Source organism: Macaca fascicularis, chromosome 8 (assembly GCF_037993035.2).
Source record: "Macaca fascicularis isolate 582-1 chromosome 8, T2T-MFA8v1.1".
Lineage (NCBI taxonomy): Eukaryota > Metazoa > Chordata > Mammalia > Primates > Cercopithecidae > Macaca > Macaca fascicularis.
In genome coordinates this window covers 142,391,483-142,946,697 of record NC_088382.1, presented here as the reverse complement: position 1 = coordinate 142,946,697, position 555,215 = coordinate 142,391,483, and the positions used below count along the sequence as shown (strand labels likewise).

Here is a 555,215-nt window from a genome sequence, read left to right as displayed (position 1 = left end):
GATCTGCAGTCACAAGACCTGGGACCTAGAGCCAGAAACACTCTCTCTGGGTGTCAGGTTCCTCAAACTACACAGGGAGAATGTTGACTTCAAGCATTTCCCCACCAACCTTTGCATTTAGAAGGCACTTCGTTGCTTAGGAAAAAGAAACCATGGAGGTTTGGGGTCATCCAGACATGGTGGTTAGGGACAAACCTGGCCGACTGCCTGTATTCTAATCCCAGCTCTACTTACTAGCTGGGACATCTTTGGCAAATTACTTTTTTTTTCTGCCTTGGTATTTCCATTTATACAGTGGGGATGATAAAAACAGTACCCTACCTTTTGGAGATGTGTAGAATATGATGATTACATGCAAGTGGTTTATAGCCATCCCTGGTGCTTATATGCTAAATAAGTATTAGTTCTTCTCATTAGCCATGAACTCTCGGTTCAGAACTTTACCTGCCGGAAGCTCAGCTTCCCCATTGGCAAAATGGGGATATAATAATTCCTACAGTTGGGGTGCTAATTGCATGAAATGATGTAGGTGAAGTCCCTGCGTAGGGTTGACATTTAGTCATGGCAAGCCCTCTCTTCTTGTTCTTTTCTTCTGAAAGTCCTTCAGGTTCACTCTGAGTTTTCATCATGGAGGGCTTCCTGGACAGGTGAGTCTCAGAGAAGCCAAGAGAAGGTGGGGAAGGTGGTGGTAACAGGAGGTCGAGACAAAGAACGGAGCCAAAGGAGGGATGAGCCTCCTATCATTCTTGCAGAGCTTAACTAAAGTGGGCTCTGAGTCCTGGGGAGGTCTTCCAGCAAGCAACAGTCCCCCCCCACATTCTGGAGGGGTGCATGGGACAAACAGCAATGGGACCACCATAGCGGGAAAAAAGGGATTATCCAAGAACATTTCTGATAAGACATGCTCTAGACACCATTTAATGATAGTCATTCCGTATGCCTGTCCAGAGATGTTGATGGTGCTGGGTCCTCCCAGAAAGAGCAGATTCTTGGGAATCAGCCAGGCCTGTTAGTCTTCCCAGCGGTGGGACCATGGGCAAGTCACTTCACCTCTCTGAGCCTCAGTTTCCTCACGTGTAAAATAGAGATTATAATACTTGCTTCACAGTGTTGTTGCAAAACTCAGAAATGAAGCATGCAAAGTGTCAGGCCTCTGAGCCCAAGCTAAGCCATCGTATCCCCTGTGACCTGCACGTATACATCCAGATGGGCTGAGGCAACTGAAGATCCACAAAAGAAGTGAAAATAGCCTTAACTGATGACATTCCACCATTGTGATTTGTGTTTCTGCCCCACCCTAACTGATCACTGTACTTTGTAATCTTCCCAACCTTTAAAAAGGTTCTTTATAATCTCCCCCACCCTTAAGAAGGTTCTTTGTAATTCTCCCCACCCTTGAGAATGTACTTTATGAGATCCACCCCCCGCTCGCAAAAACGTTGCTCTTAACGCCACTGCCTATCCCCAAACCTATAAGAACTAATGATAATTCCACCACCCTTTGTTGACTCTCTTTTCGGACTCAGCCCGCCTGCACCCAGGTGAAATAAACAGCCTTGTTGCTCACACAAAGCCTGTTTGGTGGTCTCTTCACATGGATGCGTGAGGCACGAAGTATCTAGCACAGTACCTAGCATATAATAGATGTTCAACATGTATTAGTTTATTAAAGTTAGAGTTCATAATTCTATTCCACTTCCATGTTTCTCTCATTTGCTAAGCCCTTGTCAGCTGAGGACCATGAGGCTCAGAGAGGGGAGTGACTTAGCCCAGTTTCCAGTAGCTGCTTATTAGCACAACCAAGGACTTTGCAACGAGGTCAGGTTTGGCTTCAAGTCTGGGAACTGATAAATGGTTCCAGATGTGGAGTGGGAAAGAGAAAGGGTGGGGTGGGATTTTTATCACTTATGGGTGGACATAGAGATAGGACACGCTCTTGAGATTATATGTTTTAATAATAGGATCTCTCACTGGTAATTCTTGGAGGACAAGTATAATTACATGACATAAATGATGTCATTTCATCAACAGAAAAGACACGCAAATGCATTGAGACAATGAGATACTTTCACCTACCAGATGAGTAAACATCCACTAGGCTGAAGGGCTGCTGAGACCCAACCCTCCTACTGCCTATAAAAAGGCAATTTGCAACAATGTATCAAAAGCCTTAAAAATATGCACACCCTTTGAACCAGATATTTCCCTTCTATGACTTTACCCAAAGAAATCACTGAGAGACACAAGTAAGTATGCAGAAGTACCTGCGAGATATTCACTCCAGCAGAAACCAGAAACACTCAAAATGCCCAACAATTTGACACATTACATTAAATGAACTGTGGTTCATCCACGTGAAGGAGCAAATATTATGTGTTCTTAGAAAAGATCATGTGGCCTTATGAGTGGTGGTGGTGGTAGTCCTGGAGGGAGTCCCTGTGGAGTGGCCATGTTCTCCATCTTATCCCAGGTAGCTGCTGTATCCTTGAGTGTTCATTTTATATTTATTCTGTTATAATGTATACTTCAGTTTTATGCATGTTGTATTTTAAAATAAGAAAGTTTTTAAAAAGTGTGGTCAGATTTTTTAAAATGCAAAGATGTTCATCATGTACGGTTATGGGAAAAAAGAAGCAGGTTATTAAAAAGTTGATATAGTATGAGAGCATTGGGAAAGTCATCCACAGCATGAAGTCATCAACTGCTTGTGTCTGGTTATGACATCAGGTTTGATGAGCTTCTTGTGCGGCTCATATACTAGGCATGAGACTTGTCCCTTGAAATTTATATTAAGTTAACTAGCTTTAGCATTTAGGACTTTAAGAATAGAGCAATTTTTGTTCTTAGTTGGAGAACTGTGGCCGAATATTGGAGGCAATCATGAAAATTCAGGATCTAAGTCCACTCTACAGGTAAATAACGAGAATGTGGAAACCACGTACAGGGCTGCAATCTACCAACAGATGTATCATAGTTTTTTCTCTTTTTTTTTGAAATGAAGTTTCACTCTTGTTGCCCAGGCTGGAGTGCAATGGCATGATCTCAGCTCACCGCAACCTCCACCTCCAGAGTTCGAGAGATTCTCCTGCCTCAGCCTCCTGAGTAGCTGGGACTACAGGCATACACCACTATGTCTGGCTAATTTTGTATTTTTAGTAGAGACAGGGTTCCTCCATGTTAGTCAGGCCAGTCTCAAATTTCTGACCTCAGGTGATCTGCCTGCCTCAGCCTCCCAAAGTGCTGGGCTTACAGGCATGAGCCACCACCCCCGGCTTAGTTTTTTCTTTGGAGTCAAACTTGTTTTCTCTATAGACATCCTGATTTTTATCAATCAGAGTAAGACATTTGTTTTTTAGATAAGCTTAGTTTTAGCAAATCTTGTCTGTGAGAATAGTGATTTGACCACATATTATTCTCAGATTACTGTTTGGGTGAGGGGGAAGGGACAAGATGGAGGAAGGTGAACAAGATGGAGAAGTCCCTGTTGTTTCCGGGTTCTTCATCACAGATTTTCCCGTGCCCGGGGAAAGAACTAAATCAACTGAGCATGCGCAGAGTGACATCAAGCCGGGGACACCGAAATTCAAGAAGTCACTCCTACACACACGCCTTAAACTCCTCCCCCTCCAGCTCCCAGGCATAAAACTCCGCTGCCGGTAAGCGCGGTGTGACTTTTTCGGCCCCTGCATTTGTGGACAGGAATATCACCTGAGAGTGTGTGCATATTTGCAATAAGAGACTACCACTTTCTTACGTACTTTGGCCTCATGTTTAATTACTTAGCTCTCCTAAATTAAGTTACATTAAATTAAATTAAAACAATTACAACCTTTTGAGGGCTGGGCGCCGTGGGTCACACCGGTAATCCCAGCAGTTTGGGAGCCTGAGGAGGTCGGATCACCCGAAGTCAGGAATTTGAGATCAGGCTGGCCAACATGATGAAACCCCTTCTCTACTAAAAAAATATAAAAATTAGCTGGGCGTGACGGCACACACCTGTAGTCCCAGTTACTCAGGAGGCTGAGGCAGGAGAATCACTTGAACCTGGGAGGCGGAGGTTGCAGTGAGCAGAGATCTTGCCACTGCACTCCAGCCTGGGCAGCAGAGCGAGACTCTGTCTCAAAAAACAAACAAACAAACAAACAAAACAACAAAAAAACCAAACAAACCCTTTTGTCCCTAGGAAGCCAAACCAAGGCAGATTTCGACCTGTAGTACCTCTAAACAATTTAAATATGATATTTTAGTCAAATATTGGTAATTTAACCAGTATTTTCAACTGTATCCTGTTATAAAAAGAGCTGAATCTTACTGAACTTAAGTAAACAGTTATATTTTCATAAAAAATGAGAAGACTTATGAATAGTTTTCAAATTTTGGAAGAATCAAGTGTGCAGAGAAAAAGTAAATGTTCTCACTTTTGTTTACAAAGGTATATTTTACTAAATTGCTGCATACTCTTTTATTTATTTGTTTGTTTGTTTGTTTTGCGACAGAGTCTCTCTCTGTTGCCCAGGCTCACTGAAGCCTCCAACCCCCAGGCTCAAGGGATCCTCCTGTCTCAGTTCCAGAGTAGCTAGTACTACAGGCAGTTGTCAGCATGCTCGACTAATTTTTGTATTTTCCGTAGAGTTGGGGCTTCCGCATGTTTCCAGGGCTGGTCTCCAACAAACTCCTGGTGTCAAGCAACTGGCCCACTTTGGCCTCCTAAAGTGCTGGGATTACAGGTGTGAGCCACTGTGCCCAGCCTGCTGTAAATTGTAAGCAGTTTAAGACAGAAAGTTTTCTTAAATTTGGAAGACAAAATATTTAAATAAAGAATCAGCATTGTGGTCGGGTGTGGTGGCTCACTCCTGTAATCCCAGCACTTTGGGAGGCCAAGGCGGCGGATCACTTGAGGCCAGGAGTTCCAGACCAGCCTGCCCAACATGGTGAAATCCCATCTCTACTAAAAATACAAAAATTAGCCAGGCGTGGTGGTGGGTGCCTTTAATCCCAGCTACTCGGGAGACTGAGGAAGGAGAGAATCTCTTGAACCTGGGAGGCAGAGGTTGCAGTGAGATCACACCACTGCAGTCCAGCCTGGTCAACAGAGTCTATAAAAACCATACTTTTTTCATTAGTTCAGTTATATTTATATAATTTATTTTATTGTACTTGATCTTGGTTAACAGTTTCATGAATTTATCAGGTTTTTTAAAAGTCAGAATTGAAAAAATTTTTTATTTGGTCCATTGATCTTGAAGTTTCTAGAAGCCTGTATTTAAATGTACTCGTTAGAGTTTTTTCATGAATCTGACTGCAGATGCCTTTAGAGAAGTATTTTATTTTATTTTTTTTTATTATTATTTTTTTTTTGAGACGGAGTCTCGCTCTGTCACCCAGGCTGGAGTGCAGTGGCCGGATCTCAGCTCACTGCAAGCTCCGCCTCCCGGGTTCACGCCATTCTCCCGCCTCAGCCTCCCGAGTAGCTGGGACTACAGGCGCCTGCCACCTCGCCCGGCTAAGTTTTTGTATTTTCAGTAGAGACGGGGTTTCACTGTGTTAGCCAGGATGGTCTCGATCTCCTGACCTCGTGATCCGCCCGTCTCGGCCTCCCAAAGTGCTGGGATTACAGGCTTGAGCCACCGCGCCCGGCCTGAAATAATCTTTAAACAACTTATGAATTAGAAAAAAAGGTTTTTTTCAATAAGGAACATGTTTTATGTCTTCCTTATTTTTCTCATTTAAAAGATATTTTACTTTTTTGGTATACTTTGTATATAGTAATATATATAAATTAGTAGAATTTTAACTCTTAGTAACCTTAAATTTTAGTGAAACATAGGAAGTAAGAAAGTTTGAACTTTTTGTCACATATCAATATTTTGTAGATGAGAATCATTTTATAATGTTAGGAACATATTTCTCCATAACATAATTTTCAAGGAGTATTAATAGACATAAATATAGTCTTTTTATAAAATTTGAAAAGCCAGGAACAAATAAATTTATGTTTAGCAATGTATGTTTTAGTGTTTGATCTTATTTGAAAATGACCCAGATGCTTAATGAGTACTTATTTCTTAATTTAATATAATTTTAAGATTTAAAGTTACCAAAAAGATTTTTTGAAACTATGAAGAGTTTATAAACATTTGTGCCATTTATGTTTACCTAATTTATTTATTTTTCGCAACTATACTTAGATTATTTATGAAAACTGAGATATTAGACAAGGCTAGTCATTATCATACACTATTATTTTGTTAACCATTTTTATAGCCTGTGACTATCAGGTGTTTATCACCCAAGTAAGGACCTTAAAGTTAAATATTTGAGTATTTTGTGGATAACTTCAAAACTACAGCTGTTTTCATTAAATCAATAATATTAAATTAGTTTTACTTACCAAAGAGTTACATAAACAAAGATCATTCTGTTTTTAGGCTGGGTTTATAGTTTTATGACCTTAGTGTCAAACCTTGCCTATCACGTTAAAACATCTAACAAAGACAAATATTAAATGATCTGATAACTAAACCCAGGGAAAAACATATGTTGACAATACTGAAGACATTTCTATTTTTATTTTACCAACAATTTTTAAATTATTTTATTTACCAAAAATTTATCTAAGTTTTATGAACTTAAAACCGAGTTAGTATTTTTATGAAATACTTAAGTACTCCAGGTTTCCTTTTAAGTCAATTAATTAATTAATTAATTAAGGCTTTTGAATATATTTTGGTAGAAAAATATACAAACAAAATGAAAACAGACAGACAACACAAATACATACACAAAAGCAGATTCTCAAGCAGTAAAACATAGCAGTATAAATTCACTGATTTATATAAGGACAGTTGGATCCAAATGATATTTCTGATCAAATGGAACCTGTTTTTCCGGCTACATTTTACTTTACCCAGTAGGTAATCTCATGAAGGCTGTGTATCAAAGCTTCAGGCAAAGAGGTTTTTATTGCAGTTTGATTTTTAAAAACCTCTTTTTATCATTTTTTTTAGCTTAAATGAGTTCAGGGGTTAAATATTTAAATGTTTGTATTTTAGTTATGACTGGTTAAATTGTACACGGGAACAATACCAGGTGGCCTTGAATTTTAGCAACAAATTTATCTTTTTGTTTACAGGTCTGGTTTGCTTGATTAGTTGATGTGGGCAGGGAACATTTTAGAAAAAGATGTTTATAGTTTCGGGGTTTTTTCCTTGGCTTTTACTGGTGTATGTGTGGCAGACTAAGCAACATTTTTTTGCTGCATAGAGAAACCTTATATTATTGCTCTGTCTCAAGACTTTGACCTGTTTGATCTGAGAACGTAACTTTTATAAACATGCTATCTTGTTCTTTCTCTTTTAGACTATCAATCTTTTAATTAACTGTTTCATCACACTAAGTGATCATAGCACAGTAAGCCTAAATTTACATTTCCAAAAGGGATGACTCTTAGGTGTGCGAGGTTTGGTTGTTGGTTATCATGAAGCTGTTGTAATTTGAAAGCACTCTCTCTTTTTTAAAAGTCTTGGCTGAAGTGCCCTAAGAAAAACCTTTTAGTGTTTTTGAAATTAACAACAGTAGATTATCTTAATAACAGTGAAAAAGAGAGCAGATTTAAAGCAATCAGAGAGGAGGTAAAAAAAGGAAAATAAAGCGAGGGAGATAAATTAGGAGCTTTTACATGCTGGCATTTTATTTTAACTTTGCAGTTGCAGTTTTAAAAATTGGTACCAAGGAAAACAAGCTTGGGGAGTTCTTGTGATTCCTGTGATGGCCACTGATTTAAAAATGTGCATGAGGATAAGCCATGTAGCTGGATGGAGTCCCAGAAAACCTGGCATGCCTTAATATTTGAGAATTCCGTTTCATTTCTTATTCTCCCGAGAGCAAAGTAAATCCTATAAATCCTGTCAGGGAATGTCAAGAGTTTAGACCAGTGTTTTAGATGATGGCAACCTCCCCAGTGGCTTTTAATTTGTCATCTCACATCAAGCATGGGGGAAAATAATCCAAATTATATATAGACATGCATAGCCAAACTAAAATAAACCAAAATAAAAATGTTTACAAAAATTTTAAGCCAGGCACACAGATCAAGGAAAATATTAAACCAGGTATGCAGAAGGAATCAATAGTGAATGCACCAGTAAAGGCACGCCTCACTAACAGAACATGAGTTCCATAGAAACCAGAAAAGTATACCCATCAGAAAGACAATATCACTTTGTACTAGAAGGGACTTGTCAGAAAAAAACAAAAAATCTCATTTTCCCAGGAGGAATGCAAAGTCCAGGTCTCAAATAAAGTCAAAGAGCTTTTACCAGAAAAATGGGGTCTTGGCCTAATACCATGGCTGAAAAGACGAGCTATGGAAGAAAAGAGTTCAAAGGACTCAGATATGCTGACTGCACACCAGTCTCAAGAATCACACACTTTCTCTAAAGATTATCGTGCTTCAAATCCAACTTCTGACACCAGTTATGTTATCCTGAATAATAGAGAGGGAGACTCTCTTAAAGAAAATAATATTTCTTTGAGAACGAACATTGCAATGGGAATACATGTGTAATACTAAACTATATGCATATTTAAGGAGGTTAAAAAAAAAAAAGCCAAAGACTTTTAAAGGAAAAATGAGGAGGACCACATAATTGTTTTTGATAATTATATCCTTGGCTACAAGGATTAATAACAAGGATGGCATCAGTCCAAGGTTGGGCAGGGACTTGCTGGGAGGATACCCTTGCAGAGGTATTTTTGTGTGTGTGTAAGGTTGCAATAGCTTTTGTGTAAGGTTGTGCTTTTTGTAGTCTTTTGTGATACTTCTTATTATCCGGCATTTTTGCATGAGCACCTTGTCCTTTTGGCCTTCCCTCACTCCATTTTTAATTTTTTTTTTTAAACACAATTGACTCCATTTTGATTCTGACAATTTTCATAAAAGTCTATTGGTTTCTCCTCTGCATAACCTCCCTTTTTGCTTAAGAACAGGGCAGCTGTGGTTTGGTGTCCGGAGCTGCACGCCCCGGCCATAGCGAATAATAATTAAAGATTAAACGCCTGAGCTGTGTTCATTTCCACCCCACACCTTCTCCCTATCTTTGCCTTTTTTCCCCTGTACTAATACCTCATTAAAGATGGCGCTCTTCCTGCTGCTTCTTCACTCACTTTTCCCGCGCGGGGAAAATTGTTACTTAATAGCGCAAGCGCAACATGACGTCCCACCGGAGAAACCGAAACTAACCTGGCCACGCCCTCGGCAATGAGATCATTTCCGCCTTAGCCCAACCCCTTCCCTTCCAAGTGTATATAAGGCAGTGCATTACCGCCATTAAACGAGACTTGATCAGAGCACTGTCTTGTCTCCATTTCTGGTGTCTCTTGTTCCCCAAATTCCCACCCCCTCCTCCAGGGCCTGCTCTGACTATCCCGCGGGCCGGGATAGTTTGGTCTGTCTTGTAACTTGAAGATAACATCAACTCTTCTGTGCTGCAGCCCATCATTCCCTGTGCATGTGTCTGATTTTTTTGCAGCATGCAGGGTGACTAGTCTTCCCTGTGTTGTCTAGAACTGGGGTGAATTTCTCCTCTCTTCTTGCATCTTGTCCTAGTGGGAGCCAAAATTACACATTGCTGGAATGCCTGGACGGGGTGAACGTTTCAGTCTCTTTCCAGAAAGAGGGAGCAATAGGCTCCTGCACAATTAGTGCTGTTGCTGAGTTGTGGGTTAGTAGGCTACTCATCAGGAATGAATCTATGAGCCATTTAGACTCAGCTTCAGAAAGCATTGCAAGTGAACAAATAAAAGGCTTACACTTGCATTTCTAATTCTAATCACATTGAGCAGGATAATTTATTGACCAAGATGGAATGTACCTCCAGGTCCAGCAAAGGAATGTCCTACTTGAAATTTAACTGTGTACAAAAAATGCAAAGTCAGGTGTTATTATCCTGCAATCAGGTTGGGGAATAAGTTGAATGATTGCTACAAAATCTTTTTGCAATTCTTAAACGAGATCCCAGGTGATGGTGGCAGGGAATCATCAGTCAAGAGCCAGGTGGGAGATCCAGTGAGGCTAAATCTAACTTTTCTCTCAGTAAAGACAATCATTCTCTCTCAGAAAGTCACTGAGTCCCTCTATTAATAAGGTAAGTGCAGCCTTGGAGGCAGGTTAAAGCTTAGAAAATGCCAAAGAACCATCCTATAGTCTAATACTCAATGAATGAGGGTAGTTTTAAGCCAATTGTCTGTATATTAGACTGAACTCTATCTTCCTTTCTTTCTTTCCTTCCTTCCTTCCTTCCTTCCTTCCCTCCCTCCCTCCTTCTCCCTTTCTCTTTCCTTCCCCTCCTCTCCCTTCCTCTCTTCATCCCTCTCTTTTCCTTCTTTCTTGCTCTGCTCCCTTCCTTCCTTCTTTCCATCTCTCTCTCTCTCTTCTTCCCTCCTCTCTCTCCTTTCCTTCCCTTTAGTTAACAAAGATCACTTCAGTCTTATCCATCCTATGTAAGGTATTGTGTTTCCAAGATAGAGGACTCATTGCCCCCCAACAACAAGTTCCACCCTGCAGAGGCAACAGCAAAGGCACAAAGACATGAAGCTGGCTGGCCTGATGGAATGAGGCAGGCAGGCAGGTTTGGCTGGAAGGTGCAGTTGGTGGTGATGGTGGTGGAGGCAGATGATCAGGTGAGGCAAAAAACATGGGTAGAGTGTGAAGGGTCAGCAATTTCAGAACAAGTGGCTGACAAGCATATAAGGTGTATCAAAGCTCCCCAAAACCTCTCCAAAAATGAGGAAAAAATTTCAGGGATCTGCTTTCCTCAGAGAGGAGGTCCCTAATTAATTGACCTAATATGACCTGACAGCCTTGTGATTTAATCTAGAAAGAACCTGTCAGAGAACAAAGCCAAAACCAAATAAGACTAACCTGGGTGATGCTGAGATCTAGAGACAGAGTCCTGGTGATATCAGCCCTGGATCCTCCATGCTGAACCTGCTTCTCCTCTGGACCTTACTGCTGCATGAGCCCATAACTACTCCCTGCCCCCCTTTATTGCTGAAGGCATTCCAAATTATATTGATGCCAGGTATACATTAATGAGTTCTTTTTTTCTTTTCTTTTTCTTTTGAGATGGAATCTCACTCTGTCACCCAGGCTGGAGTGCAGTGGTGCAATCTTGGCTAACTGCAACCTCCACCTCCTGGGTTCAAGCAATTCTCCTGCCTCAGCCTCCCGAGTAGCTGGGATTATAGGCATGCGTCACCAAGCCCAGCCAGTTTTGTACTTTCTGTAGAGATGGGGTTTTGCCATATTGGCCAGGCTGGTCTCAAACTCCTGACCTCAAGTGACCTGCCCTGCCTCGGCCTCCCAAAGTGCTGGAATTACAGATGTGAGCCACCACACCGGGCTACATTAAAGAATTCTAACTAATAAAAATAAAAATACAAAATACTCAGGAGGTCTGAAGGTGTTAAGGTCATGCTCATTCATGCAGGCTTTTCCTGACTTTCCAGAGTAGGGGAGATTCTTGGCTTACATAATCTTCACTTGCAACAATTGCAATTATATAATTATGCCATTTGTTTTGGTCTGATGTGGCTCTCATGAGGGTAGGGAATATGCTTTTTTTGTTGCTTATCTGTTTTTTCTTAGTATAGCACACAGTGCCTAGTGGGACATGAATTCTCAACAAATTTGTACTGAATTTTTAAAAAAAGAAGAATTTCGTTGCAGGAGAATGAGAGGTTTGCTAGGGGAGCTGGCAGTTTGCATGGGCCCTGGAGGATGGTGAATCAGTTAGGATGGGCTATGTTAGGCTGCAGTAACAACCTCCCTCAGAATCTTAGCAGCACATGGAAACAGGTTTTCTTTCTTTCCTGTCTACTATTACAAAATATTATTTTTTTTTTTTTTTTTTTTTTTTTTTTTTTTTGAGACGGAGTCTCGCTCTGTCGCCCAGGCTGGAGTGCAGTGGCCGGATCTCAGCTCACTGCAAGCTCTGCCTCCTGGGTTCACGCCATTCTCCGGCCTCAGCCTCCCGAGTAGCTGGGACTACAGGCACCCACCACCTCGCCCGGCTAGTTTTTTTTGTACTTTTTAGTAGAGACGGGGTTTCACCGTGTTAGCCAGGATGGGCTCGATCTCCTGACCTCGTGATCCGCCCGTCTCGGCCTCCCAAAGTGCTGGGATTACAGGCTTGAGCCACCGCGCCCAGCCTACAAAATATTATAAACAGAGTAGCTTATAAATAGCAGAAATTTATTTCTCATAGTTCTGAAGGTTGGGAAGTCCCAGATCAAGGCCCTGCTGCCTGGTGAGGGCCTGTTCCTCATAGACAGTCATGTTTTGACTATAATTCACAAGGCAGAAGGGTAAAAGCATCTCTCTGGGGTCTCTTTGATAAGAGCACTGGTTCCATCCAGGAGGGCTTCACCCTCATGACCTGATATCCTTCTAGAGGCCCCACCTCCTAACACCATCACATTGAGGGTTGGCTTTCAACATGTAAATCTATGGGGCGGTGGGGACACATACATTCCTGCCTTAGCAACTGCCATGTTACATGTCCATTTTAGGTCAGTTGCAGGCTCTGCGTCGTGTTTCCTTCCTCCCAGCCCCAGGGAATGGAGCCTCCACCATTTGGTGTTTGGCTAGTTACAGTGGCAGGAGTCAGAAGAGCAGCTGAGTCACACAGTGCTTGCAAAAGTTCCCACCCAGCAGTGACACAGGTCACTTCCACTCACCATCCATTGACAGTGCAAGTCACCCTGACATGCCTGACTTCAAGGAGGGAGCGGCAGGAAGAAGGGGAAAGGAAATGGGTGGTGATCAACCCTGCTGTGTTTCCAGGAAGAGTGAATGAGTGAAGTCACCACAGGTGAAGGGGGTGGGAAGGCTCTCTAGGAGGAGACAGCAGCTTAGTCAAAAGTTCAGAGATGTAGGTGAAGATGAATATTTTCAGGAAAAGCAGTGAGTGACTCTGGCTGGAGGAGAATGTGGAGAGGCAGACACAAGCCTGGGCTCGCCGAGGAATATCCCTATGGCCACACCAGGGCTGGCATGGTGAACTTGGCAGGCAACAGGAGCAGTGAAAGGCCTAATGAGGCAGGACCTATGATTTAGATTAATCAAGATGACAATGGAACCGGCCATGTGATCAAGGGCATGGGAGGGACAGAGAATAAAAGGGGGCTGTCGCGGGATCCTACGAGTGCACTGTTGTCAGGGCTGCTCTGAGCAGCCCCTTGAGTACATCTCTCAGCAAATATGCTACAAATACTTGCTAAATCCATGTTAGCCATGTATGGGGTTGAACAGTTTCTCTCTGAAAATTCACGTCCATGCAAAACTTCAAAAGAGCCTGGTGTGGTGGTGCATGTCTGTAGTATCAGCTACTTGGGAGGCTGAGATTGGAAGATCTCTTGAGCCCAGGAGTTGGAGGCCAGCCTGGGTTACATAGCAAGATTCCATCTCTAAAACAACAAACAAACAAAAATTACCGTATTTGGAAACAGGATGTTTGCAGATTATAATTAGGTAGGTTAAGATGAGAAGTCACAGAGAGACGAGAGAGGAAGGAATGTGCTGACGGAGACCATGATTGAAGTGAGGCATGTATAAGCCGAGGAGCAGCAGGGATTGCCAGGAACCACCAGGAGCCAGGAAGGGGCGAGGAAGGATTCTTCCCTGAGACTTCAGAGGGAGCAGGTCCCTGTCCACATCTGGAGTTTTTACTTCTAGCCTCCAGAATGGTGGGAGAATACATGGCTGCTGTTTTAAGCCACCCAGTTTATGGTGATTTGTTATGACAGTCCTAGGAAACTCATCCAAGCCAAGAGTGAGGAGAAACTGATTTTCTAAGGGCCAAACATTGCACAACTCTTCATTTATGTTCAAAGTAAAGGATTTATTACATATCCTGAACATAGCCTACCCTTCACCCTCATTTGGAATTGTATTCCTTTCACAATTTTTTAAAAAAAAATTTTCATTGCTCACAACTTGATATTACAGGCCAGGCATGCTTGCAGAGAACTGGGATAATTTACTTTTACTTAAGTAAAAATCCCAGATGGCAGTCCCTCCACTTGGGATCATGAAGCAGGTAGAATCCCCTTTTCCCTCCTAACAGAGTCCAAGCAGTAACACCGAATAAGATGGGGTGAGTTCAGAGAGAAACATCTGCATTTGCTCAGTTCTTCAACAAATATTTACTGAACTTCTCTACGATCAGGTGTGCAAGATGCCAGGAGGGATGGGATGAGATGATGATGATGATGATGATGATGGTGATGATGACAGTGAGGATGATGGTGAACACTTTAATGAGAGCTTTCTATGTGCCAGGGACTGTTATAGGCACTTTACATATATTAACACATCTATTTATCACAGTGACCCTATATTGTTATGTGTATCTTTATTTATTTATTTATTTATTTATTTATTTATTTATTTATTTTGAGACGGAGTCTCGCTGTGTCGCCCAGGCTGGAGTGCAGTGGCCGGATCTCAGCTCACTGCAAGCTCTGCCTCCTGGGTTTTTACGCCATTCTCCTGCCTCAGCCTCCCGAGTAGCCGGGACTACAGGCGCCTGCCACCTCGCCCGGCTAGTTTTTTGTATTTTTTAGTAGAGACGGGGTTTCACCGTGTTAGCCAGGATGGTCTCGAACTCCTGACCTCGTGATCCGCCCGTCTCGGCCTCCCAAAGTGCTGGGATTACAGGCTTGATGTTATGTGTATCTTATACACAAAGAGGCAGAGGCAGGAAATGAAATAACTTGCCCAAGAGCATAGAGTCTGCAAGTGGCAAAGATAAGATAGAAATAATTCTCCAAGAGCAGACAGTGGTGACTTCTGGGGATAGAGAAGTGGGAAAGTGGGGGGACAAAGGCTATTGTCTTTCCTAACAAGTTTTGAAGACTTATTTGACCATTCAAGAAAAACTTGACAAACACTACAAAGCAAAAGGAAGAGGAGATAAGGCGAGCCTTTAGTTACAAATGCCTGTTTTGGAAAGTTTAGAGAGGACGGGGTGAGAGGAATTGGGCTGCAGTACAGGAGATGGGGACTTGGGATTAAGAGGGGATTGGTTTAGGGTGGATCATTGATTGCAGTGAATCATTACTTGTTGATTAGTTTGATCCAAAAGAAAGGGAGAGATGGATGCTGGGGGAGAGAGGGGGTTCTGAGGGAGCCCAGGACTGGAGCTGGGAAGATACTCACTTTTTAGGGACACTTTTTCATTTTGACAGACAGAAAAGGTGATGGTCTGCAGCAGTAGGCCCATAAATTGTGATTGAAAGGCCTGACGGTTTCTCTCACTCGTTTCCTCCATGCACAGAGAGGTGGAGTAATTTGCCTCAGGTACTACAGCTCATAAGTGGTGAAGTTGGAGTTGGGGCCACAGACCACTGGGTTCTTCCCCATGAATCCCCGCTGCATCTTGGTCTCTCCCAACCCCGAGTACCCACGAGTTTTAAGGAAGACATTTGGGAATAGGTGATTCCTATGGTCATTTTTGGAACATTTAGTTAGAATATTCTAGTATAAAATCTAAGGTGTTGTTAAGTAGAAATTTCCAGTGGACATCAGTCCAGAAAATCCGACCTCATCCTGTGACGGATTTGCAGCGCATGTGCATTTACTAAGCAAATCTGATTCTACTGCTGACCAGCGAGAAAGAGGAATAATGTAAACAGTCAGTGCGTTTGCACGCACATTCAGCTCCGCGAGCTTCTGCCTCCTCAGCTGGCTGGGGTGGGGGCTGTGGAGGTGCATGCAGCTCCCAGGTCCCAGAAAGGAGCCCCTGCATAGGGTGGGCATCCTCTATGCTTTATGTGCATCCAGACCTGTGCTAAAGACAGTCTTTCTCCTGCGGAGTGACACTTAACTAAACTTGAGAAAACTACTTCATCTGGTGCTCAGTGGAAGAAAACATCCTTTTCAATGGGGAAGGAAAATTGGCTGTGTTGGGCTGAGGGAGGGGAGTGTGGAATCCAAATGGTGTCTTCCTCAGGCCTTCTCCAAGGTGATGTGGACTCTGATTTTAGAATGCCATCATTTGGAAAATTGTGTTCCACTGCTCAAATTCTTGCCTCCCCTCTCAGCTCTTTTCTCTTCACTCCACTCTCCCTCCTCTGTCCTCTGACTTGTTCAATGCTAATGGTCTTCCAGAAGGTTAGGCTTCCCACACAAGCCCAGCCTCCCACCAGGCATCCTCCTCGGGGTTTCAAGCTGCAAGTCTGGGCTGCTTTTAGCGTTCTGTCCTGAGGACCTCTTCTAACAGACAGGCAAGGGCCTCCCCTGGCAAAATGCCCTTGCATTTCCATGCACTAGGAGTTCCATTTGTTATTGAAGAAGTGGGCCGCCTTCCCTGCGCTTTTGAACTTGACATTCCTTATCTTGACACTCGGCACTTTTGAACTTGACACTCTTGTATCTTTAGCAGATAAAAAGTCAAAGGTGTTCACTCAATAAATCGCCACAATGAGGGAGCCTACGGGAGAATGGGTATGTGTAAGCTGGCTAAAAGAAAACAGGCACACAGACTGCTTGATCTGGGAGGGTCTTTAGACAACGTGATGGCTCCCAGAGATGCACATTTTTGTTGTTGCTGTTGTTGTTGTTGTTCATGATCATGTCCCCAGGGTCTAGAATGGTGCCTGGGCATAGTAGGTCCTTAATATAGTTAGGGAATGAATGAGCTCAGCTCAACCACGCTGTATGGATGGAGAAACTGCATCTTGGGGCTGTATATGCTATGCACCTGTAGAAAATGTCTTTGCCTTTTCAGTCCTTTCCCAGTGGCGGAGCACAGGACCCAGCTCATAAGAGCAGCTCAATTCTGTTCCTTGTGGAATGACATAATAAATCAGTTTAAGGGCCTAGGGAGGCATGTGGGATGCAGAGGAGAGCCATGGCCCCTGCCTTGGAGACAGCATGGGTTGGCATAGAAAAGAGGTTTACAATTCAGCAGGAAGTGTGTGTGCGCACGCGCGTATGTGTCTGTGGAGGGGCAGGGAGGGTCACCCGAGCTTGCCCTGGGTCTGGTCCTGGGCTCAGTGGCAAATTCAACGCTGGGCAGGTAGCCTGAGGACAATGACGGTGCCAGGTATGAGTCAGGCTTCCTTTATTCATAAAATCATGTTCCTCCATGCAGTGCTTCTCAACCTGGCTGCATGTCAGGAGCCACCTGGGTAGCTTTGTAAAAACCCCAAATGCCCAGTTGGTTTGCACCCCCTGAGATTCTGATTAAACCTTTCTGGAGTCCATCTCTCTTTTTATCATCTATTTATTTATTAATTTTGGCGGCTCCTCTGGGGCGTCTCATGTGCAGTAGGGGTTGAGAATTGCTGGTTTCTTTGGCCAGATGAGAACATGCAGGCAATAGTTACAAACAGAGCAGCAGAGCAGGACAGTGCTAAGGTTGGAAAGGGTGTGTCTTGAAAGTTCAGGAAATCAGAATAGGAAGGGGTGAGAACCCTCCCATCTGGGTTTGTGGGGCAGGAGAGAAGAGCCTAGTGGGCAAGGTACAGTGAGTGTGCTTAGAACTGGGAAGATGAGGGGAAGGGGAGGCGCTGGGTGCTGGGCGGCGGTGGGCAAGATGGACGGGATTAAACTGCAGCGAGGATTTCAGCGAGAGCTTTCGCGACAAGGAAGGGTGAGAATGGGAGGGAACCTATCTGGCGAAAGGGAAGGCAGCTGCTGGGCAGGCAGCTGAATCCGGCTGGGGAGCCGAGCGGGTGAGACCCGGAGGAAGTGAAGGGAGTCGCTCAGGGCGCGGCGCTACGAGACTCAGAAGAAACTCTGAGGCAGAGCTGGGGGGCCTCCGCCCACAGGGAGACACAAGGAAGTCCACATGCACACGCACGAGCGCGCACATGAACACGCACAAGCACACAAACAGCTCCTCCGGGCAGGGCATACGCACCCGCTGCACAGGCCGAGGACCCGGACTCGGAGGGGACTGCAGAGCCGACCCACAACCCGGGCCCTGAGGCCCCTCCCGGCCGCGCCCCTACGAAGGCTTGCGCAACAGGCGGCGGCTCCAGTGGGCGCCCGCCGCGCCGCTGCCCCAGCCCAGCCCTACGCGCCCGGGAGGAGGGAGCGGGGAAGGGGTGTGTCCCGGCTGCGTGCGGGGACCGCGAGGGTCTGGGAGGGGCGAGGCGCGGGGGCGGGGCCGCGGTGCCTATAAAGTCGCCCTCCGCCGGGACGTAAACAAACCTCGTCTGGCTCACCGCTCGCGCTCAAGCTCGCCAGCTCGCCTTCCGCCCTCGGCTTCCGCGGGGCGCTGCGCCGCCAGCTTCAGCACCGTCCTTTCTTTTCTCCCTCGCGTTAGGTAAGCCCGCGCCCTCTTCTCCCGGGAGCGACGCGGAGCAGAAAGAGGCCGCCCGTGCGGTGCCGCTGGAGCGCCGGGACTGCCCTTTGTAGCCCCTCGGACCCCAGGAGTAAGCGCCTCGGAGCTGCAAGTGTGCGGCCGCCCAGGGGCGCGGGCGCGAAGGGGCTGTGGGTGCAGACACCGCTGAAGTTGGGGGTGTTCAATTACGGAAAGGGAGGAAAAAAAGACAGATTCCCATTCATCTCCCCGCTAGCTGCGGATATGGGGTTTTGGAGGTCCGGAAGGGGTGATGAGACGGTCCGAAAACGCCAGGATAGCGTTTCCTGGCCTCCTCTCCGAATCCCAGCTGGCGCCGTTGGCAGGGGTGCGCGCTGGACGTGGGTGCAGAAGCGACTAGGGGAGTGTGTGTGTGGGTGTGGGTGTGTGTGTTTGGGAACGGAGAGATTGAGCGCGAGTGTGTAGATGGGGATGGTAGAGGTGAGCGGCGCTGGCGAGGAGGCTGGAGAAGGGGGCGTGGGTGTGTCTGGCTCACCGACTGGGTCGGGAACGGGCGTGGATCCGAGAGGCTGGTGGCGCTTCAGTCCCGTAGCACACACAGGGCGGTGTGCATGTGAATGTAAACGTGTGTTGGGGGGAGGGTCCAGGGTGTGTCACAGTGCAGCACGCGAGTGGGAGCAAGTGTCTGTGAGCGCCGCTGGGCAGGGTGCGCCCCCGGAGGAACCCGCGATTGGAGCAGCGGCGGCGTGGGAGAAGTGGCCTGGGCGAGAGGGGTCTCACGGACATTTGGCGGCCCCTGAGCTGGCTGGAGCTAGGAGTGGCGTCATTTTCGCCTCCGCCCACCCTCCCCGCTTTCCTCCCCTCCCCTGCCTCCGGTGCTGGCCGCTCCTGCTCTCCAGGGGAGGAGAACAGCTGGAATTACTCCGACGTTCCTGGGGGATCCGCCGCGGTCTCTGATTCAGCCTCGGGAGGAGATTCGGGCTGGGCGTGGGGAATGCGGCTGGTTCTGGGGGAAACACGCTGTCACGCCTCTGTCAAATTAGTAGCTGGAGCTGGAATTTAGTGGGTCGGTTCCTTACTCCCACCCCTCCCCCATACCTCCCCGCCTGTTGTCCCTGCTGTCCCTGGGGGTCCTGAACAGCACGCCTTTGTGGCTTGGAAGTGGGAGATGCCTGGCAGCGGGTGGGGGAGGCAGGGCCCTTGGTTATCTTATGCCCACCCAAGAACAACCCTTCCTCACGGACGCTGGGGACACTTCAGTTTGCTTGGTTTCTTTAAGCTACTGGGAAATATCTAAGATTCAGAGGTCAGCCAGTGGCCAGGCAGGAGGGCGGTAGACATCCTTATAATAGCCATCAGCTGCACGGGACCTTCTCCTAAGCTGCATCAAATGAACATATCTAAATACAAACCCCCTGTGCTTGCTGCAGAAATGCAGTTTCAAGGTGAATTTTTCAATCTAGACTCTTCCTGTTTAGAAATTCTGGCGTCCTTATTGAGTTTCACAAATGGGATTGAAATAAGCGAGGTGCAGTGGGGGCAAACCCCAGCGCCCTTCTTGGAAGGGCTGCTTTTTGGTGGGGGAGACACACAGCTGGAGACACAGACCGGTTCTGTGTGGTGTGTGTGGCGGCAGAGCCAGCCCCAGGCTGGGGTGGCACAAAGTGGGGGATGGAGGAAGGTGTAAGGGAGAGAGAGGGTTTCCGTGTGGATGGAAAACAGGGTGTTCTCCTGACCCGTGACTTCTTAGCTTTGCGGGACCGTGTCTCCCACGAGAATGTAAGCTGTATCTGGGCAAGGGGAAGGATTTGCCTGCCTCGCCCTGTAACCTGGCCCCTGGCCCAGTGCCTGGCAGGTGGGAGGAGTTGAAATATGCACATGAGATGAAGTGGATGGCTCTGGGTCTTCTGCCCCATTCTCTGTGAACCAGCAGGTTGAGTTTCAGGCAAGGTAATAGACTGTGCATGGGTGGAGGTGTTGGGTTTGGCTTTTGAGGGACCCTGGAGTGTCTGTTTGAGTCTCTTCTCCTGAAGAAGTTGTTTTGGAGCAACAAGGTTTGATCATTTGGAATGGAGTAAAAAAACTCACACAGGACCTAGTCCAACTTCTTCCCATTTTACAGATGGAAAATGAGGCACAGGGATGAGGAGGGATGTGCCCAGGCCGAGCTGAGCTGGAGCTCAGCTTTGTGGGAGGCTCCTGGGTGGGACTGAAGGCAGTGGAAAGGGTTCCTGACAGGATTTTGCCTGCCTGCTATGGAGGGGCAAAAGGAAATTGCATCTTCACTGAGTTTCTGGCGAGGAAATTTTTGAGGCCAAAGGGGCAGAGTGGGATGATTTTTTTAAAAGTGTAAATCAGGTATTTTTGAGAGATTAGCAAAGCCAGCCTGAAGGGCAGGGGCGTAGAGGCTGCAGCCCCCTGAGTTGGCCTTTGAATGGGGGCTGCCCCCCCATGACAGAAGACAGATTTCAGCTGAGCTGAGGGCCCTCCCCCCGGGGTACATTGAAACCCACTGGCCTGAACTTGCCTTCACATGGCCCTGAAAGAAAGATGGCATTGTGTTTTTCTGATGGCCCAAAGCTGCAGTTCTTCCTTGGGACCCAACCCCAGAGAATCCCATTCCAGACGTGACTCAAAGGCCCTGTCCTGGGAGAGAAAGCGTGATGACTCAGCATCTAAGACTCAAGCAGAGTTCAGGTTTGACTCAGCCTGGAAGGAAGGCCAGGGAGGGACACGGCGTCCCTCTCCCTCCAGAACAGCCACTGTCTCCCTTCATCGGCCTTCATCCTCACAAGAACGCTGCCTGGACCGTATTGCTCCACTGAGTGGATGAGGCAACTGAGGCCAGGAGAGTTTCAGGATTTGCCTGTAGCCGTATGGCTCAGGTGGGAGAGCCAGAGTTTGAACCCGGGCAGTTGGACTTCAGAGCCTTTGTTTTTTTCCATGGCAACATGTTGGGGCGCCTGAAGAAATCGGGATCGAATGAAAGGGCAATCAGGAGCTCCATGCCTCAGTTTGCTTTTCTGTAAAATGAGAGTAACAGACATGGTGTCATCAGGATGTGTAAGTATTAATCTGTGTAAACTGAGAACAGCACCCAGCATGTGGAAAACAGTGTGTAGGTGTTTGTTGTCAGCAGCACCCACAGAAGACATTCTCAAGGCATCTTCTTGGCAAGCAGAGTCTGGGGCCCTTTGTCCTAAACCTACCCAAGGCTGTGAAAGTGCCTGCAAATGCTTGACCTAGGTTTTGCTTTTTGCTAAGCTTATGTAGGTTGCATAATAGTGTCGTGAGAACCTCTTCTGAAATGCACATTTCCATGCCCAGTCTCCTGTGATTCTGTCTCCATCAGGGGATACCCTGTTGTTTCAAAGCTCCCTTGGCTGGGTTGGGAGTGGGGTATCCTGCAGTCAGCCAGAGTTGAGTACTTCTGCTCTGGAACGACAGGGGAGAGAAGAAAGGAAGGTGTGGCCATGCATGCCACTGTACCTTCAGGCCACCCTGTGTCTGCAGTGCCTGGGAATTAGTGCTCAGTAAATGGCTCTTCTTTGCTACAGTGCCTTGGAGGTTCAATGCATCACATCATCTAACTGAGGTAGAAGACATTCTTTCCACCTCTCAGGTCAGAACATTGAGGCTCAGGCTGGTGACTCTTGTGTCCAGAGTCCAGTGAGTGGGGTTCTGGCCAAGGTGAGCCTCCTGAGCCTTTTCCACACTCCAACATTGCCCTTGGAGGCTGCCCACACCCTCTGGGCCCACGTTTTGAGAATGAGTTTGATTTCCTGGATCCACCCCAGGCTGCTCTTCCTGCCTCTCTTGATGGCTGTGTGGTGGAAGGCCTGCGTGTCCGCTTGGCTTTTTATCTTTCAACTTGGAGACAGAGGCAGGCTAGATAGCGGTCTTGGCTGAGAACTTGGCCCAGGCAGGTGCGCAGAAGGGCTGGGGACACTGAGGCCCCACAGGAAGGCGGTTGCAGAAGTAGAGGGCCATGAGTAGGTGCCAACGTGGAGCCAAGTTCTTGGGGTGGGGGCCATGTGAAAAGAAACCTGGGCCCCCTCGGGTGGGGTATCAGCCCCAGCACTACAGAATGGGAATGGATTACACAATTGGGGCCATAACAGGTCTCTTTTTGACCCAGATCTTTGACTTTCCTACCTAACATTGTTTACAGACCTGCCTACCCCCTGCCTGCCTGGGCTTCATCTCTGACCTTTTGAGTTCAGCCGGTGTTCCTGAACTGAGATGGTAGAAAGTGAGGCTCCTTAACAGTCTGGGGGCCTTGAGTGCCCTCCCCAGCAGTTTAATCTTTCCTTTCTGTAAATCCGCGGGGGCCTTTCTGCAGCTATACATTTTAACTATGGATAGAGTTCTGTTTAAAGAGAGGTGGGTGGGGGCCCAGCTCTCCATCCTGTTCTCCTGTCTTCACCCTCAGCCCCACCCCCATGGAACCTAAGAAGGTTCTGAGTAGCCCTCTTCAAACGTGGATGTGAGAGGGCCATTTTAGAGTTGGGTCTGTGGCCTCTCTCAGCTGGGAATGCTTACCACCTCTCCCTCCTCCTTTTTAATTGTGGGACTCTCCTCCTTTCTCCAGAAAGGCCTCCTTGGCTGTCCCCTACTGGAGGGGAGGCTGGGTTGGGTCCCTCCTGGGACCTGCTCATGTTCCCCATGAAACCTGAGAGCCTGTCCTTAGTAGGTATTGTGTTAGTGGTGGTGAAAGGACACCTCCTTTGATTAAGGAAGTAACTTGGACCACCTTGCGCAGACGAGATCGGAGGACCATTCCGGAGGGTGGAAACTGCAAGACCATTCTGGAAAAGGATTCTGTTAGCGTGGCCAGCATCCCATCTCGGGACAAAGGGTTCTGTATGAGGGATCCATTTCCTCGTCCTCTGCTAACACTGGCTCCGTTTGTGTGATGTCCACAAATTATCTCAGACCATCCAGCGCAGCTCATGCCTGTCTCGCAGATTTCACAGAGTAATCCTCTAAGGAGACCAGTGTCCTCCTTTGGACTTCCAGTTATTCACCTCATCCCCTCAGACGGTCATCTTCTCTCTGCCAAACAAATTACTCGAACTGCCAAAACTCCACTGAGAATCTCCAGGAAGATCTCGGTTGTATTGCAGAAAAGAGGTGGGCCCTGACGAGATTCCTGACACCTCCCTCTTCCTGCTGTTGTGTTTGGGACACTCTGGCGGATCTCCCTGGTGCTGTGCTCAAGCTGAACACACACAAGTTCAGTGTCGCCTCCAGCCCCTCTGGACCCACACCCAGGGAGTGAATGCAGCTTTGGTTTGCTTGAGAGGGAGGCAGTGGGGTTCACCTTCTTAGTGATCCCTTATTCATTCCTTGAATATCAAACATCACTGATGCATCCTGGGTTTCAGGGTCCACTGCAAAGCACAGGGGCCCTCGAGGAGTTCCTAGTGTGGTTTTGTTCTCTGTGTGCCATTTGCACTGTTTCCTTGATTTTGATTGCTCTGATACATTTCCCTAACCTCTAAACTAGGGAACTTTCTTGAAGGTCCGGTGAATCCACCCATATTGTTTGCTGAGTTGATTAGATAAGAAAGACAGTGCTTGAAGACTGCCAACTTCCTCACCCTCCCCAGGGCCTTGAGTTTCAAAAGGTCCAGAAAACACCAAGAGAGCCCGTGAACTGCTTTGTAGCTTGACTTCAAAATCTGTTTTGGCAGAGAAATGACAAAGGAATGTATTCACAGTAAGGCAGGGCCATCCAGGGTCTGTCTAAGGTGGTTTTCCTTGAGGTTCAGGCAGAAATGGTGCCGTTCTGGGCAATTTTCTGGGGAAGCTGCTATAGCAAACAGTCGTAGCACACATTGATTTTTTCCCCTGCTTTTAAAATCTGTTCTGTAAAGAGCCCAACGTGCTGGAGAGAACACTGGCTTTCACGTGGCCTTGAAACCAGGCATGCTATGGAGGGTGGAATCTGGGCCAGTTGCTGTTGGTGACAATCGATGCTACACTTGTCAACAATTCCCGCCTGTCCTCCCTTTATCTGCTTCACTGAAGGCCTCCAGGGGACTGTTGTCTGCCCTCCCCCGAGGGGAGCGAGCGCCACACCTGCACCCACAGCAAACCAGTGAGTTTTTCACCTTTCCCTCCGCAGGGAGGAATCTAGACATGTGGCCTTTGGAAGTCAAGTGGGCCTTTGTGTTTGTTTTTGAGCCTCAGGTTACCCGTCTGGGAACTGGGTATAATACCCAAGCTCTCCTGGGGGAACCGTCTTGAGGAGCAAGTGAAACAGTGTGCTGAGTGAACGCTTTCCAAAGCATTGAGTTGGCCACTTAGGAAGGTGCTATGGGGGAGCAGAAAACAGAACCTTCTGGGTGTTGTGAAGGGAGAAAAGTTCAAGACGCTGGTTTTGCCAAAAGCTCAAACCTACTCATGGTGGCTCAGTGGCGGCTGCAGAGTGGAGGAGAGGCATGTGACTGTCCCAGCTGACCTCCACACGCTGAAAGCCTCACGGTCACAGGCAGCCCACCTTACAACGTTGCATCTGGGCCATGGGTGGTGGTAAGGACTATGGATATATTTAGGACAATGTTGAGGTCATTTCAGCGTTCCCTTTAAGGTTGCTTTAACCTGTGCCAGCTTGATGCTTACTGGCTTGGGGCACAGATCTTAACCTCTTGGTGCCTCAGTTTCCTCATCTGTTAAATGGTGACATGCTGGCACCTCCCTCCTAGGGTTTCTGTGAGGCTTAAAGGAAGTACAGGGTTTAGAACCCAGTTAGTGCTGCAGATACTGTTCCTGGTGCTGTTTTTGTGGTGTGTCTGTGTAGGGTTATGTTGTTGCCTTCCTGAGGCTGCTCTTCGTGGTGGGTGGAACCTGGAACTTCTAGAACAGATCATGGATGTTTCTCTGCTGGATACCCCTTCAGCCCCACCCTGTGGGAGTTCTGGGGGCCCAGGAGAGTTTGCTCAAGAGGGTGTGCAGATGGGTGGCAGAGCTGGGGCAAGGCTCTAGTCTTAACAGACAGGAGTCTGAGGCTGGCAGAAGTGGGGGCCTTGGTCCAAGGTGCAGGGCTAATCTGGCCAGAACCGAGCCCAGCAGGGCCTTGGTAAGACCCCGTGGCCCTTTTGTCTTTGTGAAGCACCTTCCTGCCTGGGTTTCCGTTTGCCTATAAGTTTGTTGTGGACAGCGTGATCTCCATAGACATACACTGTGCCTACTTTACAGATGGAGAAACCAAGGCCCAGAGAGGAAGTGACTTGCTCAGAGTCATGGAATAGGAAGGTGGCAGGGTCCCCATGCCCTGATTCCTAGGCCAACGTTCCTGTTGCCCCACTCAGGTTTTTGGGAATCACAGGCTCTGTGTGTCCCCTCAGTCCCCCAGGAGCTATTGAACAGTTCTTTTTTTTTTTTTTTTTTTTGAGACGGAGTCTTGCTCTGTCGCCCTGGCTGGAGTGCAGTGGCCGGATCTCTCAGCTCACTGCAAGCTCCGCCTCCTGGGTTTACGCCATTCTCCTGCCTCAGCCTCCCGAGTAGCTGGGACTACAGGCGCCCGCCACTTCGCCCGGCTAGTTTTTTGTATTTTTTAGTAGAGACGGGGTTTCACCGTGTTAGCCAGGATGGTCTCCATCTCCTGACCTCGTGATCCGCCCGTCTCGGCCTCCCAAAGTGCTGGGATTACAGGCTTGAGCCACCGTGCCCGGTCGATTGAACAGTTCTTAAGTGGCTTCAGATTACCCAAGAGGCCTGTGCCCACTGCCCCCCCAGGCCCCAGGGTCACGGGTCATGTTCTTTTGTTCCTCAGGCAGATCCTAGCCTTGACTTTGCCTGGAACCTGTGATCCAGCTCTCCACTGACTCTCCTGGGTCTGCTGGACCGGAAAGGTATTTGTGTGGCCCCTCTTGGGCCCTCGTTACTCATTGACAGACAGTGCTGGTGGAGAGGAGGGCCCTAGTGGTGGTGCACTGGGCCTGATAATCAGCAACCTTGGTGGCAATTTGCTGAACATTTTCCATGTGTCCCTCTCCTCACTGGGACTCTAGGACTGAAACCCAGGTCGCGTCCTCACAGATGTCCTGGCATCTCCAAGGCAACCCTGAGAGGAAAGTATGCTGATGAATTAAGCAGCTGTTTGCCAGGTTCTCCCCGCCACTCTTGAATTTAAGCCGCACTGCTGATCCTTGGGAGCAGGAGTTAGCATACCCACGGACAGACAAGCAAACTGAGGCAAAGAGGTTAGATAGCCAGGCATGGTGGCATATGCCTGTAATCTCAGCTACTCAGGAGGCCGAAGTAGGAGGATCACTTGAACCCAGGAGTTCGAGACCAGTCTGGGCAACATAGCAAGACCCTGTCTCTCTAAAAGACAAAAAGAAGAATACATTTTTAAAAAGAGATTCGATAAATTATGCAGGATCACAGAGCTAATAAATGGTAACACCAGCATCTGACCGGCAAGCCTTCCCCCAGCTCCTGGCTACCTTTCACTTCTCTGGTCTTCTCGGAATTCCTCCCAAGCAGGTGGATGGGAAAGGAAGAAGTGGAGATACAAGTCAGGCTGGCAGCTGGTGCTGTGACCTGGAGCCCTGTTTTTGGCGCTAAGCTGGGTTTTAGCTGAAGGAGACCTGCTGGAGGGGTGTCCTCTGTGCTTCTTAGGGAGCAAAGATGGCCTTGGAGATGGAGACACGGTTTGTCAGTCCTAAGCCACTCCAAAGGCAGGGCAGGTGGGCTAGGAGTCAGCCCTGGGTCCCCCGCTGTGCTGCATGTGGCCCTGCCCTGCCACCCCGCCTGTTAGAGGACCACTTGGATGCTTTCTAGTGGGCCCCAATGTTCTGTGATTAGGACTTTGCACGAGGCAGAGGGAAGGGGTAGGGACTGGAGTCCAACAAGGACCTCAAGCCCAGGGACAGGCTCCACCTGCCACACCTGCTAAGCCATGAGGGCCTCAGGTGCCCGGCGGGAGGGAGCAGGAGTGGAGGCACCAGCCCGAGCCCCCAAACCAGGTCACGTATCACCTGCCATTTCCTGCTGGTAGAAGGAGATCACAGACACCAGAAGTCAGCGTCTTCTGCCAGAACTGGGTCCTTCCGTGATTCTCAGGTGGTGACTTTGAATCCCAGAACAAGTGTTTTGGGGAGAGCGGAGTGAAGGAAGGCTGTGAACATCGGATCTGGCTCCCCTCCAGCCCCTGTGCTGCAGCCAGCGGGGTGAGCTCAGGACAGCGGCAGCCGCTTGGGCCCAGCCTCCTCCTCCGTGAATGAAGGTGGTGGGGGGTGCGCGTGTGCGTGTGTGTGCGCGTGAGTATAAATGACTGTGAATGTGAGAACCCATGAAAGTGAGAATGTGTGAGTGTGTGAGAATGAGTGTGTGAGAATGTGTGAGTGTGTGAGAATGAGTGTGTGAGAATGTATGTGTGAGTATAAGTGTGTGAGTGTGAGAATGAGTGTGAGAAGGAAAGTTTGCAAGTGTGTCGGGGTGAGAGGATGTGTGAGTGCGTTTGAGTGTGTGTGTGTGTGTGCGCGCGCACTAGATTAAATAAGAATGCATCCAACTGACATTTTCTGGATACTGTTACCTACTAGGAATTACTAAAATCAGCTGTTCCAAAGGAAGGTGGATGTCGCACCAGGGGACATTTAGCAACGTTTGCAGATTCTTTTGCTGGTCACAGCTTGGGGTGTATGCTGTGGGCATGTGGTGGGCAGAGGCCAGGGATGCTGCTGAGCCTCTTCCCATGCTCAGGGCAGCCCCTAAGGCAGAGGCTGCTTGCGGGGCCCAAATGTCAGCGGTACTGAGCTGAGGATCTCTGTCCAGGAGGCACAGATACTGTCCTGGATGCTGTCCAGACAGCATCCGCTCTGCCCTCCAGGGGGACAGACAGGACAGTGGACACAGCCCAGACGCAGCCTGATGAGTGAGCCCAAGGGAGCGCCTGTCCCCTCAGGACTGTGAGCTCCGTGGGGGCGGGAGCTGGGTCTGTTAGCTCATGATCCCCACCTGGGTCCCATAGCCGATCTCATCACCAGAGCTGGTGTTAGTTTTGTTCTGAGCTCCGTGTTGGGCACATAGAACCTAGTGTAGGAAGAAACCTCTGAATAAATCCTGAGTTTTCCAACCTGCTTCCCAGAACTCAGATGTTGTTTGAGGGCCAGCCTGGTGGCATGGGGGCTGGTGGGGGCAGATTGTAGAGAGCCAAGTCCCAGGTGGAGTGGGGTTCAGGCCCCTTTTCCTGGCTTCAGCCGAAGCACCTTGGCTTTTTAAGTATTTAAATATTTATTTTTTAACATTTTTAAATGTTGAACTTCCTTACATGATTTCCTTTGGACAAAAGCTCCTGCAAATAAAGTTTGAGAAGTTTTTTGGTTGAGGCTTCAGGGACAAGGGAAGGGCTGCTTGACGGGCCCAGTTTGGGAGAACTGAGGTGAGGGAGCCGCTCTCCTCCTGCCCTGATGGTGGACTGCCAGCAGCTGGCTGGGCCACCCCGCAGAAAGCACCTTCTGCAGTCCTTGGTTCATGCGGCCTTGGTATTGCAGGGCGCGGCCAACATGCAGGCTGCCTTCAGGTCTGCAGCTCCCACAGTCCCCCCAGACTACTGCAAAGCTTTATCCGGTCTCCTCGCAGACTTCAGAGTCTAGGACACTTCCTAAATGGTTCAAAATCAATGGAATCATTTGGGGGACAATAAATAATGTCACCAGACATTGCCAAATGTCCCCTGGGAGATAAAATCCCCCCTAGTTTAGATACGTCCTGTGATCATCCTCGGCAGTTTTATCTCTAGACTTCCCAAAGGCCTTTAGCACTGAGGGGGTTGGGTCAGAGAAGGCCCCACCAGCTCAAAAAAGCAGATGCTCAAGAACTTGATATTTCTAGGCGACACAGTGATTTTTCAACCCATTGCCTCTTGTGGTCTGGGAAGCTAAGCTGTAGGAAGGAAAAAGGTGCCGGGTAGCGTGAAGAGGTTTCACCAGATAGAGGAAACGGGGAAGGTGGACATTTCTCTCTTGTGTGTTCTGCAGAAGGAGAGAGCTGGTGGAGGCTGACACCATATCCTAGTGTGATCATGGTTTCTGGAAGCCAAAGAGAACTGACAAAACTGGGCTGAACCACAGCATTTGTTGAGTCCTTTTAAATGTAGAATTTGTTTTCCAGACATTGCACTCTTGGGGTTTAGCGACAATTTAAAAGTGAATTTTACTGAAAGCATGGCTGTTGAGCTGCATTGCTCATTTATTGAGAGAGGGAGTTGCAGCCTGACTGTGCCTAGGAGAGTCTCTCATGCTGGGAGCTAGAGGTAGAGAAAAGAACAGGCTACCTGCTTGATGAAGCTCACAGATAGGACTGCTTGAACCCACTTGGGGGGACAGTGAGAGCCCCCTGACTTCACCCTGGCGTGCTTTGCTGAGCAGGGTATGCTAAGAAGCTCCTGTGACATGAGAAGTCCTTTCAGTCTCAGAATGAGGGATGGCGTTGGCAGGGCCCTGGGCTTCTGGAAGGCTCCCTAGGCTGTGTAGGCGAGGTGTCCCACAGGCCAGGGTCTTGGGACCACGAACCTGCTGAATTAGCAAGGCTAACAGACCCGGGCCTTTCATGCCTCCTGCCTCCAAGCTGGCAGCTGCCCAGGAATGCTCACAAATATAAAACCGACTTTGTTTTCAGAATGTTCTGGAGCATAGACTCCAAAGTCTGTATAAAGGCATTCTTGTGGGGCTGGTTATCTACTGGGGAAAATCATGCTGGGGCCCCAGACCAGAGCACCCCAGTGGAGAGCGGGATCCGCCCATGGAATGCCATGTGTTGGCACAAGGGATGGATCCGGGGTGGATTCAGGGTGGCCCACACTTGCCGGCTGACCTCTAAGAGGTGTTTCACCAGGTGCTTGGGAATTCCTGGGTCTTCAGAGGAGCCCTCGGCAGGAATTTCAGAGACTTGCATTCTCTCTACCATTGCATCCAAGGGGCCTTGGGCAGTGTGGGGCCCAGGTTCCCACTCTGAAGCTGGCAGTGTGAGGGCTTTGGTCAGGCTGGTTCTCATGGCCTTTTCCATTCAGAAAGTCCGGATCTGTGAACCGGGTGGGTGGCCTGGGCTCTTCCCCCTTGTCACTTACTCCTTCACCCCCAGTCCTCTAATGCTGTCTGTAATACTTGACCTTATTCTGCATTTTTTATGCTTCACCCCAGGGATTGGTGGGCATTTAATTTTTCTAACTTGACTACTGATCTATAGGAATACATGCTTATGCTTCTGGTTTCTAGATTCAGCTCTTGGAAGTATGATTAATAGATATCACCACCTGCCCGAGCCATGCACCCCAGGGAGTCAATGGCAGCATTCTGAGTGTTCCTGGGCTCTGCTTCAGTCTGGTTTTGCAGCCCACAGTTCTGCACCTGCCCTGTGTTAGAGCACAGGTAACTGTGCTCATCTGGCCCATTCCTTGCTTTGGTCCAGGAAGTGCTTTTTGCCTTGGAGGTCCTTTTTCTTACAAAATTGTACTGTGTGTTCAAGTGCCTGCCAAACTCCTTGGATTAAGGTTTTCCTCTGCCCTCTTCCCTTTTAGCAGGTAGCTGAGAGTCCTGCACCGTGGGGGGTGTGTGTGTGTGCGCGCGCGCGCACGCGTGTGCCTGTGTGTCTCTGCGTCTGCGTCACCAGCCTTCTGTTAGGGCTAACTGTGAGGCTGAAGCTTGTACTATGCCTGTACATGGTAAGCGTGGTATGAGCTTGTGTTCCCGTTTCATTGTCACTTGGGCTGCCTGACTTTGGGATGAGCAATGCAGGTCCCCGTCTAGAATGCAGTGAGCTGTGTCCTGGGTATGGTGGGTGGGCCTGAACTCGGTATGGGGACCTGTTTGTGAGCCTGATCCATCCATTTCTTTGGGAGGGTAGTGTCTGTGAGCCTCAGTATCCTCTCCCAGGAAATCCACTGCCCTAGGCCCAGTTGGAAAGACTGAGTTGGGTCCATGGGCCGTGTGTACAAGGGGCCTCCTCATCCCCTGCAGTGCATCACAAGGGAGGTGGAGCTGCTGGGCCGAGCACAGGCCTGGCCTTCTCGCCATTGGTCTTGGATTTGCTTCCTTCAGGAAACCTCTCTGCAGGAAGTGTTGACCTTTTGGCCTTTGTCTCTTTGCAGGCAGGTGACAGCAGGGACATGTCTCGGGAGATGCAGGACGTAGACCTCGCTGAGGTGAAGCCTTTGGTGGAGAAAGGAGAGGTGAGTGGAGATCTTCCTGGCTGCCCCATCACAGGCACATGTGCACATAGACACACACAGGCACACCGGAGCTCAGACTCGCACTTATGGGCATGCAAACACTGCAGAAATACACATGTATGCAACATACAAACATGCTGCACACACATGTACACAGCATACACACACATGCATACACACATAACACATGTGTCCACTGCTTCCTTGAAATGCACAGTTGTGAGAGGCTCTGGTTCAAGTCCCATAGGATTGGGGGCTGGGCCCCTTGCCCACTTCTCTGGGCCTTTCTGCTGTCATTTGTAATGTGAGGACATCGAACCAGAGGTTCTCTCAGCTTTCCCGTCTCTAACATTCTGGGGTTATAGAACATGCAACATGGGGCCCAGTTGCCCATGAGGACTGCCTGCCTCAGCTCTGATTAAAGCTGCATACCCTGGGGCCACACCGTCTGGGCTTAAATCCCAGCTGTGACACTTTGCAGCTTGGTGTCTACTTGCAAACCTCTCAGTCTCTTCATGTTCTAGTTCTTCATCTGTAAAATGGTGACATTAGGACTTACCTCTTGGGGCCAAGTGAGGATGGAGTGACCTAATTCATAGGGGGCAGTTAGAACTTTGCAATAGAGGAGATGGGCAATGCGTAGTCGCTTTTTCACTTGCTATTATTATCTTTTTGGGCAAACCTCTTCTGTCAACAGAGCCCTTCCTGTTGGAAACAGAGGCCCCTGTCCTATAGGCTGGGCTGGCAGGGCCCATCCTGGGCTGATTGTTCTGATGATGAATGAACCTTTACATTTGCACAGTTGACATTATAGCTTCAAAACATGTTCACATCCCAATTCTCACTGAGCCTCATAACTACCTCTGATGATATGTCTTTTTAAAAATGTGGAAGCTTTGGTCCAAAAGTGAAGTTAGTCTAAAGCCAACTAAATGCTTTTAAAAATGATAATTACCATTCACTAACCACATCCTGCATGCCTGCTTCTCTGCCAACCGTATTTCAGCTTTGGTTCATGCAGGTCCCAGGTTCTGTGATTGTACTCATTTTGTAGAGGAGGAAGTTGAGTCTTAGGGAGGTTAATTTGTCTGCTTTGCATAGTTACAAAGTGTGGGACATGGTATCAAACCCAGGCCAGCTGACGTTAGTGAAAAGACTGTTCATTTAATTTCCTTATGACTCTACATGTGACTGATTTGTTTTAGGTTCATAATTTCATAGACTTTTCTTTAAAAATGTGTGAGGCAACTATCTCTTTTCACCTTTTGCTGATTAAAAAAAAAAACAACACAAAAAACTGATCCTAGACAGGAAGGGGATTGGCCAAGTTCATTCAGATAGCTGGTACAACTAGAATTCGGAACCAAGCCTGGGGAAGCGACAGAATACTTGCTTATCATTCCACCCTAGGGGTGTGCAAATCTTTTCTGCAAAGGGTCAGATAGTAAATATCTTAGACACTGAAGGCCACATGATCTCTGTTGCAACCAGTCAACTTTGCCATTATAGCAAGAAAGCAGCCATAGACAGTATGTTAGTGAATGTACTTGCTGTGTTCCAGTACAAATTGAAAACATTTGGTGAGGCAGATTGCAGTGTGCCAACCGCTACTGTATACTATGCAGGTTCTGAATCCATGTCCTCTTAACTCTGGGTCTGTGACATAGTCTTCTGAAACAATCAAACAAAAACTTCTAGGTAGAACAAATACGTATCACCGTATTCTTATTTCTACCTTTTAAAAAAGCCCTGTGAAAATAGTAGCCCACACTTTCCTTTATTCACTTAACATTTCTGGGAGCTCTTTTCAACATCAGTCCACAATCCACTTGCTTTTCTCTTTTTAGGTAAACGGTATTCTACCTCATGTATTTGCCCAGTGCCCAGTATGTGAACACCTATGTCTTTCCAGCCTTTTGCTATTACAAACAGCGCTGCAGGAAATTCGCACCCTTGTATCTTTCATGTGTGTCATTCCATACATGTGCAGATACAGCCCTAGAAAAAAGTTCTCAGAAGTGGCATCGTTGGGTCCAAGGGTGAATGCATTTAAAACAATATTTTTTATTTATTTCAGGCAGCCTACTGGAATCCTTACAACATTTTATGTATGAAACATGTCTCTAAGGGCTTAGCCACTCAGGGTTACATGCCAGTGCATCTCTCAGTGAATATTTACCCTTTCTTTCAAGGTTTAGATGGAAATAAATTCCTTTCGCTTCCTTAGATTGACTCAGCAAAGTGTTTAGAGTTAGACTGAAGTATTGGGAAGTTCTTCCTTGTGTCTGTCCACAATCTGGATTGCCACTGCACTCTGCTGACATTTTGAAGTTTGGTGCTTGTTGTACAGAATGGCTTTCTCCATTCTTTCCCACCAGTACACACACACGTGCACATATAACACACAGGGCAATGGTATAGGTGCCAGCCACGTTTGCTTCCACTTGAATTTACCCAGAGTCCCTGATGTTCTTGCCCACAGCCCAGGGAATGTGGAGCTATTTGAATCCCCAGCATAAGGGCCTGTGTTGTCATCTAGTCTTCCAATCCGTGCCGTCTAGTGGGGGCTCCATTCCATCATCCTGTTCCCCTCATCACTTTTGCATTTTCCTCTGCTGAGCTGTCTTCTTTTCTGGAGGGTTGTGGTCGGTGAGGCTGGGGCTCAGTTTTCACAGAGTGTTGGGACTCCGTCTCTGTGTCAGGAGGAGGAAAACATGCCAGCAACATCTGTTAGGAACGTTGGCCAACCAAGACTCCAGTTGGTCCTCCAAGTCACACTTTCACCAGGCCAGAGGGGACATGGGACTTTTCTCTGTCTTCCTGGGCCTGTCCTGCCATGGACAACTCTGGTAAAAGATAGAATTTGGGCTGAAACTCAGATTTTTTTTTTTTTTTTTGAGAGATGGAGTTTCGCTCTTGTTGCCCAGGCTAGAGTGCAATGGTGTGATCTAGGCTCACTGCAACCTCTGCCTCCTGGGTTCAAGGAATCCTGCCTCATTCTCCCAAGTAGCTGGGATTACAGACATGTGCCACCATGCCTGGCTAATTTTGTATTTTTAGTAGAGATAGGATTTCTCCATGTTGGTCAAGCTGGTCTCGAGCTCCCGACCTCAGGTGATCCGCCCGCCTCGGCCTCCCAAAGTGCTGAGATTACAGGTATGAGCCACCGCACCCAGCCTGAAACTCAGAATTTTTAGGTTGAGGGAAATGCTTAGAGGTCTCCACTGCCTGTTTCTACTCACAAGAGATTGAAATTTGATCCAGGTCCAGATGACAGCAGCCATAGAAAAAATGTAAGGAGGACCATGATGTGGTCAGGTTTGAGTTTTAAAAGTATAGCACACGGGTGGAGTCAGGGAGACCAATTAATAGTCAGATATCAAATTTCTGTATCTCTCAAGCTTGTCATCAGCTTAGACCTTCAGATTTTTATCTGTCAAGGCTGTTGTCAGAAAGGAATCCAGTTAATGTGTCTGCTTTTCTGCTGGACTTCTATTTTGCGATGAAAAGGAAAGTCTGGGCTGGGCGCAGTGGCTCATGCCTGTAATCCCAGCACTTTGGGAGGCGGAGGCAGGTGGATCATGAGGTCAGGAGGTCGAGACCATCCTGGCTAACATGGTGAAACCCCGTCTGTATTAAAAATACAAAAAAAAAAAAAAAAAAAGCTAGGTGTGGTGGCGGGCGCCTGTAGTTCCAGCTACTCGGGAGGCTGAGGCAGGAGAATGGCGTGAACACGGGAGGCAGAGCTTGCAGTGAGCCGAGATCGCACCACTGCACTCCAGCCTGGGCGACAGAGCGAGACTCAGTCTCAAAAAGCAAAAAAAAAAAAAAAAAAAAAAAGGGAAAGGAAAGCCTGCCTTTGTGAGGAATTAGGGAGACCCCACAAAGGAGGGAGCATAGTTAACAGATTCAGGGCGTAGAAAGGCCCATACGTCCCAACATTGTTTCTCTTACAGAGGACACAGATGAAATTGACAATCTTTTTTATCTTTCCACAGACCATCACCAGCCTCCTACAAGAGTTTGATGTCCAGGCAAGTAGAGGATGTGGCTTTCCTTCCCCTTCCTCATCCCATCTTCTCTTTTTCCTCTTTCTTTCCATTGGTTTAAGTAGATCATTCCGCAAACGTTGCGGGCAAGGGGAGAGAAGGCCGTGGTCTCAGCTAGGTCCTCACCCTCAGCTGCTGCTCCCAGACAGAAGCTGACTTGAGTGCTGGCCAGAGAAGCAGAAACCAGTCACTTCCCACGGAAGCAGAAGACCCCTCCTGTTTCAGCCCCAAAGAATTGGCCAGAACGGTGGGACGTGTGTGGGGAGAATGGTGTGACGCCGGGCTGGCTTGGGACCCTGTGAGGGGAGGGAACAGAAGCAAAAGCTCGATGTTCTTGGCTCTGCTTGGGAAACTGAAACCAGCCTTCTCTGTGGTTTACTGGCCCAGAACTGAAGCATCTCCATCCCCACTCAGGATTGCAGGGCGTGCCAGGGGGTGCAGCTCAGCTGTGTCCAAGAACAGGCTCTCAGGAGAACAGACTGGGCTCTCTCAGCTGAGGGCTGGGTCAGAACTTGAGGAACTCTAAGTCCTAGACTCGTCGGGTGGGTCCGGTGCTGTGCTGGGCTCTAGAGGGCGGGGCAGAAAGCCTGAGCATATGGCGAGCTTGTGGTCTCCCTGAAGAAGGACAGGCGCGCTCCTGGACCAGCCAAAGGCGGCTGAGATGTGCTCACCTGAACATCTACCTGTGTGTTGCACAGGTGTCCCCAGTTTGGGACCCATTCTGTGCTCTGCATCTCACTCCTCTGTTCTACCTCCGTACCTCAAAACAACTCCACTTTTCCTCTTGAATCTCTTATTTCATGAATGCGCCCCCATCCATCCCGAGGTGAGGAATCTTGCACTGTCTTTGGAAGGAAGGGAAAGGAGGGGAGGGGGCTGGAAGCGTTGGCTAGTAGATCATCCAGGCTTTCGATACTGCCCCCAAGGTGTGTATTTTCTCCTCATCCTGGTTGTGTCAGGCTGTTCCTGGAGATCCACCCTGACCTCAGTGTTGAAGAAGAAGAAAGGGCCAGGTACAGTGGCTCACACCTGTAATCCCAGCACTTTGGGAGGCCAAAGCAGGCAGATCACCTGAGGTCAGGAGCTCGAGGCCAGCCTGGCCAACATGGAGAAACCCTGTCTCTACTAAAAATACAAAAATTAGCCAGGCGTGGTGGTAAGTGCCTATAATCCCAGCTACTTGGGAGGCTGAGGCAGGAGAATCCCTTGAACCTGGGAGGCAGAGGTTGCAGTGAGCCGAGATTGCGCCACTGCACTCCAGCCTGGGGAACAAGAGTGAAACTCCATCTCAAAAAAAAAAAAAAAAAAAAATAGAAGAAGAAGAAGAAGAGAAACAGCATTGGGAGCTGACTTGCCTGAGGTCACTCAGCAGTGATTGGGGAAGTGGTGCCAGACTCTGGGCCTCGCCTCTTCCAGCCCTGAGAGCTTCCCTTGCTGCTTGTGTAGGTTTTAGTGATGTTGGTGAGGGCTTCCTACCCGCCAGGCACTGTGCTGAGAGCTTCCCAGCTAATATCTCATGTAATGCCTCAATATCTCATGGTAACATGAGAGGCACCATTAGCCTTATTTTTCAGATGGGTAGACTGAGACCAGAGTGGAGGGACCGGGAGCCACACTCAGGTCTGCCTGACCAGGAAGGAAGCCCATGTTCTTCCTGCGCCACTCGTGTGCTGAGGTCCAGGCTTCTCCCACGCCCTGGCCGGAGCTCCATCCCGTTCCTCTCTGTGTTGCAGGACGCTGGGCATGCGAAGGTGTTCCAGGAGGGTGGGAGGTGAATGCACTGTCTTGAGGTTTATCAAGTCCAAGCCTTCATTTTATAGCTAGGGAACCTGAGGGACAGAGAAAAGGAGAAGTCACTCCTTCAGGGTGGCATGGTGGGGCAGCTAAGAGTTATGGTAGCGGATCCTCTTTTTCACCCTCTTGAGAATGGGGAAAAATGCGCCCAGGGCAGTCAGAGCTGCAACAGATGCGGTGGCTGCAGCACCAGCACCATGGCCTTGGTTGTTTGGTTCTCTGAGCTGAGAACTGCTGGAAGTTAGTCCCAGGGGACATCTGCTCATTCAGGGATGGGCCGGGCCACATCAGCCTCCCTCAGCCTGATCGAAGCTGCCCTTGCCAACCTTCCCCGTGGCTGAAATGTCAGCTCCTTGTGTTCCCCAGGGCAGCGGCTTGCTGGCACTGAGGTTGTATCTTCCTGCAGTGGGGATGTGATTGTCCATCCTCCTCAGGTGAAAGCCCCATTCCAGAGCCAGGAAGAGTGAACCGCAAGCCCCATGGATGCCCTTTCCTGGTGATTGACCTAGCACAAGTTGCTTCACCTCCATTTCCCCATCTGTGAAATGGAGACAGCGCTTCAGCCTTGTTAAGTGGCATTGGAGAGAGGACACTAACAAGGGCCAGTGTTGTGGTGCTTCCCGCATCAGTGCTGGGCCAAGCATCACATACCCTATCCACTAACTATCATGGGGTGTTTTCCCTAATTATTTTTGTTGTTATGGAAAAATACACATAACGTCCAATTTACCGTCTTAACTACTTTTAAATGTACAGTTCAGTAATATTAAGTATGTTCATATTACTGTGCAACTGTCACTATCATCCATCTTCAGAACTTTATGTATTTTTCTTTTTGTTTACACAGAGTCTTGCTCTGTCATCCAGACTAGAGTGTAGTGGTGCGATCTTGGCTCACTGCAACCTTTGCCTCCTGGGTTCAAGCAATTCTCATGCCTCAGTCTTCTGAGTGGCTGGGATTACAGGTGGCCGCCACCACACTGGGCTAATTTTTGTATTTTTAGTAGAGATGGGTTTTTCCATGTTGGCCAGTCTGTTCTCGAACTCTGGACCTCATGTGATCTGCCTGCCTCAGCCTCCCAAAGTGCTGGAATTACAGGCTTGAGCCACCACACCCCCAGAACTTTAAAACTTGCAGAGCTGAAACTCTGTCCCATTAAACAACTCCTCATTCTAGCTTCAGGCAGTCACCCTTCAATCTTCTGTCTCTGTGATTTTGATTATTCTAAGTACCTCATATAAGTGCAATCATATACTATATTATTATTAGAAAACTGTATTCGTTTGCATTGATTTGTTCTTTGCCAGTGTCTAGCTGATATAGGTTAGCATCATGTCCTCACGGTTCATCCCTGTTGTAGCAGGTGTGAGCATTTCCTTCCTTTTTAAGGCTGAATCATATTCTATTGTATGTATGACCCACATTTTGCTTATCCATTTGTCCGTTGGTGGACACTTTGGGCACTTTGGGCTATTGTGAATAATAGCCTGCTGTGAACATGCACGTACAGATATCTCTTTGAGATCCTGCTTTCAGTTTTGGGGGGCATATACCCATAAGTGGAATTGCTGGAGGTTTTAGTCCGTTCTCAAGCTGATATAAGGACATATCAGAAACTGGGTAATTTATAGAGAAAAAGAGGTTTCACATGACTGGGGAGGCCTCGCATTCATGGTGGAAGGTGAAGGAGGAGCAAAGGCGTGTCTTACATGGTGGCAGGCAAGAGCATTTGTGCAGGGGAACTGCCCATTATAAAACCATGAGATCTCTTGAGACTCGTTCACTATCACGAGAACAGCACAGGCAAAACCTGCCCCCATGATTCAATTACCTCCCATTGGTTGCCTCCCATGACGTGGGGATTATGGGAGCTACGATTCAGGATAAGATTTGGGTGGGGACACAGCCAAACCCTATCACTGGATCATATGGTTATTTTGGATTTTAAAATCTTGGTTGTCAATTCTGAGAAACCTAGAAAGCATAGTTTATCTGTTCCCTGTGAAGATAATTCCTCACATTTGTGTTTCTCTGGAAAGTCTGCAAAAACACTTTTGCATTCTCCCATCTCAGGACACAGGCAACTGAGAGAACAGAGAATAGGAGCTCTCGCCCCTACTCTCAGGGAAGGTCAACCTATGTGGCTCAGGCTGGGGTCCGTTAAGGAGCTGCCCCTTAGGACATCATTAAAGTGGAGACCACACAGAGGAGCCTTTGGAAGGACAGAGCAGAGGTCAGGATGAGGTCTCCCAGCATCCTGCACCAGCCTGGGCTGAGCCCTCTGAGTTAATCCCCCGAGCTGTCCTATGAGGTTGGGGCGTTTTTCCCTGTTGTGCCTTCCTTTGTTTCTTTAACAAATGCCCACTTTGTGCCTGGCCTTAGTTTAGGTGCTGGGGATGCAGTGATGAGCATGACAGGCAGTGACCCGTGTTTTCAGGAACCTACATTCTGGAATAATAGCTCAGTACAGCTGAGCACAGAATGCGTGCCTGGCAGCATGCCAAATGTGCCCCATGGGTGCTTACAGCGATCCTGTTCCCATCCTATGGAGAGAGAGGACCTGAAGCACAGAGAGGTTAGGGAACTTGCCTGAGATCGCAGAGCTGGAAAGGGGACCTCAAGCTATGTGCTTCCAGGGCGCATATTTGAAACCAATCCAGATTCCTTAGAAGAAAGAGGCAAACAAACATACAAACAAGCATATGTGAGAATTCCAGCTTCTGTAGGTGCTTTGAAGAGAATAGTGAAGGGTGATACGGAGCCAGGTGATGGGAGAGGGCATGGCTGGGGTGCTGTCTTAGGTTGAGGCTTTTTTAAGTCATGACATTGCTCTGAACCTAAAAGATAGATGGAGCCAGTCACGTGACAAAGAGAAGACTGGGGATAGATCATTCCAGGCGGAGCAAAGGCCTTTCTGATCTGGATTCTGAAATTTCCAAGGGCAAAAATGTGTTATTCCTGTAAGCTGTTAACAGACTCAGTGTTCCCAGTAAGTCACAATATTTGAGCTGAAATCTGAGTGTTGAATGACACTTTTTCAAGGTTGTTACCAAAAGAAAATCTTTGTATAAAACCGTATTCATTTAGATTTGGCTTCTTAGATTTGAAGGTGTTAGGGACTCATGAGATTGATGAAAGCATCCCCCAGATTTTCAGCAGTCTCCAAAATCTTGGGTGTCGGGTTGCTGTAGAATTTCCTTCAGAAGATGCGGTGCAGTATGACGACGGAAGCTCTCTGGGGCACGATGGGTTACAGGGCTAGGAACTGAGAAGGACAGAGCTTTGGTCAAGGGGACCTACAGGGCTTATCAGCCCGGGGACTGGCCAGCATGCTCTGACCTCAGATTCACACAGGAGCTCCAGCAAAGTGACAGGACAGCACCTGCCCGCCATGCACTTCGGTGTCCTCTGATGAGCCAGGCCAGCACTGAAGGCCTCCCACGCTCTCTTGCTGAACCTTTGGGGACCTGTACCATCATCCTTTACAGATAAGGAAACTGAGACTTTCCCAGGGGCGGCAGCTGTGAAGTGGGCCACATTGAGCCCAGGGCTGTCTGATGCAGACAGTTCTCTCAACCGTGTTGCTTGAGTACAGCCCTGTTCCTGCAAAGGCTAATCAAGCCATTTTGGACTAGATTCTGGTTCACCTTTGCCACGGCTGCTTGTCAAAAGATCTAGCCAAGCAGATAATCTAAACAACACTTCATTGGGCTTATGTTTAGCCTACTGAGGAAGATTTGTTGTAGGACTCAAGAGTTGATGTGCCTTAATGGCAAATGGATTTTATCTATTCATTTAGTTGGTTTCTTACCTGCTTGTTAAAATAGGGCTCCCTCCTGGGCAGTTCTTCCCCCGGGCATAGCTTCCCCTTGGCTCAGTCTAAGGAGTCTTGAGTGGCTTTGTTTTGTGTATCTGAAAGCAGTCGATGTTATTCCTTGAAAAAGAATTACTGCTTCCGCACTTTGACTAAGGCAGATTCCTACTTCCTTTCCCAATGTAGTCAATAATTTAGGCTTTTTGTTTGTTTGTTTTTGAAATGAATCAAAACACACACACTGAGCCCAGAGCTTGGCACTGAGGAGCTGCTGGTGGAGTCTGTGTTGAGCTGCTGGGTGGCCTGTCTCAGGAGACAGCTCGCCTGCCAGAGCAGATGGCATCAGGCCTTATCTCTCCGTCACTGGCATCACCTTTAGGTGATCTCTGTGTTTTGTCCTGGGTGATGTTCGGGCAAAGTGATTGGTGATTTGCGTGTGAGGTTCTGCCAGCGCTGTCAGGCCCCCGCCTGGCTCCCGTTCCTGGGAAGATTCTGGAACCCTCAGAGCACGGGGTGGGCGGGCTGCTGGCCTAGGTGTCGGGGTTGCAGGAAGGACACGGTCTGATCTGGCTCTGCTGAGAGGCCTCCGGCATCAGGTTTTAGGCAATTGTGTTTGCAAATTTGAGGAGTAGGGAGGGTGGGAGTGTTTTGGGTTCCAGCTTCTTTTCTTTGGCTATAATTCTAGAGTCTAAGACTTTTGCTCCAGAATGGGAGCTTTGTGGAAGGCCACCTGAGGGAGAGAAGAGGAGGAAGAATGAATATTTGCATACTCATTGTCTCAGGGCTTCCCTGCCAAGGTGAGGGGTATTGGCCTCTTTTGCAGATGAGAGACCCATTTGAAGATGTTAGGGAACTTGCCAGAGGGTACTGTTGAGATACTCCTAGATTTAGATCCATCTGCTTCCGAAAAATGCTATAGTCATGGAAGTTGTACTGGCGGGCCTCTCTTGAGCTCTGCTGTATGTCAGAAACCATGCTGGGCTCTTTTCCTGCATCTGCTCATGTGATCCTCATGAAACCGTGTTGAGGGAGGTATCCTTGCCATCCTTGTTTTATATTGAAGATACAAGGCCCAGAAAATCTGAAGGGATTTGCTCAGTGTCACGCCACGATGAGATAGATGGCGAAAGCGGATTCAGTCCGCACGTCTGGAGCCAAAGTGAATTTAACGAGTTTTGAGGAAGGGACAGCAGCGTTGACTTCATCACCCATAAATTGTATCTCGTGGGCCAGGTGACTTTCTGTGGCTTCAAATTGCTTTTTCTGTTGGATTTGCTGCTTCTAATTCCCTCCACCTGGATCTGGAGTTATTCAGACGGTTAGATTTGATTTGGTTTCCATGGGAATCTGTGTTTGTGTGCTCACCAGGGCTCCCTGAGAAGTGAGCTGATGTTACCCGCGGGGCCTCGGTGTGGAGTGGTGGAGGGGCTGGGGCAGTACCAGGGCTGGGCGGGGGCTCCGGAGGTCTGGCTCCCGTTCTGCTGCAGGGCCTCCTGTTCGGCAGAGCTGAGCTGGTCTTGGGGATGTACGATCCCATTCACGGGGGCTGTTTTCCCTCCTCTTTTTGGAAGCAGACCAGCTCACAGGGAAAATGGAAATGGTGACCTTTTGCTAATTTCTCTCTTTCCACACAGTTGCTTCTTGTTTTCATGCCCCATGACTGAAGGTGGGCAGAACTCAGACAGAAGCCTGGAAATCCTCAACTCGCCATTTCCCAACCTCGCCCTCCCCCAGCCCTACTTCCTAGGAAAGCCCTTGGGACTTAGAGCAAACCCTTCGAGTGACAGATGGCAGGAACACTCATCTGGATCAGCGCAAAATGAGGCTTTGGAAAATAAACACAGTGTGCTGCTTCTGCAGTTCTGCTGTGGGTTTCCTAGGAGCACCCTCCAATAGAACAGGAGAGGTAGGGCTCATACCAGGGCCTCTGAGGTTTGTCCAGGCTAGGCTCTGCCAGGCTGACCTCACTCATCTCTTGGCGTCCCAGAAAGGGTGCAGTGAGCAGAAGCGAGTGCAGACCCAGCCCTGTCATTTGCTACTCACGTGTCCTTGGCCACTTGCTTGACCTCCCTGGGGCTTAGTTTCCTAATCTGTGAAACAGTGGGGAGCATTGCTGTCCCTGAGTGCACTGCAGATACTGAATGCACACAGCAGCCAGCTCAGCTCACAGGTCTTTGTCGCCCTCCCCTGCTCCGTGGATGACGGGGTCTGCTCCATCTCTTCACCCTAATCCAAACAAAGACGCTCTTCCTAATTCTTGTTTCCTTGGAGAACTGAGGTCTTCAGTGTGGGTTCCAGTTGCATGCGTTCCCAGGCTGACACCCTCTGCCCATAGCAGCCTGTTCCCTGACTCCGTGTAACTTTGTTTAATTCTCTTGACCTTATGTCAACATGAAAGAAGCCTGGGGAATGAAGTGAGAAGTGACAGGCCCAGCTTGACCTCTGGAAGGTCTTCCATTGTGTGTTACTTGCAGGGGAGTCATGGCTTTGGAAGCCCAAGGACCTATCTATCTTGAATCTTAACTCTGTTATCTTGTTGGGCACCTATACTTCGGCCCCGGAGACTATCTGTTCAATGACTGTCATGATATAGCACAGGAGACAAAGCTGGCTTTATTGAACTTGCTTAGTAAGTGGGTGGCTGTCTTTTTATTGTGTTCCTCCTGGCTACACACACTTCCCTCAGTTATCTCTGGTACTTTATGTGTTCTTTACTCTTTTTTTTTTTTTTTTTTTTTTTAAAGACAGGGTCTCCCTTTGTTGTCCAGGCTGGAGTGTAGTAGTGCAATCTCGGCTCACGGCAACTGTGACCTCCCGTGCTCAAGTGATCCTCCCACATCAGCCTCCCTAGTAGCTGGGAGTATAGGCATGAGCCACCATGCCTGGCTAATTTTATTTTTTGTAGAAAGGAGGTCTCACTGTGTTGCAGACGCTGGTCTCAAACTCAAAGTTACAGGCGTGAGCCATCACACCTGGCCTGTGTTTGTTACTTAATGGAATGGATCATTGAGATGAGATGAATGGCACTGCTGTGGCTGCCCCTCCTCCTCCATGGGCACAGGAGATGAACCAGGAAAATATAGAGGGAGGAGTGTATCATTTTATGAAAAGATGGTGGGGAGGGGGCAGGCCCCTGACATTTTCACTTGAGCCTCTGTTCCCATGATTTGCCTTTCTTGCTGCCGTGGGCCTTGACTTTATGCTGATGAGCCACAGTCAGCTTCCTGGCCTGCTCTTCCAGAGGGTACCCTGACTGGTCAGGCCATGCTTGGACCCCAAGGCTTGTCAGACTGAGGGAGGGGTCGCCCAGCCCACCAACTGACTTAGAGCCTGGGTACGCGGTCGTCCTCTTAGAGCCCAGGACGGTCGGCATCTGGCCAGGGCCTGCTGGGAAGGAGGGGATTACCGGGGGCAGTGGGGAGACAGTCACAGCTGGCCTCCAGAGCCCCTCCGGATCATCCAGAGAGTTGACTTAAGCCAGCGGGGCTGGCCCTGGCAGCTTCACACTAATCACTCTGGAGCGGTTGTCCGTAACAGCTGACGTGGAGGGAAACGCCGCAGTTTGCAAAACACGATCAGGTCCGTCCCATGGTTTTAGTCTTGGGAGTATCTCAATGGAACAGGAGGCCTTGTCATTGACCTCAGCTTACAACTGATGGCAGGGATTGTCAGAGAAGGCTGATAACTTGGCCAAGGGCATGTGGTGGTTATAACATTAGGATATATAACATTGCTCAAAAAACAGTGCTGTAACAAGGAAATGTTTGCTATTCTCACCAGCCTAAAAAACTAACACCCCGGGCTATGAATGTCACCCAGCCCTGCTGGAGTTAGTCCTTAACAGCTTCCTGCTGTCACCTGAGCATGCGGCTTTGGTCCTCAGATTGGTAGGATGGCCACCAAACCCCCGAGCATCTCATCCATGTCCCAAGTAGAATGCAGGCAGGAGGGTGAAAGGACAAGAATCAAAAGGTCAAGTTTGATCCTTTTTAAAAAACTCCTTGAAGCTGCAGGAATTTCTGCTGGCATCTCATTGGCCAGAACTGAACCTCCTGACCGTCCTTGGTTTCAAGGGAGTTGAGTAAGGAAGGGGACCACTTTATCAGGCACTTGGCTTCTTAGTACAGCAGTTGGAATTCTATCCTCAAAAAGAAGGGAACAACAGATGTTTGGGATGCCAACCAACAGAGTCTGCCATAGTTTTAAAGCTCCCAAGCCAGGACTGACAGCCAAAGAGATGAAATCTTCAAGGCTTAGTGTTAGGTCCTATTTCCCCACTTGACAGCTTACAGGCGGTTTAGACCATAGTGGTAGGTGCCATGTTTGCTACTTGCCAGCATACAGGCAGTGTAGACTGTAAATCTCTAAGTGCACCCTCCGGGCCAGACTCTGTCTGTTGGAGAGCCAGCCTTTCCCTCTGGGAATTGGCGGTCTGGCTGGGGAGGCAGCTGTTACATGTATATTTGTAATTGTGGTTGTGCTGCAAAGAAGAGAACAGGGTTTGCATGGCGTGTGTATGGTGGGTAGCAGGAAGGAGGTGATGTCTGATGTCTGTGCTGAGGTGTTTCCAATGCTGGCACACTTCCTCACAAAGACACACATGCCTGCGGTTTGGGGGCAGGTGCCTGTTTTAGGAGGATGGGAGCAGCAGATATTATTTCTTGATTCTGTTTGGTAGTGTAACAGCCTGTGCTGCAGGGATGGCCAGTCCTTGGAGACGCTGGGGAGGTACAAGTGTTCTGCAGTCAAATAAGTGTGGGGAATCTGACTCGCTGCATCACCCTTTAGGGAGTCACAGTGCACGTGGCAGAGAAAGGTGTCCTTCCCCTCTTCTGCCCGGCACAGAATGTGAAACAGGATGATAAAGAGTACAGGCTTTGGATGCAGACATCCTAATCCAAGCTTGGTTCAGATCCTGCCCCACTATTCCAGCTGTGTGGCCTTGGATGAAGTCCTTAATCTCTCTCAGCCTCAGCTTTCTCATCTCTGCAGTGGTTGTTGCATGTATTTAATGAGAAAACACGTGTGAGAAACTCAGAGCGGGCATGGGGTAAGATGCAGTGGCAGTTTATTACTGCCCCCATCCCTGCCATCACCTCTAGATTTGAGAGAGCAGCTTTCTAGACTCTTCCAGAGCAGGTGAGAGGCAAGTGTGTGCAGCCAGGTTTTTGCCTTTTCGTCGTCTTGTCTGAATCAGGCCCTGTGAGCAGGGTCTTCTGTGGCCTGGTCCTGAGCTGTGGAAGAGCTGGGTGTGGGGCTCTGGATGGTGGAGGAGTTGTGTTTGTGTTGCCAGCCTTGTCCCAGCCAGAAGTTGGGGGATCCCTGATGAGCCCCGAGACAGGCCCTTTGCTCTCTCAGGCAAGAGGATGAACAGTGCACCTTGCAGTTCTGATGTTCTGGGTTCCTTGTGCTTTCTCTTTGGGAAAACGTGGAAGACACGGGACGGGTTCCTCTCTCCAGAACACTGAGTGATTTATGCCGGCAGGGACAGAAGGACAGAACATTCCTTTGGGACTGAATAGGACAAAGGCCTGTGTTTGTGAGCGTTGTAATTCTCCCATTCAATCTCAGACAGTCTTTCTGACTGGCTTAGAACCGCGTGCGTGCACGTGCGTTTGTTGGTGGGTGTGTTTGTTGGGTGTGTGTGTGTGTGTGTGTGTGTGTGTGTGTATGTGTGTGACTTAGGGGATGGGACTTGGGTACAGGTACAACACTTGCTTTTTTTCTCCTCCTTCTGTGTGTGCCGGGGGTCCAGGAACTGAGTGGAGGACCGATGGGGGCCAGCAGACCCTGGCACAAAGGAGCAAGGGCCCAGTGGAGAGAGTTCAAATCCCGATTCTACCACCACAAGCCTATGACCTTGGGAGAGTCCCCTCAACTTCTTTACCTGTAAAATGGGATTGATAGGCCTCCCGGTGGCATGGAGGTCTGATACCCTGCCTTAGTCTTCGTAGGCGCTTAGCAAATGTTCTCCCTCACCTCTGCTCACCTATGCCTGGGAGGCAGCCCTGCCCCTGCGTGACTTCCACCACTTCACTTCCACTTTCTCAGACGGGGTCTTTGTCCTTCCCACCAAGGCAAGCAATGTCGAAAGCGTCTTTTTTGAGTCCTGCTCAGGCTGAGGTTTGGGGCAGTGTTGAGGCAGCAGCCAGGGTCCTGACACTCCTCATGAGCTGGAGTGAAGCATTGGTGCCCTGTTAGGCTCTCACCAACCCTGGGGGTCTTATCAGGAGGGAGCTGAGCATCTCATGGCCAATCCAGGAGCAGAGTGGGGAAGAGCCCAGCATGGATCAATGCCCTTAGGAGATAAAGTTCCTTCCTAGTGATTCACCATTATGTGCCAGGATCAGACCTCTTATCCATCAGATACTGGGTGCCCACTGAGAGCAGGCAGCTGTGCAGAGGTCTGTGGACAGAGCAGCAAATGAGACCCAGGTAGCCTTTCCTTCTTGGACTTGGAAGGATAGATCCTCCAATTTAGTTCTGGTTCCATGGCTGTATATTTTAAGACCTTCAAAGAGATGAGTCAGAAATCTGCTACGCACCTGCAACCCCGGGGCTGCCAGGGACATTTTTGATGCCAGCTGGGGTGGCGTGTCCCATACCTGCCACCACATTAGCACCCTCTGCTGCCCGTACCGGGAGTCCCCTTCCCGCCTAGTGCTGTGCTCTGGGCTCTGTGCAGGTGACTCCTCTCCCGCTATGGAGCCTGTGGTGCAGGCGGCTCTCCCAGCTCAGGGGTGAGGACCTGGAGGCTCAGAGGTTGGGGAGTGGTAGGACTTGGATTTGAACTCTGATGTCCGTGGTGGTGGGAACACCGCCTGCCCTGGCCTGTCTTTTAGAGGGAGCCATGTGGGCCAGCTGGGGAGACAATGAAGAATGTGCCCCCACAAACAAATAGACCTTTGTTCCCATAGTGGCTCCAGGGCCAGGCTGGGCCCAGCAGATGATCTCTGGCCCCCACTGGAAGCTGGGCCACTGCTCCCTCATCTATGGATTTTTCCAGTGCCTGTTATGTGCAGGAAAGAAGCGTTGGGCCCTGAGGGGCAGAGAGTGGGGAAGGGAGATGGGGCTGAGCTCTTTGTGCCAGGGGACTTACGGTGTTGGGGGCTAATGCAGGTGCCAGGATGACCCTGTGCTGGGCGGGCCCAGGTGCTCCCAGGGGGCTGGGCCTAGCTCCGTACAGTACATTCTTTATACGTCACCACCCTCCCCTGGTAACCACTGCCGCATCTCTGGCCATTCAGGAACAAGGAACTTCTAGGTAACCTTGAGGAGGGCGGAAACCCAGGGCAGGTGAGTGGAAGTGGCCATTGAGAAAGAGTCAGGACCACCCTCTGCAGGAGTTTAGATGAACAGGGCAGGTGAGAGATTGGTCCGTGAGTGAGCTGGAGTGCTTGTCTCCTTTCTGCAGAAGCACGATGGTGGCCTGGGGCTGGCTGGCTTCGGGGTTCTCCAAGTGAGTGTTGGGAACCCCTGCACTCCTCTACTGGGGAGGGGGAGGTGGTGATTTCTTGTTGGAAACTCAGTACGGAGCTTCCATACCCTCCGGGGGAGCCTGGGAATTGGATGCCGTTTTTCTTTATTTTTGAACCTGTTCCTCAGGTTGAGAATCGTTGATCTTACGGGATTCAGGAGGCTTTCCTGGTCCCATTCCCAGCAACACCCTAGTGGGTTAAATCCTCTTTCTCCGCTTTTCTCAGAGGACCCAGAGGACCTGCAGCCCCCTGGGACCGTCTCCACTGCCCCTACTAGCTTGTGAGTTGTCACCCACTCATCCCTGCAGGGACATAGGGGACCTGGCATACAATAGGTGCCTAATGAATGTTTCTCAGATGAAATCAAACTGCCTTAAGTATCAGGGGTGAAGAAGTAGCAGAGGTGGAATCTGATCACCCGCTGGTGTGGATGGCGTGTGGGTGGCTGCCATCCGCGAGTCACAGCGGGTCACTCGCGGATGGAGCAGCCGGCATTCTCTGGACTTTCAGCACCCCTAGGAGGGCGGAAGGGCCAGGCTGTTCCTGTTTTAAAGATTCAAGCTGGGGAGGAGGTGACTTGCCCCCACAGGGCACCTGAGTGGTGATCTGTCCCATCGCCTCTTCTCAAGCGTGAGTTTGTGAACATTGACTCTCCTCTGCCGCCACACGGCAGTGACCTGTATAGGTCACATTTCCGCCAGCTTCTGGAAGCAGGTTCAGCAGCATCTGGAGTGTTCTGTGTTCCACTTCACTGCCTCATTTACTCTTTGGAAAATCAATGCAGTGTGCTGGGCTGAGTGGCCTCGTGAGGCCTGAGTGTGCGCCACTCGCGGGCGGGCCAAGTGCCGAGAAGCCTGAGGCCCCGCGGAGGTTGATTGTCTGGGGGACCCGCCTCTGTGCTGCCTGCCCATGTGACTCTGGGACACTGACTTTACTTCCTCAGCCAGCTGGGTCACTTGGCCCTGGCAGGGCTCCTGTGAGGGTGAGGACGTGGAGGGACATGGCTCAGCACTGCCTTGGCACTTGGATGGTCTCAGCAGCCTGATGGCCTTGCCTCCCTGCTTCCCAACGGCCCTGTGGGAGCAGAGCCCTGAGCGGGGCACTTCAAAGGGGAGGTCACTGCTCGCAGACGTGGACATCACTCAAGGGAGACAAGTGACCGGGGTCCTCGGGACCTTTTGGGTGACCTTGAGGAGGGCGGAAGCCCAGGGTAGGCATGGGGTGAAGGGCGAGTGGAAGTGACAATTGAGAAAGACTCACGACCACCCTCTGCAGGAGTTCAGATGAACATGGCAGGTGAAAGGTTGGTCCGTGAGTGAACTGGGGTGCTTGGAACCAAGGCAAGGTGCCTTTTTATTTGGTTTTCCAGAGGAAGAAAGATGAGCAGGTCTTCAACTGTTAGGAAGGTTTGGTGCAGAGAGGCACGGGGATGCCTGGGAGTAAGCTGGCTGGGGGTCGCTGGCCAAGCTGGAGAGTTGGCCTTGACCAGAAGAACCACCTGGCCCAATGAGAAGGAAGGGCAGGAGGGAGAGTGGGCGTGCTATCATTCAGAATCTTTTGGTCAACTCAACATGGCTTACATGGGATTGGAAGTTGGTGGCCCATGTAACTGAAAATCCCAGGTGGTGGATGCCATCCCCAAACCTTCTTTCACTCTTTTCTGTCCCTGGGCTGGCCATACTTTCAGGCAGGCCCTTGCCTCATGGTGACAATGTAGCTGCTGCAGATCCAGCCCTCTCAGCCTTACTCCATCAAGTCCAGTCCAGTTCCCCAATTACTAGAAATAAGTGCAGTTGGCTTTAGTTGGCCTGAGCCAACCTATGTGTTCTTACCTGATCCAGTCCTTGCAACTGGGAGGTGGAGTGCATGAACTGGCCTTGACTTGTGAAACGTGGGGAGGGGGGTCAGTGTCAACAGAACTCTTAGGACTGAGGGTGAGGGTTAGGTGGGCTCCTGAAGGAAATTGGGGGCTGTTCTTGGAAGTGGGGAGTGAATTCTGGGTAACCCCAAGCCACCAGATGTTAGTTACAGGTACAGTAACCTGTGGGGTCAGTGGGGCCTGGGGGCAAGGAAGCAAGGAAGCCCAGGCTTGGTGGCCTGTTTTCCAGACGGAGCAAACAGTCTGGTGCAGAGATGGTCACAGGCAGGCCCTGTCCCCGGCATTTTGTGCATTTAACAGCACAGTCTGAGCCAGGCCTCTGTCCCCTGCTTCCTGGGAGTCCCCTCCTAGCCCTGGTCCTGGGAGTGGCTTCTCGCCAGAGAGAGCTGCTGCCCGAAGCCAGGGATCTTATGGCCAGATGAGAAGTGAGCTTCCTCAAAACACAGTTGGAAACAGGCTGGGTGTCTTCAGGCACACGGATGCCGCGAACCCCACATGACCAGCCCACTGTCTGCTGTGTCTCCTCAGGAGCAGGACATCGAGACTTTACATGGCTCCGTTCACGTCACGCTGTGTGGGACTCCCAAGGGAAACCGGCCTGTCATCCTCACCTACCATGACATCGGCATGAACCGTAAGTTCTGAGGAGCTCTGGTTCCCTGTCAGCCGGTTCCCAAGAGAGTGGCGGAAAAAGGCAGCCGAGAAGGGCTGGTGGCCGGGAGCCGGTGGTTTCTTTTTGCCTGGGACTTCCTGGAGCTGTTCTGGGAAGAACTCTTGCCACAGCCTGGAAAAGCCAGAAATGCGCTGCATGTGGGCATGGAGTTGTCTGTGTGCCCAGAGGCGCTGGGAACACGGGGAGTTCTTTGCTGTCTGTGACAGTGACTTCTATATTAATGCACACATATGGTTTTTAGTCTTTTCACAGAACTGGGCAACCATCAGCACAGTTTTGGAACATTTTCATCCTTCCAAAAAATCCTGTACTTTTATCTGTCACCCCACCCCCAGATGACTGACCCTTCATTGACTTTCCTTTTCTGTGAATTTGCCTGTTCTGAAATTTTGTATACATCGAATCAAATAACATGTAATTTTTTTGTAACTGGCTTCTTTCATAATGCTTTCAAGGTTTATCCAGGCCATGCATTAGTATTTGTACTGCCTTTATTCCTTTATTGAATAATAATATTCCATTGTATGAATTTACCACACTTTATTCTTTCTTTCTTTTTTTTTTTTTTTTTGAGACAGAGTCTCGCGCTGTTGCCCAGGCTGGAGTGCAGTGGTGCGATCTTGGCTCACTGTAATCCACCTCCTGGGTTCAAGCGATTCTTGTGCCTCAGCCTCTCGAGTAGCTGGGATTACAGGCACCCACCACCACGCCTGGCTAATTTTTGTTTTTTTAGTAGAGGCGGGATTTCACCATATTGGCCAGGCTGGCCTCGAACTCCTGACCTCAGGTGATCCACCCACCTCCGCCTCCCAAAGTGCTGGGATTATAGGCATGAGTCACTGGGCCCGGCCATCTGTTCTTTAGTTGATGGGTATTTGGGGCATTTTCACTTTTTGGCTGTGTGAGTAACACCGCCATGAATGTTTAGACTGTGAATTCCAAGATTACCAGGAGGGTTTTTAGAGGTGGGTTCCCCGTTTTTCATAGACGCAAATGGAATGGAATCTACTAAATGCTGAAATTTCATGGAGTAGAGGTGAATTCTTCCGTGAGGAATCAGAAGACACATAGGTTTCACTGGTCCTGTAATTTTTGTGAACTTGAGTATTGCAAGCTTGCTTGATTTTTGATGATGGACTGCCTGATTTTCATTTGTTTCTATAAAGCTTATCAATACCTTGAGGCTGGGGATGATTTTACGGAAATCCACTGAAAACCACTTTTTACTTCATTCTCACCTTCTTTTATCTCACTTCTTCCCCTGTCTGTTTCCCTTACATCCATTTTGTACCAGGTCCGTGCTAGGTATTTTGAGTTACACTATCTTATTTGATTGACTCTGACAAGGAACTGGAATTGCATATGGCAGCCTCTCCCAATGTAGAGAGGCTCATTGTTGGTCTATCATAGGCTTACCACTGTAACAAAAGATGCCAAGCCCTCTGTGGCTTAACACAATGTATGTTTTATTTCTCCCTCACGTAACAGTTTAGTGGGTGTTGAGTGGGACATGTTCTATTTGGCAATTCAAGGACCCAGGCTCCTTCTAGCTTGGGGGTTTGCCATCCCCTGGGGCTGCAGAGCCTTCTGCTGGAAACTGTGCTTCTGGCAGGTAGATGGGAGAAGAGAGAAGCTTAGAGGATCTTAGAGGATCTCGGTGGCAGGTATGGTGAGGAAATGGTGACAGTCACAGGCTATTGGCCAGAAACAGATCACATGGCTGCTTCTCATTGCAAGGGAGCCTGGGAAGTACTGTCTAGCTGAGTGCCCAGAAGGAAAAGGGACAGGAGGTAGGGTGAGCAGCCCGACTCTCTTCAGCAGTGAGGAGACTCATCCGGGCCACATGAAAGGAGGAGGCACATCTCACCTCCCATGCTCCTCCTTGTTTGAAAATTATGTGTGTCCTGGGCCAGTACCCCAGACAGGAGGGTATAGTGGGCCCAGATGGAAAGAGAGGATCAGGGGGGCAAACCCATCTCACGCCAGGGCCATCCTGACCCTGACGGACTGGAGGAGCTGCAGGAGCCATCCTGGGAGCCCCTTCCAGCACCAACTGCAAGATTCATCTGCCAGCTCCCACTCCTTTGCCCCATGACTTACTCTTGCTTTTTATCACCAGAAGAAAGTGGGCATGGGGACAAAACCAAAAAACAAAAAAGCGAACATCTGTGTTCTTCCAAGTTCACTTCCTTCTTCTGAATAGGAGTGAAACAAAATGAATGAGCTTTGCCACCGAGACACCTAATTTTTTTTCTCCTCTTAGTTCTTTCTCGTCTCTCCCTCTCTGCTATTCTTCAGACAAAACCTGCTACAATCCCCTCTTCAACTACGAGGACATGCAGGAGATCACCCAGCACTTCGCCGTCTGCCACGTGGACGCCCCTGGCCAGCAGGACGGCGCAGCCTCCTTCCCCGCAGGGTGAGAGCCTCTTGCCCTATGAGCTCTACAGCGTGGAAACTGGGTGTCGGGGAGGGGTTCAGCTGCTTTGCTCTTTTAAATACTTTTTAGTTGTGGTAAAATATAAAATGTATCGTCTTAACCACTTTTTAAATTGTGGGAAGATACATAACATAAAAGTTAGTACTTTAACCACTTTTAAGTATATAGTTCAGTGGCATTAAGGACATTCAGACATTGTTGTGCAGCCATCACCACCATCTGTCTCTAGGACTTTTTCATCTGACTTTTCCTAAACTGAAACAGGATACTCATCAGATGCTACCTCCCCATTGCCCCAGCCTTCCTGCAAGGCTGGCGTTACCATAGGTGTGCTCAGCCTGGACAGGACTGAAGTGGAGGAGGACTTGACATGACCAAATAGTGTGGTGAAAAACCTAGAAGGTTGTGGAGAAAAAGAGAGGGAGAGAAGTAACGTTGATGGATCACTTCCTGTGGGCTAGGCTTCATCGTTCGTGTTTAACATTGGGGTTAATCCTTACAGCTAGCTCTGTGTGGTTGGTATTGTTAGCTGCATTTTCCAGATGAACATATTGAGGCATGGAGGCATTAACTGCCTTGCTCAGGGTTGCACAGCTGAGGCAGGGCACGGTGGTTCACGCCTGTAATCCCAGCACTTTGGGAGGCCGAGTGGGCGAACCACCTGAGGTCAGGAGTTCGAGACCAGCCTGGCCAACATGGTGAAACCCTGTCTCCACTAAAAATACAAATATTAGCCAGGCGTGTTGGCACGTGGCTATAATCCCCACCACTCGGGAGGCTGACGCCAGAGAATCCCTTGAACCTGGGAGGCAGAGGTTGCAGTGAGCCAAGATCGTATCACTGCACTCCAGCCTGGGTGACAGAGTAAGACTCTGTCTCCAAAAAAGAGAAAAAGGTTGCACAGCTGAGAACCGGGGAGTTGGCTTTGGTCCTATCTACTGAGACGTGTATCCTCTTTGGAACATCAGGCTGCCTTAGTTGAGAGTGTTTACACTGCCTGGCCCTTGTCAGCCCGTGATCTGTATGGGCATGGCCTTTCAATTTCCCCTTGTGCAATTATGGTCAAGCTTGTTGGATCCCCCAATCAGCATCACGTTGGGAAGGCAGACCTCAGAGATAATCCCTCTTGTCCCCGCACCTGACGCTCTGATTAATCCAGGGCAGGAGCGGGTTCTTGGGTTTAAAGTCTTCCAGAAGGGGCCTTCTTGGCATTTATAAATAGAAATCCTTTTTTATTAGTGTTCAGAATTATCCTTAATAATTAACCTTTATTAGAGAGGAAGAGAAGGTACAGCCAACCATATGGGACCAGGACCAAAAATTAAAAGTGTATTAAAACAGTGGGACATGGTTAATTGTTAACCAGCAGATAAAGCCAGAGGTATGTCAGTAAATCTATCTTTAGTTGGACCAATTGTGTGAAAGACTTGGGGGGAAAGCAGAGACTCTTAGTTCCCCCTGGAGAAGTTTTACAAATATTCTGAGGCCTGAGCCCCACCCCCAGGAATTTTTATTCAGTTGGTCTAGATATTACAGGGTGTTTTCCCCCTAGTTTCCTAGGTGGTTTTTGTGTGCATCTCATGGGACCCACTGTCAGAGTGGGGCCTGACTTGTTTCTTCCTCCTGGAGTAGGGCAGAGGAGAGTGTGGGGCTTGGGAGGGGTGAGAGGGAGTCTCCCAGGCCCTTTAAGGGTGAGCCCCCTATATCCTGAAGCTGAGACAGCAGAGCAGGGTGGGGGATCCCTGGCTGGGCTCCTTCTGGCTCTGGCTTCCACCATCTATACAGGAGGGACCTTGGGAGTAGAATTCTGCTGCTTCCTTGCCTCACACCAGCCCTGGGCAACAGGGAAGAAACAGGGATCTGCAATTAAGTGGCTTCTCCAGTGTCACACCTTAGGAGCTGCTGGCTCCAAATTGAGGCGTGGCCATTTCAGAGGAGCTTCGTGTCTTTGCCCCTCTTCTGCCCTACGGCTTCTAACTCAGTGGTTCTGTTGATGTGGAGCCACACCATACGGGCTCTTCCTGGCTCTTCCCAGGGCATCTGAACACGCTGCTTCCCTGCCCACACGCCTTACTCATCAGGTTCCCATGACCCTTTCAGCGTCACTTCTTCTAAGAAGCCCTCCCTGATCACCTGATCACGGCAGTTCTCTTTCGATAGCCTTTGTTATGAGTCACACCCCCCTGTTTCTGTTGACTTGAGGGCTGGCTCCTGTCCTGGTTTGCCTCTGCTTTGCTCACAGGCCCCTGCCATTGCCTCACCAAGAGCCCGGCATGTGTGAGCATCAGTCACTCCTTTGCGGATGGAACTCATTCATGCCTGATCTAATTCCTTCTCCCTGAGGTTGGAATTTGTGAAATGCCTTCTAGTCAGTTTCTGCAACACTCTAGACCCAAAACCAGACAAACCCAGTGAGGACATGTTTCTGGCTAACCATCTACTGTTCTCGTGAGGCCAAGTGGCTCATCTCTCAGCCTCAGTGATATTTATAATCTTGCTGGGGGGAAAATCCTAGCAGCCTTCTAGAGTTATTGTGAGAACTGAATGAGCTAATAATGCCCCAAAATGCATCCATGGGACCTGGCGCATAGGAAGCAATTGATAGTTAGGGTGTGCTGCAAGGGTCTTGGAAGGAGGATGGGAAGGGACTAGACTGGGGGGTCTATGTGCATGGGGCAGTCTGTTGCATGGCCCCGCCCTTCAAGCGTGTCCCTGTTTCGATTACCCGTTTCTCTCTGGGCGCTCACTAATGGCCTCTCTGTGTCATCCCCAGGTACATGTACCCCTCCATGGATCAGCTGGCTGAAATGCTTCCTGGAGTCCTTCAACAGTTTGGGTAAGAGCGAGGGATCAGCTCCTCCTCCATTTGCAGAGAAGCCTGGCTTCTAGCGTCTTCCTGCCCCTTGGCTTTGATCAGGACTGACCACTAAAATTAAGGTTGCAGTTTAAAGATGAGGCAAGAAATTAGCTTGTCACTCTGTGAACACTGTTCTTCACACAGTCTCTGAGCTCTAGTCTGCCTCCTGTAACTTCAGTTTTCCTCTTGCATGAATGTTATGTTGTGTGATGGCAGCCGCCCCACCCATTTGCTCTTGCCTCCTGTTCTTCCATTCCCTTCTCTTTCCCATGGAATGTTCTGGAATGGAGTCGCCTGAGACCTTAGCTTTTCTCTCCACACCCTCATTTTTCCAGTGTTCATCTCTGTCTTGAGCCCTTCAAATAATGATAACTTCATGGTTCTTGCTCAATTTGTTTTCATTCCAAGTTTTAGAATCCAAAATAAAGCTTAAGAGTGGGAAGAAATGATGCCGTAACGGGCTTTCCCGAAATGTCAGACGGTCTCTCAGAGCCTGGGTGGCGGCCAGGAGGGAAGTGAGGATAAGGGGCGCGGCTCTCCAAGGGCGCGGTCTCTGTCCAGTCCTAAAGCACGGTAACCTCAGGGCTGTGCAGGCAGTCACGGCAGCATGCTCCCGCATTGCCTAGCCAGGCGGTCACCCTCAGGAAGTGCTAAGTGGGTCCTTGGGGGCTCCTGTCACTCTCGCCTTGTGTGACATGCATTTGTATTTCTGTTTCCAGGCTGAAAAGCATTATTGGCATGGGAACAGGAGCAGGCGCCTACATCCTAACTCGATTTGCTGTGAGTGCTTTGGCATTTTTTTGAAAATCGCATTTTAAATAACATTTTAAGATGAAGGAAGACATTTGGAAAAAGCATTGGAAACCCAAAAGGGAAAAAGAAATGACCCGTATGCTCCACAGTTTTTTTTTTGTGTGTGTGTGTGTGTGTGTGTGTGTGAGAGACACGTGAGTACTCATATATATACACATATATATGTGTGTGTGTGTGTATATATATGTATATACTCAGCCTTTTCTCTTCCTCCACTCTTGAGTGGTACTGGACACATTCTTTTGTCATTGACTTTGTCTGCTTAGCCATCTAGTGAGGACGCTCCGTGCTCACTGAGTACTCTGCTATGACACTGCTTTTTAACAGCTCTACAGGTTTTTGCAGTCAGGGTACTCCTGGTTCGTAACTGATTCCAAACTGGAATCAGACACAGGAAGTTTTCATGACAGTTGTCATTGTTATTTCTCTGGGCTCAGGTCAGAAGCCACTGTTCCTTTGTATCCTCACCAAGCAATTATGTAAGAATGCAACAATACTCATTTTGTTCATCCATAGGTATTTTGACTGCCTATGATTTGCTGGGCTTTGCTAGAGGTTAGGAATACTGACATGATTCTACAACATCCATTTTACAAAAAAAAAAAAAAAGAAAGAAATGCTGACATGAATACAAAATGGTCTGGCCATATAGACTCTCAGCAAATTAAAAAATGTCTCAACTGAACCCCAGGTGTACATATCTATATCTATATGTATCTGCGTCACATAATGACATTTCGGTCAATGACAGACTGCATATTTGACAGTGGGTCCATAGGATTATAATGATCCATTTTTACTGTACCATTTTTATGTTTAGATTTGCTTAGATACATCAATATTTAGCATCATGATGCAATTCCCTGCAGTATTCGGTAGCGTCACTTGCCATACAGGTTTGTACAGCAAACCTAGGAGCAATGGGCTGTACTGTACAGCCTTGGTGAGTTGTAGACTATACCATCTAGTGTGTGTAAGTACACTCTGAGATCTTCACATGATGACAAAATCTCCTAATGATGAATTTTCTCAAAAGTATCCCTGTTATTCAGCGATGCATAACTCTGTGTGTGTGTGTGTGTGTTTATATATTCTGGAAGTAATACAGTTGTTACTGCCACAGCTAGAGAGCATTTGTGTACCCTGTTTGATTGATGAGGTTGATGGTGTATTACACGCATTTGACAGGTGGGGAAGCTGAGCCTCCATGGGTTGAAGTGACTTGCCCAAGGCAGGTCTGCAACGCAGCGGGCTTCCTACTTCTTTTGCACTTCCTCTTTCTCCTTCCCACTCTCTCTAGGACCCGATCCCGTGTCTGCTGTGCTGGAACCTCAGTTTTGCATGGGGTGGGGCCAGGGAGCAGCAGCCTGCTCTGCTGCCCACACTGCCTTTTTCTGGGCACTTCTCTCAAGCTTCGGTTTGCCTTGGAAAGTTCCTAGTGTTTCAGATTGCTGGGATGTCTGTCTCACTTTGTGTCTTGAATCGCAGCTAAACAACCCTGAGATGGTGGAGGGCCTCGTCCTTATCAACGTGAACCCTTGTGCGGAAGGCTGGATGGACTGGGCCGCCTCCAAGGTGAGGTGGGGGCCTGTCAGGCAGGCGGAGTCCCTGCAGGCAGAGGGACAGGTGCACACAGCCTCTGGCTGGGGGAGCCCTGGAGCTACGAGCTCTCTCTTTACCCACTCCTCCGCTACCCTCTACTGCCCACTCCAGTTCCCTCTGCTTTGCTTAGAACAGTACACATGACCTCAGCCGTTTGCCATTCAGAAGACTTAAATACCACCAAGCTGTCTAAGCCAGGGAAAGCACTGGGATGCAGGTCCCTGAGCCAGCTTGGATAAGCATTGCTTGGGTTAATGAGTATTAGCTGGGTACCTAACTTGTGCCAGGCTTTGGTCAAGATGCTGAGCATCTTGAAGAACAAAACTTCTTGAGATGAACAAGACAAAAGCCTCTAATCTTAGGAATTCATTCACATATTATTAAAGAAAAATAAATGTATATTTAGTGTGCCACAAAATTTTACGATAATAATTAGCTAACGTAGATTGAGAGTTTACCATGTGCTAGTTTCATTCTACATTGCTATGTGTGCATTACCGCAGTTAATCTTCATAGTAACTCTAGGAGGTGAGAATTTTTATCACCGTTTCAGAAGTGAGGACTCGGTGTGGCTAAGGGGATTGTCCAGGGCCACATAAAGCTAGACAGTAGAATGGGGACTGGATGCAGCTTGCTTTGACTTCGTGGTTCGTGGATCTGACCATCCTTGCCCCTGGGGCTCCTGTCCGGGGTGGGAGACAGGCAGGCCTGGCCAGCAGGTTGGGCTGCCTGGAGGAAAAGGGGCCTGTGCTGTCTTGGGAAGCTCTGCCCTGGCTGGTGTCCTAAGGTTCCTTGTTTATCTTTTAAAAATTGTCATTGTGGTGTTTATTTTTGGTTTTTTGCCCTGTAAAGGCCTCAGTGTTTGCCGAGGAGATGGGCAGGTCATTCCAGTTGAAATAGGACAAAGCTGAGGTGATCTCAGCTTTTCATTTTGCAAGTGCAGTTTTGCCAAATTTTGGGAGGCTGCCAGGGACTGAGGGTTTGAAGGGGCCGTGCCTCTTGCTCCATCCCCCGCCCTGTCCTAGCCACTGTGATTTTGTGTTTGTTCTTTGAACATTCCTCCAGAATGCAGGAGCCCTTCCCTCCTGCCTATATGACATTCGGGAGTGGAACACGCTTCTGTTTTTCATTTGATTTTCCAGCAAAGGAAGTGACATTCCAGTCCACCCGCCGTGCTTCATGATCCCTGTTCTGAGCCAGACTCGAAGGTCTGGCAATGTCGACCACTGGCTAATGTGAAGCCTGGGGAAGGTCTGCAGGGCTTTAATAGCTGTAGTATTCCCTTCCTTTTCAACCCCAGCCTTCTGAGTACCAGGCATTGGTATTAGACACTGTGATATGTGCAGTTACTTCTTGCACTCCTCACCTTGACTTTGTAGCCTTTAAGTTCCTGGCACTCCCATTTCCAGATTAGAAGTCTGAGACCCAGAGGTGTGCACACTGCCCAGTGCCACACAGCTGGGCTGTGGCAGGCAAGGGCCAGCCAAAGACCCTTAGGTCTAGAGCTTCTCTGCTGCTTATTTTTGCTCAATGCTTTGGTCAGCACGCATTTATGGAGCTCCTGCTGTATCCTACCATTTATAGAGCTCCTGCTGCAAACCTAGTCACTGGGGAGAGGTAGGAAAAAGAAGATTGTCAGTGTCTTTGGTAATGTCAGTATACTTAGAAAGGGGAAACTGGCTTGGAGATGAGAGAGAGGGACAGTTGGGAGCCAAGCATATCCGGGGGCGTAGACGGGGGAGTTCAGTGTGTTTTTGGAAGAGGTGAATGGACGGCCCTCTTTGCTGAAGACTTGGTGAATGTTTTGAGCAGGGTAAGCTAGCAGTAGCTGGATCTTTATTCAGTGCTCATTTGCTCTGGATTTCTTGTGCATGGGCCTCTGAAAATAAGGAATTGGATGTAGTCCCAGGCCCTGCATGTGGGGGGTCAGGTCCAGGAGGGAACTGGAGACAGGAACTGAGTTTTTATCACGGGGATGTCCTTGAGGCCTGCATGCAGAGGGGAGTCTGGCAATGCCACTGTCCCCCCGGGGAAGTGGGGTTTTGCTGACTTTGTTCACTACTGTTAGCTCCTGGTTTCTAATCCACCCACTTTACTCCTCCCTAGATCTCCGGATGGACCCAAGCCCTGCCAGACATGGTGGTGTCCCACCTCTTTGGGAAGGTGAGTTGTGTGGTCTGGCATTCTGCTGTTCCTGCTGAGCAATGCGTTGTGTGGTGCTCAGCACCGGGCCCCATGTGGGGGTGGAGAGAACAAGACACAATCGACTGGGGGCCGCCGAGCTGGTGCTCGTGAGATAATGTGACATTATTCATTCATAAGCAACAAGTCATTCATTCTCTCTCTTTTTATATGTGTCTTTTAAAAACGGCTGATTGAAGTACATTAACTGCACATATTTAAAGGGCAGAATTTGCTAAATTTGACATGTATATACATTTGTAAAACCATCACTGTCATCAGAATAACGTCTCCATCACCCCAAGAGTTTCCTTGTGCCCCTTGATAATCCTCTTCTCCCTCCTCCTCAGGCAACTTGGTTCTGCATTGGCCCTTATAGATTGCTTTGCAATTCCTAGATTTTTATATAAATGGCATTATATAGTATGTACTCTTTTTTTTTGGTCTGGCTTCTTTCACTCAGCGTAACCATTTTGAGATTTGTCCATGTTAATGAGTGGATCAATAGTTTATTCCTAGTCTGGGTGCAGTGCTCATTCCTGTCATCCCAGCACTTTGGGAGGCCATGGCAGGAGGATTGCTTGAGCACAGGAGTTCAAGACCAGCCTGGGCAACATAGCGACACCTTGTCTCTACAAAAAAATTAAAAATTGGCCAGACATGGTGGTGCATGCCTATAGTCCTAGCTGCTTGGGAGGCTGAGGCAGGAGGAGCGCTTGAGCCCAGGAGTTTGAGGTTACAGTGAGCAGTGAGCTATGATTGCCCCCTGTATTCTGCCTAGGCGACAGAGAGACCCTGTCTCTTAAAAAACAGTGTATTCCTTTTTAGTGCTGAGAAGTATACTCCCTTTTATGTATGTGCAACAGTTTGTTTTTCCATTCACCTGCTGATAGACCTTTGGGTTGTTTCCAGTTCTGGGCTGTTCTAAATCTGGTCTATAGCAAACGTGTCCGTGGAGTTAGCTGTGTGCTGGACTCAGTCCTAAAAGCCTCACAAGTATTAGCTATAGGACTAGGATTCCACCCAGGTGCTCTGTGACCTGTGTGATGAATTCTGTTCTCATTCCCAGTTTATGGAAGAGGAAACAGACCAGAGAGGTTGAGTGACTTGTGTAGGGTCTCTGCCGGGGAGAGGTGGGGCCAGTGTTTGTGTCTATGAATCTGGCTTCATTCTGGCAACCACAGCAGGATGGTGGCTGCCTGCGCTGCTGCCTGGCTCTTAGATGAGCTGCTCTTCTGCAGAGTCATGCCACTGAGGGGGAGTGAGCCAAGCCCCTCGCAGCGTGCTAGAAGTGAGCGGTTGTCATCTTATCAGCCCAGCCTACCTGGCCCCAGACATTGGTTTTGTGTCTCTAGCTGGGGCCAGCTGTCTTCGGGAAGCGTATGCCATGGGCTTGGTTTCAAGCCCGGGTCTGGAAAACCCCTTGGTTGCCTGAAATTGCAGTGACCTGATTTGCTTATATACCATTTGCTTATATACCAGTGTCTGCTTCTGAGCTAACGTGTGACCATCTGACACTCTCATGAGTCCTGGGGAAACAGGTCCCCACTCTGGAGTTGGCGAGTGTTTGAGGGAAACAGAGGCCCCACTCTGGAGTTGGCGAGCGTACGAGGGAAACAGACGCCCCACTCTGGAGTTGGCGAGCATACTGAGGCCGCACTCTGGAGTTGGCGAGTGTTTGAGGGGAACAGAGGCCCCACTCTGGAGTTGGCGAGTGTTTGAGGGGAACAGAGGCCCCACTCTGGAGTTGGCGAGTGTTTGAGGGGAACAGAGGCCCCACTCTGGAGTTGGCGAGCGTACGAGGGAAACAGACGCCCCACTCTGGAGTTGGCGAGCATACTGAGGCCGCACTCTGGAGTTGGCGAGTGTTTGAGGGGAACAGAGGCCCCACTCTGGAGTTGGCGAGTGTTTGAGGGGAACAGAGGCCCCACTCTGGAGTTGGCGAGTGTTTGAGGGGAACAGAGGCCCCACTCTGGAGTTGGCGAGTGTTTGAGGGGAACAGAGGCCCCACTCTGGAGTTGGCGAGTGTTTGAGGGGAACAGAGGCCCCACTCTGGAGTTGGCGAGTGTTTGAGGGGAACAGAGGCCCCACTCTGGAGTTGGCGAGTGTTTGAGGGGAACAGAGGCCCCACTCTGGAGTTGGCGAGTGTTTGAGGGGAACAGAGGCCCCACTCTGGAGTTGGCGAGTGTTTGAGGGGAACAGAGGCCCCACTCTGGAGTTGGCGAGTGTTTGAGGGGAACAGAGGCCCCACTCTGGAGTTGGCGAGTGTTTGAGGGGAACAGAGGCCCCACTCTGGAGTTGGCGAGTGTTTGAGGGGAACAGAGGCCCCACTCTGGAGCTGGCGAGTGTACGAGGGGAACAGAGGCCCCACTCTGGAGTTGGCGAGTGTTTGAGGGGAACAGAGGCCCCACTCTGGAGTTGGCGAGTGTTTGAGGGGAACAGAGGCCCCACTCTGGAGTTGGCGAGTGTTTGAGGGGAACAGAGGCCCCACTCTGGAGTTGGCGAGTGTTTGAGGGGAACAGAGGCCCCACTCTGGAGTTGGCGAGTGTTTGAGGGGAACAGAGGCCCCACTCTGGAGTTGGCGAGTGTTTGAGGGGAACAGAGGCCCCACTCTGGAGTTGGCGAGTGTTTGAGGGGAACAGAGGCCCCACTCTGGAGTTGGCGAGTGTTTGAGGGGAACAGAGGCCCCACTCTGGAGCTGGCGAGTGTACGAGGGGAACAGAGGCCCCGCTCTGGAGTTGGCGAGTGTTTGAGGGGAACAGAGGCCCCACTCTGGAGTTGGCGAGTGTTTGAGGGGAACAGAGGCCCCACTCTGGAGTTGGCGAGCGTACTAGGGAACAGAGGCTGCACTCTGGAGTTGGCGGGTACAACTGCCGGGTTTGCCCGTTGTGTTGGTTTCCTGTGGCTTCTGTAACAAATTACCACAAACAGGATGGCTTAGAACAATGAAAGTGGGCTGAGTGCGGTGGCTCACATCTATAATCCCAGCATTTTGGGAGGCCGAGGCGAGTGGATCACCTGAGGTCAGGAGTTCGAGATGAGCCTGGCCAACATGGTGAAACCCTGTCTCTACTAAAAATACAAAATTAACAGGGTGTAGTGGGCACCTGTAATCTCAGCTACTCGGGAGGCTGAGATAGGAGAATCACTTGAACCTGGGAGGCAGAGGCTGCAGTGAGCTGAGATTGCACCATTGCACTCCAGCCTGGGTGAGACAGAGGGAGACTCTGTCTCAAAACACACACACACACACACACACACACACACACACACACACACACACACGAAAAACAAAAGTGTATTCTCTCACAGCTCTGAGTCTAGAACTCTGGCATCAAGTGCTGGCAGGGCCGCCCCTCTGCCCCAGGCTCTAGGGGAAATTCGTCCTGGCTTCTTACTGCTCCAGGTCGTTGTCAGCATTCCTTGGCTAGTGGCTGCTCAGGCCGCTCTGTGCCTCTGTCTTCACATGGTCTTCTCCTCTGTGTCTATTTCAATTCTCCCTCTCCTTTCTCTTTTAAGGATACTTTCCAATGGACTTCATCCCAGCTCATGTAATCCAGGATGATCTCATATCAAGATCCTTAATTAATTATACCTGCAAAAAATTTTCCCAGCAAGTTTGCATTCCCAAGTTCAAGAGATTTGACATGGACATATCTTCTGAGGGCCACGGCTTAGCTCACCAGAGTCCTCTTTCCCCTTTTACGATTCATTCCACAGTGCGTGTGATACATTTTCCCTGTCCTGAGTGTGTAATCTGAAACTGATAGGAATTGGGGAAAAATTCACAGCCACTGTTTCTGTTTCACTGGAGAAGGGATGTCACACATAGCGTTGAGCATCTGATCTGATTGTACCCCAAGTTATTTGGAGACTGGTTGGTCTGGCCATAATGTCTAAGGGTGCCCCTAGATCACTACAGTTGGTTTTGATCTGAAATCCCAGCATCATTCCTGACTATCTTTTCCAGAGTTTGCTCTTAGTGGCCAGTTGACCTCCTTGCTCTCTAAATGATCCTGGGCTGTTGGACGCAGCTCAAGCTTGACACTGGCTTTCTTTGACCCCCAACTCCAACTTCTCATCGGGTTGCCACTGGTCACATCAGACCCCTGTGTGAAACCTCCAGTGTCTGCCCTCGTACAAATGAGAAACAGAGCAAACAAGTTGTTGGTCACAAATGACATTCAAAAAGCACCCAGAGACGGGAGGCTGAGGCCGACTTCCCCAAGGCTCTGGTTGGCCATGGTGGGAGTTGCAGTTGCCCTTCTTTTCAGCAACTTCCTGTTGCATGAGTTGGTTTTGCTTTTGAAGCATGAAAAACTTCTTTTCAACTCTTTCTATTGGAAAATAATTACTAACATTTGCATCCAATTGTTACTGTTGGTAGAGGTGAGAACACAACCTCCATTAAGTCCTATAACCTAGGGAAGTGTAGGCAACACTCTCTCTTCCCTTTATTTTTATAGAGAGACGTGAGGCTCAGAAAGGTTAAAAGATTTGCCCACGAACAGGGCAGTGATGAAGCTAAGTTCTAGATCCAGGGTGTCTGACTTCAGATTGAAACTTCCTAATTAATGGGTTTGGAAGGGTGGGGTGTGGCCCTTCCAGGATGGGGTGTCTTTCCTGCTCCCAGCGGATAGTGAAAGCACTGTCTGCACCCTGGTGGGTGTGCTGCTTTCCCAAACGGTTTTTTTTTTTTTTTTTTTTTGGTCCGTCGCTGTCTTGTGGATTAGGCATTATTATCTTTATTTTGTATCCAAATAACCTGGAGAACGAGAGAGTAGTGACCAGCCCAGGGCCACAGTGCAATGAGGACCATCTTCTCACCTCTCTAAATGCAGGAAGAAATGCACAGTAACGTGGAGGTGGTCCACACCTACCGCCAGCACATCGTGAATGACATGAACCCTGGCAACCTGCACCTGTTCATCAACGCCTACAACAGGTATCGGGATGTTGTTATTTATGAGGTGCTATTTCTATTTATGAGGTGTCTTCTGTAGTTCCGAAATATGGGGCAGGTGAGAGGGAGGGTATAAAATGAGTGGAAGAGGTAGGCTCTAAGAGTTTGAGCAAATAGATTCATAGGACAGGTGTCCCCAGGAGGACACCTGGCCTGTAAGCTGGTTCCTGGAGTTCAGCTCATCTTGCAGGGATCTGAACAAACATGCCACACCACTGGGGGTGCAGACGTGAGAGGGACGCAGTCGCACACTCAGAGGGTTGAGCGTAAATGTGTGTGCCCACTGCTGACGTCCACAAAAGGCCAAATGTAAGAAGAGCTAAGTGAGAGAGCAGCAAAGCACTCTTGGAGGCTGGGAATAATCCAGGCAGGCTTCTGGGAGTTTGTCATTCCAAGGATAAGGAGGACCTGAACACGGCCTTTGCCTAAGGCGTGGTCCCCTCCACCAGCACTAGGTGCTTATCTGGAGCTCAGCTAGGGGAGGAGAGAGCTCAGGGCCAGTGGTGTCAGCCAGAGACTCTGTAATCTTCCAGAGAGCTCACTCAACCTGCTGAGCTGGCTCTGCCACGCTCCCAAAACAGGAGCTAGAAAGAAGCCTCATAGTGTTTATCTCTGCTCAAATGTTAGTAACGTGACTTCTTGACATGAACATTTGTAACAGAGCTTAGTATTTGCCTCCTTTTACAATCCTGCCCTCATCTCACTGTGTGACTGAAGAAACAGAAGCCAGGCTGTGCGTTCACTTAGCAAACACTTCCTGAGAACTGGAGTGAGGCAGGCATTCGTCTGGGTGCTGGAGACACAGGAGACCAGCACAACCTGCAGACTCCACACTTTTAACTTGCCTGCACAGATAGCACAGTAATGAACGGACCCCTCTCAAAATCCCACTCTGAGGGTCCTGGTAGTATTGTCATTTCCTGTTGAGGAAGCAAAGGCGCAGAGAGGTCCTGTGTTCTCCCCAAGGCCACACAGCTAGAAAGTGGCAGAGCATGATTTGGATCCTGCTTGTCTAACTCCAGGCTGTGAGCTGGGAAAGAGCTTCTCATGTTGGGAGCTGCAAGATAGCAGAAAGGGTGGGTGAGTGCGTGCAGGGAGGGTGGTCGGCACTGGGCCGGGCCTGCACTGGGCCTCACACTAGTGCAGTGGGAAACCACCACAGGGTTTGAGACAGGGAATGGAAAGATGAGGCCTGAGTTTTAAAGAGATCATTTGGGTGCTTTATAGAGGACTCAGAGTTGGTGAGGCTGGGACTTAAGAGGCTGCGAGAACATTTGGGAGGTGGCCCCTCTGTCAGGTGGGGGCTCTGACTAGGGGAGCAGGGAAGGCAGGGGCCCTCTGTGGTGGAAGACCTGACATCTACTCCTGGAAAAAAAAAGCCACACAAATATTTGTGACAAAATGAGGGGGACTCTGCTTGAATTGCATGGGTCCTGCTGTCCCTCTAACCAGGTCTGTGGACACCAAGAGGGTGTGGAGTGCTGAAAGCCACAGGGCCTCTCGCAAGTTGGGGATGTGGATGGTTTGCCTGAATGGCCGCTGGCAGGACCTCCTGGGCTTGGCTGGATGGGAGTGGGAGCTTTCTCCAGGGGAAGAGCGCTCATGCTAATGATGCATGTGTTTCCTGCAGCCGGCGTGACCTGGAGATTGAGCGACCAATGCCGGGAACCCACACAGTCACCCTGCAGTGAGTGGCTTTTCTCTCGCCCAGCACTTGCAGTCGGGGCTGCCGCCTGTAAAGGTGGCCTTGCTGGCAGGGCCTTCTTTCTGAGTGTGGCAGGACGTTGTGTCAGTGAGACCTGGGTATATTCCACCCAGAGACTGGGTGTTACACAGTCTGACCTGGACTTCTCCCTGTGCTGGTGGCATCAGTTTCTAGGGTGTCTCCACAACATAGGCCTTTGATCTTGGAGAAAGATTGTTGATTGTGCTTGGGACAGCATTTATTAAGCACCTACTACATCAATAACTGTGAGGCTTTGTTCCATGAAGCCTAGGGGTGGATAGCACAGGACCCAGTCTTACAGTGCTCTGTATGTCTAGGAGGAAAAGACAGTCGTGGGCAGAACTAACTGGGTTTCCACCAGTAATGATGGTGTCTTTTTGTGGCTGAGTGTGCCGCGTTCTGTGACACTTGGGAACCTGGCACGTCATTGCCTTTGTCCTTCATGCTGTTCTCGTTTTGGTCTTGATTACCAGCTAAGTCCTGCTCATCCATACTTGAGAAGATGCTTTAAAATAAAAGCACTGGGGCACAGAAGTTCCCTGGCTGAAATTCATACTAAGTTGTGAAGGACTGGTAACCAATTTTATCCTAAGATCAAAGGAGAATGAAGTAAAAGAGCAAAGGGTGTTGGGGAAACCGAAATGACATTGTTTTAGAATGTAGGCCCCGGCCTGACAGGCCTGGGAGTGGGACAGTCTTTAAAGGAACCTTGTGCTAATTCTCCGCTCTGTCCCTGACCCCAGGTGCCCTGCTCTGTTGGTGGTTGGGGACAGCTCGCCTGCGGTGGATGCCGTGGTATGTAGAAATCACAGCTGGTTTCTGTGTTTAATTCAACAGGCAAAGTCTGGTTGACTTTGTTGAAGTGGCCCTGCCTGCCCCTTCTCTCCTCTGCCCCATCAGGGCAGGTGATGTTTCTCTGAAATGCCATGTTGGCCTTTGGGCAGAGGGCCCAGCCACTAGTCTGTTTCCCTGGTGGCTGCCAGCCCTAGTTGCCTGGCAGTGTCTCCTCTCCCAGGTCCCCTCACCCTCTGATCTGTGTCCCATTGGCTTGTTTATATGGGCATGTTTGCCACTTGGCTTCCTGGCCAGGAGACTCGCCTCTTACTTGGGAAGCAGATGGATCTTTCCAAACTGATTGGTGCCTGATGAGCTGGCAGGTGAGAGGCACTGGGAGGCAGGGCTTAGCAAAGCTTCCTGACTCCTTTCACCCCTTAACTCCCACCTGAAACTTTGTGGCAGCAAAGAGAGGACTCTACCTTTCAGACAACCCCACAGCTGGGGAGATGGAAGACTTAGGGGCTATGGATCAGAGTCCTGCAGTACTGCCAGACCTTGTGCAGAGATCTTCAGAGTGACACTTGCAAATGTTCATGTAGTAAATACTTGGCATGCCTTAACGAACCATGAATTTCTTACGGGCTGACCAACTGGAGATAATCATGGGATACATCAATAGAGATACACTGTTCAGATCAAGGGAGGTGATAGTTTTACTTTAGGCATTTTGAACATCGTGGGTTACATGTGTATATTCTTCCCAATTCTGAATGCCCCTTTCGAGAGGGTCACTGACAAAATGAAGAGAGAAACCAGCTTGGTCAGCGTGGTTTTACATGAAGAATAGTTGTTAGATCTGGGAGTGTTAAAACTGTAGAATCTCTGGCAGCTGCTGGTTAAACAAGGATATTTATTTAGCAGATATTTCTGCAGTACTGTTTACATTTCAGCTAATCTTCATAACAACCCTTTGAAAAAAGATATTATCTCCATTTTATTGATGAGAAAACTGAGGCCCAAAGAAGTTAAATAACTTATCCAAGTTGTCTCAGCTGGTAATGGCAAGGCTTGGATTGAAAGCCACATCTGCTGAATCCCAAACCCCACATACTTTCTTCTTTGCCAGCAGAAATGCTGGAGTTTCTGGTGACGGCGGCAGAGTGGCAGGGAAGGGGGCGATGTTTTGACTTTGGCTTCACGTAAAGAATGAACAGATTTCCTCCCTCTTGTGCAGGTGGAGTGCAACTCGAAATTGGACCCCACAAAGACCACTCTCCTCAAGGTACAGGCAAAACAACGGGGGTTTGTGTTTGTTATTTCTTAGAAACTCACGTTTTCTGCAATATTGAGTTAGGCTTGAAAAAGGCAAGGCACACGATCAGAAACCATAGAGGGAATTATTTAATCCATCTGTTTATGAACATGTTGGGTGCCGACTGGCGATCTGAGGCTGCAAAGATGAGGGATCTTTCTGTGGGACTGCAGGAATCAACAGGCTGCTGGTCTGAGGGTTTTGGGGATAGAGAGACCAGGGATGACTTGGCAGGGGCCCTCCATAGGCTGGGGCCGGGACAGTCCTCCAAGAGGGGCTCTGCTTGTCACAATAGGAGGAGACGTCTCCCACGGCTGGGGAAGATCAGGACTTTCTCCAGCAAGTTCATCTGAGCACATGGTGTGCTAGCTCGCTCGCAGCTGGATTTGAGGGTCTGTAGCAACCTCCACCAGTCCCTTGCCAGTTATGACTGATTGCACAATGCAAACCACCGGCTGTTTGTGGCAGCCTCGCCCGGAGATGCAGCACAAGAGTGGGAACCTTTCAGAGGGGTCTCTCAGCCCAAGTGCACCCCTGCAGGGGCAGGTGTCTAGGAGGGACCTGGGTGGAGATGAAGCGGCTCCCTTGCACTGGGGGAAGGACAAGGAAGTGGCATCTGTAGGTCACCGTGCCCTCAACTTCCCCCATAGAAGTAGAATGCCTTTGAAAGGCATGTGGGGGGTGTCCGATACTTATTGAGTGGGAGGCTGTTTTCCTGTATTGGGCTCTTTACATAGATTTTCTTTCAAGATTCCCTCAGAAGGAAATTGCAAGATTAGAAGCTGCTGGGTGTCAAGCTTGCATAATGCCGTACTTTGAGGGCGGCTGTCACAAGTATCGCAAAATGGGTGGCTTAAAGCAACAGATACTTATTCCCTTTTAGTTTTGGAAGCTGAAAGTCTGAAATCAGGGTGTGGGCAAGGCCGTGCTCCCTCCGCACTGGGGGAGGATGCTGCCTGCCTCTTCCAGCTTCTGGTGGCAGCTGGCCACACGTGGTGCACCTTAGCTGGTAGATGCATTGCTCTAGTCTCTGCCTCCGTCCTCACTCAGCACTCCCTATTGTATCACTGCATCTGTGTCCAAACTTCCTTCTTCTTTTAATAACCTCAGCCATTAGATTTAGGGTCCACTCTAAACCAATGTGACCTCATCTTAACTTGATTGTACCTGCAAATACCCTATTTCCAAGTATGGCCACATGGATAGGTACTGGGGTTAGGACTTAGATATGTCTATCTGGGGGATACAATTCAACCACAACCTACAGCAAAGGGTGGGTGGCCTGACTGAGGTCCGGTGGCCGATTTGATGGTAGATCCAGAAACAGAACTCACTCAGGCCTGATTCTGGAGACTTCCACAGCACCAGCCTAATGCGCTGAGTGCCCCGCCTGGAGGGAACGTTTGGGCATCCTGTCCCTGCGTGCTGGGTGAGCTGAGGGCTGCCCCAGGGCAGTGTCGCTTTGTGGCTAGTGTTGGGTGTCCAGACTTGAGGCGCCCTGGGCTGTAGGATGCCCAAAGCCTCACCACTCCCACGAACTCCTCCAGCCCCATTTCACCCCAGGCCACCCTCCCCACAGCCTCCCCCTGCTCCCTTGCCGTCAGCTCTGCTCACGTCCAGTCTGGCTGCACGCTCTCACAGGCTGCAGTGGCCTCTTGAGGTTCAGTGATTTCACAGGGACTTTGAACATCCAGCATTTAGGAAGGGTACCAGTCAGGAGCTGAATCCGGCCCGAAGACCAAATTCAACCACTTCCTTTTGAGGGAACAAAGGGAATATATAAAAAGGGCCTTTTTTATCAAACCCTTTCGAGTCAGACAGATCCTGGCCTGGAACCTTGCGAGTTCCTTAAGCTCTTTCTGGCCCAGTTTCTGCCTGTAAAATGGGACAGCTGTACCTTCCATGGTTCTTGGGGAATGGAGTGAAATTATCTATAGGGCCTAGTGTAGTGCCTGGCATATAGTAAGCTGCAAGTGATAGTTGCCACGGGGACACCAGCAACCTTGCTTGGTGGGGCTGGAATGCTCCCTACCCACAGTCCACCCTGTTCCTACTTTGTAAGGCAGGACAAGGCAGGGCAGGGCAGCGGGCAGATGGGCATCCTTTCAGAACAAACTTAGTGCAGATGGCCTTGGCTGTGGTGTTTGGCACTAACCAGCTTCCCTGTCTCCTAGATGGCGGACTGTGGCGGTCTCCCACAGATCTCCCAGGTGAGTGCCACCTTGGCTTTTGCATTACCCAGCTGTTGCCTCCCCCTGGGTGGAGTGCATGTGCCTCTGTGACACCTGTTCCCTCATTGGCTTGCTGTGACATCGGATGACAGTTTGTGGACTGTTGGGAAAAGGTGCTATATAGGAGGACTCTGATCCCCTAGGAGCCAACCCCTGTGGAGTGGCTGATACTGCGGTTCACCGAGGTTGGGGGATTTGCCAAGTAGACACACCTTAGTCATCATGGATCAGAATCTAGGTGTGTCTGCCCCAAAGACCACGGGCTTCTGCTGGAGTGAAGGGCTCCGAGAAGCTCCAGCCCAGAGCAGAGGGACATGGAGGAGATGAAGCCAAATTGTGCGTGTGTGTGTGTGTGTGTGTGCGTGCATGTGTGTTTGTGGGTGTGCATGTGTACACGTCTGTGTGCATGTGTAAATGTGTGTGCACATGTACAGATAAACACAGTGATCAACGTAGTGTGTTTGCTGCGTAACCGATCCCTTCAGTTTCCTCTCCTATAAAGAATCTCATGAACCTGATAAGTAAACTTCTAATCTGTTGTCTTATAATTTTATATCCTGATAGTTTTGTGTTCTATCTTAAAATGAAGTAGAGTTTTCTGTCATCTTTTTGGTCCAAAACCTGCCCTGCCTCCTTTCTTCCTCCTTTTTCCCTTTCTCTACGTAAAATGAGAACAGATGTAACCCTGGTCATAATTAAAAGAATTTTCAGAGCTTCAGAGTTCAACTAGCACAGGCTTCGGGGACACCAGCGCAGGGAGGAGCAATTCCTGTCGTCCTTGTGCCCTTGCGGGTTGGGTGTATGTTTACACAGGGGTTTTCCCATCCTCGATTAAATTAGGTCCTTGCAATAGTCCTCAGAGGTGGGAAGAGCAAGCATTTTATTCCAGTGTCACAGAAGAGGAAACAGGCCAAAAGTTGAGAGAGATTGCCTGTGATTACTGGAGCTAAAACTGGGCCCAGGAATTCTCATTCCCAAGCCTGTGTTCTTGGTTCTCTTCATCATCTTGAACACAGGCGTCCCTGTTCCCCGCAGCCCTGACCTGCTTCTCTTGTCTCTTTCTTCCGCTGTCACACAAATTCCAGAGGGCAATTTGAGCGTAGCCGCTCTTTTAAATGTCACTTGGCTCTCTGTGGAGTCCTGGCAGGAGTTGGTGGAGAGCAGGGAGGGGGTCAGCCCAGCCTCTACCAGTGCCCTCTCACTGCCTCAGGAGAGTAGGACCCAGGGCTCTGGATAGAACAGTTGGAATTAACTGAAGAACAGATATGCCTTGCATGTATGCCCGTGACACTTGAGCATTCGCCTCCTAGTTTACATTAAATGAACTGAGAGAACTGGTAGAACTGGATGTGGTCTCAGTGTGCCATACACAGTTCACTTAAAGTAACCCAGTGAGTTGTTAATTAATTGGTTTGTCTACCCATCCGGTGAACCATCCAGCCATCATCCGTTCATTCTTCTCCATATCCTTTCTTCCTTTTATTTGTCCTTCTTTTGTTCATATTTATCTTTTTTTCCTTCCTTCTGCCCACCAATTCTTTTTTTAATCCATCTATCCTTCCTTCCTTCCTTCCTCCCTTCCCTTCCCTCCTCTCCTATCCCCTCCCCTCCCCTCCCCTTCGTTTCATCATCCCATCCATCCTTTCCTTTCCACCCATCCATCTATCCATCATCCCTTCTTTCAGCCAGCCTGCTATTGAGGTTGATAGTGACTTGCCTCAAGAACGAGTGTTTTGAGTTTGGAGAGCCCTGGGTTAATCTACGGGACCCACCACTTACTTCTTGTGGGACCCTGAGTGGATTTACCTCTCCAAACCTGTTCAGCTATGAAATGTATCTAAGGTAGCACTGACCTCATAAAGGGTTATCAGGAGTAAATGATCAAATGCAGCAAAGCCCCTTGCACGGGGAGTGGCTCACGATGGCGATGCTGTTGTGTTCCACATGCTGGGTTAGACATGTTCCTTTGTGGAATGTAATCTCCCTGGAGACACATGGGAATAGCTGCGATACTCTGCCCTGTATTAGAGGTGAAGAAACTGGCTCAGACAGATCATGTAACTTGTCCAAGTTCCACAGCTGTGGGGTGAATGTCCCATCATTATCCCATAGTTTTCCTTTTAGTTTTGTGTTTTGTCCTGTCAACATGTGATGGCTTTTGTCTGGAGCCAAGCTCTCAAATGAAGGCAACCACAGGCACACACCCCGTGGCCTTGGGTGATCGGGTCCCCAGCAACTGACTGCATTTTCTCTCCTTGTCTCTTGCAGCCAGCCAAGCTCGCTGAGGCCTTCAAGTACTTCGTGCAGGGCATGGGATACAGTGAGTATGGCATTCCTCGTGTGCAGTGGGTCAGGGCACGTGTCGGAATTGGAAGTGCTCTGTCCTGAGCCAGGCTTGGATGAGCAATTCTGTGTCCCCCTGGCCAGCTTCGGCTTTCTGGGGAGAAACATTTAGGTGTGTGGAGGGCACGTGGCAGCCTGGAAGGTCTAGCCTCTCATTTATACCAGCGAGGCTCATTTTTCCTCCTTTGTTGAACAGAAGTTGCTTCACACCAGGGGCTTTGGGAGGTTTAGGATGAGGTCTGTCCCTTTAAGCACCAAGACAGTGACAAACAGTGAAACAATAACAGTCTTTAAAATTTTGATCACAAGTTTTAAGAGACCATCACCTATAGTGATGATGAAGACGGTGTCAGTGATGAAAGATTACTAACACATGATTTTATCTCATTGAACTATCACAGTACTCCTTTGACATATTCTTAGCCCATCTTATCAATGATGAAGCTGAGGCTTTGGGGATCTAAGCAGGGGGTAGAAGGTGGATCTGTGGAAGTTCTTTGAAGACCGCAAAGCTCTGTAGAAGTGGCTAACAAAGTTGCTTATATTCAAGGTGGAGCATGCCACATTCAAGTCATGAGCTTTGGGAAGTGGAGGATACATTGGAAGCATCATTCAGGGACTCGCTAATTCTTACTTTGCAGTTATAGTTTGTTAGGCACATACAACCTGTTTTTCCAGAAGTGCTGTCCCAGGACTAGGACAGACCCTGGCGAGTTGTAACTCAGCTGAACGGCAGCCAGTCGGTGCTGTGGGCTTGTCAGCCATAGTCCGGCCCTGACATGACTAGTGGCTCTTCTGACCCTACTGTTTTGGAACTATAATTTGTGTGTCCTTCCTTACTAGGAAGGTATTGAACTTCTGATCCCTTTTATCCTTTCCTTAAACTGTTTGCCCATGTAGATAGTAAGAGTATGCTTGGTAAGCTGACTGCAGTCCTAGCATTGGCCTCAGCCATGATTAGCTCTAGCAAGGCAGGGCTGGCAGGTTTGATTTCCATGCCTCAGGCTCAGGCAGGATCCACATCCCCAGGTGCCCTCTTCCAACAGAAGCTATCTGCCAGTGGGGCTCCTGCCTTTCTAGCCTGCTTTCCCCGACGGAAGTTGCAGGCAAAGGCTGTCACTGGAGATAGCCATGGAGAGAGCCGTGGGGCAGCCCTGCTTTACCCTGCACAGTGTGAATTGTGACTCCTGTTTGTCTTGGCCCCGCCAGGGTTTGGATTTCTGCTTTGAGAGTGTGTTCTGGAGAGAAAGGAAGTGAACGCTAGACCTCATCTTTCTCCCCAAATCAGCATCTATTTCCAGAAACCCAAAGCCTCCTGCAGGTCTTGGGGGAAATAAAACAGGAAGAGCTATGGTCTCAAAGGCATCAGCCAAAGAGAAGGAAAGGAACTGGCCACTGGCCTCCTGCACACTGCAGGGGGCTGGCTTAATGAACCCTTTGCACACCTGACATCAGTGCTTACTGTATTCTTCTCATCCTCCTCAGTAGAAATCCCAGTTTTGTGGGTGAGAAGTAGGGGCTCAGAGAAGTATGTGAGCTGCGGATGTGGCATTGACCCCAATTCTTTCTGAATTCAAAACTAGCTCTTTAAGATAGTTCAGCAACAATTAATTCTCTTTGGGAGTGCCTGCCATCAAAAGCCCCTGCCTGTGCCTATCAGGGAGATAACATAAGCCCTGCATGCTTGGTGTGGATCAGCTGCCCCTGTTGCTGATGGCTGTGACTGCTTGTGGCCTCCTAGCAATGATGCTTCAGGTGGGCGGGATAGTAGTTTCGTAAAGCTGCCCTAACAAATCACAAACTGGGTGGCTGAAAACAGTAGAAATCATTCTATCCATTCTCTCAAAGTTCAGGAGACCTAAAGTCCGAAATCAAGCTGTGGGCAGGGCCTTGCTCCCTCCAACAACACTGTGAAAGAACCTTCCCTGGCTCTTCCTGGCTGCTGATGGCCCCAGCAATCCTCGGCTTTACATGGCTTGTGGCTGCATCGCTCCAATCTCGGCCTCTGTCTTTGCGTGGACTTCTCCCCTGCGTGTCCCTGTGTGCTGTTTCTATAAGGGCATTACGGTCATTGGGTTTAGGGTTCCCTGTCAACCCAGGGTGGTTTCATCTCGAGATCCTTAACTAATTACAGATGCAAAGACCCTATTTCCAAATAAGGTTCCTTTCTGAAGTTTCAGGTGGGTGTGAATCTTGCAGGACACTGTCCCATCCAGTACAGGTGGCCAGGATTGTTCTTCCTCATTTCACCCCATCAGCACGTGCCATGCGCAAGAATGGTCTTGGAGAAGATCCCAAAGAATAGACAGCGCCCTTGTTAGCACCTGGGCTGACAGGCTTCTTTGGGAAAGAGAGATGACAACGAATAGCCCTGCCAGGAACTTGCCGTGTGGCCCCTCTCCCTTTCCCCACCTGTGATGTGCAGGGCTGAGCCCGGCTGACCCCAGGTGTCCTCCCTGCTGCAGTGATCATGGACAGCATGGGGTCATGGGCGTACACACAGGTGCTGATCCCAGGGGTTGGTATTAACATCCCTTTACAGATGGGAACAGGGAGGCTCAGGGGGATACTCTCAAAATTACACAGCTTTTAAGAGGTGGCAGAATTGGGGTGCAGACCCAGATCTGGGTTCAAGTCACTCATGGTGTGAGTGCAGCAGTTCTTCCCCTCATCTGGGCCTCGCCGTCTGTCTCTGTGAGTGGACATGGAGAGGACGGGGGCCCAGCAGCTGGATGGCTGCAGGGATCAAGGCTTCTCTGGGGTTGGCATGTAGAAGGGCATGTGGCTGGTGGATGGGCATGCCTGGCTCCTCACCTGGCAGTCTCCTGCCCTCTAACTGGCTGTTTCTTGCTCCCCCTAGTGCCCTCGGCTAGCATGACCCGCCTGATGCGGTCCCGCACAGCCTCTGGTTCCAGCGTCACTTCTCTGGATGGCACCCGCAGCCGCTCCCATACCAGCGAGGGCACCCGCAGCCGCTCCCACACCAGCGAGGGCACCCGCAGCCGCTCCCACACCAGCGAGGGGGCCCACCTGGACATCACCCCCAACTCGGGTGCCGCCGGTAACAACGCTGGGCCCAAGTCCATGGAGGTCTCCTGCTAGGCGGCCTGCCCAGCCGCCACCCCCGGACTCTGATCTCTGTAGCGGCCCCCTCCTCCCCAGCCCCTTTACGCCCCCTGCCTGCCACACTGCGCCTAACTCGGTATTAATCCAAAGCTTATTTTGTAAGAGTGAGCTCTGGTGGAGACAAATGGGGTCTATTACGTGGGTGCCCTCTCCAAAGGCGGGGTGGCAGTGGACCAAAGGAAGGAAGCAAGCATCTCTGCATTCGCATCCTCTTCTATTAACCAGTGGTGAGTTGCCACTCTCCTCCCCTCCCTCAGAGACACCAAACTGCCAAAAACAAGACACGTAGCAGCGCACACTTCACAAAAGCCAAGCCTAGGCTGCCCTGAGCATCCTGGTTCAAACAGGTGCCTGGTCAGAAGGCCAGCCGCCCACTTCCCGTTTCCTCTTTAACTGAGGAGAAACTGATCCAGTTTCCGGAAACAAAATCCTTTTCTCATTTCGGGAGGGGGGTAACAGTGACGTGCAGGGACCTCTTTTAAACAGGCAAAACAGGAAGGGGGAAAAGGTGGGATTTATGTTGAGGCTAGAGGCATTTGGAACAACCAATCTATGTAGTTAACTTGAAGAAACAGATTTTTAAAGTTGGTGCATCTAGAAAGCTTTGAATGCAGAAGCAAACAAGCTTGATTTTTCTAACATCCTCTTAATGTGCAGCAAAAGCAGGCAACAAAATCTCCTGGCTTTACAGACAAAAATGTTTCAGCAAACGTTGCACATCATGGTTTTTGAAGGCTTTAGTTCTGCTTTCTGCCTCTTCTCCACAGCCCAACTTCCCACCCCTGATACGTGAGCGAGTGATGATTCTTGTTCAGGGAGAAGATCATTTAGATTTGTTTTGCATTCCTTGGAATGGAGGGAAACATTCCACAGCTGCCCTGGCTGTGATGAGTGTCCTTTCAGAGGCCGGGGTAGAAGCACTGGGGTGGGGGCGGAATTGGGGTTACTCAATGTAAGGGATTCCTTGTGGTTGTGTTGGGATCCAGTGCAGTTGTGATTTCTGTGGATCCCAGCTTGGTTCCAGGAATTTTGTGTGATTGGGTTACATCCAGTTTTCAATCTTCGACAGCTGGGCTAGAACGTGAACTCAGTAGCTGAACCTACCTGACCGAGTCACGTTCTTGGATCCTCAGAACTCTTTACTCTTGTGGGGGTGGGGGTGGGAACTCATGTGGGGAGCGGTGGCTGAGAAAATGTAAGGATTCTGGAATACGCATTCCATGGGACTTTCCTTCCCTCTTCTGCTTCCTCTTTTCCTGCTCCCTAACCTTTCGCCGAATGGGGCAGCACCACTGACGTTTCTGGGCAGCCAGCGCGGCTGCCAGGCTCCTGTACTACTGCCTTGTACTTTTCATTTTGGCTCACAGTGGATTTTCTCATAGGAAGTTTGGTCAGAGTGAATTGAACATTGTAAGTCAGCCGCTGGGGCCCGAGGATTTCTGGGACCCCGCGGTTGGGAGAAGGGAGTAGTCCGGCCTTCCAGGTGGCATGAGAGGCAATGACTCGTTACCTGCCGCCCATGACCTTGGAGGCCTTCCCTGGCCTTGCGCAGAAAAGTCGGGGATCGGGGCAAGAGAGGCTGAGTACAGATGGGAAACTACTGTGCACAAGTCTTTCCAGAGGAGTTTCTTAATGAGATATTTGTATTTATTTCCAGACCAATAAATTTGTAACTTTGCAGCGGCTTGTGTCTTTTTTCTGTCCCTGAGAGATTGTGTGTGTGAAACATTACAGTGCAGGGATGGCTGTTTCACTGGGGGGTTGTCCATCCTTGACACCTAGGGGGCCCCAGCCCCTCATCTCTGGAATTCTTTGCTTCAAAGCAGCACGTCCAGCAGAAATTTAAGTCAGCCGATATGTTACTTCTAATTTCCTGGTGGCCTCATTTTCAAAAGTGGAAAGAAGTGGATGAAATTAATTTTAATAATACATTTATCTCAAGATGTCTGAAATATTACCACTTCTATAAAAACTATTGAGCAGGTATTTTGCATTCCTTTTTCATTCTGGGAACTCTAGTGTGTCTTTCACACTCACGGCCCTTTCAGACCAGCCGCACCTCAAGTGACCAATAGCTTAGACAGCACAGTGCTAAGAGGATAAAACTTTTCAACCTATAATTTGAGGAAAACAGCTTTTCTATTTTTAACATTTATTTTTATTTTTTGAGACAATAGTCTCACTTTGTCACCCAGACTCAAGTGAAGTGGCGCGATCTTGGTTCACTGCAACCTCCGCCTCCCAGGTTCAAGCAGTTCTGCTGCCTCAGCCTCCTGAGTAGCTGGGATTACAGGCATGCGCCACCATGCCCAGATAATTTATTTTTATTTTTATTTTTTCTTTTTGGTAGAGATGAGATTTTGCCGTGGCCAGGCCGGTCTTGAACTCCTGACCTCAAGGAATCCGTCCACCTAGGCCTCCCAGAGTGCTGGGATTACAGGTGTGAGTCACCGTACCCAGGCTTCGTTTTGTTTGGATTACAAAAGGATGTGGAAAGACCATTCCTTTTCTCATGCCCAATGACAACCATTGTAATGCTTGCTTTCTATTCTACATTTTAAAAAAGGTAAAAGATTTTAGTATAACCTCTTATTTTAACTATTTAAGATTAGTTTAAAATGTACAGACAGTTGCAAAGAATACAGCGAGTTGCCATATAGCCTGTACTCGGTGACCCCTGTCATTAATATCTGATGTTACCGCATACTTGTCACAACCAGGAGATGAGTTGGACGTTGCTGTTAACTAAGCCCTGAACCATATTGAGAATTCACGGGGGTTCCCCTAATGTCCTCTCTCTGTCCAGGATCCCATCCAGGACACCCCATTACATTTTGTTGTCATGCTCAGCTTCCTCTGGCTTATAACAGTTTCTCAGATTTTCCTTTATTTTTTTTGCTTGAGACAGTTTCACTCTGTCGCCCAGACCAGAGTGCAGTGGCGCGATCTCAGCTCACTACAACTCCGCCTCCCAGGTTCAAGCAATTCTCCTACCTCAGCCTCCCAAGTAACTGGGATTACGGGCACAGGCTGCCATGCCCAGCTAATTTTTTTGTATTTTCGTAGAGATGGGTTTTCACCGTGTTGACCAGGCTGGTCTCACAACTTCTGAGCTCAGGCAATCCACCTGCCTCGGCCTCCCAAAGTGCTAGGGTTACAGGTGTGAGCCACCTCGACTGGCCAGATTTTCCTTTTTCCTTGACAGTGTTGAGAAGCACTAGTCAGGCATTCTATTGCAGGTCTCTCCACTGAGGTTTGTACGTAGTTCTTCTCATGGTACAACTGGGGGCTGTGGGTTTTTCGGGGAAGCCCATAGAGGTGGTTTGTCCTGCTTCTCACATCATATCCAGGCCACACACTATCACTGTCGTTTATTGCCGATGGGATTAATGGTGATGGCCTAGCTGGGGTAGTGTTTGCCAGATTTCTCCATCGTCAAGTTACCCTTTCTACTTCTCCATATTCATTCCTTGGAAGCGCGAACCCCCAGAATTTGAGACAGTTCTCCGTTAATTTAGAAAGTTTATTTTGCCAAAGCTGAGGATGTGCACCTGTGACCCAGCTTCAGGAGGTCCTGACGACCTGTGACCTAGGTGGTCGGGGCACGGTTTGGTTTTATACATTTTAGGGAGACACGAGACATCAATCCATACATGTAGGAACCATACAAAGGTTCCATCCAGAAGCAGGGACAACTAGAAGCAGGGAGAGGAATTCCAGGTCACAGGTAGGTGACAGACAGACGGTTGTATTCTTTTTATGTATGTATGTATGTGTGTATGTATGTATTATACTTTAAGTTCTAGGGTACATGTGCACACCGCATGTTCTCACTCATAGGTGGGAATTGAACAATGAGAACACCTGGACACAGGATAGTTGTATTCTTTTGAGCTTCTGATAAGCCTTTCTGAAGGAGGCAATCAGAACATGCATCTGTCTCAGGGAGCAGAGGGATGACTTTGAATAGAATGGGAGGCAGGTTTGCCCTGAGCAATTTCCAACTTGACTTTCCCCTTTAGCTGAGTGATTTTGGGGACCCCAGGATTTTCCTTTCACAGAAGCAAGTCACTAAGTGCAGCCCCCACTCAAGGACAGGCCCCCACTGAGAACAGCTCTCATGCTGTTCTCTATGTTGGTTTTTCTTCACTTCCCTTGAAGAATTTCTTAGGCTTTGTAAAATGTTTAGCTGTAAACACTTTCGAAGTCTACACCATCGTGCAACAGGTGGATGTGCCATAGTTCACAGCCCTGCTGTTTAGGATCTAGACTTGGAAGAAGGTGGGGACATCACCTCAGCACAGAAGAGCGAGAGGGCATTCCCAGCAGAGGGGCCAGTTTGGGCACCAGCACTGAGGGTGGATGGTATGTGTCCTTTTTTTTTTTTTTTTTTTTTAGATGGAGTTTTGCCTTTGTCATCCAGGCTGGAGTGCAATGGCATGATCTCAGCTCACTGCAACCTCCACCTCCTGGGTTCAAGCGATTCTCCTGCCTCAGCCTCTGGAGTAACTGGGGTTACAAGCATGTGCCACTACACCCAGCTAATTTTTTGTACTTTTAGTAGAGACGAGATTTCACCATGTTGGTCAGGCAGGTCTTGAACTCCTGATCTCAGGTGATCCACCTGCCTCAGCCTCCAAAGTGCTGGGATTACAGGAGTGAGCCACTGCATCCAGCCTGGTATGTGTCTTTGTGAGGAACATGCAGTGTAGACCTGGGCAGATGACCTTGTGAGCTGTATGTGGCAGGAGGTGAGCCTGGAGTGATAGTTTTTACAACTGCATCCTGTCCCAGCAGGGGCTGAGGGGAAGGCAGGGTCCTTGGGCTTCTTTGTGCCATGGATGGTCCCACTGATAAGTTAGAGAAGACTTCAGACTCCTCCTCTGAAGAGTTTTAAATGCGTAAAATAAAATACGTAAGACTAAAAAAGCCACTTGTAGAGAAGTATAATTACCCAAATGTGACTATTGTGTGACCTAATCACATGCACTTCTTCAGCAGTAATATGGAAGCAGACCTCAACATCGCTGCAATTTCAAAGTCCTGTACTTTGAGCTATCTGCTGCAATTGAAATAAGAGGATTATCTGGATTACAGCTGCTGATACTATTAGGGTTTGTCGCCTACATTTAGATAGAAGGAAATGCTAAGTTGCAATTAGTGGTTAGGAACAACAAAGATGCATTTTTTCCACCATCTGGGAACAGGACCCTCTGGATTCTATACATAGATTCTTGGAGGGCCCAGGGACCCCAGGTTAAGAAGCCCTGTTTAAAGTCAGGGGAGGAAGGAGCATGTTGGCTCATGATTATTCAACAAACATAAGAAGTGCCTTTCCTACTTTGTGTCCTGTGTGAGACGGGAACTAAGATAAAGTGGGTGGTGGAGGAAAGGGCGAGGATGGTGAGGAAGCATCCCAGCAGGGGGGTTGTGCCAGCTTTGAGGAGTCAGTGTGGTACAGAGACCTGCTGTGCTCTGGCTTCTGCGAGGAAGAAACTGTTGCAGGTGTTTACATGTATCCGTGCTATTTAGAGATACATACCCAAAGTCTGTTTGGCCAGCTGGGGATCTGATTCTGGTCTCCTAGCTGCTTATTTTGGTTTCAAATCTTCCGATTCTTGGGTTTCAGCAGCCCCTGGGAGGCCAAGTGTGTGCTGAGATTAGCATGTGCAGGGTCTGTCCTTGGCCCTTTTCAGTTTCCCTAAGAAAGTCATTGGGTTGACCCCTAGATCTGGCCTAAATCCATCGGCTTACGTATTTATATTGGGCCTCTTAGGCTACGTGGAAACCCTTCGCCAGTGTCCCATATGGAATCCAAGAGCAGAAGGTGAGGCTTGGCCTTGTGGGGTGGGAGACAGGATTGGGGAGGAGTTAGCCGTCTCCTTTCTAAGATCAGATTTTTCTGTAACTCTGAAGCATAAAATGGTGGCCCTAACCCAGGGGCTACCTGACCTTTTGGCTCTTGAATCCAAAACTAATCAGGTCTTTCTGTCTCTTAAGGGGAAGAATCTCATTGGTCCAGCTCTACTCAGGTGCCACTCCCTGTCTAATTAACTGTGACTGGGCTCACATTGCTCCTGCGCCCTTCCCCCCACATGCATGCAGCGGGCGTCTGAGTAACTGATGTCGTTGTGGCGATGAATTGGGCATATCTGTTGCATGATTAAGCCCATTGACAGCAAGGCTCACTGTGGCAGAACATGCCCTTTCTCATCCCTGCTTTGAGAAGTGTCTGCTGAATGCCCAGCCCTCGCCAGGAGGCAGGCACCACCATGCAGAGATGGGACATCTAGCATTTGTAACACATGCCACTGTGGGTGTCCTTCCTCCCGCAAACTAGGGATTGTTTTTTTTTCTTTTTCTTCTTGTTCTTCTTCTTCTTTTTTTTTTTTTTTTTTTTTTTTTTTTCAGATGGACTCCTGCTCTGTCACCCAGGCTAGAGTGTAGTGGTGTGATCTGGGCTCCCAGCAACCTCCACTTCCCGGGTTCAAGTGATTCTCCTACCTTAGCCTCCCAAGTAGCTGGGACTACAGGTGCACCACCATGCCTGGCTAATTTTTTGTATTTTCAGTAGAGACGGGGTTTCGCCATGTTGGCCAGGCTGGTGAGATTTCTTCTGTATCGACAGGACCGGCATAGAGCAAAGCACATAACAGGAGACTTTTGTTATATTAACAGATGCATACTTCCTTTAATAATATTTAGTGTGCTTTATAGATTATTTCACCTTTTTATTATTTATTTGTGAGGAGTTTTCCTTGCTTCATATAGATGAGAAAACCAAGGCTCAGAGAGATTAAATCGCTTGCCCAGCCATTTCTAAAATGGATTAAATCCCTTGTTGTCTTGTTGTCTTTTAAAACTGTTCACTGAGCACGTGACTCATGCCCCCACTTATTGATGTCTTGGGATTGTGGAACATCAGTAAATTCCTGGGACTAACTAAGACTGTGGATGCCCGTAAGGTTGTTACTGACTGTGGCGGCTGTTTGTCCTTCCATTATTAGATAGTCCCACTCGGACTTAGATGACCTGCTTTTATATCTTTCATCTGGCTTTTAATTTTTCCACCTCCTCCTCTGCTGCCGGGCTGGCCTCTGCTATCAATAAGCCTGCTTTGGGCAGCTTCCTCTCCCTTTTTATGGAATGGACTAAGAAATCTACATTGTTAGGGTTGTGTGAAAAACAAGAGCAGTGAGGTTTAGGCTGGAGATCTGGAGACATTCGTTACAGAATAAAATACATGAAACAGTGCACGGGCTTCGTGACAGCTTGTTTGTCTCCTCAGAAGTCATTTTTGCTCATTCCTACATTTAGAAAGAACCCAGATTCAACTAGAATTTGGTTCTCTGAATACAGAGGATGCCTTTGCATTCCGATTTTGTCAGTAGGGGTGATGGAGAACACTGGCATCTCTGCAATATGCTTTTGAAAAGAAAATGCTTCATAATAAAATGCTCTGGCCATTTCCCCTAAATCCCATTTTCCCCCCAATTCAGCCACCTGATATCCTAAAAAATTGCCCTAACATCTATACATTCATCTCAATCTGAGGCACCCACAGGACACCATGATCTAAGTTCCAATTTTGAAACTGATATGTTTCAGGATAGAAGTGTTCCTAGAAAGAATTCGTGTGATGATTATATTTTTATTGGAATGGAGCCTCCCCTTGACTTTTTATACTCTCTTCATGTGTTGTGGGGGCAAATGGATGAGAGGGATTTGGCCAAGAGGTATCAAAAGAGGCATTCACTTCATCTGCCCCAGCCATCTGCACATCGGTCCATACAGCTCAGATATGCTGTGTGCTGTGTCGGACTTGGGAGTCATAGAGAAGTGTAACACACCCTTCCTGCTTTAGAGAAGCTGGGTTTTAAATCAAGTGACAGCACAACATGAAAACATAAAAAGCAAAAAATTAAGGGGCTCAGCAGTCTATGGCTGAGGTAAAAGAGCATTCAACTGAGTATAGATAGTGACACTATAACGGAGTATAGATAGTTTTCTTTACATTTGCTATTTTAAATAAGGGCTAAATAAATTAAATATACACACACACACATTGACATTAATTCTTACTGCAGCCTTGCTGATTACCCCCAGTTTATGAAGAAACTCAGCTGATAATAGATGTGTTTAGTAAGTGCTTAATGTTCTAAGTTTATTAAGTGCTTAGTATTCTAAGCTCTATTTTACAATTTTGTATGAAATATGCATCCCACTGAGCGGTAGGTACAATCATTTTCTACATCTCACAGCTGGAGAAACTGAGGCTCAGATGGGCCTAGTAAGGAAAAAAGGATATCAAGATCCATTTGAGTCCCAAAGTCAGGACTGTTTCCATTGCATCTGCACCCTTCCTTATGCTTCTTTTTCCTCCTCTTGGTTCCTAAGGCAGCTGGCAATAGATATTCTATCCATCCATCCGATCCTTGCTTACTCAGTTCTTGACATGTGCCTGCTTCTGAGCTAGGCTCAGAGGAAGCAGCTACAGTCCCTGACCTCACAGTACTCAGTCTCGTTGGAGATGTAGAAAGACACTGAATATGTGAGTGAGTGAATGAATGAACGCCAAAAGTTTCACTTTATATTTACATGAGGTGTCTTCCAGCCCGGATACATTGGCAGCCCTTGTCTTCTCTGAGTTCTAAACTTTGTGTTTCTAAACCCATTTCCAAACTTTTTTAGCCATTTTAATGTCACTGTATAAAGTGTCTGGGACCTCGTTTCCACCATCTGCACATTTATTGAACGTGCTCAATGCTCCATCATTGTCTCATAACAACTGCAGGTACAAGAGAAGCCACCAAATCCAGTACGTGACTTTGCGGATGGTTTATTCCCTTAAGGAGAAAAGCCTTACACAGAGAAATTGAGCAATGAAAGCCTTCACACTGAGCAAACGCGTTCCCCACTACACAAATCACGAGAAAAATGAGGACTGTTGTGAAACATGACAGATTGCCCAAGTGTTATTTTTCTTCTATTGGAAAATTCTAAGATGTTTCCTCATGTGTAGTTTTTCAGTCACAAAAATGGCAGTAGGAATATTTAAATATTAAATCACAGTTTGAAAATAGATATATACATACACATATATACACACGCAGAGATACATAGCTGACTGTTATGATTCCCAGATATGCAGGGGTGGCTGCTTTGCATCAAGACAAGTTTGTAAGAAGCAGTGACATAGTTCAACGTAGTAGTCAGGAGCTAGATTACTTCCCTGTAATTGCTACAGACACACGGTACAAGGCTAGCGAGATTACAGACAATCATATCATTTGAGTCTACTATCTTTGATAACTCTGAATCATTTTCAAAGTTAAAATTGCAGCTATTGTCAGTAAAGTGCCTCTTATAAAGGTCATGCCTTCTGATTTGGGGACAGAATAACTAGGCATAGCACAAGAAGAGATGGCTCAGGTATCGGACTATCCTGGGTTTCCAGTCTTGGTCTGCTGTTCACTAGCTGGTAAGACCTTGAGTAAACTATTAAACTTCTGTGAGACTCAGATGATAGTGCCATATTCTGTAGGTCTGCTGTGAAGATTAAATGAGATATGGTAGGAAAGCACTTTCCACAAGGCTTGGTGTATGCTAAGCGCTCATCAAATGCTTATAATAAGGTTTAGCAAGATTTAATTTGGTGAATTCAAATCTCCCTCTCTTTTGCACACCTAAGCACACCTGAGTAATTCACTCTAAGTACTAATGTAAATTTCCTCAGCCAAGGTTAACTAACCCGTAGGTACCGTAAGGTACCTTTTCTTTGTCTCAGAACATATAGTTAACAAGGGACCAGAGAGGTGATGATCTATTTGGTCTATTTGAAGCCCCTTATAGATATGATTCTCCAATAGGAGTCATTCAGGTCTTTTCTAGAGGCCTCTGCAAGAGCAGGGACTGATAGAATAAGCTGGTGTTTGGGCTCTAACTTTTTGGGTCCCAGATGTTCCATTTATAAAATAGTGAAGAGATGCATACTCAAAATTGCTGTAACAATTAAATAAGATAATGAACAACTTAGCATAGTGCTTGGCACCGAGTAAACAATCAATGGAGATTTTTTCCATTATATTTATTATTCTTAATTTTTATTGAATCCGGCCACACCACTGCAGGGAAATTCTGACTTAGAAAGAGCTTCATTACGTTGGATCCAAATTTCCTTCTCCATGACTTCAACCCATGGGTCTAAGACTTGCCCTCTGCGCTCTGCATAAGATAGTTCCATTTCTCAAAATCAGTGGCGACTGGGTTTTTCTGACCACCTTCTTCCACCCATTGCCAGAATAATCCCTAGTTTCTCCAACCCGACTTCCTATGATCTTTGAAAGCTAAGTTCAGTTTCCCAAATTGAGATGCAAATTCAGTAAGAACCTAGCTCTTAGGTTTCCACTGAATTTCAAATGGAGTGAGCTGTTATCCAGCCTTGTAATTTGTAGATGGCAGGTGTTTTCACTCTAAGAAAATCTAATATGATTCACACTGACTTACAGAAGAGATCATTCATGGGGTGAATTCTCTTTATACAAGAATTCTTATATATGCATATACAAATATATGTATATATACATGCACATTTCTTTAAAATATTAAATGTCTCTTTTGCTAAGGCACTTAATATAAAATTTTGACTGTTAAAATTATATTTTCATGTCACTTTGGAAGAAGAGAGCTTCGAATAAAAGTAGGAACACATGCACAGCTTCCCGTATTCATCAAGTATATAATGAGCGCCACTGTATGACTTGCACCGGACTAGGTTTTGGGGAGGTCATAGTAAGGAGGATATATTCCCAGTCCTTTTCCTGTTTAGGAACCTCTCTGCACACTGCACAGAATTCCCTGTGAATAACTACACAACATTCAATATGCAGCACTGGGTAAACAGAATCATCGTTTAAATGTGTGATGAGAGCTGGTTCTGATGGGAAAGAGGGGAGAAGCTATAGGGGATTTGTGGATTTTTGTGTGTCCCATGTTTTTTTTGATACTTAAGCGCCTAAATTATCAGAAAATCAGATATTCTTGTCCTTTAAAAAGGAGCTAGAAAGACAATAAGAGGGGAAAATGACAGTGAAAAAAAGCCACTTATTCCCATATGTTTTCCTATTTTCCTATTCTGACACATTTGGAAGCTCTAAAAAAAAAAGGGAGAAAATATGGGTTATAAAGACAGTCCAATTTCTATCTGAATCCTACTTTCCCACTCACCAACTGGGTGACTCTGGTCGAGTTTTCTCACCTCTATGAGCTTCCATTTCACATTTGTAAGGACAGAAATAATAATGGGAACTTCTCAACATTGTTGAGAAGATTCAGTGAGCTAATATATGCAAAGCACTGAGAGCAATGTCTGGCACAGAAAAGGCCCTAAATAAAAGAATTCTAACAGTAAATATTATATTTTACTAATACAATAAATAATTGCCTGATATTCATTAACAATAACCTTTTCCTTTTAGCTTCAACCTCTTCAGGTTTAAACCCTTGTTAAGTCTATTTCTGTTTCTAAACAACTGTAAACCTCTATCTTCATACCAGGAAACTGGCCATTTGGTCAGCAGAACCAAAGGCTGTTAAATGAGTCTCTGCAATAGATGTGCCCTGAGCACGGGGGCCCTTGGAGTCCCACAGCTTCCAGCTCTAGAGGTCACCCCAGGCTGCTACCAAGTGGACCCACTTCTTGGTTTGACCCACACCCCTACCTGAACCTGTCTTGGTCATTTCAGTGGGTCTGGCATGGTCTGCAGCTGGGTCTCTTAAGGCTCTGTAAGAGTAGAGGAATGTTCCAGGGCACCACTCTCAGGGGCCAGACAGGCCGGTCCAGAGGCCTTACCAATTCCTATGAGCCCCAAGCCGGACAAGGGAGAAGATTCAAGGAAGAGGCTGGCCAAGTACCCAAAGCCCTGCCATTCAGCAGCTGATTCAGTGTGAGAGTCAGTTGGTCCTTCTGAAATGGGCTGACCTTGTCCTGTCTCTGGAGTATTAACTGGGGGCTTTTCCCATCAATAAGAATGTTTATCAAATTTTATTTCTGACTGGGATCAACCTAATCTGTACCCTTCACAGTGTAGGGTTGAAGAGAAACTTAACCTCAACAATGCCCAGGTTAATGGATACAACTTTCCATTAAAAATCAAAATCAAGCAACTATTCACCTCACTTGGCAAATGTTCGATGACCTTGAGGTGCACACATATTTGGAATCAGGATGGTTTTCGTGTGTTAACGTCAGAATTACCCATTATAGTACCTCTTGGCAGGCTACAAATAACAGATTATTCTATTGTTCCAAATTCCATCTATCCATCTGAATGGACCCAAAGAGTCTTGTGGTTTGGCATCTAAAGAAGAAATTAGTGATATTAGAAGTCTACCTGATTCAATTTCTTGGGATTTAGGCAAGATCCAGCAGGACTTCTAGTGACTTGGAAAGGCTGGATCAGGCTTGGGTATAGTCCAGAACAGCTAGAGACAGGCATTTTTCTTTAGAGTAGATGCTGAATGATGTCAAGGAGAAAACTCATAGTATGGGCCTGAGCAGCACCATCATGGGTCATTTGGGTGGTTAGAGACAGAAAAGGAGGCCAAGGGTCCAGATCGGGGTAACTAGGAATGAGTGGGAAATTGACCAAATAAGGCTCAATGGTGAAAAGTTATTGACCATAGGGCTGACTGCTTCACAGGCATTGGGTCAGTCTCCAAGACCTAAGATTTGTACCTGCCTAGTTCGCAATTTCTGAGAAGTCAGGGTAGGATTCCAAATCAGCAAAGATGTCATTGGGATTCCTACAGCTCAGGTTGCAGAAGCAGGCATTAATCCATAGGACCTGGCGGGAGAAGCCAAGCCCATCAGGACACTGGAAAGACACGTTGATGGTCTTGGACTTGTAGGGGATGCAGCACCTGCTGTCCCTGCAAACTCCACAGTATTTGGGTTGATAGGAGCGTGTGCTGATGCAGCCGGCGAGGGTGAAGTTCATGGATGCCTCTGGCTGGTACACAGCCAGACACTTCTTCCCTGCCTGAAGGAAAGGAAAGGCACTTTCAGTGGGGGCGCTCAGAGAATGGACAATCACCTTCTTCCCCTGAGCCCCGTTTTTCCCTCCTCACTATGTGGGAGCATTCCACCTTACTTTCAGCTTCACAGCATCCTCAAGCAAGGAGGGACAATAGCAAACACAGTGAGATCCAGTGTACTGCACAGGGGTAAATGGAAGACCACAGAGGAACATGTTTTGTTTGGGTTGTATCTCACAGCCTGCACTTTCTCTTTTGTCCTGCGTTTTTGTCTTGCCTATGGCCGTTCATCGTGGTTTCACCAACATGGGGAGCCTGTGTAGCTCCTTCATCCAAGCAAGTTCCCCTGTCTAGCTAGTGGCAGAACTGGCATCGGGACTCCATGCTCAGGGGACATGCTTTGCCCTAACTTCCCTGCCCGCCTTTGCCTCTCGTGGTCTTTCACACACACCTTTAATATGCAATGTATTCAAATGGATTTACATTATTAAAAGGTAACTCTACCTTCCACTGGGCTATGGGCCACTTGAGATTTGCTGTTCTTTCTGTGTCTCTGTGGTATAATTCCATGCCTAGTACAGAGTAGGCACAGAGTAAACCCATTGGATTGAGGGTTCTCAGGGTCTACTGTGTACAGCACCATGCTAGATCTAGGCTGTATGGCGGCATGAATCTTCCCAATTTGGGAAACCCTCTGAGGGTATATAATTCTGGAAAAACATTGGTTAGAAATCAAAGTTGGCTTGGACTTGAATTATCTGGTCTAGTAATGGTAGAGCCATCTCACTCAGCTTAGGGCCTTTTCTCTAATTCTTCTGCAGCTGGTACATTTTCCATGTATGTTTTCAGTTAAGAGATGTCTATGGAATGCTTACTGTATACCAAGTGCAGAAAATACAAAAGCTAGTATTACAGGGAAAAATAATCAGAGAGGAAGAAGAAGAAAGAAGAGGAGAAGAAGGAGAAGGAAGAAGAAAAATGGATCCAGTTGATCAATATGTAGATGACTGGAGAAGGTGTCTAGGGGATGAGCAGTGATGTTGGATGTCTGAAGAGGATCACAGGGAGCCGTGCTGCCTTTTTTACACTGGAGGCAACCCTGGCCTCAACATCCCTAAGAAACCATCAGCATTCCAAAAATGGAATAACTGTTGAATTTTTTGTTTTGTTTGCTTTGATTTTCATGTGACAAAAGACCGACCACTCCTAAGGCATGAGTGAGGGAGACTTGAATTAGATAAATCAGATCCACTTTTAACTCTGAACCTGGGGCTCAGGCTAATGTGGCCCAATTTTCTTTGATGCTTTATTTTAATTATCTTGGACTCTTAAAGCTGAAAGGGATTTCAGAGATCAACTCCAATATCTTAATGATGAGGGAATGGGGGCTCAGTGATGAGCAGAGATTGGCCACAGTCACATGCAATTAATGCAAGTAGACATTTGACTCTAGGGGTCCTGAGCCTCATTTAGTGCTCCCTATATCACCCAGTGTGGCTGCTCTGTGTGAGTGGGCTGGCATGGGAGTGAAGGGAGGATAGAAATTGGTAAGGATCCCTCAGAATCATTATAGAAGACCACTCCTGACGGTCCCTGAGGTTTTCCTGGAGTGATCCTGATTCTAATAACATGATGCCTACCAAAGCTTCCACTGAGTGAAATTCACAGTGCACCAATCTGGTGACCTGCATTATCCCAAATAGCTGTTACACCAGATCTACCAGGTGAGCTTAACTGTTCCCACTTTACAATATTCCCACTTTACAAATGCTTCCCACGAGGAAGTTCAGGAGCCAGGCTCAAATCCGGATTTGTCTGCTTGTGAAGTCCAGACGTCCACCCCTGCTCTGGACCCACCTTAATGAGTGTACGGATGTCCACATCGCATGGCCGCAGGTTGCAGAGGCGGCTTTCTTGCTCAGGCCAGCATTGGGCATTAACATTGGAGATCCGAGTGGAGACCCCCAGGCCGCAGCTGGTGGAACAAGGGCTCCAGGGGCTTGTGTAGGCTATGCAGTTCCTGTGCCACGGCTCTATCTCACCCACAGCATCTGTGTGTGGGGACCAGAATCTGCATGAGTCTACAGCTCCCACCAGCCCCCAACCCTCACCTTCACCACACTAAGGTCTGGGGTCCCCAGAACTCAGGGGAACAGAGAGACATTGGCTGTCCCTCCCCACAGGACAACAAGTTGGCTTCTAACCAGCAAAGGTACCCAGGGAGTGGAGGACATGTTCTGAGCTCCTTGTATTTTTCTGATCAAGAGAAGCAGAGCATGGGAGGAAACCCATCTTTAGAGACAGGTGGACCCAAGTTCAAATTCTGCTCTATCACCTACAAGCTGTGTGATCTTAGATAACCCACCCTGGGCCTTTCTCCCTATTAGAACAATAACAGCTGCCTATGGGGCTGGCAACACAATAATAGGGCTTAGATTTTTACTGAGTATGCATCAAACATCTTGCCAGGTGCTGGGAATAGGACTTATTTTATTATTGTTACTATTTTTTGAGATGGAGTTGCTCAGGCTGGAGTGCAATGGTGCGATCTTGGCCCACCGCAACCTCTGCGTCCTGGGCTTTAAGTTATTCTCCTGTTCATCCTCCTAAGTAGCTGGGATTACAGGCATGGGCCACCATGCCCAGCTAACTTTGTATTTTTGGTAGAGATGAGGTTTCACCATGTTGGTCGGGCTGGTCTCAAACTCCTGAGCTTAGGTGATCTGCCCACCTCGGCCTCCCAAAGTGTTGGGATTACAGGCATGGGCCACCGCGTCTGGCTGGAAATAAGACTTTTAAAAGACATTCTCCTGCCTCTGCAGAGATAAAGTTTACTTGGGGGAAGTTCAAAGGCAAGTAGCTACATCCTAGCACCTAACATTTTGTTTCAGTGATGCCGAGGGCATAGTGGTTAAGAGGGCATACGGGCTTCTTTGGGAGGCCAAGGCAGGTGGATCACTTGAGGTCGGGAGTTTTGAGACTAGCCTGGCCAACATGGTGAAACCCCATCTCTACTAAAAAATACACAAACTAGCTGGGTGTGGTGGCATGTGCCTGTAATCCCAGCTACTCGGGAGGTTCAGTCACAAGAACTGCTTGCATCTGGGAGGCAGATGTTTCAGTGAGCCGAGATCATGCCCCTGCACTCCAGCCTGGTCTAAAAAGCAAGACTCTGTTTAAAAAAAAAAAAAAAAAAAAAAAAAAAAAGGGAAAAAGAGGACATACACTCTTCAACTGGCAGCACTGCTACTTGCTGGCTATGTAATTTCCAATAAGCTAGCTCACACCTCCTTGCCTCAGGATCCCCACCTGCATATGGGGTTGGCTATAGCATCTCTTTCCCATACCGTGATAGAAAAGACAACTTCACGCCTATGAAAGCACCCAAGCTGTTCCTGGCCTTTAGTAAGCTAAAGCCCTTAGTTAATGTGAGTCTGTGTGGTCATTTGACTATCAGCCAACTCAACTACCCACTCTTGGATGGTCCTATTGAAGCACGTATCTCCCGCGTCTAGAAGATGGTAGGTGCTCTCTAACCATCTGAAAAATGGAAAACGGTAGTGAACTCAAGACCAAAGCAGGTTAAAAGCTGTTAAGACAGAGAACTGCCCACAGAAAGACGGAACAAGATGCAGAGGAGAGGAGGCCTGTCCCATCCAAACACACCTATGCATGAGGAGAGGAGGGAACAGGCAGAGAGGGAAGGGATGGAAAGACAGATGGAAGCTCAGAGAAAAGAGAGAGAAAGAAGGAGAGGAGGAGAGAGAAAAGAGTGTGTGTGAGAGAGAAAGAAACAGAGGGAAGGTAATAAAAATGATAAAAAGAATGAAGGGAGGGAAAGAGAGGGGAAAAGATAAACACAGAAAAGAAGAGAAATGTAACTAAAATTAGGAGAAAGAGGAAAGGTAAGTCAGTTCTTCCAAGCTTATAGGTGTGCAGAGAATATTGATGAACGAATGCAGGAATCACTGAGTGAGAGAGGGTGAGACTTGAATGAAATGGGAGGCATCCAAGGACAGGAGGGGCAGGGCTGGCAGGAACTGGAGCTGCAAGCATCTTGGGAGGCAGTGGGGAGGGATTTGCCCAGAAGGATAAAAGCTTTGGTTTTTGGGTCACCTCTGCTAGGCAGGGGCTCTGCTTGTGCTCAGTCAGCACGGGGTCACTGGGCCACACACAATGGACAGACAGCTTCTGCTTCCCTGCTTCCCCCGTGACCCTCATGCCTCCCCTGCTGGGGAGGTGGTGGTGGGACAGCTGCCTTGCTGCCCTGGGGCTGCTGGGGACAAAACTGTCCTCCACGTCTCCTCCTATCCACACATGACTGCTTCTCCACCTGGCAATTTTGTCTCTTAGGGTGCATTTGGCAATGTCTGGAGGTGGTTTTGGTTGTCACACCTCTGAAGGAGAGGGTGCTACTGGCATCTAGTGGGTAGAGCCCAGGGGTTTAGCAGCCATGCATTAGATTGCTACTAAACATCCTCCAATGCACATGACAACTCCACCACAAAGAATTCTCTCATCCAAGATGTTGACAGTACCGAGCTTGAGAAATCCTGCCCCACACCGTACCTGAGCAGTCTTCAGCATCTATAATTAGAAAGAAAACCCACCAATACCCTTAGAACTCTCACTCTATTGCCATTTTTCCACTGCTCTCTACTGCTTGTCTGGTAAGCACTTTCCTCTAGAAATGTCCTCATCTGCTGCCTGCCATGACATCAGATGCTCCTGGTTTTCTTCATACATCCCAACCCTCCTCTTGATTTCCCCATGCCTCCTCTTATCCTCTTCACCCTTCAAATGTCAGCATTCCCAGACCTCTGCCTCAGGCCCCCTCTCTCTCACTCTGCATGTTACCCTCAGGCCATCCCAGCCATCACCACCAGCAGCTCCAAGCAGATGACTTCAGAGCTCTCCTATTTCCTCTCCTTCCTCCTCATAAAGAGAAACTGGAAGCTCCTCTTAAGATCCCGTGGACAGGGCACTCTGCCTTAAATTCAGTCTGTTTCAAACTAAGTAGATCTCCCTTGGCCCAAATATGCTTCTTCTCTTGTATTTGATCCTAGGCAATGCCAAGCCCTGGGAGTCAGCCTCTGGCTCTCTTTCTTCTTCACCCCATGTGTTAAATTGACATTAAGACCTTCAGTCTCACTGAAGAAATGCCTCTTGTGCCTGTTCCTTCTTCGCTGCCTCTATTCCCACTACCCTAGTTCAGATCCTTATTAGCCCATCCATCTATCCACCCACCCACCCATCCATCCATCCATCTATTAACTGATCCATCCATCATTCATCTATTTGCCCATCATCTATCCATCCAATCATCCATTTATTTATACATCCATCTATCTATTCATTCATCCATCCATTTATCAGTTCATCCATTCATCTATCCATCCATCTATCTATCTGTCCACTCATCTACTTATTTATCCATCCATCCATCCATCCATCCATCCATCCATCCATCCATCCATCCATCTACTCATACATCTATCTATTCATCTATCCATCCATCTACCCACCCATCTATTTATACACCTATCCATCAATTCATCTATCTGTCAACTCATCAATCCACCCATTTATTCATACATCCACCTATCTATTTATCCATCCATCTATTAATCCACCCATTCATTCATCATCCATCCATCCATCACCTATCCATCCACTCATCCATCTATTTATACATTCATGTATCTATTTATCCATCCATCTCTTCACCAATCCATCCATCCACCCACCTATCTATTCATTCATCTATCTATTCATCCATCCATCTACCCACCCACCAGTATGACAAACATTAATTGGGTACATGCTAAATGTATGGCCCTGGGCTACATTCCAGTAAGCAGCAGTGAAACAATCGGGCCCCTCCCCACCCTCCTTTTCCAGGGCTTCCTCTTATCCGGTTTACCTGGCTGAAATCTCACCTGCCCACCCATCTTCATAGCAAGGGGGAAGCCTCAAGTCATCATGAAGCTTCTACTAGATCCATCTCGTCTTGCTCATGCCTCCTCTCCTCAGGTACCCACACACCTACCCTTCTTCCACCACCCATCCCTAATGCTTTAGTAGGATAATAATGGATTGCACTTTTAGGGCTTTGTTCTTTACAAAGCACTCCTCATTTTATGCTGGGAGGATCCCATAGGACAGACTAGACAGATGGGATTATTTCTGTTTTACAGATGGGGCAGTACGGTCTCAGGGGAGGTATGACTTTCTCAAGGTCACAAAGCTAGTAAGTAGTGGACTGGGGAATGAGTCATTCTATGGTGGTCAGAGCTCCAGGAGGGTCCACAACCCATTTGTAGGGTCCCGCCCCCAGCCCACTCGGGCCCACACCCACCGAAGGCTCCTGTGTCACGGGGTGCGGTCTTGCGTGGCCTCCTGGCGTCGTCCTCACACACCCACCGCTCACAGCAGTGGCCAGGTATGCTCACGCGCCGCGGGTTGAGGCACCAGAGACGCGGGGGGCGCACTCGGAGGCACAGTGGTGTGCAGCCCACTGCACCGTCGATGCATGTGCAGTTGTACTTGCAGTTAGGCTGGAAGGACTGGCCATTGTTGTAGCGCACCCCATCCAGGACGCAGCCCACACCGACCACCTCTGCAAACACAGGTGGCGGGTCAGGTCCAGTGGCCTTGATGCCCCTGGCCGGCCCAGCTGCCTTTATAGGGGCTCCATGTGGACCACGCCCCAATCCCTGGGATGGCTACCAGCATGGGGGAGGAACAGAGGCACTAAGGCAAAGGCAGGGAGGTGTGAGAGTGCACAGGGCAGGGCTGAGTGTTTGGTGGGACTTCAGCAGACGGAGTACGGGAGTTCCTTTATAGCTTCAGCCAGCACCTAGGGAGTGGAAGGATGCAGCATCCCGAGGGACTTGCTCCCTGCAGGGTCCCCAGCACCAGGCACAAAGCCTGGTACTGACAAATACTTGCCATTAGGGCTCGTGGTTCTGAAGGTGACCGACTTGTAAAGAAAAGCCAGAACACTTCGAAACACGTGTTCGATTCATTCCGTACACATTTACGGAGCCTTCCAGGTGCTGGGGTACTCAATAGCAGACGAAACAGACAAAAGTCAGCCCTCACAGAGCTTATGCTGTGGAAAGGTCATACGGAATGTTGGCGGTCACAAGCGTCTGGGAGAAAAGTGGAGCAAGGAGGGGGAGTTGGGAGTGGGGAGACAGTTGCAAATTTATTAATAACCCTTTCCCTGTTTAGAAAAAAAGTTCAGCTAGCTGCCAGAGCTCATTTAATTTTATATAAACACGCTTTTTGCGGTTGAAGCAAATCTGACTGATTTTCGATGTAAAAATAAAATATAAAAACTGTTTCTTGTAGTTCTTTCTAAACAGAACTAACATGGGAATTGTCTGAATCATCAGAATAATCTATTTCAGAAAAATCAGATGCATCAAGTGAATCCCGGCCAACTGTTGAAGAATTATGCATAGGAATGCTCGGTTTTCTAGGATTTGACATTTTCAGTGATCGAGAATTACGACATTTTGTAAACGGAAAGACCACCACTAAAAACACAATGCTGTAAATAGATTGATATCTTTTGTTTTTCAAAGTTGGTATTCCAGATGTGAATAGAATAATAAACGTGAGATATTTTGTGGCAAAGTTATTTTGGGGTAAATGCTGTAGCCTCTAGTGCTGCTGGTGAGTATTCTCAGTGCAAACAAGAATAGGGTTAAATTAGGTGGATGGGGAAGGCCTCACTGGGTGAGGATGCTCAGAAAAGCCTGAAGGGGGTGAGGAAGTAAGCCCACCCAGGGGTTGGAGGAGGAGCTTTCCAGGTAGGGAGGGGCCCACTTAAGTAAAAAGACCTGGGGTGGGAGCAAGCCTGGGCTGTGGGAGAGGTCTGAGGAGGGGAGACAAGAAGGAAAAGGGAAGGAGAGGAGGTCAGAGAAGGCTTCCTTGTAGGCTCAGAGGAAGGTGCAAAGCTGTTAGAGCCTAGCACATAGTAGGTGCTCAGTAAGAAACTGCTGAATGAATGACAAAAAGTATGCTTTGCAAGAACACTCATGGTGCTGAGTTGAGGACAGATCAGAGGGCAAAGGTAGCCTGGGGGACCACCCTGAGACCCAGGTGAGAGGGAGCAGTCTGAAGCCAGAAAGAGAAGAGCTCGGCTTCCAGACAGATTTGGAAGGACAGCTGCCAGGACTTGCTGACAGACGGGCTGTGCGGGGGAGAGGAGAGGAGTCAAGAAGGAAGAAGATGCTCTGTCCTCCTTGTACAAGCAGGGTTTGGGCTGGGTGGACTCAAGTGTTCTCTATTATGCGCGAGACGCCTGGTTGATAACCGAGTGGCTATGTGGTGTTAGTTATGCCAGTTTGGAGTTCCGGGGAGAGTTGGGGACTTCTGGGCCAGATGTCATCCTTGACACCATGCTCTCTCAGGAGGACAGCTTCTGGAAATACAGACAGAGAGCCCCGGACATCATGAGTGACCACCCAAGGAGGAGCAGTTTGGAATCTGCAGTGGGCCAACAGTTCTGTCCTTCAGGGATTGCCTAAAGGTGGCTATTAATGATAGTAATAATCCTAATATCTAGCAGGCATGAAGATTTTCGAAGTACTGTCTCTGTGATTGGATACTGGGAAACCCAAAGCCAGGTGGGTTTCCTTCACCACCTCCTATCTAATCTCAGATCTGCAGCGCAGGTGTGATCTAGTTAGCTCTCCTCTTACTGAGGCACTTTCAGGAATTCAAGTCAACTTGCTCTGTCATCGGGGCTTTGCCTCCCTTCCCACACCTCCCATGGACTGGGGTCTCTCAACAGGGACAGTGGGTCACACCTTGTTGTAGCTCTGTGTTTGCTGCCTCACCTATGTTTATTGTGTGAAGAATCAGTGGAGGGATGGGTGGGAGTTGGGGTGAGCTCTACTCTTTATTGTGCATTGCATTACTTATTTTATTCTATACAGAATCACTATCACATTATCATCTTTGTCTTTATATATAGCAAAATAAAGTCTCAGCAAAGTGAAGACGCGTCGCGTCCAAGGTGACCACAGCGGGAAGCAGAATCCCGGTTTGTGTGAACTTTGCTGCGGCTACTGTTTCTCTTGGGGTGCAGTTATCCGTGCAGGAGGTGTAGAAAGGAAAGATGCTAACCTCAACTGACCCTCTGATCTAGTGCCAGGCACCATCTGATACATTATCTCATTCAGTTCTCCCGATGACTTCATGAAGAGAGTTTTATTTTTCTCCTTTGATGGACAGGAAAGCTCTCAGAGAGGTTAAATGATTCATTTGTTCAAGGTCACAAAACTGGTGAATGATACAGCTGGGACTCAAACCCAGGGGACCTGACTCCACAGCCCATTTCCTGCCACCAGACACCAGTGAAGGAGGGGACAGAGGAAGGCAAAAAAATCAGAGGAAGTGCTGGGTGAATCACTGATCTTTGCATTCTGAGTCACCCTGCCTCTGCCTGCACGCTGTCTCTCCAGGAAGAGTGTGTGTGTGTGTGTGTGTGTGTGTGTGTGTGTGTGTGTGTGTGTAGAAGGGAGTGGGCTAAGCCCGGGACTCTGCCCCTGTATGTGGAGACTTTGGAGGGAGAGGTCAGTGCTGGATGCCTGGAGTCCCCAGTACGGTGGTTCTCCCCACCAACTGCACACGGGAACCCCAGGGGAACCTGGGGAGCTTTTAAAAATTGTGATGCTCATGCCAGGCCTCAGAATACGGGGGTGGACCTGGGTGTCAGTATATTTCCTTTGTTGATCTCCGTAGTTTTAATTTTTATTTTTACTTTTTAATCTCCGTGTTTTTAAAGTTCCCTAGGTGAATCCTGTTTGCAGCTAAGGTTGAAAACCACTGCATCTAGAAGGTGCTCAGTCTCTCTCCTTGGAGCTTTGGATGGGGAAGTGAGGTGCTGCTATTGGCTCTGACCAGCCTGCCCACCACAGGCTAGTGGGATGAATGATGGCTGCCGATAGTCCCGTCAGCCAACTCATTCACTTTCCAACTAATCAAAGGCGAGATGGTGAAGCCAGTTGGGTTTCCTTCACCACCTGTTATCTAATCTCAGATCTGCAGTGCAGGTGTGATCTAGTTAGCTCTCCTCTTACTGAAGCACTTTCAGGAATTCAAGTCAACTTGCTCTGCCATCGGGGCTTTGCCTCCCTTCCCACACCTCCCATGGACTGTCAGTCCCACTCTCAACAGGGACAGTGGGTCACACCTTGTTGTAGCTCTGTTTGTGTTTGCTGCCTCACCTATGTTTATTGTGTGAAGAATCAGTGGAGGGATGGATGGATGGGAGCTGGGGTGAGCTCTACCCTTTATTCAGCTCCTGCCATGTAGCAGGCACTTGACATTAAAACCACCCAGAGATATAACTTTGTCACATTTTCCTTGAAGAAGAAACTGAAACTTAAAAGGTTCAGTGGCTTGCCTAAAGTCATAGTACTAGTGAGTGATAATGATGCTAGGATTCCAGCTCAGTTGTCTAGGTCCGAAGAGCCTGCATGAGTTTACTACTCCCTCACTCTTCACTATGGGGAATCTAGGCCCATACTAGAAGGGGAGGGAGCTAGACCTGCTCCCTCCTCTAAAGGTGACTGTGAATAAGACTGAGGTAACTTTCCTCGCAAGCCAAGCCGAAGAGCAGTCAATCTTTTTTTTTTTTTTTTTTTGCATTTCCTTATTTATTCTGCAACAACCATGTGGGGTTGGTTTTATCAAGCTCCTTAAGTGATGTGCATGTGGTCACGTAGCTAGCAAGTGGCAGAGCCAGGATCTAAAACCCAAGCCTGTCAGCCTGTAAATATCATAATCCTTCCACCAAACCACACTGCCCTCAGGCCTGACCCAGCTTCATTTAAACATTGAGTAGTGTTTGTGCAACTGAAATAGCCAAACGATGTAACTCAGAGGTCACCCTCTGCCCACAGACGTATTTAGTTTGGCCCACAGAGTGGTTTTAAAAATATTTTTGAATTATTGCCAATGTTTACAAATCATACACAAATCCATATATCTGGCTTCTCTTGAAAACTAAGCATGCCGAACAAGATCTAGCTTTCTTCTGCTTGGCCACAGTGGCTGGGCCCAGTAGGGTGATCTCTGAGAGCCAGGGCTTGCACACACCACATTGCCATTGTACCCATCATACTCTGTTTGAGTTATATGAGCCAGGGTTGCGATTGCTCATTTTTATTACCTGCCTTGTTCTGGTCTAATTACATGCAAATCTTCAAGGACAGAATTAGCCTGTCCTGGGAACTGTCCATTGGCTTAGCTGACCATTTGCGGAAAGACTGTTTCTTAGAGGAACCCTTTGTTCTGTTTACCCTCTGGCCCAGAGGTGTATTCTTTTGCAGACCCCACACTCTCTTCTTTCCTGCATTAGGGTCTCATGAATTCAGACACTATGGTAGCACTTCTGGGAACATGTTCAATAGAGCACTAGTGAGTTGTGTGTGTGTGCACGTGTGGGCACATATATGTGTGTGATGTGTATATGTATAACTGTGTGTGTGTGTGTGTGTGTGTGTGTAGTGTAATGGGTGGGTGAGAAACTATCTGAATGAAAAAATTTAGTATTAAATACATTTTAAAAATTTATTATGAAGCTTATGGTAGCTCTCTTTTGGAATTTGGCAATGGACATGAACATTTGAAGCCTCTGAGAATTTCTATAGCTCCTGGTTAGTTTCATTTATCTCATTGCTTGCAAAACTTCATGAACAGGGAACCATTGGTAAGTGTAAAATCTATTAGAATCTCCTTTGCCCTACAGTTTTTGTTTTTTTAAAATAAAAGGAAAGGAAGTACACAGAAGCCCATGGTGTTGGGAAGTTTAGGGGCTGTACTGGGTCAAGGCAGGACCTAAGATGCAGAGATTGGGGGTGAGGACAGGGAAGGGGGTTTTCCAGGCCACCAGTGGGGAAGGCAGGCAGGACAGGCAGTTTCTGGGTTCACACAATCTTTGGATCCATGACAGAACATCTATAAATGAGTGGTGCTTGGCAGATGACAAGATCTCAATACAGCTTTAGAGATTAGTGCAATGGCAGTGAACAGAATTATCTTTTTAATGACCTTGAAGAACAGTTTTCACAGGGGGAATAAATTATGAGACAGGCTTATATAACTGGAGGTGGTTCTAGTGTAAGAAGTCCAGGCCAGGTTTCCCTACCTGGGTTATGGGGAGGGAACAGATGACTGACAGTATATTAGCAGCAGTTATTGAACTTTAGCATGCATGAGAATCATCTGGGAGTCTTGTTAAAGGAATGGATCCTCATTCCCACTTCCAGAGACTCTAATTCAACAAGTCTGGGGTGGGGCTCAGGAATAACATTTATAACCAACACATCAGATGATTCTGAGCAGGTGATGCTGCAAGTTCTGTTTGAACGTAACTTTTATGTGGCTGCTAACGAGTTTCAGTAAAAGAAGAAAAATTAGAAAGATAGGAGAAGTGGGATGGTTATTCACAGAAAGACAAAGACAAAAGGATTGGTGTGAAAGTTGAAGCATGAACCAATGATAAAAGAGAAGAAACTGTCATAAATTAACCATGAGGTTCAGATAAAATATAATTGTTTGACTTCAAACAACGTGCATAACCCTCATTGACAATCCACCTCAAAAAATATAATGGTTAGCTGAGGATGAGAGACTATATTGTGTGTGACTATGTGATGGGGTGTATACGGAGTCATAGTTAAGGGGAAGACTTGATTCAGCACTAAGGGAAGAAGGGAACTTTTGGGTTTGAGACTTTGTGGAAGTTTTCAGAAGTTAGGCTGCTGCATCATAATACCTAGTTACCTCTCTGAATCTGATGAGTCACGTATTTTGGGTAATGCTTACACAATTCAAGGGAGTACAAGCCCAGAGAGAAGCAGGAGGTCAGAAAGTTTCATAAAGGAGGTGTCTTGGAACAAAAAAGGACAGAATACCCATGATGGAGCACTTGAAGACCAAAGAAAACAATAACCAACAACAACAACAACCACCACCTCCAAACAGGAGGATATCATAATAGACCAAGAATAAAGAAAAAGCAAAGGCCATTAGAAAGTCCAGGAAAAACAAAAAGCATCATAAGGAAGGAAATTCAAACAAGTACATGATCTCATACTGCAGTGAACAATATTTACATAGTCATAATATTGTAAATACTGATGATTGTATAACCAAACATTATGGCAATGTTATTTGGAAGGTAGGGATATATCAGGTGATACTGAGGAGCTAAATCATCAACTATCTCAGAATATTAATAGATTATAAAAAATTGATATATCAAGGCAATTAAGATATAGCAGAAGGTGTATTTTATAGTAGTAGCTATCGGAAGAAATAACTAGAAAATTAAAATGACTGTAGTAACTGAGAAATGTAGGTAGCTGCTGGGAAGGGATGACTGCAGGCTACTGGTTTTCATTCTTTCAAGGCTACTGTATTTTTAAAACCATATTATTTTAATTTACAATATTACCAAAATATTTGGAGTTCTATAGTATGCTGGTGTGTCCTAGTAGGCCACGGGCATTCATTAAAAGGTCCTACTACTAAGAGAATAAAACCAGGCTTAGGTATTTCATGGCATCTCCCTCTTCCTTGGGGACAGACATGAATGTGCTTCCAGGACTGAGAATAAAGCAGAAAGCAAAGTTCTAGAGGCGAGATGAGTGCAGGCATCCTTCCCTCCCCTTCCCTTCCCCTTCCCTCCCCTTCCCAGGTAGGGCCCAGCCTCTGGCCTCTGACCATGGGGTGTATCTCCTGCTGAACAGAAGCCTGGCCAGGTGAAAGGCTGTAGGGGTGCCAAGGGAGGGGGGTTTGGGGCCAGAGCTGGGGGTGCTAAGGGGCTGGTCAGAAGGTATGGAGGGACTCACTTACGTGCACACACTCCTATTGCGTACCTCGGGCGGTCCCCGCTGTAGTCACAGTAGAGGCCCCGGTGGGGGTCACAGATGGCAGCCTCCGTGCAGTTATCCCCAAGCTGCTGAGCACACATCTTACAGCATTCACAGCCATCTGTGATGAGGCTGACCCCCAGCGGGCAGCGGGGTGGGGACGGCGGGCACTCACATGGCCACTTACAGAATTGGGGGCGTGAGGAGGTGTCCTCCAGTGGAGCTGGGGTAAAGTCCATGGTTGTAGGGGCTGGATAGAGGGCCTGCAGGGGAAGGGCAGAGGGGAAGGAGGGCTGCTGAGGCAGGGGTTTCAATGCCCGAAGGGACCTGCCATTGCATTCCTGTCTTCATACTGTTCAAAAAGTTTTCAGAAAATGATTTTTTCTATCATGCTTTTGATAGCCAAACATCTCCTTTATATTCAATAAAACAAATAGAACAGAGGAACCCAATATGCAGCGAAGTTAAACCAATTGCCTGAATCCCTCTGCTGGTCAGCGGCGGGGCCGCAATTCCACCTCAGCGCCTGCTCCTTTCCTTTCTTGAGTGATTGTCCCTGCGGCCCCAAGGTAAGTGAGGTGGCCTCAGTTTACAGGGAGGAAGCTGAGGCCCTGAGCAGGTGGAAGCTGGCTGTGAGTCATGTGGCTGTGCGGGGCTCGGATCCCATGTCTCTTCTCTGAGGACCTGCAGGGCCAGTTCCGTCACTCATCAAGAGTTCTTAAGGCCTCTCTGAGTCAGAGGACTCCTATTTAACACCAGTTTCGGCCCGCTGACCTTTTATTATGTTTTTCCCCGCTGAGTATCCGGAAAGGGCTGTCGTGGTGCAGCGGCAGGTGTTCAGTTTTAGAGCTCCTGGCAGCTGCATGGGCCCCAGCCCTTGGGGAGTGAGTTGCGCTTCCTTTGCCAGCACCAGCCCTGCATGGAGGCGCCCTTTTATTTTGTTCTCAGGGCAATGAGACCCCCCACCCAACACACACACACTCCATGCTACCAACTGGCACTCCTCCCCAGCATCCCCATTCCCATCCCCCAGCCAACAGCTTCATCTTTATTTTGGCAAATATGATGAACATAACAACAGGCCAGCTGGGAAGGGAAACCAAGGCCCAAAGAGCTGCCCAGGCCCGAGGAATGGCAGATGGAGATGCCCGGGTGTCTGAGTGCAGAAGCTTCAAGCTGCCACTATTTCCAGCTCCCATCACCTGCCGTCCCATCTGGTTGCCCCCCTGAATCCCATCTGTGCCCTCTGCTCGATCTCAAAGGAGACCTGGGTCTACGAGAGGAAGAGAATCGCCTGAAGACATAGGAGCGGGGGCTGGAGCCAGGCTTTGAGTCAGTTCTACTCCTGGGCAGGCCATGGAGCATCCTGCCCAGCATTTCCCATCGTTGACGCCTGAGTTCCGAAGTAAGCAGGGAGAAACCAGGGCTTCTGTGGGGCTGGGGCAGGGGGCTGGCTGGGCTCTGGGCTGCTTCCTCCATCTGGAAGCAGAGGAACCTGCTTTGTGGGGTTACAGATCTGCTTTCCACTCTGAACACCAGGTTCCAGTGCTGAGCTATTCAGACAAATTCTTTCCTCCTTTTCAGGGGAGGAAAGCAAGACCCAAAGAGACAGATGGACACTCCCAGGATGACACAGTTCACAGCAAGGCCAAGGTGCACATTAATCTCCTAACTCTCATTGCAACAGCTTTTACTTTTGCCTCCTCTGGGTTCTTTCATTCACTCAACAAACATTCGCAGAGGTAGGTCATAGTCTCTCTTAAGTTTTAGACATTTGGAGATAAGTTTTAAAAGTCCCTATGATTAGGGAATCCACAGCTTATGGGAGAGGCAAGTATTAGAGGTGATTTACTACAACTCGAGGGATTTACTGTGCAAAGTGCTGGGCATCCCAAGGAGGAATGGAAGCTCTCTGAACACCAGGGCAGTAATTGCTCTGCCCAGGAGAGTGGGGTCCACTCTCGCACCTTGAAGGACCAGGGACGAGGAAAGTGGTTCAGATGAATTTCTGAATTAGTCTGTCTAGGCTCTGAGCCTGGCGCATAATAAATGTAGTAAATATTGATGCGATAAATAAAGCCCTTGCAAGTCAACAGACAAAACCCGACTTTAAGCTTAATTTCAGGACTTGGTCAAATCCACCCTTTCCCTACTTCAAGGCCGCTGTGATGCAGTTCCCTGTGGCTTAGAGGCCCTCCTATCTTTTTAACCTGGGGCCCCTTTCTCTGGGCAGACTCTCCTGACTCGCTGACCTGCGTGTGCCTTGCTTTCCCTTAAGTCGCTAGGCAGCCTCAGAAATTAGATATCTGTGTGTGTTTGGAGGTTAATGCCTGTGAACTCCATGGGGTGAGGGCAGGGTGGGGCAGGCCCCCACAAAGTGCCTGCACAGTGCCAGTCTTCACTGGGAACATACGGGTAGCTTCTCTGTTATGGCCCAGACACCAGAATGGCAAAAAACATCTTGCCTGCGGCCCCCTGCAGGGAGGAAGGCTCTGTGGGCCACGTGGCCTGGGAAGGCCTTGCTGGTGGGGAACAGAGAGCTCTCGGGGTTGGCAGTGCTGGGTGGCATTCACCTAGGAGGCACTAGTTAGCCTGCTCTTGTTTGTGTTTCCTCAAAAACACAACAGGATGCAAGAAAACCCCTACATTTCCAAATCAGTAAACACACACCACACACACACACACACACACACACACACCTCTTTTTGACTTTGGGGAGAGACGTCTCCTTGTTAGGCCATGAGTCTAGAAGCCTCAGAGCCTCACGAGCACTAGCAGACCATCTCTGAGAGCCACACTCAGGACATGCTCTTGGCAGAGGAAATAAAGATGCCCTCGCCTCCAGGAAGCCTTCCCTGCCCTTGCCTCTCTCACTGGAATGTGAACTTGGAAAGGGCAGAGCCCGAGCCTTGCATCTCTTGTGCGCCTGAAACACACCACAGGGCACACAGTAGGGCTTCATGTGTGTTAAATGGTGAAATGGATGGATGGGGGATTGTCGGCTAAAAGGGCTTTGATATCTTTGATATTCAAGGCATCATGTACCGGAACCTCTCCTCTGGACACTAAGTTTGAGTGTCAAGAAAAGAACATGCAACCTGAAACAGTCCGACAGAAGTTCTTTCCATGTGGCCTTGGAACAGCATCTTCATCTTTCTGAGCCTCAGCATTCCCATCTGTGATATGGGCACAATCACGCTCATCTCCCTTTGGGGCCAGTTGGAAGGGTGAAGGGGCATTGTGGATGTGGCAACACTAGGTAGGGCCTGGCACATGTCACATGGCACACAGAAGTCTGTCTCCTCTTACACCCATTTGGTTGTGCGTCCTCCCTGACCCCACTGTGCCCAGAACAGAGCTGGGGATCTGGACACTTTGAGCTGAGCTGGAATGGGCTGGAACCGGGTGGGTATCCCACTCCTGGGATCACTATCCATCCTGTCTACATCCCAAGTCAAAGATGCCCAGAAGGAAGCTTCCTTTCTGAGTGCCTGGAGGTGCCAGGGCACACAGCTGGTTAGGGGAAGCTGCAGAGAAGTCCTCCCTTGGACAGGGGAGCCCCTTATGACATCCCTGGGCAGAGGAGGAAGGGCTGTGGGCAGTCAGCTGAGCCAGCCTTTGCAGTTGGCACCATCTAGTGGTAGAAAACCTCCCAGACTAAGGCCAGGGGAGAAGGCGCTGGACAAGATCTGTGCAGGGGAAAAACCTCTGGACCTCAGGGCCTGAGGACTGCTGGGTGGTGTGTGAGCCTCTGAGCACCAGCTGCCTTGTCCAGCATTGGCACATACCTGGGGTATGTCCAGCATGGATACATACTTAGGGTATGTGTCTGCAGGCCACTAGTGAGTCCAGACTCCTGATAATCGACCAAGCCTCGCCTCTCTGTGTGAGCACGAGGGAAAGCAGATGACCGGCGCGAGGGCGGTTTCCGCCCTCCAGCACTGACAGTTCAGCTGGGGATGTGCACACTGACTGAGTCATTCTAGGGACAGAGAATTCTTAAATCCTTACTATGCACAGGTTTTGTGCCAGGCTGGGAGGAGATGAAGGTGCATAAGACAGAGCCCCTGACTGGCTCTCCACCTAGCGAGGCCAATAGACACATAAATAATGATCACAATTCAGTGCAATCAATGCTCTAACGATGATGTCCACTCATTTATTCATTCTCCCTTTCATTTATTTATTCTCCCTTTCATTTATTTATTCAACACATCTGTAGTCAGCTTTTGTTTTGTGTCAGGTGCAGCACTAGGTGCTGGGGATGCAGTGTGAGAACCAAGCAGACCTGCCTGTGGGATGACAGGGGAGTGGCTGGGCTGTGTGTGTGTTGGGGCTAAAGAGGGCTTCCCAAGACAGGAGGCGCTGGGAGTGGGTTTTGAAGAGCAGGTGGGAATAGATCCGTGAGGAAGGAGGAGAGGGTACCCAATGCACAAGGACCCTCAGGTGCACAGGCACTGAGCTGGCAACGTGTGCCAGTGCCAGTGCCTGGAGCCTGGAGAGCCTAGTGTAGGGTGCAGGGTGCAGGCAGGAGGAGGTGAAGGCTAGGAAGGATGAGGATGGGTTCAAGGCACAGCATACATCAAGGAAGACCTCGAATGCCTTGCTTTGGGCTGAGGTCTAGAAGAATGGTTTGTTGAAGGATTTTAGCAGGAGGGTGGCAGGGTTAGACTTGTGTTTTAGAAACACCACACTGCATCCAGTCCAGCCTTTGTCACTGTTCATGTCACTCTGGGAGTTCACTTTCTGAGCCTGTCTTCTCCTCTGTAAAATGGCATTGCTACCATTGCTTAGCTCCCAAATGACTGGAAGTGAGCATCAAACGAGGTCACAGCTGGAATTCCTCCTGCTAGTCCATCTATCGCAAAACATCACTCGGATGACCACTGGGTGACAGTCTTGCCCGAGCCCTTAGTGACTGGCTGATCTCATTTGTCTTCTGCACAGTGACTGGTATTATTACTCTCATTTAACAGATCAGTAAAGTGGCTTGCCCAGGCCCAACATCTAGTAAGCGACAGAACTTGGATTTGAATCTAGATCTGTTTCAGCTCACGTTTTTCCCGCTACTGTACATGAGGGAGAATTTTCTGATGGAAAAAAAAAAAAAAAAAAGCTGAAAGGTAGTGACTGTACCATCAGTGGAGGTAATCAAGAAGCGGCTAGACAATTATTTGGGCTGGCAGTTGTAGAGGGACATCAAGCCTCACAAAGCCTGACACATAGTAGGTGTCAATAAGCATCTGTTGATAGGATGAATAAACGAGTGCATGTTCATTTCCCCAACGAATCTGTCATCCCTTGAAAGTAGAAACCACATGCTGCCCATCTGTTCCCCTGCACGCACAAACTCACAGGCCCTTACAATCAACATACCTAAGATCTGAGTGAGGGCTCATACTATATGGAGAACTTTGTATGCACTATCTCATAGAATCCCCTAGCAAATCACAAGGCAGGCCTGCTAATGCTCCCCTGAGTGGTGAGGACACGGAGGCACACAGAGGTTAAATGACTTGTACAAGGCCACACAGGTCAGGTAGTCAGGGACAGAACCGAGGTCTGCCTTGTCCAGAGCTTTTGAGCCATTAACTCTTCTGCCTCTGATCGCTGCCCAGGGAACACTGTGCACATACGAACTTTGGGGACATGCTCCCATCAGATCTTGAGCAAAACAAATATTTCATGGGGGCTGGGAGCTCAAGGAGAGGCTTCGGGATCCTGAGACATAGCTGGGTCCCTGTGTGGGGGTACCTGTCCCTTCAGGGTTCTTGTTGTTGCCAAAGCTGAGCTGATAACGGCCCACTGCCCGGCTTCTCCCTTGAAGTCCAGCCTAAGCTGCCATTCGGGTGGTCTAGTGCGTGAACACTCAGCTTCCGGAGACAACAAATGCTGCTCATTGCTGAAAAGTGCGGGCTGGGAGGGGTCTCATGGCCAGAACTTCTGGAGGGTCGGTGAGTTGTAACGCTGCGAGTCATCTTAGAACTCCTTTCCCCATCTGCCCCTGTATGAGCAGGTAAAGGCAGAAGGACTCCAGTCTGAAGTGCTGGACTCTAAGCCTGTGCTTACAGTCTCCACGTCTCCCTGAGAAATCATTACGAAAGTCACAGTTTCACTTCCACCTTCCTGCTCCACTCCAAAGCTGCTCTGGGGCCCTGATCAACTGGAGGTGCATGGTGCCACGGCGGCTTTCACTGGGACTCCTCCTGGGCAGGTGGCATTTATAGTGAATGACATCAGCTTCTAATGAAAAAGCTTGTCCGAGAACCCCTGGCAGTAGCTTGGGGTGTAGGGGTGGCGAGGTGACATCTTAGAACCTCCCAATTTGTTTTGGGACCTTAATTCCAGAGTGATCCCTGGGACCTTGTACCCATCCAATGGTGGCCTCCCTCGGCCCCAGGCAGGCTGAGGCAGGCATCCTCTGAGCATCCCTGGAAGCCTTCTCACTGGGGCTTCAGCTGTCTGGAAGGCCAGTGTAGGGTCTCTCTCTCTCTCTCTCTCTCTCTCTCTCTCTCCCCCCCCCCACACACACACACACACACACACACACAGACACACACACACACACACCATACACACACGCGTGCGCACCATCAGCTCCTTCAACATCTAGGATGGCATGGCATGTCTACCTGTCCTTAAGTTTGGTTTGCAGCTCTTTTCACCGAATGACTCTTTTTTTCCACCCCCAAAAAAAGGAGTGGGGGAAGTGCTCAGCCAGAGAAGGGAGATGAGAGTTTTCCACATCACCTCTGTCTGTGCATCCTATGTGGGCTCTTAACTCCCCATTCCTTGCACATCCACTTGCGGAGTCATCCAAGGGCCCAGGTACCACCAGCCCCACCCTTTCCTCAGTGCATCTCCTCAGTGCACCCAGGCCTATCATGATGGGGAGTCATTGGGGGAACGTCTGGGACATGTATGTGCGCTGACATTGAATGCTTGGTCTGGGGCCTTTCTGGGGGTGTCTCTGTTGGTCCAGAACACCAACACATCCTAAAGAAAACGTGTAGCGCCTCTGGGTCAGAGCTGTCACTCCATAAGTAACCCAGCTGTATCATCCCAGCCTCTAGTACCCTGATTTGGCTGCTGGCGGGACTCCCATGCCACAGCTGTGGTGCCCTGCAATGAAGAAGCCCTGGAGCTCGGGCCCCTAAGCCACACCTGGCCCTTATCTTTAGTGGACAATGAGAGTATGGTCTTTGTCAAAATAAAAACGGTAAACCCATTTCTGTGTAAGCAATAGGTATTTGTGCAAAACAAATACCTATTTGCTTGACTTGCCTGGGTTTGGGAGAGAGAGGTAATTAGGAGAAAATGAACGTTTAGAGTAATCTCTTCGCGGCTAAACAATAGAAAAAAAAGACCAGCACATTTTCCCAGAGGTTTCTGTTGGATCTCACAAACAGTACTTTCCTTCTGGGGGCTGGGGCTCATCCTCGAACCCCAGGATGCTTGCTTGGGCCCCTGGGACCCTCTGAGGTTTCTACCAGGGTCTCATTTTCCTTGGGGGTTGGAACCTATGCTTGTTTTCCCCAGCCATAGGCAGGAGCCTGTCCCATAACTTGTCCTGTAGAGTCCCCAGAGAGTCCTGGCTGCTATCTTCTTATCCACCATGAACCACCTGAACTGGGGTGACTGGGACCATTCTGCAGATAGAGAAAATGATCTTTGCAAACACACTGTCATATGGAGCCTGCATCATTCTGTCCAACAACAGAAGCCAAGAAGGCAAAAAGGAGAAAAGATCATAAGCCAAGGAGAATGTTGTCTAGGAAAGTCCAGAGGAGGGGGAAAAACAAAACAAAACAAAGCAAAACACAAACAAAACAAAACAAAACAAAAAACAACCTTGGTATTTCCAAATTGCAGATGTTCACATAAAAGTCTCTTTTATGATGTACTTCTGGAAACAGACTCTGCAGATGCCGTTGTGTTTATGGGGAAGACACAGGTGGTGGCCACTCCGCGATGCTTCTGCAGGCAAGATGCCCAGGGCTTGCTCAGGCACAGCCTGGTCCTGCTCAGTTCTGCCTGCTGCAGCCTCTGAGCCCACCTGGCCCCACCTACCCCACTGAGACTCCTCCTGCCATGCCTCTCCCTCCTCAGCAACCCCTCCTAACTACTCAGGTACTATGATGCTGATTTCCAAACTTCACTGCAAAGTACAACCACCCTGGGACTTTAACGGACACTCTACTCAGAGATCCCAACCTAAGGAGCCTGGGAGGAGCCTGGGCATTGGGATTGTTTCCAGATGGTTCTGAATGCCCCAAAGTTTCAGAATCACTGGCCTGTGAAACTTGTTAAAATACAGATTCCTGGGCCAGGCATGTGGTTCACACCTGTAATCCTAGTACTTTGGGAGGCTGAGGAGGGTGGATCACTTGAGGTCAAGGAGTTTGAGACCAGCCTGGTCAACATGGCAAAACCCTGTCTGTACTAAAAATACAAACATTAGCTGGATGTAGTGGCACATGCCTATAGTTCCAGCTGCTCAGGAGGCTGAGGCAGGAGAATTGCTTGAACCCGGGAGGCAGAGGCTGTAGTGAGCAGAGATTGCACCACTGCACGCTAGCCTGGGTGACAGAGTGAAAAAAACCCGATTCCTAGATCCCTCTTCGAATATTCGCCTTAAGTTTCTCTAGACTGAAGGCTGGAATCCGTAGTTTGACCAGCAACCCTTGGGGATTTTTACAGAAATAGGAACCACTGCCTTAGAACACTGGGCAGGGATAAGGGAAAAGTGTGGGGATTTTAGACCATCTTGCTTTTTTAACATCTGACTTGTACAACCCACACCCATGTGCATTACCCACCCACACCACTAAGCCGCTTTCAGACCGCAGCTCACGCAGACCTGCAGGACATACCGCATTCTGTGATTCATCAGGGTGACACAATTGCTGTGCAAGCAGATCTAGTGTAGTTAAATGAAAATGGTGTATTTTATCCTTGATATTTTGTTTAAATGACTGAAAAATGGGAGAAAACCAAAAGGAGTATCTCCCAATGATAAGACCCTTAAGTCCTTAACTCCGCTGGACAAACAGGGTTATCAGTAGGCAGGTGAACAGTGACGAAGGGATCCCTTCAATCATACTTATTGGACAAACTTAAGCTGATTAAAATTGGGAAGGAAAAAAAATAAAGCCCCTGTAGGAAATGTTTCATATGTATTTTTGAGATAACATTTCAAGGTGAGTGGTAACTTATTATGATGTATTTCAGCTCTTTGAAAGTTGACTTGGGAAGAGGCAAGTCTATAGTTTGACCTTTGCATATCAGTTTTACTTCATTTTTACAAAAATGCTTAGCAATAGGCATAGGAACAGAAAGCGGGAGGCTAGCAGCGGTGCGATGGACTGCCCAGGATACCTGAAACGTCCCGTTTGATGAAGGAGACAGATCCCATTCTCTTCTAAGAGTGTGTGCAGTTTACTGGTGAACAGGGCATGGGATGTGCAGAAAGGGCATGTCATCGGCAGTGAGGGGGCCCCATTTGACAATCCCCCAACCTCCTGCCACTCCCAGCTTTGGAACCTGGAGCCGTGCTCATCTGCTCTGAGTTTGTTTCGTCATTTGTAAAATGACAGTGATGTCAACATCCTTCAGCAGCCCTAGGGAGCAGTTATTAATGTCATCCCTAGTTCACAGATGAGGAAAGTGAAGCTCCAAGAGCTTAAGAATCTTGCTCAAGATCTCGCAGCTGGAAAGTGGTCTATTGCCCCAGAGTGTCCCTCCAGAGCCCTAACTTGTAACCACCTTGCTGCACGGCTCCCTTATTCATTTATTCATGCCTCCACCCGCCCATCACACACGTGTACCAAGCGTCTACGATGTGCCTGCTGTTCAGATGAACAAGGCAGGGTCCTCACTCCCTGGGAGGATAGCAGTGGAGTTGAGCCCAGGTTGCCAAGGCCCCCAGAAGAAGAGTGAGGAGCTCTTGTGGGGCTTCTCAGGGACGGGTTGCCCTTTCCTGCCTCCTGGGTGCCCGGCACTGAGCCTGGCACACCCTGGGCAAGTGCTCCGTGAGCAGTGTGGACGGTCGGAAGGCTGCACCTAGCTACTCCACTAGGGGGCAGGGTCGAGGCAGGAATGGCCGGAGCCATCCCCAGCTGGCCCCGGGGGGGCTTTCAGGACAGCATTGTCCTGCTGGAAGCAGTTTCTGTTCACTGCTTTGCTGAAGAGAGAAGCCCTTGGGGCTGTGAGAGAATGCAGGCCTGGCCGGTGCCCATGTCTTCCCCACGCTTATTTCAAAGCCCATCGGGTGCCTCTGAGTCAGCCACAGGTAACAAACACCTCTTTTCCCAACACCTCTGGCTCATGCACCCCTAGGCACCTGTACCCCGGGCCCTGGTGGGGGCTCCCCTTCAAGTGGGACCTGGGACAGTGGTCCTGGGTCGATCACCTTCTTTGAAAGCTCTTCGCTCCAAACCCGTGAAAGGTGCCTGAGCCAGGTACATTGCCCTCCTTCCCCCACCGCACTGCCCGGGTGGTTTCCAGAAAGTTGTTGGCCAGGCTGCATGTTATGGGATGTAGAAGGTTTTTGAGATTTTCTACTACTTGGTTTTATAAACATGCAGGCAGGGGAAGTCAACTTTACATGAAGAGGGTACAAGGGGCAAGAAGCCAGGTTTTTTTCCAAATAACGAGCCCTCGTTCATGTGTTCACTCATGCATTCACTCATTAGTCAATCTATATATAAAGCATCTACTAAGTCCCACATGCAGTGCCCAGTGTCAAGGACAAAGCCTCCGAGAACATCCAGCCTCCAAGGAGACAGGAACGTAAAACAGGCAACCGCATTATAAAGGTCAAAAGCTACAGCCTGAGGGCCATAGATGGTTCATGACATTTTTGTAAGAGCCTGTCCACCATATGATAACCCTGTTTGTCCAGGGAGGTGAAGAAATTAAGGGTCTTTTCATCAGGAACTACTCTGTTTGGTTTTCTCCCATTTTCAGTCGTTTTAACAAAACATCAAGGGTAAAATACATCATTTTCATTTAACTGCATGAGACCTGCTTACTGAGCAGGGGAAAGAATGTTGAATGTTCTCACAGTTTTAGAGAGTAGTGAGAAAACCACAACAAAAAATACTGAATACTCTACACAAATTTAAACCGTGTTCTTTGCTAGAGACATATTTAAATATTCACACAAGCTAAGAGAATAATATAACGAACCTACACATGCATCGGCAGCTTTGATAATTACCAACACTTAGTTGATCTTGTTTCTTCTATTGTCCCCACACATGTACGGTTTTTGTTTTGTTTTGTTTTTGAGACTGACTCTTGCTCTGTCTTCTAGGCTGGAGTGCAGTGGCATGATCTCGTCTCACTGCAACCTCTGCCTCCAGAGTTCAAGTTACTCTTGTTCTTCAGCCTCCGGAGTAGCTGGGAGTACAGGTGTACACCCGGCTAATTTTTGTATTTTTTAGTAGAGATGGGGTTTCACCATGTTAGCCAAGCTGGTCTCGAGCTCCCGACCTCAAGTGATCCACCCACCTCAGCCTCCCAAAGTGCTGGGATTACAGGCATGAGCCACCACGGCTGACTGTATGTTTTTTTATTCTTGAAAATCTAGCGGATCCTAGACATCCTGAGATTTTTACCTGAAATTCTCCAGTGTGTCTCTAAATTGTGAGGAATTTTTAAGAAAAATGTAACCCCATGCAATTATCACACCAATAAATTTGTTACAATTTTGTAACTTTCTCTAGTTAATACCCAGTCCACATTCAAATTGCACTGTCCCAAATAATTTTTTTAACAGATGGTTTCTTTGCATCAAGATCATCTGCATTTTAAGTAAGTAATTTAGTCCTCGTGATCATCCTAAGAAGCAGGCTGCTTTTATTATCAGTTTCCTCATTCTTTAGATGAGTAAACTGAGTCACAAAAAGGTAAAGGTCAGATAAATTTTCCAAAGCCACTAGCAAATGGCAACGTTGAGATTTGAACCTTAGCCCTGGGACTCAAAGCCTCCGTTTCTTAAGGCTTCACACCTAAGGGCCACCCTATAAGGTAACTCAGCATAGTCTAGGTAAGGACTATGAGGGTGAGATGAAGAGGGGAAAGGGCCTGAGGGTGGGAGTAGGAGCAGAGAGTGCTTCCTGGAGGAGCAGGCATTTGCACCGAATCCTAAAGGATGAGTGGAAATTGACGAGAGGGTGGGCAGAGAGGGCATTGAAGCTGGGGACGTACATGAGCAGGGGTGTGCAGGTAGAAGCAACATGGCATGACACGGGATGACCAGTGGGCCATATTGCTAGGGCTTAGTGTTCAAGGACATGGAGAAGGCAGTCGGGGCCCAGGACAGAGGATGCTTGCTCCCTCCCCTGGGGAAGACAGTGGTCTTTCCTGAAATCCATTTCCTGATCATCAAAACAACCCCATGAGGTCAGCACTGATGGCCCCAATTTGACAGATGGGGAAACTGAGACCCAAAAAGGTTGCAACAAAACAAGAAAATGACACAGTCAGCTGTTTCGACTCCAGGTCCCATCCTCCTCCAGCGACCTCTAAGGCACTCTGTTCTTGCCCACTGTTCAGTTCATTCGAATAACCAAACGTAACCGAGGGCCTTTCATGTCCCAGGCTTGGGCTTGGCGGTGGCTATGGGTTGACCACAGAGGGGCCCAGTCATGGAGCCACAGTGAACACAGACATGGGTGGAAGAATGAAGCTCTTTGCTATCATTGAGCTCAGGCTTGTTCCACCTACAAGGGTGGAGTGGGGTAGTGGGGATCATCTTCCAGTCTCCTGAGCTCCTTCCCTGGAGGGGAGAAGCCCTGGGCTCCATTCCTCATGCCGATGCTGGTGGCCTTGGACAAGTTGCTTTCTCTGTAACAAGAGCAGGCTGGGATGAAGGGATCGCTGTGGGCCTTCCACATCTGACAATGATTCGCAGATCAGGGAAATAAAGAGGGGATAAAGTCTATCTGTCCTCCCTCCACCGCCCAGAGTGTGACTCCATCTCCCTTTCCTCCTCCTGCATTGGATCCCTGGCTCAGATGGGGACAAACAGAACTGGCCTAAGGGACTGACACACAAATACACCCCTGGGAGCTGGTCTGGGCAGCCTGCTTGGGGTACATGGTGGTGTTCTGAACCTTGGATGCCGTGGAAGTGCGTAAAACTTTCTGTGCCTCAGTTTTCTCCTCTTTAAAATGAGGCTAATAGGAGCTCCTGCCACACAGGGCTCTCGTGAGCATCAGATGAGACCTGTGGGAAGGGGCTCGCCATGGGCCTTGGCTCACATTAAGGGCTGGCTCTTTGATCATCTAAGAGCCAAAGTTTGCAAGTATCAGGAGTTGGCCACTGGAGCACAGGGCCAGAAACAGTTGTCAAGGAAGTCAGCTGGCATGCGTGCCTGTGTGTGCGTGTGTGTGTGTGTATATAGGGGACAGATTTAAATACAAATAGCATGGCTGGGAAGACAGGTGGCTGCAGTCTCACTCCATGCAGCACCTACCAGCTCAGTTGTCCATGAGCTCCCAGAAGGACCACGAGGCAACACTGTCTAATCTCAAAGCACCTTGACATTTTCTGTCTAATTATGGCTCCTCCAAGCCCCTTCTCGACACATGCTCCACACCCAACCTCTTTCTTAGTCCTAAGGTCTCTGTGACATGGGCATTTACATCCATTTTACAGATGAGACACCGAGGCCCAGGAAATGTCAGGGCTTGGGGCTGGGATGTGGTGGAGCTGGCTCTTGACCCAGGCTGTGTGCTGCCTGCCTCCTCTTCACCACTGCACTACCCTGCCTGGAGCACAAGCATGGGCAGAGGGGCGTTCTTCTTGTTTCCCTTTTCAGATAAAGACACTGAGGCTCAGAGATGCTGCAGAGACCCCGGTCTCCTGACTCCTCATTCTGTGCTCCAGAACCAAGCCCTTAAGCTGCTGCTTGCCATTCAGTCCTCTTAGCAGTTGGATCCAGGCCCTCTTGCCAGATTCCCTCCTGTTCCTCCCCAGCATGAAGCTTCCACTTAAAAAAAATCAGGGGTGTTCCCTCCCTGACTCCCCCATCTCCTATACACATATTCTCTCCAGCCCACACCAGGTCTGGTTCTCGCTTTAATTCATTCTGTCAGGAAGTACACCGTGAAAACTTGCAATGTGCAGGCATAGACAGTGACAGAGCAATGGAGCAGGCAGGGTGTATGGGCAAGACTGGCAGAGGGCACAGCATGTGCAAAGGCCCCGGGGTCTGAGAGCACAGGTGGTCAGGGAACAACAAAGGGCTTGGCTTTGCAGGAGGGTGGGGGGAGGAGGGAGGGTGGCTCAAACACAGGGCAAGGCCAGCAGAGAGTCCCAGCTGGGTGACGTGTTTCCTTCCGCATGGGCAAGAACAGGAACCCATGGGTGTCCACAGGAGGACGTCTGCAGCTCCATTTGGGGGAGGCCGCCATTTCAGATGGCTTCAATTTCATGAATCAGAGAAGGATGGGGAAGGCATTTCAGAGCAAAGGAATAGCTTGGCCATGTGCACAGAGGTGGAATTCAGGAGTGTTTGACAGCGAGGCTCATGAAGTAGAAAAGAAGGTGAATGGGAGAAGAACGAAAGGAAGAGGCTGGGAAAACAGACTTGTGTAGGAGGAGCAGGCAGAGAGCCTAATTGGGAAACCACCGAGATGGTGGGACCCCTCGGATGTCAAGGTGCTGATGGGATTTTCAGTTTTATGAGGATGCTGTGGGCCAGGAACACAGCTACGCTTTGAGGGTTGACAAAAGAGACGTGGGCTGAAAGGAGGATTTTTCTGGACACTGTAAGAGGGACAAAGCACATCTAAACAGACACGTAGAGCAAGGGACACATTTTGGGTGCCGACAACCCCTTTCTAGAGAAGCAGCAGCATGAGCTCCCTGCTGCTTGTTCAATGATGGACCTGCCTGATGGATGAATGAGTGGACTCTCGGAATATACGGTGGCTCCAGCTGGAAGCCAGCTTGGGGATCAAGTCCAATCTCCTCACTTTCAAGATGAGAAAATGAGCACAGAGAAGGCAAGTAGCTTGCCTAAAGCCACACAGCAGGGTCTATTTCCCCCTGGTCTTCTAGCTCTCTAGGCGAGGAGTCTACTGTTCTGCTCTGAGGGCAGGGCTATGAGTCCCTGCTCTGTCAGGATGTTCCCCTACTCTTAGAATTATCCCCCTCCATCCCCTCCCAGCTATGGGCAGGCTCATAGCACACATGCCTTTCTCCACTCCCAGACTCAAAGCAGGATTCCTAGAGGTGCAGGCTGGACCCCTCCCTTCTTTTCCTTTGGGCCTGGGCTCTCGTTTTCTCTCACCCCACCCCCCACCCCTAATCAAGACTTAGCAGATCCACACTCAAAGCCCCAAGCCTGAACTTGCCTCCAGATTGGAGTCCGTGGGGTGGGCGGGCTCAGATTTTATCGCATCCCCTGGAATGCCCATCATTCACATTTGCGAGGCAGTCTCTTCTCCCTTGACTCTGTCTCTCTTCCTTCTTTCCCAGAGAGCAGGAGGAGGAGGAGGAGGGGAGCTGACTGGTTAATGGAATGTCAGAACTGGGGGAGAGACTAGAGTCTATCCCAGTCACTGCTCTTTGAAATCAAGCGTACACAAGAATCATCAGGGTGCTGGTTAGTGTGCAGATGTGTGAGGGTGAGGTCTTTCTAGGAATTCTGGTTCAGGGTTCCAGAACATGTTTTTCACCATCTCCCGTGTTCTCTGAGCTTCCCCCTCTGAGTCCTAAACATACTCCTCTCTGCTAATATAAACATCTGTTCCACACTGGAATCATCCTCCAGTTTAAACACAGAGAGGCCACTCACCACCACACCTCCGGAAACTGGAAGTGGCTGGGCATATAAGTGAGACTGTTGGGGTCCATGAAAAAGAAAACAGGCTCAGAAACTCACAGTTGGCATGGAGGGACCATGTCACCCTGACTCAAGTTAGTAAGACACGCCTCACCTACAGGCACCATCATCATCATCATCTTCATCATCATCATAATCATTTCTTTCTCCTACACAAGAACCCAAAAGTGTTCATTGACCCTCTAAATGTGCCAGGTAAGCTGGCCAGGGTATGGAATCTGTGGTATCTTTAGAACACATGCCCGGCATTGAGTCAGGACAGCCCGCCCATCAGCCTGCCCGTCAGCCTGCCCCTCCTCCCAGCCACCTGGCCTGAGGTCTTTATAGGCCCCTGCCCACTGAATTGGGCCTTGCCTGCGGCTGGTGCATCCACCCAAGTTGGAATCCCCCGTCCTGCTATTGGAACAATGGAATCCTCCCCTTGGGTGTTTTGGGGTCTTCTGTGCTTTGTTTCTGCTTCATTCAACATCCCTGAGAAGCCAATAGTACTAATATTAATATATTCCTTTATACAGAGATGATCCTGGCTCAGAAAAGCTGGGCTACTTGCCTGAGGGTGCACAGCCCGTTAGTGGAGACGCTGGGATTAGAACCCTCGGCATTTCTCCCTCCCCACCTGTTATCATAGCCTTAGGCACACTTGTGTCTTTCTAGGCCAACACTGTCTAGTAAAATACAATGAGAGCCATAGACGAAATTTTACATTTTCTAGTAGCAGTATTAAAAAGTAATAAGAAACAGATGAAATTTAGTGGAATAATAGATTTTGTTTAACCCAGTATATTCAAAACATTATCATTTCAATACGGAGTTAATATAAAAATTATTAATGGGAATATTGTGCTCCTGCATTCATACCATGTCTCTGGAATCAATGGTGTATCTCATGCTTCCGGAACATCTCAGCTGGGACCAGCCTCATTTCAAGTGCTGAGTGGCCTCCTGCCGCACGTGGCTACTGACTGGCCCATGCTGGTCTAGATTACAGCAACACCCCTGCCTCACAGGTGTGTGCAAGTGGGCACATGCTTGGTGTGAACCCTTGCCATCATCCATATCACAGGGATGCAGGGCCCACCACAGTGTCCTTGAATGGGGGGACAGCTGTGCTGAAGCCCTGCTTTGAAACCCCCACAGTGACCCTGCCTGGCTCGCTCTGCTTCCTGGCTGTGGTTGGCACCCTTCTCAGCCCCTCCCAGGAACCCACCTGCTTTGCCATCCTTGCTCCCATATCAGAGCCCACCTCCCTTGGAGTTTGCCTCCCTGCTGCCCAGAGGATGGCTGAGGTTCCTGGGAAGATCCCTGGGTTGCTGTTTATACAAAGCCAAGGGCAGCCTCCTGGCATGTAGGTGCTTTGCTGGCACAGGGTAGGAGCCTTTTCTAAAACCTTGGGGTGGCATTGGCGGGGGGCCTTGCTGTGGAGCCAAGAGTGCTACCCAGCCCACAAGGCCAGGAGTGCTGCCCAGCCCACAAGGTAGCATTTTGTCTCTCAAGGAGCTGGTTGGGCGGAGGCCTGTTCCTGTGCCCACTCCTTCTCCAAATGCCATGCCGAGGGGGAAATGCCTTTCAGTGCCATGCTCTTGCCAGCATCCAAGATAAAATGTGGGCTGGAGGGGCCCTGAGCTGGCAGCAGGGGGTTCAGGGAGCCCAAGGAAGCTCTGGGTGGGGAGTTGGGGGTGTGGGGCCTGGATGGGTTTGAAATCTTCACTCAGATTCCAACTCTAAACAGGAGGTGTGAAAAGCCATATTGTTCACATTCTCTGTTTTCTAAAGGGGATATTTTGCCATATACTTGACCCACATTATTCTGCAGTTGCTTCTGGAAGCAGAGAATGAGTTTGTGTCTCACACCCAAACACAGGGTTCACACACACACACACCACACCACACACGCACACCACACACACACAAGCACACCACATACACACTCAATACACACACACCACAAATGTGCACACACCACACACAAAAACCACACACACCACACACACACAAGCACACCACGTACACAATACACACCACACACATACACACACACACCACACCACACACACACAGACCACATACGCACTCAACACACACACCACACACATACACAGACATCACACACACACCACACGCACCACACACAGAAACACACCATATACACACTCAATACACACATACCACATACATACACACACACCACTCACACACAAACACACCACATATACACTCAACACACACATCACACACTCACACACACCACACACATACCACACACACACCACACACACATGTACCACACACACATCACATGCAACAAATACCATATACACATACCACACATCCCCCCCACACACCCCAGGCACACACCCCACAAACACACCACACACACAACACACACACAGCACACTGCCCCCCGCACACACCACACACGCCCTTCACACACACCACACACACCACACACACCCCCACACACACCACACACACCCCCACACACACCACACACACCCTTCACACACACCACACACACACCACACACACCACACCCCCCGCCACACATGTACACACACACCCCACGCACATACCACACACACACCACACACACCACACAAACCCACACACACCACACACTCACATACACCACACACACACCACACACACCACACACAACAAACACCACACACACACACCCCCCACCACACATGCACACACACACCCCACGCACATACCACACACACACCACACACACCACACAAACCCACATACACCACACACACACCACACACACCACACACAACAAACACCACACACACACACCACACACACACCACACACACCACACCCCCCACCACACATGCACACACACACCCCACGCACATACCACACACACACCACACACACCACACAAACCCACACACACCACACACTCACACACACCACACACACACCACACACTCCACACACAACAAACACCACACACACACACCCCCCACCACACATGCACACACACACCCCACGCACATACCACACACACACCACACACACCACACAAACCCACATACACCACACACACACCACACACACCACACACAACAAACACCACACACACACACCACACACACACCACACACACCACACCCCCCACCACACATGCACACACACACCCCACGCACATACCACACACACACCACACACACCACACAAACCCACACACACCACACACTCACACACACCACACACACACCACACACTCCACACACAACAAACACCACACACACACACCACACATCCCCCCCACACACCCCAGGCACATACCCCACACACACACCACACACACAACACACACACAGCACACCGCCCCCCACACACACCACACACACCCCCACACAGACCACACACACCCTTCACACACACCACACACAGCACACACACCCCCATACACACCACACACACCCTTCACACATACCACACACACCACACCCACACACCACACCCCCCACCACACATGCACACACACACCCCATGCACATACCACACACACACACCACACACACAACACACAAACCCACACACACACCCTCCACACACCACACACACACACCCCACACGCACTCCCCCCACACCATCCCCCCCACACACAACACAGGCACACACACATACACACCACACACGCACCCCCCCACACACCCCACACACACCCCACACACACCCCACATACACACCATACGCATACCCCCGCACACCCTCTCTCACACACACAGGGCAGCTGTGCACATCCCACATGTGTTGATAGGGGAGGGAGGATGTGGGTCTCACCTGTAGACCTATACATAGACCACCACAGGCCTCATGCTTGCCCAGGAATTTATCATGCAGCATTCGTTTGCTGAATTACACGCTTCTGAGAGGCTTTCCTCAGTCACATTTTCACGTTCAGCAGCAGGGAGCTTGGTGTGATGAGACTGTTAGTCCGATTAACAAATGAGGAAAGTGAGGTCTGAGGTGGCAACAGGACTTACTGAGGCTGACACGGCCAGTAGCAGAGCCTAATTCCAGCCGCTCTACTCTGGCTGACGTTGCCCCTGTCACCTGCCCCGCTAGCCAGTAAGCTCTGTGGGGGCAGGGACAACATGCTCCTGGTTTCTGCACAAGTGCTTGGACCAGGGAGGCAGGAGGCTCCATTACCAAGAGCTGGACCGAGGTTCAAATGTCAGCTCCCCTGACTACTGGCTGTGTGACCTTTGACAAATTAACCTCTCCGAGTCTCAGTTTTCGCATCTGTGAAGGGGGATAATTGCACTTGTAAATAATATTGTTATGGGAATTGTAGAATGTGCCTAATAAATGTTGGATGAACTGGGGTAGATTTTATACATGTGTTGGCCCAGTACTTGCTAATGCACATTAAATGGAGTCCCTTTCTCTTAGCACATGGTAGACACAATAAATGTAGAAGAAAGAATAAAGAGCTGAAAACATAAGTCATATCTGCCATACACCTTTAGCACAGATTAAATTCCTAAATACACTTGGCTGTTCCTGAGATCGCTTGGGTGCCATCCTCCTCCGCTGATCTCCTCCTGGACTGCCATCTTCCTCCTTCCACTGCAGAACCTTTCCAGAACGCTTTCATATCTCCCAGAGAAGTCCCCCTCGTAACTCTACTTCCTCAAAGTTTTCTTGGCAATTCTCATATACATTTTCTTCTATATGAACATTTACAACCATTTTTTCCATTAAGATCTGACTGGGACCCTGGTTGGACGTGTGCTCCCCTTGCATATTCATTCAGGAGGGTGGCCATGTATGGAATTTGGCTGTGAAACAAGGCTGGTGTCCGAGTGGAGTCCAGCTTGTTTCTATCAGTCTCACAGCCCACACAGCAGGCAGGGCTTTCGGGATGCCCTGAGAACTCCAGTGCTGTGCACACCTTTGTCCCAGAAGCGTCTAAATCATGAAACAAGCGTGGGTCGGGTGGTCTGGGTTCCCCAGGCAGGGGCTGCCTAGAAAAGAGGTACTCTGTGCTGGTCCCAGGAGCCTTCCCTCCATCCTGCTGCCTGGGTCCCTCCACATGCTCTGCTCCTTTGCTGGTCTCCTCTGGCTGAGTCCTTGGCTCTGTCCTTTACTCCTCCTCAGCACTGGCTGTTCCGGGAGCTGACCGGGGCTCCAGTATACTTGGACTCATGCTTAAACCTCTCGCCTCCTCTCCCCACTCAGACTTGGGCTTCTCTCAAACTCTTACCTTTTCTCCATCCACTCCCTGCCCTCCCAGACAGGGCAACCTGCAAAGCTGTACCCACATAAAGGCGCAGCCGTACCCAGAGCCGAAATAAAGACCGACTTAGCTCCTTCTGGGCACTCCTGTAGGACATGGGCAGCCTCCCCTAAGTAGGAATGGTTAGAATTTGGCATCAAAAGATCTAAGTTTGGGCCCTGGCTACTTCTTAATGAGGAGATCCTGGGCAAGTCCTTTACTTGCTCTCACTCCATTTCTTTCATTTGTGAAATGGAGCTGATAACTTTCTGGTGAGGTGGTTCTGAACCAACTACAGGCCGGCACCATGCCAGGCATGAGGATTTAACCATAGACGAGACAGACTCACCCCCAGCCGTCATTACACACACGAAGGCATTGCGAGGAATTCCCATTTCCCAGCTCTCAGTTTGCTGTCGGCTCTCGGCCTCAGTTCTGGCTGAAGCAGACACAGAGTCTGGTTCTGGCAAGTGGCTTAACCCCAACACTCGGTTTCCTCATCTGTGAAGGGGGCTGCTTAATCCCCAAGGAAGCCATCAGTGTCAGCTGGGGATAAACACCCTCTTGCCATCACCCCTCTGTCTCTAGGCTGTTCTGCCAGGAGCAGGTCCTGCCCTGGACTGTGGAATCTGGGGCTCAGAAGCTGCCAGGTGCCCACCTCCTGCCCTCCTTGCACTGCCTGCCTCTGCCTTTCCCTCACCATGTCTGGCCCTAGCAGGCTGGCTCTACGTGGTCACATGTGTGACTCCCCTGGCTTTTGGAGGTGCAGACCTTTGTCCCTTCCACTTGGTGTACCCTGGGGTGCAGGTAGAAGAGAGAGAGAGATCTTGGGGTGCCCCATCACCCCCACCCTGGAACAGCAGGCTTCATAGGCAGGAGCCAAGTATGGACACTCTACAGACTGCAGAGGGCTGTGCAGACTGGAGGTGACAGCAGTTGGGGTTCGGCATCACCCTGGGCACTGCTCGCTCAATAAGGAGCTTTTGTTGAAAGCTGGCATTTTTCTTTCCTTTTTTTTTTGCTTTTTCCATCTCCCATCCTCACAGTATCTCCAATGCTTGGAGTCTTGGAGTTTTCAAACTCAGAGACTCTAGAAGTCTCCTGACAACTTCCTCGCTTTACATTGCTCTGGGAGGGTAAGTGACCCACCCAAGGCCACACAGCCAGGTTAGGCAAAGACGGGTCTGGAGCCCGGGCCCCTGACTTCCAGTTCTACTGAGGGTCCCATTCTTTCTGCACTGTTTCAGGTGGGGAGAGAGGGCAGGCTGGACCTGTGTAGTTTGTTTCCCCAAGTGTCGCACCATCCTCCTCACCCTGCCAGCTTCAGCCAACCTGAGCAGTTGACTCCTCACCCGGAGCTTTGCCCTTGCCCTGTGGCCACCTTCCTTCCCCAAACCTTCCCAGCCCTTTTCATCCTTCCCGCCAACCCCCATACAGCAGGACCCAGTGGGGAAGGGAGCCAGGTGTCCCTCTGAGCCCCTCCAGGCAGGACTTACCGTGGCCAGGACGCCGCTGGTGGCTGCTGCTGTCACTGCTGCCAGCATCCAGGGCAGGAACCACCTCATGCCTGGACGTCAGTGGCACAGGCATCGACCGAGGAGCCCAGAGGATCCGACCACCTCTCGGGGGAGCTGGGCCCAGACTGTCCGGCCCATCAGGAGCAGCAGATATCCTCTTCCGCAGCCCTTGGGGGGTTTTATTAAAGCAAGATCTGACGTCAGGGTGAAGGACAAACCCTGCATTTTCCTCTGAAAAAACTTTTCCTGCCTCTCTTTTTTTTTTTTCTTTCTTCCCTCTGTCCCCACCTCCAGCCTGAACTTGGCCAGCCTCCCCAGCTCTGACAGTTCTTAAAGGGAAAGTTACAAGGCTATGACTTCACACTAGGGCGTGAAATTCTCACAGAGGAGCTGGGGTCATCCTGCCTAGGTCTTCCACGACCACAGGGAACGGGAGCGTGGGAGGGTGCGGGATGGCGGCAGAGACGCTGTTACTCCAGGCAGGCGGGTGTGTGGGCTTTGAGGGGCTCCCAGTGGAAAATCAACTCCCTGTCATTTCTTTAGGCTGCTCCTACTTCTGGTTTTCTTTTTTCTTTTTTTTTTTTTTTTTTTTGAGACAGTCTTGCTCTGTCGGCCAGGCTGGAGTGCAGTGGTGCGATCTCTGCTCACCGCAACCTCTGTCTCCCATGCTCAAGCAATTCTCCTGCCTCAGCTTCCTGAGTAGCTGAGATTACAGGCATGTGCCACCACGCTCAGCTAATTTTTGTACTTTTAGTAGAGGCGAGGTTTCACCATATTGGCCAGGTTGGTCTCAAACTCCTTATCTCAGGTAATCCGCCCGCCTTGGCCTCCCAAAGTGCTGGGATTACGGATGTGAGCCACTGATCCTGACCCTACTTCTGGTTTTCATTTGCCCTCTTGCATTCCCCTCTCCCTAGCTGCAAGTGAAAGAGGACGGCTTTCAGTCCACCCATCTAGAAATGATAGGAATTCACAAATAAAATGAGCTCTGAGGCTCAGGTTACAGCATCACCTTCATGACACATGAAAGCCACGGTAACGCATTTGCTGTTTTCCTTCTCTGCTCATTGGTCAGAGGCAGTTTGGTGCTGGAGCTGTCCCCATGTGTCTCTGGATGCTGGTTATCCCTGGGGGGTTGAGATTCCTGGCCTGCATCCTTGTTGCACTGCTGCCACTGAGTCTCTTCCTTGGGCAAGAAAGGAGATAAGATGTCTTCTGTGGGCTGTCCTCGTCCAGCCCTGTGCTCCCCATGGGGACCACTGCCACAGCCTCCTGACATACCCAGCCTCCCTGCCCACACTCTGTCATCCACACATCTCAGAGCAATCCTTGAACTAGCATCATGTACAGATCACCTTCTGGATACGATTGTCCAAAGCCTGCCCATCACACAGCACAGAATCCCCAGTTCTGGCGTGGCCCCTGGGCCAGCCAACTCCCTGCATGCTTCTTCCTCTCTGCCTCTCGTGCACCATGCCCAACCACAACGGCCTCCTTGCAGCTGCTCTCACACCTTGGCAAGTCCTCAGCATCTCCAGGTCAGTAGGAACTCTCGACACTGCGGTTTAAACGACAGTTACTCCTTCTCTTGTCTTTTCCTGTATCTTATTGACAAAGGATGCTGAAGCATGCGTGGCTGCTTGGAGGTAGCAGCAGGCTTGTGTTCATGAAAGGGGTTTATGATCCCTATAGACATGCCCCAGAAGAAATGGTGCTGATGATTTCTCCATTTATTGACCTCGGGATGGGCCTGTGATCCAATTCTGGCCAATGAGACATAAGGGAAACCTGCTAGGGTCTTCTAGAAAAGATTCCCTTCCTCGGGGAGAGAATGACCGTCTACTCATTCTTTTCTTTCCTTGTGTGCAAATGTGATGGTTGGAGCTGCAGCAGCCATTTTGGGTATATGAGGCACAAGCCTGAGAATGAAAAGTCAACAAACTGAGGATGGCAGAGCAGAAGCAAAAAAAAAAGGTCTGAGTTGTTGGGACTTCATGTTGTTACTGGAACCACTGTTCAGACTTCTCATTACATGAAATAATTTGGCCAGGCGCGGTGGCTCACACCTGTAATCCCAGCACTTTGGGAGGCCGAGATGGGCAGATCAAGAGGTCAGGAGATCGAGACCATCCTGGCTAACACAGTGAAACTCCGTCTCTACTAAAAATGCAAAAAATTAGCCGGGCGTGGTGGCGGGCGCCTATAGTCCCAGCTACTTGGGAGGCTGAGGCAGGAGAATGGTGTGAACCCAGGAGGCAGAGCTTGCAGTGAGCCAAGATTGCGCCACTGCACTCCAGCCTGGGTGACTGAGTGAAACTCCGTCTCAAAAAAATAAATAAATAAAAACAATAATAATAATAATTTAATATTTTGTTGCTTAAACTGTAGTTAGTCTGATTTTTCATTTCTTGGAGTAAAGTCGTATACCAATTGATACATGAAGATTACTAAAATCATATATGTAAAATTAAAGGGTAGGGTATGTGGGGGGCACGTAAGGACTGCCCAATAAATATCAGTCATTTTCTTCTCATTAACTTATTGACGCTCTTAAAAACAAATCCCAGGCCAGGCGCGGTGGCTCACACCTGTAATCCCAGCACTCTGGGAGGCCGAGGCGGATGGATCACAAGGTCAGGAGATCGAGACCATCCTGGCTAACATGGTGAAACCCCATCTCTACTAAAAACATAGCAAATTAGCCAGGCATGGTGGTGGACACCTGTAGTCCCAGCTACTTGGGAGGCTGAGGCAGGAGAACAGCATGAACCCCGGAGGCAGAGGTTGCAGGGAGCTGAGATCACGCCACTGCACTGCAGCCTAGGCGACAGAGTGAGATTCTTTCTCAAAAACAAACAAACAAACAAAAAACACAAATCCTAGGAGGCCAGCATTGTTGACAGGTGTCATTAATAAATAACCCAAGGTGTTAGGGGCCAATCTAGGTTCACTTACCTTTCGATGAACACTAAGTATGAACAGGCTCTGTGCTGTAAAGCATCTCATGACTGCAAGGCAGACAGTGTTATGAAACAGGTGGAACAAATCTCAGAGATGCTAGATGGTTTCAGAGCACACGTGTGAGTAGTAGATCTGAGGCTGAAACTAAAGTCTCTTAACCTCAGACAAGGCACAGAGTCAGGACCAGACATTTCCAAGCCAGATTGACCTGCCAAAACCTCTTGATGTTAAGTGTAACAAGAGCCTGCAGAGCTGGAACCCATTGAACTCCACCATCAGTTTTAGGAAATTCGATTGTCTCGAGCAATTGAAGCAGATATCCCAAAACATGATCACAGTGCTGACCATTCCACCTGCGGGTGAAACCTCACATGACCCGGTGGGCCTCACGGGCACCTGCCGTTCTTCAGTGTCAGTGAAACTGAAAAGAAATGGCCCAGTGAGCTGGACAGGATGGTGGATTTGGAGGCAAAATGCCTAGGGTGTCCTCCAGCTCTTCTATTTACTGGGGGGCCTTGGACAATCAATAACCTCCCTGTGCCTCAGTTTTGTTTGTTTAAAGAAATGATGTTAGTATCTACTAGATAGGGTCCTCAGGAGGCCAGAAGGGGATAATTGGTGTGTCCCTGCTTTCCTGATTAGAGGAGCCAGAATGGGCTGCAGCCTAGGCTCTATGATTGGGTTGTGGTGTGTTCATCCCTACAAGAGCTGGGCAAACCCTAAGCATCTGGCCAGTGGACCAGAACAATAGTTGCCATGTTCCAGGTGACACCGTCTCACCAAATCCTCATCTCAGTTCATTTTCACAACCAGTCTCCCATTAGACATTGTTATCCCCATTCGATAGATGAGGAAACTGAGGCATGGAGAGATGAGTAACATTTCCCTGCCATTCGGCTAGTACATGGCAAAATTGTGATCTGAACGCAGATCTGTGTAGCTTCAAACAATTTTTTCCCCAAGTAAACCCAGCTTCCTCATGTGTTGAACAAGTAAATGAATAAATAAGGAATGAACAAATTCAGTAGATGATGGATGGATGGACAGAAGGATGGATGCGCTCAAGTATGGGAAGATCACGTTCCATTTCCCAGGACCTCCCGGGACAGTCTTCTGCAAGGATGTCCCCCAGTCCTAATCATTTCATCTAAATCGGCCCTCCAGACTGGTCTCTAGCTCAGTCACCCACTTTCTTCCTTCATGGTTCTAGCCCTGTGGGTCATTGTTTGTTTACTGAGTATTGATCATTTCCCTCATAGATTTTGAGGTCCAAGGGTGAGACCAGGCCCACATCTCCCTATCTATCCTGTATCCCCAGCATCAGTACAAAGTCCAGCCTGCAGAAGGTACTTGAGATATGTTTTTTAGTGAATGACCAAATGAACCAATGAAGAAGCAGATGAATGAGGTGGTGAAGGGATGTATGGGTTGAAGAATGAAGAGAGGAAGGAGGGAATACTTGGAGGAGAAGACAAATGTGTCCGCACGTGCTCCTCGAGAGCCAAACTCTGCTCCTTCAAGGTGCTGAGAGGAACACAAAGCCCATTTCAGGTCTCCAGGACCCATTTATGGAGGAAGCATCAAGGGGTAAATGAAAGATGGAGGTGGCCGTCGTCCTGGCTGAGCCCAGGTAGGAGTGTGTGGGTTGCAGGGCCTGGAGGTAATCTTCTGCCTTTTCTCCAGGTGTCAGGCCCATGGGCATCACACAGGGTGACTTATTTTCATTGTCAGTGGTGATTTATTGGTACCAGTGCTGCAGAGGGTTCATGGCATGCTGCCAAGGCTACATAGGGTCCCTCTCTGAACACGGTCCCCTCTGAACTTAATTTATCCATGTACTCCCTTGATCCTAATTCCCCATGCCTCTCCTCAGCTCCCCACAGACAACAGGATCTGCATCCCTGAGCTTGGATTATTTGTCTGCATGTGTCCTTGTAAACACACAGTAAGGTTGTTCATTCAATAATCATGTATGGAGTGTGCTAAGCACATAATACAATGTGCTAAGTGCCTTTGAGGTAGGTGCTCAAACCATGTCCTCCTTATATTTGAGGAAATCAAGGCACGGAAGACTTAAGGAACTGGCTCCAGGTCACACAGCTAGCAGGCATCTGACTCCAGACTCAAGTCAGAGAGTGGGCTCCTCAGTCCTGCGCCTTTGTGAGTTTTTAATATAGGTAGGTGGTGGGTGCTACAGCCTCCTTCCATTTTTCCTCTTTTCCACTAAGTTCTATGCTTTTCAGATCTGGCAACCCCTTCCTAGTGAGTGGCTCCTGACTGCTGCCTTGGTTTCCCCAGTGTGACCTCATCCCATCCCCCATGAGGGGCACTCAAGTTCCCTCTGACTCCCACCAGCAGACCCAGCCACTGCTCCTGCTCCTCAGGCCTATTAAGGGATTCCTCTGGGATTCAGGGCTCATCTGTTAGTTGCCACCTTGGCTAATGTCATTCTCATGTGGCTGATGGTTCAACGCTGTCCACACAGGCCTGGGTTGAACTTCTACCTCCTGCTACTTACTGCTGTGTGCCCTGGGAGAAGTCACATAAACTCTCTGTGTTCTGGTTTCCTTGTCTATAAAGCGGAGAAGTGGAGATGAAAGAGGTACTGATCACTCTTAACTGCTCCTGGCACTGAGTAAGAGATGTAGAAGGATTTATTACACAGCTTAGCACATGGTACGTGCTCAATAAAACCCCTCATCTTGGATGCATATTCTTGTCACTTGCCCTTGCACCTTGAGGGCAGGATCTGGCCTGTGTCACTTCTGTGTCCCCCATTTGGGCCTGACACACTGTAGGTGCTTCTGATGTGTGTGGCAAGGACAGGGGAGCCCATGGTGGGGACATTGTTTGGTCTCCGGCCTGCATTCAACTTTGCACTGGAGGCGAGGCCTTGCACTTCCTCCTCTCTGGGACTGGGCTCCCTGCATCCAGCTCCGAACAGGGCTTCCAGGCATGTCCTGCAGCAGATCTCTCAGGGCAGCTGTAAATAAATTCCAAAGAGGGGCTGGTGGAGGGGTCTCAAGAACAGAGGCCAGGCAAGAGCATTCCTATACCAAACAGTAAGACCGCCTTGACCACAGCCAGAAGCACAGAAGATTCCAGAGGCTGTCTCCGGACCAGGCACCCCAGAGGCCCCTGCAGCTCCCATCTGCACCAGATATACTCATAGCCTATTTGTTTGTCGTTTGTTTGTCCCATGAACATGCACGGAGCCCACACTGTCCAGGAGGCAAGATGCCCATTCCTGGGTGACTCAGATGCACACAAAGCATTTCTGCTGAACCAGTGCGGCTGCTCTGGGAAAAGCAGAGGAGGGTGGGGTTCTTCTCAGAGGTTCTTCTCAGACCTTTGCCTCCCGGCAGTGCAGGCATGACGACCCAAGTGAGGATCTGCCTCTCTTCTTGGGGCTCAAGCAAGAATGGAGGAACCACTGAAGGGGGACCCTCGACACCAGGGCTGCCTAGAGGCCAGAGGGGCAAAGGTGTGTCCCTTATGCCCCATCTTAAACAGCTAGGCCTACTCTGGGAGGCTGGCGGCACCAGGAAACCCCTGACTGGCTCCGCTTCTTGCCACTCAGGTCCTGAGACCCAGCTTATTTGGGCGGAAACTCACCCATAGCTCCAGTCTTGGACACAGGTGAGGTCTCCCAAGCCTCAGAAGCTTTGGTGTCAGGCTGGCCTCTGCTAAATATACAAGGAAACACTTGCCACATTGCATGACAGCTGCGAGATCGTGGAAAGGCCACTCTCCTCTCTGAACCTCAGTCTTCCTCTCTGTATAATGGGGGTAATGATAATATTGACATCCTAGGGTTGTGATGGGGACTAGTTTAGAACTTAGCTTATGATAGAAGCTGAATACAGAGTTACTATTTATTTTATTTTTTGCTTTTTGTCACAGGGGCTCAGCCTGTGTTCCCAACCTGGGCCATGTTGATTGCAACCCCCATCCCTGGGTCGTCTGCCTGTAACATGGCTGTGAGCTGGGACAGTTGTCTCAGTTCACCCCCTTCCTTGTCTTCACCAGTAAAAGCCCACAGTTCTCTATGTTCTCAGGGTGCGTATTTCTGCTGGTATCTTGAGTAAGACTAATGTGTGGTGTGTGTGGACAAGGAAAGAGAGGTGGAAAGGATGCGACAAAGAAAGAAGTGCCACCCTGGTCTTAACTTGCTCCCAGATGGTCCCTGGCAGCCTGGGATCTTCCTGGGGGGCCAACTCAGCTCACTTAAGCTTCAAAACCCAATGCAAGTCTGGGCACAGTGGCTCATGACTGTAATCCCAGCACTTTGGGAGGCAGAGGCAGAAGAATCATTTGAGGCCAGGAGTTTGAGACCATGAGCCTGGTCAACATGGTGAAACCCCGTCTCTACTAAAAATACAAAAATTAGCCAGGTGTAGTGGTGCACACCTGTAATCCCAGCTACTGGGGAGGCTGAGGCAGGAGAATTGCTTGCACTCAGGAGGCAGAGGTTGCAGTGGGCTGAGATCGCACCACTGAACTCCAGCCTGAGCGACAGAGTAAGACCTTGTCTCAAAATAAAATAAATAAATAACAAAAACAAACAAAAAACCAAAAAAATCCAATGCAATGACTTCCTAATGCATGCAAGGCACAGGGCCAGACCACAGGGCACATAGAGATGAAAGGGCATTATTTGGCCCTGGTGGCTCACGGCAGGAGCCTCACATCCAGTGGGGAATCTGTGTGTCACCCAGAGACCCCTTCCCACGCCAGACTAGCAGAGTCTCTGGGGCCCCTTGACTTGGAGCATCCCTGGGGTCTCAGGCCTTCAGACCAGGACAGAGATCCTCACAGCCCTTCTGCCCCATGGGCAATCCCTGAGACAGACAGGTAGTTCAGCTTATTCTTCTTTTAAAAACTATTTATTAGTCCAAGACAGGAGAATTGCTTGAGACCAGGAGTTCAAGACGAGCCTGGGAAACGTGGCAAGACCACATCTCTACAAAAAAATTAAAAAGTTAGCCTGGCATGATGGTGTGCACTTGTAGTCTTAGCTACTCGGGAGGCTCAGGCAGGAGAATTGCTTGAGCCCCAGAGGTCGAGGCTGCATTGAGCTGCAATCATGCCACGGCACTCTAGTCCAGGTGACACAGTGACACACTGTGTCTAAAAAAAGAATACTATTTATTAAAGTATAACTTACATTAAAATGCACACATCTTAAGTGTACAGCTTGATAAATTTTATACATGATTTATGAGAACTTCTGTGTTCAGCACTTACCCAGTTCAAGATAGGGAGTTTCCCTCATGCCTCCCTCCCTGCAAATTGATACCCGTCCCCACAAATCACGATGATGACTTCTATCACCCTAGATTCACGTTGTCTGCTCTTGAACTTCACACAGACAGAAGCGTACAGTACATGCTCTTTCACATTTAGCTTCTATTCCTGAACATGGTGCCCGTGAGAGTCATTGGTGCGGCTGCTCCAGCCACAGTAGTTTGGGTTTTCAGGGCTGCAGTGGGAGAGTTCACCCCTGCTGCCCAGTTCTGGTATGCAGTGAGACCTCAGACTCTAGCCTTGGGATTTTGCCCTTTCCTCTGCTGTGGGGGACTCAGCTGGGGCTCTGTGTCCGGCTTTCATCCCTGTTACCCCAGGACCTGGGCTCCAGCCACATAGATCCCCAGCCGGATGTGAGGCTCCTGCTGTGGGCCACCACGGCCACATCATGCCCTTTCGTCTCTGTGTGCGCTGTGGTCTGGCCCCATGACTTGCATGCAGTAGGTGTTCCACAGATGTTCAATGTAAGAATAAATCCTGCTCACCCTCTTTTATAAAGAGGATGGTGCCATCTATCTCATGGGGTTCTTGAGAGTTTTAAGTCACAGACAGTGTGCACCTCTCTGGGTCTCACATCCCTGTGATGAGAGCACCACTGGCTGCTTCTAGAATACGTGCTGGGGGCTCCAGCAAACCCTCCTCCTTGGGTTTTGATTCTTTAATGCAGAGCCACAGATGAGGCAGGTGTTAACATCCTCCCCATTTTACAGAGGCAGAAACAGTGTTTCTGGGTTCACCTTTGGGCTCACGGAGGTAAGTAACTGTTCAGTCATGTTTCAGGCAGGGGCCGGGATCGGATCCCTGACTGTGGTGGTGCCTTTGCGCAGGTGTGGGCCTCTCTGAGTGAGAAGCACTCAGGGTTCCAGAGTCTGCCAAGTGTTCCGAGGAGGAGCAGAGTGTGGGTTGGAGTGTTTGGCAGGCTTGGTGGAAGATCTGGGTGCACGTGGGCTTGGAGGCTGCACTGGTTTGGGTTGGCAGCGAGCAGGAAGCAGGCATTCCGGGCTGGGAAGCAGTGAGCAGCTGCCATGTGACTCTGCCACGGGAAAGGGAGTGATATTGTGCTTGTCCTGGGTGTTGAGCGTTTCCAAAGCAGCCGTGGAGAAAATGGCAGAGAAGCAGTTTCAAAGCCAGCCTGTGCCAGGAGCCTAGAGTGACCCCAGCCCCTGAACCATGCCTAGGGAGCCATCTAGGGGCCTGGAGGGGAGGGGCAGTGATGAGAATGTCTTCATTCTTGAGCTCCTAGGGCTTAGCAGCTGGCCCACAACAAATGCAGCACATTGTGGAATGGACGTCCTCAAAGCCCCGGTGCATAGAATTCACCTGGAAGCTTTTAAAATATACAAATTCCCAGGACTGTGACCCAGAGGTTCTGAGTCAGTGTGTCTGGTAAGGGTTTGCAAATTTGCTTTTAAACAAACACCTCCGGGTGAGTCAGAGAAAGAGCATCCTTGGAGCCTGCTTTGAGAAATACGGCAGAATGGAAAAGCGTGTGCTGTGGATCCAGGCGGGTCGGGATCTGACTCTACTTCCTGCCAGTGTTTCATCACAGAGGAGCTATTTACCTTCCCTGAACCTCAGATTTCCCATCTGTAAAATGGGCTGATAACATGTTCCACTGCAGGCTGTGGGGATGAAATGAGGCAACTGGATGAATTTCCTGGGGCTACCATAATGATTTCCATACACTCAGAGTCTTAAAACAACAGAACCTTGCTTTCTCACAGATCTGGAGAGTAGAAATCAGAAATCGGGTGTTGTCTGGGCAGCACGCTGCCTGAGGGCTCTAGAGGAGACCCTTGCCTCGCCTCTTCCAACTCCTCGTAGTTCCAGGGGGTCTTGGCTTGTGGTTGCATCACTCTAATCTTTGCCTTGGTCCCGCCTTTTCTCTGTCCTCAATGTGTGTCTCTTATAAGGACGCTTGCCATTGGATTTAGAGTCCACCCAGATAATCCAGGATGATCTCACATCAAGATTTTAAACTTAATCCCATCTGCAAAGACTTCTTTCCCAAATAAAGTCACGTGCCCAGGTTCTGGAGGGTAGGATGTAGACATATCTTTTTGGGGCCATCATTCATCCTATTATGGCAACATATATGAAAACTCTGAGGACAATGTCAGGGACATAATAGATCCTCAGTACATATCAATCTCCTCCATCTGCCCTTTCTTATCTGTTGTTAAATCCTGTCATCCCCACCTTAAAATGCACAATTTGATCATTTATCACCTATACTGTCACCATGTAGGCATTGTGACCTACATCCAGCAGGGACAGTGTCACCCCAGGAGAGTGGCTACCCTGAGAGAGCTGAGTGGCTTCTCTCATGACTGAGGAACCTGCTGAGGCTGGATGCATAGGTTCAGGGCAGTGGTCATGGTGGAACTCAGAGCCTCACCTGATAAAGGGATGGGGCCTCGCTGGTCCTTGGGGAAATCAGGATTATAAGAGTCAGCACAACTGCCCAACAGTTCCTGAGGGACAAACAGTGGCAAATGTTTCCTGAAACTGGGCAAATCAGTGGCCCCTCTGGGCATCAGAACCCCATGTATGTGCTGAAGAAGAGGCCACCGCTCTCTGCACCTTCGCGCCCACATAGCTGTCTGTTTGAATGACTCATGTCTACTGTAGAGGCAGGAATGGTTCAGAGAAAAGGAGACTAGGGAAGACTCCAGCAGAAAGTGGGGTTTTCTAGATGTGAGAAACCAATTTCCTTAACCTTGTACCCCAGACCATCTTGAACTACCTCCTGCCTCTTTTCCCACCACACCTGCTTCTCCTTCCTCTCAGCTCAGATAAGCCTGGCCAACCCAGAATTCCCACAGGACCAGTCTCTGCCTATGTCCTGACTCTTCCCACAATGCCCTTCACCACGTGCTTTTGTGTAAACTCTTACTCATCTTTCAAGATTCTGCTCAGAGCTTTTGTCCTCCAGGAAGCTTCTGTATCACTCAGGATTCCATGAGACAGGAAGAGTCACCATAAGGGGATACTGGATTCCATTTATTCCACATGGCAATTTATTTATGAAACTTATTCCATATGGGAATTTTAGGTATTTGGGCTTACATAAATGGGAAACTGGGGCAGTGAAGATCTAGGAGGAGAGAGTAGGGGTGGAGTCAGAGAACAGTCATTAATCAGCCCACTGAATTTTTATTTTAATTTTGCTGCCCATTTCAGTACCCACACCCTCCTGATCTCTTGCAGATTCCAGTCTGGGACTTCATTGTCTTCAGTGAATTCAAGGAGCCCAGTGAATTTAGGAGCACATCCCACTGTAAGCACCAGTTTGCCGAGGATGACCCCAGCAGAGGCCTTCATAGTTGCTGGTGCTCCCTTCATCAGTGTGTTCCAAAGACTTGGGAAAAGGAGTGTCCTCTGAACCTTCCTGGGGGGTATAACTCAGCTGTGGGTGAACAGATGGTATGAAAACTCATGCTAGCAATCTGACCTCCCTAAGTTCATTATGGGACACCAAAGAAGTTCAGTATCTCAAACTTATTCCATAGTGGCCACTTTGAGGTCCAGGTTTCAGTGAAGCTACCATACAAACTGTTAGAACTATTCCAAGTTGTCTGAGCTGACTGATGCATTAAATCCAGGATCTCTAGCTAGTGAGCCCATGTCAATAGATATGGCCTGTGCCAACATTTTGTTCCTTTTACCCTGATCCAACATTCTTAGGATTTATTTAAATTCATATGCTCCAAGTGTCTGTTGATGCAAATTAGCAAAATTTTGTAGGTGGTATATTATATCCCCTGGTGCTGCTGAAGATTGCATCTGGTGATAAGTCTAGATGAAATCAGAGGCCATCGTGATTCAGAATCTGTAGTTGCTTGGCCCCTTCAGGGAGATCATAAAGCTGGTGTGCTGTACACACAACATGGAGGTCTGACCCCTGGACCCCCGCCATCCTCACACACCTGTGGGATTTGAACATGCTTGAACCACTGGAATGGCACCCTGGCTCTCTGCATATGTTCTCGCCAAATTCCCTTAAGTCAACCATAAGTGCAAATTCTCCAAGGACTGGCAAGTGGACGTGGGGTGAGGCGGGGTGGAGGTTAGACAGGCCTTGGCTCAACCCAGCAGAGTGTGGGCTGAGGTCTGGGGAAGCCTGGTGGCCACTGGGTTTGTGTTTCCTCCACAGAGCCATGGGGAGCATGTTCTGGGTTGACAAATGGCAGGTCTGCGGCAGGGCTGTGACAAACCACTCTCTTCCCTGAGCAATGATGCTCAGATTGTCTCAACATTAGGGGTCGGTCGCTGGAATCAGACATAAACTCTGAATTTGGCCAAGAGCTCTTGAGTTTTGAACACTTAGAAGGTCTAAGAGTCAGACAGCATCCGAGGCTTGGAGTCTTTTCCTGCCAAGACCATCTGGGATTTTTGGACATGGCTGTGATCTCTCCCCAGTTCCTCTGTGCAGCATTGTTTTCTGGGGTTAGGGTCATTGAGTGCTGGATGCCCTCAAAATTCTTCCTAGCTGTGTGTCCAGCTTCCATGTCACAGATAAGATGCTGATGTCACTGTGATGAAGGGACCTGATGGCCTCCTGTCCCTCAGCACAAGCCCAGACATTTGCCTCTCTAGTGTCTGCTCTCTCACTACTGTTAGCATAAGGTGAGTCAATTTAACTCAACAAGTGTTAGCAGACCCGACTGTCCATGCTGGTACAGACGGGATGCAAACATGAACAAAGTGACAAACTCAGGTCCCAGCCACTCCAGGGCCATGGGGGATCACAGCAGGTCCACACGTAACTTCTCCATATGGCAGATTGGGGTGGACCAAGGAGAGAAAACCTAGAAAGGTCATGGAAGGGCCATAAGAGGCACATAAAGGACGAATAGGACTCCGGTCTCTGGGAGAGGGGATATGAGGGCACTCAAATTTTAGGTGGAGGAAAAAATGTGCACATTCACAATATAGTGTAGCACTTATCAAGCTGTTTGTATGTACCAGGTGTCATTTAAAGCACCTTACACGTAGTCATTCACTAATCTTTGCCATGAAACAAAACACAGCTTTCCTTCTTTTAGCTCCATTTGATATGTGAGACAACAGAGGTGCAGAAAAATCAAATCACCTGGCCCAAGTTCCATGGCTGGAAAATGGCTCAGAGTTCACTCCTTAACTCTATTCCAGTCTAGCTTTCTATAATGCTGATGGTGAATCTCTCATTTATCATACACAGTTCACTGAGCACCTACTATGTGCCAGACACTGGAAGGAGCTAGGATTACAGTGGTCAAATAATTATAGTCTTGGCCCCCAAGGACGTTAATATACAAGCAAATAGTCAAGTTCAATCCTGTGCCATAGGATTGCAGTTGAGACAAGCCCAAGAATTATGAGAATACAGGGAAGACCCTTCACTCAGCCAGGGGTAGCCATGGGGTATGAAGCCAGAGGTGGGTGAGAGTTTGCAGATGAAGGAAGCTGAGACTTGAAGCATAGAATTAAGTTAGGTGGAGAAAACAATTGTGGCTTTCCAGGCAGAAGGAAGAGTAGGTGGTCCATGGCAAGAAAAAGTGCCACTTGATTGTGGGGCCAAAGGAGTTCAGCCTGGCTGGGCAGGACACTTTGGGAAGAGGGAAGATAAGAGAACCACAAAGCGATCAGATCCCAAAACCCCTGTGAAAAATTGTGGCATCCCTCTGGGGGTTATGGGAGTCACTGAAAGGTGTCAACAGGAGGCTAATGTCAGATCTTCTAGAATATTCCCTATGGCTACCTCACGGAAGGGGCACGGTGCAGAGAGGGTTGACGTCTGTGTGTCCAGGTAGGAGGCTGTTCCTGGTAGGGTTTGGAAATGGATTGGAAACGGCAAAGGTGGCTGGGGCTCAGGCCACATGAGAGAAGTAGTGAAATAGAGGCTCCACTTCGAAAGGAGATGGTGTCAGGACAGAAGTGGACTTCATCCTCTGGGTGGTGGGATCTCCAAGGGCCTCTGTGCAGGAACACAACGAGCGATGGACGAATGAAGTCATGATTACAGAACTGGATGAATGGATGGGTGGACTGGTCGTGTTGGAAAGAAAGAACAGAAGTGGGGAGACAGCCTAATGGCCTCTGTACTTCCATATTTCCCAGGATAACAGCCTGGAGAGGTGACAGCTGATGAAAGCACACCTGTAACCGTTGCTGAGTTGATTGACTTAAGAATCTGAACATTCTGCCCACATGGGCTCAAAGCTACATCTGTAAGAAAAGTAGGTGTGAGTGGAGAGTGAGAGGAAAGATGAATAGCTCAGTTAACTGTCCAACAGTGTGCTTGATGCTGGATACAGTTGGGGAATAAGTCAGCAATGGTGCATGTCCTCGTGGAATGCACAGCACGTGGAGGAATGATGGGAGCAGAGATTCGCTATTGAAACCCAAGGCAGAGTTGGAGACAGATGACTTCTCTTTATTGGGTTTCCATCATAATTCCAAACGTCATGATCCTGAAAGTTGAAATTCGAAAGGATCAAAATCCCTACAGATCAAAATCTCTAATGCGTAAATCCCTAATGTCTAAAATTCCTAATATCTAAAAGACCAAAAATCACAATCACAGGATAACTGCATGGTGTTATGTGGAACTATTGCCTTGTTATTGTCTTTGTTTGGAAATTAAGTGTGGTGTAAGGAGATGTGTATGGATGACAAGTTGACAAGGGGTGAACTTAATTTTAGGTGCTAACCTGACTGGATTAAGGAATACCTAGAAACCTGGTAAAGCCCTATTTGGGGGTGTGTCTGTGAGGATATTTCCAGAGATTGATGTGTGAGCCTGAGTGGACTAGGTAAGAAAGATCTGCCCTCAGCGTTGGTAGGAGCCTGGAGGGAAGAAATATAGAGGGTTATTGATCTCTTTCAGAGCTGAAACGAATTTTTCTTCTGCTGTCTTGGACATCAGAACTCCAGGCTCACTGGCCTTTGGACTCCATGACTTACATCAGGGGCCCCACTGGTCCTAAGGATTTTAGACTTAGAATGCAAGTTACACCATCGGCCTCCCCAGTTCTGAACATATAAACCTTGAAGCTTCCTCAATAAATGAAGAGATTTTCTTTTTGAACATGTGCATTTATGAAAGATAAAATTTCTCCAGATCTCAGCTCTGGGCAACCACCTATACAGCAGTGACCCACTGTGGTTTTTGATTTATCTCATCAAAAGCCTTAGGTTGTTCATTATGATATTTCAGTTGACCACAGTTATAAAGCTGGGTGCATACAATTACCAACCATAATGATAGGCATTTTTACATTTTGCTTTTTTACAGATTTCTTTACAAATATGGCTCATCTGCTCATAAACATTATACCATGAGAATGTCATTAATATACCTGTTTATGCTTGCAAAGATACGCATGTTTTGACGGCTCATTTTGTTGTGTAAAGTGGCCTATGAAGTGTTCTGTCATGTTTTTATGTTTCTCAAATAAATCTCCTTTTATTTATTTTTAAGTTTGTAGAGATAGAGTCTCTCTCTGTTAAGCCCAGGTTGGTTCTGAGCTTCTGGCCTCAAGTGATCCTCCCACTTCAGCTTTCCAAAGCGCTGGGATTATAGGCATGAGCTACTACACCCGGAAGAAATCTCCTAAAAATGTAAATAAGTGTCTTTAAAATACTTTTTTATTTTTTTTTTCAGAATTATATTTTTGGGATTTTGCTGTTTTGGGATCTCGATATTGAAGATGATGGCATTCAGGATTGTATCTTGGGGATTGCGATTGGCTCCTCTCTTTATACAAGTTTCCTGCAGCTTTGAATGCTTTTAGGTTTTCTCATGTCCAGTGTTTCTCCTCCATAGAGGTTTCCCCAAGCCTCTAGCCAGAGGTTTCTCTCCTTTTGATTCTTGTAGCATTTTGGTTTTCTCTGTACAGTTCAAACGACAGTTACAGATTTCATACACAAAATATACATGTGTCCCACATGTATTATAGTTATTTGGATATACTGTCAATTCTCTCAACAGATCATGACCGATTTGGGGACAGAAACAAGGTTTCATTCACCTGTGTATACCCTGTGCTGTATGTCTGACCCGTGTTCAGTTAAGTGTTTACAGGAAGGAAGAGGGGAATGGAAAGAGGAAGAGAGGGGACAGAGAGGAAAGGCGAAAAGGAACAGAAAGCATAAATTGCAGCAATAAGTTAAAAAAAAAAAATTGGGAAAATAAATATATGGATAAATGAATGAATGGATGATGGATGGATGGTGGATGGATGGGTGGATGGGTGGATGGATGGGTGGGTGTTTATATGGACAGATGAACAGTGAGTACATGGATGTGTAAATGAAGGAACACAGATATGAGAAACTGAAAAAGATCAAATTCTGAGGTTTGTAAACCAGGGGATGGCAGGGCCTGCCCTGTGATCTATGCTCTGGGGATCTCGGAGAATGAGAGGGTCACTTGGCTGCTAGTTTGAGGACCCAGGCTTAGAGACTGACTCCTGACTGAATTTATGAATATTTCTACTTATGAGTCTGTGAGTGCACAAAGACAGTAGGGAGGACCTCAGTATTGCTGCTTACGTGCTCCTGGAGCAAACTGCATGACCTGTCAGCACTCAGTTTCTCTTTCTGTTAAATGGGCACACGGTGCTCATCACCTGGGTGTGCAGCCTCTGTGTGAGCAATGACCTGTGCACCTCACCCGCTGCTGGTTCCCTGGTGCCCAGAATGGTGCCTGGTATAGAGTCCTTGTGCCTCCCTTTTGGGTCCAGCAGATGCGGTGTTTGGGTTCTGCAGCATACTTGGGTACTGCCTCACTGTGGATACCTGGGCTGGTCCCTTACCCTCTGGACCTGTTTCCTGTTCTGTAAACTGAGGGGTTGGGCAGACTCTCGAGACCTTCTGTGTCCGGCTTTCCCTGACTTCGCTGCAATCCTCAGGTGCCTTCCCTAAGTTGAGGGGAATCAGGGACAGCCTCTTATCTGACTGTGGCCTTTGGCTGGAAGGCACCAAAGGTACCTGATCCATTTGCCTTTGCAGATTCCTGGGGCATCTTTGGCTCTGCGTGGGCAGCCGTTCCAGGGGAGTGCCAGGTCTGCATTGTCCCCAGTCTGCACGCCTCTCCAGGGCACAATGCTGCCTGTCTTTCCTTTTCCAGATCTGGGTTAGATAAATTGTCTGCTTTCTTCTCCTTCCTTCTTTTCTATGAGTTTCAACAAATTCTGCCCCAGACAAAGCTGCCGGGTCAGTGGCATTTGTCAACAAGCTGAGCTCAGTGTGATCTTCCACAGGAACAACAGATGAGACTAGTTTCCAAAACAACTCACCCCACCCACGGGCTCACTCAGCAGATGTGGCAGGTTCCTGAGTATGAGGTGTGTGGTGTGGGGAGTGGGGACTCAGGCTCAGGGCTGGGCACCTGGGGCTTGAAGAGAAGTTAGGCTTAAACTGAACTGAACTGACTCAACTGCTCAGTGCCTGGGTGCCTTTAAACAAGCTCCTTAATCTCCAAGTTTCTTTATCTATAAGTGAAAATTACTAATAATTAGCCAAAAGGGACTTTTATGGAGATGAGAATAAAACATTTATAGAGTCTGGCCAAACATCTGGCACATGGAGACATGCTGGCTATTTTTAATACTGATTTATATTTGTGCGTGTGTGTGTGTGTGTGTGTGTGTGTGTTTAGGTACATCTGGAAGCATATGCATATGTATATATTTATATATATTAAAATAATATTTCTTTTATCAAAGAAACCTTCTTTATTTATTTATTTTTTTTTTGAGACAAGAGTTTTGCCCTTGTTGCCCAGGCTGGAGCGCAGTGGTGCAGTCTCGGCTCACTACAACCTCTGCCTCCCCGGTTCAAGCAATTCTCCTGTCTCAGCCTCCCGAATAGCTGAGATTACAGTGCATGCCAACATGCCCAGCTAATTTTTGTATTTTTAGTAGAGACAGTGTTTCATCATATTGGTCAGGCTGACCTTGAACTCCTGACCTCAGGAGATCTGCCCATCTCGGCCTCCCAAAGTGCTGGGATTACAGGCATGAACCATCACACCCAGCCCAAAGAAACTTTTTAAAGAAAGAAATCAAAAGGTACCCATACACTTATTCTCAGAGGTAAGTGCTGTTACATTCTAAGGGACTTTCAGTATTTTTTCTGTATATATGTATATGTTAGATGTATATTTAGAAAGTGGAGTCATGGTACTTGTATTTATTTGCTTTTTACTTAACATCATAAACTAAGTATTTTTTGTGCCTTGAATACCCTGTGGGCGCCTGGTTTGAAATGGCTACATGGTGTCCCATGTATGAACCTGCTGTGATTTATGAGAACGGTCCCCTATTGTTGGACGCTTAACTTGCTTCCAGCTTTCTGCCACTCTGGCAGGGAAGGCTCAGGATTTAAACCCAGTTCTGTCTGAGTCCAAAGCACATGACAATTCAGTTACCCAGGAGCCCTTCCTATGGGGCTAAGGTGTCAATATCCTGTCAATGTATCCGAAGTTTCTCAAACTCTATCTCTGCTTTCTGTTCATTCCCCCACTCCCCCTACAACTGTGGTGTCTTTCTGGGCCTTTTTCCAGAAACATAGTCACCAGGTCACCACCCACATCTCACTAAGGAGCTATACATGTGCACTTTTCAGAGCCTGCACCCGTTCCCTGCCCACATGGCCTGCCTGGATGGGAGAGGAGAGGGAATGCGGCTTAGGATACAGTGGGCAAAGGGAGACGCCACAAAAGATAGGGAAGAATCTTTTTGTATTTCTTGAGAATCTTTGCTTTTTGATCCCTTAGGGTTTGGCCCAGAGTGTCAAAGCACAAGTTCAGACGTTTCTCTTGTAAACCCTCAAGTCTGTTGTTGTTTTTCTAAGTGAAAGAAACCCAGCACCATGTGTTTCTCATTCTGTTTACTCCACAGTTAAGAAAACATTGCAAAGGATCGGGGAGGACTCAGGTCTAAACAGATCTGGGTGCTGGATGAAGCCCACTTCCTCCTCCTGTACACAGACAGCTCCCTTACATGAATCTTGGGAAGACTCAGCAGGGCTGTCATGTAGAGGTCAGAGCATCCAAATGTGCTTTGTTTTTTGTTTTTTTTTTTGAGATGGAGTCTCACTCTGTGGCTCAGGTTGGAGTGCAGTGGCGTGATCTTGGCTCACTGCAACTTCTGCTTCCCTGTTCAAGCAATTCTCCTGCCTCAGCCTCCCAAGTAGCTAGAATTATGGCACACACCACCACACCCGGCTAATTTTTGTATTTTTAGTAGAGATGGGGTTTCGCCATGTTGGTCAGGCTGGTCTTGAACTCCTGACCTCAAGCTATCCACCCACCTTGGCCTCCCAAAGTGCTTGGGATTGCAGGCATGAGTCACCGTGGCCAGCTCAAACATGCATCTTACAGCAAACTTCTCTTTGCTCCCTTTGCAGGAATTCTTCTCTAATTCATTCTCTCCCAGCTGCCACAGTGATTGGTCTAAAATAGACATCTGATCATTTTACTCTCTTTCTTAAAATCCGTAAAAGTTGTTTTATTTTCTTCCATTATAAGACAAAGTCCTTGAGCCTGGTTCCCAAACTCCTACACCCCTATGAGGTGCGTCCTTGGCTGAGCCTTCTGCTCTTGGGTCTTCTTACATTCTGTGCCCCACCTGAGCAACTGGGGTCCTGCAGTTCTCCATTTTGTCTTTTCATCTGGACTCATCCGTCCCCTCCTCTCAGCCCAGAAGATGAATCCCTGATCTTATATTCTGTAGTGGGTGAATAGTGTCCCCCAAAAATTCATGCCTACGTGGAACTTCAGAACATGACATTACTCGGAAATAGGGTCTTTGCAGATGGAATGAGTTAAGAATCTCTACGTAAAATTATTCTGAATTTAGCTTGGGCCCTAAATCCAGTGACTGACATCATTGTAAAAAAAGGAGAAGACACAGAGAGATGAAAAGGGAAGAAGGCCATGTGAAGACGGGCAGAGATTGGATCATGCAATACAATCAAGCCAAGGAATGGAATGAACAAGCCAAGAAATGCCGATGATTTCCAGCAACCACCAGACACTTAGAGAGAGGCAAGAAACAGGCTCATCCTCAGAGTCTCCAAAATAAACCAATAAACCAACACTGACAATACTTTGATTTGGACTTCTGGCCTCCTGAACTGTGAGATAATAAATTTCTGTTGTTTTGAGCTACCCTGTTTGTGGTATGTGCTATGGCAGCCCCAGATATTGCACCTACCTTCTTTTCCAAGCCTCTTCACGTGCCCCATCCTCAGAGTAGCACTACATAGTGCAGGCCCTCGATCAGGCAGCCTGGGTTCTACTCCTGACTTCGCCACCTTTTATTCCTATGGCATTCGGCAAGTTACTCAACCCCTCTGAGCCTCACTTTCAGCAACTTAAAATGGGGCTAGTAATTATACGTATATCATAGGTATGGCCTATCGTATTATCGGGCTCCAGGGGAACTTAAGGGAGTTACCACATATAAAGTGCTCAGAAGAATGTCTGCCACCTAGGAAGTGATTGGTGCATGTTAGCAAATCCTTGAGTTTGGACCTCACTCTGTGGTCAGATTAATGATAGCTGTAAATTCATTGATACTTCTCCAATGAGAGATGGGCTCTAATTCTACTTCCATTGACTCTGGACTGTTTCCATGACTATTTTGACCAATAGAGTAAGGCAGAAATAACTCAGTTCTGACTTGAACCTTTAGAAAGACAAGTAGCTTCCACCTTGGTCTCTTGGAATCTTACTGGAGAAGTACTAAGCCTATGTGGAGGACAGAGATGCATGCAGGCCAGGCTTTCCAGCCATCTCTCCAAGATGCCCAGATGAAGCAGCCATCTTGGAAATGGGTGCTCTGACCTCAGCTGTCCCAGCTGATGCTATGTGGATCACAGATGAACCACCTAACTGAGCCTTTTCCAGGTTCCTGAACCATAACCTTGTGAACAAAAGAAAATGATTGCTTTAACACAGTGACTTTTGGGTAGTTTGTTATTGCAGCAAGAAATAGCTGAAATGCTTCCTGTAAAGAAGCTGCCTGGATTTTCCAAGTCTCAGATTTGTGACTTTTCTGTGTGTTTAGTGCTGCTGGCTTACACAAGACTCAGTCTATATTTAACAACACCTATGATAGTAATAACTGATATTTAGCTGAGTGGATGGTTCAGTTCTTTCTGAATTGAAGGGAGGGGTGGTTTGAATTTTCCATGGGATTCACATGGAGGCCTTGCCCAAATAATAGTTGGGCTTAGAGAGCCAAGCAGGATGCTTACTCCCAGTGAAAATTCACTCTCCAGAGGAAGCGGGCAAGAGCTGCACTGAGCATACTTAGGCATTCCTCCCTGGGCAGGATGTGCGAGGGACCAGGGAGACCAGGTGTGATTTCCCATAGGAGGAACAACCAGGAGTTCAGAAGGACTCTTGTTCTACCTGCAGCTGTCACCTCCTCCTGCCACCACTGCACTTTTTTTCTGCATTCTATAAGTTGTCCTGGTATGGACTCAAATTTGGAACACAGCCCTTTTATTCACAAACATGCTCACATACACATGTATGCACACACACACACACAGCCTCTGTTTGTGGCAGAATTTAGGATAAAGCTTTAACTATATGGAAGAAAAGTTATTCACAGTAAGACAAACAATTTAGAATTGTAGTTGTCTGACTTGTCATGATTCTTGCTCTTCTTTCTCTTTTCTCCCCACCCCTCGACCATGAATCCATCTTTAGTTTTAATACCTTCTGATTTATTGTCTCTTACTTATGTTCTCGATATTCCAGTACCAATCTCATGTTGCTGATCAAAGTCATTTCCTAAAAAACATCTCTGCTACATGTTACCTCAGTAGGCTTCTTGGACCATCATATCAAAAATGGCCAAGTTCCTCCTCTCTACTTCTTTATTTTATTCCAAGCACCAATCCTTAACTGATATTATACATATTTTATGATTTATAATTGTCTTTCTCTGCATTAGAATGGAAACTTGAGTAGGACAGAAACTTTGTTATCTTTACTGTTAAATCTGCACAGCCCAAAAGAGCGCAAGCACATCCCAGGGGCTCAATAGATGTTTGTTGTAAAAATGAATAAATGAAGTGAAGTGACTCTGATGCCAACTATTAATATCTTTTAAAAATTTATATTTCTGTATAGTAAATTATCAGGAGACTGCTTATTACTAAAAATTGAGTGTCTACAGGCTGAGTGTGAAAGCTGAGTCAGAATTAGCAGGATCAGGTCTGTGTAAGGACCGTGGGTGAAGAGCAGGTGGGCTGTGGCACCCCTCCTGCATCAGCCCCTGCCCACCACTGCCCCAGTTCCACGATGAGAGGCCCTTTTCTCTCCCTCTCCTGCTGCCTCCCTTGTTGTCAGCCTAACCATGGCCAGGGCTGAGGTTTGGCTGATAATGCTTCAGGGTTTTTGCGTCTTTACAGCAAATCCACAGGCCAGGGCTATTCAGTGGATCCGTAAGAGGGAAATTCTGTCTCGTGGCTGGACAATGTGCTAGAGTAATCTGTGCTGGTCCTGTGGTACCCACAGCTCACCCACATGAGCTCACTCATAAGCCCTGCAAGACCCCATAAATGTTGAGTAAGACCAGCCTGCCTTGGGCTTGGGATAGATTTGTGGTTGGTTAGAGGCACCCAAAGCCAACATTGGAATTCAGATTTAAATCTCCTGAACCTCATGTTCTTCAGTTGTTTATTTTGTTTCCCTGCCATGAAGAACCCTGGAAGGATGACCAGATATTCCAGGAATGGAGTGAAAACCCACCTCAGCCTTGTTTGTCCTCACAGCCCATCCATAGGCCATAGACTTGGAGCTGGTAGGTTTCAGGCACTATCTAGACCACTCACATATTTCACAGATGGCAAAGCTGAGGCCAGGAGAGGCTAAAACCAAACTAGCAAGAAAGGCTGGCTTAGAGGTCTATTTCCACAGGCCGAATGTCAACTTGAGGCGAGGTGAAGGGGAGACCTCAGCAGTCCTGTTAGCATCAGACAGAGCAGGGGCAGATCCCGCTTTGCCACTTTCAGTATGTGTGACTTCCAGGAGTTCAGTCGGCTCTCTGAGCATCAGTATTCTTATCTGTAAAATGGGACGAAAACACTCATTTCAAAGGAGCTTGGGAAGTCTGAATGAGAGAACTGTCAGTATGAAAAATCCAGTTGACTTTCTCAACTCCAATGTCCTTTGCATTCTCACTTCCTTGAAGAAAGGGCTGATGTTATTCCCATTTCACTCAGAGAGGTTCAGTAGGCTAGGCAAAACACACAGCAAATATGGGTGAAACAGGAATCTGAAGTTCAAATTCCCCCCAAAGTACCATTTCTCCCAGTATACAATGGGTGGTTATTAAACATTAGTTCTCATCATTATAGTTAATAACTGCTCAACAATGATTTATTAAGTGCCTACTGCATGCCAGGCACTTCTCACACTGAGGATATGATAATGTCAAAGGCAAACTGAGCCTGCTCTTACAAATTAAAGTCAGACCATAAATATCTACCAAAATCAATAAAACAATGTGAGGTCTTGGTAAGTGCTGTGATGGCAAAAAAATAAAGGAATGTGGTAGAGCATGACTAGGAGGCAGCACATTCCTTAGCTAGGTTCAGGGAAGACCATGCAAAGCGGGTGCCCTTGAGTTGGTATCTGAGTAACGAGAAAGAGGCAGAATGAGATAGTCTGGGGGAACAGCACTTCATGCAGAGAGAACAGAGGACACTAAGTCCTGAGATGTGAGTGTAGGATGTTTGGAGACAAAAGAAAAGTAACTGCGGAGAAGGACAGTGAATGGAGGGGATGGGGAGTAAGGTGAGGAAGGGGAATTAGGCAGGATCCAGATGCTCAAGGGCCTTGGTGACCACAGAGAGAGCTTAGGTTTAGTTCTAGGTAGAATGGGGACCCACTCAAGAGTTCTACATATGAGAGTGACATAATCCACTCACTCTTTCACAAGAAGATGGCCTTGTGTGTTTAACCCTTCCTCTTGAGACATTGAACTGAAGGATTTTAGGGGCTGAGCCTGGTTCCCTATTTCCATATTAACCCCAAGAAGGCATAAAGATGGAATGGAAATCCGGAAGAGCTTTTCTCTGGCTGTCCCAGTCATCTCAGACTCCCAAATTCTCTGAGTTCTCTACTGGAGTCCTAACTTTTGGCGGTAACTCACTGTGTTTGTCTGTGTGTGCGCTCAGTGATGCTGCTCTTTGGGTTTGAGAGGCAGGATCCAGAACCCTGCACCCCATTTGGAGAGGGGCATATCCAGTGGAAACTGAATGTCACGTGAGTGTGGCCATTTTGGGACAGGGGTGATCAGTTCAGTCCTTGATGTCTCTTTTGGGGGAAGCCCATGGTAGGTAAAGAGATCACCATCCAGGAGTGAGTGGTCTTAGGAAATCAAGAGGACTCAATTCATTAGTTAACTAAGACTTACTCAATGGAAGACCTGGTGCTTAATTTGGGGGGGTCTAGAGTGTAGCAAAACCTGGTTTATTAAGGATCTCACAGCGCCCTGAGGAAGACAGGCAACGAAGCCAATAGGAGTGATCCCCATGTGCTGGGTGGTGACCATGGGTCCTATAGCTCCTGCCATGCAGAGTGGCCCACCCTCCACAGTCCAGCTCCTGCCCCATTCCAGTAAGACCGTGCCCTCTTCTAACCCCCTTCGCAGAGGTGGAGTGATGCTGTGTGCTATTGCTGGGTCCCCGGTGCTTCCACATCCCCTCTTTACAGCTCAGTCAACTGTCCCTCCATGGATGTCTCTTCAAGTCCCCTCTGGACATGCTTCCTATTTCCTTCAGGTATCTTGCCTGATGTGTTCAGGACGATGTTATCTCAATCATTCATTCTCTCCTTCCATAAGCATTCATCCGTGGCTTCTTGGGGGTGAGGCCCTGTGGGAAGCACAGGAAGCAAAGTCCAATCAGGTCCAGACCCTACCTACCTTCAAAAAACATGCAGACAGGTTGGTGGGGGGATGCCAGCTCATTTCATTACAGAACAGATCACAGGGTGAAAAGGGTCAGGATAGCACAATAATGGGATCACAGAGGAGGCAGCATAGCAATCAGAGATGGGGTGGTGAGAAGGAGACGGAAACAGGGAGGGATGAGAAGGTGTAGCTGGACAAAGAAGGCTTCTGGGCAATAGAAACAGCATATGGGCAGAGAATTAGAGGAGCTGCTTGAACTTTACTAAGATGAAAGAGAAAGTGTAGGAGGAAATTGGGGAAGATTAGACTGGGAAGTAGTACAGGTAGTAGCCATGCCACTGAGGCCCTTAGATAGCTAAGGAACTTGGAATTTCTTCTGAGGGAATGGGAGAAGGCTTTTTGGGTTTTATGGTAGAGACTGAGAATCAGATTTGTGATTTGGAAAGATCAGATATGGAAGGTAGATTGTGAGGGGGTAGGGGGAAATCAGATGGTGAGACTCCAGGCAAAGAGAGAGAAGCAAGGATTGGTGGAAGCTTGGGCTAAGGTAGTGACAGAAGATGAGGAGAGAACAGCCATGAACAGAGACAGTAGAACTTGGAGACTGATGGTCATGGGCCACAGAGATGGGGAAGAGATCTCTGTTGATTATCCATCTTTTCCTTCTGATTTAACAAATTTGATGAATGATGATTTTATTAACAGAAATTAGGAAAGTTGAATAAGAGCCAGCTTTGGAGAAAAAAAACACATCAAAAATCTTGTTTTGGACATAGTAAGTGAGAAGAAGCCCATGAGACAACCTGAGAAGGAGTATCAAGCAGACCCTTGGTGACATGGGGTGGTGTCTGTTCTGGAAAAGAACTGAAGGGGCATGAGGGGCAACACAGAGGGGAGCTAGTTTCTGCAGCTATGCTTTATCTGAGCAAGGGGCTCACACCAGCTTTCACGCTCTGTGACAGAAGACAGAATCTTGTAAAATTCATGGTCAGAGAATTCACACTCTGACAAACCTTATCTGTCCTCTCCAAAGCCCATATTCCTATTCTGTGTAGGCCCTCATCTTGCGAGATAACAGAAAACATAATTTCTATGCAGCCTCATAGTAGAGTTGGATTGAAAGGGAACAGAGAGGGAGGAGGTTGGTCACAGGGTCTGGCACGGGACCCTTGGAGGAGACGTGGTTTTCGAGCTGGCGTAGCATCTTCCTGTGAGAAGACCAAAGTCTGGGCCGGCAGCATCACTCCTGCAGCCAAAGACGATGAGGGGAACCAAGTGCCAGGGGAAAAATTCTTCCAAGTCATTTATTTTCCCAGATCCTCAAGGATCTGAGTATTTTGTTTGGAAATAACTGCGTTGAGTTTTGAACTTTGTAAGGGTCTCTTCTCTGCTCTGGTGACCTCATACATTCCAGTGGTTTTAAATGCCGTGGCATGCCAGCAACTCCCAAATGTGTACCTCCCACTCAGGCCTCTCCTCTGAACCCTAGACTCATATGCCCGACGGATGTGGCATAGACACCCCAGGGACAGCATGTGCAAGACTGAACTCTTGGTAGGATCTCCAAAATGTCCCTCAACAGTTTTTTTATGTTAGTCAATGGTAACACCATCCGCTTGGTTGCTAATGCCAGAACAATGGAGATGTTTCTTCATTTCCTTATCTAATGTAATCTCTTAATAAATCTTCTTGACTACAGGATAATCCTTGGATCTTGAATCTTGTAATTCCTCTCCTTCCCATTGCTGCCACCACTCTGGTCCAAGCTTTCTCTCTACTCCCTGCAAAATGCCAGCACCTGCTATCCCATCAGTCTGTTTCTACACTTCCCCACCTTCAACTGATATTGCACCCAGAAGCCTCTATAGTCTTCTCCTGCCCCACCATGGTAATCTTTCAAAAACATAACTGTGATCTTGCAACTCCCACATTTAAAACACATCAATAGCTTCACATTGCCCTGAGAATAAGGTCCCCACTGCTGATGATGGCCTGATTCCTGCCAGCCTTTCTTCCCTTCTGGCCAACCATCACCCCATTTCCTCACTTTGCTCCAGCTGCCCGAATCTCATGAGTCAAGTCTTCAGGCAGGTCAAGCTCCCTCCTGCTCCAGACCTGCATCCTGAGATTCCTTCCGCCCAGAGTGTCTTTCCTGGCCAACACTTTTCCGTTCTTCGTATCTCTGTGGAAATGCTGCCTCCTTCAAGATCCTCCTTGACCACCCGGTTTACTGAGGATCACCCCCAAGCCCCATTGTTGCCTATTACAGCTTACTTTTGACCACAATTTATAATTCACTTTCCTGTTTATTTCCAGTCTTCTACAGTGTATGGTGGGTTCCACAGGGCACAGACCATGCAGTCTTGTCATCACTGTCCTCTCAGTAGACTTCTTGCTAGCCATGGTGGGCCAGAGATCTCACTCTCCTTTGTCTCCAACCCCTACTATTTTATTGGTTATATTTAATTTAAAATACAATATTTATAATATCATAATGTTTACGATTAAATATTTATAACATTTAGAATTTAAAGTATTTTAATTTTTAATTCTGTTTATTATGATTAGAGCTTTATATATTATCCACTTCAAGGTACTAGTTTGAAGCCTTCGAATTTACATGGGACCTATTTATTTTCCACTGTGTAGAATAAGAAAATCAGTACCCAAAGCTTTCCCTTATTTTTCCTCCCTCCTTCTGCTTCTCTCTGTCCACTTCCTCACAACTTCTGTTGGCCATTCCATCACAGGGAAGGGTCTCCTCCGCCTCCTTCTTCTTCTTTCTTCTTCTTCTTCTACTTTCTTCTTCATTTGACTTTAAGTTCTGGGATACATGTGCATGTGGGAGTTTTTTGTGTTTTTAATTTCACCCTTGCAGTGGTCTGCCCGCCTCGAGTTCCTCTGAGTACTGGCTGCCCCAGGCCTGTGTCTTACCCATTTCTTTGTGGGGCTGTCTTTCCATAAGGCATTGGAAGTTTAAGTCCTACTCATTAGCATTTTCCCTGTCATTACTTTATTTTATTCAACAATGTATAATGTTCATTTATTGAGTCAGTAGGTTATACATCTAATGTTATCTTTTGTTTTCTCTGAACTTTTTATTTTTATTTTTATTTATTTATTTATTGTTTGTTTTGTTTTTGAGACGGAGTCTCGCTCTGTCGCCCAGGCTGGAGTGCAGTGGCGCGATCTTGGCTCACTGCAAGCTCCGCCTCCTGGGTTTACTCCATTCTCCTGCCTCAGCCTCCTGAGTAGCTGGGACTACAGGCGCCCGCCACCGCGCCCGGCTAATTTTTTTTGTATTTTTAGTAGAGACGGGGTTTCACCGTGGTCTCGATCTCCTGACCTTGTGATCCGCCCGCCTCAGCCTCCCAAAGTGCTGGGATTACAGGCGTGAGCCACCGCGCCTGGCTCTCTGAACTTTTTAATGCCTGTCGACACACATATATGGAATATATTGTGCATGCTTTTGGTCTCATGGTCCTACTTTTTGTCTTCCTTTCCTTTTTTACTCTCTTTACCTTCTTCCTGTCATATGATGAGACCCCTCCCCCACCCCAACCCTTGAACTCATTCTGAGTAATTTGTTACCAACCCGACAGTCACACCCTCTGACTTTTCACTCTGCTTTGCACAAATGTGTGCATCTGTTTTGTTATTGTTTGCTTTGCCAAAAATGACACCATATGATATAAAAACAATTCTTTGTATCTACTTTTAGTGCTTAATAATATGTAATGGAAATCTAACTAATATAATCCAAATACAGTCCCTTAAATAATCACATAATGCACCATGGCATAATGTAGCATTATTTATTCAAACCTTCACCTAACTGTGTGTGTGTGTATCTTGATGTGCTGATGCTTTAATTTCTATGGAATTGAGTCACAAAAGTAGAATTGCTGAATAAAAGAATATATGTGTGTTAGTTCATTCTCACACTGCTAGAAAGAACTACCTGAGACTGAGTAATTTATGACGAAAGCAGGTTTCATTGACTCACAGTTCTTCAGGCTTAATAGGAAGCATGACTGGGAGGCCTCAGGAAACTTACAATCTTGGTGAAAGTTGAAGGGGAAGCAAGGCACCTTCATCACATGGCAGAGCAGGAGGATGAGTGAGAGAGTGAAGAGGAAGGCCCACACACTTATAAATCAGCAGATCTTGTGAGAACTCACTATCATGAGAACAGCATGGGGGAAATCCGGCCCCATGATCCAATCACCACCCACCAGGTCCCTCCCCTGAAACATGGGGATTAAAATTTAAAATGAGATTTGGGTGGAAACACAGAGCCAAACCATATTAATACGTTTTACAATTTTAATAGATGTTGCCCTATTGATTTATACAAATGCTGTGACAATTTGCATTTCCATCAGCAATATATGCAAGCATTCTTTTCATGGAACACTTACCAGCAATAAGTGTTAATGCTCTTTTTAGATATGCCAGCTGGATGAATGTAAAATAATGTCTCATTAATTACATGAAATTTATATTAATTTTAATTTCCCTGACTTCTAGTGAATTTAAGTATCTTTTACTATGTTTATTGCTCATTTGGATTGCTTTATTTTATACTTTTTCCTATTTTTTATTGGATGGTTTGTGTTTTTCCTGTCAATTTGTAGTATGAATCTTTGAATATTACAGCTCTTCATTCTCTATCTGTGCTTATTGTCTGTGGCAGTAAAATTTGTATATTGGATTAAATTAATACTAGTAACCCTCTGCATTGGTTAACCAAAGAAAAATGCTCTGTGCTTCAAATCTATTTCCCTCCCATCTTTCTACCTATACTCATCTCTATTTTCCCTCACTGTCCTGGGAAGTATCAGGGTAGATAGAATGGAGGAAACAGATGTTTATAAGCACATTCTATATGCCAGTAAATTAATGGGTAATTTATATGTTACATTATTTGATTAAATAAAATTGAAACATTTTTAATCTCCATTTTACTGATGGGAATACATAGGCTCAGAGAGGTTAATTTACTTCTCAAGGTCGAGTTAAGGAAATGTCGGAGACAAGATGTGAACCTGTATCTGTCTGGTTCTAAAGTGTTCTTTCAGATGCCCTCCTCTGGCTGCTAGACTCACCGGAGACTCACAGCCACCCTAAGGGACCATGGGGCAGGGTTCCCCATCCTCTTTCCACAGGCAAGAGCCTTGCACTCAAAGCAGCTGAATGACATGGTCAGGGATGCAAACTGAGATTGCAAACCTACAGCTTCTGTCTTTAAATCTAGAACTGTTTTGAATCTGGTGTCTGCTCACCTCTTTTCTCTTGAGTTGGGAGCATTGTGGTAGGTTGGCATGGGGGAGTCACTGGGCATCTCATGTCCTTCAGTGAATTCTCTGCTCTCCAGAGACACAGAGGTAGCACCTGCTTTGCCAAAGGACTGCAAGGACCTCTCCCTGTCTTCAGCAGATCTTCCCCTCTGAGGGCTTGGGTGGGCAGGAGAGAGAGGAGAAAAACACATAACAGAGGGGCTCTGAAATCCCCGGGGCAAAAATAACCTCCTTTTCCCCCACCTCCACTCCCACCCTCCATCCAAGGGGAGAGGCGGCAAAGTTTCAGAAACTCTGAAATGACTCAAAGAAACAGAAAAATGTTCTAGTTGCCCAATATTTACATAAGGAGCTGGTTCAGTTTTCCTTCCCTGCTGTTAATCTGAGCTGGCACACAGATGTGGACACCTGCACACATCCACTCAAGGATGTGCACCTGGATGCACGTGTGTCATACGTGCAGACACAGTGTGTATGGCACCCATCCCCACACACCTCAGGCTGCAGCACAGCAGTGAGCGGCAGCCAGGGCTGCTGGGAGGTGTCCATCCCCAGGCTAAAGCTGTGTCTTTGTTCTTCACACAAGAGTCTACTTTTGGGTTTCTCCAGAAGCAGCCTCTGGAATAAGAATATAAGTGCAAGGGATTTGTAAGGGAGGTCATCTGAGCAATACCACTAAGGGAATGGGCAAGTGAGGCAGAGACTGACAGGAAACCAGTCAGGGAACATTGTCAACTCACAGCAGTGACCATGGGCAACTGGGTCACAATTCCACTGGGGAGTTCTGGGAGAAGGTGGACAGCACATCTCAGAATTGCCTCACTCAAGGTGGAGGAAGCTGAAATATGCACCAGTCAGCTCCCTTTCTGCTATGGTTGAGGGTTGCTGCCTGGAGATTATTGTGGCAAGAGAAACATGAGCTTCCATAATATTTTGTCCAATGCACAGGGCAAGGACCCAGCCAGGCCAAGAAACCTGCCCTTTACGTCCAGAAAAAGGCTTCGATCCTAGTTCTGTTTCTTGCTTATTTGATACCTCGAATAATTTCTTTCTTCTCTCTGAGCCTCTATTTCTCTTATCTATAAAACCGGTAGAATACTTCCCCCCACAATATTGGAATAGGGATTTGATGAAATAATGCATGTCAGTGAACTTGTCCCAGACTGGCTCTCAAAAGAGACCGATATTCTGTCTCACCACCTACGTTATTTTCATTGTTTGCTGGTTTCCCTTTATCTTCCAGCTTCTGTGTTAGGATGCCCAGGGCTCAGTCCTCAGGCCTCTACTCTTGTCTAGGATACATGCCCTTGGCAATCTCATCCAACCTTAAAGCCTTAAATGTCCATTGTCACCCTCAGCACTCCCATGCTCATGTGCCTCCTTTGCCACCTTCAAAATAGACCTGGAATGTGACCACAGCTCACTTTCCCTGTCATTGCCCTGGTCCAAACACTCGTCTTTTTTTTTTTGGATGCTTGCATTAGCTTCCTGACTCTCCATCCTTGCTCCCTGTACAGCTTTTTCTCTACACAAATACCAGAAGCATGCTGTTAAAATCCAAGCTGGATGATGCCACTCTATTCAGTCTGCTAATACCTTCCCATCACTCCTAAAGAAAAAGGTTAAGTCTTTACATAGATTTACAATTTGACTGGACCCAAATTTCAAATCTCTTCTCCTCCATGCTCTCTTCTGCTCGCTCTGTCTCAGCTACTCTCACCTCCTTCTGTTCCTCACACAGTCCAAGCACCCTCTTGCCTCACGGGCTTTGCACATGCTGTTCCCTCTGCCTGAGTGTTCTTCCCCCAGACATCAACCTGCCTTACTCCTTCATCTCCTTCAAGACTTAGCTCAAATATCACCTTCTCAGTGAGGTCTGCTTTATGCATTCTATTTCAAATTGCATGGCTGTCCCATCACACCTCCCTGTTTTGTTATTTTCCATAGCACTTACGGACATTTACTGTATTGTAACGTTTCTTCTTTTTCTTATTCATTGTCTATTTTCAGCCCACCTGACCCCCAGGAGAATATAACTCCATGAGCACATTGTTTTTTGCCTGTTCTGATCATGGATGTATTCTAGAATAATGCCTGATAGTAGCAAGTACTCAACCATTTGTATGAATAAACAGATTAACTAAATAATCAATTAAAGGTGTGATGATTAAAATCTTGATTTTGGGAATGTTATGTATCAATTCAATTCTTATTTCCACAACTTTCTGTCGTTACCTTGTACACATTACTCATCTAAATCTTACTTTCCTGTTCTATAAAATCGGGGAGAGGATAGTACCTAACCCTTAAGGCTCTTGTGAAGAGAGGTGAGATAAGATATATTAGACATTCAGACAATGACTGGCACATGATATGTGCTCAAAAAAAGACAGATTTTCTTTTTTCTTCTTTCTTTCTTTTCTTTTTTTTTTTTTTGAAATGGAGATTTGCTCTTGTTGCCCAGGCTGGAGTGCAATGGTGCCATCTTGGCTCACTGCAACCTCCACCTCCCAGGTTCAAAGGATTCTCCTCCCTCAGCCTCTCGAGTAGCTGGGAGGCTGAGGGATGTACCACCATGCCTGGCTAATTTTGTATTTTTAGTAGAGATGGGGTTTCACCATGTTGGTCAGGCTGGTCAGAAACTCCCTACCTCAGGTGATCCACCTGCCTCGGCCTCCCAAAGTGCTGGGATTACAGGCGTGAGCGATAGTGCCTGGCCAGGTTTTATTTTTTAAGTTTCTCTTTCACTTTCATCATCATGGCATCACAGACATTTTAGTGAAAAACTGAAACAGCTCATGATATACAGCAAATATAATAACCCTCCTCCCCAAAAAGGAATGAAAGTGCATATAAAAAATCAGTGTTGTCTCTACATTTACCCACATCCACACATAGAGACAAAAGTCCAGAAGGATATACATCAAAATATTTACAGTGGTTATTTTTGGAATTTCTATTGGATTTACTGGTGACTTTCAATTTTTTAGTTATAATTTTTAAAAATTTTAAATGTGTGACTTTTTAAAACAAAAAAGCAACAACTTTTTTATTTAAAAAAAAATAACTACCTTCAATAAAATGTGGCTCTAACACTGATTCACTTATCCCCATTAAGAATGTTAATTGATTACATTTTAACTTTCATGAGTGAGAGAATTCGCACTCTGACAAACCTGTTCTGTCCTCTCCAAAGCCCGTATTCCTATTCTGTATAGGTTAAGTAGCAGTTTCTGTAGGTCAAGCCAAAGCTTTCTTTCCCAGCAACTTCCTTTAAGTCACCCAAAATAACATTGGAAATTAAAATGTATAGCAACAAAAAATAGTACGCAGCATACAAATAAGTCACTCATTAATTATCTTGTAATAGCCAAAAAATGGTGGTTTGGGGTCAGGGAAGGGGCTATAGGTCTTTCTCTCACCACCTTGAGCAGCCTCTGCAAAGCTGTTATTTCCTGGCCATCCAACAGGCAAAGACCAAATCCTGGAAGAGAACATTAACATCAGGTCACGACATTGGCAAACAGATGGGACAGGGAGCAGACACCCATTCTTCATCAAAACCTGAGACCCCAGAATTCGGATGTCACTCAGTGAGAGAGAAGTCTATCCCAAAGAGACTGCACATGTACATGCAGTGACTCCACTTGTCAAGAAATGACTAAATTATGTTTTCTGTTATCTGGCAAGATGAGGGCGCAAAGTAGACTTTAAGTTGGACTTTGTTTATCTGTTTTCGTGACTGCGAAATTTACAATCCACTGCATTGATAATCAGAAGTTCCCTCTGGTAATGAGCTTCCCATTTGAAACCTAACCTTCCCTTCCCTTCCCTTCCCTTCCCTTCCCTTCCCTTCCCTTCCCTTCCCTTCCCTTCCCTTCCCTTCCCTTCCCTTCCCTTCCCTTCCCTTCCCTTCCCTCCCCTCCCCTCCCCTCCCCTCCCCTCCCCTTCCCTCCCCTCCCCTCCCCTCCCCTCCCTTCCCCTCCCCTCCCCTCCCCTTCCTCTTTCTTTTCTTTTTTTTGGACAGTGTCATGCTCTGTTGCGCAGGCTGGAGTGCCATGGTATGATCTCAGCTCATTGCAACATCTGCCTCCCAGGTTCAAGCAATTCTCCTGCCTCAGCCTCCCGAGTAGCAGGGATGACAGGCGCCCGCCACTATGCCCAGCTAATTTTTTGTAGTTTTAGTAGAGATGGGGTTTCACCATGTTGGCCAAGCTGGTCTTGAATTCCCAGCCTTGGATGATCTGCCTACCTCAGCCTCTTAAAGTGCTGGGATTACAGGCATGAGCCACAGTGCCTGGCCCCATTTGAGAGTTTTTCAACAAGGCTAACTCAACCAGTAAGCGGTAACATCTCTTTTCCATGGCCCAGCCTTTGCTTTCATGAGGCAGTGGCCTCATGGGCCATGTGGAGCTCTACTTTTGATTGCCCAAGTCTATAGGGCATCCCTAGGACCTGGCAGCAAATGGACTTTATACAGAAATCAAGGGCAGGTACAGAAGGGAGGGACAGAGTAGTGGAAGAACAGAGGCGCTAGGAGAGGGGATTTAGGGAGATAGGAGGCTATGTGAAGTTTTCCTCTGACTCTGCTCATGGTCTGCTGAGTGCTAAGAAGAGGTGGCTACAGGCAGAAATACAACATTCAGTCTGTCCAGAGGAATTGCTGGCCTGGCAAGGGGGCCTCCAGGGTGTCTTATGGCAGCAAGGTTCTAGATGCATGAGTGAGTGTGCCTGTGTGTAGGGGGTGTGTATGGAGGTGGGTGGGAGGGATTCTCTCCCAGGAGAGCATATAAACCATTGGCAGTGGAAGGGCACCGACCAGTCAGCAGATAGCCTATGGCCGTGCTTGCAGGCTATAAATAACCAGTACAGGTGTGTCGATGCATTCCAGCTGAATATCAGCACTGCTTCTCTTGTCATTAGCAGGAGGTACACACTGTGGTACTGCAGGGCAGCATAGCTCAGGACAATAACCTGCTCGTAGGCTACGGCTCCAAGCACAGAGGGTAGCACCGTCCTGGGAGTGAAGTGGGACTTTTCGAGGCAGCCATTTTCAAGTCACTTTATGATGCATCAAGATGGCTGAGTCTGAATATAAAATGACTGCCCGTATTGCTGACTAATGTACTCAACAAATATTCATGAGTCTCACCTGTGAGCCCGACCTAGCCATACTCTCACCTCAGGGTTAGGGGAAAGGATTAGGAACAGAGAAAGAATCCTGGACGGATGAAGTGTCTAGGGTGCATATTCTATGGAACTAAGAAGCAGAAGCTGTAATGGTTTCTCTTTTGGAGATGGTCTCAGTGGTCCCGTTTCCCAGAAATAATGTCGCTTCTACTGGACTCTGGGGTGATGGGTCTCCACAGCGGTTGCAAGTAGGAGAGACAGAAAGGGAAGACAGAGCAAACATGGCCACAAGGACACTAATGGAACCTTGAAGGCACTCTCTAGGACCTCTTGGGGAGAGTACAGAGGCTTTAATGAGGAGATCTTTGGATACAGAGTCTGAAGAAATGGCAGTGTGAGCTTTGCTCCAGGGAAGAGGGCCAGGCAGGAGGGAGAAAGCAGATGGATGTCAAAAAGGGTCTGCATTTCTCCCAAGCTTTTGGAAAGGAATATGGGGCCTCAGAGGCACAGCCTGAAGGCAGGCTGAGCAGATTCAATTGTGAGACGCATTGTAGTAAGTGGTGGGCCCACATGCTTTCGGAATGAGTCAGGGACTGTCTGCTTATAGTGGTTATTTTCCACCCCAGCCCATATGGGCTGATTCTGAGCTTCAGAGGAAACCACTTGGCAAGAGGCAGCCTGAGAAATCTCAAATCCTATACAAATTTCTTCCTCTTCTGCACGCTACCTGACCTCCAGCCCCAGCACATGTAAGCACACATGTGCACGGCACACACACATCCCTCCCGGAACAGCACGAGGGAGTACATCCACACGCAATCACACATACATGTGACCTTCAACTCCAACACATGTATACCCGCCCCCCTGACACCTACAGAAATAGAGCATCCACTCACTCAGCCCCTCATTCACACTGCGCTGGAGTGAAAAGAAGTCACAGAGCATGTGCCCCGAGGAAGCTCCACTGGACACGGGACCTTCTGTTGTCATCAGTAGAGTTGGGAGGGGCAGGGAGGGAATCTGCTGAAGTGCACACTAAGGAACTACTAGAATTTCAAAGCCTCGGAAATGTTGTTTTGGTGGGGCTAAAGGTGGAAAACAGGGGTGGGCTAAAGATGGAAAACAGGGGTAGGCTAAAGATGGAAAACAGGGGTGGGCTAAAGATGGAAAACAGGGGTGGATGGCTCTTTGATGTAGAAAAATGCCATGTGAGCCAACTGGATTAAGAAAAGCAAACTTTTCTCCCTACCCTCCTCAGAGTATGAACACAGGCTAGTTCCAGATGAAGACAACTTTCCTGATAACATAATCATAATTTCATATTTTTATTCTGATGGGAAGGAAAATGGGTGGATGGCTCTTTGGTGTAGAAAAATGCCCTGCAAGTCTTTTGGATTAAGAAAAGCAAACTTCTCTCCCTTCCCTCCTCAGGGCATGAACATAGGCTAGTCACAGATGAAGACAACTTTCTCGATAACATAATCATAATTTCAGATTTTTTTTCTGGTGCGAAGAGGGAGGGAGAGGCCACAATATGGAAAGAGAAGAGGAAGATAATATAGGAACAGCTCTTACTAGGAAAGTTCCATGGGCTAGTGGGAGGCTGGGCTTGGGGAGAAGGATGGACATTGTAGTTGTCCAGTGGTATGATGGCCAAGAGCTCAGAATGATCTTGTGTTACTTATCCAGCGGTTTCCCTGATCTTTTGTGGGTCATGTTTATGACTCGGCCTTTAGGAAGACTCCTACTATGCAAGCAATTGGGTTTGGGAAAAGGAGGGTGAAAATCGAAGCCATGAAATCGGGGAGGCATTTCAAGGAGAAGGCAGCAGGGGCAGGAGGCAGATGCTAAGTGAGGAGGACTGGAATTTAGAGGGCCACAAACTGGAGGTGGGCACAGGAGGATGGCTTGTCTGGACATCACCACTGGTCAGGTATCAGTGTTGGAAATGAATTCCAGTGTTGGCATGGTGTTGGTTTTCTTGCTAAAAGGAAACTTCCAAGGATGAGTTGGCAAGAGGAGAGGACACAGGAAACTCACCCTTCCATCACCTCTGAGAGGCAAAGAGTGACTTCCCAGGGGAGGGGCACAGCCTCTGCTATGAGAAAGCAGCCTTCTCAGTGTGGAGGTTAATTGCCAGGCTGCTCAGTGCATTTGGGTGTCAGTTGTTTATAGCTGTTGTGTGGGAAACAGGCTGCTCCATGCTTGGATATCTTGAGCACCATGAAAAGCTGCAGTCCCTGCCACTGGGGGTGGAAGATCCAGTCGAATGGGAAGCTCAGCTCAAGTGCAGCCCGTCTAGCTGGGAGGAGAGGGCTCCTGGTCCCTGAAAGTTTATTGTCCAGGCAGTACATAGTGAGTTCCCCAGGCCACTGCCAGAAAATCTCTCTCATTGCCCTTTCCAGAGTTCACAGGGAGGGCGATTGACTTTCTGAGGTATGAGAGATGGCAACTGGAGCAATTTATTCTTATTAAAGGAAAAGGTGACCATAAAAAGGACTGAAGAGAGTCTGGAAAAATGAGGTCATTTATACAAGCTCCAGAGTCACAGATATCTGTATGACACCTTTCAGCCCTTGAACAACTCACTGTCCAGAGAAGGAAACAGGCGTGTAACTGATTACAAGTTGGTGTTCTAAGTGGTAAATGGCACCAGTGATATTCTGTAGGAGAGTAGAGAATCAAGTTTCCAGCTTCCTAGAGAGGCCAAGGCAGGGTTCACAGAAAGGGAGACACAAAAAGGAAGAGGAGGTCACCAGGGAGAAGAGAGGAGAGCATGCTAGGCAGGGCAGGAACGCCACCTGAGCAGGGGCGGGAGATGTGAATAAGGCTGACCTTGCAGTTGGGGTTGACCTCTGCAAGAAGCTGTTCTGAAACAACATTCTTTCTCAAACGCTGCCAAGCTGAGTGTCTACAACCGGAAACACTAGGGTTTCTGCCAGGAGGCGCTGGCTTTGGGTGGTTAACAGCCCAGGTTTGCCTACTGCGTTCTCTCACTGCCCTTGCAGGGTAGAAGGTGTGGCTGGCTAGTTGGAGGAAATTCTGCATCTTTCAGACATGGACAATGAGTTGGGGATAGGTAATGGCTACCACAGCAATGTGAGTGGCCAGTGTGGTAGAGAAATGTTGTCATCAGAAGAGAACTCGGTTGAGTAAGTCCAGACGAGGCTGCTGTAACTGGCTGAGGAAGTTGTGTCCTGCACAATAGTATCGGCTTAGTTCCTGTTGGGGAAGAGTCATGGTGGAACTCCAGCCCTTGGTCTGCCCACCAAGCCACAAGCCTAGAGGGTGGGCCTCCAAAGAGTGGGGGACCTTTTTCTAAGTGAAACAAGGGCTGTGTATTGATGAGTAAATGTCCCAGGACCGCTGGCCTGGAGCTAGGAGTCCTATGTTCTAGTTCTGCCTTCACTCCCCAGGAGGCTCTGTCTCAACTGGAGAAATGGTTCTACTTCCCCACTGACTTATGAAACACAGTGTGACATAGTGAGTCAGAGGAGGAATACTATGAAGAAAAATACGCCGTGGACTTGATGTCAGATAAATGACTCACAGGAGACACCAGGGGCCAGCTTTGTGACCCTGGGCAAATTCCTCTCCCTTTCTGAGCCTGCGTGTTTCTATTTGTGAAATGGGGATGATAAACTGGACCCTGGACAACCTGCCATAGCTGTTGTAAGGATCAGACAAGTCATGAGCATTCATGGCCTGCGAGCACTCACAAGATGGTAGTGTGTGTGTACACGCGTCCAGGAGTGGAAGTCCGGTCTCTGATAAACTGTGTGTCAAGCCACTGCGCGGGAGGGGGGCGTATTATATCAAACCCAAGATTCTGCCAGCCCTGCCAGGAACTCCAATAGCAGGTGTCCATGTTATGTGGGCTGAGGTCGGCCAGGCTCAGCCACTGTCAACCTGATGGGGGTCTCTTCCTCCCTTTGAGCTTCAGTTTCCATCTCAAAAATGGGAGAGGAGGGGAAGTGAGATGATCTTAAATGTTCCTTCAAACTCTGACATTTTCCAAGAACTGAATTTCTATACAATTCAGCCTATGGTGTGACTATTTGGGACCTTCAGAACATCTGCTTAGTTCTCAATGAGGAGGTCAAAATAGGCTGAGAAATATTCAGCAAAAGGGAAGGCCCAGAGCATAAAACATGGTGATGCTGTAACATGAATATTTATCTCTATGTGCTAGGTAAACAGTCATGATGCTAATGGTAAAAATATATATATATTTTTTTGCATCAAATACCCACAAATGCAAGCCAACTACTTTTTTTTAATAACGAACCAAAGAAACAGGGATCTACTCCAACACTGGAGAAGAAAACGCATTGTGTTAGAGTTGAGAGGCTGTACTCTACACACAACTGTATGTCTCTGTATGTCTATTGGACATAATAGACATTCAACGTTAATTTTGACAATCTAGGATTTTCTCTTAAGATATCAGAACCTAACTTCCTCCCAACAATGCAGGATTCAGTACTAGCCTAGTAAAAAGTGATTAAAATGGTTTAGAATAATTAATGACATGGTAAGTGTCCATATTTTATTTAAAAGTTTTTTTTAAAACGCAGATTACAAAATAATAGCAGATGAATCACTTTTGTTTACACATGGAAGTAATTATATGCTATAGGGATATGTTTTTAAACATACCAAGTCTGTGAGGACTGTAGGTAACAAAAATTGTACTATAGTTGCCCCTTGGTATCCATGGGGGATTGGTTCCAGGATCTCTGCCTATGCGAAAATTTGTGATGCTTAAATTCTTTATATAAAATGGCGCATTATTTGCATATAAACTACATACAGTGTCACGTAATACTTTCTTTCTTTCCTTTTCTTTGCTTTCTTTTTAGAGATGGAGTGTCTCACTGTGTTGCCCAGGCTGGTCTTGAGCTCCTGGGCTTACATGATTATCCTGCCTCAGCCTCCCAAGTAGCTGGGATTATAGAGGTGCACCACTGTGCCTACTTATATCATCTCTATGTAAATAGCTGTTCCACTGTATTGTTTTTCATTTGTACTGTTTTTTATTGTTGTGTATTTATTTATTTATTTATTTATTTATTTATTGAGATGGAGTTTCACTGTTGTTTCCCAGGCTGGAGTGCAGTGGTGCGATCTCAGCTCACTGCAACCTCTGCCTCCTGGGTTCAAGTGATTCTCCTGCCTCAGCCTCTTGAGTAGCTAGGATTACAGATGCCTGCTGCCACGCCTGGCTAGTTTTCTATATTTTTAGTAGATACAGGGTTTCACCATGTTGGCCAGGCAGGTCTTGGACTCCTGACCTCAGGTGATCCACCTGCCTTGGCCTCCCAAAGTGCTGAGATTACAGGAGTGAGCCACTGTGCCTGGCCTATTATTTTTTTTAAATATTCTTCATCTGTGGTTGGTTGAATTGATGGATATAGAACCCATGAGTTTGAAGTGCTGACTGTACATGGGGTTCATGCTAGATGAATAGATTTATGCTGCTCTTGCCACAAGAACAAAAATCAGATGCTAGATATGTTCATTTGCTTCATGGTGGTGACGTTTTGTGTCTAAATGTGTACCATAACACTATGTTGTATACCTTAAATATACACAATGACGTTTCTTTAAAACATAAATAAATAGGCCAAGCTTGGAAGGCTGTATTTCAAAACATTATGAGAAGCTCTCTCTGGATGTTGGGGTTTGGATGATATTATTTCTCTCTTTTTGCTTGTCTGCCTTTTTAAATGATCTTTAATGCCTCTGTAATCAAAGTTATAAGTCAATCCAAGAAGCCATCTGGGGAAGAATTCCCAGAAGGATTCCACAGGGCATGCCAATGACTGGGAGGAGAGACCATGCGACCCTGCTCATTCTCCTAACTGCTAACACATGTCAGAGCTATTTGGGGTCCTGATGTCACCCGGCGAGCCAGCTCGGCTGCGGTTATGATGTCATTCACTGCCTGGCTGGCGGCTCTGTGGCCAGTGAAGTCACGAGGGAGGAGAGTTCCTGGCGGCCCCTTATTCCCTCCAGAGCTATCTCCCGGCTTCTGTCCACAGGAAAGCACAAAGAGATACCCAAGGGGTTCCACGGCTGCAACGGAGCAGCTGACAGGAGCCGTGCCTGGGTCTGGAGGCCTGGGGGACATTTTCCGGCCTTAGTCCTATGCCTTCTCAGTCCTGCCCAGCTTACTGACTTCCTGCCACTGCACAATTGAGAGACAGTTCTCAAATCACAGCTGAATCTCCTGGACTTTCCAGGAGATTTTCATGGTCACTTTTGACTATTCCCCAGTGCCCTGGAGGGCTGACCCCTGACATTGCCTCATCCTCCTGATGCCTCTGCCCGACAGCAGCCCCTTGGTGCCCTGCATGGTAACAACCCATCCCCAAAGGGCCTGGGCAGATGTCCTTCCTCCTCTGATTGCAGAGGTGGCCATGCTTGGGCCCTCATGCCAGACTGTTTAGGTCTAAGTCCCTCCAACAGCAGTGTGAACTCAGGCAGGACCTCACAGGAATTGGGTGAAATGGATTTTTCACTGTTCATTTCTTGTGGGAATGACATGAAGAATTTTATGTACAAGTAAGTGGAGCAATACCTGACAGTTTGGCTTCTGTTGGGTGATTATTTACTGTTTGTTAAGCAAATCATCCACTTCTCCTGCATCTCGGAGCCCCCACTCCTTCTGGACATTTGGGAGTGCTCTGGTGACTTAACTTTCCCACTTAAACTCCCCCAGCCTCAGCTTCTCACTGGGGAAAGCGGAATGAAGACAGTTATTAATAACAAACAAATATCTAATACTAACACTAGAAATGGACTCAGAAAGGAACATTCGGCTTGGTTTCCTTTCCCAGGTGCCATGGAGATGTTTACGGAGGAGGTCATTGAAAAGCCAGGCAGGTTTTCTGGGTTCTTTTTAGCCCAGCTGATGGAGCTGGACCATACCTCTATCTAAACCATCATGCACCCACATTTTTGATCCAGTTTCAATTCTTGCGAGCAAGAAAAGAGGTCGACAAGGAGAAGAATGGCGGGTTCTGCCTTTTTGGCATGTGGAACCACAACTAAAAGATTTTGACCCTGAAGTGTTTAAGCATGACCTTCTTGAGATGTCCAAGTTTAAGAGGGGACGAGGGACAAGCTCTCTCCAGCAGTCTCCTCCACCAACTCCCGATCACTACCAGCCACGTCATGACCCATGAAAGGGATGTGGTGTGTCACACAATTGTGTGGGGGCATCTGGGGGAATGAACTTAGGACATTCCTGTAACATAGAGCTAACAGAATCTTCAGGGAAAATCATGACTTTGTGTGGAACATGACTGGACTCTCATTGCCTGGGATATGCTTAGTTGCAATACATTCTCCACAGATTGTCCTGGCCAAAAGGCCTTGGTCCTAATTTGTCCTGTCTGGCACCCTGGAGGCCACAGCCTCATGGCCCAGGAGCCTTCTTAGCCTCAGAATAAGATAACTTGAAGGGTGGTCCATGGAGCCACCAGCGCAGTGCCTGACTCAGTGACACCTCTCCATGGTGGTGTGGGCTGCACTTCTGGTGTGCTTGGTAAATGGACGTATTTGCCAAAGAAGTGGGTGCTTCTGTCTTCCTCATAATCTGGAGGCTTGTGTATTACTTCTCTATTGCCAGTATGAAATATAACCACACATTTAGTGGTTTAAAGTAATCCATAGTTAGCGTCTCACATTTTGTGCAGGTCAGAAGACTAACATGGGCCATACCAGGTTTAACTCAAAGTGTCAGCAGGCCTGCCTTTGTTACAGGAGGCTCTGATGAAAAATTGACTTCCAAGCTCCAGGTTCCAGGTAGAACCAGCTCCTTGCTGTTGTAGGATAGAAGTTTTTCTTTCCCTGCTGGTTGTCAGCTGGGGGCCACCCTTAGCTCCCAGAGGCCTCTGTCCAGTCCTTATATGTGCGCTCCCATGTCTCAGACCCAGCAGTAGTGTGCGGAATCCTTCTCGGGCTTGAGATAGCTGCACCCTCCCCTTCTGCCTTCCTCTTCCTCTGACTGCTCTGACTGTGGCCAGAGAAAGTTCTCTGTTGTTAAGGGATCGTGTGATTAGACTGGGCCTCAACTAGATGATTCAGAAATCTCCTTATGTTAAGGGTCCTAACCTTCATCACATCTGTGAAGTGCCTTTTGTCATGTAACGAACAGAACCCATTCATGGGTCTCAGGCATTAGAGCATGAACGCCTTGCGGGGCCATTATTCAATCTTCACACACCACAGTGAATTCAGGCCCACGGTGAGAATGGACAGAGACTTTGAGCTGAGGATATCTGAGCTCTTCCTCACTCTCTCAGAAAGATCCATCGAGCACTCACTGTGTGCCAAGAACTTTTCTAAATGTTTAGGATACAAAATGGAAATGCTAAGACCACTAAGAAGGAGGAAGAGGAAGATGAGAAAGAGGAACTGACTCTTGAACATCTATTATTGCCAGGCACACTTTCTGCATTCTTTCTAATGTCCAAAGGGCATCTCATTATGCACATGAAAAAGCCAGGGCGTTGGGGTTCAGGGGGTTGAGAAATTGGCCAAGATCATCCAGTCTCTATGTTGTAGTCAGGACTCACCCTTCCTCTCCTCTCTGACTCTCCAGACTTTTGACCTTCAAGATACCTCCAGTTCAGTCTACAGAGGAAGCACCACACCTGCTGGGACCAAGCCTGGGCCCCTCCCCGCCGGGGTTCATTTTACCTCTGCCCCCAGGGCTGAGGCTGTCTAGAACTGGAGGCATGTGACTCACCTTGGTTTGAGTTTGTTACCTTCCAAGGGACTCAGAGGTTTCCGGAGACGTCTGGAGGGAACAGCCGGCTGGCCTGTGGTCCCTCACCTAGATGACCAAAGTTCTGCAGAAGCCAGGGGAGACTTTGGTGACAGGAACGCTCTGGGCCCCGAAGTCTCCTTTGGCCAAATTTACATGTACTTGGCTCTCCAGGTGCACTCCTTCCTCTTTTTAATGACCCAGTGTACTATTTATAGCTCTTCCTTTAAAGGGCAATGAGCTGTGGTCTTCAGTCCTCAGACTAAAGTCTTATAAAGAACTTGGAACAAATTAAATGCTTTATACACGCTATGGAACAAAGTCAGAAAGGCCATGGTGAAAAGCCAGCAACATCCAGATAAAAAGTGCAGAATCACGAGATTCACCTCCAATTTTGAATATTCTTCTTCATTATGGCAATCACCTCTAGAGCAGTTACAGGGTAACAGATACTTTTGTGTGCTTTTTATGTACATTAATTTATTTACTCCTTACAACGACCCCGAGAGATGGACATTTATATATTTTATCACTAACCTAGGATATGCTCAGAGATGTTAAGTAACTTGTTTTAGGACACAGAGCTAGAAAGGAGCAGAGGCTGGCTTCAAACACAGGTGTGCCCTCTGCCAGTGCTCATTCGTGTTCTTTTTACCAGGCCACACAGAGGGACCAGCGGTTCCTCCAAGTCCATGATTCTATTCTTTTTTGTTGTTGTTTGTTTGTTTTGAGACAGAGTCTCAAAAGTCCACCCAGGCTGGAGTAGAGTGGTACAATCTCGGCTCACTGCAATATCTACCTCCTGGGCTCAAGCAATCCTCCCACCTCAGCCTCCTGAGTAGCTGGGACCATAGACGTACACCCTCACACCTGGCTAATTTTTGTATTTTTTGGCAGAGATGGGGTCTCACCATATTTTCCAGGCTGGTCTCGAGCTCCTGAGCTGAAGTGATCCACCAGCCGTGGCCTCCCAACGTGCTGGGATTACAGCCATGAGCCACCATGCCCAGCCCATGATTCAATTTTATTCCCGCAACAGCTCTGTGCAGACAGCAATTTTCTTTCCCCATTTTATAGTTAAGCAAACCAAGCCTCAGGAAGGCTGGAGAGCCTGGCCAAGCGCCACCCTAAGGAACCACAGTAAGGAAGGACACCTGAAGGAGGAAGGAATGGAGGATTTGGAGCCTGAACCCAGAGCTTGGGCATTTTCATGCTATGTTTTCCTTCTCCAGGACCAGATAGGTCCAGACACCTGGACTGATTTCTGAGGTCACACTGACTTTTCCACACTAATAAAATAGGTGAGATCCATAGGTTTTCTTTCTGCCTAAAGGGGCTGACTTTTGCTTACTTTTCCTTGCTTCCTGTTTTTCTTCTTTTCAGATATCCTTTTCCCAGCTTTTCCATGGCTGGCTCCAGATCCTCAGTCAGACACACAGATATATCATGTCTTCAGTGAGGGAACCGGAGCCCCTCTGTCCCCATCATGCCCTCCTATGGCCTGGCACTCAACTGGACTCCATGAACGTTTGGCAACAGCTGGACTAGGACAAGGGAGGAAGGGTTGTGAATTCGTTCAGATGGTGGGGAGACACAATGAGCTTTGGCTTGAATGAGAAACAGACAAGGAGGATGGGAAAAATCCCAAAAGTTGGTTATCTTAGAAAAGGACCAGCAAAGGTCTGGGACAAACACAGGCCCCTGCATCATCTTTCACAGCAGAAGGAGCTCAGGTTGGGGGCAGAACATTGGCAGAGCCCAGACATTAGTCAGTTCCCCATAGATGTTGGTTAGCGGCTTCCCTGCCTGTGTCCTCATTGTGAGCATCACTCACAAAGGCCAGAATGCCACTTACATAGGCATGGTTAGGACAGAGAGTGCAGGGCGCTGCCTTAGACCCTGCAGTCCTGTTCTGGGCAGGAACCTGGGACCACTGCAGAGAGAAGGATGGACAGGGTCCCAGGAAGTACCCCTGGGAAGATGGGGAGCTGATGGGCAATTTCACATGGACTTCAGAAGGGACCTGGAGCTTTCCCAGCAAGTGAGAGAGGCAGCCACTAAGGCTGTGGAAACTCACCAGATGTTTTAAGGCCTTAAGTGCTTCTAGGCTCAGTACTGGTGCCTACAACACCACCCCACATCCCCGAATACTCTGTGCCAAGCTATTTATTTATTTATTTATTTGTTTATTTGAGATGGAGTCTCGCTATCGCCCAGGCTGGAGTGCAGTGGCATGATCTCGGCTCACTCAGCCTCCACCTCCTGGGTTCAAGCAATTGTCTGCCTCAGCCCCCTGAGTAGCTGGGATTACAGGTACCTGCCAGCACACCTGGCTTTTTTTTTTTTTTGGTGGTGGGAGGCGTGTTTAGTAGAGACGGGATTTCACCATCTTAGCCAGGCTGGTCTTGAACTCCTGACCTCGTGATCCACCTGCCTTGGCCTCTCAAAGTCCTGGGATTACAAGAGTGAGCCACCGCGCCTGGCCACCAAGCTTATTTTCGTTTGTCCTTTGGTTTTCAGCTTGGGGTCTCCTCTCTGGAGAACATCCACTAATATGACTTGGGTACCCTTCTGCTCCTGAAGATTCCACTTTATTTTATCCCTATTATCACACATATTCCACAGAACTGGCATTGGCTGTTTACTTGTCTGTATCTCCCTCTAGACGTGGGGCTCCTCAAGCATAGGGAACTTTAATCATTGTCGCCTTCAGCACCAAAAAAGGGGCCTGGTCCAAAGTGATGAATGAGCTCAACAGAAGTAGATTCTGGTCATGAAAATGTCTGCCAATTACTGTTCACCAATTTCTAATTATGCAGGGCATTTAATTCTCTTGCCTTTTAAGAACCTTACAATACTGTTAGGAGAGGAATTAGTTATCTACATTTTCCAGGTGAAGCTAATGCCCAGATTGCTGAAGAGGTTTGCTCTGAATCATCCAGTTGGTGAGTTGCTGAGTCAGGACTCAAAGGCCTGTCAGGCTCCAAATATCCATATTCTTTCATTTATATCAAAAGCCTTAAAGCAGTGATACCACAAACCCAGACAAGACCATCAGGACATTGTAAAAACATGCAAATTCCTTGAAGATATGATAAAGACACAGAATTCAAGGAATTGAGAGAGAAAAAAAGGAAGGAAGGAAAGGAGGGAGAGAGAGAAAGAGGAAACAAAAACAGTTATAAAGGCTAGATAGAACAATAAGATGCACCATAATATTACATATATTATATAATATTACAATTTGATCTTCAGGTAAGCAACGTTCTTCTTTTAATGCCCAGGGGTTATAACATGTACTAAGAGAATACAAACTATGATTTTAACCACATTGCTTGGCCTGTAAACTCTCTCTCTCTCTCTCTCTCCATATATATATATATATAAACTGACTAATACCTGGGCTCTGCCAGTGTAACATTGGCAGAGCCCAGGTATTAGTTCCTCATGGGTGCTGGTTAGAAGAACAATACATGTATATAACCTTAATACAGCAAATAAGGTTAACTGGACTTCGGCTGTTGGAACTGGCCTGTGGAATAAAGCTCAGAAGGGCTGATTTGAGACTGCAGGACAAAGTAAATCTAAGAGTGTGGACAGGAAAGAGAAGGGGTGTTAAGGGATGAGGCCAAAGAGGGAAGAAGGAGGGGTGGGGGTATAAGCAAGGTGCCATAGCTTGAATGTCCTCTCCAAAACTCATGTTGAAATTTTATTGCCAACGTAATAGTATTGAGAGGTGGAGCCTTTAACAAGCCTTCACAGTAGCCCTCATGAATGGATTACTGCTGTTGTCGTGGGAATGGGTTAATTATCCTGAGAGTGGGCTCCTGATAACACAGATAAGTTTGGCCCCATTTCTCTCTCTGTTTCTCAAACTTGCTTCTGCCTTCCACTAGATGCCAGTGCCATGCTGTTGAACTTTCCAGTCTCCAGAACCACAAGCCAAATAAACTCCTGTTCTTTACAAATGACCTAGTCTGTTGTATTCTGTTATGGCAGCAGAAAACGGACGAAGACAGAGGTAGATATGCTCATCATTTATGTAGCAAGGCAGGAAATAATTAGAAAATGTATGGAATACAAAAGAGATTTTTTTTTTTTTTTTAGAATTAAAAAGAAATCTCAAGAAGGAATAAAAATGTACTATTGGAAGTATAGGAGGTGGGTGGTATAAGTGAATTAACCCTTATTTTTCTCTGAAAGAAATCAATAGGTCTAGATAAAGCTGATAAATCACAGAGGTAAACTCACACTATCTAGACTTCTGGGGTGACTGAATTAAGATGGGAACTGTTAGAAGAAGTTGCTTCTGGAAAATAGATTTATGGCAGACAGGAGGACCACATAAGACAATTCCTATGTAGAAGTATTATTTATTTGAAACTTTAGGTTTATGAGTGCTATATTACATTTATTCTAAAATGTAATTTTATTTATTCTAAACAATTTGGGAACAGGAATCCGCATTTTTAATCAGCTACTTAGGTAATTTTTATGCTCTCAGCCCTGTTTTGGAACCATTGCCTATGGCTTTGGATGGCCTGAGAGGGGCTATTCTTGTCTTAACCAGCTTCAGTGAGGACCTAGGGAATCCCTGAGCTTTGGGCATTTCTGCTGCCTTTGTAAAGGGGCTTGGAAGCTGGGGAACCTTGCTGGGTTACTTCACAACTTCCCTTTGAAAAGATCACTTGCTTCATCTTCCTGTACTTCCTCGTTGCTTCCAACTCAGGAGGAAGTTGACTCAGTCTCATGAGTGAGCTCTCAGATAATTTCTTCATTTCATTTCTTAATTCATGCCTTATAGATTGTGAATATCACTCTGGTTCTCAATGCGAGGTGATGACTCGTTCACCTCCTGACTTTTGGTTGACCCTAAGCTTGATGTGGGTGTACTGTGACCTTCCTGTCCCTTAAAGATGGAGAAAAGAGATTATGACACCTTTACAGTTGCCCTGATGTACACTCATGTTTGCCCATCACAATTGGGAATAGGTTATGTAATCCCATGTGACTTCAAGAGGAATCTCTGCAACACATAAGAAAGAGTATGGAAGCTGCAGTGGGAGTCCAGAGCCCAGAGTTCTGAAGCCAGGTCTGAAAGGGCTGACCATGGGGCCCGGGGCATTATCTTCCCCTACTTGTCTTAATAGGAACTCTGGTCTCCTGCAGCTCACACACCCTAGCTATTGTAGATTGTCTCTTCCACCACAGGTTTCTGAAGGTTGTTCCAGGGCAAGACTGTGATCGCTTGGCCTCTGGGTCCCTCCTATTTCCCAACTTTACCTTTCTCATGCATTGGCACATAGCAAGTGCCTCAAATCCATGGTTAACTTCAAGACCTTTGTGAATAGCGCTTTGCTGTTTTCTTTTCACATACATTCACACCCTTAATCACCAGGGTGAATCTGCAAAGTAGGCATTATTATTATTATAACAGGATGTTAAAATGGGGTGTTTTCAAAGACTGAGAACAATATAGCAGGTGTCATCCGGTGGTGCTAGACCATACGTGCAGGGCTTGCAAAGGGGTGGTCAAAAACTAGTTCACCAACATTAGCTCATCACTAAACTCTAATGTGGAGGAATGTGAACAATTTGTTTTCAGGGCCAATGCTGGTGAATTTGGGGGGTGTTTGTATTATACTAGAGTAGACTTTTTATTATCAGAAAAATCATGAGCTAGGTATATGAGGTTTGGTCCAAGGGCAGGATAAAATATACGTTTGTGCAGGTATAATGATGCACTAGTTTTCTATGGCTGCTACAATAAATTTTCACAAATTTATGGGCTTAAAACAACACAAATATACTGTCTTACCTTTCTGTTGGTCACAAATTCAACATGAATCTCAAATGGGTGAAAATCAAGGCGTTCACAGGGTACAATCCTTTCTGGAGACTCTAAGGGTGAATCGTTTTCCTTTTCTTTTCCACCTTCTAGAGGACACCTATATTCCTAGCTTCATGGTCTCCTTTCTCTAGTCCAAAGCCCGCAACGTCAGGCCAAATTCTTCTCATGCTGCCGTCTCTCTGGTCCTCTTTTCTGCCTCCCTCTTCTACTTTTAAGGACCCTGTGATTACATCAGCCCCATCTGTGTAATTCCAGATATTTTAAAGTCAGTTGATTAGCAACCTTAACTCCATCTGCAACTTTAATTTCCTCTTGCCATCTCGTCTTAGTTATTATCCCGTCTACCACAAATGGAGAAGGATGGGAAAGAAATAACATTGCTTCCAGCTTGCACGTTGCTAAGCATTGCTTACTCAGTAAATGTAATTGAATCTGTTCTGCAGATGAGGAAACTGCAGATCAGGGAGATTAGGAGTGGTGTCCACTCTTGACTATGCATTGCAATCCCCTAATGCCTGGCCCCATCCTCCAGGGATTCTGATCTAATTGGTCTGGGATATGGTCTGGGCGTTGGGAGTTTGTGAAAGTTCCCAGGTGATTCTAATGAACGGTCGAGGATGGAAACCACTGGGCCAAGGAATTACTCAAATTCATCCAAACACCTGGACAAACATGGTACTACAGCCCAGCCTATCTCACTTCAAAGTCCCACTAAGGAGCTGGTGGAGGAGAAACCTCCTACCCTTTTGCTGGAGGGAATTTTCACTTTAACTAAAAACAGACTGTGGTTAAAACCAAAAGAACAGAGCTTCAGGGGTAGAACATCAAGCACTGAACTCCCGATGGCAACACAAGAACAAGCTTTCCTTTGGGAAAGAAAAATGAGACAGTGTTCAGAGGACAGAACCTCATATAGGGCATGAGACCTTGATCAATGACATTGCTGTTATTTTATTTCTGTCATTATTAGGGCCAGACTATAGAGAAGGTTATGCCAGAAGGACCTTCTAGATACCTGAAGCCTCATTCCAAAGCCCACAGAGGCCCCTTCCTCTTCCTGCTCTTAGAGAGTCTGATTTGAGGGCTTTCCCATAGCACTGCATCAGTCCAGCCCCCACCCCTCCTGCACATGCTGTCCAGTCCCCAAACCCTAGGTCTCATAGTGGGTTAAATTGTGACCCCTCCAAAAGACACATCCGTGTCCTGACCCTCAGTGCCTGTGGATGTGAACTTATTTAGAATTAGGGTCTTTGCACGTGTAATTAAATTAGGGATCTTGGGATAAGATCATTTTGGATTTAGGGTGGCCCAAATCCAATGACTGGTGTCCTTTTAGATAAAAGAGAGGGACGTTTGATGCACAGAGAAGGCCAGTGAGGACAGAGGAAGGGATCACAAGGCAGTCATGAGCCAAGAAACACCACTGGCCACCAGCAGCCACTGGAAGGTGGGAGAGAGGCCTGGGCTGGATCCTCCTTCAGAGTCTTGGAGGGGAAATGGCCCCAGTAACACCTCAATCCAGGGCCTCTGGTGTCCAGAACTATGAAAGAATACATTTCTGTCATTTCAAGCCACTCAGTTTGTGAAAATTTTGACAGTAGCCACAGACAACTAATAGAAGTCTTATCCATCCCCCAGTCTGGATACCGCAGGAGCCCCAAACACAGTGAGAACACGGAGCACTGCCTCCTGGAGCCATGTCTCCTGCCCCTGTCTGAGCCCCCAGATCCTGGAGCCTTACCCTGGATTAAGGGTACCAAGGAAGCACCAGGTCCTTGACCCCTGATTCTGGGAACTTGAGAACACCTCCAAATACAGCACATAATTTTCAACCCACATTGCACTAAAGGAGGAAAAAGGTGCTTGAGGCCAACTCCAACCCTGGGCCATGCCAGGAGAGCCCCAAGGATGGGGAAATGGTCCCAACTCTCACAGTCTTGGGGGCATGAATTGTCTACCCAATACCTGTCTCCTCATTCATTGCTGCTAACTGCACCCCACCTTTGTTGGGCAGCAATATGTCCTAATCTGGAGGATAAGTCATGCCTGGTATAACTGGATCACAGAAGGCCCTTTCATCCCTCATTGACAATGATGGTTTAAAAGGGAGCTCATGGCCGGGCATGGTGGCTCACACCTGTAATCTCAGCACTTTGAGGCAGGCAGATCACTTGAGGGCAGGACTTTGAGACCAGCCTGACCCACATGGTAAAACTCCATCTCTACTAAAAATACAAAAAAAAAAAAAAAAAAAAAAAAAAAGGCTTAACCAGGCATAGTCGTACATGCTTGTAATCCCAGCTCTTGGGATTCCTTGAAGCTGGAGAATCCTTGAACCCGGGAGGCAGAGGTTGTAGTGAGCCAAGATCGTGCCATTGCACTCTAGCCTGGGCGACAAGAATGAAACTCTGTCAAAAAAAAAAAAAAAAAGGAGCACATGACTTAGTTCTAGCCAAAAAGATGTAAGGGGAATTCTGCTGAGAACCTCTGGGAAAAAATGTTTCCTTTGAAAAAAGAAAGAAGCATTGGAGGGGAAAGCCCTTTACCTCCTTCCCCATTTGCCTCCAGCATGAGATGCTGTTTGGGGGTTGTGTGTGATGTCTGGAGCTGTGGCAACCATAATGTGTCAGCAAATTGAAACACCATTCATACACTGAATATGGCAAAGAGGATGGTTGGAAAGAGTCTGGGTCCTTAATGGCATCACTGAGACACTGACAAACCCTGGGACCATCTACCTATCAAGTTTTCTTTGGTTAAGGCCTTTTAGTTCAGTATTTAGGTGTTTTCACTGAACCATCCTAACAGTGCCTATAATGTAGGTTGGAGGCTACTCAGGGCTTTCAGTGCTATCAGTAGGTTTTGTAGGACACACAACGTGGCCCTAGGTCTATATTTTATAGTCCATACAGTGCATGAAAACAGAGAAATGGGAAAACCTAAGTTGGACTCTGACTATCCTCCTCTTCACTATGTGAATTTAGGTACAGTGTAAGTCTTTCTGAGCCTCACCTTCCACATTTGCAAGATAGGACAATAACCTCAGCCTAAAAATTATCATTCATGTACTCTGAACTCAAATAACATGATGGGTGCGAATGCATTTTATGGCATGCCATCTAAATGAACAAGACTGTTAACCAGGTTCACTTGCTTTTACTTTGGGTGAAGTGTGTGTCCACGTGTGTGTGAAAGGGGGTGGAGAGACAGGACATTTTAACCAGAATATTTGCCTTAAAAATGTGTCCTTTAGGAGGGTGAACATTGCTTATCCAGGAATCCAGATCATCCCCAAATTGGGGCAATTCTATCTCATTGCATCAACCCCCCCCCTCACATTTAATCAAGTTCCATCCATTCTACTTCCTCCAGGACCTGTGGCTCTGTTTCTTGCCCCATCTCCATCCTCACTGTCTTGCTTCAGAGTGCATTGCTTCTCGCTGGATCATTGCACCCATTCCAGTTGGTCTTCTACCTCCACTCTAGAACCCTTATGAGTGAGTCAGGTGGGACTATGCCACCTGGGGCCTGCTCTTGATGGATCCCCATTTTTTGTGTCACTGTTTGCCCAGCATTCTCTCCTTTTAGAGGAGCAAAGTCCTTGTTTCCCCAGCACCCAGCACAGGGCCTGGTGCATAACAGATGCTCATAAACATTTGTTGAATGGAAACAGCAGCCTGGGATTGAAACCTTAGAAAGATATAGTTGGTGTTACCCATGAATTGCCTTGGATTCACAAATTAGAGTCAACAATGCTTCATTGCATGTAGATACTTTATTGAAGGTAAGTGGCTATTTTAGAGAAAAAGATGACCATAGTGGGTAGCCTTGGGTGGAGTTTTTGGGGAGCTCAGGGGCTGGTCACTTGCTGTAGCTCTTAGAGCCTGGTTCCTGGAGGCTTAGGAGATCTTCTCTCAGCCCAGATCCAGCCGTCAACTCTTCTTCTTCACTTTCTGCCGACTGCCCACCCTTGGCTCCGTCTGAAACAGAGGGGCAAGGAAGGTTGGTCCAAGCCAGATTAGGACTTCTCTTCTCTGGTCCCTTCCTTTTGGTCCAAAGAGACCCCAGCCTCCAGTGGGCATTTCTTGCTAATGCCCTTTAGAGGGACCTTTCCACTGGCTGAGGTGCCAGATTCATCTCCTGGCTATACGGACATGCTAAGGGTATGATGGTACTTGGGTTCATTGTCAGCAGACAGACACTTGGCCTTGGAGCAGAGTTGAAAATCTAAACTATATGCTGGACAAGATCCCTTCCCTGTTTAACGGCCTACTCCCATTTCTCTGTACCTGAAAAACTCCTGTCATTCTAAAAACGACAGCCCAAGCATCACCTCTCCTGGGGACCCTTCCCAGAGCCTCCAGGGAGGAGTGAGTCCTCCCTCCTCTGGGCTCCCACTCACTCAGTCACAGGTTTCCATCATGGCCCCAGGAAAGCCGAGGGCCATCCCCTGGGTTGTGTCACTCATACCCGCTATTCCAAAGCTTCCCAAGGGCATTGTGTTTACTCTCTATTCCCAGTGTCTTCGTTATGATTTATTTTCTCTCCTTAACATCTCTGCAACAGGAAGAAGTAGAAATGTCCACTTTTCCCCTGGCTAGAGTTACCTCCCCAAGATTTTCTAACTAGGCCTTCAAGGGATGTGAGGATGAGGTTCAAGACACTCCCTTCTCTTCCCATACCAATGTTCTAGGCTGGAAGCCTTGATGTTGGTTCACCACTCTACCCTCAACAGACCTTCTCTCCTAGTCACCCCACTGCCCTCTTCTTGTGCCTCTCTTGCTTCTCCTTCCAGGGCTACATCAGAACAGGAGGCCCTTGGCAACGTGAAGCTCCCCAGACCATGAATAACTCATGGGAAGGGGCTGTGCCATTGGCACTGGTGACCCCTTGGCGCCAATGCACGCAGCACAGGTCTCATGCAGCAAGCACAGCAGATGCTGAGATCAACACCCAGCCCCCTCTATGTGTCCCAGGGCTTTGCTACCTGCAGATGCCTTCAGAGATGAGATGTACTTGGACCAGAAGGAGCAATCGGCTTTCTTCAGGCCCTGTCGATTGGGGAGCAGTGCACTGAACTCCTTGTAGTTCTCTCCGCCAGCATAAGGTACAAAGTCAGGCCAGGGGGTTGCAAATGTGGGTACTTTCCGTGAGAACTCATAAGGGTAGTTGGGATTTCTAGGAAAATGAAAAGAAAGAAATATCCATGAGGGAAACTCGTCTTTCCTTTCATCACCTGAATTACTTCCCACTTGCACTTGGTATCTGAAGGACAATTCATGTATCTGTAGGTGTCAAGGCTGCATGTGAAGCCCCCAGATCTGGCTTCTGGAGTTGTGATCTTGACTACGGCACTGCAAAGCTAGGCCATTTCTGGTAGAGGAAAGGTGTTGAGGTCATGACCTGGTAGCGTTATCCAGGACCTAGCGCTGCCCTTCTGTCTTTGTGAATGTTGAGGAGATCACTGTGCTCTTCTCTTTCTCAAAGTCCTCAGATCTAGACATCATAGCTAGCCTTTGGAATGTCCTTGTTTGTCCAAGGCATGGGCAGGAGGGTGAATCTGCAGGCCAGCTGCCCAAACTTGCTACCCAGGCCCATCTTCCGGCATGCACTGCCATGTAGCCTAAACACTAGCCCTGCAACCACCTGATGTTTCCCAGATAAGGTGTGTCCTCTCAGCCCTGCCGCATTTGCCCAGACCTCCTTTCCTGGAAGTATCTTCTTCTCCTTTGCTTAAATATTCTATTTATCCCCCAAGGCCAGCTTAAATGTGACTTCCTCAGTGAAATATTTTCTAAAACCCTAATTAGAAGAAATATGTTTCTCTGCTCAACTCCCACAACAAACTGCATAAAGCTTTATTTTCTCCTGCTTTAAATTATGGTTCATTTTTATGTTTTCAGACTATCAGTAGCTGGTAGCTGGGTCATGACTTTTGCACCTTTTTATCTTTCCGGGGAACCTAGCACAGTTCTAGGTAATCAATTCACATCAGTTAAAAAGATAAAAGGAAACAGGTAAACTACCATGAAGAGGAAAGAGCAGGAACCAATTCTGCAGGTGGGGACAGCGAGTATACTCCATCAGACTGGAGTAGAGGCAGACGAGGAAGAGGAAGAGCCTCAAGGTGAATAAAGGAGGGTCCTGAGCATTTCAACTTAAGCTGAAAACCCAAGGGACTGGTATTCCTCTCTGTGGAGAGACAGTGGCTCTCCTCCAAGTGGTTTGCCCTCCAGGGGACATTCGACATGCCTGGTTCTCAAAACTGGGCCTAGGTGGGCACCACTGGTATCTCGTGGGCATCTAGAGGCCAAGGATGCTGTTAAACATCCTACAATGCGGAGGACACAGCCAAGATTTATCCAGCCCCCAATGTCAATGGTGCTAAGGTTCAGAAACCCTGATCTGGAGTCATCAAATGTAGCTGGTATAATTAGAGCTTTTCTTCACGAAGATTAATGTATGCAAATGCAGGTTTGGCCAGGAGAGGGTGACTGAGACAGGGAGGCCGGTGGCTAGTGATTATAATGTCTAGGGAGGAAAGGATGAGTCCATCGATGCAAATTGGGCCTTTGCATTCTGCTTGAAGGGAGGGGGAGGAAAAACACAGTGACAGAATTCTGAACAAGTGGCCCCAAATTACCCTGATCTGATGAAGTGGGAAAAGTACTGCATGATTTTCAGCGACAGGCTCTTCTCCTCCAGAGAAAACTGCCCCTCGTAGGCTGGGTAGAAGGGAAGCCCAAAGGCAAACTGAACATCCGCCAGCAACTCCAGGCTGAGAAAACAGAGGAAAAGCAGCAGCAAAAGGTCAAGAAAAAGTAAGCTACTCAAAAACACAAACAAACAAAAAACCAATATTTCTTCCAAAACCAAGACTTTCCCTTCTTTACATCATATTTAAGGATCCTGTTTAGTGCTCAGTTGAGTGGAGACTTGGCTTGGCCTAAATTAAATCCAGTGACCCATTGGGGGCAGATCCACAGCAGGTCTATTGGTTAAAGTGAGACCAACACTGAACACTTAAGTCTCTGGAAATAATGCCTGTGAGAAACATCCCAACACAATGATTTTTGGATCATATTCTAATTATGATACTTACGGTATCACTGGATATTGATGTTCTTCTAGTCACTGAAAAAGCAATAATGAAAGTAGCTTGTATTTGAGCCCAATCCCTGCACTAGCCCTTGTTCATATACAACTCACACTCATGACTCTTCAAGGATGACATTTATCCATGAAGCCCACCCCAGCACAGTACCTGGCAAACAGCAGTTGTTCAATAAATACATGCTAGACTGGATTAAATATCTAGGAAGCAGCAGCCAGCTGGGAATAATGACCTGGAAGCCAGTCCAGTGGTGTGAATGACCCGGGCTGGAGCTGGTGCTGAGGAGCCTGGTACACGGGCCCTGGAGTGAGCATTGGGAACCAGGGAGAGTGATAGAGTGGAAAAGCCAGAAAGGATTTCACCACTGCATAGTAAAGAATCGGGCTTTGCCTATAGAGAGGTCTGGACTTTGCCCTCAACTTCTGGAAGGTGAGTCATACCTGTTAGGAGGAGGGAAGAGGCTGGCCACACTGGATCTTAGGGTGGATATGGCCCTTCCTGACAGTCTGAGGGTGGGGACTGGCCATGCCAGAAAGAACAACCACATGATTTAGCGTGGGAGCTTTGGGTCTCATGGTATCAGGCAATCTGTAAACTGAAAGGAATCACATGGCAATCGATCAATCAATCAATCATGCCTATGTAATGGAACTCCAATAAATCTCTGAACACCAACGCTGGGGTGAGCCTCAGTGCAGAGGGTGATACGTCCTGACTCCACAGGGAGGGGACAATGGAGCTTCAAACCTGGAACCCTCCTGGGCTCTGTGCCTCTCTTCCATGGGCCGATTTTAATCTGTGTCCTTTCCCTGTAATAAATCATTGTGGTGAGTGTCACAGCTTTTAGCGAATTCTGAGTTTTTCCAGTGAATTATCCAGCCTCAGGGTGGTTTGGGGAACCCCTGAATTTTCAGCTGGCATCAGAGGGAGGGTGGTCTTGTGTGTAGACCATGCCCTCTAACCTTGTCATCGGCCCCATCTTATAGAAAAAGCCAGCCTCTAATTTTACAGACCAGGAAAATAAGGTCTCGAGCAGTTTCCTGACTTGCCCAGAGACACACAGTAAGTGAATAGCAGAGTCAGATAAAAGCTGAGGTTTCCAGAATGCACGATGCTAACAAAAAGCACCAGGGCCCCAGGGCTCCTATGCCTGGGTCCCGGCTCTTCCACCTTCAAGCTGAGTGATGTCTGGCAAATTTCTTGGCCTCCTTCATTCCCTACTTCCTCATCTATGAAATGGGTGTATAACTCCTGTTATCAGTCTGTTTTCACACTACTATAAAGAAATATCTGAGACTGGGTAATTTATAATGGAAAGAGGTTTAATTGACTCAGAGTAACACACGGCTGAGGGGCCTCAGGAAACTTACCATCATGGCAGAAGGTGAGGGGGAAGAAACACCTTCTTCACAAAGCGGCAGGAGAGAGAAGAGAGCAGGAGAAACCACCATTTACAAAACCATCAGATCTCACGAGAACTCACTCACTATTACCAGAATATCATGGAGGAAACTGTTCTCATGATCCAATCACCTCCCTCTGGGTTCTTGTAATTATAACTGTGGGGATTACAGTTCGAGATGAGATTTGAGTGGGGACACAGAGCCAAACCATATCAACTCCCTACCTCATAGTGCTGCTGTGAAGATCAAAATAAAATGGTATATGGAGCATGTATTTAAAAGAGAAGTAAAACGTGGTCCAGTTCTTTCTTACCACATCAGTTCACCTCCTGACGCAATCAACTATATTTAAGTTCCTGGCACCAGCTCTGACCCAGCAGTTCTCATCCGTGCTGGTACAATGGGCAGAGGTAGCCAGCAGACAGATGTTCTGGGAAATGACTAGAATGCAGTGGTTCCCAGATAAAGGCAGTTTGTGCAGAGGTGAAATTCTATGAAGTGCAACGATTTGTGGATAGACAGTTTGACTCTGGCTAAGACTCAGAAAGATTTATTGTGATTATCCAAGAGGCTGGGGAAAGGGCCCCTCTAGCTCAAGGCTGTGAAGCAGAACACTTCAAGCAAAGACAGCACCTTCTTATTGCCCCTCTCCTTCTCAGGCTGGGGACTGTGGTGACAGCAGAGGTTCAGGGGTCCTTCCCTAACACTGAGGCCTGAGGGCCGGAGAGCCAGTATTCCTACTCTGGTCATAAGAATGATCACCAGGCATACATGGGACTGGCAGAAGGCCATAGAGAAACAGACATAAACTCATCACTCAGCTGAGACTCAGCTCTGAAACTTACAGCTTGTGTTACTTTGGAGGTGTCTTTTGACTTTTCTCTGTATCGGTTTCCTCTACATAAAATACCAGATAGAATAAGCTATTGCATGTGGAAGCTCTGTCTAAAAGAAGTGTTTTTACAAATGGCTGCTATTATTATGATGAGGTTATTGTGTGTCAGTATTGGGCCGTTGCACTGGAAGGTGTCATCGAAGGAGTATGAAACCACGAGGACATACAGTATGATTAGGAAGAGAATAAGTCACCGAGTGCAGCATCTCTTTGCAACTATTCTCACATATTAGGGCCTTCTTAGAGAAGGAAGAAGGTTTCCTGTTTTTGAGAGGGGAGCAGGAAGTGGCGAGTGTCATTGAAATTTGTAGGATCCTGGGACCCAAAGAGCTAAGTCCCTTGGGCAATGTCAACAATAACTGTGAGGAGCCCAGAAAAGAGTCACAGATTCTGCGGTGGCCAAGGTGGCCTGTTTTGCAGCCAGCTCTACCCAATGTCTGCTTATAGCCACCAATTCCAGAGCACCTGGGCTGTGCCAGGCACCATGGTAGACCTTTGGCAGCTGTGATCTTCAACATTCAAGGGCTACTGGAAAAGTGAATGTTACCATCCACATACTTTCCAGGTGATAGATGAAGGCTCAGAAAGAGAAAATGACATGCCTGAGACACGGGACAGCCAGGGTTCAAACCCGAGTCTCCCAGGTCCCCAATCCCCTGCTCTGTGTAGTCAACCTGTGCAGAGAGGACTGAGGCCATTTAAAAGTAATCGCGATGGAAGTTGTTAGGAAAAGGATCACAAAACAAAAAATGCCAGGCAGAGAGAAGTTGTCATTACAATGACAATAGAAATAATCTCTCACATAAACCCAAAATTGGTAATTTACAAATGGCATTCACCCTTATTATCTCACCCACCCTGTGAATAGGTTTTATTACTCCTTTCAACGGTGGAGGAAGCTTGGGCTCAAAGAGGCCATTTTCTTGCCAAGGCCCCGTAACTGTTCAGTGGTGACGCCAGGACTGAAGCCTCCATCTGCAGATTTCACGGTCTGCTGTCCCTTTGCGTCTTGTGTGGGTTTTCTCATGGCCTCATTGCTGGTCTTACTGAAGCTGTCTTGTTTCTCAATCACCACACTTCCTCTGCGGTGGCCACAGAGAAGCCAGGAGGCCCAGGGTTAACAGGGGCCCCCCTCCTCTTTCTTCCTCCAGTGATGTCTGGCCGATTTTCTCCCCATTGGGGCTTAGTCCTTCTCCTCACTGTGGAATGAAAGGTTCAACAGCCTGTTGCTCAGGAGGCCCTTCTGGAAAACTGGCTGTATTTAGTTCTCTATTGCTGCCTTAAGAAATTACCACAGACTCAGTGGCTTAAAACAACACAAATTACTATCTGACACCATCTGGAGTTCAGAAATCCAGGATGGGTCTTAGTGGACTGAATTCAAAGGGTGCATGGGCTGCGTTCCTTCTGAAAGTTCTGGGGAGAATACTTCTCTTGACCATTCAGGTTTGTGGCAGGATTCAGTTCCTTGAGGTAGAGGACCCAGGCCCCCGTTTTCCTGCTGGCTACAAACTGAGGGCCATCCCCAGTCACTGGAGGCTGTCCATCAGAACCGCCCTTCTCCATCCTCAGAGCGGCTGAGTCCTTCTTATGCTGCATTTCTTTGGAACACTCCCCTGCTTAGAGCACTCGTGTGATTAAATCGAGCTTACCAGGATAAGCTCCCATCTCAAAGTCTTGAACCTTAATCACACTTGCAAAGTTCCTTTGCCATGGAAGGTAACATATTCACAGGTTTCAGGGTTTAGGACTTGGACATTTTGACAGGGCATAACTGCTACCACAATAGCCTGATCTACTGTTTCCTCCAGAGGAAGCTGCATTCCAAGTGTTCTAGTGAACAGAAATAAACTTTCAAGGCCAGAGTGCTCTGTTGAAACCCCAGCTCAGTCCCTGACTAGTGTGCAATCTTGGACAAGCTGTCTAATGTCACTGGGTCTCAGTGTCCTCCTCTGTAAAATGGTGACACAATTATGCTTATCCTGAATGAGGTTTAGCAATAAAATATTTTTAATCTCTCTGACCCGGTTTCTGGCTCATATACTCATTTCCTTTTTGATTAACTGAGAGAGACATCTGAAAGCTTAAGAGTGGGAGTCTTTAACTTGTGGGAGCCTGGGGAGGTCCCATTGTAGGGTTTTGGAGATCCACAAGTTCCCTAAAATTACACATAAAATGCCGTGAAGTGTATGGGTACATCTTTCTTGAGAAATGTTTTATATCCTCCATCACATTCTCAAGAAAGTCATGTGCTGATAAATATTTAATAATCAGCTGGGCGTGATGGCTTTATGGCTATAATCCCAGGACTTTGGGAGGCCAAGGCAGGTGGATTGCTTGAGCTCAGGAGTTCAAGACCAGCCTGGGCAACATGACAACATCCCATCTTTACAAAAAATACAAAAATTAGCTGGACGTGGTGCCGTGTGCCTATAGTCCCAGCTGCTTGGGGGTCTGAGGCAGGAGGATCACTTGAGCCCAGGAGGTCGAGGCTGCAGTGAGCCACAATTGATTGATCGTACCACTGCACTCCAGCCTGGGTGACAAAGTGATACTCTGTTTCAAAAAAAGAAAAACGTTTAATAATCGACTCTCTGGGGGAAAGGAAATCTTATGTGTGATATTCGCCAATTTTTACAGTGTAAATACTCCCACCTTAGCCAATTTCAAAATGATGTCATTGAGCACGACGCTGGGAAGCAATGTGTACCACTGGCTCTCATGAGCTTGCATGAGCCGGCTCCAGGCCACCACTGTCTGCGACCTTAGAAAGGCCACAGAGCACTGCTCTGGGGGGAAGGTCTGGCATTCCAGCCCATCCCATCTGTTTAATTTGAGAGCCTGTTGTGTATGAGGATTTCTGCTTTGTTTTTCCTTAGCAGAGCTGATCTTTATCAGGATGCAGGAGTTATTTTGAGCAGTTTAAGGGACATCTGGAGGAGGCACAAACAGTGGAGCCTCTGAAGAGGGAATCTGGGATCCGAGGACCAAGTCCTTGGCGAATCTGGGCACTGGTTGGGGATTCTGGGACCCTCTGGAGGAAGAAAAGGGGATTTGGATTCAGCAGCAGCAGCAGCAGCAGAGGAAGACCCGGAAGAACATGCCAGGGTCTAACAAGGTAAAAGGAGAGACTCAACTGAGTGTCCCTCGTGCTCGCAGCTTAGGGGTAGGCAGTTCATGTGTGCTGATGTGGCTTCTTTGCTCTGTGCTGTGTCTGATCACTGATAAATCATAGGCCCAAACCCGTGGCAGCTGTGTCAGTATATGGTCAGCCTGGAAGCATTGAGCTGTCACTTGTCTTCTGCTGTTTTTGGTAATCACATTGCAGTGGAACTTGCCCCTCATCTGACAGCTGCTCATCCTATGCCCAGGCCAGATCTGAATCTTCTCCTTGTCACCTCCGAGAAGCAGATTTTGGGCCTGGGAAAGCTACCTGCCCAAGCTGGGCAAGCTCTGTTCAAGTCCCACTTCCACTGCTGAATCTCTGAGCCTTGGTTTTCCTATCAGTAAAATGGGTCAATCATCTCCATTCAGCCACCCACATGGTATTACTGGATGCTCATAGATCCAGTGGGTGTAATTTCCTTTAAAAACTGTAAGCTGCCATCCAAGGAAGAGTTAAGGTGGCTGAAGTTGATAAAGTTACATTTAACCAGACTGTGGAAAGAATTGACCAGTCACAGAGCTCGGCAGATGACTGTGTGTGTGTGTGTGTGTGTGTGTGTGTGTGTGTGTGTGTGTGCATGCTTTTGTGTTTCAGTTTCAGGATTTGAATGCCATCCAGTGAGGACGGTGGCAAATTAGAAAAGGGGTGTCAGGACTAAGACCCTACTTGGCCCGCAGTTGCCGAACGCCTACTGTGCAGTGTCCTCTGGATGGATGCTGAGGCTCAAAAGGTGGACATTCTGTTGAGGAGCTCACATTCTAACAGGGAAGTGCGATCAACCACTGCTTTTCAAAAATAAAATGTTGTATGTTGTACAATAGAAAGGTAGGTATCTGTCAAGTGATAGAATTACTTACCAAGTACCATAAGAAGAGAGAGAAATGAAATATCATTTATTCCAGGCAAGAAAATGCAGAAGAGTTTACGGAAAGTGAGAGAGAGGAAGCTGCGGTGGACTTGTGCTTGGACAGATGAGTAGGGTTAGTGAATGGACAAGGTGAGGAAGGGCATGTGGGTAGCAACTCAGCACTTGTGCTGTCATTGAGCAGGATCTGCACTCTGTATGGAGCAAGGAATGACAAGGGGTGTGGCTGAGCACAAGGTGAGCCAGGGCAGGTGGGGGCTGGTGCAGGTGGCAGAAAACAGTCCTCAAGGCGCTGGCCTCACAGGTCCTGCTGAGAAGTGCAATTGGAACTTTTTCTAGTCCAGAAAAATCCAAAGTCTGAAAAACACTAAACTGCATGCTTGCTAAGGTCCACTGGGCTCTCATTCTTTGAAAGCTGTGACAGCCTAGACCAGAAGAATTGATGGTCATGTTTTAAAGGGGCTGGGAACCCTGGAGGTTTCTTAGCAAATGAGTTGTAAGTTGCATTTCTTTTGGAAGGATTACTAGAGGTGTGTGGGAAGAAAAACTAGAACTGAGAAATCCCAGGGTCACTGCAACTGTCCAGAAAAGACAGAACCTTTTCACATAACGTCCCCAGGCTTACCTGTCTGCCATACTGCTCATCATTAATCCTGCTGGTGCTGCTGAGGACCTGCAGGGAGGCTAAGCCTGCATCCTAGCGAGCCAAAAGCCTCATTTCAGAGATGATCCATGGTGCAAGTTCCTGACTTGAGCTCAGCTTCCAGGATCAGGAGCCACAGTCCATGAAGGTTTGGGTTTATCAGGAAACAGAATGATGGAGGTACATCCATCCAAAGAGATGCACCTGGCAGTGGATTCAGCTGGGGAGGTGGGCTGAGCCTGGGTTCCCCTTATGATGAGGTGAGGGTGTGAGGAAGGATCTCCCTTGACAGAAATAAGACACTGTTTTGCATGGCAGAAGCCGTTCTGCTGATAATGGTGTGAAAAGGCTTGTGCTGGAGATGGCACAGCACGGATGGGCATTACTGCCCATCTGAATGGACTGATTTGAGAGCCTGTGCTTGCAGGGATTTCAGTCCCTCCTGTTCTGTCTGCCTGCAGGAAGTCTGTTGACCTCATCCCCATAAAATATACTCCCTTTCTTATCCCCAGCCAGCATCTCTCGATAGCTTCCTCCAAAGGAAATTAGGGAACAGGGAGGAATGAAAGTCCCTTTGCTTCCCAGGAATTTTTTTTTTTTTTTTTTTTTTGAGAAGCTGACGAAGTGTTAAGTAACTTATGACTAGACGCTTATAAGTGTGCCTCTCTTTGGGCAAATCTAATACGCAAAAGTTCAGATTCTGCATGTGAATTAATCAGGAAGTAATTCTTTGCTTTACAAATGGCTTGTGTTTTACAAGAGAATTTGCTATGCAATCCCTTAAAAATAAGCTCCCTAAGGCACACTAAATAGTGTAGTCCCACCCCAGGCCCCAAAGGAGATATTTGCAGTAGTCCCCTAACTTCCTAAAGCTCAGCAGAGCGGTATGATATATTGTTTCACAGTAGAGTCAAAGCTTTCAACTAACTTGCTAGATTAACCTGAACATTTTATTCCCTCCATAAAGTATGATAACTGTTGCCCAGAAAAAAATGAACTTTCCAGGCCCCAAACATGCATTCTCACTAACTGTGTTGTGTGCTTACCAAGACCCAACTGTTTAAGTCATTGTATTTGTCATTGTGATTTTATATTTAATTGAATTTATTGAATACCATGCAGATACTCCACTTTCATGGATCCCAGACTGGAAATAATAGATCATGCACTACGTTTATGGTTTTGCAAGAAGTCCAAAGGCAGAACTCCAAACAGCATTTTCCAGCTTAACCCTCTGATCCTGCACCAAAAGAATGGCCAGGGGATGCAGATTTATGTGTTTAAAGTTAAAATAAAATATTTAAGGCATCATACCTATCTTATGCATTTTTCACAAGTTCTCCTTTTAATCGACTTTTCTGACTAACTGACCATCACATTAGATAACAGGGTTGATACTGTACATTCTATTATTTTTAAAAAAGATAATTGATGTTTCAGTGAGCCATTCTGGATATGAATGAAAAGACCATTGTGCATTATATATGCTTTTTTAAAAATCTGCAATGCCTTCTCATCACACTCAGATAAAATACTATCTCTCTGCTAGCCACAGCTTACAAACTCCTATGTGAACTACAAGACCCATTTTTTTTCCCTCTGCACCTTCAACCACTCTTCTCTTCTTCAACAGGCTCCAATTCAAGTGCCACAATTTAAGTGTCCTAGCACACACTCAGCCTCATGATGAATTTCCATGGAAACTATGAACTCCACAGCTGGCCCGGCCCCCAGGCATCTTAAGATGAGAGGCTTCCACATCCTCTCTGAAGTGGCTACAGCTCCTCATGCAATGTCTGGTACCAGAAACCACTTCAGTTGTGGTTGCTTTCTTCCAAGGACCTGTTGATCTCCAATTTGGATTCTTCCAGCATAATACACGAAGTAGCATTAGTAATGCTCCAGTTCCCTGACCGCCTTCTTTATCCTCAAATATGCCAAGCCCTTTCCCACCTTAGGGCCTTGGCCTTTGATGATCTTTCTTTTGGAATTTCTCACTTCTACATGAGGATCACACACCTTCTTATTTGTCGGTTCTCAGCTCAAATGTCACCTTTACACAAGGTTCTTTTCTTATTACTGACCACGGCACCCTAGTGGATCTCCTTCCTAGTGTTGTTGTCTGAACATATGCTGCATATTGATGTGTGTATTGTCTATTCTTTACACACTATTCCTAGATACCCATCAGCACCTCCCGCAACTACAGTCTTTGTCCCAAGAGGCAGCTCTTCTCTGCCTTGCAGCTTTCTCATTTCTAGGACCTGGAAGGGGATCTGCAGCATAGACGGCGTTAGGTAAATCTCTGTCAAATCAATGTTGAAGAAGATATATAGTGCAAACCCTATTATGTCAAGGAGTTGGAGTGATCGGTTTCAGAAAATGATTTATTTTCATCTACACTGGGAAATAATCCCACAGGATGTAGCCAGGCTGATGGATTCAGTTCAGTAATCTATCCACTTCACATTTTCTTTGGTTTGTGAATTCCAACAAACTCACCAAGACAGTCAACTAAAAAGATAATATTTTGAATCTGGAATGTTAAAAGCCTCTGGAATGCACAGTAGTGTCTAGAATGCAAGTGTAGTGGTGTACAAAATGCCTTGAGTCTAGAATTTACAGCTTTGTTTTCCAGGGTTGGGACAACTTATCAAGGAGGAACATTATTGCCTCTTTAGTCATTTTGAATGTTTTGTTTTTCTCTCTCAGAGATTTAGTTTTCCTAAAAGGAAAATAACCCTAGCTCCCTAACATTGAACATCTGCAATGAGCCAGATGTTTAATGTACATGATCTTGAATATTCATACTATGAAGTACATATAGCTCTACCTATTTTATAGGTGAGGAAATTGAGGTAAAGGGATTTGTTTAAATGCAAACAGCTAATCCCAGCACTTTGGGAGGCCGAGACGGGTGGATCACGAGGTCAGGAGATCGAGACCATCCTGGCTAACACGGTGAAACCCTGTCTCTACTAAAAAATACAAAAAACTAGCCGGGCGAGGTGGCGGGCGCCTGTAGTCCCAGCTACTCGGGAGGCTGAGGCAGGAGAATGGCGGGAACCCGGGAGGCGGAGCTTGCAGTGAGCCGAGATCTGGTCACTGCGCTCCAGCCTGGGCGACAGAGCAAGACTCCGTCTCAAAAAAAAAAAAAAAAAAAAAAAATGCAAACAGCTAATAAATGGTAGATATGGGATTAGAACTCTAGTTGATTTACTCTCAAAGATGTGCTGTTTCACTAGATTGGGTTGCCTCTGCCAAAATGAAAGACCAGTCTAACATTCTCTATGAAGCATGAGTAGATGTTTAATCCCAAGAGCCATACTCTTCCGTTCAAAGAAAAGTCAAACGTGATCTTATTGAAACATCTTCCACACCACCGGGATGTAGGAATGACATCCCAGCACCCTGGAGGCCAAGGCCTTCAGAAGAAAGACCCAGCACACAATTCAAGTGCCATAGCACACACTCAGCCTTATGATGAATTTCCATGGAAACCATGAACTCCACAGTTGGCCCAGCCCCCAGGCATCTTAAGATGAGAGGCTTCCACATCCTCTCTGAAGTGGCTACAGTTCCTCATGCAATATCTGGTACCAGAAACCACTTCAGTTGTGGCTGCTTTCTTCCAAGGACCTGTTGATCTCCAATTTGGATTCTTCCAGCATAATACATGAAGCAGCATTAGTAATGCTTACCTAATCAGTGTTCACTCTCTGCCAGGCAGTTAGGCCCATAGGCGAGGCTGTTTGTGTGCCTTGTCTTCCTTAGTCCTGACACACTTCATAGTAAGCATAAGTACTATTACTAGCTCCACTGCATAGATGAGGAAACCAACACTTAAAGAGGCACACAGAAAGTGGCAGGGCCCTCGAAAGACAGGAAACAGCAGAGAACAAACCAGTGCTCTTTTCTACACTTGCTGGGGCCCAGAGCACAGACCAGGGCTGGGAGTGCAGTCCCCAAACCTGGCCACAGGGTCTGAGTTCGTTGCTCATGAGCAGCAGAGGACACAGATGGGGCTCTTTCTGGGAATGATACCTGGACCTTTAAAGGCCAGCGTGTCCTTTGAAAGGGGCTGTTTAGAGAGGAGGACATCACCGGTGAGTCAAAGAGATGGAAATACCAGAGATGGGCAGGGAGGGAAGGGTCCCAGCAGAATAAGCAGGTGGCACCTTGAGAGGTACCTGGGCAAGTGACAGGAGGCATTAGAGAGAATGCAGGAGGCATCAGAGAGAATGCCCAGGCCCTCAGACCTGGGAGAGACAGCAGGCCAGAGCCCCTCTGCATGTGAACCTGGAGGCCTGCCGGCCTCTAGGTCAGCTTTGTTACAAAGAATCACTGAAGCCACCCCTGTTTCTCTGGCACACTCCATCTGCTTGAGGGGGTTCCATGGGGCCAGGGACAGCATCTTGGCCAGGGCCATCCTGCATTGATTCGGGGGCAGTGTGTGGGAAAGGGGCTGCTGTTTCCTTTCAGGTACTGTTAGTAATAACTTCAGTTCTAATAGATTCCAGCAGTAGTTCTCGACCAGCAAGGATTGTGTCCCCAGGGAACATCTGACAATGTCTGGAGGCATTTGTGGTTGGCACAGCTTAGAGGGACTGGGGCTGCTGGTATCAGGTGGGTAGAAGCCAGGGGTGCTTCTAAACATCCTTCAATGCACAGCACAGCCTCCCACAACAAAGGGTTATCTGGCCTCAAATATCAACAGTGCCCAAGTTGAGAAGCCCTGGATTACAGGCCTCACTGGCAACCCCACTTCCTCAAACAGAGGGCTCCAGGGACAGACCATGGGAGAAACTGGCTCAAAGCTTCGCCAGTGAGCAGAGATGAACAGGAGAAAGCTGGTGAGTTTTTTCTCTCATCAGCAACCTTGGAAATCAAAGCTGCCAGGTATTGTACACACAGACACACATACATGCATACACTCACATGCAGACACATTCAGATACACAATCCAGATGCCAGCTCTGGGCTAAACACCATGCAGGCAGTGTCCCCAAATTCTCCCATAGCCCTGTGGAACAGGACCTGTTACTCTCTCCAGATATAGGTGAGGCTACATGGAAGCTCAGAGAGGTTAAGTGACTTGCCCAAGGCCACACAGCTGGTATGTGGACTTGGCCATTGTAGGCACTCAATAAGATTTAGGATAAAGTGGGAGCAATTGAAAGAATGCTGGAGAGAGGGCAGGGAACAGGACATGGGTCCAGACTGCCACTCACTGGCTCAGGGACGGGGAAATAATCTGCTCACATCCCTGGGCTTTTGCTTCTTTACAAGTAAAATAAAGGAGCTAGACGGTCTCATCTTCTATATTCTTTGATTCTTTGAATCTGAATCTGAATCTGAAACTGGAACCTTCTCCTCACACTAGAGATTTTGATTTCCCTGTCTCCTCTCCATCTGTTATACCTATTCTTTTCCCATAGAAGTTTGCCCTCAATTTCAGGAATGAAAATCTCATCTATAATCCAGGTGCACAGTAAGAAAATCACACTATTCTGTGATCAGTTTACAATAGTCTATAAGAAAGCAATAATTCATTGTATTTTTTTTCACTAGCTGTTGCCAGGAAAGCTAATATATGCTGACAGAAATGGAGGTATGAGACAGATGGCTGAAAATGTAACACACGTATATTTTAAGTATGTAGATTTGAGCCAGAAATAAAATGAGAGATGTGACAGCGCCAGGGCAGAGAGAGAGAGAGAGAGAGAGAAAGAAAGAGATATGTCTTTTTGGGACAATAAGATAAACTTGCCAAAAATCAAATCAGTTAGTTTCTGTGAGTCATTCATTGATGCAATTATCTACTACATAGATGGCACCATATGTGATGGTGATGGAGAGAGGAGACATCTACACAGGGGGTTGTCAAGAATGCATTCTGATGGCCAAGAAGAACAGAATATTCTTAGCACTATTTGCCTGTCTCTGTTTTATGTAAAATTAACGATTGTCACAACCTTTGAGATGGGTCCTATTATTATACCCATTTGCCACATGAAGAAATTGAGTCACCAAAGAGGTTACATGACTTGCCTTAGGTCACTGAGCTGATAAGACTCAAGGATATGTTTTTTACCAAAATAGTAGATGCCAGCATCTCTGCTTTTGACCAGGGCATTATTCTGCCTCCACAAGAATAGGAATACTGCTACTATAAAATGTTTCAGTGGATCTGCGTGTCTCTTTCCTCCAAAAGTGATAGAACTGAGAACTAAACGATGCCTTTGGGTGACTGGATCCAGTAGTTTTTCATACTTTCTAAATTGAATAACTTTGAAATGTTACTCAAAGCTCAGTCTGTGACATAAGGAGAAAGGGGCTGGGAGGCTCAGACCTGCCCCCTCCTCACAGAGGCTCAGGATCCAGGCTCCCTAGAACCCAGTGAAGAATCAGTGCTTTAGACCTCTCCGGCCTCCCTACTCCCACTTCACAGGTGGCAAAACTGAGCCCCATGGAGCCTAAAAACTAAAGTAGAAAGGACTCACTCCTGACCATCTATCCTTCAGTATGATTTCCTGAGAACCTGCTAAGTCCTCATCTGTGCCAGGAGGGTCACTGGGCTCTGAGGTGTGGAGAGCCATGGAGCCATGGGAGGCAGTTATGAGGGTCTCTGCATGAACATGGCTTGGTTTCATGGAAGGTTCCCGGGGTCAGCGCAGTGGAGCCCTGTCTCTAGGGACATGAGGACATAACTCAGTAACAGAGAAACCCACACTGGCCATGGGAGACTGAGGTTGTGATTCTACTCTGTTAGGATTGCTCCTCTGAGGACCACCCCAATCCCAGGTCCAAAATAGACCACTTTGGACCATTGCCGCTCAAAAGCCTGCTTGGCAGACTCAGTTATTTTAGGGAAAGGCAATGTTATGGATTGAACTATGTCTCCCTCAAAAAGATATGTTGGGGTCTTTATCCCTAATACCCAGAATGGGACCTTATTTAGAGATAGGATCTTTACAGAGGTCATCAAGTAAAACTGAGGTCATTAGTGTTGGCCCTAACCAACATGGATGGTGGGGACCTTGGGTCCAGAGGCTGACATGCACAAAGGAAGACGATGTGAAGAAATACCAGACGAAGAACACAGACATCTATGAGCCAAGAATCGCCTTAGGCCACCAGGGGCTAAAAGAGAGGCTGGAACGCATCCTTCCCTAGTGCCTACAGAGGTGCTCCTGTTGACACCTTGAATTCATCCTTGTGGCTTCCAGAACTTGAGACAATACATTTCTATTGCTCTAAGCTGCTTTGGTGGCACTTTGTTACAGCAGCCTATGAAAGTGAGCCGGGTAGGGTCCAAGCACTATTGATTCAGACAGCAATGATATGAATGCTTTCATTTTGTTTTGCTTTTATTGTTTTCACCCTCATGTAGAAGACTCATTTCTTATTTTTTGCCACTGTAAATTCTGGGGTCTAACAGTATGTGCATATTTGTAAGGCTTTTAATGAACTTGCTGTGGGAGAGTTACACCTTTCACTGTAATCTCTGCCTTGCATGTGAGGAAGGCAGAGAATCAGACAAAAGAGTCAGATGGAGGGTAGATTCTTGAGAGCCCTGGCGAGGAGGTCACTGCCAAGGCTGATTCTAGGAACCATTTCCCATGCTGGGCCTCCCTCGCCATGGGTGGCCATAGACCACTGGATTAGGAGGGCACCTTCATCTCCACCCAAACCACATGGCTCTCGTCATCATTCCTTCTCTCCCTCAATGCCTCCTTCCCAGAATCCTGGCCTGCCACTTATTTTTCTTCTTACAACCTGGAGGCAGTTGCTTGAATCTGTAGGTCAGGCTGAAATTATAGTTCTAAGCAAAGCGACTGCGTGTTGGAGTGGAAAGAGTTCTGAGGCTCAGAGAAGCTGCGGGTGGGTTGCTGCTCTCTAACTAACCAGCTGCTTGTCCTCGAGGGAATTGTGTTGAACTCCTTGAACCTCAGACTCGGCTATGCTCTGAATATTTATGTCCCTCCAGAATTCATAGGCTGAAATGGAATCCCCAGTGTGTTCGTATTAAGAGACAGGGCCTTTGGGGAGTAACTAGGTCATGGGGGTGGAGCCTTATGGATGGAGTTAGCGCTCTCATAAAAGAGACCTTAGGGAACATGTTTGTTCCTTTTGCCATGAGAGAATGCAGAAAGAAAGCACCACCTGTGAAGCAGACAGCGAGCCCCCGACTAGACACCAAATCTTCCCATGCCTTGATCTTGGACTTCCAGTCTCCAGAACTGTGAGCAGTAAGTGTATGCTGTTTATAAATTATCCAGGCTAAGATATATTTACTATGGCAGGCTGAACAGACTAAGACATACTTCATACCTGTAAAACAGAGGTAATCATTTCAACCCTGCAGAGCTCACAAGGATTCTGGACATTTTTTTTGTGGCGTGGTATAAAAACAGAAGAGTCTGTTTGGAGAAAGCAGGTAAATGATGGGTGCTCCGGGGAAATGAGAACGCCTTGGGGACTGCATGAGTTTCCTGCAGCTGCTGTAGCAAATCACCATAAACTTACTGGTTAAAAGCCATCAAAACTTTTTTTCTCTCATAGTTCTGAAGGCCAGAAGCCCAACACCAGTCTGACTGAGCCAAAACCAAGGTGACAGCAGGGCCACACTCCCTCCCCATGCTCTCCCAGTTTCTGGCTGCTACTGGCATTCCTTCCCTGTGGCCACATCACTCCAGTCTCTGACTCTGTGGTCACATTGCCTCTCTCTTCTGTAGACAGCACTTCTCCCTCTGGCTCTCACCTATAAGGATGCTTATGATTGCATTCAGGGCCCTTCCAGGGTAATCCAGGATTATCTCCCCTTGCCAACATCCTTAACTAAATCACATCTGCCCAGGTTCTGTTTCCTTATAAAGTAATATTCCAGGTTCCAGGGATTGGTTCCTGAGATCTTTTGGGGGCCACTATTCAGCTAAGGTATTTTACTATGGCAGCTCGAATAGACTGAGACACACTTCCTCTGTAAAATCGAGGTGACCATTTCAACTCTGCAGAATTGGGCTCTGAACTTTTTTTGTGGAGTGCTTTAAAAATGCAAGAGTCTGGGCCTGGTGCGGTGGCTCATGCCTATAATCCCAGCACTCTGAGAAGCCAAGATGGGTCAATTACTTGAGGTCAAGAATTCGAGACCAGCCTGGCCAACATGGTGAAACCCCATCTCTACTAAAAATACAAAAATTAGCCAGGAGTCATGGTGTGTGCCTGTAATCCCAGCTACTGGGAGGCCGAGGAGGGAGAATTACTTGAATCTGGGAGGTGGAGGTTGCAGTGAGCTGAGATTGTGCCACTGCATTCCAGCCTGGGCAACAGAGGGAGACCCCATCAAAAAAAAAAAAAAAAGAGAGACTGTTTGGGGAAAGCAGGTAACTAATGAGTGCTTAGGAGAAATGAGAACGTCCTTTCTTTCCTCTAGTGGCAGTGAGGCCACTTGGAGAGTAAATATTACTGGGGAATGGGAGGAAGGTGGTCAAATCACTGGCCATGTCAATTACAGGGCAGGTAATAAAGTAGTCCCTGGTGAAAGAAGGACATGGGGAGGAGTCAATCTTCAGGTGGCCATTATTCAGCCTACTCTAGGGGCGTTGCTAATTATAAAGATAAATGATGCGTGTTTATAAGAATTCCCTTGCCTTGCTAAGTAACACAGGGTAAAGCCCTGTTATGGGTTGGATAACTTATGTTCCAGACACTGTTAATGCCAACCCTAAGAGGAAAAATTATTAGCCTTATTTTGTAGGTAAGGATATTGAAGATCAGAGAGACAAAGAAAACTACCTATGATGGCACAGCAGGTAGGTGGTATGGCTGCACCCCCACCTCTAAAGCTGCAGTCCTTTCACCCAGCTCCCTGTTGCCCATAAAACAGACCAGGGGGCAGGGCACGGTGGCTCACATCTGTAATCCCAGCACTTTGGGAGGCCTACGCGGGTGGATCACGAGGTCAGGAGATAGAGACCATCCCAGCTAACACGGTGAAACCCCGTCTCTACTAAACACACACACACACAAAAATTAGCCAGGTGTGGTGGCGGGCACCTGTGGTCCCAGCTACTCAGGAGGCTGAGGCAAGAGAATGGCATGAACCTGGGAGGCGGAGCTTGCAGTGAGCCAAGACTGCACCACTGCACTCCAGACTGGGCGACAGAGCGAGACTTCATCTCAAAAAAAAAAAAAAAAAAAATAGACCATGGATGTGAGCGATGAATGTTCTTGACCCCAGATGGCAGGCTTTGCTCCCATTCGTATATAAAATAAAACAATAATCGTCTGGCATCTTTTGGAGACATGTGGTCCTGATGATCTGTTACCTGTGAATGCTTATGGGAGGCTGAGCACAAGGACATCACTACTTTCCTGCGCCTAGAGGAGTAGATCGTCTTGCCAAAGGCACCTCACTGTGATCTGATGTGGTTTAATGCACGAAGTCACTGCCTCAGTGGGAAGGGTTCTGGGGTTTCCCCACATGGATGAATGGCTCAGGACTGTAAGCTCATGGGGCAGTAGAACAGATAGCCCCACAGACCTCCCTTCAAACTGCCGGTCATCCAAGTCCCCAGCTACCCTCTTTGCATTGTTCTTTCACTCCGAAGCCGAGATCACGTGCGTCCCTGTCACTTAGTCTCTCTGCTTCCTTTGTTCAGCTACTGGAGTTACGAAACCCAAATCTTTCTTTACTTCTTCTTTTTAAAATCTTTTCCTTGGCTTCTGGGAAACTCAAGGCTAAATTCTAAGCTCATTGCTTGGCCCTTCCTTTATGGTTGGTTTTCTTTCGCTTGTACCTTATTTCTCTTTCTCATTTTGATGACTTCATTGCACCTGATATTTTATTCTAAGGGAGCTGGAACCTATTCTGGAAGTAAGAATGATATATAAATCAAGCACGAATACAACTTTCCTTTGGTTGAGGAAAAAAAGCCTTTTTATACTTTGGAAAGCCATTTGTCTTAAGCTAGTGCTCAGTTTCTAGAGGAATAAATACATAGAGTAAATGAAAAAGCCTTCCCTCCAGTCAAATTAATCAATTAACAACTAACATTGCAATTCCAAACTGTGTCGTCATCATTTGCAAAGCCTTTCGCATCACTTGTTTTAACTTTCCCCACCAACAAGACAGTGAGATGAAGTGGCTACTACAATTATTTCTATTTCTCAGATGAGGAAACTGAGGCTTAGAGAGGTTAGGTGGTGTGTCCCATGTCATTGAACTGGGACTTGTCTTTCAGTTTTACCTTCCTTTCTCTGCTTCCCTGCAGCATCTTACCTGCCACGGCCGTAGCTTTCGGGAGCATGGTACATGAAGACATTTCCTCGTGCCCTCTTTGCCCAGGCACTGGCCATGTCGATTATAGGGCAGATGATAAAGTAGTCCCTGGTGAAAGGAGAACATGGGGGGAGTCTGGTTAAACATGGCTCTGTGGGCAATGGTGCCTGGAAAGGGCTTCTCCCAGCAAGGTGTCCCCTTGGCCCCCAAAACCCCCCTGCGCAGGCCTACAAGAACACCTTCTCCCCATTCCCCAGCAGTGCTCTCCAAGTGGCTCCACTGCCACACTGATGGGAGAGCCAGGGTGTGGTAGGTACACAGTGTCCTCTGGTAGGTCATGGGCTCAAAAACTGGTGCCCATGCTGATGTATTTTAGGCGTCAAAAATCCCATGAAATAAACGTCTTCCTAGGACATCAATTTCACTTAAAGATGAGGAAGCAAAACATTTTATAGTAACATAAGTGCAATATACAGTGGAGTTAAATGCAATATACTGTGGAATGGAACATAAAATCATTGTGCATTTTAAAAGAAGTCAGAGCCCCCAAAGATAGCTCAGGCACGTGGTACCCTTAGCTCAGCCCAGTGGCTCTCAGCAGGTGGGATTTTGCCACCTCCATCTCTACCTCCCCTAGAGAACCCTTTGGCAATGCCTGGAGACATTCCTGGTTGTCACACTGGGAATGGAAAGGGTTGTACTGGCATCTAGTGTGTGGGGGTCAGGATGCTGCTGAACATCCCGCAGTGGAAAGGGGAACCCCACAAGAAAGAAAGATCCAGTCCAAAATGTCCAGATGAGGAGGCTCAGAAACCTCCCTAAGTTATGTTCTTGCTTCACCTTTGAAGGTAGCACAAATCAATTTCAGAAGCAGCAGCTTACAAGAGTGGGGCCCTGCGTGTGCTGACACACAGCCTGTGTGTTTAGAGAGGCGGCTCCCACCAGGCAAGAGTCAGACAGACCTCAGTGACCCTGGGCCACCAGGTTTTCAATTCCATCTCCTTTATGGAGTAAAGGTGAGATACTCAGTAGTTCTTTTATCTCCTTGAATCTCTGTCATCCCAGCTGAGAAGTGGGGCCAAGGGTCCCTACCTGGAAGAGGTTTTGTAATGACCAAGTTTAATAACACCCATGGGAGTCCCTCAGCAAAAGGGGTGCCCGTCTTCCTTTCCTGGTCATTGGGATAAAAACCTTTGGTGCGTCTGCTGGGTGCTAGAGTCTTCCCAGGTGAGGCTCTGTAGTTGGGTGGGGCACTGTGGGCATCTTGGGGGCAGATGAAGCCAACTGAGATTCCTCCCGTGCACCTTGAGGCATTGTAAGCAGGACAGGGACAGGATCAAACCTATGGGGAGCATCATGCGCTGGCAGGCCTGGGGCGGGACACTGCCCAGTAAACCACCAAGGAGACAGGGCCAGGGCCTGAGTCTGTGCCAGAGAGAAGGAGGACCCGAGCTAAGGTTGAGCTGGAGTTCGTCTTCCAAGTGGGGCTTCCCTTGGTGATGCTGCCTTCTCTCAGTCTCAGCTCTCACCCCAGCACGCAGGTTGTCCTTAAGGTCAGATAAGGCAAAATTAAGGCAAGAACCTAGCCCTGAGCTCTCTCTGCCATGCGATCTAGCCCAGTCCTGACTTGATTATAAGCCTCTCAGGGTCAGGGACTGGACATCTGTGAGTTCTTATGGTCCAGCCCAGGGCAAGGCCTCCCAGAATAGCTGCTAGCTATTTCATCTAAAGTGGAGATCTCCACTAGAGGGAAAATTAAAGCCTTTTAGTCCCCAAGATGCAAGTGGGTGGCACAGTTTTATTCTGAGCCAGTGACCCTCCAATTAGAAACCTCAGGCTCCTGACTGGAGAGACCAAGCAGGGCAGTGGGTCTCCAACACCTTCCAGCCCATCCCTTCCCAACAGGCTCCAGTTCAGCAAAGGATGCTGAGCCTTGACACTGGCTCTGTCCCCAGGCACAACAAGCAAATGGTCAGTGTGGGCCTCCCGGAAGGAGAGAGAAAAGGAGGCACAGAATGCTGAAAGCACTTGCATCCCACCCATTCTTCCCAATGGGAGCAGGGAGCCCTCGGGAAACCAAGACTCATCGCCTGTGAGGGGACTCAAAGGTGACCTGAGAGCTGGAGTCCCCACTGTGGTCTCATCCTAGGGGGCTCAGAAGGAAGAAAGGACTGGAGCCCTGGTTATTTCCTTATTTCTATTCAAACATCATTTCTTGTGCATCTGCCGTGCATTTCTGTAAAAGTTCTCAGCCTCAGTGAGCTAATGCAGTACTAGGAGAGGGAGGCGGTCTGTCCTGACAACCCCCGGGGCAGGGGGCATGCTGCAAGAGAGGGACCCTGAGGACAGGAGGGCCTGGGGGCCGCGGTCTTTAGCCATCTCGGGGTGGGGGTTTGGGCAGCCATCCCCAAGTAAGAGAAGCTTGAGCGTAAATGGGGAAAAGGCATGTAAGCAGTGGATACAAGAAACAGCGGGCCCCAGAGAGAGGGAGCAGGGCTGTCAGAGCTTGGGCTGTTCCTGTTCGGGGAGTGGCATCAGCCACAAAACCTCCCCGCCTCCAGGCCTCTGCTTCCCTTGTGCCAGGTGAGCCTGGGCTGCAGGGTGGAATCAGCTGAGGGAGCTTTGAAAAATGCTGCCCCACTATGGGCCCTGCATGTCACCTACCCTTTAAATGCCCTCATGTGCGCTTGATGGACAGCCAAGACTGGGGGCACTGGGCTCAGTGAATGCGAGGCCAGGAGTGTGGAAGGCTGTCCTGGGCACTCACTGAGCAGCTGCATCAGGTGGAGCGTGCACCAGGCACCTCTCGCAAGTGCTTCGTCTCTGCCCTCTGACAGCTCCCTCATGGTCTAGGAAGAGCCGGAGTCACCGCTCATTTCTCCCATTGACCTGGGGTTTCATGGCAGCAGGGTCCATCCCACATGTCCCCCAGGGCTGCCCCTCAGTAGGGAAGCTCCCCATGCTGTAGGCTGAATGAATGATGCAGAGGAAACCACAAGCACTAAGCCACATTCATGACCTGAACATCAACTAGGTCCGCTCCAAAACATAGCAGTAGGAATCTGCACCCTCCTGCAGCTTAGCTTACCGGGTGGCATTCTCCAGTGCCCGGGAGAAGGAGGCGTAGTCGTCCGTGGAGTGCTCCAGAGAGTAATACCACGTAGCAGCAGCCTCGACGCGGGCATCTGAGTCCTCACCGCCCAGGGAATTCTGCAGTGCCTGGTAAAAGGCTGTTTTGCTACTGGTCCGGCCTTGACTTTCCTCAAATTGCTAGAAAAAGGAAAAAAGATATGAAATTCCCCAGCTGGATTCTGAAAGGTCCAAGTCAGTGTCCCTCAAACTGTTGCTCTAGAACTTTCTCTCTGGGAAGCAGTAGAGCATGGCATTAAACACAAGTAGAAGCCAGACTGTCTGAGTGTGAATCTCAGCTCTGCCTCTTCTAGCTGTGTGTCCTTAAGCAAATGGCTATCTCCCTCTGTGCCTGCCTTCCCCATCTGAAAATGGGAGTGCCTACCACATAGGATTATGGCAAGTAGTTAAAATGGTACCTGGCACTTAATAAGTGCTCTGTTAATGTGAACCATTGTTGCAGTCTGAGAACAGGTCAAACACCCGAGTTTCACTTGCTTTACTGGGCTCCTTGCTCAGCCAACTCATGAGTAACTGTGGTCTGGTCATGTTAGGAGAGCTAAATTCAGTTTCATTCATGGACTCAGTCACTCGTCATATGAATGCTTCATGCACACTTTTATACAGATAGTCACACTCTTCACCAGAGCCAGCAGTGCCCCAGGCTTGGAGAAACAGCCACGGACATGCCGATCAAGCTCCCTGTCTCTTGGGGCTCACGTTCTAGTGGGCAGAGGTGGAAAATGAGCAAATAAATGTATGGTATATCAGGGAACAGGTGCTACCAAGAACTATAAGGCGGTATGAGAAGGATAGGGAATGCTGGGGCCAGGGCTATTTTATATAGGATGGCCAGGGAAGGCACACAGCTCCCTCAGGGATGTGTGTCCAGACGGGAGCGACTTTTTCTATTTTCCTTTCCCTGTCTTTCTCTTTCCTTCCTTCGTGCTTCCCCTTTTCTCTCCCTTCCTTCACCTCCTCTTCCCCTCCCCTTCTCTCCCCTTCTCTTTCCTTCTCTCTCTATTTCTCTCTGAAATTCCCCTCTCTCTCTGTTCATTCCTTGTTTTGGTATTGATGCTGTCGGCACTGTGGGAGTCTGGAGCCATTCACTGCCTTCCCCCAGGACCCAGTTTCCTCCTTTCTGAAGACAATGGGCAGAGGAAAGTCTGGGATGCAGCCCCAGGTGTGAGGCCCAGCCTCCTGGGCCCCAGCACAGTCTTGTGCTATGTGTTTACATATTTCGAGGACTTTATGTAAACGGTGAAATGTGCTTATCAGCACACTCTGGTGTGTTTAAATTGCTTCTCCAAACATTTACAAGCACACGGGACCTGTGATTAGAATTCCATCAGTGAGCAATCCCTCCTGGGTAAGCACAGCCCTTCCTGGGTAAGCACAGCCCCTCCTGGATGGGCACATCACCTCCTGGGTGAGCACAGCCCCTCCTGAGTGGGCACATTCCCTCTTGGGTGAGTACATCCTCTCCTGGGTGAGCACAGCCCCTCCTGGGTGAGCACAGCCCCTCCTGGGTGGGCACAGCCCCTCCTGGTGGGAACAGTCCCTCCTGGTGGGAACAGTCCCTCCTGGTGGGAACAGCCCCTCCTGGTGGGAACAGCTCCTCCTGGGTGGGCACAGCCCCTCCTGGGTGGGCACAGCCCCTCCTGGGTGGGCACAGCCTCTCCTGGGTGGGAACAGTCCCTCCTGGTGGGAACAGCCCCTCCTGGTGGGAACAGCCCCTCCTGGGTGGGCACAGCCCCTCCTGGGTGGGCACAGCCCCTCCTGGGTGGGCACAGCCCCTCCTGGTGGGAACAGTCCCTCCTGGTGGGCACAGCCCCTCCTGGGTGGGCACAGCCCCTCCTGGGTGGGAACAGTCCCTCCTGGTGGGAACAGTCCCTCCTGGGTGGGAACAGCCCCTCCTGGTGGGCACAGCCCCTCCTGGTGGGCACAGCCCCTCCTGGTGGGAACAGCCCCTCCTGGTGGGCACAGTCCCTCCTGGGTGGGCACAGTCCCTCCTGGGTGGGCACAGCCCCTCCTGGTGGGAACAGTCCCTCCTGGTGGGAACAGTCCCTCCTGGGTGGGAACAGTCCCTCCTGGTGGGAACAGTCCCTCCTGGGTGGGAACAGTCCCTCCTGGTGGGAACAGCCCCTCCTGGGTGGGCACAGCCCCTCCTGGTGGGAACAGCCCCTCCTGGGTGGGCACAGCCCCTCCTGGGTGGGAACAGTCCCTCCTGGTGGGAACAGCCCCTCCTGGTGGGAACAGCCCCTCCTGGTGGGAACAGTCCCTCCTGGGTGGGCACAGCCCCTCCTGGTGGACACAACCCCTCCTGGTGGGAACAGTCCCTCCTGGTGGGAACAGCCCCTCCTGGTGGGCACAGCCCCTCCTGGTGGGAACAGTCCCTCCTGGTGGGAACAGTCCCTCCTGGGTGGGAACAGTCCCTCCTGGTGGGCACAGTCCCTCCTGGGTGGGCACAGCCCCTCCTGGTGGGAACAGCCCCTCCTGGTGGGAACAGTCCCTCCTGGTGGGAACAGTCCCTCCTGGGTGGGAACAGCCCCTCCTGGGTGGGAACAGCCCCTCCTGGGTGGGCACAGCCCCTCCTGGTGGGAACAGTCCCTCCTGGGTGGGAACAGCCCCTCCTGGGTGGGAACAGTCCCTCCTGGTGGGCACAGCCCCTCCTGGTGGGCACAGCCCCTCCTGGTGGGAACAGTCCCTCCTGGGTGGGCACAGCCCCTCCTGGGTGGGCACAGCCCCTCCTGGTGGACACAGCCCCTCCTGGTGGGCACAGTCCCTCCTGGTGGGCACAGTCCCTCCTGGTGGGCACAGCCCCTCCTGGTGGGAACAGTCCCTCCTGGTGGGAACAGTCCCTCCTTGTGGGCACAGCCCCTCCTGGTGGGAACAGTCCCTCCTGGTGGGCACAGCCCCTCCTGGGTGGGAACAGCCCCTCCTGGTGGGAACAGTCCCTCCTGGGTGGGCACAGCCCCTCCTGGGTGGGAACAGTCCCTCCTGGTGGGCACAGCCCCTCCTGGAGGGAACAGCCCCTCCTGGTGGGAACAGCCCCTCCTGGTGGGAACAGTCCCTCCTGGTGGGAACAGTCCCTCCTGGTGGGATGGCTTACACTCGGACTGGCCAAATGAGACGCCAGGCTGAACCACCCTGTGGACTGACTGATCCTTCAGGATGACCCCCGAAATAGCATTCATGAATAATGTTCACACTCCATACTATTACCATCTACAATGCATCTGAGAGTCTCCATTCTATTCTATCCTAGCCTAGTCTAGTCTATTCAAAAAATACTCACCCACAACCCATTATGTGGACTCTACAACCTGCTAATAGTTTAGGGAAAAAACTGCATTATATTCTCTGTCCTTTTCTGCCTGGAGTATCTCATTACATAAATGATATTAGTAACCCACTGGCACCCCTCCTGCTATTTCTAAATTTTGTGCTAAACATTTCACATATATGTTGCAAGGAAGCATCAAAATAACAAGGTGAATTGGGCATGATGTTACCCCATTTTATGAACCATAATTCTGAGGCTGAGAGAACCTACCTAGCTTGTTTAAGGTCATACAGACAGGACACGTGAGGCAAGATTTAACCCCAGGTCTTACTGCTGGTAAGAGACAGGCTCGTTACCCCAGCTATAACTTAAGCAGGACCCCACATCAGAGCTGTGGACACTGGGACCTCAGCCCATGGAAGGATGGGTGGTTTGCCCATGAAGTGCCTGGCCCAGAGCAGTGAAAAGAGCATTGAGTTTGGAGTCAAAACTTAGGGTTCAAGTGCTAACTGCCAAATTTGGGGGGATCTTGGAAAATATATTTTTTCCTCTCTCTGAGCCAGACATCTTCCAAATGTGAATGCATTGTGTGCATTCATATGGGCCCTGTTTTTCTCTCCTGTGAAGATGAAGTGAAGAAAGCAGTCACCTGCTAAGGGTCCTACTCCTAGTCCTGTCTGGTTGTCCATGGGTGCGGGCTAAGAAGAGCCAGGAAGTCTCAGTGCAACGAGCAAGGGCCTGGAGCTGGCAACCCAAATTTGGGTTCCAGCTCTTACATTTCCCAGCTGTGTGACTTTGGGTAAGTCACTTAGCCTCTCTAATCCTCAGGATCCTCACAGGGAAAATGGAGTTAAGTAAAATTACTTCACAGCATTGTTTCGAGAATTAGAGATAACGTTTAGAAGCACCTAGCTCAAAGTCTGGCATATGCCCTTAATCAAGGAGACCTACTTGTATCCATCATGGGATTCATTGGTTTCAATTAGAAAACTGAAGGATGAACACAGGGCCCCAAACTGCTTTATTACATGAAGAAAACATTTTAAAAATGCTATGTGTATCTATCTTCAAGGAAGAAGGTTCTCTTGCTTTTATATCTATCCTCATTCCTTCATACAAATAATACGAATAGTTGAAAAACTGTGCAAGAAAATATACTAGCTCATTCCAGTGGCTGTCTCAATGCTACGGCCTGTTTTCTCAGCTCTGGGCTGTGAGCAAGGAGATTGGGTGATGAGCAAAGGTAGGTGGGGCCGGCGGAAGGTGCCAAATTCGAAGGCCAAGTACTGCTCACAGATGCTGTGTAAAGAAGGAGTCCATGACACCCCCACCACAGATATTGGGTAAGTCTAATGCCCAGGGCTGGAGCGGAAGTGGAGAGAACTCAGTTCTGGGAGCCCAGGAGGGTACAAGGACAAGGATGCAGTGGCACTTAAGTGAGTTGTCCCCAGGCTGCTTTGCTACATGGGAGGCATAATCTGCCTTCAAGTCTAAACATTAGGGAGCTATGCTGAGGTCTGGGCACCAGGACCTCCAAGTCCCAGCACCCGCTATGTGGCAATCACTGTACAAACTCGAGGGAGTGGCTTCCTCTCTCTGGGCACCATTTTCTCACACATAACACGAGGGGGTCATAGTGAGAGCCCTCGCCAAGATACCAATGCTTCCTGGGCTGCAGAGGAGTAAAACCAGTTCATAAACTGTCTCCTCCCTGGGTAATGTCATTTGCTGGAACTTAGAGGAGACCACCAAGGGGTGAGGATGATGCTGCCTGAGTCACGTCGGCAAAGGGAGTAGCCAAGATTAGTACAAGGGCCACGCACCAAGCACCCATTGTGTGTCAGATACTGTGCTGGGCCCGTGGTGCGCCCTCTCCTCATTCACCCCCATAACCATCCTGAGAGGGTGGACAAGGAAACTGGCTCAGAGAGGCTAAGTGCTGTCTTACACAGCTGAGTAAGCCATACAGGTGGGCAACAAACCCAGGAGTGCCTTGCCCTTGCCACCCTGACGAGGCGCCACTGGGCCTTCAATTTCTGTGACTCCTGAGAACTAGGCTGCTGAAATATTCCCAAAGTGCCCAGGCCATGTGAGGAGTGCTGTTTCCTCCACACCAAATGTTCTCTCTTACTTTTAAGCCTTTGTGCCTGCTGTTCCTCCTGCCTAAACACCTTTCCCTAGTTTGCCTGGATAACAGCTATTGAACTAGAAGCATGCTTTTTAATCCCATGAGCATTAAAGTAGACTGAAATCTTGATAAAATACAGATTCTGACTCAGCAGGTCCAGAGTGGAGCCCAGGAACGTGCATTTTAACAAGTTCCCAGGTGATGCCGATGCCGTTGGCCTGGGAACTTCACAGCCAGCAATAAGATTACAATAGAACATTCAGATTTTGCTCAGGGCTTACCTCCTCCAGGAAACAAGACAGATAATGGTTGAAAGGTCAGGCTCCAGAGATAATGGTTGAAAGCACAGAACTGCCTTGTAGTTCTGGGACCCCGAGTAAATTGCTGTCTCTCTCTGTAGCTCAGTTTCCTTCTTTATACAAGGTGGATAATGAAAAATGTCTATTGCATGAATTATTAACAGATTCCAATGAAACATGCATTAAAAGGGTTGAGTACAGTAGTTGGCACATGGTCAATAAATGTGAATGATGATTATTAACCTGTCCCAGGCTAAACCAGGGGCCCCCGTGGCCCTCAGGACCCAGGTGCTCTGATGTTAGTTTATTTGCCTATTGTTCCAGAGTACTACATGGCACAGGGGGCAGGGAGTGTGTCCATAGCCCCAGTGCTTAGTATGGTGGCAGGCATGTCATAGGTGAATATGCATTGAATGAATGACCTCTGTAGAGATAATACAGGTTAGAGGCTGAAAGTAGGATGCTAAAGTCAAACCTCTTGGGTTTCAAATCCCAGAGTTGGAAAGGTCTGGTCTTGGAGGCTAACTGTGCGACTTCATAGCTGTATGAACTTGGGAAAGTCATATAGTCGCTCTATGTCTATTTCTTCATCTGTAAAATGGGCACAACAAATTACCCTCATCATAAAACTGTCATGAAGTTAGATGAGATGAAACCTATAAAGGGCTTAGCACTGTGTCTATTGTCATTGTTGTTAGATATTTGTAGACTCAGCCTTGAGTCCAATTCAGACAGGTCAGGGAAAGCCCATGTCGTAGAGAGGCCTGAGCTGAGCTTTGTCCCCACTGGGCTTGAGTCCAAACACTTGGAATCTCTTTTCCAAACCCCTGCTAGAAAAAGGAGTGGCCCCCAGGCCGGGCACGGTGGCTCACACCTGTAATCCCAGCACTTTGGGAGGCCGAGGCAGGCAGATCATGAGGTCAGGAGATCAAGACCATCCTGGCTAATACGGCGAAACCCCATCTCTACTATAAAAATACACACACACACACAAAAAGAAAAAAAGCCAGATGTGGTGGCACACGCCTGTAGTCCCAGCTACTCGGGAGGCTGAGGCAGGAGAATGGCATGAACCCGGGAGGTGGAGCTTGCACTCTAGCCTGGGCAACAGAGCAAGACTCCCTCTCAAAAAAGAAAGAGAGAGAGAGAGAGAAAGACAGAAAGAAAGAGAAAGAGGAGAGAGAGAGAGAGAGAGAGAGAAAGAAAGAAAAGAAAAGAAAAAGGAGTGTCCCCAATCAAGGATGGAGTCTCCTTCATGGGTTCTGCAGAAACTCCTTCTAAGATGATCTTTTAGGAGTGCTAGGACACCAAGCCCCTGGGCATTGCAAAAAGAAGTCCCTCTTGCATAAAATGGTCTGGAACAGCTTCACAGCCAGGTAGCTGGAGGGATGGGGCCCAGTTTATGCTCCCACGAGACTGAGATTAGAGTTCCACATTTTATGGGGATCTCAGACACTAATTGGGTGCAGCCTTGCTGACTGGTCAATATTTTGGAGACGATCCAAAAGTTGTCTCCCAAATAGTGGGAGATAAATTCCCAAGCCCCACTGGGTTGCAAGGGAATGTGAAGGGGCACATTTTCAGCAAGACCTGGGACACACATTCCTTCATGCTTGGCAAGGCCCTGAGCACAGATGCCATTGCCAGTTTAATTAGAGAGTCAGCAGGCGGGAGCGGGGACCACCGTGTGACTGCACGGGCTGACTTCCACGAGCTGTAATTACAGGCGGGGTCTGCCTTAGACTGTAGATTTCTTACAGGCAGGAATTACACAAAGGGCTGTCATGAACTGGCCAGTCCTTGCTGTGTGCTTTTGAAGGACTGCCATGAACACATTCTAATGAAAAGGAAGAGCCCCTTGGAAATGCTGAGGGACTGAGCAGGGCCTCAGCATCAACCTGAATGTCTCGGGGCCCAGTGGATTGAATGTGAAATTTGGCATTTGAGAGACTCAGGTTCAAATCTAGCTCTGTTCTGTGCGTCAGATGACTCACCTCCAATGAACAAACGTATTCAGTGGATATGCCTGTCTGTGCCTTCATTTTGGGTCAATAAAATGGGGTTGATGTTAGAATGAGATGCATTAATGATTATAAAGAGGCTGACACATGGGAGACAATAAATATGACTTATCTCTCCCCTCTAGTTAGTAAATGATTAAAAAGAAAATCAGCAAGACAGGTGAGAAACGCCCTTATGTTCACGCCGAGTGGTGTCTGAGAGACATGATGAGAACACATGGCTGCAGGCCCTTGTTGTTCATCTTACTGTCCCTTGGACAACTCTCCTCGGTGTGCCTAAGTGTGGCAGGAGCAGCTCCCGGCGTTTGGGACACATCAGTGAACATCTGGGCTGTTCTCTGCCTGCATGGGGCTTCTACTTCTGTGAGACAGAACATCTATGTTATATGGACTGTCCTGGGGCCATAAGGAACAAGATTAGTGCATAGAGCAGGCAGTCGGAAAGGGGACGGGGCGGGGGGTGCTGGCTGGTGAGGGTCCCAGTTGTGCCCTGGGGAGCTGGGTTAGGCAGCGTGGAGGATGGTCGAGTCTAGACTGGAGAGGGTGGGGTTCAGACATGCGGACAGCTGGGTGAGGGGGTGCAGTGAGGTCCGAGGGGTCAATGGAGTGATGAGGGCAGAGGAGCAGGGGAGAAGCCAGAAAGAACAGAGGGCTGGGTGGCTGGGAGAGCCTCACCCTACCTTTTGCTTTTTTGCTTCAGGCAGGGCCTGGGAGAAGGGCTCCCCCATTCTGGTTTGCAAATGTGATCTGCCAGAGAGCACGGAGCACAGAGCAGGCCAGGCCAGGTGTCCCTGCCTTGGCCCCAGGCACTGCAGGGCCTCAGTAAGGAGCCGACTGGCCCCTCAGCACTGCTTCCCCCTGGCCCTGTCTCCTGCTGCAAACCCCAAGGCCAGCGCACTCTGCAGGCCACACTGCCCTCTCCTCAGGGAATGGCCCATCCTTCTCTTGGACTGAGGGCCCTCCTTCTCTCTGAGGCTCAGCCTTTGCTGCCCACAGCCCTGGAGCCCCTCGCTGGGCAAACCTTCCCCTGGCTCTTTCGGACCTTCAGTGTGCAGCTCATCATGAGTCCCACCCCCACCTAGAGCTAACGTGCCTGCCTGGAGGTCCCCAACAGGAGGTTCTCCTCCATCCGCTTCATCCAGGTGCTCTCAGTCAGATGTGCACTCCAAAACTATGTCTACATGGTGGGCTCCAACTGTCCTTCAGCCTCTTTACCATATGGCTGTCTGGCTGCCCCAACCTCCATCAAGGTCACTGTTGGCCTTGCAGAGGTCCACCAGCAGATGCCCCATTCCCCCACCTCTCCATCTCCTCCTCCTAGTTGGCTCTGCCTCAGGCTAATTTCTGGAACCCCCTTCTGCTGTATCTGTCTACTCTTGAAAGCCGAGGCTCCCAGCTGCCACTTCTGTCCCCTTTTCCTCCCCTTCTGTCCACGAATGCTTGTGGGGTGGGGCCATTTCCTCTCCTTGCTTCAAGAATGACCTATTAAGCTAATGATTCCCAAGTCTCTCTTCAGCTTGAACCTCACACCTTCATATCCAAATGCCTCACATCACCTGGAAATCTCTCAGACCCCTCAAACTCAACCTAGGCACAATTTAACTTTGTCATCCATATGTGTTCTTACTCACCTCTAGAACCTTCTTCTCCCGCTATTTCCCTATCCTTAGTGACTAAGACTAGCCTTCAATTACCTGAATGAAACGCAGGTATTTCCTGATTGCTCCTACAATCATTCCCCTCTTCCCCTACATTTTGCTGTAACCTGTTCCTGTAATCTTCCTCCTGAGTGCCACCTGCCCCCACCTCCAGTCCACCCCTGCTGCTGTCCTAGTTCACAACACATCTCCTCCACCACACTGGGGCAGAAGCAGAGATGCTGCTCTTGGCAGGGGCTTAGGGGAGGAAAGCTTTTTACACAAAGAGCCTGTAGTCAATTTTTGCTCATTGATTATGCTCCAACTTTTGAAAAATGGTTGTAATATCACAGATTTGGGAAGAAGGAGACACAGAGCAGAATCCCGATCGGAAAAGTAGGAAGCCTACCAGAGTTCACCTGCTTCTTGCAAGACTATGTGAATGGATGAGTGAATGAATAAACAAATGCCCCAGACTTCTCTAGAGCTCTGAGTCAGATGGAGACACAACACTCCTTTGTTCATTTGAGGGACGTGAATTGAAGACTAACCTAGTGCTGGACAGGAGCTAAGGATTCCAAATGGACATGACATAATTCCTGCCATGCAGCAGAGCTTGGTGAAGTCAGTGAGGACAGCTGCTGAATGAGCAAAGTGCTCTGCAAATCGTGGGTGACTGTTTGCATCCAGTGGAGAGCATCATTCAGTGGAGAGAGGGTGGGTTTGGGAAGCAATGTGAGCATGTCCTCACCTCCCCTCTTCCCCCAGCCTATTCCAATCAGCCTTTCCTTCCCATCACTCCACTGAAATGGCCCTCATCAAAGTCTCCCATGACCTACAAGAGTCGAATCTCTGCCCTCATCTCTCTTGACTCTGTGACATTTGACCTTTGCTTCCTTTTGGAAATGCTTTCTTTTCTTGGCTTTTGGGATAATCGCATTTTCTTGGTTTTCTTCCAAATCTGTATCTATAGCCCTGACCTCTCTACTGAACTCCCAACTCATATAGTCAGCTGCCAACTCAAGATACATCCCAAATCTGATCATTTCTAACTGTGACCATCCATGTCTGCAACCCTAATTTAAGTTACTAGCTCAACCCCTGGATTTCCACAACAGAGCCCAATCTGATCTCTACTTCCTGTGTCACATCTCCATAGTCAATTTTCCATATAACTGCCAGAAATGTCCCTTTTTAAACAAGTGAATCAATATAATCACCTTCTATTATTAGCTTGAAACATTCCAGTAACTGCCCACTGCAAAGAGAATAAAGTCACTTTTCTGATGGCCTGCAAGATCTCACAACTGGTCATCTTCATCCCTCTGACTTCCTCTCTTCCCAGTCCCTCCACTGGCCACTGGGTCTCCTAGCACTGACCTCCCTGTGACCCCCAAACATCCAGGACCACTCCTGCCCCAGGGCCTTTGCACTTGCTCTGTACCTCGATCCCCATCGCTGGCTCCCCATTGCTCAGGCCTCAGTCCAGAAGTCCCCTCCTCTGAAAAGCCTTCCCTGACTGCCCCTAAAGTATTTTCCCCATTCCATCACCTCCTCTACAATGGCCCCACTTCAGTGTTCTTCAGGACACTTCTAAGATCGGAAATGCTTTATTTACTTACATCGTCTGTGTCCTTTCATGACAACATGAACTCTCCGAGTCAGAGGCTTTATCTGTTTGGATTACAACTGTTCCCTCTAAAGCCTAGAGAGAGTCCAGCACATAGGAGCCTCTGAATAAATCTGTGTTGGGGAGATGTTGCATGGATTAATGCTTGAATGACTCCTGACTTCACTGCTTATTATGGTGTTAAGGGACAAGGGCTTACTTCTCCATCAAGGACAGCTGGCTCAGGGCCAAGGGCTCACTGCACTTTTAGGGACTCACAGAAGTATTTTCTTTCTAATTTCTTTTAAAATCAGAAGAAAAAACATAATAATAATGAAAGTATAATAATGAATCCAGCCTGTTTTACATTCTTCTTTATACCAATGCAGTCATGAAATACAATATTTTATTATTTTGGGGGGTACAAGTCAAAACTTCTGATCCTCAGCTTTCTCTGAACCGTAATCCCAGCTCACAGGGTCCCTGGGGAGAATCAGACAAGGTGGCATGTAAGCGTTAGCTGTGAGGGGTAATGTGGGGTTACGGCTCCAGGGTGGAGGGTTTACAGTGTGCGAGGGCAGCCTAGAGCCATGAGACCTACAGGGCTCTCTGGGTGTTGGGAGATACCTCTTTCACTTCTTATAACACTGCAAGAGACAGACAGGCTGGGTCTCACTGTGTCCATTCTAAGGCTAAAAAACTGCAGCTCAGACCAGTTCAGCAACTCTCCTACATCATGTGGCTAAAGCTAAGAATTGTGACCCATTTTTCTGAATCCAGGTCCCCGCGATGCCCTGGGTTCAGACCCTAACACCCTCCCATCCCTGAGTGCTGGGGATTTAAGGCAGCAGTGCCTCCTTTCAGGAAATCACACACACACTGGAAACTCCTGCATGCTCCTCTTACTATAATCTGTCACCAAAGGCTGGATATTCCTGTGCTGGGGCTTGTGCCAGCGCCTTGGGCTGCCAGGTGCTGCTTTCCAACTCCCACATGGGCTGCCCTCCCCCCACTGCTCCTCACAGGGCCCCCACTCCACCTGCTCCCAGACGAGGCCGACTCCTGGCCAAGCTCAGGGGCACAGCGGAGGCGCTCTGTTTCTGATTTTTCTCGCCTTCCTTGGAGATGCCTGTGCTTGGAAGGGAAGGCAGAACATTGCATCTTGGAACAAATCTGCTTTTGATCATGCAAATGAATGCCTGGTTAATGTAGGCAGACTGTCAATTTCACCAGTTAGAAAGAAAGAGAAAAGGGGGGGAAATTCCTCATGACAGCGCCTGATGAAGAATTTCAATAGAAAGCTGCTACTTCAGAAAATAAGATCATTTGCCGCGAATGGAGAACATCTCAGGCAGCCCTGATGCTCCACCGGTAGGTTGCTAACTTTGCTGGGTGTCATTAGGACTCCCTGGGTGGGCCATAGGTGGCTTTGGGTGGTATGTGGGGGAGGGTCTTCAGAGGGACTTGACGGATCCCGTACCCACCCTCTGTCTTTGGTCTGAAGGAAATGGGTGGGTCTCTGCTGAGGTGGTGGGTGGCTCCAGGGGGCAGGACTTGGGGTAAGAGGCTCCACTCCCGTCCCACTGTGACTTCCCTGGGAAGCTGCACTGCATGTGTTTGTGAACTGGGATCCAGCTGATACTTATGCAGCTTTGGCATGAGCAGAGAGCATGCATTTGTGTTTACTACAATTTGGAAAATCGGTTTCAGGTCAGCTGAGGTGGTTCAGAGATTGGACGTTCTCTGTATTCCTGTTTTCTGTGTATAATTATCTGAAGAAGGGATAACAGCTTGGGACACAATCTTAATATTAAAATTTAAAAATTAAGTGAAAAAAATGAACATTTATTGAAGCCAAACTATTTTCCAGATATTGATGTATATTTGAATTCTTGGACATCTTTATGAGGATATTTACTAACCATCTCCCAACTTTACAGTTAGGGAAACTAAGGCTCGGACTCTGGGTAACTTGGATGCTCATGATTGCAATCCAAGGACACCCAGGACACTCTCCCTGCTTTGTTGACAGATGACCGAGGGAGCAGGGTCCTCGTCAGTTCCTGACCGTTGTGTCACTCCAGCTGACAGTGCTGCTATGGGGCCCAACGGCACCTGATCCCCACCTCCTGAGGTCTTGGAATAGACGTCCATCTCTCCATATAGTATGTATCAATGGTGTTTCAGTTATTTGCCTTGTCTGTTATCTGACTGCAAGCCCTTCTGAGGGGAGGAATTCAATTTGTATTTTGTGCTGAAACACCTGGCCCAGCATGACTAAACAAACAGGTGCTGGTATTACAAAAACATGCTGAACACCCTGTTTATGTGGATGTAGCAGTTTGCTGCAATTGATATGTCCTGTTTCTCAGCCCCAGATGGGGCAGGAGGGACTGGGTGGGTACCAAAGGACAGAGGACGGAGTAAAAGGCATGGCTGAGATTGAGGTCCTCCAGAACCTGCCATCTTCAGGTCTCCTTGGCTGATGGTGGTTGGACCCAAGTGCCATGGAGCCTTCTTGGGGGAAACAGAGAAATGCACAAGTCCAACTCTAAATTCAGGTCGGGAGTGGGCTGAGATAAGGGAGGGCAATGCAAGGGCACATTGGGTTGAAGTCCAGAAGGAGTTTCCTCATTGTTGGAAGGGTGGGACCGTAGCTCGTAGCTCAGTTTCCACTTGGTTGTCCACTGTGCCCTCTTGCAGTACTGTGTGGGGCAGAATCCTGAGGATCTCTCTGGGTGATGCTTGCATATGGTAGGGATAAGGTGGTGCTAGTGCATCCCTGATCTAGTGTTTAGCACAGACAGGGTCATGGGTAGATCCCGCCACCAGCCACCCCTGTCCCTCCCCCACCCTGCAATTGGGGTCAGAGACCTGCAGTGGAGACTTGGCTTTCCAAAGGACTAGTTAACTGACCTAGAGACATCTGGTAAACCCATTAAGCCTTTCTTTCCCGGGAAAAAAAAATGGTGTAAAATACTGGTTCATGGTTCCCTACCTCACAGCCATACAGTTGAAATAAAGTAAAGTAAGAGCATGAGTTACTTCACTTAGGCTAACCCCCAAGGCTATTGAAATTTTAAAATTATAAATAAATCAATAAATGACTATAGAAAAAAAAAGAATGTGGGTAGAATTGGAAAGACCTTTGCACATAGTAGCCCTTATTCTAGCTGGGTTTGTGTACATTTCAGTACCCAGCATACCATTGATGGTAGACAGAAGGCTCTTGGAGGAAAGCCTGGCTTTTCCCAGAGTGCTGTCATGCGAAGAGGATACTTTGGAGGCAGATAGACCTGGGTTTTAATTCTGGTTTCTCTCTGAAAAATAGCAATAATAATCCCCACCTCATAGGGTAATAGTTTTGAGGGTGAATTATTTCATTGAATACTTCTGGGTTAGGGCCCACCACATAGTCAGTTCTTCATAATTTCATTCATTCATCCTAGTGAATGTTTACTATGTGCCTGTTGTGTGCGACCTGTCTAGCAGAACTAGACACATTTCTAGGCACCAGAGATATAGCAGTTTCAAACATTCTAGTTGGGGAAGAAAGACAATAGACAAATACATAATATGGCAGGAGGTCTGAGTGCTGGGGTAGGGTGCAGGATGTAGGGATAGAGAAGGCTGGGGATATGGCTTCCCTCTGAATCCAAGTGGTCAAGCAAGGTCTTTCTGATAAGCAGACCCTGAAGGAAGTAAGGCAGTGAGTTATCTGGGAAGAACATTCAAGAAGAAAAAACAGCAAATACCAGGACCCTGATGTGGGATGTGCTCAGCCTATTTGAGAAACTCTAAAGCGACAAATCAGTAAGCCAGGAGGGAACAGCAGGAGTTAAGGTCAGAGAGCTAACAGGGGTCACATCAAATAGGCTCTGGCAGTTAACAGAAGACTGGATTTTTCCTCTGCATGAGAGGAGGCCACTGGAGAGAAGGCTTGGAGCAGAGGGTCTGACTTATAAAGGGATTGCTCTGGCTACTGTGCTTCTCATAGATTACAAGAGGCAAGGCAGGTGCAGAGAGACAGTTGGGGGCTACCACAAAAATCTCAAATAAAATGGCTGGATCAGGGTGATAGTAGAAGAGGTAGGGGAGAGGGGCTTGGATTTGGGATATAGTTTGAAAATACAGCCAAATGGATTTGCTGATAGAATGCTGGTAGGATATGAGAGAGCAGTGTCAGGAATGACTTTTGGTTTTGAGCCTGAGTACAGAAGGATGAGTTGTTTAGTTGCCAAGTTGTTTACTGAGATGGTGAAGACTACAGAAGAACATGCTGATTGGGGATGGGAGCAGAGGTGGAATCGGCAGTCCACTTTGGGTGTGTTATGGATGAGACACTATGAGATGTGCAAGTGAAGATGTCAAGTGGGCCATTGGCTAAACCAGTTCAGAGTTCAAAGGAAAAGTCCAGGAGGAATAAACCTGGGTGCAGACACATGTTTAGGAGATGATCACATGCAGTGTCACTGAGCTGTGAGCTGGCTTCCAGTCCCACTGTCACGACTCTCCTCCTGCAGGCAGTCCTCCTCACCAATCAGCACCTAGATGAGTTCTCGGTAGGATGCAGGCTCACAAAAGTTGCTCAGTGGCTTCACTAACGCATGTCCCAAGGGAATGAATGAAGAAGTGAAGCCAGAAAGGAACGGTCTAACCAATGAACAAATGTGCTGGGGGAACACTGCCCTGTGGTTGGTATCTGGGATGACCGCCATGGAGCAGGGCTAGAAGCTGCTCTGCTGTGCCCTCAGAGAGGTTTCTCTATTTGGGGGTGCCCTACTTCAGTGCTGGCTTCTCCAGTCAGGCCCCTGTTTGGCAGTGAGCCTCCTGCTGGTGGCCCCATCTTTCTTTGTGAGTGAACAAAGTAAGCTTTCCTTAAAAACCTTAGAGGGAAACTCAATGAGAAGAATGCAAATGCATCTTTGAGTAGAAATCCCAGTCCTCTGGATTCAGGTCCCTGGCTGGACTGGTTAAGGAATTCAGGACAAAATTAGGAAACTTCCAGACACTCCTGGGACTGTGCTTGAACCAGAGAAGCCCAAGGCAGCCATGAGCCCCCAGTCATCTCTCTCACAATGAAAGCGTATTATCAGAAAACATGAGCCTGAGCTACCCTCTGAACACCATGGTCCAAGATCTGCCAATAAGGACCACCCCCTCACCCTCCCTGATGGATGGCATTTCCACTGCATTGGGAGAGGTCTGGGAACTAACCACAGGGCCTCCCTCCTCCCTAAGTCCATCAGCCCTTTCTATGCTGATCCCAAGGTTCCTGGAAATATAAAAGTAGTTCTTCCTCTCTTTCAAAAGTCGAAGATGGCCATGAAAAGTTTTCAGCACATGGACCAAAGAACCAGAGCTGTGAGGACACAGTGTCTTCTGCACAGAGATTGTGCATTCCTCGTAGGAAGGTATCAAATAAGGAGGTGAGTGGGAAAGAGTCCCTGGTCAATGGCCAGCTCCATCCCCGTCTGCTCATGCCTCAGAGTACTGTCTCCAGGGCGGGGAGTGTTTAGGGGCAGCAACGGAATACTAAGATTAGAACCTCCATTTCTTTCTCTTGCTTTAACATTCTTTTGATTCAATAAAGCATTTATAATAATTCAGTGTATTAGTACAGGAGTACACATGTATATAATTTATACTTAAATAACTAAACTTACTATTTCTTAACTGATGAGGGTCTTGATCAGAAGCAACTTGAAGATCCCTGTTTTAGAGACTACAAACTCCGAGGCAGTGGAGTTTTCAGTGATTCCTGAATGGTTGTCTTGTCCAATAATAAAGTCTCAGCCCCTCAGGGTAAAGGCTATACTGCATATGAGTGCTTGGCAGAAAAAATGGTGAAATGGTTCAGGTATAAAAGGTATTTCTCCCTGGCTGTGAGTTAGTTAGATGAAAGCTGAGGGTGACTAAGTTTTACTTGACACCACCCCCTTGCAACACACACACACACACTCACACATACACCCTCAGAGAGAACTCTATCACTGCTCACATGCCACACCCGCCTTCCAGATAGGAACCTTCAGAAATCAACTTCATATGCGAACCTCACCAACCCTGCTTCTTTCTCTCTCTCTCTACATACACATGCACACAAAAATATATATAATATGTAACATATTATGCATGTGTGTATATATACAGCAATAGTAATAATTCATAATACTCTTTCTCCAGAGGTAGCCAATGTTAACTGCATGTTGTGAATCTTTTCACTCCGTTATCCTTCTATGCAGAAAAACATACAAATATACACATTTCCAAATATAAAGATACATACAGGTTGGTTTTTAAAAATATGAATGCTATCTTAATTTCACATTCCTCTACATATATTTTTGTCATTTTATGATGTGTCACAGGCTTCCCTTAAGTCAGTAGAGATAAATCTAGCTCATTCTTTTTAACATCTGCATAATATTTAATAGCTTGTTTGTATCTTAATTTAGTCAACCATTTCCCTATTAATGGACACTTGAGTTGCTTCCAATATTTTGCCACAAAAATCAATGCCACAATCAATCAATAAACAATGCAATGCGATAAATACTCTTGTATATATATCATGTAAAACTAGAGCTTTTATTGCTGTAGGATAGAGTCCCCAAGGTGAAATATATTACCCAAAGGAAATAGGATTATCCAAAGGAACTCAGGATCCTGTTAGGTTGTGATCATGATTTAATAAAATCCCGATTAGACTACCTTATATTCAACAGAGCCAACAGAGACCCACATTGTACATGTGCAGGGAAAGGTGCACTCCACCTACGCCCAGAGTTGTCCTCTCTCTGTGCTTTATGCACACTGGGCTTCCCCTCCTCAGGCTTGACCACCTACAAGGCTTTGGCCAAGAGTAGCTTGTCCAAGGCAGGGTGGGGTGGGCAGAGGAGCATGTGCTCGGTCTCTTCCAGGGTTAGCCACATCCTCATGAGTGACTGTGACTGCTGGTGAGAGCAGGAACTGTGCATTCAAGCAGAATGCAGACCTCACAGCTCACTCCCACTTCGCTGTGCCTCCAGCAAGCTGCACAAAGCTGCGTGTTTGCCAGGTGCATGGTGCATGCTCTCTTTACTAAGAAATTTAACTTGGAAGGCTGGTGCTTCAGTGTCTTTTCAGGACTGGGAAAGGGTGATGATTTAACAAGAGTCCCTTCATCCCCCCGCCTCATTGTCTCAGTTCTCAGTACGACAAGCATCCTCCATGAAATACGGGTGGCATGGCCCAGAACGTGGGTATTCTAACTTGCAGCCCTGAGCTGCAGAGCTTCTGGGTCAGCTCCAGTTTTCCCCGGTGATTTATTCACAGCTGTAATTTGTGGATGTGCCTGTGTTGCTCACTATCCCGCAAGTGTCTAATTTCTGAATCCCCCCATTACTACTTCCTAAACTCACGTAAGCATTGCACACAGTAGTTATTCAGCAATTGGTCAATATCTCTTGATCAAGTCAGACATTGAGGTCCAGAGCCCTTAGGAAATGCCTGGCTGGAGACATCCGAGGCCCCCTCCCTGCCTACCTTCACAGCCTTTGCTCTGTTGATGAGCCCGTCGTCCTGAGAACTCCCGATGAGCAGATCGACCTCTGCCCGTAAAGACCTCTTCAGTGCTCTGGCTGGAGGCTCACGGAGGAACTGGCCATCGATCACAGGACCCCAGTAGTGGAAAGGGCCACTCACGGCCAGGAGCTACATTGGATACAACAATAATCAGTTGTCCTGGAATAATCAGTTGCATTGCTTTGCATAAAGAGGTCTTAACCATACTGAATGCCAATGCTGGTTATACATCTGGGACTCTACTGGGAGAAAATGACCAGGACAACTGGCAGGCAGGACACCATGTGACAAAGTCAGGGGCTGGAAGGTGAATGAATCTCACTCTCAGCAATGATGGTCTCCAGGGGAGCATCCCAGAGGTGACAGCAGGTCCCCAGCTAGGGATGGGAAAGCCTGAGCCTGTAGGTGGGTGAGGAAGTCAGGAGGAGACAGTCGTTGAAGAGGAGGCAGTGACTCTGACAGGTGAAATGCACCAGCTCCAGTTATGATCAAATTAGCCTACACTGAGGGGAGCTGAGGATAAGACCTGCTCCAATTCTGTGAGTCCAGACTCATTGCTAAGACGATCAGACCATCAATTGCAATGACAACAATTATTCCTGCTAGTGTCCCCTTCATTAATGTGAGGGCCAGCCAGAGATTTGGTCTGCAAGCAAGAACTTTGCATGCTAGAAAGGGAACACACAGCTATCCCATATAAGGGTATGAAGTGACTCAAATACACTGCCATCTGTGAAGCCATGTCTGCAATGCTCAATACATGTAGCTGTGACCTGTCAAGGGTTTGGTCGCCTGCCCACCATGGTCCTGGCATGAGGCCAAACCCTTCACATGTGTTACTTCATTCTCTCCTCCTACTCTATAAGGTCTGTATAACTATTCCCAGGTTATAAATAAGAAAGACAAATTGCAGAGGCATCTGTCTACCCTCAGTAACCATGTTTAGACTGTTGCAGGCTGTGGCACATGCACGGCTCTGGGGGTTAGGGAATGTGAGTTCCAGCTCCAGCTGGTCATCAGCCTCATGTGTGGTATGGCTGGGGTGGGTCACACTTCTTTTCTAGGTCTTCATTTTCTATTTGTAAAGGACCAGAGAATGTGCCTTCCCAATTTGCACTTGTGTGCTCACCTTGGTCTGGGCGTCATTGAGGATATTGGCAGGCTTTTGGCGGAGGCAGGACACCACTTCTTGGCTGGATGACACAGGGCAGCTGACCTCCTTTGCCAAAGCAACTGCCTGCTGCTGAGCCCTCTCGTGGCTGATGATGGCGGCTGGGGAGAGTGCAGAGCCTCCCTGGAAGAGAAAGCAGGCTCAGGTCTGATGGTCCAGATCATCTCCTGTCCCTGCTCACCTGGAGCCCTCAGTGCCACATCAGGGTTCTGCATCCTTCCTCCAAGCTTGGGGGTCCCAGGACCCATTCTGGGGATGCACACAGTGGGGAGGTCAGGATTGGTCAACGGCATATCAGCATGCAGTGTGATATTGAACAGGTGTCTCTCTAGGCCTCAGTTTCCTAGCCTGTGAAGTGAGGGTGCTGCTCAAGGGAACCTTCGGTCTTGGCTGTGCAGATGAATTTGTATAAAGAGGCAAAGGGCTGATGGTTCTTTAAGAGGACTGGAGATCAGCAAAGTCCTCTGGGAAGAGAACTCTGCAAAGATAGAACCATCTCCCACCAGCCCCTCCTGGGGGCTCGTTAACTAGCAAGCTTTCCTGACTCCATTAAGATGGAGCTGGACTTTAAAATGGAAGCCCACCTAGGAGGCGATGAAAACACAGTCTTTGTAAGGGTAAACTGCTTCATCAAAGTCAGGGTACTCTCTGCTAAAATGACAGGTTTCTCACTTTGGGAGGACAAGGTGGGCGGATCATGAGGTCAGGAGATCGAGATCATCCTGGCTAACACGGTGAAACCCCATCTCTACTTAAAATACAAAAAATCAGTTGGGCGTGGTGGCAGGCGCCTGTAGTCCCAGCTACTTGGGAGGCTGAAGTAGGACAATGGTGTGAACTCAGGAGGCGGAGCTTGCAGTGAACCGAGATGGCGCCACTGCACTCCAGTCTGGGTGACAGAGCGAGACTCTGTCAAAAAAAGAAAAAAAAAAAAAAGACAGGTTTCTTCTTTCTAATAATGTAAGTGGTAGGAGCTGGGTTCCAGGAAGTTCATCTCTGCCTGGACTATTGGTAGAATTGGGTCATCTGCCCTGGGAGGAACAAACGAGCTGAGTGGGGTCCTGACCAGTGTGCAGTTCCAGGGCACATCCTCCATTGGGCACCCCATAGCTCAGACACTGGCTGCCCACTGAAGAGACATGGATAACTAGGGGAGGCAGTGGTGGCCATACTAGTGCCACTGCTCTTACCGCTGCTACTGCCACTGATGGAAATAATAGCAACAACTGTGGATTGAGGGCTTCGACAAACTCACTCTCACTCAAGAGGTTCCCTATATCAACTCGTCGGATCCTCACAGCAATTGTGTAAGTCGGTTGCTCTTACTGTCCCATTTAACAATTATGTAGGAGGCAGGGCTGGGATCTGACCCCAGTGGCCAAACAGCCACTGTGAAGTGGCCCTTTCATATACCTGGTAGGTTCCTGACGAAAGGTGTTGGCACTGTTGTTACAATGATCTCTGTTTATTGTCAAGCTCAAGAAGGGGCATGCGGCTAGGGTCAGAGGCAAGGCTGGACAGTCAGAATCTCAGCCAGCGGCAAGGAAAAACACAAGTGCGTGGAACTGGGGGATCCTGGACATGGCCACTGTGAGACCTGGTGTCAGAGGAACTTTTGTAATGGCTCTGGGCTTCTCAGAACAGGCCTGGCAACTAGGTCCATCGACTCCAGAAAGGGCTGGGAGATATACATGGTTTTCTGTCCTTAACCGCTTAGACAAACTCAGAGTCTCCTGGTCCTGCTTTAAAACAAAGCAAGGCTCATGTGCTACGTGATCTCCAGCCAGTGGCTCACTCTGCTCTCCAGCGTTTTTACAAGAGAGAGAATCCTAACTCCCAGGATCCTCTGATAAGCAGCAGCAATAAAAGTAAACTACTCAGCCAGGCCGAGGCCTGGAATTCAATGACTCAAGGAACAAGGGTCAATATGATTTAGCCTATTGTTGAGTTCTTGTGCCCTCAGGTTTATTTTTCCAACAATGAGCAGGGCAGCTTTTCTGAGAACCACTGGGTGTACTTTAAATTAAAAAGAAAGAAAGAAAGAAAGAAGGAAAGAAAGAAAGAAAGAAAGAAAGAAAGAAAGAAAGAAAGAAAGAAAGAAAGAAAGAAAGAAAGAAAGAAAGAAAGAAAGAAAGAAAGAAAGAAAGAAAGAAAGAAAGAAAGAGAAAGAAAGAAAGAAAGAAAGAAAGAAAGAAAGAAAGAAAGAAAGAAAGAAAGAAAGAAAACACACACACACTCAAAATATTCAAGCTCAAAACTCTGTGTTCTGAAGAGCAAACTGCAGAAGGGCCCACAGGCAGGCAGAGAGGAGATGTGAATGTCAGGATGGGGCCCTCTTTGACGTTCTCAGTATTTTCTTTGGCTATAAAAAGCCAGGGATCCTGATATGGTGAGGAAGTGGTTAAAGGCATGGGTCACACTGATATTGCAAGATGGCTTAGAGAACTTTTCTTTCTCTGAAAGTACGTTGTTTAAATTGATCTTTCGGAAGGAAACCTTTTTCACCATGGAAAATTGGTGTGTAAGCAAGCCAATGGTTGACTCGGCCTTCATTTGAAAGCACTTGATTAAGACAAAGCACTCAGGGGCAGGAGGGGAGTTGCTATGCAGAGGTGTGCAGAGAACATGAGATCGGGGCAGAAGGGCCCGGTTTGAACCCCAGCTGTGTCACTCCCTGGTGAAGTGGGCTCGGGCAAGTGACCATCTGTGATGAGAACAATCAACCGTACTTCACAGGGTTGCTGCAAAGATGCATGAGGCCAGGTAGGTGAAGAAGCGTGTCCTCTGCACAGCGGGAGCTGTGGCTGCACTGTGGTTAGTGCAGTGACATTCATGGGACCCCACAGGATGTAAAGGGATCAGTCTTCTCAGTCCGCCCAGGCATGCCTGTAGGTCCGTAGCCCTGGGCTCTGGCTTTATCTAAATCTGACCTAGCTATTCAATGGCGAGGAGTTTCCGCTGGTTGTTGTTTTTTTAACTTTAAAAATAGTTCAGGTCAAAACCACAATTGCTGACCGCTGCTTTTTGTTCCTGGGGCCTCCGACCATGGTGAGGTGCCTTGACCTCAGTTAGTCACTGTAGTCGCTTTGGAGCCAGGACCTGCCCCTGCCCAAGCACACATATCCACACACAGCCACAGGTGGAGACACACTCACGCAATCAAGGAGTTTATGCTACTGCTTCTCAGAGGATCCTGGGAGTTAGAATTCTCTCTCTCTTTTAAAAATCCTGGAGATCAGAGTGAGCCACTGGCTGGAGATCACATAACACAGGAGCCTTGCTTTGTTTTAAAGCAGCACCAGGGGACCTGGAGTTTGTCTAAGTGGGTTAAGGACACACACAGATACCGACGGAGACATACGCTTACACGCACAGACACATGGCCACAGACAGAAACACACACACGCACAGACATGGCCACAGATGGAGACACACAGTCATAGATAGGGACACACACAGAGCTATGCAGTTACACACACAGATACTCGTGGTCACATAAAAAACACAGGCATACACTCACAGACACAGGGAGACCCACACTTAGAAACACACAGTCACAGAAACATCCAGCTACAGAGAGAGATACCCACACACATAGACACACACTCACGTAAGCGCAGAAAGACACAAACACACACAGTCACGGACACATAGACACATACTCAAAGGTACACAGACACACCCAGACACCTACAGATAGACTCACACACTCAGACACATACACACAAACACACACACAAAGCTGCCCTTGTTGAAATGTTGAAAGTTGCCCTTGTTGAAATGGACCCTGTGGCATTTTCTGGGAGGACTCCCTCAGGCAGCCTCCCCAGAGCAGCTCCAATAAGCAAAGCAACAAGGAGCGGGGTGGGCAGCTACCCGGACAAGCAGGAGCTCTGGCGGCTCTGCCCTGGGGCATCCGTGCATCAGAGGGTCCTCTGGATGGACTCTGCCTCCCTCCTGGCACCTCTCGCACTTCTCAGCCCCTCCCTGGAATGTGAATCCTTATCTACAGCGGTGTCTACCTCACGGGGAGACGGGAAGGATGGGAAGCCCAGTAAGCAGGTGCTCAGTGAGCTCCTTATCCATCAGGCATGGCGTGGAATCGAGGAGTTAATTCCTACAAAGCTCTTTCAGCAGTGCCCAGCACAGACACAGCAATGAAGACGAGGATAAACATTCAAGTAGCACTTCCTGTGTGCCTGGCATTGAATGCGGGTTGTACGTGTAGAAGCTCACCTACCTCTCAGAGCAATCCCAGGAGTTGGGTAACAACAGTATTATTTCAACTTTAGAGGAGGCTCCAGGGTAGAGTTGAAGCCACTTCCCCAGAGTCTCAGAGCTGGGGGTGACAGAGCCAGGATTTGAGCCCAGGCTGCAGGTGCCAGAGCTCCATGTTCTAACCAGTGTGCCATCTCATGCTTGTGGCAGACAGTTCCTTTCTGTCCCCATGAGAGGGTGAGGCCAAAGCAAAGTAAAAAGCTCATGGCTCTTGTTCCAGACAGACTGGTGTTTTAATTCCAGCTCCTCCCATGGCCATTTTGCCAATTTCCTTTGTCTTTCTGAGCTTCCAGTTCCTAATCTGTAAATTGCAGATGTTATGATCAGCATTCACAGAGCTGATGCACAGATTAAAGGAGACAATGGAGGTAAAATACCTGATGTGTAATTTGCACTCAAAGTTGGTTGTACTCATCATTAGGAATGTTATTATCCATGATTTAATGCCTGCAATGTAACTTGATGAAACTCGTCATTACAACCTAGGCTGATGGGGAGCAAGTCCCTTGCATTGTCTGACTTGGGGGAAGGTGCCTCTACACACGAAGCAGCTGTGGAGCTGGCAAACTTGCTTCCCTGTGGTACCACACACGGGCCAAGGTGCTTTCTTGCCCACTCTCATGATTTATTTCCTGCCACAACACTATGAAGTGAAATCACGTAGGAAGGACTATGTCTTTTCAGGGAGAAATTCTCTGCTGCACAGAACCTGAACCCAGGTATTCCAACTCCAAACCCAGGGTTTCTGTCTGCTTCTCCTGGGAGAAAACAGACATGTAACTTCTAAGCCCTGGCCAGACCACTGGGCCTCTAGAAACTTAACTATCTCTAGCTGACTTATTGAATGCTGGCTTATTGAAATCAATTGCCAAGTATTACCTGAGAGTTATCAACCTTGTATTTCTTTTGACTCTATTTTATTCGAGGCAAAGTGAGTCACAAAGAAGCATACGTCTCAAGCCCCAGTTAGTTGGATGCTTTTTAAAAATGTGTACTATATCCAGCAGGACATACATACTGGTGGCCTCCAGATGAGCTCTGTGCAGTAATCAGCAGGAGTGAGCCAAGAATTCTTGTGCTTTGGGGATTCAGGGGAGGGAGGGATTTCTGGGCACTAGGGTGGCCCAGAGGAAGCTGCAGAGAATCACTAGGACTTGAGTGGATCTCTATGAGAGGAAAGGAATGGGAGAAGCAGGGTGGGTGACCATTCTGAGGGGGAGTGGGCAGGGACGGCAGTGGGGTCAGAGGCTGATTACCCAAAGGAGTTATAGATAGGAGCTGGGTCCTAAGTAACCCAGCAGCCCCAGGACAGGGCCTGGAACTCAAAATAAGTATTGCATGACTGAATGAATGACTGTATGAGTGAGGGAGTGAAGAAATGAATGAATTGCAGGCAGATGGACCAGTGACTTCTAAATGAAGAGAAGAATTTCCATAGAAGTGTGGTGAGAAGTAAACTTCAGAAGTCATTAAATCCCAGACTAAGTAAGAGATGTGATTTAGAAGGCACCAACCCTGGGACACAGAGCAGGTATCCTTCAGGCAATGGGCAACGAGGAATCCATAAAACCTTTTAAATGAGGTATGACAGAAAAGGCTTGGGAATTTCCTGTCACTGGATTCTTTGTCTTTGCATTCTCAGTGCTGAAAATGGTTGGTCGTGCTCAGCAGGCCCTCAGTAAAGGATGGAGCATCAGCACCTCCTGAATGTAAGCTTCTGACGGCGGGTGTTGGGAGGTAGTTATTCCTCTATCCCCAGAGCCCAGCACAAAGTGTGGAACACCATATGTGGAACAGAAGAGAACTGGAATGAATGGCAGGATGGTGGCTCAGCCAGTTGACTGTGGGAGGGACTGGAGCAGTGAGCATCTGAGGCAGGGAGTCCATCGGTGACTTGTAAGGTCTAAGGATAAAGGGGTAGTGTGTGACCCAGAGCGCCATGTCTCCGCCCTCGCACTGACCTCTCCTGGGAACTCACCCACACCTGGAAGGTGCCACCAAGGTGTCGTAGGCCAGCTTAATTGCGGCATACTATTGAGCAGCCAGGACAGCTTAGGGAGAGAGCTCTGGAAGCTAAAGCACAGATGGACTTTTTTGTAACATCTGAGTTTATATTTGTATTCTCTTGCGTGTTTTCTACACTAAAATCATCTTCTTTTCTTGATCCCTAAAAGCCTGAGTTTTACTCTAATTTGTAATACTTCAGTTTTGGCAAAACTTACATGAGAAGGATGATAATTAATACAACTTTCATCTTGAAATCCCAGTCTTAGGGCAAAAGATTGCACTTCTCTTTTCTTCTTACAATCAGAAGTTCTTGGTTTCACTTGGTGAAAGCCCGTGGAATTTGGGTGAGAAAGGGAGATGGTAGCTTAACCCTTGGTCAATGTCCTTTGACCATCACGCTAAGGTTTCACTCTTGATTTCCTAAAAGGCATCAAAACTACCTGTTGGTAAAGTCATGATCTAGGGGACAATCTGAAATGTAAGATTTGAAGGAGGCCTAGTGAATGCTATTCCTTCTTTCTTGTATAAAAAGTGCATGTGTGTGTGTTTACTTAAGGGAAAGCAGAAAAGACTTAAACATTTATAAGGCACCTTCTAAGGGCCATGTCATTTATTCACGTTTTCTCTCATGATCTCCAAAACAACCCTCTAAGTGTAATATTATAATCCCTATTTTACAGATAGAGAGACTGAGGCCTGGAGTGGGTAGGTAATTTTTCCAAGGTCATATAATTGATCAGTAGCAGGGCTAGAATTATAAAGATTTCGTTTCCCCCAAACTGTGCTACCTATCCGAGAAAACAGCAATCACTAAGCACATTGCAGACCCTTATTTTCCATTCCATTCATGAGTGGCTGGTGGATGGCGACTCATAGGCAAGGTTTTTGCAAGGGTGGCTGGGACAGCAAGAGGAGGAGGAGGAGGAGCAGGAGGGGAGTTTAGCTTCTCCATCACAGGATTGCCATAAGGCTCAAAAACACACCATGTCACATCTGCAGACTGAAAAGTCCTCGTGAGACAAGAGAAAGTCTATCCCAAGTTGCTTTGATTCCCATGTACAACTGTGCTGCATTCTGCTTAAGACAGAGCTCTCGCCTCTATTGGCTCCTTTAAACTCCCACTACCATCCTAGGAAGTAGGAAGAACCAATATTACTGAAAACAGTACTTTCTTAATCATTCTTTTGTGTATGGCCCACTTCATTTCAAGAAGAATTTGGGGTACACTCAAGAAACAGTGTCTAAGAAGTTTAAAAACCTGCTAGTAGCAGGTGAAAGAGGTTAAGACCCAGGCTTTTTGGCCCCAGGTTTTTGTTTCCCATGATGCCATGTTGTTTCAACAGCTGGAGGAGGCATCCAGTCCCAGGGCACCTCCTGCTGCCTGGCCCCACCGGGTTTATTTGAACAGTCTGACTTCATCAATCCACAGAGCCTTCTAACAATTCAAGGTGAGTGAATGATGGAGGAGTTCTATTGGCTTTTTATGCTTTTCAGAATATTCTAACTTGTCTCCAATGAATTAATGTTAAATTTTTAATTAGAAAAAATTTAAATTACATTTAAAAGATGAATTCCACACTAAAATATAACTGATCCTTGTCAAGACGGAAGCACTCATTACAGCTTATCGTGTAAGCACGTCAGTGGACAAGTGACGTGGCCAAGTCCATTTAGAAAACCTTTGCAGGGACAATAAGAGGTGGGAAGAAATGAGAATCCTCAAACCCTGAGGGAGGAAGGGGGTGGTTCTGGCTGAGAGAAGAGGTCCAGCAATAAGCCTTGCTCTCTTCACAGATCGGCACAAATGCAATAGTTTTCGTACTCTAGAAAAAGACGGTCATATACTGCTCTACATCCATCAGTGCGACCTTAGCTTATTTAAAGAGGAAACAGAACGCCCTTTGCAATTTTTAAAGCAAAAATAGCAGTCCCCAAATAGAAAATACAGGTGAACAAAACAGAGAAAATTAAAATTACACATAATCCTCGCAATCAAAGAAAACCACTGTTACATGCTATTAGCTTCCAGCATGTCTCTTCCGTGTGTGTGTGTGTGTGTGTGTGTGTGTGTGTGTATACACATGTATTCAGGAAATACAGAGACCATATTGTTTTTGAGCCTGTCTTTCCCCCCTAACAATCCATTGTCTACATCATTATGTATCATTACTTATTTATTTACAAGATTGTTTTCAATGCCAGCATGCTAATTAAATTTAGGATTTTAGGTTATTAGGGAGAATGTTATAGACAGGTTAGGGGCACCTGCAGGCCATGGAATATGATAGACTTGGATACAAATCCCAGTTCTGATTTGCAGATGTTTGATTTGAGACTTTCTTCATCTGTAAGGAATATAACAATATTGAGAGCTTCCCCATTGGATTGTTGTACTAAAGAAATGAGAAAGTTTTCGGTAACGGTATGGTGCATTACAAACTGTAAATATTTAATAAATGATAGTTGTTGTTTCAGGCTTTATGATGTTACAGACAATACTGCAATGTACATCTTTATAGCTAAATCTATTCATATATCCATGATGATTTCCTTATGCAAAGGCATTACTGGGTCAAAAGGTATAGTTTTTTTTCCATCAATAAGATAATAAAAATGTATTAAATGAGTTGTTTCCATGGCATTTTAATAGTTTCTCATTAAATAGCTGCCACATGAACATCTGTATTAAAGAAGAATGTTTTTTGTTGTATGATAAACATTTACCTAGTATTTTAAGCTACGATTCTTGGTATCTATAGCTAACTTTAGGAAATTGTGTTATTGTGATATAATTCACATACTACAGAATTCACCCACTTAATTCAATGGTTTTTAGTTATAGTCACAGAGTTGTGCAATCATCACCACATCTAATTTTAGAACATTTTCATTATCCCACAAAGAAATCCTGTACCCATTAGCAGTCATTCCTCATTCTCCACCCTCACTCCCAGCCCCAGGCCATCACTAATCTACTTTCTGTCTCTATAGATTTGCCTATTCTGGACATTTCATATAAATGGAATCATATAATACGTAGCCTTCTGTGTCTGGCTTCTTTTATTTCACCTGTATTATAGCAGGTATTAGTACTGTATTTATTTTCATTGCTGAATTATACTTAATTGTATAGAGAAACCATTATTCATTGGCTGGTAAACATTTGGGTTGTTTCTACTTTTTGCCAGTTATGAATAATGCTGTTGTGAACAGTCATATACAAGTTCTTATATGGATGCATGTCTTCACGTCTCTTGAATGCACATGTAGGGGTGGAATTGCTAGGTCACATGAAAACTTTGTGTTTAACCTTCTGAGAAGTTGCCAAACTGTTTGTCAAAGTGGCTGCATTATTTTATATTCCCACTAGCAATAAAAGAATGCTTTTACTTCTTCATATCCTCAGTAACACCATCTGATTTTTAAAAATTGTTATTATTATAGGCATCCTACTGTGTGTGAGTTAATGTCTCATTATGGGTTTAATTTGCATTTTGCTGATGACTGACTGATAGTGTTAAGAATCTTTTGCTGTGCTTATGGGCCCATTTGTACATCTTCTTTGGAGAAACGTCTATTCAGATCCTTTGCTTATTTTCAGATTGAGTTATTTGTCTTTTCGTTATTGAGTTGTAAGTATTCTTTATGTTTTCTTGGTACAAGTCCCTTATTAGATACATAATTTGCAAATATTTTCTCCCATTATGTGGATTTTCTTTTCACTTTCTTTGTGGCATCTTTTGCAGCACAGAATTTTTAAAATTGTGATGAAATCCGATGTATCTATTTTTTCTTTTGCTGCCTGAGGTTTGGTGTCTTATCTAAGAAACCCTTGCCTAGTGCAAGGTTCACGAGTTCTGCCTTGCATTCTATAGATAGATATTTTACAATACAAAAACCTTTTTTTTTTTTTTTTTTTTTTTTTTACAATGGACTGCTAACCTGTCCTACAGAGAGATTGTACCTTGGTATATTTTTATACTTGCAAGTTTAAATCACCCACCAGCTGTGTCTACACATGGAGGAAAGAGAAGAAAAGTACCAAAAAGTAACGGGGAGCTGGTGTGCTCCAAGCACTTTACATGCTGTTCTCAGTTTGTGCTCACTAAACCTCTGAAGCAGGAAGACACGACTATGCCTCTTTTATTAAAGAGTGAGGCTCAGAGAGGGTAAATGACTTTGTCCCAAATCACCCACTGCTGGGGAATTGGATTCAGGCTATTTGTCTCCAAAGCCACAACACTACCCACCCTCTATGTGCCAAACAGAATCTGCACTCAACCTGCCTTCTACAGACATCTTTGACAGACACTGCCGTCCATGTGGTCTAGCTGTAGAACTGTCCCCCTTGCCTGTGGAGGCACAGTGTGGAGGCCTTCCCAGGCCCCTGTGGGGGAGCCCTCTAAGGGGTCTCTCCCAGGCACTTCTGCTGGGAAATGGAGAGGACCTGAGCCTTGGCTTTGTCTCTTTAGTTCAGAGCCAGCACCTGTCATATTTTCCTACAGGTCTTGCAGACTTGACAAAATGCCTTTTTCCATCTGTTACAAACATGAAGTTTAATTGCCTCTGTCACCTTCTGGCTGTCAGAAGCCATTTAAATGCTTGGCACTTGAAAATTTCTGATTTCCCAGGCAAAGGTGTCACACTTTAAAAGTGACACCATGAGTGATAGCCGAGGCAATGGCTGCCCTCTTATTTCAAAGAGAATTTAAAATGCAGGCTCCTGAGCCTCCCTTCCATTGTCAATGAGCATTTCATACATACACATGGGCATATGTTTCCTTTTAAAAATAATTTCATCATTATAGCTTGTAAAAGACCCTGACTGCTTCTTTCTAGTCATTTATTATTGCAGCTTTGTTTCAGGGCCCAGGAGAAGAGCTAGAGCAGTGGGGACTGCCTAGACAGAGGCAAAATCTCTTTCTATTTTCCTTCCAGTAGCCCCTAGACTGCCTCTCTCTCTCCATTTCTTCCCTCCTTTCTTTGCTTTCTCCCTCCTTCCTCCAGTAAATGCCATGGGCCAGCTCTTGACCAGCAGAAAGGACTCACCATGCCTGCCCTAGAAAACACAGTGCGTGCAGAAAGTTCTGAGATGCTGATGGGTGGGAATGGCCTCATGAACACAGCAGAGGGAATGGCATAGAAGGTGCCTGGGAGGGATCAGGGTCGCCTCTCAGAGGACAGCGCCACAGAAGGTACGGCCTGGGCTGAGTGACTGAGGTGGCTCCGTGCAGAGATAGAGGAGCCGGGGGAAAACTGCGAACCACTGGGTGCAGACGGACCATCTGAGGAGGTGGTGGCTTCACTAGAACCTGGACAGGGCAGTAGGGCACTGGATGAGAAGGGCACACATGGGTCCCTGAGCCTGCTTAGTTTCTGGAACCCACATCACACAATTCCAACATTATCCTCTATGAATCCTCTTCAAATAAACTAATTATTATTATTTTAAAGAGATGCAGAAAAAAATAGAGACCATGGGCTTTCAGGTTGAAGAAATCTTACTGAATCTTGCACTGACAACTTAGTAATTGGCTTAACTCTCTGGGTCTCCATTTCCTCATCTGTAAAGTGGGTATGTGATATGTGGCATCAAGAGCGTAGGCCATGGGGTCCATCAGCCCAGGTTCAAGTCCAACACCCCCTCTAACCAGCTATGTGTTCTTAGGAAAACTATTTAAAGTCCCAGTGCCTTAGTTTCCCCTAAGATAAAATAAGGATGAGAATATTTACCTCATTCATTTGTTAAGATGAATTGATAACATGTAAATTGCTTACATGTTTCAAGTTTACAATAAGTAGTAGTAGCAGTTGTTAAAACTGCTTTGATATTTGATATTTCAAACTATTTGATATTTCAACTCTTTGATATTTCAAAGAGTTCTTGTGAAAATTAAGTAACAAGTTCAAAAAATACTTGATAACTGACAACTGTATAGTGCTTTACAGGTCATAAAGTATTAGCAATAATAAATAATGATAACTGACATCTGTACCATGCTTTACAGGTTATAATTATTTATTATTGCTACTTAAACAAAAATAAAATTTTCTAGTCTAAAAATGGCTTTTGGGATTGAAATGTTGTTTTGGCCAGAACTATTTCTATAGCAACTAGGCCTGCCTACTCATTGCTTTCCCTCCATGGCTGCCCCACACGACTAAGTGTAATTAGTTGTGGCTCAGTGAGCACCGAAGCCAGTGCTGACATATGATTTCACACCCATCCAGTCGGTTATAACTGGATGACACTGTTTTAAATTACATCAAGGCTAGTTTCGAGTTTTTCTTTTGATAACAATGAGAGAAACTTATCATTAGAAAACAGTGTATGTCATGAAAGTATTAAGGCGTCATAGAATGAGAACAGTAGAGGAAACCTTAATAATAAACCTTCATAAAAGTCACAATAATGCTGTTACAGATCCTACCCTCATTTTGTGCTGTTCAAGCACACTTAGAAGTGGTTGGGCAAGGTTTCTTAGCATTGTTGTTTAGGAGATGAAAATGCCAGGGCAGAGTGTTTAAGAGGCCTGACTCCAGTGATGTGGGGAAGCTAGCCACAAAGGCCTTATCGTTCAATGTCCAGCTGCTGTTTCTACTTTCCCAGGGCCCACAGCCTGCTCTGCTGCAGCAAGCTAGTCGATCATCAAGATAATTCCATGGGCATCTGTGAGCTCCTCCTATCTGCCCAATGCTGCAGGGAATCAGAAATGATTAAGGCCTTAAGAAAGTTTGCAATCTATGGGAGAGAAAGATTTTCTTCTTAACTTGCTCCCTGTCTCTCCTGCCCTCTCTCCCTTCTTTCCCTCCTTCTTTCCAGTGGACCTTTGCTGGTTGCCTCAGGCATGCAAAGTGCCAAAGCTAGCTGTCAATAACTGGCCAAACAGATATACTCCCTGCCTTCTTGGAACTTATAGTTTTTGAAAGTCAGACCAATAGAAAAAATAGGGAAGGTTGGTGTTATGAGACACCCTTGAAACAATTCCCTTCATGGGGCCTAACAACACCCAACACCACCAACACCATACACCGTACACCCTATACCATACATCATATACATGGGAAGACTTTGTCTTTTGTCTGTGTCCTTAAACAGAGTTCACAAGGATCTCTGTGCCCTTTATAGAAGATAGACTCTAAATTGGCACCAAGGGAAGATAAAATACATTTCAACATTCCTGGCTAGATTCCTCTTTGCTTAGAAATGAGATGCCTGTTTCCTCCTCTACGTTTCCGTTGGAGCAGTGTTCTCTTGAGTGGGGCCTGTGTGACAATCCACCAGAAGCAGGAAGGCTTACACAGGAGCGCAGCCACAGGAAGTGAGCAAAGAAAGCAACGTTGCAAACAACTGAAATTGGGTCCTGCTCAGAGAACTTCCCAACCTCTGGGAACATTGCTGACCTCTTCATCAACCCTTGCAAGGCTAAGAACAGTAAGGTCTCCCTTGATGTGGAGGCTAGGTTGAGCAGAGAACTTCCCAACCTCTGGGAACATTGCTGACCTCTTCATCAACCCTTGCATGGCTAAGAACAGTAAGGTCTCCCCCGATGTGGGTCTAGGTTGAGCAATAACAGAAGAGAACAGCTTGAACGAATCAACATATCCATGCAGCTCTTTGCAGCAGACAGCTGTGGTGGACAAAAAGCGGCTACTTTTTTTTTTTTTTCCTTCTTCTTCCTGAGAATATTGTTAGTGCCAAAAGACCTCCCGAAGATTCTGATGACATATACATTTAGGCTCCACTCCAGCTGGAGAAATCAGCTCATCCAGATGGACCACTGATCCAACTTTGGAGATGTTCCAGAAACATAAACTTTTATCTCCAGAGAAACAATAGGGTCTGCTCTCCCCACAGATGGTTTTCATAGTTAGCTTATTGTCTTCCCCAGAGGTGAAAAGTCACCATTTACAGTGTATGTACTTTAATTCAAAAGGCACAACCTTCATTTATTCTTTTATTGAGGGATAGCTATGGATCACATCTTTGGGGATAACCTCTGTGCTAGGCTACGTGGTCATGGTTAGACATACTCCTGCCTTCCCAAGCTCAGGCTCCAATTTGAAAGGAAAGAAAAGCACCTCTATCTGGTGGTCCCCTCCTATGTGCCTTGCACTGGACCAGGTGGGCTGTACACATTATTATGTATGGATTCTCATGATAAAGTAGTATCAGAAACATCACTAGGCTGAGAGAAAGAATCAGAAAGCCCCACAAGATCACACAACTCCTAAGTACCTCAAATCCTCTCTTGCTCATTACTCCAATATGCAATGTGTCGCATTCCTACGATACAGATAAAACACCAAGGGGCCTTCTGAGAGGGAGCAATCATTGTTGGCTGAGAGGCATCTGGGAAGATGCATGGACAAGGTTAGCTCTGGGTTGGGCCTGAAGGGACCTGCCCCATGCCCTTGCAGGGGGAAAGGCATCCACACAGGAGAGGAAGGGCAGTGGTGAAGCGCATGAGGAAGAGGTGAGGGGCTTGTCTACAGTGCACAGTGGTAGGGGAGTTCCTATGGTGAGTGGGGCATGGAGGCCTTAAGTGCTGACATTGCCATGGGGCTGATAAGGAGGGTGGAGAACAGGTTGATGAGCTTTGAATGCCAGGAAAGGGGTGAAGTGGATCCTGTGGGAAAAGGATGAAGATGGTCCTGAGTTTGGGGCAGCTGCTTGAGGAAGATGACTGCAGGGCCTGAGTCTTATTTGGAGACACAGGGCTGAAAGAGGATGGGAAGGGAGCATTGGCAGGGAGAGGTGGGATGTGGGAAGACCCAATGGGAGGCTAGTGAAATAGTGACAGCAAATTTCCTACTTCTAGAGCTCATGAGCCTAGGCCCAGTGGTGTCACTCATCAGCTGGGTGACTGGAGGCAACTAAGTTAAGCCCTATCAGCACCAGTTTCTTCAGGTGATGTCTAGATACATAGAGTGAGTTGAAAGACTAAATACATAATATAAGCAAGAGCCAAGTTGCATTTCCCCAAAATTCATTCCCTTTCCTTTCTGTCTGCTCCTTGAACACAAGAATTTCCAGCCCCAAACCTTTGTATCTGTTATGTCCTTTGCCTGGTGTTTTTTCCTCTTGATTTTCATATCAGAGTCACTCTGGACTCATTTCAAATGTCACCATTCTAAGGGGAGAGTTCCTCTTACTGTTCCCATGCCCTCAATTCCCTTCTATGACTTTACTCATTTATTTCTCTAACTTCGTACCCAGAGCAATGCCTAACACATAGAAGGGGTTCAAAAAACTGTTATTAAATAAATTATTGTATGAGTGGGTCAGCACTCATCCAGCCATAGAGGGGGCAAAATTTTACTCTCGAGAACTTCTATCTTGCACGCGATCTTGAAGGTCATATGGTTTGATATGGGAATCCCATCAACAGTTTTATAGCACCAAGTGTCATGCCTTGCATTCAATCAGTGGTATTGAACTTCTCTAGCTTACACTTGGTTTTCTCCATAGATAGAAAGCTTTCTAGTTCCCAAGACTGCCTTTTCCTTCTTCCAAACTTTTGAATATTTATGTTGAAAGAGGAAAACAAATCAAGCTATGAAGTAGGAATGGAAATCTGCTCATACTGCATCAAGCTGTGACTCTGACCCAGCATGGGGCTTCAACATCACGTCTACCGCATGATGCTGAATTGCCTTAGGAGCTCTTCACCTCCTAGAACCTGGAACTCCTCTGAGACCTGAAGCTGGAGAAGTGGCTTTTTATTGCTTCCCTTGGGAAACCCATCAACCCCCAGTTGGAGAAATATAACAACTGGCTCCTGACAACGCTAAGCGTGTAAAGCTAGTTTTTACATAGGGGAACATTTCACTTTAATAAAGGTGATGACCACAGCCTAGTGGTCATCACACTGAGTGGTCATCACACTGAGTGATTCTCAATCCATGCATGGCTGGCATTGTTGTTATTTGCCTATGGCCATTAGTCTCGGCCTGATAGCTAATTCTAATTAATTTGCAAAGTCCTCTGGAAATCAGCTGCTTCCTACACAGATGGTACTGGGTGTCTCTGTGAGTCCTAAAGCCTGACCTCCTGATAGTGTCATTCGGCCAGTGCGGCAGAGCCTGGCCTGACCCCATGCTTACACTTGACGTCCTTGGTGGGGGCATCACCTGCTACGTGTTTTTGTCTTTGCTTCTTGTGCTCAGTACATGGACCTAGAAGACCAAGCTGCTGGGATGGAATCTAATGTGGTCCGGCCATGCCTCAGTGCCATGAAGTTCCTGTGTGAAACCAGGAGCCCTAGAAGTTTCCTGGTCTCCTCTCCTGGGCCCCTCCCTACCGACGTCTTTCTTTATACCCTGGGGTTTTGATCTGTGTGTCTGTCTCCTCTGCTAGATCAGAAACTCCCCGAGGGCAGGGAGGGATGGAGACACGTTCATCATACACAAACTGAGAATTCTCTCCTTATCTGTCCTCTGAATATAGGTTATACATACACAAAATTTACAATAGATGTTGGCAAAATTAAGTAATTCAGCAAATACGTAATGAACACTGTTTTGTGCTGGGCTTGGAAAACAGGGATAAAGAGTTTTTGGCTTTGAGCTCCTTGAGGGTAGGGCCTAGTCTTGCCTGGCACATGTTCCAGTTACATGCATAGCGTCTGGCACACAGTGAATGCTAACAAACGTTTGTTGAATGAATAACTGAATGAATGTATGGAGTATGAAAAGCATGCTTGAATAAATGACAATATTCTTGGAATCAAGACTTCTTCATAGATTAGAAGAAAAAGGTGTGTGAAACACTGAGGAACAGTGTGGAAAATGGCTGGGACAGGAATGGTCAGGGTGGTGGAGGAGCAGGGAAGACATGGAAGCGAACTCACAATACAATCCTCCTTGACTGGGCCTCTGCGGTGAGAAGTCCACCTCCTGCTCTTCCTCTATTTTCCTTAGGCAGTTCGTGGCTCACATGCTCCCACCCCAGTTCTTGACAGCAAACTGCTCCTCCTTTAAGATGCAGCTCACAGGCTGCCCAGACTGTAGCTTCCAAGCCCTAATTCCCTGGGACTCCTGAACAGACCGCAAACCATTTCCTCTTCTTGGGTTAAGTGCATGATGGTGGAGAGAAAGGATGGGTGACACAGCCACCCAAAGGAGCCTTGCTATACAGCAGGCTTCTGAGATGTGTACCAGGGAGCACAGGCAGACGTGCTGCAAAGCTGAGTCCACACAAAAGCAGGAAAACCAACTGGCCTCAGGGCAGCACTTTACAACCCAAGAAAGAACAACCTTCACACGTGTCTTATTTTGGGATGGGTATGATCCAGTGGTTCTCAACTGGGAGTAATTTTTGTTCCCTAGGGCACATTTGACAATTTCTGGGACATTTTTGGTTGTCGCGACTTGGAGGGGTGCGGGGTGCTCCTGGCGTCTAGTGGGTCAAGTCCAGAGATGCTGTGGCATATCCTCCAATGCACAGGCCAGTCCTGCAACTCCACCACACACACACACACACACACACACACACACACCCCAGAGAATGCTCTGATTCAAAATGTCCAAAGTGCTGAGGCTGAGAACCCCCTCGGGGTTACTGAGAACAGAGGCCTAAGGTCAGATTAACCTGTCTAGCATGGCATCGGGTTTCAGCCCTGCCCTCTCTGGTTGGGCCCAGGGCCGACACCTGCATTCCATTCCCCTGCTCTGGCACAGCCCAGGCTTTGGGATAGCACAGCGTCCAGTAGGAGGAACACTTTCTCAAACCTACCGAGTTTCCTCAGTTACCCCTGGAGGCCAAAGGGAGGTCATAAATACCCTGGGGCTGGGGGTCAGGGGAGGTTAGCAACAGCCCCCCCCCGGTCACCCAATGACCCACTGGAAAAAGAGAAGAGCCTGCAGCCCTGACCTCCAGGGTTCTGCATCCTGCCTTTCTCCTTCTTTTGCAGCTTCTCCTGTGAACAGGACCCGTTGAACAGGAACCCACTCTATGGGCCTCTCTCTTGTCTGCCTCTGCTTCTGACTTGAACATCTTTAGGGCTGATTGTCTTTCCCCAAAACGTTTAAAGCTTGTGTGAAACCAGCAGTCCCTTGCGTGCACACCTGTCATGCCCTGGCTTGTCCCAGAGCTGGCTTGCTTTCCTCCTACAGTTCTCAGCCTAATGATATCTCCAGAGAGAGCCCATCCCCCCACAACTGGCCACCTGTGCAAAGTAGCACATCTGGGCCCCTTGGTCCCATCAACCCACTGAGTTTCCTCAGTGGGTCACCATAATTGATAGTCACATATTCCGTCTTTCCCATAGGACTCCTCCTATGTGAAGTAGTAGAATCTGCTGTGTAGTATATATTCAAATAACTGCCACCCCATAACGTTCTTTCTAGTTCTCTTCCCGTGACCCACACATTGCACCAAGTTGCCATGTCTCTGTAGTCTCCTTTAAGTTAAGTACAGGGAAGGGCAGGGCTTTTGCAGTTTATTTTTTATTATTATTATCTTTTTTTACAGCTAAATCCCAGTTCCTGGAATATGCCTTGCTCAATAAAGTTTTACAAAAGAAATGACAGGGAATAAATTCAGAGCCTCATCTGTACTAGATTCTTGCTTGGTAAGTGTCTATTAAAAAGTCATCACAAAACTCATACCTCTGACTATCAGTCCAAAGCTCTGTTGCTCCTCTGTGTGAATTTGGGGGGAAATCTCCACTTCTGCATATTTCTGCCTGTCCCCTCTTACCTGTTAAGCAAACTGCCCACTCAGTCTTTTGCAATATTTCCTTTGTACCTTCCCAGCATGCTCTTCGCGAGCGGGTGTTTTCACAAGTTGTCTAAGGAACCATCTCTCTAGTGCAGAGTGCCTGACTGCTAAATTTAGAAGCAGCTCTGAGGGTTTTGATTCATCTTTGCAAACTACACAGAGTGAGGTTTCCAAATGACTGTCCCAGGGTGGCTGTGTCGGCCTCACTGGACTGGGGCCTGGGTCACCAGCCGTAGATTCTGGCCCTGGCTCTTCTTTGGGACTAGCTGTGTGATTGTGGGCAGATCAGTCAAGTCTCTGATGCTCTGTCCACTCTGTGAGGTGTCAGGGGCTGTGAGGGGGTCTGAGGGCCACCCCAGTGTGGTTACCTGGCATTCCAAGCTCAAGTAAGCAATTCCCAGTCTATCTTAGGGTCAGCATTGCAGAAACTTTTACCTCTTTCATCAATAAGCTCTGAAGCCCCACGTACCTGAGTTTCTCTTGATACCCACACACTTTAAGTAGGGAGATTTTATATGCAATATTTACATAACGTATAACATATACAACATACGTTTTGTAATATATAACATAAAGACTCATGTATTTTAGCATCAAACTCACCCAAAAGTTGCAAGAGTAGAACAATGCACACCTATATCCCCTTCACCTAGACTTACCAAGTATTAACATTTTTTCCCGTTTGCTCTCTGTCTCTCTCATTCTCTTTCTGTGTCTTGATATATAGATGTAGATGTATTAGGTTGGTGCAACAATGATTGTGGTTTTTGCCGTTACTTCTATGGCAGAAACCACAATAACTTTTGTGCCAACATAATAGCTGTGGATATAGGGATGCAGCTTTTCTTTTAAGAAACTCTTTGAAAGCTATAGCTGTCATGATACGAGACATCCTCTTGGTCATCATGTGTCCCCTAAGAACTAGACATTCTCCCACATAAGCACACTATTATTACCATGTCCAAGAAACTTAAGACTGGGACAATATTATCAATTGTGCACTATATATTCAAACAACTACCATCCCATAATGTTCATTCTAATTCTTTTCCCTTGACCCACACATTGCACTAAGTCATTGTGTCTCTTTAGTCTCCTTTAATCTCAAAGCATTGCTCTGGGGTCCATTCGGCAGTGACAGAAGGAAGCCGCAAAAACTGGGAAACCGAAATCAGAGAAGCTGCAACTCTCAGCCACAGCCTTTGTGGGCCCAGCGAGCTCCAGGGATGCACAAGAGCAAATTCACAGCCCCACCAATTTGCCTTCTAATTAGAGAAAGAAGACCAAGCTTCTGAAATCCCAGAATCTTGAGTTAAGCTGGCCATATTCTCAAGTGCTTTGTAAAAAAAATTAATAATGCGTCTATCTTCCCAGTCCTTGCAGAGAGAAGCCTACTCAGAGTGGTTAGTGAAAACAGGAACCTGCCCTTCTGCAAGCCCTGTGCCTTCCTCGTTCCTAGCAGAGGAAGTATGCGGCCAGTTTAGCAACTGCAGTTCTTCTGGGTAGCATGGGCTGCTTCTCCACACTCGCGAGAGGCCCGGCTGCCTGTTTATTCCGGAGCAGCAGCAGTTGACAGACGGAGAGGCAGTGACTCTGCGCCCAGCAATCCCTCTGCAGACAGCTCCCACAGGAGTCATGCACAGTGTGTGAAGGTATTTTGGGGGGATGTGGCAGAGATGGGGTGGGGAAAGACTTCGGGACCTCTTCAACACACAGTTGGCAGGGGTCGACTTTCTGGAGCCAGAGAGGAGCTCCCTGAGCACAGGTGGGGCGATGTCTTGAGAGGAGCCCAGCTCCCAACCTGGTGCCCAGCACACTGCAGTGGCTCAGTGGGTGTTGGATACATAATTCTGTGGGGAGAAGGGCTGGAGGAGCACGGACAGGATGTTGCCAGAGGAAACATTCTGCCAAAAAGGCTTGCACTTAGCAGGCTTCTTACAAAGGACAATTAGGATTTGCCATCAGAATTCCTAGCTGTGCAACCTTGAGGGAGTCATTTAAACCTCTCCAGGCCTTCATTTTCTCATCTGTAAAGTGACACTGATGGTACATAATACACCCAGGTATAGGGCAAAGTGAAGAAATTGACGTATGCTAAGTGCCCAGGCCACTTTCAGCATACAGCAGGTGCTCAGTAAATGCTATCAGGCTGGAGTCATGATGTCTAAAGGTGCATGGAGCCAGGTGGGTTGAGGGATTGCAATAGTGCTACTTGGAGTGTGATTGTATGCATCTTCTTTAAGAAGATGCCGAAGATAATTAATAACAATCTGAGCAGCTGGGATGTGTATGGGGGAAAGGAGGAATCAAAGGAAAGGCAAACATGTGGAGTATATAAATTCTGGAAACAGCATGTTAGAGTTGGAAGAGATTTAGGACAACTGGAATTTTCTAAGGAAAAAGGCACACTCCACATTCTTTTAGGTGCGTACATATGGAGAGAGCTTGGTGTCAAAGAAGTGACCTGAGCTTTGGCCTCAGAATGTCCTCACTTGCGGCTATGCATAGGGGTGTCAGGAGGTGATATCTACCATCCTGAGTGACTGGGGAGGAGCAATGCATAAAAAGTTATTTTTCTGCAATCCTCAGAACAATCCTATAGGATGGTGGTTGTTATTTGCTTTTGAAAACTGAGAAAATGAGGCTCAGAGAAGTTAGGTGGCTTGTCCAAGTCCCATAGCTGGTGGGAGGTAGAAGCAAGTGAGGGGCTCTAAAGGGTTGGGGGAGCCTCAGCGAGAACAAGCGGATGCAGGGCTGAGGCTTGTGTTTAAAGTAGTACCCTCTTCACTTTAGGAAGAGGGTCTTTAAATTGTCTTTAAATTGTCATTCTGTGGTTTGCTATGAGATGCTGAGCTGTGAAACTGGGCTGTGGCGCTTTGAAAACTGGAGAGGTAAGCTCAGGTCAAAATTCTGGCAAGTATGTTGCAACTAATAGTCTCCATTCAGAAGAGTGCTATTTAATACAAAAATTAGCTGGCTGTGGTGGCGGGTGCCTGTAATCCCAGCTACTCGGGGGACCCGAGAGGTGGAGGTTGCAGGTTGCAGTGAGCTGAGATTGCGCCACTGCACTCCAGCCTGGGCAACAAGAGTGAAATTTTATCAAAAAAAAAAAAAGAAGAAGAAGAATTCTATTTAAGAGTGCTTAATATGCTCTGAAAGTATAATAACAACGTTAAAAACCTATGGAATAGACAAATTGAAATCTAATTAGTTTCCTTCACCTTAAACAGAACTAGAATCTAGATCAGAGCAGCAAGATGACAACATAGAAAGACTGTGCTGTAATCAGCCGCACCTAAGTCAACATTCTGGGGCCAGCAAAGAACTCTGTGACTCTGTGCAAGTCACTTTGCCCCTTTGAGTGTTAGTATTTTCCTTGTAAAAAGAAGACCAGTTTCTTTATATGTTTGAAAGAAGTTTACATGTACTACCTAGGAGATAATAGGTACTACATAGGAGCTATTGCTATCATTTCTAAATCAGACAATTAAAATATATCATATCCATTTTATATTTCCTAGGCAGAAAGCTATTAACAAGCAGTACTACATATGATGGATTAAACTGCTAAAGCAATGAGTGGGGCACTCCTCCATTTTTCTGAATATGCATTTCTTCTTGTTCCTCCATCTAATATAAACGAAACAGACAAGGGTAGGTTTGCATTGCAGCAAACTAAAGTCACTTTCTGAATAAAACTTTCCTAAGTCACTTTCGGAAGAAAACTTCCCCATTCTGAATGGTGAAATCTGGCAATGTATTTCCAAGGGAAATGAGCCTTCTTAAAGACAGAAATTATTCATTCTAGTGCGCCTAAATCAGTGCCCTGAATTAATAGATGCTGCTGGGTTTTCAGTTTTTATTTGACATTCATCAAGAATGTATTTCTCCCAGCTCTGAGAGAGGCTGAAACTTAAAATTCCCATCAAACTTTCCAGCATATTTCAGAACAAACCATTTGGTTCTTGTTAGCAGCCAAGGGTCCTGTTCGTACATTTATCTGCCCATCTATCTGTCTATCCATCCTCCCATCTATCCCTCTCTTCCTGCAATAAAATATCCCTTGAGGTCACACCACGTGATCAACTTCCGCCCTCTCTCAATCTCCCTACAAGTTCCGAAGGAAATAAGTACACCCTTTTCAAACCACTTCCTCCTATCTGAGAACCGCTAAGGGAGGAGCCAATTTAATTATGGTAACTCTAGCTAAGACAGCAATTTTAGGGGTCAGGGGGCTCAGTGGTTCTCTTTTGCTGTCAAACAGCTTTGCAAAGTCATGCTTCCCTCCTTAGCACCAGGCAGACTGGAACCAGGGTTGGAGGACTTGGTGTGTATATGTGTGTAGAGAGGGTTGGTGAAAGTGAGAATTGTGCTGGCTTGTGCTTAGGGGCAAAATAACTACCTCAGACGGTCCGGGTTTCCCTGGAAGCGGACCACCTCTTGTCTGTACTGTGCCAGGTAGTTTATATACAATACCTTCAGTCATTCATTCTAACTAACTGAGCTTGCATTATGTGACAGGCACCTGCTAGATCATGACTTTTCATTGAGGAATATAATAGAACCCTATCCTAAGAAAGTTGCCCTGGGAGCAATAAGCATTTAGAGAAACAAATGCATAAGGACAAATTGTGGTACGTGCAGCGAAGGAAATAGAGCCAGGGAGCGACAAGAGAGGGGACCAAGTGTAGTCAGTGCAGCCAGTTTCATTTAATTCTCACACTAACCCTGGGAGCTGAACGTGTTCCCTGTCCCCGTTTGCAGATGTGCCACCTCCCCCCACTCCTCCCCTCTCTCCCCTACATGCCTTCCAAGCCACATGGACAATCGGTTCAAAATATGCATCCTCTGAATGCAAGTTCTAAGCACCAGAGTGTCTGGACCCACCTCTCATCACACTGCTCTATCCACAAACCTATCAATCCACCTGCTGAATAACTATGACATGCATAACCCTCTAGCACACAAGAAAGTACCATAACCTTGCCAGAAAAAAGGATAGCTCTGTTTTAGGCTGCCCTCCATCCCTTTCCTCAGGTCTAAGGGCATGGTAGCTGGGAGCCAGGTTCTAGAGCCAGACCCCTGGATTCCACTCCCGCCTCCAGCACTTTCCAGCTGGGCAAACTCCAACAAGATACGTGAATGCTCTGGCCTTGGTTTCCCCAGTTAGACAAAAGGCCTCAGTGTAATGACGCATACTCCAGAGAGTTGTGGAGGTCAAGTGGAGAGTACATGTAACACACCTAGGACACGTAATTCCTCAATACGCACTGGCACCCCCTCTCCTGTTGCTGTACACAAAGCCTCATCAGGCTGGCACGAATCTGGGGTGGACACAGGGAGGCCTCCAGCTGACCCCTTCACTACTTATAGAAAGGCGAAATGACACCAAAAGAGGAAAGTGACTTGGCCACAGTCTTGGGGGAGTTGACTGGCCCACTGTGGATTCTAAAGACAGACTGTGCAGAAAATGAAAATTAGATAAAATTAGGGGAAACAATTGAGATAAATTCCCCCTCACAGTACTGGAGCCACCCATCCCAGTGATTTTATGACAAAGTTGACAACCACTGTCCAGTGAGAAGGGACAGCTTTGCCATGGTCAGGAACGAGGGTGCCTGCAGACACGGGGCAGTGGGCACTCCAGCTCCCAGGCCTGTGTGCATTCTCCTCTGGTCTCACCAGCAGTCCCAGCTCTTAGAGCATCTGCTTTTAGAATTAAAGTTTCATTAAGCTGGGATGAAGGTATTACTGAAGGAATTAGGAGTGGGAGTAAAAAGATAAAGGATTTACAGGCTGGACCCAGCCCTGAACAAGCCTCGCAACCCTGAGCACCCTCTCCGAGACTCAGATTCCCATGCTGGCCCCAGCCCTGAACTAACTGTATGACCCTGAGCAAGTTACTTAGCCTCTCTGAGACTCAGTTTTCTCGTCTATAAAATGGTATGTTCTTGGGGGCATCAAATGAGTCTGTGTATTTTAAACATCTGCTTTAGGCCCTCCGCATAGTGGATGCCCACTTAGATGAGTCTCTTTTGCTTTGAAAACAGAGAGTCCTGTAGGCAACTGTTCCAAAAACAGATGCTTGTCGGGAGAAAGATTCCATAAAGAGTTGATTTGCTCCAGTCGTGTCTGGATGCGGCCTCTGCTGACTTATGAGGCACATTACACACATCTTTTTCCTACTCTGTCCTCAGAGATGTCACACCCGAAACTAGAAGTCAGCATGGAGGGAGAATTTACACCACAGAAATTGGCACACACTATTAGGAATTTTTCGCCCTGGAACATTGATTGTTTGACATTCACTAGCACACCACGAATCCATGATCTCCTAGGCTCACCTTGTTTCTTCAGTTCCTTTCTTTTCTTTTCTTTTCTTTTCTTTTGAGATGGAGCCTTGCTCTGTCACCCAGGTTGAAGTTCAGTGGCACAATCTCGGCTCACTGCAACCTCCATCTCCTGGATTCAAGCATTTCTCCTGCCTCAGCCTCCCGAGTAGCTGAGATTTCAGCATCCCCCACCACGCCCAGCTAATTTTTGTATTTTTAGTAGAGATGGGATTTTGCCATGTTGGCCAGGCTGGTCTTGAACTCCTGACCTCAAATGATCCACCTGCCTTGGCCTCCTAAAGTGCTGGGATTATAGGCATGAGCCACCACGCCCAGCCTGTTTCTTCTGTTTCTAACTGTTCCCTTCTATTTCCCTATGGAGCATCTACTGAGTCCCAGCCGAGAGTAAAAACAAACCTGCTGGCTGCTCTCAAGGCACTTATAGTTCAGCAGGGGAGACGGGCACTCACCACGCAGTCACACAAATAACCGTTGAATTGGGACCCACCGCAAGGCAATCGGCTTTCCTGAGGAGCTAAGGAGGGAACAGTGAGCTCAAAAGAGGAGCACATTAATAGCAAATTAAAAACATCATGGAGATCTCCTTAGAGAGACCAAGCCCCATTAGACCAAATGCCTGGGAGCTGCAGAGTGTGGGGTTCTGGGGTCCATGTCCCTCGACAAGTGACTGACAGTGAGGGGAGATCGCAGATCAGGAGTTGGTCTTGGCAAATGCTGTGTCAGCTGAGATGCTGATTCCCATCTTACTTGATAAGTTTATGAGTAATGCTGTGATTCACATGTATGAATAAAAAGGAAAAGTAACTCTTGCTGGGAAATACGATGCAGTAAAGAAATCACGGACTTTATAGTCCCTGTGCCTAGATGCCTGGGTGACCTTTAGGATGTTCATGAAAGTTTCCATCTACCTCCACCTTCTGTGATGAAACCTGCCTTTCTCAGGTATCCACATTTGAAATGAAAAGAAAAGGCCTGTTTCCTAGTCATTGTTTCCCCATTCTGTGTAATGGCTAGGATTAAAATAATTGTCTTTACCACTCTTTCTTCATTGCCAACGTTTGCTAGGCCAGTCTGCTTATAGGATCTAGAGGTATCCAGGACCTGGCCTGGGCCCAAACCCCATTTATAGCCTGGTTTTGTCAGCAAATATATTCTAGTCTAACAGAGCCACAGGCTGACTGGGTTGGTGCCCCACCTCACCATCTCTGTGTGTTGGGGGACTCTGTGTACAGAAAGTCTATCTAGAAAGAAAGAAATGGGTGGGGGAGGCTCTTTTTATTTCCATGAAGTATCAAAGCCACGTCAGGAATGGCCTCTGCTGCCCGCTCCGTGTGCCAGACAGCTCTTCATAAGACACCCACTCACTGTACTGACACGTCTGGGTCACTGAGGCCCTTGCGTCAATGTGGTCGTGAGCCACGGAGACTGTAGGCTGTGAACAGCCCTCAACACCTTCTCTTGCCAATCCTTCCATGAGAATACCCAAGAAGTCACATATGACTATGTCCATGAAAGACAAAAACAAAAACAAATGAAAGAATGGTCTAGTGACTTAATAAAGAATGGAATTGGATCTAGAACTAGATGTACCATATGACCCAGCCATCCCATTACTGGGTATATACCCAAAGGATTATAAATTATGCTGCTATAAAGACACATGCACACGTATGTTTATTGCAGCACTATTCACAATAGCAAAGACTTGGAATCAACCCAAATGTCCATCAGTGACAGATTGGATTAAGAAAATGTGGCACATATACACCATGGAATACTATGCAGCCATAAAAAAGGATGAGTTTGAGTCCTTTGTAGGGACTTGGATGCAGCTGGAATCCATCATTCTTAGCAAACTATCGCAAGAACAGAAAACCAAACACCGCATGTTCTCACTCATAGGTGGGAACTGAACAGTGAGATCACTCAGACTCAGGAAGGGGAACATCACACACGGGGGCCTATCATGGGGAGGGGGGAGGGGGGAGGGATTGCATTGGAGTTATACCTGATGTAAATAACGAGTTGATGGGTGCAGTACAGCAACATGGCACAAGTATACATATGTAACAAACCTGCACGTTATTCACATGTACCCTACAACTTAAAGTATAGTAATAATAAATAAATTTAAAAAAATTAAAAAAAAAAAAAAAAAAAAACAGGCCTAAATTCTGGCTTCTTACCATATCTTAAAACGACCTTAAAATGTACACTAGGATATCTCCATCCTCTTTTGGTCTTAGCATAAAGTCCATCCTCTCTGTTAGCCTGAGACTGTATGAGATTCCCTTCTGGGCACTCAAGGGTAGAGGGGGCCAGCACACAGGCTCCTGGACACATGGGTCAGGCCCACAGCCTGGTTAACAGATAGATGGGCATGGCTTCTCCTGCAGGGGATGGAGTGCTGGGCAGGGAGTCATGCATTCATCCAAACTTAATGTGTGACCTTGAGCAGGTTGCTTGCCCTCTCTGAGTCTTTCCCTTGTCCTGTCAGAGTGCTGAGTTGCTACTTTTCAAGTGATGCTTTATGACGCCCCAGGATTGAGGTATCCTATTAAGAGTAGTAGAGGGATGAGATGCTGAGCTGAGCCCCCAGCCCCATGCAGCTACTTGCTTTCATCTGTTCTATGTATTGAGCTTCTGGGGAATTTTTCTTTTCTTTTCTTTTCTTTTCTTTTCTTTTCTTTTCTTTTCTTTTCTTTTCTTTTCTTTTCTTTTCTTTTCTTTCCTTCCTTTCTTTCTTGATGGAGCCTTGCTCTGTCACTCAGGCTGGAGTGTGCTGTGATGTGATCTCAGCTCACTGCAGCCTCTACCTCACAGGTTCAAGTGATTCTCCTGCCTCAGCCTCCCGAGTAAGTAGGATTATAGGCACCTGCCACCACGCCCAGCTAATTTTTTGCATTTTTAGTAGAGACAGGGTTTCACAACATTGGCCAGGCTGGTCTTGAACTCCTGACCTCAGGTGATCCACTTGCCTCAGCCTCCCAACGTGCTGGGATTCCAGGCGTTTGAAATATCTTAGGTAAGAGGATCCCATGTTCTTCCCCAGGAGCTCCTGAGGGCCTCTGGCTTGGACTCAGGCCTGAGAAGAAGGCTGGGGGCTGCATGCCCTCTCTGAGCTGGCCATCTGCCCCTGTAGGTCTTACCAGTGCTCCTAGAGCCCCTGGTATGCCGCAGCCCTCCTCTGCAGTGCAGAGAAAGGAGAAGCAGATGGGGGTGGGGTGGGAGCAGGTAGAATAGTCCTGTGGCTGCACCTGCCCTAGAGGAGAGCAGGGGACTATGTGGGTCACAGGGCAGGCAGCCCTGGCAGCCCCCAGCCTCGCACTGGGAGAGGTGCACCTGTGGAGTGAGGTCAGGATGTGGTGGGTAACCCCGGAAATCCTGCCAGGGAGACCACCGGATGCTAAGCCCCTGTGCCAGCTCTTATTTTTCCTGAAACCAAGGGTCAGACCACAGGCAGCACTGAGCAAGTCCCTAGTCAATTGTGCCAGTACTGGGTACAGTCACGGCAGGAAAATCGTTGAGGCAAAAGAGCCATGACAAACTGTTCAGCCCAACCCTTTCCCCATCAGATTTGAGGACTCTTTGGCCCAGACAGAGGAAGGTACTTGCTCAAGCTTGCACAGTGAGTTAGCCAACCCTAGCCCCTGCTTTGGTAAATTTTTAGCTGCCATTTACCAAACATATCTCTGCTTTAGATATGACCCATAATTTCAACCTCAAAACAACCCCGTAGAGCATATACTTGTATCCCAAAGTAGTGGATTTGAAAATCGAGGCTCAGAGAAGTGAAGCAACTTGCCCAAGGACACACAGCCAGCAGGTTGGGAGCTGGAATCTGCACTCAGGCCTGCCTGCTTTGAAAATCTCTTCTTTAAGGCGCCCTCATTCTTTCCAACCTTTTGATTATAAAAGCAATTCATGCACCTGGGAGAAAATCTGGGTATTTTAGAAATAAGTAAGCAAAGAAGAAATTTAAATTCACGTATAAAATCATTACCCAGAGAGAGTCCTTGGAAACATTTTGGAAATTTCTCTTTAATATTTTTCCATATGTATGCATTTGAGTGGCATAGTTTTATGAAACGGAGATACTAAAAGCACAGCTAGTATTCCTTTTTGTTTCTTTGTTTTGTTCCACAGCAGTAACAGTTTTTTTTTGTTTGTTTGTTTTGTTTTTTTTGAGACAGAGTCTCACTCTGTCGCAGGTTGGAGTGCAGTGGCGTGATCTTGGCTCACTACAAGCTCCTCCTTCCAGGTTCATGCCATTCTCTTGCCTCAGCCTCCCAAGTAACTGGGACTACAGGTGCCCACCACAATGCCCGGCTCATTTGTTTTGTATTTTTAGAAGAGACGGGGTTTCACCGTGTTAGCCAGGATGGTCTTGATCTCCTGACCTCGTGATCTGCTCACCTCAGCCTCCTAAGTAACAGCCTTTTAAAAATAATGCTGTGAAAGGCTAGAAAACATTCCTTGCAATTCACTCCTGCCCTTTTGACCACAGCATGCCTCAACTAGCCTCTCTCTCTTGTTTCTTCTGCTCCAGCAGCACTTCTGCACCCTTCACCCCCACTGGAAACCCAGACCTGGGCTTCCAAACACTGCCAAGTGACATCCAAGAGATCTCTCAGGGCCTCCACTGTATTAAAGTTTCCCCCAAAGTTTATGCTTCCTAAGGTTTGCTTTGATGACTTTTATTTTACTGTATTGTATCGTATCGTATTGTATCGTATCGTATTGTATCGTATCGTATCGTATCGTATCGTATCGTACTGTATTGCATTGCATTGCATTTTTGAGATGGAGTTTCGCTCTTGTTCCCCAGGCTGGAGTACAATGGTCTGATCTCAGCTCACTGCCACCTCTGCCCACTGCATTCAAGTGATTCTCCTGCCTCGGTCTCCCGAGTAGCTGGGACTACAGGCATGTGCCAACATGTCTGGCTAATTTTTGTATTTTTAGTAGAGATGGGGTTTCTCCATGTTGGCCAGGCTGGTCTTGAACTCCTGACCTGACGTGATCTACCCACCTCAGCCTCCCAAAGTGCTAGGATCGCAGGTGTGAGCCACCGCGCCCAGCCTGATGACTTTTAAAAATCACTTTTCTGTTGCCTTCTTGGGTTAGCCAGAGGACAGAAAAACAGGGCAGCACTGGTGGCCATTAGAACACAGCTTTTAGAGGCAGGCAGACCCGGCTGGAATCCCAGTTTCACCTCTTCCTAGCAGTATAACCTTGGACAAGTCACTTAACTGATCTCAGCTATAAACTGCGGTTGTTCTGAGCAACCCAGGACATACTGGCTGGACAGCGCTTAGCTTTGTGCCTGACAGAGGATGACCAATTGTGGGATGGGGGTGTTCTGGTTATCACTGTTGTTGTTGGCATTCACATATATGGTAGACAGTGAGGCTTCTCCACTTGCTGTACCGTGTTCCCATGCCTTAGAAGAAGGTCATATGAATGGGCTTATAGCTGTTACACTTTGCAGCAGAAATTTCTAAGGCCAAAGGGAAGGTAGCATCCCTAAGTACATTTTCAAATTAATTCTGTCACCAAGGGTTGAGTTCCTGGCTTTATGACCTGCCTTCCCTTGGTTGGACTTCCTCAATTTCTCTCCCCTTTGGGAGAGAAATAAAGGGGTTCGGGCTACCCTCCTTCCCAGCAGCAAGGCCAGGCATCAGAAGCACAAGATGGACCAGGTACACAGAACTGTCCTGGGACGCTGTCCCAGGAATGGAAGGTTCTGAGAAGCCTCCCCACCTGGATCTATAAGACAATGCAGAGCACACAATGAAAGGACCCAGATCTGCAAAACAAAAACCTATTACGAGGATATGCTGCTGGCCGTCATATCCCACATTGTCGATGGCAATGCCATGCCAGTATGTGACCTCTCCATGCCATGCTTCTGCTCAAATGGCAGCCAGCCGCACACTGACCAGAGTTCCTTACATTGGAGAGACAGTGGCATGGTCCTGAGCAAAAGGTGTAGGTCCTGAAGTCAGGAGATGTAAGGTTTCCAGCTCCAGGGCAGTGGGCAGGTGACTAAACCCCGTTCTCACACTAACAAAGTAAAAGATTATCTGCCCTCGGGAATGCTTGTAAGATTAAACACAACGATATCTGCAAATTGCCTCCCAGAAGGTGGTTGTACACATTAACTGTCTTCCGTTGATTCTGAAGCACATAAAGACAAGAGTTGGGATTCTGTCTAACGGGACTTCATTTGAAAAATGCCAATGGTTGTTTTATTAATAATTTTTAAAAACCATTGAGTCTTGATTGCTACAATTAAATGGGGTTATAAGGCTCGCTCTTTGGAGATCATCTTTTTTCACTCATCTCATTTTTCAGAAGAGGAAACCAAGGTCCAAGTTCACACAAAGGAAATAGCATTGGTCCAAAGACCGAAGGGAAAATAAGGTAATAGCAGTTATGATTCTATGACCCAGAAACCTAAGAGTTATACCACCAAGGAAAGGGAGAAAGAAATCAAGAATTTGTAGAGCCAGTGTTAATTAACTCATTTCTCTTTTGCCCTTTTCTATTGTTCTTAGAAGCAATTATGTCTCCGGTACCCTCTCTCCCACCTTCAGCCACTGCATAAAACTGTCACGGATTAAATCAAATTGTTCAGCCATTTCATTAGAGAGACTCCAGCTCTCATTCTCTGGGGGCATTTTCACTCTTCTCAAATAAAAGCCTCTTTCAGATAAGTTAACTCCTTCTTGAAGACTGTAGAAAGCCACTGAGCAGACCACTAAAGGGCTGTTGAGACCTGATGGTTTTTTTGGTAGTCATACAGCCCTGACACAGCCCCTTCTTTCACGGAGACTGAACTCTGACTGGCAAGACAGAACAGGAGGGAGTGCAAGCAACAGGAGAGAAGAGTGTTAAGGTAGAAGAACCCAGGCCTCCAGGACTGACTCAAACTTTCTCATCTTGTGACCCTGGGTACGTTTCTTTTCCTGGATGAACTTCATTTCTCCAATCTCAAAAATGCAAGTTTAATTTTTTTTTTTTTCCTGTAGTGGATTGCAGGACTCCCTCCAAAATAGCACACAAATGCTTGAGAAGAATGATAGAGCTGTTGGGAAGAGAGAGGATGTTGGAATTCTCTTTGATGGATAGCAAAGTCTTGTTCTGACTTGTTTTCTGGAATGGTTGACATAAAGGAGGGGAGAGATCAGACATTGTGGTGGGAGCCTGCTGCTTAGAAGCAGCTTGGGGGAGGGGACAGAGGGGAGGGAAGGCTGGCCAGGCGGGGGGCACCCTGTCATCTGGAGGGGTGGAACCTATGGGGGCAGGGTTTCTGGGCACAATCACTAGGTGTTGAATGACACTCGATGAGTCAGGCTGAAAGGACAGAAAGGCATTGTTGGGACAGTTTGCTGTGTCTGGGGACACCGGAGATGGTGGCAAATCGGCGAGGCCAGCATACATGTGGTTTCAGAGTTAGTTCTGCATGTTGAGAACTTTCCCCAGAAGCCCGAAGGCCTCGGTGATGATAAACAAAGAGTCTGAGGAACCAAGGCAGCAGGCAGGTTCCAGGAGGCCCAAGGAGCAGTACAGAGGCAGGCATGTGCAGGACAGCCTGTGCGGGACAGCCAGTGCGTGTCACACGTGTGTTTCCCAAGGCCTGTGCGGAGCAGCCTGTGCATGTCACACGCATGCTTCTGAGGCCTGTGCGGGACAGCCTGTGCATGTCACATGTGCTTCATGAGGTCTGTGTGGGACAGCCTGTGTGTGTCACATGCATGCTTCCTGAGGCCTGTGCAAAGCAGCCTGTGAATGTCACACATGTGCTTCCCGAGGCCTGTGTAGGACAGCCTCTGCATGTCACACGCATGCTTCCCGAGGCCTGTGTAGGACAGCCTCTGCATGTCACACGCATGCTTCCCGAGGCCTGTGCGGGGCAGCCTGTGTGGCTACAATCCCCTCAGGGCCAGGGAGGCTGCCTGGTTTGCCTCTTCCCTCTTGCCTGACTTGGGCCTCAGAGGCAGCACACTCCCACTATGTGGGTGGGATCCTGACTTCCTCAAGTCTCTGGCCCAGGGCCCAGCACCGGGTAGATGCCCAGGAAGTGTCTGCTGAACTGCGGGGAATGTGGGTTGGAGTCACACCACCTGTTGTGTTTCTGTAAGCATTTTGGGGAAGCACATTTCCTGGGTACCTTCGCCAGGCTCAGGGATGGAGACACCGTCAACGTATCCCTGCCCTCCTGGACTCCAGGTGTTGCTGTTAGAACCTGCCCAGCTGCTAGAAGGTTCCTACAAGGTAGAGGCCCTGGGATTTTAAGTGTGGATGTTTTTCTGGTTTGTGAGGATGGTAGGGGCAAGAGTGGAGAAAGAAGGGCCCGATCCTTAAATTTGCAAGGGCATCCTCTTTTCTAGTCACAAAGATCAATAGGATCCAAAAAGGATGGGATTTGCACTTCACTTTAAACATGCTGTCCGTTCTAGCCAACCCTTCTGTGGTGCACTATGAGTTTATAGCTTTTGCAGGCCTTGTCATTGTCTTGGGAATATCACTAAGCATTAGCTTGAGTAGTAAGTGACAAGTTATTCATGTAAATGTCTAAGATACATGGACTTTTAAACAACTCTCATTTTGGTGTTCCTTGTTTCTTAATATAGTAGGAGTCTCAGCTCACACCGCCCCTTCCCTTAAATCAGGGAGCTGTGCAGACCTCCCTCAGCCTGGGCAGGGCCTTCATCTGAGAGTGTACTTCTTTCCAGAACCTGTACACATAGGGCATGGAGACAGGATTCAAGGCCAGGGTGGGAGTTGGACGGGCTGACTTTTGTGCCCTTCATAAGGTTCGATCCGGAGCTGCAGACACAGGTAGGTGGGAGATTAGTTTCCATTTGGGCTAGAGGCCGACGGGGCGACCCTGTTCCATCTCTTCTCTTTGACCCCACAAAGCAGAGAGAGCTCTGTTTATGGATGTGGGCTTCCTCTCCGTGCTTCTACCATCCAGAGGGAATGTGGCTTCCCTAAAACCCTATTCTCTGACAATCTATGTCTCTTTCCAAAATAGTCGTATGAAGGTCTAGACTTGGAACTTTTATCATTAAGGACAATCAGTAAACAGAGTAATAAGTAACATGTACTCTATGCCAGGCCATGTTCAAAGTGGTTCCCATGCTTTATCTCAGTTAATTTTGTAACCACAACCCAACACTGTTCGTTCGATTAGTGTCCTCCCAAATGATTAGAAAAAGGTTAATGACTTGGCCAGGCACAGAGGCTCACGCCTGTAATCCCACCACATTGGGAGGCCAAGGCAGGTAGATCACCCAAGGTCAGGAATTCAAGATCAGCCTGGCAACATGGTGAAACCCTGTCTCTACTAAAAATACAAAAATTAGCTGGGTGTGGTGCGTGTGCTTGTAATCCCAGCTACTTGGGAGGCTGAGGCAGGAGATTCGCTTGAACCCGGGAGGCAGAGTTGCAGTCAGCCAAGATCATGCCATTGCACTCCAGCCTAGGCGACAGAGTGAGACTGCGTTTCAAAAAAACAAAAACAGAAAAGGTTAATGACTTGCCCGTAGTCATCTAGCTTATAAGTACACAGCGAGAATTTAAGCCTGGGTGGTTACCTTGGAAACTGTTATGGAGCAACCCAGAGATTTAGCATCAGTGGTTCAAATCTCAGCTCAACAATTACTTGCCATGTGACCTCACACGAGTCACTTACCCCCTCTGAGACTCAGTTTCCCTCACTGCACAATAGGCTTAAGCATGATGCAAGGACTTTACAATGATCAAACGTAACAGTCGATGTGAAAGGGCTCCAGCAGCATGCAGCCGGTACGCAGAATTGTTAGGACGTTTTCCCCTTTCATCCTTTGTTAAAGCATGCTGACAAACTCAAACGGATGACAAAAAGTAGCAGCAGAAAGTACCTTGTCTTCATGCCTTTGGTTGTACAGACACACAGCTCTGTACTCTGAATTCCTGGTGCACAGAGTTGATGGTGAGGGCCCCTGAGTGGAGATACTTTCTGGGCCACCTGAAATGCTGCTTGGTTTCTCACACAAACCCTGCTGTGGCTGCTTACCATCCTCAGCGAGGGTGCGAAGGAATGGAAACTTTTGCCACCAACAGCATTTGCTAGCAACTTCCCTTTCTGTGGTTTTTCTGTCATTCCCTTGATAAAAGAACTTGAACTGCGCAAAAGTAACCAATCTTCACCAATCTCGTCTTCACATATAAACAGCCGCCTTTCAAGAAGCAAGCTGCCAGAAAAATGATGCATGATGCTCTCTAAACTGGGTCATTCTCCACTTGGAGGGCTCAGGGCACGGTTGACTTTCCCCGTCTGTCTCCTATACCGTAGGCTCTGGGCATCACCAGCGGCCCCAGGGAAAAAGAAAGAAATGGGAAACAGCATGAAATCCGCCCCTGCACCTGCCGAGAGGCCCCTGCCCAACCCAGAGGGTAAGTCTGGCTTCTTTGGTGAGATGCTTAAGTCTGTGCTACAAGAGCCTGTGGTAAAGACTGGGCATTGGTGGATGCTGATAACTACTTAAATGGGGCAACGGGTACTGAAGGGCTCATTATATCCGTCTCTCTAGTTTTGTTTGTGGTTCAAATATTTCATATTTAAAAGATGAAAAGGATTGGATGCTTGGCACACCTGAAGGATGTCAAATCTTTGGCATTTTGAGATGGATCTCCAAGATCAGCTGGTTTAATCCCTTTATTTTCCAGGTAGGGAAACTGAGCCTCACAAAGGGAATGGGATCCACATCATTGGGCATTTGCTGATAAATATCCAATTCAGGCTCATCTGATTCTGAAATCTAGACTCCTGTTTACCAAACTCTGGCAGCCCATAATATAATATCATCCATATAGTTAGCCCCGCAAGAGCTGGATCTGTGTTACTTTTCTAAGCTAGGCACCGTCGTGACATCTTCCTGAAAACAAAGGAATCCTATGTCCCATTGGTGGGACTGCAAGGTAACAGGCATTCTCAGGGGAAGAGCCTAATATTGCAGGTCAATCAGTGATGGCAAAAGTCAGCTTTTTGGAGAGATGTCAGGTTTGGCTAGATTCTCAAAGCTACAAAGAGTCCCTCAGCAACTGGTCAGAGGCCTGGGAGGGAACACCAGTGAACGATGGGCAAAGGCTGAACATCAAATCCACCATGCTCTGGGCTCAGCTATGCTGGCCCCTTCTAATGGCCTGACCTTTATTTCCTCTGATTCCTAGTCCATAATTCTCATCTTCTGGGGTCTTGGGAAAGGGACGGTTAGGAAGGCTGGGGGGCACCTTGGACACTTCTACTTCTCACCTTACATGGTAGCATTTGGGGTCTGGTGTCCCATCTCCTAGCAGGGGTGACCACACATGGTTCCCAGCAGCCCCTGCAGCACTGCACTGGGAGGAGTTCACTGGCACAGATGGCTGCCCTGTCTGCCCAGCTTGACAGGGGAGTGGACTGTGCCAGGTTCCTGCGCTGCCTCCAGGTACTACGCATTTCATGACTTCTGTGGCTCACTCACAAAGGAACCTTCTCACCGCTTCCAAAATGGACAGGCCCAGCTCGTGTGGTCTAATGGCCTCAGATGCCCCCAAGCCGGCACGCCAAGACCCAGCCACCCCACACCCCTTTCAAGTCAGATGCAGAACAATACTAGTGGCTCTTATTTATCTGGTGAAGTAACTCCCCTTCCCAAGCCGAAAGGAAGAGGGATAAACAAAAAGAATATTCCCCAGGACCGAGGAGGTGGAACCAGATTACAAGGTGGAACAGAGCATGTGCCCTCAGGGCCCTGCGGACAGCAGCCCTCTACCTCCCGTGCCACACTCAGAACAGTGTGCAACATGCAGGGCGGCTAAGCTGCTGCTGCTGCTGCTGCTGTCGGGACAATGCCGGGCTCTTTCTCACCCTCTCCAAACTGACTTTGGTCACAGCCTCCTCCTCTGGTCATAACCACCGCTAGAAAACTGACACCACAGGGCCCTGGGACCAGGCAGGCTGGGGACGCACCCACCCACCGAACCCATCTTAGGTCGCCACCTCTCAGCCTGGGGCAGAGGGGCAGCATGCTTGAGCGAACCTCATGAAAACAGCCTCCAAGATTTGCTCATTTGCCTTCAACTTTTCAATGCAAATTGTCATGAAATAAGTTTATTTTTTTCCATTATGTGGGTGGGAGGTCACCTCTAGAACAGAGATAGAGAGAGGGGTCTCCCCACCCCTCCACCCCCTGGTGAAGAGAATTCCCCCGGTCATACCCCATTTGTGATCCAGGCAACCACATCAAGCGCTGGTGGGCTGCTTTTCCAACCCCCAGCCTTGAAACGTTCCCCCGATCATTGGTCCTAACGTTATTTCCTCTTTCTCTTGTACCTAACTTGAGTGAGGGAGGGGAAGGCGGTGCAGTGATGCTGTATTAAGTAGTTCCCATCTGCCTCATGCACAGGGTCAGGGTTTTTATGGAGTGAGCTCCTATTCAGCTAATGCTCCTGTGGTTGCTCATCCGGTTACCCTCAAATGAGTAACCTAGGAGACGGTGCAGGTCTCGCTCGTTGCTTTAGGCCAATGTGCCATTAGAGCCAGCTCTCAGTTAGCTTCAGCGTCAGAGAGTTAAAGGCACCACAGACCCTGGCCCTGCACAGAAGTCACACAGAGGCCAGCCTGGACACTTTCAGACAACCATGTTTTCTGGCCTTTTGGGAGATCATTCTTCTCCCAAGCCAGGACTGTGAACACCTTGGAATATGGCTTTGCCTATTTGTCTTTTTTTTTTTTTTTTTTCCTAAACTAAGCTTTTCAGAACATTTCTGATCAGTTGATTTCTCAGGAACTAATGTCATAAAACCGACAAAAGGAAGCAGGACTAGAGGGAAACAGAACAAGTTTCAGAGGCAGAAGGCCCTCACTGAACTTCCAGTAATGGTCTGTGGAAGCTGTGTGACTTTAGGTGAGTCACTCGGCCCGCCCCAGAGATCTGGAACAAGTCCCTCCTCAAAGCAACAGCATGATGCAGTGCAGGCACCAGCAAAGAAGGGTGTGGAAACTTCTAAAAACTCCATTTAGTGTTACCTGACTGTACCAGGCTATATCTAAATGGCCATTCCCCAAAAGTTTTAAAGTGGTGAAACTGGTAGTTCTGTAACTTTGAAATCATCCCAAAATGTTCATTTTCTCTAAAATTCTATGCATGCTTCTGTACCAGACATGGGCAGTACAGGATTTTTTAATACAACCTAGGGAAGTCCCGCTGTGGTCAGGAAATGGCATATTTCCACCTTAAAATGAGCACTCTGTCTCTCTGCTGTGATCTTTTTCCCCTCTTTGTTCTTTCTCTTCTTATCACCCTGACCTGAAGAGGCACCAACAGAGGCAGCAGCACAGACCCCTTTCTGCCCGTGCAAGGGTAGAAATAATGCTGTTTACATAGTTGCCCAGTGGAGAGAAGGGGGCGGGTGGGACTCGGGGAAGGAAGAAGGAGGTAGGGACCTCTCAAACCCAGCTTGCAGCTTCTCAGCAAGTGGTCCTCATACCACCTGCATCAGAATCCCCTGGGAAGTAGTTGCAATGCAGATTCCTGGGTCCCCCCCCAGGCCTACTAATCAGAACCTGGGGATGGTGGGAGGTAGCCGCCAGCTGAATTTCCTACGAGTCCCTGGGGACCCTGTAATCCCTTAAGCTTGCAGACCACAGACCAGCTTTTAGTACTGCCCCTGCACTGACACACAACGAGAGATGAGAAAGAGTTTATCTCCTTAGTCTCTCTGTCCTCCTTTGTAAAATGGGAATGATTAGAGTCGCTTGGTGCTCACCGCCTCCAGACACAGTGCCCAGTGCTATCACAGACTCGATTCTCACAGCCCCGCGAGGCTTCTGCCTATTATCATCTCTGTTTTGCAGTTGGAGAATCTGAGGTACAAGAAGCTTAAATGACTTGCCTGAGGCCATACAGCTCAGACGAGACAGCTGGAATTCAAAGCCAGGTGGTCTGACTCCAAGGTCCATCTCCCCACCTCAGTGTGCGCCTGAAAAGGACAGGGTTTCAAGAAGCCCACATGTTCTGGGAGAGGATAGGCTTGCTCTCGAGTGACTGAGAATGTGCCTGGCCACCAGATTTAGTGACACAGATGCTCAAGTACCCTAGCAAGGGGTCCCACAGACAGTGAATCTGTGTCAAATCTTGGACCAGATCCCTTTTTTCTATTTGCGTCTAACCTCGCTGCTGATACATGAGATGGCCTTAGCCGGAACATGATCATTCAACTTTTACATCATTGTACATTGATGAACGTCATAAAATATATAACTAGCCTGAGAAATCCATGATGTCACATTGCTTAGAATAGCACTCAAGCTTTTTTTAAGTAAATTAATTTTTAAAAAGGCATTATCAAGTAACTAGTGCTGTCGACTATGACAAAGGAGAGTTGAGTGGTCCAGACACAGCCACGCCCTGCCCTGCCCAGGGAGACCTGGTTTTGAAACCTGGCACTCAACTTCCTGGCTGTGTGCTCTTGAGCGGTCTTTGGACCTCACGGTGCCTCTATTTCCTCATACTCAAAATAAGGGAGTTTCAATCTATCAACCTCACAGGGAGGCGTGAGGACTTCAGGGGTAACCTGGGTACCACCACGGCCCAGTGCCTGGTTCCCCTCAGAGCTGTGCTCCCTGCTGCTGCTGCTGCTGGTGATGACGAGGAGGGGGAGGAAGGGGATGGTGGTATGAAAACAATGGAAGTCTGAGAAGCCCTGGGTGCCCAAGCAAAGCACATTCTGAGTCAATGCAGTCCAAAATATTCATTTTAACTATTTCTTGCTTCTGTTCTATGCTAGCCCTGCCTATATCCCTCTAGCATCTAAGAGAGTTGAGACTGACCCTGAAAAGCCTCCAGGTCTGTGCAGTTCCAATCTGTCCCCACTAACATATGGAAAAACCAAGGCATGGGCAGAAAAGAGCTTTGAGGGTTACTTGGTCTCAAACAGAGCCGTTTACATATGACTAAGAGGGCTCACAAGCCTGGTTCACCGTGACCCGCAGAACTTGGTAGACTTTCTACCCGGCCCAGCTCTGTGTGATTGGGTAGTTGCATGTATAATCCTGTGTGTGTGTGTGTGTGTGGCCTGAAGAAGACACTAAAAGTCAGGCCTGCTTTGACCCCTCAAGAGACCATGAGTTTAGGCATGACTCCAGGGCATGCAAAACAAGAGGCTACAATTCCTGGGCTGTACAGCTCCCTACCCACCAGCTGCCCTGAGCTGCTCATGCTAACCCTGAAGACTCAGCTGGAGTCTGCCTTTGTCTCCCCTGTTAAGGGTCAAGTGTGGGTTGAGGAAAGCTTGGAGATTAAGTGACAAGGAGAGCTGTGTGGCTCTGTGAAGGACCCCGGGCTTCGAAATCTTCATGCTTTTCCCTAGATATGTGACTAAAACTCTCCCAGCTTTGGCTTCTTCACCCTTAAATGATCACGTATTTTCTGTAGGGCTGGGCAGGGCACTGGAAGTGACAAATGACTAGTTTTACTAGACAGTTACAAGTGGGAGTGACTGAGAATGTTCTTAGTATTTAAAAAGAAATGGTCATGCAGCACCAAGGAACGACAATTTACAAAAGGGTCTCTCCTCTCTTGACTAAGTCCCGTAAGGCCTGCCTGGGTCCCTCCCCTTTGTGAATTCGTTTCCTGTTTTATGCTTTTATACATTTTGTTTAACCTGACATTCTTAAGTTGAGCTATCAGCAAATATTTGGTCCTTTGAATTTCACCTTCTGTTCTCACCAAGTGGAGTTCATTTTTAGAGAGTAAGCAATTTTCAAGTTTACACTACTAGTTTGCAAATTTTAGAAAGTTATTGGCTAACACTGGTCTCGAGTTGTGGTCTGGTGACCCTGCTCTCCATGAAAATAATATTACCTTCCACTTACTAAGGCAGGCCCTGATATGCAATACATCATGAATCCTTCACTCAATCCTATGAGGCATATTTTGGCATTTTCCCTTTTTATTCATGAAGAAATCAAGCTCAGATTAGTTAAAAATAAATCTCCCCCCAAATTGCACCACTATGTAGTGGGGGAGGCGGGATGTTAGCCAGTTCTGATTGATTTCAAAGCCCCATTTTCTCTCCCCAAAATTCTCTCCGGGTTTCTTCTTTCATGTGCAGTGCTTATGTCTTCATTTAATTTGTTTCCTTATGTTAGGTCTGCAATAATTCCACTGACTTCCTCAGCTGTCCTCTTCTCTGCCTCACTCAGTTATCTCTGCTTGAATTCAAACGCTGAGCTCTCCATCAAGCTAAGGAGTTCTGGGAGTAGATGATAATATGTTTCACCTTTACCAACAAACTTAAATTTCCTACATTGCATTTATTTTTCTGTAGCAACCAAAGCTCAGGGAAGACTTTGAAGGGATCCTGGCACCAGGCCTTGCTTAGAATGGCCACCCTGCCCCACAGAAGTACAAGTCAAACTGTAATACCTTCCCAGTGACTCTGTCCCGTTTGGCTAATGGTCATGATAAAGAGAGGTGAAATCTCTTGCAAAGGATCAGGCACAGGTTATCTGACCCTTAAGCAAGAGCCCAGATGCAAAGTTTCCTCAGTGATGTTTAAGTGCCATAGCTATCAAAACATCACTATTACGGAAATTCCACAGGAAACTTAACTTTGTTATTGTGAAATTGAAACTCTCCAACCCTTTAAGCCTGCCTTTCCCTCATTGGAACGGTGGTTTTTATAATAGGATTTTGCTTTTGTTTTTGTTTCTGTTGGTTTTTGTTTTTAATGTTAGGAAAGACAATTGTTCTGTTCCACAGTCTTAATCTTGAATTTGACATTAAACCTCAAACCCCTCTGTAGACACACCATCTACCTCAAGGTTCTATTGTTGTCACAGAGGACACACTCTGTGCCTCTCCATTTCAACATGTTTTTCACAAGGGGCTGGTTCCACAATGGCCACCTACCCAGCTGCCTCCCACAAATCAGGTTTCCTTCTGCCTGGATCTGCTTTAAAACTGCAGCTTGACAGCTGTATTTAAGGGACACTGCAGCACAGGGACCGCTCTGCACATTCAGTAAGACTGCTTTGAGCATCCTTTATAAAACAGGTGTGGCACAGGCTACAGACACAGAAGACACCGGTATTCTGCCCTCCTGGAACTCACAGCCAGGGGTGGGGAGAGATGGGCATTCCCCTGACAGTCACACAAATGGGAAAATGCAACCTGGGGTAACCGCTTCAGAGGAAAATCTTAGGGGCCAAGAGGAAGAATTAGTACAGCAGGAAGGCTGGGCCTCCTCAGGAGCCTCTGCAGAGGTGAGTTTAGAGTTAACACAGGTGGGAGGGGTGAGGGAGGGAAGAGCAGGGTGTGTTCCAGGCAGAGGGAACAGCCTGTGCGGAGGCTCTGAGAACCAGGGCACCTGGCAAGTTGGAGAAAGGCCTATCACATGTAGCCGAGGCAGCAGAGTACCACAGTAATATACAGCCCTTTCATATGTGGCGGCCATTAGTCCAGGAAGACGGATTTCCATCTTGAAGGTGCTTTTCAACCTCTCATTTTCTAGACTAGGAAACCCAGGCCCAAGAGAAGAAGGAGGCGTTCCACTCAGTGAGTGGCAAAGTCAGACTCAGCTTCTGGGCAGATTTGCCAGGAAGTCAAACAAATCATATGCCTGAGACCCCCTTGTTGGTACAGCACCTTCCTGGGATCTGTCCCTCATTTTGTACTTGCAATTGTGTATTTTTTCTCAAAGAGGACTGCCAAATTTGCATAAACTTTATGCCCCACTGAACGTGAACTTGCCCTTTGTGAGACCTTGGGACTTCTGGCTTCAAACTTAACACAACTGTAACGCTGCCCCTACTTACTGGGGTGAAGTCAAAGCAACACAGGGAAGAATCCCTTTTTTGAATTCAGCAAAGCAGAATGTGAGGGAGCTGCCCCCACAGGCTTGGGGAAGATCTGCAGCAGGACAGGTCAGTGGTCTGGCTGGGTTGGCCCTTTTACATCCCGACATAACTGTTTCTCAAAAGCCCTGATCCCTTTCCAAGACTTAGAAAGCCACTAAATAACACTCTTGGTTTCTGTCTCACATCCAGAAACTCTTGCTTTTACATGGCTTATTGTCAGCGACTCAGCTTCCCCAAATGAACAATACATTCGACTGCACTGTTCCACCATGATCACTGGCTTCTAATTCATTTATCAATTGATAAGCATAACCTTCACTCAAAACCTCACTCATCTTTCTCACTGATTCTACTCTTTAATCTCCCTTTAGACTTAGTCTGCCCGAGAGGCTTATGACTTAGAGGCTGCAAGACATATGAGTTGTAAGAGGCAGGATCTGGGGTTATGTGGATCCTAGGAAGTGGCTTGTTTGGGCCACGGAGCCCACAAGCCTGAGTGCTGGGATTTCTCCAGATCTTCTTGGGGTGAGCGAACCAGGGAACAGTTCCTCCCATGACTATTTATGTATCCTGTAGAACGTGAGCTCCATGAGAGCAGCAAGAATGGGCTTGCTTTGCTCACCTATGCTGACTCACGACAGGTGCTCAGTAAGTAGCTGCCGAATGAATGAACAGATGATGTTACCCAGAATTTTAAGTTCAAAGTCCCAGCCAGCGATGAAAGTCACAGCAAATAATAACTGCATTTGCTGATATGGAAGACATCTTATTATTTCCCCCCAAAATGTATTCAAATATTACCCTGCATCTAATGCATCTGAATTACGTCAGATCACTAAGGATAGAAGCAGATGTATCACTTAGTGTCAAAAAGCAAAATCACTGTCTCTCCTCTACGGTCAGGAGCCAGACAGCCCTCTTTCCTTCTCAAAACTTCATCAGAATTCCTTTCAATACACTATCAGGAAAAGTACTAAATTTTTCTTCCACCACCTCCACCCTCAACAAATGTCCCTATTAAATAAATGCCCAGCGTGGGGCCTTATGTTCTGCAAGAAATAAGTATTTTCTTTAACCTCAGAGTTACCACCTCATGGTCCTAATGTGTCCTCAGAACTCATTTTTCCTGACACCCTTTCCCCGAAAATGTCACAGATATAACAACTCTGGGTCTCAGAGTGGACACCCGAGGCTTTGGTAATGAGAAGGGGTGTTGTTATAGCAACTTAGGGGAATGTATGTGGTGTAACATACTCTCATCTCCTCTCCTAAGGACCCTGGAATGAGGTATTGTTAGTCCCATTTTAAAGACGGAGAGAGTGAGGCTAGTAGACTCAGAACAGGGCCTGAAACCAGCCCCTGTGACTCATCTCACAGCCTCTGGATTCCATTTCTCAGACGGGAACATCAGGGCCAAGGAAGGCTTAAGAATAGGAGTATGTCACTGATCCTCAGGGCTCGTACGCACACCCTGCAGAGCCATGTCTGAAGAGAGGACCTTGCTGTAAATTGGTGGTTCAAAACAAGAAAGGTATCTCCTGCTGGAAAATCTCATCTTCATACCCTCCCTCCCAAGGCTACCTTTAAGCTCCTTGTGAATAAAAAGCAACCTGCCCCTTTGCCTTTGTTTCCCCAGGACTTGATAGCGACTTCCTTGCCGTGCTGAGTGACTACCCATCTCCTGACATCAGTCCCCCGATATTCCGCCGAGGGGAGAAACTGCGTGTGATTTCTGAGTGAGTCAGCTCTCCAAAACTTGTGCAATCTTCAAAATAGGATAAACTTGGTTTGGGTGAAAAGTATTTGATTTTTAGCTAGACTGGTATAGGTCCACATGAGTCCTGGTCCCATTACAAGGTGAGAAATTTGACCCATACTGCAACCCTCCTCTTTAATGTGGCCAGTGCTCTAGAACCTTCCACAGCTCTCCACTGCCTGGTAGATCAAATTTAAATTCCTTAACTTGACTTTTGAGATCTTTTATGATCCAACCTCTTCTCATATTCTTCTTATCTCCCACCACATGTGCAGTGTTGATGCTATGTAGGAATGAAGACTGGGAAGGCAGCCCCGGGGCCTGGAAATCCTTTGGATGAGAAATATAAAAGATTTGCCTTCTCTCCTCTTACCTCTGCAGTCTGATTCAATATGGGCTATAGAACACGACAGGAGTTCTGAGCTCCTTTTATTTAGATCTTCATTGATGCAGATAATTGAAACTATATTTGGTTATACTGCAGAGTATAAATCAATATAGTAAAGATTTATTTTTAAAAAGCCTCCAACAGTTGGGAACATTAACTGCTAAACCCTGAAAAGCAGCTATTTCGAGCACACGGGAGGGTTTCCCAGTTGGCTTGCAATGGAGGGCTATCCACTGGACACATATACTTTAAAAAGGAGATTTTCAGATGATGGAATTTGGGTTAACGTGGCCAGTGACAGATCTTAAAAGAGGAATGTTCCAACCTGTCCTGGGTCAAATCTGATTACTCTGTTCATTCATCCTTTGGTTTTGCTATTTACTTATCTCTGTGTTCTCTGTTCTTGTTCTCACAGTGAAGGGGGCTGGTGGAAAGCTATTTCTCTTAGCACTGGTCGAGAGAGTTACATCCCTGGAATATGTGTGGCCAGAGTTTACCATGGGTGAGTACGTTTCTCAAATGGCATCAATTAAGCATGATGCTTATGCTGCTGACTCATAAGGTGGAACAAAGTTTCCAGCATTCATAGTGGAAAGGAAGGCACTGGGTCAAGAAGAGATATTCCTGCTCCCAACCCAGTCAATAAGGAAAGGAGCAACCTTGAGCTAATTTATCTCTTCTGCTCTCTGGGACTCAACTTCTCCCTCAGTAAAATGAAGGAAGTTGGACCTTTCAGCTCTAACATGGTCTTCCTGGCACAGAGTGGTAAACAGCTGGGAAATGTTATCGGAGGGCACAGCACAGTGCAGAGACTAGAAGTCAGTGTGTCTAGGTTCAAATCCTGCCTCTGTCATACTGGCTGTGTGCCAGTGAACAAGCTTTTTATGCATCAGTTCCCTTTCCTCACCTGTCAAGTAGAGATCATAACATAGAACGACAGGGATAATAATATATGACAATATGATCAAAATGTAGGGCTGTTAGGAGAATAAGATATAATGATACATGTATAGTCCTTGGAGCAATGCCAAGCATTACAGTAAGCACTCGATAAATATTAGCTATATTCTAATCAAATGCCTATCCAGAAACACACAGAATCCTTACTGCCAAAAATGCTTATGTGCCTTCCTTGAAAAATGGGTAAGACGAACAAGATAAATCTTAGGAAAGTAGGCTCAACCGATGAGAAAATAAGCACCCTGCTTTCTCCTGTAGTCGTGCCTGTGAGGCCTCTGCAGCCTCCTGGGTGGCTTTGGAGTCCTGCACACCTGGGCACAAATCTTTGCTTCCCTCCTTCCATGTGAGGGTCTTGGAAAAGTTGCTTCACCTCCTGGAGTTACGTTATCCTCATCTGTCAAGTTACCGAGGCCAGAAGTTGGCAAGGAAATGCACAGCATATTGGAAATGGAAAAGAAAGGAGGCAGCCACTGATAAACACTAAGTTACTTCTTCACGTCCAGAGGAGGACTCTACGTGCCACACGCTCATCTTGCAAAACAGAGATAACCACCTGAATCCTTTGAAGACTGGAATTCTGCAAGTTTTAGTATTCATGATCTTAAAACTGAATATCAGATGCCATTTCCATGCTTAGGATGATGAAGGTGAACAAAAGTGGAGCAGGAGCTGCCATGCGAGTCACGTTCTGAAAGAGATGGGAATCACATGACTCTTCTACATCAGTTGCTCGCCCTGGAGCTGTTCATTCATTAGCAAGCACCCATCAACGCCTTCATGCTGAAGATATGGGGCTGCAGCTGGTGGGAGCTGGGGGTAGTGAAGACCCAGGAGGAGTGACATAATTATGACCCTATGAGGCTACCAATCTAATAGAGGTGATCACATCCCTTAACATATCAAATAGGAAGAGCAGGGCTGGGCACAGTGGCTCACGCCTATAATCCCAGCACTTTGGAAGTCTGAGGCGGGTAGATGGCTTTGAGGTCAAGAGTTCAAGACTAGCCCAGCCAACATGGTGAATCCCCATTTCTAATAAAAATACAAAAAATAGCCGGATGTGGTGGTGCATGCCTGTAATCCCAGCTACTTGGGAGGCTGAGGCAGAAGAATCACTTGAACCTGGAAGGTGGAGGATGCAGTGAGCCAAGATCACACCACTGTTCTCTAGCCTGGGTGACAGAGCAGGACTCCATTAAAAAAAAACACACACACACACACACAAATAAAAGGAAGAGCAGCAGTGAAGTATGGTGGTTATGGAATTGGATGTCCCAGAAAAATGCATTCTAATTTTAACTCTATCAACTGCTGACATGGTATCTTGAGCAAATTACTTAATCACTGGAACCCTTAGTATTCTTGTCTGTGAAAGAGAGATAATGCTACCTGTCTTAGTGGGTGGAGATGAGGATTAGCTTTCAAGTGCTTAGTATGGTGGGAGGCCCATTCCCGCCTTTCCTGGGGGAGGGCTTGTTCCGGATCCTAACGGCTGTCTTCCTCCTTTCCAGCTGGCTGTTTGAGGGTCTGGGCAGAGACAAGGCCGAGGAGCTGCTGCAGCTGCCAGACACAAAGGTCGGCTCCTTCATGATCAGGGAGAGTGAGACCAAGAAAGGTGAGTGGCCCCCAACTCATCTTTCCCCGTCTGGGGCAGACAAGCATGTTTTGTTCCCGGCTGACTCATTATACGGCTTCATTTTCCTTCCTCCTACGTCCATGCAAATCGATCCGATGTAGTTAAGCTCCCTGCAGCCCACACGCTGCTGGGGAGGCCAGTGGAGAAGCAAGGAGACTAGAGACAGGCAGTGGGGAGCCGGCTGGGCACGGCCACGGGCCTGGCCAACATCAGGCCTGATGGCTCCTGCTGGAAATTTTTCCAGCAACTGAGAACAAAACTGAATGCAGTGTGTAGGCAGATGCTGGGCAGATAGAACATAGCCTTTGGTACAAGCCTGGTCTGTGCTGTCAAGCTCTGTGACTGATTTGTCTGAACTCAGTGTTCTCATCTGTGAAATGGAGAGAACACCCCTCCCTTGTAAGATTGTAGTGAAATTCAAATGTAATAATGTTTGTGTTGCTCTTGCTGCACAGAGAGTCCCGATGTCAGTTTCTTCTGTGCTCTGTAACTAAGTCAGACAGCTCAGAGAATCAGATGTGTTCTCACACACAGTCACCATCCTCTCTAGCATTACAATTTCCTTGCATCATATGCATTAAGTACCTCAGTAAAAACATAAATAGAGTGAGCTCTTTGTCACGATTCAAAGCAAGGGTCCCAAGTTCCAATTTTAGCCTTACAAATTACTAAGTTACCACTTCTCTCTCTAAGCCTCGGCCCCCTGATCTAGACCATGAGATTCACAGTAGGAGAGTACCGTGTTTATTCCCAAATACTTCACAGCTAGGATTTTCCCAGACTAAATAATAATAATAGCTTTTTTAAAATTCAGAAGGTATCTTCAAGTTCTTGGCTTGCTTCTTGTACATTCAGTATCAAATAAGAGAAAACACACTATCTGAGAGTACTTTCCAGCACCTAATAAGTGCCAAAGCCACCTGGTGCTAGAGTCCTTCACCAAAATGGGCACTAGCCTTGCTTTCAGAAAGCAGGGACCCCATATACATGATTAAAAAAAATCCAAGATCAACTTTTCTCTATAAAAACCAAACATGCTGGGGGACAGAAAGATCAATGCAAAAGCAAAACATCCTGTGCCTGTCCTAGAGGTCCCCGGAGGCAGGATGGCCCGACTCAGAAAGAAACTTCTAAACTGGCCTGGCCAAACGGAGGAAGAACCCAGGGTGGGTGCCGCAGCTCATCTAAAAATAAAGATGTCATCAGGCAGATGTGCCGTCGTGCTGGAGCTGGGTGGGTGTGGCAGGCCCACCGTGGGTATGCAAAGCTCTGACAATGTTTTACTTGCTACCCTCGGTCTGCTTACCACACTCCCAGTTCCGCTGACCTTACGGGAAGGCTCACGCTGGGTTGACTCATGGCAGGCCTGGAGCACTGTGAGGGATGTGCTGAGGATAAGGTTCACACCCCAGAGTGGCATTCCCAAGCCCCATGCCTCTGGCCATATCTCACAGGGGCTCTAGGCCTCTGTTTTCCCGTCTTTAAAATAATTGGGGGCAATACCTCCTATGATCTTTCTGAGAATTAACAGAGATTTCTTGGCCATTGCTTAGCCCTGCCCAGCAGAGATAGCAAAGAATCAATCAGCTCCCTTTCTCCTCTGTCTCTTGGGTGTTTTCTACTCCTGGAACCCCAGAAGATAGAGCAAGAGAGGACCCTGAAACATGGCCTACATCCAATTCTCTCATTTTGCACTTGGGGAAATCGAGGCACATGCCCGCGGCTCTACTCTTACCAACCCACACCAGGTCATTGCTCTAACGAGGCTCAAAGAGCAATAACCCGCCTTTCACGTGGTTCTTACGGATACCCAGAAAGATGACTCAACTGCTCCAAATTTCTGAGAAGACTAAGCATAAGTCAGAGAGAGTACAGACAAAGAAACAGGGGGCATAACTGCAAGGACCTGTTCAAATGTGTGCTGTGGCAGCGCTGGTGGGACAGGGGCTGAAAAACAGTAGGGATGACATCTTGGAGTGTACTCGGGAAGGAATCAAAAACCACCACAGATCCTGGAGCTCCAAGTTGCAACCACACTACAGTCATTCCATTTGGCCTTAGGATGTGGAAGCACCCCAGTGTGTTTGCCTCAAAAAGCAAAGAGGACGAGGCCGGGCACGGTAGCTCAGGCCTGTAATCCCAGCACTTTGGGAGGCTGAGGTGGGTGGATCACTTGAGTCCAGGAGTTCAAGACCAGCCTGGGCAATGTAGCAAAACCCCATCTCTACAAAAAATACAAAAATTAGCCGGGCATAGTGGCGCATGCCTGTAGTCCCAGCTACTCCAGAGGCTGAGGTGGGAGGATCCCTTGAGCCCAGGAGATGGCGGTTGCAGTGAGCTGAGATTGCGCCACTGCACTCCAGTCTGGGTGACAGAGCAAGACCCAGACTCAAAAAAAAAAAAAAAAAAAAAAAACAGACAAGAGGATGAAACCTGTGCTCCTAAAAACCTGTAAGGACCATATGATGAACACATCTGGTTTGACATAATAATACACTCCTGCAGTCTCTAACAGGAAGCAACATCTAAACAGAGAAGGGTCTAGTGGAAGGAAGGGCTGCGTCCTAGCATCACTGTTGTATCCCAAGGGTGGGCAGGTATCCCTGCCTCAGTGGTGGTGGGCTGGTTAGCTGCGTGCCTTGGGGTGAGGACAGGTGGAATCCACTGACTTTTCCTCCACCTCCTGCAGGGTTTTACTCACTGTCGGTGAGACACAGGCAGGTAAAGCATTACCGCATTTTCCGCCTGCCCAACAACTGGTACTACATTTCCCCGAGGCTCACCTTCCAGTGCCTGGAGGACCTGGTGAACCACTATTCTGGTAAGAGACATTCAATCTGGAGCGACTGTGATGGTGGAACCCCTCTTAGCTAATTGCTCTGCGGCACTATCTGTCTGGAATGCAGAGGGGTCGCCAATAAATGCAGTGATTTACTCTTGCTTTCTGCCCATGCTGCCTTCGTGATATGCTCTCTTGTTAATTCAGACTGTAAATTTCAGACTGAAACAGATTGCTTGCGCATGCTGCCTTAATAAGCAAAATGCAGCTAATCTCAAATTTGCCCTCTCTTGACCTGTGCATTCAACAAGTTAGGGTGTGCCTAGATTCACAACTGCAACCAGCTTGCACATCCTTAAGTGGGCCATACATATTCTAGCCTCTGGGGCTCTGTTCTAGAGTACCACTCATTCTCCCTTTTCTGCTTGTCAAAATCCTCATTGGCCTTCAAGGCCAACACGAATCGCCTCTGCGATGAAGCTGTAGGAGTTAGCAGTGGCTGCCTGTCTTCGCTGTGCTCAGAGCATGCCAAGGGTTTCTTTCCCAGCATTCCGATCATGCTCCCGCGTGGCCTGGTTAATTGTGTGCTAGGCTGTGTTCCTCAACAGGCTCCTAAAGACTAGGAATTACATTTAACTCATTTTTGTGCCCGTCACAGACCCAGGAGAGAGGTCTGAATTCTCCCAGGCTGATAAGATGGGGAGCATCCACTGAGATAAAGGAAGCATCATGTGGTGTTGGTGGCTGGAAGAGTGTAGGATACTGCCACAGAGAGAAAGTTGAGTTACACTGTGAAAGGCCCAAACATCAGCTCAGGAGTCAGAACTTTACCCTACAGAAAAGGGAGAAATTGTGAACAGTTGGCTAAATGCTAAATTTCCAAAAACCAGCTCTGGAAGCTCTGTTTCTATCCCAGATCCACTCAGTGTTAGCTGGGCAGCCTGAGGCTGGCTGTTTGTGTCTCACTTTCTTCATCTGTGCCAGGCAGACACGAATAGTTCCCCCTCCCAAGGACACCATGAGGGTCCACAGAGTCAGTTCATGGAAAGTGGGGAGGGTGCCTGGCTCATAACCATGAGCTTCCATTAAATACCAGCCACTTTTACCCAGCGGAACATCAGCGTCCTTCCCACTTACTCGCATATTGCATGGAGGAAAGGAAGAGGTTGCTTTTGCTTTGACAGCATCTTCTCCCTTCTGGGTTCAGGATACTTGACCTCACATGCTTGGGGCAACTTTGTTGGCATTCTCTTGTATATGTGGTCTTGAACTGAGCAAGCAAAGTGCATTTCAAGTAGAAACAGGTCCACAGGACTTTGGTTATCACAGCTGGCCCATGAGAAGCAGCAGGGCATGAAGCAGAAATGGCTGCTCAGGAGAGGGAGGTCCAAGCTCAGATCTGCACCTTGTGAGGCCTTGGGCAAAGTCAGCCACCCCTCAGAACCTGGGGTCCCCATTTATGGGAGGTGAGTGAATACAGTCTCCTAGCAGGTGACTGAATAAATATTAAACACGATCGTTCATGTAGCGTGTTCAGCATAGCCTACCAAAGAGCAGATGCAAAATAAATAACACATATTACTTGTGATATCTGAAAACTGAGCAGCCAGGTAAAACCGAAAGAGGAAGGGAGTCCTGGAAACAGCCAACTTATATTGGTTGTAAGAAAAGGTTGGTTGTGGTATTTGGCTTTTAATAACAACCATCGGAGGGGGTGTGGAGACCATAAGTTTTGCATAGACAAAAGCAAACATGAGAAGGATGCTGTCCTAGCAAAGCTTCTAGGGACCATGAGGCCATGAGGCTACCAGGCTACCCAAATCTACTCGCCGCTGCTTAACCATGGGGGATATCTCACCCCAGTGCAGCACTGGCGTCTTCCCACGGTATGTTCCTGGTCATCGAACCACTCAATGGATTACAGTCATCTGTTCACCTCTGTGAATAACTGAAAAGGTGTAAAAACCCGAAGTGCTTCCTATGCCCCATTGAGAATCCCCAAGTGGAAGCCACATGGCCACTTTTATCTCCACTGGATTCATTCTAAAGACATGGGCTGGGCACGGTGGCTCACGCCTGTAATTCCAGGACTTTGGGAGGCTGAGGTGGGCGGATCGCCCGAGGTCAGGAGTTTGAGGCTAGTCTGACCAACATGGTGAAACCCCGTCTCTGCTAAAAATACAAAAATTAGCCACGTGTGGTTGCAGGCACCTGTAATCCCAACTATTCGGAAGGCTGAGGCAGGAAAATCGCTTGAACCCGGGAGGCAGAGGTTGCAGTGAGCCAAGATTGCGCCACTGCACTCCAGTCTGGGCAACAGAGCAAGACTCTGTCTCACAGAAAAAAAAAAAAAAAAAAAAGACACAGAATGAGAGGAATTGTGCACCAGGGGTTTGAATAGACATCTAACAAGAGGTTGCTTATAATTTTTATCATGATGCCTTTAGGCAAATTACTTGGCATCTAGGAGGTTCAGTTTTTTCATTTGCAACATGGGGATTAAAATGCAATAATCTTCACAGGATTGCTGCTAGTCCAATTGAAAAAAAAAAAAAGATGCATGTGAAAAATGTGGCACCTAAAGTACACCATGCACGGTGGTTACTGGGAGAACAGAGTGCGTGGGGCATAAATGAATTCTAAAATATGGCTGGGAAAATCAAGGGCTAGGGACCTTAAGGGTCTAGGAACCCTTGAATATAGAGGTGTTGGACCCTAAAGGTGCAGAGGAATGTGCATTCTGATGAGCCATGTAGACATGGGTGAAATAGACCAGCGTGTCTGAACCCAAGGGACAGCTGGAGGATGTCTTTCTTCTCTATTTAAGAGGCAATGAGTTGCTTTTACAATGAGTCAATAAGATTGATTTTGGTCACATTTCTATGGCCCTGAGTAAGTTACTTCACCTTGGGATGCTCAGTTTTTCCCTCCCCAAAATGGGTATAAAAACACTGATGGCCGCGTGTGGTGGCTCACGCCTGTAATCTCAGCACTTCGGGAGGCCGAGGTGGGTGGATCACGAGGTCAGGAGATTGAAACCATCCCGGCCAATGTGGTGAAACCCCGTCTCTACTAAAAATAGAAAAAGTTAGCCAGGCATGGTGGCATGTGCCTGTAATCCCAGCTACTTGGGAGGCTGAGGCAGGAGAATCGCTTGAATATGGGAGGCGGAGGTTGCAATGAGCCAAGATTGCGCCATTGCACTCCAGCCTGGCGACAGAGCAAGACTCCGTCTGTAAAAAAATAAATAAAATAAAATAAAATAAAATAAAATAAAACAAAAAACAATACTGACCACACAAGTTGATCAAGGCCTCAATGAGATCCAGGGGCTGAGGCTAGCTCAGTGCTGGGCTCATGTTATGTGCTTATGAGTGGTGGTTCTTTTGCTCTTTGTCAAAATGTATTTTTCACGCTGAGTATTAACCTGTCTAAGGAAGGACACTCACGGAGTGTCCCCTGCCTGTGCTGCACACTGCAGCTGATCTCTCCAGCCTCTGCATCTGGCTTCATCTTCCTCGCCTCATAACCTGGGAGGTCGTTTCCATTTCCAACCCATGACAGGTCATTATTTTAGATTTCCATCCAATTAAATCTCCCCCTAAATTCATGGTCTCATCTCCCATTTCTCCAAGGGCACCTGTGTGGGTGGACATTGGAGTTCACAGTTGAAGTCAGACTGAAAACCATGTAACAGGGTCTTCCTGGCCTGCCTGCCCTGTGACAGGCTGCGTGTGCTTCTTCCGCTACAAATTCCTTTTGTTCTTTGGCAAGGACGCCCCAGAGAGCACTCCATAAATCAGATGGGAAGTGGGGCCTGTCAGAGGGGTGACATTTACGCCCCACGCACTCTGTTCTCCCAGTAACCACCGTGCATGGTGTACTTTAGGTGCCGCATTTTTCACATGCAAACCTGGTGGTGGATTGGCTCTGAGGCCAGGGGTGGCTTAGTCCTGCTGGAGGCCAGTGGCACCTCACCCCCTTGGCCACATCATCTCCCCCCGGGGCACAGAAGCACTGGGGTTTTCAGCCTGAACAAGACTACACAGAATTTCCTCAATCTCTAAGATGGCTGAGTACAGCAGAATCAAGTCTTTCTCATGATAACATGGGCTAGGGAGAAGCCTTCCAAGAGAAAGAAGCTACCTTGTAATGTACCTGGAAAGACGGGGGACCCTGAGAGTCAGACGTTTTACAGAGAGATTTTCATACAAGGGAAAAAAGAAACAGGTTTATTTAATTTTTATTCTTTTTGTGCATGAGCCTCTAGAGTGAAAGAGAGATTATTTTCATTCTTTGTCTGCATTCTCTCTTTGCCCTCTTTATCTTTGTTTTCTCTTCCCTCCCTTCCTGTGTCTTCTACTTTTTGTGCTATTTTCACCTCCTCCTCTTCCTCCTTCTCCCTCTCACCTTTGCTTTTCCTCCTCGCCCTCTTTCATTCCTCCTCTGCTCCCTCCCTCCTTTCCTTCCTTCTTTCATTGTTTCTTTTATCTTTCCTCCTAGAGGTGTATTTAGTCCACCTGTGCCATTCTAAATGCACAATTGTGGGGATCAGTATTGTACGCAGCCCCATTCTCACACCCTGTGAGGTCAATGGATTGGGCCTTCGTGGGAAACCCTGGAAGTCTGCGGCCTCTGCAGGCACTCACTTGTTCCCTCATTTCTTTCATTCTGCAGTTGAGGAAAGGAAAGTTCAGAGAAGTTCCTGGTAATTTACGATCCGGGTAAAGCTAAAATTCAAATTCAAGCTTGGTTGATACTGGATCTTAAACCTCTCTCTCTGCCCGTGCCCGGCTAAGTGCAGAGGATACCAGGGCACGCTTACATTTCTCAAACAGTTGGGCACACGGCTTTCAGCACTGCCACTACCTACCATGCCCCTTTGAAATCTCAGGTCCAGTTTCCCATGGCAACAGCCAGGGAGCTACACTGGTGGGTGTCTCAGGCCCGAACCCCACACTGGCTGAGGCATATCCAGGGTCCCTGACCGGCTGTCTGCTTCCTCCTCAGAGGTGGCTGATGGCCTGTGCTGTGTGCTCACCACACCCTGCCTGACACAAAGCACGGCTGCCCCAGCAGTGAGGGCCTCCAACTCACCTGTCACCTTGCGTCAGAAGACCGTGGACTGGAGGAGAATGTCCAGGTGAGTATGGGGTGTGTGTGTGTGTGTGTGTGTGTGTGTGTGCGCATGCAAGTGCTCCGTGAACATGTGAGCACAAAACAGTATGTGTGCCTAGTACATGAAAACCATGGCCAGGGTCATCTAGCCCTGCTGAGACTAGAGGGTGAGCATCCCACACAAGTGTAGACCAAGGGAATCCCTGGGTGCAGGGGCAGCCTCAGGCCTCACGATGTGTGTGGCAGCTCCCCATGTTTCTGCAAACATTTACTGAGTCCTTATTCAATGCTAGCAGTATACATTCTAGCTGAAATATACCACTTTTCTTTTTCTGATTGTTAGGATACTAGAAACTAACACATCCTGTGTAAATTTAATATTATTTAAAATCTACTCACAAAGCTTAAACACATCAGCAGAATCCTATAGTGACTTCTTTGTTTTTTCTAAGAGAAAAAAAAATTTCATGGATTTGTTCTGTTTATTCCATTGTCAGCCTGTGAATTTTAAAGGATATCTGTAGTTCGGGATTTGTGGGTTATCTTAATAATTCAGTATCAATCCAGACATCCCACTGGCAAATCAAAGAAAATCAGAGATCAAAAGTATGCGAGACAGGAAGAAAACTACTCTTTCTTGTAAATAACAAAAGTTAATTTTTACTAAAATTTACAGTTGGAAGTATCAGCCATCCAAGAAAAGAGCGGTTCAGATGGGTTAAGTGATTTGTACAAGATCACTTGGCCCACAAATGTAAGAACCAGAATTAAAATAATGGGTTAGAATAATTGCAGTTAGAGTAGTTAGAATAATAGGTAAGGGTAATAATTAGAATAAGTTAGGGCCAGGCACGGTGTCTCATGCCTGTAACCCTAGCACTTTGGGAAGCCAAAGTGGGCAGATCACCTGAAGTCAGGAGTTTGAGCCCAGCCTGGCCAACATGGTGAAACCCTGTCTCTACTCAAAATACAAAAAAGTAGCTGGGTGTGGTGGTGGATGCTTGTAATCCCAGCTACTCAGGAGGCTGAGGCGGGAGAATCACTTGAGACAGGGAGGCGGAGGTTGCAGTGAGCAGAGATTGCACCACTGCATTCCAGCCTGGGCAACAGAGCGAGACTCTATCTTAAAATAAATAAATAAAAATTATAATAAGTTAGAGAAATAGTCACCAGGATTTTTGTTTTTCTTTTCCTGCTGTTCTCATTTTCTTGCCCTTTATCCCCTCCTCTCTCTGTGACTCTCTTTTTTCCCTTTCTCTGCCCCCTTTTCTTCTGACCAACAGACTGCATGAGAACCCTGAGGGAACAGAGAACCCACTTGGGGTAGACGAATCCCTTTTCAGCTATGGCCTTCGAGAGAGCATAGCCTCTTATCTGTCCCTGACCAGTGAGGACAACACCTCCTTTGATCGAAAGAAGAAAAGTGTCTCCCTGATGTACAGTGGCAGCAAGAGAAAGAGCTCATTCTTCTCATCACCACCTTACTTTGAGGACTAGCCAAGAACAGACACAATGGTTCATGCCCAAAAGGAACAGAAGTTCCAACTATTGCCTGGGATCTTGCAAAAAGCAAGGTTCCCTGATCCCCGGGAACCTCACATATTTTAAAAGCCAAGAGAAGCCACACGGAGACTCAAATTCAGATCTTCTCTATCCACATCGTGACCAAAGGAACCCCCCCGCCCCCCGGTGTCTGATCAGGGCTGTGGCATCACGAAACATTGGATCATGACATGTCAGGCGATGCTTGGAAAAGCCCAGCATGTATGTATGCACACATTGTGTGTGTGGGAAGGACAAAGCCACTCGCACAAGAAAGTGCACCAGGACTGTTCTCCAAGGAACTGCACCTGTCCAGATAGTACTCTGAGGTCATTGGAGAGAACTTCTGCATGGGCAAGCCTGAGAGGGAGAGGAAACAAAAGCTGTGGCCTGGCAGAAGGTCTGGGTTTGCAGATGGGTGCCCTGAATGGAACTACTTTAACCAATCCATAGGGACCTCTGGTATGATTTCCTCTCTTTTTAAAGGAACTTCGTGACACTAAACATTAGCCCAAAGGACTTCTTAGCCTTCAAATGGGAGATACCTTTGGCCTGCTCCCACACCAAAGCCATGTGGGTGGAAGTCAGATGGCCCCCCTGATTCTGCAGAGGGCCAGAAGAATGAGAGGAAGGCTGCTGGCAGGGAAATCAAGGGGACGAGCCTAGAACAGCACCAGCTTCCCTGATGTCTGCAGTCACGGCTTTGCAGCGCAGACAGAGCTTCTCTGAGATGCTGGGATTCTTGTCTGTATGAATGCATCAACTATTCATTTATTGCCTGAATAGGCATTGCATTAAGTCCTGTGTAAGGTGTCAGGCAAGCCAAAAAAAAAAAAAAAGATGCATAAGTCCCAACCCCCAACAGAGGTGTTCACAGTGTAGACAGCGAAAAAAAATGTATAAACAAATGTGTAAAAAGAGAAATCAGCTCATGGCTTAGGATGGAATTGGAGACAGGTGAGAGACACTCAGGAGCTCATTTTCCAGCTGCTCTTCAGAGTGGAAGGGCTGGCTGGATCGGGTAGGTAAGAATAGCTGGATTTTTTTTTTTTAAGAAATGGACGCAGTCTAAAGAATTAACTCACGCAGTACTTTATTCTAAGAAGGGTCTGGCATCCATATGAGGAAAAATGCTGAACTCCAGGAAAGATGGGGAGTTCAAGTGGATTAATGATGTCACGCATAATTTTAAGAGACAAGGGAGAAAACACAATGTATAGCCAGAGAAGGAGAAGCTGCCATCCAAATCCTGCTAGGAAAAGAGTGGGCTGCAGATGAATCTATGACTCATGTTTCCCGGTTTCAAAGGGATTCTGGGGAAGGAGGGGAACATGCTTGCAGTACCTCTCCCTGTCTGTCTGCTCACATAAGCATTCCGTCCATCTGAGCTCATCGTGCTAGTGGTATGTATATGTGCAGTTACACGACTTTCTGTATCATAGATTCCAGTGTGTTTATACAAGGAGACATCTGTGGTTTCCCCAACAATTCCAAAAGGCTATTTCAAAGGAACCAGCCAACGTATGAGAAATGAATGTAACACTGTGGATATTGACTTCCCGCATAAGGCAGGTGACCCCCTGAACTCCAGATGTCTGCACAGCATCTTATGTTCTTATGTATTGTTTTCTGTTGTGAAGAATGTGATTGGAATGTTTGGGGAGCACCAGAGGGATTTCTAAATGGGAAGCATTACACTTTGCTAAATCATGTATTTATTCCTGATTAAAATAAACCTAATAAATATTTAACCTTTAGCACATAGGGAGAGTTTCTGGGTTGAGGGGGATGGGTGCTTCATTCAGAAGCTCTGAGGGTTTCAAATTCTCAAATAAATGTACAACTAGAGAGAGAGGAGCAAAGATCACCCAGAGAAACCTGGTGCCAGTTAGCAGCTCAGCATCTTCTTTAGGTGTGGCCTTAAGAAAAACCAGAGTGTATGACTCTGGGGGGTGTCTCATGAAACTTGAAGATGGGTCTAAGGGATTGAAGGAAAGACCAAATTCTGAACGATTGTTATAAAAACGTCTCGCCTAGATTTTCTGCACATTACTTGTGATAGCTGTGCTATTCATTCTTCCAAGAATTTCTTTCTGCAGATATTTCTGGACACCTACTAAATAGACACTGCTCAGGGACTGGGGCTGTAGCAATGAAAACCAGATGAGGTCTCTGATATCATGGAGTTTGACATCATAAATAAACAAGATGCTTGGTAATGATGGTGAGGGCAGGCTCCAAGCAGTCACCTGGCAGGCAGGGCATCCTTCAGGTCCAGGCTTAGGAAAGGCCTCCAAGCAGAGGCAATGTTTGGGCTGAGGCCTGAAAGGTGAGCAGCAAACAGCCATGTAAAGATCTAGGAAGTGTATGGAGTCCGCAGGAATAATGGGGCAATTCCTGCAGGCAGGAGGAGCAAGACTGCATGCTGAAGGAGCTAAAAGAAGGCAGGGTGGCCAGACTGAGGGAGCTAGGGAAGCATGGAATGTGAGGAGGAGGTATCAGGAAGGTCCTGCAGGGCCCTAGAGGGTAGGGGGTGGCATAGGGTCAGTTCTAGGAGACATGAGGAGCCACTGAAAGGATCCAAGTTGGGATAAGATCATTTCACTGATATGTTTGAAAGATCATGCTGTGTGGAGGACACATTTTTAAAATTCCAGCATTGTCTATTGACACACAAAATTTGAAAATAAATGGGCAAAAAATTTTAATGCAAAATTAAAATTTTAATGCAAAAATTTTTAATGCAAAAATGAATGAAAGGAAAACCTGTGGTCCCATTTTTGAGACAAAATGGGACAAGGTGAAAATAAATTACATAATGGCAAATAGAGATGTGCAAAAGGAACAATATATTAAGAAGAAAAAAATGATTGCAACCTATGTTAATGGGATGATATAGTTTCAGAATATATTAAGCAACTGCAACAGGGACAAATAGATAAATCCATAATTTTACTTGGAGATTTTAACATACAAATCTCAGAAACTAATTCAGTAAGCAAAGATAAGTAAATACATAAATAGGTAGATAGATTTTGATAACACTGTATAACTTTTCTGCCAACAAATGGATAATGTATTAGGTCACAGAGAAAGTACTAATGAATTTCAGAGTCAGCATCTTCCAACTCATGCTCTACGATAATAAAGTAATAAAATTGGAAATCAAATTCCAAAGTGATGAATAAAAATTTAAAAATTCTAGGGATCTAAAGTCTAAAAAAAATCCTTAGGTTAAGAAGAAAATAATGCAACAAATAAAACATTATAAATAAATGACAGATTGCTACTTTTCAAAATTGCATGGCTGTAGCTGATAAAATAGTCAAAAGGTAAATTATTGCTTGAAATAAATTGATCAAGAAACAAAGAATGAAAGCAATGAGTTTAACTTTCAACTTAAGAAGCTAAAGGAACAATAGATAGCCAAAGAAACGAGAAGGTAGAAGATAATATAAGACATCAGTGAAACAGACTTCTGAAAACACAGCCATAGAGAAGATTTTAAAAAAGCAAAACATTGTTTAAGTAGACTAATGTGATAAAAATATGAACAAGCATGATCAAGAAAGGTGATGAAGAACAAAAGCAAATCAAATGCAGTTCTGCTTGTAACCATACCTGAAAAGGGATTGTGCCCCTTGCCAGCAAAGCCCTAAGATGGCAGGTGTGGTCCTCCTTCCTCTCCATCCCTTCCCTACTATCTGGAACGCCTGGCAGCCTAAACTCAACCATGCAGATGAGGAAGGACTTAAGAAATAGCAGAGAAATATCTAGAAGAAACCAGAGCCCTGAGTGATCCAGAGACACCTGGACTGCCCACCTTGGCAGATGTTATGAGAGAGAGAGAAAGAAAAAAAAAAAAAAAAAAAAAGGAACTTATTTATCCACTAAACTGCTTTAGTACTGGGTCTCCTTCTTATATCAACTGAGCATTTTGCTTCAATAGGTATAGAAATAAACCTGCCATTATTTGCAGAATAATGAGGAAACTTCATAGAAAACCCAAAGAAACCGACAGGCAAAGCATTAGACATGACAAAACAGCTCAGCAAATTGCTGAATCCACTTATTTCCTAACACTAGTATTTTCAACCTGGAAAATACAATAGAAAAGAAGACAGCATCAACAATACCAACCAGATGACGGTATGTGTGGGAACTTACCTCACAATGATTTCACAAAACTTTTATTAAAAAATGTTCAAAACTGCATGAAAGACCTAACAAGGCAAAAATACTATGTTCACGGTTACAGTGTTTACCTGATTCGTAAATGCAAGGCTTAACATCATTACAATGTAGATTTTTTTTTTCTGAAATTAATGACCAAGTCTATGTCACTCAAACTCCCAGCAAAAATATTAGAATAAAACCTCAATAAACTTATTCTAAGATATATACAGAAGCATCAAAACTCATGAATATCTTGGTGAATTCTGAATAGACAAGCATAGCATGCTCATACTATGAGATATACTGCAAAAACAATAGAGAACAGTGTTCTGAGCCCAAACCACCATCTCTCTCATCACTTTAGTGGAACTCAGCATTGTCTCTCAACCAAGTGCTGTGCTAAGTGTTAAGGAAACACTAAAAGCATGAAACTCATATAAGTTTTCAAGCACCTAGTCATAGTAGAATTGGGATGAGAGATGTTAGAAAAATAACAAGCATGTAAAATAAGGCACAGTTCCTAAGAATTGCTACATATAAGTGTTTTCACTAAGGTGAGATTCTTGCCTTCTATTTCAAGAGACGAGGAAAGGCTTGGAGGCTTCACTTCAGCTGAGTCCTGAAGGACAGCAGGAACTTTCCAGGTGGATACTGGATATGCTGAACAAAGAACAGAGACAAAAAGGCCTGGAGGAAGGCACGGCATTTCCTCAAAGGGGTGATAGTTAGTGAGCCTGGAGTGTAGGATTCATGTAGGATTCATGCAGTATTCATGCAGGAATGGAGTAAAAAACAAGACCAGAAAATTTAGCTCGAGGCTGATTCCTGAGGCCAGGAGTTCACCTGAGGAATGCACACTTGGGGCGCTGTCATAGGACAGCAAGGGAAATGTTTTCTGGGTCCGTGAATCATACCACAGAGGACATGACTTCCCTGTCTTAAGACTGTGCAGGGACAGAGCCACAGGATGCATGTTTGCAACAAGTCATCCTTCATCCTCCAACCCAGCCCCAGAACGGGTGAAATACCCTAGGACATACTTCTGTCTGGAGTTGCCTTCCCTTGGCAAGGGAAGAGGGAAGAAGGAGCTTGATTTCTTGAGTTCCTATGTTGTGCAGGACACTTTGCAAACCATCAGTCCTGACAATATCTCGAGACCTTGGGAAACAGAATTCATCACACTGATTTAATTTGATACGTGAAGAATATAAGGTGAAGTGTTTTCTCCAAGACTAGGATCTTCATGCAGGCCTATCTGATCTTAGGCTTCGGCTCTTTATCTTACACCTTGAGACCCCAGGAGAGTCCCAAATTCCTGGAGAGGCAGCATCATAGAGTGGGGAAACACAGGACTTGGCTTTAGGTTCTAGTCCTTAACGCAGCTTCTTCCTTGCTGTGTGTTCTTTGGTAGGTCACTAAATCTCTCTGAACCTCAGATTTCTTATCTCTAGATTGAAAAATAAAATAAAGTCCCCATGCCAATCAGTCAAGGAGTTGGTAAGATAAGACACTGAAAGTGCTGCGATCTCAGATGTGCTGAATGAATACAGGTTATTCATTGTCATCACAGGCTTTCCCTTGACCAATGTTTCAACAGTTCTGGCCCCAAGATTTGCAGAGAGACTTAAGATTTTATCCTAGAATAAACTGCCAACTCGTATTCATTTCCCCAAACATCTGTTGATAAAGAACACATTTAAGAACTGCTAATATATTGAAGTATTTTAGTTCTCTCAATTCCAAATAATTTCACATGCATCCCAAGGACTGCTGGAAGCAGTTGTAAAAGCTGCTTCCAAATGACTAAAACAGATGGAAGGGTTTATTTTTAAATACACTGCCATTTGTTAAAGCAGATTAGTATTTGAAATTCCCCAAACACCTAAACCCTCAAAAAGAAAAATCTGCTTTCTGAGCCCATTGGAAGGTATTTTTGGCATCTCCTGGGTCCTAATGAGTGTCTGGTTTCTGAAAGGACCCTGGAGAAATCTCTCCAGGATCAATTCAATGCAGGATGGTTTGTTTTCAACACCAGGAACTGAAAGATGTTTGTGCTCAGTTCTCCTGCCACTGAGATGGATCAACTTCAGAGGGACAGATTGCAGAAAATTGGAATCAAAGGACAAGACTCACAAGAAAGGGATGGAAGGGAGGGAGCTGGTGTATCCTGTGGGTCCCTGGGCCCCTGAGAGTAACAGCTGAATCCTCCCCCAGTCATCTGCTCATTGCTGCCCCCAAATAATTACAGCACATCCACGGACTCTAAGATGTGCTGTGTGGGGGTGCTCGGGGTCCCATGGAGAGCAAGGCACACCCAGCCCCTGCTCGGCTGGAGCTTGCAGTCTTGTGAGGCAGCAGCTTTGGCACTAAGAGCAATTACTTACTGTTGGAAATCCTGGTAAATGCTGCATAGGAGATGTACAGGCAGCACAAGCCATGTAAAAAGGGCTCAGTTCTAGGCTGAAAAGTCAGGAAGGCTTCTCTAAAGAAAAAGTAGGGAAGGCAAAGAGGGGGATGGGGAAAACTGTTCCATGCAAAGGAAACTGCCTGTATGGGCCAGAACAGAGCATGGACTCCAAGGAACATGAAAGGTTCCTGTGGCTGATGGAGAGAGATGCGTGGCAGGTGACACAGCTTACTGTTGGCAACGGTGACAATGCTGGTCTAGCATCAGTTGTGCCCAAACAATGATTCTTCTCCTACCCTCCTAGGATCAAGAGTTTGGATCCCTAAAAGGTCGGGCAAGGCTGAGGTGCAGTTAGTCATTCTCCATCTTTCCTTAACTTCACAGTGTCCTAATTGCTTTCTCCACCTCCAGCATTGCCCCTCTTAAATTCATCCTTCAACCAGCTTTAAGAGAGGTTGTCCTGAAGGGCAGCTGTAAGCATGTTTCCTTCCTGCTTAAAGGCCTTCTGATGGCACACCCATGTTCACAGCAGCACTGTTCACAATAGGCAAAAGGTAGAACTCAAATGTCCATCAACAGATGAGTAGATAAACAAAATGTGGTCCCTCTGCACAATGGAATATTATGCAGCCATAAAAAGGAGAGAAATTCTGACAATATGGATGGACCTTAAAGACATTATGCTAAGTGAAATAAGCCAGATACATAAGGACAAATCTTACATGATTACACTAATATGAGGCACCTACTACAGGCAAGTGGATAGAGATAGAAAGTAGAGTAGAGGTTACCAGGGGCTGAGAGAATGAGGAGATGTGGGCGTTAATGGATACAGAGGTTCTCTTCTGGCAATAGTAGTAATGGTTGCACAAGATTGAGAATGTACTTAATCCCAATGAACGGAACACTTAAAGTGGTTAAAATCATAAAATAAAATAAAACAAACAAGCAAACAAATAAATAATCAAAACCACTCCGTTGGCTCCCCATGGACTCAGGATAAAACCCAAGTTGTTCAGGGCGGTCTGGCTCCTCTCTGCCTCCACACTGCTACCCCACCAGGGCTCTGTCCTCCAAGCTTTCCCTGTTGCCAGGACTTTGTCTCTAGGTAAATGCCTACCCAGCATTCAGTATTTGGCTCAGACACTCCCCTCAAGGGATGTGCTGATCCAAACTCCCTCCTTCCCTTATGCTTGGTTGGGGCCTTCTCTTTGGGCTGCCCTAAGATCGTCTTGTAAATATCTACTTTAAGCATTCGTCCCTCAACCCCCAGTAATGACAAGCTTCCTAAGAACTGGGCTATGTATAATTTTTCATGGCATTTCCAGATGCATAGCACATCTGGCACAAATTGGATGTGCCATAAAATTAGAAACTAATCAATGACAGATCAATAAATGTCAGGGCGTATGCAGTGGCCAACCAGGTTATTTTTTCCATTATAATTATTGTCATCATCAACATCATTGTATCATCACCATCATCATCATCATTACCACCATCATCTTCCTCCTCATCACCATCATCCTCATCCTCACGTAGCCGGCACTTCACACCATTCAGTAGAATTGCAAGCAGTGAGTTCTCTTCTTTGCCATCATTCATTGACAAGAGAGATAATAGATGGTTCAGATCACTAAATCCTAATGAACCACTCTCAGGAAATAGAAACACTTTACCATCTAAAATTTTTAGCACTTCAGACATGAGTGGGAAAAAGTTAGCATTGTGGAATCACACATACATGGAAAACTCCAAGCAGGATCCACACTCAGGACAAAGGACAAGGGAAACCCAAGCAATTGAAACCAGTTAGACTTTTGAAGCACAGGCGAACCACCTCCCCCAGCCATAACTACAGTAAGACTGAAGGTGGAACACACACCACTTACCATCAGCACAGCTCTCCGGAAAAGTTGGGAGTTGGTGGCCCTGGCCATGAGAAGGTGGATGCTGGCCACATCAGCCCCAGCACGGTCTGCTGCCAGGGACACACGCCGAGGGTCCCCGCCAAATCCTCGGATGTGGGTCTGCACCCAGGTCAGAGCCGCCACCTGGTCCAGCAGCCCCCAGTTGCCACTCACCTCTCCGGACCCTTCAGAAAAGAGGAAAGCCTTTTATCCTTTGTGACTTTGCAAACTTGGATTTGAAAATCATGGTGCTGTCTAGGGCAGGAACGTACGTGGCCCCTCCAGGGGCTCTGGGCTCTTGTCCTCACAGGTCGGGACTGCGGGTTCCAAATACAGTGAGGAACAGTGGAGGAGCATGGGCCTTGAGACCAGACACACATAGGCCTGAATGCTAGCCAGCTAGGAGACCATGTTTTTGTACCTCTCCTTTGCCAGCTAGGAGACCTTGATCATGTCCTTATAACTCTCTGAGCCACAGCTTCCCTGTCATTAGCTGAGGGGACTTGCTCAGATTAGAGGCAGCACATCTTCAGGTCCACCACTAGCTTGGCCAATCAGTGGGAAGGAGGTGAACTCTCTGCCCCATGTCTTTGACTATTGCAGGTGGCTGTCCCCGACAATGGCCAGGCCAGGCTGGGGCTCTGGATCCCACCCATCCCCTCACCTCATCATCTGAAGCCTTTATTAGCATGCAACTGAATTGATCTCTTTCCTTTTTCATAGAATCCAATTAACATTTGCTGAAAACTCAGCACTATTTTTTTTTAATAAAATGATCTAGATACAAACAAGTATAGCAAAAATATGCTCTTCTCCTTAGGCTTTTGAGACACTACATACACTTCTGGTTGTCTTCTGAATTCAGTAGATCCTTGTCAAACTACTCCACTAACTTGTCCTCTTTATCAGACCTTGAAACACCAGATCTCATTCTCGTCTCATCTGAGGTTCCCATTCTTCCTTTCTGTCTTTGCAGTAAGGAACCTCATCAAGTTCCATGGCTTTCATTACCACCTACATGTTGGTGACAGTCCTGTGTGTGTCAGCAGCCCAGCCCGCTCCCTGAGCTCCAGACTCCTCATGTTTCTCCATGAGGCACCATAGTTATGATTCACAGGATTCAGCATCCAGCAAGAAACTACTGATAAGACCCATATTCCAAAATAGGAAAAAAGAAAAGAAAAAACAGAAAAATCTTGCATCCTGATTCCCCAGTCTAGTAATCACAAAGTTGAAGAGAACACCACGGTCTCACCATGGAGCCACAGCAGCCGGCTGCAGTCCCAGCTGCACCATTGATAGCCTTGAGGGGCCCTGGACAAGTTCATGTTTGTGTGCTTTGATTTTCCCCATCTGTAAAACGGGGGTGATAATAGCACTTCCTCATAAGGTTGTTGACTAAATTAGTTAATATTTGTAAGGAGAACAGAATAGTGCTTGTCATAAACCACTATGGAAGATTAATTTTTCATAAGATAGAACAGGTTTAGGTTCTAACATTATGTCGCTGATGCTCTTAGCAGAGTGTCCTTGTCTCCAGCCTGCCTGAGCACTCCACTTAGCTCAGAGTGCATAATGATACAAATTATTCTTCCAGCTGTGGAAATGTTCAGAAGTTCTTCAAATGCATTTTGTGTTCTGGGACTGGTGAAGCCATTGGTAGAACATGATCCTCATTGTGAACTTTCTGGATTGCTCTTATGATCCATTTGTTAGGATGAATGTGTTTGTTTCCTCTAAGGTCTCAGGCAGCCCGGGAAAGCAGGGCACCAACTGAGTCAGATCAGGTCCTGCAAATCTGGAAAGTGACATCCACAGCCTGTATTCCAGGCATAAGGAGGAGAGAAAATGTTCCTGACTCTCCCTTCCCATGTATTAGCTTTTTTCCACTATATGATAAGGGCCAATGTTGACTGCTGGGGTCTAGACTTCTGAGAGGTCACAGGTGAACATGTGTTCAAGGGGCCACTCATCCAACAAATATGAACTAGGCTTCAGCTGGTATCAGGCACTATGCTGGGTACGGCAGAAAGCAAGAGAGATCCTACCTAGCCCTAGGGACCACACAACCTCAGAGACAAACGCAGAAGGCAATTACCAAACAATTACAGTCCAATATGTCTGGTCCAATCTTTTCCTTTACTGGTGAAAAAACCGAAACTTTAGAGGGAATGAGCTTGTTTAGATGGAAGAAGTGAATCTGAGATCAAGTTGGGACTCAAATCCTCATTCACAATCAGAATTCTGTCCTAACATTCAACCCAATTCAATAAATGTTTGTTGAAAAATCCATGATGTGCATTAAAAAGTTTCAGGGCTTTATTTCTGAAATTTCTCTATTCAAAAAGCCTTTATACCTCCCTCATTCCTACTGCATCAAGTGCAAACTTCTTCCTGGCTTTCCTTAGTCTGGGTCCCCATCACTGCCCAGGGGCCACCCCCTCTGCTGCAGTCTGTGTGTCTCATCCCCAGTTCTCATCCTGAGGTCCCACCTCACTCAGTCATGCCACAGGCACACTCTGTGCCCCATCTGATGTGCTTCGAGGCTCAGGCCCAGGGGCAAGACACCAGAGGACCGGTCTCAGCTGCCCACAGGGAGAACTGACCTGAATGGAAGCCCTCCTGGCCTGCGCTAACACTATTCTCCACCCACTGCCACCTGCCCTGGTCTGCCCCATACTTCCTGGCTCCTACTTCTCTGCTCAGAGCACCCAGCAAGCATTCACCTGCTCCCTCATTGTTGAATTAGCTCTTGTTTGCTCATTTGATCTCTTCAACGACCTGACGGAAGCCCCTTAGCACCGTTCTATGCTTGCCCTGGTCTTGCCAGAGAACATCAACAAGAGGCAGTGTAGTGTAGCAGCCATGAAGCCAGACCAGCTGGCTGCAGTCCCAGCTCCACCATGTACAGCCTTGAGGGGCCCTGGACAAGTTAATGTTTGTGTGCTTCGATTTTCTCCATCTGTAAAATGGGGATGATAATAGCACTTCCTCATAAGGTTGAGTAAATTAGTTAATACTTGTAACGGGAACAGAACAGTGCTTGTCATAAAGCACCATAGAAGACTAATTTTTAATAAAATAGAACAAGTTTAGGTTCTAACATGTTGCTGATGCTCTTAGCAGTGTGTCCTTGTCTCCAGCCTGCCTGTGAGGGGGCACCTGCTGAGGGAGCATTCTGAGTTGTTTTGGGTAGAGAGGAGAGCAGACCTGCTCATAGGCCTCCGAGTGTCCCAGAAACGATGAAGTCATGGCGTGTGTGGTTACCGCTGGCAGCCGGACCTTCTGTCTGGTGTCTTGGCCAAAGCACATTTCCTCTGCTCCCACATCCTGCAGAGCCCATAGGCCCCTTGTCCAGCCTCTCCTCCTGTGTCCCAGACGCCACCGCCCCAGTTCCCTTCACTGCATTGCTTTGCCAGACAGAGAGAAACAATGACTTGGTGCCAGATGCCCCCTGGGGTCTGTCCTGCTGCAGGGTCCAGGCTTGGGGAAATGGCCTCCCTTCACCCAGCAACTGCTTCCTTTCCAACTGCTCATATCCATAGGAACCAAGACTCCCTTTAAACACTGGGCTGGGTTTGCCTTTTTTCATCAGAGAGCATGCGTTTGTCTAGTGGGCCTCAGGACTGGCACAAGCTTCTGCTTTCATTTTCCTCTGGTCTCTTTCACAAAGTACCTCTGGAGCCTCGGGCTTTCAGGGACCGTTTTCACTCTGGAGTACAGCAACAGATGCCGCACACGTTTATCAAACGAGATGATACTAATGAGGGGCTGCTCAGCCTGGCTCTGTGAGTGACAGGGCTGCCTCTGCTGAGATCAGGAGGCAGTTCTGTGCCAGCCACTGGCCAGATACTGGGCCAGGAAATGATAAAAACAACCCTGCCTTGGAAGAGCCCCTGTCTAGGGAAGAAGCGGGGAATGAACATGGGTGAGTCCTGGTGCTTGTCTTCACACACTTCATCTCATGTGAGACGCCCTGCAAGGCTTAGCATCTTCCACTCACAGACAGGCAGCCTGCACTGGGATGGGGAAGGAAGGACCTGCTCAGAGTTTTGGCACCATGGAGCCACAGAGCAGCTCTCAGACCCCATCCCGCTCAGATGCAAAGCCACATTCCCTTCAGAATCCTAGGCTGAGGCTGACATGCAAAGTAACCAGCTCTTTCCAAACCTATCTTCTGAACTGCAATTTTCAATGACTTAAACTGGAAAAAGAGAGAGATGAAGAGGTGGAGTACAGGAAAGTTGGAGTGCAACAAAATGATCCTGTTGGACCTTGTAACAGTGGATCCAGGACATCAGGCAGTCCACAAATCCTAGAGAGCGTCCAACACACAGGACGAACCCCAAGGTAAACTGTGGACTTGAGTAAATCATAACACACCACCATCGGCTCGTCAAGTATAACACATGTGCCCAATCAAAGCATCTTATGAATAGTAGGGGAAGAAGGAGGGGGAGAAGGGAGTGTATGGGAACTCTCTGTCCTTTCCGCTCAACTTTTCTATAAACTTAAAACAGCTCTAAATAATAAAATCTATTATTTAAAAAATATGGGCCGGGCATGGTGGCTCAAGCCTGTAATCCCAGCACTTTGGGAGGCCGAGACGGGTGGATCACGAGGTCAGGAGATCGAGACTATCCTGGCTAACACGGTGAAACCCCGTCTCTACTAAAAAGTACAAAAAACTAGCCGGGCGAGGTGGCAGGCGCCTGTAGTCCCAGCTACTCGGGAGGCTGAGGCAGGAGAATGGCGTAAACCCGGGAGGCGGAGCTTGCAGTGAGCTGAGATCTGGCGACTGCATTCCAGCCTGGGCGACAGAGCAAGACTCTGCCTCAAAAAAAAAAAAAAAAAAAAAAAAAAAAAAAAATATATATATATATATATATATATATATATATATATATATATATATATATGAAAGAGGGAACGGTTGCACCAGTGTCACAGGCTTATTGGGGGATTAACTGGAATGAAGGACTGGCCCCTTTGGGCTTCAGGAGATGAGCACATGCTTCCTGTTGGCCTCTGCAGGGTCAGGCTCAGTCCTGTCTCTGAGCTCGCCTGAGGCAGGCGGGAGACGGCTCCTCCATAGCAGGAAGCCTGAATCTGCATCACGGCACTGTTGCTGCTGCTCTGCCCTGCCCCTATCTCTGTGCCTCAGTTTCCTGATTGATTTGATGAGGATGTGAACATCTTTGCTCCCCTCTCAGAGCCGAAGAGCAGGGAGGCGCAATGTGAGAGACTGGGAAGCTTGGGAACATGGGACACACGAGGCAGACTAGGAAGGAAGGCAAAGAAAATGGCCCGTGTCTCTCTAGTAGAATAATTTATAATCCTGTGGGTCTATACCCAGTAATGGGATTGCTGGGTCAAATGGTATTTCTGGTTCTAGATTTTTGAGGAATCACCAAATCATTCTCCGATAAAGACACATGCACATGTATGTTTATTGCAGCACTATTACAATAGCAAAGACTTGGAACCAACCCAAACAACCCTCACTCATAGACTGGATAAAGAAAATGTGGCACATATACACCGTGGAATACTATGCAGCCATAAAAAAGAATGAGATCATATCTTTTGCAGGGACATAGATGAAGATGGAAGCCATCATTCTCAGCAAACTAACACAGGAACAGAAAATCAACCACCACATGTTCTCATTCATAAGTGGGAGTTGAACAATGAGAACATATAGAAACAGGAGCAGAAACAACACACACCCGGGCCTGTTGAGGGGTGGGGGTCAAGGGGAAGGAGAGCATCAGGAAAAATACCTAATGCATGTGGGGCTTAAAACCTAGATGACAGGTTAATAGGTGTGGCAAACCACCATGGCACATGTATACCTATGCAACAAACCTGCATGTTCTGCACATATATCCCAGAACTTAAAGTAAAATTTAAAAAAAAAGAAGAAAGAAAGAAAATGGCCTGTGGCTAAACGAATGCGAAAGGCAGACCCTGTTCAGCACAGCTGAAGAACGGAATCAAAAGGGCATGTCCAGCCATCTGAGGGAGCCCCCTGCACTACAGTATTTCTTGCTGTTCCACCAACAGAGTTTAAGGCACAGGATGCCACTTGTGACTGTGGCGATAATGTTTCTCAGCCTCACTGAGCTCCGCTGACCCATCTGTGAAATGGTCGCTCCCTGCCGGCCTCAGAGATCTCCTGTGAGAAGTAGATGAGGTAATCCAGGAGAAATATCTGGTGAAGACAGACACACTCCATAAGTGTAACTTTCCTTCTCTCTTGCTGATAGTTTTTCCCTTGAGCAAAATCAACAGGCAGGCTTGGTGCACATCAGGAATGAGTGGGGTTGGGTGTTCTGGAAGCTTCCGTTGCCTCCCCAAAGGCTGCCCCTGCCGGCAGCCAAAATGAGTTTGCTTCTGCAGAAGCACATGAATTCTCAACAAGATTACACTCTGTGAAATCATAATCCCCCGCCCACTGAGGGACAGATGACATATGGAAACTCTCTTCTGTCTAGAAATGCTCTAAGCCAACAAGACAGCCATGTCTGAAAAAAGCTCCCCAGGCCCAGGCTCCTTGGGGTGAGTCCTGATGTCACCACATCTAGAGGAAGGGGCTACCAATGGCACAAATTATGGTCAGTCTTGTGTTCACACAGAGGAAAGCAAACCCAGGCAAAGAGATTTCCCTCTTCAAAGAGGAAAATAAACTCACCTGTGAATAATTCTTGAAGCACTTTCCAAAGAGCTTCCATAAAACCCCAGTCACCATATTCACTTCTCACCACTACATATACGTGAAAGAGGATGGGAATAATTTTCCTCTTTTTACCACCGAGAAAACTGGGATTTGGAAAGGCCAAATGAGGGACTCAGAGTCTCTCAGAGCCAGGAAAGGGGAAGCTCTGTCTGTCCTTGGATTCCCAACTGATCCTGCTCCCCATCAAAAAAATCTAAAATCTGTTTTTCATTCTCATCTACATTGACATCTGGTTGCATTTGCCTTAACTCATTGCCCATTTCATATGTCTAGAATCTTCTTAGCAGCACCCAAGGTCTCACGCCATGTGGTCATCCAGGTTTCTGCTCATGCTGGACGCCGACTCCACACATTCACACACATTCTAGTCCATCTGGTCATTCTGACCACTTTATCTTCCATTCGCCCACCCATACTTAGCATGTAGGACATCTCAGATCTTAAATGAGACCCTTGGGAAACAGAGATGAAGCAGTCACTATCCTCGAAGATGTGCAAAACTCAAGTCTCTGAAAACCTTTTACATGTATTACTTCATTTAAGCCTTGTCATAACTTTAGAAGTCAGGTAAATATTATCCCCATTTTACCGAGGACAAGACTGAGACTGGGTGAAAGAAAAGGTTTTGTCCAAGGGTCCACAGCCAGAGGTGGCCCTGGGCTCTTCAGATTCCAAGGCCAGTGAGTCTGCCCCAACCACTGCAGCTGACACATTCCCTGCTGCAGGTGGTAGCTGGAGGAAAAGACATGGATGAAGGATATTTGGGGTGGTCCAGGGCTCACTTCAGCCCTAGTAGTCAGTGGGAAAGATGGAGGCCATAGACGGGGTGATCAACAGGTTTGTGATAGGGGACAGTCCATTGTTCACAAGTGAGGCCAGTATTAAAAGGAGGTGAGACTCTCCTTATTGATACAGCCGTGATTCCAAATCAGATGGCTTCTCTGTGGGCAGAAGAGCTATATAACTCATCCCCTAGGGTTGCTCAGGGCACGTCAATTCCTGGCCCTGCTGTTCCCTGACTGTATAATTTTAAGCCAGTTTCTAATCTTCTTGGGCCTCATTTTCCTCTTTAAACTACACACTCACACATACACACACATCACAACTTAAGACCTATAATGGACTTGGAGCAGTGCGGCTCAGACATGTAGTAAGTTATCAATAAATGGCAACGATTATCCTTGTCTATGGGAGTCAGTATCCCTGGAGGGTCTCCTGAATGTGCTAACATTTCCACTGTGTGCCTAGTTTGGCTGGAGGAGGAGCAGGGGCAGTGAGGGGATGGGTCTTGGCAAAAAAGGGGCTGAGCCTTGGCTCAGGGGGTCAGCAGCTCCCACCAGAGGCAGCAACTCACCAGAACTCAGGAAGCCGAAGACACCCACTCGGTAGCTGGCAGTGACCACGATGAGGTTCCCAACAGCAGCCAGGAAGGAGCCGTCGATAGCCGGCCATCCTTCACTCCCCTCCCTGTCCATGGTGTTGTGGAAGAACACCAGCACGGATGCATTTGGGGCCTGTGGGAATTGGAGAAACATGAGGCTAGAGCGTGGAGAAGGCACCTTTCCCATGCTTGGAGCCTGATTCTTGGTTGACACAGGACTCCTCTGGCCAACTCTGTGGCATACTTAGCCCCATGCAGTAGACGGAGCTGTGTCCCTCCAAATTTACACATTGAAGTCCTAACCCCCAAGACCTCAGCAGTTGACTGTATTTGGAGATAGTGCCTAATGTGGTAATTAAGGTAAAACGAAGTCATATTTGTGAATCCTAATCCAATAGGACCAGTGTCCTTATAAGAAGAGGGGGGATCAGGACACAGGTACAGAGGGAAGGCCACAAAAAGACACAAGGAAGAGAAAAGGAACATCTAAAAGCCAAGGAGAGGAGCTTCTGAAGGAACCAGTCCTGCAACACTCTGATCTTGGACTTCTGTCTCTAGAATTTTGAGAAAAATCTCTCTGCTGTTTAAGTCACGCAGCTTGCAGTGCTTTGCTATAGCAGCCTGAGTAAACTACTAAATCCCATTCATAGAGAAGGAAACTGAAGGTCACAAAAGGTGAGGACACTTCTCCCACATTGCAGAGTGAGCAGGTGTCAGGGATGGCAGCTCCCTGCAGACCTGGAGCCCATCTCATGGTACCACACAGCCTTCCAGCTCCCAGTTCTGGCCCACGGCTTATTCCAGAAAAGCATTCTGGGTCCTTGGCATCCCTTGGGTGCTCTGTGACTGGACCCATCTTGGTAACACAGAGCTAGAGTTTAGTATGCACTTACTAAGAGCCAGGCACTGTGCCGGGTGTTTACAATGAGGCCTCACATAGTTCCATGAAGTTGGCAGATTCTTATTATCCACATTTTACAGATGAAGAGGCAGAGGCTTCGACATGTTAAATGGCTTGCCTGAGATCACACAGCTAGGAGGTAGCAGAGCTGAGGGTTTGGAAGTAGGCTGACCCTATTACATTAGAATCGTGTGTCTGAGCTGGGGATCTGAGGCCCCACTTCAGGCCATGGGATATGCAGGCACCCGGTAACTCATGCTCCATCCAAGGTCCTGTGTCCTTGTGACATCACCACTCCACGTATGATGGTCTCAGACAGACACACAGATGTTTCTACAAAGAGGTCCCCTCACAAGAGCAAACACTGCCTGGGGATCTGCCCCCATAAGTGCTGTGCTAAAGGCTCTCGCCTAGAGTGTATCATTTGATCTTCCACCCAAGGAGGTAGAATCTATGGTGAACATAAGCACCCCACTCTACAGCTGTGAAAGCAGAGGTGCAGAGCAGTGGGGTCACTCATTGAAACGCCTTACAGAGAGGAAGGGGCTGACCTGGAGTCTCTTCCTCTGTGACATTCCAGCTCAGATGTCACCACTTGCTGGTTGTGGATTCTTCAAATATGAGGTCTTTTTAAATGCCACAGAGAAAGACCAGCTTGAGTGGTCTTGAGTTCATTTGTCCTCTTCTGTGGGACAGATCAGTGAAGGGGCCCTGTATCCCCTCCTAAAAGTACCCTGACTCATCTTTATTGGGTAGCTCACCAACAAGGGAAAAGGCCATTTGGCTTGTGGCTGCGAGGCAAGGGCAAGGCACAGAAGGAAGGGGCAGTCCTCAGCTCCTGCCTCAATGACAGCCACAGGAAGTGTCCAGGAGGCTGGCCCCTCCTGCGCAGGGCCTGTCACCTGGAGACCAGGTACCGCCCATCTGGGACTGAGGCATCACTGCTCCTCCCCCAAGGTCAGGATGGAATCCGAACAGCCCAAGGCAGAAAAAGCCAAACTCTCTGTTACTGGGAAATGCCCTAAGGAGAAAGAGCACTGGCTCTGGAACACAGCGACAGGGATGAGCCTCCACTCTGCCCAGCTGAATATGCTTACGTGACTCACTTAGCCTCTCTTAGCCCCAGGTCTGCACCTTTAAGATAAGGGTAAATATATCACGCTACATTTTTCTGTCGATCAGTTGACTGATTGATCGATCTATTAATCTATCTGTCCTCCTAGAGTGGATGTGAAGACCAATAAAATCACAGATATAAAAGTGCTCTTTAAACTGCAAACAACTTCCACAATCTTCTTCCTGACACTGTGAAAAAAACACACACTCATTGTCACCACTCACTTGTTCTAGCCATGAGCTCTGAGGACCAACTGACCAAGTCCACACATCACTCACTAGCTGAGTAACCTTAGGCAAATCACCTAACCTCAGCTCAGCAGGCCACAGAGGAGGAGACCGGACTCTGCTGGCCACAGTGGGAACATTGGATTTCTAATGGGACAGTCTTCAGGGCAACCATAGCAAGTGCTTCTGAACTCACCACATTCTGAGGGATGAACACGTTGAGATACAAACAGTCTTCACTGACTCCAGGAGACGTGGATGTTCGGGTGCCTGGCTGCCAGCAGCTGGCCCTGCAGATACAGACTGGGTGACTTCCAAGACATGCTCCATCACTACCCCTCCCCACCCGCCACCATGATCAGAGCCCACTACCCCATTCCAAAGCCTGGCATCCCACCAGCTCTGCAGAAATTAGGCAGCCTCAGGAAATGGGAGTGGCAGTGAATGGAAGGAATGACAGAGTGCCCACCACTCTCTGGCCACTGGCCTGTGGAAGAACATTCCCCAGAGACAATGCATCAATTTAGAGAAGGCTGCTGATGCAACAGCTTGAGATAGAGAAGACGACGATGAAAACCACTCAGGACCTTGGCCCTTCTTTGCTCCAAGAGTGCAGACTCTCTTCTGGAGGGGGTGACCTACCTGCTTTCTACACCAGTACAGAGTCCTACAGTGCCAGTTTGAGCATCTCCCAGTATAAGAGCTGAGACTACAGCTGTGATCATGTCTAATGGCAGCACAATGGTCATCTACCCAATGAGTGACTTGGCTCATCACCCAATCCTCACTAGCCCTGGACTACAATGACCCAAGCTCTCAACTACTCTCCACTCAAAACCTATGTGACTCTATCACTTCATCTGTCAAATGGGTATATCCTAACATGGTAAGGCACTTTAATTCATGCATATTTGTTATTTTTGCTTCCCAGCAGTGGAGCAGATGGAAATCCATGCCTTTCCACTCCCACAGCCACCATCCTAACTGAAGTCCTTATCATCCTTTTCCTGGAGTACTTCAAGAGCCTCCTAGCTCATCACTCTATCTGGTAATGGGCCCATGGACCTGCTCAGCAGCCAGCCATGGTGGTAGTGGGTATGGGGGGTATAGCTGCCTGGGGATAGAGCCATGGGGTACCTGTTGGGAAGGAGATTCAGGTGGGAAGGAGAAGAGCAGCAGTAATAAGTGCTGTTTTCACAGGTACTCTGAGTATGCTTTAATTAGAAAAAAAATCATAATATTGTTCTTCAATATGCTTGCTATTTAAAGTGATATACACATGGAAAAGAGGAAAATGAAATTTTCGATGAGGAAAGGATACGGGTGCTTTAAAAAAAACTTGCAATTTTGTTCCTAGTGGGAAAATTTTCATTAGCTCATTTACTTTTCCTTCAATGCTATGTCTCCCAGCTTCATTAAGATCAGATGTGGCCAGGAAGCAGAGCTTGGCCACTGCAATACCAGTGCAAGTGATGTGTGAACCCTACTTCCAAGCTTATTCCATGGGAACTTCTCCTGTCAATTCTTTCACAGCCTCTCTTCCTGGATCAATATCTGGGGGACCTTGGAAGATTCATGCTGAAGAAGTCAGAGCCTCCATCAGCCTGGGTCCCTGAATCACTGCATGGAGCAGCGCATACAGGCCCCTCCATCACCAGATGGGCTTTACATGAGCAAAACAGTGTTAAGTCACTCATACGAGGAGTTTATCTGTCACAGCACTTAATGATACCTTAGCTAATATATTCCATCCTCCATACATTGCTTTATCCACAATGCACTGCTCTGCTACTGAGTCCCAGTTAGATAGATTAGAATGGAGAAGATTTCTCTGAGTATTTACCAAGATGTGCTCCACTCAACCCATACCTTGGCTTGCTGGCATCCCAGGAGCCTGTCCAGTTCAAGGGCTCTGGTGCCCGGAAGCGCCTCTCTGCCAGGGGCGGGGCAGCATATGGAACTCCAAGGAACTGGTCCACTTGCTTCCATGAGGTGCCCACCTGAATGGCCTGGGACCTGCCCAGCAGGCGGCCATGGGTGACAATGAGCACAGAAGGTACAGATGCCTCATAGCTGAGCAGAGAGATTCCTATTGGGAAAGAGAAAGGGGTGAGGAAGGGGAGAGGCCTCAGTGAGTGCTCTCTCCACTGGCATTCTGAATGTGCTTTCAGCAAAAGAAAAATCACTGCTTTTTGTACCTTGAAAATGTCAGCCATTTATTCAGACCCCTACAGCTTAAATCCAGTCAGGTTTTCAATGTAAATAAACAAACAAAAAATTGGCAAAGATAGCTGATCTTTATTAGGTACCGAAATGCACAGTATGCAGTGCTAATCCCTTCTATACATGGGTCCAGGTCCAGCACCCCTTACCAGCACCCTGGGGCCTTTTGAAAGAACAGAGAAGCAAACAGCACCCAATCCCCTAGGGAGGCCTGGAGTGCGGCCCCACCTTTAAACACAGCCATCATTTTTGTGGTGAGATGTGTGGGTTACTCATCCTGAGAGAGATGAGTAAAGAATAGAATTTCTTCAGCCACCCCGTGTCAGATTTTGCCGCCAAATGAGTTAGCTGCAAACTTATCAAAAAAAAAGAAAAAAAAAACACTTTTAGGACTTTTGGATTTCAGAATTGCAGCGTAGGGCTCGCAGGCCCACATTTACATTTCATTAGTGAGGGAATAGATGTAGAGGTGGAGGCCTAGGGCCTGCTAGGATCACAGATGATATAGGGTGATGTAGGATTCAAAGCCACACCTTTCTCAACCCCAGCTCTGACCACACCCCATGCGCAAAAGGTTGGGACCAGTTCAGAGCTTTGCCTCTCTCTGCGTCACGGGTGACCTTGGTGCCCCAGCCTGCGAGGCCATCCCGCCCATTTTTTCATGTCCAAATCCCTCCTTGTCCACAAGGCCAACACTGGTGCCACCTGCCATGCTTCCCACCCCGCTCCGTGCAACACTAATCGCCAGCGACATTCATCGGTTTTTCTGTAGCCCTATCTGGTTTCCTTGATGACATTTTCTTTCATTCATTGGTTGATCCGGTAAACTTTTGTTGGGCCCAGGCTCAGTGCCAAGTACTGTTTTCAGGAACTTAAGACAGGCCTGTCTGATGCCACACAGGACTCAAAGCCTTGCACAAAGGAAGCAGTGAACACTCATGGAGAGATACTTCAAGTGTGTGTGAGAAGTCTCTTATTTCTGACACGTAGATTTGGTCTGCTCAATTCCACTCTCGGCTGATTGAAAGACAAAACCTTTTTGCTTTCTCTGCAGCTCCTTCTATAAAAATATGTATCTATTGCAGTGGTGACTAAACAAGACAGTGCAGAGAGGAGGCAGACAGACCTGTAGACAGACCAAGAGGTGGACAGGCAGACAGAAGTCCATCTACTCTGCAGGAGCTTTGTATCATATAGAGATTCTTAACTGGAAGTAATTTTGCCCACAGGGGACATTTGACGACATCTGGAGACATTTTTGGCTGTCACAGGGGTCAGGGAGAGATGCCACTGACATCTGGTGGGAGAGGCCAGGGCTGTTGTTACACATCCTACAGTAGGCAGGACAACTACTGCTCCCACACATATACAACAAAGAATGCTTCAGCCCCAAATGTCAGCAGGTTCTGAGGTTGAGAAGCCTGGGTATCATGTCTGTCCTTGACTTCCAGGTCACTGAGTGTCACCATGGTGAACTGGTTAAGGAGTCAAGCAGATCTGGGTTTTATGCTTATGGAACAGCTAGTTATTGGAAAAATTTTACAGTCTTTCTGCCTATGAAATGGGAACAACAGTGTCTCCTACAACACAACAATGTCAGGAATAAATAATAATACCTGTAATGTTCCAAGCCCAGTGCCTGAAAAATGGCAGAAATCCAACACATAAGTAAATGAATGAATGAATGAGTGGAAGGAAAAAAGGAAGGAATTGGTGGGGGTGGGCGGACATAGGGAGAGAAAAAAAGAGAAAGAAGAAAAAAAGAGCAAATGAAGCCTTCTCTGTTGCAGAAACATTGGAATATGAGTTAGAACTCAAAATGGAAACTTGGGCTGGAAAGGAACAGTTGCTGTTTTTTAATCTGACTTTAATCACAAATCAAGGCTGATGTTACTCCCACAGTTCCTCCTCGCAAAACTTCCTGTCACAATCATAAATCAAGGGGTCTTGGGCAAGCACTCAGGACTGTGGCTGCTGAAGTGCTGGAACCTCATTTTACTATGCAGCAAACAACCACATTTTATGTACGTGGCATCATCCACAGGCGGGAGCAAAGCCAGAACAAATATAAAGGCTGAAGAATTTCTGGGGAATGCAGGCCTGCTTTCCCATGGCAGTGGTATTCAGTCTTCCCTTCAGAGGCTGCCCAGTGAAGCTCCAACTCAATGAGATCAAACATGGGGAAAATGTTAGATGTGAGGTTATCTCTTTCAAATTCTTTAGCAGAAATGATAGATTCTTTCTAGAATACCCACAGAGGCCGCGTGACTACCTGGGTTAAGAAAATTATCTGTGGCCACGTGTATCAGCTGGAAACAAATAATGCCTGCGTGAAAGTTGAGACACCTGTAGATGCGTATGTGCACACATCTTCTTTTGGAAGTGAGCATTTCCTATTGAGTTTTAGTCATGCTGAAGTAATAGAGAAGCAGTCTAATTTGTGTTTTACAGAACTCAAACCTCAATTTAAGTCATTTTTCAGCAGAACTACCACACAGATTGGCTACACTGTTGTGAAATATAGTGTTAAAATCTATAATCCCAGCACTTTGGGAGGCCGAGACGGTTGGATCCCTTGAAGCCAGGAGTTCAAGACCAGCCTGGCCAGCATGGCAAAACCCTATCTCTATTAAAAATACAAAAATTAGCTGGGCATCATGGCATGCATCTGTATTCCCAGCAAGGCATGAGAATTGCTTGAACCCGGGAGGCAGAGGTTGCAGTGACCTGAGATTGTGCAACTGCACTCCAGCCTGAGTGACAGAATGAGACTCTGTCTCAGAAAAAAAATCTACATAGCTTGACTAAATAATATAAATGTCCAGATAAAGAGAGGAAAGACTTGCGATTGAAGGCCTGACAGCTCATCACATGGCAATCAAGGCATTCTCAGGTCTGGAAGACACTCTTGTGGTCTGAAGGCTAAGGTTGAGGAGGGGGCGGAAGAGGAAGATATCTCTGGCATCAAGACAGAACCAAAGGACTGTCAATGCTCTAGGACAGCATGGGGCCAAATCTGCTGCTACTTGGTTTTGTAAATAAAGTTTTATTGGAACAGAGTCACATCTACTGGCTTACATGTTGTTTATTGCTGCTCTTATGCTACAATAGCAGCTGATTAGTGTTAACAGAAAAGTATGGTTGTAGAACCTTGCTCTAGAAGACAAGATGGCAGATGTAGCTAACAACTTAGCAGTCATTAATTTCATTCAATAAACATGTCTAGTTGGGGAGGGGCTCCCCCAGATGCCCAGTCCCTGTTTCCTGTTCTACAACTCTTAGCGGTCTTACTTAGTGATGGATCTATGGCTGCTCCCTCTTGCCTTGCCTGGAGCCCCAGAACCAACACAGTATCTGACATGTGTTTTAAAACTAAACTCAGCTGGAACAGCTTCTCTCTCCAAAGTGTTTATGATGCGATAGTTAGGCTGCATGGCTTTGTGGGAGAGGATTGCATGTTAAGATAGGTGATCTGGCACGAAGTTCCAGCTCCATCATCACTAGCTGTGTGAAATCACAGAGTTAACTTAAATTCTCTGGGCTACAGCCTTCTGATTTCTAAGACAGAGATAAAGCCCTTATCCTGCCACCACACAGGATTAGTGTGAGGACCAAATGAGATAAGGCCGGTGAAAGATCTCTCTAAACTATAAAACCATAATAAAAAGTGGGCTCTTTAGTTATTTTACTAAGAAACTCCTCAAAACCAAGATGGCTCTATAACTCAAAGGAATAAATGAATAAAAGTGATACAGAAGTAGGAATTTTTTCTACCTTCCTTCAGTCTACCTCAGGTGAGTGCCACCTAGCCCAGAACTTCGGCCAACAAAAGCCACTGTCCTCCAATTCACCATGTGTTTAAATAGTCCCTTCCAGCCAGGCCCAGTTTCCCAGGATGGCTGCAAAGGCATAGGCTTGGGCTTACCTGGCTTCCGGTAGATGTGGGTGGCCTCTTCACGAAGCAGAAGTCGGCAGTTCTGGCCCTGCAGACTATATGTGCAGCTGTGAGTATCAGCATAGAACATACATCTCACAGCCCCAGGTTGGGTCTGCAGAGTGGTGATGAGACAGTCCTCATGTTGGGAACATTCTGCAAAGAAGAGGGAGAAGAGTGATGCTTGAGCCTCAGAGATGTTACTTCACTCATGCATCCATCCAGTCATCCATCCAACCATCCACTCATCCACCCTTCCATCCATCCATCCTACTATCCAATCATGCACCCATGAATCTATCCATCTATCTATCCATTCATCCATCCACCCACCCACTCATCTACTCTTCCATCCATCTATCCTTTCATCCAATCATGCATCCATGAATCCATGAATACGTGAATCCATTCATCAGCCATGCAATCACTCATTTATTTGAGCACTACAATAAATCCTAAGCACTGTACCAGGGGATGGAAATAAAATGGTAGCAATGGGAAATCCAACCGTCTGATCAATCTACTTTCCATGCAGCATTAAGGTCTTTTTTGTTTATTTATTTTATAAATGTGCTCTTGTTATTTCCCTGCTTAATATATCTCCATGGCTCCTCATGGGCTTAAGGATTATCTCAAACAAGGGTCTCCATACTCCAGGCTTTATCTTCAGCCCTGTCTTCCTCTTCTGTCCTTCAATGCCTCCTCAGCTGGCACCATACCGACTGTTCCACCAGGGACCATGCCCTTTCCCACGCATGTCAAGTTCTGCACTAGACAATTTAAACTATATGACACTCAGTCCTAAGAACAGTTCTGAAAAAGTGCTGTTTCATTTGATTGGTCAGGTTGTTGACAGCCTAATGGCCCTATTTATACCTCAATTTCTGTGAATGGTACCACCCAGACATGTGCAGTGCATAACCTGCATATCTGTACATGGTGGTCCAATCTGCAAGATATCCATAGCTTTGTGATTATTATTATCCAACCTTGCAGATTCATGAAGGAGATTCATGGAATTCATAGAACCTCAGAGGGGGTTAGAATCTTGGCAAGGGTATAAATGTTATCTGATGTCTGCCTCTTTCAGAAGCTAAAATTCTTTGTAGAACATTCCCATCAAGTGGTTACCTAGCTTTTGTTTAAATACCACCAATGACCAAAAACTCTCTAAAGGAATTATGCATCTGTGGGCAACTTTGCCTATTAAAAAGTTATTCAACTGCATTGAAAAATGTCTCCTAAAATTTGAGTTTTACCAAAACAGTAGCTCTTAGCTGTGTCCCACTGGCCAGACAAGTGTACTTCCTCCTCACCACAACAGCCCACCTGCTATCTGGGGTCAGCTGCCAGAGCTGCCATGCATGTGCATCTTTTCTTCCTCAGACTAACCCACTAGATCCTTCTTCTGATCTTCCTCTGACCTGGGTTTATGTCCCTGCTTTTCTGGCTGGCATATTCCCTTAGAGACCTTGGCTGCCCTGTGGAGTAATGAGGAAACTTCACCCAGGTCTTCTTCACCAGGTTAATCCCTTACTTCCAAGCATCCCAGGTTATTGTGGTGTCTCGTGTGTTTTTCTAAGGTGAGGATCTTGAGCAGCACTTGCGTGAGGTTTTGTCCCACCCTACCTGGGGGTTGGAAACTCCCCTTACCCGACAAACAGAGGTCTCGGACAGCAGAGAAATTGCTGGTGGCAGCAGTGCTGACATGGGCTACATCAAAGTGCCTAATGGATGGATCAACAACCACTGAAGAGAGGGCCAGGGACTGCCACGAGTCCAGAGAGACTAGGAGAGAAGGCAAGGGACAGTTACATGCAGTTGTCACCTGGTGAGTAATAAAGACGGCCGTGTATTACCCAATATCCCCAAAGGCAGCCTCAGGGGCATTCTCCTCATAGTCTCCATTCCTGTGCAATCCTATAGCTTGATCCATCTTTCCATTCTACAAATAAGTGTTCATTACATTATTTATGAGCCAAACTCTGTGCTCAAGCCTAGGAATACAAAGGTTGAAAACAGAATGAAACAAACAGAAAGCATGGCTATTTCTATTAAGCAGCTCATAGCAGAATAGGAGAGAAGTTGAGAAGAAAAGAAAAATGTTATGATATAATTGTTACAAAGCAACAGTTAGAATAATACAAGGTAATAACGATACTAACAGACATACCAGGTTAATCATGTGGTACTATGTTCAGGTCTTTACAGACTCTACGTCAGTTGCTATCAGTTGCTTTCTGTAGGGGACACTGTGGGGTGCCATTCAGACCCCCTGCAGGACTGAGACCCCACCGCAGGACCAAGGCTCTCATTGCCCCAACTGTTGTTAAGCTGATGGCTGGCAGCTCCCAACTGAGTCTCTCTCCAGGAATTGCCTTTGATCTAAGAGAACTGCCTCCCCTTCCCCAGAGACAGCCTGCATCCCAACACTGTCCATGTGGGTAGACAAAGGTTTGGACCCCCAGCCTCAAGATGGAACAAATCTGAAGGGCCAGCCTAACTTTAGAGCTCACTGGAAGATCAGTGGGGCGATCATTTGATTTGCATCAAAGTTCTTCTTCCTCTGGCCAATCCTGCCCCTCACTTCCTTCTATATCCCAAGCACACCCTGCACCAAGCTTCTTGCATGCAAATCTCCATCTGAGAGTCTGTTTCTCAGAAAACCCCAGTGAAGACATCTTCCTTTAAATATGAAGAAAATAAGACACAAGAGGTTAAAATGACCAGCTTGTGAGGGCACTGTTCCTGCTCAGTGGGACAGGATTGGAGCTGGCCTTTCTATCTAGTGAAGTTTGCACCCTTCAACTGCTCTCCGGTGCTGCCTCCCCAGTCCTGTATATAGGACATGGCTGTCTCAGCACAGGGGAGGGAAGCACAGGTGTAGCAGCCACAGAGATGGCTTGGGCAGAGGTGACGAGGTGAGCTCGTCCCATCTGGTGCAAGGGCCATGCCTAGAGCCAGACTGAGTGAGGGGGATTCTGAAGAGTGGGCTTAAGTTTCCACTTAAGTTTCCACTGAGACAAAGGACTGTGAATCTAGTCAATGGACGTATCATACTTTCCACAAATAACACTGAAGAGTCTGAAAGGCTGCCTCCCAAGATAGGCTTCCATGATTATTCGGAAGCGCTGATTCCAGAACACCCCTGGAGAGATGTTCAGTGGGGCATCAGTGATCATTAATAAAGAAAATCTCTCTCTCTGTAACATACACATACTTTCTTGCTTGCTTTTGTGTTTTCTTCTTTCCTGTTTTCTTGCTTCTTTTCCCAGAAGACCACAGTAGTATGTCCTTTAATAAATATTTGGTAGCATTTGCCTTGTGTTAGCAGAACACTATGGCGATCTCGAGCATAGCATTTTGAAGGTTACAAACCATATTCACTTCATCATCATGTTTGATCCTGACAGCACCCAAATGAGGGGTTGGGTAGGGGCTCTAGTGCCTCTTTCACAGATGAGGAGTCAGAAACTCAGAGAAGTTATATGACATTTTTCAGAACACGGAGCTGGAAAATAACTAGGCCAGAACAGAATCAGACATCTTGGCTCTAAGTCAATGCTCCTTTTATCCCATCTGAGTTTCCTATGTAGCTGAGCACCTTTTCCAGAACGTGATCCCCAGGTATGAAAGGGTCTTTGCCTTTGATAACACCATTCTCTTAGCTATACAGGGAAGCTTCTAATTTTTATCTTAAACCTGTCTTTGACAACCAGCACACTGGTGGAGAGTTCACTAAAATTAGACTGGTAAATAAAGCAGCAAAACAATCTAGTGCCACATTTTGGTTGCTCAAGCTGCTATAACAGAATACCATAGACTGGGTGGCTTAAACAACAAACATTTATTTCTCACAGTTTTGGAGGCTGAAAGTTTGAAAGCGGGGACCAATATGATTGGGTTCTTGGTGGGGGCCCTCTTTCTGGTTGATGGATAGCTGTCTTCTTGCTGTATCATCACATGGCAGAGAGCAGAAAGAGCAAGCGAGCCCTCTGTTGCCTCTTCTTAGAAGGGCACCGACCCCGTCATGAAGGCTTTCCACCCTGATCAGACCCAAAGGCCCCACCTTTTAACAACATCCCACTGGAGGTTAGGGTTTCAACATATAAATTTGAGGATGCAAGCATTCAGTCTATGACCTGTCTATACTTTTTTACATAAAAACAAGAAAGAAAAAATAAGAGAGAGAAAAGATTTATCCAGAGAAGTTGCCAAATAATGTAACCAGTTTCACACGGGCCTGGCAAGAGGAAGGTAAACCTCCATACTCTGTCCTGGAGCAGTGGGTACCATCCTAACACTCAGGAGCTGAGTCTTCCTGAACTTGGGACCTGGCTTGACTGCAAGAGATGCTGGGTTTTCATTTTCTTAAGCATCCTCCACATGTTGCTATTTTCATGGTCAATATAAGGGGCATTTTTGCAATGGCACCAAACTGAGCTGCATATTTTTAGAGAGTGAGAACACTGCAATTTTAGAGAAGCTCTATGAAAGGGTTTTAGGGATAGACTCACCAATTATGGTCTTAAAATGGAAGCTTTGGCCACACTCCGTGTTTAGGTTGATGTCTGGGAGAAAGCACTATAATTAAAGAGTGAATTTCAACTCCGAGTGAAAGCCAGTTCATCTGTCACCATTCCAGGGCCCGGAGCCAAGTCCTGCCATGCCCTCCACCTGCCACTGTCCCCAGGCCTGCATGAACCCCTGGAGGAGCCACTGCTTTTGTGCAGAATCCAACATCTGGGAGGTCCACAAGCATCTCATGAAAATTCTGAGAACAAACTCTTTGTGGAGGCAGAATGATGATGAAGCAGGAAAGTTGGGGCTCTTGGTAGCATTTTGTGAGAGTTTACTATTTGCTAGGAACTTGCAACACTGCTGCATTTAGTATTCATGATAACCAATGAGGTGGGTACTGTCACTGTCCAAGTTTACAGACAAGGAAACAGACGGTCCAGTAATACACCCTTTTGCTTAGCCAATCGGCTTAGCCAGTGTTAGCATGGCTAATTAAGTGGGTGCCAGCTAGGGCTGGAGCCAGCTCTTGCAGGTACAGAACCCAGAGTTAGTACATCACAGACTTCCCCTCCAGAGGAATGAGGTGGTAGCAGCTTCCAAGCTCACCCAAAGTGTCTTTTCCTAAAAAGCAGAGTCTATGGTTTATTGATTCATTTTTATTTTTTTCATTTTTCTATTTTTAGTTCATAGATTGCAATGCTAGTGTCATTTATTTTAAAATATAATCTCTCCTTTAATTCAAAATGTATGCTTATTGCATCATAAGTACTTATCTATAAGGGAATTTATTTTGGTGGGTGTTTCTCCTTTTCCATAAATCTCTTTGCCGATCCTGGCTCTACCCCCATCCCGCTTAAACCATAGTCACTCTGTATTTTATCATCAAATGATGAAAGTCTCTCCACATTATTTTGTTTTGTAAAATATCTCCTTGGATATTCATTCTTTTGGATTTCAATGTTCATTTTGGATTTCAAAATTTACCATTTCAATGTTCGAGAAAACGCCATTAGGTTGTTACTTGGAATGATCTCAAAGTTAAACACTAATTTTGAGAGAAAAAATTTTAATTTGAATGTTCTTTAATAGCATTCTTAATATTTGATGCCATTAAAAATAGAATGTGGTATTATTCCATTATATTTTCAAAATGGTTATTGTTGACATAGAGAAAAGCTATTTAGTTATGTGTTTATATTTTCTAACAGGACACCTTACTAAACTCACCATCAATAAAACTCACAGATGTGGGTGAGACAAAACTGGTTCAAGGTATTCTATCCTCTTAGTGGGGTATGGGCCCCCTTTATTGACCCGGAGTGGCCACCTAGACTGCTTTGTCTAAAGATTCGACTAGAAGATTCCTAGTTCTCTGTCACAATACTTCAGGCTCCCTTGACACTACTTTCCTTAAAAAAAAAAAAAAAAAAAAAAAAAAAAAAAAAAAAAAAAAAAAAAAAAGAAGAAGAAGAACTTCTAAATTAGACATCTTTCCAATAAATATCTCATTAATATATGCCTACGCCTTTAATTGTCTTTAATTCCATCATAAAAATTATAAACTCAAGTCCTGTTTTTATAGTCTAAAATTATAAAGTTCTATCCTTGTCTAAAATTATAAGTTTGAGTTCCATCCTAAAACAAATCCTGATCAGGGTAGAGTCCCAAATATAATTTAGACTTGAGTTCTCCAAAAATGAAGCTAACACTAAAACTCTGCATCCACTAAAATACTCAATCTGGTCTAATTCTAGTTTTTGTTTGTCTATCTGGCTATATTTTTGGTCTATGTAACAATATTTGGCCCAATAAAAATTAAAGACTTTAATGGGCACAACAAAAGCCTTGTAAAAAATCTCCAAACTAATTGATCTACATATTCAATGGAAACAAAAGGACTCCATAAACTTAAAAAAAAATTAAAAACACATAAAAAAAACGTACAAAGTCAACTCTTGTGTTTTCTTCCATCCCCGTCTCTCCTCCCTCTTCTCCCGGTCTTACTCCTCCTTCCAGCTCCACTCCAGTCCCATGACATTTCAGATTTAGCATAAAAATAAAGTACATAATTTTAAAGGCCTAAATTAAAAAGGCTCTGTCTTTTAAACTCTGCCTGCTTTACTAAACTCTTGCAATAAAAAATAAACCATCCCAAACTAAAACAACAAATCACCAGACAGCCAACTTCCAGTCAACACTCCAACAAACATCTCCCTGGGTGATAGGAGTTTACTTAAAAAAAATTAACATGAAAATGGCCAAAATAAAATTCTCAAACTTTAAAACGTGCCAGGTTTTCTGAGATTCCAACCAACTACAGGTTATGGCCCATTCTAATACACATTTTAAAACCACAGGCCAAATCACATTAAAAAATTCAAGACTGAAATCATGATTCAAAATACCTACAACTAAAAAATTAACATTTCGTCTTTTAAATTATTTGTCTATCTAGTTTTTCCCATTTAAGTCTACCGACTTTTCTACTAATATCAAAATAAAACTGACTATGCATAATATTAATAGTCTCTTTGTTGCATGGTTACTTTGAAAACAGTACCAAAACTACGTTCTGGTCTAGCAAGTATATGCCTCCACAGGGCTGTAATTTGGGAACCTGTGATATTAACTAAGTCAGCTGTGTATATTTGTTCTTTCAATTGTGTATTCATTCAACAACTGTTTACAGGCCTCCTTTGACACTTCAGGACTGTACCTGACAGCCAAAGGTGGCAGCCTGGAAAAACAGTCTAAGAAGCCAAAACAAGACGATTCTTACCGTCCATCGTAGTTCTCGAACTTGGGTGAGCATCAGATTCTCTTGAAAAATGTAACAAAAATTCCAAAGTCCAGGCCCAGTTTTCACGTCAAAGAGCCTGGGCCTCTGTAGTCTATTAACTTTCCTGGTGATTCTGACACACATCCAAGTTTGAAAATGACTGTGGTCTCTAAGATATCCTTTCTGGTTTTGGTTTTGTTTTGGCCATGGTTGCTGGAGACACAGCTTAGGCTAGTGAAGAGACAGTTCTGAGTTCTAAACCTCACTCAGCTTGACATGCTGTCCTCAGGCAAGTCCCTTAACTACTCTGAGCAACTCTAATCTTAAAGATCTTTGGGTTACGCATTGCCCTTGTTCATGATCTCTAATAAGCATAACGTCTCTCAGTAGATGACACATGGACCATTGCCTTTGTGGGGTAAATTAATCCATCAGCACCTTTGCTCTGAGGCCCTTGGATCCAGGCCTCAGGAAAGGAGTCCTTTTCCTCCAGCCCCACAGCATGGTGGTTAAAGGTCTTGGTGACTCTTTCAGTGAGCATGAGTAGCTCACCAGCAGGCCCTAAGACCTTGGAGGAGAATATGCCCTTGGAAGTAAGAGGCCCTGCCCCTTCCATGGGCAGAAGAGCAACAGTGGCCCTGAAGGAAGAAAGACTCATCAAGGTCACACAGCCTTTTTCCTCTGTTACCAGATAGACTAGCAATGAATGCTACTGTCTGTTTAGCAGGCTGGAAGTGCTTGAAAAGTCATGTAAAGATTATCTGGTTCCACCTAATGGTACTCCATTGAGATGAACGGTCCTAACCCTATTTTATAGGAGGGAAAAGTGAGGTTCACAGAGGGCCACTGACTTTGCCCAAGACCAAACAGCTGAAAGGCAGCAAGTCAGTATTTGCACCCAGGACAGCCCTATGTGGTGATATCCCCCTGCAAAACAGAGCTGCTGGGGGGACAGGGGCAGAGGAGAAGGAAGGGTCTGGGAGGGATGATGGGGCAGCAAAGAGGCAGGAGGCAGCTTGGGTCACCCCACAACCTGGAGGCAGCACGACTGCAGCCTCCGCACGGGCGTGCCTCTGGGTGACATGGAGGCACTTCTATTCCTTTCTAGAAAGCACCATATCCCCCTTTTTAAAGCTTAATTTTTATTTTTAACTGACAAATTATAATTATACATATTTATGGGGTAGGTTATGATATGTGTATATGATGCAGAAGAATACTTTTTTGAGATCTATTGCACAGCACAGTGACTATAGTTAACATATTGCACATTTCAAAACTACTAAGAGAATCAATTTCAAATGTTCTCACCACAAAACAAAAAAGTATCTGAGGGATGGATACGTTCATTTGATTGATTTAGTCATTCCACAATGATTCCCTTTTTTAATGGATACTAAGTAGAAAAAAAGTTATGCTAGAATATATTTGAAATTTTCCACTGATAGAGAATCATTTTTAATTCTCCTTTCTTCCCTCCTTCACTCTCTCCCTCCTTCCTTCCCTCCTTCCTTCCTCCCTCCTTCCTTTTTTATTTCCTTTATTCTCTTTGTTTTTTAATTTTTTCCTTTCCAGACATCAAAGGAGAAAATGTTTATTTCAAGGTTTGTTTTCAGCCATTAAAAATTGCCAAAAAGCCTTTCAGCTGGAACCACCATCTTCCAGTAATTAGCCAAAATGACAAACACAAAGGGAAAGAGGAGAGGCACCCGGTATGTTCTCCAGGCCTTTTGGAAAACATGGAGTTGTTCGTTTGGCCAGGTATAGGTGAGTCTGTAAGAAAGGTGATATTGTCAACATCAAGGGAATGGGCACTGTTTAAAAAGGAATGCCTCACAGGGGTTCCCATGGCAAAACTGGAAGAGTTTACAGTGTTCCCCAGTGTACTGCTGGCATTGTTGCAAATGAACAAGGGCATGAGTCTTGACAAGAGAATTAATGTGAGTATTGAGCACATTAAGCACTCCGGGAGTCAAGACAGCTTCCTGAAACACATGAAGGAAAATGATCAGAAAAAGAAGCCGAAGAGAAAGGTACCTGGGCTCAACTGAAATGCCAGCTTGCTCTACCCAGAGAAGCACACTGTGTGAGAACCAGTGGGAAGGGCCAGAGCTGCTGGAACCTATTCCCTGTGAGTTCATGGCATAGTAGGTGTTAAAATAAAAGACCTCGGACTGTAAAAATGTTTCTCTTCATTGAGTAGAAGTGTGATGTCCTCTCCCCCAAAGAAATATTTAAAGCGAATTTTAATTGTGTCTGAATTTATTGTGTAATGTCTTCGCTATTCAAATGTAATGTATTTCTTGCTGAAAGATGTGAAGTGGCTTATTGAGCAACAAATTAATTGCTTAGAAAGTGGCCAGATATTATTTATGAAATGTTTGTACTGGTTTAAAGATAGCCCCATTAAATCATCATGGAAGAAATAAAATAATTTACATTAAAAATTGCCAAAAAAATTACACATCACTGTGGGGCTACATGCACCCCGCAGGCAGAGGTCTGCCGCTCGCTGGCAGGTAACCACAGGTGAGCTTCTGCTCTGGCCATTGTCTTTCTCATTTGAAAAACAGGTGGAAAGTGCCTCCAAGCATTTTTGTATCAGATCCAAGGGCAGAAATGTCAAACAGTAGCAAATGTCTGACACTGTCTCCAAAGTTAAAATAATCACAGCCCCATCCCATTGAGTATATAAAAAGATCACATGACTTTCTTAGGACTCATCAAGGATAAAGATAACAGTGAGTCTAAGCTCCAAGGCATGCAAAAGCCTTCAGGATCCTCACCCTTCTTCTCGCAATCAAAACCAAGAGGAATTTCTCTCAGCTCCTCAGTACTCATCAAGTGATTGCTTCTGAATATGGAACAGCTGGGAAATAGAAGAGGCGGTTTCCACACCTGCACAGGCTGGCTGGGGTAAACCGTGACATTCTGAAACTTTCAGGCAGGAAAAGCCTTTCAGGCCCCAGAAAACCTTCATGATCCCTGTGATATGCAGAATAGAAGTGACTGGAAGCTGCCTTGGAGGCCTGTATGGACACAGGGCACTTGCTGGAAGGAAGAGCCCAGTGCACATATCAGCCTGTCGTCATCGGACGGAGACCACATTGAGATATCCTGCTTTCTCACCAGAGACCATTATTCAAGTGAGAACCACATCATAGTGGCCTATATTTGTCCTTAACAGCATTTATCAAAGCCCAGATGTTCCTTTGATAACAGAAGGAACAGAAGACAAAATAAAGATACCCTTGTAATTTTGTGATTATTTGCAGAATGAAAATGGGAGGAGAGCTGCTGGTTGGTTCAGCATTTCTCCAGGAGAAATTCTTTACACTTGAAGCAGACACCCCTGGGCCTCTTTTAACATTCAAAACCCTAGAAAAATACCCAGACATCGTGACCTCTCCATTCAGCCCCAAATACCTACTTTTGAGCTCTTCAGTGAGCACACTTTCATCTTTAACTCTGCAACTCAGTGCTTAGCAGAGGAGTGACAGTAGGTGTCATGGGTTGAACTGTGTGCCCCCAAAATTCATACATTGCAGTCCTAACCCCTAGGTCCTCAGGATGTGACCTTATTTGGGATAGACTCTTAACAGACATAATCAAGTTAAAATGAGTTCATTAGAGTAGGCCTTAATCCAATGGTGGTCTGGCGTCCTTATTAAAAAGGGAAATTTTGACAGAGACACTTGCACAGAGGGAAGATGGAGTGAAGAGGTGCAAGGAGAGGGTGCCACCTACAAGCCAAGGGGAGAGGCTAGGGACAGATCCTTCCCACGGGGATCTTGGAAGGAATCAACCTTGTCTACACTTTGATCCCAGACTTGCAGCCTCCAGAGCTGTGGGAAAATGATGTCTGTTGTTGAAGCTACTCAGTTCGTGGTACTTCATTATGGCAGCTGCAGCCAAGTAACAGAATGAGTGTGCACTCAGTGAGAGCATCCACTCACTGATTCACAGAGGGCCTGCTCTGCCCCAGTGCTGCTCTCCAGCATAAAATGCTCATCATACTGATACTTCCCACCCTATCGCATGCACATATTCAAATGGCTCATAGGGTTGAAGTATCTCCTGTACGAAGCGGTGCAGACAGAATGCGATGTGCTCCATGTGCTGTCTCCTTGCATCCACATGCAGCTGTCCGATGTGGCTCTTCTGGTCACTCCTGTTCTAAGAGGTGGCATTGCACGTTTTAAGGAAGGACCACTCTGGGACACTGCCTGGCCAGATCCCAGCTCTGCCTCCTGCCAGCTCTGTGACTTTTCTACGCTAAGTCTCAATTATTGGTCTTTTGTTTTAAATTGTGAACAGGAACAGTTTTACCACCTGAACTGTAAAGCAGAGCTTCTCATACAGCAAGAGTCACAGTTTGCTACTGATCCTTCCAGCCTGTGCGAGGGCAAGGGGTGGAGGGAGCTAGGGTTGGTCCCATCTTCCCATCTGCTTACCCCAATGAGTCATGCGGTTGTCAACATCTCGTGTGTGTGCCACGGCATGATAAATCTGGAAGCTCTGGGCACAGGCTCAAGGCTGAATGGAGCCATGCAATGCCTGCAAACTGCTTGGCACTGCCACACTCACTAACATTTGTTAAGGATTTGACCTCCCATACATCAACCTGCAGAGCCTGAGCTCTCGCCACTGTCTGCATTGTTGAATGCAAGATGGCATCCTTGCCGTCACTTGTAAAACAGGGCTTTTTCAACCAAAATTTAATATTAAGAGTGAATATTAATAATAGTGATGTTACAGTTGCTACCCCCTCATCTTCCTGGAAAGAAATGCTGTCACATCAAGATGGTCCCACAGGGAGAGGTAGGTCTGGTTGTGTGACCCAGGAGGACCAGAAAAGACCCACATAAATGATTGAGGGACACAGAAGGAAGGACAGAGAAGATGCAAGCCTTCAGGACAGGGGTCAGTGAGCTTCTTCTGTAAAGAGCCAGATAGTAAATATTGTAGGCCGCACCAGCCACATTTGTTCCCTGTTGCATATTCTTCTATTTTTTTGCACCCCTTTAAAAACGTGATAGGACCATTCTTCACTCCTAGGCTATACAAAAACAGGCTGCAGGCTGCAGGCTGCAGTTTTCTGACCTCCGACCCAGAAGGCAGATATGAGACACAGCATGAACCCAGTCGTTATGCACCTCACTGGGTGGGGAGTCCACACCTGGGAACCAAAAATCCTACAGGCAGCTTGACAGGGAGTTTGTGTGCTTTTTCCAGGAATAAGGAGCAATATAAGGGATGCCATCTGGAAGGCAAAATATTGTAATTTTATGACCTGCTGATAGTGGTCCTTCCTAACTGGGGAAATGAATGTCCTTTTGCAAAATAACGAGGAGAATAGATTCTAGTTTTTTAAAAAAATTATTCTTATTTGATAGGATGAAAGGGCAGTAACCACATACCTTCCCCGAGTCAAAAAGCAGAATGCCAGTCCACCTGTCCTCTCTGCACCATCTTGGTCTTTCTCACTCTGGTCCAGACTACTGCTCACCCTTCTCTCTGAAACCAACTCACGTTGTTGCACTGCTACCCCCTGAACCTGTCTCATCCTTCCCCAGCCTCCTGTGTCCCAGAAACCAGGGTCCTTACCATGACTGTAATGTCCCCTCCTTCACTCTGGGCCATAGTCCTGGTTCCTGGGATCCCAACCCTCTGACAATGAAAACTTCTAGTCCTTCTCATGATCCTTAACTGAGAATGCCTGGTGATTCTCCCATACTCCTCAAGTCCATTGCCACTCCAAATCCTGCTAAAATCCTGAGTGGTTTCATCATCTTAGGGAGAGTAGAAGCCCATTTGAAACTCTGGTCTCAGTTTCTTGTCTGCTTCAATACCAGAGACCTTCATTTCCACCCCATTACAGCCAATTGCCTCCATGATCACACCCCAAACCCTGCCATGGCAATGAATTCCATCACCATTTAAATTGTAGTTTTCCTAAGCAGCACTTGCTGATATGGACCACAGTTTTCTTTCTTTCCAGCACATTCACACTTTAGCCCACTCACACCAGCTCTTTAATTTCACTGTGATTTCTATTCTTCCACTCACTCCATGGTATCCATCCTCACTGGTTCATCATCCAACCAAGACCTCCCATTGGTCCATTATCTCAGCTTTCCTTTGAGCAATGTCCTTAATTCTCTTCCTCCCAATGAGACTAACCCAATGGGCTGTCTTTCCCTGCAGCTTGTCTCAGTCTGCTGAGCATGGCTGAGGAAATTTCCCATGGCCACAGCTGAACACACAGGTGCCTTTATAACTTGTGGACCTTCAGCTTCAACTGATCCCTGGCACAGTTTGATCAATTGGTCCCCTCTCTTCCATTCCTTGCAGCCACTGTTTTCAGTGCTTGCCATTCTCAGGCCTAGACCTCATCCATCCCTTTCTGCTCTCAGCCAGTGCCTGACTTCTGGCCTCCCAGAGCAAAGAGGGGCCATCTGTCAATATCTCCTTCAGCTTCCTTCCCCTTCACCCCCTCTATAAGCCATTGCATCTTTCCCTCTTGATTTCTCCTAATACAGAAGAAGGGTGTCCGTTGGAGGTCAATGCTTCCATCTGTGCTCTAGAGCTCATTATTCCTCATGCCTTCAGAGGCCTCCATCTACCAATTACCCCCAACCCAGCCCCACTCCCATTCTTCCTATAACTTTAGTGTGTCCCTCGACACCGACACTTTACTTTTTGCATAAAAACATGTTGAAATATCTCCCTCGTAAGAACAACACTTTAACCCAAAGTTCCTCATCTCATGGTCTGGGTTTCAGGTGACCCATTTCCCTAAAAAATATAGGGAAAATTTGATATATACGGTGGAGCATACTATTTTTAATTCATTGTCACAAGTAGTCTGTAACCGAAACATGATTACCAGCTAATGTTCCACAATTTTTTTTTTTTTTTTTTTTTTTTTTTTAAGCTGTCAATCTTCTTCTCTGACTTTTCATAGCCAAGATGCTTTGGAAAAGTTTGTAGTTTCTACTTCCTCAAATCACTACTGTTGAGTTTCTTTCCTCTTTACTCCACTGAATTTTCTTTCTTTCTTTTTTTTTTTTTTTTTTTTTGAGACGGAGTCTTGCTCTGTCGCCTAGGCTGGAGTGAGTGCAGTGGCACAATCTCGGCTCACTGCCAGCTCCACCTCCCAGGTTCACGACAGTCTTCTGCCTCAACCTCCTGAGTAGCTAGGACCACAGGTGCCTGCCACCATGTCTGGCTAATTTTTTAAAACATTTTTAGTAGAGACAGGATTTCACTGTGTTAGCCAGGATGGTCTTGATTTCCTGACCTTGTGATCCGCCCGCCTTGGCCTCCTAAAGTGCTAGGATTACAGGCGTGAGCCACCACGCCCAGCTAATCCACTGAATTTTCAAAGGACTCTTCATGACTAACCCAATGGACATTTCCAGTCTCCATTTTCCTTGAAGTGATGAATCACATCTCCCTGGCCTGGGTTCCATGATAGCAAATGCCACCAGTATGCCTCCCCTGTCTCCAGCTGCTCTTCCTAGAGTCTCCTCCTCTCCTCAGGGGACTGCCCTTGACCCTTACTCTTTGCATCTGACATTCTCCATGGGTGTCCTCATATCCCTACAACTTCAAATACCACTGACATGCTAATGATCGCCAAACATAACCAGGCTAGACCCTCTGCCCAAGCTCCACGCTTATATATTCAGTGCTTACTGGACACCTCCAAGCAGATGTCCTCTAAGCTCAGCATGTTGAAAACTGAACACATAATCTCATTGCCACCCACAACCACATTCTTCCACTGGTTCCCCTCTTACATTCTTTATCTTGGAACTGGCACCACCAGCCATGAGGCTGCCCAACTCAAAACCCTAAGTCTTGTCCTTGATTGGTGCTCAAGTGGACTAAATGTTCATCTAGAAAGGACACTACATAAGGAAAGTCTGAATAAATATCATTTTAAGTATAAATTTCAGATTATAAGTGAATATTCTCCCTGTGGCAAACACACTCCATCTAGGTTTGTAGCAAACAAACAAACAAAAAACACAGTGCCTGAGTTTCCTTGAAATCTATCTCCTGCCCTCTTGCCTACCTCTCCAATTTTATCTCTCATTAGTCTGCTTCCTACCACCCCACTCTCACACCTGGTAGTCTGTCAACACACTCTGTGTTACATGACTTTGTACACTATTAGTGTGAGCAGCACTATTGACTTACAAAGTTAAGTCAGTTTACTTATAGGATAAATTCATATCATCCTTCAAAACTCAGCTCAGATAATCCACTCTGAAATCTCCTTCTACAGCTGCCTCCTCCACCACCATCGCCTCTAAATGCCTACTTCTTCTCCTCTAAATGCCTAGAGATGTTTACTGTTCCACTAATGAACTGCATTGCAATTTGCTCATTTTTAAACCTCCCTGATATATAATGAGCTCCTTGAGATCAAAGACTGTGCTTCAGTTTCACTGATTCTCCAAGACCTATAATAGCAAGCAAAAAAATATTAACAATAGAAAGAGTAATGTAGTTGTAGTTTGCATTTACTAAGTGTTCACTGTGTGCTAAACAGAAACAATAGTACTATTTTTTCATAAACCGCCCTAATCCATAAATATGTATTGAATGAATTAAGTTAATTAATAAAGGAGTAATAGAGTACTAATTTATATCTCTATAAAGATTAAGACTATTATTATTCACATACTACAAAACCTCTGTAAATAATTATTGAGTCAATTAGTTAATAGATTAGTCACATAGGAAGCAAATAATGGGAAGCCGATTTAATAAAATCTCACCTCTACGTGGTGTGTTCTAGTTTATAAAACACTTTTATTTACACTGCAAGAATTAATAACTACATCATCCCATGCCTTAATTACTATCATGCAGAGGGCTGAACTGAGGCTCAGAGGTGCTACATAATATGGCCAAGATCACAACTCGTGACCGGTGAGCCAAACTGCCAGGGATTTCATCCAAACTACTCCCTCTCAATCCCCACTGCCCCACAGCTGCCACCTCCTCCGTATGACTCCGCTGCAGCCTCATAAAGTGGTTCCCTGTGGCTTCTCATTGCAGGCAGAAGTTTCCAAAGACGTCTGTAATGGCCCAGCATCTGCTCAGTTTATGAGCTTGTGTGTTGGTGAGTAACCATCTTTCATGTTGCTAACTTCAAAGACGCTTCTAGGGAAATTTCTAACTAAGAAAAAGTCATACACACGAAACCAGACTTGGATCTATATTCCTTCTATGTCCTCATGACAAAGTACTAAGTTCATCCCCAGCAAAATTCCTAGCGAAATTTCAAAGGATCAGAGTGAATCTGATTTCTCTCTAAGAAGTTTGACTCCCAAAAAGTGGACATCCCCACCAACTTCCCCAAACACAAAGCTACATGGAGAGAGTACAAGAATTGGGTCTCCTAAGAGCATCTGAACTCCTCTTTCATGGGGTCTCATTCATGATGCTGGGTGCCTGGGCAAAACTTTAGAAATTCTGAGGCACAAATGCATGTGAACAAACAATCTGAGCTAAGCAAAGTGGTTCCAGCACCATGGAGGCCTCCCTTGGGGTGCGGAACAAGGGCATGGGTGAACTGTGGGAATTTGCTGAAGCTCACACAGCTGCCTTGAACACAGACTCCCAAGGCAACACACTTGCCCCACGTTAGAGACCTGTGTCTGATCTCTGCAGGAGCAGGAGCAGCTGCTGCTCGTTCCATTTATCAAGTACTTGCTATATGTGGTGGGCAGTAGGCTAAGCATGTTACACACAGGACTTTACCCAAATTTCAACTTGTAGGTAATAGGCAACATGGTGAATTCTACCTTAAGGAAACCGGGGCTCAGAGCAGTGCAGTGACTTTCCCTAGGTTATTCATAGAGTAGGAATAGAATTAGAACGGAGATTGAGATCTGCCCACCACCAGGCTCTGTGCTTCCCAGCTTCTGCTTTTGCCCGGGTCCTTCTGCTTGCCTGTGGGTGAGCGATCACAAAAGCAGAAGGGAAAAAAAACCACATGCTACAGCATAACTGAGCCAATGCTAAGAATTACAAACTTTAAAGGGAAATTTAAAAGACATTTAAGCCAACCCCTCGCACAACAAGAGAACCTTCAACATATTGGAATACTCCAGTGACAGGGAGCTCATTACCTCAATCTTACTCCATCACAGCAAGATAAACAATGCTTTCCACTATCTGACCCAGCCCCTTCTCTCCTCTTTCCCCATCTCACCTTCCCATGACACCAGGCACTCCATTCATACTGAAGCCCTCACTCCATCCTCTTAAGCTGGGTTCCTCTCACCTCCTGGACTTCATACACTGGGGAGAAGATGTGGATGCTTCTGTAATAAGTCAAACCGAGTTCCTTCAGGAGGTCAGGGAATTCAGCACACTCAACAGTAAGGGAGAATAAATGAATGCATGACTGAAGGATCATTTTTAAAACTTTGTGTAGCACTAGCCATTTGTAATATACTATCACTATTTTTAATCAGTGATTAAAATTATTATAAGTCATTAAACTAAGGAAATTTTCTAGTGGGTTGAACTCAGGGATGGTCTAATTCACCGTTAGCTATGTAGAAGGGTCTGAGGGGTCTCAGGACAGGCAACCTGCCTAAAATATTTCCCCCATGTGTTTGGCAAAAGTTCTGAATCTCTGCTCTCAGAATAGAACTGGTTTACCCACTTGTTAAACTGTGAACAACCCTGAGAAAAAGATAATAAAATATTGATATTTTCACCTTAGCGTCAATAACTTTGTTAATTCCATTTGGTTCAAGAGGCTCCAGGATGGCACCAGAAAATAAAATAATAAGTAAACAAGGTCCTTCTATTCTTAACAGTTGCCTGTTCAAGACAACTGTTCAGGGGTGAGAAGGAAAGAAAAACCACGTTTTCATCACAGTGTCTTGCCTTGGGATTGTCATTCTAGATGAGAAGCATGGCTTAAGAGCATGTAGTCAGGAGTTCCCCAGAGTGGGCACAGAGGAGTTATAGAGCGAGAGGAAGACAGGGCGGTACCAAACGCCAGCTCCCTCTACCTCACAGTTTTGATTGAGGCCATTTTTGTTTACATGGTTTCTGACTGATTCTAGGCTGAAGGATATCTTCCAGAGCTAAGAAGGATATCTTCCATAGCTAAGAAGGATATTTTGAAGAAAATATTTAAAGCTAAAGGCTAAATAACCAAACCCAAATGGTAGATTTTCTGTTGGCATATTTTGTTCCTGGCTCTATATCCTTTAAATATAATTAAGCAAATTTTTGATGGACCAGGTACAGAACTGGCACTGTATAGGAGAAAGTTACTGTAGAAAATCCGTACATTTTCTCCATCTTCGAAGACTCTAAGATCTAGCAAGGGTTTAAGACATAATCATTCAGCAAACATTTGTCAAGTGCCTCCCAGACTCACTATGTACAGCTGCACAGATTGTGCATAGCACAACTGCGGGGGTAACATTTACAAAGATTACCTGTGAAAGGACCCCATGAGAACTGGTAGTACATGGCCTAACCCAGCCATGCCACCACTGCCAACCTTTACTGAGCATTGAGTACAGCAATTTTATGTATAATATCTCTTTTAAGCTTAAAAACAACCTCTTTGAAGTAGGTACAATCGTCTCCATTTCACAGGTGAGACAACTGAAATGCAGAAAGATTCTTTAAACTAGCCAAGGTCACATACTTAAGGAGTGCCAAAGGTAGGGTTCAAAACCTGGCTGCCCAAACTCATTTCCCATGTGGCTTTCAGTACTCCACGACCACCCTCACCATTCATTCATTTGTTCATTCTGCTATTGATTCATTTCTTCAACACACATTAATCGATCACGTCTACCTTTAAATACTGACCTAGGTCAAAGTGGAGACTTATATCTATTATTTAAAACCAAATAACTATAAATAAAATAATATTGAGCATCTACTCTATACTGGACATTTTGCTAAGTGTGAAGAACTCAACCATGAATTACAAAATATCTGCCCTCTGGGAGCCCAAAATCTAACAAGCAAGCAAGAAAAATCCTTTCATTCATTTGGTAAATATTTACTGAACACTGACTCCCACAGGTGCTGAGAACGTCACAGTAAATGAGACAGATAAAGTCCCTGTCCTCCTGCAGCTCCCATTCCAGAGAGGGCAAGCAATACTCAACAAGCACACAAATGACAACAGTTCACAGCGACAGTTCCCAGAGGCAGTACAGCAGGGTGAAGGGGTGGACAGTGCAGAAGGGAGCTACTCTGGATGGGGTGGTCAGCAATCCCTTGGAGGAAGTGACCTGGGGCTCAGAGCAGAGGAGGAACAAACCCTATAGAGGTGTGATCTTTTCCCAGAACAGGGCTGACAGTGGTCTCTCTGCCAGCAGCACCCACAGCCACTGGGGTAGAGCCGTTCCGTCCTAAAGGGAGTGTGAGAGACCCCACAGCACCCTCCACAGTCTATACACTTTAGTCCAATGTGGGACACGTCTGAGGGTGGAATGCGTGCTATGAAACACTGTGCAGGCTCTCCCGCACCAACCCAGGAGCACTGTCTTCTTCCTAGTAGGTGGGTACAAAAGTAATTGCAATTTTCCCATTACTTTCAATGGCAAAGACCGCAATAACTTTTGCACCAACCTAATACGATCGTTTTCTATCAAACTGATGGAGCACATTAAGGCCACACAGAATTGATTCTTCATCATCCTTTTTGGTCCTCAGGCCAGAAGGCCCAGGTGAGCAGGCACTGACTCCAAATTGTTTTTTTGTTTTTTTTTTGTTTTTTTTTTTTGAGACGGAGTCTCACTCTGTCGCCCAGGCTGGAGTGCAGTGGCCGGATCTCAGCTCACTGCAAGCTCCGCCTCCCGGGTTTACGCCATTCTCCTGCCTCAGCCTCCTGAGTAGCTGGGACTACAGGCGCCCGCCATCTCGCCCGGCTAGTTTTTTGTATTTTTTAGTAGAGACGGGGTTTCACCGTGTTCGCCAGGATGGTCTCGATCTCCTGACCTCGTGATCCACCCATCTCATTTAATGCTTGTATAAAACCTAAATTTCCTATCCAAATATGCACAGAGTTTACGCATACACACACAAACACTCTCAAAGAGGGAGCCTATGATGCATCTTCTGACACATTCATGTTGCTCATTTATAGCCGTAGCCCCAGTGCTTAGTGCCTGGTACAAAGTAGGTACCCACCAACTGCTTGCTGAATGAATAAGTAACTGAACAAAGGGGAAAGGCAGCCAAGGCAGGGGAAACTATAACTGAGTCTTAAACCCAGCACTTCTCTGTTGGCTACTGGCTCCCTCCTGCACCCATGGAGAGAAGTGAAGCCTTCCAGAAAGGAAGGGAGCTGAGAACCAGTTTCCTCACCTGTCTCAGTTTCTTAAGACCTACCAACATTGCAGTGCCAGCTTGCCAGCTGTTTCTTTCTCCTTCTCAATCTCTCGGTCTCAGAGAGACAGAGAAGAGGTCCAGGGGGCTGCCAGATGTGAGGCTGTGCCCACACCACACTTACCCTTGCACATGATAGCAATTACAGTCACCCAGGCAGCACAGTCCCTGGCAGATGTGCATCCCAGCTTGGGAGAGGAGTTACCCGCATGCTGAGTGTTGCAGCTGCTGACTACATGATTCGTTTGGCACTCTCAACCGAAGTGAGGAAACAGGGTGAGCTAACCGGTCATGTCTTGCTGGCCCCTGGGATATAAAACCTATCCCTGGACAACTTTTCTGATGAAATAGTGACAGGGTATGCACTGTGAGCTGCCTCAAAATGGCTTGTGTGTGCATGTGCGTGTGTGCACGCATGCATAAGCTCTGTGCATATTTCGACAGGACATTTAAGCTTTATACAACATTAAACAAGTTTGGAACCAGTGACCACTCACCCGGGCCTTCTGGCCCAAGGACCAAAGGGATGAAGAATCAGTCTTGTGTGTCTTTAATACGCCATCAGCCCAGCGCCTACAGTAGTAAGAAAACAGTGTGCCTGGGTTGGTGCAGTGTTTAAGGCACCCATTCCACCCTCAGACATGTCCCAGGCTGGATTATTAGAGTGCAAAGCCACCGTGGAGGGTGCTGCGGGGTCCCTGACTCCCTCTAGGACTGCAGGGCTCTACATTAGCAGTGGTGGGTGCTGCTGAGGCAGACCACCATCAGCCCCCTTCCAGGACTCTCTCGGCTGGAGGTCATGCCCCACTCAGAGCAGCTCGTGGTAATGAGTGACCAGTGTGAGGCCATAACAATTTTAAACGTCATCCCAGCTTCAGCATCCCTAAAGGGCCAGCTGAGGCCTCTACTGAGACAACACTAAGATTCATCTTCTCCCTCATCCCAGTCCTGGGCCTTCCCTTGCCTCCTAACACCCCTGTTGGTAGAATTAATTTTTTGCTTAAAAAAAAAATTGGCCTTCCTACTAAACTTCATCTCAGAGTCTGATTCGTCGGGAACTGGAGCAGCGACAGCCACTGTCTTCAGTGGGGAGACTCTGGGTTTAGATCTGGGTTGAGTATAAATTTCAGCTCTACAAAGTACTGGTTATGTGAGTTTGGGCCTCTTTGAGCCTTAGCCTCCAAATCTAGAAAATGGACACAGTTGTGCACACCTTGTAGGGCAGTTGTGAAGACTAAAATATAGAAAGCATTTAGCATGGTGACTGGCTCATGGTGATTTAGTCATTCCATGAATAGGAATTTTTAAAATATAGGATTGTGTGTGGTCATTAGAGGTTGGGAAGTTCAGAGGAGTGGGAGGAGACAGGGAGGTTAGTTAAGGGTATGCAGCTTCAGGGGGATGGGAAGAATGATTCCTACAGTTGTGTAGCACTGTAGTGGAAGGATGGCTAACAATTAGTGTATATTTTGAAAACTCTAGAAGAGAGGGTTTGGAATGTTCCCAACACAAAGAAATGATAAATATTTGAGGCGACGGATATGCTGATTGCCCTGGTCTGATCATTATGCATTGTATACGTGTATTAAGATACCCCTCTGTATCTCATAAATATGTAAAATTATTATATGTCAACTAAAAATAAGAGCAAAAGATGATAGAGCTATTAGCAAACTCTTTCCCTTAATAACAGTTATCCATAAAAAGTGTGTGTGCGACTGTATATATGTCTGTGTGGATATATACATATATATAATTGTATAGCTCAGCTTTAACTGGTTGTCATGTGGGGAAGTTACACTCTCTCTGCCTCAGTTTCCTCCTCTGTAAAGCGGTTTGGACTTGAGAATTATTGCTGATGTTTCTTGAACACCTGCTCTACAGCAAATTCCATGCTGAGCATTATACTTTATTTGCTCTTCATCAAATCCTGCTGGACTGATATTGCTTATATTTCACCATTATTTTCATCTTACAGGGGCAAGCAGGGGCATCAAGAGGCTGTGAAATCTGGCCAGATGGACCTCAAAGCCGAAGTGCTGCACCGTGATGTCGTACTGCTTCCTCACTTAGATGGTGTACATGCTTCCCGCCGGTGCTGACATTTTTTAGGATCACAGGACTCTGTTTCCAGCTTAATGAAAAACATTTGCAGAAAAGATCAAGTGAATTCCATCAACCCACGGGCACAGGCAAAGGCACAGGACGGAGGCCAAGCAGACAAAGTTGATTCCCTTTCATTGCGTGGTTCAAAAGCTGTTGGGGCAGCCACTGCTGTTTCCATCTGTCCTGAACTCAGGCTTTGTCTCTCTCACTGAGCTCCAGGATGAGGTCAGGAGAGAGGTGCTGGAAAGCTGAGCAGGACAAACTGTAACGAGACATCTCTCCTCGCTCCACCTCGCACCTCTCAGCTGCAACCTTCTTCACAGTCCACTCTGCCAGCAGCAACCTGCGCTGCACCCATTGCTCAAAAGGGCTCAAAGTCAAGGGCAAGAGCATTTTCCAAATGGTATGTTGAAGTATTCATGTGAAACACACATAGAATGGAGAGGATGAAATCCTAAATAAATATTCTGTGTTTTCCCTGGCTTTCAATCCAAATAGTAAATTTAATTCAGTAGCACCTTGATATGGTTAGGCTCTGTGTCCTACCCAAATCTCACCTTGTAGCTCCCGTAATTCCCACACGTTGTGGGAGGGATCCGGTGGGAGATGACTGAATCATGGGGGCAGGTCTTGCCTGTGCTGTTGTCATGATAGTGAATAAGTCTCAGGACATCTGATGACTTTTAAAAACAGGAGTTAACCTGCACAAGCTCTCTCTGCCTGCTGCCATCCACGTAAGATGTGACTTGTTCCTCCTTGTCATCTGCCATGATTGTGAGGCCTCCCCAGCCACATGGAGCTGTGAATCCAATTAAACCTCTTTCTTCTGTAAACTGCCCAGTCTCGGGTATGTCTTGATCAGCAGCACGAAAATGAACTAATACATACCCCTAAGAGAAAAGTTGCTGAAATAGGGAATGCAAGCTGAATGCCAGTTGTCCTGGGAATATACCCTTAGGAGATCCCACATTTGGGAAGCAGGGGAGGGGTGCGATGATCACACAGGTAGGCTCTGACACTAGATAACTCAAGCTAACCTGCAGCAGCCTTGCTGGCTTGGTTGGTGTGAGCCTTTTGAGATGCAATGTACATTTGTTTTATGAACAAAATGGTATCTTTACTATTTCACTTGTTTTGTAAAACAATTTTTCTCCAAAGAGTACAACTGCACACAATACACAGATGATATAATTGTCCACACTTTCTCAAAATCTAGCTTGTCATCCACCAAAGCACTCTCATGATAGTGCAAAGTGAAAGCCTTTACATAGTTTTAAAGATCATTGTTCCACTGCTTCAAGCCCTATAAGGATCTGCAGTATCCAATGTACTTTACACTTTGGACCCTGTCCTCTTCTGCACCTGCTGGTCCTGCAACACTGAGCTACTTGCATGGCCCTGCCTGAGCCTTACTGATGCATGTCCCCATGCTTCCACACATGCAGTGCCCTCTGCCTCAGACACTGTCCCTTCTCCTCTTGGCCATATAACAGATGCATACTCATCCTCCATGTCACAGTTTGGTCATAATATATTTGTGGCGCTTTTCCTGCCTGTCTATGGTGAATCTGGGGGAACCTTTTCAGTATCCCGCTGCAGCCCAGGAACAATTCCACTGTGCAGGTGGACTCTTGAGTCTAGACTTGTCTGGAGATCTAATTGCTTAGCTTCATTTAGTGTGTGTGTCTGTGTGTGTGTGTGTGTGTGTGTGTGTGTGTGTATGTATAAGCTACCCATTCAAAGTCTACTTCAAAGAAAGAATTCTGCTCCCCTGATTGGTCAGTGGGGATGGTGTGCAGATGGAGGAGACTTCTGAAATCTCATGGACCTGTCTTGAGTACATACTATGTGATAAGGGCTGCTCTATACACTGCATTTCTGTTGCTCTAGGGAAGGTTTCTAACACACTAGCTGGTTTGAAGGCACCAGGAGTTTAGCAGGCAGGTGAGTTTTAGAAAGCCTTTCCAGAGAGAAGGGTTTGCATGTGCAAAGAATTCTTTCTTTGAAGTAGACTTTGAATGGTCAGCTTATACAAAGAAACACACATGCGTGCGCGCTCATAAAAGAAATGAAGTCAAGAGATTAGGTCTCCAGATAAGTCTAGACTCAAAAGCTCATCTTTGCTAATCTATTTCAGAAATTCAACCAAGTAATCTTATCTAACTCTGAAAGGGTCCATACAGATGTGGGTTCAAATCCCAGCTCAGTCATTTAATTTCAGTTTCCTTACTTGAAAAACAGATCACGCTACAAACCTAAATTTCTCGTGAATATTACATGACTTATAAATATTTGATATTTAAGAAATATTTCCTTTTCTCCCTGAATAGAAAGTACATAAAGATGAGTATTTTACATACACACAGTGCATACGTGCCTGTACACGTACACATACACATATAGACACACCCTCACAATTCATGTCAGAACGACACAATGACATTTCTACACCCTGAAGGCAGAATTATCCCCTCCCTCTGATTCACATCAAAGGAACATGCCAAAATTCTTAGTTCCAATTTGGGAACTTTAACACACAGATAGGATGTTGGCTCTGACATTTCCATGCTTTTAAGTCATACTTGTTAATGCTTACAAGCACTGTGACATCTCATTCCACCTTGGAAACATCTACTCAGACCCATAGGCTGTGTGTATTGTGAAAGGACATGCTCAGAGCTCCATCCTTTTTTCTTCTTTTGTAGGTAATTCACATGTCAGTAACATAAATGTTTAGCAAAAACAGAGTGGAAGCATTGTAAAATCACCCAGAGAAGTTATGCTTTGGTTTATGCATCTTTAACAATAGTATTTGACATCAAAGCACTATTTATCTAAATTTAATAAATAATTTTTTAGTGATGAAACTTAAGGATCACAAGTATATCAAAAGAAAAAAAACACTTTAAATTAAGGCTGGTAAGTATGCAACTAGCAACAACTGTTTGAGACTAATTTGGCAATAAAAATCTAGGGTCTTAAAATGTAAATTTCTCAAGCCCAATAATTCCACTTTGGTGACTCTTACCCCAGGAAATAACCTGGACTTCTGGAGGAAATTTTAGGTACCAAGTAGCTCATTTTGCTATTTTTATGATGATGAAGAATAATAAACAATTAAATGACCAAAAATGAAATAGACTAGTGAACTGGTGGAATAACAGGACAGCTATCTCTGTGAACAATATCCTTGCTTGTTTGTTGTTCATCACTAGAAGGTGAGCATCATGAGAGTAGGAACATAGAAGACTCAGTGAATGAGTGAGTACATATACACATGCCTGCATGAATGCATGATTTAGAGAGATATGTAACAATTTGGAGATACATATATAATGCAATATTAGGTAAAAACAACCAAAAATGCAACATTATAAATAGAGATTACAATGATATCAGACCACAGAGCCTAAAAAGATTGAAAAAAAACACATGAATTAACTGACACAGGTAACTTCTAAATAACTGTGATTTTCATTCTATATTTCTGCATTGTTTGAACTTTTTACAGCTAACAAATATTATAATAGGACTTATCTCTTGAGGTTCATATGAAGTTTAAATGCTTAGCACAGTGCTGAAGACAAAATGAATTTTCATTAAACGTTCAACAGTTTTGAAAAAATACTATAGTATTGTTTTGAATTAAATACTGCCCTTTATCCTCTCTCCCTCCACAATTCCCTACAAAATGAAGTAAAGGAAAATAAGCATCTAAATCCACAAAGATAACAAAAAAAGAACAAGGAAAAAAGGAAACGCAAGGAGCAGACAGCAGATGAGGGACTTCAAACACTGTTAAGTGAAGAATGGGAGACGGAGACTTGTTAACTGACTCGGCAGAGAGGCACAAGCAGTGCCCCAGTGCCTACAGAAGGAAGCATGTACAAGACCCGCAGCTCTCCAGGGCTTTGGTGAGCAGGAAGCAGGTGCTGCAGAGGACAGGGGTACAACAGGGATTGTGTGTGACAGGAGGATACCTGAAAATCTTGACAATTGTAACATGGCTCTGTGGTGGACCATATTTACATGGCCATAATAATGATTTACTCTTGTTTCAACCCCAAATCTCGATATTAATGTATTTTGTGGATTGTAAAAGAGGTGATAAAAGAGACAGAGAGCTAAGTCTCTATCAAGGCAAGAAGTGAATAGTCACTTCTGAAGTTGACAAATCAAGGAACAGTGGGATTCCATGGGTAACTGGTTCCAGGACCCCTCCCACCCATGGCTACCAAAATTCACAGGTGCTCAAGTCTCTTAAACAGAAAGGTGTAGCATTTGCGTATAACTCACACACATCCTCTGTATACTTTAATCATCTCTAGATTACTTAAACTATCTAATACAATGCCTACACACAGCTTTGTCTGCAGGGATTCAATGTAGTACTTGACGCACAGCAAATTCAAGTTTTGCATTATAGAATTTTTTGGAATTTTATTTTCTGATTATTTTTTATCTATGTGTCATTGAATACATGGCTATGGAACTCACATACAGAGGGCCAACTGTAACTTAGAAACACAGAGGCCAGGATGAGGAAAAAAAGTAAAAAAAAGTAGTTAAAGGAGTTGAAAGTTGGGGCTACTAGGAGTGGGAGTGGCAGATGAGTAGAGATGACAGAGGGAATTCATTTGTTTTTTTGTTTTTTTGTTTTTTTGAGACGGAGGCTCTGTTGCCAGGCTGGATGGAGTACAGTGTGATCGTGGCTCACTGCAACCTCTGCCTCCCGGGTTCAAGCGATTCTCCTGCCTCAGCCTCCCAAGTAGCTGGGACTACAGGCGCATGCTACCATGCCTGGCTCATTTTTGTATTTTTAGTAGAGACGGGATTTCACCATATTAGTCAGGCTGGTCTCGAACTCCTGACCTCGTGATCCACCCACCTCAGCCTCCCAAAGTGCTGAGATTACAGATGTGAGCCACTGCGCCCAGCCTGTTCTGCTTTTTAAACCATAAATCTTTGGGGACTTTTTGATTATTTCAACTGTGTTTGTACATTAACTTGATAAAATTCAAAATCAATTTTGACCAAAATCTGGCTAGGACATGTATTATCTGTTTGGTCTTGGGCAACTTAATCCGTCTCTAAGCCCCAGTCCACCTTCTGTGACATGGCAATAACACCACCAGCCTCGCAGCATTTCAGGAAGCTAACATATGTCATGAATGCAAAGTGCTTAGCATACACAGTTTCTACAGAAGGCTCAAAACTTTATATATAATGTGTTCTCCAAAGTTAGCTGTTTTAACTGACTGAGGGAAACTAATAACATATATGAGTAAAAGATATTTTTATACTTTTAGCAACAGCCCTGGTTTTAAATAATTTCCTCCTACATGAGCTATATTCTGTCTCTCCAGCCAGGGCCATCATGGCCATAATGACAGATGTCTAGGGTCCCTCAGACATCATGTCACAGGACAGGAATTAACGTCGCTTGGACTCTTGGCTGAGCAGCGTCTGGAGCCCAGGCTGAGCCTCTCATTTCCTGACAAAGGGAAGCAGAAAAGGGGACGGTGCAGTAAGGCCCGTGCTGTAGTTACCCTTCCACCTCACCCCCATCTAGAACATCCAGATGTCCCCACTGCACCCCACCTCTCTGCACTTCCTGCTGCTTCATGCTAAATACAGCGTGTTGTGAGGAGGGTCAGTGGGATGGGCAGGAGCAAGGGCAGCCTGGGTCCAGGCTATGCTACCGGGCTCCCGGGCACCTGGGCTCCTGGACTCAGGGCCAGCGTTTCATTTTTAGATGTCACCATGCTGCCCAGTGTGGCCGATAACTGTAAGCTCCAACTCTTTTGCTAATAAGGAGCTGACTTCTTTCCCTCTTTGGCCATAAATAACACCATTCTTGACATTGCCTCCGGATTGTGTGTGTCTAGTCATTACTCGATAGGGCAAAATAATCCTTAAAATGAAAACTGGGAGAACCCGACTTAAGTCTTACTCTGCTTCAATCAGCCACATTATTTTCACAAATCATTTCATTTCCATGAGTCAGTTTTCTTATCTGCAAAGCTGGCATGTTGCTGGCACTCACCCTCCTTATACATGTGTCTAATTCATAGGAGCTGGAAATAATAAGAGTGATGTGCAAGCTATCAACTACTGTACAAAAGCAAGAGGGAAGAGGAGAAAGAAGATGAATGAGGCAGTGCTCTCAACTGAGAGATCAAAAAAACAATGAACTTACCTTTCTCTGTGAGGGAAGGCAGAACAACCGAAGGGCAAAAACTGGGAGCACTATTTTGAGCAACTGAAAAGGAAAAAACGGACGTTTAGTTCTTTTCTACCATCTTGGTATCATTGAGTTCAGAAGGCATTAATAGAAGTACAAGATGGTGATCATGAAATTGGACTTGGAAGACAGCCAGCCAGTCCCAACCTGTATCAGTCAGGGTGGGCTGGATGATGCTGAGCTAACAAATAATCTCAACGCATAAGTGGCTTAGAAAGTTCAGGATCCCTCTCCTTGCACTACCTGCCTACTGCAGAGAGGCTGGGGGCTTCACTCTACATTATCCTCTCTCAAGGACCAGGCTGAAAAGGGCACCTTCTTGCCCCAAGTTTCAATAATTGCCAAGCAGGGCAAAGCAAATGCAGCAGATTTATTTCAGTCTTGCTCTTAGAGCTTTTGCCTAGACGTGACACACATCACTTCTTTCCTCATGACATTGACCAAAGCTAGGAATGAGATCAAGGGTGAGGAAGTACAGTCCTACCCCATCCCAGAGAGCAGAGAGCAGAGACGTGTGGGAAACAACACAATGCCAGCCACTATCACTTACTGACTCTGTGAACTGGGTGAGGCTCTTATCCTTTCTGGGCCTGTTTTCACATCTGTACAATGAGGATAGTACTACCTACCTGGAGAATTATGACAAAATTACAGGAGATAACACAATTTATTACTTTTGGCACTGTGCCAGGCAAAAGATACCAGCTCAGCAAATGCCAGCTGCTATTAGCAAGCAGCACATCGTGGTGGCAGCCTGGACTTTGAAGGCAGAGAGACTGGATATAGACCTCAACAGATCACTTGGAAGCAGTGTAGAGTGACAAGTCTTTTAACTTCCTCTATTTTCAGTTTCAGCATTGATAAAATGAAGATGATGTAAAAATTGAATGAAGAACCATTCATACCCAGTCTGTGACACATAAATGCAAATTATCTTCTTTCCCCTTTTCTTCCTTTACTGAACAAATCTAAATCTTCATCACTCTTTTATCTCCAATGGCCCAAACTAGAACCATATATGGGATCTCCTTGCTCACGGGGAGCTGCGGCAATGTAGCACGGCCAGGAGTCAAAAGTAAGGGCTCCCGGCTCAGCGGTCCCAGACAACATTGGTTTGCTGCTTTTCTGCTGTGTAACCTCGAGCAAATTACTCAAACTCTCTGTCCTCAGTTTCCTTGTCTATAAAATGGGCATAATAACAGTGCCTCTCTTAGGGTTGCGAGGCTTAGATGAGCTGATACTGGTGCAGCTTTGATCATTCAGCAAACGTTCAATATATCCTATGATTCACTCTTAATACTGCCCTTTAACAATAATACACTCTTGCCTTGCCTTTTGTTCCTGTGTGCCTCCATGAAAAGCCATGGGTCAGAGTCATGCTCTACTCTGGTCCCAAAGTCCTTGCATGGGTCCCCTCACATCCACCTCCTCTGCCTTCTTCACTTTGGTCAGGTATGCCAAGTCCCAGCCTCTCTTGGTTCTAGAGCCTTCAGCCCTATTGTGTCTTTTTCTGCTTGGCATCATCTGTCTGGAAGCACCTGCTACTATCATTCTAAGGCACCAGATCTCAAACTTTGGCAGACCTCCAAATTACCTGGAGGGCATGATAACATACACCTTGCTGGGTCCCACCCCAGAGTGTCTGATTCGGCAGGTCTGGGATGGGATCTGAGGTTTACATTTCTAGCAAGTTCCCCAGCGCTGTGGTTGCTGCTGATCCACACTGACCTAAGGCTTCTGTCATCTCACATTCTGGGAGCTCCTTATATAACTCACAATTGCTCATAAGTACCCCCATGTTCCACTACACCCAACTGGTCAGCTTGATACTTGTCACCCCGTTTTCACTTCTTTAAAATGTTTGTTCTTCCTAGAAGAGACTCAGAACCATGTTCCTGAGAGTGCAATCTTCAGAGAATAATTTGACTATCTATGTTGAGGGCATTCAAATGTCCACACCCTTGGATCCAGCAATTCTGCTCCTAGAAATTTACTTTGAAATTCAAAGCAAACTCTGTTTGCAAAGGAAACATTTCTCAATACTGATTGAACACTGGCAATTACATAAATGTTGAACACTGAGAATGGTGGTGTGAGCTACAGCACATTCACTGGGGGGATTACCACGCATCTCACGTCAGCAGAGCATTTACCACACAGTTCTGCTGCTGTTGCTTTCCTTTCCTTTCACACCCACCATCAGTGAGAAAAAGTAACAGGCATTATCAGCCTTTGTGTGGGATCTTCTTTATTGTACAGGACTGAGATGAGTCCTGAGAATCCTCAGCTTCCCTGCCCCTAGGGCACTGAAAACCTCAACACCCTCAGTCCCTGGGAGTGCTAAAAATTCCCCAGGGGACGCTCCTACTGTGAACCTTACTGTGTAACCTTGGGAAAGTTTCTCAGCTAATTTATACCCATTTAAACAGATGAATGCTAGCCTTCCTGGGATTCATGCAGTGGTGTGCAGAAGCCAACTCACAAAGGCTCCCAGCAGCCATTGTGCATGCTCCTTCCCACCTCTGCTTTCAGAAGCAGCAAGTTGGCAGCCTGAAATCAGCCATCATGGGAGGATTCACACCATGGGAAATGGCAACCACTTGTGTTACTGTCATATAATAAGAAATACACATTTGGTCTTCATCCCAGTTCCTGGCACAGAGCTCCTAATACCCTCATAATTTCCTGAATGATGGGAGTGATATAAGCATCTTTTATTAGAATATTTTATCTGTACTTCTGACTAACCAGCTATAAATTGGGGGTCTCCATGACCTCCTCCTTGGGGTCAATAATTTGCTAGAATGGCTCCCAGGACACAGGGAAACCCTTACTAATTAAGTTTTATTATAAAGGATACAACTCAGAAACAGCCAAAAGGAAGGAGTGCATAGGACAAGGGGGCTGGGGAAGGAGCCTTGAAGTCAAGAGCTTTTGAGTCCCTTGGGATCTCTAGAGTGACAAAAGTATCTTTTTGTCTGCTGATAGGATGACTTGTGGTTGGAGGCCCCTAGATAGCTTAAGAAGGAAGACTAGTTGCCACAAAGACCAAGGCAAGAGTAGAGGATTGGAACTCTCAGTCCCACTCCCCTACCTCCAGGAAGAAGAGAATGGCTGGAGATTGAGTTCATTGACCAATGGCCAATGACTTACTCAATTCTCACACATGATGGAACCTTCTTAAGTCCCCTCAGCAACCAGGCTTGGAGAGCTTCCGAGTTGATGAACACACAGAGGTGCTGGGAGGGTGGGGCACCTAAAAAAGGGTGTGGAGGCTCCTCCCCCGGCCCCCTTGTCCTATGCAGCCCCTCCTTTTGGCTGCTTCTGAGTTGTATCCTTTATAATAAAACTTTAATAGTTAGTGGTTTCCCTGAGTCCTGGGAGCCATTCTAGCAAATTATTGACCCCAAGGAGGAGGTCATGTCAACCCCCAGTTTATATGGTCAGAAGTACAGAAGGCTCAGGGCTTGTGATGGGTATCTGAAGTTGGGGGCAGTCTTCTGGGACTGAGACAACCTATAGGGTCTGACTTTAAATCCAGGTACTTAGTGTCTGAATTGAATTGAATCACTGGTCCAGAGGGTTGAAGAATTAGTTGGTGTTGGGGCAAAATACCCTACAGATGTGGAATCGGAAATGTTGTGAGTAAAAAATAGCTCTTACTCCCACTTCATCGGTTGTAACATATTTGCCAGCACAGCACTGCATGGAGTAACAGTAGCCTTTACCTCATCAGATTGTTAGGGAATTAAAGGAGATACTGCATGCCAAATGCTAGCCTAGTTCCAGGAGCAGACTTTATGCTTAGTAAAAGGTTAAGAAGCTGTTCATAGGATGTGAATGATGATAAAGAATAGATTCTACAGTAAATTGCTACCTACATATGGAAGTTTCTATGTGGGTTGCAGAGACACATAATTAGAAGAGCTTGTCATTTCCTTTCCAGATTCTTACATCTAGAATTGCAACAGGGTCCAAAAACATTTGCTTAGCAGAAGACAGGAACTATGAGGCTTCAACTCTCTTTTCTAGAAGTCACATTTGACTTTGTAAACAGATCTTGCCCCACTTGCAGACAATGCACAGCTGCAGATAAGATGGGCAGCCCTAGTTCTCTTCAAAGAACAGAAGTCCCAATGCCCCAGAGGCCCACCCCTTCCAGGAAGCCCTGGGCTCTGGGGTACTGCTTAACCGCAGAGCAGCCCCTTATTCCACGCACCACCCCCACCTCACCTCAGCACTTATACCCTTGTCCTCTGGAGGCTTAGAACAGTTCCTCTCTGGCTCTACTGCCAGGAAGGGGCTGCAAACAGTCTCATTTGCATTCACAATTGCTTAGCCTGAGACTCTGCAATTCTGTGCTAAGATGCATGGAACTTTCTGCTCACTTCTGAACTCTGCTCGTAGCAGAATCAGAAGGCCCATGGCTGCAGGCTCTTTGGACGCTCCTCTTGGCGCTCTGCTGCACTAGGTCTGTGCTTTTCTCTTTCTGAATGCTGGGAGACTCTGCTCTGTCCTTTGATCTGTGACCACAGCCCTGTAAGAAGGTTATGTTGCAGTTGTCCATGTGTGCAGGTCTCTGCCTCTGAGGCTGTGAGGTCTGTAAGGGCAGGGACATGCTACCTCCTCTCTACCGACTGCCTATGGCTAGTCAGTGGCCACTGCTCCTTCGCCCCACTTCCCTTTCTCTATATCCAGCTTTCAACCGGAGTCACTTTTGTATAATCCCTTGTAGAACAGAATTTCCTGTTCCTCTCTCATGCTCTAAAGAAGCACCCCCAACCCCCTACCTCTCCCCTGGTATCCCACTACAGTAATACAAGCCACATCACGGTGTAATTCTCTGATTGGAGAGAATGATTATCTCCTGAGGACGGAGAGGAGAATAGCACCCTCCTCAGGGGGGTGTGAGTTGATACAAGGAATGCCTTTAGAGTAGTGTCTGTGACACGGTTTGGAGGTGTGTCCCCTCTAAATCTCATGTTGAAATGTGACCTCCAGTGTTGGAGGTGATCCTGGTGGGAGGTGTTTGGGTCATGGGGATGGGTCCGTCATGAATGGCTTGGTGCTGTCCTCGCAGTAATGAGTGAATTCTCGCTCTATGAGTTCACACAAGAAGTAGTGTTTAAAAGAGCCTGGCACCCCCTCTCTCTTGTTCCTTCTCTCTTTCTCTCACTCTCATCATGTGACAGGTCTGCTTCCCCTGCACCTTCTGCCATAAGTAAAAGCTTCCTAAGGCCTCTCCAGAAGCTGGGCAGATGCTGATGCCAAGCTTGCACAGCCTGCAGAACCATGAGCCAAGTAAACCTCTTTTCTTCATAAATTACCCAGTCTTGGATACTCCTTTATAGCAATGCTGATATAGCAATGGATGAACACGGTCTGACATACAGTAAGTGATTAAGAAAGATCTGTTTTCCTTAACATCTGTGTCCTTAGCCAGACTGTCAACCCTTTGTGGGCAGGGACTTCTAACCTCTGTGCTTCCAAAGTGTTTGGCGTATAGTAGGAACTCAATAAATCTCAGTTCCTAATTGATCCTAGTGGCAGTTCCTCAGAAACAGGGGACCAAGTGTGATACGGTTTGGCTCTGTGTCCCCACCCAAATCTCATCTTGTAGATCCCATAATTCCCACATGTTGTGGGAGGGACCGGTGAGAGATGATTCAATCATGGGAGTGGGTCTTTCCCGTGTTGTTCTCGTGACAGTGACTGGGTCTCACAAGATCTGATGGTTTTAAAAACGGGAATTTCCCTGCACAATTTCTCTCTTTGCCTGCTGCCATTCATGTAAGATGTGACTTGCTTCTGCTTGCCTTCCACCACGATTGTGAGGCTTCCTCAGCCATGTGGAACCGTAAGTCCAGTTAAACCTCTTTCTTTTGTAAATTACCCAGTCTCAGGTATGCCTTTATCAGCAGCATGAAAATAGACTAATACACAGTGTTAATGGGCTCATAGTCATCACTCAGTATAGATGTCACCACACTAAAGGACCAAACCATGGACTTGAAGCAAGGCCAAAATCTATTATTGAAAATATTCATCAAATCCTTGGTAAAAATGTTTGTCTCATGTGCCAGTGCTGACAGAGAGGTGAAGGAGAGGATCCTATTCACCCTGCAAGGCTCAGGCCCAGGGATTCCTGTCTCTAGGCAGACTTTCCGAGTCCCATAGAGGCTACTTCCTACTATTATGTATGTAATTACCTAATACAAAGCTAAGAGTGGGGAAAAAAGTAATGACAACGTCAGCTTCAGTGCTGGGATTTTACATCAGTATACTGGTGTGGTTTTGTTAACTAGAGAACATGGAATTCAAGGCCATACTAATGTTCAGAACTCAGCAAACAAGTATGTTTTGGCTCAAACTATATCATACATCAAAAGACGGTTTCTTACTGGTCAACATGGCCCAGCTGTGAGAATATTCTAATTTATTAAACCAGTCTCCTTAAGTAAGGTTCCCCTTCTCCACCTAGGTCTTAAGAGGAAATAATCCATAAAGTCTTAAGACTTTTCCCACCACCCACTTCTATTTGATGAAGACAACGTAAGGGAAAAAGAACCTTGTCCTGCTCTGCTGGAGAGTCAAATCACACCATGTCAACACAACCTTGTGACAGCCAGTCCTCCTCCTTCTGTTCTGAAATGAGAACCATGGAGCCACTTACACCAGAACACCCATAAGCCATGTGCATCCCATGGTGTTTCCTGCTCAGGGGCCATGGATGGAAGAATGAGAGTCTAATGACATTGTAGCACTTGTCACTTCTCTCCCCAGGCACCCAGACACTGAAAACAGGCAGTGCACACTGTGAAAGACCACCTGCGTGGGCCGAGGAGATTGCAGGAGCTGGACCTTAGGCCAAAAGGAGGGCCCCTAGGAACCTTCCAGCAACAGGCTTCCACACTTCCTCTATGGTTTCATTGTTTGTCCCCTCCAAAACTCATGTTGAAATTAAATTGCCATTGCAACAGTAATAAGAGGTGAAACCTTTATGAGGCTGACCCCTCATGGGTGGGGCTAACGACATTATAAAATGGCAAGTTTGGTCCCCTTTCTTTTCTTTGCTCTTCTGCCCTTCCCCATGGAACGACATAGCAACAAGGCCTTTGATAGATGCTGGCTCCTTGATATTTGACTCTCCAGTCTCCAGAACTGAGAGCCAATAAATTTGTTTATTATAAATTACCTAGTCTGTGGTATTCTGTTACAGCAGCACAAAATGGACTAAGACGCCTCCTAAGCACAACTTCTTTCTCCTATGTTCCCGTGACAGTTTACGGATAAGTGTTCTAGTATTTCATCTCTTCTGCTATATTTAATCATGTTTCCTCATATCTTCCTCACTAGACTGTGTCTAAGGAAAACGAATATATCTTATTAATCTCACTTTCCACAGTGCCCAGCACAGTATATAGCTGAAAACAGACACTCAGTAAAGTCGAAAAATTTATGGTAAGAGAGACCCAGCACAAGAATGTTTTATTTATTTATAATTTGTAACTCCTTCTTAGACTACGAGTGACTGCAAAACAGAAATCATGGCTTTTTCAGGTTCAATCACACAACATAGTGATTTAGAGTCAGAAAGACTTGTGTCCAAATTCTAACTCTGATTTACTTTCTGGTGACCGTGAGTGAGTGACAACCTCTCTGAGCCTCTATTTCCTTATGATACACGGGTGTGAGAATTAAGTGAGATAGTGCATGCAAAGTGTTTGGAATCCAGCCGGGCACACAGTACGAGCCCAATACATAGAGGTTATACTGGTAATGCCAGAGGACCCCCAGGTATGATTGATGCTCAGTCAATGTTGGTTGAATAAGAACCCTTCTGTAAATTTTTAATTCCCTGCTCTAAGTTTCTGGTCAAAACTCCTGAGTCGAGTCCCCAGACTGACCCCACAGAATATATGCTGGAAAAAGTTAATGATCTGTGCAGTCAGATGAAAAGAAAAAGAACAGATGGAATAAGTTGGGACAATGAGTACCTTGGTTCCTTCCCCTGCCAACTCCTGTCAAGATGTTGTAACACTCTGGTCTGATTCTCATTACTTCTGAACAAATGAATTACTTCTTAAGCTTCTTTTTACCCAATTCTTCCATGAGTAATATGAAGATGGAAAATGACATTTTTAAGACTTTGGTAAGGTAAGGAGGTGAGAGGACAGATGGGGTAAGTGGGAAGTGAGAGGTGAGAGCTCAGTTCTGAAGTCCCCCAAATACCCAGCGCTGGCATTGGGTCTCCTTTGGGGCCAAAGACCTGGGCAGGTATTTTCTCCTTTCCTCTATGAGTTAAAGCAGGGAAACTATTATATATGGAACATTATTCCTTTAATAGAAACCCACTGAGGATATTTCATTATACAATCCTGATGTTTCTCCTAAAATAATTTCAGATGTTAAAATAAAATAAAAAGCCAATAGAGTAAATTCAGATCAAATCACAGGATGCTGAAGGTGGACACCAGCACAAAGATTCCATTCAAACTGGTAATAATTAACTCCAGAAACATCCTCCATGAAGTTGAGGCACACACAAAGAATGGGTAGGCTCATGAGAAAGGGCCGAGGGCCAGATCCTGCATGGGAGCTGCATCTGGACCTTTCAGGTTGGATATGGCTATGGAATAAGGCACCAAACCACCACCTGGTTTGATTTATTACTTTATTAGTATTTATTATTTTCAATGTATTAGTCAATTTCCTGTTAATCAATTGAGTTGGGGGAAAGCCAGTCAGGAAAGGTATCTAGACATTTTCCTGTCTAGTCATTTATGGGATGTGAAAGACTTGGCAGGAGGCAACATCGTAAAGGAAAGGAGAACAAGTTTGGGGCCATCAGGTCTGGGCCTGAAGCCTGCCTCTGTTTCCTACCACCTGTGTGGTTTGGGTCAAGCAATTCAACTTTCTATGCTGTACTCTTCTCACCTTAAAATGGAAGAAACAATACCTACTCTGCAGGAGCATTATGAGTATTAAATGGTACAACCTATGTAAATCCAGCATGGTCTGAAACAGCAGGCACATGAAGAATGTAATTTCTTCTCTCTTTGCCTACTTTGGGCAAAGGGTTATATTGGATGATATAAAGAATGTGGCTGGGTGCGGTGGCTCACGCCTGTAATCCCAGCACTTTGGGAGGCTGAGGGAGGTGGATCACCTGAGGTCAAGAGTTCGAGACCACCCTGGCCAACATGGTGAAACCCCGTCTCTACTGAAAATACAAAAATTAGCTGGGCATGGTGGTGGGTGCCTGTAATCCCAGCTACGCGGGAGGCTGAGGCAGGATAATCGCTTGAACCCAGGAGGCGGAGGTTGCAGTGAGCCGAGATCGCGCCATTGCACCCTGGGCGACAAGAGCAAAACACACCCCCCCGCCCCCCAAAAAAATGTGAAAATCAAAGGTAGGGATCTCAAAGACCCCTTCCAGATCAGACAGTCCATGACTCTATTTTCCAGGGCAAGCTAAGTAAGAGCCAGAATTCACCATATATTTACTCTGAAACTAACAAGGAAGCCACTAGTGGGAGAAGTTGGAAATACTAAACCTCAGCTCAGCCTCTCTCTAATTTGACTCCTCCTAACTGAACACAGGGTGTTCCATCTTTTTGGGTCTGGGGCATCTTTGTGAATTTGCTTCTGGGACACAGGGTGAAGATGTCTAGTTTCCATGTGGCTGTCCAATATTCCCCAAATCTATCCATACCATAAACACCTGTGATGTAAGCGGTGACAGAATCACAGTGAGTCTCATTCGCTATTTTCACCAACGGAAAACCTGAAGAAGTGGTGTGACTTTCCTAAAGATAAACCCATAGTAAGTAGATGACAGAGTTTGAATAACGCTAACATCTCCTTATCTGAGTCCAGGAACTTTTATGTCACACTGTAAATGCCATTCATTCATTCCTTCATCAATTTCAAATTGAGCTCCTAAAACGTGCCCAGATATAATCAGAATCATACCTTAAGGACCCACGTTGGGTCAATGCTGCCTTGGCCTTGAAGTCCTAACTCTATATGCGTTGTCAAATACACGTTGGTTGCCCCCGTTTTCCTCCATGGGATTACCATGTGCTACATTGTCTTGATTGTCAAGGTAAGAAAACCAAGGGAATGTGCTAGAGTCTACATCTATTGATTTTCCCTGTCCAGCAACAATGCCTTCACTATTGTTTGACGAACATCCCCTATCCTAGTGCATATAGTCTTGTTGGCACTGTCAAGCTGCCCACTCTCCCTCTGGCAGTGTATTGACTAAGCCCAGATGGGACCAAACTCTCCTCCTCGAATTTAAAGATTGAATATAACTACTAAACCCTATGAAGCAGATTAATGATGATCATGGCACACTGAAGAAGTTGTCCATTTGTTTCTGCTACATATGTCCATGGAAAGGTCCATTTCCATCTTTACTGAGACCTACTTGCTCATCCTTCCTTTGAGTCAATGAGCAGACTTCCAATAAGTTTCTTGTATGCTTTAGTTAAACAGAATCCATTTCTGTTGCTTGAACCCAATGAATCTTGACTAATCTACTTACCAACCCAAGAACACTGTCTTAATGCATGACTGGGAAATAGTTAACTAAAGATGCCCATATAGCTGTCAAGGGAAAGCTACTTACTGGGCTTCTGGTACCATCCAAAGGGATAGGTGTGGACTTCAATGTCAGGAGAGCCACAGTCCAAAATGCGCCAGGCTCCTCCATTCTCCTCACTGCACATCTGAAGTCCCAGGCTGTTCAGAGTGAGACATGTTACCTCTCCTCCTGGGGTGAAAAAAAGAAAAAAAAAAAAAACACAATCAGGAAACTGAATACAATGGAAGAGTCTAATAAATGAGAAAAATTCTGCAAGTTCATTGTTCAGCAGATATTTGGGATATACCACTATATTTCAGATACTATCTCAGCCACTGCTGAAAAACCTGGTACCTGAACTCAAGGAGCCTCTGATCTAAGAGCAAAGGGATAGAGGTGGCTAATACTTATCAAGTACCTATCATGTGCCCAGGGCTATGCTAGGTCTCTGTTGGTATTGCTTCACTTGGTCTTCACATAACCTTATGAGGAAGGCAGTTTTGGTAGCCCTATATACAGATGAGGAGGAAATAGAGGCTCAGGGAGATTAAGTGACTTTTCCAGAATCACACACTAGTAAGGGAACGAACCAAGCATTAAATACATATCACACAAATGGATCCAAAGTTCACCAAGCTGCTTGACCCAAGTGTTGAAAGATGAACAAAAGATAGCTAAGCCAAGAGTGGAAGGAAGGAAGTTTGGCCAGAGAGAACTGCACATGTAAAGTGATGATTGCTGGACTAGGAGCCATGTCTCAGCTACCACATTTATTAGCCAGTTGCCCTCTCCAAGCCCCGACTTCCTTATCTGTGAATGAGGATTGTTTCTCCCTTCTCACAGAGAGGAGACCCTGAGGGTTTGATAAGAGCATAGATGTGAATGTGTTTTCTAAACTGCAGAGTGCTGTGAGCAGGGGAGAGGGAGTTGTTACTATTATTACCTTTTAACTGGGAAACATTTAGAAATCCAAAGCCAGTGCAGCATGGGTCCGCATCACACCGTCGTTCACATTCAAAGAACCTGGCATAAGAAGAGAAAGAGCAGGCCTGAAGGTTTTCATTGGTGGCCCAGGACCTACTGGGTGGGCTGATTGTAGTCATTCTTGCTTTTGGGGACCAGCTTTTTTACACCCCCTACTTAAACTGGGGGTGCTTTGGTCAATGTGCATCAGTGGACTCTTAGCTTTGAGGTTCTTTCTGGAAACAAGATTCTACTCCTCTCTGGAGTAATACTGTCCTGCTATTAATCGTTTATTCACCCATTCATTCATCATGCATATATTCTGTGTCTATTATGTGTCAGGCTCCAACCAAGCTAACCCAGGATCCAGAATGTACTCCTTCAGTCCTTTCAGGTAAGCAGAAAATCTTAGCTTTGGACGCTGGGAAAATAAAGAAATAACAGGGAAGGCATTTCTAGAAAGAGGAGAGTTCATGGACTTAGAGTCAGGGTGACCCAGCCAGGGGCCTGTTTAAGCAGCAGGAGCTGAGCCTGTGTTCCCCTTCACTTCCCCTCTTACTGTACAACGTGGATAATTACACTCTACCAATGCATTTCTGTTTACTGGGTCAGCCCATCCAGCCAGGCTCTCTCAAGACTGACCTTCTTATCCACTCAATGTAGCTACTAAGCCCTACCCTCAGCTTCTAGGGCTATTCATGGCAGGAGGGACTTAATGGCTCCAAACCAATGTTCCTGGGCTAAATTCCAAGTTTCCCCTGCCCTGACCACTCTGCTCCAGTCTGACCACTCATTCTTGACTCCTGAGAGCTTTCTCAAACCCCTAGTCCCTTCTTGGTGGGGGGATCCTGCCTAGTTATGGCCATTCTCCTTCCCTGAACCCAAGTCTCATCCCAGTGGTGATGCTTTTATCTGCTGGGCAGCATCTCCAACATTGGCAGCATCTGTGCCCTGATGCCTGCAAGTCACCTCTCTGCTTTTCCGTCTCCTAGTTCTCTGCCAATATGCCCACTTACCACTTCCTTTTCCTATCTTGGAAGCTCATTTCTAAGATCCAGTCTGGACAATGCATTATCCCAGCCAACTACATTTCCCTGAGTCTAGACGCACAATCTACTCCCCTAGTTCCCACCCCAGTTCCACGGTCAGGCTGATCCCTGGTTCCAACCCTCCTTTTCATCCACCCCTCCCATCAGCACAGTAGTGTCCAGCTGAATCTCGAGACAGATCAGCCTGCCTCATCTTTTTACCCCCATTTTCAAAAGCAGATCTTAAGCACCAGCAACATGGTTCAGTGTCATAACTCATAACTCAAGAGCACTTCACAGATCAATGGTTCATGAATGAATGACCCTTGAATTTTTAAGTATAAAAGAATCACCAGGGGAAGCTTCCTTAAAGGTCAGTTTCTTGAACTCCATCCCAGGAAATGCTAATTCAGCAGGTTTGAAATAGGACCCAAGGATGCAGTTTATAAATAGGACCCAAGAATGCAGATCTGTGGATATCACCCGTTAGAATTCACATTCATCTCTCCGGGTGATTCTAATGGGTAAGATCCACAGATGATAATAGGAGAGACATCGTCAATTAAAACAACTAAATAATGACTAAGCAAAAAATTCAACCATAAAATAAAATTTAAAAATAAATAAAAAATAAAAATTATTTATATGCTTATGAGTCTATTAAAATTTCTACTTGCTCTCCAGATTCTGAGTACTGCAATGGGAGGTTTTGAGAATCAAGTTTATTACCATACTTGATAATTTACATTAAATAATGAGATGTAGCTCAGTGGCTCTTTCATCATCCAGCTAGTAGTTCAAGGCTAAATGTTGTGTTTACCATCAGTACCTTACCTTAGCTAACGTTTTCAGATACGGTTACCTCTTTATTACCTTTTACCCCCTTAGCTTTGGGTTTTATAGTTTTTGTTTGTTTGTTTGTTTTTTGTTTGTTTGTTGACAAGAGTCTTACTCTCTTGCTAGGCTGGAGTGCAGTGGTGTGATCTCAGCTCACTGCAACCTCCACCTGCTGAGTTCAAGCGATTCTCCTGCCTCAGCCTCCCGAGTAGCTGGGACTAGTAGCATGTGCCACCACCATACCCAGCTAATTTTTGTATGTTTAGTAGAGACGGGGCTTCACCATGTTGGCCAGGAGGTCTCGATCTCTTGACCTCATGATCCGCCTGGCTCGGCCTCCCAAAGTGCTGGGTATGCTTCTGTTTTTAGCTGTGATTGTGTCACCTTCTTCAAGGAAGTATTATTAATAATAAATATTAGGGGTGAGACACAAGTAGCTTACCCATTAGAAATAGATTTTTCAGACATGGGCACTTTATTTCTAATGGATATCCCCATCAGTTTTTGGAACGGCAGGCGGGTGTAAAAGTTCTTCACTTTATCCTCCAGTATAACTACATAGAGGAAGAAAGAAAATTCATTACTTAGAGATTTGCTATAGTAATGAAAATATGAGGACAAATGAGTAAAACACAGACTGAAAGTTTCTAATTAAAGATGACATATTTAATTCATATTAACTCTCAGTTCCTATCCCAAATCTCACTAAAATGATGGTAAGTCCACAAGGACAAAGATTTTTTTTTTTAAGTGGGGACACAGCAACAAAATGTTGGAAGCTAGAAAGCATATGGAGAAATAAAAATAGGCCTAATAGACCAAGAAAACTACTCAACTTTTCTGTGGGAAGAACCAAGAAGCAATGCCATCTGCCCTCTGGAATCCCACAAGGTTTCAGTATGGTAGCCCTGGGGGTGAAGGTGGCCCAAACAGAAGCACTGGCTGGAATCTCTTTAAGAAGCTATTTGGTCTCTAGATGCTCTCCTCTGCTCTCCACAGCTGACAAAAGCCCCCTCCCCACCATGGAAGAAGATAGAAGGTTCATTTTCTCGAGAGGATCTCTTGGGTGCATCAGGTACAGTCCATGGCGTGAGCACTTCACTGAAAGTAGGAGATTCTTTCAAGTCAGTCTGCATAATGAATATTGAGGTGTCCCCCCCGACATTTTCCAAATTTATTTGGTGCCCAAACCACCAGCAGCCAGGCTCATGCCCCAAGGCCAGGTGTTGAGAAACTCCTCTGAAGGAGGAACCTGAAAATACTGGCGTGAGGAATTCCCCAAAGGGCAACCCAACAGGATTATCCCTCAGAGAAACCCAGAGTTGACAAGTTCCCACCACACATTTGGGGCTGCCCAGTCAGCTTGTGGACCGCTTTGACACTGGAGTGGAAAAATAAGGATCACTGGACATCTGAGAAAGGCCTCCACTGATGAAGATAGAACAGTAAATGAAAGGTGACAACATCTGGAGAAAACAGACTGTATGGGGTTAAAAAATCTCCAAAAATATGGCATCATTAATAGACTGGGAGAGAAAATCACCTTCTATCTTGTTAAAGTCACTGCTGCTGACATTCTCTGTAGTATACAGCCAAATGGAATTCTGATGCAGGTATTAAAGGTGGCTCTCTTAGGAGAGGATTATTTCCTATTGTCAATTTGATGCAGTTCTAAATGGTTTCACCTCTCTACAAGGAACATGAATAACTTTACTTTTAAAAGAAGAAGAAATTAGTTTTAAGTGTGAATAAACATTTTGGATTTTATTTTTTTAAAGCCTACTTCTGCATTGAAATATTGCCCCAAATAATCCTGTTTCATATTTTTTGTATAAACTGAGACAATTATGCAGTAGCTTATTGATTCTAACCCTGAAAGTTTGGATCCATGTTCCATCTTCTTGAAACCAATAAAAGTATAAAGAAAATGTTTTTTAAATAAGAAACTAATCTGGATATTTCTAAAACCATAGAGCCAGCAGAACACTGGAAATACAGTTTATGCAGATCCCTCCAAGTGCTCACCTTTCTTCTGGAACAGGGCCTTTGGCCTCTGGGGCAGGATCAGTCTGCATCCCTGGGCATTGGACTCCAAGATGTCATCACACACCTGTGCCTCTGGGTAGAGGGTGCAGGTGAAGTACAAGGATGCACTCTCTGTTATTTCTGCAAACTGACAGAAGGAGTGCTCCTGCACACAACCTACAGGCAAGACAGTAGTGTGATTTTAGTTCTTGCATGGTCTACAGGGGAGAATAATCTCTACAGGATTATCTGGGGTGGAGGGAATGGCTGGTGGAGATGCCTCCTAGTTAGGGAAGAGGCCTGAGACTGTCATGATCATCCAGTCTGGAAGGCCCATGCAAAAGCCCTGGGGTTCTGATAGCTGAGGAGGGAGATATGTGCTCCTGAATAAAGGGAGAGTCAAAGGCATAAGGGGAAAACCTCAAACTCAGCAATACAAGAGGCAAAAGAGTAATATTCCATTGGATCCACCCATGGCCATCTCAGAGGGAGTCAAGATCTGCAGACCAGAGGCCATGCGACTGTAAAAACTGTGAACTTTTGAATGGTCTCCTTGTACCTGTACCCAAGTCAGCCTATGCCCCTGGTATATATGAGCTCCCCAAAGGCTAGGAACATGGCTGATTTGATTCATTTTAGGTGTTCTCTTCCATCTCCAAAATCAAACACAAAACTTTGAATATAACACATACTTAATAACTGCCAAATGGATGGATGGATAGATGGACGGATGGATGGATAGATGGATGGATGGATGAATGGATGAGATGGATAGATGGACGGATGGATGGATGGATGGACGGACGGACGGACGGACGGATGGATGGATGGATGGATGGATGGATGGATGGATGGATGGATAGATGGGATGGATGGACAGATGGATGGATGGATGGACGGACGGATGGATGGATGGATGGATGGATGGATGGATGGATGGGATGGATGGAGAAACAGGTGGATGAAGATAGGCTCTGGGAACAGAGTAGAGATTACATTGTAACCTTCTAGAAAATAGGGGTTATGTGCTATCTTTCTTTTATATCATCCATGGCACTAAGAGTGCAGTGATCCCTGAGTTATGACACAATATTTGACCTTATATGTTTCTCAGGAGTTGCCATACTAGGTCTGTGATGCCTGACTACAGGGTCTGGAAGAAGAAGGATGAGGTCTAAGTATACTTACGAGAAAGGCACCACAGGTTTGCCTGCTGGGCTGAAAACAAGTGCTTGAAAAGCCAGTGCTTCTGGCTGGGCAGTGATCGATTTCCATTGACAATGACCTGGTCAAGGTCCACAGGGGAGAAAAGATCTGTTGTCAAACCTGAAAAAGAAGCAGAGGGTCCATTTCCTGCACCTTTATCTCTAGTGAATATGAGAAAAACACAAGAAAGAAACACACACACACACAGAGAGAGAGAGAGAGAGAGTCAGAGATAGAGACAGAGACATTTTTATGCTGTGTGAAACTAGAGCAGGATTGAAGTCAGTAGAGCTGAGAGTCTGGTCAGACAGGAATAGTTCAGAAGGCCCCAGGAAGTACTAAAAATTATGGGATGGCAAAATCTTAGAATCTAGGTTTGGATAAAGTCTTGGAAGTTATCTAGTCTACCTTTTCACTGAATGCAGAAGTTTTTCCCTGGAGACCTCTGGCAAATGCCTCTATAGCTCCACATGACATCACTGTGCTGACCACAGCAGCCCACTCCATCATTAGGAAGTTGTATAGTCAAGTCCTCTTTTTGTAACTTTGAGCCACTAATCCTTTTTCTGTCTTCTGAAGTCACATGGAAGTCCAGCCTCTCTCCCAAATGGTAGTCTTCGTCTATAAAGTCAGCTTTCAGCTCCACTTAACCCAAACTTGAAAGTTTTAGCTCAACCATTCCCTGAATCTTTCTTCAGGTATTCATATGCCGTGATCCCAGCTCTTCCTGGGGTCCCCACTGCCTATGGAACAGAAATCCAGGTTCTTTTCTTAATCTGGGCTCTACCTGCATTTTGAGCCTCACCTCAGATTGTCTTGATTTGCACTCCAGCAGCACAACAGCCCTGCTAACTCTCTAGCTCATCACCACGCTGTGTGCAGTTCCCATGCAATTGCTCATGCTCTTCCCTCTGTTGACTCAATCTCCATTACACCCTCCTCTCCCACCCAGGTAGTGCAGCTTGTGCTTCGAGGATCAGCTTTGATCCCTCCTACTCTGATGTCCTGTGGTTCTCTATAAAGAGGTTCTACAGGGCCAAGGGTCCCAACACCCAGGCCCAGTGGGGACAGCTCCGTATCCTTGGAGGGCTCTGTCTTCAGGGGGACGTACAATGGTGGCATGAGGCAGATCAAGGAGATGAGCTAGGGAATGTTTGAAATGTCCATTCATTCAGGGCTCTGTATACGGGGCACTACATCCCCTATACACTTCCACTTTGCTGTGGACTTGGGCACTGCACTTTCCTTGTCAGTGCTTGTCAGCAGCCACTTTCCACACTCCATAAAGCAGGCTCAAGGAGACTGAGCTTCTTCACTAGAAAGAACCACTGGACAGGATAAAGGCTTTACGAGCACTTGGCAAGATCAGAAGTCTGGTGCTGGCACAGACCCCAGAGACCATGTTTCCACCTCAGCCTGCATCTTATGTGATTGTATGATGGTCAGTTCCCATGCCTGTTTCCTCACTGAGCCATGCCTGGCACAAGCAGAGACCTCAGAGATCATATTGCCTCCCCAGCCCTTATCTCACATAATTGCATAATGGCCAGTCCCCATGCGAGTCTCCCCATTGAACCATGCCTGGCACAAAGTAGGAGCTCAGGGAGATCACAGATTGCCCTCAAGACAGCAACGTAAGGGAAGAGAAACAAGGCAGCAGGACTGAAGGCACACCTGCTCTTGGAGCCTTAGCACAGGTGTTCCCCTTACCTGGAACACCTTTCCTCAGGTGTACCCGTGAGCACCTGGCAGATCCTTCTGGCCTTCTCTGAGAAACCTTTCCTGACCCCTGCAGGCTGCTAGCATTCCTTCTCCTGCATTTTCACTGCACCTAACACCTGTCCACATTGCACCCCTTCATTGTCATGCAGTGACTGGCACATGGAATTCTCACTAGTCTGTGAATGTCCAAGGCCAAAGCCACGTGTGCACAAAAATGTCTGCTGGATGAAAGAATGAATACTGTAGCCACTTCATCTTATACCTGGTTTACATGCCATATTAGATAAAGTCATTTCCTACTTCTCTTAAAACTACGTGCTCTCCTTAAAAGCAAGGAGACCAATCACTTTTGTTGGCTTCCTGGGTTTGTCTCAAATATTCAGACTGATGGGAGTAACTTGGTACACAAAGGGGAAGATTCCTCACTGTCCTCTGAATCAGAGAGGCCATTCTCATGGACCCTGAGAAGCACCCTCCAAGTAAACAAGCATGTGGAGACACCACTGGGCCTGGACTCAATACGATTTATTCTCCAGGCACTTTATCTCCTTGAGCCCAGGAATGCAATCAACCAAGAAAGGGAAAACTGAGCTGAGCCTTGTCTATTCACCCTGACTCCCTGCAACGTCTCCAGTGGGGGCCAAGCTCCCCTTCTAGGGGAGAGGGAAGAAAGCGGGGGTGGGGGGAGCATCCTGTGTGAATCACGCGAGAGTTTTGCAGATGCTGCCCTAAAGTAGTGTGTGATGATGGATTTGACAGAACCTTCCCAAGTGCCACTAACTCATGTACATTTACATTATCATGAGCTGTGTGGCTGCCCCTCAAAGGCACTGCCAAGGTTGAGGATCACAAACACAATGCCTGATCAAGCAAGGGAGGGCAGGGTGCTGGGCATTTTTTAGGCATGTGTTAAGTACCAGGCACTGTGCCAAGTGTTTGCTATCTAATGGGATAAGAGGTAGACACAATTATTTTACACATGAATCCAAGGCTGTTAGCAGGGAAGCAAATTACCCATGGCCGTGCACTAAGGCATGAAGTCAGTAGCAGAATTGTGGTTCAAGCTCTAGTATCTGCTCTGTAATGTGATGCTTTTTCCCTTGTACCATGCTGCCTTCCTGTGCCTGCAGTCTGATCTGGCTCTCCCTCTTCTTCTTCCCTTCCCCTTCCTTCTTTCCTTCTGCTCCTACTCCTATTCCTACAGTGTGTCCATGCATGCAAATACACACACACACACACACACAGACACACACACACACACACACACCGCAGACCACAGGTGGATGTCTTGTCTCCTGGTCCTTGCTAGCCCATATTGAGCAGCTGATCTCCCTCTCTCTCTGAGTTTTAGCTCCACCTCAGTAATAATAATCACAGACTCTGGAGGTAGAGAAGTCCCAGATAGTACATATGTACTGTTCCTATTCAGTTTGGAATCATAGCTTTCACTGTGTGCATGACATGCAAAAGATTCTAATAGACATGCCATTCATTAAACAATTTCAGAATATTTACACTTTGTTTATACTCTTCAAGGTTGACATAAGCGAAGCCCATTGGCCACAGTCAGTTGAACTTTGCTCTTTGTTTCTTTTTTCAGGTTTTGTTATTATGGTTGTCTTCATTTCCAGTAACACTGATGGATTTGCAGTGGTTTTGCCTTGCTTTCTATGCCAATTGCCCATCTGAGGAGCTTCCCATATTTATAAGCTGGATAACTGGGTTAGAAGATTAAAGGAGAGTCCATAGATACAGAATACAGTGATGTCAATATGTCCGTTCATTGATTAAACTCTTGGTGCCCCCATTTAGTCTCTGCATTCAGACACCCAAGTATGTAAGAAGGTTTTGGGTTCGTACCTGTCTCTGTTGGAGATGCTGGTCTTGGCACTGTGTCTTTTCTACATCCCATAGACTCGGGCCGAGACCCCATGTCAGAATCTAGGGGAAAAAAAAGAGTTGTTGCAATGTTGGGGAGAAGGGGTAATATTCCACTGGTCAACAAAATGGTAGTAGCAATGTGAGAAAAATCAGGGCCTAAAGCCAGGTGCCTTAGATAAGATCTGCAACAGATGCCCTGACATAGGTCTGCACTCTTTTTATATGGAACATCATCCAACCTCTCAATGATAGAACAGTCATTATCTGTGATATTGAAATCATTAACATATGCAAAGCCCTTTCAAATTAACAAAATATGCTCATAAATATTGCTATTTATAACACCCTATGTAGGTAGGGAACAAGATTTCCATTTTACTCTTGAGAAAACTGAGACTTAGAATGGCAAAATAATTTATCCCAGACCACTCAAGTGTCCAGTAAATGAATTAGAAATTTTAAAAATGTAACTAAATGTTCAAGTCAGGTACAGGTCTTCCATGAAAGCGAGTGAGGCTGTGGTGGCACAGGTATTAGGCAGGGCTTAAGGCACTTCCCTGTAGTGTAGCAAATGTCCTGGAGAAATGTAAGTCCCTGATTTTTCATCAGCTAACACTTTATCAGAAATTTCTGATAACTAGGAAGTGCTGGACTTGGGACCTCCTATCAGTGTCTGGTCTTGACCCCAGGATCTCCCAGGCCTCCCATGGGCATTTCACATACCCTCTCCAAGTCTCATTTTCCTTGTCTGGAAAATGAATAAAATATCAGCCCCTCTTTAGACTTACCTTATAGGTATAATTAAATAAGAAAAGTAGTACATGATCTCATTTTATCTCTTTAAAATGAAAATGATGGTAAACACCTTCCTTTTCATTTTCTCCTCTCCCTCCTCTTCTCCTCTTCCTCCTGCTCCTCTTCTGCCTTCCGTGTTCTCTTCATCACCACCACCCCCACCAACATTACTCAGCAGGTATTATATGCACGACACTGTTTTGTGCATTGATGCACTATTGCTCAGGCAATTCTGAGGCCAGTGACATCTGTATCACATGCTACCCATGGGGAATCTGGGCATGAGGGACTGGTCCATGGGCTCCCAGGCACATGAGTGGGGATTGATAGGACCAGGATTCACATCCTGTCATTCCAAGTCTGTGCCTTCCTGCTCCTTCAGTTTATCAGCATATAGAAGCAAATCACCAATCCTCTCTTGGGACACTGAAGATCAGCGAGGACAGATTAGAGGAACAGGAAGGAGGTAATATGTGGTCAGGGGCCTTTTTTCATGCCTCTCACCCAGTACATATGGCCATGACCTGTGATGGGCCACTGCTCTATCTGATCCCTCCTGAGGCCAGAACCCTTCAAGAGTCAGGACTGTGCCTCTCATCTCTCTCCTAAACGCCTTTCATTTTCCCTGGGTCTGAGTAGGCACTTGGTCAACATTCAGAAAACTCGAAGGAGGACAAAGAAGCAGAAGGGAAGTGCCAAGCGGGCGTGTTGTCGGACTCTCCATTTTTCCCCCACTCTGTCCCACAGTACCATTATCTCTGAGCAGGAGTTCAGGGCACTACCTGTCTGGGGTCCTGTCCCCAGTCCCTGGGCCTCAGGGTGAAAGGCACATGGGGCTGAGTCCCCTTGGATAAATGCCTCCTGTGCTTTGCAATGGCCCTGAACTCCCCTCCTAGGAACAAGAGTGTCTTGTGGTCAGCGAACTTTATCTCACGGGAACCTAGTGCTTCCTCCCTCCATTCCTTCTTGGGTTTCCACAGTATTCATTTTTCTTTTAGACTTTGGTATCTTATCTGATGAATTGGAGCCCTTCTATTACACAGAAAGTATGCATTTGGAAACTGACTCTCTACCTATTCCTCTATGGAAATAGAGTGCCCTGTGAATGGGAGGTGGTGCCAGACAATCTCATGTAATCAGCATCCTGCTAACCCCCCTCTTCCACCATGGAGCTCACCTTTCCAGAGATAAACCTGCTGAAAATTGGTAAAGGTGTCTTGAGTTCCTTCTAGGGGTGTCAGACCTGCAAAGGAAGATGTTTATTTTTATGAGGTTGAGTGTGCTGTCACTGGGTACCCACCATTACCATAATAGCCCCATCTCCCTTGACACAGGCTCTTCCTAGGCCTGAAAAATGTGCTTCTGATGCAAGGTGTAACCCAGAAGCTTCTTGCAACTCTATTCCAGCTCCCTGGTACAAAACCAGAGCTGGTAAGACATTGGGTGTCATACTCAGGGCACCAAAGGGACTACTTCCGTGAGGGGTTGTGAACCTATGACTCAGGAGTCACTTAAGGAACTGGAGATTGGCTTGAAGAAAGCAAAGCTCCTGGGACACTCGAGGGCTGTGTGAGTTTCCCACATCACTTAACTCCTCAGAGACCCTTGCCTCATTGGTAAATGTGGACAGCGATTTATCCTCTGCAGTCCTCAACATTTGATAGGCAGCCACTTGTTGGCAGCTGCCGCGACTCAATTGATTACTAATATTATCTGATTTTCCTTTCTAGCAAACTGTTCTCCCCCGGATGCCATTCTGGATGAGACCAGACTTGCCACACCATTTCCTGATGGTCAGTGCTGCCTCTTTTGCCCCTGCTCAGTCTTCAGTTCCTTTCAAATTCCCTGTGACATGGAAGGTGAAGGAAATAGCCCAGATAGCAGAATCTGGAGGCAAATAAGCCCCATGCTACAGGAGAGGGCTGGCTGACGCCTGAGACATCGAGATATGACTAAATTTTGTTTTTAATTATTATTAGGAGCTAGTTTTTATATAACTTTTTTAAAATTTTTATTTTATTTTACTTTAAGTTCCAGGATACAGGTGCAAACCTTTGTGCAGGTTTGTTACGTATGTATACATGTGCCATGGTAATACGCTGCACCTATCAACCTGTCATTTAGGTTTTAAGCCCTGCATGCATTAGGTATTTGTCCTAATGAAGAGCTAGTTTTTTATAAACAGTTATTACCATTTACCCAACACTAGCAGGGGTGTCCAAGGGAGAGAATACAGTCATGGGTTCTTAGTTTCTGTCTCCGGTTGGGCCAGTAAAGCCCCTTCCTCATCACTCTTTTCCACTTATCACTAAAGACAGAAACTAAAAACCATGGTGTCAGACTACTAAAAGCCTAAAACAAAACAAAACAACAACAACAACAGGTGGATTGGACAAGCTTGCATGAAAACCTTCCATATATTACCTAATTTAAAACTCACAGGCATGCTATAAAGTAAGGTCCCCAATTTCCAGATAAAGGAAGGAAAGTCAAGAAAGGTTAATGCCAGAATTTAAACCCCACGTATTTGGCTTCAAATCCCATACTCCTTCCTAACCACCACACTAAGGAGAGGATAATATACAGCCATGCATCTCTTACCAACCAGGATATGTTCTGAGAAATGCAATTTTGTTGTTGTGTGATCATAAAGTGTACTTACATAAGACTAGATGCTCTATCTACTTTTATTTACATATATTTTTTCATACAAAAACACAAATGTCCCAGCATCATTACTGAATATCAATCATTTCCCCTACTTGATCTGAAATGCCAGTATCAAGTGCTATGTATCAGGTTTCTATTATTATCCATTATAATCTTATGGATTCATCTTATAATCTTATTCTCCATTATAATCTTATGGGACCACCATTACATGTGTGGTCCTTCATCGGTCAAAGTGTCTTTTTGAGGTGCATGGCTGTACTTCAGAATTCTGTCCATCTGACATGGCAAAAATGTTAAAGGTGTTGTGTTTAAAGAGATGTGAACTGAACTCTCTGGAAAACTCGGCTATCAAAGTGACAAGTCCCCCCCCCCACCCCAGGGCTGACCATGTTCTAGGACATAGAGGTCAGCCAAAAATACTGAGTTGCACTTTCATTTGATTTTACTTCTGAAATGGGAATGAACAATGGTGCTAGAACTTCTCAGACTGTGCAATGTTGGGATGTTTCTCTAAAGGATCCACTCAAAATTCTGTCATAGCCTTCTTTAGAAGGTGAAAGTTTTTTATAACAATTTGGGCAAGCGAACACCTATGGCATCTGAAAGATGTAGACTTGGATCTCTGCAATTACTGGACTTGTCCTCCACACTGCGGAGAAGACCTCACCATATACTCCTACTGCAACAACACAGAACCAGTGGTTGCACACCTGCTCAGTTTGTGTTCCGTTTTCACTCTCTCCTCATGATATCATCATTTGCTTATTTCAAAGCTCAGACTATGGGGTTTTAGACTTTGTCACAAGGGAAATCAGATACTTTTTTTTTTTTTTTTTGAGACGGAGTCTTGCTCTGTTGCCCAGACTGGAGTAAAATAGCATGATCTCGGCTTGCTGCAACTTCTGCCTTCCAGGTTCAAGAAATTCTCCTGCCTCAGTCTCCCAGGTAGCTGGGATTACAGGTTCCCACCACCATGCCTGCTAATTTTTGTATTTTTAGTAGAGACAGGGTTTCACCACATTGGCTAGGCTGATCTTGAACTCCTGACCTCGTGATCCACCTGCCTTGGCCTCCCAAAGTGCTGGGATTACAGGCATGAGCCACCACGCCCAACCTTAAATCTTTTCATACCCAAATCTATTGATATACTGATTCTTTAAAGATAGATAGATACACCATATGTAGATACATATATAGAGAGATAGCTATAGATATACCCTATATATTCATATAGGTAATACAGATGTAAAGTGAATAACATATTAAAAATACTTTTGGTCATGCATTATAATTCTTATTTAGCCTGTAAAAGTTAAAGAAACATTTATCTCTAGAGTATTGTATTGCTCTCAAGTCTAAGGCTGAAGCCAATGACCACATTAAGAAGCAGTTTACCATGAAATACATTTTCAGCGATCTGGATGAGACTGGAGACTATGATTCTAAGTGAAGTAACTCCGGGATGAAAAACCAATCATGGAATGTTCTCACTGATATGTGGGAGTTAAGCTATGAAGACGCAAAGGCATCAGAATAATCCAGTGGACTTTGGGGACTTGGAGGGAAGGGTGAGAGGGGGGCAAGGGATAAATAACTACCAATAGGGTGCAGTGGATGCTGTTCAGATGATGGGTGCACCGAAATCTCACAAATCACCACTAAGGAACTTACTCATGTAACCAAACACCACCTTACCCCAATAACCTAAGGAAAAATAATATACACGTGTGTGTGTGTGGTGTGTGTGTGTGTGTGTGTGTGTGTAGTTTACCATGAAATAATTGGGGAATTTGGATTATGGTCCCTCAATACAAATACAAATTCAGTCACATCCCCTTCCTAAGGGGTATGCCTGCCCCTTCCTAAGAGCAGTATCCTTAGGAAATGCCAAGAGGAAGGTCTTTACCTCTCAGTAGTCTCAGTGTCTGACTTGGGGAGAGTCGGCGGTGAGTCTTTCACTCTGTCTGAGACTCTTATTTTTGTCGGTATGTGTGTCCTGTTTTACATAATGTAAAAAATTACAGGTGCCTTTCATTACTCAGAGACAAACGGGTGCTTCCCGCAGGTGCACGTCAGTTTAGGACTGTATTTTTGGCCCAGAATGTACTGAACTGTGATAGGAAGCAGACCCTCTTATACACTCTGTCCATCTCAAGGCAACTGAGCCTTGGGTCTGCCAGCCTGGGAAATATGCTGTCTTAAGTTTATCCTTGGTTTTTGCCTGTTTCAACACAATTTAATCCAATGGAATTCAACTAAATTTAGCACATGTATGTAGAGTGCCTTGGTAGGTCCAGAAAGTCACCTGACCAGCATCTACAGAGATTATTGTGTCCTGGGAAGCACCTTTGTCAATCACCACAAGGAAAGCTGTAACCCCTTGGTAGTCCTAATTATTAAAATAATAATTAACATCTATATTTATTTATATAATATATATTAATATAATTATTAATATAATAATAATATCATATAATTATATATAATTAATATAATGCCAAGTCTCCATAGGAATACATAGAGAATACTGGGTAAAAGAAAGAATGTTGTTCTTCTTTCTCTTACCTTCCTCATCTCTCATTCCCATCTCTACATCCAAACTCACTTCCTCCTGCTTTCTAAATCAGTTAATAGGACCATCTGCTTCTTGGGTCATCCTTGACTCCTTCTCCATCAGTCTCTGCATCCATTCAGACTAGTCCCTAAACTGTTCTTTAATCTTTCCTCTCCTCTGAACCCTTCCTCTCAGCTCAAGCCTCAGCACATCTCCTAACTCCATTAGGCTTTAGCTGATCCCCACCTAGGCCTTGACCTTGGCCCCCTCCCATCCCTCAGCCACACAGCCCCCAGGTACTCATCCTGAAAGACAAACCTACCTTTGGTCCTGCAGGAGCTACAGGGATGTCAGAATTCAGTTCCTTGCAATCTGGCTCATGACAGCCTCATGCCCTAATCTGTCTCCAAAGTGCTCACCTCCCAAGTCACATTGAATGCTTGCTGTCAGACCTCTGCGTCGTTGCATGTATTTTTCTCTCTGCCTAGAACCCTGTTCTGTTTCACTTGATTGACCTCTACTCATTCTTTCAGAATCAGGTTCTGCATCACCGCCTCCTGAAAGGCTTCCCTCAGCTCTCCAGCTGGTCACAGGTCCCCCTCCTCTGGGTTTGCAGTATTCAGAGCTTTTCTTTCTCTCCCCTTATGCCTGGTAGATACTGTCCAGCTTCCTGAACATACTGTAAGTCCCTTCTTTATATCGCCCATTCCCCCAGCACAATTCTTGGCACAGAACTGGGGTTCAGTATATAAATAAATGCAAGGCTAAATGAAGGAGGGAGAACAAAACAATGAATGATACTCAAAGCCCACCAAATAAACACAGAGCACTGCCCTCCCACGCATCAGAAGGTTAGCCCCAAATTAGTTTTCCTAAACAGATTTCTGACCCCTTACTCCATTCCCCAAAATTTCCCTAATAGAATACTGATGACTGTAAGAAGGTATAGAGAACCCAAGCAGCATCGTTCCTCCTCTTCTCTGATAAATGGTCATAGTTTGACTGCCTAGAAAATACTTTCATTTCTTCCACAATAACTGAGTTATCCCTGCTATACACACAGGCCTCCAGCCCCTGATTCAGGGTCGCTGCCCCTGTGATCAAGGCTGCAGGAGCACAAACACACTGAGAACTTGAGGGTTTGGGCACAGAACCTGATTCTCCCGCATTGCTGGGTGTGCCGTGGTCTTTACTCAGAAAACTTCTGAGGAGATCATGCGCTGCGTCTGTGGCAGTCAAATTTAATCCACACCCTCAGATTAAACTGGGCAGGATCCTACACGGAAAAGCACACTCTAGGAGTGGCACAGAAAAGTTGCTGTCCAGGAGCCCCACCCTCCAGGAAGCAGTTACAGATGCATCACCTCTTTATCCCAGTTACCACCACCACCACCGGGCTTTGTTAATTAGCATAATGAATGCTGGAAATAGGTACATACCTATTGGTCAGATACATAGCATTCAAAACATGGCTTGGCTAAATGTATCACAGTGTCACTCCTATGCTGGCAGGTAGAGATTGTGACAGATTCCTGAGCCCAATAGCCCTAGAGCCGTGGCTTGATTCAAAACGGGTCTGTGATCAGTCACGGATATGGAAGATTCTTGTTCATCTGATTTTGACAAGAAGGTGAGTTAAGTTCAGCTGTGAGAATAGTATTAGTTCTGTCTTAAATAAACCTTTCCAACAAGGTGCCAAGGATAGCAAGCTGGGGCTTCATTGGGGCCACTGAACAGGTGACAGGTCGTGACAGTTTCTGGGCCTGTTTGCTAGTAACTGCTTGGATGTGTGGTAGAATTCGGAGACTTGCTTTCATTACAATCCACTAGTGAGTTGGGAGGGGAAAGACCTCCAGCCATCAAAGATGACCATTGTGAAGAATCAGCTGACACTCCTGGGCCTCCAGTGTGGGTTAGGTAGGTTCAGAATGGCTGCTGTAGGTCCTGGAGGCATTGATATAAGGATGGAGTCTCCCAGGGTCCTTCCCAGCAGATGGTGCCCAGCCTCAGGAGAACCGAGGCCTGGTCAGCTGCACCAATACAATGGCCCCTGCCCCTCTCCTAGACAGTGAGCTTCCTTAACAGGAGGCAGATATCAGGATCTCTACATCCCACTTCCCAGCGCAAAGCAGATCTGAGTAATGACTGTGGCGTAAAGGAAACCCGAACTGTGCTACTGGTGAGCTGAAAAACCTTGAGGAAGTTCCCTTGAGTCCCTATGCCTTATTCTCCCCCTCAGTAAATGGAGAAAATGCCATTTCTCTCCCGTTCTTAGACGATGAGTGGAAATGACGTATGCAATGTGAACTGCTGGTCTATGCCCAGGGCTCTGAGGGAGTTGTAGAAAGCCACAGCTGCCCTCGGCACAGTGGCAGGATGGACGGGCCAGGAGCTGCTGCCCTCCCTGCAATTGTCAGCCAAGTCCTCTGCAGCACTGCTGGGTGCACACCCTGTTCCTTGGCCCAGCTGGCAGGGTCATTCTGAAGTGTGTTTTACACTGATCCAGGGAATTAAGTACAGCTGGCCTCAGAGTCCACCCTTTATTGGCTGTCGTCTCTTCTCTGTGTTACTTCCCCTGAGACTCTGTTCATATTCCTTGTCCTTCCTATTTACATGACACTCCTGAATCTTTGTCTCATGGTTGATTCTGGGAGAAGCCAAACTATAAACTAAGACACAAACATAGCACTAAGCACATGGCAACACCCAACCTGTGACAGCAGTAACTAATAACTGATAGGGCCCTTTTTAAATGGCCCATCCTATTTCTAGGCATTCATCAGCCATCTAATCTAGATGCATCTGGTTGCAATGAGTACCACAGGTGTATTGTAACTTTCTCCACTGAGGTCCTGGCACCCCAAGGTAATGACAAACACTGACATAAAACAGACCCCTATAAACTGAACATCAGGCAAAGCCTCACAATCACTCAACATCAAGCCTTTTGGATTCAGGATGAACCCAGAAGTATTTCTGCCAAGGCTTTTTTTTTTTTTCTATCAAATTTTACGTCTGAGTGGCATTAGGGGACATTTAATCTGCCTGTTTTCCATTCATTTGCACTTCAAGATTTGTCAAAACTAGCCATATGCAGCCCCAGAGCTTTCTAAGATGTTTTTCTGAGAAATAAGAGGGTTGACCCAGCCAGGAGCAAATAGTTGAATACACTCAGAAATGCTCACTGGAAATTTGGGAGATCCAGATCCTGAGTGGATTTCTCTCTGGAGAACACATGTCAACTCAGGCACCAAGGTGAAGCAAAATCTCATATTCTCAGCCATCACTCATTGCTGACGGCAGAAACCTCACAGCAAAAGGTGCTGTGTCTCCAAATGAGATTAAAATAGCCTCCAGGTGTTTTGTGGGATTTGTTGTTTGGGGTACAATTGTTTGTTGGGGCTGGTATTAGAAGTCAGTCCTAACTTCTGTGTGGCAGGTGACCTGAATGAAGCTTTTACCAAACAGGAAAGGTTATGCTAAGGGGACATTCTGCATTCCTACAATCCTTGTCAGTCCACTAAGATGGGCAAACAGGAGGTCTGCTGTATTTAATAATCTCTGTATCTCTCACCCCATCTAGCCTGTGAGCTCCTTGAGAACAGAAGCCACTCTCGCCATCTTTGCCTCCAGACCTGTCCTGGTCACCTCACCCTCACACCTACCCAGCAGCTGCTCAGGATATGAGGGAGGGAGGAGGAAACACAAGGGCTGCCCCAGCCTGGGGGAGGGCTCCCCACCAACTCACCACCTCCAAAGCTGTTTGCACATCTCCCAGCTCCCCACTGCAACTCACAGTTGACCCTACAGCTTTCCTGAATCTTCTGTTCCCTTCTCCCAACAGCCCTGTAAAATCCTTGAAGTAGAAGATCCCATTAGCTGGCATTAATACCCAATATCTGGAGCATAGCTGGCCCCAAAGCGATGTCTGAGGGGTGACACTCTCAGTTACCAGAGACTCCTTAATTTTTCTGGCACAATAACAAGGATAACCCCAAAGCACTTTGCACTTCCAGTAAATTGCACACAGGATGGTGGAAGCAGAAGGTGGCAGAGAGAGGTGGGTAGAGAGCTTCCACAAGACAGCACTGGTCTCCTAAGCTGAAGGCTTGAGCCCCAGCCATGGCGCTAATGCAGATTGTTTCTTAAGGTGTGTCATGTCAGAGCTCCAAACTTCACTCTCATGAGTGAAATTGTGATATAACCAACTGCCTCACCAGAGTACCCAAAGGATCGATTGAGTTGTATGTGAAAGTACTTTGTATAATGCAGTGCAGATATTTACTACTTGAACTTGTGTTCTCTGGGGTTGTGATTTCCTACACCTGGCAATCAACTCATTTGTGCTTTAAGAACAAATGCTAATTCTCCATTACCCAGGTCATGTGTTGAACCACAGCCTGATAGTACCAGTGAATTGATCAACAAAAGCAGAAGTCTGTACCCAGAAGTCCCATGGGTGCCTCTGCTGGATGTGCTGTTAGGGAACCAGAGACCAGAGAACAAGGCATTCTTTGACAGCCTAGGGAGCATGCCAGCACTTCACTCGGTAATCGGTGAACAAATGCACCCACTGCACAGATGGAAGCCCTGAGGCTGAAGGTGGTCAAATGTCTTGAATGGTCACAGAGCTAGGGGAAAAGCCAGGCTCCATTCCAGACATTTTCACTCTCAGCCCTTGTGCCCCATCTCCCGTGTCCACTGTGAGCCTGCCCTGCTCAGCACCACTCTGCTGTTCCACACACATTCTTCTTTAATCCTCCCAACCACCTGGAGAGTCAGAGACCACCATTATCCTCACTGAATAATTGGGAATGCCAAAACCTAGAAGGGCCACGCAGCGAGGACACATTCACACTGGAATTCAGATTCCAGGGCCGGATTCCAGAGTCTGTCTTCACAACCATCTATCCCATTGTTAAACTGGGAGGAAGAGGCCAGTCCTCAATCAAGTTTAGTGGGGATGGAGTTTGTCTTAATTGTCCCTAGCGCCTCCCCATGTTCTTTCAAATCATTTCACACCCTCCCCTGCAACTGTTCCTATACCCAGAACCCTCCTCTTTTCCTCCATCAATATCTGTTGTTAGAAAAGGGTATCTATCAGTTCTTCACGCTGTAGTTAGAATTTAAATTATTACACTCTCTCCCTCTCACCTCCAGGTGTTAATCATACTAAAAGGCTGACCTCTTATTTTGAAGAGGAAATATCTGTGCCCTGTTGTCTTCAATTGGGGGTAGCCTCCTACTCAGCCTTTGTATAGGGCAACCTCCAATTTGGAGTATCAAGGCTGCCTGAAATCCCTATCATAGTGCATACTTCTTAAAGCCTTGCCCTCACTGCACAATACACACACACACATAAGGCACTGAAAAAAACAAACATTTCAAAGGTCTTCTGGTAATCACTTCTCTGGGAGGCCAGATAAGGGCACAGTCCTCATTTCTTGGGCACATACCAAGCACACGCTCTGGGTTGAGCAATTCACTTTGGATTTACTGCCATGAAAATATCATATGTCTTTCTTGAAATGCCTGTGTTCACCCGGTGCTCCTGGAGTAATGAATACCATATGTTTTCTACCCATCACATAAACGAGTGATTAGATTTTATTGACCCCAAAAGAAACTATTTATGCTTTATGGAATTCCACCAAATTCTGTGATATTTTCTTTCAGAATTTGGTGACCATGCACTCCATATACACATATATATATTTTTTTCTATGCCATCTTTGTAAAACATAGCTCAATGGTGGGAATCCAGAAACTAATGAAACACAATTCCGTTTTTAAGATATGGCAGAAAACAATGACAAATTAAGAAAATAATGATAACATCATCTAATATCAATACCACAGATCAGGAACTCTGCTAAGTTCTTGATCTGCAAGGGCTGATACAGAGGAGTGGTTAAGAATGGCCGTGTAAGAGCTGGGATGCCAGGTTTCAGATCCCAGCCCTCTTATTGACAAGCTCTAAAACCTAGGGAAGTCCCCTAAGTGCTATGTGCCTGAGTGTCTTCAGCCGGCAAACGGGGATGATGATGATAAGAGTGCCTCCCTTGAAGCACTGTGTTGAGGACTTGTGAGCATAGGTCAAGGCCTCAGAGCAGGGCTGCCTCAGAGGGTGTGCTACATAAGTCATTTCTATTATCCTTATTTTGTATTGTTATACCCTCTCCTTTCATCCTCCCAACCCCATGAGATGGGTACTGGTATTATTCTCATTATATAGACAGGCAATTAGGCCTGAAAACATTCATTGACCTACTCCAGGTCACACAAGTGGTGCCCAATGCTAGGATTTAACATCACAGACAAACTTTCCACAGACAGGTAAATGCGCAATGGTGGCAGGCCACTGACTGCACTGCCTAACAAAGGAACAGGCAGAGCATCCATGAAGCTCTGCAGTCGAGGAAGCACTAAGCCCTGTGGGTAGTCAGGGAGCCCTCTTGGAGGAGGTGACATGGGGTGACATGGAATGCTCTGCCACTGGAACCTTGAGAAATGCAAGATATAAAGGTGTGGGTCTCAGAAGCTTCCCTGGGAGGCAGAAGAGACCCTCTGCCAGCCTTTGGGAGACCACTTCCTGCAGCAACACAAGCACCCAAGGGTTCCCACAAAAAGAACCCCATTAACCCTCTCACATCAGGCGCTCAGACTATCTGGTCAGCACCTGCACATGCCTTCATTGCTCTCAACTCAGAAGGTGGAGAAGAAGCATGGCGGTGCTTTCCCAGTTCAGGTTCTGGCAGAAAAACAGACAACGAGGAGCAGGGCTTCCCCTCAACCTCACTCTGGAACTAGAAGAGGGAAGGCAGCAGCTGGCCCCATCTTCATCATAACTCAGACTCTCAGGGATGGAAGGAAACTTTCAAGCCAACAGCGCTACATAAGTATTGTCCGGACCATTTGTTAGAACACAGATTCCTGGGACCCACCCTGAGGGCTGGGGTGTGGCCTGAGACTCTGCATTTCTAACCAGCTCCCAGTGATGGTGGTGCTGGTGGTGCTGGTCCTGTCTTTCCTGATCACATCAGTAGTACATGGCTGGCCAGTCCCTAGCCCAGCACAGAGTGGGCATCCGCTTTTTCCTGATGGGGGTCTGCTGGGAGAGGCAGTGCAGGGCTGAGAGGGTAGAAAGGAGATGCCACTGGCTGGGGGGCCTCAGGCACTAACTGCCCATCTCTGGAAACTGAGAGGCTGGGGCAGATGATCACAGAGATGCAGCCTCACTGTAATGTTTATATGTTTGTAGAAAAGAGCTTCCAAAAGAAAGAAGAGGAAGGAGAAAGCCCAATAGTTATTTCTGTTAGTTGAGTCCATGCAATGGAGCCCACAGTCCCTTGCACCCATCATTGGAGTAGGCAGTACAATTGGTAAACCTGGAATTTCTTAACTCATAGAGGGAGAAAATACGCCTGGATGGGCATTAGTTTGGGGGACAGATTGCATTTCAGGCTCCAGTTTTCCATCCTTGTTTGTAGTCCTACTATTTGCACATGACTTTGCAGTTCCCCCCACTATAGGAGCAGAGTCTATTTCTCACCCTTTGTCTCTTGTTTGGCCATGGGATTTGCTTTATCCAATAGGATGAGGCAGAAACAGTAATGTGACAGATCTGAGCTCCACCAACAGAGACCTTGCTTATTTCTCCTTGCTCCCGCTTCTGCCATCGACAGAAGAGTACGTTCCTCCAGAGGAGGATGAGAAACTCATAGAGCAGGGCCCAGATGTGCCAGCCAAGACTAGATGAGATCCATCAATTGCCACCTAACCCCAAGATTCTTGACAGCAGCAGACTTGCCCTGCTGGGCCATGCTCCCTGCAGTCCACCTGCAATCTGAGGAGCTAAATGGATGCTTCCCATAGGGTTCTGCTGAGATGCCAGGGTTGTTTCCATCCAGTATAATTGGTAAAGTTTTCTTTTCAGACGTGTAAGTTCCTCAGGCCACAAGGAGAGCTCATAAGAAAGTAGCAGAGGGCCTTGCTGGTGGGAAGAATAATTTTGAAGGAATATGGACAAATGGCAAAGACTTACTCTTGATGAACTCCTGGCCTCCAAGATGCAATGTCACCTGGCGGCTCTCCTGGTCATATGTCACACCAGGACACGTAGCATTAGCCCGGGCTTCAGAGGGATCCATCCAGTCTTTGACATTGCAAAGCAGGACATTGGGTGAGCTCAGCAACCCACAGATGATGGCAACTGAGGAGCACAAGAGGGAGGAGAGGTCACTGTGATGGAGGCAGACCTTTAGAGACTCTTCTCTGTCCCCTGAGAGCATTTGCAGATAAAGATAGGTGACAGCATCTCAGGAGAAGACACAGACGCTAGAACTCAAGAGTCTGGTTTTAAATTGAGACAATCCTGCCTGAGAGTACTGCAGTTATCTTATTGGCAAATTTCCAAGGGGAGGGCCACCTCCTTCAAACCTGCTGATCCCTTCCCTCCCCATGAGAGCTCTTCTTCATGGCGCCCACAGCACTGACAGTACCTCCAACATCCTGAGGGCATCACTGCCAGAATCCTCAGTCACCATGGTCTACACCTGCTGAACAGGGTGATTTTCCTGAGCTGCTGCTGCTTCAGTTTCCTCCTCCTTTTCTCCTGCCCTTCTGCCTCACTTCCCATCATATTCTCTCTCTCTCTGTCTGTCTCTCTTGCTCTCTCACATACACACACACACACACACACGAGATCAACCTTAAAGGGTCTCATAAAGGAGTATTTAGATTCAAAGTAAGATTTTTTTTTTTTTGAGATGGAGTAAGAAACTATTAAAAACTAACACCTATGCACCAATGACACATACTTCCCTGTTAGGAATTGAGCTCCTCGTCTTTGGACATATCCAAGCAGAGACTATGTGTCCATATGCCTAGGATGTGTGGAGAGAAAACTAGGGGAGATGACATTGGACTCTTTTATCTTGAATATGTCTCCTGACTCTCAATTTTAAAAAGCTACCCAAAAATTATGACTTTGTTTAGCATCAGGAAGACCTATTCCCAAGCTAATGGAATTTGATAGTGATTTTATTTGGATACATTCAAGTAACTCACACGTTTTTTACATCTGCTATGTGCCAGCCACTGTGTAAGTCTTTAAGTATATTAATTCCCTTAATTCTTATAGACATTACTATCTCCATTTTACCAATGAGAAAACTGAGTCTCATGTAAGTTAATTAAGCTACTTGAGGATATTTAGATTTATAAATTTGTATCTATTCCATTTGGATAAATAAACCTTCTAGGTAGTAGAGTTGTTCAGACTCCCCTGGAAAAAGAAAGGGCAATATATTATCCCACAACTCCTACTCCATTCCTCATTCTAATTTCCTAATTTATGTCCAATCTGGATCTAGTTCTAAACCATTCTATCTCCAGAATTTCCCCAGAGTAGGTGACTCATCGATGTCTGGCTTAAAAATTTCACACTGTGTCCTTTTTGCTTCTGCTGGCCACTGTTAAACTGCAGTAAATTTCTGAATTTTTAAAGTGACCTTCCAGGTCATCTAATATGGTGGTTTCCGAACATGGATGCTTAGACTGATGACATCAGAAATGCAGGAAGGGTTTTGAAAATGCTCATTTCTAGGTATCAACCACAGAGTTTCTGACTTGCTAGGTCATGTGTATGGGGCGGGGTGCATTTGGGCATAAGCATTTGTAAAGAGCACCATGGAGAATCACTGACCTAGTTAGACCACCTCGTTTTACAGATGGGGAAACTGAGGCACAGAAAGGAAGAATGGTTTTTCTAGGAGCTGAGAAATTGTGGAACGGCCAGCAGGCAGCAAGAGCCTCAGCAAGGGGCAGGCTTCAGGGCCAGCCGTGGAACGTGAGGGCAGCACCAGCAAGGGGCACACTCAGAGCCCGGGAGAGTTCGAGGAAGGCTGATCACTGTGGTCTGGCTTGCTTGAAAGCCAGGGAACAGAATGATGGAATTAACAAGAGGCAGGGTGCATTTTTCCTTTTGCTCTCAGACCTCAGTAGAGAAACCCATACAGCTTTCCTCTTTAACTAGTACCAAATGTCCTCGAGAAGGCTGTGCCTGGGAGGTGGGGGCCAGGGAGAGGCTGGAAGTCACTTTGCTGGTCATATATTGCCAGCTTAGCTTCAGTTGCACTCCTGTGACCCTGAAGCCACTCAAGGCCCTCAGAGCCCCACTTCCAAGCAGTCTCCACTAAAATGTAGTTCAGACGCCCCATGAATTTTCACTAATAACTCTCAGTGGAAACAAAGCCATGGAGGGGTAGAGATCGCAGGAAGCTGGAGACTTGTTGGGAGGGGAGAAAGGAAAGCAGGGGAAGTGGGGGGAATCCACCGGAGCTAAATGACTTTCCAGGCTGTGGTAAAGGATGTAGCAGAATTCTGTTCCTGGTCGTCAGCAGATCCAGCCAAAGCTTCGTAAGTTAAAACTCCAGCTTTGCCCACTGGACAAGACTGGGGAAAACATCTGCCCGATACTTTATGTGTATTTCAAAGACGGCTTGACTTTCAGCATTGCGAGGTTCAGTTCAACATAATTCACAGATCACAGGTTAAACTTGGAGGGAAAAGCAAGCAAGCTGCCAGCCAGAAATATCATGGAAAAAAAGGATTTTGTGGGCTTACCGCTGCATGGAACAGAAACATTCTTCCATATATGATCCTAAGGAAAATGAAATCAACCTTTGGGTCTGGTGAGTCATCGTGCATCTGGGGAAATTGTGGTATCCTCAGAAAATACATTTAGTTCAAAGAGGAATCCTTGATTTGAGTTATGGTGTTTCTAAATATAGATATACATCAAGACAAATACAAGTGTGTGTGTGCGTGTGTGTGTGTGTATGCGTGTTTGTGTGTGTGTGTGTAACATATTTTTCTTATCTAAACACTAACAGGAATCCACATCACATAATCATAGAGCATTAAATGTAGAAGGAATTTTATGAATCAGCTAATTCTAATCTGTGTTCCTGCCCCACCACTCCAACAAAACGTTCTCATTTTAGCCACCCTGACCACTGTGAGCTAAACTCAGCATTTTTCAGGAATCACCTTATTTGAACTCTCAGCAGCACTCAAGACTGTTGACAACTTCCTCACCATGCCACCCTCTCCCACCCTAGCTTTCGCGAGGATCCACTATTCCCGTCTCCTCCTCCCTGTCTGGCTGCTCCTTCTCTATCTCTTTGCAGATTCTCTACCTGTTATGTAGTTTGCTCATCAAGATCAGCTCCATCCCCTCTATATTTCCTCATTCTGCACCCTCCTCCTAGAAAAACGCATTCATACCCAGACCTTTGATACCGACTTGAAGCTGTAATTTACACATTTATATCTTCCATCCACACTTCCCTTCTGAGCTCTGGATCTTTGCATCTAAAAACTCAGCTGACATTTTGTGAATGTCTCAAAAGTCACTTCAAACTTAGTATACCCCACATGAACCCATGGCCTTCCTAAATCTCCCTCTTCCATCGCCAAATTGGACATCCAATCTCTTTCATTTGCCACACAACAGGTGAACAAGTTAGATACCCAAGAACAATCATTGACATCTCTTCCTCAATCCTCAAATTCAAAGTCCTATTGAATTTGCCTCCTGGGGATGCTTTGAATCTGTCTTCCATTCCCCGTCTCCACTTCAACAGCCCTAGCCCAGGATATCATACCTTCTTCCCTGGACTACTGCGGCAGTTTCTAACTCATCTCTGCATCTACTCTGACCCCCAGCCACAACCTTCTCCACACTCAAGCCATGACATGGCAAGCACTCATGTCCAAGTTCAAATCTGATCATGACACTTCCTTGCTTAAAACATTCAGTGGCTTCCAGTTGTTATTAGAATAAAAACAACTATTCATGCCACCTAAAATGTTCTCCTCACTGTGGCCTGGCCTCTCCCTCCTGCCTCCTAAACCTCTGGCCTTGTACTCTCTGCTCCAGGGACCACGACTTCCTCTAGCCTTCTCTTCTTTATCCTGCATCCTCTTCCCACAGGGCCTTTGCATAAGCTATTCTTTCCATTTAACATCACCTTCCCTCTTATCTTTACCTCATTTAAACCTACACATGATTCAAGATTTGGGGAAGTCTTAATTTATCTCTCCGAATAGGGCAAAACATTTATTATATGTTTTCAATGCAATATTCACTTGTCTTCAGAGTCTAGCAATTAACAATTATCCTTTTCTCCCTCTGGATCTGAGAGGAGGAGGTGGAGACGGCGGGAGTGGGAGGGGGAGTAGAGCACAAGCGTCTATGCCATAAGTCAGGAAAGCCAAGTTCCACTTTGCTGACCACTAGAATGTGGGCATCAGGCAGATCACTTCCCCACTTTGGGGTCTGCCCTATTCAATAGCATTCCTCTGCACCTACAGTGAGCATGGCTGTCCTAAAGGCTGAGGATAAATAACTCTTTCATAGCCTGGGGAGTTTGAATCCACCAGGGAGATTGGATATGTGAACCTGGATACAAAGAGAAGGGACAAAATAGTACTCCAGGAGGAGGAAATCACAAGGAGAGCTTAAAGTTGAATAGGATGACTTGGAGGAAGGGGCATCTAGTCAAGTATGTGGGGGTTGGTGGTGAGAGGCCAATTAAGAGACTGGTACAGGTGCCAAGAAAATAATAATACAGGCCTAAATGCAGACTGTGGTGACAGGGATGGAATACACTTCGGTCTCAAACATGATAGTAAGAGAGCAACAGGAAATTGGAGTGACAGCTTCACAGAAGGGAAGGGGGCTGTCGGGCATTCAGTATGATCCCAGGTCTGTGGCTCAGGTGCCCTTCACTGAGATTGACTGGTTTAGGGTAAAATCTACCCATTCATTTGACTTTGAGATTCCTAACGGATGTCTAAGAGGGTATATCCGGACAGCAGATGAGTGTATGGATGTGCATACACTCATCTCTGCAGAGAGGTCACACCCAGAACAAAGACCCACAAGAGGTAGAGGTGGGACCTATCAAAGGTCCCAAAGGTCATCTAAGGATTCAACCCAGAAAGCTGAAAGAGATGAGAAGGGGTAGTTTAAGTAGCAAGAGAAGGGCATCTTGGAGGTCAGGAGAGGATGGTCAGAAGAGGAGATGTTGAAAGAAGACCTCTTTCGAAAGAGGAAGGTCGAAAGAACTGGACAGCAGGAAATAGTGACAGCTGCCAGAGACAACAGGCCTATGGAGGAGCAGAAGATGCCCCTGGTGACTGGATATCTGGTAGAAGCAGTTTGGGGGTGAGACAGGGTCTCAGCTTATAGGGTTTGGCTGTGGTAGAGAAGGAGAGCAACCGGAGAGGCACTCAAGGGAAGGTCGGAGGTCAAGTGGGGCCATGCATGTTTTGGATTTTAAGAAGGGAGAGGGGCTAAGAATACTGTACCTGCCTCCTGATGGGGAGCCCTGGAAAACACTGGGTTAGTGACAGGGGGAGAGCAGGGAGGAGGGCAGGGGCATTGTACTAGGCTGTTCTTGCATTGCTATAGATAAATACCTGCCGGGTAATTTATAAAGTAAAGAGATTTAATTGGCTCATGATTCTGCAGATAGTACAAGAAACATGGTGCTGGCATCTACTGCTGGTGAGGCCTCAGGAAACTTACATTCATGACAGAAGGTGAAGGGGGGGCAGGCATGTTATAGGAGATTAGGAGTTAGACAAAGGGGGAGGTGGCATACACTTTCAAGGATCTTGCAAGAACTCACTCACTGTCAAGAGGACAGCACCAAGCCATCCATGAGAAATCCAACCCTGTTACCTAACACCTCCCACTAGGCCTCACCTCCAACACTGGGGGTCACATTTCAACATGAGATGAAGGACAAACATCCATATTGTATTAGGCATGGCCCTGCAAAGGTGAGACAAGGGGCTCGTGTACCCAGGAGGCAGGGTTAGTCCTTCTCAGAAAGAGACACCCTCTACCCTGAGCCTGGTGGGGATATTGTGTAGATGCTGGAGGCAGCAGCAGTCCTGGAGGTGAAACCAAAAAACACCTGCCTCCTGATCAACTCCATGTCTCAGTTAATAGTCTTCAGAAAACCTGGGGTCTCTCTGTCTGTAGCTCAGCTCACAAGGATACCCACTCTGAACCAAATCCTCCCACTCTGTCATCTAAATACTGCTCATCCCACAAAACCTGGCCCAAGTTCCTCTGCTTCCTGGAAGCCTCCCCTGACCTTCCTCTTGTTATCCCCTTCCTTCACACTTCAAGGCTTCTATGTCTCTACCTCATCAGGTATTTGCGTCGCACACTGCCTAGTTCTGAAGCCTGATGCTGAGCAGTGCTCCACACATGTTTGCTGAATGCAAGCAGGGATGAATAAATGAGTAAAGGCCATTTATTCCCCTTTCACGGTATACACTGCCTCTCCCCCCAGACCCTAAGTCCTTTTTATCTGTTCCTAATGCCTAGCACATTCAATTGCACAAATATGGTGATCAGTTAGAGTCTCCTGTTGACTTAAGTGAGAACCATAACAAGATATATCAGACTATTCCAATTTTTTCTAATCTTTAGAATTTTTCATAAATTTAATGTGACTAGTCACATAGTGGCCTACAGTTTGATGCTGCTAAGAGAAACAGGATTGGTTTTCATATAAAACAGTCACAGTTTGATGCTGCTAAGGAGAAATAGGATTGGTTTTCATATAAAACAGTTAAGACCCTTTTAGTCAATCAGTGGCACACCAGGAGCCAAATCTACATGCAACATTTTGCACTCATTATCTTAATAACAAGTAGTCCAATATAAAGTATTATTATCTGTATTTTATAAACAAAGGAAGTACAACTTCGTTTAAGTAACTTGTCCAAGATCACACAGCCAGAAAGTGACAGCAGTGACTAGAACCCAGGTCCATAACACCAAAGTCCCTTCTCAACCACTAGGCCACACTGCTGAGTACATGAATTTATTTCCATAAACAGAAGCGCATCTCCATTGCTGAAATACTATTGAAAATGATAGGCATATTGATCACAGGACCTGGTGAGTGGGCAATCAATAGATCATTGCTGAATGACTGATGGTGGGAAGTAAGAATGAGCTAACATTTTTTGACCGAATATGTCCAGTCCCAGCTTCACAAGTGACAGTAAGGTGCTGTAGAAGACACAACTTGGGTCAAACCCTGGCTCTATCACTTTTCAAGGTGTCTGACCATGAGCAAATGATTTAAATGATCTGAGCCTTAGTTTCTCAGTGTGTCAAATGGAGCTTGCAATATGTCTCTTAAAGATAACAGAAAAGAATAAACCAGTATTACAAGGTGAAGGGGCCAGCACAGTGTATAACACGTGGAATGTGAATGTGAGTACCATGTGTGTATTGTGTACTTGACTATTGCCTTCTATTTGGGTGTAGGCACTCACACTGTACACCCCATGCAGCGCCACGTTGTGTGTCCTGGCTTCTGCATTCCTGTGTGTTCCCCATCCCTTGTTAGGTCCTGGCCCTCACCACCAACATTACCTCCTTGGACCTGTGTGAGGACGAAGCCATCGCAACACAGATCACGGTCACATGCAAGAAGACAGAAGAGGTGAGCATCGGTCAGATTGGCTCCTGAGGCTGAGAACACAATGGGGTTGTACAATCCGGAAAGCATGTTTTGGAAACCAGTGGGTTCAAAGCTTTTCTGAAGTGTTGTGGTGGATCCTTGGCCTGGGGGAAAGGCAGAACAAAATTTTAAAAGACCTCAAAACATGGCAGGGTTGGACAGAGCTTACTGATCTCATAGGACAGTTTGTTGACTTAGCTGCAACTGTGCTCGAGGTGGCGTGTGGGCCAAGACGAATTGCTCTCCGTGCCACAAAGCTTCTGGATATGCCTGTGCATGAAGAGGGTAGAGCCAGCCAAGGCCATGGCCCCAGACCCAGGAGACTGGGACAAATGCCCATCACATCTTCAAGGGTCCAAAGGGTATGTGTAGAAAAATGGCCATATATTTTTATGTTTATTATTACCAGCAAATATGTATTGAGCCGTAAGTATATACACAGACCCTGTGCCACATGCTCTACCTACATGGTTTCATTTGATTTTCACTGCCCTGCTATCACATGTGCTTCTATCACACAAATTAGTTTAAACATGTGGTAGGGAAGCTTGGCCACTGTAATGCTGAAGTCACATTGCTTGCACTATCTACAGTTTTCTCAACATGTCATTGCCTTGTGCCATCAAACATCATCAAATGAATGCTGTGTAAACAAATGCAGCTGAAAGCAGCAAACTGCAAGAACTCAGGACTGTACACAATACCCATGATCCCACATTCTTCCTCTTGCCTGAGACTGACCCCATCCAGGGGCTGTCTTCAAAGTTATGACTGCAGAGTTTTCCCTTCCCTTTGTGCAAGCAGCCCTTGTCTCCATAACTTAGCAGCCTCAACCCTTCCTTACACCCTCCCCCATCAAGCTACCTTGCCCTTTTACATTTTCAGAAGCATTTCTTTATTATGAATTCAACACATCTTTTTCAAAACTGTTCTAGCATTTTCAAGTAGAATTGTTAATTTTTTTTTCCATTGGTCTACCTAAAAGTGGCATGGTTTGAGTTTCCCGTCCCTAACTCTAGTTTTCAAATCAGCCCTGTTAATTTTAGAGCATCATTTTTGCAAACATGAGATTTTCCAGGGATAGATATATAGAGCACTATAGCCTAAATGTCTGCCCCATTCTTATGCCCATTTTCCATTTGGGGAAAAGTCTTGACATGGGAACTGTCTGGCTCAGGTTTATACGCCGGTGGGTGGTGGACAGGGCACCAGGACCTGTGCCCTTCACCACCCTGACCTCCTGTCAGCCTGGCAGATCACCACATCTTATCTGACTCATACACCTGGAGGTCGTAGAGAGGTTTTCAGTGTGAGACCCAAGAGCGCGAGCTTCAGATCAAACAGATCTGAGGGCACCCTGCCAAGGAAGGTCCTAATTCCTTGGATCCTCAGCCTCCCAAGCCTCCCGTCTGTACAATGAGGATGATAATAAGTAATCCTCACGAACATTGAACAGATGAGAAAACATAGACTGGGGCCGGGCACAGTGGCTCATGCCTGTAATCCCACCACTTTGGGAGGCTGAGGCGGGCAGATCACTTGAGGTCAGGAGTTCAAGACTAGCTGGGCCAAATGGTGAAATCCCGTCTCTACTAACAATACAAATATTAGCCAGGTGTGATGATGCATGCCTGTAGTCCCAGTTACTCGAGAGGCTGAGGCAGGAGAATCCCTCGAACCCGGGAGGCAGAGGTTGCAGTGAGCCGAGATCCCGCCACTGCACTCCAGTGTGGGCAACAGAGTGAAACTCCGTCTCGAAAAAAAAAAAAAAAAAGTAGACTGTATATAAAAGGGCTGAACAACAACGAGCCTGCCGCTTAACTTATGCTCAGCAGGTGTTTTACATATCTCCAAAACGTCAGCATGTTCTCCCTCCAAGCATTGGCTCACTCAGTCCCTTCTGCCTCAAACGCAAATCCACTCTTCACCAAAACCCAGCTTTATTTGAAGGGTCCATCTCTGCATTTGTACAGTTAGAATTCATCTCTCTCTCCCTTGATCTCTCATACATTCCATTTGTGACTGTACTAAAGCCTCTACTCTCTCTCTCCCTGTATTTAAGCTACTTGAGAGAGTCGGCCTCCCCTACAGCATGTGATTCTCCAATGTTTGATGCCATAATCATAGCCTTATGAGACTATTTAAATATCAATGTCAGTTAAGCAAAGTTAATATTGCAATAGCCACCTTCCAAACGCTCGATAGCCATGAGTAACTAATGGACGGCACAGATCTGTAGACCATTTCCATCACTGCCAAAGGTTTCATTGGACGGTGTTGCTGTGGAGTCCAGGGCCACATCTCAGTTCCCCTTGATATCTTCCACATAGGGCAGGTGGCAGAGAGGACCACCTACCCCGAGACCTTTGCATGGTGGGCTGCTTTTCTTTTCTTTCTTTCTTTCTTTTTTTTTTTTTTTTTTTTTTGAGACAGAGTCTCGCTCTGTTGCCCAGGCTGGAGTGCAGTGGCGCAATATTGGCTCACTGCAAGCTCCACTTCCCTGGTTCACGCCATTCTCCTGCCTCAGCTTCCCCAGTAGCTAGGACTACAGGTGCCCACCATCATGCCCGGCTAATTTTTTGTATGTGTAGTAGAGACGGGGTTTCACCATGTTAGCCAGAATGGTCTCGATCTCCTGACCTCATGATCTGCCTGCCTCGGCCTCCCAAAGTGCTGGGATTACAGGTGTGAGCCACCATGCCTGGCTGGTGGGCTGCTTTTCATCCTTCAGATCTCAGTTCCAATGTCCCCTCCTCTGTGATTCCTTCCCTGACCACCCTGAAGCAGCTCATACCCATCTTTACCTCCTCGTCCTGTTTCATTTTCATCCAAGCACTTACTGCCCTCTGAGACGATCTTATTGCTGGATCAATTCCTCTGTCAATCAGTGATTCTGTTTTGCTCACAGATGCATCCATAGTGCCTACAAAAGTGCTTATTGCACCGCCGTGGTAGAGGCCTGGACAATGAAGCAGGCCAGGAAGGCCTTTCGGACTCAGGGGAGGTTCCACTTTGATGTCACATGTAGTAAGATGGTTCCTTTTCCTAGACCTCATCTGTGAGATGAGGGGTTGGGCTAGACAACCTCTAAAGAACCTTTGGGCACTGACATCCTTTGATTCTGAAAGACCCACGGCTCATCCCCCAAGTTGAAAGCCACAGTCATTAAGTGGGAGTAGGCAGCAGAGGGTATTGGGTGTCAGATCAAGCTCTGCGACTCAGGCCCTTTCTTTAGTCCCACCTTCCGGGTTACTGAAGGTCAGGGATGGGAACGGACATGATTAACTACCCACTGGGAGCTGATGACATGTGTGGGCGACTTTCAGAAACTGTGGCCTGTCCTCCTCGGTTGTGACATAGTCCCATTTTACAGAGGAGAAACTGAGTTTCGAGTGAAGTAAAGAAGTTGTTCCTGATCAGAGACAGAGACAGGAAGAGGAAGGCAGGAGTTGGAAACCAGACCTAACTTACTCCTCCTCCCCCTCCTCCTCCATTCCACCAGAGCTAGAACGGCCGCCTGGTGCAACTTCTGCTTTAAATCAAAAAGCAACACAAACCAAAAAAAGCAAAACACAGTTCTGCCCTTGATTTAGTTTGGCAACAAGGAATTTTCCTAATTTCATTTGTAGTTTTCCCCCAAAGTATAAACTTTCAGGAGACAAAAAGGAAAAATAAAAATAACAAACACCAGGACTTTCTGTGTGATATTAAAAAACAAAAAACAAAACAAAACAAAAACAAAAACAAAAAAAAAACCAAACACTTAAACAGAAATACAATACAATTGTATTTTTTCAGATGTCATAAAAGGGCAAGCAAGCTATTACTTTAAAGGACATTTTGGGTAGGGGTTACTATTCTACTTTGATTTGGATTTTTAGAAAATAATCCTTATGTTTTGTTATTTAAAAAGAAAAACAGGATATTAAAAATAATTGGAACGAAGACTGTGGCAGAAATCCGAGTGACCCTGGTCACTACATTAGAGAAATCCTAGTGACCCTGGTCATAGATTAGAGAGAGCCGAGCTCTGCCAGACTCCAATCTCCCAGGCAAACTCTTTGTGAAGTGGGGACGAAGGCATTAGGTGAAAGAGGACCAGAGGGAAAAATACACAAACACTTGTCCCTGCTGTGGGCTCGCAATTGCTACCGAGGTCAGAGCAGCTTTGGGCCTGAGCTGTGGCATTGTCTCCACTTGCTGCTTTTTCTGGCACAAGTCTGAAGCCGCTGGAATCCCCAAGCCACTTGCCCTGAGTTACGAACCTCAGAGAGTGACACCTGTACTCCCCTTCACCTAACCCCCAAGTCCCAGGTCGAGCCCCGTTTGGCTGTCATCTGGTGCACAGCCACGGCCTCGGGCCCTCAGGAAACTTTTAGCAGGAACAAAGATGATTACAGAAATGTTCTACACTCGCTGAGCTTTCCTAATGAGCCCGGCCCTGTCCTAACAGCTTCACACTTGTCACCTCATTCCAATCCGCCGCTGACCTTGGTCCACCATGACTCCTGTTTTACTAAGGAGGAAACCGAAGCCGAGAATGTCAAGGAACAGGCCCAAGACCACGCAGCTCATAGGTGTCAGACCAGGGGTTCCGCACAGGCAGGAGGGCCCCACCGTCCTCCCTCGCTCTGCAGCCCTTAACAGCTATGACGGAGCCACAGGGCACAGGGCAGAGCCTGGTTGTGGCCCAGAGGACAAAGCCCAGAGCATGCCTTGCTGGCATGTTTCCTCTCCACTCACTGGAGAGGAGGCAGGAGGTGGGAAGGGTGGGGCAGAACAGCGAGCGCAGACCCCGGGATTCCAGGGAAAGAGCTCCTGCCTCTCCCATGTGCTAGCAGCGGCCTAGAGCACTTCCTCGTGTGTACATGGGGAATGGGATCCCCTTTGTGCCTTTCTCCAAGAGTTTCCATGAGTGTGAAATGAAAAGATGAATGAGAAAGGAAGCTGTAAACTATACGGTACTACACAGCTTGCTACTCAAAGCGTGGTCCCCGGACCAGCAGCACCGGCACTCTCTAAGAGGTGATTAGCAAAGCTAGATTTCGGCCTGATGCCAATGATTTACTGACTCAGGGTCTGCACCTGACAGAGCCTGGGTTCGCTGGGAGGAAAACATCCTGGGAGGGTAGAGATTAAAGTGAGGAGAAGGAGAAGCTCTATGAATCAGGAAGCCTGGGAGGAGTGGCTGCTGGGAGCCCAGCACCCAGGCCCCAGCGAGCGGCTTACCCAGCCTCATGGGTCACGTGGGCCTTCCGGATGGCACAGGCTGAACTCAGCGGGTTCTGCCATGATCCTTCACTTCATAGCTATGTGTCCACTCTGCAACTTAGCTCTGCCTGCAGAATGAGGCTCTCAATCCCTGCTAGATTGCAATGGGATCAAATCTGATGGCACAAAGGAGAATAATGTGGAAATCCCTTTGCAGTCACAGGGGAGATCAGTGCCTGCATGAGGAGCGTGCTGTGCTGAATCTGCCAAAGAACGAGCTCAGAGAAGCCAGGCTCCGAGTTGGAGTGGGGAGGGGGACAGTCTGGCTCTTCCCAACATGCACCTGCCGGAAACCAGCTCCAAACATGATCGTGTGAAGCTACTGTGGCCCTGAGCCAACGAGCCCAACCAACCTACCCTTTTTCAAATACACAGCTGGAGAATCTTGACCACGGCTCCTCACTTTGACCTGGCAGCGAAGACTTCCAAAGCTGGTGGCCTTTGAGTTCCCCAGTGCATCTTGTTTCTGGAGATGGAAAGATGCTGCATTATTATCCTGAGATGTTTAATAATTCAATCCAACAAACATTCATCCAACCCTAACCATAGCTCGGCACCGGGGCTACAAAGGTAAGTTAGTTTCTCCTGGTCTATTGGAGGAGACGGACATATAAGCAGTAACTTGCAGCCCAGAGTGTTAGCTGCAAAGATACACATAATTAGAGAAGAGGTAATTAGAGAGGAAGGAGCAATTGATTCTATGGAGAAAGAGAAGCTAGAAAAGTTTCCCATAAAAAGTAAATCTGACTAAGGTTCTGAGATATGAATAAGAGTTTGCCAGGCCAGGCATGCTGGCTCACGCCTGTAATACCAACACTTTGGGAGGCCAAGGTGGGTGGATCATTTGAGGTCAGGAGTTCGAGACCAGCCTGACCAACATGTTGAAACCCCATCTCTACTAAATTAAAAAAAAAAAAATTACCCAGGAGTGGTGGCATCTGCCTGTAATCCTAGCTACTCAGGAGGCTGAGGCGGGAGAATTGCCTGAACCCAGGAGGCAGAGGTTGCAGTGAGCCGAGATTGTACCATTGCATTCTAGTCTGGGCAACAGAGTGAAACTCTGTCTCAAAAAAAAAAAAAAAAAAAGGAAATGGAAATGGAAAATGCCAAATGGAAACAAGACAGGGTTGATTTTAAGCAGAGGAAACAGCAGACACAGAGACCCAGAATTTCATGAGTGTTTTCAGAACTAGGTTCAATAATTCAGTAATTTTTGGACTGTCAGTTACGAGGGGGGAGTGATGGGAGAGGAGAGAGAGGCAGGAGCTGGCTATGAAAGACCTTATAGACACTTAGTTTCTATCCAGGGAGTATGTAGAGGAAGGTTCTTAAGCTTGGAGATGCTGAAGTCAGACTTTCAGAGATCTTGTCATTCTCAGCCCTCTCTGATCTCTCTTTCTGACTTATTTCCAGCAGTCTTGCTATGTGGATGAGGTAGGATAAATTGGTGTGTTTTGTTCCCAGTATTTTGCCTTCCCCCTCAAGGTTGCCAAATTTTGAGTTTTCTGTGGGAATTTTTGGAGGACAGGGGCTATAGCAAGGCTATTTGAAGGCAACAACTCTTCTTGCTTTGCAGAAAGCCTGAACTCACTGAAGAGGCAATGGCCTGGGGAGAGGAGGAAGAGCCTTGGAGAGCAAAAAGAAAGAAGAGATTCCCGCAGACCTGCAAAGAGCTCGAGACGAGGTCCTGTGTACCAAGAGACCTTGCCCTTCTGTGACCATGCCAGGTGGGGCAGGGGACGAAAAGATGCCAGATGGACCTGAGGGGGCTAAACCCAACGTGCTGTGGCTCCAGCACTGGTAGAGCCCTCTCCACACCCCAAGCCTGGCCCAGAAGCAGAGGAGCTGGGAGGACTTTGGGCCCTGGCATTGGGAAGTGTGGCCAATCACTGAGGACAAAGCACCAAGGCCCTCCCATTGCCACCCCACCACAACACCTTAGGACCAAGAGCCCACAGCCCTGGAGAGAAGCCTTAATAATGCTTGAGATGGAATTTTCTGCAGACTTGATGGGGGATGATAATATTAACAGCAACAATGATCATACAACAATGGTCAATGAGCCTTCACTTTGTGACCAAACTCTTCTGTGAGCCTTTTCATGTAGGACCTTATTCAATCCTCAAAACAATCCAGTGATGTGGGTGCCATTATTATCCCTATAACATATGGGGAATCTGAGGCTCCAAAGCACTAAATAGCAACAAGCAAGTAGCAGGACTGGAGGATTTGAACCCAAGACCTTTCCCTTCCTCTTCCCTGTATCTTGTAGCTACAGAACCTAGCTCAGGAGCCCTAAAATTCAGGGGTCCACCCTCTATACCCTTCTGCAATGTCACTTATGAAGACACTCTCACATGTAAGCACATGGATACAGGGACATGAAATGCACCAGCACTGGTGATGTTGCAAAACTGCTATACATCTTCACGTCCTCCACTGAAGGAATGCGAAGTAAATTATATACATCCATGAAATGGATTCATATACTCCAATGAGAAGGATAAGGTTAATTTTCAAGATTCTATATAAAGACGAATATCATGAGAAAATCAAGGTAGAAAAGAATATATATTATAAAATAATAGCATGCAAACAAATAAAAATACCATTATAAATACATAGAAATTTTCTGGAAGAATTCATGAGAAACCAGAGAGTTAAAAGGAGATCTGCACATGTTTATGAATTAGGAAATTAGGAGACAGGAGATTCCTGCTTTTCACTGGAGGAGGACAGGGGCTAATTATCCTAATTTGATGGTACCACATGAAACTGACAGTACTCTACAAGCTTTGACTCACACAATAGCAATGTTATGTGGTTCTAATATTTATTCTTTTTCCTTTTTAAACCATAATTATGGGTTTCTTTGTTTGTATTGTGATGGAGTCTTTGCTCTGCGGCCCAAGCTGGAGTGCAGTGGCGTGATCTCAGCTCACTGTAACCGCCACCTCCTGGATTCAAGCAATTTTCCTGCCTCAGCCTCCCCAGTAGCTGGGATTACAGGTGTCCACCACCACACACAGCTAACTATTTTCTGTTTTTAGTAGAGACAGGGTTTATCCATGTTGGCCAGGCTGGTCTCAAGCTCCTGACCTTAAGTGATCCACCCACCTCGGCCTCCCAAAGTGCTGGGATTACAGATGTGAGCCACCGTGCCCGGGCAACCACAATTATGTTTTATTTCTACAATGGGAAGGCATGCTGGGGTCTGGACCTCAAGGGGCAGTGGTGTTTAGGGCCCCCTCACATCTGGGCCACGCTGCCTGATGGGGCAGGCGGTTCTCTCCTGACTGACTTGTCAGGAATCCACATGACTCAGGCAGACACCTCTTATTCCACCTTCATCTTGGTTCTGTCCTGGCCTATCGCAGCTTCGACTTGCCAAAGTCCCACTGTTTTGAAGAAATGGAGGTAACAGAGGATCAGCTCTCGACAACCTCATTCCATCACCTGACCTGCCTGCTACCCATTCCTCAGAGCACGTCTGACCTAGAGTGAAGGAGGAGCAGAACCACCTCACCTGGTCAGAAGTCATGCAGGCAACATTGTCACTTGTCCAAGCATAAAAATCACAGGAAATCTCTGGCTCTGTCATGGAAACAGTGAGGAAGCTGCAGGCCTCGTCCTCTGCGCAATCTGAAAGCACCATGGGACAGTCACTCACCTGGCTCTCCTGGGGGATGCTGAGGACAGACCAGACACATCCCCCTGCCCCTGCCCCACATGCCCAAACACATACACACACACACACACACACACACGCGGATACACAAATACACACACTCCCTCCAAATATACACAAATATACACACACGCGCACACACACCTCCCAACACACAAACACACACAAATATACACCCAAATATACACACAAAAGCCCCCCCACACAAGCACACACAAAAATACATAAATACACATTCAAATACACACAAGCACACACACACCTACACAGCTCCAAACACACATACAAATATACACCCAAATAAACACAAACTTCCAAATAAACACCCAAACACACACAAATACACACACAAGCATATACACACTCAAATACATACACATACACCCAAATACACACACAAATACACTCAAACACATGCACGCAAATACATACAAATATGCATTCGAATGCACACACCTCCAAATACACACACACAGACAGAAATATACACCCAAATACACCCCCCAAATATACCCCCACAAGCACATATATAAACACACAATTTATTAAGTACATACCATGAACCTCATGCAGTGTTAAGTGTTTTCAGTGTATTGAATCATCGATCCCCCATCTTACCATTAAGGAACTGAAGCACAGCTCCATTCAGGTACTTACTCACCAAGGTCACAAAACTACCAAGTGGCAGAGCTAGGATTGCAATCTAAGTAGCCAGACTTCAGAGCTTGTACAGTTACTAAGCTGTATCTGCCGAAATTAAACCTTTTTTTACATTTTAATTGCTTCTACTCTATGAGGAGCCAAGCCTAGGTATCCATTGAGATCACAGCTTTGTTCAAGGCTATGTCCCATTTCCATGAGGAGCAGACAGCAGCCCTGCAGGGGATTGAATGCCAGAATAGAATCCCCACTTCCTACAGTGAGTGCCCTCTCAGGATGACAGGAGGCCATGCACTTAATGAGGGCAGGGACCACGGCTGCTTTTTGTGTACACTGTACGATAGGCATGAAGCATTCAACTGTGTAATATTCATGAATAATGATGGCAATTAATGATTTATCAGGGATAGGAGGGTTTGGTAGAAAATGTAAATCAAGGAGAAAAAGTGTATGCTTACATATTTATCATTACAAATCACTTTCACAAATATTATTAATACTGATTTTTGCATTCGGTAAGAGGTCAATTTAGGGATGGGAACACCAAGACTAAGAATCAGCACAGTCTGTGGCTGATGGGGGTAGCGCAGTAACTTGAATACCTTTGCAATCCAATTCCTGAGCTCTCCCCAGTGTGTCTGCCCAGCTGAAGGGCAAGGGAAAACCACTGGTATGTGGGATGGAGACGTCTTCCCTTTCTCTAACAGGACATCTCACCAACTGCAGCTCTATTGAGATGACATTTTGGGTGCAAAGGTGGTCTTTTGGGGTTTTCATCATCTCTTGATTTTCATCTCGCATTGTATGGCTGTAATGTCTTCATGAACTAGGCACTGAGAGGTGGATGATGTCATTTTACCCACAAACTGCCTGGCTTATTCAGAAATCCCCCCAAAATAATTCTTTTTTAAACTTTTTTTTGAGACAGGGTCTGGCTCTGTTGCCCAGGCTGGAGTGCATTAACGCGATCTTGGCTCACCGCAACCTCTGCCTCCTGGACTCAAGCCATCTTCCCACCTCAGCCTCTTAAGTAGCTGGGATTACAGGCATGTACCACCACGCCTGGCTAATTTTTGTATTATTATTACTATTATTATTATTATTATTATTTTGTAGAGACGCAGTTTCACCATGTTGCCCAGGATGGTCTCCATCCACCTGCCTTGGCTTCCCAAAGTGCTGGCATTACAAGCATGAGCTACTGTGCCCAGCTCCAAAGAAAATAATTCTTACTGGTCCACTGGCTCATAGCTCTAAAGTTCTCCTGTCCCCTTAACCGAACTAACCTAATCTTCACAGCAAGCAGATCCCTACTTCGGGCTCAGGGACAAATTCATTCAAGAAAACAATTAAAGTTCTGGGTCAGTGTTAGAAGGATGAGCACCCTAGAGTCTGTCTGGTTGGTTAAGTGCTGAACTAGAACCAGGGTTCCTACCATGGCCCCAATCATAGCTTCCCCTCAAGTCCCCAAATATCCACATTTCCACCCTATTCCCCATCATGCTGTTTAGTTCTCTAGATGACTTAGTTTTCTTACCAGTTTTCTTACCTTTCCCCACCAAAAATGATATCCACCCCTTCACTGACTCAGTGGCTTTATTTTCCTACCCTTTAAATGGCCCTTTGACCTACCGTAAAACCACCTTGATTTTTCGTTACAGGCTGAATTATGTTTCACACTCAAAATCTGTATCATGTAGTCCTACCCCCAGCACCACAGAATGTGACTGCATTTGGAGTTAGGGTCTTGCAAGAAGTAATTAAGTGTATAATGAGAACATTAGGGTGGGCCCTAAGCCAATAAGACTGGTGTCCTTATGAGAAATAAAGATTAGGATACAGACACATACATAGGGAAGACCAAGCGAAGTCACAGGGAGAAGTGAGTCACCTATAAGCCCAGGAGAGGGGCCTCAGAAGAAACCAACTCTGCCAACACCTTGATCCTGGACTTCCAGCCTCCAGAATTATGAGAAAATTCATTATGTTGTTTAAGTCCCCCAGTCTAGGGTATTTTGTCCCAGTAGCCCGAGAAAACTAACACAGTGCTGGATGCCTGGACCTCTACTCAACCTGCAAATACTGCTTGTCTCGGATTGCTCTGCTCTCGTTTGTCTGACAGGATGGCATCTTGCTGGACTTCCTTGATGCAGCTCTCTTTTTCAAACTGTTGTCTGTTTCCTCTCAGCATATTTTAGACACTGAACTCAGTGGCCCAGTTGGCTAAACCATCTCTGGATATGAACAGATGGACGTGTTTTCCCTGCTTGCCTCACTCCCTAAGATTCTGCATCCTCTTTTGCTTCCCATTCCTATCCCTTCTTTTTTTTTTTTTTTTTTTTTTTTTTTCTTTTTAGGGAGTTTCACTCTTGTTGCCCAGGCTGGAGGGCAGTGGTGCGATCTCGGCTCACTGCAACCTCTGCCTCCAAGGTTCAAGCAATTCTCCTGCCTTAGCCTCCTGAGTGGCTGGGATTACAGGCACCCACCACCACGCCTGGCTAATTTTTTGTATTTTTAGTAGAGACGGGGTTTCACCATGTTGGCCAGGCTGGTCACAAACTCCTGACCTCAGCTGATCCACCCGCCTCAGCCTCCAAAGTGCTGGGATTACAGGTGTGAGCTGTCACACCCTGTCTGCCCTTCTAACTTAAGCTGTGTCACAGTGTGTGCACAGATGAGCAGGTATATGACAGTCCTTGTTGAGACAAATAACTGCCAAAGCTGTCCCTCAAGTCTACTGTCCTCGTGCTGGTTCCTCACATCTATTCATTTGACCACTTGGTTCTGTCCCTCCATTCCTGTCAATATCTCTCATTCTACAAACATTTTCTTCAGCTTCTACTTCATGCCTTGCACTGTGTTTGTGAAACAAACTATAGTGTGCTCACCATAACCAAAGCTGATATCCAAAACAGATTCACACTCAGAGTGTTAATTACTTAATAACTATATCACATGGGGGTACTGAGGGAGGCATAATGCAGTGGTTACAAGGGCCACAATAGACACTGGGGACTACTGGGGGGAATACAGGGAGGAGGACAGGGTTGTAAAACTAACCACTGCGACTATGCTCACTACCTGGGTGATGGACTCAATCGTACTCCAAACCTCAGCAGCATACCACATACCCATATAACAAACCTGCACGTGTACCCCCTAAATCTAAAATCAAAGATGAGATTATTTTTTAATATTTTTTATTTCAATAGCTTTTAGGATACAAGTAGCTTTGAGTTACATGGATGAACCGTATAGTGGAGAAGTCTGAGATTTTAGTGCACCCCAAAGATAAAATCATTTAAAACAGAAAAGACTGTAGGCTTTGACGTTGTTACTTTGGGTTTGAATTTAAGCCCTGACCCTTGCTGGCTTTGTGTCATTGAGCAAGTCACTTACACTCTCAAAGCTTTATTTTTCTCTTCTGTAACTCAGGATAGCAATGGCTACTTTATGGGTGGCTTTGGGATTGTGAGCTAATCCTCGTAAACACACATGCTCAATAAATGGCAGCCTTTATTGCCACCTCTCTGGCCCCACTGTTAAAATAGGGAGATATATATCCTGACCTGGACGTGTAGATCCATGCCAAACTAATTTTGTTCATTTCCACCCTTAACACGTGCTATGTGGATAGCATACAGTAGGTACACTGTCAACTCTGCAATTAAGTTATGCATTGAATATACATTCTGGAAATCAATTCATTTATAGTGTTTTTGATAAAGTATGTTTTTAAATTATCATTTTAATAGTTTGATCTGGTTTGTCTCGACAACTCTTAACAGAGCTTATTTCCACACCTTCTTCTGAGTGCACATCTCCCCACCACTCCTCACCTGTCAAGCACTGCATCACAGGGAACTCAGAATCAGGAACTTTGGATCTGACAGCCACAGGAGCATTGGCATCGAAGATCACCTTTGATTCTGCAGCCTTCTCAAACTTCTGCATCACTGAAAATAAATCAGATTTAGTAAATCTGACTCGGAAAGGTGTAGGGCATCTGCAGAGAAGCCATAAAGACTATTAGGTCAGGAAGTCACTACCCATTCGTGGCTTTTGGTAACACAAATGTGCCAGGAAAAGCAATTCCTTTGTAAGGTAGCTCCAACATACTGCCGCATAGCTAATACTTAGAGCTACAACTTACCAGCTCTCCCTGCTTCTACTTCATTGTCATGAAGTGAGGTGGAAACTTAATGTTAGTACTTACAACTCTTTTCTTCTCATTAACATTGATAATATAAACTTAAATTTCTCTGTCCCTATCCTTCAGTGCTAATTACATCATATAATTATTTTACTGGCACTTTCTTTCTGTAAAACAACTTGAATTCTTTCTGAAATGAGGTAAGTTATTTTTTAAAAGACATGTGCATATGTATTTAGGTAAATCTGAAGACATGTCATGTGGCTCAGGCATTTTTAAGATTGTTTAAGTGATTTATTAGCATCTGTTTTCCTAGCTACCATCAATACACTTGAGTTCCATTTGATAGGAATAACATAGTCACAGCTCATAAAACTAGACAAGTGAGCAGGAAGAAATACAATTTCTCGGGGTGATGAGACTTGGAACTCATTCTTCACCAAGCAAAAAAGAAAGCAAAAAAGAAAGGTAACTCTCAAGGAATGAGATTCATCTTCCAAGCCACAAATTTCCAAGAGCGTCAATATCTTGTAGTCTTACAGGTAACTGTTAAAAAGGAAGACTTACGTACAACTCAAAGGCACATGAGTATCAGGTTTTTTGCAAACATAATTATCAACTTATATACAAACACTAATTAGGTACATCCATTGCTTTATTTAAAAAGACTCATATCTATATAGTCATCAAGAAGACTTATATCTAGATTGGTTTTCATCAAGTCAATAAATTCAAAGCCATCCAAAGTGTTCTTTTCTCAGCTTTCATAATAAGTGCAGAAAAAAATGTTTTTTCCTTTTGGGATTGGGTTGAGAGAAGTGAGCATTAATATAAAAGAAATGACATGCTCGGCCAGGCACAGTGGCTCAGGCCTGTGATCCCAGCCTGCTCTTAAGTCTTCAAAAGTGTTGATAAAGAAAAGAATTCTGATTTTACAAACTGGCCCATATATGTTAACTGCTGAAGTTGCCAATTTCATGTGCTCTACCCACACTCAGTCCTTCCTCTCTCATCTCTTTTTTTATTTTTATACTCCTTAGTAGCTCATTTGTAGAGACAGCAAGCTCCAGTCCAGCAAATGCCATGTTATATTCATCACAGTGTCCCTAAGTCTTGATTGGTACAGACCAGATGCTCAAAATATTCTAGGAGACTAAATAAAATTTGAAAGGTCTTTCAGTTTCTAATTAAATTCTGCCAAAAATACAGTACATTTAGCACTTCAGTCAGAGAATCTGCTGGTTTTCAGAAAAGGGACACCTTGGTGATAGAGATCTTCACATTTCAGCATTCTGTGAAGAAGCTCATGGCCGAGCAGAACAGAAACAATCCATGAACCAATTTGCCAATGAATTATGCCAATGGAGTCAGTTTGCAGATTTACACATTCTGTTAGTATAATTTCCCATTTATCCAATTTATACTTAAAGGCTACTTACAAATGTCTTAAGGAAAGCATAAAAGGTTAACATTAAAGCAGAATATATATTAATATTTCTTCATATTTTTTGCATAGTTTATTGTGGCTACTTAGGTTCCCGTCTCCTTCCAGGGAAAAGACAATATTCTGATAATATTTGAACCCTCACTAGCCAGGATAGTAACAGAGAGACTACTTTCCTGTATATTGAATGGATAGAGGGAGACAGGGATGGAGAATACGAGGGAAGGAGGGAGAGACAAACGAATGACTAACAACATCATCACAACACCAGGAAACCAGGAGATAACACTATGATGGCACAGTTCCAACGTCATGTATATACCTGGGTTCAGGCACTTGATGTGGTATATGAAATCTTCAGCATAGGTCGACAAAGATCAGAATTAGGAAAATGAACCTAAAGTTAAAGGCAAGATGAACTGGAAATATTTCCAGTGAGCAAGGTGGAAATATTTCTACTAACTCTGCAAGTAAACAAAGGAAACAGAAGATCAAAGGGAGTGCCAGGAAGCTGCAGCAGGAGAGATTTCAGAGAGAGAGGCAGCAGGCAGTCAGGGAGAGGCACCAACTTGGGAGTGAGCCCTCAGCCCAAATTCTGATGCCACCACCAACTCTGTGTCCTTGGACACCTTGCAACCTCTGACAGTTTCAGTTTCCTGGCTGTGAGGACTAAATAACACAGCATGGAATGGTATATGGTATATGGTATACAGTAATCACTAGTCAGTACTAAGCCCCTCTGCCCCCTGCAGAACACCTTGCCTAAGTCTCAGAGCTTGTAAAATTGACCACAGGAATTGAGGTGGTAGAAGAATCTCCTTCCCTGAAGACCTTAGGGAATCGTTTCAAAGAATCCCAGACAACTAGAGCAACTTGTTCATTCTGTCAAAGAGTACCTATGGCCCTGGAATAGAACAAGAAATAAGACACAATTCTAGCACCAAAGGAAAATACCGTCTAATGAGGTTAGAGCCCAGAGGGGAGGCTGGGATACTGCAAATGGTGCTTTATCCCAAGAGCAATGAAGAACTACTGAAGAGTTTTAAGGGGCATTGCATAAGCAGAATCTCCTTTTAAATAACAGCACTAGAAGCGTCATAGAATAACTGTTGGACTGAAGCAAGAAGATGAGTTAGGCGGGTATGGCAGTAGTATGCAGGTAACAGCAGAGGCCTGAACAAAGGAAGTGGCAAGAGGACTGAGGGAGGAGCAAATTCCTCTCAGGTAGGTACCTGCTTGGGGAGGTATAAGTCCCTTGCTTAAGACCTAGCCTCAAGGACAAAAGCCTTAAAAATTTTACTCCCAAAGAGAAAGTTCTTCTCAAAGGCAATTCTGAGAAGAGACGTGTTGACATCCCCGTGAGAGCCCAGCTTATTAACATAGAAATCCCCTGGCATATCCAGAAAGGGAAACTTAAGCTCAGAGCTTTGCATAAGAAGCCAAAGATGCTGAAGTTCTATTTGGAGGCTATTCAGAAGCCAGTGCCTCAGGGAAGCATCATCAAAGTTGTCAAAGCTGAGCTGTGACTCCTGAGCAGTTCTGGTGCCACTGATTAAACCATCCTTTCTGCCCTGAACAATGGGCAGAATACACCAAGAAATGCCCTACAAACTGCATAAGACGATCCTCAAGGCCAAGCCATTGACAGAGATGCAAAGAGAGCTCAGAGCACTTAAGACAATAATCCCAGGACTGACGGTGATCACCAGGGCTGCAGGGCAAGTTGTTTCCTCTAAGGACACAGTCTCCTTCATTTGTGAAGCATCTGGCTAACTGATCTCTCCAAGTACTTTCCTGTAGTACTTCCCCTGTTTTTTCTGCCCAAGAAGAGGGATGTTGGGAAAAAAATAAGACTTTCATTGGATTTGCAATTTATTCAAGAATACACACACACACACACACACACACACACACACACCCTTCTTAGGACTTGCTAGCTCTTCACTAGAGAAGGGAAATTATTGCTCTGAGAATTAGAAAATGAAAATTTCTCACTTGGATTTTCACTAATATTTTATCCTATGAGCTGTACCAGCTTCCCTGAAGGACAGACTATGCATGCATATGTGTGTGCATGTGAGAATATGTTTATTGAGGAAGCAGGTAAATCTAGGTGGAAATAGATTGGTGGAATGAAGAATACAAAGCTTTGGTAGTTTGACATACACTGATTCAAATTATAGGTATATTCTATCCTAACTATGGAACCAAGAGAAGTGCTTAGACATTTTTGTCTCAGTTTCCTCAGCTAAAATATTGGCAATAATATCTACCTTTTAGGACTACCATGGATTCAAATTTGATAAACCCATAAAATGCCTGGCACACAGTAAACCCATGTATGTTAGGCCCTCGCCTTACACAGAAATACTAAGAGACTGGCTTGCTCGGGCTTGTCAAGTGTGCAAAGGTCAGCCACAAGACCTCAAGCAGAGGCAGGTGGCTCCAGGGAAAGGTGGAACAGGATCATAAAGATTGAGAAGATGCCAGGAATAAGGGACCTTGCAGACTGTTTCAGCCTCCCTCCAAGTTTAATAGACAGGGAAACAGGGCAAATACTGTTTCTGAGCCTTACTCGGAGACATTTATTACCACTGGTAGGTATCCCATTCCTAAAGCACTCAACACCCTTACAAGGGTGGAAACTGATGTCTCCATTTTATGGATGAAGAAACTGCTGAGGGTGAGTGACTTGCCTAAGACAGCCAGTAAAGGCACCATTGGGATTAAACTACTTCTGATCCCGCAGGACATACTTTTCCCTTCTGTCCCTCTGGTTCCCATCACATTATGTATTGTAGAATATCTGATGGTTCACCTGGGACTTTCCTACCCAGTATCTCACTGAGGAACTGTACGTGGCACAAGGTAGAGCTCAATACATGTTTGTTGACATTATAGGTTGATGTTGAAAGTTACTGGGGAGACTAAGGTTCCGAGGGATTGAGCAACCTGCTCTAGATCACCCAACAATTAAGATACGGAACAAGACCTGGCACACACATCTTCTACCACAGGAGTCCCCAACCCCTGCGCCATAGACCGGTACCAGTCCATGGCCTGTTAGGAACTGGGCCACGCAGCAGGAGGTGAGCATTGGGAGAGCAAGCATTACCACCTGAGCTCAGCCTCCTGTCAGATCAGTGGCAGCATTAGATTCTGAGAGGAGCGCAAACCCTATTGTGAACTGTGTATGTGAGGGATCTAGGTTGCGTGCCCCTTTGAGAATCTAATGCCCAGTGATCTATCACTGTCTCCCATCACCCCCAGATGGGACCGTCTAGTTGCAGGGAAAAAAACTCAGGGCTCCCACTGATTCTACATTATGGTGAGTTGTATAATTATTTCATTATATATTACAATGTAATCATAATAGAAATAAAATGCACAATAGATGTAATGTGTTTGAATCCTCCTGAAACCATCCCACCCTGCCACCCCTGGTCTGTGGAAAAATTGTCTTCCATGAAACTGATCCTTGATACCAAAAAGGTTGGGGACTGCTGCTCTACAACGTCCTACTGAGGAAAAAATGCTGACTAGATTAGTGAAGGCAAGCTGCCTAGAAGAATGGAAGCCTCCACAGATCTTTTAATATAAAAATTCATCTCTTGTGCATGCTGAAGTACTTAGAAGTAAGGGTTCCTGATATCTGGAATTTACATAGCAAATGATTCAAAAACAGAGATAGTGAAATGTTAACAATTTTTGGATCTAGGTGATGGGTATTTGTTCATCCTATGGTTCGTCCTACTTCTACACAGATCAAAATTTTTCAAAATGAAAAGTTGGAGACAAATGCACCTCCAGCTTCTCTCCCTTTCTAAAAAGCCCTTGAGACCACTCCCCAGTCCCCAGGAACCATGACTGATTTCACCTCCAGCACCTACTCAAACACTGTGAGTCTTCAAGTGGGCCCTCTGTTTCCGACCATGGCAGCCTCCACCCCTCGCCATCCACACAGAAGGCCTTCCCACTGCCCCTGTCCCTCTGGCTGGCTCGGTACTCGCCGTTCTGGTCACACTGCAGGCCTGCTTCGTTCCTCTGACAGTCAGTGACACCTAGAACCAATAGATTGACACAGTCATCAATGATGGGCCTCTGGAATCACCCCACTCCTACTCCCAGGCTCTGGGTCATTGACAAGGTGTCCAAGTCACACATCTAACTCAGACATTCCAGCTTAAAACTCTTCAGTGTCCCCACTGTTCTGATTGATAAGGCCCCTATAATTTGGCCACCACCCACCCTAAGTTCTGCACACACACCCCATGCTTCACGAACCACCTGCTTCATTCCATGCCCTGAATACACCAATCTAATCTCTCTGATACCATGTGCTCCAACACAGACTTTGCTCATCTGGGCCATCTCCTGGCCCACAGCTCTCCCAATGTTTGCTGCGTGAACTCTCCACCATTCACCTGTTTTCATCCTAATTCTCATTGTCTCAGGAAAGCCTTCCTGCTATGGTCTAAATGTATGGGTGCCACCTGCCAAAATTCACATGTGGAAACCCAGAGCCCAGTGCAACGGTATTAGCAGGTGGTGCCTTTGGGAGATGACTAGATCATGAAAGTGGAACACTCATGATTGAGATTTGTACCCTTCAAAAGAGGCCCAAGGGGGCTCGTTTGTTCCTTCCAGCATGTGAGGACACAGTGAGAAGGTGCCATCTATGATACCTTTATCAGACACCAAATCTGTTGACAACCTTGATCTTGGACTTTCCTGCCCCCAGAACTGTGAGAAATAAATTTCTGCTGTTCATAAGTCACCCAGTTTATGGTATTTTCTTACAGCAGCCCAAATGGACTAAGACATCTCTGGATGTCCCAGTTTAGTCAGGCCCATATGTTACGTGCTATCACAGGGACCCACCCTCTCCTTCACAGCAGGGCACACTGTTACAATTCTCATTTATCTGTGTGAATTAATGATTGATGGCTGTCTGCCTCCCACTCGTTAGACATTCCAGAAAGGCAGAGACCACGTATGGTTTTGCTCACCATTATATCCAAATGCCTTGCTCAATGTCTGACCCATAAAACAAGCTTCCTCCTAAAGTCAATAAATGTTAGTCAGATCCATAGATGAATAACTCTATATCCATGTTCAAGCTGTTTCTTCTTCCTAGAAGACCTTTCCCCACTAGGCCCCCTAGCTAATCTCCCCTTGTCTTTCAAGACCTCTCACAAGCTGCTGTAAGAGTAACTAACATGTACCTCCACTATACTACTCATTACATCACATGGATATGCTTATACATTTCTTTTCCTTGCCAGACTCTAAACTCCTTGAGGACAGGGACTTTATCATTACTTGTTTTATTTAATATATACCTACTACACGCTTGGCAGAAAGCAGGTACTCAATAATTTTTGGATGAATGAAATTAAAAGGGAATACCTTCATTTGGTTCTCCAGGTCTGGCAAGTAGGTGAAAGATAATATTTTACGGCAGCCCAGAGATTTCATAACATCTGAGTTTCTATATTTCCAGACTATTGGTTATGTGATTCACCATTGACTAATAACAGCTTTTTTTGTGGAAGGTTACAAAGGCTATTTTTAAATAGAATATTTTGCATGCTATACATGAATTAATACATCAATAAACAAACAAGTAAATGAAGAGCTGCTTCTGCTGAAGAATTATCAGCAGAACCTCAAACATGGTCCAGTGAACCAGCTAAGTTACAAAATGTAGGAGAAAAGTATGAGTAAGATCAATAATAGAGACATGAACTATATAGAGGAGTTGGGATTCTAAAAGCTAACCTAACACCAAAAGGAAGTCAAAGAAATATTGTAATCTCCTGGCATTATTTAAAACTTGGCAGACTCTTCTGCCCTGTGCTTCTCTTCAGTACAATTCCATTTAAGAACACAGGCCTGGTAATTCAATGCAAGTTAATGAGTCATAGAGAAGTTTCTTAGGTATGAACAGATCCTTGGCACAGACTCCAACCTTGATCCTAGAGAACCATTCACTAAAATCTATTTCACTGCTCAGGGAAGGTGTTTGGGAGAATGGCAATGATTCAACACAGCCCTCTACTACTGCATGAAAATGCAGTCAATGTTCACCACCAAAATGGGTGGGGAATAAATGCTTATTGTTTATGCTAAACGTTTTGATTTCACTTCGCTACAGACTGATTGTTTATGTCCTTCTCCTACCAAATTTATATATTGAAGCTCTAATCCCCAGTGTGATGGTATTTCGAGGTGAGGCTTTTGGAAAGTAATTAGGTTTAGATGAGGCCATGAGGGTGCAGCATGTGGTTAATGCCGTTATTAGAAAGAAGAGAATAGGAGATTTTTCTGTCTCTTCCTCTGTGTATGTACTAAGCAGAGGCCACATGAGAACATAAACAGGAAGAGAGCCTTCAACAAGAACCCAATCATATGGGCACCCTGACCTCAGACTTCCAGCCTGTAGAACTGTGTGAAATAAATGTGCTGTTTAGGCAACCCAATGTAGGGTAATTTGCAATAGCAGCCTAACCTAAGACACCCTTTATTACCACTCTGTGAGTGAGGTATCATTGACTCCATCTGATACATGAGGGAGCTGACATTCAGAAGAGGAAGGTGGCTTGGCCTAGGTCACAGTGCCAGTGGTGATCAAACCTGGTCTGGCTGGCGCAAGCCTCAACCTGCATCCTCTATTCCCTGACATTTCTGTCATATCCCCTCCGTAAACAAGGCTCAGCACACTACATTAATCTTCTTTTAAGAAAGTGCTTCTCGGGTATTTTGATAGCACTTCAAGTCATCTCAAACTACAAGTACTCAAGTCACTGTGCACAAACTGAGGGTGATGCTCAGATGTCAAAGACACTCTATTTTCCCAGTGAAGAGTTTATTCTCCAGGAAGAATGCCTGACTCCCAGCCCATAAAATTCCTTTTACTTTTATTTTATTGGAATTACTGTTCTATTACCACTGCTTTCCTGACCAAGAAACTGCCCTGAGCAAAGTATCTTGATCTTTTCTGATGACTTGTTTAAAAATTCTAGAAGTCATTTAGATTGTAAGCACAACAGTTTCCCTCACATTGACACAGTTTCAGACTAACAAGAACAGATGCAAGTTATGGGTCTTTGCTAGGAAAAAAAAAACCCAACAATACCCAGGGGACTATTAAGTAAATAGGTCGAGTGAAATCACGTGACATATGGGAAGGCCACACGTACATACAGTCCTGACAAATTCATGCAACAGAAAAGGAAGATGAGCTACATAGCAGTAATGACTATAGGTGGAAAATATCTTCCATTTTTCAATCTGATAAGGTTGACTTACAAAAATCAGAAGTTTCGGAATCAGATAAAACCAAGATCAAAGACCAGTTACGTCATCCATTAGCTGAGTGACTTTGACTAAGTTTCTTTTCTTGGAGGCTTAGCTTTCTTATCTGTAAAAGTTGGGCTACTAATACTGGAAGAGGTATTGGGAGTATTGAATGAGGCAACACAGGTAAAATGCCCCACCCAGAGCCTGGCAGTGGGTAAGTATTCAAAGACGGTGACCCCTTTGATTACTATGTTGTGTACTCAATAGTTCTCACAGCTGGGTAATTTTGCTCTCCCTGCCATTTCCACCCAAGAGACATTTGGCAATGTCTGGAGACATGTTTGACTGTCACAATTTAGGGAGGGGTGCTACTGGCATCTGAGAACTACTGATGCTACTAAATATCCTACCAGGCACAGGCCAACCCTGCACAAAGAATCATCTGTCCCAAAATGTCAATAGTGCAGAGATTGGGAAATCCTGTTGTGTTCCATTTCATTGCAGGTCTTCTCTTTCAAAGAAGCACCCCACAGAACTTACAGTGAGTCTGGCTGAAAGCTCCGGCAGAAATGGTCATTCTGCCCGCAGGACATGGGACACAGGCCAAGCTCCCCGCCTGTTCTTGGTAGAATCCGACTGGACAAGGAATGCATTCCTCATCTTGGGAATAACTTCCTTCAGGACACTTAACTAGAAAAAAACAAACAGAGAAATGATGTTAAAAATCAAGACACATGCTTCACAGTTACAATCCCGGAACACACAGGGTACAGGAAATCCTCAAACCAGTTCAAGAGCTCATTCATTTAACAAACGTCCACTGAGAACCTACTGTGTGTCAGACTCTAAGAAGCAGGGAAGCAGCTGTGAGGAAGTCAGGCGAGCTTCCTGCTGTCCAGGAAGTGACATGCTAGTAGGAGATGACAGGGTCAGACAGGGATTTCAAATATGGGTAAAATAAAGTGGGGGGTTGTTTTACTTTGTTTCTTGGTTCAGAGTCGTGTTCTTGAGAGTCTGCCAATAACTTCCAGAAGAAGTGAGCTTTTACCCAGTAAAAGGTGGAAGCTAAAATCCCGGCCACTATTGGCAGCACTTAGTCTATCGCCCTGTTACATACATTAATACATCACTCCCATGGAAAGTCTGTATTTCATCCCCATTTCACAGTTGAGAAAGCAGAGCCTCAGACATCCATGCATGACTTCCTAGTATGCTTTTCAGCAAAGGGCAGTGGGAAATTAAAATTATAGAATATGCCAAGCGCAGTGCAGAAGTTTTAATGTGTTATTCTCACAACCGTATGAGGAAGTTATCATCTCCATATCAGGCTAGAGAGAACTGAGGCTCAAGGTTAAGGTTGGCCAAGCAGTGAGGTGTCAGAGGTGAGATCTGAGCTCCATTCACTCATCTCCAAACCAAAGTCTTTGTTCCTTCTACCAATCCAGCCACCTCCCTCTGGCAGAGAAGTCAGTACCACTGAGTGGGACGTGCTGAGATGGAGCCAATGTTGATTTAGCAACTACTATCTCTGGTCTGCGTGTGTAGCTGGCATTTCTGAGTAAATTAGAAACTCGAGCCACATTTTGGAAACTGAACAGTGTGTTTTTTGGTCTGCCCAGAGCAATTAATATCCTCCTTCCAAGAGTGGAGTTTCATTACTTCTATGAGTCAAGTTGGTGATGATTATCTCTAGCATTTCAACCCCAGAACTGTGGCCTTTTTTCAAGTGGCCTCCAAATTCACCACTGAAAGAAAACAAAAGCCTTTCGGCCAGCCTACATTGCCCAGCCTCCAAAAGCCGAGGTGCGGGGAACTAGCAGAAATGAGAGAGCTGGGACTTAACTTCTACTGCAAACCCCACAGGTCCCAAACTCTTGTCTGTGCTCAGGGAATGCACGCGCTGTTTCCTCCCACCGGTTCTCTCCATCTCTGACGTCAAGTCTTTTCCACCCAAAAGAGCACGTTTCTAAGTCAGAACGAGACCACGGCTGCCTTACTGTCAACCTTCCCTCAGGAGAAGGGGCTCTCTTAAGACCATTGGGTCCACTGCCACCAATAGGTGCTGACCATCAGTTAAATCCCTTGAAATCACTGGAAAATCCTTTAGCCTATTTATTTATTTATTTATTTATTTATTTATTTATTTATTTATTTTGCAATTAAAATAAATTGCAAAAACCGTAATTACTTTTGCACCAGCCTAATAAAGTAAGACAGTTATACCTACTTGAGTTTGAGAGTCTCACAAAGCTTTAGGGTCAAGCCACCCCTCCTGCCAACCCTTGTCCACAAACCCCCCAATAGTGACAGTCGCATTTCTGCTGAAGAAAAACATCTGTGAAGAACCGTAAAGGTCCTTCACCCCTTCAGAAGGTGGCTCAGCCCACACCTGGTCCTTTCACTCTCCAACTTAATATTCTTCCATAGTCCCATCTCCAGCCCACTCCCCTTGCTGTGCTCCAAGGCCTCTCCTGGCCTGTCCCTGTCTCTCTGGCCCCACCTCCTCTCACATTCCCCACGCACCCCATTCCCCAGCTGTATAAATTATGAGCACCGTTTCCAAAGAGTCTGCAACTTCTCGACTCCCTGCATTTATACCAATCTTTCTGGAATGTTCTTCCTCACTTTAGCACCCTCAGCACAGGTACACACACACACACACGCACACACGTGTACAAACATGCACTACCTTCTGTCTGCTCTTGCCTGAGCAACGATTCCTCACCTTTCAAGACTTCCGCCAGCATTTCCTACCCCAGCACACCTTCCCTGACCACCCTGGCTGGGATGTAACAGGTTTCTTCACAGGATGACCAGCTGAATACTCACTGACCTCTCCCCAACCAGGCTGTGACTGCCTTGAGAGTGGAGCTTTGTTTTTTGCCTCTCCCTGAGTGTGTAACATGGCATATAATATTTTGAAAGTCTGGATGAATGACAGGAAAGAAGAAAAAAAGGAAGTAAGGGAGGAAGGAAGGAAGGAAGGAAGGAAGGAAGGAAGGAAGGAAGGAAGGAAGGAGAGGGGGAGGGAGGGAAAGAAGGAAGGAGCGAGGGAGGGAGGGAGGAAGGGAGGGAGGGAAGGAACGAAGGGAGAAAGGAAGGCAGGCAGGCAGGCATAATTGGTTCAGGAAAAAAATCCATAGGGAACCAGCTCTATTAGAAGAAATTATAGTGAATGAGTGAAAGTTAATATCATCCAGAATAGAATATGAAAAAATATAGATAATTTATCAGTTATTCTCCTTCATAAACTAATCTGCTATGAAGTTTGCCAGCAGGTAATTTCAAGGAGAATCCATATAGCTGGCTTGAGGCAAGAGGGTGAACAAAAGTGACTCCATCAGGGACGCAAACACAGTCTCTGCTCCCTGGCCATCGCCAATTCCCTGGAACAAGGCTGCTGTGCCTACATGAGTCACGAGGGATGGACTTTCCTACCAGCCCTCTGAGTCACTGCCCTCCGAAGGGGCCATCCTATTAGCCCTCCCCCAGGATGACACAGAGAAATCTGCTTTATTGCCACAGGACAGTGCTCTGCCTTGTAATATCACAGCTGTGTTTTTGAGGGAAAAGTGCCAATAAGAATAGATATAAGAATGAGACGGTGTGATTTCACCAAGAACCTCCTTGTTGAGAAGGGAGATGTGTGAGGCAGAAGACAGAACAAAGAACTTGGAGGCAGACAGAGCTGGATTTAGATCTCAGCACTGCCAATTTTCACAACAAACCATTTGCCAGGAGTTTACTAAGTGCTGTGCTCTGCATTATTTCATGCTATCTAAACAACAATAGGTATTACCCCATGCAATAGGTATTATTATCCCTATTTTTCAGAAGATGCCTAGTGAGAACAATGGACTTTCTCCAGGATCCACAATGAGAAAGTGTTGGAGTCAGGACTCGAACCCGAGTCCACCTGACTTCACAGAGCAGTTTCCTAATGCTGTGTAGCACTATAGGCCCATCGGTTCCTCGTGCATAAGACAGAATTAATAACACCTGAGTCTCTGGACGGTAAAATGCTAGTAAGGCCACACACATATCAAAAACTCAGTAAGGGACAGGTACTAGAACTGATGCTGAAGAAAATTCAGAGCTTTTGGTACTGCTTATGAGACTTCCATTCTGGATCTTTCCAACCCTTAGGAGTAAGGGGATGGGGCTGTGTGGTGTGATTGACAAGTCCTTTGGAGTCAGTTAAAGACTGCAGCAGCTGGAAGATGAGTGTAGGTTTATCTAGAGCAGGACTGGCAAACCACAGCCCATGAGCCAAATTCGGCTCACCTTCTGTTTTGGTAAATAAAGTTTTATTGGAACACAGCCATACGCTTCTCCCCACAATGGCTGAGTTGAGTCACTGAGACAGAGACGGTATGGCCCCCAATGCTTGAAACATCGCCATCTGGCCCTTTATAGGAAAGGTTTGCTGAGTCCTGTTCCAGTTCAAGCGTGTCCTGGGCAAGGTCTCCTATGCAGTCTCTTCCCTGCGCCCCATCCTGTGACTCCCACAGGGGCCCTAGGAAGCCCCGTGCCCTGATGCCAGTTGCTGATTCCCAGGCCCTACTCTTTCCCCTTCAGGCAAAGTTGAGCTGAGCGGCCCCTCCCATCTCCTTGTTGACAGGAACTGATATTTGAGCTTCCTAGAAGGAACCTTGGGACCAGGTTTCTAGGCCAGCCCCTTTATTTTTCTGTGTGTTGTGGGGGATGGAAAGGAAGACACCCAGAGGGGTAGAACTTCCTTGAAGACACAGAGTCAACGCAGGTTCTCTGCCTTCCATTTACCTCCATCTCTGGCTGCAGAGGGCACCCCTGAGGCCAAGAAACCTCCTGGGGCTGCTTCCAGACCCCCGTGGTACATCACCTGGGGCAGCTATGAGAGCAGGCTCCTGCAGCCCCTGCTCCCAACATGCACACACACAACATACACACATAGACACATCATACGCATTCATACAGACAAAAACACAAACACACTCACACACATACATATGTACATCACACACATATACACACACCATACACATATACATGCATGCACATGTATGTACATGTGCTCACACACATATACATGCATACACCAACACACATACACACTCACACACTCATACACACACCACACACACATGTTCACCCCTACTAGTTCAGCATCAGGCGTTGAAGCCAAGGGCTTTTCACGATAGTCTGTCAACATGGGGGCAGGTGCTTTCTATGTGACTCTCCCTCTTCACAACCCTGTTTCACCCACCCTGGAGTGTCACCATCCACTCCTGCTTCTATTTCTCGTCCCCTTGGTTTGGGCAGCTCTGACAGAATGGAAAGAAAGATCACAGGCTCTGGTCCCAGAGGACCTGGGCTTACTCACCCTCTATTAACCAGTTAGGTGAGCTAGAGTCCCTCCTCTGTGTCAGCCCCACTCCAGGCATGACAGATGTCCAATCTCATTTAATCTGAACCCCAGCTTCTTTGTCAAATGAGGAAAGGACCTGCCACCAGGGGTTACTGTAAGAGTTAAATGTTTGTGCAGGTGAATTTGAACTGCTGAATTCTCCATAAATGCTAGTGGGAAGTGGTTGTCTTTCTGTTTTCTGTGTTAGGATTTAGCTGTATCTTAAATCCAATGTGGAGTTTACAATTTGGCATAGATTTCAGAAAAGGAAAGGTCATTTGACTTTTGTGTTGCGACCAATATAAATAATTGAAAAAAAAATAACTGAGAAACATCTTCTCTTTCTCTAGCTCCATAAAAATGTCTTTCTATCTCACCCCACACAGGAGGAAGGCTTTTCATCAGGAGACCTTTGGATCTTCAGTGGTAGACATGACAAAGGTCCCCCCAAAGATATCCATATCCCAGTCCTCAGAGTCTGTGAATATGTTAGGTTACATGGCAAAGGAGGGAAATTACCGGTGCAGATGGAATTAAGGTCACTAATTGGCTGACCTCAGAATAAGGGGAATATCCTGAATCATGCAGCTGTGTGTAGTTCTAAGGTCCTTGGAGGTAAAAGAGAGTCAGAGGAGATGTGACCAGGGAAGATGGGTCAGAAAGCAAAAACACTGTTGGTTTTTTTGGAAGCCACCAGCCAAGAAATGTGGACAACCTCAAGAAAGTGGAAAAGGTGAGGAAACAGATTTCCCCAGGGGCCTCCAGGAGGGGTGCGGGCCCTGCCAATAGCTGGGTTTTAGCTCAGTGATGCCTGCATTGTAATTCAAACCTATAGAACTGTAAGATAGTACATCTGTATTGTTTTCTGCCACAAAATTTTTGGTCATTTACTATGGTAGCAACAGGAAATTAATACAACTTCCATTAAAGGAATCTGCATCGCATTCCCGTTAGGAATGGCCCCCAAACTACTTACAGGCAAAGCAAGAGCAATACAAGTGAACCTCCATCAGGAACCACTTTCCCTGAGTTTTAAAGCCCTGGGCTGATGAATGCCCATCCATTAACTACATGGATGATTCTCAGCCCTGGATGTCCAGAGTAGCCTCTCTCCAGTGCTGAGGTGGCCTTTCCCAAAGCCTTACACGGCTCCACAGAAGACGTCCAGAGAGAGAGTGGACCTACCACATCCCAGTCCGTCCTGACTGGCCTCACTTGTCAAGACTTGGTAGAATCCTTCCAAGCACCCAAACCATGTCCTGGGAGAGGTGCCAAAGTGGTCCCCTTGGAGGAAGCGGATGGTGGTGTCTGCTGGGAATGTCTTGGAATCCAGATGAAGCTGGAATGAGCCACTCTGGATCAGATCTGTGAAGCGCCCAAGGAGATCCTTGCCCACCAAGGCTCTCTCTGTAAGACACAGGATAAGGTAGAGGTCACCCCCACTGTTCTCTGTAAGGGCCAGGGAGGATCTAGGGGGCAGAGATGCCTAGAATATCCAGGCTGAAATGAGACATAGGCATCATGTGGTGTCTCATTTTATAGAGGGAGGAACTGAGGCCCAGAGAAGGGGATGGACTGACTCAAGGTCACCCAGGAGTCAGAAGCACAAGTAGGGACTCCAGTCCAGATCTTCTGGCTCCTGCCATTTCTGCGGCACCAATGCAATCTACATTGGCATAGGAGATCACATCTTCAGTCACTAGTCTAAGGTGCAAGATCCAGATACTCATCCGCCTCAACCCTTAATGAGGCACTGAACATCACTGAGCCTCAGTTTTCCCATCTGAAAAATGGCTTGGGAATGGCTCTCTTTGCACTAGGTGAGGGTCCTAGGAGAGAATGCGTGTGAAGTGGCCACTCAAAAAGAAAGCAAGGACTTGAAGAGGCAACGGGGCCTTCTGCCTCAGTGTTTAGCTAAACACTGAGAGGGCTCCAGCTGTCAAATGATAAGTAGTTCCTAGGAAGAAAGCAGGCAAACACCATGCCAGGAGCTGGGGCAGATCCCTGCACACAGCAAACATTCTGTCTGTAACAGGCTACTGTAGAGCCAGCCCATGGCCTCCAATCTCGCTGCCTCAAGATTGAAACAAGCAATAAACATCTCATGCTTTAGCAGCTCCCAACATACCCATATTATCCAGACTCCCTTTGGAGAAAGATAGAAGGGGGCCCCTAATTCACAGTGCTGGGGCTCCCAGAGAATTCATAATGCTTCTGAATTATTATTTAGAGGATTATGATCCTGAGAACTAGTGAATGATAGAGATGCAGTCTTCTTCCTGGCAACATTTTCCAGAAGTTCTTCCTCATAGAACAGAGGGCAAACTCCAACCAATCCCGCCCCTGGATGTTTGGCCGCCAGATGGTGGAAGAGAAAATGGAGTTGCCTCTCATTCTCTTGCCATAAATGTACGGGCTCTTTCCCACCCTGCCAGAAAGCTCAGAGCTGAACATGGCACATGCCCACAGTAGCTATCATAAAATCCATTCTTCTTCTCTCTCTCCTCTGTTGACTCATCCATATCATCACTGCCCTGTTTTAAATGGTATAAGTGGTCTGAAACGCTTTACAATTGAAAGTGGACGAGACATAAGTTAAAAACCAATAAAGACTTCCCCAGCCCACACTGCTGTCCCCTTCACACATTCTGTTTCACCTCTCTGCATGCAGAAAATCAAGAGAAGTATTAGAAGATGTTCATGACACAGAACCAGGCTCTTTGTTGACATTATTTAACTCTAGTGAATGATTGGCAAGAACTCTATCGATTACTATATATTTTTAAATAATTAGCTCTCCCTATAATCTTCACAGGAAGACATCATGGGCTTCTTCACTAGCTCCATTTGGCAGAAGAGAAAACTGAGACTCAGAGAGGCTGCATAGCTTATTCTAAGTACCACCACAGAAAAACATACCAATGTCATGTAAGTCAGGAAGAGAGGCCACTGGGATGTCCTCAAGCCGTGATTTCCATGTAACATTCACTCCTAAATACTCCCTGGTCAGACATCCCACCTGCACAGAGGAGTTGTCGCAGACAGGAACGGAAACCGGGGTGCCAAAAGTCTTCACCTACAAGAAGACAGACACTTTCAGCTCAAGAACACAGAGTAGAAAGCTAGTTTTGTTGGGTCCACACCAGGAACCAGAACTTGGCTTATGTTACTTCCTTCAATCCTTCTCCAACCCTACTTCAGGGGGTCAAGGAATGTGACCCCCTTTTCCACACCTGAGGAAAACAAGATTCAGAGAAGTTAAATAACCTGCCCTGGTCACATGGTGTACAGAGGTATAAGTGGAGGAAGAGCAGGACTCCATGCATCCAAAGCCCAGTCACCATATTACACTGGTGAAACAACTTTAGCTAACTCTGCAAATGTCTTCACCATACATACATTCAGTGGGACACCTCTGAACCCCTACAGCATCCACCAGCTCCTCAATGTTGACTACGCAGCCTGGTCTCTCCTCCCAGCCTAAGTGTGGCTGAGTTGTGCCCCCTGAATGTCTGTGAGTGATGTACTGCAGGCTCCTCAAGGTTGGGGAGAAAGACGGACGGTTGAGAGACCTGTTAGCCCAATGACAGTGCCAGGCTTTGGTCCAGGGTTGAACACAAGCTACATCTCTCCCTCTTCATATCAGCCTCTTTCAAAGGGTATCTTAGTGCATTTGGATGACTATAATGAAATACCACAGACTGGGTGTCTACAACAGAACTTTATTTCTCATACTTCTGGAGGCTGAGAAGTCCAAGATCAAGATGCCAGTCATATGTGGTGAAGGTTCTCTTCATAAATGTCTGTCTTCTCACTGTGTTCTCACATGGTGGAAGGGGCAAGGATCTCTCTGGGGTCTCTTTTATAAGGACACTAACCCCATTCATGAGGGCTGCACCCTCATGACCCAACACAAAATCCTCTAATACTATGTTGGGATTATGGTTTGGATATGAATTTCGGGGGGACACAAGAATTCAGAAGATGGCAAAACGTAAATTCCAAGAAAGTTTATATAAAGCCGAAAGGGAAGTCAGTTTATCAAAACTTGGGTGCCTAGAGAGTGAATGGAGGGTTCTAGAAGGAAAGTGAACTCTGTCACCAATAAGTAATTCAGAGTTGATGTGGCCCTGGCCCTCAGTCTTCACCACAAAAGGCCTCACCTACCTTCTTCAGAATGCAGACAGTGCCCTGAAAGTCGGCCCCGGGGGCCCAATGCATGCGAAGCCTGAATGTCAGCATGCCATCCATCCCAATGGCCATGGCACCCAGACCTTACTACGTGTCATACCCAGTGCCACACCCCTGGTGAAGGTGAAAACATGGATGTGGGGTGTTCATATAGTTGTCATTTAATGAGAGCCTGCTGTGTGCCAGGGGCTTATTCCCAGAAGTATTCTCAGAAGGCACTGTGGCACGATTTTTGAGCATGTTTTATTCATCAGGCCCTGTGTGAAGTATTTTAAACATATTAGCCAGTTTAATCTCCAAAACAAGTCTATGAAGTTGGGACTCTCATTACCCCACATTCCAGATGGAGAATTTGCCTCTGAGAGACTGAGAAACTGCCTAAGATCCCACAGCCAGTAGGTGGTACAGCTGGGATTCAAAACTCCACTAACAACCTCCTTAGCTCTCAATAGAGGGTAAAGAGAAAGAGCTTTGGATCTGTATGTTATCTCACTTAACCTGACCCTCCAAGGTGGGTTTTCCTAACCCCATTTCACAGATGACTGACTGAGACTTGCCAAACCTGGGAAAGGCCCAGGTCACACTGGTAGGAGTGCTGGAGCCAAGGTTTGGAGCCAGATCTATCTGACTTGAAAGTCTATGTATCATCTCTTCCTTCTGAAGAATATGACTCCCTTCTTAGAAGCTCTGACCTTAGAAGCTCTCTGTCTCATGGTCATACCCTGACACCTTGTTTAGGAAGCAATTAGGACTAGGTCCCTGCCCGACTTCCTCCTGACCTTATCTCTGTCTTCGGCATGGTCCTCAGCTCTCCAATCCCCTGAATTACAGAACATTTTACTCCTTTCTGCATGGGATTTAATTGCCCCGTGTTGAAAACACATGTCTTCAGTCATTCCCTGCATCCAAAACTTAGTCATCTTCAACACCTCCATCTTCCCATGATGCATCACCTACTACCCAGTCCTGTGGGCTCTGTGGTCCCAATATGTCAAGATTCCTGCTGCTTCTCATGTTCTGCACTGCTGCCTGGCCCCAGGCTTCAGTGAGGACCCCTGCTCCTACCCTGAACCCCTCAAAGTCTACCCTCTATACAGTAGCTGAAGAAAACTGTAAAACGCCAATCATCCTGTCACTTTCTCAACTTCAGTGATGTCCCATCACATGCAGAATAAAACTCACCATCTTAGCCACAGCCAACAAGGCCTTGAGCCATTTTCAACATGCACACCCCAATTTGCAGTTCCCTCTTTTGCTCTGCTCACCCATACTGGTTCCCTCAATTTTATGGCTCACACTAAGTATGTACCCATCACAGAAACTCTGACCTTCTATTTCCTCTGCAGGGGTTCCTCTCCCCCAGAACTCACAGGCCCTCAGCCTTACTTCACTCCCGTCCCTTCCAATAGCACCTCTTGGAGGCCTCTTCCTGACCTTTCTATGTAAAACCCCTCTCATCTCACCATCTTCCCTCTCAAGCAAGGCCCAGCCTGCCTTATTTCCCCTCTTAGCTGTTACCCTTCCCTGACAGGTACTTGTTTAGTGCCATCTCCCCAAAGAACAAAGAGGTGATCTCGTTCACTGCTGCATCCTGAAGACTCTGTCGTGAACCAAACTCTAGCCGGGCTCCTCTGAGCCCTCTTACTAGACCTCAGCCTTGACCTCAAAAGACTTGAACAAGCACTAACATTGTTTCTAACAGCTCAAGGCCAGACCCCTGGGAAGACCCTAGCCCCTCTTAAAGTGCCTGTCTAGAAAACTTAAGACTGCCAAGAGAATTCACTGTTAGTTCCAGCAAACACTTGAAGATGGGGCCCCCGTCTCCAGCCTCTGTGGGAGGCTGCAATAGTACCAGTTAGCAAACCCAGATGGGTTTTACATGGACTAATTCCCTTTCCTGCTTTTTTTTAATCTTTCGCTTTCCTGATGCTACTGAACCCCCTGTTTACCACCCCTATTCCCTCATTCTCCTTTTAAAATGCCCAGTCACCTCTGCACAAACTGAGGTTGCGTTCAGTTCATGATGAACTCTTTTCTCCACTGCAGTAATATATTCCTGACTAAAATCTGTCCTAACCACTTTAACTAGTATTGGCTTTATTTACCTTCAGTTATCCTCAGTGCCTAAATATGTGCCTAGCCTGTAATAGGCACTGAAATATCTGTTAAATGTAGGAATGAGTCAATGAATGAATGAATAAATGAATCAATGAATTTGGTCTAGATAGACCGGGACTTATTAAGGGATGAGAAATCTTGGACAACTAACTCACCTTATGTTTAGTTAATTCACTTGTAAATTGAAGGCTACTGATACCCATCAAGCAGGGTGCTGTGATGATTACAGGCAAAGAATGTAGAGCTTCTAGCACGGCACCACAAATACGGCACCCAATAATGAATAGGCATCACTGACACTGTTGTGAGTGTATTTCCTTGAATAAAAGGACAAAGTCTATTCATGCCTCTGTTTGTTTTAACATCAGTAATCTCTGTGTATTGTTTTGTAAAAAGTGTGTTCTCCAAAATTCTTTTTTTATTTTTTGAATAATTTACATGATGCTCAACCCTAATATTCTCCAAAGCTCTTAACATGAGGTCCCAAAAATGAGTTGCTCTGAAGATTTAACAAACTTTGAGCAGAAAAAATGATTTATTTAACTGAGTAACCTTTAAAGACTCCTTCTTTAAACCCTTGTGACTTCAACTAACCAAAGCCCTCATATGTTACACAGCTGAAAAATTCTATTTTATACGGTGGGATGCCTTTCCAGGTGGCATCCAATATTCTCTTCTTCTGGGGAGGATCCATAATGCCTCCTCTCGGATTTGTTAAGAAACACATCTAACACTGTGGTGCACAGACTACACCGTGAGGTTTTAGCCTTCCTGCCCCATGTTCCCAAGCTCTTTCTCTATGGGTGGTGGAGGTGCTACATGGTGATCACAGCTCTGTGATCAAGTCAGCCAGCCTGGCCCTACCTTCTCCTGGTTGTATGACTCTGGAACAAGTCTTCCAGCTCTCTGGTCTTCATTTTCCTCATATGCACAATAGCAATAATAATAAAGTCCCTATGAGGATTGCATTAGCTAATTTATACCACAGGATGCCCATATTAAGTGTTCAGTAAATGTTTGATATCTTTATGTAGAAAGAATGGCCAATGATGAGATGGGTATGGATTCTGCCTCTGCTGCTATGTAATTCACCTTGGCCAAACTACTTCCCATTTCTGGGTATCAGTCTGCACATTGATAAAATAGTGAGGGTTGAACTCAAACCCTCAGGTTAATGTGAGCCCTCAGGTTTTCTGACACGGTAACCCTGAGTTCAGTCCAAGCCCTCACTGTGGGGAAGGCCAGGCACGTACCTGGATCTGGCAGAAGCCGCGGGCAGTCAGCTCATCCAATATGAAAACCTGGAAGGCCTGCAGCAAACCCGCATAGTCAGCACTGCACATCTTGCCCGGCGGGAGCTGGAGCTGAAAGTGCCCTTGGGTCTGAATGGTCTGCCACAGCTGGGGCCCTGCAGGCAAGCACCAGAGGTCAGCAGACAGAGGCAACAGTCCTAAGGAGTTATTTTCTTTATTTAGGTTTTCCCCTGCAAAAATAACCCTTCCTCATTTAGCTGGAAACACACAAGCACTGCCATTCGCATTGTCATTCTGAGTCTAAGTACTTTCCAGCATAACAACTTGTCTCTGAAATTACTGTGCATCCTCACAGAAAGCTCAGTCCTGCCTCATCCTCCAAACCAGGGTGCTTTACATTTTGGGGTCCTGGACATTCTCCTTGGAAAATCTTCCATGACATCTTGCATACAGACAGGGCCACTCTATATGGTTTTTCAGGTTAAGAACAGACATCATAGTTGATGGGAGTGAATGGCATTCTCTAAGGCTGTTCAGTGCACAGCCTGAACAATCATGCACAGCGGCCTGCATTCAACTTCAGGAGCTCAAGGTTTGTGCCTCTTTTCCCCAAAGTCCTTTGCTCTAGGGTCAATTGTGACCATCCTGGTCTCGATTTCAGCATAGCCAAAGTGACAGGCCATTATTTATCCAAATCACATTTTGAATTTTCTGGATAGGCACCCTCTATAGCCCAGAGTGCTTTGCAACAAATGTTCTCCTTGACACTCTGGCATCCACCCAGAGCCTTGTGACAATCCCAGGATCTTGGTCTCCCTCCCAGATTCCCTCATGTTAAGACCTCATGTTAAGAATTCTGGAGAACATTAGGGTTGACAGTCCCAGGATCTTGGTCTCCCTCCCAGATTCCCTTCCCACTGCACTGGGTGGACCAAGTGCCAGGTCCCAGAGTGGGTTCAGTGTGTGACAAGGCAAAAGGAGCTCTGGTCAGAGCACTGGGAAAGAGGGCCAAAACTTACACAGGTTCCAGCAATCAGGATGATGCCCTACTTGGAGCAGAGTCCAGGGCCCCCTGCTAAGCCAGGCATTAGCCCTGGAAGTCCAGGTGGTCTTGGGGAGAGGCTGATGGCGCAGGGTCACTAGAGGCTGGGAGAGCAGCTCTGAGCATGTCAGCCACCTATACAGCTGTTGGAGCACTGACCTGCCCAGTATTTTACCTGAATCCAGGACATTCCGAGAAAGTTGGAAGGATGCCAATTCTCTCAAGGAGCAGATGGTTCCAGAGAAGGCACAAAGAAAGCCTAATTCCAGGGGTCGGTCTGTGAAGGACATCTGCTCCTTCTAGAAGCAAATGCTCCATGGGACTCTCTCTCACCTCTTGGTGCCACCTGGCTTACCATGAACATGCTACATTCGGGTGGGAAAATGGAGCAACCACGCCTCCACATCTCAGTCCCAGCCCTAGCCCTGAGAGGGAGCAGGGTGCAGGTTAGACGCCCTGAGGCCACTCACGTTGGCAGGCCCGGGGCTGAGGCAGCTGTGACTCCCAGCGTCTGCTCTCCAGGCTACATATCAATGGCCCCCTTGGAAACACGCTCCGGGAGCCCTGGCGGCACAGCAATTGGCACTGCTGGATGGCAGCCCCTGTGGGGCCCGAGGCTGTCTCACACAGGATTGTTCCACCAACCACCTCCAGCGTGTTGAACGGCAGCGGACACCGCGGGCCTGGGAGAAGGAAAGTGGAGCCATGGTGGGCACCTGCCCAGCCTCGGGAGGACTGAGCACGCCTGTTTGTGGGCGTCGTCTTCTCACTCACACTGGGCCCTCCTCCTCTCCCCTTCCCTGGACCTGTCAAGCTCTCAGGGCCTGGCCTGGGCCTGCTCCCCTTCCTCTCTGTCCTGCCCTCTACTTGAATGAGCCCATCTGCTCTCAGTCTTAACAGACACTTAAGCATGAATGCCTCATGTAGCTTCATGTCCAGCTCAGGCATTCTTGAGCTTCTTCTCATCTCTAAAGCCAATTAGTTACCACCTGGTCTCTCCACCTCAAAGCTCACCGTCCAGGCCTGAACTTAGTATCTGCTGCCCCTGCCTCAGTGCCCCAGGCACAAGGAGCAGTACCACCAGCCACCCAGCCATTCCAAACCAGCAACCCAGTGGCCTTCCTGCAGGGTTCATCTCCTCTGTCTTGGTCACGGTTCATACCTGCTCCACATCTCTTCGTTCCCACCGCCAGCACCCTCATTTAGACATCCTTCATCTTCTGCCTGAACTACCAGCAAACACTCTATGCCAGATTTCTGCATTTAGGCCTCACCTCCTGCCTTTCTGCTCCCACGTCCCACCCAGTCCCCGCTGCTGGCAGAGAAATTATGCCAGAGCCCAATATCAGCTCTCAACTCCCTCGTGTGCAGGCTGAGCCTGCCTTCCTCTTCCCTCTCATCTCCTCCAGCTCCCCAATGCCTCCAGGAATATCTATTACTCCCTGAACACACCTCCAAGCCTTCCTTCTGCCTGCTCCTGTCTGGAAGATTCCTTTTTGACCCTCAAATATCAACTCAACACGTTCCGTTTTCTAACACTGTCGTGGTTCTCCCAGGCAGACTTAGTTCTTCTTTCTTTTGAATTCCCAGGCCACCGGGTACAGACCTTCCTTTTGTCAATTGTTAGAACCTCTAATCAGTGGCACGCTGGTCACCCCATGGGTTGAGTCCACAGGGAAAAAGAGGGCACCTCTCCTCTGCTCACCCAGGCCAAGGCACACAGCCGCCCCAGACACAGCTCAATGAGTATGAGTTAAGTAAATGGGAAAATGAGTAAATTAAAGAGCAAAATACTCAGTGTGACAATTTCACACCAATTAGATATTTCGTTCATTATCAGACTCAGGCAGAGTCTTTTGACCAGTATATGCCTTAAAATCTGCAGTCTGTAAGGAATATGAGGGTATTCAGGGGCTTCAAAGAGGAAGAATAACCTATTTTGATCTCCAGAACCAAACCTGGGCTTTTTTGTGATAAGGGCAATGGTCCCTGGCCAAGATTTTGCACTGCGATTTGCAGTGGGCTTCCTGAGTTGTCTTTTACCAAGTCCCGAGTGTAAGTGGGATGGCAAGAGTTTACCTGTGAGCTCTGGACCAGCCTGCAGGCTGTGAATCCTGGCTCTAATATTCGCTAGTTCAGGGCCCTAGAGCAAATTAATTAGTGCGTCTGTGACCGTTTCCTCGCCCATTAAATGATGAAGATGGCAATAATGCCTACCTCCTAGTAGGAGTATTTACTTAAAAACTACTACGGGATGTGTAGTACGTGGCAGGTACACTATTAAGAGCTGTACTAATATCAGTTCATATAATGTTCCCCACAACCCTATGGGATAGGTCCCATTATCCCTATACGGACACCAATTCTGAGGTACACAGAGGCTGAATGCCTCTTCTGTGGTCAGACAGCTAGTAAACAGAAAAATCAGGATTTGAACCCCATTATCTTTGCCCCAGAATCCACGTCCTCTACCAGTGTGCTAGATGCATGTGTGTACATAGGTAAGAAGTGGGGCGTCAATGAGCGTGTAAGCATCCTTCCCATCTCAGCGAATACAGGTTTCCCCTCTTATCCCACAGGAATGGTCTGCACCTGTGGTTTTCCTATTTTCAATTTTTTTACTCTCCCTTGCCTTTTGGAAGTGGGCCAGTGAGCGATCTGATTTGACTAGAAAGGGGTTTTCCTCCTGGGGTCACAAACGTTACCTAGGACACTGACGCTTCTCTTACCAGGACTCCTACCCTCCCCAGCAGACCTGTTTTCCCACAGCCTTATTCCCCACGTCACTGAAATGAAGTGACTCCCTGGTTGTGGAACAACCCAGCTGGCCCTCACAGCCAGGGAAGAGTGGCTAAGGAGAGAAGGAAGAAGTACAGAAACCAAAATTAACTGAATACCCACAGTGGGCCCAGCCTCAGCGAGTACACTTCACATCTTTAATTTCATGAAATCCTTCCAAAATTATACCACTGGGAGCCCTTATTGCTGTTTTAGAGATGAGGAAAACAGAGGCTCAAGGGAGCTAAGTGGCTCACCTGGGGACATGGGTTGGTGATTGGACTAGAAGCCAGACCTGCTCGCTCCCACCTGCCATCTTACAAGAGCTTGTGAGCACTGCCTGTCTTCGGTATGCCAGGACTGCCCAAGGGCCTCCCAGGCATTGACTCCATCTTCACAGCAACTCTGTGGGGCTGGACTGTTATCAGCCATGTCCTGCAGATGAGGTCCCTGAAGCCTAGAGAGCTTAACTTTGCCACCCAAAGCTCAACACCAGCAAGTGTTGTGCTCTGAGCTACCAGGCTAATGCCCACCGGAGGCAGGATTTTCCATGACTATGACATTGGATACAGAGAGAGGCAACTTGGTATCTGTGCAAGTCCAGCCCCTAAGTAATACCAGCAAAAATAGTAATAATATGTACTTATTAAGTGTATTAGTAATTCCAGTGCTCAACAGTTTACAGAGATTGTCTTAATTAGTGCTAATAATGACTCAAATAGCTACTATCTCCTGGACACTGACATCCAGAGAGATTAGGGGACCAGCCCAAGGCCACCTGGCAAGTGATTGGTGGAGCTGCCATTCAAATCTGTCTATCTGCCCCCTGCCTCTCCATCACGGTCTGCAGTGAGTCAGCAGGAAGAGGTTTGAGAGTCTCATATTAACACTATCCTCCCGGTGCACTGAGCATGGTCAGCCTCTGGCCTCAACTCCAGGACCCCAGGACTATTCCACTCTCCTGTGTTTAAATGAATGGTGTTTCTTGGTTCCTGATCACATGACCAGGAGCCTGGTCCCTTTAATTGGGCAATGTCCCAAATTACCAATTATATTAAATCGCTCAGCTTTGCCCAAATTCCCTTGCCCTGCTGTAGAATTGGAAGAGACCAATGCTGGCTGTCCCACCACCGCCCATCCCATCTGCACCTGCACGGGGCAGAAGTGGCCTGCCACGCCCGGCAAGAATTAGGAATCTTCCTAGACTTCCAGCCCAATCCCAAAGGCCAGTGAGGTCAGAAGAGTAGGTGAGCACCTACCAAACCCACGATGAAGCCTTTACAAATGTTAGCTCCCCAGTCTTAAAAACAACTCAGCCAATGAAGAATTGCTCCCTTATAAGAAGAGGAGGCCAAAGCTCTTCGTTTGGACATACTTATCTTTTTTCTTTCTTCATTCAAGAAGGTCACTAAATGACCTTCTGGAGCCTTCCTCCTGTCTTCTTCTGAAGCCCTTACAGCTGTAAAGCACAGGGTTTCATCAGCAGGACTCCGGGTTAAATCCTGGCTGCTCCACTTACTAACTGTGTGACTTTGGACATGTTCATGAACCTCTCTGAGCCTGAGCTCTGCCATCTGAAAAATGGGGAGATAGGAGACCTCTATCTATTTACCTGCATTGCTGGAAGGCAAAAAATGGGATAAGGGATGTGAAAAGCACCTTTGAACAGGTAATCTGCACACAGGAGCTATATCATGGAGGCCCACATGGCCAAGCCACATAGAGTCTTCCTAAGCGCTAAAGGAGCTGTGCTCCAGATGTGTTCCTGGAGGAGACCACACCGGTCTGTGTCCTGGGTCTCAGTGCAGACCACTCCTAGACCTGGAAGTTGAATGTTGATTTTGTCTGACTTAAGGTGGACCCTTCACTTCTCTCCTTATTTCAAAAGCACAGGGCAGGCAGTTGCACTCATACATATCTACAGAGCACCTACTGTGTATCCTGCATGGTGATAGCAGCTGAGAGTCACAAAGATGCGGACAAAGCAGGGCCCCATGCAGAGGGGAGCAAAACAGGACTTGGGGGAAACGGTGTGTGGTAAGAGCCTTGGGCACAGCACAGGTTCAGGGCAGGAGGGAGTACGGACAAAACTAGAAAGCAGCCCCCGCAAAGAGAGTGGAGAGACTCTTCCCTCCCACCCCTGCTTCTGAGGCTCCTCCCATCTCTTTACAAATACCAACCAGAAGTATCACCAGACCTAATTAAATTTCCCTGCAGTTCCAAAATGTTGCTTAGAGATTAGAAAATAAAAATAAAGAAAGAATAAGAACATCAAAAGAAAGGCAACTGCGGCAAACTCAGAATCATTTAGCACAGTATTTTGCAACTCTGCCATACCCACCACCCCAATTTGTAATAAGCATTTTGCAATGTCTCTATTTCCTGCCCTGAAAAGAAATTCACAGATAGTCTAACCCACCTGCTCACATAAATTTAAAAATGACTGTAATGTCCTGTGACTTGAGCAGATTGGAGAAATAAAAGGTTAAAAACTGATAACAATATATTTTAATATTTAACAATAGAGTTCAACATTCTATATATTGATGGGATATATATTTCAATATTTGACATTCACTAAATTTTTTAAACTAGAAATAAAAATAAACAAGTCAACACCTCCACAAATTCCTGAAGGGCCCCAGTGAGGATGGAACCATGACACTGAGATCCTGCAACCACGGTCCTTCTCCCCATCTGAGGACACAGAGAATAAGACCCAAAACTCCTGGGCAGGACAGCCCCCAAGCTTCTTGAGGTGCCAGTTCCAGAAGTTCCCTGCCTAGGCTCTTTCTGACTTCAGTTCCCAGAAGAAGCGTCTTCAGGAAGTAGATGTAGGTTTTCACACGAAGGGACTCAACCACAACTCCATCCCTCCTGCACTTCCTGTCTCCCCTCCCACCCCCGCCTTCCCAGCTTCTCTAGAACTTCACTCAGTCTGGATCAAAGAACAGATACGCAGGCCTTGTCTTTCCCCCAGGGGGTCATGACTTACTCTCACAGGCGGGCTGGCTCCCGGCCACACGCGTCTCAGGCACCTCTTCTCCACTGTCCGTGACACACCAGCAGCTGCCCTGGGCCTGGTCGCATTGCACTGGGGAAAAGCCCCCATCCTCTTCCCTGCAGGCTGGGACATAGCCTGAGCCAACTCTCCTGGAGAGGACTCCACTCTTGAGCACATTGCAGAGGCTTGGGCCTGACACAGAGACAAGCCAGATGAGCTGGGGACCCGGTGACCACTCCCTGCTCAGATGCCCAATCACCCTCCCCACCACCCACGGCCACCCTCAGCCCACCTGCCTGCAGGGTGTTCCAGGGGTCTGGGGCTGCCTCCCCACCAGGAGGTTGAATGACAACAAGGCAAAGACTAGGCCTGGCTCAGCTCTGTACTGTCTCCCCTCCACTTCCTGCCCTCAAGTAGCTTAGAGTCTTAAAGGAGAGTTAACAAGTACGTGAGCAGGTACAGTTCTGTGAAATAAAGGCAACAATAGTGCAGTGTAGGAGCCTATGGAGGAAGACAGACGCCAGTAGAGGCTTCCTGGAGGGACAGATGTGTGGTCTGAGCAAAAATTTGTCAAGTAAGGGGTGGGGAGGGGAGAGACGGACATATTGCAGGCGGCACAGGCAGAACGCCTGAAGGCCCAGGTGGAAGAAAGTGTCTTCATTTCTCAAAAGTCTGACCAGAATTTATCACACCTGCACCCTGAAGCACAACTGATGGAGAAGAACGAGAAGCCGAAAAAGACACACCAGAGCAAGACGTGTAGGGCCCTCGAGTCATGCCAGGGAGCTCGAGCATGGCCCCGAGGAGAATGGGAGCATTTGTGGTGTTTCGGCAGAAGAGGGACATCTGCATATCATCCTTTGGGGACATCACCTGGGTTTCACCGTGGAAACTGGATTGTAGGGCCACACATCCGCCCAGCCCTCCAAAGCCCTAGGACCCCCTTTGATGGGAACCAATGTTAGTTTGCACTTCTCAGACACAAAGCACAGCCTGCTCCCTGCCACGTTTGCTTCTCCCAAGAACCGGCAGAAGTGGGGGAGTATTGCCCCTATTTCATAGATGAGAAAACTGAGGCATAGTGAGGCCAGCAGCTGCGCCCCCACTGCTATGCAAGAGGCAGAGCTAGGACATGAAGCCAGCTCTTTGGACTCCACGCTCAGTGCCCCACAGAAGAGGTGAGAAGCCATGCTGGGAGGGGCTGCCACTCACACTGGGCACTGCTGTTCGAGCCAGGCAGCAACTCTTCTCCTGATGCAGGGTCTACGCACCAGGTGCCAGCCTCTGATGCCTGCAGCCTGGCATACTCTCCTGTCTGAGACAAAGCCAAGGTCATGTCAGTCACTGTGGGCAAGACGCTCTAGTGGCAAACCTGCTGCTGGCAGATGTCAAAAGTGTCCCTTCCAAAACAACAGGTGATGGCTTTTCCACATGGAGAGAGGTGGAGGTGGGGAGAGGTGCTCCTGTTCCCAGTCCTTTACGTGCATCATTTGATTGACGGCTACAACAGCCTCGTGAGGCATAGACAATGGTTCTCCCACTTTTGGGTGGGGGAAACTGAAGCTCTCTCAGAGAGGGAAAGTGGGGCATCGCCTCACAGCTGGTGAGTGAGAGGCAGGTCAGGTCCAGGCCCAAACCCATCTAGACCCAAAGCCTAGCCATGCTCCTGGACCAGCCTCACTAATTCCAGAAATGATTTTGACAAGCACTAGAATCTCCACAGGAACTGGCCTTGCAAATCACACCTCAGAGTGCCTCTAAGTTCTGCTCTGGAATCACTTTTCCCACCATTGGACACTGTGGCTTCTACCTCTCCTTCTCTCTGTGTAAGCATCAGTGCCCAGGAAGAAGCAGAATTGTATTCCAACAGTAGGTGCTTTCCAGCCAAGATAAAAAAAAAAACTAAATGATATTGACAATTTCTCTATGAAACGATTCTTAAGTGGGTCCATGTTTACAGTACCAAACAAGAATAAGGAAACTTTTGCTTAGCACCGTACAGTTTCATGAGTTTCAACACTGCTGTTTCATCTGCTTCTCATCAAGTCCTTGGAAGCTGAGCAGAGTGGGTGGTGGTGTTCCCACCATCTTATTTTAGAAAAAGGACACTGAGGCCCAGAGACTTCCCTCACTTGGCAAGAAAGTGGTTAAGTTCTGGGCATAAATTCTTTCTCTAGGAGCTCTACATCAGTACTTCGCTGAATTATGAGTTGTTACAATCACCCCGGGAGCTTGGGGAGGGAAACAGCCTGGTGTCCTCCGTGTGTTGAGAACCTGGGATGCAGTGAGCATAGGGCCTTGGCCAAGATGCCTTTAGGAGAAATATGATAGCATGTTTTGTTTATTTTTCAAAGAGTTCTTATGAAAGATATTTCCTTGGAATCTCAAAACAATCCTAGCATTAGCTAGGACAAAATGTGGCCTGATCTTATGATTAAACAAAACAAACTGGGACACAGAAAAGGTAAGTAAATGGCCCAAGGTCACAGAACCAGGTTCTAGCAGGCCCAGACAAACACCCAGGCTGAGAACGCTTAACTAAGCTGAATGTATTGAACAAAAAGAAAAATCATCTTCGACCAGCGGGGACAAGTCCCGGCTCCAATCCTGTGCTTCCAGACCCTTACCTCTAGGCAGGCTGGGATGAACAGGTCTTTTGGAGATGGGTTTCCTTGGGATCTAGCCTGTTTCCAGCTGGAAAGCAACCCACTGGTTCGAGATTTCTCGCAGGTTGTCGGGCCTGTGGGAGACAGAGGTGTTCATAAAGGACTGGTCGTGGGAGCCAAGGGAAAGAGGGGATCCCAGGTTGACCCCAGGTTTCAGGGTCATGGGCCTGGGTGAATGCAGGTGCTCTTCACAGAGAGGTAGAACCTCAGAGGACAAAGACTCATGTGGGACATGCCAGCTTTGAGATGTCAAGTGGACTGCGGATTACACACTGTTGAGCCTCAGGAGAGGGGTTGGGGCTGCAGGTTCAGATGTGAGGCGGTTGCTGAAACTACAGGAGTGGCTGAAACTGCCCAGCAGGTGTACAGAGTGGGAGAACCAGGGTTCCTTCAAAAGTCTCAGCTGTTTCTTTCAACTTGCAAAGCTGTGAGCCTTCCAACTAGGAAGGGCCAAGGTCAGAGCAAGCTTGCAGGCCTGGAGACTTGGGAAATGCATCCGGCTGCGCCCAGGGCCTAGCTGAAGGGCTGAGCCATGGAGTCTCCAGCGGTTGGGCAACCACAGCTGACTAGGCCAGTGATGCCCACTAATGGGGGTTGAGAGGAGAGCTCTGCTGGCTTTACTTACACTGTGGAATCTGCAGAGAGCGGGCAGTCAGTGAGGCAGGGATGAATCCTCCCTTCTCATCTACACACCAGCAGTGCCCTGGAAAAGAGCCAAGGGGAGGACATTCAGGAATTGCACTAGGGACTTACCCCAGAGGGTCCCATAAACAACTTTCCTTCTTCACTCACAGCAGTGCAAGCCTGGTCGCCTTCTGTCCCCAGTCTAGACCCCCAGTTGGACATTGTCCACAATCACTCTGATGCCCCAGCAACCACCCACTTGTCTTTCAGGCCGATAGAAGGTCACTGCTCCTGTTACACAGGTGAGATAACTGGAGGCCAGAGAAGCTAAGGAATTTGTCACCAGCTGCTAAAGAGGAGCCCAAGAGTCCAGTTCATTTGCCTCCCGGTGTGGGGCTCTGTCCTCTAAAATAAAAAAAAGGGGTGTCACTTGGCCACCTGAAGGTGCCTATCCCTCCTTACCAGTCCCGGTGTGGCACTGCACAGGCTCCCAACTTCCGAACGCATCACATTGTGGCACGTAGGGGCCCAACTGCAGAAGGGCGGATGCTCCAGCCGAGTCGTCCAGGGAAAAGCGGCGTCTCTGATAGAAGCTTAAGGCTGGAGTCAGGGAAGGAGAAAAGCAGAATATGACCACCTGCTCTGTGTGGGCTCTGTTGCTGAGAACAACCACATATGTCCTGGTTCCAACATAAGGAGGCCTTCTTATTTATTTATTTATTTGACAAACATTTCAACCCACAGTATTACAGAGGCTCCTTGCACAGTAAGCAGACACTCAACAGATTGTCCCTTAAGAATAACACTTAGGCTGCAGCTTGAAAGAATATTATAGTAGACCTGTACAATAACTTCCATACAGAAATAATTAGGTCAGTGAAGTGTCTTCAGGCACATGAGATAATAGTAATAATAGATAGGCTCTATACTCATATGTTAAGTGTGAGGCACTAGCTAAATACATACCTTAGTTAATTTAATCCTCATAGCAATCTAGAAGAAATGTCATATTATCCTATTTAACAAATGAGAAAAACAGATGGATTAAGCAAATTAACCAAGGGTTCATAGCCAGAAAGGGGAGGGGTTGGCCTTGGAACACAAGAGGGCAATCAATGTCAGCTACCCTCATAGGTCTCTCTACCAAACTCCTACAGTTTAGTTTTTAACCCCCTTTGAATCTTTGATATCCACAAAAATAGTATCAGATCTTCACAGCGGCTCCATGAAGCCAGAACTTTTACCCCAGGTGAGGAAACAGAGGCTCAATGAGGGAGCTTATATGTTGAACCACCGGCCACCCTACTAATGAAACTGCACCTGCACCCACCCTCAGCTTTGAACATGGCTTTCCCCACCACCAACGTAGTACATAGTATACTCATTTATTGTGTTAGATTTGTCTCCTCTGCACTAGCATTTAAGCTCTTTGGTGCAGAGATTTGTGTTTATTTTGCAAACAGAGGGGTGTCTGGCTCATATTAGGCACTCAAGAAATCACTGATTGGGAAAAAAGAGTGAATGAATGAATGTATGAGGGAGAGAGGAAGAAGCAAGGATAGGCAGCTGGTGGGACACACATCAGCTTGGTCTGGGTCTTACCAGGCTCAGTCTGATTTGCCCCGACCACCACCCTCCTCCTAGGCGGCCATGAACTGTCACCTGAGCCCTTTCTCCACTCCTGCTGGCACTTGGGGCAGGTTGGGGTTCCTCACCAGGATCCTGGAGGGAGAATGGGTACGTCTGCGGCAGCACTATTGGCAGTCACCTGCAGCCCATTGGGACAGTTCTCCCCACTCCCCACCTTTCAGAAACAGGCTTCATGGCTCCAGACAGGAGAGCCTGCAGATCCAAGGATGCCACCAACTCACAGTCTCAGAGCCCATCTGGAGACACCAGGACCCACCTCTGAAGCAGCCCGGTAGAGTAGACTGTGTTCTGGAGTCTGCCAGGCCTCCTTCTGAATCCCGGCACTGCGCCTCCTAACTGTGATCACGAACAAGTTGCCCAACCTCTCTAAGCCTCAGTTTCCTCATCTGTGGACGGGGTCTAACACTCACCTAACAGGGCAACTGTGATATTTACATCAAAGGAGCTGACAGGCATTAAGCACCAAGTGCTTGCCAGACCCAGCTGTGTGCATGTACTCCCGTGGCCTTCGCCACCCTCATTAGGCCCTCAGACATGGCTACCATGTTCTAGTGGTCAAAGGTACTTTGCTTTGGGCCCTCAATCCTCAGACTCTCAGGGAAAAGACCTGGCCTGGTCCTCTATGCTCCCTTCCTCTTTTCTCTATAAGCTCAGACATGCAAAGCTGAGCATGTGGCTACTTGGAGAGGAACTTCTAAGCTCGACTTCTAAAGAAAATGCCATCGTGCCATTCAATGACTAATATCAACAGCACCAGCGACGTTGCCTCCCCTTTCTCGACATTTCCCTCCCTGACCAAAGCAGTCACAACTGAAGGGGCATCAATCCCAGTTCTCTCTTTGATTACCTCAAATCCTGTCTTTGTACAAAAATGTAAAACAACAGGGTTCTTCCCAAAAGCAGAAGTCTCCGAGTCTCTGAGGAACAGAGAAAAGCAGTGTCTAGGCATAGGGTGAGGGTAGTGGACGGAAGAGAGAGAAAGAAGGGAGGAAGGAAGCAACAAGGATGGTTAACCACCATCTACTGAGCTCCTGGTAGGTGTCAGGCACTGTGCCACGCACCAGGGATATGGAAAGAATAAGACACAGTGCCTTGTCCTCCAGAAGAGATGTCTAGTGAGAGAGAGAAGCAGGAAACCAAGATGGCATGCGTGAGATTGTCACGTGGTATTAGGAGAACAAAGATCACTGAGACCCAGTCCCATGCTGGTAGTAGACACCCTGGAGTGCCTGCTGGAGGGGATGGGAAGGCAGGGAGCTGCCCTCCTGCTGGAGGGATTCTCTTTGACTTGGAGAAGATGTTGTCATGGGAGGACTGCTTTGCTGTTTGGTGACTCAAGTCTGGAAAGCTAGACAGGGAATCAGCTGAGACCATTTGACAAGGATGTGGATCCTGAGTAAGATTCAAAGACAAATGAATCATTTGTCCTTGTCAAGTTGATGTGGGGTCAGCGAGAAAACTTGGAAGGGACCTGCTCTCCTGCTAGAGCAGCTGTGAGGTCATGGATGAAGAACAAGGGCTCTAGGATGAGGCAGAGCTAGGCACCGACCTCAGCAATACCTGGAATTTGCCCAGCAGGGAACAGGAGAGCTGAGAGGATGAGCTGGAGGACCAGGTCTCTGGGCTTCCCATCCAGGCCCACTGGTTATCAGTTGTGTGAATTCGGGAAAGTGACTTAACCTCAAACTCCGTTTCCCCATTTGCAAAGAATTGTGGATGGCGATTATACCATCTTTCTCCTGGAGCTGTTACAGGATTAAATTTGAAGATCTGATAATCTACTTAGCACAGTAAGTGCCTGCTCAAAGGTGAGGTTAGAATATTGTTTAGCTGGTGGAGGGCTGTGACTCATGCCTGTAATCCCAGCACTTTGGGAGGCCAAGGCAGACAGATCAATTGAAGTCAGGAGTTCGAGACCAGCCTGGCCAACATGGTGAAATCCCGTCTCTACTAAAAATGTGCAAATATTAGCTGGGCATGGTGGCGCACACCTGTAGTCCCAGCCACTCGGGTGGATGAGGTGGGAGGATCGCTTGAGCCCAGGAGTTCCAGGCTGTGGTGAGCTATGATTGTACCACTGCGCCCCAGCCTGGGCGACAAAGCAAGACTCCATCTCAAAAAAAAAAAAAAAAAAAAAAAAAAAATAGAATATTGTTCAGCTGTTATTATAGACCAGAGGACTGCAGGCTCTCTGAGCTTACGCCTCTGTCGCATGCGGGTAGTAATTCCTGCTTTTTGGAGTTACTCTCAGGATCAGATGAGATCAACGAGTCATAGTTCTTCAATATCGAGGCTTCCTCTCCCCTCCCCCTGTGTGGTGTTCGTGAATCCCCGGAAATGGAGGGAAGCTTTGGTGCAGGCCATGGGGATTGTATGAGCATTCAGGGGCTTGGGTCCCTGACATTTTAACAAGAATATTTGGGCTTTGTGGGAGCGGCAGGTGCCATCTGAAACCTGCCCTAGGGTAGATTCGCTGGAGAATGAGGGAGCATTTTAGAGACGGGTGCAGCATTCCAGCGTTGACTGGCGTCCCCAAACCACTTTGCCTTTTCTTCCCGTGAACCCACCAGCCTGGGGAAGCCAAACCACGAAGTCCTAAGCGTGACTGAGGAGAGACTAATTTAAGCTCCTGTTTTTCCAAAGGGATGCAGTAAGAAAGCGGAACGGCACCGCACTTACTAGACTGAGCCGCCAGGCGAATGGCGTAATCACTCCCGCGCAGAAACTGCTCCGCCAGAGCCTCCCGGGGCGGGAAGAGTGGAGGAAGGCCGAGGTCCTCATTCCTCAGCCGGATTCCCTTGGCCACCAGGAAACTCTCCCCCAGAGGGAACCGAGAACTGTTGGAAGCTGAGACAATCTCTTCCGTTTCCCTAATGAACTGCAGTACAAGGAGCTTCGCTTCCTCACAGGAGCCAGGACCTAGGCGGATAAAAATATCCCAGATGGACTCACTCACCACGTGGACCTCCCTCTGACTCCCATGAAGCATGTGTACCCACATACACACACACACACACACACACATACGCACCCCCACACACTACACACATACCACACACACACCACACACATGGCACACACATACACACACACACCCCACACATACACACCGCACACACTACACACATACCACACACACCACACACACCCCATGCCACACACATACACGCCACACACACACACCACACACCACATGCCACACACACACACACACACCACACATACCCCACACACTACACACATACCACACACACCACACACCACATGCCACACACATACACGCCACACACACACACTACACACACCACACACAACACACCACACACACACACACACACACTACACACATACCACACACACACCACACACCACATGCCACACACATACACACCACACACACACACCACACACACAACACACACCACACACACACACCCCCCCCACACACTACACACATACCACACACACACCACACACCACATGCCACACACACACACACTACACACATACCACACACACACCACACACCACATGCCACACACATACACGCCACACACACACCACACACACAACACACACAACACACACATACACACCACCCCCTCACACTACACACATACACACCAAAACACACCCCACACACACATACACACCACATGCACACCACACACACACCACACAACACACACCACTCCCCCACACTACACACATACACACCACATACCACACACATACACACCAACCCCCACACACTACACACATACACAGCACAAACACACCACACACACACACACATCACACACACAGTATGCACATACAGATCACGTACACCACACATACACGTACACACACACCACCCCAAACACACCACACATATACATGTACACACACACACCACAAACATACACACCACACACACAAATACCACACACATACATACCCCACACACAACACACACACTACACACATAGAGATCACATACCCACCACTCCCGCACACAACACACAAACACCACACACACATACACACACACTACACACACCACACCCATACCCACCACACACTAACACACACACCACACACACCACACACATACACACCCCCCACACCACACATACACACACAAATACACACCACACACACCACACACACACATGAACACCACACACACACCACCCCCAAACACACACCACCCACACACACATACACACACGACACACACAGACACATCACACACACCATACACATATACCACACACATACACACCACACACACCACCCACATATGCACCATACACACACAACCACACACATACACACCACACACAGTACACACACACCACACCATACACACACATGCACACTACACACACCACACACACACATGAACACCACACACACACCACCCCCAAACACACACTACCCACACACACATACACACACGACACACACAGACACATCACACACACCATACACATATACCACACACATACACACCACACACACCACCCACATATGCACCATACACACACAACCACACACATACACACCACACACAGTACACACACACCACACCATACACACACATGCACACTACACACACACACCACACAGACACACACCACACACATACATATACACACACACCACCCTCATATACACACATACACACACCACACATACCCACACACCACAAACACCACACATGCACATACCACACACACAAAAACTCACACACCATAACCCATATAGAAACACACACCTCATAAACACCACACACACATACATAAACATACACCCACCACACCACACACATACACACACTACACAATACACACCCACACATGCGTGCATTTTTGCCTCAGCTATTTCCTTCTCAGCAGCTCTTTCCACGACCTGGAATATTCCTTATTTTGCCTCCACACACTCATTCAGTCACCATTTGTGGAGGGCCCACTGCGTAAGATGAGTAATAGCTCATATTTGCTCCATGCTGTGCATCATTCTGAGCACATCTACACAATCTAATCGATGCAACAGCCCAATAAAATATTCTTATTCTCATGCTACGGATGAGAAACTGAGGCATGGAGAAGTCATATAATGTAAACAAGTTCCCAGCTAGCAAGTAGCTGATTCAGAATTTCAACCTAGACAGTCTCACTCTGGGAATAGTGATCTTGACTAGCTCTCTCTAACGAAGGATAGACAGATGATGGATGGATAGATGCATGGACAGATGGATGGATGGATGGATGGATGGATGGATGGATGGATGGATATCAAAAGTTGAAGGGAGGCACTGTAGGTTAGTAGAGAGTTATTCCTGTGAAGCGGAAAGAGCGTGGCACTCACATACCTTTGGGTTCAATTTTTGGGTCATTTATTAGTTGTGCAACCATGGATAATGCACTTAACTTCTCTGAGTTTCAGCCTCCTGATCTGTGCAATGGGAAATATTGGGGCCTCTAGTCCATGGGGTTTTGTAATGAGCCTTTGAAGTGTTGCAGTTGAAGTGCTTGGCACAGCATCTGGCACATGCTGTCCTTGGCATTGTCACTTAGCAAAATCCACCCTCGCCATATTTACTTAAAACATCACATTGTGAATTCAACAGTGGGGGTGTCACCAGATTCTTTTGATAGCATGGGATCAACAGAAAACAAAAGACTTTGACTTCCAGAATGTGAAGTTATTGTTTTCTTGTTCAAAAGGATATTATCAAATAATTTATTCTATTAATCCCAGGGATTTTGAATCTCTGAAGCAAAAACTCACACTTAAAAACCTCGGCTTGCTCTCCATTTCTTCCAGGATAAAGTGAAAATCTACAACTGGGCACATAAGATCTTTTCAAATCTGTCCCCAGCTGTATGCAGTGGTTCACGCCTGTCATCCTAGCACTTTGGGAGGCCGAGGCAGACAGATCACTTGAGCCCAGGAGTTCAAGACCAGCCTGGGCAACATGGTAAAACCCCGTCTCTACAAGAAATGCAAAAATTAGCTGGGCGTGATGGCACATGCTTGTAGTCCCAGCTACTTGAGAGGCTGAGGTGGCAGGATCGCTTAAGCCTGCTGCAGTGAACTGAGATCATGCCACTGCAATCCAACATAGGCAACAGAGCAAGACTCTGTCTCAAAAAAATTATAATCTGTTCCCGATTTACTATCCGCCTCTTCTTTCACTCCCTCCTGCATCCCCTCCCCTCCTACATCTATAACCTTTTCTCCATCTCACTCACAGCTTCATTGACTCAGTGCATCCTATTTCCTCTGTCGCAAAGGGCCTGCCACATCTGTGACTGGACAAACCCCTCTTAAGATTCATCCCAGTAGTTGGGGTCAAGCTAATCTTTACCCCAATCTTCAAGGAGTTAGTAGCCCCTTTCTCCGAGCACCCTCCACTGCATTTTCCATGTACATACCTCTGCTCCACCACTGCCATTGATTACTTTCCTGATAACATCCTTGGTTTCCCCCACTGGTCTCTGAGCGTCTCAGGGCAGACACCATCCTTTACACGACTGTCTCCCCATCGTACAGTACAGTGCACACAGTAGGCAGTTCATAAACGCATATTAAATGAAGACAGCAAAATTTCAACCAGACCAGAGATAGCAATGCAGACTCAAATTCCTAGAGGCCTGAGCAATTACCCACACATGCATGTAGGAAGTTATTGGTCCCTTCATTACTCACTGTCAATTGTATTAATCCAGCCATCACTTATTAAGTACTTCCTATGTGCCAAGTCCAGCACTTTATATCTATTACTTTTTGTAATTCTTCCAACAAGCCTTTGAGGCAGTTACGTGTTGTAACTCAGATTTTACAGATGACACCAAGACTCAAAAGAGTTAGCCTCTCTCAGGTCACAGAGCAGTAGATGGTAGAGCCATGGTACAAGACAGCTACTGTTCTGTCCTCCAGGCCAGTCCTCCTCAAGCTTTTGGCTGTACTGAATTCCCCTGGGAATATTGTAGAAATGCAAGTTTTGATTCAATAGGTGGGGCCTGAGATCCTGAATCTTTAACGAGTTCCCAAAGTGAATGCCAATGCCACTGGACTACACTTTGAGTATCAAACGCTTTTGATTGTATACCCTTATCAACAAAAGAGTTTGAATATGCACCCCCCAAAATGGGTATTTTTTTTTATAAGGCATATACACAAATTACTAAAATAATACACTACATGCAGATTTTTAGCTGTTTCAGCTGTTAAACATTTAATAGCAAAAACGAAAATATTAATAGAAATGTGAAAGGAAGATAGAAAATACTGAATAGAGATGGAAGTTCTAACATTTTCTCCCTAATGGATAGTCTTGTATCCAGTCTCTTGTTACTCAATAAAAAAAAAGCCAATTACTCTAAGTGTAGTTCTAACATTCTCTCCAGCATTCAGACTAAGGTAAGACTAGTCACTAAAGTAATCCCAGCACTTTGGGAGGCTGAGGCAGGTGGATCACCTGAGCTCAGGAGTTCAAGACCAACCAGGCCAACATGCTGAAACCCCATCTCTACCAAAAATACAAAAAAAAAAAAAATAGCTGGGCATGGTGGTAGGCACCTGTAATCCCAGTTACTTAGGATCTGAGGCACGAGAATTGCTTGAACCTGGGAGGCGGAGGTTGCAGTGAGCTGAGATCGCTCCATTGCACTCCAGCCTGGGCAACAAGAGTGAAACTCAGTCTCAAAATAAAATAAAATAAAGTTACTAGGTACTTTTGGTTATCAACAACTCACGCTCCTAAAATTGCATACAAATAGGACCAAATTTAGTCTTAGATAATTTAAAATTATAGGAATGTCGCCATGTAAGAGACCTGACCACTGGTATGGAGAATGATTCTACCACAAAAAAACACAAAAATAAGTAAGACTTCTTATCTAACAGGCCAAAATCAATGTGTTAATCTTGAGGGTTCTATTGCTAGAACTTGACATTTGAATGGAGGATCCTTGCATTGTCATCTCTGGGTTGTTCAAAATGCCAAGAGTATTACTGTTCTCATCACATGGTACTTTCACCCAACGTTTTAAAAACCAGTTGCTGCTAAAGCCTAAAATTTAGCCAGTATCAAAATAGTCTAATGTATTTTAACATTACTCAGAAAGGTCCAGACAATGTTAAACTTGCAAAGAATGAATTGAGAGATTTCACTGAACGGCTGTCATATCACCTATAATATTAGCAATGGCTGGTTAGAGAGATTTGGATTTGGTGATAACAGTGTTGAACATATCTGGTTGTTCTTTCAAACTGCTGGCATGGCTAAAGGGGAGAAGGCATTTTAACTGAAACTCAGTGTCAGCTTCCTTCTATTTATGGCTCATATGTCATAACTTTCCCATAAGTCTACCTGCCACAAAGCTGAATGTATAGACCTCAATTAGCGGCTCTCCAATCAGTTCCTTAGTTAAATCCTTCCAAATCAATTAAAGCCACTTCAGGTGGCACTCTCCTGAGGTCTGCGCATCTAGCAGCATTCTGTGCAAATAGCAGGTTCACTGTAATACTCATTGGTCCATTAAAAGGTGCACCTAACATAGGAGCGATTACTAAACATTAACCATAGGAGGACAAGGGCCAGGTCATCTCCACTTTTATAGCCTTCATCAGCTCTAAGATGAAGATGCTTTGCACACAGAAGACATCCAGTAAAAATCTAAGACACCGATTGAAGTAATCAATTATATGAAAGCTTTAAAATATACTGTATCAATCTTGCCAACACCTCACTGTGTCGATGCAGGGAAGTCCCCTCGCCTCTGTGAACCTTGGTTTTCTCAGCCATCTCTAAACTCCATTCCAGCTTTGACACTCAATCCCCTCCCACTAGACATCCTTTATATATATATATATATATATATTAAACACACAGACACACACACACACTTAGCTCTTCATATGCATTAGCTCACATGTTGGGAGCTTGCTCGGCTCAGCCCGCATTCCTTCCAGCTCTCGGCCAGCCTCATCCACACACCAGCAGTTCCGAAGGTCGAAATGTGCCAAAGGAGTGCTGAAGTCTGAGTAGGGCCCTGGGTATCGGCTGAGTTGGCCGTTTAGGATCTGCCAGAAGAGGTAGGGATCCAGGAGGACATTCTCCCTGGACTGGGACCGGTTCCCTTCCAGTGCTGCTAGTGGGACATCTTGCAGAGAAGGGTATTGGGACAGCACCGGGAAGACACCTTGCTGGCCAGCCTCATACAGACTCTGAATAAAGAGACCAAAGTTTCCGGAAGCTGCTTCTCTGTAGCTCATGATCTTCACTAGCAGCTCGGCAGGCATCAGCTCCTGGCCCTTGTTCTGAGCCTCCCATCGTTGGTACCACTCAAAGACCTGCTCGGGGGGCCCATCGCATTGCACTTGTCTCCACTGTCCATCGGCACTGCACTGTGGGATGTAGGTGTCGGAAAGGGTGGGTAGCATGCTGGAGTTAGAGAGCAGGGCCTGCACCGTCCTGAGGAAAGCTTGCTCAGCCTGTAATTGACAGGGTGTGGGGCCTAGGGAGGAACAATGAGCAGGTGTTTCAGTTTAAGAAATTTAATAAACTGGAAAGACTAAGATAAAACCACTTAACTGTCCAAACCCCATCTAAAACCTCATATAGCCATAGAAATAACATGAAGCTTAAATTTGTAAAGAATATCTAGATAGGCATTGCCCCATGACTAAATCAGCACCATTGAAATCAGTTAGTGATCAGCACTGCAAAAATGTGGCAGTTCTTTAAGGCCAAAGAAATCTCCTTATTTACTCCTAGGTCTGATTAATATTATCTAGGCGTTCCGGGATCATTTTTAACATAAGCAGTCAATTTCATCTTTAACTGAAGTGTAAGCATTGGCTAGGAGTGGATTTCTATTGCTGTACTGCATTAGGTCAGGGCCTAAAGAGAGACTCAGGGAACCTGCAGATTGAATACCCACAGACTTACATTTCTTGGGCTTCCCCATTGCACTTCGAGTTCCAGGAATGGCCTGACCCTCAGCATCAACACAGTAACACTCTGAGTTGAAGCACTGGACAGGCAGGAAATATCCCTCACTAGTACAAGCAGGGACAAACAAGCTGGAGCCAGCAGGCTGGCTGCCCATGAGGCTTTGCATGCGAGCCCTTTGCTTTTCACAGTCTGTGGGGCACCTCGGCTGTCCACCTCTCACTCTTGAGCTGGGAAGCTCTTTGCCCCAGGAATCCACACACCAGCACTCTCCGGCAAAGCACTGGACATCTTCATAGCTTCCTTCTGTCGTGCATGATGGGACAAACAGCCTTTCAGGTGTCTGCTCACAGGTCTGGGACCTGAGCACCGTTTCCATCACATCACCTAAATCTCTTGCCACATCTTCTGGCACAGAGATAGCATGTTGCAAGAAGAGAAGGAATTCTGGAAGCTCCAGGAGAGAAGCAAGGAATTTGAGGGCATTTTGGTTCTCCTGTAGGTTAATTTCAAAGCCAAAGCTGCCCACAATTGGCTTATTCATAGCAACATCCTTCTTAGCGGCTTCAGGGGTTCCTGTAGAAGAATTTGAATCTAATCCCACCGAGACTGGCTTGGCCAAATCTTCTAGTCTCCCTCCATTCGAGAAGCTTGCAAGACCAAGTTGCTGGAAAAATTGACTGAAGTTAAATGTGCCTCTTGTGCCAAGGGCTCCAGACAAGTTAAACTGGCCAAGATTCACCAAAAATTTCCCTCCAAAAAGGTTTTGCTGGAGTCTCTTTGGGTTGGTGGTAAACTGAAGGGCAAGACGAGCCAGCCCTCGGGAGGGAAAAATCGCTCGGATGGCTTCTTTGAGAAGACTCTCTGAGACAGAAAACTGTTGGCTCTGTCCTTCCACCATTGGGCGGAGGAGCCCAGAGTCCACAAAGAGCTCTTTGATTGTGGGTGGGCAGGATGTGGCAAATCTGGCTACTCTCGGAGAGGCCCATCTTTTCTCCGGGGAAGAGAACAGGTCGTGCTGGCTGAAGTAGCCTGAGGTCCCAAAGTAGAGTCTGGACAAGGCCTGCTGCCTTTTGGAGGCACAAGATCTGCCTTCAGCTGCATGAGACAAAGTGAAATGGGAGAAAAGGTTTTAATGTCACGAGCAATCCTGAGACAGCTCCTCAGATCTTTCAGGTGGTAAGATGCCAGAACATTCAATCAAGGACACCTACGTTTGAAACCACTTTCTTCTCTGTGTCGTTTTATTTTTTCCTTTCCCCTGAGCTACCTCTGTGGGGTCATTTTGGAGGAGTGACTATTCCAGGTGGCATGACCACTCCCCTAGCTCTCACTAGAGGTTGATCCCTTCTAAGGCAAGTCTCGTAAATACTGGCTCACTTTCTGAAAATCTGACCTCACTTGCCAACTGTACTCGGGTGAATAGTGTCCCCTCCCTGCACAGACATGATGTTCATGTCTACAGGGAACCTCAGAATGTGATTTAGAAATAGGGTCTTTGCAGATGTCACCAAGTTAAGATGATGTCATACTGGATTAGGGTGGGCTCTAAAACCAATGACTGGTGTCCTTATAAGAAGGTCATGTGAAGACACAAAGATGCACACAGGGAAGAAAGCTGTGTGAAGACAGAGGCACAGATTGGAGGGAGGCAGTCACAAGCCAAAGACACCAGGGATTGCCAGCAACCACCAGAAACCAGGAAGGGGCAAGGAAGAATTCTGCCATAGAACCTTCAGGGAGAGCATGGCCCTACCCACACCTTGATTTCAGACTTCTGGCCTCCAGAACTAGGAGGGAATAAATTTCTGTTGTTTTAAGCCACCTGGTTTGTAGTGATTTGTTATGGCAGCCCTAGGAAACTAGTACACCAACACATTTCTATGTGTATTTAATGAAATGATGTCTTCCAGCCTGCATTCTCTCGTTGGAATTCTCAATGGACTTTAATGCCTCACTATGTGCTTTTAGTGTGGCTAACTCCTCCTTGGGGGTAGTCTAGTCTAGGCTAGCTATGGTCTCCTTCAGGGCAAGAATCATATCTGAAATGCTGTTAGTGGTTCCTATAAGAAGAAATATTTTCCTATATTGTAATATATATTATAATATAGGAAAGATAAGACTTCCTATAATAGAAAACAATAATGCCCACCCAGTGTACACACTTAGAACATTCTTCTGGGCTTCTTGACCTTTCCTCGAAATTATTAATTTAACAGTGATCAACTCAGCCAACTCTTTGCATGGTCAAGTCATTCTATCTGAACATCCTAGGCTGACTCCAGCCACAATAAGAGAAAAAACATGTAAAATTTGAACACCAAGGGGCTGTCTCAGTTACATAGGTGGATGTAAGTAAGCTCCATTTTTCTCCATAAAATCATAACTCTTACCTTTTAACCACCCCGCCCTCAACTTTTAAAATATGTTTTTCCTCTTGATTCACACAAAAGCCAAAACGAAAGTCAGCCAATTTCCTTCTGTAACCAGGCAACAGAGAAAGAACTGGAAAATGTGGTGGGAGGGGAGAGACTGGCAGCATCAGAGCACGTAACATCCCTCAGCAAGGCCATGTCCTCTTTTAATGGATATTACAGGAAGGTATGGCAGAAATAAAGTTTACTGCTTTGCTTAGTCTTCTGCCAAATTAAGAGCTTACCCTTTCCATCCATTTGTTATGTAGTGTTACCAAAGCAAGGAAATTCAATTACTGTTTCCATGTGGCATTTGTTTCCACAGAAATAGGACCTGATATACCAGAGAGAAAAAGTGAAAATATATGATCCATCTATGCACTTGATAGAGCCATTTATGGTCTTCAATGTAGAAAACCATAGTTCTTCATTTCCACCTGGGAGTTGGACGGCACAACATTCTCTAGGTTTTAGTAGAAATGAAATGTGATTGCAAATGCCTTCAAGAAAGTGTCTCCAAATTTTCTTTTTTGACATTCTCACATTTAGCAGATAGAATATAACCACACATCATGAAGAATATTCAAAAGGTTAAGTTGGACAAATGGAATGATTTAACAGGAATTATTGAATGAATGTTAATATACATATATAGAAGCTATAAAAAAAACCTTCATTGGTGTATCACTATTCCTAATCTTTTAAAATCTACCCAGCTTCCCCAAGTTGGAAGCTTAGGAATGCTCCTGATTCTGCCCTTCCTCATCATAACATCCTTCAAAATTTCACCAGGAAGAGAAAATGGGGTCTGCCTGGAATGCCTACTAAGAGTTCTCACCGTCTCCCACTGTTTCTGCTTTAATGATAGCTCCATACTGGGTTGAATAGTGTACCTCAAAATTCATGCTCTTACCAGAACCACAGAATGTGACCTTATTTGGCAGAAGGGTCATTGTCGATGGGATTAGTTAAGATGATGCCTGACGGGATCAGGTGGAGCCTTAACCCAACATGACTGGTCTCCTTGTAAGAAGAGGAGAAGACTCACAGACAGACACAGAGGGAAGATAGCCACGTGGCAATGGAAGCCAAGACTACAGTCATGCTGCCCTAAACCAAAGAATGCACAGATTGCTGGTACCACTACAAGCTAGGAAGAGGAAAGAAAGGATCCTCCCCTAGAGTTTTCAGAGGGAGCACAGCCCCGCTGACACCCTGATTTTGGACTTCCAACCTCCAGAATAGACACAATACATTTCAGTTGCTCTCAGATGCCCACCTTGTGGTGATTTATTACCATAGCCCTAGAAAATCAATACAGACCCCATCATCTCTGGAACATGGCAATGACCTTCTAATTGGCCTGGTTGCCTCCGGACTGCTGCTTCTTTGAGTCTCTCCTCCAGAATTTCTTTGCCTTACATGCAAAACCCACGATGATACTGTCCAACTTAAAACGTTTCACTGTCTTCACCTGACCTCCAGGATGAAGCCCCCAGGCCTTTGTTAGGATAACAAAGACCTCATTGTCTTACCCCTGCCTTTCTTCAGAGTCTGGAGCACCACCCTATTCATACTCCAGCAATTTTTTCTCTATCCTTCTTGCAAATTAGATGATCATTAGCATATCAATGCCTATTATTCTGTCCTTCTCATTTTGCTTCTCCTGCTCTCCACATAGAGAACACCTTTCCTTACTCCCCTCCTTCAAGAAACATCTCCTTAGAAGATTCTAATCAAGTGTGGCCTCTTCCATGCATCTTTCCTAAATGCCTCCTTCCCATACCTTCTGCAAGATCGAATGCCCTTCTCACCATGCTCCTTCAGTTACGTGCATGCTCCTGTCTCATGGTACATGGGAACTCAATTCTCTTTTATTTTTCTTCACCTATGAGCCCACTAATATTCCCTGAGCTCCCTGAAAAAGCAACGAGGTCTGACACAAGATGAGAAACATGTTGGAAGTTAATGATGATAAACTGGTTTTCAGACAGGTTGAGCTTGAAAGGCGAGTGGGGCACACCAGAAGGCAGTTGAATTAACGGGCTCCAGAGAAGTTGGTCTGGAGGACCGCTTAAGTAATAGGACGCGAGGCCAAAAGAGGAAACCCCCAGAGGAAACCCACCACAAGATGGCGGCTCCCCTTGCTGCCGGGTTCCATGGATTTCCTTCCCCTGGACATCCACGCACCAGCAGGGCCCTTCCGTCTGGCACTGTACCGCCTGATAGTCTCCGTTTCGGCGGCAGCTTGGAACATAGGGGTGACCAAAGCTGGTTGCTGTAAACCGCTCCACTTCACATTTTGTGGGGCCTAGAGGAAATCCACACAGTAAAGGAGAAGACAGTGTCAACAATGCTTGGTGTCTTCACAGCATGCACTGCTGCTTACTCTTAATGATTCTTTTCATCTCTGCCCTCACTTTGCTGGAGCAGCCACGCAGACCATAGCGACTTTGAAACCCAAGAGGCATCCCCTTAATGGAAACACACACACTGTTGGCAGCTGATTACTTACATCGGAATCTGCCAGAGATGACTGATTGAACTGCGAGGAACCGTCTCTGCAGTATCCGGTACAGGGTGGTTTCGGTGAAGGTGGAAGGAAGGTCCAGACCAGCAAAAATGGTGTCATAAATTTCATCCAGTAACAACTCCAAACCTGAGCAAAGACAGCAAGACTTTCAGAGATGGTCTCATTCAGAAAGGAAGCCCTGACCTTGTTGTGCAAACAGATATTGAGAGAGAGCCTTCACCAGCATCATTAGGCCATAAGTCTGAACAACACTTTAACAGTTTCCAAAGTCAGGGCTGCTGTGGATGGTTGTGCAAGTTGTTCATAGAACAAAGGAGCAGTGCTTATAGAATAAGAGATTAAATCGATCCTGTGCTCCACTCGCCAGTTTTGGGGCTGCATCTGCCCAGAGCGAGGCACTTCTTTCCAGTGTGCACAAAGGCACTATGTAGGCCAGCAGCAGCTGCATTCACCATACTGCAAGATGACAGTTTGCTGAGGTTGTGTCCTCCTCAATGCCACAGCAGCCTGGCAGGGGGAAGGCAGTCACTCTAGCTGTGCTTTACAAGCAATGCTAGGCAGGCTCTCGGACCTAAGGAATCACACTCCCTCCCTTCAGATCACCTGAGGGGTGTCACTCACCTGTCTCAGCCAGTTCCCGCCCTTGGCTGTCAGCACAGTGGCAGTACCCGGACACCTCAGGGAATCTCCTCTGGAAGGAATTGAAGGTCACAAATGCATCTGGAAACCTTGGAGAGAATGAGATTTATGGTCACCATTCATAAAGGCAAGTCATCACAATCTCTTCCTGTAGAAATAAATGTGGCCAAGTCCACGCCTAGTGAAAAGGAATGTCTACTTTCTTACGGCATGACAGTTGCTTCATGTTTCCTGCAGCAAATGCATTTCCTTTACAAATTAGTTTAACCTGGCTGGAACCAGGCTGGACCTTGTAAAATAAAGCTGTGCATAGCTGTCGTCTACTAATTAGCCATTTTCCTCGCTTATGGCATTTGACCAATTTATGCCCATGCATTTGTCTCATAGGGCCAGGCAGAAAGCAGTCAAGGCAGATCGCATTAACTGGCTCCTTTCCTGGAATACAGCTCTCGAGACTAAAGGCCAAGTCTGCTTTACAAACATATGGTACATTGGAGATGATCTCATTTTGGGAGATCAAATGACTTCAGGCCCCTTTACAACTTTTCAAAAGCTTGAAAAGAAGCCAGTTGCCACCACAGGAAATTCTTAAGAAGGAAATGTATCCAGTCCCACAGTTGAAAAAAGCACAAATCAATGCAGCATCACTAACAAGGGCTATCCATCTCTTTCCATAAAATGAGGAAAGAGATTCCCTAATCACATCTGGCCTGGCAATTGTTATAACGAGCTCATCAGCTGGATTCCCTGTCTTAGAAGTAATAGAAAGGTAAGGTATACAAAGCCGTATTGAGAAGTTCTAACCCTGTGCAATGATTTAGCAACCAAAGAGGAACTGTTCATCTTTTATAACATTTAGAGATTTGCTTTCAGGCCCTATATAACTACATAACTTATATATGCAGCCCAAGCATAATGTGTTTCCACCTGTGTCTGAAATATATCTCCCAACAATAAGTTAACAGAAGCAGCAGCTCTGTACATTGATAGGCCAATTGCTGTGCAATCTATTCTAGCAAAGTGTTGCAAAGAATCTTAATGTCCAATAGTAGAAAATTAAGAAGTAAATTATAGTAAATGCCCTAAATGTAATAAAATGCTATGATTGAGGACAATGCTTATAAACTCTAGCCAAAAGGAAGTGTGTATAACATTATGTAAAAAGGTTAGATTATAAAATGCCATATACATGTATTGCAATTACAACCATACAACTGAACCAGTATTGGAAGGCAATGTATGGTGTAGTAATTGCTCAGAGCCTGACTTTGAATTTCCATTCAAGTTAATAACTATTACTTAATTTGAATGGAAATGGATATGCAAAACAAAAGCTATAAATGCACCATAGGATTATGGATGAGTTTTTTTCCATGCTATTAATCTATTATTCTGTGTATGTGTGTTAAACAGAATGTTACAGTAAGTGTGTTGCATAACAAAAATTAAAAACTCACTTTGCTTAGTTGCCACTGATAGGGAGGTAGGGGGTATATAATAAAAGTTCATTCTTTAGAGCCTAGGATAATTCAATTTTAAACGTACTAATAACAGTATAATAACAGCTTCCATTTATTGAGCACAACTTTGTAAAAGACTACCTACAAAATGTTTTAATACACATTGATTCGTTTAATCCACCTAACATTCCTAAAAGGAAGGTGGTACATTTTAATCCCCCTTTTAAAGATTAAGAAGATGAGGTGTATGGGCCACTGTCTTGAACTAGCAGTGGAAACTGAGGTTTAAATCCTGCTCTTACCCACTACATGCTGCCTATCTCTGCCAGTGGTATTATTCAGTGTGTTTTTGGCTGCACCTGGCTTTTGTCCTACACCCTACCCTGCAAGGCATGTGACTCTGTCTGACACTGCTCCATATGCCCAGCACCTCGCTCTTCCTGGCATCTCATAGATGTTGATGACACAAGTACTGGCCCGAGGTGGGTTCTGAAACAAATTCCAGTGTGAGGCCCAAGTTTAAATCACTCTAGTTCCATGCTCAGCTAATTCAACCCAGAGACCCACCTCAATGTCCTGGTTCATGGCAGACATGACCTCCAGGGTCTTTGAGCCATCTTCATCCTACGACTTTATGGTCAGAGCCCCTCTCTGGGGGTTTCTGGTCTTATAAACTGCCCAGTACCTGGACCTACCAGTGTTTTTTTCATGGACCTCACTCTTGATATTCCTGTTCTTGCATATTGGAGATCACCCTGTCTTCGGCTCTGGAGAGGGTCCTCCCACCCTCCCTGTAAGACCACCCTAAGGCCCGCTACTGCCATCTGCGCTCTCTAGGACTGTTCTTTGCTGACCTCTAGGACAGACACCCTGTGCTGCCATCTTTAATCCCTTCTTGCTAATTCTGTATGTAGTGAGAAGAGCTAATATGATTGTTGCTATTAATTACTATTCATAAAATAATCACAGGTTATAGGTATGAACAATCAGAACGAACACTCTCCATATTTGTCTCATTTAATTCTCACAACCCTTTAAAAATCTCCATTTCCCAAATGAAAAAACTGGGATTCTGCGTGATGATGTGACTGGGTCAAGATCATCCAGCCAACACCAGGGACCAAGAATCCCAAGTCCATTTCCAATGGCCTTCCAACGACAGCAGGTGGCCAAAGACTACCTCTCCAATAGAGCATAGTCCTTTGGGGGCCCTGTCCTGCAATCACCAGTGATTTCAAGTTCTGAATCTTCCCAATTTCCTGTGTGCCCACAATTTCATCTGATACAATTTGATTCTGTGGCTAATTTCTGAAATGATATCATCATCTATGCATTTTGGACTCCTTCTCCAAAATAATAATTAGCACCATGAAGATTGTTTAACTATTATTCTGCTACTGTCATTAGTGATTTACTGTCATCAGGGAACAGGGACTCTGTCATACTTTTAGCCTCCTCCTTATTAGATCTCCTGCCCCACATCAACCAAAAGAAGTCAAACTACTGAGACCGAACCCAAAGCCCAGATGAAAGCTGGACAGTCTGGCTCCATCGCTAGCCTTGGGCTAGCTGGACCAAAGAATGCCCCCAAAGGAGGTGAGTTTGAGTGGGATTCTAAAGCCATGAATGGTGATTTGACCAGGAGACAACAGAGGAGGGAAGAACATATCTAGAAGGGTCATTTACACGCCTCCAACTTCAAGGTGGGAGACAGAACCACAGGTGTGGGCAGCAAGGAAAATAGAGATATTGGTAGTCAGCAAGGGAGGTACAAGTCTGGTAGAGAACGCCAGGACCCAAGATTCACAGTCTCTGAAATACAGCACCTGAAGATGCTTTTTTTTTTTTTTGAGACAGAGTCTGGCTCTGTCTCCAGGCTGGAGTGCAGTGGCGTGATCTCAGCTCACTGCAACCTCTGCCTCCCAGGTTCAAGTGATTCTCCTGCCTCAGCCTCCCAAGTAGCTGGGACTACAGGCACCCGCCACCACACCCAGCTAATTTTTTATATTTTTGGTAGAGACGGGGTTTCACCATGTTAGCCAGGATAGCGTTGATCTCCTGACCTCGTGATCTGCCCACCCTGGCCTCCCAAAGTGCTGGGATTACAGGCGTGAGCCAGCACGCTGGCCCTGAAGATGCTTTTTATAGGCACTGGCCTTTGGAAACCACTGGTCCTTCAGCAGCAGGACATTGTCAAGTCCGATGGTCCCCTGTGGCATACGGTGTTCTCCCCTTCATGAGGACCTGAGGATCTGAGGAACCAAGTTCCCTCCATCATCAATAGAAGAAAACATTGTGATCCCTGAGAAACTCTTATTTTTATCTGGTAGAAACCAAGTAACTTAGGCTATTTTTTCTTTTCTTTGGTTACAGGGAGCTCAGAGTCAAATATGCAGCCCCTCACGTTTGTTATGACTTTGTAGAATGAGTGATGTGGGCCAATCTTTGCCTTGCCTTATTCTGATTTTCTACTTTTATTTTGTCTTCCTCATGATTCCCTCTAATTTCCATTTTTATCCTCTTTTGGGCATATCAGAAGAAAGGAGGAAGATAAAATCTACACAATATTTAAAAATTAGAAAGTAACATATATTTTGGACTACCACTCCAACAAAGCACAGTCTTTCAGGAGCCCTGCCCTGCAGTCACCAACGAGTTCAAGCTCAGGATCTTCCGAATTTTCTCTGTGCCCACAATCTAGTGGAAAAGGACGTTTGCCTTTTGTTGAATAAAAAGCAAAATCTCAGGTAGCCATAGAAGAATCCTCAAGAAAGCAAATGCTAGCGGAGAGGCAAGGGGTGGCATTTCTGAGTTTATGCTCAGATTATGGCCAGCCTAGACAGAGAAATTACAACCAAGGCTCAGAGGAATGCGAAATTCTGGTCTCCACTGGGCATCTGGTCTCGTTCATTTTCAGAGTACGATTCCTGCCCCCGGGCTCAGTCAGATTCTCTAATGTCTCCCACAGGCAGTTATTTAGAAATCTAAACACTGACTCACAAATGAGCCATGCATTTCATTCTCTCCTGCACTAGGGAGGGTGCTCCTTAAAAGAAGAGGCCATACCGGGTGCGGTGGTTCACACCTGTAATCCCAGCACTTTGGGAGGCGAGATGGGTGGATCACTTGAGGTCAGGAGTTCAAGACCAGCCTGACCAACATAGTGAACCCCATCTCTACTAAAAACCACTACAATCCAGCCTGGGTGACAAAGTGAGACTCTGTCTCAAAAAGATAAATAAATAAATAAAATAAAATAAGCGGGGGCCATAGCCTAGCAGAGCACCTGATGCATAGCCAACCACCACAGGTGTCTGTAGTGAGGATGATCTGGTGGTTCCACAGTGAGGATTTCTCCATACAGTACCTTCCACGTTCTGGTTACAATGCCCCTTTACCATATATTAAGACACATCTGGTCCTTCTTCCCACTGGGCAATCTGGGTAGTATGGGTGGCTAAGGCATTTGAAGTTAGACTGGTTGCTAAGAAGTTTGAGTGTGTTTAGTCATTAAGGACAAGGGTTAATAAAGAAGTCAATTAACTCAGATCATTAAGGCTTTGATAATGGCATTAGCCGTGCTTGAAGGCTCTTAAGACCTTTACTTATAATCTGCTTGGTCAGAATGTGTGTCCACAGTTAATGGTTGGGCTAGCGCAATATGAAAGATGGGGCATGAGTCAGAAGGACCAGTGAAGCTTGCTCCCCATTACAACATGGTTTTTTAAAATTTTCCAGCCAAACAGATATTGTAAGCAGTGGCCTTCTTGAAGGGCAAAAGGACCTACTTCAGATGGGCAAACACCATTGCCAAATTCAAGTGCAAACCATCACCCGGCACAAAAATAACTCACAGCAACAGGTCAGTGAATGAGGTGCCCACAGGATTCCAGCCTTCTGGTAGCCCCAGGGAAGTAATTGCCTTCTGTCACTTCTCCATTTGAATTTTCCCCAAAAATCCCCATAGATTCAATATTCCAAAACAAAGCTTGTGGCTTTTCCTTTTCAAATTTATCCTCAAGAATCCATCCAGAAACCAGACTTAGGAGTCATTCTTTACTCCCCCCGACCCTCACCTCCATATCAATTCCTTCATCAAATTCTGTGGGTTCCATCTGGTAAATATTCCTCCAGTCTCACCCCACCTCTCGGCTGTCCTCTCCGACGCTTGCTCCATGTCAACATTGTTTCTTGCCTGGACTAGTGCAGTAGCCTCCAAACTCGGAGGGTTGCCTCCTTGCACACACTCTGCTCTCCCCTCACCATTCCATTCTTTCAGAAATCCAAGTCTGATGGTGATTATGATACACCCTTCCCCAACCCCAGGCTTCAAATGCTTGCTGCAATATTGAAACATACTTACATTGAAAAAAAAAAAAAAATTACTCTTTGCTGTCTGAAATTCAAACATAACTTGCCGTCTCGTATTTTACCTGGAAACCTGAGTTGCTAAGCTTAGGCCCTCTATATGGCCTCCAAGGCTCCTTCCACTGTGCCCAGAGGAGTCACTGGGCCAGCGACTGCCCAGGTCTACTTAAGTGTCGGAAAATCCCTGATTACAGCTGGGCTTCCAGTAACCAACCACTCAACCCTTCCCATGACCTTTCAATACCAGAATTTGCTCAGAGACATGCTTGCTTACAAAATGAAAAGGATCCCATTTCAGGAGTAAATTTTTGTGTTTCTTTTAAACAAAGGATGCTTAGTTCTGAACTTTTGCATTTAACTCGACTGCCCTCTTGTGGAAATAGCTGTGAATTGTACCTCAACCTCAATGTGGCACCCACCCTCGGATCATTCACCAGTTCCTTAAGCACAGATTCCAGATCTGCTGCATGCAAGGCTGTATGCCATGCACTGGGGGAACAGAGATGAGTTACATTATGTGGGATACTAAAAGGAGCCAGACAGTTCTAGCACCTAAGCTTATTAGCGTGAGTTCCTTTACCTCTGTGTTTCAGTAATCATTTTTATAGTAGGGACAATAATTATCTAATTATTTCTGTAAGTATTAAGGTAGGTTAAAGGATATAAAATTCCTTATATATAGTAAGCAGTCAGGTGATCTTGAACTGAGAATACGTTGGTTTGCAGCAATGAGCATTCAGTAAAACTGGCTGAGATTTATACGTGCTCGCAGGCAGGCCAGGTCTGGAGGGAAAAAATCTAACCTCCGTTTGCTGAAGCTGGCTGATGCATGAGAATTCCCTACGGAAGTATAGTAATTTACAACTTTGTAAATTCGCACCCATGGTTTCATAGGTGAGGCCTCATCGAATCTTCACTATGATGTAATGAGCAGGGCATTGTCCTCCATTTGATGGATGGGAACACTGAGGCTCTGAGAGAGTAAGCGGCCAGGTCACTGTGCTAAGCAGTGGCAAAGGCAGAAGACAGGACCAGGCAGAAGGCAGGACCAGGCAGGTCATATAAATGGATGAAGTAGGCAGGTGTGTGGCAACAGAGCACGGAGGGACCTGGAGCACAGAAGGGCGTGTCCTTGGTGTAAAAAGAGCAGCAGAGCCAGTGTCTTGATGCCACCAGTGAGTGCGTGTGTGCAGCTTCCCACCCTTGTTCTTTAAAATCAGGAATTCAGAATTGTGTGTTTTAGGTTGAACATATGAAACTGCTCATGTTCAACTACTTTTTAACCTACAAAAATGGAAATTTCATGTGGTATAACCTAATAAAAGTTTCCAGTTTTTAAGATATGATGCAGTTCCAACAACGTCTGCCTAAGGGACAGTTCGGCACACAGGCTGCTAGTCTGAGATTCCTCCTGGCACAGCCCATGAGAATTTCCTCCCTCACACAGGGAAAGAAACTGGTTGTTTTGGAAGCCAGCCACAGAGAGGCTCAAGTTCTCCAAGAGAATTCATATCAGTCTTTGCAGACTAGTATTCATTTTTCTTTTTAATCCAAATGGTTCAGTTACATCTGAAGTCTGCATGAACCCTTTACATAAACAAGTGGCCACTGTGGATGACCAGAAGCTACCCTGGCTATTTGGATCAAGATCTATAATTCCTCTCTCTTTATATCGTTATTTACATTTTTAAAGTTATTCATAAGTGCACATATACACACAGTTTTCAAAAATTCACAAATATAATGATATCCATGCTTTTGGGAATGTTGCCTTTTTTCCTTTTCTGCAGATCCCCCTTCTGCCTCCTCTTTATTTACTTGTTTTATTTTATTTTATTTTTTTCTTTTGAGACAGAGTCTTATTCTGTCACCTAGGCTAGACTGCAGTGGCACAATCTCGACTCACTGCAACCTCTGCCTCCCAGGTTCAAGTGATTCTCCTGCCTCAACCTCCCGAGTAGCTGGGACTACAGGTGCGCGCCACCACATCTGGCTAGTTTTTGCATTCGTTTTAGTAAAGACGGTGTACCACCATATTGGCCAGGCTGGTCTCGAACCCCTGACCTCATGATCCGACCACCTCGGCCTCCCAAAGTTCTGGGATTACAGATGTGAGCCACTGCGCCTGGCCTTCTGCCTACTCTTTCTTCTGCAGAGCAGCCCTGGCCCTAAAGCAGCCCGGGATGACCATGCTCCTTCCTCTTATACTCTGTGTTCACATAGTCTTGTGCAGAGACCTGCATAGTAATATAGTCATATAAGCATGTATAAAGAATCTTTTTGCTTATTTGTTCTTTAAAAATTAAAGCATATTATATTTTCTGTGCTTTGTATCTTGTATTGTATTATCACAATATACTGTGGCCTCCTCTCCAGGTCAAATGTTCTAGCAGCTCTAATGCAGTCTTTTTAATGGCTACATAAATAGTTATGGCAGATTCACATTTATTCAGCCAGCCACCTTTTGATGATCACTTTATTCCCAGTTTCCTGCTACAATGAAAAATGATGCAGTAGGCACCCTAGCCCATATGTCTTCACATTCTGATGTTTTACATTTCACTGGCCAGAGGCCACATCTATTTTTCATTAAATACCGATTGCCAGTTTGCCTTGTTAAAAAATGCCGTGGCACTTTACATGCCCAGCACGGCTCATGAGAATGAGGTGGCCCTAATTCCTTATCATGCTGCACGTATGACACATGGAGGCCCCCAGCTCAAGATGAGTGTGGGCTTGGCAGGTGATGGCCCAGTGACAGGCACACCCCGGCTCCCCTTACCTGTTGTAGCTGTGGACCAGATCAAAAATCATCATGTCTGTGGTGTTGACAAATTTGCACTGGACAGGCATAAACTCTCCCTCTGCTGAACACTGGGGTGGTGACTTGTCTCCCACCCCGTGGAGAAGACGACGATTTCTTATTTCACAGCTCCTTGGACCTAAACATTTTCATGAAAAAAAAAAAAAAATTCTTATGTATGAGTAGACACGTTTCTGCAGTTGAGCAGCATATACAGTCATGTGTCCCTTAGCAGTGGGGACGAGCTCTGAGAAATGCATCGTTCGGCAGTTTCATCGCTGTGTAAACTTCATAGAGTGTACTTCTGCAGACCTGGATGACTTGCCTACGGCACACCTGGGCTGTACGGTCTAGCCTAGTGCTCCTAGGCTACAAACCTGTACAGCATGTTATTGTAATGAATACTGTAGGCAATTGTAAGACGATGGTATTTGTGTATCTAGACATCCCTAAGCATAGAAACGGTACAGTACAAATACAGTATAAAAGGTAAAGAATAGTACACTTGTATGGGGTACTTAGCATGAACGGAGCTTGCAGGGCTGGCAGTTGCTCTGGGTGAGTCAGTGAGTGAGTGTGAAAGCTAAGGACATTCCTGTTCACTATTGTAGACTTTATCAACCCTGCGCGCTCAGGCTCCACTAAGTTCATAATTTTTCTCTCTCTTCAATTGAAGGTTAACTTCAATAAGTTAACCTTAGCGTACTGCAACATTTTTACGTTATAAATTTTTTAATTTTTTAAAACTTTTGACACCTTTAAAACACTCAGCTTAAAACAGGAACACATGGTACAGCTGTACAAAAATATTTTCTTTCCTCATATCCTTCTTCTATAAACTTTTCCCCATTTTAAATTTTTGTTTTACTTTTAAACTTTTTTTGTTAAAAACGAACAGATACACACACACATTAGCCTAAGCCTGCTTGGGGTCAATATCATCATTACATCACTAGGCAATAGGAATTTTTCAGCTCTATTATAATCTTATGGGACCACCGTCATGTATGTGGTCCATTGGTGACCAAAACACCCATATGCAGCACATGGCTGTGCTTGCACTATACACGTGACAGTTAGAGACCCACGCAGTGACTTGGATCTGCAACAGGAGACTCACAATGTTCAATGAAATCCTGCTCATGTTTCTAATGATCAGCCAGCAAATATGGCTTGTCTACCATATGGAAATATGAGAATAATAAAACCTTCCCTTTGAAGCTTTTATTTTCCCTACTGTGGACCTGGTTCTCTGCCCATTTCGGCAGGAAACTCTAAACGCTTTGGATCGCAGTGAGGAAAGCTTCAGCCCCTTCCCAGCTCTAGGGGTGCAGGCGCTCAGTGAAACTCACATCGCTTTGGCCTCCCCGGCTGGCGGGTCCCGTACACCTCCATCCCCTCTGCATCCACACACCAGCACTGGACCTGCTGCACGTCACACTGGACAGGCATGTAGTCCCCTGAATCCTGACATTGAGGGAGGTAGGAGGTGTCTGTGCTGTTAATGTAGCCACTCAGCAAGATCTGCTGTTTCTGTAGCTGACAAAATGACAGACCTGTGGGTACAAGGAGCAGTGTTAGATAGAACTGCGGGGAAATTTCCAGGGACTGAGCCCAGGAAAACTCATGCTTCCTCCCCAGAGCGACACAGCTGAGAGGGTAATGACACACCCAAGGACACTCAGTGATGGGGTGGCAGCCACGGAACAGGCCTAGCTAGTATCCTGTGGACTGAGTTAGGGAAGGGTAGATCTCGCTGGTGCCACATCAATCAGTCAGGTATCCCAGAGCACAGTACTGTGGAGGGGAGATGGGATCGAGTGCAGGCCTCATATTAACAGAGCTTTTCTGAGTCCAGTTTTCTCCCCGGGCTCGCTGTGTAACCCTAGGGAAGCTGCTTCACCACTCTGAGTGAAGGTTCGCGACATTAACTGCTATGGTTTCAGCATTTGTCCCCTCCAAATCTCCTGTTGAAATCTGATCCCCAATGTGGTAGGTGTTTGAGTCCTGGAGGTGGATCCCTTATGAATAGATGAATGCCTTCCCTCGGAGTGAGTGAGTTCCAGCTCTATTAGTGTCCATAAGAGCTGAATGTTAAAAAGAGCCTGGCACCTCCACCCTCTGTCTCTCTAGCTTTCTCTCATCACGTGATCTCCGCACAGATGGTTCCTCTTCCCCTTCCACCATGAGTGGAAGCAGCCTGAGGTCCTCACCAGCAGCAGAAGCTAGTGGCATGCTTCTGCACAGCCTGCAGAGCTGTGAGCCAAACACACCTCTTTTCTTTATAAATTAGCCTTAGGCATTTCTTTATAGCAACACAAATGGACTGAGACATTAGCAACGATCGCCCCCTATTGAATACCTACTATGTGCCCAGTGTTTACACGTGTTCTAAATCCTCACAACATCATACAAGGCAGATGCTATATTTATGTTACAGATGAGGACCCATAGCTCAGTGAGGATGCCTGACTCAGCCAAGCTCACACAGCAGGAGAGTATGGGGTCAGCATGCTCCCATGACAGCCACACTAGATGCATAAAACCAGTGCCCCAAACAGAGCTTTTAATCCATCAAAGGATAGTTTTGGTTTTAGGTTCAATTTCCTCATTTTGAGGTGGTTGCCTTAAGTTAACTGTTGTTTTAGAGTTATGACATGCTTTAAATGGGGACTGTGTTTCTTTGATTACTCACTATAATAATTATCTTAACTGGAGAGCTTTGACCCAAGTCTTAAATTTTAGAAACACCTCACACTACAGGTGAGAAGGCACTTGGTATTTTTCTGGTGACTTTCTGATTTCAGGAGACGTTGATATCTGTTCACCATTGTCTTCTCAGCACCAGGCACGGTGCCTGGCTCATGGGAGGAACTGGGTAGATATTTGTTGAACAAATGACTGGACTTTCACAGTGGCCCTGCAGGAAACAGGGCCTTCCATGGCTTGCAAGGAATGATTCTTATTCACAGAGGAGAAGCCAGCAGCCCAGAGGGAGGACCTGCTCAGCCACCCACCCAAACCCAGTGCTCATTCCTGGAAGTGAGTTGTCCTAGCAGGGTCCCTCCAAGAGACGTCCCCATTCCCACTTACAAGCCACAGGCCGGCCTGGCTGCCTGCTGCCCAGCACTTCGCTGCCATCGGCACCCACACACCAGCAGGAGCGGCCATCGTTCTGGCACTGGACAGGCCTGAGGAGGAGACACAGACCAGGTGACTTTGGGATGGGCCCCCAAAGCCACACGCCGGCTCCCACCGAGGCTACTTTTCTTCGTTTCAATTCTTCCAAGTTTTGGTTCGTATAAATTAGGGAGAGAGTGGAGTGGAGAAGGGTGGCTGACCTGGGAATGGAAAAGCCCCACTTTTCCTGCCTGGCTAACACCTGCTCTGGCTCCTGCCCCAGCCATTCATTCACCACCTGTCCAGCCTGCCAGCCCCGAAGCAAGTGATCCACCCTGGAGTGCAGGGCTTCAGCCACATCCACCAAGTGTCCTCAGTCATTATGAGGCTGCAGAGGGTAAAGGCAGTGCCCACACTGTATGGATAGGGAGTGGGGACTTGGGGGTGGGATGTTAGTGGGGTCAGGGGCCGGCAGGGTATAGTGGGAAGCACATGGGTGGGGTCAGGCCAGGTCATAGAGTTGACTCCTCAGAAATCATGACTGAACTGAGACCTGCAGGATGGTCGGAGGTATAAGAAAGTAAAAGATATTCCAGGTAAAGGGAACAGCGTATGCAAAGCCTCCTGAAGAGAGGCCAGGTTTGAAACTGCAAGAGCCTGGAACAAGAGACGTGGGAATGGGAACATAAATAAGGCTGGGGAAAGTGAGACTTCCTCCTGAACTCCTTCCTTACTGTTCCAGAATTCCCAGAGATCTAAGCGTCTCTGTACACTGGTGGGAGGTTAGTACACGTTAAGAGTGTACATAAGATAGCGACAGGGAGGGATGGTTCACGGATGTTTCCCAGAACGCAGTCATAGAGATGGAGTTCCCCTGATTCAACATGACTGGAATAGCACAGGGAAATTTCAATTGCCTGCACAGTGCAAAGGATTCCTGTCTATTCCGCAGGGAAGAATTGTCTAGATTATTACCACACTCACCACAGAGAGGGTCTCAGGCCCCAAGTCTGCATTAGGGCAGCTGGAGAAACCCCTTTCAGAGAGCAGCTCAATGAGGAGACAGTGGCCCAGAAGCCCAGAGGCAGCCTAGAGAGCTGGCCCGGGCAGGGTCGGCAGCAGCTAAGGACTGGGAAGTCAAGGCAGCCTCTGCTTCCACCACCCCAGCTTCTCAAGAGGATACTTGGAGGAGGGAGAGGTCCCAAAGCACAGATCATTTGACACCCCCCTCAACTCTGCCCCACCCCCACACACATCGTTTATTCAAGCCATCACAGAAAGAGTGATGTCAGGAAGAGAAGGGAGGGCAGTGGGAGGATGAAGCATGGATTGGGGTTCACGTGGTCAGATTGTCCAGTGTTGATCAGCTTGGGGAACTGAAAGGCGGGCACCTCCAAATGACAGTGACCAAGCCTCACAAGCACAAAGGAGTTGTAGGGCAGAGCTTGGGAAGAGAGGGGAAGGCATGAGATGCTGTTTATGGCATCTTGGACCTTGAGAGGTCCAAGCCTTACTGACATAAGCTGCTGCTGACATAAGCCTTACTGGAAGCTGCCGTCCTCTGCGCACTGGGGCACGTAGTCTGCTTGCTTCAGAAAGGCCCTTTCCCTCTGCAGCTCACAGGGACGAAGGGGCTGGGCATCCACCTGGTACTCTAGGAAAAGAAAAGTGATTCATCAGAGAAGAGTGTGGACTGGGCTGCCAGGAGAGATGGGCTCTCATAAGCACAGGTGCTTTTCCAGGATTATCATCATTACCTATGACAGCCTATCTTAAAATTTGGCAGCTAAGCACACTTTTTTCCACTATGACATTAACTCATTCAATGTGCAACATTCCCCTAAGAGGTGACAGGCAATATATCCTTGTCACTCATGAGGCACCAACTCTCAGGCAGTGAAAGTCGTCTGCCCAAAGTCACGTAGCTGGCAAGTGAAGGATTCCAAAATCAACGCTGGGACTACACATTCCCCGCCCACCCCAACCCCGCCACAATTCTCGTGAGGCTATTTGGAGTAAGTTAGAGAACCATAGGGAAGTTCTTGAATCTATCAAGCCATGCCCTGCAGATGTAGCACCTTCCAGATACACATTGAAATACAAATTAATTAATAACATACATGACGTATTCTCCATTGAGAACTCTTATAACACACAGGATCCTACCCAGAAATCACAACCACATCATGAGGCATGTGTTATTTGTTTACTTTTTAAATAAAAAAAAAAACACAGAAGCTTGGCACTTTGCCCCAAGTCACACGGGTTAGTGGCTGAGCCAAGGACAGAACTTAGGGCTATTTCACTCCACAAGTAGATTTCTTTTTCTATGGCTTCTTAAATACCTCTTATGGATGACACAGACTTTGGAATAGCTAAGGGGATAAAAACCCAAGGTCAATGCCAAAAGTTTGCCAAAATGGCGGGGCGAGGGTGACCTAGAATTGAATTAGGAAGATCAACTACATTTCCCATCTCTGCTCCATCAATCACTAGCTCTGTGACCTCAAGTAATTCAGTTTGCCTCTCTCTAGACCTGCCTCTTTATCTGAAAAAAAAAAAAAGAAAAAGCAAATTACTGACTTGTGGGCATTTGTGAAGATTAAATTCGATTGCATCTGTTCAAAGGCCCAAGGCAGAGCCTGGCTGACACTGGAGCTCCCTCCCCATGTCTGGCTCCATGGCCTCACAACTTACCAAAGATATTGGCCGACACCCAGCAGACGGAGGCCAGCAGGCTGAAGATCTCCAGGACCAGGGCCATTTTCCTGGCCCTTCCCAGGAGGAAGGAGGAGAAACCACTGCTTGCCCTAGGTCCCCTGGCCAGGGAGCTTTTATAGAGCTGCCGTTGGCACTTTCCTTCCCACCCACAGGTCCTCAGTGAGGCAGTGCCCCATCCTGTTTTCTCTGCTGGTCACAAGGAGCTCCCTCCACCTGTGTCTGCTCCTTCTGCGGGCACTCGTGTGGCCAGTGGAGCATGAGGATCTTGTCTAAACTGTGGGGGAACAGAACTGGGTGGGGTGACTTCAAAATCCTTCTTTATGGGTAAAGACTAAAGCTCTGTATCGTTGGAGGCAACAGGCTCAAGCCCATAGTGAGGGAAAAGCAATCCTTTGTTCTTTCCTCCCCACCCCCAACCCTTTCTCCTTCTCTTTCCTTCCTTTGTTGCCTTTCTTCCTTTCTTCCTTCTTTCCTTCCTTCCTTCCTTCTTTCTTTCCTTCCTTTCTTTCATTTCTTCCTTCCTTCTTTCCTTCCTTCCTTTCATTTCTTCCTTCCTTCCTTCTTTCCTTCCTTTCTCCCTTCTATCCATCTTTCCTTTCTTCCTTCCTTCTTTCCTTCCTTCCTCCTTTCTTTTCTTTCTTCCTTCTTTCCTTCTTTTCTTTCTTCTATTCTTTCTCTAACAACATTTTAGAGCTCCACAGTAGCAGGCACCTCATCTAGCAATGAGGATATGGCAGAGAACAAAACAGGTAAAATCATGCCCTCATTAATACAGACTGTGAAAACTTTAGTGAGGGAAGCAAAATACACACACACACTCATATTCATATTTCTATTCTCCTCTCTTTCCTAGGACCTCAGACTGTGTCAACAAAAAGAAAGCAGGAACTGTGTATTCCACAGAAATCCTGTATGTAAGTTCGGTTTCTCCTGGCAAACAAGGCTTCCTTCCTTCAGTCCTATTCCTGTGAGACCTGGGAAAACTCACCTCATCTCCCTGAGCCCAAGCCTCCTTCTCTAGAAAGCAAAGTTAAAAGGAGAATAATAATATGTCCCATTTGTTAAGGTATTTGTAAGAGAATAAATAGATATGAAGAGCACATGCTCACTAGACGCAAGTAGTTATTATTATTATTATTATTGATTTTCTTATTTTGCAAAAGCATCATGCCAGGGAACAGCAAGTATTCAGAAGACCAACCCAGCTGGGTAAGGAGCTAGTGACAGATAGGGTCAGGAACTGGCAGGTAATGAGGGCAGGTTGCTGAGCCTGGCACCTGAGGAGAGACGGCGGGACCTGTGAGAATCTGGAGGACATGGTCCCGGGGAGAGTGAAGGGCAGGAGGACAAGCTGGAAAGTGGAAGAGACTCCAAAAGTTGGGGGAAATAAAGGGGCTGATATAGCTGCCGTGCCGTAGACAGTACTACCTTCCACAAATAGGGTTATGAATATTATATGTGTTAAGATATGCAAAGTGCTTAAAACAGCATTTGACACATAATAAGTATCCAGTGTTAGCTACAGTACTAGTCTGCTATGGGTGTTATCACAAAGTATCACAGACTGGGTGGCTTAAGTAACAGAAATTTATTTTCCCATAGTTCTGAAGGCTGGAAGTCCAAGATCAAGATGTCAGCAGTGTTGGTTTCTTTGAAGGCTCCTCTCCTGGGCTTGCGGATGGCCATCTCCTCCCTGTGTCCTCACTTGGTCTTCCCTGTGTGCGTGTTGGTGTCCTAATATTTATTTCCTTTAAGGACACCAGTCATATTGGATTAGAGCCCACCCTTGTGACCTCATTATGTATTTAATTACCTATATAAAGACCCTACCTCCAAATGCAATCACATTCTGAGGTCCTGGGTTTAGGACTTCAGAATATGGAATTGCGGGGAGGACACAATTCACTCCATAACAGCTACTGTCATCATTGTTGGGTTCATGATACAAACTAGAGAAAGTAAAACAAAACAGTCATTTTAAGTGTCAGGGTGTGGGATTAAAAACAGGTGAGAACCCGTGCTCTGCCCATCCTTCCTGGGGACCATACGTGCCTGGAGCTCCCACATCTCTCTCTAGCTCAGTCTCCAGCCAGACTTTTTTGAGCTTAGGTCCACTCTGCCTGGACACCCTACAGATATTTCAAATTCAACACATCCTAATCTGAACTCCTCAACCTTTCTCCTGACATCACACCATTGGCTGTCTCTGTGATAGCAAATCCAAGCCCCATCCTAAGCCTCTCTCCTCAAGTCTTATCAGCCTCCAGGTCCTACCAGGCTGCTGCTCATTTCTACTTCTTGGGTCCTCCCCTCCTCTGCATCCTCACTCTTCCTGCCTCCATCACATCCCCTCAGCTCAGAACCAGCCAGCCAGAATAGCCTGCTGTACTGCCCCTCACCAGGGTTTCCCCACTAGCTGCAGGGACAGTCCTCTAAAATATGACCATCCATGTCACTTTGTAGATTCTACAAAAAAGAGTGTTTGGATCCCGGTGAATCAAAACACAGTTTCCATTCTGTGATATGGAATCGACACCTTGTGATGTGCTGTTGGGGATGGAGACTCAGCCAACAGATGCTCAGGAGGTGTCATGGAAGGGAGATCAATTCACCCTGGGGAGGACAACTTGGATTAAGACCTAGATGTTAGGCAAAGGTGAGCTGGGGAGTGTATTGACATTTACTGGAAAAGGCAATACAAGAAGAAGAACTTACCTGCCTGACGCCCTGCTGCCCCATTACATAGGCCAAGTTCACCCCAGGCTATGGAGAGCCGGCGGCATCCTTCTCTCTACAGCAATATAATAAGCACAGCATTGTGCAGTCCATGGTCATTTCTCCATTTCTACATGCTCTAAAGCAGATAAATCTTAGAAAAAATTGAATGCGGTTAAAGATTTACCACAAACCTCACTCACCATGCTTCCCATTGCCCTAAAATGCATGCATAAAGCTTGCACAGGTTGGCCTCTGTGCTGAATCATTCTCGCTGGCCTCGTCCCTGAGAAGCAACCCACAGAACCATGCCAGAGGTGTCTCTGCTTCACTGGGTTTGGTGCTTTAGGACCTCTGGTCTCAGGGTTCATGAAGCAGGCCAGGATCTCACTGGAATGAAGAGTACTACGAGAGAGGAACGGCAGGCCTGTGAGCTGACTCCACATCAGACCCCACCTAGAGAAGCAGCAAGGCGTTAGGAGCCTGTGGGGGAGCACTCAGTACTCTGAAATGCACAGGCTGCCTTCAAAATCCATGCAAAGAGCTTCCCTCCATACGCAAAAGCAGAGGTGCTTCTCTCCACTCAAGCAACAAAGCATCAAGCTTCAAGAGAATCGAGCCAATGTGTCACTTCCACCACCCTGAAACCTCTTTCTCATAATGACTCAGCTACTGGTCCCTGCTTTTACCTCTTCTCCACTGAGCTCTGAGAACATACAGGCTTCCACAACGACTCCACATGGCAATGTCCTAATCTTTCTTCACCAACTTGCTCCTTGCTCAGACCTCCATCACTCTGGCAGACTCTTCATCGCTGGCCCTGCCACCTCTCCCAGTCTCCTTGGCCCAAAATACAACCGCATAACCTTCCCTTTCATCTCCGTCATTCTTTAATACTAAGGTGCTTCATATAATAGGTGCTTACTGAAGATTTAGGGGGAGATGGAGAGTAAGAGGAATATAGGGGAGGAAATGGCTTCAAATGCATCATCAGGCACCACTGTTTCTGACATCCATCTATCAGCTGTCATGCACCACAGGGAATTGCTTCCCAGTCATCTCTCCTTTAGTCCAGCCTGCCACTATATTGCTGGATCCCTGCTACCACTTACGGACAGCTTCTCCCCATCCCCTACATACCCAGGGACACAAAACCACAACCTTCTTCTCCTAGGTTTCTATGGCAATAATAAACATTTCTGGTTCTTGGTTTCTCACCCCAGAAAGATGGAGTGAAAAATACACTTTTCCCTATACCTCCTACTAAGTATAGCTAAAACCATGAATATTATATATAAAATAAACCTAAGAAGGCACTGAAAGGTAGAGAGAAGAAAGACTGGCTATCAACCTCAGGATCAGAGGGACGAGATATATGGTAGGAGTTTCCTGGATTTTATTTGGCCTCCTGTGTCTCAGATGAGATGTTGGAGAAGCTGGACATTCAGAAATGCCAATGAGCACGGACAAAACAAGCCCCCAGAAAAGCCTCTTGAGCCAAAGTTCCAGGAAAGGGTGGCAGACTGGTAAGACAGGAAACTTTCAGGTAACAACCTCTTTACTATATCAAATATCTCAGAAAATTTGTCTCTAACCCCACCAAGCCAGCCAAGGTCAAGTGAGGAGCCCAGATTTCCACCCGTGTCAATCTGTAAGGAGGTTCCCCAATCCCCCTGACTGGGTTTGTCAGAGGAGGCAGAGTGTGGAGCTGTGACTTTTACCCTGCTGGGCAGGAATGAGCTTCCTCTTTCTGCTGTATCAGGGGAGACCTTGTAGGGAGCCTGAACTTCTGCTCTCATCCAGTGGTAATAAGGTGTCACTCTCCCCCTTGCCACTTAGGTGGTGTCAGAAGAGACCTAGTGAAGAATCAGGACTTTCATAATTGTCCAGCAGTAACAAGGCCATCTCCAAGTGGTGTCCATGAAAGGCCACGTGATGAGCAGTAACGAGGCAACCCTGACCCTCCCAGGCGGGGTGGCATCAGCAGAGAGAAGAGACTGAATTGCCATCCCCGCCCAGCAGTACAGAAAAGCACAACAGCTTCCAGGTGTCAATGGAGTAACAACTTGGACTTCCAGCCCCACCTGGCAGTAATGAAGTGGCATCTCCTGTTTCCCAATGCAGTGATGTCATAACAGTTCTTCTAAAATGAGATCCAGAGTTTCTTAACACCCAAATTGTCCAAGTTTTGATCAAAAATCGTTAATTGTACCAAGAACTAGGAAAAATCTCAACTTCAGTGAGCAAAGACTATCAATATATGCCAGCATCTGGTGACACAGATATCAGAATTATTTGATATGGATTTTAAAACAATCATAAAAATGCTTTAGTGAGCAATTATAAATGTATTCAAAGCAGGTGAAAAAAATAGAATTTCTCGGTAAAGAAATAGAGGATATAAAGAATAACCATATGGAAATTTTAGAACTAAAAAAGAAAATAACCAAAACAAAACACTCAATATATGTGGCTTAACAACAAAATGGAACAAACAGAGAACATAACCCAGGAACTTGACAGAACAATAAAACTAACCCAATTTGAAAAACACAGAGAAGAGAATATAAAAAGAACCTCAATGACCTACAGAACTATAACAAAAGATCCAACATTCATGTTATCAGATTGCAAGAAAAAAAAAAAAAAAGTAAAACTGAAAATTTGAAAAAAATAATAGCTGAAAATTTTTCCAAATTTGGCAAAAGCCATAAAACTACAGATTTAGGAAACTGAGTAAACACCAGAGTATGAACTCAAAGAAACCAATACCAAAACATATCAAAGTCAAATATCTGAAAATTAAAGACAAAAATAACTTGTGAGAGTAGCAAGAGAGAAACATCTTTCCTACAGAGGAAAAACAATTTGAATAATAGCAGATTTCTCATGAAAAATAATGGAGGGCAGAAGGTTATGGTACGACACTTTTCAAGTGCTGAAAGAAAGGAATTGTCAGTCCAGAATTCCATATCCAGTGAAACTATATTTTTTTAAGAATGAGGACAAGAATCAAGAGATTCTCAGGTGAAGGAAAACTATTTGTCACCAAAAGATCTTCCCTAAAAGAATGGCTAAAGCAAGTTTCAAAACAGAATGAAAATGACAAAAAAAGAAATCTTGAAACATTAGTAAAGAAAAAGGAACAATTAAATGGAAAAGAAATGGGTAGATGTGATAGTTCTTTCTTCTCTTCCTGAGTTTTCTAACTTATCTTTGATGATTGAAACAAAAATAACAACACTGTCTGATGTGGTTTTAACTAAACAGAGAGGTAATATTTAAGACAATTATAGTATAAATGATGGAGGGTAAAAATATGAAAAAGGGATAAGCTTTCGATACTTCACTGAAAATGGGAAAGTTGCCAATACCAGCACATTATATGTTATGTGTGTATGATGTAACACTTAGAGCAGTCACTGGAAAAGCTCTACAAAGAGATACACTCAAAAAATGTCAAAGATAAATCAAAATAGAATTCTAAAAAAAAAAAAAAAAAAAAAAAAAAAAGTTAAGTAACTCACGGAAAGGGAGAAAAAAGAAAATAGAGAAATGGAAAACAGAGAGAACCAGCATGGCTCATGCCTGTAATTCCAGCACTTTGGGAGGCCGAGGCAGGCGGATCGCCTGAGGTCAGGAGTTCAAGACCAGCCTGGCTAACATGGCGAAACACCGTCTCTACTAAAAATACAAAAATGGGCAGGGTGGTGCACACCTGAAGTCCCAGCTACTTGGGAGGCTGAACCAGAAGAATCACTTGAACCCAGGAGGTGGAGGTTGCAGTGAGCTGAGATCACGCCATTGCACTCCAGCCTGGGTGACAGAGCAAGACTCTGTCTCAAAAATAAAATAAAATTTAAATTAAAATGGCAGCTTTAAGCCCCAAAATATCAATTATTACAATATGGTTAAAATTAGTACAATATTAAAAGACAGAGGTTGGCAGAGTGTATAATAAAATATGACTTACCAATATACTGTCTACAAAAAGTTCACTTCAACTATAATAACATAGGTGGTTGAAAGTAAGGAATGAAAAATGATGTACCATGCAAATATTAATCAAAAGAAAGGAGTGGCTTTACTAATATCAGACAAATAAAAAATTAGCAAATAAAAATAGCAAATAAAATTCTGAGGGACAGAAAGGAATATTGCATAATGACCTAAGGATTAATCCTCCAAGAAAAGATAGCAATCCTAATGTGTATGCATTAAACAACAGAGCTGCAAAATAGGTGAGGCAAAAACAGATAGAACTGAAAGGAGAAATAGACAAATCAATTGTAATTGGAGACTTTAACACCTCTCCCTCAACAACTGATAGAACAACTAGACTGAAAATCAGCAAGGATACAAAAGAACTCAACACCATCAACCAGTAGCATCTAATCAACATTTATAGAATACTCCATCCAACAGAGAAGAATACATGTTCTTTTCAAGCATTCATGGAACATATACCAAGATAGACCATATCCTGAGCCATAAAATAAATGTTGACAAATTTAAAAGAATTGAAATCATACAGAATGTGTTCTGTTAACAAAAGGAATCAAAGTAGAAATAAATAAGGGAAAGACAACAGGAAATTTTCCAATCTCTTAGAAACTTAGCATACTTTAAGTATCCCCTGGGTGCTTAAATGGAAAACAGAGAGGACCAGCATGGCTCATGCCTGTAATCCCAGCACTTTGGGAGGCCATGGATCAAAGAGGAAGAGTCAAAGGATATTTTAAAATACATTGAACTGCATTAAAATATAAATACAACATAACAAAATTTGTTGAACACAGCTAAAGCAGTACTGAAAGAGAAATTCATAGCAAAAGTTTATAGTAAAAATGTTTACATTAGGAAAAGGGAAAGTTACTCATTAACCAGGTAACTATCAACATCTATGGAAAAGGGATGAAACAAGAAGCCAAGAGCATTTAGGGAAGAATTATTCTCATAGACTGAAAATCAGGAATGAGGCAGAAGCACTCCCAAGTTTCCCAAAATGCCTCCCTCCATACTCTGCCTAAGTCCAGGGGTCTCTACCATTAAAGAAAGAATGGTTGACACTTGGAGAGGAAAAGACCATCCATCAGAGTCACCCTGCATTCATCAGAGTGGTTCTGGTCTCCATGACACTCTACCAAGAGGACTAACTATATGACCTTGGACAAACTATTTAATCTCTCTGTGCCCCAATTTCCTCATCCACAAAGTTGTAATGCTATTAGTGCCCATCTTCATAGGATGATGTAATTATAAATGAAGTAATAAATATAAGATGCATAGTAGTACCTGGCATGCAGTAAACACTTGATATCATTTTTCTTGAAAAAATGAGAATGTTTCAATGGTGGTAGCCCCAGATGCTAGTCTTATTTAAGATGCATCTCCTTATATTGAACATACTTGAAACCTCTCAGTTTTTATTTCTCCTTTGAGCCCAATGTGAAACACTGAAGGTGGATGTATCTGGCCGTACTTCTACTGGCTCTTGTGAACAGCCATGCACAACTCTGTCTCACACTGGCTGTTGCCCTGGAATTTTGCAACCCTCTGAAATCTTACCCTTGGGAATGTTTCCTCCTTGTCCCCCAATTTTTTTCAGTGGAAATATCATTTTTAGCTTACGGAGGTTTTTGAAGGCTGTCACTCTATGGGACTGGTAATGATTAGAAGCCCGTTGCTCCCGAAAACACTGCTTTTCTTTATTTTGTGTCTTGAGTAGTAGTTGTTTTGCTACATTGTTTTCTGCTGTAGAGAAATATGACACTGACATTTTGTTTTCCACTATGGTTCTCCCCTTTGCTTTCTGAAAGGCCCAGCCTGTTTTCTAATAGGTTAACTAGCTTAAGTCACTCTCCTTTCTTCGCTGATTCATTTTGGGCTGGGATGGTTTGCCGGATTTGAGCCTTTCTTTTTGTTCTGTTTTTTGTAGAAATATTTTTAAACATATGCCACTAGATTTTGTCCACCTGTTTCTCTCAGATCTGAGGAAATAAAATCAATATACTCTGGGACTGCCCAAAGCATTAGTCATTCAGAACTATCTTGTCCACTGCCACTTTCTCAAGTGTCTCTGTCAAGACATTCTGCCATGTGACCAACAGTTCAGACATGTACACTATCTTGTTTTGCCTGGTCCCTTCAATGGCTCTCATATTAGTGTGCCTCACTTTAAAGCCATCATTCTGTAAATTTTTCAGGCATGTTTCCTTGGGGCATAAGTAGCGTCTGTATCTCCACCACTGCATGAAGATGGCTGCCTCACCTTGAAACTCACTAAAACCACTTTGAATACTCTGTGTGTTTGGTCCAATCTTCTTACATCTGTCTAGGTTTTCTGTAAGCATCTCATATAGTAGCCCATTCCTCATGGGATGGTTCCCACTTACTGAGCTCTCTATTTGTGGTTTTAAGATGGAACTTCTCAACTGTTGATTGATCCTAGTTTTCTCCTTGAATAAATCCAACAAAAGAGCCAAGATCTTCCAAGATCTCAGAGTGCAATGTGGTCCAATCTTTCCAAGGTTGTTTTGATTTGTAAAAATTAAGATGTTTCTGCTTTCTCTAGTGTCTACTTTTAGATCAATTGAATTCCCTGTGCATCTCCACTTCCCACTTGTATCAGCCTACCCTGGCCTTCAAAGCCCTATTTTATATTTAAATCTGACCAGTCTGCCTTCACAGATTGCACCCTTTCTTCAAAGCAACACTCTCTTCTATCTTCCTTAATTTTGTTTCATTCTTTCAAGGCTTCTGTGTTGATTGTAAGAAAGAGACATATTTTTCTCATGACTGCATTTCCTCCTTGATTTCCTGAGCCAGCCTGATTCCTAGAGACAGTGTGTTGCAAGGATGAACTTTAAATTGCCTGTGGGTTTGTAATAATTTCACTGATTTTTTTCTTTCTCAAAATATAGCATATTAAAATTATCCTTTCATATTCCTTTTTCAGAAATAGAAATTTGAAGTTTCTAATTTTTTAAAATTAGTAGACTTTACAGTTTCTGATTTACAGAAAATCGAGCAGATACTAGAGAGTTCCCATATACCCTCCTTCCCCATGCAGTTCTCCCTACTGTTCACATTTTATATCAGTGGTGCATTTGTTACAATGAACCATTATTGGTGCATTCTGAACTACAATCCATAGGTTGCATTTTCACTCTTATCTCATATAGTTTTTTCTATAACTTTTTATTTTGAAATAATTACAGACTTACCCAAAGTTGCAGTAGTAGTACAAAGTTCCCATATACCCCTTATTCAGTTTCACCTAACGTTAACATCACATCAGAACAATACTATTAACTGAACTGAATACTGTAATAGAATTTCACGAATTATTGCACTAATGTTCCTCTTTCTGTTCCAAGGTCCAGTCCAGTATTTAACATTTTATTTGGCTGTAACATCTCCTTGGTTTCATCATAGTCAACAAATTTGATGTGTATGTGTTCTTTAAAAAAATTTTTAAAAAGACTTTGGTGAGATAACTCACATACCATATAATTTGCCTATTTAAAGTTTATTAATTCAACAGCTTTTGGTACCTTGACATAACTTTGCCTCCATCACTATAAATTTTAGAATGTTATCCTCAAAAGAATCCCCCACCCTTTAGCCATCATCCTCCATTTTCCCCCACAGCCCTAGTCTAATCAATCCAGTTTCTGTCCTGTAGATTTTTCTATTTTGGAAAATTCATATAAATTGAATCATACAATATGTGGTCTTTTGTGATTGGCTTCCTTCACTTAGTATGAGGTTTCCAATGTTCATCTATGTTGTAGATGTGTTGTAGCATGTATCAGTAATTCATTTGTTTTTATTGCTGAATAATATTCCATAATGTAGATACACTACATTTTATTGATCCATTTATCAGTTGGTGCACATTTGTGTTGTTTCTGCTTTTTGGCCATTATAAAATAATACTGCTGTGAACATTTGTAAATAAGTTTTTATGTAGACATGTTTTCATTGCTCTTGGGTACATCAATATCAGACAGAACAGATTTTAAGACAAGGAGTATAACTAGAAACAAAAAGACATATTTAATAATAATGAAAAGGTTAACATGCCAGGATATAAAAAATTATACATACACACAAACACAAACTACAACAGAGACCCAAAAGCACAATGTAAAATTGATTTAATTGAAAAGACAAATAGACAATTCAACCGTTTTAGTTGGTAATTTCAATATCTCTTTCTTAATAGTTGATATACCAACTAGAGAGAAATCAGTGAAGATATAGTAGACCTGAGCTAAACTCTTAACCAACTTGACGTAACTGATATATATAGAACATTTCACATAACAATAGCACAATACACATTCTTTTCAAGTGCACATTTAATATGCTAGGCATAAAACAAGACTTAATAAATTGAGAAGGACTAAAATCATATAAGAATATTCTCCAACAATAATGGGATAAAATTAGAAATAATCAACAGAAGGAAATCTGAGAAATCCCCATGTACTAGGAAATTAAACAACATTTCTAAATAATCCATGGTCAATAAGAAATCACAACAGAAATTAGAAAATCTCTCTCACTGAATGAAAATAGAAAGTAAAACATGCCAAAAAAGTATGATATGCAATTAAGTCAGTGTCTAGAGGGAAATTTACAGCTTTAAATGCCTAGATTCAAAAGAAGAAAGATCTAAAATCAGTAATCATAGTTTTCACCTCAAGAAGCTAAAGGAGGGAAAAAATAAAGGGAAGAAAGAAAGGAAATTCAAAAGATCAGAGCAGAAATGAATAAAACATGAATCAAAACACAACAGAAAAACTAAAATAAAGCAACAGTTTCTTGAAAAGGCTAAAAAAATGACAAACTTCTAGGTAGACTGAGGATTTGGGGTGAGGGGAAGAAGAGAAAGGAAGGAAGGAAGGTGGGAGAGAGGGAGAGAGGGAGGGAGAGAAAAGCAGCCAATTATAAAATCAAAAATAAGAGACATGACTAGAGACTAACCATAAATTAAAATAATTTTAAGTGACAATTACAAAAACTCACATTAGACAATTAGATGAAATGTACATATTCCTAGAAAGATGCACACTTCTAAAATGAGCTCAAAAAAGAAATGAAAAATCCGAATATCTATATTGATAAAATATTTTTTATTTTATCAGTAATCAGTGATTCAAAATCTTCTCCAAATGTGAAGGCCAATCCCAGTGGTTACACTGGTGAATTCAACTACACATTTAAGAAAGAAATAATACTAACTTAAGTCTTCAGAAACTACAGAAAAAAAAGGAACCCTTTCCAATTAATTTAATAGAGCCAGTATTACCCTGATATCAAAGCCACACAAAAATCTTACAGGAAAATAAAACTACAGAACAATATTCCCATATGAATACAAATATAAAAATCCTTATCAACATAATGGCAAGTCAAATCCAGCAATATGTAAAATGCATTTTATATCATGACAAAGTAGGGTCTATTCTGGGAATTCAAAGTTGGGTTAACCTCTGAAAGAATTCATGTACTACACTATATTAAAAAATACAAAAGTTATACGACCATGTCAACAGAAACAGAAAAACACATTGTCAAAATCCAACACCCATTAATAATAACCATAAAAAAACTCTTAACAAACCAGAAAAAAAGGTAACTTCAATCTGATAAAAGGCATGTACTAAAAATTTAAAGATAACATCATCTTTAATAGTGAAAGACTGCATGTTTTCTCCCAAGGGATGAGGCAAGAATGTCCACTCTCACCTCTTTTATTCATACTGGACTGAATGTTCTTGCCTGTGCAATAATGCAATGAGAAATAAAGACATACACATTAATAAAGAATAAATAAATGTGTCTCTATTCATAGAAAACGTAATTTATACAGAAAATCTTAGGGAATATATAAAAATTCTAGGACTAATGAGTGATTTCAGCAGATATAAGATTTTAAAAACTCAATTATATTTACCTGTTCTAGTAGTAAAACATGTAAAAATGAAGAAAACAGTTCCATTTAAAATATAATCAAGAAAAAATACTTAGAAATAAATTTAACAAAATAAATGCAAAATCTGAACACTCAAAACTACAAGAAAACTGCTGAGAAACAAATACGTAAATTCTACACAAATGTAGAAATATACCATGCTCATGGATCAGAAGATTCAATATTGTTGAGACAGCAAATGATCTCTAGATTCGGTGCAATTCCTGTCAAAATTCCAGCAGGTTTTAAAAGAAGTTGACAAGCTGATCCTAAAATGTTTATGGAAGTGCAAAAATAAAATCTAGAATTAGCAAAAACATTTTATGGAACAACATAATTAGAATTATGCTACCTAATTCAAAACCTTACTAGAAAGCTATAGTAATTAAGACAGTCTCATGTTGGCATAAAGACAGACATATATATTAGTGGACAAAGAATATAGGGTGCAGAAATAAACTAACATACTTATGGTTACTTTTCTCTCAAGAAAGGCACCTAGGTAATTCAAAGGGAAAAAAGATAATCTTTTCAACAAATGGAGCAATTGGATATTGACATGTAAATTAAAACAGTAAGATAAGCCAGGTGCCATGGCTCACACCTGAAATCCCAGCACTTTGGGAGGCTTAGGCAGGAGGATCACCTGAGGTCAGGAGTTCAAGACCAGCCTGGCCAATATAGTGAAACCCCGTCTCTACTAAAAATACAAAAATTAGCCGTGTGTGGTGGCTCATGCCTGTAATTCCAGCTACTCAAGAGGCTGAGGCATGAGAATCACTTGAACCGGGGAGGTGGAGACTGCAGTGAGTCGAGATCACACCACTGCACTCCAGCCTGGGGGATAGAGTGAGACTGTCTCAAAACAAAACAAAACAAAACAAAAAAAACACCGTAGGATAGCACTGCACACTTAAACAGCTAAAACCTTAAACACTAACACTACCAAATGCTGGCAAGGATATGGAGCAAGTGAAACTCTCATTCAATTGACCATGATTTTTAGGTCTATATCTGGATTCTCTGTTTTTATACTGTGGATCTACATCTCTATCTTTATGCCATGTCTATACTGTCTTGAAGATTGTAGCTTTATAATCAGCCTCAAAATTAGAAATTGGATTACCTCCAACTTTGTTCTTCTTGAAATTTCTTTGGCTATTCTAGGTCCTTTGCATTTTCATATACATTTTAGAATAAGCTTGATAATCTATTTCAAAAAGTCTTCTGGGATTTTAAGTAGGATTGCATTATATTTACAGGTCAATTTTGGGAGAACTGACATTTCAGCAACACGGAGTCTTCCAATCCATTATTCTGGTATATCTTTCGATTTATGTCATCTTTAATTATTCTCAGCATTGTTTTTGTAGTTTTCTGTATATACCTTAAACATTTTTAAAAATTTATCTGTATTTATATTTTGATACTGCTGAAAATAGCATTTATTTCCAATTGCTCATTGCTAATGCACAGAAATATTAGTTCTGGTAGCATTTTGGTAGATTCCTTAGATGTTTCCAGGTACAAAACACATCAACTAAAAATGTTTCTTCTTCCTTTCCAATTGGTTTACTGTTCTTTTTTTTATTGCCCAGTTCCATCTTACCCTGGCAGGACCTCCAATACAATGCTGGATAGAAGTCGTGGTAGTGAACATTCTTGCTTTGCCCCTCATCTTAGGGAGGAACATATTCTTTTGCCACTATGATGTTAGATTAAGTTTCTTGGTATATGCCCTTTGTATAGTTATAAATTATAAATTCCTTTCCAAATTTAATGTGCTCACGGGACATAATTAGGAACCTGAATTTGCAAACTGTGTTTGGCATTAACTCCTGCTTCAGAAGAGGCCTGATAAATTATGTTCGCGTGAGGAATATGAGAAAACATATTCTTAATTTTGTATTTTTTCAAGGAATAAAGAACAGAGAGCTAATGGAAAATAAACTTTTATCTAATATTATAAATGTACATTGGCATTTAAATTTTTTTTAAATAGCTTAATACTAAATGGGAAAAAATACCTGTGATTGTAACATTGAAGATGCCAGCTAATTTTCCACAGAGCAATGCAATGGAATACAAAATGTACTGACATTTTGTTTTCTTCTGAAAAAAATCCTTGCTAAATGTACTCTGTTGAAAATCCCTGTGTTGTCAATGTTCTCAGTTGTAACAATGTTGTAAATGTTCAATTTGTTGAAAATTTAAAAATCTAAAAATAAACAAATTCCTTTCTAATCTGTTTTCTGATCATTTTAAATTATGAATGGATGTTGAAATGTGTGAAATACTTTCTTTTATTAACATGTAGTTTGTATTGTTTTTTCTTTTTTTTTTTTTTTTTGAGACGGAGTCTCGCTCTGTCGCCCAGGCTGGAGTGCAGTGGCCGGATCTCAGCTCACTGCAAGCTCCGCCTCCCGGGTTCGGGCCATTCTCCTGTCTCAGCCTCCTGAGTAGCTGGGACTACAGGCGCCCGCCACCTCGCCCGGCTAGTTTTTTGTATTTTTTAGTAGAGACGGGGTTTCACCGTGTTAGCCAGGATGGTCTCGATCTCCTGACCTAGTGATCCGCCCGTCTCGGCCTCCCAAAGTGCTGGGATTACAGGCTTGAGCCACCGCGCCCGGCCTGTATTGTTTTTTCTTTTTCTTTTTTGAGGCAGAGTCAGGCTGGAGTGCAGTGGCGCGATCTCGGCTCACTGCAAGCTCCGCCTCCCAGGTTCATGCCATTCTCCTGCCCACCCTCCCGAGTAGCTGGGACTACAGGTGCTCACCACCATGCCTGGCTAATTTTTTTGTATTTTTAGTAGAGATGGGGTTTCACCATGCTAGCCAGGATGGTCTCTATCTCCTGACATTGTGATCCGCCTGCCTCAGCCTCCCAAAGTGCTGGGATTACAGGCGTGAGCCACTGCGCCCGGCCATAGTTTGTATTCTTTTATTGACATGTTTTATTACATTGATTTTTGAATATTAAAGCAACTTCATATTCCTAGGAAAATACTCAACCTGATCTTGATATATTATCCTTTATATCGCTGGGTTTGGTTTGCTAATATTTTGCTGAGGATTTTGTATCTATATTCAGGAGGAATATGTATTGATCTTCTGATTTTTTTTTTTTTCTGGTTTTGGCAAGAGGTCAAAGTTCATCTCAGGACATAAAGATAAATTTTTTTTGTACTTTCTGCCAGTGTTTACGTAAAATCGAGATTACATCTTCCTTAAATGTTATAATAGAATTCACATTTAGGCCTGAAGGTTTTTTCTGTTGTTTTGAGAGAGGGCCTTGCTCTGTCACCCAGGCTAGAGTGCAGTGGTACAATCACCACTCACTGCAGCCTCAACCTGGGCTCAAAGCGATCCTCCCACCTCAGTCTCTTGAGTAGCTGGGACTACAGGCAGGTGCCACTACACCTAGCAATTGTTTTATTATTTTTATTTGTAGAGACAGGGTGTTGTTATGTCACCCAGGCTGGTCTCAAGTGATCCTCAAGTGATCCTTCTGTTTTGGCCTCCCAAATTGCTGAGATTACAGGCATGAGTCACTGTGCTCAGCCTAAATTTTTAATTATAAATTCAAATTTTTTGATTTCTTTTTTCCCTTTGGTAATTTGTGTAGTTTGAGAGATTTTTCCATTTCAGCTAAGCCTCAAATTTATGGAAATGTATTCACTGTGTTTTAAAAAACTCTGTTGGATCCACACTAATGTCCCCTTCCTCCATTCTAATTACTTATCAACCTCCTAGACAGTATCAATTTTTGTTCTGTTCAAAGAACCAGCTATTTCTGTATTTTGTTCATTTAGTATTTCATTGGTTCCAGCACTATCATTATTTCCTTGCTATTATGCTTATTTGGCTTTAATTTGCTCTTTATCTTCTGGTTTCTTAAGGTGAAATCTTTTGTCGTGATTTTGTACTTTTATAAATGTAAGCAAAAGCTATAATTTCTAACATTGATTGAGGTGTATCCCACAAATTTTGGCATGTTGTTTTCATTTTCATTCTATTTAAAATATTTTCTAATTTTACTTGTATTTTTTCTTGGGCTCACGGGTTATTTAGAAGTACACTGTTTAATTCCCTAACATTTGGGAACTTTTCAAGACTATCTTCCTGGTATTGATTTCCAATTTAATTCATTTGTGGTCAGAGAGCATATTGTGCATGATTTCAATTATTTTACATTTATTGAGACTGTGTTATATTTACCTTTGAGACATGTTGTTTTATGGCCTAGCATACAGTCTATCATCTTTAGTGTTCCATGTACACTTAAAAAGTATGTTCTTGTTGGACAGAATTTCCATAAATGTCCATTTTAAGTCATTTTGGGTGATTTTTGCTTAAGTCTTCTATTAATACATCTTGACTTTGTCTACTTGTTCTATCAATTAGTGCTAAATTAGGAGGGGTGCAATGGCCAACCACAATTTTAAATTTTTCTATTTATTCAGTGATATTAGTGCTTGCAGTATGTATTTTGATGCTTTTTAAAACTGCAGTGCACCATTTTTTGTGGACAAAAGTATGAGAGGGTGATAAAGACCTATAATTATACAAAATAATATTCTGTTGGTAAGTAAAATGGAAAGGCAGAAGGGAGAATATAAACATGTAAAATCTCTAAATGTTAAAGAAGATTGCTCCATGTATTTTAAAAACAGATGTTGGTAAGAAAACTGTATTCTCATTCTATTATATACATTTAAAAATAATGTAACTGGTTTATTTGAATATGTCAATATTTGCAAATTGGAAATCATCCTTTGCAATAGTTTAAATTTACAGACAACTTCAAGTGGAAGAATCAAAGCCCCATTGCTCATGGCAGTGTCTTCAATTATGCATATTCATATTAGCTTTTTCCCTCCCCTCCCACACCTTTGTTTCTCCCTCATTTCAACTTCCTTGGATCATTTCCTGAATAAACTAAGTACAATCAAGTCTTACTTCTTGCTCTACTTTCAGGAGTACCCAAAGACAGTAGGTATCAAGAGTGAAATGCAATTTTTCAAAATTTCTTTAGAGAGGCCACTCGTAGTCAAAAGACATGAGAAGATCACTGTTTTAATTAACATGCATCATCTATTTCCCCAAAATCCCTCCACCTACAACTCTAATTATCTTTGTCTCCTTGTACTCTCCTGTTGAAAAATATTTATGTTTCCATTAGTCTATAGACTGTGATCTTATTAATCCCATATCCATCCCCAGCCTCTAAGCTTAATAGCTGGCACATGGACAACCCTAATGTCTAATGAAAGTTCTATTTATTTAGTAACAGTTTCTAGGTACTTTATTTGCTTTACTTAATTCTCAAAACAAGGCTCTAAGCTGGGCATTATTCCCATTTTACAGATAAAGACAGTAAAGTTCCAAAAGATCACACTGCTAGTAAATTACCAAAGTGAAAATTTGAGTTCAAGACTGCAAAGTTCATGCCTGTTCCACTATATTATTAATCATTGATGTAGTTCCTCAATAGCTTGGTACAATGCAGGATACCATGAAAGACTTTCAGCAATGGATTACTTCTTATAGGAAGAGAAATGAAGTTTGAAGGATTGTCTGGGTTTACAGAGGGACAACAAACAGTTGAGAATTTTCCAGAAGAGGAAAACAATATGAAGGTAATAGAGGAAAACAAGTGTAGTCCATTTAATAGTGAGGCTACATTTAAATAACTTTGAGGATTATATAAACTGCAAAAGATCCAGATTACAAAGACCTGACATGGTTTGAAACAGGGAGTCACTAGACATTCCAGAACAGAAAACTGAAATGACAATAATAGTTGAAGCACATATGTTGGAAAGAGACTATGAACTTGAATAGCACAGGATTTGAATCCTGAACCCGCCCCCTTATGTCTTATCTATCCAGGATAAGTTTCTAAATGTCTCTATCCTTCAGCCTCATCTAGAAAGTGATCATTTTACCTTATTTTATGAACAAATTAGATACTGCAGGTAACGTACAATGCATGGAACAGTCTGGCAGTGACAATTTTGATGAATTAGAATAAAGGCAAAGTTACAGTTTCAGAGGCCAGTAGTAATATCTTCATGACATTATTTTATAAAAAATGTTGGACTTTCAGTAGGATTGAGGAGTAAGAAGACAACATTATCTGTTTTAATGATATGGATATGAGGGAGGACTCGGTGTCTGAAGCCTGGACTCTTAGGGTAACGTTATTAACGGAGACAGTGAAGTTGGCAGGATACTTCGTTTATTGGAGGGGAAATAGTATGCTTCATTTTGAACATGTGAAATACGAACATCTGAGAGGAAATAAGACAGTGGAAATGAGTGTTAGGAAAAGGGATTTTTACCTGAAATTTAAAGAATAACCAAGTTGTTTTCGAAGTACATTACTCTTAAGTTTGGAAATAAATCAGTAGAACCACAAACAAGTATGCGGAAGTACATCAGTAACATACCAAGAGGGAGCCTTCTCTACCAATGCTCATTCTGTTCTGCCTGGGTGGCAAATAAAACATTGTCATTTCAAGAAACACTCTCTCTAGTTTATTGCTTCTATTTAAATACATATAGTGATACTTAAAAAGACTAAAAGGACAGAAAATAATCTCATCTGAAACTTTTCACAATGGATTGACTTCTCAGAAACTAATTCACTCTCTTAAAGAAGAAAAGGCTCAGCCTACTAGTCGTGAAAGACTTCAGTCGATTGATATACTCTATATTAAATGAAAATATGCATAAAAATAATTTGATTTAAAGATCTAAATTTAAAAATTCAGATTTCCAGTTCATATACATATAAGCAGAGCAAACACTGCAGTACTCTAATAATAGAATTTTCAATTTGCTGGATAACAAATAAATTGATCTCATTTTCAGAAACAAGAACAAATGTGCATGAATTTAACCGTATTCACCGGAAATCGAGAGGATGAATGTTACTAGGTACAAAGGGTCTTCTGTGTGTGTGACAAGAATCTAGGCAACACCATTATTCATAGGTTAAGGATGCTATTTGCTCCGTATCTGAAAAAAAGAAGATATAAATTCAATGTCTAGAATGAAGGCATGACAGGGAAAATATTAGAGCCATTATTTCAGAACGCAAAGGAAAAATAATAGTATTAATCATAAAACATAGACATTAGCAAATTTACTCCACACATGGAATACAGGCACTACTTTTTTACTTTGATATGCAAATTTAAGCAATTACCCCACAAAACCACCTCTGCTAAAGCTTTTCATTTATCAGTAAGATCTTCCACAAAGTCAAAGTATGACAAGTAAATACACAGGACTATATTTTCTGTCTGTTGATCTTTGGCACATTTGTCAAGTTGGAGAATCTCAAAAGGCAAAAAAATTTCTGACTGTTTCGCACATTCTTTTAATCTTTACATCAAAATATAAGGCCGCAAAAAGGCAAGCTGAAATTTTAGGATATGTGGAATAGTTTTAATAAAGAGTTTTACATACAGTACCCTTACATATAGAACAATGTGTTTGCAAATTTAAATAATATCTGAATGTACAGTGGCATGTATTCTTATCAAAGATAAATTCAAGTTTACTGTCTATCAGTTCTAAAATGCATTTTTATACAGATTGCGAGAACTGATAAACAGAATGAGGCATGAAATATTCAAGTGTTATATGTCATCAAATAGCCTCCTCTTAACAGTCTTTTTCCCCTTTTAAAAAAATTTCAAAACCTATACATACATTTTTAATTTTTAAAAACAGTCTGTTAAAAGGTAACATTTCATGTTAACCACCAATTCGTATAGTCTATAGTAATAAAACTAGATATGTGATATAAATATGTGTAGATTATGTACATATGTACGTTGAGTGTTTGTTTAAAACAAGCATACACACTTACGCATACCTGCGTATGTAGCACTGGGGGCGCATACAACTCACATGAGTACTGGCAGACAGTAGGACCTAGGCTCAAAATCCAGCAAGAGCATAACACAGCAACTTAGTTGCCTTTGGTTTCAGAATTTTGTCCATTTGTGATCAAAGCTAAAAGTTTTGAGTGTGCATGTATTTTTTAAAAATAAAATTCATCTTCAGAAATGAAGCTTTTCCAGTATTCCACTACTAGCAGTTAAAAAAATCCACAGCCACAAATTATTTTGATATTTCTGTCACTCCTCATCCCAGCTGAGGTTATTTACAATTTTTTTTTTCTGAAGGCAAACACCAAGCATACTCAGGATCAAACTGTACGTTGAGCCTGAATACTGCCATTCAACTATATATATGATATATATAGTACAGGTGATACATAGCTTTTGGATGGACTGGTGGCACTATGTAAGACTTAGGGTGGGAGAACTCCCACAATATTTAAAATCCTCTTTCCAGCAGAATCATGATCACTTGGCACATCGGACCCTTCTGCAAGCCAGTTTGTTTTTAATGAGCTTAATGCCTGCAATATATTCCAATTATTTGGTGTTTGTTTTTTAAATACATTCATAATGAAGTAAGAATTCCACAACTGTTTTCCCCAGAAGTGAGACTTCCACTGTCAGGTTTCTGATTAAGAACATTCATCGCCCAAGAAACAGCTCATGATCCTGTAAGTTTAAATACCCTAAATTTCCGTACAGCTGGATCAACTGCTGAGAAGACAGTTCTTAGAGCAACCCTGTAGAATTCTCCAGAATTTAAATTTCCTTTACAATTTTGTTTTTGGCCAAGTGCTGGTTTATAAACGTAGATCTTTCTATTAAAAACTATATAAATATACCATATTTCTTTCTACAGGTATCTTGAGCTTCATGTAAGCAACTACTCAAAAATTCTGCCAACTTGAAATCCCTTAGTATACATTATATTCTACTTCATTGTTCCTTGGCATATAACACATTCTCATTTGCAGCTTGCTCATGAATTTGTTTTTAAATACTAGCTTCCTTGATAAAGTTGTTCTTCATTTTTCTTTCCAAGGTGCCATCCTATTGACATCACAAATCAGTGAATGACCAGACATTACTAAGCTTTTAAATTATCCACTTAGCTGTCATGTGGATAATAAAAATGATTTGACTGAAGAAAGCCACATTCTTTCATTAAGTGTTCACTGTTGTCATACGGAGCAAAGAGTTGCTATCTGCTGTACTTTGCCCATGTCAATTAGGAGCTGCTTTATGTGGCGTTTAAGTTGGGGCAATCTTGCAAGAGGATCTGGTGGCTCCAACTCCCCTGTGAAATCAAGCCAGCTTTCCAGAACTAAAAGAGAGAAGAAAATAAACAAATTTAAACCGCGACTACAAGAACAGTCAGAAAATGAAACATTAGAAAGTTGGAGCTGTGATAGAGTTAAGGGTTCACTTCTCTGTCTTTAAAAGGCCAACATACTCAAGACATTTCTAAGAGGTTAGTGTCCTGTCATCCCACCCCACAGAGTTCTAGTCGCTCTTGGCAATTTTTATCTGTCATTTAAAATAATTTTCCCCTTTATAGGAATTATATGTTTATATATAAGGGGGAAAATACATACACACACATAAACATATACACATTCTAACTTCATTTTGAAGGTCTCCTTTTACTCACTTGTGGAATAAGATACAACAGTTTCCTATAGCTGCTCAAGCTTTCTATTAATTTAGACTCATCATCTCTACACGAAACATACCTAATCATATTTTTTAATCCAGAAGTTCTTTTTAACAAAGAAAAGGAAGTAGCAATTTCTCAGTGTTCTTTTCAGTTCCACTATTTTAACACTACTTTTTAAAAGACACGTTAAGCACATTAAAATTCTAGGCAGAATGCAATTGATTATATTCTATAGTTTTTATTAATGTTTCCTTTGGAAATCTACGCTAACAATACTAAATAGTGTCAAGATGCATTTTCTTTTCTTCAACAATTGACTCAAAACATTACATTAACTCTACAGTTAGCTTATACCCACACGGAAGAGGCTTCCAAATGGGTTTCCATTCCTCTCTTCTTTTCTCAAGGGGGAAGAAAAGGAGTAGGAGTTCTAACTTAGTGTAGAGGAGAGACATCACGTGCTTATACCAAATTTAAAAAAGTAGAGTTGGGGTGCAGAATATCGTCTAAGATGTTAGGAAGAAACAGGAATCAGAAAGCATTAAGAACAACATTGACTGAGAATCAAGTAATCTAAGTTACTCTAGTTTTGCAACTATAAAATAGTGATAGTATCTTTCTTGCCCACTTTTCAGGCCTCCTGTGTGATGATATGATTTTAAAATATAAAAGAAAACCACTTAAGGTTTACCTACTTAACTTTGTAGAAGTTTTTGTTAATTTAACAAGTGCTAACCAAAGTAAAAAATTTTCAAAATGTTTTCATATTTCAAACATGCTTAAATTCCTTATGTTGACTTCCAAAGAAAACTTACTTCAACGAAACTAATAAATTTATTCCATAAGTGATCTATCTGGAGCCTGGCAGATAGACAAAATTTAATAAATATACATCTTAAAAAAATAAAACCAACCTAAGATCATACCCAGTCATATTGTTTTAAGCGTAAAAGATCCCAAATGTGTTAAATACAATACAAAGGGAGTAATAAAGCCCCATCAATATGGAGAGTATCTGTAGTTTTCATCCCATAATTTAAGAATTTTAAGTAACTTCTTCATAGTAACAATAAGTACACTATAGTAACTGTATTTCAATTTTTTCTTAAATTACCATCGACTTCTTTTTCGATTAGGTCCATCCTGCTGGTAACTTCATTCTGCACATTTTCTATGTGTGTAAGGAGATTGAGCTGCCACTGAAGATGTGAGTCTCCTGGGTCTTCAGTGCCCTTTTTATCATTATAAACAAATACTGTATTCCCTTCAGCTGGATTCTTCTCCAAAGGACCATTGGAAAATAAACACAAAGAACGGGATGAAATGCAGTCATTGAGGTAAGGATACATGAAACACCTCATCACTGGTAACAGTTAGTGAGATCCAATCTGACTCCTGGGGTATCTTTAAAGAAGTACTGCTACATAACCAAATTCCAGCTGGTGGTTCTTAAGAGCAGATGCACCCACCACCTCCCTCCACCATGCCTTGCACGGTGCTACACAGGCAAGAAGGCTTCAATAAAATGCGCTAAATAAAAGAAGTCACTAATTCTATTCTGTAATTAGAATTCCTGACTAATTTAGACTGGCCTCTTCCTCAATTAATCTCAACTGGTGATATAAGTGGACATAAAAGGGGAAAGCAATGATGAAAAGAAATCAAGAGTGTTTCCAAAGACCAGTATAAAATCTAATTAACTACAGACTGGACTTTACTGTTATAGTACAGTAAATCAACGAGGGGAGGGAAAGGCAAAAACCTTTTACAAGTTTCAAAAGTACAAACTGCTTCACATACACATACACACACACGGACACACAATGTGCATTTAGATTTGGCAGAGATAACTCATTTAATATTAAACAAAATAACTTACCACAAACTTTATGATATGAAATACAAACATTCCAATTCAGTTAAGTACTTATTTATAGTAATTACTTGTTGAGGAATGCAGAAAAATAAAAAAAAAAAACAACTAATTTTAAAGTGGCCTCATTAATTGAAAATCAGTAAAAAATAAAGGTGCATTTCTAAGATAATCCCAGTGAACAGGAAATAAGTTTATAGATGTCCAATGCACATAGATCTGTCAGAATTCAGCTTACTGAATAGTGGGATGCATTGACAAATATGCTAAAAATTTTTAAAAAGACAATTAGAGTGCCACCTTTTATCCAACTCACATAAAGAGGATGACAAATCATTATACCCATATGCACTTTCACAGTCTTACACACAGACATTTTCATTTTGAATACAATGTGGTTCATTTTTTAGAAGCATCTAAATGTACTTATACAATTGAAACTTTTGTTAGAGTAACAGTTTATTGAATTACTACAATTCTGAATTAGGAGATAATCAAATGTTCAAATGGCCAGTGTTTTCCTGTAGGGAAAACAAAAAAATCTCCTTACTTTAACAAGGTACTGGGGAACTTGGAAATACAAGTAAAATCTAGGAATTCAGTATGTCTTATTTTATAAAATTTTCCTTTGTTGTCCTATCATAGTTTCCAAGCAAAGAAAAAATGAATCCGTTTTACCTTTTCAGGCATTCCGTGTTCTTTTGCTGAGTACTGTAAACGGTTTTTGTTTCTCATGTGGAATTCTTGTTCTTCTTCCAAACTACTAACATCATCATCATCTGAGCTCCCAGGGTCTGCGAGAGATTTACAGTCCTGACCAAAACTCTGCGGCTTTTGATAGCTGTGCTCACTTGTTATATAAGTTCCTTCCATTTTTAGGGGCAAACGAGGTGGTTCTTTATGGTTTTGTACACATTTCTTTTCTTCTCGATTAACTGTGTCTTGTGCTACTTTTTTCTCTACCCCAGCTATTATTTGATCTTGGTCTTTTCGTTTCCCAGAACAAGCCCAGAGATGAAGGTCAGGATGACGTTTATTCCTTAAAACAAAGTTGGAAAAACAGCAGTTCAGAGAAAAAAAAAAAAAATCTATTAGGGCGAATACAATAATCTATTTCAGAACTAGGTTAGGAGGACATCTAGTTCTGAAGACAAAAGCAAAGGTATTCTTTAAGTTAACTCCCTCCAGGATTTCATCCAAAATTTGAATTTCTCAATTAAAGAAATAATACTCAGAAAAGCAATAACAAATTTAATTGTGTTGATAGTTCATATCATCACTTGATACATGCATTTCTTTTTCTACCGATTTTTCATTGTAAAATTTGAAAAACTTTAACGTGAGCATATTTTAAAAACTTTTATTCAGTCAAAAAGTGATAATTCCTGATGACAAAAATCCTAAATATAAATGCACAGAAAGTAAAAATTTCTTCTCCCATGGCAAACATAAATAACTGAGGTATAATCTCCCAGACTTTTTCTGTATACCTAAAATCAGTTCTTAAATGGATAAGTATACACATCTTCTTTTGACACAACCAGGACACATATAATCTGCCTTTTTGTACGTAACATGCTATGGGCATCTTGCCATATCATGTCATACAGATAGATTTCCCTTACTTTTACTCTAGGGCTGAATATTTACAAATGTACCAGTTGAGTCAACCAATTCCCTACTGTTATATGTTTGTGTACCTGTGTGTATCTTTGCGTACAAGTCAGAATATTTCAGTCGGATAAATTTCTAGATATGGAATTGCTGGATAACATGCACATTTATATTGATAGGTACTACCCAAGTGACCTCGAAAGGGATTATACTAATTACAACCCCATCAACAATCTTTGATAATGCCCATTTATCTCGTCCTCACTGAACATGTAAGCATGATATTGTACAGTTAATTCTGCAGTAAGTAAAACAGGAATCCAATCATCAGAGCTGAAGTGAAAGGACATTCGGGAGATATAAACCTTTCAAAAGGCTCAATAATGTTTGCATATTAATAATTTCCAAATTTGATAATACTGAGTTAAATTAGTTCTCTTCCAATAATACTCAAGTATTGTTTCTGAAATGATAAATTTTATCATTTGAATCCCTAGTAATTTAACATTCAGAAAATACTAAAACTCTCAATCAGGAAAAGGCATAGTAGAAGAAAAGCTGGCACTGTAGTCCAATAGTCCAAGGGGCTGAATTCTGCTGTGCCATAAAGAAGCCTGCACAAATTATAAAATCTCTGTCTTTCACTACCCAACAATGAAATGAGGTCGCTTATTATAAGGATTAAATGAAATATCACATGAAAGCACATGACATGTAGGACTTTCAATAAATCGTATATAATAACAGATACTATGATTTAAAATATTAACATAAAGAGGGCCTATAAGTATATGAAACGGAAAGGGTCCAATTAAAATCTTTGGCAAAATTATGAATGCAGAGAAACTCACACCGATACCAAGAAGGAAATCAGGTTTTAAAAAAAGACCTAATAAATTATTCCCTCCCTTAAGTCTTAGCATTTACATGGCCTTTTAAAAAACAAATTCATATTCAGGCTTATGATAAAAAAGAAGCAAATTTTATTCAACAAATAGTTACTGGGTACTTACCCTACAGTATCAATTGGAGACAAAATGATGAATAGGACACAAGCCCTATTTTAAAGGATCCCATGACTTAGTAAGGGGAGACGGGCATTAAAAAATTAAGTATGCCAAAGTACCTGACACCAGTATGCGTGGAGTTTGCCAAGAAGAACGTGGTCAACTCTAGTTGGGCAGGTAATTATGAAAGGCATCTGCTAAGGGCACTAGTGTTAGAAGCTTATCCTGGGTGTGAGTAAAGGCCTAGAGCAATGGAAAAGCTCGCTTCATTTCGGGATTATGGTTTGGGATAGCTGAAACATTTGGGGGAAAAAGCACAGTGAACATGTGGCAACAAAATGGTAGACAAAGTATGTGTCATGGAAGGACTCAGTTCATTGGGCAACAGGAAGATGCTCTAGTACATTAAGTTGAAGAAAGACAAGCTGATAATTATCTTTTCCTAAGCTTACACTGGCAGCGGTACAAAGAAAGAGCTGATAGAGTACAAGGCTGGAGCCACAGAGAATGGACAAGCATGGCAATCGTTCATGTGAAATCTAACAGCCTGGCTGAGACAGTACCGTTGGGAAGGGAGAGAGGAATGGACTGAACAATGTTCACAAATTGCAATGGATAGGATGTGAAAGACACAAGGATGAGAAGGGAAGGAGAGGATGGGGCAAGTTTCTGGCCAAGGCAAGTGCATCCAAATGAAGAAAATCTTGTGAAGAACCAGTGAATCATCCTGTTTTTACTTAAAATGTGGGTTTTTGTTTGTTTGTTCTTTTAAAGAAGAATTCCAGTTAGGCATTAGGAAGGACTGGAAATAAGGACTTCAAGAATATTCTGATACGTTCTTTAGGGAGACTCAGACTTGTTTAAGAGAAAATTGTACAGGATTACTAACATATTTGGTGCACAGCAGAGAAGTGAATTTGGTTTTTAGGCTCCCTTCATCCCCTCTAAATCAATCTTTATTAAAAAAAAAACACTCACCCTGCTTAGAATCTATTTCATCTTGATAGCATTCCTGAAGGAGGACACAATGTATAGGGTTCACCACAGCAACTGCACTTAATTTTGCACATATGGTAAGCATACAAAACAGTGGGACAGGAGCTAAAATGTGTTGAAATACTAGATGCTATATACATCTTTAACCACACTTACACATTCTAGGAGAATAGGCAGGAAGCACCAACGCATCCAAAAGGTTGTTAATCTTTCCTTATTTTTAAAAATGAAACTTTATTCAAACACCTGTTCTCTCCTCCAAACTGTTACTGTGGACCATCAAAAGGCCGACAGTGTTGGTTTGAATTAAAACGTCCACGGAAGTGTGACTCTCCCTTTGCCACCCTTCACTTACTTTAGTATTCCAATCTTCAGCTGTAGCCCGTGTAGCACTTCTGTAACACCATAGACATCAGCAAGCAGGTGATGTGTAGAAACTATTTTTTTGGCATTGAGATGAGAATAATTTTCTTTGAAAAATGATAACCCGCACATTCTCCCATTATTCAACCACTCCTTATCATAACGATATTTTGCACTCCACCTCTGACCTGCAGATGAAATTGACATTAAATCACAAAGGATTGTACTTATTCGGATTTTTCTTCAACTGCTACCCTACTAACGTTGCTCATTAAGCAAGGCAAGATCTAGCACTAGGAGTAGATTCAAAAAGAGTAAGACAGCGTTCTGAGGAACTGGTGCAGGAAGAGCTCCTCACACCTTCAGCATTCCTGCCCATCCAGGAGAAGAAACACCATTAAGGACGTGGTCAGTGGTAGATGACACTTGCAAAGGGAACCCTGAGTGCACTGCTTTCAATTTTTTGTAGTCATCATTTATCCTCTAAAAAGGCTCAAAGGGCTGGATAAAAACTAGACAGGGGTTATTTCTTTCACTAACCTTTGTTTTGAATTGGATGAACCATAGAGTTCTAGTTGAATGAATCGGAACCCTTCCCCCATGTGTGTGATTTCACAGAATCCTATGAAATTCCACATCCTCCATGCTAATACAAATTAGATCCTATTACAATGAGGTGTTTATGTGCCTGTGTCCCATACTATACTACTAGCTGGTTAAAGGCATGGTTTAAATCAATCATCTCACCACAGTGGCAAATAGAAGCCATCCAATAAATGCTTCTGAATAAGTAACAATGTCTACATTTGTTACTGAATAAATACAATGAATAATGAACACTATAAATGTTGGTGAATGAATAAACAAATGTCTACATTCATATGGCTGTGAATAATTAATTCTCTTACTTCTTACTGTGACTTTTTTGTGACTTATTTTGATTTTTTTCTTTTTTTCCAATAGTCATGGAACCAATTCACCACATGCCTATTATTTGAGAAAACCTAGTTATTTCCTGCCTGGAGGTTGTAGTTAAATTTAACACGCAGAATATGCTCTCTGAAGATCCTCTAGCATAGAAGGCACCAAGTAGACAGCAGGGTGGATTGAGAGTCAAAAAGCACAGATTCCATCTCAGTCGGCCTCATCAGTAAAATAAAGGCATCACAGGCAGTGCTCTAAGACCTCACCTGCTCTACAATGAGTCGAACATGCAGAACTGCCACGTCAGTAGCGTGCAAGTTCAGAATGCAGATCTACTCCGATTGCCACAAATAAGCCTAGCTAGAAATGGATACAGAGGAACAGACAGAGGCTAATTCTTCTCCAGGAAAAAGTTACACCTCTTCTCTTCCAGTAAGATAGTAATTTTGTTGATAAATATATGCTAATGTATTTGTCTAAGTAATCAGTGTGGAAAATAAAAGTGTAACAGTGAAAAAATATTTTAAAATTTTAATATGGAAGTTCAGTCTACTTGACCAAGAAGTACAGTGAGTCCTCACTAAGTGTAATCAATAGGTTCTTGGAAACTGACACACTGAATAAAGAAATGAATTGTACCATAAGCTAATTGATACATACAAGTTAAGTTCCTATGGCATATAGCATGCTGTTTCATTTGGAGCCATAGTTTCCAACAACCTATCAATGACATCATGTGAGAACTTGCTATAGTGGTGGTGAACACAGCTGATACACTCTGGAATCCTGGAGGAGACATGGAGGCATCATGGCAATCAGCACGGCGCAGAAAGCCTTACCCGGTGGGTCCCGGCAGATATAGCAGATGTACTGCTCTGGAATGCTCTCCTCCAGCAGCCCCATGCACACGCTGTGTTGCCAGCACAAGCACTCTTCACACTGCAGAAAACAGAGGAGTATTACGGTCATCCGATCCTCACTAGGAATAAGCTAGGAATAAGGATACATGCCCTTTCTTTGAATTGGCTGGCTTGGCTTCTTACTGCCACTATCAGTTCCATTCTTATTCAACATAACAAAATCAAGTCATGACTTAAGATGAATTTTGTCTTTGAAATGGTCAACTACTTCAAGAACTTTCTTTTGTTGCACCTATTAGAACATGCTTTGATCAAGTGATTAAATCATAAAAAAGTCATAATTTCTCTAATTCCCACTGATATTTAGGCAATTACATCATAAAACTCTTAAAATAGTTTATTAAAATGCGGAAATTAGAGGAAAATAAAAGAAAGTTTGTACCAGTGTCTATAGCAATGATCTCTTCAAGTACTGCTTGTGTCGTGAAGCTATAAATTTGTAATTCCCTCCAGAAAACCACTGAAAAATGGGAGGGAAAAAAGATTACTCTTTCTTCACGCTCTCAACTAACATCTCCAAATCTTCTGGCATCACAAAATTTGGGTTATGCTTTCCTTTTACCTTAAATATATCTCTCCTACAAGAAGAAGTTGTTAACCCTGCAACAAAATTTTTCCTTTTTTAAGAATACTGGAAATTTTTATCTTTTAATCACTGACAAGTGAAGGGTGACTCTAAATTGTTAATTATTATAATAATTACACGAATGCAGATGAGAAAGAGAAAGGTTGATGTAGCCTGCCCATTTGTGTGAGGGCTTACTGCCCTAATCATTCTAAAGAGTTTCAGCTTGAAGGCACTGAACTACGTACCCTAGAAAAGAAAGAGAGCTGCTAAAATAAGAACATTGTCTACTTTACTTAATGAGGAAATCTCCTAATTATTACTATGGTTAGTAAAGAAAGAAAACACCGTGATGCATTTGTTGAGCACCTGAAACAACTAACTCATTATTATATATAGGGAAGAGAGGTTAACCAATTACCTGGATCATGAAACCATTCTCCTCATCCATCTCACAAATACATCGCACAATTTCATTAAGAGCATCATCTTCATCCTGAGATTCCTCAAAATTGGTTGAATCAAAGTCCTGATTGTATTCATCCCCACTCAGAAGCAAACTCTCCGTTGAAGAATCATCTAGGAAGTCTACATCTGATAAGTCTAGAATATATATAAAAAGTATACTCAGTGCAACTTTTCTATTTTCATGTTATTTTTCATAAAGAAAGGAGCTACGAGAAGTGATCATAAGCTATTAAACATTTTAAAAGGGGGAGCAAACAAAATACTGTACTGTACTTGTCTCTGGACATGGAAAGAAAAGATTTTTGAAGCTTAGGTATATGACTGCTTTACATCTTATAGTATACACTATTATAAGTAACTCAAAGTATCTTTTAGACTTCATGCTTACAGAATTTATGGCTAAGGCTGATGTCAATAATTTAAATTTGCATAGTTTCCATATACTTTCACAAACATTATCCCTTCTGACCCTCATAAAAACCCTGGGTTGTCCCCTTGTGATTTCATACTATCAGTGTGACACCACTGTCCATGGATCTGGGGACAGGTATGTGTAGTAAGCCTCCATTACCCAGCACAAGTTGGCTCTAGCACACCACTGATTCTTCATTCTTTTTTCTTATTTTTTTGATTAATAAAGTGCTTTTTGAAAAATCACTAAAAAAAAAAAAAAACTCTGGATCGTAAAGAGGACAGGTTTTATTATTCGTACCATAAACAACTTCAGAGAGGTAAAGGAGCTTGCCTAGGGTCTAAAATCAACAATACCATATTGACAGTATCAGTAGCATCAACTACTATAGCACTTAGTAAGCACACAGTGCTATATTAAGCACTTTAAACATAGGATATATAACTTGCCTGGGAAACGGGGCCATTGAGCAGGAAAACCAACTGAATACCAGGAATGCCTGATTCTCAAGCCTGTGTTCTTAATCACTTTACCAGTATTTCTTAAAACCAGAACCGTGAGTTCCCCAAGGGATTTTTAAAATGTATTAATTTTGTTTTGGTAAAAATATTCTTTTAAATTAAGCATATTCTAGAAACTAGACTATACGGATGACTACTACACACAACGCAATTTTCATGCCAGGTTTTAGGCGTTTGTGTATAACAGTGTCAATGCCAAAGCCTACCGTTTTGCTCAGGTTACTGAGGAAATGGAAATTGAGACAGACATGGGGGAATCTTTATTTATAACAAAGGAAAAGAAATGATGGAACATTAAAATTTTTGCAGTAGTGTAGATGGAGAAATGTTAGGAAAACTGAATCATGAGACACAGAACATCGTATAATGCTGTGTGAGCTCCTGACAGAGGCTAATCAGCAGAGCACCTTCCTACCTCACACCCTACCCCCCAGCCACATTCTGAGTTATCCCTTCACCTGCTTATCATCTGTCTCCTCTTACTAGAATATCAGGATCCGTAACAGGAAGAACCTTGCATTGTTGAATTCTACATCCCCAGTGATTAGAATGAGGCCTGATATATAATATAGCCACTCCAGAATGTTTGTAGAAGAACTAAGGAGAGAGTCAGAGAGAGAACATCTTCTTTTCAGACTGAATCAGATTGGACTGAAGTTGAACAGATTTGAACTTTAAAAATTCAAGCTATTTATACTTTACATATTCATGTGACTTAGTGTTTCCTCTATCAGCTTCTAATCTTGTTTACTTTTTTCTTGTTTCAATGTTTTTGAATGCTTTGTTATTGATTAATGTTTTATAGAAAAATATAGTTTTCTTCTCGTTGAAGTCACAGGGACATATGGAAGGAAGGTCAGCAGAAATAAATAGAGAAATATCTGAAAATATTAATGGAGCTAGTAAATCAACTAGATACGGAAAATCTAATATGAACAGTGTAACTTGTTTTAAAAGAACCTAAAGAGGAAACTTTCAACCATCCATAATGTTGCTGGCTTTAATCCAAATTTTCTTTTGGGCTTTCTCAAGTACAAGTTCATTAGAATGTGGATAAAACCGTTTCAAACACTGTCATAGCATATAAACAGTATTAAATGGGCCAGGCACAGTGGCTCACACCTGCAATCCCAGCACTTTGGGAGGCCGTGGTGAGAGGATCATTTTAAGTTAGGAGTCTGAGACCAGCCTGGACAACAAAGCAAGACCTCATTTCTACAAAAGCAAAAATAATTTGCTAGGCATGATGACCTGTGCTGGTAGTCCTAGCTACTCAGGAGGCTGAGGCCAGAGGATTGCTTGAGCCAAGGAGTTTGAGGCTGCAATGAACTGTGATCACACCACAGTATTTCAGCCTAGGCAACAGAGCAAAACCTTGCCTCAAAAAATATATATAAAATAAATAAATAAAATAAAAATTAATTTGAAATTATATCATTAAAAGGAATTACTGTATCTCACATATACTTGCATGGCAAAGATTACCAGGTTTTATGGTGTTAGCAAGCAAATTTATCATATTCTCCAGAAAATCTAGTTTGAATAACTCCCAAGCACTAAACATATCCTTAGCTGAGGTTTGGAAGTTGAGTAAAATGGATGATAGAGCTCAAAGTTATATAAGAAGCAAATAAAAGTTCCCCCTTACACTTAAATAGCCACCTAGACCATGGCTCCAATTGAGGGGCCACAAGAACAGCTGTTGCCTTCCAACAAGTACCCCTTAAACTGTCATTGCTATTTCCTGAGACAGCATTTTGCAAGTATGGTTCCCCGATTAGCAACATTATCACCACCTGGGAACTTGTTGGAAATCAGAAATTCTGAGGGTAAGGCCCAGAAATGTGTTTTAACACCTTCTCTGGGCAGTTCTGACACATGCTAACATTTGAGAACTTCTGGCCTAAGACCTTACTAACATTCCTTTTCTTTCTCCTGATTCCGTACTTGATCATAAGGGCAGGGCAGAGATTAAGAGGAACAGAGAGTACATATCTATGGCTCTATTTATGCTCTTTCAAGGGTTCTGGTTTCAGCACCACAGCTAGCCTAGATATAACCCCTATTCTCTATCTCTCTATAGCAAGAGATAATCTTCAGATCTTGATGATTCACAGTAAAGGTGTTCTTGACGTAATTATCGACCTCTGCTTCTCCACAGAATCACCTAGAAGTTGTATCTTGCCAGGATCCTTCCAGAAATCTCATTCAATTGTGCCTCATGGTAGGATCCACAATCAATATAGTTTAAAAGCACCACAGCAATGATTGTAAGGTCCATCTGGGGTGAAGAACCACTGAACCATGGGAAAAAGCAGACTTGTATTTGCTGGAAAAGAGTGGTGGTAACTTCTTTTTAATCCCCTCCCATACCTCAAGCTTTTAAAAATACAATCTCGCAAGTGTCATGTGCTATAAAGGAAAGAAAATGTTTTCTCCATAATGAGCCACGGAGGACTTAGACCTGGAAGCAAACGCTGCAAAAGAAAATATTTAACCTAGTATCCACCATCAAGGGCAGTCAGAAGAAAGAAAAAGGGAGGAAGTGAGCACACTCATAAGGATCCTAAGTTGTACTTATGCTGAAGGCCCCGTCCCTTATTCCTCACTCTGACTCTGGTCACTATTAGAGCTCTACTCTTATGCCACAGCCCTCAATGTCTAGAGCTGGGATCTCTCTTCCTATTGCTTACAATATTGGAAGCAAGGTAAGAATATTCAACACTTTCCACTGTCAGGACTGGACCTGCAGGAAAGTAACAGATTTGAACTCCAGTGCTCCCTTCACTGCTGACGTGGCCTTCTGACTACCTAACGGCACTTAGTTCCTGCCTGTATTTAAATCACTTGTCTGACTACATCCCAGGACTTTGGTTACAGATGTATCTGACCAGGAATTCAAAGTATACTTTTAAGATTACCATAAATATTTATTTTAAAAAAGCCTTATCTATGGAGTTAAGACAGACCTTGGTTAGAGTCTTAATTCTAACACTACCTAAGCCGAAAAGTTACCCTGTAAGTTTCGGCTTGTTTATATATCAAATGTGAATAATACCTACTCTGTAAGTTGATAGTAAAGAACATAAAAATATATGTACAAAAACCTACAGAAGTATATACACTAGTAATATTTTCCTTATAACTCTCTTTTCCACCAATAAGTATAAAGCCAATTTAACTTTATATAAATTAAAAAGTAGCTCAAATTTCTCCCATCAAGACTTTCATATTAGTTTAGCTAACAACTTTTTAACTCATGTGCCCTTAACAGAGTATGTTTTATTCTCAGTTACACATTTAGGAATTGTAAGTCTTGTTTTAATCATCACATAGTTACACATACTTTCACCACTAAGATCAACGGACAGAATTGCCCTTGGGTACTGATAGGTTGTAGTTTTCTCCATAAACATGCTTCGTGGAGCCAGAGAACTCCCAGAAGATCGAGTTAGTGGAGAAGAGCACCTTTCCAAAAATTCGAGGGAACTGTCTTCATAGTCTGAATAGTCTGCAACATAAGATACAGAAAGAAATATTAATAAAGTGTCAGATAATTAAGGTCACTATAAAAATAACAAAAGTCATGTTTCAGGATACGTCAAATAATCATGCAACTACTTTCACTTCTCATCCATGAAAAGCTACATATGTATCTGATGAACTGGGTTTAGCAAGAACAATTGGGAAACAAATATACCCCAGACAATATACGCATAGTAGGGGGCACCAGGTTCTAACTGGTACCGGTAAACTTTTGTGAAGTAGTACAGAGGTGAAAAAGGATTATTTCTACATTTTCTCTCCATTATAATCACAACTGTGTCTGCAGTAAAATATGCAAGATGACAACACATGGACACATGGGGAAGAACAACACACACTGGGCCTGTGGGAAGTTGGGGAGAGAATCAGCAAGAATAGCTAATGCATGCTGGGCTTAACACCCAGGTGATGGGTTGATCTGTGCAGCAAACCACCATGGCACATGTTTACCTGTATAACAAACCCGCACATCCTGCACATGCACCCCAGAACTTATTCGGTTGGTGCAAAAGTAATTGAGGTACTTTTGCACCAACCTAATAAAAGTTGAAGAGAAAAAAGATATGCAAGATGGAAATTAACCTTTTTCTTCCTCACAATTTGTAAAGAGGTTCTCCTGATGCCTGGCACACCAATTACATAGTGATAATCTGATCAATATATTTTTCAAGTAAAAAATCTCTGAAGGTAATTAGTCCTGGAAGAACTCTGTAAAAATTCTGTTTTTCTCTGTTTTGGAATGAGTCCCACAGATGTTTGCAAGGGGAAAGGCCACATGCAGCCTACTGGAGAGTTGAGGGTATAGTGAGGAAAGGAAAAAAGGAGGTGGGGGTGTGATTCCAGGCATGTGGGAAGGCTCTGAAGCTGAAGAGTGCATGCCACATTTGGCAAGCTGTAAGACTGGCTGGAACACAGTGAATAAGGGGGAAACAAAGCTAGAGTGACAGGAGCCAGAATAGCTTTTTAAAAAAAGTTTTAGCTTAATGCAATAAAAAGTCATTCAATGCTTGTGTGGAGAAGGAGCAAGATGTGACAGTTCCACTTCTGGAGGATCACTCTAGCTGTGGAATGGAGAATGGAGTGCAGGAAGGCACACATACAAGTGGGGGGATGGTTCAGAGGCTACAGCAGTAGTCCAGACAAGAAATGCTGGTGGCTCGGTACTTAGGTGATGGCAACTAAGGAGAAGTTTTCAAGGAAGATGGAGTGCTATTATAGACTAGAGGCCAAAAGCTAAGATGGCATTATCATGATTGATTCCTAGGTTTTTGCTTGAGCAACTAGGCAATGAAAGTGGGTCTGAGATGGGGCTGAAGAGGAAATGCGAGGTGGAGAAACCAGAGAAGAAACAGAAATTTAGAGGAGGGCTCTGTAAGATGGGATATCTTACACATCATCTACATGAACCTTAAGATGTGGGAAAGGGGAATGGCAGTGGTGAGAAATGCCAGAAGAAGAAGAGAAAAGCAGACATTCCCTCCACTTTAATAGAGACAAAGAAGATGAATATTTTCATGTAAGCACACAGATGTGGTGGACAGAGTATGAGCAAGTTCCCACCTGATGATGTCTGTCTCCTCAACTCTGTGAGGAAAATGATGTCAAGTGAGGCAGGTTAAGGAATACATGAGAGGTGGAAATGAGAGGTGGAAACAAGTGGTAAAAAGGAAAGACAGAGAGTGGAAAAATGAGCTTATAAGAGAAGTACTGGTCTGTACTAAGTATCCATTTGAAGTTGGCAGTTGTGGGAGGCAGAACAGTCTGCCAAAAATGTCTATGTCCTAAACTCTAGAACCTTTAAATGGGCTAAGCTATGTGGAAAAGTGGAATTAAGGTTGCTAATTGGCTGATCTTACAACAGGGAGAGTACCTTGGATTATAGAGTGGGCCCAATGTAATGGTGAGTGTCCTTAAAAGTGAAAAGATGGAGGCAGAAGAGACAATGTGAGAGTGAAACACTATAAGAAAGACTGGACCATTTGCTGACTTTGAAGATGGGAGCAGGACAAGGGCCAAGAAATGCAGAAGCCTCCGGAAGCTAGAAGAGGCAAAAAAAACAGACTGTCCCTGAGAGCCTCCAGAGAAAAATGGAGCCCTGCTGATACCTTGGTTTTAACCCAGAGAGATCCATTTTGGACTTGTGACCTCCAGAATCTTAAGATAATGAATACGTATTTTTTTAAACCACTGATGTGCAGTAATTTGCAACAGCAGCAATGGGAAACTTACACTCGTCATCATAAATACCACAGAACAACCAACACTGATTGAGGGCTCTCCATGTGCCAAACACAATTTTCAGTTCTTTATGTGTATTAACTCTTTTAATCCTCACAAGCATCTAATGAGGGAAGTAAGACTGCTAGTAAAGAACTGAGGCAGGACAGATCAACTAAATTGCCCAAGAATATACAACTATCAATGGCAAAGCCAACATTCAAACCCAGGCAGTCTGACTATGGAAGCTGCACTATTAACGAACAAGTGATATCAGTGTATTTAAACATTTAAAGTGTGTACAAGCTGGCAAGCTTGTTAAAACCCAGATTCCTGGGCCTCATCTCCAGTACACTGGGAATGAAACACTCCCAGATAATGCTGATGCTGTCAGATTATAGCAGTCTTTGGGCAGCACTACGCCATTCCGACTCCGGTGGCCTCACCGTAACCGCAGTTTGCCCAACACCATATTACTTAGGCCCAGACATGGAAAGGGCATTTATTAAATGCTAGGTACTTTATCAAGTACTTTACAATGATTACTTTATTTAATTTGAATAATAAATCTATGCAGTAAAACAACAATTACCATTTATTTTAGAAGAAAAGAGCGGCCGGGCGCGGTGGCTCAAGCCTGTAATCCCAGCACTTTGGGAGGCCGAGACGGGCGGATCACGAGGTCAGGAGATCGAGACCATCCTGGCGAACACGGTGAAACCCCGTCTCTACTAAAAAATACAAAAAACTAGCCGGGCGAGGCGGCGGGCGCCTGTAGTCCCAGCTACTCGGGAGGCTGAGGCAGGAGAATGGCATAAACCCGGGGGGCGGAGCTTGCAGTGAGCTGAGATCCGGCCACTGCACTCCAGCCCGGGCGACAGAGCCAGACTCCGTCTCAAAAAAAAAAAAAAAAGAAGAAAAGAAATTGGGATGTAGAGAATTTAAATAACCTGCCAAAGGTCACTTAGCTATAGTGTTATGGGCAGGATTTGAATCCCTATACTAAACCTTCAAGGCTGCCTTCTTATCAGCTCCATTCTATGTTGCCCTTTCAGCAAAAGTAAAAGTAGAAGCAGAATCTGACTGTAAAAATAATGAAAGAAATCTCAATTTTGTGCTAAAATAAAACATGGCTGATATTTAATAGGTTTCATTAACAAATGAATAAAACTTGGCATTCCGCACCCTGTCTGTATTCCCCACTCCAATTCCCTCTGGCTATTATGAATAAAAGTCTGTTATGCTTCAAGGCTTAGATCAGAAGTGGTCTCCTACATAAAGCCCCTTCCTTGATGTGTCAGCTTTTCTAGCTTAAATGTTTATCTTGGACCACTCTTGCCACAAATATCAGACTTTCCTGGTAGAGATTTATGTACACTTATCTCTCTTACAATGTACTTCAATGACTTACAAACTCCTTGAAGGGATCTTTTTTACTACGCAATGCTTTCAAGTCTCTTTTCACTTCTAACTCTATTTCTTTTCAATCTCTGTATGCCTTCAGTATCCTTATATTTACAGATAGATGAAAGACAGATGAAGTGATTTGCTCAAAGTAGAAAGCTAAAAACGGGCAAAGATGTCACTCTTAAATTCCAACATGGTGACTTCTCATACACACGAATTAAACACAATGTTGGTATTATGTCTTGTAAACCAATTCTGTTAATCAAAACATATCTTAACCTACTACCTCATAAAATAATAAAACAACTAATCTAAATTATTATTTAGCATAACTGCATTAAAATAACAGATAAGAACAAGAACTTAGTATGCCAACAACAAGTAAAAACTTGTTGAAGAGAAGAATACACAGTTTGATAAACAGTATTTCAGGTATTAATAACATAGCATGGTGGTTAAAGTTAAGAATTCAGACTTGTAAGTCAGACTGCTTGGATTTGAAATGAATCTGCTTTTCACCACTTGCTAGCTATGAGAGCTGGAGAGCTCTCTTTCTCACTCTCTCTAACTGTTGGTAAAATGAACATAACAAGGCCGGGCGCGGTGGCTCAAGCCTGTAATCCCAGCACTTTGGGAGGCCGAGACGGGCGGATCACGAGGTCAGGAGATCGAAACCATCCTGGCTAACACGGTGAAACCCCGTCTCTATTAAGAAATACAAAAAACTAGCCGGGCGAGGTGGCGGGCGCCTGTAGTCCCAGCTACTCGGGAGGCTGAGGCCGGAGAATGGCGTAAACCCGGGAGGCGGAGCTTGCAGTGAGCTGAGATCTGGCCACTGCACTCCAGCCTGGGCGACAGAGCGGACTCCGTCTCAAAAAAAAAAAAAAAAAAAAATGAACATAACAGATCCTACTGTAAAGGGTTAATATGAGGATTAAATGAAGTACTAATATTTATAAAATGCTTAGTTTGGGGTACATAAGGTACCAGCAGGATATATAAAATAATGTTGAGTGGTAAATAAAAGAAATAATTTTGAAACTCCCTCATGGTGCTAACTATAGACTAAAAAACACACTAGAAGCCTCATACAGTAATAATGTCAATTCTTTAACATTAAGACGTCTTTAAAATTTCAAAGTTACTTAAAATCCTGTATTTCCTGCTTAAAGACCACTCTTCTAATTTAACCATCTGGGGAAAAATGCTATTTCTAAGATAAAGTAAATAGCTCAGAATAAATTCTCCTCAAATGCAATAATTAATTACAAGGATGACAGTGATGACCAAACTCAACACCTGCTGTTTATAAATAGCAATGTTTTTGTGCATCTTACCAGGACTCTATTTACAAAGTTAAGGTTTTCATTTGTAAGCTTCATTTTAAAATGTCAACAAATATATAAGGTTTTCTTTTTCATTAAAAAATAAAAATATATACCATTTAAAGTATGTTTTAATGCTCTTTGTAAAGGGTTACCATAGTTAAGGGCTGGTCACAATTCCAAGGTGCAGTTTTTTTGGCCATTTTTCTTCTATTCATCCTAATTGCTCTTCCTTCTCTCAAGTTACAATTTCCTGCCTTCTCCTAAGCTCTAGCCCTCATTGTGCTGCCAAGTGTAGCCCCCTTCTTATTTTGTTTTGTATCAGCCCCTGTTATCTTTTTCCCCACTTTCACAGGTATTTTGTATATAAGATTCTGCGTCTGCTACTAAATATTAGAACAGACCACGGTTTACTGCTGTGCCATAAGATGACTTGAAATAGCTGGCCATTCCTGCACTGACAATGCAGGTCTCCATTGGAACCCCTAAGCTAGGCAAATCCCTCAGAGCCTTTGGTCAGGTGGGAGTTCATCTGGAAGTTTTATTTGCAGTATGAGTTTCTCATTTCTGTATTGTGACATACTGTTCACAGGAGGGTATTCAGTCATCAAATGAGTTCACAGTGAATAGTTTTTGTTTACTAAACTCTGGAGTTTCCTACCTCTACATCACTTCTAGTTTGAATTCCACAGTTATATACGAAGAGGTGATGGAGAAGTGGGCAGAAGGGAAGGGAGTGAGGAGCAAGGCACACATAGAAGTGCCCAGAAATGTTCAAGACTCTTTGGAAAGCGGTTTCAAGCTTATGAACCCCATTTTGATCCTGTACCTTCAAATTTACTCTGGCAGCTTTAGAATTTGAGAATGTGAAAACTTCACACTCTGTGGGAAAATTGAATGTTTTTTGGACTATGGAGAGAGTTAAAATCTGAAGAATTTACTAACAATGATTACCAACCACAAAACTGCCCAGTTGGATATGTATTTTTTAAAACTGTTTTTATTAAATGTCTCATAAATACAAAAAATGGGTATGACACAAAGAATATCAATAGCACAAAACACTTAGGTACTGATCACGCAGTTTAAGGGAGTATCATCATTTTTGAAGGTCCCTTTGCGTCATTTTCCAGTTTGAACTGATAACGCCCCTTCCCCACCTTAGAGGCAACCACTATCCTGAATTTTTGTTCATCATTCTCTTGTTTTTCTTTCTGCTTTTCCCATATACAGTCGAATCTCTTAAAAATATAGTTTTATAACTTTTTTATCTTTACATAAATGAAACATTGTTTTCTTCAGTTACTTGGTTTTTAGCTTACCATTTTGTTCCCGTGATTCTGTTGCTGTAATTCATTTATTTACTCCACTGAAGGAATGCATGACTTTTGATGGAGAGCTGGGCTGATCCCAGTGCTGCTGTGAACACTCTCATATTTGATGCACCGTGTGAGTTTCCTCAGGGGTTTTTAGGCCACATGGAACACACATCGTCACCTTACTCCCTGGTCCCCATCTGTTTCCCACAGTAGATGTGCAGTTGCCTTCATTTCCTTAGCAACATCTGTTATTATCTACTTGGTCAGTTGTGCCAATACAGCATGTATGAAACAGATTTCACTATGTTTTAACAACTGAGTTTCATCTAATTTTCTGATAAAATTTTGCATATCAATCCTCTGTGGTCATATCCTTTTAACACATTGTTAGATTTAATTTCATAACATTTATTTATGGATTTTGGATCTATATCCCTAAGAAAGAGTTTGTGGCTGGCTTTCCCATATTATTCTCTCCTGATTTTGATAGCAAAGTTATTTAAATCATTTAAAATACATTTAGAGTTGTGTTCGTTCCTAGGGGTGCCATAAGAAAGTACCATAAATTTAGTGGCTTAAAACAACAGAAATTTATTTACTCAAAGTTCTGAAGGCTGGAAGTCCAAAATCAGGGCTTGACAGGGAAGTGCTCCCTCTGGAAGCCCCTGGGCCAAACCTTTCCTTGCCTCTTGCAACTTCTGGTTCCTCTGGGTCCTTGGCTTGGGGCTGCACTCCTCTGATTTCTGCTCCATTTTCACATGGCCTTTGCTGATACCAAATTCTGTTGGTTTCTCAAATTCTTGTAAAAATATCTATTTCACTGTCATCCTTGAAAGCTAATTTAAGGAATTCTACAATTCTAGACTGAGAATAATTACTTGAGCATGCTAAAGGGTGCTTGGTCAGGGCATCAAGTCTACTATAATGCTGGAAGGAAAAGTGTCTAATCAGTTGCAACAATTAATGTATAGGCCACAGAGTAGTATATTTTTGAAATTTCATGTAAAGAAAAGCTACAGGAACTTTTCAGTTCTCAACATGGGGATCTTGTCATGACTCCATTTTGTAAAAGAAAAGGGGAATCAAAGGAAACTTCGAATTTTTTAAAAAATGGGAATAACCATCTCAGTGTACTTACCATGCTGCTTAGATTTCTTTTTCTTTTTTTTCTTCTTCTTCTGTTTTGGTTTGTAGTGATCTTTGTCTCTCTTCTCTCTTCTTTCCTTATCCTTTTCTTTTTTCTTACCTAAAAGATAATAGCGAATACTTCAGCAATCACGACTGATCCTGAGTTGTTCCTTTGTGGTTAACCTAAAAGCAGCATTTATGTTTTAATCAGCTATTCCAGTCACCTGCCCAGAGTGGATGGGTTCAATTAAACTGTTCATGTCATGACTCTGGAAGTCCTGATAAGCTTATTGGACTATAAGGGGGATCTTCATTAGCAGTGCTGAGAAATCCCAACTCCTGATACCTTAAAGTTAACACAGACAGTAGTTAAAACCTTTCAATGAGTAATATTCTCAATTTTCTGATGTGGTAAGTAGTTAAACTCCATAATTTACAAAGGACCTGAATGAAGAGACTCGGCATTTCCACATATAATTTAATGAGAGAATAAATTAGGAGATTAAAAAAAAAAAACAAAAAATCTGATGGACTTTTTGCTTTGGATAAGCTTTAAAAAATAATTAAACCAATTTATAAACAACTCCTCCAGTCTTTATTTACATTCTCTGTGTGTTTAACAATGAAGGCTAAGAACATGAGGAAAAAAATGTATTTCATTAAACTAATTTTTCCAAAATTGTAAAGCATTCTTTTCCCTAATCATATGTACTTAAAAAAATAATTAGAGCAGTATCCTACATTTCAAATTAAATCATCACACATTTCCTACTAGCTATTGCTCCAACTCACAATGGTTTAGCCTATAATTTATCAAACATATTTGACCAACTTTCAGTGATTCAAGCTCCAGTTAACTAATCTACAGAATATTTAAGACTATCATCCATTATTTTGTGACATTTAGTCATTACAGCACAGAAAATAGAAAATATAGCAGAAAACTCAATAACATTTTTATAAAGTATAATGAAGAAGAAAGTGTGAAAAAATTACTATTTTAATCTATTCATTCTCTAAAGTCTCAACAATATTAAATCGAGGTCTATTTTTGAATAGCCATAATTTTGACTAGGGATGATCATAAACACCAAAGTTCCTTCAGAGAAAGCAAGAGACTCTCTTGATAAAAAAGTTACATATAAAACAAGATATGTGTTTAATAAGTCACGTATCTGGAGCTGACTAACACTAGTAAGAACTAAAACAGATGATCACTTACACCTAAGGAAGCATTAACTGGTAAAGAGTAAGGGGCAGACTATGTCCTCCCTCTCTGTCAAGCTTTATAGTCTTTTGCTTAAAGATTACTTTCTGTTCATACCAAATGCTGTTGAGCTTTTTTCTTCCAATTTCACTTTTTTTTCAGTTTTCGATATTCCTGTGGGTTAGGGGAAAAATATGTAAGTTTAATCAGAAAAACTTAAAAGTATGGGACAATATTTTACATTACAATTGCTCATAAAACTCTATATAAGACTCTTTTTCTCCTAACGGTCTACATGTTTTACTGCCTGAACTGGTAACAAAGCAGTGAGATTTCTTACCTTAAAAAACAACCAAAACAATAAATTAAATGAGATTTTTGTTATTCAAACTACTTAGGTTCAACTTCTGGTTCCACCACTTACTAGCTCTGCAGCCTTGAGAACATCATTTAATGCCTCTGTACTTCCATTTCCTTATCTGTCAAACAGGAATAAGTCTATATGCCTCATGCAGTCATAAGGATTATGTGAGTCAAAATATGTAAGATGTGTAGTCCCAAGATGGGTAAATATGTAATTTTTTTCATTTTCTCTTTTGTGGTAGGGTAATAATTTGAGACTACACTATTTCCAGAAATAGCATAAATATGAGTCTAACCATAAAGAAAAAGTTAACTGTACTAGGCCATCAGTAAAGGTCTACTCTAGCACCATAGCCTTTGGCAATCCAAAAGATACTGAAATTCATCTGAGTAATAGTTCCAGGCATCATTTCTACTTCTGTGACAGTTATGATATGAATGCTATCTGGATTATCAAAATGAAATATTAAACTCCATATTAAAGTATACTGGTTTTCAACAATCTGTATATATTTTTAAAACTAATATTTAAGCTCTTGTGCCTAAAACAAACTTGTACCTTTGAACTACATCATGAATGCACTGTTAGGTAATGATAATAGTCAAAATAAAACTGTTCTGCAAACCATTTTTGTTCTATATATAAATGTAAAATACAAAGACATACTTATACATTAAAATATTCAATCTCAATAAATATTCCAATAAAACATAGGTAATAACAGTCTAAAATTCATTTTTAAACCAATATTGCCCTTTTAATTACTGTGCAGCTGACACAGGTACATTTAATCAATTCATATTCAACCATTCCCAATGCTAATATCTATTTGTGGCTAGTGTTAATCTAAGAAAAATACTACAGTGCATTTAAAATACAATTTTAGTCTACTAAATTATGCTTTAATGTCACCATTTACCAATTTTTTAAGATCATTCTACAACAGTATCAAAAAAGCTGATATTTCACTCATCTTACTTCAAATATTTTCTATCATTTAAACATAACAAAAATATAAAAATACCACTCAAATCAAGTGCCAATAAGGCTCTAGCAAGTTTAAACCTAAATAAGAACACCGATAATCTCCATTTGTTATGACAGAAAAAATGAAAGGGATATCACAGCAAAGAGAAATACAATTAAATTTTCTTATTAGCAAGACTGCTGAACAAATGCATTACTTCTGTTTACTACTTGTTGCACTATTAGAACTTTATAAATTTTATGCAATTTCCTTGAAAACAGTAAAGCATTTACAATGCAAACCATGAGGAATGTGCTTTCCAAATCCTCAGTGGTAGTGCAGATATATTCAGATATATTGCTAACAGTGATGATTGCCTCTTAGGCTCCTACATCTCTGGAGCACTGGATCTCTAGGGAAAAGGTGGAGCAATGATGTTTAGAATCTCCTGGAGTGGGGACAGGGAGTAAGATTAAAGGAACTGCCTTACTAGGCTACTTTTACTGACTGGAATGTGTGCACCCCTTAGGTACTTGACAGACAAATAAAACAGTTATGAACCACCGCACCAGAAACACAGAGATTAACACAGCAGAAGAGATGCAACCAATCCCAGAGTGGGGTCCAGAGAGTGAGTTCTAGATTTAGTTTTTACATGTTCTAGTGGTTTCCAAACCATTCGATTTCATAAATGACAAAATTTCAAAAGTAAAACTGGGGGACTCATAAAGGGTTGTCAATGTTTTACTCAAGTAAGGATATTAAAATAAATATTCGTATATGCAACAGTAGGATTTTAAAAAATACTTACACACAAATAGGAAAACAAAACAGACCATTCCAGAAGTCAACAAGAAAAATAAGATTAGTTTTACAAGAAGTTCACTATCTCGTCCTTATTTTACCACGTGCCAGAATTTGGTAACCAAAGTATCAGAACATTAGTTTGTAGAATAGTAATTTTTTTTTTTTTTTTTTTTTTGAGACGGAGTCTCGCTCTGTCGCCCAGGCTGGAGTGCAGTGGCGCAATCTCGGCTCACTGCAAGCTCCGCCTCCCGGGTTCACGCCATTCTCCTGCCTCAGCCTCCCGAGTAGCTGGGACTACAGGCGCCCGCCCCTGCGCCCGGCTAATTTTTTCTATTTTTAGTAGAGACGGGGTTTCACCATGGTCTCGATCTCCTGACCTTGTGATCCGCCCACCTCGGCCTCCCAAAGTGCTGGGATTACAGGCGTGAGCCACCACGCCCGGCCAGAATAGTAATTTTTAAACTAAATTTCAGCAACAGAACATTTAAAAATATATATATATAGATATATTAAAAATATATATATATAGATATATTAAAAATATATATAGATACATAGATATAGATATAGATATATATTATCTGGCAGCTGAATGCAAAATGCAACAACAAAAACCAAAACACAAATGGAGCTACTCTAGTTAAAGTCAGAGAGGCAGATCTCTGAACCATGCCTGCTTGCATACAACTCAAAAACTAGTAATGTAGAGTGATTTCTCAAGCCTCTTCTGGTATGCTAAACATTACAGATTCTTGTGGCTAAAAAGAGAGGCAATCCCTGAGACTCTCCATGGAAACCCCAGGCTCTGTAGAAGCCATGAACATTTGGTATGAGGGTGGAGGCAACAGAGTCTCCAATTGTAGTTTTGTTTTGAACAAATCTGGAAAATAAATTGAAAAACAATTTAAAACAAAAAGACTTTTAAATAGTAAATGTAAAGTTGACGTGAGATGTTGGAATAAAAATGAAGGCCATTTCAAAACCCGCCACAGGCAGACTAGGTAGAACTGACAATATGCTATTTTGCCATACCAACTTAGACCAATCCCAAGACCTACTTCTGTTTTTCACTGGTGATAAAATGTATTATATTAACCAATCCATAATATAATTCATGAACACTCTACAGAAGATTCACTAAGAAGAGTCCAACTATCTTATCTATGATGATAAACCCATACACATGTATTTACTTATATCTACATTTCATTCAAAAACTAAGATGACTTTGAATGACACTGAAGCAAAGCCTAATGCATTTCATCGAATGCTACCCGAAAACTGAGGGCACCTGCTCATGGACATCCTGACGTTACATAAAGGTACACTCTGCATGGCCACGTCAAGCCAACATTCCTATCCACGCTAACTGAGACATGCTGCAATAAAACAGGTAAATGCTCCTTGATATTTATTTAGTAATTTGCTAAAAAAAAAAAAAAAAAAAAAAAAAAGATGTGTTACTAAAGGTATTTCTTTTAATACAAGAGTAACTAAAATGGCTCAAAATTATATTCATACAACCTACTAATCCCAATTTTGTCTTCACAGTGGTTACAAACAATAAAAGTTATCATCTCTAAAGCTATCTTAAATTGACTTTTTTTTTTGACGTTTTTAAGCTGAAAATAATCCTATTATATATCACAATCTTTTTTTTGAATAAACATAGACTATCAAATGCCTAATTAATGGTAAGTAAAACATCAAGACTGTAGAGTCAAAAGTGACCACAGACATCATCTACTATCATCTCATCATATAGATGAAAAACTGAGTTTCAAGGAAGCAAGAAGAGAAGGCAGACGGTTTGTCTCTACAGGGTTTTTAAGAGGCTCTACCAGAGGCCTCTTGGGGCAATCTTTTCTTCCTTTACACCCAAGAGTACTTTACACCTCTTCAGGCACTTATATCATGCTTTAAATATTTGTATTTCAGTTACTAGCTTTGTGTCCCTTCTAGACTCTAAGTTTCTGGAGGGCAGATTCCGTATCTGTTCACACTGTGTTTCCTACCTAAAGAGAATTGTGTGACAAGGGGCAACAGATAACTGTTGGCCCAAGGTGCCTGTGAGAACCTGAACCACGAGTTTATTTTTCAAAAGACCACTTTTCAAAAAACTTGATTTACTGTATCCTCCCAGATACTAACAGAATTAAGATTTCCTGAGGCTGTATCCTTATCTAAAATTGGCTGGCTCTGTGAGAAAGAATCCTGATAGTAAAATAAAAACAAAGGCATCAATTTTTACAAAGATACCAATTACTTGTTTGGTAATGTAGGCAGCAATAGCATTCTTAACAGTAGCTAGTCATGTGGGCATCCACCGCACTAGAAGAACAGAGAGAGAATATTCCAAGTTCATTATCTCTACTGGAAAACAATTAAGAACAGTAGTATAAAATAATTGGACTATTTGCAAATCTCATCAATCCTTTAGCATCAACTGCTAAACTCAGCAGTGTGAATTTATCTTGCTCCCCCAAAAGTAAAAACCTAACCATGTCGAACAATCTCACAGTTAGCAACTAACACCCTCATCATTCTAAACTCCCCAAGAGTTTCCATTTGACAAAAATAACTCAGAAAATGTCTCTGACAAACTGTAAAGCATGTTTTCAATTATCAGTTTTAAAATTCAACAGTAACAAAATTTTCTTTTATAATTAATATGGATACCAACCAAACATACGTGTGTGTATGTATGTGTGTGTGCATATATGTATATATGTATCAAAGAAATAAAAACATAAAAACCTGGTACTTTGACTCTAAATCTAAGAGGACTTGGGGAACAGACAGAAGCATAAAAAATACAGCAAAATGGTCAAGAGAGGGTAAATAACAAAAAGGTTAAGGAGAAAAACATAGAGACCACTGAGAATTTCAATGCAAGTGGGACAGGGGCACAAGATTGTAATCAAAAGGTGTTCAGTTAGAACATGACCTAAATTCTACTACTTTCCTCAAAAACTAAAAATTAAGAGGTCACAGAAACAAATTAGAATTTCACCTCCCTCTATTCAAATACTGTGTTCAATCCTCTAATAAACCTTCAGTAATTAACGATTAAAACTATGCATTTCCTTGCTATAAGCAATTAAAGTTGACAGCTACTGTACTATTAAGCTCATTACACCCAGAAAATCCTTACTCTTCCACAAATTCAAATTATAGCTAAACTCCTCTCTACCTTTTACTTTCCCAGAAAACGATCTTACTTATTTTACTTTTCCAATAGTTACTGCTAATATTTAAAAAGGGAAAGAATATTTGTGTGCCTTCCTCTAAGGTAGTCAGCCATAGTGCCACAAATATGCTAAAAATTCTGAAAAGAGGAAGTTAATAATCTGGTTAGAAGCAAAATCATCTAAGTCAAGGACTTTCATGCACAATCACTACATTGATATTTTGATATTTTAGGATATACAATCTGTTAATGTAAGACTCTTAGTTATTACACAGTTACTTATATTGATCTATATTTCAATACTGTTACTATTATTAGAATACTTTTAAAGAAAAATGTAAATATTTTCACATGTACATCTGAAAATAATTTTCCCAATGGATATACAACCTTACAACTTTAACATGTTTTTCATATATTCAGTACAGTAACAAATGCCAGATCGTAAAAGAACTGAATAAGACCTTTACCAAAAAAGTATCTCAATGGGTCAATGATAACTCAGAAATCTTGTGGAAAAGTGGAAAAGAAAAATCAGTTAAGGAAAGACCAAGAGTCAAACGACAATAGATCTGATTTGAGAAACTACAGGAAATGTTTCAAAATCTACAAATATTCAGACTTGGGTATTTTATTTTTTTAAACATGATAAAGAATTATCATGTACAAAGTAACTTCGACCTTTATACAAAAAGTAATAAAAACAAGTATATGTCTCTTAAGTTACTTCAATCATTTTATTTCAACACATACCATCACCAGAAAAGAGTAAGTTTCATTTTATGCTTCATCCAAAAAATGGATAAAGTGGTTTCAGGGAAGACGCCTGTAAACACAACGATCACCAACACCCTTGGTAACGCATCAACAAACTGCTTTACGTTTTTCTCCAACTCACAACAAACTAAATTCAGACTTCTTTCAAACATCTAATTCCAAACAGTAATTTACCAGAAGTGCATCTGTAAGATAGTATTGGCCTTTTTTTATTATGTGTATTCTGGATCAGGTTATAATTTTTAAAAACTTCTAAATAAAACAATGCACCCACATAAGGGAAACATGAATCGATATACTGTTAGATTTAAAATATCAGCTTGGCAAAATACACATCCAAATGCTTTCGAACTACAATAAATATCATAAAATCATGCAAAAAATTTGTTATTAAGGATGGCTGATTTTACATATTGTACTCCTCAAATAACTTTATAGCAAATTTGATTCAATTTGGAGGAATCTGCCCCAAAATATGGAATTATATTTAAGACACAGGCATATAGTTCAGTGTTTCTTCAATATTAAATTCTGTTAAAATCCTTAAACCGAAGTACTGATCCCATTAAGTACTCCCTGGCTTTAAAAGTAAGAATTCCTGTAATTACACTTGGCTCTAATAATTTATATTTAGTAAAAATAAGGATATATAAAGAAGAAGCAGGGAGAAGGAAATAGATCAAGTAACAATGTAAGAAGTACGTATGTCCAGGGCATATGATTGTAACAAGATCACACAAAAGACCTTTAAAACAGAGAAGAAACTCTCCTATAAATGTTAAAGTATTTATGAAAAGGAATTATATAGGAATCAAAATAACGTAGTTAAACCTCAAAATGTTGATACCTAATAACTGCAAGCCTAGCTACTCATCTACTTAAAAGAGCCTTTATTTTTTTTCTTTTACCTGCTGCTGCTGGAGCTCCTCTTCCATCAGCTATTGCTTTGGAAGAAGAATTTGGAAGCATCTGTGTATCCTCTTTTTCTGCTCTGGGACATTCATTATGGTAAGAGGAATCTGAGGCTACTGGTGCTGTAACTTCTGAACCACGACTTAAGTCAAGAGGGAGACAGGGTCCCAGCTTCTCAAGTGGCAAATGTGCAACATCAGGCACTACACAAAATAAAGAGTGTAATATAATATTAACACAGATAAAATGGCTCAGTTACTATCACTGTGAATTAAAGTGTTACATAATTTAAACAGTGCCTGGCACAAAGAAGGCACTCAATAAATATTTGTAGAATAAGTGAAGTGCTTATAACTCCAGAAGATATAAGAGCAGAAATGTCTTAATATTTTAATAATCTTTATCTCTTAGTTTTTTCTTTATCTTCTTTTATGTTTGGTTCTATAGGAAATCAATATACATTACCCTCTGGTACTGAAGATTCTTGCTGATTTTGAGAACTGATGGAGAAAACTTTCCCATCAGTGGCTGGAGAGGGAGAAGAAACCTTTTCTACAGAATCATCAGGCATGGGTAAGGTGGCTAAACGCTGAGATCTTCTTCTCCGCTCACTATGCTTGAAAGGTCTAGGGGGATTCACAGGCTGTGGAGGACCTAGAAAAAGATCTTCAATGTTCACGAAGCAGATACATACCAGGAGCATCTTATAATATTTAAGGAGATAAATGGGAAAAAATGATTCATATTCTTCCCTCTGATGTTGTTACAAGATATCCACAAGGAATGGCATGTTTCAAAGGTAATCAAAGGCGAAAATCGTGACCTCATTCAAAATGAGTCAATCAAAAATTCTAAAATCTACACTCTACTAGAACTGAGAAAATAAAATGGAACATTAATTTCAAGTAGCTCCAACTGACAGACTACAGTTAATTTCTCTAATTGCAGATCGTTGTGTAAATTGCCATTTTTCCTTCGGGAAAATAGTCTCTTTACAGCAAAAGATAAGGAAAAATATATATATATATATATTCCTTTTGCTACAATGCAAATCGAGCAACTCTAAGGGAAAAAAAGGCAGGGACACAGATGATATAACATTATAGAGTTAGTGATTTACTTTACACTAATGTAAATAATTTTATCCCATCATCATCCCCCCAAATGGAGTTTTATAAACATGTCTGGGCCTGATTCATTAAAAAAAAATTGAACAAAAATAACTTTGTGTACTTATTGTGAGCAAATAATGAGGATATTTAAGATTATGACATTGTGTACTTGGGTTTTTTAAACAACTTGGTAAGTAATTTAGGCACCTTCTAGCAATATAATATAAATATTTGGAAATGTCTTTTACACTTTTAGATATCGTCTCTCTACATGGCATATAAACATTTGACTAGAATAGGCAAGATTATATATGCCAATATATTCATGTTAATTTAGAAAGAGGAAATAAGAACAGTCTAAAGAGACTGATGTTTGGGTATTTAAGAGTAATTTTACAATGAAAACAAAAAAGACATGTTGATAACTAAAAAATATAAAAGAGTAAAATTTAACTGCCATATTGTGGTTATAATACCAAGATATAATTTCCAAAATAAAATGTTTGTTAATGTCATATGACATTCTAGTGACTACTGACACTATTTCATGATGTCATAATGAAATGAAGCTTATTAGGAAAACAACTGAATTATGTTCCCATTCTTTCCACCTATTACAAAGAACAAAACAAAAAAGCAAAACCAGATCAAAATGAAAAAATGATTCAGTAGAAAATATGGCAACTGAAGGAAAAGAGGTTAATATGTCTGATAAAAGTCTTCTGAATGCGAACATCTTTGATTATTCTGGAAGGCACAATATGGAATAGTTCATGAGGAAACGTGTCATATTCACTCAACTGATCATGTATTTCATTTGTCGCATAAAGAGCAAAAAAAAGCATCATTTACCTACTGACTTCAAATAACTGTTATTCGTGTCTCCAACTTAGAATACTAAACTAATATGAGAAACTCAGGGTCAACACAAATCTTGTATTATTTATATATATAGATATATAGGGAGATAGATAGATATACCCATGTGAAAGGTGATTTTGAAAAAGACTGCGCTAATTCTTGAAAAATTAGTAGTACTGAAACAGTAAAATCGTTAAAAAATATAATCACAGAGGCATTTTTCTTTCATTAAAAAGATTAAACTGAAGTCTAGACTACAAATATTATAAGAATGAATAAAATGTATTGCAGAGGGAAGTTATAGACAAGTGAGGACAAAAAAAATCTACAGGAATAGTCTTAAGTAAAAATAGCTATGCTGGGTCTTTTTATAACTTTCTCTTTTTTTTGTAATGAATCAGGCCTCTCAGTATGCTCAGATTATTAGTTGAGGAGAGTCAAACTACAGTGGAATCTGTGTTATTAAATGGTAAGGATTCTCAACCAGCAGTAGTCTCTAAGCAATAAATCAGTAAGAAATGTCTATGGTTTTTGCCCCTGGAATAGTTTCAAGCCTTCCCTATCATATCCACCTGAGTTTTTAAAAAGCAACTTCATAAAAATACAATATAACTACAATCAAACTGTTTTTAATGTATCTTATAGGACAAATAACTAGTTTTTAAAAATCTGTGCTCACTAGTTTTATTTATCACTGAAGAAGAAAGCTGAGATACAAGCGTCAAATCCTCGACTTGTATTAATTCTGGGGAAAGTGGTGATTTAGGGGGTTTTATACACCCAGAAGAATCTCCAGATTCATGTTTGCATTTCTTGCTGCGAGCCTTCCCTGAAGACAAAGTTGAGGATAACAGTGCAGGTTTCTGAGTGTTGGCAGAACTGCTAATGTCAGCTTCATTTTTTTTCTGACTTTGAGGTTTAGGTGAAATCGCCTGAATAAATAATAAAAAATTGATATTTTTATTTTGGCTTCTTCATTTTTGTTCTTGTATTCTATTTTGACTGTTAAGCAACTTTAGTATCCAGAAACATTGTTAAGCAACATATAACATTTCTATTACAAATGAAAAACCAAAAAGAACCCCACAAATTATTAACTAAAAGTTGAATAGGCTGTCTTTAAAGGGATGCTGTCAACTTTCAGTCTAAATTCATTTTTTAAAATATATTATTTGTAATATTTTCAGAATATAAAATGTTATCTTACTGGACAAATATTTTCAGTATTAAATAGAAATATACCCCTTTAGGAACCATAATTGCCAATGACAATAATTCGAAAAATAAACAGCATCTTCATGTTTTAAAGGATTAGAGGAATACTTAATTTAAGCTTTTGACTTTAGATGTTTTCTTATAAAATCATTTCTTTTATTAAGTTGAATGTGAAGGTCTAAGTAGACAGTTTCCCTTTAAAGAAAGATCTGAACAGGAAAACAATGACCAAATTAACAAAACATTATCTTTAACTCATTTTAGCGCTGAAAGCTAGAGTTTCATAAGCACAATGCATCATGAAATCAGAGCCACCAGCAATATAGAGTTAAAAGACTAAAAAACAATACAAAACAAGCAACAACAACAAAAAAAAACCAAAGAGATAAAGTGTAAGTTAAAAACATTGGATTTAAAAACAAAATACGTCGCATTCTTAGATGAGAGTTTTTACCTTCTTCCTGCCAACTGATACTTTTAAAAAAAAATTAGAACTTTGTCAGTTCTTTCATAAAAGAATATTTTTATTCATTTGGCTGTAAAATTTCCTACATATGTTAAAATATGTGTGAATGTGTCCATTTTTCAAAACAAGAGAAAATAGCTACATTGGATGAATTTGTAATCTATGGTGCTGCAATACCTCTATCTCTTTCTGATACACTTATCTGAGAGCAAAATATATAATATGCATTTTTTGAAAATCGATTCTACCATAGGCCTTTATAAACAGTCAAATTGCTAGCACCATAAACAACGTGCTTGTCCCCAAGAAATCTTTTTACTTTCGTATCTTGTGGAGAATAACTATCAGGTCTACTGTCTGCAGTTCTCTGGAGTATGAAAGATCATTTTCTGGGGACTAAATAAATAAATAAATAATTCTGTTCCCACTGAGACACAAGTCAAATTTTGCTGGGGAAGAAAAGTGCGTATTTGGTATTAAGTAGGGCACCTTGAATGCTCTACAGACAGCATGTTGGACATACCATATAAAAGGCCTGGTGTCAAGTGTCCCATTCATTCAGTTGTCATCATTTCTCTGATTGGATTTACTCATTATAAATGTGTATAAGTGCAGATTAATTATTTGAAAAGGTACTTCACAAATGGATAGTATTCCTAACCTTATCATAAAAGGTGTTGCCAGAAAAGTAATTAGAGCCATTACTTGTAAATAAACAATTTTATTGTTCATCTTCACATATGTGAAAGACATCACTACAGCATCCATTACTCTCAAGTTACAAAGTTATAAAACAAGATTTTAAAACTTAATACCTTGATAAGGTGCTTAACTTCTAAACAAGGAAAAATTAACATTGTTTTTAAAACTTACTGAGTTATTATGCATCTAATGCAAGTTTTATCCAAAAGTAAATATAACATGAAATATCCCTAATACAATAATCTATAATTAATAAGCTGAGAATTGGGGTTCAAGACCACAGAGTTTGAATTTTTTAAAAATATAAATAAGTCCATTAGCACAGTAAGTTTTGACTACAGGCCTGTTATCAGTCGATGTCATGAGTGACATTACTTCAACTCATTAGGAAACAGAGGTTAGTAACAATCAATACCTCTCCTTTAGGTCTATTGCTGATACCAATTGAGATATAATTAAAAGCTTTATAACTCGGCTTTTTAACTATGAAGCGAGGCTAACACATAGGATAAAAATAAGTGTTTGGTTACAAAACATTTTCACATTGAAGTCAACCTGAATGACAAATAGAAAATGAGGGAATGGCGTGGTGTTCCTTAAAATCTAAAATAATTTACAAAGTTTTCATTAATGATTGTTGGTCTCTTTGTTACAAAACTGGCAAGGACTCTCAAAATTTTTTAATTATGAAAATAGAAACAGCCGAGTTACACCATTTTCCTTTCTTTCTTTTTTAAATTCAAATTCAAAACGTGGTTTTCTGTACTTTTCTCTAAGATAGGTACTGCCCTCTACACTAACTTCCACATTTAATAAGTACTTTTCACAATCACATTCACCTCAGCAGGATTGTGCATAATCAAAGATTGACATTGTAATGAATTTTCCAGAAACATTTTATTACCCAAGTCCCTGATTTATCGCATTCTGAGAATACCATAAACAGTGGTGAAAATACAAAATATTGTTATATCTGGGACGTTGAATATAGTAATACACAGTAAAAAAAGTTATTTAAAATTTGGTTGATATATTGACAATAACGGCAAAGACTTAACCGTTTGATGATCACAGAAAATCAGAAGGTATGATTCAATGACATATTAATCAATTTAAAAGACCCATTGATTTAATACAACATTAATGGAGGCACCAAAACAACGCATTGTTATCAAATCAGGCCTAAAATAACCCTGAAAAACTCAATACAATATCAATTAAATTTGGAATAGCTTTTAAAACGCATCTAGAGGAGAGCAAAAGATACTCATTTTAAAGACTTCTTTATTAGGCTACTAATAAAGAAAAGTAATACAAAAAGGATATATTAAAACTACATTAAGGCTCAGATTTTAAAACAGGAGAACCAAGGAAATCCAGTTATGGCTATTACTGCGTTCTTATAGTCTTACAGTGCCTAAGAAGTTAAGCCCTTAGAGAATGTAAAAGCATGCACAGTTCATTATGTACAAGTATTGTGGGAATCTGAAGGTAGCCAAGGCAAAATCTAGCAACTGCAACCTTCACTTTTAAATTCCTCTATTAGGTGGTTTAAAGACAGACCCTTAATAGTTTTTTAAACTCTCTTTTTTTGTAGTTATTAAAATATACATCCTAGCAAAAATGTATGGCTCATTGATCAATTCATAAAACACATAGTCAGTCTAACAACACCAATTGTTACAATATAAAAGAAACTTCTTACAAAAGAAGTTTTATTAGATGTCAAAAAACCCTGTTTTAACTCACAAATGGAAAGTATTTGTGTAAGGGTCTTTTTGTAAGCTAGTTAAAGGTGATCCAGCTGGAAGCTTATACCCTGGGATGCCTGTCTCCAGGCCTTCAAATTTTGGAGACAAAGGCTTTAATGCCAGTCTATGAAATCAAACACTAATGAAGTCTGTAGTTATCTGTATACCTTGGAGAAGGCAGAGTTAAAAATATATCATCAATTAATTAGCTTCCTATTCCCATATCTGATCAAAAGGGGAATTTCAATTACGTAGATATTAGAGCTCCGTGATCATTCCAGTGGGAACCCTGAAAAAAATCAAATGCTACCATTTCATACCTGCTCCAGCATTGGAGCTGTTTCATTGTAGTCTTCCTTTTTTTCAGCACCATCCACCCCAACAGCTTTGGATGCCAACAAACCTTGAGAAAAATTGTACAGAAATTGCTTATTAGAAAAAATACTGATTTACACCCTAATTAACTTTTCAAAAATCTTAGCAGTTGAAATTTCCTATACTTTTTAATATATAGGAAGTAGTCTCAAATGTTTTCTTTTCGAAAATACAAATATGCTTAATAATAAGCCAAGGGACTGAATCAGAACTTAAGAGTTGCTTACCCAGTTGTGTGGGTTTTAATATTACTCAATGAAATCACCAAAAACACACACTTGCACACATACATTTATTCTGTAAAAAGTTAAAATTCTATGTCTTCATGTCCAGATTAAGGTTGCTCAGGTTGCTAATACTTATAATACAGGTTTTGTCTATACAACTATAAAAACAGAATAAGAAGAAATCCTTCCAAACATCTAGAACATAAAATAAGATTTTATGTTGTTTTAGTAGCTAAAAAAGCTACCAATTCTTAAGTTCATTCAGATCCTTTTAATCTACGCTTTATGTGTGCCCAGTTGTACCTCATCTTCTTATAAGAGTTTAAACACAGAGATGGATCTATTTTATATTAAGGGGAAAAAAGTGTGGGTCCTTCCTAGAACATCTGAACTTAACATTATAGTTTATTTTGTCATTTTGTCTATAAAAGACAAAAATTTTTAGAAGTCCCAGTTTTCTTCTATGTATGTCACTAATTCTCAAATTTAAAAGACAGAATAGGCCAATGCGGTGGCTTATGCCTGTAATTCCAGCACTTTGGGAGGCCGAGGCAGGTAGATCACTTGAGATCAAGAGCAAGACCAGCCTGGCCAACGTGGTGAAACCCCGTCTCTACTAAAAATACAACAATTAGCCAGCTTGGTGGCAGGCGCCTGTAATTCAAGTTACTCAGGAGGCTGAGGCAGGAGAATCACTGAAACCCAGGAGGCAGAAGTTGCAGTGAGCCGAGATCCCGCCACTGCACTCCACCCTAGGTGACAGAGTGAGACTCCGTCACCTCCCCCCCAAAAAAAGACAGAATATTTTATTGTAATATATAACTATCAATTTGAATCCCAAGACATTAAAACTCTGCTTTAATAAAATATAGGCATTTACTTGGTTAAAATTATTTGCTAAGCCTGTCAGATACCTTCAATGAAGTCTAGTTTATAAGCTTTGTTTAAGGCCACCCTGCTCATAAAAAGTCACCAAAATTCATTTCTGTGTCATTTCAAAGTTGTCAGTTACCTTCAATGAAGCCCAGTTTATAAGCCTAGAACAAGTATTTGTTTTTGTTTATGGTCACGCTGCTCATGAAAGGTCACTAAAAATCATTTTTTGAGTCATTTCAAAGTTGGCCACACACAAACTTTGCTCCAAAGGAAGCATGTCTAACAACTGACAACTTAATAGTAAACTGACTACAGCAATTATACTACATACATTACAGAAGCTGTCCACAACATATTTAACAGGAGAAAAATGGTGCCCCCTCAAACACAGTATGATGTAGAGGTATCCATGAGGCAACATGTCTTGACTTTATCAGATAGCTACCCTAAAGAAGTTAAGTGATCAAGGTAGGAATTCACATATTAAAATTATATTCTTGGTCCCAGCACGGTGCCTCACGCCTGTAATCCCAGCACTTTGGGAGGCTGAGATGGGAGGATCACCTGAGGTCAGGAGTTTGAGACCAGCCTGGCCAACACGGTGAAACCCCGTCTCTACTAAAAATACAAAAATTAGCTGGGTGTGGTGGCACACACCTGTAATCCCAGTTTGGGAGGCTGAGGCACGAGAATCACTTGAACCTGGGAGGTGAAGGCTGCAGTGAGCCGAGATGGCACCACTGCACTTTATCCTGGGGGACAGCGTGATACTCTGTCTCTAAATAAATAAATAAATAGATAGATAAATAAAATTATATTCTTAAAGTAGTACTCGAGCAAATTCTAAATTAGGCAAAAGGTACCTAGTACTCAGAATGTACTTTAAAATAAAAAAGGCTGAGTGTAAGACAATGATTTTGATACATCTATGATTAGTATTAAAACTGGTATTTAAGGTCTGGCACAGTGGCTCATGCCTGTAATCTTACACATTGGGAGGCCGAGCTGGGTGGGTTGCTTGAGCCCAGGAGTTTGAGACCAGCTTGGGCAATATAGCAAGATCCCATATCTATATTTAAAAATAAGTAGAAAACAACAACAACAAAACCCTGGTATTTGTACCAGTTTGAGATTTTTAAAAAAAAAAAAAAAAAAGCAAAAACCAAAAAAACTACATAGTTTGTTACAGTCTCACACCACATCAACTGTATATAAACAATTTTACAAAAACAGCTTCAATCCTAATTATATTCTGAACATACTGAATATGTATTTAACATTTAAAGTCACATTCATTAGGTTTTTATTCTCCAGCTAATATTCTTAAGGCCCAACAAACTATTGAAATAAAAATAATTAGAAAATCAAGTTGTTCTTTTGCAGGAAACTGAGTAGAGTTCTTTTTCTAAGGACTATTCAAACAGGAAAATTTTGCTATTTAATATATTTATATAATTATATTTTTTACTTTCTTTCCTTTCATATAGGTGGTAGAAATAGTTTTTAATACTCAATAGATGAAACAGATCACAAACTAAAAAACTGAAAATAAGGTACCACAAGCAATAAAAGAAACAAAATAATTCACCCATAACATACGGATTTACATTAGGATATTACAGATCCAGTTTATTAAAATCCCTTTCCATTAATGGTTTGAGAAGGAAAAATAAAAGTATTGTAATGTGTTCACAAAAAGTAATGAGATTTCAGAAAAACTACTTAAAATCAGATTTTAAAATGCATACTTGGTTATCTAGAGAATTTAAAAGCCCAAATATGATTAATAAAGTTTTTTCACACTTTACATTCACATCAACTTACAAAAGAGTTATTAAATATAAACAACAAAATGGAACAAATAATAAAATAGGTACTTGAAGAGACAACTCTGACTACTTCTGCCTTAAGAGGCAGTCCAAAATCTGTTATCTTAACCTGCTAATATTCCAGGAAAAAATGCACTATCCACAGAAAATGAAAAGAATTAACTGAAAGGAAATTATCAGCAAGTACCTATTAATTATCAATGTATTACTAACAGGCCCTCTTCTAGAAGAATATACCTATGGGATAAAATTGCCCAGTAAGAATGCATTATGCTCCTTCAAGAAATTATTTAAATTTAGGTAAAAGAAGAATATCAAACAGTCATCAGTTCCACCCACCAACAAAGTTACAACTTTCCAATATTCTATATTAGCCATAAAAAATACACAGCTGGTCTTTTCCTGCCAATAGAAATAAGTAGAACAGAGCCCAGAGCTCCCTGGAATGGGAAAGGGAAACAAAGAAAGAGCAAAGTGGTTAAATTCTTGGTCTACTTTTCATCCAGGTATTTCAAAACACAATCTTCTTGCTGGAACTAAGAATCAAATATTCTTGATATTATTATCAATAACATACTACTGGTCAATTCAAATTTCAGGATTTTTTAAACTTTTTAAATTCCTTAAGTTACAAAAACACACCTAAGCTACCTGAAATTCCAGAAACTCTTAGAGCCTATTAGAAAGAGACCATGCACTAACTGCTGATGTCTTTCTCCTTTGGTCCCTCGATAATCTGCAGTGTAGTCTACTCAAATTCAATTTGTTTGCAACTTTGTCCCAAAAGTATGGACTACTAATTTTCTAAGTAAAATCATTTATTTCAAATCAGTATGCATAAGCCATAAAATAATAGCTATCAATAAGGTACATTACATAATGAAAAATATGAACCAGGAAGTTGTGTGTGTGTGTGTGCATCTATTGCACAGTATATGGAATATGTATATATGCACATATATGAAATATGTATATGTGTATATATGGAAATATATATGTATATATGTATATACATATATACATATTCCATATACTGTGCAACTATATTTTCAATGTCTACCTACTTGGAATCTTTGAAAAAAGCCATCCTTGTAACATTCTCTATATATAAATCGGGTTTAAAATCATCACATGGTATGTATGTGGCAAAGTGAATAGAAAGAATGATAAATATATGAATTAAAGTTATCCAATAGCTGGTCCACTTATTTAAGGTAGAACTCTTTTAAAAAATAACAAAATAGAGTGGAGAGAAATACATCAGAGCAGGCTGCCATGATCCCAGCCCCAATCCTCTCAGTAGTAAAGGACAAAAAGACACATACAGATGAGCTTGATAAATTTAAAATATACCATAATGCCATAACAAAATTACTATGTTAGTTCTCATTTATCTTTATAACCTATAAATGAAATTTACTGTACAAAGGCAAGCCTGAATTTCAACTACTGAAGACAATCTTACAATATCTATGGTCTTTTTGCATGACATAGTTGCAACATGAAATCAGAAATAGATGTAGAAAGATGAACTATTAAAAAGATTATCACACACTTAAATTTTCTGAGTAAATAAAAAGATAGTAATGGCTTCACATTCATAAAATCTTATGCTTTGCTGCTGCTGTCAAACTATAACTTATTCATCTGAGACCCCCGAGGGAAAGTGAAGAGAAAATCCCTCCATGGAAGGGAAGGGTGTTACTAAGCAACCAGTATTACAAACTTGAGGCACATGGTAAAATGGTACTTTCTTTCCCCACTACTGTCTTTTCAAGGCCATAGAGAAATAATGCATCATTGTGGGCTCAGCTGAGTTTTTCTGTTGCAGTTTTTTTGTTTTTTTACTTCTTTAAACGTTGAGCTTGAATCTCCCAATAAGGCATATGTAAGAGTATACTGACTGAAACTATTAAAAGCAGGTTATCCAAATTGAAGGAAAAAAAAACATGATGCTGGAAAGCTGGCAGTTGTATCATGTCAGCGTCACCTCCGTCTTCTTTGATCTCGACTCCTCCAACAATGCTGTTTCAATCTTTGTATCACAGGAGTTAGAAATACTACTCCACTTCTGCCCAGCACATAGCACTGGGTTCCATATTTTAAGGCAAAACTGAAGTCTCATGCCATAAGAACAATCAGAGAACATTTGGCTTTCTCCTTAATAGTTTACAAGGAAAAGGTATAACGGGTTAATTGATTTAAAATATTTCCTCTCCTGGGGCCAAATATGTCCTTTATCAGACACAGGCATGAAAATAATATATACAAATGGCAAGAGACTAAATATTCTCACCTGCTGAAACCAATTATAATCACCTAGATGAACAATATAAATAAAACAGTGGTTCTAAACAACCCTCAGCTCCAGAGTCACCTTTCAGTTAGCTTCCTCTCTTCAGAAAATGGTCAAAATGTTCAGTTTACATTTATTCCTAAATCTGACCATGAAATCAAGCTTCTTCAAGTTGAAGCCAACAAAGGTTTATACAGCTTAATTAGGCCAAAGGCACTAAAAAAGGTTCTGTCCTCATAATAAGAACATATGACTAAATCATGAAAGTATTTAAATTCCCCTTTTAACATTTACTCAGAAAAGGTAAATATGTTCACAATTTCTTTTGAAGACTAGAATTACCAGGCTGAATAGACCATGAAAACGGCAGGATGTAGTATGACTGGCCCCAATTCTAATCCTTCAATCCCCTCTTCCATGAACACTAACCAGGCTAGAATTTTCAGTGTTTTCTAACAGCCTAGCACGGCTATTTCCTAAACTAAACTACAAGAAATCATACGGAAATAAGCCCAGATGCTAGTGACCAACCTGAAGAGTAGAAATTAAAAAAACAACAAGAAACTTACAGAAATACTTTCACATCAGAAATTCAGAAATCAACAGATTCAGGAAGTAAATGTAAGTCAGTCATCTTTCCAACTATATATGGCACCATCCTTAAGTAAGACTGGTCAAGTATACGAATGTATAAAAACATTTAAAACCTCAGAAATTGTGTCACCATAAGTTGACAAAATAATTCTTCTAGAAACTATTATCACCAATGTAATTTAAAAAATGACTGAGTTTTGTAGCATTCATCCTTATCAACCCTCACAACATCCCTGTGAGGTAGGTAGAAGATACGTGCTATTTTTCACATTTTAAAACAGAAAAAGCTGACAGTGTTGAAAGACGCTGACTTTGAAGAACCAGAAAGTAACTGTCAATGTTAACAGGTCTATGACACTAAACCAAAACCATTTTACTTCATTAAAAATAAATTACTCTAAAATTAAACCTTCCATTTCCCACCCCCCCCAAAAAAAATCATTGTAGTTTACCAGTAATCTTGTTAAGTCGAGCTCTCTTTGCCTGAAATGAGTTGCCTTGATTATTTTTCCTCTTGTTTGATAATGTGCTCTCTGGCTGTGGAAAGACCATCTTTGGAACGTTCTCTACATGAAGTCCTACTTTTAATAGAACACATATATGAGAGAGTTTATCTAGAATCCAAAATTAAAACACATGATTTTTTAATAGCAAAATAGTAAAAATGTTTTTCACATTAGTTTTTTAAATCTACTACTTGATACAGACCTTTGAAAAACACAAATCCCTCCAGACTAGTATGTTAGAAATAAAAGACAACTAAAGCAGTTATTCTTAAAGCAGTAAGAAAATGACTTACTGCTTTTTCCGTATTACATATGAAGCATATACAGAAGCATATAAAAGGTTGAAGAAAAAACACAAAAGAAAAAATTTCAAACAAAAACCTGCTATCAAGAAGTTACAAATCAAAAGCTCAACCTATTTCTATTCAAGAATACTGAGGGCATCCAGTATCAAGTAACCCAAACTAGACTATTAATTTTCAGGTCTATCTGTAAAATGCTAGAAAAGTTAGCCATCATATTATGCTAGGGAAAAAAGCTTAAAAATTTAATTATACATTCAAAATCAAAGGGGCCAAGGGATTTGACTTTACTACGAGTTTACCAGTGTCATAAGGAATTAACGTAAGAATGTATTTTGTACCAAATGTTTCACTAGATGTAGGCAGATCTTCCTTCTTCTCTACGTCTGGTGTGGCTATACAAGCTGAAGTTTCTTCCTTCTTTGAAGGTACTTTAAACCACTTTCTCTCATCTTTATCCTTATCTTTATTGCTGTTAGCGCTGGTTCGAGGTTTACTCCCTGTTTTGTTCTTGGCTGCAGCTGCAGCAGCTGCTTTGACTAAAGCTATCCAATCCTCCAAAGGAAAAACACAAAACATGTGAAGTATTAAAAATTAATTAAAATGTAATTACACTAATAAAAATATGTGTCACATTTTCAAAGCTATTTTCACATGTAACCAAACATAAATATAGAGAGAACAATATTTACATGATAGCTCAACATGGTAGGTTATCAAATTTAATAATCGAATGAGTTAGATTGTACAACCTCTCATAAAAATAGGAAGCACATTCAATAACAGGTATTCCAAGGATATATTTTTACAGGAGTTAAAATCTAAAATAGCAGAGGAAACCTATGGCAGATACGGAATACTACATGACATGCTACCTTAGTATTTTAGGGCTCAAATGTTGCATTCCATCTCTTTCCCATAATACAAAGGACTATAAAAGAAGGGAAAAATGCTATCTTGCAATTCTACAAAGATTAAAAATAGTGTATTCCCACCTACCAAATTGCTATTCCTTATTAGGATGAATGTACCATTCAAATTATAGTCAATCTCATAGAAATCAAGAAAGGTATGATTTTTATTATTTTCTAAAGCTACTGAAGTTCAGATAGCAATTTATCACAACAGCTTAATAATACTGATGAAGAAGAAAAGAGCTCCATTGACCAAGGTAAAGCATTAACTGTCAAAACTCCATATTAATTTATCTCCCCATACAACATCCTAGGTCTTTGTTTGGTATCATTCCTCTGAGGTGCAAATATTTATTTTTCCTGTGTTAGTTTGTTGTTAAATACATTTTACTATTGCATTTTTAACTAAAAATGCTTATTATAAAAAAAAAGGTGTAAGGAAGTATAAAGTGGTCCTAACATTTTAATTTTCACAATCAAAATGTTTTTAAGACAAATATTTTAAAATAAATACAAATATCTCTACAAAGTGAATCTGCTGAGACCACTAAGCTTTGTCAAATAGACTACCAGTTCAGACTTACTCAAAATACCTTTAATCCCTAGTCCAAGCAACTAAAAATTTCACAACATCAAATGAATTTAATTCATGGTTTACATTAACAAATATAAGCAAAATAGGCTAATAAAATTAAGCAATGAACAATGTAGATTAACACTACCTTAAAAATACATGGTGAAAACAATAAGCCATTTAAAAAAAAATCTGTATTCTAACTCTTTCTCTCATGACTGAAATTAACTGAAAACATGTGATTGCACTTAACACATTCAATCATCAATTTTCTACTGAACACCCTGTCCTATATGCCAGGTACTAGGCTAAACATTCAGGAGACCGCAAGTGGTAAAAGACTGGTCCTGTTCATAAGTAATTCACGGGTAAATGCAATTAGCTATAAGCCGTGACAAGAGACGTACTAGAGAAATAAACAAAATACTATAGAACAGAAAAGACAAGACTGATTTTGACTGAAGAGAAAGACTAATGCAAAGCTTCAGGGAAAATGATAGATGAGCTGAACCCTAAAGGTAAGTAGGAATTTCCCAGGGAAAGCGGTAGTGGAAAAGGAGAAAAGGTTACTCCAAGCAAAAGGAAAAACATTAAACAAAGGCCAGGAGTGAAAGTGTACAGGAAAGTGAAAGAGCGATGAAAGGTTCAAGGAGCAACATGGGTAGGTAAAAGCAGTAAAACATGGGTAAAACATGGGTAGGTAAAAGCAGTATGGCTAAGTTGAGCTTTGAGACTAACATTTAAGCAGTAAGAAAAGAAAGCATCATCAATGAAAAAGAAAGGATTGAGAGAGAACAATCAACAAAGTGGGATGAGAAACAGAGAAACAAGAATAAGTATAATCAGACAACCAAAAGGAAAGTGTTATATGCCAGAGATCATATGTTTGCAGACCTATTAAGAGTAGAGCATTTAATTCTGGTTCCATATTGTAGGGAAAATGTTAAGTTGTCAGAGTTGCTGGAAAATGTCAGAAGTAATTTCCATCCCAAGTTGTTTTCTACCTCCAATAAAGAAAAAAATTAAAAAGAGACTCATACTGCACCTTTTAAAATCTAAATGCTTTTTAAATGCTTTTTAATCATACGACTTGCATGGGAATCACTGTAGCTGTGTGATTAAAGAATTCTCTCATTGTTTTGCTCTTTTATTTTTACGTTGAGTTCTATTTTGTGTTTGCTTTTATGTTTATTTACATAAATTTATGGGATTCATGTGAAATTTTGTTACATGCATATACTTAGTAGTGATCAATTTAGTGTATTTAGGGTGTCCATCACCCAAATATAGTACATTTTTATTAACTATAGTCATTCTACTTTGCTATCAAACACTGAATCTATTCCTTCTATAGAAAAGCTTCATTGTTAAAAATAACTGAAGTGTGATCTTTCCATCAACTATAACTAATAATGATGTTTTCAAGCTTTTTGTAGATAATAGAATATTGCACTAAAAAGGGCAGTCTTTGAAATCAGAAACTCTGGGTTAAAGGAATCACTTTGCACAGAATAAGCAAAATTTTAAGTCAGTCAGTCACTCAATTCTCTAAGTTCTGAATTCTTCAAATGCGAAACAGAAATATTAGCCATACCTATGTCAAAGGTTCTATGAGAATCCAGTGAAAGAATGTACACAAAAAATGTTTTGTAAATATTAATAGCAAAGGACCTATGAGCCAACCATTAACACTAGTGAGTTACAATGTAACTTTTGTATCAGCACACCCTCAGGAAGAAGAAATGAGAGAAAAGGCAAGTACTTCTGTTACAAGCTTCCAAATTAAATATGTAATGGCTCAATCTCTCATCCTGTAATTACTACTGCTCTTATTAGAGTAGAAAACCAGAAGGAACAAGGAGGTATCTCATAAGATGAAGGAATCAATCACCCTCCTATAATATATGTCAGTTTCATAGCTATTTATGTATCAACACTACCATGCCACACAAAATTATGTGGAAGAAGAAAAAAATGTAGGTAGGGAGAAAAAGAGGGGATCTTATTTTGGGCTGTTAACATGTCTACCTTCTTTCCCAGTGAGAAAAATGTCTACAAAGAAAGTATTAGAAGGACTACAGCTCACATTGCACCCACTATAATATTAAAAGCTCTTTAAGGTGCTCAAGCTAACCTCTTAATGCAAGCAGAAGTTTATCCAGTATTAACCAACTGGTTCAAAGTCAAAGACAACAGAATTAAGACTTATTTAGGCTTAAGAATATTAATTAATCTGGAGGTTTGAATATGCCAAAGTGTTATTAATGTCACATTTTAGACAGGTTCAGGAAGAACATTTCCACAGTGCATTAATTTGATGCACTATTCTTCGCTAGCTTAATTTAAAAATTATCTTTATAGAGAAATTCTCAAAGTCCTCAAAATCTTGCGGCTATATTACGCAAGATAGCCGCCCCCCGCCGCCCTTAGCTTTGCCCAAATAACACCTGATTTGGCATATTTCCTTGATGAAGGCAAGTCAAAAGCTTGTTGGGAAAAAGCAACTCATAAAATGAGAGTCATTTATGAAACACAATTCTACAAATATTGTTAACATTGCTGTAATTAAGAATTCTAAAGAAAAAATGAAAAATATACTAATATAAAAGAAATATACTACTACCCAAATATTATTTCAATTGTTTTGTATCTTGGCACTGATCTTAATGTTACAATGCATCATAGTGTGACTAAAGAATCACTACTTATTAAAAACAAACATCCATAACATCCAATAAATTTAATTTTTACAACCTGTAATTTTACCACAAACCAAATTGGCTCAGTGTCTCACTTTGACAAAACAAAGTTTTAAGGCAATAATATTAATGTCAATTCATGAACATATCTGATCAACCAGAATAACAAAATAATTGTTTTAAAGCAAAAAAAAAAAATTGAGACTTTTGTTTAACCAGGTATATACTAAACAATGTTCCCAACATTTTAATCAATCTATGTAGTAACCAAGAAATCACACCACTGAATGCTTAAAAGAACACTTTATTTATACACACATGTGGGAAGACACAAAGCCACTTCCTGATCAAAAGCATTTTTATTTTAAATTGCATTTACATGTTGATTAGAGGAAATCTGCTTGCTAATCATTTCATAACTAAATTTTTGAAAACCAGGCAATTTAAAACAATCACACTTATTTCTTCATGAATGTTTTTAATGTGGTAGTTATACATTTCTAGAGCACTAAATGTTTATACTTTACTGAAGCTGACCAGGTAATTTCAATACATTTCAGAATGACAGTTTACACCGCATGTTATGGAACAAATATGTAGCATATTTCCACATTAGACATTTTTACAGACTACTTTCAATTTCTTAAAATTAATTGTAGGTCCAGGTGCTGAAAATCCCAAATAACAGCAGAATATAAAAGAAAATATTTTAAATTTCTAATGGCACCTTTCTTTTCAGTATTTCAGAAAACATAGCCAACAAATGAAATTGTGGTTTTACCTCCACCCAAGATTCTCCTTCCAATGCTTACCGTCCATTCTTGCTTTGAGCAGTGACAAAGCATACAATACACTGCTTCCATCATATGACTCAGAGAGCCCTATCTGAAACAGCCTACAGAGTGTCAGGTAAGCGCCTTTTAAAGGAAGATAAATGACTATGATTTGTAGAAGGAAAGAAGAAGATAAGAACTCAATGTAAAATTTTGTATTAAAAAATTTTAACTTTCTAAATGACATTATATACCAGGAAAAACAAAACAAAATTCAAAAAAAAAAGGCACTTACCTCACTTCCCATAGACTGGTTACACGATCCAGCTGGGTCGATAGGACAACACCAGCTTAGTGGATGCTGGGATTTCACCTGGAACAGAAACTAGTGACCTATAACTTTAGCAGGTCTAAACCAAAGAAGCAAAAATCAAATGTATAATTTATTTTACAGTCTAAGCTTCCTTTTCTTGCTGCTATTTGGGGCTATCAGCACATAACCCTACAATTAGTTCATTTAAAAAATATATATATAAATATACTTTGAACAATCACCGTTCAAGAAGATGTGCCTTTGGGTAGCTAGGAATACTGAACACTCTTACCTGCCCCTTAGCATCCTCGGGCATGGCTTTAATGTGCATTCTTTTTAAACAACGAATCACTCCATCATAAAACTGAACTGTAAACGTTCCTGAAACAGGAGCAAGTCAGAATCATTAGAAAATATAATTCAAGCTTACAGCAACACTTGAAATCTAACAAGTAGTGACCTGCATAGATAAATGCTTAGGAATGCAAAAACTACAAATACTCCTGTTAAGGACTCCATCAAGTTTAAGTTTACTTTCTCCCTCCCTCTAAAAACAACTCTGAACTCCTGTTTCCCCTAACAAGTACACAAATTAAGTCTTGATAAGTTAGTTCCATGTAATTCTGATTTTTACTAAGAAATTTTATAATTTTACAATAATTTAAATGTTTAGACTCATAACATAGCTGACAAAAGTAAAATCATTACTTACAAAAATATATATTTCCATAGGCATTACCATTTGCTCTTTGAATGTTTCTTTCAAAAGAAGTAATACAGAGAAGGAGCTGATATGCAAAAAAGATCATTTACCCTGGAAAGGATTATTCCTTGGGCAATAACAACAAACTGGAAAATAAGAATTATAGTTCTAGATTTTAAAGCTAGAAAATATTTTACAAATCAACTAGATAAAAGTCTTCACAAAGTAGCTCAGAACACTGAACTCTAGAGGAAGGCTAAATGCTATACCCAGTGGCATTCACCTAAGTGGCAGGTAGCATGGCCATAATTAATATTTCCAATCTCGTCTAGTCATCCATGTCTTTCCTACAAACTCATCCTACTTGAAGGCCTCAAGATTGTCTGTCTATTATGAAGCATATTCACTTTCTGTTACAGACCCCATGCTTTCAAGTCAATATAAACCAGTGCTACTAGAAGATATATAAATTATGTATAATGCCTACTTAAGGAAATTCAAATGTTTTTCTGTCATTTCCTAGATAAATGTTCTTCTACCATTTCCCCAATTAAGGCAGAATCTCACTTTAAGTAAACAGATACTTGGTCTTTATAAAAGAATTATAAATTATAAACAAGAAATATGACGATCATTACTAATGTCCTTGGGGTTGGCACCAAAGCCAATAATATATATGTGCAAAGATTTTTGTGGGGTGTACTTTGAATAACACCATGATTTTATATCTTTCTATAATTAGCATAATGTTGAATTTCACAGATATAAAGATCTAAATTCAAGTTATACAAACAATTGATCAGGTGAATATTAAGGATGTATGTAAAGACACTAGAAATATTTTGAGAATGTCAAACTCTGCGTACACCTTGCACTCCCATCTTTCCTGCAACTTTCTGTCTTCCTTCTTCAACACAGCATTCCAGAAAAACTTAGCTTGTACACCAGGCCGTCTGGGCATCAATACCTCTCTGCCTTTGCTCATGCTGTTTCCTCTGTTGTGATGCCTTTCTCCTTTCCTTATGTATATCTAAACCCCACTCCACTCTTCAAGTACCATTCCCAAGATGAAAACTTCCCCAATACTCCAGAACACCCTGACTGGCCCCTTTTCTTCGCTTCTATATGCTATATTACAAATGCCTAAATGTTCACAATTGTTCATTTTGGTTTGCTGTTACATTGAATGGACGGCTTCTTTTGCTCTTCTGATTTTTGTCAAGGTGGGGAGGGGGCAGGACTATCCACCACTTGGGACATACAGATATCACAGTATTAATAGCTTTCAGAAAACAAATAGTATCTGCCAATATTTCAGTATGTGTTCACTGAAACTACTCTTGAAATCGCTGGGATCACAATCAGTATCATCACTCTTCCACTAAGGTAAGCTGAATTTTCTATATTAAATGCCTGTAGATGAAAGGGATAGAATAAAGAATGAGGGTGGTTTTGTTCTGAGTGTGTGTGATATGTGTGTACTTGCATCTGCACACACACAGGGAACTTGATGCATGGAACGAAGGTCCCAAAGCTCTTAAAAGAAACTGTTATGAATTAATGTAGAGGGCAATGACCGTGTAATTTTACTTCGTTTTGGGTACATCCTATTACCCAACAGAAGAGATTTGACTTCTTCCTTTACTTCCACAAATTGTTACTGACTGTCTACTATGTGCTAGGCTCTGGACTAGACACTCAAGAGCCAACGTGAATAAGACTTGGGAATGTAAGCTCCATAACACAGCTCCACAGAAGTGTAAGTGCACAGGGAGATACAGGCCCCACTAGAAAAGAAGAAACAGCCTGCACACCTGACAACTGAGATGTCTCTCAACTCTTTCTGTAGCGGTAACCAGTGGTAAGAAAATCATAGCCATATTCATGATTTCAATTCATTAAACAATATATTGGATTAAGGTCTTTATAAAGTTATATCATGATTTCTAGCTAGACTACTATGATTTTTATTTTTCCACACCTAACATTCCTTAATATATCTCTGTTTTCTCTTCTGTCTTCTCTTACCTCCTATTTTCTCTCAAGTTTGTTGTTAGATTAAATCCTCAGCTTAAAAAACTCTTCCATGGCTCCCATCACCTCCAAATAAAATTCTAATTCTTTAGCAAGGTTACATGACACTTCATATACCAATCTTTGCCTTTCCCTCCAACCTGTACTCCAGCTATTCTATCATCTTTAAACGAATCTTTCATTCTAAGCAACCTGCAGTTCCTTAAAATGACATGGCATGCCTCTCCCACTTCTGTTATTTTCCACATATTTATTCCACCAGCAAAGCCTTTTGATCACTTCTTTAGCTAACTTAGTTGTCTTTCAAGACTCAGTTTAAAGGAAATGTCCCCTTACTTAGATTAAATGCCCTTCTTGCCAAGAAGCTGTCACTCAATGTTTGTTTCTTTAGTAATAACAATGAATACAGAAATCCCCCTTATCCACGATTTCACTTTCCACAGTTGCAGTCAACCGCGGTCTGAAAAGGAGTGAGTATAGCACAATAAGGTATTTCATGAGAGAGAGACAAGGGAGAGTGAGAGAGAGAGGAAGGAAGAAAGAGAGAGACCACATTCATATAACTTTTATTACAATATATTGTTTGATTATTCTATTATTATTGTTAACTTCTTACTGTGCCTAATTTATAAATTAAACTTGATCATTCATATACATGTACAGTATAGGAAAAACATAGTATATATAGGGTTCAGTAGTTTCCGAAGTTTCAAGTAGTCACTGGGGGTCTTGGAATGTAACCCCTGTGGATAGGGAGGACTAGTGTAAGTGGTCAAGTTTAAGAAATAACTTTAGTAGAAAATTAATGTATTACTGAATTAAACAAACATGTGCAAGTATTCCATAACTTTTTTAAAGGAGAAATTTAAAAAACAAAATATTCAGGTATGTTTTCAATAATAATTTAATTATTAATTCTTACAACTTTCCAAATAAGTCAGCATATGAATTCTGTTTTAAATTAATGATCTGTCCAACGATTTCCCAGTCTTCTGCAACACTAATAAGCCTAATTTCTGGGTTACTTTCAACATTTTTGATTACTTAAGTAACTTTGGCTCAGTATCTAATATTCTAACAAATATCCACAAAAAACTACTAGAAAATTAACTCAATTATCTGTAGAAATTAACGATAGGACAGCAGGGAGAGACACAATAAAGGAAATCCTCAAATTGGTAAAAATTCCATACTCTTCCCTCAGAAAATATCCTATGTATTTCACTTGTGAATTGAACTGATTTGAATTCCCCTAAATCTTTAACCTTTCCTCACACTCTTGGGTAGATGCTCATAAATAGAACTTGGTCACAAACTAGAAACAGAGAAGTAGAAATAAGATGCATATGATATAAGCCTGTGAATTGAAAGTTGAAAAATTTTAACCAACTATTTTTGTCTACTAATTTAAACACTACTTAGGTAGCACACCATGTAGCATTTTATTCTAGACACATATAACAAATTAAATGCTCCCAAAAAAGAATACTTACAGAAAATATAAAAGTTATACATGATGATATAACACACACTAATTAAAATTTAAAATATAGTGAAATTTTACTATTAATCTAATTTTAAGTCTCAGATCATTTCAAACACATACCTTCTTTGTTAATTGCTTCAATCTTGGCAGGGTAATAGCGACAGTCTGTCCAACGAGCCAGAACTTCTTCTCCAGCTTTAAAATCCTATTTTAAACAACTTTTAAGATCAATTCCATGTATATTAAATAAGCATTTCCTTAACAAAAACAGGCTTTTGTATAATTTAACAGAATCCTTTTAAAATATGTCATTACATAGCTGGCAAAACCAGCAAACAGAAAAAATCTGCTACTTACAAAGAAATCTTCCTCATCTTTTAGCCCTTCTTTTCTTAGTGCCGGTCTCTCAAGGGGTCGCAATCTATTGCTGTCCCAGTAAATCCACTCATCGTAACGATGACTCCAGCGCTCAAAATGGACCAACATCTTGCCCTCCTCATAGTCAATTTTTTCAATTCGTGATGGATACCTCAAAAATCAAAATGCTTCATATCAAGAGAAAATCCTTATATTTGTACAAAGTATTATACATAGAAGACTTAGCTGAACGTTGCTTACCATTAAAACCATGAACAAAACAATAAATACGTCCATATTTTAAAACTAATCAAAAAAGTCTGCTTGTCTTTATAAATGATTGTCCTCAAGATCTGAATAAATTCCTTGATACACTCCCAGTAGAAATATAAATGACTGCACTGTTTTGTGAAGTAATGTGGTAACATACATCAAGAACCTTAAACATATTCCTACTTTCTGACCCAACAATTCCAATTCTGGAATTATATACAGAAAACATTATTTGTAATAACAAATAAAGTGGAAACCATCTAAATATATGATTGGAAAAACTGAAGATTGTCTAGAGCTATGCAAACAATGATATATACACTGAATGAAATATTATGTAGTCACTGAATGTGGTGTTTACAAAGAATTTACAATGTGGGGAAAATGTAAAAAATAAGCACTCTACTTAGCATAAATATAAATATGTAAATTTTGTCTAGCAAAAAATACATCAGCATGTACACTGTCTTTATATGGCATAAGCTCACTTTCTTATTTTTCTGTATTTATCAATATTTTATAAAGAGCAACAATGATGGTAAGGCTCAGTAAAACCTTAAATTTAAAAACATAAAATATTTCATTGTTCTGTCTTGATGTGTGATAATTCTGTAATTCCAAAATAGGAATTCGTTAAAACTTTTTACAAGGAAAGTTGCTTCGTCATTCTTAATGTACTGTATTAAAATGTTAACAGACGACTCAATTTTTTTTAAAGCATGATTAAATAACATTCAGAGCTCAATAGCAGCACACAGTGGATGATTCAACCATACAGTTTATCCCATATTCTTGCTAGTTTTTGCTAAATTCAGAATCTTTGTTTTCCCTGTGGAAAACTAGCTTTAAATATAAAGTACAATGGACTTTATATAACTTTGAAATGTAGGAACTTATTACTACCTAATTTATAGCTCAATCTTGCTATTCAGAGTTTTTTAGACATTTCAAGGATCATTCTCTGGTAGAGCTTCTTCCATATTTGACATTCAACCCCACTTTGATCTAATGATATTGAGTTCTTGGATTTTCCTCAAACATACATGGCTCTGTGTCAAGTATTTACACATTCTCTCAGTGTCAAGCATTCACACATTTGTGCTATTCTCCATTCTATTCTTTCTGCAGAGCCCTAAACCACCCTTTCCTTCCTTTGTATACAAATCACTGCAGACTTGGTCAAACACAGAACTGCTTGTGTGAAGACTTCTCTAACTCCTGGGGCTCCTGCTGCTCTGACAGCACTCATCTCATTATAGCTGTACATCATCTCTGCACAGGTTCTCACTCAAACTGGGTGCTGCAGAACATTTATATCTCTTGGAACACTGATATGTGTGTGGCACCAAAAAAAAAGGGTGTTGTCAAATAAGCTAGGGAATTACTGGATTAAAAACGTTAGGTTGTATTCTTTATTGAAAGACTTCTTGGTGCAGTCAGCGAGATGGAGATAAGGCATTCAGTGTTACTAGATTCAAGAAAATATGTAACCCCTTTTATCATGAAAATGTATTAACATTTCTTGAGATAGCAAATAGCTAAGAAAGATGAGGTTAAAAACGTTACTCTGGCCGGTGAGTTTCTGGAGACAAACAGTCATGTTTACTTTTGTAGTCCCCAGCACCTAGCACCATGACAGGACACAAAACTGCTATTCAGGGAATGTTTGCAGGAGTAAGAAGCAGCTTTAAAGAAAGGCAATTTGCTCATTTCTTCAGAACAAAGAAGGCAGTTGACCAAATTATAGCCTTGTTAGATGTTAGTCTTTTGCAGGGAGTAAAAAGAAAGGCATAAAAACAAGAAAACTTAGCAGATTAGCATACTTCCTGAGGTGGATGTGCCTACCCCACCCACTTAGAATCAATGCTGTAATACTTGTCTTTTGCAGTGTTGCTCTGGTTTTGTTTCTGTTGCCCTGGTTTTTAAAACATAAAAATTGTCAATAGCATTAAGAAAAACCTAGAACAAGGTTGTTCTTTATTTTTCAACCTTCACTAGCCACTAAAGTACTATAAAAAGATATTCTATCAATTATAAAAATTATTAAGTTTCTCTCAAAACATAAACACCTCTAATTTCATGTGCTTAATATGTCTTATCATTTACATTTTGAATAAGAAAATAAGTTTATTCTTTAGGTTCCTTCATATTCTAAATGTATTCAACTCTATATATTTGAAACACTTCTCAAAGTGAGAATAGCCCACAGTAACAGAGTTAAACACATCTTTATTTTCACAACATGACTTAATTCAGTAAAGAATCAGCATCTAAGTGAGTTCAAATAATTTAAATCTGGATTGCATTTTAAAGTGACTTATGGTTTTTCTAAAATATTTTAAATTATTCTGGCTGAGATGCCTGATGCAACAACCAAAATGAAAATTATGTTTTGGGGATCCTCTTTAGGATAAGTCATAGCATGCTGTACTCTCTACATAAATATCTAGAAACCAATACGTACACTTGGGATGAAGGCCAAGAATTAAATAAGTAACACAAATACCCCAGATTCTTCTCTATTTTAATTTTTATCATGTTCACTAATCAAATTTTGAATCTTAAAAGGTGTTAGAAATATTACCATTATCAAAAATGTCCAAATTTCTGTTCATTCATTAAACATTTATTTGAACATCCAATAAGACTAAGGCACTTGCTAGGCACTGTTAGTACATAAAAAGGAAACAACTCAGCCAGGCACGGTGGCTCACGCCTGTAATCCAGCACTTTGGGAGGCTGAGGCAGATGGATCACCTGAGGTCAGGAGTTCGAGACCAGCATGACCAGCATGGAGAAACCCAGTCTCTATTAAAAATACAAAATTATCCAGGCATGGTGGCGCAAGCCTGTAATCCCAGCTACTCGGGAGGCTGAGGCAGGAGAATCGCTTGAACTCAGGAGGCAGAGGATGCAGTGAGCCAAGATCGTGCCATTGCACTGGGCAATGACAGTGAAACTCCGTCTCAAAAAAAAAGGAAATAACTCCTATCACTGAAGGGTTTAGCTTAGGGTCAGATTAGGAGAAAGAAAGAGAGAAGAATCAGAATATTTACTGTCACATGTATGTCAGGCTCTGTGTTTTTTACTTATTGAGTACCAACTGTTCTTTCTATATGTTTTCTCATTTGATCTTGGTAATCATCAAAGGTATAGAAAACATAGTGTACGTTTAACAGATGAAGACCTGTCCAAGAATACACATGGTGTAGCCAGTATTAAAAACCAAGACTAAGTGGAACAAAAGTCTGTACTCTATGCCAAGGAGAAATGCGATAAGGCCCATCTAAGTGATTATATCACACATAGTAAAACTGGTAAGTGTATACAAAAACTGTATACAAGATGCTTTAATAGTCCATAGAAAATCTGTAATTTACTGAAGGTTCTTGGGAGACGTTGTTTATGTTAGACTTGCTAGGAGACATCTAGAATATAGGCCTAATGAGCACAAACAAAGTGCATACACAGAGCATAATTCATTTACTCAGTGTTCACTAACTTAAAACCATCACACAACTCTGAGCTGGGCAAGCAGCCATGGATTTCAAGAGAAGTAGGATATGGTTATTTGTCCTCAAAGACCTCACGTTCAGAGACTGGAGGAGCACTTAAAGGAAAGAGTAATAGTCCTTTTGGCTAGACTACATGGTAAGTAGTAAAGCAGGTAAAGGAGAATAGTAAGACATCAGATGGGACTTCTTAGCGGGGTTGAAACTTGAAGGGCTACAAAATAGCAAACTAATGAAACAACCGTTTACTCTACAGATAACAGGGAGTGCCTTAAAGTTTGTACTTAATTTGGTTGCCAGTTACATCTCAGAGGAAAAAAATCATAACATCAAGATCTTTGCAATACATGTAAAATGCATTAAATAGTAATTTAACATATAGCTTTGCACAGTGAAGTTATTTCTAGCAGATGGCTCATGGTAATAATGTTTTGATACATACAGTGAAGGAAAAACCCTGTTGAACACAAATGTATTTACAAATGCCTCTGTATACTGAACTACAACAATATTATTTTGATGTACTATTTATGTTTTATTCTAATTGACTGTGAATTAAACATAAGATTTTTCTGATTGAATTTGGAAGATGTAGTGTTAATGTTTTTGTTTTGTCATTTTTTTAAAGGTTGAATCATAGAAAGCTGTTACATTAAAGAATAGTGATTAGGCCCGATCCCAGACATTTATGAGTAATTTGGAAAAAGATTCAAGAAGTGGAAGACTGAAGTTTCAGAGTTTAAAGAGTCACAGATAAGACATCGGTAACAATGATTAGAGATAAAGAGAAACGAAAACCACCATAGCTGGCATCTCTCAAGGGTTCAACCGAAAGAGACAGAGAGAAGGCAACTTCACTAAAAGTAAGATTTCTCAGTGCCAGAATTCTACATAGAGCTCTCTTAACCTTTGTATATTACTGCAATGCACCATACAATTTCTGCTATGTACCTTGCCTAATTCCACTTAAAATTCAAGCATTGTTTAAATGTTATCTACTTATGCAGAAAATAATCACCTCCACTGCTGAGTCTACCTTGCTCTCTCACATGTCTTGTATACTTGAATCCCAGGAAAGAGTTTACCCTCAGAAAACTTAACAAGAAAAATAATTCACTCTAAAATGGACTCTTTATTGTTTATTTGGCTTAATGGAAATGAAGAGCATTCCAAAATAGAGAAGACTCTAAAATGATTCTTGCAGAATTTAACAGAATTTTCACATACTCAATTCTACTAATCTCAACTGATTTCTTGAGACCCTTTCTGAATTAGTGTGGGACCCTTTTGAATTACTGTCCTCTAATGGCCAAGTCAAACTGTAGCCATAACTAGAGTAGAGCAAAGCCATCACCAAGAATAAAATGTTTTTCACCTTCTCTAAACTCCTATAGCATTTTATTGCATTATCTGATATGTTGTCATTTTAACACTATGACTCCCACTTGTACAAGACTCTTCAGAGAGTGGCAGTATCTACAGATTCTGGACTGACACCATAATCTCGTAAGAACAGAAACTGACCAAACAGGTTAGCTATACTGTAAACATACAGTATCAGTTCCCTGTTGTATCAACTCTTAAGTGTTATCAAAACATAAATATGTTTTGCTTAAAATTTATTTTTGCATGTTTTACAGAAACCTAAAATGGGAATTATTACCAGTGAATTCTTATTCTGGCTCACATTGTTAACTGTTTTACAGGGGTAGGTCTGGACTCACCCACTAGATCAGGAGACTGAATTCCCTGAGGCTGCCTGCAAAATGTTATGTGCTTGGTGTAGATGTGTATGGGTATTCTTTTGAGGTGAGAATTTCCAAGTTAATTAGATTTTCAAAGTGGTCCACATTCACAAAACCAGAAACTTTTGAAAGGCAAGATCATTTATTAACTCAAACTGTCAGAGCTTCATTATCCTAGGATAAAAGAGGGAAGCAATAGTGGGCATGCAGCTATGCCAGAAATATAATCTGACGGATTAATTTTAAAAAATTCTTTGCATTCAACGTAGGAACATTAATACAACTAAACATCATTTGCATTTAAGGAATTCATTCTGATTTATATTCTAATTTGAAATATATATCCAGATTTTTATCTGTATTGATTAAAAAAAAAAGTCAACCATGAGAAAATGACAAGGGAAATTAACTGATACAACCTAGAATCTCCTGAACTTAAGTCAAAATAGAGCTGATAACTACCTCAACGACAAGTTGCAATCCACCAAGCAGGGCCAGAATATGTTGACAAATGCCCTATAGGCCATGAGAATTCACGAAAAGATTTAGGATCTAACTAATCATTTGAATAAGCACCATACCAATCAAAATGGCAACATCTTTTTATAAACTGCCTCAATAAGTTATTCCAATTATGCATTTTAAGTAGTCATTTTCTTGTTTATAGGGATAAGCCAATAGGATGTCTAATTCATGTAAATTTAGAAATTGACAGTTCCTCATTCATTTCATTTATTCAACAAAGAAAAAGAATCAAGTACGTTAACATAATTCAACATAATGATAGCAGTATAATAAAGACATGCCAGCATACAGAAAGAGTATCTGAACAAGGATGCTCTCTTGGACAAAGTACTTCTTTATGTTTTAAAGGATAGCATGTATGAAATACACCTAAAATATGACTTAAACATAACTAAAATATTAGCAGAATCCTAGGGATCTAGGATTATTAATTCAAAATAGTTTTGTGAATAAGAACTTCATCTATAACTATGGTAGTCATAAAAAATGACTAAAAGATTAGAAGAACTAGAAAATAGAAGGGTAAGAGCTGTCTTACATCTAATTATTAGTAAGAGGATTATTTGCCAAATAACAAAAATTAACACAGAATGCAACCCAAAGCAAACAAAATATTCTTGTATCCTAGTTACCCTTTAAAATGTTTAGTTTCCTGGAAGCACTTTAAATTTACATTAAGCTTTATAATTTTCAAAAATGTTTTCTCATTCACCCATTGATTATAACTGCAGCAATGATATCACCTACTACAATTACAGTATTTTAAATTCAGCACTTTCAGATACTGCATGTTCATTTGCTTCATACTTTAAAAACAATAAACTGAAAACAAAACTCTCTTGATTAATTCAAACTCAGTATTCCACAATGCAATGTTAATACAAAATAGTCTAAAATTTCAAATCATTCAGATGATAGCTTATAGGTCAAAACCATATCTTCTCCAACACTGAAGTGTAAGAACCTCATCATATTATTTCTCAGGTCTTTTCATACCTATTGATCCCCATAATACACATATGGCATGAGCTGATAGTTCACCCTGCTTTCTACTTGTCCACAACTTTTACAACAAAGAGAAGAACAGAATTAGCTATGTCTTCTCTTTTAGAACCTTGTGACAGTACTTTGCAAATTAATGTTTCACTTCAGGTCACTGTATTTAAGTTCCTGTTCCACTCTCCTCCCAACCCCCACCCAGCACCTGAATCCTGCCATGCCTATATTCACTCACATTGTCAGTTCTAACCAAATCAAAACACCTGTACCATAGCCTTTGTACTCACTACCTTCTCCCACCACAAGCATCCATTAAACCACAGAGAATTTCTTTCCTACTCCACTAAAACATGATCTTTCTGTCATGAGTATTGGACTCAAAGTTTATGCACTTCATACAGTTTTTTCAAGTTACAACTATCGTTACTTAATTGTGCTAGCGAAACTCAAAATCGAGCAGGTTGCAATCAGCCAGTTATATTTCTTAACATTTAGCACTTTAAAAAAACTTTACTACAGACAGTTATATTTGTTTATATGCCTACTGATTAAAGTCTGATGAATTTACATTGATTCCTCCTGCATTTGACTACACCTTCTTAAAATAATGAATGTTCATGTTACTGTTATGATTAAAATTAATGTTTAAGTGCCTACCATGTGGCCTATAACATGCATTATTTTGTTTAAATCCTCAAAGAACCCTTTAAATGAAGTACTAATACTGTTACCAGTTTTTAAAGGGAGGTCATGGAGGCTCTGAAACATTCAGTAACTTGCTCATGTTAAAACAGGTAATGAATGGTGGATCCTTGAACTGAGGTATTCCTGTCCATGAAGACTATGCATTCAATCATTACAGATTCTGCATCTTGCAACTGATGATTTTCAGTTCTTATTACATTTATGGCAGTGCTTCAGTATAGGGGATGCTTACCAATTAAAAACAGATAAAACAATATAAAAATCAAATTATTTTATCTATTTATTTTTTCTTAAAATTTTAATTTTAATCTCTCATATACAAACAACATGCCTAAAGTTGGTTTTGTTAGACCAAAGAGTATGGAAAATAATTGTACAAAATAAATATCCTCCATGCATAAAATTACTAAGCAAAGATAAAAGGCTCTTCTGTTTTATTAAAATTTCTCAAAACAAAAGGGTACTACATCTCAACTATGACTAAGTATGAAACATCACATTATTAAAATTAAATAATTGGAGTAAACAAAGTAGCTTAACTTTCATCACGTTTGAAACTCATAAATTTTAAAATTAAGAGGAAATCTAGGATATGATACGTTACAGAACAAAGGAAAACAAAAAGTGACTTTAAAAATAAATTAAATTTGCTAATCTAGGTTAACAAATAAAATCTTATGTTTAGTTTTCAATCCAAAAGTCACAATGCATTTGCCATAATTTTCTGCAATGATAACTAGGTTATTTCAAGATATCCCAAAACTTTTGTGTTCATTCATCCTTTTTAAACCCAACAAAATTCAATAAACTTTGCTGGGTACCTTTTATGAGTAAGTTACTATGTTAAGGCCTTGTAGATATACCATTTCATATAAGTAGTTTATACTTCAGTACCCTCGCTAATCAGGATGTACCAGAAATACGTTTATTTCTAATTGATGGTAACTTTTTTGACAATAAGAAAACAGACTTTCAAGATACTCTGAATATTAAGTAAATATCTATATTCTTCCTTCAACTTTACTGCAACAATCCTCCCAAAGTTGAGGTAATTATAACTACTGAAATAACATAATACTTGCATACCAATTTCTAATTTAATAAGAAGTATATTCTTATGTGCTGACTAATGATCTGTAGCAAGAAATGATAGGGAGTGGTCAACACTTCTTTAAAATACACAGTTACAGTAAAAATACTAAAAAACTGGGACCTTAATGAGGAACAGCAGAACTAAGCTGCCTTTTCAATATTCCGTTAATTTCTTTTAAAAATTGTACTACTGATATTCAAAACTTAAAATTAAAACTAGTATTTTCTCCCTCAGCTTAAATCACTTAAAACCAAAATTAAAAACATAAGCATCTGCAGATGCCATTTCTGTCTACTCAGCAAAACTAGAATTGCAAAACATTCTTTTTAGTAGAGTTAACTACCACAAAAGATAAACTGTTTCCCAGCTAGTGGCTTTAATCAACCCCCAACTAAAAACTAAACCATTATCTAATGTGATGTGACAGGGTGAAATCTCGTAACACATACATTCGGCAGGAATGATGTAACAAATAGGGAGCTAGATGTGTGTCATATGTGATGGCTGGACTTCAACCAAATGTCAGAAAAGCAAATAAAACGGTCTTTTCTCTTGTTCCAACCCTTACCACTATATGATCACACACACAAAAAGCACAGCACAGTAAGCCTGCGATTCCTGGACTTTACCCTCATTATAAATGTATGAAGGAGGCTAAGAAATCATCAGGTTGGAGGTTTGATTCTAAAGTAAACTTAGGAGGAAAGCTCTCTAGGACAGATAAACTTGAAATTTACCTACCTTGCTCAAGCCCTCTAATTCCAATGAAAAGGAGTGGCATAGGCTTGCCGGACTTTCAGGGCCCTTCTAGATGCCAGACATACACTCACTACTACAATCGGTCAGAAACTACGGTGGTCCATGAACACTGAGCCCATTTAGTTAACTGGGGCTCAAAGCTTTAGGAAATCTATGTGAGACAATGGGCTGTAGTGGAGAGATCGTTATACTGGGAGCCAAAAGGTTTCATGTCCAATATAGTTATACCCCAAATAGCTCAAACCTCTCCATTTTTTTTCCAAATTATGTTCAGTTTTCTACATTTTTCTCATTTTCTCCTCTCCATAGGTAGTTCAAAACTGCTGGCTTTTTTTGAACTATGACTTTTTGACTGTCTTACCTCCGCTTCAAGTTTGTGTTATTTACCCATCTAAAAGTGTGATTTTAAAAAAAATAAAAAAATAAAACCTGTCATTCCTGAATAGGTGAAAATCAATAAAAAGAAATTGAGTTTGGAATTCAATGGCACCTGACAGATCATCTAAAATGTAAGACTTTCATTTTAAGGTCATTAAAGCAGAGAAATACCTCTCCAAAATCACTAGTTCATGGCAAAATAGCACTTAAAACCCATATTTTATGACTTCCAGTTTAATTTATTTTTTCTAACACTTTTGTTTTTCAAAAAAACTAGGATAAGCAGAAAAAGCTTATAAATCAGAAAAAGTTCTATAAACAATGAATTAACATAAAAAAAGAACACTAGAGCAAGAACTACCTGAAACCAGGTGTGTGTTCAAATAAATAAGTCTTCTCTATCCCTATTTCTAATCATGCTTTTCACATTTGTGGAGGGGTACAGGGAAGCTTTCTTATATTTAGCATTGTTCAAAGGAATTTATGGGGCTTTCTTTTGTGGAAATTTTAAAATAGAAGTAAAATGTTTGTGTACTGGTACAGACCTGCTTGATAATTAAACTGGATGATTCACTTTGATCTTAAGATTCAAAATTTGTGACTAAATGTAAATTATCTCAGACTTTTTAAACAAAACTTACAGATTTCAATTGAATTGTCTGCAAGAAGGGTCCTTAAGCTGGAGGGCATGTGTAAGTTTTCTATGAACTTATGACCATAGTATATAATTCATTTATTTTGGTGTATACATACAACTGTATATTTTTTCTGAGTCCACGGCTGGCATTGGTTTTCAAAGGTAATGACTCAAAATAATAATCATTACTTTCCATGTATAGACAAATGGAAAGAATCCCAAATTACAAAAAGACAAAAATTGCATGCATTTTATATTAGCAAAAGAACCTCTATTTTTGAAGTATTCACCTAGTGTTCCTACAATACTGTATTTGATCTACGTGTTATATTTTAGGACCATTCTCCTACTCTAAATATAGATGACACAACTTTCTCTAGTAGTGTTTTCCTTTGAATAGTTAAATCTAATTAGAAAAAAAGTAACTTTTTATTCAGAAAATGTATACCTTTATTTAAATTAACAAGTATTTGTACTTGCTATATTGCAAATTTCCTTAATTCTCCTATACTATTAAAATTCTGTTCACGAACATCTTAAAAACTCACATTTGCAAATGTTTCACACAGTTCAAAAAACTCCAAATGTGTGAAAACAGCATTTGCCAATTCAAATTTATACTATTCTATTAAACTCTGATACTTGGAGTTATCTCCACAATTTTTAATCTTTCATATTTCCTTTTCTTTAGATTTAGAAGAGAATTAAATAGAAATATTCCAAAAGAGTCCCAGGGGCATAACTCATCTGAATGTTTTAAATTGACTCTACATTTCAAATTTATTTTAAGATTAACACCAGAGCATGTTATTTAATCTCTTGTGTTTTTGTAACAATCGCTTACTGTAGAATAACTATTTTAATTTCAATCAGAAAACAGGAGTTAAATCAGTAGTCAATACCAGTGTGATTTTATCACTTTTCTTACTAAACAATATTCAGAATGATTAGATACTTTAATACTTGCAAGCAAACTCTATAAAACTCTGTGGAAACATGAGGATTTTATTATCACTTCAAAAAGACTGTCTACAACTTTGGAAGGACAAGACAGATGGAAGAACTGCTTGAGCCCATGAGTTCGAGACCAGCCCGGGCAACATAGAGAGATACCTTTCTCTACCAAAAAAAAAAAAAAAAAGAAAAAGAAAATCAGCAGGTTACTATGGCATATGCCTGTAATCCCAGCTACTTGGGAGGCTGAAGCAGGAGGATGGTTTGAGCCTCGGGAGGTAAAGGCTGCAGGCTGTGGCAAGTCATGATCTCGTGACAGCACTGCAGCCTGGGCGACAATAAGACCCTATCTCAAAAAAAAAAAAGGAAAAAGAAAAAAATGTCATCAGCTTGTTGCAATGACATGTTTTGCCTTGTATGGTTCCAAGTCACTCTCCTGTCAACTAAAGCTACATTTAAAAACTTAATCACTTAACTCTTCAGATCCCCAAAGATTTACTTTTCTATTCTCCCTCTCCCCGGCATTTACCTCAATGCTTTACGATTATGTACCAATCTGCAGAATTTAAAGTAATATATAATTTTATTTGAACCTTAAAAACCAATCTCTAAATAAAAGCCAGTAATGCTGCTTCCATTTTACTGCTAAGAAAACCAAGTTAAAGGACTTACCCATATTTATAGGATTAATAAGTAACAGTCTAAATTTAAACCACCCGCTTACAGTGTCTTCAATATAACTTCAACTCTCAACTTTCTCCTTCCCCAAATATACTTCTGTATCAACACCCCATACTCATTTTTATTCTTATGATGTTACTACCTCCCAGAATTTATAAAACCGAATATCAAGGTTTGGATGCACAGAGTTTGTTGTGAAAAACATGATGAAAATAAGATAAAAGATAGTTGACTGCGCTAGCTGTAAACATTAGCATGTCAAAGTCTTTATGCAGATGACTGAAAAAGTTAAAAGAAAATGTTTTTAAAATATTGTAAAGCTATAATATTTTAAAAAATTAAAACAGCTCACACCACTCAGGAGTTATGTTTGGTCAGTGTAGGAGAGATCCAATTATCAAAAAGCAAATACTGGGACTAAGATGAGTGACCTCCTGATGGCTTCTCAGGGCCTGCATTCATTAGTACTGATAAATAAACCACCAATGAGTGTTCTTATGTGGCTGTGAAGTTACTCTGAAAATAAAAATAAATCACTACTTAAGGCCTGGCATAGTGGCTCATGCCTGTAATCCCAGCACTTTGGGAGGCTGAGGCAGGCAGATCACAAGGTAAAGAGATGGACACCATCCTGGTCAACATGGTGAAACCCCATCTCTTCTAAAAATACAAAAAAAAATTAGCTGGGCATGGTGGTGCGTGCCTGTAGTCCCAGCTACTTGGGAGGCCGAGGCAGGGGAATCGCCTGAACCTGGGAGGTGGAGGTTGCAGCGAGCGGAGGTTGCAGTGAGCCGAGATCGCACCACTGAATTCCAGACTGGCGAAAGAGTGAGACTCTGTCTCAAAAAAATAAATAAAATAAAATAAAATAAAAATAAATAAATTACTACTTTAAAAGGTACAATGTTGTCTTTCTGATCTTTAAGAATTATGTGATACAGTTTGTTCAAGCAATAATAACATACTTTTCCTGAGAAACACTGATTGAGTCTTCCTGTTAAATCAAATCTACACCAAAGCTAAAAGTGAGAGCTTAACTTCAGATTATTTCCACCTACTAAATTTAGAGTTTATCCTTTTATGTCTAGACACATACCAGAAACTATTTTCCTTTTTTATATATGAGAAACCAGCCAGGAGTGCACTTTGGGAGGTTGAGGTGGGAGGATCATTTGAGGCCAGGAATTCCAGACCAGCCCGGGCAATACAGTGACACTTCATCTCTACAAAAAAAATCTTTTTTCAAATTAGCCCAGACTTGTGGTGCACGCCTGTAGTTCCAGCTACTCAAGAGGCTGAGGTGAGAGGATAGCTTGAGCCCAGGAGGTAGAGGTTGTAGTGAGCCAAGATCACGCCACTGCACTCCAGCCTGGGTGACAGAGCAAGACTCTGTCTCAAAAACAAAAGCAAGAAAAACCTTTAATAGGCATTTTAGGTTCTTCACTTGCACCACTTTCCTTTTGCACTTCTCTTCAAAAGGTAATTTATCAACGTGTGATAAGTTAGTTTCTCAGTAATATGCTGCTTTATTGTAAATGTTTTGAGTATAGAGACAGTAAGCAAGATTTACATTCCTGCTGCTCCCTATCCAATGCCTATAATAGTTCAAACTACATTTATCTCAAAGATGACTCAATACTTTTCAAAAAGAATTGAATAAATTTGGAAGACTAAGCATTCAATATGGATGCAAAAAATAGAATATGAAAGAAGGGAGAGAAGAGTGGGAGAAGAGGGAGAAAAGAATTTCGGTGTACTTTCAATGATTAACTATAATATTTTGCTTCTCACAAGAATGTCAGTTTCTCGTCAATCAAATAATCCTATAATTTTACTTAATATTAATGCAAAAATTTATATAATTTCCATGAAATGTAAAATGGTCATTTATAAATGTAATAATATGAAGAACTGTTTATTATCCCATTTATAAATAAGATCTATTAAGAGCACTAATCTCATAGAACTTTTGTGTCCCATATAAAATTCAATGCATCTTAGTAATTAAATAGTTGGTCCAATAGCACACCACCTAATACTAAATTTAAGGGGCAGCTAAGCCTAACTAGTTCTTGAAACTACTGACATTAATAAGCAAAATAACAATAAGAAAAATATCTTTGTAAATTACCTAGAATATATACACATAATATTCTTAATCCTTTTTAAATTAAGGAGCCACCTGAAACAGAATGCCAAAATCTTTATATAAATCAGCTTATAAAAACAAAACTGGCAACAAGTTTCAGTGATATGTGATTATTCTGGCGAACGCTTATTTCCATTATAGAGAACTATTATTACCAGGGTTATTAAAATTAAATCTAAACTCCATCAGTGAGTACATTTGCATGACACTACTCAAATAAGCACATATGAATTTTGTGGCAAGAAGATACAACTTTCATTTGTTCTCTGAAATTCCAAGTATTCTAAAAACACAGAATACTCTAAAAGTACATTCAAGCATGGTTTTAAAAGTTCTTTTTTGTAGTTTTTTGAACTACTGGATCATAAATTTAACAGCTCCTAAGTTAGAAAACATTTTACTACCAAAAGAAAATTTCTCACTAATATCAAAGTTATATTAATAACCCTGAAAATTACTGACAGAATAAACTATGTGTTTCTCCAAAACTGGAAGCTAGTTCAACTGCAACACTGTCAGTTGGGAAGCCTAATATATTAATATGAATTAACTAAGTCACAAAGTCAATAACTTAAAAAATAAATAAATCACTTAAGAGTAACGTCAAAGAAGTAACAAGTATTATTTCTTATACCCTTGTATCACACAGAGATTCAGTAGTATGCCTTTGGAGTAAAAAGCTTCTCTTGGTCAAATGAGAACCAAGATAGCCAAGTGCTGCCTCAACTAGCATTTTTTGTTGCATGTTCTAATGCTGAGTTTCTCAATCATTTTTACCGCCACCCACCCTCATTCCAGTTGTCATTTGGCAAGGTCTGGAGACATTTTGATCGTCACTACTAGGAGAGATGCTACTGCCTAGTTTCCCATGTGCTTCCCAAACCCCTCCTGAGAACTACCATGTACATTCTTCACCTAGTGACAGTATCAATTAACCTCCCTATCTCAAATTGTAGCTTCAAACTGTCCTAAAGCGGAGCTCAAAACAATAGGTCATTAAGCTGGGGTCAGAGATATGTGCCAAGCTCTAATGCCAGATGTTAAGAGAGAGAAACCCTAGCCTGGTCTATACAGTCAAATATCACGACTAAACAAGATTTCTCTGCCTGCCATTGCCAACTCAGGAAGTTGACTTAATACAAATCAATCAAAAGTAAATCTACAAAATGCCCACTATGGTTTTAAATGAGAGAAAATGTCAAAAAGTCTGGGAAACTCCAAGACCAGATAAACAAGAGCTCGCATCAAAATAAATGGGCTTCAAGAGGAACAAAGGCAGCATCCTTCCCAGAAGCGGAACCCCTCTAATGCCCCTCTCAGGTTAGGAGCCTGCGAATGGCAACAAAAAGACATCTGCCAAGACAGCAGAATGAGGGGCCACTTAATCCAAATGAGGAACACACTCCTTAGGAGAAAGGAGAATCCTCCTCATTCCTACTCTGGCCCAGGGACCCCTGCGTGTAGCTTCTCCTTCTGTCCTTTCCAGATGGTAGTTTTATACCAATTCATCAATTTTTCCTAACTACTGTATAAAGGCTATGTTGGGAGGTGTTTACATATACCACTTACCATGATGGCCAGAATAGTGGGAGACACATAGTTCTGAAAGGACAGCCTATTGTGCACTGGAGAGAGTAACAACGTGCCTTTAGGTTACGGCCCTCCAGGGAAAATAGGAGGTTAAGTGTGATTTTGGTTTTAGGTGAGATAATGAATAGTGGAGATGTTTTTGAAAGTGTTCACTATGAAAAAATGCTATGCTAACCATTAATATACTCTGTAGTTTGAAAGACTACCACTGACATACCAAAAATACCGATTTAAAACAAAATTTATCCAAAACTTGAGAAGTTGGTTCTCTGGATCACTCCTCTCTCTACTTCCACCAATATAGCTCATGTGAGGTATATATGAGGTATACACAAACCTCACACTCTAGACAATTATTTTCATTTCTCAAACACCAAAAATGATTGTACTAAATAATTTCATCAGTTGACTAAAAATAGTTTTTAAATGCTAAACTGAAAAAGCCTAAAGAGTAGGAAAACTAAAAAACAACGTATAATGTGTAATCAAAATGTGAATACACTGATGTTTCTGCTACCATCAGTGGAATTTACTGTCTTAATTAACATATGTAAGGCTACAGATATTGTGATATTTAGGTGAAAGTTCTATATTTTCCATACCATTTTTGTAAGTAGTCCAGTGCCTCCAAACGAGCACCAATCTCAAAAGTGATTCCAGGGCGATTTGGGGGCTTTTTACTCATCTTGAGATCCTATTCTTCAGTATTCTCTTTTCACTACCTCAAGAGAAAGAAAAAAGTTAGATTCCGATGCAGAAAATGCATAGGAAGTAGAGTATAAGGGAACAGGTAAAATTAAATTTAAACAGAATTTCTAAAACAATACATGGGAATATAAAATACTTGCCAAATTGTTAAGAAATCTGAAGGAGTATTACCAACATCTCTATATAAAGTTCTGTGCAATCTGCAGGCAATCTTGATAATGACTTAAGAAAAAGAACAAAGAAAACATAACTATCTAAAAAGAATGAATAAATGGACTGTTAAAAATTGTTAATAGCTAAAAATGCTTTATATTTTAGCTTGAAGATACCCAAGAAAATTCTCCATGGGGACAGTTGAAAATGCTTTCCTGCCTTTGAAAAATTAAGGCAGCTGAATGTTCTGGAATACGACTACTGAAATTCTTGAGAACAAAATCAATTTTTTAATTTCAACAAATATTTGTTGAGTGCCTCATACTACAAAACATTAGATAAGGCCCTACAGCACACAAAGATGGAGGAAACAGTGGGCACAATCCTCTGCCAGTAAAGATACCACTAACTCCTCTTGGGATTAGGATGTTTCATTACTCATGATCTCCCACCTTGGCAGCATATAATTCAATAATTTTAATTTAACATATAGTGTTACAAAAGAGACTGCTTTCTTATACTTCACATTCAACAAGCAATAATAATATGCTTTTGTTAACTCTGAGTATTTCTACTATATTTCAATATAGACAGTGTCCACATTGATAATAAAAGTGGTTGCAATGCTAGAACAAAAACTGCAAAGGAGTACCTATGTATCCCTAGGTCGTTCACACGCAAAGTATTATATTTTGGGCCACACTGGCCACCGAGCACATTTGAGGTGGCCTCTTTTTCACTAATGGGTATATGAGGAACATGAATAAATTTTGAGATAACCTAATCAAAACATAACTCATAATTAGAAATGTAAATTGATTGTTATCAGGGGCAAGGAGAGATCCCTAAAATGTCCTTCAATATTTGAGATCACTAATGACTATGTTCCCTAGAGTTTAAAACGAAAAAAAGAAACACACACACTTGTCATTTTTTATAATGGTTTTGTCACAATTCAAAATAGACATAACAGAACAGCAAACATAAAATTTCAACTGCTCCCTCTTTTCTCTTTGAAAGAGCCTGATAGATCAGGGAAAAAATAGCATCAATACGGGCCATGAAAATATGCGAACTCAAATACTCATGGTTGGAGGGGGAGAGTGGGTATCCTCCTGCTATGGCATAAGCAAATATTAAAGCATTAAAATGTTAACAGGGATCTTGCCCAGGGTGTAGGTGGTGCAAAAGAACAAATGTATGAATATTTCTAACAGAGGTCTCGTCAGTGTGCAACATGTAAGGCAGTTACTTAAATGTGTAGAAATCGAATCAACCTTTTCTGCTGTCCGTCACAGGAAGAAATCAGTAAGAGGTAGTAAAGGTACACTAACATCTTCCAGGATCAAACTTACAGCCCATAATTAAGCGATGGATTGAGTAAGTATAATCCCCCACTGACACTTAGGGGTGAAGTACCAGAAAAAAAACAAGATTTTCCTTTGTCTTAGGTTTGAAGAGGGAAGGATGAAGAGGGACTTGAATTAAGGAACTTTTATAAAGTAAGACAGCCTACTGGGAGTAAAACTTGAAGCAAAAAGAAGGCAGAGAGCACGGAGAGGAATAAAAACAGAAAGGAAAGGAGCAAAGAATGGCAAGAAATAGGACAGTGGAAGTTTTCGGAGATGACAAGTGAGAGAGAAGAAGAAATGAGCAAGAAGACATAGAGACGGATAACGTAAAGCAATGGTCAGAGAATGACCGCCAGGCCAAAAAAGGTGAGGAGGTGAAGCCAGAGAGGGGTGGCAAGCGACAGGCAGGAAAGGCTGAGACCGGGCTGGCAGGGAGCTGGAGAAGCCTCCAGGTTTGACAGCCATCCGGCCCTCGGCAGGGGGGTAAGGAAGGGAGGGGAAGGGGGAGCGGCGGCGCCCAGACAATAGGGCCGGCGAGTTACGGGGAGGGAGGCAGAAGGGGAGCGGGCCGGAGAGAGAGACACCAGAATGGGGCCGTCCCGGGCGGCCTGGCGGTGGCCAGGCGGCCTCCCGGCTCAGCCGCCGCCGCCTCTTACCGACTCGGCCTCCTCTCTGCACAGCAGCCGGGCCGTCCGGGGCCGAGCTGGGGTACGAGCAGGGCGGCCAGCCCGGGCCTCTGCCTCTGCCTCCGCCCAGGCAGCGGCCGGGGAGGGAGCAGGAGCGGAGCGAGCTGGGGCCGCAGCGCCGGATCGGCCCAAGGTTTCGCGGGAGGGAGCTGGGTCCGAGCCCTCAAGCTCGCTCAGGGTCCGCTGCCATCGCCGCCGCCACCGCCTCCGCCGCCGGCCAGCCCTGACGCGACGCCGGGCCCCGGCGACGTCAGCCGCCCGCGACGTGCCGGAAGCGGGCCTGGCCTTGTCACGTGACTCGCGAGGGTTGGGCCCGGGCCGCGCAGCAGATTGGCGGGCCGCCGTGGGAGGCGGGGCTTTGCGGTCCTTGATGGACCGCTAGCGGGCGGGGCTCTGGGTTAGTGGAGGAAAGAACGCGAGCTCTTGGTGCCTATTGGTAGTTGTGAAGTGTTTGACCTTTGAGATTTGAGGACGAAGGGCATTGCTTGTTATTCTTGATTCGTTGGGAACCACGTCCCCCAAACCCCTCTACCCAGGACCCTTGGCAAACTTTTTCAAATGCACTACATGCTTTCTTAGATATCCACCCCATTCCACATCAAGAATAGAGCATGGTTACTGCTACAAAATCAATAAACCTCCCTTGAATGGATACTTTGTGATAGACGCTAGGCTGTAAATATGTCACCTGACAATCACAACTGTACAACTGTGTTACAATTGTATTGCTTTCCAGTCTTGGAGATCTTTACAATACAAAGAAGCATATTACTAAGATGTGTGTGTGCGCTCGCGCTGAGGCACAGCTGAATAACCTTAACCTATGGCTACATTGATATCACTTCCCCAGGACTACACAGCTAATGATAGCAGAACTGCTTTTATTGAATACCTACCCTCCCAAACTCTACTAAGCATAGGAGACAGTATCCCTGCTGTGGGGAGAAACCAATAAGTGAACACACTGAAAATAATATTGAGATGAAACATCTTTTTTCTCTTGCTTTCCACTGTACCACTCTGGCTTTCAAGTGCAACACTGCATACAAATGACACATTTATCTTGCTTCATAGTGTGGAGTTAAAATAGCAAAGTAACTCTCTTTAAGCTTCAGTTATAGTAAGAGTCGGTAAAATAAACAATCATTTTTTTTTATTCAACAAACATTCATTTAGCACCTACTATATCACTAATAGCTACTGAGCTAGACTGAGCATGGTGATACATAGAAAAGATAGAAATAAGACAGTCTCTAGTGGATATTTGTTGCCTTGTTATTTGGTTGCCCGGCATCTCAACTCTCTTTCCATGTTTGAGAAATTTCTCGTCATGGTTGTCGTTAGTTCAGAACACCAAATACTTGTAGCATCTTCCTTAGGACATGACAGGATTATACTTTCTACCCTCCTTAGAATTATGCATGGCTATTTGATTTGCTTTGGCTGATAAAATGTAATTAGAAGTGAGATTTGTCATGGCCGGTTGGTAATTTTTAACGCCAGCTCACCAAACTTTCTGTCTCTGGCACAGTGTAAAGCGGTGTTCGAGATGATAGCTGCTCTACCATCTGTCTAAAACTGTCTACCGGGTTCTAGACAGATTATAATGAACCAAGGCCTCACTGATAATCTACAACTACTGTGTTGTATAAGGAAAAAAATAAATATTTATTATTTTAAGCTATGGAGATTTGGGGGCTGGATTGTTTGTTACACAGCATAATCCTACCCAAACTAAATGATACATCCAACCTTATGTATCTTGGATGCAGAATCAACCTCCCACTAAATAAGATGAAAATATCAGAAACTTATGTTGCCAGTCTCCCTTGCAGCTAAAGTTCTAGTCTCAAGTAAAACTCTCTTACCAATGACTTTGTCGCTAATGATGTTCAAAATAAGGAAACTTTTCTCCTGCATCTATGGCAGTACCAGTATTCAAGTTTCTGATGGTCAGCCTAGAGTTAAATCTTTCTGAACTCTGGCAGAACCCCTGCTGAATCACAAGCTAGTAAGTGAGAAATAATAAATATCTATTATTATACACCACTAAAAATTTGAGGTTGTTTGCAATTTAAATAAAATACATACATAAAGAATAACACATATTCTGTCCATTCTCCCAACTATTTGTTGAGAATCCACCCTGAAAAGACGATTGTTCCATTTTAATTGGAACTTGACGATGGGTCTTCCAATAATGACACTTGAAAGAAAAAAATTAAAATGAGGTCTTATATAAATGATTCCTGGCTTCAGTGGATTGAATAGGCTTAGTAATCCTCTGTGGAGTTAATACCATCCCCTAGAGGGCACTTTGGAAATGGAGGAAGGTGTTTTGGTTGTCTCAGGATTGGGGTCGGGCGCTGCTACTACTTAGTGGGAAGGAACCAGGGCTACTAGACATCCTGAAATTTACAGTGCAGTTCCATACCTTGAAGAATTGCCCCAGGTCATGCATGACTTCTGGATGTTCTTCCAGACATTCATGTAGGTGAAAAATCTGTTTATAATTGTCTGTACCTAAAACTGCATTTCACATGTAAGTTTTCACATATAAGTATTTTTGAAAGGTTTTAATATACATTAAAAATTTCCAGGAATGAAGCAACTATGTAGCGTAAGGGAACACTGACCTTTTTTCCTGAACATTACCAAGAGTCTATCTCATTTTAAAATATCATGCCACCAATGGCTAATTATTCATAGTATTTGAGGCCCTGATAGAACTCACCTATGTCAGTCTGGTTGCGTAGCTGTTACATTTAGGAAAATCTAAATTTAGATACAAGCATGTCACTACTTCATTATATATCTCTGTGAGACATGGCTGAACGTTATGTATTGAAAAATATATATGATTTCTTATGAATTATTTTCATAAAATTTGGTTTTTTATATTATCATTGTCATATTGGTTTTTAAGTATATATATATATAGCTTGGTTATGTTATTTATGAATTTAATGTCAGAAAGTGGAGAGGATGTGAACATAATACTGACTCTAAAAGGGAGTCTTTTAGACTCATCTCAAGCCTGATAAAACTGACAAAAAATTCATGTAGGATGTCATTTCCTCTTTTAACCACACAGAGTCAAAGGTCAGGATCAGAGTCGGGATACAGGATATACAAAATTCTAGTACTGACTCCCCGGCCATGTAGTGAAGCTATGCATTGCTCTGTCCCTTCTCCTCTCTTCCACCCAACACACCCTCTTCCAGATGGTTGATGCCCAGCCATCAGTCACTCCATCTCCAAATATAGAAAGAAAGAACTTACAGCTGTGTTTGAGCAGAACCAAACAAGCAGTGGGCAAATTATCTTGAAACAACAGTTGTTAGGCAGAAATCACTGAACTAAATTCCTCCAACATTAAAAATACGAATATGGAACCATAATGTCTCCTGGAATATTTAACAAATGTTTACCTATTTTAAGGTAGAAAAAAAGTTACCACTAAATACCAGATTACAATAAAACACAAGAAAGTTACTTTTTGTGTGTTTACTTAATATTTATAATTAGCATTATTAAAGAAAATCAAAGCAATTCAAGGTTTTTTTGTTTTGTTTTGTTTTGTTTTAGGTTAGTTTAGCAGAAATTTAAACAGCTGTGATAGATAACCTCCGTCAAATCTCTTCATTCCAGGTGCATAAAAATCTCTGAAAATAGCACTGACATAATTTTCCTCACCTGCCAAAGAGCTCACTTATCTTTTCTCTGTCACCATATCCCTTTATCAACTGAACAGAAGTTATAGTTATTCCAGAATTAATCCCTGGCAATAGGAGCTCTAGGCCATGTATAAACTAACAGAGATGTCATCTCTCCCAATGTTCCCACAGCATTTTTTTCACCTCTCTAATGTATTCCTCACTGTGATTCATAGGTTTACATTCCACTTTCTTAGAATGAGCCAACTCCAAGGATGATAGGGTGTTCCAGATTACTTTAAATGTATTTATATATATGTATAAATAAAGAAACATAATGTTATTGAAGTAAATAATACATACTTATTAATTTATGTATAAAGTACATAATATTCAAGTAATATATATTACTTTGATATATATATGTATATATGCATATATGTAAGTTTATGTGTTACTCAGTTTACACGTTACTCAGAGCCACATGGATTTCTGAGATTTTTAAAACTTTTAGGCTTGGCAGTAATGATTCTAAGATATCAAAGTCTCTGCTACTAAGGGTCATAAAATAGAAAAAATATGTATGTCTATTTCAGCAAATGCAGCAAGAGAGGCAAAGAACTCTTTTGTGTGTGTGCAGATTACCGTGAAGCAAGAGAGTGAACATAAAATATATCATCCAACCCTGAACACTTTTGAGAATGGAAGGAAGTGCTATTAATAATTACACCAGAATGACAGGTGGATCCCAGACAGTTCCAGACAAACTGAGATATCTGGTCATGACACATAAAGCACGAAGAAATAATCATGAGAAATTAGTGAAGATTTTATAAATAGAAGTACATTGAATATGGAATCCTCTCGTGATACCTCAAAGGATTTTCACATTTCTGATTTAGGACAAAGGATGGTCTCTGCTTCCCGCTGCTATATGATACTTTGCACCTCCCCTGATTTGTATCATTGTTTACTAGTGTCTCTTGCATTAACTATATCTGTATTTCTCAAGCTTTGGTCTGCCAATTATCTGCATTATAGAGATGTGCATACAGCTCAGGGGCACTGTTTTAACAAGACGGTCTGTTAAAATGCAACACTGTTTGATAAAATGCAAGTTCCTGGGCCCTGATTTATATCTTAGGTTTGGGGACTGGAAATCTGCATTTTCAGTAAACTACCCAAAACAATTCATACGTACATGAAAAATTCAGACCCGCAGTGTGTGAGGATTCTTTTTGTAGCATGTAACCGAAAATTTTATGAAAACAGGTATAAGCATTAAGGGAATTTTTCAGTTCGGGGAATTAATCGAAGATAAGGGATAAATCTGCCTTCTGCATCAGTTTGATTTAGTGAAAAATTATAACATCTTTCACTCTACTTTCTAAGGTTTAGCTTGATTCTGGGGATCCCCAATAGCTTAAGATATTACAGCATCCTGGTGACCATAAAAACAAATCCTAGAAGTCTTTCTCTCACTGGCCTAAATAAAGTTAGGTGCTTAAACCTGAACCAAGCATGGTGGCCATGGGGATGACTTGTACTGATTTGGCTTAAACTGGGTTCCTATTCCTAATCAGGCAGGAAAGCGTGAAGACTGGTCTAAACCTCATGGACTGAGCGATGGGAATGAGTGGGTTCTTTAATGCAAAATTTGAGTGCTGTTACTTAAAAGAAAGAGACTGTAATTTGGACAACAAAATAACTAATATTCAACACAACTGTAACTCCAAATTACAATTTACAGCCATTCAACAAAGCTGAGAATTCTCTTCCTGGCTTGCAAAGTTAGAAAACCAAGCCAAATGAGAGCCAAATCTAGTGAGAGATTGACCTAACACTCACATTCCTAATTCTGTAGGTGTTTGATTTTAGAGATAGTCTCTGCAATGTCCAATCCCTATTTCTGCAGATTGTTAAAATTTGGGTAGGAGAGGCTGAGCAACAGAACACAGCAACTACACAAATTAACAGTCACCAAATAGTGAATATTTTTACTCTGTTAGTGATCATTCTTTTCATTGAGAACAGAGCTAGCAGCAATTAAGTGGCATCCTGAAAAATGGCAGACAGCATACATGCATGCATGCAATATTCATTTATTTACATGCATTCATTCATCATTAATTTATTTGTTTAATCACTTAATGTCTTAGTTTGTGCTGCTATTTAAAAAAAATACCATAGACTGGGTAGCTTAAACAACAGAAATTTATTCCTAACAGTTCTAGAGACTGGGAAGTCCAAGATCAAGATGCCAATTGATTTGGTGCCTGGGATTCTTGCTGGTTTGCACTTGGCTGCCTTCTCACTGTGTCCTCACATGACAGACAGAGATCATCTCTCTAATGTTTCTTCTAAGGGACTAATCTCATTCATGAAGGCTCAACCTTCATTACATAGTTACTTACCAAAAGCCCACTTCCAA

General features: G+C 44.8%; 5 protein-coding genes and 1 long non-coding RNA gene across 54 annotated transcripts; 3 read left to right on the top strand and 3 right to left on the bottom strand.

Annotated features, from left to right (window-relative positions):
- Positions 1–18,216: 18,216 nt before the first annotated feature.
- On the top strand, positions 18,217–79,254 carry NDRG1 (N-myc downstream regulated 1). 4 transcript variants are annotated; one of them, XM_005564119.3, is made up of 16 exons: positions 18,217–18,335; positions 31,435–31,515; positions 35,514–35,549; positions 51,059–51,164; positions 53,502–53,622; positions 56,417–56,479; positions 57,220–57,280; positions 58,802–58,888; positions 61,022–61,078; positions 65,938–66,041; positions 67,690–67,746; positions 68,529–68,580; positions 69,797–69,844; positions 72,049–72,084; positions 74,374–74,425; positions 77,309–79,254. In XM_005564119.3, exons 2-16 carry the CDS (start codon positions 31,453–31,455, stop codon positions 77,548–77,550), a joined length of 1,185 nt encoding a protein of 394 aa, XP_005564176.1. In that variant the 5' UTR covers positions 18,217–18,335; positions 31,435–31,452; the 3' UTR covers positions 77,551–79,254. The 4 variants fall into 4 exon arrangements, with proteins under 4 accessions (XP_005564176.1, XP_045254668.1, XP_005564177.1 ...); XM_045398733.2 differs by having other exon boundaries at positions 18,217–18,444; XM_005564120.4 differs by lacking the exon at positions 35,514–35,549.
- Positions 79,255–86,393: 7,139 nt separating this feature from the next.
- On the bottom strand, positions 86,394–127,276 carry CCN4 (cellular communication network factor 4). 4 transcript variants are annotated; one of them, XM_005564118.5, is made up of 5 exons: positions 127,102–127,276; positions 104,491–104,770; positions 96,968–97,228; positions 92,467–92,660; positions 86,394–90,614 (listed from the first exon to the last, which is right to left on the bottom strand). In XM_005564118.5, exons 1-5 carry the CDS (start codon positions 127,168–127,170, stop codon positions 90,315–90,317), a joined length of 1,104 nt encoding a protein of 367 aa, XP_005564175.2. In that variant the 5' UTR covers positions 127,171–127,276; the 3' UTR covers positions 86,394–90,314. The 4 variants fall into 4 exon arrangements, with proteins under 4 accessions (XP_005564175.2, XP_073855599.1, XP_045254667.2 ...); XM_073999498.1 differs by having other exon boundaries at positions 104,514–104,770; XM_045398732.3 differs by lacking the exons at positions 92,467–92,660; positions 96,968–97,228.
- A 53,859-nt stretch (positions 127,277–181,135) lies between these two features.
- Positions 181,136–456,246, bottom strand: TG (thyroglobulin). Its single transcript, XM_045398722.3, has 48 exons — positions 456,137–456,246; positions 454,985–455,093; positions 453,413–453,510; positions 451,672–451,875; positions 450,299–450,458; positions 441,671–441,777; positions 441,032–441,175; positions 440,642–440,827; positions 436,100–437,200; positions 435,081–435,665; positions 428,833–429,072; positions 424,966–425,103; positions 424,505–424,582; positions 423,841–423,953; positions 422,426–422,528; positions 421,205–421,405; positions 415,902–416,114; positions 414,390–414,544; positions 409,747–409,903; positions 408,013–408,234; positions 401,982–402,131; positions 398,030–398,200; positions 392,382–392,498; positions 387,721–387,836; positions 384,552–384,660; positions 378,836–379,027; positions 371,408–371,575; positions 359,314–359,379; positions 357,321–357,401; positions 353,721–353,858; positions 352,533–352,709; positions 350,950–351,061; positions 348,623–348,702; positions 347,725–347,868; positions 337,044–337,106; positions 309,697–309,831; positions 308,035–308,199; positions 303,756–303,975; positions 302,083–302,176; positions 299,615–299,774; positions 291,504–291,706; positions 225,550–225,714; positions 224,382–224,549; positions 205,834–206,015; positions 202,746–202,853; positions 184,019–184,153; positions 182,363–182,553; positions 181,136–181,355 (listed from the first exon to the last, which is right to left on the bottom strand). Exons 1-48 carry the CDS (start codon positions 456,201–456,203, stop codon positions 181,237–181,239), a joined length of 8,310 nt encoding a protein of 2,769 aa, XP_045254657.2. The 5' UTR covers positions 456,204–456,246; the 3' UTR covers positions 181,136–181,236.
- Positions 189,703–192,772, top strand: LOC123575273 (uncharacterized). 2 transcript variants are annotated; one of them, XR_006700526.3, is made up of 4 exons: positions 189,703–189,905; positions 190,548–190,778; positions 190,856–190,950; positions 192,584–192,772. It is a non-coding gene; the product is annotated as an uncharacterized lncRNA (long non-coding RNA). The 2 variants fall into 2 exon arrangements; XR_012416662.1 differs by lacking the exon at positions 190,548–190,778.
- Positions 217,902–284,785, top strand: SLA (Src like adaptor). 7 transcript variants are annotated; one of them, XM_045398726.2, is made up of 10 exons: positions 217,902–218,225; positions 218,887–219,019; positions 233,220–233,324; positions 261,299–261,399; positions 270,486–270,585; positions 271,409–271,495; positions 273,465–273,568; positions 276,279–276,410; positions 281,379–281,511; positions 282,770–284,785. In XM_045398726.2, the coding sequence occupies exons 4-10, from the start codon at positions 261,339–261,341 to the stop codon at positions 282,981–282,983; spliced, it is 831 nt and encodes a 276-aa protein (XP_045254661.2). In that variant the 5' UTR covers positions 217,902–218,225; positions 218,887–219,019; positions 233,220–233,324; positions 261,299–261,338; the 3' UTR covers positions 282,984–284,785. The 7 variants fall into 7 exon arrangements, with proteins under 7 accessions (XP_045254661.2, XP_045254662.2, XP_045254659.2 ...); XM_045398727.2 differs by lacking the exon at positions 233,220–233,324; XM_045398724.2 differs by lacking the exons at positions 217,902–218,225; positions 218,887–219,019; positions 233,220–233,324 and adding exons at positions 246,078–246,252; positions 257,762–257,910.
- An 18,837-nt stretch (positions 456,247–475,083) lies between the features above and the next one.
- PHF20L1 (PHD finger protein 20 like 1) lies at positions 475,084–549,353 on the bottom strand. Of its 36 annotated transcripts, none has more exons than XR_012416646.1 (22): positions 549,099–549,353; positions 546,832–546,947; positions 530,230–530,401; positions 529,993–530,077; positions 525,942–526,030; positions 525,632–525,721; positions 520,718–520,931; positions 520,021–520,149; positions 513,692–513,774; positions 509,917–510,169; positions 507,730–507,918; positions 507,261–507,467; positions 500,365–500,421; positions 499,051–499,158; positions 491,445–491,609; positions 487,119–487,300; positions 486,052–486,151; positions 484,281–484,476; positions 480,987–481,347; positions 479,550–479,715; positions 476,748–478,102; positions 475,084–475,882 (listed from the first exon to the last, which is right to left on the bottom strand). XR_012416646.1 is itself a non-coding variant. In XM_073999495.1 (21 exons), the coding sequence occupies exons 5-21, from the start codon at positions 525,978–525,980 to the stop codon at positions 477,960–477,962; spliced, it is 2,682 nt and encodes an 893-aa protein (XP_073855596.1). In that variant the 5' UTR covers positions 525,981–529,129; positions 529,993–530,077; positions 530,230–530,401; positions 546,832–546,951; positions 549,099–549,353; the 3' UTR covers positions 475,084–477,959. The 36 variants fall into 36 exon arrangements, 22 of the variants coding, with proteins under 22 accessions (XP_073855596.1, XP_015310689.3, XP_073855587.1 ...); XR_012416647.1 differs by having other exon boundaries at positions 479,550–479,712; XR_012416648.1 differs by lacking the exon at positions 525,632–525,721 and having other exon boundaries at positions 479,550–479,712; positions 520,021–520,146.
- Between the last annotated feature and the right edge of the window lie 5,862 nt (positions 549,354–555,215).

What these genes read in the sequence shown, in the direction of transcription:
- NDRG1 (XM_005564119.3), top strand. Translation starts at nt 31,453, where the DNA reads ATGTCTCGGGAGATGCAGGACGTAGACCTCGCTGAGGTGAAGCCTTTG. An exon ending in CCATGACATCGGCATGAACC is followed by an intron (nt 51,165 to 53,501) that starts GTAAGTTCTGAG and finishes GCTATTCTTCAG; the next exon opens with ACAAAACCTGCTACAATCCC. An exon ending in GTCTCCCACAGATCTCCCAG is followed by an intron (nt 72,085 to 74,373) that starts GTGAGTGCCACC and finishes TGTCTCTTGCAG; the next exon opens with CCAGCCAAGCTCGCTGAGGC.
- CCN4 (XM_005564118.5), bottom strand. Translation starts at nt 127,170, where the DNA reads ATGAGGTGGTTCCTGCCCTGGATGCTGGCAGCAGTGACAGCAGCAGCC. An exon ending in CGCAATAGGAGTGTGTGCAC is followed by an intron (nt 97,229 to 104,490) that starts GTAAGTGAGTCC and finishes CTGTGTTTGCAG; the next exon opens with AGGTGGTCGGTGTGGGCTGC. An exon ending in ACATCCGTACACTCATTAAG is followed by an intron (nt 90,615 to 92,466) that starts GTGGGTCCAGAG and finishes CCTTTCCTTCAG; the next exon opens with GCAGGGAAGAAGTGTCTGGC.
- SLA (XM_005564113.4), top strand. Translation starts at nt 261,216, where the DNA reads ATGATGCTCTCTAAACTGGGTCATTCTCCACTTGGAGGGCTCAGGGCA. An exon ending in GTGGCCAGAGTTTACCATGG is followed by an intron (nt 271,496 to 273,464) that starts GTGAGTACGTTT and finishes CCTCCTTTCCAG; the next exon opens with CTGGCTGTTTGAGGGTCTGG. An exon ending in GGAGAGTGAGACCAAGAAAG is followed by an intron (nt 273,569 to 276,278) that starts GTGAGTGGCCCC and finishes CACCTCCTGCAG; the next exon opens with GGTTTTACTCACTGTCGGTG.
- TG (XM_045398722.3), bottom strand. Translation starts at nt 456,203, where the DNA reads ATGGCCCTGGTCCTGGAGATCTTCAGCCTGCTGGCCTCCGTCTGCTGG. An exon ending in CATCTCTGGCAGATTCCGAT is followed by an intron (nt 440,828 to 441,031) that starts GTAAGTAATCAG and finishes GATTTCCTCTAG; the next exon opens with GCCCCACAAAATGTGAAGTG. An exon ending in GCAGTGCCACACCGGGACTG is followed by an intron (nt 424,583 to 424,965) that starts GTAAGGAGGGAT and finishes GCTCTTTTCCAG; the next exon opens with GGCACTGCTGGTGTGTAGAT.
- PHF20L1 (XM_015455203.4), bottom strand. Translation starts at nt 546,914, where the DNA reads ATGAGTAAAAAGCCCCCAAATCGCCCTGGAATCACTTTTGAGATTGGT. An exon ending in ACCAGTCTATGGGAAGTGAG is followed by an intron (nt 520,932 to 525,631) that starts GTAAGTGCCTTT and finishes TTTCCTTTGGAG; the next exon opens with GATTGGATAGCTTTAGTCAA. An exon ending in TACATCTAGTGAAACATTTG is followed by an intron (nt 520,150 to 520,717) that starts GTACAAAATACA and finishes TTCTATTAAAAG; the next exon opens with TAGGACTTCATGTAGAGAAC.